At 43.9% G+C, this 539677-nt stretch overlaps 1 protein-coding gene and 2 pseudogenes across 15 annotated transcripts; 1 reads left to right on the top strand and 2 right to left on the bottom strand.

Annotated features, from left to right (window-relative positions):
* Window positions 1-113131: 113131 nt before the first annotated feature.
* FOXJ3 (forkhead box J3) lies at window positions 113132-538910 on the bottom strand. 15 transcript variants are annotated; one of them, XM_083162744.1, is made up of 14 exons: window positions 538783-538881; window positions 458573-458774; window positions 454658-454859; window positions 446669-446852; window positions 356516-356590; window positions 297567-297650; window positions 270927-271076; window positions 255370-255498; window positions 251284-251449; window positions 241759-242229; window positions 240238-240327; window positions 158877-159065; window positions 131505-131609; window positions 113132-113282 (listed from the first exon to the last, which is right to left on the bottom strand). In XM_083162744.1, the coding sequence occupies exons 4-14, from the start codon at window positions 446735-446737 to the stop codon at window positions 113167-113169; spliced, it is 1644 nt and encodes a 547-aa protein (XP_083018870.1). In that variant the 5' UTR covers window positions 446738-446852; window positions 454658-454859; window positions 458573-458774; window positions 538783-538881; the 3' UTR covers window positions 113132-113166. The 15 variants fall into 15 exon arrangements, 13 of the variants coding, with proteins under 13 accessions (XP_083018870.1, XP_083018871.1, XP_083018863.1 ...); XR_014463957.1 differs by lacking the exons at window positions 113132-113282; window positions 454658-454859; window positions 458573-458774 and adding exons at window positions 154635-154755; window positions 430163-430665; window positions 537082-537132 and having other exon boundaries at window positions 538783-538798; XM_083162738.1 differs by lacking the exons at window positions 113132-113282; window positions 454658-454859; window positions 458573-458774; window positions 538783-538881 and adding exons at window positions 129711-129961; window positions 430163-430665; window positions 537082-537132.
* LOC146044156 (5S ribosomal RNA) lies at window positions 188769-188888 on the bottom strand (annotated as a pseudogene).
* Window positions 198139-198258, top strand: LOC146044290 (5S ribosomal RNA; annotated as a pseudogene).
* Window positions 538911-539677: the final 767 nt, after the last annotated feature.

Below are 539677 nucleotides of genomic sequence, written 5' to 3'. Positions count from 1 at the left end.
TGGAATAAGCTGGGGCCGATTTTTCAACGTTATCTTGTTCACACAATGCCTACAAGTCTAAATCTGCATTTTCAGCCTTCTAGCTCTTTTCGTTAAGGAGATATTGCAAAGCATTTGGAAAAAATGTCAACGCGGTTTTCTCTAAGGCGGAATAAGCTGGGGCCGATTTTTCAACGTTATCTTGTTCACACAATGCCTACAAGTCTAAATCTGCATTTTCAGCCTTCCAGCTCTTGTCGTTAAGGAGATATTGCAAAGCATTTGGAAAAAATGTCAACGCGGTTTTCTCTAAGACGGAATAAGCTGGGGCCGATTTTTCAACGTTATCTTGTTCACACAATGCCTACAAGTCTAAATCTGCATTTTCAGCCTTCCAGCTCTTTTCGTTAAGGAGATATTGCAAAGCATTTGGAAAAAATGTCAACGCGGTTTTCTCTAAGGCGGAATAAGCTGGGGCCGATTTTTCAACGTTATCTTGTTCACACAATGCCTACAAGTCTAAATCTGCATTTTCAGCCTTCTAGCTCTTTTCGTTAAGGAGATATTGCAAAGCATTTGGAAAAAATGTCAACGCGGTTTTCTCTAAGGCGGAATAAGCTGGGGCCGATTTTTCAACGTTATCTTGTTCACACAATGCCTACAAGTCTAAATCTGCATTTTCAGCCTTCTAGCTCTTTTCGTTAAGGAGATATTGCAAAGCATTTGGAAAAAATGTCAACGCGGTTTTCTCTAAGGCGGAATAAGCTGGGGCCGATTTTTCAACGTTATCTTGTTCACACAATGCCTACAAGTCTAAATCTGCATTTTCAGCCTTCTAGCTCTTTTCGTTAAGGAGATATTGCAAAGCATTTGGAAAAAATGTCAACGCGGTTTTCTCTAAGGCGGAATAAGCTGGGGCCGATTTTTCAACGTTATCTTGTTCACACAATGCCTACAAGTCTAAATCTGCATTTTCAGCCTTCCAGCTCTTTTCGTTAAGGAGATATTGCAAAGCATTTGGAAAAAATGTCAACGCGGTTTTCTCTAAGGCGGAATAAGCTGGGGCCGATTTTTCAACGTTATCTTGTTCACACAATGCCTACAAGTCTAAATCTGCATTTTCAGCCTTCTAGCTCTTTTCGTTAAGGAGATATTGCAAAGCATTTGGAAAAAATGTCAACGCGGTTTTCTCTAAGGCGGAATAAGCTGGGGCCGATTTTTCAACGTTATCTTGTTCACACAATGCCTACAAGTCTAAATCTGCATTTTCAGCCTTCCAGCTCTTTTCGTTAAGGAGATATTGCAAAGCATTTGGAAAAAATGTCAACGCGGTTTTCTCTAAAGCGGAATAAGCTGGGGCCGATTTTTCAACGTTATCTTGTTCACACAATGCCTACAAGTCTAAATCTGCATTTTCAGCCTTCTAGCTCTTTTCGTTAAGGAGATATTGCAAAGCATTTGGAAAAAATGTCAACGCGGTTTTCTCTAAGGCGGAATAAGCTGGGGCCGATTTTTCAACGTTATCTTGTTCACACAATGCCTACAAGTCTAAATCTGCATTTTCAGCCTTCCAGCTCTTTTCGTTAAGGAGATATTGCAAAGCATTTGGAAAAAATGTCAACGCGGTTTTCTCTAAGACGGAATAAGCTGGGGCCGATTTTTCAACGTTATCTTGTTCACACAATGCCTACAAGTCTAAATCTGCATTTTCAGCCTTCCAGCTCTTTTCGTTAAGGAGATATTGCAAAGCATTTGGAAAAAATGTCAACGCGGTTTTCTCTAAGGCGGAATAAGCTGGGGCCGATTTTTCAACGTTATCTTGTTCACACAATGCCTACAAGTCTAAATCTGCATTTTCAGCCTTCCTAGCTCTTTTCGTTAAGGAGATATTGCAAAGCATTTGGAAAAAATGTCAACGCGGTTTTCTCTAAGGCGGAATAAGCTGGGGCCGATTTTTCAACGTTATCTTGTTCACACAATGCCTACAAGTCTAAATCTGCATTTTCAGCCTTCCAGCTCTTGTCGTTAAGGAGATATTGCAAAGCATTTGGAAAAAATGTCAACGCGGTTTTCTCTAAGGCGGAATAAGCTGGGGCCGATTTTTCAACGTTATCTTGTTCACACAATGCCTACAAGTCTAAATCTGCATTTTCAGCCTTCCAGCTCTTTTCGTTAAGGAGATATTGCAAAGCATTTGGAAAAAATGTCAACGCGGTTTTCTCTAAGACGGAATAAGCTGGGGCCGATTTTTCAACGTTATCTTGTTCACACAATGCCTACAAGTCTAAATCTGCATTTTCAGCCTTCCAGCTCTTTTCGTTAAGGAGATATTGCAAAGCATTTGGAAAAAATGTCAACGCGGTTTTCTCTAAGGCGGAATAAGCTGGGGCCGATTTTTCAACGTTATCTTGTTCACACAATGCCTACAAGTCTAAATCTGCATTTTCAGCCTTCTAGCTCTTTTCGTTAAGGAGATATTGCAAAGCATTTGGAAAAAATGTCAACGCGGTTTTCTCTAAGGCGGAATAAGCTGGGGCCGATTTTTCAACGTTATCTTGTTCACACAATGCCTACAAGTCTAAATCTGCATTTTCAGCCTTCTAGCTCTTTTCGTTAAGGAGATATTGCAAAGCATTTGGAAAAAATGTCAACGCGGTTTTCTCTAAGGCGGAATAAGCTGGGGCCGATTTTTCAACGTTATCTTGTTCACACAATGCCTACAAGTCTAAATCTGCATTTTCAGCCTTCCAGCTCTTTTCGTTAAGGAGATATTGCAAAGCATTTGGAAAAAATGTCAACGCGGTTTTCTCTAAGACGGAATAAGCTGGGGCCGATTTTTCAACGTTATCTTGTTCACACAATGCCTACAAGTCTAAATCTGCATTTTCAGCCTTCTAGCTCTTTTCGTTAAGGAGATATTGCAAAGCATTTGGAAAAAATGTCAACGCGGTTTTCTCTAAGGCGGAATAAGCTTGGCCGATTTTCTCAACGTTATCTTGTTCACACAATGCCTACAAGTCTAAATCTGCATTTTCAGCCTTCCAGCTCTTTTCGTTAAGGAGATATTGCAAAGCATTTGGAAAAAATGTCAACGCGGTTTTCTCTAAGGCGGAATAAGCTGGGGCCGATTTTTCAACGTTATCTTGTTCACACAATGCCTACAAGTCTAAATCTGCATTTTCAGCCTTCCAGCTCTTGTCGTTAAGGAGATATTGCAAAGCATTTGGAAAAAATGTCAACGCGGTTTTCTCTAAGACGGAATAAGCTGGGGCCGATTTTTCAACGTTATCTTGTTCACACAATGCCTACAAGTCTAAATCTGCATTTTCAGCCTTCCAGCTCTTTTCGTTAAGGAGATATTGCAAAGCATTTGGAAAAAATGTCAACGCGGTTTTCTCTAAGGCGGAATAAGCTGGGGCCGATTTTTCAACGTTATCTTGTTCACACAATGCCTACAAGTCTAAATCTGCATTTTCAGCCTTCTAGCTCTTTTCGTTAAGGAGATATTGCAAAGCATTTGGAAAAAATGTCAACGCGGTTTTCTCTAAGGCGGAATAAGCTGGGGCCGATTTTTCAACGTTATCTTGTTCACACAATGCCTACAAGTCTAAATCTGCATTTTCAGCCTTCTAGCTCTTTTCGTTAAGGAGATATTGCAAAGCATTTGGAAAAAATGTCAACGCGGTTTTCTCTAAGGCGGAATAAGCTGGGGCCGATTTTTCAACGTTATCTTGTTCACACAATGCCTACAAGTCTAAATCTGCATTTTCAGCCTTCTAGCTCTTTTCGTTAAGGAGATATTGCAAAGCATTTGGAAAAAATGTCAACGCGGTTTTCTCTAAGGCGGAATAAGCTGGGGCCGATTTTTCAACGTTATCTTGTTCACACAATGCCTACAAGTCTAAATCTGCATTTTCAGCCTTCCAGCTCTTTTCGTTAAGGAGATATTGCAAAGCATTTGGAAAAAATGTCAACGCGGTTTTCTCTAAGGCGGAATAAGCTGGGGCCGATTTTTCAACGTTATCTTGTTCACACAATGCCTACAAGTCTAAATCTGCATTTTCAGCCTTCCAGCTCTTTTCGTTAAGGAGATATTGCAAAGCATTTGGAAAAAATGTCAACGCGGTTTTCTCTAAGGCGGAATAAGCTGGGGCCGATTTTTCAACGTTATCTTGTTCACACAATGCCTACAAGTCTAAATCTGCATTTTCAGCCTTCCAGCTCTTTTCGTTAAGGAGATATTGCAAAGCATTTGGAAAAAATGTCAACGCGGTTTTCTCTAAGGCGGAATAAGCTGGGGCCGATTTTCCAACGTTATCTTGTTCACACAATGCCTACAAGTCTAAATCTGCATTTTCAGCCTTCTAGCTCTTTTCGTTAAGGAGATATTGCAAAGCATTTGGAAAAAATGTCAACGCGGTTTTCTCTAAGGCGGAATAAGCTGGGGCCGATTTTTCAACGTTATCTTGTTCACACAATGCCTACAAGTCTAAATCTGCATTTTCAGCCTTCTAGCTCTTTTCGTTAAGGAGATATTGCAAAGCATTTGGAAAAAATGTCAACGCGGTTTTCTCTAAGGCGGAATAAGCTGGGGCCGATTTTTCAACGTTATCTTGTTCACACAATGCCTACAAGTCTAAATCTGCATTTTCAGCCTTCTAGCTCTTTTCGTTAAGGAGATATTGCAAAGCATTTGGAAAAAATGTCAACGCGGTTTTCTCTAAGGCGGAATAAGCTGGGGCCGATTTTTCAACGTTATCTTGTTCACACAATGCCTACAAGTCTAAATCTGCATTTTCAGCCTTCCAGCTCTTGTCGTTAAGGAGATATTGCAAAGCATTTGGAAAAAATGTCAACGCGGTTTTCTCTAAGACGGAATAAGCTGGGGCCGATTTTTCAACGTTATCTTGTTCACACAATGCCTACAAGTCTAAATCTGCATTTTCAGCCTTCTAGCTCTTTTCGTTAAGGAGATATTGCAAAGCATTTGGAAAAAATGTCAACGCGGTTTTCTCTAAGGCGGAATAAGCTGGGGCCGATTTTTCAACGTTATCTTGTTCACACAATGCCTACAAGTCTAAATCTGCATTTTCAGCCTTCTAGCTCTTTTCGTTAAGGAGATATTGCAAAGCATTTGGAAAAAATGTCAACGCGGTTTTCTCTAAGGCGGAATAAGCTGGGGCCGATTTTTCAACGTTATCTTGTTCACACAATGCCTACAAGTCTAAATCTGCATTTTCAGCCTTCTAGCTCTTTTCGTTAAGGAGATATTGCAAAGCATTTGGAAAAAATGTCAACGCGGTTTTCTCTAAGGCGGAATAAGCTGGGGCCGATTTTTCAACGTTATCTTGTTCACACAATGCCTACAAGTCTAAATCTGCATTTTCAGCCTTCCAGCTCTTTTCGTTAAGGAGATATTGCAAAGCATTTGGAAAAAATGTCAACGCGGTTTTCTCTAAGACGGAATAAGCTGGGGCCGATTTTTCAACGTTATCTTGTTCACACAATGCCTACAAGTCTAAATCTGCATTTTCAGCCTTCTAGCTCTTTTCGTTAAGGAGATATTGCAAAGCATTTGGAAAAAATGTCAACGCGGTTTTCTCTAAGGCGGAATAAGCTGGGGCCGATTTTTCAACGTTATCTTGTTCACACAATGCCTACAAGTCTAAATCTGCATTTTCAGCCTTCCAGCTCTTTTCGTTAAGGAGATATTGCAAAGCATTTGGAAAAAATGTCAACGCGGTTTTCTCTAAAGCGGAATAAGCTGGGGCCGATTTTTCAACGTTATCTTGTTCACACAATGCCTACAAGTCTAAATCTGCATTTTCAGCCTTCTAGCTCTTTTCGTTAAGGAGATATTGCAAAGCATTTGGAAAAAATGTCAACGCGGTTTTCTCTAAGGCGGAATAAGCTGGGGCCGATTTTTCAACGTTATCTTGTTCACACAATGCCTACAAGTCTAAATCTGCATTTTCAGCCTTCCAGCTCTTGTCGTTAAGGAGATATTGCAAAGCATTTGGAAAAAATGTCAACGCGGTTTTCTCTAAGACGGAATAAGCTGGGGCCGATTTTTCAACGTTATCTTGTTCACACAATGCCTACAAGTCTAAATCTGCATTTTCAGCCTTCCAGCTCTTTTCGTTAAGGAGATATTGCAAAGCATTTGGAAAAAATGTCAACGCGGTTTTCTCTAAGGCGGAATAAGCTGGGGCCGATTTTTCAACGTTATCTTGTTCACACAATGCCTACAAGTCTAAATCTGCATTTTCAGCCTTCTAGCTCTTTTCGTTAAGGAGATATTGCAAAGCATTTGGAAAAAATGTCAACGCGGTTTTCTCTAAGGCGGAATAAGCTGGGGCCGATTTTTCAACGTTATCTTGTTCACACAATGCCTACAAGTCTAAATCTGCATTTTCAGCCTTCCAGCTCTTGTCGTTAAGGAGATATTGCAAAGCATTTGGAAAAAATGTCAACGCGGTTTTCTCTAAGGCGGAATAAGCTGGGGCCGATTTTTCAACGTTATCTTGTTCACACAATGCCTACAAGTCTAAATCTGCATTTTCAGCCTTCCAGCTCTTTTCGTTAAGGAGATATTGCAAAGCATTTGGAAAAAATGTCAACGCGGTTTTCTCTAAGACGGAATAAGCTGGGGCCGATTTTTCAACGTTATCTTGTTCACACAATGCCTACAAGTCTAAATCTGCATTTTCAGCCTTCCAGCTCTTTTCGTTAAGGAGATATTGCAAAGCATTTGGAAAAAATGTCAACGCGGTTTTCTCTAAGGCGGAATAAGCTGGGGCCGATTTTTCAACGTTATCTTGTTCACACAATGCCTACAAGTCTAAATCTGCATTTTCAGCCTTCTAGCTCTTTTCGTTAAGGAGATATTGCAAAGCATTTGGAAAAAATGTCAACGCGGTTTTCTCTAAGGCGGAATAAGCTGGGGCCGATTTTTCAACGTTATCTTGTTCACACAATGCCTACAAGTCTAAATCTGCATTTTCAGCCTTCTAGCTCTTTTCGTTAAGGAGATATTGCAAAGCATTTGGAAAAAATGTCAACGCGGTTTTCTCTAAGGCGGAATAAGCTGGGGCCGATTTTTCAACGTTATCTTGTTCACACAATGCCTACAAGTCTAAATCTGCATTTTCAGCCTTCCAGCTCTTTTCGTTAAGGAGATATTGCAAAGCATTTGGAAAAAATGTCAACGCGGTTTTCTCTAAGACGGAATAAGCTGGGGCCGATTTTTCAACGTTATCTTGTTCACACAATGCCTACAAGTCTAAATCTGCATTTTCAGCCTTCCAGCTCTTTTCGTTAAGGAGATATTGCAAAGCATTTGGAAAAAATGTCAACGCGGTTTTCTCTAAGGCGGAATAAGCTGGGGCCGATTTTTCAACGTTATCTTGTTCACACAATGCCTACAAGTCTAAATCTGCATTTTCAGCCTTCTAGCTCTTTTCGTTAAGGAGATATTGCAAAGCATTTGGAAAAAATGTCAACGCGGTTTTCTCTAAGGCGGAATAAGCTGGGGCCGATTTTTCAACGTTATCTTGTTCACACAATGCCTACAAGTCTAAATCTGCATTTTCAGCCTTCTAGCTCTTTTCGTTAAGGAGATATTGCAAAGCATTTGGAAAAAATGTCAACGCGGTTTTCTCTAAGGCGGAATAAGCTGGGGCCGATTTTTCAACGTTATCTTGTTCACACAATGCCTACAAGTCTAAATCTGCATTTTCAGCCTTCTAGCTCTTTTCGTTAAGGAGATATTGCAAAGCATTTGGAAAAAATGTCAACGCGGTTTTCTCTAAGGCGGAATAAGCTGGGGCCGATTTTTCAACGTTATCTTGTTCACACAATGCCTACAAGTCTAAATCTGCATTTTCAGCCTTCCAGCTCTTTTCGTTAAGGAGATATTGCAAAGCATTTGGAAAAAATGTCAACGCGGTTTTCTCTAAGACGGAATAAGCTGGGGCCGATTTTTCAACGTTATCTTGTTCACACAATGCCTACAAGTCTAAATCTGCATTTTCAGCCTTCTAGCTCTTTTCGTTAAGGAGATATTGCAAAGCATTTGGAAAAAATGTCAACGCGGTTTTCTCTAAGGCGGAATAAGCTGGGGCCGATTTTTCAACGTTATCTTGTTCACACAATGCCTACAAGTCTAAATCTGCATTTTCAGCCTTCCAGCTCTTTTCGTTAAGGAGATATTGCAAAGCATTTGGAAAAAATGTCAACGCGGTTTTCTCTAAAGCGGAATAAGCTGGGGCCGATTTTTCAACGTTATCTTGTTCACACAATGCCTACAAGTCTAAATCTGCATTTTCAGCCTTCTAGCTCTTTTCGTTAAGGAGATATTGCAAAGCATTTGGAAAAAATGTCAACGCGGTTTTCTCTAAGGCGGAATAAGCTGGGGCCGATTTTTCAACGTTATCTTGTTCACACAATGCCTACAAGTCTAAATCTGCATTTTCAGCCTTCCAGCTCTTGTCGTTAAGGAGATATTGCAAAGCATTTGGAAAAAATGTCAACGCGGTTTTCTCTAAGACGGAATAAGCTGGGGCCGATTTTTCAACGTTATCTTGTTCACACAATGCCTACAAGTCTAAATCTGCATTTTCAGCCTTCCAGCTCTTTTCGTTAAGGAGATATTGCAAAGCATTTGGAAAAAATGTCAACGCGGTTTTCTCTAAGGCGGAATAAGCTGGGGCCGATTTTTCAACGTTATCTTGTTCACACAATGCCTACAAGTCTAAATCTGCATTTTCAGCCTTCTAGCTCTTTTCGTTAAGGAGATATTGCAAAGCATTTGGAAAAAATGTCAACGCGGTTTTCTCTAAGGCGGAATAAGCTGGGGCCGATTTTTCAACGTTATCTTGTTCACACAATGCCTACAAGTCTAAATCTGCATTTTCAGCCTTCCAGCTCTTGTCGTTAAGGAGATATTGCAAAGCATTTGGAAAAAATGTCAACGCGGTTTTCTCTAAGGCGGAATAAGCTGGGGCCGATTTTTCAACGTTATCTTGTTCACACAATGCCTACAAGTCTAAATCTGCATTTTCAGCCTTCCAGCTCTTTTCGTTAAGGAGATATTGCAAAGCATTTGGAAAAAATGTCAACGCGGTTTTCTCTAAGACGGAATAAGCTGGGGCCGATTTTTCAACGTTATCTTGTTCACACAATGCCTACAAGTCTAAATCTGCATTTTCAGCCTTCCAGCTCTTTTCGTTAAGGAGATATTGCAAAGCATTTGGAAAAAATGTCAACGCGGTTTTCTCTAAGGCGGAATAAGCTGGGGCCGATTTTTCAACGTTATCTTGTTCACACAATGCCTACAAGTCTAAATCTGCATTTTCAGCCTTCTAGCTCTTTTCGTTAAGGAGATATTGCAAAGCATTTGGAAAAAATGTCAACGCGGTTTTCTCTAAGGCGGAATAAGCTGGGGCCGATTTTTCAACGTTATCTTGTTCACACAATGCCTACAAGTCTAAATCTGCATTTTCAGCCTTCTAGCTCTTTTCGTTAAGGAGATATTGCAAAGCATTTGGAAAAAATGTCAACGCGGTTTTCTCTAAGGCGGAATAAGCTGGGGCCGATTTTTCAACGTTATCTTGTTCACACAATGCCTACAAGTCTAAATCTGCATTTTCAGCCTTCCAGCTCTTTTCGTTAAGGAGATATTGCAAAGCATTTGGAAAAAATGTCAACGCGGTTTTCTCTAAGACGGAATAAGCTGGGGCCGATTTTTCAACGTTATCTTGTTCACACAATGCCTACAAGTCTAAATCTGCTTTTTCAGCCTTCTAGCTATTTTCGTTAAGGAGATATTGCAAAGCATTTGGAAAAAATGTCAACGCGGTTTTCTCTAAGGCGGAATAAGCTTGGCCGATTTCTCAACGTTATCTTGTTCACACAATGCCTACAAGTCTAAATCTGCATTTTCAGCCTTCTAGCTCTTTTCGTTAAGGAGATATTGCAAAGCATTTGGAAAAAATGTCAACGCGGTTTTCTCTAAGGCGGAATAAGCTGGGGCCGATTTTTCAACGTTATCTTGTTCACACAATGCCTACAAGTCTAAATCTGCATTTTCAGCCTTCTAGCTCTTTTCGTTAAGGAGATATTGCAAAGCATTTGGAAAAAATGTCAACGCGGTTTTCTCTAAGGCGGAATAAGCTGGGGCCGATTTTTCAACGTTATCTTGTTCACACAATGCCTACAAGTCTAAATCTGCATTTTCAGCCTTCTAGCTCTTTTCGTTAAGGAGATATTGCAAAGCATTTGGAAAAAATGTCAACGCGGTTTTCTCTAAGGCGGAATAAGCTGGGGCCGATTTTTCAACGTTATCTTGTTCACACAATGCCTACAAGTCTAAATCTGCATTTTCAGCCTTCCAGCTCTTTTCGTTAAGGAGATATTGCAAAGCATTTGGAAAAAATGTCAACGCGGTTTTCTCTAAGACGGAATAAGCTGGGGCCGATTTTTCAACGTTATCTTGTTCACACAATGCCTACGAGTCTAAATCTGCATTTTCAGCCTTCCAGCTCTTTTCGTTAAGGAGATATTGCAAAGCATTTGGAAAAAATGTCAACGCGGTTTTCTCTAAGGCGGAATAAGCTGGGGCCGATTTTTCAACGTTATCTTGTTCACACAATGCCTACAAGTCTAAATCTGCATTTTCAGCCTTCTAGCTCTTTTCGTTAAGGAGATATTGCAAGGCATTTGGAAAAAATGTCAACGCGGTTTTCTCTAAGGCGGAATAAGCTGGAGCAGATTTTTCAACGCTGTCTTGTTCACACAATGCCTACAAGTCTAAATCTGCATTTTCAGCCTTCTAGCTCTTTTCGTTAAGGAGATATTGCAAGGCATTTGGAAAAAATGTCAACGCGGTTTTCTCTAAGGCGGAATAAGCTGGGGCCGATTTTTCAAAGCTATCTTGTTCACACAATGCCTACAAGTCTAAATCTGCATTTTCAGCCTTCTAGCTCTTTTCGTTAAGGAGATATTGCAAAGCATTTGGAAAAAATGTCAACGCGGTTTTCTCTAAGGCGGAATAAGCTGGGGCCGATTTTTCAACGTTATCTTGTTCACACAATGCCTACAAGTCTAAATCTGCATTTTCAGCCTTCTAGCTCTTTTCGTTAAGGAGATATTGCAAGGCATTTGGAAAAAATGTCAACGCGGTTTTCTCTAAGGCGGAATAAGCTGGAGCAGATTTTTCAACGCTGTCTTGTTCACACAATGCCTACAAGTCTAAATCTGCATTTTCAGCCTTCTAGCTCTTTTCGTTAAGGAGATATTGCAAGGCATTTGGAAAAAATGTCAACGCGGTTTTCTCTAAGGCGGAATAAGCTGGGGCCGATTTTTCAAAGCTATCTTGTTCACACAATGCCTACAAGTCTAAATCTGCATTTTCAGCCTTCCAGCTCTTTTCGTTAAGGAGATATTGCAAAGCATTTGGAAAAAATGTCAACGCGGTTTTCTCTAAGGCGGAATAAGCTGGGGCCGATTTTTCAACGTTATCTTGTTCACACAATGCCTACAAGTCTAAATCTGCATTTTCAGCCTTCCAGCTCTTTTCGTTAAGGAGATATTGCAAAGCATTTGGAAAAAATGTCAACGCGGTTTTCTCTAAGGCGGAATAAGCTGGGGCCGATTTTTCAAAGCTATCTTGTTCACACAATGCCTACAAGTCTAAATCTGCATTTTCAGCCTTCCAGCTCTTTTCGTTAAGGAGATATTGCAAAGCATTTGGAAAAAATGTCAACGCGGTTTTCTCTAAGGCGGAATAAGCTGGGGCCGATTTTTCAACGTTATCTTGTTCACACAATGCCTACAAGTCTAAATCTGCATTTTCAGCCTTCTAGCTCTTTTCGTTAAGGAGATATTGCAAGGCATTTGGAAAAAATGTCAACGCGGTTTTCTCTAAGGCGGAATAAGCTGGGGCCGATTTTTCAAAGCTATCTTGTTCACACAATGCCTACAAGTCTAAATCTGCATTTTCAGCCTTCCAGCTCTTTTCGTTAAGGAGATATTGCAAAGCATTTGGAAAAAATGTCAACGCGGTTTTCTCTAAGGCGGAATAAGCTGGGGCCGATTTTTTAACGTTATCTTGTTCACACAATGCCTACAAGTCTAAATCTGCATTTTCAGCCTTCTAGCTCTTTTCGTTAAGGAGATATTGCAAAGCATTTGGAAAAAATGTCAACGCGGTTTTCTCTAAGGCGGAATAAGCTGGGGCCGATTTTTCAACGTTATCTTGTTCACACAATGCCTACAAGTCTAAATCTGCATTTTCAGCCTTCTAGCTCTTTTCGTTAAGGAGATATTGCAAAGCATTTGGAAAAAATGTCAACGCGGTTTTCTCTAAGGTGGAATAAGCTGGGGCCGATTTTTCAACGTTATCTTGTTCACACAATGCCTACAAGTCTAAATCTGCATTTTCAGCCTTCCAGCTCTTTTCGTTAAGGAGATATTGCAAAGCATTTGGAAAAAATGTCAACGCTGTTTTCTCTAAGGTGGAATAAGCTGGGGCCGATTTTTCAACGTTATCTTGTTCACACAATGCCTACAAGTCGAAATCTGCAATTTCAGCCTTCCAGCTCTTTTCGTTAAGGAGATATTGCAAAGCATTTGGAAAAAATGTCAACGCGGTTTTCTCTAAGGCGGAATAAGCTGGGGCCGATTTTTCAACGTTATCTTGTTCACACAATGCCTACAAGTCTAAATCTGCATTTTCAGCCTTCTAGCTCTTTTCGTTAAGGAGATATTGCAAGGCATTTGGAAAAAATGTCAACGCGGTTTTCTCTAAGGCGGAATAAGCTGGGGCCGATTTTTCAACGCTATCTTGTTCACACAATGCCTACAAGTCTAAATCTGCATTTTCAGCCTTCCATCTCTTTTCGTTAAGGAGATATTGCAAGGCATTTGGAAAAAAGGTCAATGCGGTTTTCTCTAAGGCGGAATGAGCTGGAGCAGATTTTTCAACGCTATCTTGTTCACACAATGCCTACAAGTCTAAATCTGCATGTTCAGCCTTCTAGCTCTTTTCGTTAATGAGATATTGCAAGGCATTTGGAAAAAATGTCAACGCGGTTTTCTCTAAGGCGGAATAAGCTGGAGCAGATTTTTCAAAGCTATCTTGTTCACACCATGCCTACAAGTCTAAATCTGCATTATTAGCCTTCTAGCTCTTTTCGTTAAGGAGATATTGCAAGGCATTAGGAAAAAATGTCAATGTGGTTTTCTCCAAGGCGGAATGAGCTGGAGCCGATTTTTCAACGCTATCTTGTTCACACAATGCCTACAAGTCTAAATCTGCATTTTCAGCCTTCTAGCTCTTTTCGTTAAGGAGATATTGCAAGGCATTTGGAAAAAATGTCAACGCGGTTTTCTCTAAGGCGGAATAAGCTGGAGCAGATTTTTCAACGCTATCTTGTTCACACAATGCCTACAAGTCTAAATCTGCATTTTCAGCCTTCTAGCTCTTTTCCTTAAGGAGATATTGCAAGGCATTTGGAAAAAAGGTCAATGCGGTTTTCTCTAAGGCGGAATAAGCTAGAGCCGATTTTTCAACGCTATCTTGTTCACACAATGCCTTCAAGTCTAAATCTGCATTTTCAGCCTTGTAGCTCTTTTCGTTAAGGAGATATTGCAAGGCATTTGGAAAAAATGTCAACGCGGTTTTCTCTAAGGCAGAATAAGGTGGAGCAGATTTTTCAACGCTATCTTGTTCACACAATGCCTACAAGTCTAAATCTGCATTTTCAGCCTTCTAGCTCTTTTCGTTAAGGAGATATTGCAAGGCATTTGGAAAAAATGTCAACGCGGTTTTCTCTAAGGCGGAATAAGCTGGAGCAGATTTTTCAACGCTGTCTTGTTCACACAATGCCTACAAGTCTAAATCTGCATTTTCAGCCTTCTAGCTCTTTTCGTTAAGGAGATATTGCAAGGCATTTGGAAAAAATGTCAACGCGGTTTTCTCTAAGGCGGAATAAGCTGGGGCCGATTTTTCAACGCTATCTTGTTCACACAATGCCTACAAGTCTAAATCTGCATTTTCAGCCTTCTAGCTCTTTTCGTTAAGGAGATATTGCAAGGCATTTGGAAAAAATGTCAACGCGGTTTTCTCTAAGGCGGAATAAGCTGGAGCAGATTTTTCAATGCTATCTTGTTCACGCAATGCCTACAAGTCTAAATCTGCATTTTCAGCCTTCTAGCTCTTTTCGTTAAGGATATATTGCAAGGCATTTGGAAAAAATGTCAACGCGGTTTTCTCTAAGGCGGAATAAGCTGGAGCAGATTTTTCAACGCTATCTTGTTCACACAATGCCTACAAGTCTAAATCTGCATTTTCAGCCTACTAGCTCTTTTCGTTAAGGAGATATTGCAAGGCATTTGGAAAAAATGTCAACGCGGTTTTCTCTAAGGCGGAATAAGCTGGAGCAGATTTTTCAACGCTATCTTGTTCACACAATGCCTATAAGTATAAATCTGCATTATTAGCCTTCTAGCTCTTTTCACTGAGGAGATACTGCAAGGCATTTGGAAAAAATGTAAACGCGGTTTTCTCCAAATCGGAATGAGCTGGAGCCGATTGTTCAACGCTATCTTGTTCACACAATGCCTACAAGTATAAATCTGGATTATTAGCCTTCTAGCTCTTTTTGCTGAGGAGATATTGCAAGGCATTTGGAAAAAATGTCAGCGCGGTTTTCTCCAAGGCGGAATGAGCTGGAGCAGATTTTTCAACGCTATCTTGTTCACGCAATGCCTACAAGTCTAAATCTGCATTTTCAGCCTTCTAGCTCTTTTCGTTAAGGAGATATTGCAAGGCATTTGGAAAAAATGTCAACGCGGTTTTCTCTAAGGCGGAATAAGATAGAGCCGATTTTTCAACGCTATCTTGTTCACACAATGCCTACAAGTCTAAATCTGCATTTTCAGCCTTCTAGCTCTTTTCTTTAAGGAGATATTGCAAGGCATTTGGAAAAAATGTCAATGCGGTTTTCTCTAAGGCGGAATAAGCTGGAGCAGATTTTTCAACGCTATCTTGTTCACACAATGCCTACAAGTCTAAATCTGCATTTTCAGCCTTCTAGCTCTTTTCGTTAAGGAGATATTGCAATGCATTTGGAAAAAATGTCAACGCGGTTTTCTCTAAGGCGGAATAAGCTGGAGCAGATTTTTCAACGCTATCTTGTTCACACAATGCCTACAAGTCTAAATCTGCATTTTCAGCCTTCTAGCTCTTTTCGTTAAGGAGATATTGCAAGGCATTTGGAAAAAAGGTCAATGCGGTTTTCTCTAAGGCGGAATAAGCTAGAGCCGATTTTTCAATGCTATCTTGTTCACACAATGCCTACAAGTCTAAATCTGCATTTTCAGCCTTCTAGCTCTTTTCGTTAAGGAGATATTGCAAGGCATTTGGAAAAAATGTCAACGCGGTTTTCTCTAAGGCGGAATAAGCTGGAGCCGATTTTTCAACGCTATCTTGTTCACACAATGCCTACAAGTCTAAATCTGCATTTTCAGCCTTCTAGCTCTTTTCGTTAAGGAGATATTGCAAGGCATTTGGAAAAAATGTCAACGCGGTTTTCTCTAAGGCGGAATAAGCTAGAGCCGATTTTTCAACGCTATCTTGTTCACACAATGCCTACAAGTCTAAATCTGCATTTTCAGCCTTCTAGCTCTTTTCGTTAAGGAGATATTGCAAGGCATTTGGAAAAAAATGTCAACGCGGTTTTCTCTAAGGCGGAATAAGCTGGAGCAGATTTTTCAACGCTATCTTGTTCACACAATGCCTACAAGTCTAAATCTGCATTTTCAGCCTTCTAGCTCTTTTCGTTAAGGAGATATTGCAAGGCATTTGGAAAAAATGTCAACGCGGTTTTCTCTAAGGCGGAATAAGCTGGAGCCGATTTTTCAATGCTATCTTGTTCACACAATGCCTACAACAAATAGGTCAACATGGCTGACATGAGTTTTTTGGTCCCTAATTTAGGCGTAAGTTGACATGAACACCATATAAATGTAGCACTGCCCTCATCATCCTTCCAGCACTATTACATTCTCCCTCCGAGCACAAGTGGATGGTGGGGTAGGAAATACTGCCTATCGGCACAAGTCGGCTCAATAGAACCTTTTGACTGTCGGGAACAATGGGAACATTGTCGACCTAATGCTTGTGTCGACCTGTATCTATTCATGCAGGGGATAAGAGAAACACACACACTTGGTATTATTTTAAGGGAGAGAATAATAAAATATTCTATAATGCAAAAGTGGTGGTGTAGTCCTTAGGCGCATACAATTATGTGCGTCATAGATGGCACCAGCCTGTACACCTCAATTCTGCATGAACAAGGGTTACATCACATGTGCTTATTTCTGAACAATTTGCCTAACACTTTTGGTTTTGACATCCAATTGTTCTTATTTTGTTGGACTTGGTTCGTAAGAGAAATTATTTCATTTTTGATGGGTCTATGTATCTGCAGGCATCTGGGGGTGTGATGGCGGCGGCGGTCGCCCCGGCATAAGCGAATGTATATATGTTCGAGTTGGAACAGCATATGTTTTTTAAACATCCACTAATCCAGCACATCCAGATGTTCTGCAGATACATAGATGACCTGTTTATGTTGTGGAATGAGGGCACTGAGTTGTTTGAAGAAATGATGTAGGACATTAAGAATATGGGTTCTCCCATCAAATTTACTTTCAAATCTAGTGGAAGTGAGATTGACTTTCTAGATGTCAAGATGTCGCTATCAGATTGTAAAATTTCCAATTCAGTGTTTTCCAAGCCCACAGATAGGAACACACTGCTCCAGGCAAGCAGTCACCACCCGCCATCTTTGAAGAAGGGTTTACCCTATTCTCAGATGGTGAGGGTGGCACGGATTAACAGCAATTCCAACACTCTGGCTGAGGAACTCGATAAGGTGGTGTCCAAATTTCACGAGAGAGGCTATACACTTATGTCTCTCTTACAATCTAAACAAAAGGCTTTGAGTTTGGATAGGAGCAATCTTTTGTGTCCTAACACAAAACAGAATAAAACCAAAATATTTCCTATGGTCTCTAATTTCAACACCTCAAGTGGGATACTACCGGTGGCTACTAGGGCCTTGTGGCCAGTGGTTGCCACTAACAGATATTTGAAATGCTTTTCAGATGTAAGACCTTTAAACTGCTATCGTAGAGGCCGTAATCTGAGGGACTTTTTAGTGCACTCAGATATTATGGGCTTTGATCAGGTACCACAAAGTGGAGTCATTCATAAGAAGCCCGGATGCTACAGTTGTGTGAAGTGTGTGACCTGTAGTTAACTTGTTCAGGGTAACAAATTTAAACATCCTCATTCAGCTATTGAATATAAGATCAGACACGTTCTTATGTGCGAGACCCACATTGTGGTATTTATTATCATCTGTTTATGCGGCTATTATTATATGGGTATGAGGGCTTTTCTGTACGAGTGTCTCTGTGACTGATTAATTTCATGCATATGTAAAGCAATGTCTGTAGCATCGTGTATGTATTTATGTTTTATGTATTTGTAACAGATCGGCTCACTCACACCCCCGGCTTGGCCGTAGGTCGACAGGGTACCTATGTCAATCACTTGATGTCGATAGCGGCTAGCCTCCGAGTATTCTAAAGTGAGCGCACTGCCGGTGCAGCTCTGTAGTGATTCGGGGAGCGTGCTGCTGTTGCCATAGTGATGTGGGTCGCTCACTGATGAGGTCACTCATCAGGTGTAGCGCATCCACCATGGACACCTGTGCGGCTGAACGCCGAGTGGAGGGAGGGGTGGAGCCATGACTGTTCTTTTATAAGGTGAGCACTGTCTATGGTATTTTGTTACACATGTCCTCCTGGAGACGGAGTGGTTTGCTCTGAAACGTAGAGGGAAATAAAGATTTTGAAAAATCGCTGCAGTGCCGAGCTGATTTTCTGCCTGCCGGGTGTTGGAAATCCTTAGAAATTATATATATATATATATATATATATATATATGTCCAAGTGCCCGGCACAACCTCCTTGACGTATACGTTCTGGGTGCCCGCACTATAGATGCATGTAGAATCCCAGTGTAGGTGCGGCACTCCAAATATGCACGATGACGGTAGGTAAAGGAATAGCTTTTATTTGCTGCAACGTTTCGATGCTACGCAAGCATCATTTTCAAGCAGAATGTCAAACACATAACATACAAACATACCTTATATAAGCACCTTGTGTTTCGGCGCCGGCCGGGCCCGGAGGCACCATGCGTGCGGCGCAGGTCTGTGATGTCAGCGGCGTCCGCTGTACTGACGATCAGGCCTCTGATAGGAGGTGCACCCGTCACCATGACAATAGAGACAAACAATACATACAAATTGACAGACAACATAAGCAGCAAGGATCATATAGGAATGCAAAATCTCAAGCAATAATGCAACACAGTAAACTTCAAAGAGAATAGCAGGAACGAACGATCATAACGGCATTAGCTTATAATAACGTAGAGATACCCGTATACTCATTAAGGCCGTAGGGGGCAACAGTACCAAGTCTGATGATCCACCTCGCCTCACACCTTAGTAGCGCCGCCCCCCTATCGCCTCCCCTCAAGGTTAGGGGTACGTGGTCAATCATTCTATATCTGATAGAGATGACACTGTGTTTGTGCAGGGCGAAATGGCGTGCGACAGGCTGGTCGCTGGAGCCTGATGTCAGGGCCTTTTTGATAGCGGAAGTGTGGGCTGCCATACGATCCTTAAAGGCGCGTTCGGTTTTACCGACATATGACAGCCCACAGGGGCAAATGATCTGATAGACAGTGTGGGTGGTATTACACGATAAGGTGTGTCGGATGTGCAATTTCTGTCCCGTCCTCGGATAGCAAAACATGGGACCTGGTATCAGGTATTGACAGGTTACGCATGGACATCGCACACAACCCATTTTGCGTGTGGTACGTGTTAGTTTGGCAGGAGCAGCATCAGACTTAACCAGGATGTCCTTGAGATTTCTAGAGCGTTTATAACTGGTCAAAAGTCTGGCATTCTGTACACCTACATCTGGGTCGGTTTGTACAAGAGGCCAGTGTGTTTTGGTAATTTGTTTAATATTAGGGCTCATCAAGTTATAGGTCGCAACCCAGGGTAGCAGTTCAGAAGATTCTGAAGCCTGTGGACGAGGTAACAGGAGCTCATTACGCTCTAGATGCATCACCCTATCTTTGGTGGCCAGGAGTTCATCGAGGGAATATCCTCTATTGATGAATCGCTGGATCATTTCATCCATCTGGATGCTCGCAACCGTGATATCAGACACAATACGTCTGACTCGCAGCATTTGGGAATATGGGAGGCTCCTTACGGATGCCCGAGGATGGCAGCTGGAGTACAGTAAAGCATTGTTTCTGCCGGTTGGTTTAGTGTAGACACACGTGTCTACTGCTCCGTTGGAGACAGTAATTTGCACATCAAGGAAGTGGATCTGGGTTTTATCATGAGTATACGTGAATTTAATGGGATGAGTGGTGGAATTATGAGCGTCAATGTATTCACACAATATCGAAGGTGGCCCCCTCCAAAAAATTAAGAGGTCATCGATATATCGATGGTACTGTACGATATGTGTGGCAATACATGGGTTGGCAAACAGAAAGTGCTCTTCAAATTCATACATAAAGACGTTGGCATATGAGGGAGCTACCGCCGCCCCCATAGCCACGCCCATCAGCTGCAAATAGAACACATTGTTGTATAAGAAGAAATTCTTAGTTAAGATTAAGTTCATGAGCTCAATAGTTAGCTCCACATCAGGACCAGAGTATGAGGGATTATCTGTAAGGAAATGTCGTAATGCTTGGAGACCCATTTGATGGGGTATCGACGTGTATAACGAACACACGTCTATGGTGAACATATAAGTGTCCTCATCAAGCACCGGTAAAGTTTGCAGAGTACGGAGTAGTGCAGTAGTGTCCATCAAGTAGCGAGGGTGATTCCTAATGCAGGGCTGCAATATGGAATCTAAGTAGATTGATAGGGGTTGCATCAGGGAGTCTCTGGCAGCAACTATTGGCCGCCCCGGCGGGTAGACAAGTGCTTTGTGCACCTTAGGTGTACAGTAGAACAACGGGACAAGCGGATGGGCAGGTAGTAGTGCCGACATCAATTTTTTGGAGATGACATTATTATCGACTGATGCTTGCAATATTGATTGTAATTCCCTCTGGAATATACATGACGGGTCACTAGAGAGCTTCCGATAAGTAGTCGTATCATTTAGATGGCACATCACCTGTTGGTGGTATTTTTCTATATCCATAATAACATGTGCCCCGCCTTTGTCAGCGGGGCGAAATACAAGAGTATTGTTGGCTGCCAGGTCTTTGAGGGCTAAGCGTTCTTGTTTATTGAGGTTATTATGTGGTGATACGAATTCTCTGGCTGATTTTTGCACTTCCTCATTCAGGACTCTGGAGAATGTTCTGATGGAGGCATTAAACGACTGAGGGTCATAAGATGATCTTGGAAGAATTTTAGTAAGTTGTTTTGGCAGGGTCTCTTCTGCAATGGTGGTAGAAGGTTTGGGGCGTAACTCACGAGGTTTGTTAAAATGTTCCTTTAGTCGCAATTGCCTGGACAATCTATGATGTTCGATGGTCCAGTTCAATTCATTGAAGGACACAGATGGCAGGAAGGACAGTCCCTTTGATAGGACAGAAGTCTCAGCGTTGGTGAGCTGGTATGTGGAGAGATTAATAACCAGATTTACTTCCCTCTGGGTGGTTTTCTCGAACCCCTTCCTCTTATTCTGACCACCTCTTCTGGTGTGTCCGCGTGGCCTCCTGTGCGTGCCCGTGTCGCCACACCTAAAGGGGTCAATTGTTTGGGGTTTCTGGATCTCCCACTATTGGATTCACCGCTGGATGCATTAAAGTCGGTTGATGACTCATTGTCTCGGTAGGGATTGCCTCTGTTACGCCAAAAAAACGGGCGTTTAGGGCCACCTTCCCGGCGTGGTACCGTCCATTGATATACACAATGTGTCTCGTAATCGATATCGACTTTGGTACGCTTGTCCTTTTTGAATTTGATCAATTCACGTTTATATGTCTGTAATTGTGAATTAAGTTTTTCGTACCACTTGGTACCTGTGTCGTTTTCAAGATTGGTCTTATGTAAGGTTTCAAATGCAGTTACCTTTTCTTTGCATAAATTGACCTCTTTGTTAGAGAATTCTATAATCAGAAGCATGAAGTCGAATGCGCATTTGTTGGCTATGGCCACCCATTTTTGGCAAAATGCCGCATCATGTTTGCCAATTGTGGGGCTATTCTTGACCCTAAGGCCCCTGGGTATTTTTCTGGCGCGGTAATAGTCACTCAGTGACATGGCATGATAAAAGTAGTCGACTTCTCGCTTCTTGATTTTTAGTAGGTCTCTATACAACTCCTCGAGAGGGGTAGCCTCTGCCAAATCATCTATCTGGCCACCACAGAGAATCTGTTGCGCTTCATCCTCAGTATAAGTGTGGACTTTCCCCAGCGTGTAGACCGGCCTGGAGAATCCACTGCCAGAAGGTTCATCCTGCAATAAAGGATCCATGCTGCTACTGGCGTCTGCCAAGTAGATTAAAAAGCCACAAATCAGCCGGGAACGGCTTCAAGCTGTGGGTCGACGGGATGTCGTCAGATGTCGATGAGATCCCGTGGTGGTGAAACACCAGATGCGTAGAGAAAGTGGGGTGCCCGTGGCTGGAGACCGCGGTCGCCCAAAACCGCAGTATCCAATATATAGGTCCAAGTGCCCGGCAGAACCTCCTTGACGTATACGTTCTGGGTGCCCGCACTATAGATGCATGTAGAATCCTCTGATAGGAGGTGCACCCATCACCATGACAATAGAGACAAACAATACATACAAATTGACAGACAACATAAGCAGCAAGGATCATATAGTAATGCATAATCTCAAGCAATAATGCAACACATGGTTATACACAGTAAACTTCAAAGAGAATAGCAGGAACGACCGATCATAACGGCATTATAGCATCAGTCGATAATAATGTCATCTCCAAAAAATTGATGTCGGCACTACTACCTGCCCATCCGCTTGTCCCGTTGTTCTACTGTACACCTAAGGTGCACAAAGCACTTGTCGACCCTCCGGGGCGGCCAATAGTTGCTGCCAGAGACTCCCTGATGCAACCCCTATCAATCTACTTAGATTCCATATTGCAGCCCTGCATTAGGAATCACCCTCGCTACTTGATGGACACTACTGCACTACTCCGTACTCTGCAAACTTTACCGGTGCTTGATGAGGACACTTATATGTTCACCATAGACGTGTGTTCGTTATACACGTCGATACCCCATCAAATGGGTCTCCAAGCATTACGACATTTCCTTACAGATAATCCCTCATACTCTGGTCCTGATGTGGAGCTAACTATTGAGCTCATGAACTTAATCTTAACTAAGAATTTCTTCTTATACAACAATGTGTTCTATTTGCAGCTGATGGGCGTGGCTATGGGGGCGGCGGTAGCTCCCTCATATGCCAACGTCTTTATGTATGAATTTGAAGAGCACTTTCTGTTTGCCAACCCATGTATTGCCACACATATCGTACAGTACCATCGATATATCGATGACCTCTTAATTTTTTGGAGGGGGCCACCTTCGATATTGTGTGAATACATTGACGCTCATAATTCCACCACTCATCCCATTAAATTCACGTATACTCATGATAAAACCCAGATCCACTTCCTTGATGTGCAAATTACTGTCTCCAACGGAGCAGTAGACACGTGTTTCTACACTAAACCAACCGACAGAAACAATGCTTTACTGTACTCCAGCTGCCATCCTCGGGCATCCGTAAGGAGCCTCCCATATTCCCAAATGCTGCGAGTCAGACGTATTGTGTCTGATATCACGGTTGCGAGCATCCAGATGGATGAAATGATCCAGCGATTCATCAATAGAGGATATTCCCTCGATGAACTCCTGGCCACCAAAGTTAGGGTGATGCATCTAGAGCGTAATGAGCTCCTGTTACCTCGTCCACAGGCTTCAGAATCTTCTGAACTGCTACCCTGGGTTACGACCTATAACTTGATGAGCCCTAATATTAAACAAATTACCAAAACACACTGGCCTCTTGTACAAACCGACCCAGATGTAGGTGTACAGAATGCCAGACTTTTGACCAGTTATAAACGCTCTAGAAATCTCAAGGACATCCTGGTTAAGTCTGATGCTGCTCCTGCCAAACTAACACGTACCACACGCAAAATGGGTTGTGTGCGATGTCCATGCGTAACCTGTCAATACCTGATACCAGGTCCCATGTTTTGCTATCCGAGGACGGGACAGAAATTGCACATCCGACACACCTTATCGTGTAATACCACCCACACTGTCTATCAGATCATTTGCCCCTGTGGGCTGTCATATGTCGGTAAAACCGAACGCGCCTTTAAGGATCGTATGGCAGCCCACACATCCGCTATCAAAAAGGCCCTGACATCAGGCTCCAGCGACCAGCCTGTCGCACGCCATTTCACCCTGCACAAACACAGTGTCATCTCTATCAGATATAGAATGATTGACCACGTACCCCTAACCTTGAGGGGAGGCGATAGGGGGGCGGCGCTACTAAGGTGTGAGGCGAGGTGGATCATCAGACTTGGTACTGTTGCCCCCTACGGCCTTAATGAGTATACGGGTATCTCTACGTTATTATAAGCTAATGCCGTTATGATCGTTGGTTCCTGCTATTCTCTTTGAAGTTTACTGTGTTGCATTATTGCTTGAGATTATGCATTCCTATATGATCCTTGCTGCTTATGTTGTCTGTCAATTTGTATGTATTGTTTGTCTCTATTGTCATGGTGACGGGTGCACCTCCTATCAGAGGCCTGATCGTCAGTACAGCGGACGCCGCTGACATCACAGACCTGCGCCGCACGCATGGTGCCTCCGGGCCCGGCCGGCGCCGAAACACAAGGTGCTTATATAAGGTATGTTTGTATGTTATGTGTTTGACATTCTGCTTGAAAACGATGCTTGCGTAGCATCGAAACGTTGCAGCAAATAAAAGCTATTCCGTCATCGTGCATATTTGGAGTGCCGCACCTACACTGGGATTCTACATGCATCTATAGTGCGGGCACCCAGAACGTATACGTCAAGGAGGTTCTGCCGGGCACTTGGACCTATATATTGAATACTGCGGTTTTGGGCGACCACGGTCTCCAGCCACGGGCACCCCACTTTCTCTACGCATCTGGTGTTTCACCACCACGGGATCTCATCGACATCTGACGACATCCCGTCGACCCACAGCTTGAAGCCGTTCCCGGCTGATTTGTGGCTTTTTAATCTACTTGGCAGACGCCAGTAGCAGCATGGATCCTCTATTGCAGGATGAACCTTCTGGCAGTGGATTCTCCAGGCCGGTCTACACGCTGGGGAAAGTCCACACTTATACTGAGGATGAAGCGCAACAGATTCTCTGTGGTGGCCAGATAGATGATTTGGCAGAGGCTACCCCTCTCGAGGAGTTGTATAGAGACCTACTAAAAATCAAGAAGCGAGAAGTCGACTACTTTTATCATGCCATGTCACTGAGTGACTATTACAGCGCCAGAAAAATACCCAGGGGCCTTAGGGTCAAGAATAGCCCCACAATTGGCAAACATGATGCGGCATTTTGCCAAAAATGGGTGGCCATAGCCAAAAAATGCGCATTCGACTTCATGCTTCTGATTATAGAATTCTCTAACAAAGAGGTCAATTTATGCAAAGAAAAGGTAACTGCATTTGAAACCTTACATAAGACCAATCTTGAAAACGACACAGGTACCAAGTGGTACGAAAAACTTAATTCACAATTACAGACATATAAACGTGAATTGATCAAATTCAAAAAGGACAAGCGTACCAAAGTCGATATCGATTACGAGACACATTGTGTATATCAATGGACGGTACCACGCCGGGAAGGTGGCCCTAAACGCCCATTTTTTCGGCGTAACAGAGGCAATCCCTACCGAGACAATGAGTCATCAACCGACTTTAATTCATCCAGCGGTGAATCCAATAGTGGGAGATCCAGAAACCCCAAACAATTGACCCCTTTAGGTGTGGTGACGCGGGCACGCACAGGAGGCCACGCGGACACACCAGAAGAGGTGGTCAGAATAAGAGGAAGGGGTTCGAGAAAACCACCCAGAGGGAAGTAAATCTGGTTATTAATCTCTCCACATACCAACTCACCAACGCTGAGACTGCTGTCCTATCAAAGGGACTGTCCTTCCTGCCATCTGTGTCCTTCAATGAATTGGACTGGACCATCGAACATCATAGATTGTCCAGGCAATTGCGACTAAAGGAACATTTTAACAAACCTCGTGAGTTACGCCCCAAACCTTCTACCACCATTGCAGAAGAGACCCTGCCAAAACAACTTACTAAAATTCTTCCAAGATCATCTTATGACCCTCAGTCGTTTAATGCCTCCATCAGAACATTCTCCAGAGTCCTGAATGAGGAAGTGCAAAAATCAGCCAGAGAATTCGTATTACCACATTATAACCTCAATAAACAAGAACGCTTAGCCCTCAAAGACCTGGCAGCCAACAATACTCTTGTATTTCGCCCCGCTGACAAAGGCGGGGCACATGTTATTATGGATATAGAAAAATACCACCAACAGGTGATGTGCCATCTAAATGATACGACTACTTATCGGAAGCTCTCTAGTGACCCGTCATGTATATTCCAGAGGGAATTACAATCAATATTGCAAGCATCAGTCGATAATAATGTCATCTCCAAAAAATTGATGTCGGCACTACTACCTGCCCATCCGCTTGTCCCGTTGTTCTACTGTACACCTAAGGTGCACAAAGCACTTGTCTACCCGCCGGGGCGGCCAATAGTTGCTGCCAGAGACTCCCTGATGCAAACCCTATCAATCTACTTAGATTCCATATTGCAGCCCTGCATTAGGAATCACCCTCGCTACTTGATGGACACTACTGCACTACTCCGTACTCTGCAAACTTTACCGGTGCTTGATGAGGACACTTATATGTTCACCATAGACGTGTGTTCGTTATACACGTCGATACCCCATCAAATGGGTCTCCAAGCATTACGACATTTCCTTACAGATAATCCCTCATACTCTGGTCCTGATGTGGAGCTAACTATTGAGCTCATGAACTTAATCTTAACTAAGAATTTCTTCTTATACAACAATGTGTTCTATTTGCAGCTAATGGGCGTGGCTATGGGGGCGGCGGTAGCTCCCTCATATGCCAATGTCTTTATGTATGAATTTGAAGAGCACTTTCTGTTTGCCAACCCATGTATTGCCACACATATCGTACAGTACCATCGATATATCGATGACCTCTTAATTTTTTGGAGAGGGCCACCTACGATATTGTGTGAATACATTGACACTCATAATTCCACCACTCATCCCATTAAATTCACGTATACTCATGATAAAACCCAGATCCACTTCCTTGATGTGCAAATTACTGTCTCCAACGGAGCAGTAGACACGTGTGTCTACACTAAACCAACCGACAGAAACAATGCTTTACTGTACTCCAGCTGCCATCCTCGGGCATCCGTAAGGAGCCTCCCATATTCCCAAATGCTGCGAGTCAGACGTATTGTGTCTGATATCACGGTTGCGAGCATCCAGATGGATGAAATGATCCAGCGATTCATCAATAGAGGATATCCCCTCGATGAACTCCTGGCCACCAAAGATAGGGTGATGCATCTAGAGCGTAATGAGCTCCTGTTACCTCATCCACAGGCTTCAGAATCTTCTGAACTGCTACCCTGATTACGACCTATAACTTGATGAGCCCTAATATTAAACAAATTACCAAAACACACTGGCCTCTTGTACAAACCGACCCAGATGTAGGTGTACAGAATGCCAGACTTTGGACCAGTTATAAACGCTCTAGAAATCTCAAGGACATCCTGGTTAAGTCTGATGCTGCTCCTGCCAAACTAACACGTACCACACGCAAAATGGGTTGTGTGCGATGTCCATGCGTAACCTGTCAATATCTGATACCAGGTCCCATGTTTTGCCATCCGAGGACGGGACAGAAATTGCACATCCGACACACCTTATCGTGTAATACCACCCACACTGTCTATCAGTTCATTTTCCCCTGTGGGCTGTCATATGTCGGTAAAACCGAACGCGCCTTTAAGGAGCGTATGGCAGCCCACAGATCCACTATCAAAAAGGCCCTGACATCAGGCTCCAGCAACCAGCCTGTCGCACGCCATTTCGCCCTGCACAAACACAGTGTCATCTCTATCAGATATAGAATGATTGACCACGTACCCCTAACCTTGAGGGGAGGCGATAGGGGGGCTGCGCTACTAAGGTGTGAGGCGAGGTGGATCATCAGACTTGGTACTGTTGCCCACTACGGCCTTAATGAGTATACGGGTATCTCTACGTTATTATAAGCTAATGCCGTTATGATCGTTCGTTCCTGCTATTCTCTTTGAAGTTTACTGTGTATAACCATGTGTTGCATTATTGCTTGAGATTATGCATTCCTATATGATCCTTGCTGCTTATGTTGTCTGTCAATTTGAATGTATTGTTTGTCTCTATTGTCATGGTGACGGGTGCACCTCCTATCAGAGGCCTGATCGTCAGTACGGCGGACGCCACTGACGTCACAGACCTGCGCCGCACGCATGGTGCCTCCGGGCCCGGCCGGTGCCGAAACACAAGGTGCTTATATAAGGTATGTTTGTATGTTATGTGTTTGACATTCTGCTTGAAAACGATGCTTGCGTAGCATCGAAACGTTGCAGCAAATAAAAGCTATTCCTTTACCTACCGTCATCGTGCATATTTGGAGTGCCGCACCTACACTGGGATTCTCTATATATATATATAATATATATGTATATAGACTTGTAATGCAGCGGAGCACAACCTTTGAAACGTAGTACTCGTCGGGTGCCTTCGTCTATGCATATTATGTAGACTTTCTTTCCAATGGACGCTGCACTACAGACCAATTTCAAAACATATATATTTATTGAGGCAAAACAGCAGCAACGTTTCAATACATGTGAGGACGTATAAAACAAATAACACAATCTCTGAACACACGCCTGTCAATCCTAAAATGACAGACAAAGAGCTACCAGGTAGCTAGATGGGCCCTGACAATGGATGTTTTGTAAAGCTGCTACCACTGGGACTGAGGAGGTCCCAAAAAAGTGGAGAAAAGACAAAGAAAAAGGTGGCGCTTGGACCAATGAGGATTTACAATAAAAAAATTGGCATTTATTGGTACACATACATGTTATATCACATTAAAAAATGAAAAGTAAAAACAAATTCAAAATCAAAGTTCACTGCCCACCAAGCCACTAATGTCAATGGGTTTTCCGGGGGGAAAGAAAACCAAAAATGGGGATCCGCTCCTATTAGTGCCGCCAGATGGTAAAGCAGGGGACCAGTTGGTATAACAGAGAGTATTGAACTTCCCTTATCCAGAATATAATTAGATGAGGTATAGTTACCAGTGCAGTCCTTTTGATACATAGCTTTGGGAGATCTTTAATCCTTTTATGGATAGCGTGTTTGCTGTTTCATCCCTTGATGCTGGAACATAAAGAAGGACCAAATGTAGCACTGTAGAAAGATCACACAGGGACAGCTTTTTCAAAGGTATAAAGCTGCTGGACACTTGGGGGTTTATATACCCAGATTTAATTAGAAAGGCAGTGTACCTGTAGGGTTAAGATGAACTCATTGGTTTATACAAATATAATAACAATTCTTGGAGAGCAACAGAAGGCAAGGGACTATACATAGACCTTAAAAGGTTTAATACATAATCAAAAAGACAAAAATAAACACTGTTTGTTTAGAGAGTTCAAAGGATGAGACCACCTGATTGGACAAAAAACGGACTTTCACATTGTTTGCTTCCTGTTTGGAAATAGTGGTGTCATGGTTACATGCAAATAGATGTCGAGTTAGCCAATAATAGGGCAGCCTGTGATGATTAACATGGAGGGGACGGTGTTACCCAATAGCCGTGCTGTATAATCGCGCGGCGTGCGTTTCAAGTCTCTTTCCTGAGAGGGGAAGAGAGAGGCACACAGAAATACAGCGTGCGTCTCGAGCCTCGTTATGAGGTGGAGAAACGGCACGTGATCGCAGGAGAAGACAGGCACACGGAAGTACAGCATGCGTCTCAAGCCTCGTTCTGAGGTGGAGAGGCGGCGTGTGATCACAGGGAATTTCAGCGCTACGTTATTAGTGAGGAACCAAGCCTCTCTTTGGATATGACAGATCATGTGGGCTGATCACATGATCGCTTATTTCTGAGTATGTAGTGGTTCCTAGGTATCACATGTCAGTTAGTGTCACTTCATTCACAGAATATCAATATTAGACGTGTTGGTCTGATACAGACAAAACTGATTTTATGCTGCCATCTAGGGGAAGTTTTGTGTAATTTTTCTACCATATTAAACTATAAGGAAAAACCTTTAGTAATAATAGCTTTTTGCATATGTAATTTGTAATTTTAAACAGGAAAAATAAAACAATTATAACTATATGCACAGGCAATATGATCCAAAAAAAATATAATAATATATAAAAAATAAAATAAAAAAATGAAACAATATATAAATAATATAAAAAATATCCAAAAATGCATAATTAGATAAATGACAATATATTATAGAGTGTATACTGACATTAATATAATGCAAAATGCGTACACCTGAGGTCCCTACATAATAATGTATATATACATATATGTCTTCCATGTATATAGCAATAAACTTTGTACGCATTGTGCACTAATAGAGATTGTACATAGTATACAGATATGATGTTAGAGTTGCAGGTTACTATTAATTAATTATCATTTGGCTACAGTTAAGAGTAAACCTGAGAAAAGGAAAAGAAAAGGAGAGAAGGAAAGAAAAGGGAAAAGGGGCAGAAAATTAATTAATTATAGTATTTTCATAAAAAATAGTGGTTTTTTGATATGTTTAGATTACACTATTTAATTCCACCGCTTCATTAAGGCCGTTTGGGTGGATTGAGTTCATTTGATACATCCAATATACCTCCCTTCTACAGAGGTTCTTGAAGCGGTCTCCACCCCTTTTTGTTTTAGGGATGTGTTCCACTCCAAATACTTTCAAATTTTTGGGATTGCTCATATGGTTTTCAAAGTAGTGTTTTGACACACTATGTGTAGAAATCTTATTTATTATATTCCTACGGTGCTCTAGGAATCTTTGTCTAAGGGGGCGAGTGGTTCGCCCAACATATTTTAGGCCACAGTCACAGATGAGAACGTATATGACATTGGCAGTTTTATAAACTGTAACACTTGCTATCACTTGCTATCACCACGCACCTTGACAAAGGGGGACAACCCCCGAAACGTTGGACGCTTGTTGCCATTTAATACAGCACTTTTTGAAGACCCCGGAGTGCCAGTCTTTTCTTTTTTGATATATATATATATATATATATATATATATATATATATATATATAGATATATATAGATATATATGTATATATCTATATATATATATATATATATATATATATATAGATAGATATATAGATATATATATCGAAAATGGGGGGTTTGTGACTTTCTTCCGCGCTAAGGGGGTGGCAGCACATTGCTATTAATAAAGGCACAAGGGATAGCAATGAAAAGAAGAGATATAGAAGTCCTATAATTTCACCAGAAATGGTACACAATGTTGAAAATGAATAGTATTTATTCAAAACATCAGTACAAAAAAGTATTTCTCTTAATTTGATGATTCTCGTAAAATTTCAATAATTGATCCAACATCTGACTTAAAACAGCATAAACGACCCTACGCGTTTCGTCCCAAAAGGACTTCTTCAGGGGTGAACTGGATCAAAAGATCAATAAGGAAAAAGGTCTAATTCTCCTCAATAATAAAGAGGCAAGGTATAGACCAACATCTGACATATAAAATAATGTGGTTCCATCTGTAACCAGAAATCGCGACAAGTTTGGATTAAAAACAATACAGTTGACCGACTGGGGTTCCTTCACAGCATTGGTACTTAACAGTACATTCAGCAATTTAGGAGCAAATAATATCCTCAGTCAGAAAGCAAAAGACTTCTGCTTTCTGACTGAAGAAAAAGGGGAGGGTAATAGCAGCACTGAATTCACTAAAATAAAAAAGGAAATTGGATGATCTTTTTTCTATTTCTGTATAAAACAGTTGAATCCCCGCAGCATTCACTATATTAACTATCCTATACACCAGGGGTTCCCAATCTTTTTTGAATCACGGCACCCTAGAGTATCAGATTTTTTTTCACGGCACCCCTATGCCAAAATAAAATTAATTACATTGGGTTTATATACGATTCCTAGGGTCAGTTATGTGGTAAAGGGCAGGATTTGCTTCTGTTTGTACACATTTTATGATTGGCAGCCACCAGCACTGGTTTTGCTCATAAATAATTAACCATTAATAATTTGAGTTGGTCCTGGACCACCAACCCAGGGCACCCCTGCATATGTCCCGAGGCACCCCAGGGAGCCACGGCACACAGTTTGGGAACCACTGCTATACACCTTTGGGTACGTTTTGCAATATTATGAATTATAAGTATGATTAACTTGTCAGATGATTCACATGACCCCATGGTACCCAATTATAAGCTGACTTTAACACAAGAAAAAGCCAGCAATACGTCAGAGGGCTTAAGCCACACCCTAGGTATGTTATACCTACATTAACAGATAGCCATTTCCCTAGCAAGTGTTCCGGGGGACGGGTGTCACGTGACGCGCGCCTCTGGCTACATGGGCAATGTAGTCTCCGATTAGAGGCGCGGTCACGTGACCTGGCAAGCACCAATCGGCACATACAGCCGGAGTCATCGAACCACTGCAACCAATGACCAGCAACTAGTGGCGAGAACCCGGAAGACAATACCCGGGAGTCACATAACACGCATCTCTGGCGATATGGGCAATGTAGTTCTCCGGCTAGAGATGCGGTCACGTGACCCGGCTAAACGCCAATCAGCACAGACAGCCGGGGTCACTAAACCACTGCCACCATTGACAAACACTTGCTGACGATAACTCGGAAGTCAATACAGTCCCAGCTTTTGTTCTAAATAAAACGTTTTTGTTTAGCTTAAACTATTTTGTTTATTTATTTCTAACACTGCAATACTTATGTATTTTCTGGTCTGCCTCCTACACTGCCTTACTATTATTAGTATTTTATTCACTAATTGGATGATCTAAACCTAATTGACTGGTCATGTGACCATATTGTATAGGGTATATATACTCAGCTATGCCCCAACTGCACCATACCTTTGATAAGCTGCTGTAGCGGCGAAATGCGTCAGTGGTGCTGTTGCCCCTTTGCCACCACTATCACTTTGGATCGCAGTCCGGACCAGCCCAGGAAAAATGGGTACTCTTTACCTAGAAGGGCGCCCATCGCGGGCATCACGAGTACTTTTATGTGCGGCCGCGACGCGACCGACGCGATGCCCGCGATTTCCCATTGAAACCCATGTTAAACTTGGAAATCACGTCGGTCGCGTCGCGGCCGGGCTTAAATGTACTCGCGATGCCCATGACGCGATGCCCGCGATTTCCCATAGGAAGCAATGTTACATGGCCCGACCGACGCGATTTTCAGGTTAAATGGCTCAATGCTCACGATTTTTGCATAGGAAACCATGTTAAATGGCCCACAGAGGCCAAATAGGCACCCTACATTAATAAATGGCCCCCCCAATTGTTAACGCCACCCCACCATGAACGTGAACCCGAAGCGTGGCGAGTGCAGCGAGCGGCGGCGGTACGCGTCCTCCGACCTTTTCATACCCCCACTATCCACGTCGGCGTGGAGTTGAGAATAGAAAGTGTGGCGAGCGCAGCGAGCCACCGAGCCCGAAGCGTGGCGAGCGCAGCGAGCCCCGCGAGGGGACGCGGATACCTGTGAAGGCCGCGAAGGGACGCGGATACCTGTGAAGGTATCCGCGTCCCCTCGCTGCGCTCGCCACACTTTCTATTCTCAACTCCACGCCGACGTGGATAGTGGGGGTATGAAAAGGTCGTAGGACGCGTACCGCCGCCTCTCGCGGGCTCGCTACGCTCGCCACGCTTCGGGTTGACGTTGATCGTGGGGTGGCGTTAACAATTGGGGGGGCCATTTCAGAGTACAGGGAGACTATTTGGCCTCTATGGCCCATTTAACATTGTTTCCTATGGCTAAATCGTGAGCATTGAGCCATTTAACATGAAAATCGGGTCCATCAGGCCATTTAACATTGAATCCTATGGGAAATCGCGGGCATCGCGCCCATCGCGGGTACATTTATGGCCGGCCGCGACGCGACCGACGCGATTTCTAGGTTTAACATGGTTTTCAATGGGAAATCGGGGGCATCGCGTCGGTCGCGTCGCATCGCGTCCTTATTTGGCCGCATGCGATGCGACCGACGCGATTTTTTACCTAACGATGCCCACGATCAAAATCGTGGGCGCCCTTCTAGGTAAAGAGTACCGAAAAATGTATTGTTCCTCCTAACCGTCTCGTGATTACAACATCTGGAACAACTCCGCTCATTATCACAGACCACAACACCCAGGTACCTGAGGTTACTGACCCCACTGTCCCAGACCCATTCCAGTGGACTTCGGTCATTTGTGCCAAATTGGGCTGACCACGTGGATATCAGGACATCTATACGTCATTGTGTGGAGCGGTAACTATAATTCCTTTCTTTCATCCGGGCAAAATAGGAACGGACTCTCCTACTGCTGCTATAGTGTGGAATTGGGCCCCCTTAAATTGTGTATATTTGCTTGTCAATTTTTTAATTCTTATACGTACATGTTCTTGTGATTGTTTTATTTCAAAGTAAATTAATATTTTTTGTAAAGCTCATCCAATTTCCTTGTTATTTTAGTCAATTCAGCGCTGCTATTACCGTCCCCTTTTTTTCTGTTTTACACATACAGGTCTAACTAACCTATTTTTTTAGCAGCTGCTGGGAAGCCACTCCTACCAAGCGCCCCCCCAGATCCCTTCCCCAACTTGGGGCGGGCTCACCTTGTCTTCTGCTTTCTGACTGAGGATATTATTTGGTCCTAAATTGCTGAATGAATAAATACTATTCATTTTCAACATTGTGTACCATTTCTGGTGAGAATATAAGAGTGTAGTTCTATATCTCTTCTTTATATATATATATATATATATATATATATATATATATATATATATATAACCATTAGGTTGACATGCATTATGGTCGACATGCATTAAAGTCGACATGCCGAAATGTTGACGGGGTCATTAGGTCGACATGGGTAAGGTAGACAGTGAAAAGGTCAACATTGGGTTTTTCAGTTTTTTGTCCCAAATATCGACACAGTCGACATGGACACTAAAACATAGCACCGCATCCCCTTGCATGGCTCACTACGCTCGCCATGTTTTGGCATGGTGCCTCGCTACGAGAGGCATACTATTTTATGTTTCCAACACGCCCTAGTGGATGGTAGGGCATGACATACCACCTGTGGGCACGTCGGCTCCAGAAAAACCCCATGTCAACCTTTTGACTGTTATCTTCCCCATGTCAACCGAATGCTTGTGTCAACCTACAGATGGGGCAGGCTACATCCTGGCTGGCATTTCGCCAGAACGTCCCCGCTAGCGATCCGCCAGCAGCCTCGCCATCCATCAGACTGAGATGCGCGTGCGTCTCAGTCTCCATCGACGGGGCGACGGAAACCCTGTCCGTTTCCGCCTCAGGGAGACGGACAGGGTTAGGGGGGGTGCGGGCAGGCGGCGGAAACCCCGGGTCACCGCCGACAAGCCGGCGGTGACCCGGGGGAAGCGACGGAAGCGCCGTCGGAAGGGGACACGCGCGCGCGTCCCCTTCTCGCCATCGATATGGCGCTGGCGGGGGATGGCGGCTGGCGTCACCAGCGCCATTGCCTGCCAAGATGGGACCAGCCCCATCTGTAATGTTTGTGTTGACCATAATCCTTAATGCATGTCGACCTTAATGCATATCGACCTACTTGCTGTCGACCCAAAGTCAGGATAATATATATATATTTTTAATTTCTTGTATAGATGCACTCACCTGGGACTTGTAGAATAAAAATCCATTTTGTTGATCCATATATTTAAAAAAATTGACATTTCTCAGGACATGACCACTCCACTAGGAAGACAAAGCGATATTTTATATAGCCCAGGCTCACTATATAACCCAGTCAATTGTAGGCTGACCACACTCACAAACTTAGGAACTGCACATCTCAGCATGTCCAGCTACAGTTTTGCTATTTGGCCATACTAAAATTGTTGCAGGGCATGCTGGGATGTGTAGTTCAACAACAGCTGGAGGGCCTAAGGTTCCCCATCCCTGCCCTATGCAGTATACAAGAAATTAAAAATGTATGTGATGCTTTTGCATGCATTTGGATGGACACCCCAGGCAGCTGTTGATATTATTTTAAGTGTGTGCCAACCTGTTTTTCGAGTATATATGTAATATAAATATATATATATTTATGGGCAGCTCCCATGACATCATGTCAAAGTATTTTCTGAAGTCGCATTGATTTGCAAAAGAGTTGCAACTTTTTTCTAATACATTGCAAATGGTGGTGTGCTGGTCTCTTTTCCTGGACGCATAAGTGGATAGGAGGATACATGTCTGAAACTTTTATGGGACAATTAATGATAAAATGTGCAGCTCTTCTCTTGAAGGATATATATATATCTATATCTCTATATATATATATATATATATATATAGAGATATAGATATATATATACATATACACACACACACATATATATATATATTCCAAAGACAAAAAACCTTACGGTTTCACATGTCCCATTAAGGCTTCTTACACATGATCTGGCATTTCTGAAACCTGTTGTAACTCTTCCACTCAAACGCCAAAAAGCAATGAAATTCCGATCATTAAGGCTGACGCCTTAATGGACGTGTTCCTTGCACAATACAGATATGGTACGCCATCACAGCCTGTGGGTAAGTGCAGATTCAGCACTCTCACAGAGTGAGATTGCTGTCACTCACACAATGGTGGAGCTGCTAATTCACAGATTTGTGTGCTCATTGGAATACACAATTGCAGTCTATGCAGTCTAGGCTATGGGTGTATGAATGGATAAGGTTAGGCTATGTGTGTGTATGGATAGGGTTAGGCTGCAGGTGTGTGTGTGTATGTATGGAGTGTGCGGATGGGCGTGTGTGCAGATAGGGTAGGCTACATGTGTGTGTGGATGGTGTTAGACTATGTGTATGGATACTGTTACGCTACGTGTGAGTGTGTATGGATAGGGTTAGGGTATGTGTATGGACAGGGTTAGGCTACATGTGTGTGTGCATATATGGATAGACTATGGGTGGGTGTGTTTGGCAACTGTGTTATAACCCTGCACACACACACACAGAATCAATAATGCCTATCCCTAGATATATATGACACGCTGACCCTACCAGGTCAGCTGCGGGTGTGTGAGAATGTATGTATGGATAGGGTTAGGCTACATATGTGTGTGTGTGTGTGTGCACAGGGTTAGGATACAGGTGCCAGAGTCAATGATACCTACCTACACATGACACGCTGACCCTACCAGGTCATGGAACTCCACCAGGTTGAGGGGATGGCAACCAATCTGCTCCTTCTGTCTTACTTGATGGTTTCCCCTCCAGCAGCGAGTTCCAGGCAGCCGCTCCCCTCTTCCCCGATGTCCGCAGATGCTGAGCAGGAACACAGAGCCAGGCCTCCTTCTTCTGGCATGGCAGTGGTGCGGTCTCCAGGGTGACCAGGGTGGCAGGCTCCCTGCAGAGGGCTACTGCACATGTGCCTCCTCCCATGGTCCTCCCTGCAAAGGACCATGGGAGGAGCTACACACGACTGTGCATGCTCAGCAGCCCTCCCGGGGCCATTTCGGTTTTGTGCAATGATCAAATTAGTTTTTAGGGTACGATCAAATTCTAAGAGAAATGTGACCTATTTTAGTCTAAAAAAAAGGGGTGGAGGTAGTGAGTCACACCATACCTCTGGTGCTATATTGAATAAAAATAATAATTGCCAAGGAAAGCCGCATATGACAACAAGCAAACCAGCTTGTAAGAAATAAAAGATAACAATTGGAAAGCTGTCACAGCATTAGCAATTATACCTTTGATTAAAGTTAAAATCTAAATGTAATATAGGTCCCCCTTTTCAATAATGGCACAAGTCTCAGTTCATTTGAAATATCCAAAATATTTTATAAACACATAATATATACAAAAATATACATAAATCACATGTAATTAATGGTAAAACAATGTAACTTAAGGTGCTGGAGTCTCAATTAATTAATAGAAATGAATGTAGCAGCAGCAGACCTCACTTGAAGCTCAGGCAGGATGGTGATGGAGCCGGCGGAAAACAGCTAGGTCATGATCAGAGCCCACAGCAGATGCCCGCCGGCAGAGGAATCAGCACTGGTGCATCGCCGAGGGGGGTTTAGATGAGGTCTGACAGAGCAGGCAGTAGTAAGGAGGAAGCCGTAGCGAGGGACCAAGTTTGTGTTTATGCAGGATGGGGAGGGGAGTTCGGCGGGTGAGAAGCCCCAGAGCAGATGAAAGCTACTTGAACAAAGAAGTAAGGTCAGCTATCAACAATAAAACCAGAGCCTTTAAATTCTATAAAAATAACTTGAATGAGGAGGCGTTCGCAAAATACAAAGAATCAAACAAAACTTGTAAAGGGGTAATCAAAGCAGCTAAAATATTATATGAAGAGTGCATAGCCACTGAAAGCAAAACCAACCCAAAGAAGTTTTTTAAATACATAAATAGTAAACGTTTAATTAAGGAAAACATAGGCCCACTAACTGATACTAGTGGAAAAGGTGTTACTGAGGACAAGGGAAAAGCAAAACTGTTAAATGAGTTCTTCTCATCAGTATTTACTAAGGGAGAGCAGACTGTGGAACGAGCATTTACCACAAATGGGACAAATAAGCCAGATCTCATTGTGGATTTCACGCCGAAGGAAATAATACTGAGGCTAAGCAAACTCAAAACAAATAAATCACCAGGGCCAGATGGGATTCATCCGAGGGTATTAATGGAATTAAGGGATAAATTAGCTACCCCCCTACATTATATCTTTAGCAAGTCACTATCGTCAGGTATAGTACCAAAAGATTGGAGAATAGCAGAGGTAGTGCCAATATTCAAAAAAGGAAAAAAGGAAGATCCGGCTAATTACAGACCCGTTAGTTTAACATCAATTGTGGGTAAACTATTTGAAGGATTTTTAAGGGATGGTATCCAGAAATATTTAGATCATCACAGTCTACTCAGTGCTAACCAACATGGGTTCATGAAAAATCGTTCATGCCAAACTAATCTACTAGGGTTCTATGAAGAGGTTAGTAAAAACCTTGATAATGGAAATGCTGTAGATGTGATTTTCCTAGATTTCGCTAAAGCATTTGATACTGTCCCACACAAGAGATTGATTAATAAAATGGAGAACCTAGGATTGGGTGAAAATATCTGCAGATGGGTAGGGAATTGCCTATGTAATAGAGAACAAAGAGTGGTTGTGAATGGTGCCGTATCAGATATGATACCGGTACTAAGTGGAGTGCCCCAGGGTTCGGTTTTGGGGCCCATTTTGTTTAACATTTTTATTAACGATATTGGGATAGGGTTACTCAGCAATGTATCCATCTTTGCGGACGATACAAAACTTAGCAAAGTCATCAAATCATCAGAAGATGTCACCATGCTTCAAAATGATCTTGCAATTCTAGATGAGTGGGGAAAAAAATGGAAGATGAGGTTCAATGTAGATAAATGTAAGGTTATGCACCTTGGGAGACACAACCAGTGTGCAAGTTACAACCTTAGCGGAGAGGAACTGGGTAATTCCATACTTGAAAAGGATCTAGGAGTCCAAATAGACAGCAAACTAGGATGTAGTGCCCATTGTAATGTAGCTACAAAAAAGGCCAACAAAATTCTGGCATGTATTAAGAGGGGAATGGAAACTAGGGACTCAAGGGTAATTATGCCACTATATAAAGCATTGGTGAGACCTCACCTAGAGTACGGAGTACAGTTCTGGGCCCCACACTATAAAAAGGACATCATAGAATTAGAAAAAGTCCAAAGGCGAGCAACAAAGCTTATTAGGGGAATGGAGAATTTAAGCTACGGGGAGAGATTAAGCAATTTGGGACTATTTACATTAGAAAAGAGACGTTTAAGGGGGGACATGCTCAACATGTACAAGTATATCAAGGGCCAATATAAGGAACTGTCACGTACCCTCTTTTCAACTAGAAAGGAATCTAGGACGCGAGGGCATGAGTATAGATTAGAAGAAAAAAGATTTCATTCAGCTAGTAGAAAGAATTTCTTTACGGTCAGAACAGTCAAACTCTGGAACTCTCTTCCCAGAGAGGTGGTAACGGCTGGCTCATTAAATGCGTTCAAGGCAAAGTTGGACAAACATTTACTGGAGAAAAACATCCATGGGTACAAATAAGAAATATAATTTGTCTGTAAAATACCAGAACCTACCAAATCAGCAATGGATATCTATACCAGGTTGAACTAGATGGACGCAAGTCTTTTTTCAGCCTTACCTACTATGTAACTATGTAACTATGTAACTGGTCGGCCGGGTGAGAGGTACGGGCAGGAGGTGTGGGGGGAGAAAGCCGCAAGGGCCAGTGAGACACAATGGACCAGTGAAAGGGGGACAGTGTACACATGAGGTCACTGAAGGGAGGGGGGGACAGTGTACAACCTGGGGTCATTGAAGGGAGGGGAGGGGAGACAGCGTACACATGGGGTCACTGAAGGGGTTATTGGCTGCGTATAGTTAGGATAATAGGCTGCGGGGGGGTGTATGGTTAGGGTCATATTCTGTGGGGTGTGTATGGTTAGGGTTATAGGCAGTGGGGTGTGTGTATGGATAGGGTTATAGGCAGTGGGGTGTGTGTATGGTTAGGGTTATAGGCTGCGGGTGTGTATGGTTAGGGTTATAGGCTGCGGGGTGTATGTGTATGGTTAGGATTATAGGCTGTGGGGTATGTGTGTATGGTTAGGGTTATAGGCTGTGGGGTGTGTGTATAGTTAGGGTTATAGGCTGCGGGGTGTGTATGGTTACAGTTATAGGCTGCAGGTGTGTATGGTTAGGGTTATAGGCTGCGGGGTATATGTGTATGGTTAGGATTATAGGCTGCGGGGGTGTGTGTGTGTATGGTTAGGATTATAGGCTGCAGGGTGTGTGTATGGTTAGGATTATAGGCTGCGGGGTGTGTGTGTATGGTTAGGATTATAGGCTGCGGGGTGTGTGTGTATAGTTAGGGTTATAGGCTGCGGGTGTGTGTGCGTATGGTTAGGATTATAGGCTGCGGGGTGTGTGTGTGTGTATGGTTAGGGTTGTAGGCTGCGGGGTGTGTGTATGGTTAGGGTTATAGGCTGCGGGGTGTGTGTATGGTTAGGGTTATAGGCTGCGGGGTGTGTGTATGGTTAGGGTTATAGGCTGCGGGGTGTGTGTATGGTTAGGGTTATAGGCTGCGGGGTGTGTGTATGGTTAGGGTTATAGTCTGCGGGGTGTAAGCATGTGTATGGTTAGGGTTATAGGCTGCGGGGTGTGTGTGTATGGTTAGGGTTATAGGCTGCGGGGTGTGTTTATGGTTAGGGTTATAGGCTGCGGGGTGTGTGTATGGTTAGGGTTATAGGCTGCGGGGTGTGTGTGTATGGTTAGGGTTATAGGCTGCGGGGTGTGTGTGTATGGTTAGGGTTATAGGCTGCGGGGTGTGTGTATGGTTAGGGTTATAGGCTGCGGGGTGTGTGTATGGTTAGGGTTATAGGCTGCGGGGTGTGTGTATGGTTAGGGTTATAGGCTGCGGGGTGTGTGTGTATAGTTAGGGTTATAGGCTGCGGGGTGTGTGTATGGTTAGGGTTATAGGCTGCGGGTGTATGCATGTGTATGGTTAGGGTTATAGGCTGCGGGGTGTAAGCATGTGTATGGTTAGGGTTATAGGCTGCGGGATGTTTGTATGGTTAGGGTTATAGGCTGCGGGGTGTGTGTATGGTTAGGGTTATAGGCTGCGGGGTGTGTGTATGGTTAGGGTTATAGGCTGCGGGGTGTGTGTATGGTTAGGGTTATAGGCTGCGGGGTGTGTGTATGGTTAGGGTTATAGGCTGCGGGGTGTGTGTATGGTTAGGGTTATAGTCTGCGGGGTGTAAGCATGTGTATGGTTAGGGTTATAGGCTGCGGGGTGTGTGTATGGTTAGGGTTATAGGCTGCGGGGTGTGTGTGTATAGTTAGGGTTATAGGCTGCGGGGTGTGTGTATGGTTAGGGTTATAGGCTGCGGGTGTATGCATGTGTATGGTTAGGGTTATAGGCTGCGGGGTGTAAGCATGTGTATGGTTAGGGTTATAGGCTGCGGGATGTTTGTATGGTTAGGGTTATAGGCTGCGGGGTGTGTGTATGGTTAGGGTTATAGGCTGCGGGGTGTGTGTATGGTTAGGGTTATAGGCTGCGGGGTGTGTGTATGGTTAGGGTTATAGGCTGCGGGGTGTGTGTATGGTTAGGGTTATAGGCTGCGGGGTGTGTGTATGGTTAGGGTTATAGTCTGCGGGGTGTAAGCATGTGTATGGTTAGGGTTATAGGCTGCGGGGTGTGTGTGTATGGTTAGGGTTATAGGCTGCGGGGTGTGTGTGTATGGTTAGGGTTATAGGCTGCGGGGTGTGTGTATGGTTAGGGTTATAGGCTGCGGGTGTGTGTGTATGGTTAGGGTTATAGGCTGCGGGGTGTGTGTGTGTATGGTTAGGGTTATAGGCTGCGGGGTGTGTGTATGGTTAGGGTTATAGGCTGCGGGGTGTGTTTATGGTTAGGGTTATAGGCTGCGGGGTGTGTGTGTATGGTTAGGGTTATAGGCTGCAGGGTGTGTATGGTTAGGGTTATAGGCTGCGGGGTGTGTGTATGATTAGGGTTATAGGCTGCGGGGTGTGTTTATGGTTAGAGTTATAGGCTGCGGGGTGGGTGTATGGTTAGGGTTATAGGCTGCGGGGTGTGTGTATGGTTAGGGTTATAGGCTGCGGGTGTGTGTGTATGGTTAGGGTTATAGGCTGCGGGTGTGTGTGTATGGTTAGGGTTATAGGCTGCGGGTGTGTGTGTATGGTTAGGGTTATAGGCTGCGGGGTGTGTGTATGGTTAGGGTTATAGGCTGCGGGGTGTGTTTATGGTTAGAGTTATAGGCTGCGGGGTGTGTGTATGGTTAGAGTTATAGGCTGCGGGGTGTGTGTATGGTTAGGGTTATAGGCTGCGGTGTGTATGTATGGTTAGGGTTATAGGCTGTGGGTGTTTGTGTATGTTTAGGGTTATAGGCTGCGGGTGTGTGTGTATGGTTAGGGTTATAGGCTGCGGGTGTGTGTGTATGGTTAGGGTTATAGGCTGCGGGGTGTGTGTATGGTTAGGGTTATAGGCTGCGGGGTGTGTTTATGGTTAGGGTTATAGGCTGCGGGGTGTGTGTATGGTTAGGGTTATAGGCTGTGGGGTGTGTGTATAGTTAGGGTTATATGCTGCGGGGTGTGTGTATGGTTAGGGTTATAGGCTGCGGGGTGTGTGTATGGTTAGGGTTAGGGTTATAGGCTGCGGGGTGTAAGCATGTGTATGGTTAGGGTTATAGGCTGCAGGATGTGTGTATGGTTAGGGTTATAGGCTGCTGGGTGTGTGTATGGTTAGGGTTATAGGCTGCGGGGTGTGTGTATGGTTAGGGTTATAGGCTGCGGTGTGTATGTATGGTTAGGGTTATAGGCTGTGGGTGTTTGTGTATGGTTAGGGTTATAGGCTGCGGGGTGTGTGTATGGTTAGGGTTATAGGCTGCTGGGTGTGTGTATGGTTAGGGTTATAGGCTGCGGTGTGTGTGTGTATGGTTAGGGTTATAGGCTGCGGTGTGTGTGTGTATGGTTAGGGTTATAGGCTGCTGGGTGTGTGTATGGTTAGGGTTATAGGCTGCGGGGTGTGTGTGTATGGTTAGGGTTATAGGCTGCGGGGTGTGTGTGTATGGTTAGGGTTATAGGCTGCGGGGTGTGTGTATGGTTAGGGTTATAGGCTGCGGGGTGTGTGTATGGTTAGGGTTATAGGCTGCGGGGTGTGTGTATGGTTAGGGTTATAGGCTGCGGGGTGTGTGTGTATAGTTAGGGTTATAGGCTGCGGGGTGTGTGTATGGTTAGGGTTATAGGCTGCGGGTGTATGCATGTGTATGGTTAGGGTTATAGGCTGCGGGGTGTAAGCATGTGTATGGTTAGGGTTATAGGCTGCGGGATGTGTGTATGGTTAGGGTTATAGGCTGCGGGGTGTGTGTATGGTTAGGGTTATAGGCTGCGGGGTGTGTGTATGGTTAGGGTTATAGGCTGCGGGGTGTGTGTATGGTTAGGGTTATAGGCTGCGGGGTGTGTGTATGGTTAGGGTTATAGGCTGCGGGGTGTGTGTATGGTTAGGGTTATAGTCTGCGGGGTGTAAGCATGTGTATGGTTAGGGTTATAGGCTGCGGGGTGTGTGTGTATGGTTAGGGTTATAGGCTGCGGGGTGTGTGTGTATGGTTAGGGTTATAGGCTGCGGGGTGTGTGTATGGTTAGGGTTATAGGCTGCGGGTGTGTGTGTATGGTTAGGGTTATAGGCTGCGGGGTGTGTGTGTGTATGGTTAGGGTTATAGGCTGCGGGGTGTGTGTATGGTTAGGGTTATAGGCTGCGGGGTGTGTTTATGGTTAGGGTTATAGGCTGCGGGGTGTGTGTGTATGGTTAGGGTTATAGGCTGCGGGGTGTGTTTATGGTTAGGGTTATAGGCTGCGGGGTGTGTGTATGGTTAGGGTTATAGGCTGCAGGGTGTGTATGGTTAGGGTTATAGGCTGCGGGGTGTGTTTATGGTTAGAGTTATAGGCTGCGGGGTGGGTGTATGGTTAGGGTTATAGGCTGCGGGGTGTGTGTATGGTTAGGGTTATAGGCTGCGGGTGTGTGTGTATGGTTAGGGTTATAGGCTGCGGGTGTGTGTGTATGGTTAGGGTTATAGGCTGCGGGGTGTGTGTATGGTTAGGGTTATAGGCTGCGGGGTGTGTGTATGGTTAGGGTTATAGGCTGCGGGGTGTGTTTATGGTTAGAGTTATAGGCTGCGGGGTGTGTGTATGGTTAGAGTTATAGGCTGCGGGGTGTGTGTATGGTTAGGGTTATAAGCTGCGGTGTGAATGTATGGTTAGGGTTATAGGCTGTGGGTGTTTGTGTATGTTTAGGGTTATAGGCTGCGGGTGTGTGTGTATGGTTAGGGTTATAGGCTGCGGGTGTGTGTGTGTATGGTTAGGGTTATAGGCTGCGGGGTGTGTGTATGGTTAGGGTTATAGGCTGCGGGGTGTGTTTATGGTTAGGGTTATAGGCTGCGGGGTGTGTGTATGGTTAGGGTTATAGGCTGTGGGGTGTGTGTATAGTTAGGGTTATATGCTGCGGGGTGTGTGTATGGTTAGGGTTATAGGCTGCGGGGTGTGTGTATGGTTAGGGTTAGGGTTATAGGCTGCGGGGTGTAAGCATGTGTATGGTTAGGGTTATAGGCTGCGGGATGTGTGTATGGTTAGGGTTATAGGCTGCTGGGTGTGTGTATGGTTAGGGTTATAGGCTGCGGGGTGTGTGTATGGTTAGGGTTATAGGCTGCGGTGTGTATGTATGGTTAGGGTTATAGGCTGTGGGTGTTTGTGTATGGTTAGGGTTATAGGCTGCGGGGTGTGTGTATGGTTAGGGTTATAGGCTGCGGGGTGTGTGTATGGTTAGGGTTATAGGCTGCGGGGTGTGTGTGTATAGTTAGGGTTATAGGCTGCGGGGTGTGTGTATGGTTAGGGTTATAGGCTGCGGGTGTATGCATGTGTATGGTTAGGGTTATAGGCTGCGGGGTGTAAGCATGTGTATGGTTAGGGTTATAGGCTGCGGGATGTGTGTATGGTTAGGGTTATAGGCTGCGGGGTGTGTGTATGGTTAGGGTTATAGGCTGCGGGGTGTGTGTATGGTTAGGGTTATAGGCTGCGGGGTGTGTGTATGGTTAGGGTTATAGGCTGCGGGGTGTGTGTATGGTTAGGGTTATAGGCTGCGGGGTGTGTGTATGGTTAGGGTTATAGTCTGCGGGGTGTAAGCATGTGTATGGTTAGGGTTATAGGCTGCGGGGTGTGTGTGTATGGTTAGGGTTATAGGCTGCGGGGTGTGTGTGTATGGTTAGGGTTATAGGCTGCGGGGTGTGTGTATGGTTAGGGTTATAGGCTGCGTGTGTGTGTGTATGGTTAGGGTTATAGGCTGCGGGGTGTGTGTGTGTATGGTTAGGGTTATAGGCTGCGGGGTGTGTGTATGGTTAGGGTTATAGGCTGCGGGGTGTGTTTATGGTTAGGGTTATAGGCTGCGGGGTGTGTGTGTATGGTTAGGGTTATAGGCTGCAGGGTGTGTATGGTTAGGGTTATAGGCTGCGGGGTGTGTGTATGATTAGGGTTATAGGCTGCGGGGTGTGTTTATGGTTAGAGTTATAGGCTGCGGGTGGGTGTATGGTTAGGGTTATAGGCTGCGGGGTGTGTGTATAGTTAGGGTTATAGGCTGCGGGTGTGTGTGTATGGTTAGGGTTATAGGCTGCGGGTGTGTGTGTATGGTTAGGGTTATAGGCTGCGGGGTGTGTGTATGGTTAGGGTTATAGGCTGCGGGGTGTGTGTATGGTTAGGGTTATAAGCTGCGGGGTGTGTTTATGGTTAGAGTTATAGGCTGCGGGGTGTGTGTATGGTTAGAGTTATAGGCTGCGGGGTGTGTGTATGGTTAGGGTTATAGGCTGCGGTGTGTATGTATGGTTAGGGTTATAGGCTGTGGGTGTTTGTGTATGTTTAGGGTTATAGGCTGTGGGTGTGTGTGTATGGTTAGGGTTATAGGCTGCGGGTGTGTGTGTATGGTTAGGGTTATAGGCTGCGGGGTGTGTGTATGGTTAGGGTTATAGGCTGTGGGGTGTGTGTATAGTTAGGGTTATATGCTGCGGGGTGTGTGTATGGTTAGGGTTATAGGCTGCGGGGTGTGTGTATGGTTAGGGTTAGGGTTATAGGCTGCGGGGTGTAAGCATGTGTATGGTTAGGGTTATAGGCTGCGGGATGTGTGTATGGTTAGGGTTATAGGCTGCTGGGTGTGTGTATGGTTAGGGTTATAGGCTGCGGGGTGTGTGTATGGTTAGGGTTATAGGCTGCGGTGTGTATGTATGGTTAGGGTTATAGGCTGTGGGTGTTTGTGTATGGTTAGGGTTATAGGCTGCGGTGTGTATGTATGGTTAGGGTTATAGGCTGCGGGTGTGTGTGTATGGTTAGGGTTATAGGCTGCGGGTGTGTGTGTATGGTTAGGGTTATAGGCTGCGGGTGTGTGTATGGTTAGGGTTATAGGCTGCGGGGTGTGTTTATGGTTAGGGTTATAGGCTGCGGGGTGTGTGTATGGTTAGGGTTATAGGCTGTGGGGTGTGTGTATGGTTAGGGTTATAGGCTGTGGGGTGTGTGTATGGTTAGGGTTATAGGCTGCGGGGTATGTGTATGGTTAGGGTTATAGGCTGCGTGGTGTGTGTATGGTTAGGGTTATAGGCTGCGGGGTGTGTGTATGGTTAGGGTTATAGGCTGCGGGGTGTGTGTATGGTTAGGGTTATAGGCTGCTGGGTGTGTGTATGGTTAGGGTTATAGGCTGCGGTGTGTGTGTGTATAGTTAGGGTTATATGCTGCGGGGTGTGTGTATGGTTAGGGTTATAGGCTGCGGGGTGTGTGTATGGTTAGGGTTAGGGTTATAGGCTGCGGGGTGTAAGCATGTGTATGGTTAGGGTTATAGGCTGCGGGATGTGTGTATGGTTAGGGTTATAGGCTGCTGGGTGTGTGTATGGTTAGGGTTATAGGCTGCGGGGTGTGTGTATGGTTAGGGTTATAGGCTGCGGTGTGTATGTATGGTTAGGGTTATAGGCTGTGGGTGTTTGTGTATGGTTAGGGTTATAGGCTGCGGTGTGTATGTATGGTTAGGGTTATAGGCTGCGGGTGTGTGTGTATGGTTAGGGTTATAGGCTGCGGGTGTGTGTGTATGGTTAGGGTTATAGGCTGCGGGTGTGTGTATGGTTAGGGTTATAGGCTGCGGGGTGTGTTTATGGTTAGGGTTATAGGCTGCGGGGTGTGTGTATGGTTAGGGTTATAGGCTGTGGGGTGTGTGTATGGTTAGGGTTATAGGCTGTGGGGTGTGTGTATGGTTAGGGTTATAGGCTGCGGGGTATGTGTATGGTTAGGGTTATAGGCTGCGTGGTGTGTGTATGGTTAGGGTTATAGGCTGCGGGGTGTGTGTATGGTTAGGGTTATAGGCTGCGGGGTGTGTGTATGGTTAGGGTTATAGGCTGCTGGGTGTGTGTATGGTTAGGGTTATAGGCTGCGGTGTGTGTGTGTATGGTTAGGGTTATAGGCTGCGGTGTGTGTGTGTATGGTTAGGGTTATAGGCTGCTGGGTGTGTGTGTATGGTTAGGGTTATAGGCTGCGGGGTGTGTATGGTTAGGGTTATAAGCTGCGGGGTGTGTGTATGGTTAGGGTTATAGGCTGCGGGGTGTGTGTATGGTTAGGGTTATAGGCTGCTGGGTGTGTGTATGGTTAGGGTTATAGGCTGCTGGGTGTGTGTATGGTTAGGGTTATAGGCTGCGGTGTGTGTGTGTATGGTTAGGGTTATAGGCTGCTGGGTGTGTGTATGGTTAGGGTTATAGGCTGCGGTGTGTGTGTATGGTTAGGGTTATAGGCTGCTGGGTGTGTGTATGGTTAGGGTTATAGGCTGCGGGGTGTGTGTGTATGGTTAGGGTTATAGGCTGCGGGGTGTATGTGTATGGTTAGGGTTATAGGCTGCGGGGTGTATGTGTATGGTTAGGGTTATAGGCTGCGGGTGTGTGTGTATGGTTAGGGTTATAGGCTGCGGGTGTGTGTGTATGGTTAGGGTTATAGGCTGCGGGTGTGTGTATGGTTAGGGTTATAGGCTGCGGGGTGTGTTTATGGTTAGGGTTATAGGCTGCGGGGTGTGTGTATGGTTAGGGTTATAGGCTGTGGGGTGTGTGTATGGTTAGGGTTATAGGCTGTGGGGTGTGTGTATGGTTAGGGTTATAGGCTGCGGGGTATGTGTATGGTTAGGGTTATAGGCTGCGTGGTGTGTGTATGGTTAGGGTTATAGGCTGCGGGGTGTGTGTATGGTTAGGGTTATAGGCTGCGGGGTGTGTGTATGGTTAGGGTTATAGGCTGCTGGGTGTGTGTATGGTTAGGGTTATAGGCTGCGGTGTGTGTGTGTATAGTTAGGGTTATATGCTGCGGGGTGTGTGTATGGTTAGGGTTATAGGCTGCGGGGTGTGTGTATGGTTAGGGTTAGGGTTATAGGCTGCGGGGTGTAAGCATGTGTATGGTTAGGGTTATAGGCTGCGGGATGTGTGTATGGTTAGGGTTATAGGCTGCTGGGTGTGTGTATGGTTAGGGTTATAGGCTGCGGGGTGTGTGTATGGTTAGGGTTATAGGCTGCGGTGTGTATGTATGGTTAGGGTTATAGGCTGTGGGTGTTTGTGTATGGTTAGGGTTATAGGCTGCGGTGTGTATGTATGGTTAGGGTTATAGGCTGCGGGTGTGTGTGTATGGTTAGGGTTATAGGCTGCGGGTGTGTGTGTATGGTTAGGGTTATAGGCTGCGGGTGTGTGTATGGTTAGGGTTATAGGCTGCGGGGTGTGTTTATGGTTAGGGTTATAGGCTGCGGGGTGTGTGTATGGTTAGGGTTATAGGCTGTGGGGTGTGTGTATGGTTAGGGTTATAGGCTGTGGGGTGTGTGTATGGTTAGGGTTATAGGCTGCGGGGTATGTGTATGGTTAGGGTTATAGGCTGCGTGGTGTGTGTATGGTTAGGGTTATAGGCTGCGGGGTGTGTGTATGGTTAGGGTTATAGGCTGCGGGGTGTGTGTATGGTTAGGGTTATAGGCTGCTGGGTGTGTGTATGGTTAGGGTTATAGGCTGCGGTGTGTGTGTGTATGGTTAGGGTTATAGGCTGCGGTGTGTGTGTGTATGGTTAGGGTTATAGGCTGCTGGGTGTGTGTGTATGGTTAGGGTTATAGGCTGCTGGGTGTCTGTGTGGTTAGGGTTATAGGCTGCGGGGTGTGTATGGTTAGGGTTATAAGCTGCGGGGTGTGTGTATGGTTAGGGTTATAGGCTGCGGGGTGTGTGTATGGTTAGGGTTATAGGCTGCTGGGTGTGTGTATGGTTAGGGTTATAGGCTGCTGGGTGTGTGTATGGTTAGGGTTATAGGCTGCGGTGTGTGTGTGTATGGTTAGGGTTATAGGCTGCTGGGTGTGTGTATGGTTAGGGTTATAGGCTGCGGTGTGTGTGTATGGTTAGGGTTATAGGCTGCTGGGTGTGTGTATGGTTAGGGTTATAGGCTGCGGGGTGTGTGTGTATGGTTAGGGTTATAGGCTGCGGGGTGTATGTGTATGGTTAGGGTTATAGGCTGCGGGGTGTATGTGTATGGTTAGGGTTATAGGCTGCGGGGTGTATGTGTATGGTTAGGGTTATAGGCTGCGGGGTGTCTGTGTGGTTAGGGATATAGGCTGCGGGGTGTGTATGGTTAGGGTTATAAGCTGCGGGGTGTGTATGGTTAGGGTTATAGGCTGCAAGGGAGGGTTTGTATGGTTAGGGTTATAGGCTGCGTCGTAGTGTTCCAAGTTGTGTAGCCTGGGGTGTCCCGCTACCCAGGGGGGAGCGGCCTGGGGTGTCCCACTATCCAGAGGGGAGCGGCCTGGGGTGTCCCGCTACCCAGGGGGGGTGGCCTGGGGTGTTCCACTATACAGGGGGAGCGGCCTGTCCTGTCCTGCTATACAGTGGGGGGAGGGGGGTGTATAGATAGGCTTGCGGGGGAGGGGTGTATAGATAGTTAGGCTTGCGGGGGAGCAGGGGTGCAGGGGAGGGAGGTGTATAGATAGTTAGGCTTGCAGGGGGAACGGGGGTGTATAGATAGTTAGGCTTGCGGGGGAACGGGGGTGTACAGATAGTTATGCTTGCAGGGGAGGGGGTGTATAGTTAGAGTAAGGCTGTGGGCGATTGTGTGTGTGTAGTAGTTTCTAACCTGGGCTTGAACGGAGGCTGCTTTTGGGGACACGCCGGATCAATTCACTAATTCATCCTATTTGGACCTCCATTTCCAGGTGCCATGCAGCCTTCTTCTCCACCCTCCAGAGCTCGGTTCTCCACCCTTCAGCCGCTGGAACCCGCACTTCTTCTGGTTCAGTAGCAGGCACCGTGCATCTCTCCGCTTCTGCTCCATTTCATCAGCCCACGCTGGCCTGACTCCTGTCCTACAGTCATGGCCCAGCACAGCAGAGAGCAGACATGTGCGCAGGGAGGGAGAGATGTTGCGGAAAACATAGAGAGCTGCTCAGGGAATCCCGTGGTCAGCCTGCACACACATGCTGCCGCTGTTACATTTAAAGTAATTTTTTTTTTTTTAATCACAAAAAAATTGGAAACTGATGGCAGTATATACATACATAATCGCTCTCATACATACATACATACATACATACACCATCACTCTCATACATACATACATACATACATACTCTGGCACTCTCATCCATACATTCATACTCCAGCACTCTAATACATACATACACCGTCACTTTCAAACATATATACACCCTGCCGCTCACACTACCACTTTTATACATACATACATTGCTGCTCTCATACATACATACATACATACATACATACATACACTGCTGCTCTCACATATACAAACATACACTGCTGCTCTCATATATACAGTACATACATAAATACACTACTGCTCTCATACATACAGTACATATATTGCTGCTCTCATACATACACTGCTGCTATCACATATACATACATACACTGCTGCTCTCATACATACTGTACATACATACACTGCTGCTCTTACATATACAAACATACACTGCTGCTCTCATTCATACATACATACATAAATACACTACTGCTCTCATACATACATACACTGCTGTTCTCATACATACATACATACATACACTGCTGCTCTCACATATACATACACTGCTGCTCTCATACATACATAAATACACTTCTGCTCTCATACATACATAAATACACTTCTGCTCTCATACATACAGTACATACACTGCTGCTCTCATACATACATACATACATACATACATACACTGCTGCTCTCAAATTTACATACATGCACCCACCGCAACATATACAAACACTGCCTCTCTTATATACATCCAATCATATATAAATCGACACACCTCCTGCAGCTCCATACAATATTCAATACCCCCTCCCAAACAATACAACAGATGGCTCCCCATACACATTTACAAACACCAGCTCCCCCCATTACAAACTTAGTGCGGCTCCATATTATACAACCGCCCCTGCAAGAAAGGTGCAAGAAAGGGTCGAGTCCTACACCTTACCGCTGCCAGCCAGCCTGCTTATGGCGCCACCGCAGCTGCTGCATCTGCTGATGGAGCACTAATATAACAGCCTAATAAGCGATCGAGCACAGCAGTGGCGGCCGTGGCATCCATCTTCCTAGAGTCATACTCCCCTCCCCTGCTGTCTGCGGCTGCGCCTGTAGCAGTCAGCACAGCCCAGCACCGCACCAGGACCCTTTAATACACTTGGGGGCAGTGACGGGGGGACAGCATACACTTGGGGGCAGTGACGGGGGGACAGCGTACACTTGGGGGCAGTGACCGGGGGACAGCGTACACTTGGGGGCAGTGACCGGGGGACAGCGTACACTTGGGGGCAGTGACCGGGGGACAGCGTACACTTGGGGGCAGTGACCGGGGGACAGCGTACACTTGGGGGCAGTGACCGGGGGACAGCGTACACTTGGGGGCAGTGACCGGGGGACAGCGTACACTTGGGGGCAGTGACCGGGGGACAGCGTACACTTGGGGGCAGTGACCAGGGGACAACGTACACTTGGGGGCAGTGACCGGGGGACAGCGTACACTTGGGGGCAGTGACCGGGGGACAGCGTACACTTGGGGGCAGTGACCGGGGGACAGCGTACACTTGGAGGCAGTGACGGGGGGACAGCGTACACTTGGGGGCAGTGACCGGGGGACAGCGTACACTTGGGGGCAGTGACCGGGGGACAGCGTACACTTGGGGGCAGTGACCGGGGGACAGCGTACACTTGGGGGCAGTGACCGGGGGACAGCGTACACTTGGGGGCAGTGACCGGGGGACAGCGTACACTTGGGGGCAGTGACCGGGGGACAGCGTACACTTGGGGGCAGTGACCGGGGGACAGCGTACACTTGGGGGCAGTGACCGGGGGACAGCGTACACTTGGGGGCAGTGACCGGGGGACAGCGTACACTTGGGGGCAGTGACCGGGGGACAGCGTACACTTGGGGGCAGTGACCGGGGGACAGCGTACACTTGGGGGCAGTGACCGGGGGACAGCGTACACTTGGGGGCAGTGACCGGGGGACAGCGTACACTTGGGGGCAGTGACCGGGGGACAGCGTACACTTGGGGGCAGTGACCGGGGGACAGCGTACACTTGGGGGCAGTGACCGGGGGACAGCGTACACTTGGGGGCAGTGAGGGGGGGACAGCATACACTTGGGGGCAGTGAGGGGGGGACAGCGTACACTTGGGGGCAGTGAGGGGGGGACAGCGTACACTTGGGGGCAGTGAGGGGGGGACAGCGTACACTTGGGGGCAGTGACGGGGGGACAGCGTACACTTGGGGGCAGTGACGGGGGGACAGCGTAGACTTGGGGGCAGTGACGGGGGGACAGCGTACACTTGGGGGCAGTGACGGGGGGACAGCGTAGACTTGGGGGCAGTGTCAGGGGACGCTGTCCCCCCGTCACTGCCCCCAAGTGTACGCTGTCCCCCCGTCACTGCCCCCAAGTGTACGCTGTCCCCCCGTCACTTGGGGGCAGTGTCAGGGGACATAGAGTACCTCTATGTTGTTCTCTGCAGCTTTCTCCATCCTGTGCGGTGCAAGGGGGAAGCAGGGACCGTAAACATTGAATAGAAGAAAATTTGGGGGTAGAGCTACTTTGGGATAAGGAAGGAAGTTGAAATGGTAGTGGGGGGGGGGGGGGGGGGGCGCGTGCAGGAGAGTCCCCATGCTGCTTGCAATGCTGGAGACAGCAGCGTGTGTGTGTGTGCAGCTGCAGCAGCCAGACACTGACAGTCGGGAGGAAGCAGAGAAACCTTCCCAGCCTGCCACTGAATCAGTGTCTCCTCCGTGCGCCGACGCCCAGTTCCCTGATGACCAGCACCTGCTTGAAGTGCTATTCCCTGCGCTCCGGGGCTGCTGCGGGTTCACCCGCCTCTATAATCTCCGACTCCCCGGCCATGGAGAAGCTCTGTGCGGCACACAGGGGAGACGGGTCCCCAAGCAGTTCTCAACATCCAGCTCACACGCTGGCTGCGCTGCCCCCCGCGCTGCTGGAGGAGGTCGGGGGGAGAAGCGTGAACTCCAGGCTCAGCTCTTCATCCATCCTGGATGAAGGATGACCTCCATGCGCCCGGGCTCCCACCCTCCCCCGTCTAGGCTGCAGTCCCCTCCGTGCGCCGGGCTCCCACCCTCCCCCGTCCAGGCTGCAGTCCCCTCCGTGCGCCGGGCTCCCACCCTACCCCGTCCAGGCTGCAGTCCCCTCCGTGCGCCGGGCTCCCCCGTCCAGGCTGCAGTCCCCTCCGTGCACCCGGGCTCCCACCCTCCCCCATCCAGGCTGCAGTACCCTCCGTGCGCCGGGCTCCCACCCTCCGCTGTCCAGGCTGCAGGGAGAGTTTACGGGGAAGAGCTGAGCCTGGAGTTCACTCTTCTCCCCCTGACCTCCTCCAGCAGCACGGGGGGGGGATATTGACGCGCAGCCAGTGTGTGAGCTGGATATTGAGGAGGATTGACCTCCGGCGGCAATTAAACAGCGGGATGAGTTCTGCGGAACCCCGTGGGCTTATCCCCCTGTGAAAGTAGTTATAAAGCATAGGGAATCTGGAGAGATGAGTGGCTGCTGATGCCCTGGGAAGGCATGCTGCAGCACCACGGGCATGATACTATAATACAGCAGCAGCTACAGGGACTCGACAGAACTGCAACTCCCAGAATCCACCATTCAGGCGCAAGGATTCTGGGAGTTGTAGTGCGAGCCTCCTGTATTAAGAATGATGGCGACTGCATTGCCTCGGCATCCTGGGCTGGTTGGTAGGGGATGGAGGACGCTGTGGAGTAGGAACTTCGGGAGAGGAGCTGCCTACCAATGTAACAGGTACCTTTCTGCGTTTCTTCATCAGCAGCCTCAGGACGCTTCTCCCGACATCTCTGTCGGCCATCTTTTTACACTCAAGTGAAGCCTATCTGACTGCTCCCCCTTCTGGCGGCTACGTACTGCGCATGCGCAACAAGTTGAGCTCTCCTATCTTTATAATGGGGGACGTTTCACTAAATTATAAAAAAACTGTACCTATCTGAAAATCCTCAACCCCAAAAGGCACTCCACTGGGACAATATCTACCTAATAAAACAAACCCCAAGTCTCAATTGTTCCTCTACCCCGAGTTATGCCTTCCCAAAAAAACCCTCATAGACTAACATGGGTGACAAAGTGTCATTTCTGAAGTGTCAGAAAAAAACTGGCAGTTGGAAGTTTAGATCGCTCCCAATTGGTCATTTTTTAATATTTCGCCCTGAAATTTTGCACGCAGCACCGGTTGACGATTCTACGCGTACATGCCAAATTTCAGCTCAGTACGCCCAGTTACTTTTGAGGTGCAGTCCCTCAAACACCATGCCCCCATCCGAAAAGTTCCCTATGGGAAAAATCTGTTCGTTCGATTCAGCCTTAATATAAGGGCACTACCGTGCCCTTATAATATTTCTTCTTTTTGCACAGCACTGTATGCACTTTGATTCCATCCTGACGAAAAGGCTGACGCCTTGAAACGTTGACGACAATGATGTATTGTATAGTACAGTAATTAACTGTACTACCCTAAAAATCTTTTTTGCAAAATCGGGAGAGTGCCGCTCATTCTTCTCAAAGCTTGCTCTGAGAGACCCCTGCTGCTATATATATATATATATATATATATATATAAATACACAGTCCAGCACTGACCCAGCACTCCAATCTAACAATGTTACATGCCATGGTGCCCCCTCTGCGTTGCCTTGCAGCAACAACATATATCTGTAGCCCAACTGGCGGGCACTCGCTGGTCTTAAGTAGCAGAAAAAATAGCCAATGGTAGGAAGCTTTAAACGATCAATGCCCGCCTCACTCTTCTGGGTCTCTGCTACGTCACCAGCCATCGACATGCATTCCAGGACGCTGCATGATGACATCACACCCACACAAACCAGTGGGGCATCACTTCCGGGTTCCGAAGGCGGGTTGCCAAGGCAACATCTATATACAAATCAACAAAATACCATAAGCATGCAAGTGAAAACATTATACACATATAAATAAAAAAAACAGACAAAAACTTAGAGCTCACGGAGACATGTAACACAATATCAGAGTATAACAGCGCATGACAGAACGCATCAAATCCCAGTGGCCTATGTGCCACTGTGCAGCAGGGATAATGATCATGTGGACATAAATGTACAATACAAGGGAACACACATGTTTCAATGGGGGATGCCAAACAATAATACTAACGGGCATAGGAAAAAAACCCAATGCCTCAGAAAAACAGTTTAATGGCATCTACCGCTCCAAAATGCACAATAGTAAAGATGCAATATATAGAAATAACACAATAAACGTAATGTACGCTAATGAAGGCATAGCCTGAGTAATACCAAATAAAAAGGCAGTGACATGACATAAATTGCATGTAGTTATAGTGAGCATAGCAAGGTTCCTAGAGGAAACAGGCAAGATGGAGATTCTCATTTAACCCTTCAGGAAAGACTGTTCTCAAAAAAGATCCATATTGCTTCATGCTGGAGCAAGATCTTAGCCCTTTCTCCTCCTCGCAACTTCTTGGGGATCTGTTCTATAATTTTGTACCGTAATGTGGAAAGCCCATGGCCACATTCCCGGAAATGCTGGGCTACTGGCTGTTCAGCCTCCACTTTTTTGTTACCCAATGACTGCCGTATTGAGGAACGGTGCTTGGCCATCCTCTCCTTGAACTGCCTTGTGGTCTTCCCCATATAGAAAAGACCACAAGGACAGCGCAAGAAGTAGACGACATGCGTGGAAGTACAAGTGACAACCTGTCTGATGGGGATTTTTCTCCCTGTATGGGGATGACAGAAAAATTCCCCCGTTTCCATGAAACTGCAACAAGTGCAACCGGTGCACCTGTAGGAGACTGTTTTTTTGGTGAGGAAATTGGATGGTTGGACCAGTTTAAATGATGAAATGTCATTATGGACTAACCAATCTTTGAGATTGTGTGTCCGGGAATAGCTGGGCATGATGGAATAGTCCATTAACCCCTTGATGTATTTGTCTGAAGTAACACTGGGCCATATCTCTTTGATCTTTTTATTAACCTATTGGCTGCCAGAATGAAATTTCTGTACAAAAGGGAGTTTTTTAATATTTTGTTGGCTCTGTTTGAGTTTGGGATGCAAGGCCTGTGATCTAGGTATAGAAAAGGCCTTGTTTTTTGCAATAAGTAAATCCTTTAAATGGTAACCCTGTATGAGAAATTGGTCAATCATCAGGTCAATTTCACTCTCCGTTCTACTGATGTCATCTGAAATCCTGTGAATGGGAAGAAATTGGGAGAAGGGTAATCCCTTCTTTGTGGAGACAGGGTGGGAACTTTGGAAATGCAAGATCAGTCTCCTTTTTGTAGAGACTGGTACGTATGCGATTGTCCTCTAAGGAAAGGCACACGTCTAATTAGTTCACATGATTTTGGCTTATATTGTAGGTAAACCTGATGGGTGTATCCTGCCTGTTAACCTCATTTATGAGATCATGGAAGTCTGCTTCCGTGCCCACCCACAACAATAACAAGTCATCTATAAAGCGTACAAAAAATGGGATCTTGGTGGCAATGTCCGGCCTGGCGAAAAACAATTCATGCTCAACACCGAACATGAATGTGTTCGCGAAGGCCGGTGCCACACAAGATCCCATTGCAGACCCCTGTAGCTGGATGTACCATTTGCTATCATAGACAAAGTAATTTATTTTCAATGTACAGGTAAGTTCCAGCAAATGAATGAAGAAATCCAGATTAGGGCCCGTATACAGTAAGGAGTCGCCGTGCAGCCTGCACACCAGCATCATGAGGAATGCTGGTGTACAGACTCACCACGTCCAGGGTACATAAAGGACAGTCAGCCGGTAGAATGGGCAATGCTTTTAATTTGGTGATCAAGGTCGTCGTGTCTTTAAGGTAGGTAGCCTGAGACTTTACAACTGGTTGGAAAAATGAATCAAGGTAACGTGAGATAGTGTAATAAATAGAGTCTCTGGCCGCTATGATGGGGCGGCCAGGTGGTGTCACTGGGTCTTTATGTAATTTAGTTAGGGTGTAAAGCACCAGGGCTACAGGGTTACTCTGAAACAGAGCTCTGAGGGTGGTGTCAGAAATGATTTTCGAGTCCACTGCACGTTTAAGTAACACATCCAACTCTGTGTTAAAGGTATGGGTGGGATCCTCTGGCATACAACGATAGACCGTAGTGTCTTCCAGCTGGCGATAGACTTCTGTGCCATATTGTTGAATGTCCTGCACCACGATCCCACCCCCCTTGTCCGCAGGCCTTATGATAATCGACTGATCCTCACTGAGGCTGCGGAGGGTCTGCATTTCTTGTTTATTGAAGTTACCACGAATGAAGTTGTTGTTAGTCGCCAATGCATTACCTTGTTGTTCCACTACTCACAGAAAATATTTGAGGGAGATATTATTGGGGGGATCAAAGGTGGAATGTGGTCGGAACCTAGTGGCAGGGGGTCTCGGTTTCAGGTGTTTGGGCTGCAAAATGTTCCTTCAAACGTAGGTTGCGGCCTAATTTGTAGGTGTCCACTCTCCATTGGAATTTGTCTACCGGACAGGAGGGGACAGAGGACAGTACTTTGCTTAAGATTGCCATTTCGGCAGCTATTCGTGTCCTGTGGGAAACACTATTTCGCTTTCATGGCTTCTTCCAGAGCCGCCTGCTTTGGCTGCCTCTGCGCGTCGGTCTTTGCCTGTGGGATCCCGCTGTGCTTGGGTTTGTACCCCTAAAGGGGGTTTACCACTGGAAGTTTGGCGAGTGGATTCGTGATCACTTGGGGAGGAATATCCTCCACTTGAGGTTTCAGTTTCACCCACGTATCGCTGGGCCCTGCGCCTCGTGTAGGCTTTCCTTCTATACTCTGTGTTATTCACCCAGGGGTACACTTGATTTTCCCTTTGGACAGTTTGTAATTTGTCCCATTTGAATTTAATTAAATCTTTTTTATAAGTGTCAATTTCAGTAGACAATATCTCAAGCCACTTGGTGTCACTGTCGACTCAGCGACTCCAGATGGGACAGTTCAAAAGCCGCCCATTTGTCCTTGATCACAGAAAGTTCCCTGGCTGACTCCTCTATGACGAGGAGAACCAGATCAAGACTACACTTGTTGAGTATCGCTACCCACTTTCGACAGAATTCTTGGTTGAATTTGCTGATCGTGGGAGCGTTGCGAACACGGAACCCTCTGGGGATCAGACCACTACGATGGGAATCTGACAGGGTTACCCCGTGCTTATAAAAGTCAAAGCGTTCACTTTTTGTGAAATGCAATAATTGCGTGTAGAGTTGTTCATTCGATTCTGTTCCACCACTTGTCAGATTATGCTTAAAGAGTATGTTTCCAGCGTCTGTGTCTGAAAAACTCCATGTTTCCCTAATAGGCAGAGAGACGTGACGATAACCTGATGGGTTATTCCATCATGCCCAGTTATTCCCGGGCACACAATCTCAAAGATTGGTTAATCCATAATGATATTTCGTCATTTAAACCGGTCCAACCATCCAATTTCCTCACCAAAAAAACGGGCTCCTACAGGTGCACCGGTTGCAGTTTCATGTAAACGGGGGAATTTTTCTGTCATCCCCATACAGGGAGAAAAATCCCCATCAGACAGGTTTGTCACTTGTACTTCAACGCATGTTGTCTACTTCTTGCACTGTCCTTGTGGTCTTTTCTATATAGGGAAGACCACAATTTCTTAATAAGGCAGTCATTAGGTAACAAAAAAGTGGAGGCTGAACAGCCAGTAGCCTGGCATTTCCGGGAATGTGGCCATGGGCTTTCCACATTACGGTACAAAATATAGAACAGATCCCCAAGAAGTTGTAAGGAGGAGAAAGGGCTAAGATCTTGCTTCAGCATGAAGCAAGATGGATCTTTAATTTGAGAACAGTCTTTCCTGAAGGGTAAAATGAGAATCTCCCTCTTGCCTGTTTCCTCTAGGAGATCACCTTGCTATGCTTACTATAACTACATGCAATTTATGTCATGTCATTACCTTTTTATTTGCTATTACTCAGACTATGCCTTCATTAGCGTACATTACGTTTATTGTGTTATTTCTATATAGTGCATCTTTACACTATTGTGCATGTTTCTACTTTGCACACATTTCATTTGATGGAGCGGTAGATGCCATTATCCTGTTTTTCTGAGGCATTGTTTTTTTTCCTATGCTCATTAATATTATTGTTTGGCATCCCCCCATTGAAACATGTGTGTTCCCTTGTTTTGTAAATTTGTGCCCACATGATCATTATCCCTGCTACGCAGCATCACATATGCCACTGGGATTTGATGTGTTCTGTCATGTGCTGTTACACTCTGATATTGTGTTACATGTCTCCGTGAGCTCTAAGTTTTTGTCTGTTTTTTTATTTATATGTGTATAATGTTTTCACTTGCATGCTTATGGTATTTTGTTGATTTGTATATAGATGTTGCCTTGGCAACCCGCCTCCGGAACCTGGAAGTGATGCCCCACTGGTTTGTGTGGGTGTGATGTCATCATGCAGCGTCCTGGAACGGTCTTGGTGAGCATATAAGGTACAATATGTTGTCTGTATTACACTTTTGATCTTGACAAAGGTTTATTAAAAACAAAACGTTGATCGTTTAAAGCTTCCTGCCATTGGTTATTTTTTCTGCTACTTAAGACCAGTGAGTGCCGCTCCCCCTTCCCCCTGCCAACCTCGGAGGCTCGGCACAACCTCCGATTCCAACTACTTGTCAGGTGCCTTTGTCAGAATGTAGTATAGACTTCTTATCGGATGAACGCGGCACTCCAGACTATATGTCTCAATAAACTTCATCAAATTGAAATTGGTCTGGAGTGCCACGTTCATCCGATAAGAAATATATATATATATATATGGAATGAAGAGAGTGTTGTTTGGAAGCGCTGATTATAAGGACAATACCAGCTGAGATCAGACCAAGTCCAAGATCTTAGTAAGCCCCAAGTCCAAATTAATGAACTGCTGCTCCTCTTCTCGTGAAACCACGAATACCCAGGGTCCAAAAGGACAAAGACAAATCTAAAACTGAGAGAGCGCTTCAAGGTGCATTAAAACGAGTACATTTTTATTGGATCCAACAAAGCACAAGATCCACAGTAAAAACAATTGCTCGTACAGAGTAAAATAACACTGTGGGCTGGTTACCACATGGCGTGAATAAACATACACACTGGCAAATCTGCTCACACGTCCAACCGCAGGCGTCTGGGAGGCTCCAAGTCAATGCATCTGACAAGCGCTGGATTACGCTGCTGGAAGCTCTCTTACACTGCATTTCTTTAAGAGACTCAGGGTGACATTTATTAGAGATCGCTGTTGGGTTTTTGGCGATTTTTATTGCAAAAACTGCAGTTTTTTCATTTTTTTCCCAAATCGACTACTTAATGGGTGGCGATTTGCGGCATAAATCACACTTTTATGTGGGACAGCGCGACAGAAGCTGTTAGCTGCATTGGAGGAAGCCGGTTCAGCCTGCTGTCAGTGCGGGCTGTCTGGCTCTGCTGCAGAGAGACCAGCGCTGGATCCTGGATCGGTATGTATAGCGGTGTAAAAGTGAGGTGTGTGTGTATGTATGTAATAAAGTTTTACTTTTCTGTGTGTGTGTTTTCTTTTAACATTCTGTTTACAGGTGGACTACAAGTCCCAGCGGGCCCATTAATGCCCCGCATGCTGGGACTTGTGGTTCTCCAAGTCCCAGCCTGTGGGGGAGGTCTGCTGGCACTTGTAGTTCTCCTGTATTAAGCAATGTTAGGAATGAGAATTTAACCATATCAGGCCGGCGTCCAAAGGCCAGGGACGCCGGTGACAGCCCCGGGCTTCAGCCCTGGACGGGTGAAGCCTGGGGGGGGGCCCTTTATTGGGGGGGTCCCCACTCCTCCAGGTACCCCGTCCAAGGCTGACCAGCCACGGTGCTCATGGTACAGCCGGGGGACCTTGTGTAAAAAGTGTCCCCCGGCTGTGGCATGACACTGTGGGCTGTTGGAGCCCGGTGCTGGTTTCAAAATACGGGGGACCCCTACGCTATTTGTCCCCCATATTTTTGGAACCAGGTCCGGCTCAATGAGCCCGGGGCTGGTTATGTACAGGAGGGGGGACCTCACGCCAATTTTTTTTTTTTGTTATCACAAAATCGCACATTTTAACAAAATCGCACCTTTTCATGACTAAAAAAATCGCACTTTTCATCCCTAAAATCGCCCTACATCGCACTTTCTATGCCGGAATACACACCTCATTAAATATGCGATTTCGCAGCAAAAATGTGATTTTAAAAAACGGCGATACAGGGCGATTTGAGCAAAAATCGCATTTTCGGAAAAACGGTCAACACAATAAATCTCGCCCCCTGGATCACTTAGTGCTGCACATTCTCATTCCCCTATGTATCGTATTGCTTCATCTGACTCGGGACTTTGTTTCTATTGTGTTTTGAGATCTGACTGTTTGCAACTTTGCATCCAGTCTTCTCATTATGTTGCCTCTGACATTTGTCTGCCCAGTCACTTTGTTCCTCTTTCTCCACATTCAATATACATTTTTTCCCTTCATATATTTTTTATATATTTTTTCAAATTTTTACATGTTGTAGCTTTACTCGCGGTTGCCCGTAGCAACTGGTAGTTTTCTTGCATCATCACACGCTTTCCAAATTTTTTACTGTGATATTGCCTAGGGTTACTATTAGTAACCTCCGACTTTCCCTGCCTGTATGTGCTGTTAATTTTATTTTACAGGCTCCGTGATATGCATTGTTCACATTGTCACATTTTTTGTATTGTTATTTTCACAGTGGCTCTCCGTTACCATTCTATGATTACAACTCCAATGGGGGCACCCGGCCGTCAGCATAGCAGGTCGGCATGCTTCAGCACCATGAACACCCCCAGCCGGAAAGTGGGGTGTCCCGGGTACACACCACTACATCCCCATGGTAACCAGCAGCCCTGGTGAAGCCGCGCCTCTTAGGAGGTGCCGGGCCGTAAATGCTGTTGCACACTGATGACGTCACCTGACGCTGAATGGAGGCAAGGCTTGGTGATGGGCGCACTAAACTGTAAGTTTTGTTTCTCTATATATATGTCTGCATGTAACATGTTCTTTAAGTCTTGATAAAAGGGCCAAAGCCCTGAAACGTTGGCTAAAGGAGACGATCGTTTTTCTGTCTTTTTTTTTCTTCTGATTGACATCTATTTGGGATACTGTACAACTACTGTTTGGATGAGCACCAGACTCAGCTGCCTATACACCAGAGTGCCGGTCAATTTGGGAGATATATATATATATATATATATATATATAGAGCAGGGTAGGATTGTTTAAATCCAATAAGGGCACTCACCAGCGTCTCATCATGTAAAATTTATTGGTACATTACCAGTCACAGAAAAGGATGTAGGTCTACGTTTCGGCCACCAGGTGGCCTTTCTCAAGACACACAACAATTGACGTCTTCACAGCATGAGGGTCAGGATACACTGACACTGTTTCCCCTTGTTCCTTATAAAGCACAGGTCTCTGATTACATCTAGCTCAGCTGTGTTCAGCTGGTACGGGTGCCTGAGTGTCTCACCACTAGGCGCACCATGTGACTGCAGCGTGCCTTCTGATAGGCTAATAGCGGCAGTTAATCTCAAAAACAAAATGGCCGTGCGTTCCAGACGCTGTCTGGTGCGTTCCAGACGCTTATTCGCAGTCTGGAGATACTCCATGCGGGTGCAGGTGCCAGTATGCACCTACCTACATAGCGCTGGACATCTATTCAAAGGAAGCAGCATGAAAAAAATGTGTACAGGCGTACTGAAGCCCATAAACGGAGCCAGACTGCTCACCATGCACAGTAAAAAAGATGGCTGTGCGTGTCAGCTGGCGATTTTGCGTTCCAGCAGTTTAGAGCAATTTCAGCAGTGTCTTATATACAAGAAAATCTGGGGGACAGTGTCAGTTAACAGTTCCCTGGAATATACAGTGATATTAGATAAATTTTTCATGACATTATTTATAAAAAACGTCTTTGTAAAAAAGACTAAAAATAAGGATACAGTTGATAAGGAACTTGTCTATTATATGTCAAAATAGGAGGGGAAAAAAATACATAAATTCTCTATTTACTATATAGTGCAATTCATTCATTTAGGTGCTTATCAAGAGGAGTTAATTCACTCAGTTGTTCTCGCCTGAGTGCAACATGACTCAAACTTGAATATGTGCGGAAAAACTATTTCATATAGACATGCACTCATATATCATTGAAAATTATATAGTAAGAAATCGGTACTTAAAGATAATTAGGCAAAGTAAGGGGGATGTACTCATGGTCCGTACCACCCTCTTCAGCTCCACACCATTGATCACCACAGGGTTAAATTTTCAAAAAATTATGTATATCAAAGAAAACAATTAAGTGGGTTGTTTTCGTTTAAGCCCCTTGGGGCTACTGTATCAAGATCAAAGATCCATCGAGCTTCCAGTTGTTTTAGGGTCTTGATCCTGTCACCACCTCTTGGGGGCGCAGGGACGTGGTCGATGAGCATAGATTTGATTGTTGCCACCTGGTGTCCAAAATCCATGCAATGTTTGGCAACCGGTTTGTCTGTTGCACCAGTTTCAAGGGCAAGCCGGATAGTATAGCGGTGGTTTGCCATCCGCTCTCGAAAGGGTCGTGTCGTCATTCCCACATAGTATGAACCGCATGGGCATACCAAAATATAGATTATGAATGCTGACATGCAGGTTAACCGATGTTTAATTTTGTAGCGTTTCCCACTATGCGGGTGTGCCACTGTGTCTCCTGCCAGCATTGCATTGCATGTAGTGCACCCCTTGCAACGCACACATCCCGGCTTGGCCGAACGTAGCCACTGTGTGCCCTTTGCTGTGGGTTTCATAGTTGGGCGCATGAGAATCTGTTGGATGTTTGCATTTTTGCGGTATGCCATCATCGGAGGGGGGTAATTGCGCAATTTGAGTGACGTGTCGCTTTCGAGTAACGGCCAATACTTATCGTAGACCGCCTTGGCCTCATGTGCTGTATGGTCGAAAGTGTTGACATGTACCAATCTGCCATCCTTACCCCGTATTTCTTTAGGGTTAAGGTGGCGAGCTCTAGCTTTAGTGAGACATCTCTCGATAACCTGTGGTGAGTACCCACGTTGTAGAAAGCGTTCTTTCATCTCTGCAAGTTGCACTGCGGCCAGTTCCCTTGAGGAATTGGTGCGCAATACCCTCAGGAACTGAGAAATGGGCAGGCTCTCCTTAAGTTGGACTGGGTGCTGGCTTCTTGCTTGCAGTAGGGTATTCCTATCAGTTGTCTTACGATATAGCGTAAAGCCCAGTTCGTTCCCATCTTTGAAGATCGCCACGTCTAGGAATGTAATGGTATGGTGGTCAATGGTGTGGGTGAAGCGGATAGGCTCTGGTACTAGGTTAAGACCCTGTATCATCCCCAAAAAAGTCTCTCTTGTTCCTGACCAAATCAAAAAAATATCGTCTATGAAACGAAAATAACATAATAATTTATCGCCGTACGGCGAAACAATATACTTTTTCTCATAGTTGGCCATATACAAGTTGGCGTATGCGGGCGCCAGGTTCGACCCCATGGCGGTGCCGTTTACTTGTAAAAAGTGTTTGGCACCGTACATGAAGTGGTTCTTTGTGAGAACTAGTTCTGTTAACAACATAATGAATTCAATGGGAGGCTGCGTGTGCTGGCTAGCCACCAAATGTTCCCTTATGGCCCGCATCCCATCACTGTGGGGTATCACTGTATACAGTGATTGTACATCAAGAGTGGCCAACCATGTTTCCGTATCTGGGAGCTGAACACTACGGATTTTATCCAAAAAATCCGGTGTGTCCCTGATATAGCTAGGTGTCCTATGGACAAGCGGCTGCAGAAACCGATCAACATAAATGGCTAACGGTTGTAACAGTGACCCCCGGGCCGATATAATCGGTCGACCGGGGGGACTGTCCAACCGTTTATGCACTTTAGGTAAAGTGTAAATAATGGGTGTCACAGGGTGATCAACCATTAAATATTTGGCCGTCTTGGCATCGATCCACCCTGCTGACACTCCCATGTTGATTGAACTGTCAATCTGTTGTTTAAGTGACACAGGTGGGTTTTCACCCAATTTGCAATATGTTTCTGTGTCACCTAACTGGCGTTTAATTTCGGTGTCGTAGTCGGACCAATCTTGTACAACTACCGCCCCGCCTTTATCCGCGGGGCGTATTACCACCTCAGTATTCGCTTTAAGAGAGGATAATGCTTGCCGTTGTTTGAATGTTAGATTTTGGTATTTTGGTTTTACGACTAAATTTTGTTTCATGTCATGTTCAGTCATTCTAACGAAGGTATTAATGCTGGGGTTAGTGGCCGGTGGATCAAATGTACTAGGTTTAAGATTTTTTGGCAGTACAGATCTAACCATTACGGGTTGTGAGTCTGGAAAAAATTTGCGTAATCTGAGTTTTCTGCCAAAACGGTAATTGTCCACTACCCAGTCAAAATGGTTATGAGGGGTTGTCGGTACAAAAGAAAGACCTAACGACAGTACTGAGGTCTCTTCCTCTGTTAATTTGTGTTTAGACAGATTAAACACTAGGTCTAGATCCGTGTCTTTTTGTCTTTTTTGTCTCCACCCACCATTTTTTCCAGACTCACAACCCGTAATGGTTAGATCTGTACTGCCAAAAAATCTTAAACCTAGTACATTTGATCCACCGGCCACTAACCCCAGCATTAATACCTTCGTTAGAATGACTGAACATGACATGAAACAAAATTTAGTCGTAAAACCAAAATACCAAAATCTAACATTCAAACAACGGCAAGCATTATCCTCTCTTAAAGCGAATACTGAGGTGGTAATACGCCCCGCGGATAAAGGCGGGGCGGTAGTTGTACAAGATTGGTCCGACTACGACACCGAAATTAAACGCCAGTTAGGTGACACAGAAACATATTGCAAATTGGGTGAAAACCCAACTGTGTCACTTAAACAACAGATTGACAGTTCAATCAACATGGGAGTGTCAGCAGGGTGGATCGATGCCAAGACGGCCAAATATTTAATGGTTGATCACCCTGTGACACCCATTATTTACACTTTACCTAAAGTGCATAAACGGTTGGACAGTCCCCCCGGTCGACAGATTATATCGGCCCGGGGGTCACTGTTACAACCGTTAGCCATTTATGTTGATCGGTTTCTGCAGCCGCTTGTCCATAGGACACCTAGCTATATCAGGGACACACCGGATTTTTTGGATAAAATCCGTAGTGTTCAGCTCCCAGATACGGAAACATGGTTGGCCACTCTTGATGTACAATCACTGTACACAGTGATACCCCACAGTGATGGGATGCGGGCCATAAGGGAACATTTGGTGGCTAGCCAGCACACGCAGCCTCCCATTGAATTCATTATGTTGTTAACAGAACTAGTTCTCACAAAGAACCACTTCATGTACGGTGCCGAACACTTTTTACAAGTAAACGGCACCGCCATGGGGTCGAACCTGGCGCCCGCATACGCCAACTTGTATATGGCCAACTATGAGAAAAAGTATATTGTTTCGCCGTACGGCGATAAATTATTATGTTATTTTCGTTTCATAGACGATATTTTTTTGATTTGGTCAGGAACAAGAGAGACTTTTTTGGGGATGATACAGGGTCTTAACCTAGTACCAGAGCCTATCCGCTTCACCCACACCATTGACCACCATACCATTACATTCCTAGACGTGGCGATCTTCAAAGATGGGAACGAACTGGGCTTTACGCTATATCGTAAGACAACTGATAGGAATACCCTACTGCAAGCAAGAAGCCAGCACCCAGTCCAACTTAAGGAGAGCCTGCCCATTTCTCAGTTCCTGAGGGTATTGCGCACCAATTCCTCAAGGGAACTGGCCGCAGTGCAACTTGCAGAGATGAAAGAACGCTTTCTACAACGTGGGTACTCACCACAGGTTATCGAGAGATGTCTCACTAAAGCTAGAGCTCGCCACCTTAACCCTAAAGAAATACGGGGTAAGGATGGCAGATTGGTACATGTCAACACTTTCGACCATACAGCACATGAGGCCAAGGCGGTCTACGATAAGTATTGGCCGTTACTCGAAAGCGACACGTCACTCAAATTGCGCAATTACCCCCCTCCGATGATGGCATACCGCAAAAATGCAAACATCCAACAGATTCTCATGCGCCCAACTATGAAACCCACAGCAAAGGGCACACAGTGGCTACGTTCGGCCAAGCCGGGATATGTGCGTTGCAAGGGGTGCACTACATGCAATGCAATGCTGGCAGGAGACACAGTGGCACACCCGCATAGTGGGAAACGCTACAAAATTAAACATCGGTTAACCTGCATGTCAGCATTCATAATCTATATTTTGGTATGCCCATGCGGTTCATACTATGTGGGAATGACGACACGACCCTTTCGAGAGCGGATGGCAAACCACCGCTATACTATCCGGCTTGCCCTTGAAACTGGTGCAACAGACAAACCGGTTGCCAAACATTGCATGGATTTTGGACACCAGGTGGCAACAATCAAATCTATGCTCATCGACCACGTCCCTGCGCCCCCAAGAGGTGGTGACAGGATCAAGACCCTAAAACAACTGGAAGCTCGATGGATCTTTGATCTTGATACAGTAGCCCCAAGGGGCTTAAACGAAAACAACCCACTTAATTGTTTTCTTTGATATACATAATTTTTTGAAAATTTAACCCTGTGGTGATCAATGGTGTGGAGCTGAAGAGGGTGGTACGGACCATGAGTACATCCCCCTTACTTTGCCTAATTATCTTTAAGTACCGATTTCTTACTATATAATTTTCAATGATATATGAGTGCATGTCTATATGAAATAGTTTTTCCGCACATATTCAAGTTTGAGTCATGTTGCACTCAGGCGAGAACAACTGAGTGAATTAACTCCTCTTGATAAGCACCTAAATGAATGAATTGCACTATATAGTAAATAGAGAATTTATGTATTTTTTTCCCCTCCTATTTTGACATATAATAGACAAGTTCCTTATCAACTGTATCCTTATTTTTAGTCTTTTTTACAAAGACGTTTTTTATAAATAATGTCATGAAAAATTTATCTAATATCACTGTATATTCCAGGGAACTGTTAACTGACACTGTCCCCCAGATTTTCTTGTATATAAGACACTGCTGAAATTGCTCTAAACTGCTGGAACGCAAAATCGCCAGCTGACAAGCACAGCCATCTTTTTTACTGTGCATGGTGAGCAGTCTGGCTCCGTTTATGGGCTTCAGTACGCCTGTACACATTTTTTTCATGCTGCTTCCTTTGAATAGATGTCCAGCGCTATGTAGGTAGGTGCATACTGGCACCTGCACCCGCATGGAGTATCTCCAGACTGCGAATAAGCGTCTGGAACGCACCAGACAGCGTCTGGAACGCACGGCCATTTTGTTTTTGAGATTAACTGCCGCTATTAGCCTATCAGAAGGCACGCTGCAGTCACATGGTGCGCCTAGTGGTGAGACACTCAGGCACCCGTACCAGCTGAACACAGCTGAGCTAGATGTAATCAGAGACCTGTGCTTTATAAGGAACAAGGGGAAACAGTGTCAGTGTATCCTGACCCTCATGCTGTGAAGACGTCAATTGTTGTGTGTCTTGAGAAAGGCCACCTGGTGGCCGAAACGTAGACCTACATCCTTTTCTGTGACTGGTAATGTACCAATAAATTTTTCAGCACCCCACATTTTTCAAAGCTGGCTGGGAGTGCGGAATCTCGAAATATATATATATATATATATATATATATATATATATATTTGCAAAAAAAGATAGAGAAAAACGCACCAATGAGCCAAATATAAACAACACTTTTTACTTGTTTTTATGCTCACATACATCACATACATAGGGGTTTAAAATCATATGCTTGCCAGCCACATGTAACATCCGATATCAGCACAAGATGGTATACGGGATACACAGGAAAGGAAGCCGCCGACCAAGGACCACGGACTCAGCGCTCACCGCTCTCTGGACACAACCGCAAGTGCAGGATACACCGGTGGACAGAAGGACGGCTGGGTATTTTTTTTCTGATTATATATATATATATATATATATATATATATATATATGTCAAAAAAGAGGACAGGAGGGGCGCTCCATAGTGCATAAATGACAGTTTTATTAAAATGATCATAAAACCACTTTAAAAAAAAGAGACAAACAATTGCTTGTACCATAAAAAAGAACGCTGTGGGCTGGGTACCACAAGGCTTTTGTAAATACAACACGACCCGGCAAACTCCTACCAGCCGTCCGGAGCACTATCACCAACCAGGATCACCCACTGGGAACACCGATGGTGAGAACAGCGTGTCGTTGGAAGCCGTAGGAACAGAGGCGTGCAGGGGAGCTGGGTACACACACAGCAGACGTCACAGGCCTCACCCTAACTAGTTTCGTAGTAAAACTTCGTCAGAGGGCGTGGCCTGTGACCGTCTGCTCAGAATATTTATCAGAATGATCATCCAATCAGGACACTGCAAAAAAGGTGCTCTATACTAGTGCTGAATGAAACGGTGCTAGTCATTAGTTTAAGCTGCCGCAGATGGTCTAAAGTCAAAAGACTGAATCTTTTATATAGGGAAAATAAAATAAAAGAAGCACTAATGGAAGGGGAATAATTTAACTTTACGTATAAACATAGTTTACACCTCAAATATGAGGTTTTTAAGAAAAATATCATCTAATTAAATTATACAGAAAAAAAACTTTTTATATACAATGGCGGCCGGCAATAGCAGATCGCAGTGTTAATGACACAAATGATCATTCTGAGTCAAAGTAATACAATCAATTGGATACATAGCAAACCATAATAAAAGAGGTACAAGAATACATACATAAAATGACCACATTATATATAAGTATACACAATACATAATATTGAGAAAAAAAATACATATATATATCATTCTATTGTATAGGTCGACACATGTCGACTATTATAAAAAAAGCATACAAATTAGTCATAAAATATCTCTAAAAATACAGCTATGCATGAAGAATAATGGCAAGGATTCCAAATCTTACTAGGCATCTGAAAAACACGCACAAATATGGATAATTGTAAGTTATCAGAGACTATGTTGATAATACCAAACTTACATAATATGACAGTTGATACATATACAGGCTGGCTCTAAACGAAGCAATAATATAAGGCAGATACAAGTATAATAGCAACAATATATATATATATTGTTGTAGTTGTAGACCGCACTCTCACTGGGGGAGGCAAAAGCCAACGGTGGGGTGTCCTGTGAAGGGGTGCAGAGTGTACTCCGAACTCCAATAAACAGAAAGTGGTTTCTCTAAGATAGAGACACAGGCACTCGCCACTTTATCCAAAAAACAGTCAAGTTTTTGATAAAAATCAAATATTTTTTATTTAAAAAATCGGTAAATAGGTCAAAGGGATAACATCACCATGCTCCGACGTTTCGGTCCGTACATAATGGACCTTTATCAAGGAGCCTAAGTAAGCACAAAAAACAATGTAAACAGCCCAAAAGTGCCAATACATATTAATGTGCTTCAACGTGGTGTAGAATAAAGTAAACTTACGGTACAGGTGAGTAGATAGAGGAACATCAAAGATATAGGTGTGCTGCATGCAAACCAGCATGGAGCAGTGGTGGACATACACTGAAGAAGCTGTACTGGCCTGGTTTAAATAGCACCTAGCCGGAAGTCTGTGTGTGCGCCGGGTCCCGCCGTGATGCCGGATGACGTCACATCCTGTGTGACGCAACCCGGAAGTAAGCGGCTGAGATGGACCGCAAGATGAGACGCGTGCCGGTGCCGGATATCCTGTAGTGTGCTTTGCTGCGTCGGGTGCCCGGGCAGAAGAATGTAATATAGGACGGGATGGGGCACGGCACTCCAATAATTCAGGCAAACACAGGTTCCATATACAACGTTTCAAATTTTTGAAACGTTGTATATGGAACCTGTGTTTGCCTGAATTATTGAAGCCGTCTGGAGTGCCGTGCCCCATCCCGTCATATATATATATATATATATATATATATATATATATATATATATATATATATATATATATATATATATATATATATATATATAGAAAGAAACAGGCTGGCACTCGTGGGTCTTTGCAAAAAAATCAGTGTATTCACAGCAGGTGAAGTCCAACGTTTCGGGGCTGTGCCCCTTTGTCAAGGTACTTTGTCAATACTCTTCAGGTTTCTTGCCTTCTTGTATACAATGTCCGGTTTGTCAGGTAAGTGAGGTCCTAAGACTGGATCCATTTTCAGTAGGTACCAGTGTTTATCCAAACAGTGTTTAATTTTCTTGTGTTCTTGACTGTATTGTGTGATGAATGGTCTTATTCTTTTATCAGGATGGTTTTTTTCTTTCTCCTCTTTATCTTTCAGGAGGTCCGTTCTGTTGGCCATAGATGCTTTATCCTGATCACGACGGATGTCTGTATTCTTATAGCCCCTGTCCAGGAATCTTTTGGCCAAGATTTCAGATTGTTGCCAATATGTTTCCATATTGCTACAATTTTTGCGAATCCTTAGGAACTGTGCGAGAGGTACATTATTCTTCCAAGTTCTTAGGTGGCAACTGTCGGCTGGAATGTAACTGTTGGCATCTGTTTTTTTGAAGAAGGTTTTCGTAGAGATGGTATTATCTTCAGGATTTACCATAATCACTAGATCAAGGAAGTCTATTTCAAATTGGTGTTCTTTAAATGTAAACTTCAAGTTGTGATTGTTGATCTGTAATGCTTGGACAAATTCTTCTACACTCTCTTTACTGCCGTCCCAGATTATAATCAAGTCGTCGATATATCTTCTATACAGTTTTATTTGTTTGTTCTTATAGCCATCACCTTCATACAGAACTTCCTTCTCCCAGTGGTCCATATATATGTTCGCATATGAGGGGGCAAACTTCGTGCCCATGGCCGTTCCTTGTTTCTGGACATAATGGCAATTATTGAATTCAAAATGGTTGTGGCTTAATATAAAGCTCACCCCATCTTGCAGAAATGTTCTTTCTTTATCTTCTACCTGTGGATCCTCTGTGAGTATTTCTTTGATCGCTTCAAGACCTTTCAGATGTGGTATGGATGTATACAAGGCTTGAACATCAATGGTGACCCATCTGTAGGAGGGTTCCCAATTGACATTCTCTATGGCTTTTAATACTTGAGTTGAATCCCTTAAGTACGACTTTTGTGTTTTCACGTAGGGTTGTAACTTAATGTCAAGGTAATGAGACAAGTTTGCTGTCAACGACTCCACTCCCGCTACTATGGGCCTCCCAGGGGGAAGGTCCCTGTTTTTGTGCACCTTCGGGATGTGGTAGAAAATGGGTATTTTTGGTTTAGCGACAAACATGTAGTCCATTTCCTTTTTACATATGACGCCTTCCCTATTGGCTCTATTAAGTAAGGTATACAGTTCATCTTTATATAGTTCCAAGGGATTGTCGTTCAGTTTCGCATAGGTATTTTCATCATCTATTAGTTTATATGCCTCTGTGAGGTATGTTGAGCGATCTTGTACGACAACAGCTCCTCCCTTGTCTGCTACCTTAATTACAAGGCTATCATCACCTTTTAGCTCCTTAAGAGCTTTTTTCTCCTGAGACGTGAGATTGCTATATTTTTTATTTTCAAGTTCACTGAATATTTCTAGATGGCTTCCCTTGGATTCTATCGGAAAAAACTTAGACGGTGGAGCTACCACAGGTTTATGTGTAGAATCGTTGTTACTAGGGTTTTTAAGGAAATGTCTCTCCAATGTTAATCGTCTCACATATTTGTTAAGATCAACATATAAATTAAATTTGTCAGAGTGTTGATCTGGTGCAAATTTTAAGCCCTTATCTAATATCTCAATTTGTGGGTTTGATAATGCCTTTTGGGAAAGATTAATGATCCCTGATTGGGTTGGGCCTGTAGGAAGTGGGTCATTTTTTTCCTTCTTGGGGAATTTTCCACCTCCTCTTTTTCCGCGTCTCCTCTGTACCTTTTCTTTCCTAAAGGGGATCTTGGCTTGGTGTGAGGTACATCCTTCTCTTGTATGCCTGGAGACGATGTTCCATCTCGTTCCCCTAAAAAATGCCCTCTTTTCGGGGATTTAAGGGTTTCAAATCTATCAATTAAACACTGTTTGGATAAACACTGGTACCTACTGAAAATGGATCCAGTCTTAGGACCTCACTTACCTGACAAACCGGACATTGTATACAAGAAGGCAAGAAACCTGAAGAGTATATTAGCACCCAGTAAACTTAAGAACATCAAACCTCAGGAAGACGACAGAAATTCCAACATGTTTTTACCCAAAAGGAGAGGATTATACCCGTGCAATAGATGCATTTGCTGTAAACATATAGGCAAACTGGAAAATATGATCCCTGATAACATAAAAAAGGAAATTAAATTCAATGATATAGTAACCTGCAATTCTACATATATAGTATATATTATCAAATGCGGGTGCAACCTCTGTTACGTTGGGAAAACAAAGAGAAGTCTGAAAACGCGGATCCAAGAACATCTACGTAACATTAAGAGAAAGGTCCAAACGCATAGTGTCCCAAGACACTTTGAGTCCAAACATAATTCGGACATCAGCACTTTCAGATTTTCCGCTATAGAACATGTCAAAGAAGACCCGAGGGGAGGGGATAGAGATCGTAGCCTGATCATGCGAGAGTCCTTCTGGATATACACACTGGACACCCTGACCCCAAAGGGTTTGAATGAAAACATTGAGATCACCGCTTTCCTGTAAATATAACAATAGTCTAAAAAACACATTTAAGATCTTATTAATTAACCATCAAACTATACTATAAACGTAATTTTGTAGGCCTTGGTTTACAATCTACTATGAAAAATTGCACTGTAAAATTGGGGTAATTTTGGTAATCCTTAAGATGGTACTATATATTCAGAAATAAAACACTATGTATACTATTTATCGACATCACCAGTCACCCCCAAATATTAAATATATTTATTAATTATGTCACATATATTATTCTATAGGATACTTTTTTTCACCAATTAATTAATTATTTATTTTTATTTTTATTATTTTTCTATTATTTTTTAATCTAATTTATATAATTATTAAATAATTAAATAATTAATTAATCAAATAATTATTTAGCTCACATAGGTGTAAATCATCACTTTAAATCATTATATAAATTATTATACAAAATAGTTCACATTAATGAACAATCACTCACTAGATGTGATTATATAAGAGTACCAATCCAGCATAGTGAGATATCGTCCCACTTCGGATGAAATGGAACGCTTAAACAATGAAAATGGTGTGCATATCCGGGAAAATGGCGGTGCGGCCCACCGCTTATAAAGTGGAACGCAAACAGCCTTCCTAAATACATATGTAGGACGCTTGTAGCGTCTAGCATCTTTACAAGATGGCGGTGCGTTCCACCGCTAAACAAGTGGAACGCATACCGCGTTACTTGTTTTTGTGCGACGCTGGGAAGCGTCCACACTTCTGGAAACATGGCGGTGCGTTCCACCGCTAAACAAGTGGAACGCATACCGCATTACTTGATGTTGTGTGACGCTGGTAGCGTCCACACTTCCGAAAACATGGCGGTGCGTTCCACCGCTAAACAAGTGGAGCGCAAACCGCGTATCTCACAGTTAAAAATCTTATATCCACAGGCTATAAATATCTCATCTCACTCCGGAGCTTTACCGGACTATATATCTCTTAGAGGAGCCTATCCTATGTATTGAAAAAGGGACTTGTCATTTAAACTATATAATGAGCGCGCATTGCATTATGGGACATCTCTGCCCATTAAATAAAGACTAGATTAATTATAAATCAAAATATATATATATATATAAGGATAATCCCATTTTATAGCTAATAGTTATAGTAAATTTGGGTATAATTAAATTAGATAGAAAAGCTCTATTATTGAATATGCACAACAGGAAGTGATGTCAGCACCCAGGCCCTATATATAGGGAGATCCAGCACAGCTTGATTTCACTTGCTGGCTGGACTCCAAGGAGCACACACAGATTGATACTGAGGTGGTGAGTACTGATTTTAAAGAGATATACAAAATGACCCTAATTAAGGCAATATTATTGATTACATATTGTAATCCCTTGATTTTCAACATGGAGAATGAAATATCTCCTAGGATTATAAAAATTAATTGAGACATATTGTTTTTTCCTCTATACTAGGGGTCTTTATCAAAAACACCCTTCACAAATATAGAGACTGTACTTTTCTCTCTATTCAAAATAAGGTATGTTAACTCATGAAAAAACCATACGGTAAATTGAATGTTATGAAACCACAAGGGGAATAAAAACAACCTTCCTTATGATGTAACTAGGTCAAAACTATACCACACTAATAAACGTACCAGAGGAATTTACCCCATAATTCTGAATACACCTGCAATAAAAACTTAAGAATAAGCAAAATCATTTAGAAGGTATGTGAAAAACATCTATAAAAACATCTAAAAAAAGATCAATGTTTTTTCTCTCACATAAGTGAAAATTTGTATTTTTATATATATATACATTTGTTATAACTGATATACTCATACTATCGTTATTAATATTATTTGCCATGTAATCATTCATCTCATAAGTTATTATATCCTCCTCAATCAATTATATAATCAGTAAACTCAAGCAAACTATTTATACATGTATTTTTATGAATTGAAAAAATGTATTCTTCATTATTTGTTCCCTCCAAGGAATTTCCCTATATGATTATTTAAATTTAAATTTTTAGTTTTTTATCTTGTTGAATTATTCACTATCATTGCATTTTTAATTAAGTTTATATATATATATATAAAACGTTTTTATGTGAATGTATGTAATGTCAATTATTTATATGAAATTATGTTATTTCATAGATCAAAAAAACCCCTGATGAAGTTCCTCACCGGAACGAAACGCGTTGGGTAATGATCAAATAAACAGGATTATTCCAGAAAAATTGAAGCTACAAGCATCTGTCATCATTTTCTACATAATAATTTTTTTATATAATTTTATTTGTTAAATGGACATTACTTATTGCACATAGGGCGCATAAGACACTATTGTGGTTAGTATATATATATATATATATATATATATATATATATATATATATATATATATATATATATATATATATATATATGAAGCTGGTGTCCGGCACTCGTAGATAATAGATGCTCAACTTGCTCTGGTGCCCACCTTCCTTTAGGAAAATATATATAGTTGTTGCTGGCTGGCATTCATAGAGAATTTCATCCAATAAGACACTATACAAGTGTAAGTTTGTAGTCAATGTTTCGGGCTGTTATCGATTTGTCTTGATAAAGGGCTTAACAGCCCGAAACGTTGACTACAAACTTACACTTGTATAGTGTCTTATTGGATGAAAGTCTCTTTGAGTGCCAGCCAGCAACTATATATATATATATATATATATATACACACAATGACAATGGACCGGCACTTCCCAAGAAGCTGGAGATAGAAGCTGCGTGCCTTTGTATGATACAATAAAAAGCAAGGTACCTAGATCCTCACAGGGTAACCAGGAACGACACGTCACTGCAGCATTATGAAGAAATATTGATGAAATTTATTGCATGGCCTCAACGGCTCGTTTCGGGGTTAATACCCCTTTCTCAAGAGGCAACCACAAGTACAGCATGTAATACAACATAAGGCCTTTAAATAGCAGTTATTTTGGCGCCACTCTGCACACACTGATTATTACTACCAAGCCCGTCCACCTGTGAGCGGGTCTCAGAACAATGACGTATGTGGCTCACACCCGCAGCGTCATTGTCATAGAAACCAGTCACGGCATTCGGCCATCAGTACCAGCGTCGTTGTCTAGATCTTCCCAGGCACCTCCCCGCAGCATCATCACATAGCATAGGACGCGGCTCCCACCCGCGTCTCTGTTGCCATGGTGATCTGTCATGGAAGCGCCGGGATAGATCGGCACAGCGATCAGCAGAGGGGCGGCACTGAAAAAAGGTATACATACATAACACAAGTGTCAATAGATATAAAGTGCATAACAGAGCCCGTGGGCGGCCCAACGCCATGTCACCACGCAGACCAACCACACCTCTCTCACTGGCGCAGTCGGTCGCCATGGTAACATGACGCAGCGCGGCACACAGTAGCTCAAAACACATACAGAGACAACCCAGATCGTGGTAGTGACCCCGGGATCGGCCAACACGTTCAGGTCAGCTCTCACCCGCCGGACGTGTGATCGAAAACCGGGGCCACAGACACGACCGAGAGTCAGCTCCAGTGTTTAAAAAGAAACAAATACATACATATATATAAAGTAATACACATACAAAACATGAAATGTCAATCACCATAGAAATACAAAATGCAGATCAGTGCAACATCATATAGGTAATAAATTCAAAAAATTCAAGAGTACAGAACAAACATGATTATCGACTTAAGCAACAGGTTCACATAAAGGTACTCCAAACTATCCGTTCGTTCAATCCATATGGGGCAACAGTGTTTAGCCTATGGATCCAGGTGGCCTCTAATTTCAACAGGCGTTTAACCCTATCAACACCACGATTTGATGGTAGTATGTGGTCAATGACCAAATACCTAACTGAATCCAAGGGATGGTTAAATTCTTTAAAATGGATGGCGACCGGTTGCTCAGCTTTCTTGCCAAGCAGGGCAGATTTGATCGCAGAGCGGTGCATGCCCATCCGCTCCTTAAACTTCCTTGACGTCATGCCTATATAATACAAGCCACAAGGGCAAATTAATGCATATACGACAAATTGGGTATCACAAGTCAAGACATGTCTAATGCGGTACTCCTTAGAGGAGTGCGGATCCTTAAATTTATCCAAAGCAATCATGAATTTGCAGGTTACACATTTAGGACACTTATAGCGTCCTGGTTTTTTAAAACTTGTATTAGGGGGCACATCAAAGCCCGTAATATCAGAATGCACTAGGAAGTCTTTAAGATTACGACCCCTGGTATAACACACCAGGGGATGTACATCTTTGAACACAGGAAGGGTTTTGTCTGTAGCGACAATCGGCCATAAGGCCTTGCTGGCAACGGGGACTACCATGCTTGAGGTGTCATATTTAGAGATAAAGGGAAAAACTTTATCATTGTGTTTTTTCTGAGGTTTGAGGAGATCTGCTCGCTTCAACTTTAAAGCTCTATCCTTCGCATTCAGCAGATCCTTTATCAAATATCCTCTAGTGCGGAATTTATCAATGATCACATCCAATTCCCCCTCGACTTTAGACGGATCACTACATATCCTACACGCACGTACCATCTGCGAGTAGGGCAGACCTCTTTTAAGGGCAGGAGGGTGATGGCTACCAGAGAGCAATAGGGTATTCCTATCAGTCGGTTTTCTAAATACTGCTGTCTGGATGATACCCCCAGTAAGCGAAATTTTTACATCAAGAAAGTCTATAGAATCACTACTTGATTTGTAGGTAAATTTAATGGGGGTATCTAATGAATTAATCTCCTCCATCATGAGATTAAAAAGCTCCTCCCCTCCATTCCAAAACATGAACAGGTCATCAATGTATCTGCAGAACGTCCGGATGTGCTGGCCAAAACGATGTTTAAAAATAACTTCATTTTCAAAATTAAACATAAAAACATTAGCATAGGCCGGGGCGACCGCCGCCCCCATCGCACACCCGGACGTCTGCAGATACATTTTACCGTCAAACAAAAAGTAATTTTTAGTGAGGACTAGCCTCAACAATTGCAGGTACAGGTTGATATTAAAGGGGAAATTAGTCAAACCATTAAGAAAATCACACATAGTAGAGAGTCCTTGTTCATGTGGAATGGATGTATTGTCACAACATTCAGTTATTGTTTGTTTCTTACCTGGTTTGTGGCTTCTCCTGTCTGTTCAGCCTGCTCCATGCTGCAAGGAAGTTATGTGTGGCCTGAGCTTTGCTAATTACAGCAACTGGAGGAGTCCTTGCTGCTGACAAGCTCTGTATAGTTGAACTGTGATGTGAGATCTGAGCTCAGCTAATTAGTAACACCTGGTAACTCTCTCCTGCAGGAGAGTTCAGTGTAAACTGAGCATGCTCAGCCCGTTGATTAGTTCACCTGTGAGTTCCCTGTGCTTCCTATAAAAGGCAGCCTCTGGCAGAAAGAAGCTGCCAGAGTATAGGTTCACACCAGCTCCAGCGTCCTTGTGCTTAGTATATTACCAGTTTCCTGATTACCATATTTGACCCCGGCTTGTTTCCTGACTATTCTCCTGCCTGATCCTTTGGTACCGTGTCCAGTGACTCTGTGTATGACCCAGCTTGCCGTTTGACTATTCTTCAGCCTTATCCCAGTGTACCGCGAACTGTGCTTCCAGTGTATGACCCGGCCTGTCCTTGGATACTCCTTTGCCTTTCCCTTGTGTTCCTACTTGCCTGCACTGATACCAACTCGGCTAGACGACCACGCTTCCATATTTCACAAGCTACCGCCACTCATACGGGGAACCTGACCAGGGGGCCGCGACCGACGTGTCGGGTGCCGCAGAAGCCCATATCCCGCTTGGAGGGGTCACTGGCAGAAAACCCCCGGCACGGTTAGACTCCGCGCCCCTGTGTCAGGTTTAGCCAATCCCGAGTGGTAGTGCACCCCAAGTTTGTGACAGAATACTCTGGCCCAACTGGAATATGGATGCTGTTAGTGGCATGTCTCATAAAGAACTCCTGGAACACCTGCTGTTCCGGGTTGACAAGCAAGGACAGTACCAAGCTCTGATTATGCAAAGCTTGCAAACTCTGCAGCAGCAATTGGACCTCGCTACACCCTCTCCAACACCAGTGATTTCTGATCCGGAGTCCATTAGGGTGCCTCGCCTGCTAATACAGCAGTTACAGGAGCTGCTGTCTAACGTCCTCACCCTTGTCACCAAACTGCTCGGCGAGTCTACTGTGGGCTTGGTGCCTGCAAGACCCTCAGATTCCACTCCGGGTACTCCATTGGCAAATACATCTGTGCCCTTTAAGGACAAGTACATGAGTCGGCCTCGTCCCCAGTTGTCAGATGAGGAACGCCAGCGACGCAGGTCCTTAAATTTATGTTTTTATTGTGGAGGCCAGGACCATTTGATTGGGGATTGCTCCCTCCGAGAGGCCAGGAATAAGGTTATTGCTTCTGTGCCCACTCAGGAAGAGTTTCATGGCTATCACTGGGGTCCAAGAACTAAAATCTTTTTACCTAAAAGCAGTAAATTTTCGGTCAAGCCGCAAGAAGCGAACCCGAGTGTCAAGTTCCGAGAGGGGAGTCCGGGTGTCCAACCCCAAGAGGGGGTCCCATCAGTTCAACCCCAGAAGGGAGTCCTGTCCATTCAGCCCCAGGAGGGAGTTCATGGTCACAAGCCCCAGGAGGGGAGTCCGAGTATTAAACCCAAAGATGGGGTTCTGTCCAGCCAGCCCCAGAAGGGGGTTCTGTTAGTCCAGCCCAAGGAGGGGCTTCCGAGTATTGTGCTCCAGGAGGAGCTTCCTAGTGTCCTGCCCAAGGAGGGGCTTCCGAGAATTGTGCTCCAGGAGGAGCTTCCTAGTGTCTTGCCCGAAGAGGGGCATCAAAGTGTTTCACCCCAAGTGGACTCTCTCAGTGTTGAGTTTCGAGAGGGGTCTCAGAATGGCGAGCCCCACGAAGGGGTACAGAGTCCTTTTCCTCAGAAGGGGTCTCGGAGGGTAACTTCCCAGGAGGGTTCTCAAATTCTCAAGCCGCAGAACGGGGTTCAGAGTGTCGTGCACCAGGAGGGGTCTCAGACTGTCAGACTCCAATCAGGGTCTCAGAGTACCACACCCCAAACAGGGTCTCTGAGCATTGCGCCCCAGGAGGGTTTCCCGAGCACTGCACCCCAAGAGGGGTCTCTGAAAGTGGTACCCCAAAAAGGGCCTCTGAGTACACTACTCCGAGAGGAATCTCCGAGAGTTACACCCCAAAAGGATCCTCTGGTCGCCACACCCCAGGAAGGGTCTCTGAGTGTGGCTTCCCAGGTTAGGCCACTGAGCACTTTGCCTCAAGAAGGGGCTCTATATGTCGCCCCAGAAGGGGGTTCCGAGTCCGACGCCCCAGAAGGGGATTCCGAGTCCGTCACCCCAGAAGGGGGTTCCGAGTCCGTCACCCCAGAAGGGGATTCCGAGTCCGTCACCCCAGGTGGGGGTCCCGAGCCAGTCACCCCAGGTGAGGGTCTCGAGCCAGTCACCCCAGGTGGGGGTCCCGAGCCAGTCAGCCCAGGTGGGGGTCCCGAGCCAGTCAGCCCAGGTGGGGGTCCCGAGCCAGTCACCCCAGGTGGGGGTCCCGAGCCAGTCACCCCAGGTGGGGGTTCCGAGCCAGTCACCCCAGGTGGGGGTTCCAGGTCTGTCACTCCTGGTAGAGATCTATCTGCCCTTGCCTCCAGGCATGAGGACCCATCTGCCCTTGCCTCCAGGCATGAGGACTTGTGTGCTGCGGCCTCCGGGCCAGTCTCTGCAGCCTCCGAGCCAGTCTCTGCAGCCTCCGGGCCAGTCTCTGCAGCCTCCGGGCCAGTCTCTGCAGCTTCCGGGCCAGTCTCTGCGGCTTCCGGGCCAGTCTCTGCGGCTTCCGGGCCAGTCTCGGCGGCTTCCGGGCCAGTCTCCGCGGCTTCCGGGCCAGTCTCCGCGGCTTCCGGGCCAGTCTCCGCGGCCTACGGGCCAGTCTCCGTGGCCTCCGGGCCAGTCTCCGTGGCCTCCGGGTCTGCCTCAGTGGTCTCAGGATCTGCTTCCTTGACCTCCGTGCCTGGTCCCATGGTCTCCAGGTTTGCTTCCATGGCCTCCGGGCCCTCCTCCGTGACCTCCGGGCCTGTCTCCATTGCCTCCGTGGTCTCCGGGCCTGAGTCTATTACTTCCATGACCCCTGGGCCTAAACATGTCAGCCACAAAGAAAATTCTAGTGTGCCAATCCCTACTGTACCAGACATCCGAGAGGGTTCGCCTGCCATGCCTGGTGTTAGAGAGGGGTCCATTCTATTGGAGGTGGCTGTCTTATCTAAGGCTTTAGCCGAGCCTCAAGTTCAAGAGACATCCGTTGTGTCTAAGTTTCCACCAGGGTTGGCTGTGATACAGATGCCAGCTGAGGAGTCATCTGAAGATATTTGTTTTGATGGGAACCTTGCCCATTACCAGGCTTTAGCGGATCACTACTTAGATGCCATGAATCATGATCCATCTTCCAGAGTCAATATGGCAAATATTGTAAAATTTATGATCTTATCCTTCCGGGGAGAAGCACTAAAATGGGTCAATCCACTTGTTGAAGCCAATGATCCTCGACTGCAAGATCTGATATCATTCTCCAGGGCTGTGATCGAGAAATTTGAATACAAGACTCCTTCATCCTCCTTGGCTAAAAGTCTGCCTATGCCTCTTCAAAACCATGGGTCATCTAGACAGCATACCGAGAGTACTAGAGCTTCTGCAAAAATTTTTTTGCCAAGATCTGAATCGAAGAACTCAATAGTTAGGGGCATCCGTGTCGGCTCTTTAGCACTTCATGGTCTCAAAGAATCATCCGCTAAAAAATCTTTGATTTGCACCCCAGAACTAGACTCCAACTCAGATTATGATTCTGAACACGATGCTGCTCCTTTTTTGGGTGGTCTAGTGTTGGCCAGAGCCCATTTTGAAGAGCCAGAGGTGTCACCAGCCTTGAAGGGATCTAAGTGTTCTTCTAAGAAAAAGAAGAAGCACCGCAGGCAACCTTGAAAGTATCCATGTGGGGTGTTCGGAGCCCACCCCTAGAGGGGAGGTTAATGTCACAACATTCAGTTAGTGTTTGTTTCTTTATACTTTTAGGGGAAAGGGAAAGGGATGGTGACTGGTACACAAGTGGTAGAGAATATATTTAGATATTAGAGATATGTAAGGATCCACGGTAACAAGTAAATTTAAGGAGATAGTTAGCCTCCCTGATTTTTAAACAATTTTTCTAGTGGAGGTGCACCCTGGAGAGTAAAAGGGTTACTGGAGGGCAAAGAGGAAAGACTCTCTCTTTGTTGGGGCACTCTTTGACTGTTGAGGTTTATATGGTAATATCACATAGGTAGATGGTAAGTGAACCACACAAATCACTTGCCCCTGTGCTGCCAAAAAGGCATATGACTGTAAGTACTAGGTAACGGTATGTTCAGGAAAACAGAGCTGGAGCACCCTGGAACGGGGCTCCCTCTAAGTCCTGTTTATGGAAAAGTTACTTTTATTAAAATATAGCTTTTATTAGTCACTTATAAAAATATGCTAGACAAACATGTAGACAAGACATGGACATGTATACATATAGACAAACATATATGCAACAGTGTATATATCTCCGTGTATATAGCCAAATAGAACCTGGGGATAGTAGGATCAGGGAGAGAGAGTGTGTAGCGAGTATGGGATCCCCTCAAAGAGGCGGCTCACACTCAACTACGTCCCAACAGCTACTCCGTTCCTCAGGTCTGGTGTGACTAGACCTGTATCAGAGGATAGTGCATGTAGAGGTTTTAATGCATTCAACAAATGTTGCTATAGTCTTGCAACAAAGTTTCTACACAGTTAGTCCTGAGTAGGAAGGGAATGTAACCATCGTGTATACACACGCCAAAATTCCTCCTTTACATTAATGGTCCTGTCGCTGCCACGGAGGGCATATATATCCACAGTTCAACTGATCTGGTACCAGTATTTAACACAATCAACAATTTTTTGCTAAAGTATTGCCACTGTGCGTATCTCCGTGTGTATAGCCAAATAGAATCTGGAGACGGTTGGAGCGGGGAAAGAAGGTGTATCGAGTATTGGATCCCCTTAACAAGGCTGCTCCCACTCACACTCTATCCCAGCAGCTACTCCGTCCCTTAGGGCACATTCTACAAATGTTGCTATAGTTTTGCAACAAAATTACTGACATAGTTTATCCTAGATAGGAGGGAATGTGCCCATCATATGTACACACAAAAGTTCCTCCTTTACATTAATGGTCCTATCGCTGCCACGGAGGGCATATACATACACACTTTAAATGTTCTGGTACCAGTATTTAACACATTCAACAGCTGTTGCTGAAGTATCGCAGCTAAAATTCTAGCATAATAAGGAAGAAAATGTGTTACTTAGTTCTCTATGCATGAAATCTTCCTTTGCATATCGTGGTCCTGTTGCTGCCACAGAGGGCATAACAATCTACTGATAATTATATATCCAATATTCAGTACAGCAGGACAGTCAGTATATGTAACAGAGGTATGCACACTTTAAGAGGGTATCAGTACATGGTATCCGCTACTGTCTATCTTGTTAACTGTGTACTTGTTAACCCCTTACTCCACCATAGGGACCCAGGGTCAGATGGGGAGGTAACGTAATGTGCCACTCTCTTTTGGTGTCACCTGTCAATGTTTCGGGATTAAGTAAGCCAAGGTAAAGAATAATATAGAGAAAGATCTGATGATCCCTTGGGGTTGTAGTGAGGTACTCCCAAACCGACTTTATATACCCGAACAAAAAAGGTTGTGGGGCCTGGTCTCAACGGAGAAGGTCTCCCTTTCCGTCAGGCAAGTCCCTCGTCCAATGGTCAAGCTGCCACCTAGGTGGGCTTTTGTGGGTATTGTGGGGGAATACCTCCCCCTGGGGTTCTCAGAGAAAATACAGATGGCTCAGCGGGCCCTTTGGTGCCAGGCGGCTGCTGCCCAGCTTTATATACCTCTCCGTCAGGGTGGAATTAATACATAATTTTCTGAAGAGGTCTCCCTTCTTCTAAAAGTGCTTTCTACACCGCTGACTGGCTGCCACCCGTTTTATCCGGGTGGGCCCTTAGGGTATGGCGGGTGAGTGGGCCTGTGTGCACGTGGAGGGGGTTCCTAGCTCAGGAGCCAATAAAGGGGGGTACTGTTGCCCAGTGATATCCCTATATCCCCCTGTATAGAGAAACTCCAGGGCAGGGTGATTTTTTAAGGATCGATTCTGGGTGAGTGGCCCCCGAAGCGAGGAGAAAACCCAGGACAGGGCTTAGGTGTAGTGTCGGGTCGTATGCTGCTGTCCTCCACATGTAACTGAGTACAGAGGTGGGGGGTGAGGGGTACTGGATAGAGGATCCCGAAAGAAAATGGTAAGTTCCGAAAAGAAAAATTAGAGAAATGGTGGTCCCGGTGTCGACAGGGGCTACAGGAGTCGACAGAGTGTGACTCCTAGAGTCAGGCAGATACTCCCATTAATACTGTTGCTATGGATCCCAGTTGTAAATAGCGGGTAGGGGGTACACTGAAAGTGACTGCGTGGCCTGATTATGAGCATGTACTGACGGTGTTTAGTGTGTCGGCATCTGCTGCAGGCGAGACCTAGCACCTGCCGATAGATGGAGGGTACCTCTTAGCGCGCTGCTGCGCTTGTGATCTCCTGTGCCGTCTATCGTGTACCTGCCGCTAGTTCCCTTTAACTGGGCGTCTCTGTTGTCGGAGCACCGCTGCTGCCCGCTGCGGGTGCCGGCCGTCTAATCCCGTCTGCTTAGTGTGTGGGTAAGTGCGTCTTACCCGGGAAGGCTGGGACGCTGCTGGCTGTTACTGCTGCTGTGTGGAGGCGCGCTGTGAGGGCATCACTCCGCTATCACCAACGATCGTTTCACCTGTGGTCAGGCTTCTTCAGGGTCAGTGTGTAGCTATGTGGGGCGTGGGTCCGCCTTTTAAATGGTCTGCATGCTGTCTATTAGCGTTGATTGATTCAAATTAAGTACTGATGTTTGGGTATTTGGGCGTTCATTCTCAGATAGCTTGGCTATAGCCCTCTTAAAGTTCAGAGGGTATGTATATAAGCGATATGTAAGATCTAATGGTTAACATTTCAAGAATTGGAAAAAGTAAATATGTACAAAGAGTATGTGTGTATTTACACATGGTAAGAAACATATGGTAAAAATCAAATAAGAGAGAAATTGTATATTGAAGGGGAGAGAGATAGCGTAGCGAGGGCTAGAGTATTGTGCCCTCTTTATCGTGTGCTCGCCAGGCAAATTACATGGAAGAGACTGTAGCACTGTTTGAGGATGAGTCAAAGTCTTTATTGGGTGTCCCTGCGGGACCTGGTCATGCCCCGAATCAGGTATGTCACCGGTGTCACCCGGAGGGTGGGGGCGCTGATACCAAGGTATTATAGAATTGCAGACAAGGAAAAATAAAAATAAATATAAAAATAATAAAAAAGATCATGGGGAGAGAGGGACTAATGAACTTGAGGGCAGTGCCCTGGAAAGAGACCATGGAAAAAAGGGGGGGGGGAGAAGAAACGGGGTTCAGTTGTGGGGAAGGAGCGGTTGTATGTTTGTAGAATAGGTCTGAGCTCATTAAGGTTAATGGTGTGACCGCATTGTGTCCTCCTTGACATGCTGTGGTGGACCTCTGTGGCATCCATTAACATGTCGACACTGCAAGGTATCAGGTCTAGGAACCTATTAGGCCAGTCTTTAGCAGTCATAATATTGGTGCTTGACTGGAAGATAAAAAGGAGGTGAAGTGCTGATTGTCCTGAAAGGAGCTGGTGATATCGTATTGGGAGTGTTAGAGGCTAACTGATTGATTCTGCCCCTAGCAAAATTGGTGGCTGAGGTGTGAAGAAATTGTCAGCAGTGCACTGAGTTAGTGCAAATATGAATAAAATTGTGAGGGTGCAAAAACAGAAACCAACCTTGAAAAGTGAGAACAGGTGAGGCTCAGTGACAGACTGCCGACAGTCTTAGGTTAAGTGAGTTTGTGATTTATACAAGGAGACCTGCTTTCAGAGGTCCCAGATCATCACTGGTGTGTATAGATTGAGTGAAGAGAGACAAGGTAGGGTGCTAATAGGAGTGTACTTACACTGTGTGAAACAATAAATGTTGCGTTTAAAAACGGGCATGTTGTTCCTGATAGTAAATGACCTGAGTGGGTCGTTGCTATTGAGGTTGACGAGTAGAAGTGTGGCCACTTGTGGGAAAGGTGGGAATGGGGGGGGGGGTTGTTTTGTTGGGGGGGGGGGGAAAGGGGGAGGGGGAAAGGGGGGAATAATGAGAAAAGGGATGGGGAGGGGGGGGTTAGGGTTTTTGGGAGGGGGGGGGGGAGGGGGGGATGGGAGGCCGAACGGTAGTAAGGGCCACAAGAGCCAGAGTGGGTTATTTACAGGAATGATCCGAAGCTATTGTTCTCATTGAGGCCGTGTGGGTTAACTGGGTTGAGATAAAAGATCCATTTGCTTTCTGCTTGTTGTAGTTCTTTACTTAGATCTCCACTTCTTATCCCCATTCGGATATTTTCTAATCCAAACACCTTGAGTTCCTGAGGGGACCCTTTGTGTTTGGACAAGAAATGTCTGGCCACTGATGTTAATTTCTTAAATTTCCGGGTGTCTGCTTCGGCGTTGCGGATGTTGCTGGCATGTTCTAATAGGCGGAGTTTGAATTTCCTGCTTGTCATACCCACGTATCGGAGTCCGCAGGGGCATTCAAGACAGTATATTACTCCTGATGTTTCGCATGTGATGAATTGGTTTATTTCCAATGTTTTACCGAACCCAGGTGACACGATCGTTGGTGATAGCGGAGTGACGCCCTCACAGCGCGCCTCCACACAGCAGCAGTAACAGCCAGCAGCGTCCCAGCCTTCCCGGGTAAGACGCACTTACCCACACACTAAGCAGACAGGATTAGACGGCCGGCACCCGCAGCGGGCAGCAGCGGTGCTCCGACCACAGAGACGCCCAGTTAAAGGGAACTAGCGGCGGGTACACGATAGACGGCACAGGAGATCACAAGCGCAGCAGCGCGCTAAGAGGTACCCTCCATCTATCGGCAGGTGCTAGGTCTCGCCTGCAGCAGATGCCGACACACTAAACACCGTCAGTACATGCTCATAAGCAGGCCACGCAGTCACTTTCAGTGTACCCCCTACCCGCTATTTACAACTGGGATCCATAGCAACAGTATTAATGGGAGTATCTGCCTGACTCTAGGAGTCACACTCTGTCGACTCCTGTAGCCCCTGTCGACACCGGGACCACCATTTCTCTAATTTTTCTTTTCGGAACTTACCTTTTTCTGTCGGGATCCTCTATCCAGTACCGCTCACCCCCCACCTCTGTACTCAGTTACATGTGGAGGACAGCAGCATACGACCCGACACTACACCTAAGCCCTGTCCTGGGTTTTCTCCTCGCTTCGGGGGCCACTCACCCAGAATCGATCCTTAAAAAATCACCCTGCCCTGGAGTTTCTCTATACAGGGGGATATAGGGATATCACTGGGCAGCAGTACCCCCCTTTATTGGCTCCTGAGCTAGGAACCCCCTCCACGTGCACACAGGCCCGCTCACCCACCATACCCTAAGGGCCCACCCGGATAAAACGGGTGGCAGCCAGTCAGCGGTGTAGAAAGCACTTTTTGAAGAAGGGAGACCTCTTCAGAAAATTATGTATTAATTCCACCCTGACGGAGAGGTATATAAAGCTGGGCAGCAGCCGCCTGGCACCCAAGGGCCCGCTGAGCCATCTGTATTTTCTCTGAGAACCCCAGGGGGAGGTATTCCCCCACAATACCCACAAAAGCCCACCTAAGTGGCAGCTTGACCATTGGACGAGGGACTTGCCTGACGGAAAGGGAGACCTTCTCCGTTGAGACCAGGCCCCACAACCTTTTTTGTTCGGGTATATAAAGTCGGTATGGGAGTACCTCACTACAACCCCAAGGTATCATCAGATCTTTCTCTATATTATTCTTTACCTTGGCTTACTTAATCCCGAAACATTGACAGGTGACACCAAAAGAGAGTGGCACATTACGTTACCTCCCCATCTGACCCTGGGTCCCTATGGTGGAGTAAGGGGTTAACAAGTACACAGTTAACAAGATAGACAGTAGCGGATACCATGTACTGATACCTTCTTAAAGTGTGCATACCTCTGTTACATATACTGACTGTCCTGCTGTACTGAATATTGGATATAGAATTATCAGTAGATTGTTCTGCCCTCTGTGGCAGCAACAGGACCACGATATGCAAAGGAAGATTTCATGCATAGAGAACTAAGTAACACATTTTCTTCCTTATTATGCTAGAATTTTAGCTGCGATACTTCAGCAACAGCTGTTGAATGTGTTAAATACTGGTACCAGAACATTTAAAGTGTGTATGTATATGCCCTCCGTGGCAGCGATAGGACCATTAATGTAAAGGAGGAACTTTTGTGTGTACATATGATGGGCACATTCCCTCCTATCTAGGATAAACTATGTCAGTAATTTTGTTGCAAAACTATAGCAACATTTGTAGAATGTGCCCTAAGGGACGGAGTAGCTGCTGGGATAGAGTGTGAGTGGGAGCAGCCTTGTTAAGGGGATCCAATACTCGATACACCTTCTTTCCCCGCTCCAACCGTCTCCAGATTCTATTTGGCTATACACACGGAGATACGCACAGTGGCAATACTTTAGCAAAAATTGTTGATTGTGTTAAATACTGGTACCAGATCAGTTGAACTGTGGATATATATGCCCTCCGTGGCAGCGACAGGACCATTAATGTAAAGGAGGAATTTCGGCGAGTGTATACACGATGGTTACATTCCCTTCCTACTTAGGACTAACTGTGTAGAAACTTTGTTGCAAGACTATAGCAACATTTGTTGAATGCATTAAAACCTCTACATGCACTATCCTCTGATACAGGTCTAGTCACACCAGACCTGAGGAACGGAGTAGCTGTTGGGACGTAGTTGAGTGTGAGCCGCCTCTTTGAGGGGATCCCATACTCGCTACACACTCTCTCTCCCTGATCCTACTATCCCCAGGTTCTATTTGGCTATATACACGGAGATATATACACTGTTGCATATATGTTTGTCTATATGTATACATGTCCATGTCTTGTCTACATGTTTGTCTAGCATATTTTTATAAGTGACTAATAAAAGCTATATTTTAATTAAAGTAACTTTTCCATAAACAGGACTTAGAGGGAGCCCCGTTCCAGGGTGCTCCAGCTCTGTTTTCCGGAACATACCGTTACCTAGTACTTACAGTCATATGCCTTTTTGGCAGCACAGGGGCAAGTGATTTGTGTGGTTCACTTACCATCTACCTATGTGATATTACCATATAAACCTCAACAGTCAAAGAGTGCCCCAACAAAGAGAGAGTCTTTCCTCTTTGCCCTCCTGTATTTGTTTCTTACCTGGTTTGTGGCTTCTCCTGTCTGTTCAGCCTGCTCCATGCTGCAAGGAAGTTCTGTGTGGCCTGAGCTTCGCTAATTACAGCACCTGGAGGAGTCCTTGCTGCTGACAAGCTCTGTATAGTTGAACTGTGCTGTGAGATCTGAGCTCAGCTAATTAGTAACACCTGGTAACTCTCTCCTGCAGGAGAGTTCAGTGTAAACTGAGCATGCTCAGCCCGTTGATTAGTTCACCTGTGAGTTCCCTGTGCTTCCTATAAAAGGCAGCCTCTGGCAGAAAGAAGCTGCCAGAGTATAGGTTCACACCAGCTCCAGCGTCCTTGTGCTTAGTATATTACCAGTTTCCTGATTACCATATTTGACCCCGGCTTGTTTCCTGACTATTCTCCTGCCTGATCCTTTGGTACCGTGTTCAGTGACTCTGTGTATGATCCAGCTTGCCATTTGACTATTCTTCAGCCTTATCCCAGTGTACCGCGAACTGTGCTTCCAGTGTATGACCCGGCCTGTCCTTGGATACTCCTTTGCCTTTCCCTTGTGTTCCTACTTGCCCGCACTGATACCAACTCGGCTAGACGACCACGCTTCCATATTTACATAGTTACATAGTAGGTAAGGCTAAAAAAAGACTTGCGTCCATCTAGTTCAACCTGGTATAGATATCCATTGCTGATTTGGTAGGTTCTGGTATTTTACAGACAAATTATATTTCTTATTTGTACCCATGGATGTTTTTCTCCAGTAAATGTTTGTCCAACTTTGCCTTGAACGCATTTAATGAGCCAGCCGTTACCACCTCTCTGGGAAGAGAGTTCCAGAGTTTGACTGTTCTGACCGTAAAGAAATTCTTTCTACTAGCTGAATGAAATCTTTTTTCTTCTAATCTATACTCATGCCCACGCGTCCTAGATTCCTTTCTAGTAGAAAAGAGGGTGCGTGACAGTTCCTTATATTGGCCCTTGATATACTTGTACATGTTGAGCATGTCCCCCCTTAAACGTCTCTTTTCTAATGTAAATAGTCCCAAATTGCTTAATCTCTCCCCGTAGCTTAAATTCTCCATACCCCTAATAAGCTTTGTTGCTCGCCTTTGGACTTTTTCTAATTCTATGATGTCCTTTTTATAGTGTGGGGCCCAGAACTGTACTCCGTACTCTAGGTGAGGTCTCACCAATGCTTTATATAGTGGCATAATTACCCTTGAGTCCCTAGTTTCCATTCCCCTCTTAATACATGCCAGAATTTTGTTGGCCTTTTTTGTAGCTACATTACAATGGGCACTACATCCTAGTTTGCTGTCTATTTGGACTCCTAGATCCTTTTCAAGTATGGAATTACCCAGTTCCTCTCCGCTAAGGTTGTAACTTGCACACTGGTTGTGTCTCCCAAGGTGCATAACCTTACATTTATCTACATTGAACCTCATCTTCCATTTTTTTGCCCACTCAAAGCTACCGCCACTCATACGGGGAACCTGTAGCTACTGCCACTCATACGGGGAACCTGACCAGGGGGCCGCGACCGACGTGTCGGGTGCCGCAGAAGCCCATATCCCGCTTGGAGGGGTCACTGGCAGAAAACCCCCGGCACGGTTAGACTCCGCGCCCCTGTGTCAGGTCTAGCCAATCCCCGAGTGGTAGTGCACCCCAAGTTTGTGACATGTATATAGACTCGTTACATCCATTACACACATCCTAGTGTGGTCCTGCAAGTCCACACTGCTTTCGATTGCATTAAGGAAACTGGTCGTATCTTTAAGGAAGCCGGGCTGGGCAGACAAATGGGGCTGTATGAGCATATCAAGGAGCTGTGATACCGGTTGGTAGAGGCTCCCCCTGGCAGAAATGATAGGTCTGCCAGGGTGGTTCACAAGGTTCTTATGTATTTTAGGAAGTGAATACAATACCGGTATCACAGGATCCTTCACTTTTAAAGCATTGGCACACTTGAAGTCTAAAAGTCCCTCTTTGACCGCATTATCTAGCAGAGAAAACAATTCAACCTGAAACATTTTGGTAGGGTCAGATGTTAGCATACAATACACAGAGCTATCAGCTAGCTGGCGATCTAATTCAGCCCTATAATCACACAGGTCCTGTATCACTATACCGCCCCCTTATCGGCAGGGGGATAGTGATACTACGATCTGTACTCAGTGCTTTAAGAGCATTTTGCTCAATACGAGATAAATTGTAATGGACTGGCTGTTGTGCTGCATTAAATCTGGTCATAGAATCATTAAGCAAACGGGTATACGTTTTGATCGATGTATTACTGCTAATTGGATCAAAGGTGGACAAGTGTTGTCGGCGTATAAAGTCACCTGTAATGCTGGGATCGAGAACAGCTGTTGAACCCTGAAAATGTTCCTTCAGTCTCATATTTCTGCCCAGGCGGTGGAGGCTGCACTGCCATTCAAAGTCATCATGTATTGTTGTTGGGATGAATGATAGTCCCTTATTGAGAACCTGTAAGTCAATATCAGAAAGCTGTCTGGAAGAGAGGTTGAAAATCAGTTGTTCTTTTTGCCGACTACTCTTGTAGAGCCTCTCGTTTTGCCCGCTGCGGCGAGTTCTTTTGTTGTTGTTCCCGACTTTTTTCGGGTAGATGTCCCTAAAGGGGGACGTGCCGCAGAGGGGTCATCCGACTCTGGCCACCCGAAATCGCTGTCACTTTGTGATGAACCACGTTGTCCGTCCCGATTATCCCTCCTGTTCCACCAGGAATTGGCGAATCTGGGTCTCTGGGTACCTTTGGGGTTGGTGGCACCGGACAGCCACTGATACACGGTGTTCTCCTCATAGTCTTGGCGTACAGTATGGAGTTTATTCCTTTTGAATTTGAGTTGCTCGGTTCTATATGTATCACATTGGCTTTGAAGCTTACACCATAGCTTCTCATGGTCTTTGTTAGACAACATAGCCTCGTGTGTAGATGTAAATGCTTCGATCTTTTCTCTTGTGGTGGTTAATTCACGACTTGCTTGGTTAATGGCCAAGAGCATAAGATCCAGTCCGCATTTATTTAGAACCGCTACCCAGCGAGATCGCCCAATAGTCGGAATATTCTGCACCCGGAATCCACGTGGTATAAGTTTTTCGCGGAAGTAGTCGGACAGGGACTGCCCGTGGAGAAGAAAGTCTATCTCCCGCTTACGCAATTTGAGGAGACGGTGGTAGATGTCCTCAGCATCCAGACTGTTGTCACCAAGTGACAGCGATTTCGGGTGGCCGGAGTCGGATGACCCCTCTGCGGCACGTTCCCCTTTAGGACATCTACCCGAAAAAAGACGGGAACAACAACAAAAGAACTCGCCGCAGCGGGCAAAACGAGAGGCTCTACAAGAGTAGTCGGCAAAAAGAACAACTGATTTTCAACCTCTCTTCAAGACAGCTTTCTGATATTGACTTACAGGTTCTCAATAAGGGACTATCATTTATCCCAACAACAATACATGACGACTTTGAATGGCAGTGCAGCCTCCACCGCCTGGGCAGAAATATGAGACTGAAGGAACATTTTCAGGGTTCAATAGCTGTTCCCGATCCCAGCATTACAGGTGACTTTATACGCCGACAACACTTGTCCACCTTTGATCCATTTAGCAGTAATACATCGATCAAAACGTATACCCGTTTGCTTAAAGATTCTATGACCAGATTTAATGCAGCACAACAGCCAGTCCATTACAATTTATCTCGTATTGAGCAAAATGCTCTTGAAGCTCTGAGTACAGATCGTAGTATCACTATCCGCCCTGCCGATAAGGGGGGCGGTATAGTGATACAAGACCTGTGTGATTATATTGCTGAATTAGATCGCCAGCTAGCTGATCGCTCTGTGTATTGTATGCTAACATCTGACCCTACCAAAATGTTTCAGGTTGAGTTGTTTTCTCTGCTAGATAATGCGGTCAAAGAGGGACTTTTAGACTTCAAGTGTGCCAATGCTTTAAAAGTGAAGGATCCTGTGATACCGATTCACATCCTAAAATACATAAGAACCTTGTGAACCCCCCTGGCAGACCTATCATTTCTGCCAGGGGGAGCCTCTACCAACCGGTATCACAGCTCCTTGATATGCTCATACAGCCCCATTTGTCTGCCCAGCCGGGCTTCCTTAAAGATACGACCAGTTTCCTTAATGCAATTGAAAGCAGTGTGGACTTGCAGGACCACACTAGGATGTATGTAATGGATGTAACGAGTCTATATACATCCATTCCACATGAACAAGGACTCTATGCTATGTGTGATTTTCTTAATGGTTTGACTAATTTCCCCTTTAATATCAACCTGTACCTGCAATTGTTGAGGCTAGTCCTCACTAAAAATTACTTTTTGTTTGACAGTAAAATGTATCTGCAGACGTCCGGGTGTGCGATGGGGGCGGCGGTCGCCCCGGCCTATGCTAATGTTTTTATGTTTAATTTTGAAAATGAAGTTATTTTTAAACATCGTTTTGGCCAGCACATCCGGACGTTCTGCAGATACTTCGATGACCTGTTCATGTTTTGGAATGGAGGGGAGGAGCTTTTTAATCTCATGATGGAGGAGATTAATTCATTAGATACCCCCATTAAATTTACCTACAAATCAAGTAGTGATTCTATAGACTTTCTTGATGTAAAAATTTCACTTACTGGGGGTATCATCCAGACAGCAGTATTTAGAAAACCGACTGATAGGAATTCCCTATTGCTCTCTGGTAGCCATCACCCTCCTGCCCTTAAAAGAGGTCTGCCCTACTCGCAGATGGTACGTGCGTGTAGGATATGTAGTGATCCGTCTAAAGTCGAGGGGGAATTGGATGTGATCATTGATAAATTCCGCACTAGAGGATATTTGTTAAAGGATCTGCTGAATGCGAAGGATAGAGCTTTAAAGTTGAAGCAAGCAGATCTCCTCAAACCTCAGAAAAAACACAATGATAAAGTTTTTCCCTTTATCTCTAAATATGACACCTCAAGCATGGTAGTCCACGTTGCCAGCAAGGCCTTATGGCCAATTGTCATTACAGACAAAACCCTTCCTGTGTTCAAAGATATACGTCCCCTGGTGTGTTATACCAGGGGTCGTAATCTTAAAGACATCCTAGTGCATTCTGATATTACGGGCTTTGATGTGCCCCCTAATACAAGTTTTAAAAAACAGGATGCTATAAGTGTCCTAAATGTGTAACCTGCAAATTCATGATTGCTTCAAATAAATTTAAGGATCCACACTCCTCTAAGGAGTACCGCATTAGACATGTCTTGACTTGTGATACCCAATTTGTCGTATATGCATTAATTGGCCCTTGTGGCTTGTATTATATAGGCATGATGTCAAGGAAGTTTAAGGAGTGGATGGGCATGCACCGCTCTGCGATCAAATCTGCCCTGCTTGGCAAGAAAGCTGAGCAACTGGTCGCTATCCATTTTAAAGAATTTAACCATCCCTTGGACTCAGTTAGGTATTTGGCCATTGACCACATACCACCATCAAATCGTGGTGGTGATTGGGTTAAACGCCTGTTGAAATTAGAGGCCACCTGGATCCATAGGCTAAACACTGTTGCCCCATATGGATTGAACGAACGGATAGTTTGGAGTACCTTTATGTGAACCTGTTGCTTGAGTCGATAATCATGTTTGTTCTGTACTCTTGAACTTATTACCTATATGATGTTGCACTGATCTGCATTTTGTATTTCTATGGTGATTGACTTTTCATGTTTTTGTATTTATATATATGTATGTATTTGTTTCTTTGTTAACACTGGAGCTGACTCTCGGTCGTGTCTGTGGCCCCGGTTTTCGATCACACGTCCGGCGGGTGAGAGCTGACCTGAACATGTTGGCCGATCTGGGTTATCTCTGTATGTGTTTTGAGCTACTGTGTGCCGCGCCGCGTCGTGTTGCCATGGCGACCGACTGCGCCAGTGAGAGAGGTGCAGTTGGGTCTGCGTGGTGACATGGCGTTGGGCCGCCCACGGGCTCTGTTATGCACTTTATATCTATTGACACTTGTGTTATGTATGTATACCTTTTTTCAGTGCCGCCCCTCTGCTGATCGCTGTGCCGATCTATCTCGGCGCTTCCATGACAGATCACCATGGCAACACAGACGCAGGTGGGAGCCGCATCCTATGCTATGTGATGATGCTGCGGGGAGGTGCCTGGGAAGATCTTGACAACGCCGCTGGTACTGACGGCCGAATGCCGTGACTGGTTTCTATGACAATGACGCTGCGGGTGTGAGCCGCATACGTCATTGTTCTGAGGTGGATGGGCTTGGTAGTAATAATCAGCGTGTGCAGAGTGGCGCCAAAATAACTGCTATTTAAAGGCCTTATGTTGTATTACATGCTGTACTTGTGGTTGCCTCTTGAGAAATTGAAAATAAATTTCATCAATATTTCTTCATAATGCTGCAGTGACGTGTCGTTCCTGGTTACCCTGTGAGGATCTAGGTACCTTGCTTTTTATATATATATATATATATATATATATATATATATATATATATATATATATATATATATATATATATATATATAGACTTCTTTGGAATTAGACGCGGCACTCCAGACTGATAAACTTCACGTTTTCTTTATTGAGGCATACAGCAACGTTTCAAAGTGTGTGCATTATCATCTGGCTACAGTGCAAAAGTGTGTCCAAGATAAAGTGTCCAAGTGCTGGTAAAGTGCAGATAGTTGAAAAGTGCAATGAAAATAAACAGGTATGTGTCCCAAATTGTACGCGTTTCGGAGACACGTAGGTCTCCTTTTTCAAGCTAGATGTGCACTTTTCGACTATCTGCACTTTACCAGCACTTGGACACTTTATCTTGGAGACACCTTTGCCCTTTATCCTGGGGATCTACACCTAACAAGCCTTATGCGGTGGTGCCACAGAACTTTGGTGGATGCCTAGCCCACCACGATGTCCTTCGTGCACAAAGTGTAAGTACATGGAACCAGGGACATACGTGAAAAATCTGCATTCAAGATTAAAAAAATTGCATCAAATTTACCACCCCGTTTATAATTTACATTATTATATGCCCTTGCGGGTTAATATATGTTGGACAAACAACATGCAATCTCAGAATGCAGATGGCTCAACATCAGGCAGCAATTCATGCTGCCATTCTCGGGAAGGACTCCAAATGTGTGGAACAGCCTGTTGACAAACATTTTAAAAATTCTGGACACTCGTTAACAAATCTAAGGTGTAAAATAATCGACCACGTTCCGCCTCTACAGCGGGGAGGTGATCGCCTTAAAAAACTATCACAGTGCGAGTCGAAATGGATACACACATACATTGGCACCCAAAAGTACAATGAAAAATTTACTTGGAATATCTTTTTTGTGATCGGTGACTTTTTGTTAAGACCCTTTGATAAACACCTGCATGAGACCGGCATATAACATGTATATATATATATATATATATATATATATATATATATATATATGTCAGATCAATATGCATTGCCTCTTTAACTAAGATTTATTGAGATCTAGCGCATATGGGTCTGTATCCAAGCTAGTGTTTTTGCAACCTACATTACCAGGTCTACTATGCGTGGTAACCTTATTTAATATATATTTGGCTACATCTGTCACTCAAAGTGTGTCTGGAGCTATAACGCTGGGTGGAGCCTCTGACTCACATGACTGACTCACATGACAGAGAACCAGCCCAGTGAGCCCACAGACAGTGCCAGACACCCTCTGCCTCTCCATGTTACACAGCAAAGACACAGCTACTCACCAGACACACCAGGTGAGCGCCCCACACCTCCTAACATGACCCTCTCCAGGAGGGACAGAATGCTCTGTTTGTGGACTTCCATCTTAATTTATGATTGTCATCACCTGTCATTTTAAACAGGGTAATTGGTAAGAAAGGTGTTTAAGCACAGGTGATGGTAATCCATAAATTTAGAAGAAAGTCCAGAAACAGAGCAATGTGTCCCTCCTGGAGAGGGTCATGTTAGGTATGCACCTCCCTCCCCCCCATCCCCACGATTAAATGGCACATGTAAAACACTGACATGGCTATGGTCGACAATGAAAAAGGTTGACAAGATTTATTTTTCACTTTTTCAATGTTTTCATATTCATTTTCATGTGTCGACATGGATACCAATGAAGTGCCACACTTATGTCAACATTTACATGTGTTGACCTTTCTGTGTTGATTTTTTCTTGTGGCGATTCGCGGCACCCCCCGCGACCCCCCTCCCGCGATTTGCAGCACCCCCCCGCAATTCGCGGCACCCCCGGTGACTCCTGCGATTCGTGGCCCCACCCCATGACACCCCCCTCCTGCAATTCGCGGCACCCCGCGACCCTCCCTCCCACGATTCACGTCAACCCCCTGGCCCCCCCTCCCGCTGTTCACGGTGCCCCCCACGACCCCCCCTACCGTGATTCCCCACCCCTGACCCCCCTCCTGTCATTGCGGCAACCCCCCGCCCCCGCGACCCACCCTCCCGCGATTCACTGCAACCCCCCGCCCCCCCCATCCCACGATTCGCGGCACCAACACCCCCCCGCGACCCCCCCTCCCGCAATTCACGGCATCCACCCACGACCCCTCCTCCCGTGATTTGCGGACACCCCTCACCTCTTCCCCCCCGCGTGTGATTCACGGCAACCCCAGGATTAAATGGCACATGCAAAACACTGGCACGTCTATGGTCGACAATGAAAAAGGTTGACATGAGTTTTTGAAGATTTATTTTTCTTTTTTTGAATGTTTTTATATTCATTCTCATGTGTCGACATGGACACCGATGAAGTGCCACACTTATGTCAACATTTACATGTGTTGAACTTTCTGTGTTGATTTTTTCTTGTAGCAATTTTTTTCCAGTGACAACTATGAACTATGTGCACGTCAACCTACACATCATCAACCAATTCTTTGTATAATATATAACACCTGTTCTGTTTTACTGTAGGTGTTTTAAGTCAGACCTTTTACTGCTACTATTACTGTTTAACTCCCACGCACCCCCCTCCCGCGATTCGCAACCCCCCCTCGCGCAATTCACACCCCCTCCCACGCTTTGCGGACCCCCGCCCTCTCCCGCGATTCGCCGACACCTGCGCCCCCTCCCTCCCTTGATTCACGTCACCCCCGCGCCCCTCCCACAATTCACGGCACCCCTAAGCCCCTCTTTAGTCCCCCGTATACTCACACACCCCTATCACTACCCAGCTTCCTGCTCTCCTGAACCGTAACTTCCACCACTGGGGAATCGCTGACGCTGTGTTGCCCACATGCCCCTATCATGCCTCATAGCCCAGCCTCCTGCTCTCATGCACCCGAACTCCCACCCAGTAGGAGGAGACACTGACTAAGGGCCACCATCCTGTACTCCTGTACTGCCACGCTGGACCCTCACCCACTGGCAGAAGCTGCACAGTATCTCCCACCCTCCTCTTTAGTCCCCCTTATGCCCACACACCCCTATCGCTACCCAGCCTCCTGTTTTCCTGTGTCGTGACCTCCGCCAGTGGGGAGCCGCTGACTCAGAAACACCCTACTATACTATTGCACACACACACCTAAACAACATGCACACACAGCTCCCCCCACACCCACAAATGTCACTGTACCATCCACACTATCAATGTACATCTTACTCTGTAACCGCTTTTTAATTAAACAAAACAATACACACCCCCTTCCACATCATATTCTCTCTATTTAACACATTTCACCTATAACTCAAGTTGCAATACAGGCCATCTTTCATACAATTCTAACCATCTTTCTCATATACAAATGTTCACAAATTAAGGGGGCGCAGCCCCATACGACAGTGTGAAGAGCGCCCGTAGGGCGCGATGAATCACCTAGTGTATAATATTTAGTCTTCAAATATAATGTGAGAGATAAATGTCATTTAGCTATATAAGCCCGCAGTTAAGCTGTTGGTACATTCTGGACAGCAATAGTGTGTGGGCTACTTGCCACACTGCAATACTGCAATTTATTTAATTATGCGGGCTAAACTTATGCTGTTATATTCTTTGGTTTTTCACCCTGTGTACAGTAAGGTAAACTCTTCCTCTTGATGATCTATATTATCATATCATCAACCACATTCATTATCTACGTAATTGCATCAGATAAATTGGTTGATGATACAGACCGTCCAACTTTTATGTCATTTGTACTAGACGATCTGAGTACTCTCAGATCCTACCCAAAAGAGCAGGACATTGTCAATGTACCTCGTATATAGGGCAATGTCCTTGGCACATGGGGCTTTGAGAAAAAACTCCTTTTCCACAGTGTACATATAAGCGTTAGCGAACGAGGGTGCGACGGGAGAACCCATCGCACACCCCATTCGCTGCAGATAGTATCTGCTGTCAAACAGGAAGAAACTCCTTGTTAGTGTCAATTGGAGTAGGCGGATGAACAGATCTGTAGGTGGGCCATCCTACAGTGGATCATCCTCCAACACTTTTTTAGTAGCCAGCAGTCCACCTTCATGTGGGATACTGGTATATAAACGGCTTATATCCAGCGAGCATAACCACATGTTGGGTATAACTGCCCCAAACTGAAGAAGTTTATTAAGCAGAGCCATCGTATCTTGTAAATAAGTAGGGAGCCTTTGGATACAAGGCTGCAAGAACTGGTCTAAGAAGCTTGAGATCGGACTGTATAAAGACTCACGGGCCGAAATGCTCTTTTGGGTAGGATCTGAGAGTGACTTCATCATGTTGATGTCAGAAATCAACGCCCGCCCCTGCCCGATTAAGTTTACTTATAACATGAGTCAGTCATCAATACATTACCTCGATGTACTCATTGGGATCCAGGAGGGCAAATTGACGACCTCTGTCTTTTCAAAAGCCACCGACAGAAACACGCTGCTGGACGCTAGAAGTCACCATCCACCAGTGCTAAAAAATGGGCTACCCGTGTCTCAGCTGATACGTGTCAAAAGAATCACAAGTGAACCAGACCAACTTGAATTAGATTTGGAGAATATGTCCACCAAGTTTAAAGAGAGAGGATACTCGAAAGCGGTATTACATTCTGCCAGAAGGAGAGTTGATTCACTCCCCCGGGAGTCATTATTGAAAAGAAAATCTCCTGATTGATACCTCGGCTCTGACTGACAGGATTGGATGGGTCCGGGACTTCAATAATGCGGATGAGTGCATCTCCAAATCGTCTAAAGCCTTGTGGCCTGTGATTCAAAGTGACAAAAATCTGGGCAAGCTCCGGAATTCAACACTCATGCCCTGCTACAAACGGGGTCCTAATATTCGTGATTGGGTGGTCCGGACTGAGATCTCAAATAGACATCCTCCGTATACCAAAGTGAAAAGTGGCGGCTGTTATCACTGCACTGGCTGCATTACTTGCAGTGGTATGCAGAATACCAAAGTATTCTATCATCCTTACTCTGGCACAAAATACTTCATCAAATTTCCGTTGACGTGTACAAGCACCTACATCGTATACCTAATTCGATGTCCGTGCGATAAGTGTTATGTCGGGAAGACGATTCGCACTCTGCGAGAGAGGATTGCGAATCACAGAACTGCCATTCGGGTAGCTACCAGCAAGAACAATAAAGAACATGAGCAGCCAGTAGCCCGACATTTTGTATCTGCTCAGCACCCTTTGACTAGCCTCCGATACACAATCATCGACCATGTGCCCCCTGACATCAGAGGTGGTGATTAGGCCAAACGTTTATTACAACTGGAGAGTCGATGGATTTTTAAGTTGGATACTATGTGGCTGCGAGGCTTAAATGAACAGTGGTCGTTAAATATGTTCACCTAACAGTGGACATTCCCTGTTGTTTATTATAGACATGCTTTAGCTGAATGTTTACATGTTTCTATGAGTATTTACACTGATTTCTTTTTGCACAGTATTTCAATGTTGTTGTTTCTTTGTTACCCAGGTAACATCGTCCCGGCTTAGGAAGGTCTCCTAGCAACCAGGACGCACTCCGGGCCGACGTGAACATAGTGACGCGGTGACGCCCACGCGCCAGTCCGGAAGTGCGGGAACTATCTGGAGACAGCCACGCCAGTGGACGCTGCTTAGCAGATGGGGCATCAGGTACTATTTAGTTATGCTTTCTGTACACTTGTTGGCTTTGCTTGATAAAGGATTAACCTCCGAAATGTCGCTCTCGACCTAAAATACCCTGTGTTTTCTTTGATGAGAAGTCTGTGTGAGTGCCGCTGTTTTTGGATTCTATATATAGATATATATATCTATATAGCTATAGATATATATATCTATATATATATAGATATATATATCTATATATAGTCAGAAGTAATCAGCGGCACTCGCAGGGCTTATTAGAGAAACAAACACTCAGACAGCGGGTCTGGGGGGCAATGTTTCGGTTTTAATTAACCACTTAAAAACGGTTAATTAAAACCAAAACGTTGCCCCCCAGACCCCACTGTCTGAGTGTTTGTTTCTCTAAAAAGCCCTGCGAGTGCCACTGATTACTTCTGGCTACATTATGTTGAAACACACTGTGAGGCACCCAGGCATAATACTACACTGTGATGTGGAGGAGTGCTGATCGCTACAAGGAGTGTGTGTGTGTGTGTATATATATACGTATATATATACATACACTTTTTTCCGGCGCTGTTACAATGTGGGCACAAGCTAAGTGAGGCAGCTATTTTGTGGTCTGGTCCAATATTTGACATATCAATCATAAGGGACTAGTTACAACCTTGAGGCCCTAGTAACACATTTCCTTATACCTCAGTTGTGGCACTAGTCCCTACAGAACTATGGGGCTGCTTTTCATTTACTGCCACCATGAAATAAGAGTTGTGTCATCATTTAAGCACTGCATATTTTACTCAAATGACTCATTTTAGGATTCTCTTACAGTGGCTTTGTTTTGCACCAATTTTTGTTTTTTTTTTACTGAGAAGGGGAAATTCAGTTTATCATGTTATTTCCATAGGAGTCTCACAAAATGCTTCATTTGGACAAGCAAGTGTTTGAGGAAACGATCCATGGAGCCAATCAAGGGATGAACCACCTATACAAGTTTTTCTTCGAGTGAAACACAACAGCTTGCACAATAAAACACACGCTAGTCTGAAAATGTAGCGTTCCCTGCAAATAACAGGCTGTATGGCCCCACCTACACTATGCAATTCATTTTTTTATTCCTGTCGCAGGAAAAGAGCCCGAATTGCAGGTGAATGACTGGAGGTCCGATGCGCTGTGCGGTCCCGTGTGCATCACATCAGAGCCTCCGAGTCGCACCAGCTGGAGAAGTAATCTGCAGGATTGCTTCCGAGCAGGGCAGGCTTAGCTGGGATTGCAGAAAAAAAGAGAAAAAGTTTGAGCGCTGATTGTTTGATTTCGCACTGCAGCAGCTGGGATTGCATGTGATATATCACAAGCGATCCTTTCTGGGCAGCTCAAGGGGACATTGTGTGCAACTTCTTTGAGGGGAGAAGTCGCTGTAATGTTTGGGGACCTAAAGCGGTACTTGTGCAGTTTCACGGCGCCAGTATGGCGTCGTGCGTCTGAGTCCCCTTGCGGGGCTCGCTTCGCTCGCCCACGCTGCAGGCTCGGTGACTCGCTATGCTCGCCATGCTCTTTAAAATCAACTCCATGCCAACATGGATAGTGGGGGTATGAACTATCCATGTTGGCATGGAGTTAAGTTACTTTTTTTGACATATTTCGTGGCGAGCGTAGAACCCGGAAGTAGAAACTACACAAGTACCCCTAAAGCATTGTGTTTCTGTCACTCAACAGTTTACAAGCTCTTAACAAACATTTCTTTGGTGAGAGTGCATTTTGCTCGATGCACAGTAAGTACCCTGCTACCAAAACACATCTTTTAACGATTGTTTCATTCCTTTTTTTTTACTATTTTACATTTGAGTGGGCATTGTTTAAAATGGTTAAGGAAAATTGTTCAATGCAGTATGTTTTTGCCCAGTGTACATGCCGAACAATGTTATGAACATCGCTGGCCAATAAATCGCTCAAGTGCATACACACTGAGTGATTTTCACCTGGCTCAACACATTTTACAGGGGAGTAAGCCACTTTCCATAGTAAGAGACTATGGAAAGTGATTCCAGGCGTTGGCAGGCAATAATGTGGGACCGCGCATCAGCACTCACACCACACCCATACCACTAAGTCTGTTGGTTCTCAAACTCGGTCCTCAGGACCCCACACAGTTTACGTTTTCCAGGTTACCCAACAGGTGCATCCATTACTGACTGACACATTTTAAAAGATCCACAGGTGAAACTAACTATTTCAGTTGATTCTGTGAGACCTGCAAAACATGCACTGTGACTTTGAGAACCTGTACACTAGTCTATTTTCAGCTCAAAGTAGCATAAAATGGTAAAAGTTAGCAACTTTGAGCTTATAATCGACTAATGCACAGGTTCTCAAACTTTGTCCGGTACTTGTTTCCTAGCACGGCGCCCATTGCATCGTATACCATAAACCAGTGGTCCCCCAAACTGTGTGCCGTGGCTCCCTGGGGTACCTCGGGACACATGCAGGGGTGCCGCGGCTTGGTGGTCTAGGACCAACTCAAATTATTAATGGTTAATTATTTATGAGCAAAACCAGTGCTGGTAGCTGGCAATCATAGAATGTGTACCAACAGAAGCAAATCCTGCCCTTTATCACATAACTGCCACTAAGAATCGCATACTGTATAAACCCAATCTAAATTAAAAAAAAATTGACCTAGGGGTGCCGTGAAAAAAGTCTGATTCTCTAGGGTGCCGTGAATCAAAAAAGATTGGGAACCCCTGCCATAAGCCATACAATGGTATGCGTTGCGATGTTACGCGATGGCAGCCGATGTTATACAATTTTAAATCGTATAACATTGCATTGTATGCTATATACAATGGTATATGATTTAAAATTGTATAAGCACCCTAATGGGTGTTTTCAATGTTAAATGGGCCCCCTATAAGATTATTAATTGTATAAGCACCGTAATGGCTGCTTAAAATGTTAAAAGCACCCCCACGCAACCCCCACTATCAACGCCAACCCGAAGCGTGGCGAGCGCAGTGAGCCCGCGAGGGGCGCCAGTACGTCGGTGTGGAGATGATTTTAGATAGCGTGGCGAGCGGCCGCAGAATACATGTAAAGTTATTCGTGTCCGCTCGCCACGCTTCGGGCTCGGTGGCTCGCTGCGCTCACCACCAGTGTTCCCTCTAAGCTGTGCGCGTGTGCGCGCGCACACAACTCTCCAAGCATGCGCACAGACATTTCAACAGAGCGCACAAAGCAACAGTGGTCAACTTTTTGCTGTTGTTTCACCCATTAACTACATCATGTGCTGTGTTTTGAATGTTTAAATGTTTTGAATGTTTAATATTATTTTGAAGTAAAGTTAACACAAATGCTGAACAAAATTTTCCAGTTATATATAGAAGTGATGCACAAAAATAAAAATTTCCGTCCAAAGTTGCACAGCCAAAATCTTTTGCCGCACACAGCCTTAGTAAAATTAGAGGGAACATTGCTCACCACACTATATAAAATGAACTCCACGCTGACGTGGATAGTGGGGGTATGAAAAGGTCGGGGGACGCGTACCGCTGCGCTCGCCATGCTTTTGGGTAGGCGTTGATAGTGGGGGTGGTGTGGGGGTGCATTTAACATTGTAAGCACACATTAGGGTTCTTATACAATTAAAAATCGTATAGGGGGGCCATTTAACATTGAAAAAACCTATTAGGGTGCTTATACAATTTAAAATCACATTGCATGAGGGTATATGGCACACGATGCGATACAATGCATAAGATGCCATACGACTGAATATCGTGGGCACCGTGCTAGGAAACAAGTACCCTTTGTCCTTAGCACTCCACACAGTGCATGTTTTGTAGGTCTCCCCACAGAATCACAAGTGAAATAATTAGCTCCATCTGAAGATCTTTTAAAATGTGTCAGTAAGTAATGAGTGTACCTGTGCACCTGCTGGGCGACCTGGAAAACGTTAACTGTGTGGGGACTGAGTTTGAGAACCCCTGGTGTAGAGTGTATGGGTAAAGCATGAGTATACTTTTACTTGATACTTGTTTAGCTGAGAAATTACAGAACAAAAAAATCACTTCACCTGTTCCTGTAGAAAACGAAACAATGTATTATTGATTACACACATCTTAATAATTATGCCATATGGGAAATGTTCATTTGAGTGCTTCTGTTCTTTCCTTGGCAGATCTTCAGAGATCAAATACAAGTACATGTTTATCTCATGTCTAGGTTCTGTAGCATTAAGCCTATTTATTGCAGAATTAAACAGTGGCTGTATTTAAAGCCGCAATTTTACAGGGTATAAGATGTGGAAAAAGTGGAAAGTTGGGATGGTCACACAATCCTTTAATCATAATTTTGCATTTTAAATACCTTGAGAAAAGTACAGCATGAGCTTTGATTTTCTACCTAAAGTAAAGATGCCCAAGTGATGTTATGTAAATCAGGCAAAATTATCTACAATGAATCTTCGGTGCATTGTCCTATAGCCAATAGTTGTCCCTGCATTATTTGTATACTTATTTTATAACTTATAATTTGAGGACCTAAACCTTCCAAAAGGTAAATATTAAACAGAATGTTATATAAAAATGCGTACGTACAGAGGTCATTGCCCAACATTTAATAAATGCCCCCAATTCATTTCAGATATGTATTTATTTATACAGTCCATGATCATATTAAACATATTTGGAAGATGACATTCTATTGGAAATTATTATTTATGTCTTTTAAGTGTCCTTATATTTTGTCAATGAATGACATAAGAGTACCGATTTACAACATACATACAGTATATACAGAGTGATGAGGTAAGTGCAATATGTTCTAAGCTGCTAGATAAATGAAAAGTAATGGGCAATAAAGATTAAATCTAGTCAACCCAATTAACGGAGGACTCCAATTACCCAGCAAAGGGTGTGAATTGCCATTGCAGCAGTGTGTAAAGGACAGCAATGGCAAAAGTCTCCTCAAGTGCCTGACTTGCACATTCTTGCTCGTAGCTCTATGGGGCTGCAAACAAAATTTTGTGAGTCAGTGCAGCATACAGTGGCACTAACTCGCATCCTCCAATTCTTCAGTGGTAAGATTCTCTCCTATGAATACAGCACACACTAAACTGTAATTAATCAATATAATAAATATCTATGTTTACATTCATGTATCTCCACTTTGAAAACCATTAACAAGCCACATGTAATGATTCACTTAAGGTCTGCAGCCATTTGGCATTTTCATGATGACTTAACATCTATATATTTTACATCAAACGTACATTTTAGCTTTGCATGGTATGGGTAAAACTAATTGACATACATAATTTATCGACCTCGTAATGCCACTTTAAATAAAATGATTGAAGAAAAGTTATCAAAACTGATTATCAGGCAACAAATAATTTTATACAAAATCTGACATTTAGTAAAATTAAGGCTTTGGCAAACATAGACTCTTATAGTTGTAGAACTACAAGGTTCGACAGGTAAGAGCTGGTAGGATAAACTGGGACTTACAGTTTTATTCAACACTTTTTGTCAAGTTAAAGACTCTCTACCAGATTGTAAATTCCACTTAAACCTGTTGTGCAAACGTGATGTTTTCATGGTTATTTTCAGCGGCTTTGTCTGTGTCATACAATTATATATATGTAAAAAAAATAAATAAATAACAACCCACAAACAACAGGCAGCGCTTATAGCACCATGAACATGCATCTATTCTGATAATCACAGTCAATGACCACCCACAAGACACGCAGTCAGGAGCTCCTACTGCTCTATATATTTACAGCTAAATAGTTAATATTAAGGAGAATTTATATAAAAATCAAGCCTAAAAGTACTAGGGATTTGGCTATATATAAATGTAAACATTTACAACTGCATTGCAATGGCAATATTGCACAAGAATGTTGAAAAAATAGTTAAGACAACTATGAAACAGAGGTTGGAGTGAAGTTTCTAGATGTAAGCAGTTTAGAAGTATCATAGAAAAGCTTGGCTGTCTGCGATTCAAGCCCAAGACAGACTACAGGTTCAAACATACCCTGCAAGTTGGTAAAGGATGCTGGGAATTTGCAGTTCAACCCTCAGCTGGTGAGTTGTGGCAATTCTCCTGAAGATGAACATAGAAACCAATTGCTCATAGACGGAGCACAAATACAATGGGAGAGGCAGTGGAGATCGATGAAAAAAAATAACAAACAGTTATGACATTTGGGTAAATCAATCAACTGTAAATAGCAAATAAAAAAAGTTTTAAATCTCAGTTTGGCATTAATCAATTATGAAAAAGAATTTTAAAATAAAGGGGAAAAAATTACAGAAACAAAAGGAACATGATTATGGAAAACCTACTCTGGGGATATTCAATGTTTCCCATTATTTCCATTTTTTTGGAAATAATGGGATTTAAGCATTCAATACCATCCATTTCGCCAGGGAAATGTATGGGATTTGTGCCTGCAGATCTGGGTCTTTGGAAAGTTAAATCTGCCTTAGCGGAAACAGACACTATGGTACTTGTGTACTAGCACGACGCTCATCGCATCGCAGACCATAAGGCATGTGATGCGATGTTACGCGATGGCAGGCGATGTTATACAATTTTAAATTGTATACCATCGCATTGTATGGCATTGTATGGTACAATGGTATTCAATTTAAAATTATATAAGCACCCTTATGGGTTTTTGTTAAAAGTGCCTCCTATAACATAATTAAACGTGATGGGTGCTTATTATGTTAAAAGCACCCCCACTATCAACGCCAAACCGAAGCGTGGCGAGCGCAGCGAGCCCGCGAGGGGCGGCGGTACGCGTCCTCCGACCTTTTCATACCCCCACTAACCACGTCGACGTGGAGTTGATTTTATATAGTGTGGCAAGCGCAGCGAGCCACCGAGCCCAAAGCGTGGCGAGCCCCGCGAGGGGATGCGGAATACATGTAAATTAATATGCGTCCGCTCGCCACGCTATATATAATCAACTCCACGCCGACGTGGATAGTGGGGGTATGAAAAGGTCGAAGGACGCGTACCTCTGCCCCTCTTGGGCTCGCTACGCTCGCCACGCTTCGGGTTGGCGTTCATAGTGGGGGTGGCGTGGGGGTGCATTTAACATTGTAAGCCCCCATTATCGTGCTTATACAATTAAACATTGTATAAGGGGCTTATACAATTTAAAATCGCATCGCTGTGCATCGGGTGTATGGCATGCGATGCGATTATATGTCGTACGACTTAATCATCGTGGGCGCCGTGATAATACACAAGAACCGACACTCTTTTCGAATTAGCGTCCGTTCCCGTAGAAAAATACGTTGTTTTGCTGATTTATGTCTTGAAATGAAAATTTATGTCTTGAAATATTGAATCGATGAAATGTGAATTGCATCTATTTTGTGCGGCAAAGATTGCTTACAATTGCAAATGGCAAGATTGAATACAATTACCGGGCTGTGTAATGTAAGCAAAGCTACATAAGAAAAAATTGTAAATTCATACTTTTTATCTTCTATTTTAGTAATTAAATGACATTGCAGAAATAAGCCACGTACTTTGGTGATTTCTCAATACATGATCTCTCTTCTGCTATTCCCTTAACATGCTTGCCATGCACCGAGACATCACTATCAAATAATATCAGTAATATGAATCTCCATTGTTTTGCAGCACAGTAAATAGTGACAAGGCTAATTTAGAAAAACTCTATAATGTTGTCATTTATTATATCAGTAAAATAGTAAATATTAAAGCTGGTGGCTTTGTCCGAAAGTCAGATTCATGGCGTCACTATTGGAAATAGGCATTCACGAATCCAGCAGTTCAGAGCTTTGACTGGCAGAGAAGTCAGACAAGCACAATGAAACATAGCATTTGATGGCAGAAAAGACCTGCTTGGCCCATATAGTTTGCCCATGTATGAGCACACTAAGGTTATTATTATTATTTTTTTTTTTGCAGGGAGCAAATTAAACTAACCGTATATTAATTCCACACAGTTAGGATCATGGTGACAGGAACATCCCTAAAATTAGGCAGCTGCTTAGGGCCCCAGGATCCGGGGGAGGGGTGACCCATGAAATCTGCCTAATAAAAAATAAAGGATCTTTGTTGTACTGTACTTAATGTAGGTGTCAGCTGTGGAACTTCTTAGGGGCCACACTTTCACTTAAGGGGCTGGAAAGTGGGTATTAGTAGCAGTATGTGTGTGGAGAAGAAGGGAGAAGGGCAATAGGTTGAAGTTTACCTAGAAGACTTCCACCAGCCCTGTGTGGTGGGAATTTAACCCATGACCTCTGTACTGTGAGACAGATATGCTATCCATTACAAATTCATATTCATCTTGCATATGAAAGATCAGATGTAGTCACTATTTGCTTCAAGAGTCACCTCTGATCACAAGCTGAAACCAATGAGAAGCAGAAATAACAGCATAAGCAGATACTATAAATATATCATATATAAGTATTAGAGCACCCCCGTTTTTTCCAATTTTTATTGAAATTTAAGCAACTTTTGTCCAGTGAATAAGCTTACATGGTATAAAAGTAGTAAACTGCTCGATATAAAAATAAAATCAAATTAAGATTGCATTTCAAATTCAATTTAAGTTTTTAGCCCATTACTTGTTCATAGAACAAGTATTGGTCTAAACACTTACAACTGTTTTGCAGCAAAGAAAAATAGGCTTGCCTAGGTAATGGAGAACTGCATGTGGACAGAAAGGGTGTGGACAAAATTTTAATTCTGTGGTTCAACATGAAGGGTTTTCTATCTATCTATCTATCTATCTATCTATCTATCTATCTATCTATCTATCTATCTTTGCACTCAGTGCAGTTTTGTTTAAATATAAAAATACATGGTTTTGATAATAATATCCCCTTAAAGGATTCAGTATTGAATCCCGGCGGTCGGGATCCCGGCGTTCAGAATCCAGACGCCGGAATCCCAACAGCCGAAATGCCGACAAGGGGGGGACGTGGATCGCCCCCCCTTGCGGGCTCGCTGCGCTCGCCACGCAGCGGGCCCGGTGCCTCGCTACGCTCGGCACACTAATTTATTCTCCCTCCAGGGGTGTCATGGACACCCACGGAGGGAGAATGTGTCGGCATTTCGGCGGTCGGGATTCCGGCGTCGGGATTCTGATTGCCGGGATCCCGACCGCCGGGATTGTAACTGCATCCCCCCTTAAACATGGCTGTCACTCAGAATGTGCACCCATTACGTTGGTGAACTACAGTAACAGTAAGATTTATTGGAGAGCAGTTGGTGCAGTGTGTGCCAGAAACCATCCTTTAATGAAGGCAGCAAATACAGTTCCTTTCCATAGAGTACTGTAGCTGCATTCATCCAAAAACCATTGCAAAACTCTGGCTGCAATAAAATCTCTGCGTTCACAAGCAAATGGCAACTATGTCACTTTGACTGACATTGCTCTGATATGGCATAAAGCAACATGCTTCACTATACATGGATTTAAGCCACTTGGCAAAATGGCAGTGTAGGAGCAACCAACAAAAAAAAAAGAAAAAAAAAATCCTTCAAAATAAAATAAGAGTACACGGAGTACACTATTCATAGCTCATATAAATAAATTAGAGATATAAAAAAAAACCAACAACCCAAGAGCATCCCCGAAATGCAATCTGTCTCGGGAGGTACTCTGAAATGCAAATTTATGAGTGAAGTGTTGTGCTGGAAGAAATTCTGTCCATGTTTCAGTGTTACACATTTGGCTGACATTATCAAATACAAAAAGCTGAACAAGCTGTTGGGAATCACAGGATTCAGTTGCAGCTTATCAGGGAGATAAACAAGACTTATGCAGTCAACTCAAGCATTCATTTCATGTATCCTGCTAAGAACAGTTTTGATTGTCATCAAAGTCAACACCGATAGCAGTATCACTTTTTCTGTATGCATTTGGATGCCTTTACCTTTTTCCATATCACATTCATGGTCACTGACACGAATAACACGGGGTATCATGACAATAACTGTACTGTATTTTAACAGTACTATACAATAGAGTCCCAGTCAAAGTCATCTTGGATGTCGTCTGCAGGAAGAGGGCGACGTATGTGGAAGTTTGAGGATGGCATCATGTGAGGCAGAGTTATTACTCCATGGTGTCCTGTTAATTATAAAATATATCAATTTATAAATATATGCATTTTATACATTTCAATATTTGACTCCCATTTAATTAAAAAACCTGATGAACTTTTCCACCATAATTTCTAAAGGGATTACAAGTATATTGTTTCTGTAGTACCCTGAGGCACTACAGACAAGTTCTCTATATGTTAAGAAATTATGACAATCATATAGACCGTGATGAAATGTCGACATGTAACAATTTTGTCATATTGTCTGTGGAGGCACAAAAGTGACTTACCTGTTCCTAATGTGAGCATGTCACTGACCAATGTTAGATCAGTGATCCTCTAGCATTACAGTGAATATTTTTTGCCCTGATTCTGCCCCTAGCACAGGCCTTGCCAACCTGTGGCTCTCCAGCTGTTGTGAAACTACACATCACTGTATGAATTTCCACAGTTTAGTTCTCTAATAGTAAAACTATTTCACAGCAGCTGCAGAGCCACAGGTTGGCCAGGCATGCCCTAGCGCCTAGCCCTAAAACCCGCCTCCCCCCAACTGCTTTTTAAAATGTCGACATCATAGCTACATAATGTCAACATGGTCATTTTTTGACATCTCAACAGAAGAGCGTACCTGTCCCCATGCTTAAGGCAATTTGCCTTACTCCACTACCACTGCGCTCAACACAGCATACTATTTCCTATTGTTTTGCATGTTTGGGTGGAAAATGATGAAAAAGTAAAAAAACAAAACACGCATCGACCATTGTCATGTCAACTTTTTGAGCATGTTAACCTTAAGCACTATATAACTTTTACATTAACTGTAAACCTTTTGACCCTATCAAGCATTTGGGGTAAACTACTGACTGCATCTGATTCCAATGGTGTGAGAGATTAGGAGATGTGCACCAAAAACTGCAGCCTATGGTTTCTAAACTGGGGTGTTCCCTGCACCCAAAAATATACAGGTATGGATGGAAGGAGCAAAGAAAGGCTGGCATAAACACTGTATTTTTTTTGTGAAGAAATATGGTGGCAATAAACAAACAATATATAAAAGCAATATTAAAAAGCACCTAAATAAACAATATAGTACTGTATATGAGGTAGATATATTGTCCAATAAATACAATCATACCATCAATTGGTGGTGAGTGTCAAAGGGGAGTTCCCAAATACTCACTGTTTGACACTGACAGGCTTGATTGTTTTTGGGTCCAAAGTAGGACGCTGCATATAGGAGATGTGCAGCCCAACGCGTTTTAAGCTTAAAGGGGGGGGGAGTGAAATAAATCACTCAGTAGCGCTGGCTAATTATACCGGAGGGATCTGTGACAATATCCTAGTAATATATTATATTTCAATTGTGACTGCTGCCACCTTATCAGAGAGATTGTGTTTCTCTGTATAGCCAAACAAACAAAAAATGTGTGAAGATACTGAATCCCCACTAGATGGCGCTGTCACACTTTCACAATAAGACTCTGTTTAGAGATATATGCTGTTTTTTTGAACAATTTTAGTTTAATAAAAAACCATGGTATAAAAAATCAATAAATGCGCATTTTACATATGATAGATTACACTCAAATATGACATACTAGACACACAACATAAAACATATATAATCGCTTAAACACGAGCTGGCTATGAGGCTTAGGCTGCATATATAATTCCTTATGAGACAATAAAACTATTGAGCAAATAATTACCAGTCCACATGGATGCCTTCACTAGGCATGGATACCAGTGTCCTATATCCGAGCAAGGACCAATTTGTACTCCCACAATGGATGTCCACTCCCTTGATGATAGGGATAAAGCTCCAGGTGCTGGTTCCGTTTAGCGTGAGTGTCCAAATCCCAATTGGGATATTTGTAATCCAAAGTAGCAGTGGTGGCTGGTAATGAACTGGCTAGAGCAGGCTCCAGAACGCGTTTCTCCGCCTGTGGTACGTTCAGCGGCTTCCTCAGCTGGATGCAGGATCCAGCTGAGGAAGCCGCTGAACGTACCACAGGCGGAGAAACGCGTTCTGGAGCCTGCTCTAGCCAGTTCATTACCAGCCACCACTGCTACTTTGGATTACAAATATCCCAATTGGGATTTGGACACTCACGCTAAACGGAACCAGCACCTGGAGCTTTATCCCTATCATCAAGGGAGTGGACATCCATTGTGGGAGTACAAATTGGTCCTTGCTCGGATATAGGACACTGGTATCCATGTGGACTGGTAATTATTTGCTCAATAGTTTTATTGTCTCATAAGGAATTATATATGCAGCCTAAGCCTCATAGCCAGCTCGTGTTTAAGCGTTTTAAGCTTGCCAGCTCTTTTTAAGGAAAAAGTTACTTTTTTTAAATGCGTTTATTTATTGTTTCCAAAAAAGTAAGTAAACAATATAGCAAATATATGTTTACAAGAGACATAAGTATATAATGTACATGGCAAACAAGATGATATTTGTGGCATGTCACTGGTACAATTAGCTGCTCAAATTCAACAGATTGTTTTAAACAAATGAACTGCTAAGGATTTGGAATATTGCAGAATAACCAATTACTCAGTCAGGAAAATTAAAACTCGAAAGGTCGTGACAGCGTCAGGAAAACAATCAAAGGATTTGGGTACTCTTGAACAAGGTGGGGGGGGGGGGGGGGTCAAGGAGGGGGGTAGAGGGGAAAGAGAAAGAGGGAGTGGAGAAAAAAGAAGAATAAACAGAAAGAAGGAGTATTGAGGAGATTAGTAGAAATAGAGAAAGGTGCACCTAATAGTAGGTACAGGGCAGATAAAGTGATAGAGATACGAGAAGAGACCTAGTCCGGGTCCTAGATACGGCTACACCAATCAGAATAGGCGAAAAACAGTGAGGTTTTCATAGCCTTGGTAGTTGTTAGATCAAAGTGTGTGTCAAAGCAAGAGGTCTGAGTTGACGTGGGGATCATGTAGGGTAGTGCCATTATAACTGAACCAGTTAGACCATGTCAGGAGGAATTTGTGGGAAGCGTTATGAAGGTAAGCCGTAATTTTTTCCATGGCAGCAATATACCAAATTTTATTAATGAGCTTCCAGTGACTGACGATGAGACAATGGGGGGCAAAAAGAATATGTGTTGAAAGCTTGTCTGCCTCCTTGCTCATATCATCAATGGGGAGGCTGAGAAGGAAGCAGAGCCGGCCTTAGGCATAGGCAAACTAGGCAATTGCCTAGGGCATTTGGAATGCCTAGGGGCATCAGCAGCTTCTGCTGATTAAAATGATATGCAGCATGCCTATATTCTGTGTGTGAGTGAGGCTGAATCTGCACATTAAATAGTGTATTCATAGAAATCACTGTAACATAGCATTCTGTATGCAGGTACAGCCACAGTCACACACAGAATATATTCATGCCACATATCATTGTAATCATTGGAAGCTCCTTGTGTGTCCTGGTCACATAACAATGCAAATAAGACAAATTATCAGCAAAAAAGGTACCCAACGTTAGCAGAACTGGCCAGGAGCTGCATGGCCTATTGAGGCAAGATGTAAACATCTGTATCCAAGCAGAGGCAGAGGTCACAGTGTTAGCGGCTGTGCGAGTGCTGTCTGTGGGTGGGTTGGTTGTGCAATAGTGTTCGGCATATGTGTAAGGGGCATTATGTGTGTCATGTATAAATGCATTAATAATGTGCGACATATGTGTAACAGGCATTATGTGTGTCATGTGTATAAGGGCATTAATAATGTGCAACATATGTGTAATGGGCATTATGTGTGTCATGTGTATAAGGGCATTAATAAAGGTTGGCATAATGTGTAAGGGGCATTATGGTTATAAGGACATTAATAATGTGTCATGTGTAAGGGGCATTACTGTGTGGTATTATCAGGGGTGCCGAGAGAAAGGGGTAGGGGGTACAAATTACCCAGGCCAAAGTCTGATGGAAGGGCCCAGTGGGGGCCCCTCCCCTTAAGTGACAGCAGCAGCTGCAGATCTTCACCTCTGCCTAGCACGCACTGCTTTGTGCTGGGTTGCAGTGTGGCCATGGAGGTGCTTAAAATATTTTCTCAAGATTTTTTTCTAAGGGTATAATGTGAATAATGTGAGGAATAATGTACATAATGTAAAGTGGTACTACTGTGTGACGTAACGTGAATAAGGGACACCATCGCATGATATAATGTGAATAAAGTGGCACTACTGTGTGGCATAATTTAAATTGGGGGTACTATTGGGTGGCCATGCCCCTAAACCAACACTGTGCACTGTTTCTATTTAAAATATTGCTGGTAGGAGCACCAAAATGATGACTGCTATGATGAGGGTTGGTGGTGCTGGGAAAGGGGAGCAGTGTCAGAGGCGGAACTAGTGGCGGTGCTAGGGGGCACCAGCCAAAATCTTGCCTAGGGCGTCATTTAGGCTAGGGCCGGCTCTGGAAGGAAGGACCATGGCGATTTAGCTATAGGGCGGGTAAAGACCGCACTGAGGAGGTGGGTCACCTCATTCCAGAAATTGTCTAATTTTGAGCATGACCACCAAATGTGTAGGAATGTAACCTCTTCCCCGCAGCCTCTCCAGCAACGATCAGAGTGTTACACACTGTCCTGTCTGGCCGTCTGCTAATAGCAAGCAGCTAGGAGTGTGCTTTATGTTGCTCTCAGCTGCATCCACTGATTACCTCAGCTATGGTATAAAAAGGAATCAGTAGGACTCCACCCTGCTGGTCATAGTTTCTGTTCCTGCTCCATGTGTGGATAGCCTGTACTCCAGCTCCCCCTGGAAATCAGCCTTGGACATTTGCCTTGTCTCTGTCATCAACCTGCTCTGGACATTTGCCTTGTCTCGGTCATCAACCTGCTCTGGATATTTGCCTTGTCTCTGTCATCAACCTGCTCTGGATATTTGCCTTGTCTCTGTCATCAACCTGCTCTGGATATTTGCCTTCTCTGTTTGCAAAAGGACTTGTCAGTTAAGTACTTTAGATCCTGCTATTACTTACCATATACCGAGTAGCTAGCCTGCATTCTCCCACTACTCTGCATCCTGCAATAATCCATATACTCTGCATTATCCATCTGCAATTATCCATATTACTTTGTATTATCCTCCTGCATTTCGTGTACCTTGGAAGTTACTTTATTTGCTGTGGAAGTTATACTTTATTCTTTGATGCCTGAATAAAAGTATTTCATTGTTACTTTCTGTGGACATTTATTTGAGCTGCATCCAGGTCCTGGTTTGGTTATGTCATTGCTAGCTGCTGCCCTCCCCTGTGTCTAAGCATTGTGTGTTTCTCAGACTTTCCGCACAGAAGGGGTTAATCTTACATTACTTATCAGTTACCTTTCCACACCTGGTCCAGAGTCCTGAACCTGTCTGAACTCCTCTGCAGCCACAGTCTAGTCTTGGGGTAGCCAACCCTAGTCCTCGAGAGCTACCAACAGTGCATGTTTTGCAGGTCTCCTCACAGAATCACAAGTGAGCTAATTAGCTCCATCTATGTATCTTTTAAAATGTGTCAGTGATTAATGAGTGCAGCTGTGCAGCAGCTAGGTTGTCTGGAAAATGTGCACTGTTGGTAAAATCTCGAGGGCTAGGGTTGGCTACCACTGGTCTAGTCTCTCTGTACCAGACCGTTGCTTACTCCAGATACAGACATATGGTTTCCAGTCTGCCAGATCCTAACATTATGACCAGCCAACAAAACATACTGTACTGGAGTATTGCAAGATGGTCCCTGCCTTACAGAATCCTGTACAGTCTCCCCTTTCAAGCCAGAATCCAGATGAGGATCCAGTTCTGGTTTTTCTCAGTAGACTGAAAATGTGTGAGGACATGCAAAATTTAACATCACAAGCCTTCCTAGAGCTGTCAATTAGTCTTGATGCTCTGCAGCAGATGTCTGCACATAAAAAAGATTTTGATCATTTACATTTTTGCCAATCATGTGGTCAAATAATTAAAGGCACCTCTCAAAATTACTGTTCTTTGCCTTCTCAGTTTGTCAGTAGTGGGAGTCCTGAGCAGCTGAGAATCTTACAGGCACAAGTGGAGCAGCTAATAACATCTTGTGATAAAGGTCAGCAGAGATATGGCATACAAGGAAAGTCTTTTCGATGCCACAAAGCTTGCTTCTCCTTCTGTAGAAGCAGAAAACACTGCAGATTTGGGTACCCCTAGTCCAGGGGTGATTTCTCCTGTGCTGTTTGTTCGGGTAATCCAGAGTTTTCGGCGCCCAAAACTTTCTGATGCTGAACGCCAACGACGAAGGAAGAATCTGCTTTGTATGTATTGTGGAGATAAAAGTCACTTCATCCAGGACTGCTCCCTTCGCAGAGCAAGTGACATTCCTCAACCAATCAAGGTTGAAACAGGGAAACTACCGCAAGAGGTAATGTCTGACTCTCTTACTTCCAATAATGGTGCCAAAGGATCCCAAGAAGGGAATCATGTCTATAACTGGGGTCATCGGACTCAAAACGTCAAGTTAAGATTTGAGAGCCTACCGAAGGTATGTGCCTCCCTCAGTACCAGGGCAATGCCTGGTCCTATAGCCCTAGGAAATACATCCAACCCTGCTACTCCAAGAGAGACATTCAGCCCTGCACCCCCTAGAAGTGCATTGGTGTTGCCAACCTCAGGAAGAGGGTCCGATGTTCCGGCCTCCGCCAGAGGGTCCGATGTCCCGGCCTCCGCCAGAGGGTCCGATGTCCCGGCCTCCGCCAGAGGGTCCGATGTCCCGGCCTCGGCCAGAGGGTCCGATGTCCCGGCCTCCGTCAGAGGGTCCGATGTCCCGGCCTCCGTCAGAGGGTCCGATGTCCCGGCCTCCGCCAGAGGGTCCGATGTCCCGGCTTCCGCCAGAGGGTCCGATGTCCCGGCTTCCGCCAGAGGGTCCGATGTCCCGGCCTCCGCCAGAGGGTCCGATGTCCCGGCCTCCGCCAGAGGGTCCGATGTCCCGGCCTCCGCCAGAGGGTCCGATGTCCCGGCCTCCGCCAGAGGGTCCGATGTCCCGGCCTCCGCCAGAGGGTCCGATGTCCCGGCCTCCGCCAGAGGGTCCGATGTCCCGGCCTCCGCCAGAGGGTCCGATGTCCCGGCCTCCGCCAGAGGGTCCGATGTCCCGGCCTCCGCCAGAGGGTCCGATGTCCCGGCCTCCGCCAGAGGGTCCGATGTCCCGGCCTCCGCCAGAGGGTCCGATGTCCCGGCCTCCGCCAGAGGGTCCGATGTCCCGGCCTCCGCCAGAGGGTCCGATGACCCGGCCTCCGCCAGAGGGTCCAATGACCCGGTCCCCGCCAGAGGGTCCTGCCTGTCTAGCCCCAGGAGGGGGGTCCTGCCTGTCTAGCCCCAGGAGGGGGGTCCTGCCTGTCTAGCCCCAGGAGGGGGGTCCTGCCTGTCTAGCCCCAGGAGGGGGGTCCTGCCTGTCTAGCCCCCGGAGGGGGGTCCTGCCTGTCTAGCCCCAGGAGGGGGGTCCTGCCTGTCTAGCCCCAGGAGGGGGGTCCTGCCTGTCTAGCCCCAGGAGGGGGGTCCTGCCTGTCTAGCCCCAGGAGGGGGGTCCTGCCTGTCTAGCCCCAGGAGGGGGGTCCTGCCTGTCTAGCCCCAGGAGGGGGGTCCTGCCTGTCTAGCCCCAGGAGGGGGATCCTGCCTGACCAGCCCCAGGAGGGGGTCCTGCCTGACCAGCCCCAGGAGGGGGTCCTGCCTGACCAGCCCCAGGAGGGGGTCCTGCCTGTCCAGCCCCAGGAGGGGGTCGCTATTGCCCTGGCCTCCGGGCCTGAGGACGCTATTGCCCTGACCTCCGGGTCTGTGGCCTCCGGGCCGGAGTCTGTTGCCTACGTGGCCTCCGGGCCTGAGCCTGTTGCCTACGTGGCCTTCGAGCCTGAGACTGTTGCCTACGTGGCCTCCGAGCCTGAGACTGTTGCCTACGTGGCCTCCGGGCCTGAGTCTGTTGCCTACGTGGTCTCCAAGCCTGTGGCCTCCGCAGTCCCTGGGCTTGAGTCCGTCTCTGCCCACGTCTTTGGGCACAAGTTGAGAGCCGCCGTGTCGGCTGTCAGTTGCAATGTTTTCTCTTGCAGTATAATAGCGCTGCCGTGCCAGAGGTCTGTGAGGATCTGCCAGACGTTCCACAGGTCCGTGAGGATCTACAGTACCAGACGTTCCAGAGGTCCATGAGGATCTGCCAGTCGTTTCAGAGGTCCGTGAGGATCTGCCAGTCGTTCCAGAGGTCCGAGAGGATCTGCCAGTTGTTCCAGAGGTCAGAGAGGATCTACCAGTCATTCCAGAGGTCCGAGAGGATCTGCCAGTCGTTCCAGAGGTCCGTGAGGGTCCACCTGTCCTTCCAGAGGGTTCGCTTGTCGCTCCAGAGGGTCCTCCTGTCATGCCAAAAGCCTGTTTGGGTCCTCCTGTCGTGCCAGAGGTCCGAGAGGATCCACTTGTGTCTGAGATCCAGTCTGCTGTCCTGGATAAGGATTCTCAAGCCAGTGTCCCGGATCAAGACTCCGCTCTGCCCATATTCGATGGTGAATTAGAACAATATAAAAATCTGTTGCTCCAACTTCAGGAAGTGGCTCCACTGCTTAACTCTTCAGCGGAGAAAGTTTTGTTTTTGCTTTTGGCTTTCAAGGGGGAAGTCTTGGAATGGGCTAAGCCAGTCATTCGTGCAAAAGACCCTATTCTGGAAGATCTACCTGCCTTCACTAATGCCGTTATTAGACTATTTTTTTCTTCTGAGATAATTCCTGAGGAGCCTCCTGCATCGTCCGTTCCAGACTCATTTATTGTGGAGCCCACTCAAGTGTCCTCAAACCACTTCAATATTGCTCAACCTCACAACACTGACTGCCTTTCTAACTCTTTGCATAACGATCTAACCAGATGTATAACTGCCGATGTTGCGTCATTGTCCTTTCCATACACTGTGTCTTCCGAAGAGTTTGGTCCTTGCAGGTCATTACCTGTCAAGCCTTCCAAGTGTTATACTCAAGATAGAAATGCTGTAATTCTGTCTGGGAATCTTGATTCCGACACAGATTATGAATCTGAAGCCAATGAGTTGCCTTTGCTGGAAGGTACCATCAGTACTGATAATGTATGGGGACTTACCTTGCTCAAACCGTTAAAATCCTGCAAAAAGAAGAAAAAGAATCATTGGCGCCGGAGATCTTGATGTGTTTCTTGTATTCTGTGTGTTTGTGTTTTTGTTTTTTCAAGTGGGTGTCCAAAGTCCACCCTCAAGAGGAAAAGATGTTCCTTTAGGCATCTGGAATGCGCCTACTTCAAGGGGGGCATAATGTTACACTCTGTCCTGTCTGTCTGGCCGTCTGCTAATAGCAAGCAGCTAGGAGTGTGCTTCATGTTGCGCTCAGCTGCATCCACTGATTACCATAGAGGTGGAGTTAAACATTTTGCGCAGACGTGTTGGGACTAGGTACCATCTATAGTACACTTTTAGTGAATTTTCTTTTATCAGAGTCGAAATAGAGGATTTGGCGATTCTTTCCCGAATCAATGACCAAGACTCATCATCTGGTGGATTGCCTAAATCTTTTTACCATTGGGATTCATGTTTAGGGTTCGGGGGATTTAGCGAGAAGTAGGTGGTTGTATAGTGATGAAATTATACCTTTACGGAGAGGTTGGTGTAGGCATGTATATTCGATGAGAGTTAGGGGTCTGGTGAAAGAATCAGCTGGGAGCGAATGAAAAAAGTGACGGATTTGAATATATGTGAAACAACTTAAAACTCAGATGTTAAATTTGTCTTTAAGAAAGTCTAGAGAGGCGCAAGCGTTGTTGTCTAGGAGATCATGAATTACTTTTATGCCACCCTCTAGCCAATGGGAAAATCGCTTAGTGTTGTGACCCGGCGTAAATGCAGGGTTATGCCAAAGTGGGGAAATGGGCAGGGATGGGTAGTGATATTGAAGTGGGACGTGCATAGGTCCCAAATAGAGCATGTGAAGGCGATAATTGGGTTCGTTTGGGTATGAGTGGGTCTGTTGGAGGGTGCAAGCCCGAGTAGGGAGGAAAATGGAGTAATATTGCATAGCTTAGATTCCACCAAGATCCATTTAGGTACTTGGGAAGAAGCAAACCATGCAATTGCTTGGCTAAAATGGGTGGCGTAGTAGTACAGTGTGATGTCAAGAAAGCCAGTGCCTCCATCGGAGGAGGAGCGTCACAGAGATAAGAAGCTGATGCGAGGGGGCCTGAGTTTCCAGACAAATTGGATGAACCATTTATGCAGTTGGAGAAGAGTAGATTTGGGTACTCTAACTGGGGGGTCTGGAACATGTATAGTATGCGTGGCAGTATGTTTATTTTAATTGTCATGATTCTACCTAACCAAAAGATGAAAAGTTCTCTCCAACATGTTAAGTCCGAATTGATAGCTTTGAGTAGAGGGGAGAAATTGGCCAAGTATAGCGAGTCGAAATGATCTGTAATGTAAACCCCTAGGTATTTAATTTTAGAGGTGCACCAAGCAAATTTGTAGTTGGTGTGTAAAATATTAAGCGCTTGTGGGGACATATTGAAGGCTAGTGCTTCTGTCTTTGAGAAGTTTATTTTATAGTCTGACAGGATGCCGTAGGACTCAAGGGTTTGAAAAATTTTAGGGAGTGAGATGTGGGGGGAGGTCAGGGTGAGAAGGACATCGTCCGTGAAGAGGGAGATTTTGAACTCTTCTCCACCTAAAGGAACCCCTCAGATGTCAGGGTCGAGTCGAATGCGGGCCGCGAGGGGTTTGATGCCCAAAGCAAAGATCAGGGGTGAGAGAGGGCACCCTTGTCTGGTGCCGTTGGTGAGAGGAAAATTAGAGGAAGAAATCCCATTCACTGCGACTCTGGCAGAGGGGGAAGAGTATAAAGCCTGAACGCCCCGGAGAAATGTGCCTTCAAAGCCAAAGGCCTGTAGGGTATGACTCAGAAAAGGCCAACTAATACAATCAAAGGCCTTTTCTGCATCCAGGGACAACACCACAGCTGGGGTCCTAGAGGTATTAATGTGATGGATTATTGTTTGCCTGGTGTTGTCCCTGGCCTGCCTTCCAGGGATAAACACTACTTGATCAGAGTGGACCAGGGTTGGCAGCACCCTATTAAGACGAGTGGCTAGGATTTTTGCATATATTTTGATATCAGTGTTCAACAGCGAGATGGGACTGTAATGGGCACATTTTGAGGGATCTTTACCCTCTTTAGGGATAACAATTATCCGTGCTTCAAGGGCTTCTTTAGAAAATGAGCTTCGGTCCATCACGCCGTTGAACAGGTTCGTCAAGTGTGGGGAGAGGATATAATAAGAGTTTGTGAAGCTGTCAGGGCCTGGAGCTTTATGTGATTTGAGGGATTTAATTACTGAGGCAACCGCTTCGGGATCGATCTTGGCGCATAGTGAATCAACATCTGAGGGGAGGAGTGTGGGGAGGTCACATTAAGGAAATCTTTAATGTTGGGTGGGTGGGTTAGAGCGCTTGGAGGAAGAAAGATTATAGAGATGGGAATAGAATTTTGTGAATGAATTGATGTACCTGAATTCGATTTTATAGATAGTACATTGTTCTGGGAAAGTTTAGTAAAAAGTTAATGATTTTAATACCCCTTTTAATGATTGTAATACCCCTTTTACACCGCCGCAAAACCCTGGGTCTTCGATGGGTCAGACCCGGGTCAGCGGCGGTGTAAATGGGATAAGCCGTGTCCCTTCACACGGGACTTCTACCTAGGACCTAGGTAGAGGGCGGTGTAAATGGGTACGCCAGGTCAACTGACCCGGCTCCCATTTACATCAATTGGGGATGTGCAACCTGTGGACCGCAGCTTCCGCAGTTTGGATGGGGGGGGGCACAGACAGCCTGCGCTGCTGTCTGCTATACTTTGCAGACAGCAGCGGCAGCAGAGTAGGAGGTGAATGGATGCCTGTGTGCGGCATCCATTCACCTCCCGGACGATGGCCGGGGGGGGGGGGGGTGCACGGGTGCTGGGGGCAGCCCAGCAGCTTACCTTGGTGCTGGGCTGCCCCCAGCACGGCGATCAGCAGTCCCAGCGGGGATGACCGCGGTCCCGGCGCTTGGAGATGATGTCATCTCTAAGCGCCGCCTCCATCTACACTGCTGTGCTGCTCTTCTAGGAGGCTTGATTCTTCTTTCCAGCGGTCATCTCCCCTGCTGCATGCCACTACCTGGTTGCCTGCTGCGGTCACTGGTCCCCGCTGCCTGGGGGAGCTGGAGGACCTTGTGGCAACATCCTAGGGCCTCTCCCTAAATGCTCGCTGCATGCTACTTCATCTCTTGTAGCCCCCCCATTTTTGGTGGATTACCTGCAACCACGTTTGTGCTGCTCCCCCTTATATAGGGCTGCACAGTCTGCATTGTTGGTTATCTATAATACAAATGGCTTGCTCCGTACAGCAAATAATTCAAGCTATTGCTGCCTCCACCGAGAGACTTCTCAGTAAGTTTGATGCCTCAATGCCTGCTCCTACAAGCAATCTGGACTCTTCAACTGTGCCACCATCAGACTTATCCAGAATACAGGATGGGTACTCTCCTGAGCCTGAAATCCTTTTATCGCCTACGTGGTCTGCTCCAGTTCTGATATCCACTAAGTGTGTGGTGGGAATTGCAGCTATTACCCTTCTCTGCTCTGCTATTGCAACTTTTATATCTCCTGAAACTCAACAACTGGATACATTTCCCCCCTTTTATGGCCCTGGGGTGTGTGCGGTGGGAGCTAAGTACGTTTTGCATCTTTATTATAATCCTGACTTTTCTACAGGTTCGGCTGCCATATACACTGTCATGGCTCTCAAAATGAGTCCCTCTATGTGGGTCTCAACTGTCTTGAGATTCTGACATTTGCTATATGTGGCTGCTGGTTGTCCTTATACACATCCTGAACTGCCATGGAGGGAGAGATTGGCCAGAATAATATCTTAAGGGTTTGATAAATGGCCAGACTACCTGTCATTGCATAATAGTTTCAATGTCTTAGTCACTTTTTTCCTGACTCCTCTACATATGTACATTTTTACTCTCCTGTTTAATTGTAATATTCTTTGCGGGGCGGGATGGGGGGGGAGGGGGAGATGTTTGGTTAAAAATTTGCTGTGATGCTCTGGGCCGTTGCAGCGGTTGTTGGACACTTTTTGGGAAGATGGGCGTAGGCAATACTTATCTGTCCGACTTCTTATCCTGAAACTATGCGTCCGATACACTTTGTTAAAATACGGCCATTGCCCCAGATGAAGTATTCTGTTGTTATCCTTCTGGTGGGTGGGCTGGGTGGATAGGGTGGGAAGAGTAAGGTAGATTTTTTGGTATAGATTAGCTACCATAGACATGTCCATATCCTAATGTTAGTGTAGATTCGATGCGGTTTAGCTAAAGGCCACTATCCTATAGTTCATAATAGTTAGTGAGATAGGGGTAGGTTGTTTTACGCGATCCAAGTACACCTAATTTGGGGGTGGGTTGTACAGGGTGGGGGGTAATGAGGTAGGTTTGCTTTAGGTATTATTATTAATATTTTATTTTTATACTTGGTAGCTGGATTCATGCAACATATTCTAAGTGATTCCTTCTATATGGGAGGGTATTGTACATGTTAGTCCATGGGTCCTCAAACTGCGGCCCTCCAGATGTTGTGAAACTACAAATCCCAGCATGCCTTGCCACAGTTTTAACACTCCCTTATAGCAAAACTGTGGCAAGGCATGCTGGGATTTGTAGTTTCACAACATCTGGAGGGCCGCAGTTTGAGGACCCATGTGTTAGTCTATGAGTGATAATCCATTTTATATTCTGTACTGCCTTTATAGGTCAGTGCCCAAATGGCGCCTTCGAGTATTGTTGTGATACTAACACTAAACGGTGATATTATGTGAATGATACGATAACCTTTCTTCTTACGGTATGAATATACGCTCCTGTTATGCATGCTCTTGCCTGCTATGCAGTTAATCACGTTGTTCCAGCTACCTAGCTGTATGTTTGAATGTTTGTTATGCTAATGCAAAAACTTTTCAATAAAACTTATTGAATTAAAAGTGACTGTGCAGTAATATTCTATTTTAGCGGTATTATGGGGGTTATTCTGTTTGGTACGGTGAAACGTACGTACGGTCCGTCACACCGTACGTTTTTCATACGCTCACGGTGAGCGTAAGTGCGCCCACAGAACAGCCGCACACGGACGGTCACAAACACTGACAATGGGGAGTGGTGTACACTTGAGCGTACGGACAGATCTCCCTCTTAGCCACCGATACCTGGCGTACGTCAGAGCATACGCCAAAGTGCACGGACGGATCTCGTCCGTTTTCCCACCGACACCTTCCGTATATCTGAGCATACGCCACATTGCAAGTAGAAATTGAGTCCAAAAACATCATTAAATGCTCTTAAATGTGGTTTATGTGTCTTTTTCATAATAAAAAACTGGTATGTTTGTGTTACAGTGAAAAAGTTGACACATGTCGACTTCTGTGAATTGAGCGTCCTGCTTTTTAAAGTATAAAAAAACACTTTCTGAATGGGTGTAGATGGTTATAAAATAACTACCTTGACACATACTGTATAAACAGGTCATAGAATGATTATTACCTAAAATTAAACCAACCTTTACATGTTAAGAAGTGTAGAAAGATAAGCTTCCAATGTGTTTGAGGGCTGTGTTTGGCTTGCAGGTAGTGAAATAATGGTTTTCACTTAATAGCCTGCAGCATTGCTTATTACATTCAGGTGTATGTGTGTGACTAGTAATCAGCGTTAATTAGCAGACCCAGGCGTCCGCTCTCATACGGTATCTTTAGGGGTGGCCTGGAGCTATCTTTGGTGTCCACCTGTTTTGGGGCCAAAATGCACAGAGCGTTCGCTGATCGAGGTGGTTGTGGCACCGTGCATTTTGTGTGCACAACCCCGTGTACACCCAGTTTTCCCTCACTATTCCGGCCGCTCCCACATGCCGCCCACAATGACCGTACTCTTTAAGACAGGTTTTTTCGCATGGAGAGACCCGTCCATGAGCGGTGTGAGGTAACCGCACATGCACATTGTGAAAGCTACGCATGCGCAGATGAAATAAAAACCCAATCCGCCCGTATACGGTCCCACCGTACCAAACAGAATAAACCCCCAAGTCTCTGGAAAATTGGGAAATTAGCCTGTACTCGAAAAAGGGCCACTACTGTATTTGGCCATTATTATACTTCTATAATGATCCAATGTTAAAGTAATTCAGAATCAGAATCATCTTTATTGGCCAGGTATACTTGCGTATGCTTGGAATTTTTTGTGGTAACAGTGCAGCATCAATCAGGGAACACAAAGGGGGTGGGAAGAGAGGCATAAACATACATCACATACATTTCACATGTATCTAGAAAAGTTCGAGTTAGTATTTAGTATTTGGTACGTTCAATACGGTTTAGTTGGTGGACAGCTATTGGGAAGAAGCCTTTTGTAGTTCTTGTCGTCTTTGCTGGGATGGACCTAAAACGTCTGCCTGACGGAAGGGGTTCAAACAGGTTGTGGCCAGGGTGTACCTTGTCCGCCAAGATCTTTCCTGCACGCTTATTGACCCTGGCTAGGTATAGTTCTTGGACAGTGGGGAGCTCCGCCCCAATGATCTTTTCTGCCATCCTCACCACTCTTTGCAACTTTCGTCTGTCATTCTCGTTGCTCCTCCGAACCAGATTGTGATCGAGGAGCAAAGGACAGACTCTACTATGGCAGTGTAGAAGATGAGCAGCAGCTCCTGCGGGATGTTGAATTTCTTGAGTTGCCTCAGGAAGAATAACCGCTGCTGAGCCTTCTTGACAGTTGTAATGATGTTGGGACCCCATTTGAGGTCGCAGGAAATCTTTGTTCCTAGGAATTTGAAGGAGTCGACCCTCGACACTACTCTGTCAGATATTATGAGTGGGTGCATGGCATTTGGTTTTCTTCTGAAGTCCACCACCATCTCCACCGTTTTGAGGGGGTTGAGGTCAAGGTTGTTTCCGCTACACCATTTAGTTAGCCGATCCACCTCCCGTCTGTATGCCGACTCGTTTCCATCCATGATTAGGCCGATAACCGTTGTGTCGTCTGCAAATTTTATAATTTTTACTGACTGTTCTGCTGAGGTGCAGTCGTTTGTGTAGAGGGAGAAGAGCAGGGGGGAGAGGACACATCCTTGAGGGGCACCGGTGCTAATTGTGCATGTGTTTGAAATGAATGCGCCTGCTTTCACCGCCTGTTTCCTTTCAGTCAGGAAGTCAGTGATCCAGGAGCATGTAGGTTCTGGGACTCCTAGTGAACGGAGTTTTGGCTCCAGGATGTGAGGGATGATAGTGTTGAATGCCGAGCTGAAATCAACAAATAGTATCCTTGCATAGGAGCCTGGACTGTCCAGGTGCTGTAGAATGTGGTGCAGCCCTAGGTTGACTGCATCCTCGACACTTCTGTTTGCTCGGTAGGCAAACTGCAGGGGGTCGAGGTGAGCATTTGTAACAACTCTCAGGTGGTTCAGCACCATACGTTCAAGCACTTTCATGACCACCGATGTTAGTGCAATCGGCCTGTAGTCATTGAGGTCTTTCGCAGTTGAGCTCTTGGGAACCGGGACGATAATTGAGGCTTTGAAGCAGGTGGGGACCTTGCACATTTCTAGTGAAGTGTTGAAAATCCTGGTAAAGATAGCGGCGAGCTGTGTTGCACAGGTCTTGAGGGCAGATTGGGGCTCTTTAAAGCTGTTAGAGTAGATTTTTTGTATTTTTAATAACATTTAAAAAATTATAGGAAGCAAAGTGTGTAAAAAATTTCTGTTCGGTAAATTGTTTGTCTTAAGACACTTTAAAAAAATGTGTATTAAAAAAAAAAAAACTGTAACTCCCCACCTGCAAGCCTATAAACACCTTTCCCTTCAATGCAGCATACTCATCAATTAACCCATTATTCTGCACATTGCACAATATCACCCTAAATATGACATTTAATTATTATCCAAATTAAGCTAATTAAAAATGTCTTTATACCAGTGCATTGCCAACCAAGTAGTGGGGAGGACCACACAGTACATATATACATACATGTTATCATGCATGTAATATATGTGCTGGATTGATTCCTGGGGATAGCCAGCACTCTCTGCATCGGGCACCGCAGGGGGGTGTGGTATGACACACTGACAGTCGGGATTCCGACAGTCATTTCTCTGACGTTGGACTCCCGACTGCACAGCGGGGGAGCGCAATGAAGCCCCTTGCGGGCTCGCTACACTGCGGGCACGGTGGCAAGATTTTATTTTCCCTCTACGGGGGTCGTGGACCCCCACGAGGGAGCAGTCAGGATTCCGACGTCGGAGTAATGACTGTAAGAATCCTGACTGTCGGGGAGCCATCCAGCACCCACCACAGGGCCGCTGTGTGAACCTATTTGGCGGCTATCACAGTCGCCGAGGCGCTCGCAGACATAGGGGCGGGCAGGGGATTGCCAAATGGGGACGCCCATCGTTTCCTGGATGTACCCAGAAAAGTGCTGGGAGTCCCCATGCAAAGGCAGGTGTGGCGAAGCCTGCAACTATTTTACTTAAAAATAGGGATTATATCAAACATTCACATGCTCAGTGGTTGCGTGCCCGCGCTATGCATCCTTGGGACTGGGGATGCCGATGAAGCGGATTCCGGTGGCCAAGGTGGACACGGGAGAAGAGGTAATTATGAAAAAAAGACGCGGAGAAACGATTTCAGAATATTTCGGTTTTTGGAATATACGAATAAGTGAGACTCAACCTGTATAAGGTAAACATTACAGATTATTATGATGAATACAAATGTTTGCTTGGCAATTTTTGACACCTATTTTGACAAATTCACAGGGATAAGCAGTTTTGTAAGAAAAAAGCAAATATGCCCCTTTAACTTTTACTGGGCCCCGGATGTAAAAAAAAATATAGAATCCAAAAATTCCATACACTAATACGGTGATGGCTAACCTTGACACTCCAGCTGTTGTTGAACTACACATCCCAGCATGCCCTGCATCAGTTTTAGCATGGCCACATAGCAAAACTGTAGCAGGGCATACTGGGATGTGGTTAGCCATCATTGCCCTAATACATAAAAAAAAAAAAAAAAAACATTTCTACATCTTGCATTTAGCACCAGAAGATAAATTCCTCTTGTGCTAGTGTGGTTGAAATGAATTATTCCAGCACAGCACTGTTACAAAGTAGTTCACATAATCCGTTTTCTTTGCATGCTTTATTACAAATGGAAACTGATCTGTACGTACCTGACAATCCAGATCCTGCAGTGCTCATAGGTTGTATATGAGAATAACTCGGAGGCCCCATCATTGAAGAAGGAACACTTTGCCTTGAATCAAGATATACATTTCCTATACAGGAAAAAAATCAATAAATATGGAGCAGTACAGAGTGCCGGGGTCCATTGGACAGATATATATATATATATATATATATATATATATATATATATCTTGTAGCTCATATCAGAGGCGTCACTCAGAGATTTTTCAAAATCAGATAAAGGCTTTATTCACCAACAGGCAATCTGACAATTGTTTCGAGCATTGCTGCTCGTTCTCAGGGATAACCACACAATGATACAGTGCATGTATTTATACCCACAAGTGTTAACTCCTCCTCCACCTTAAATTAAGAGAATCTGTCACACCACTCCAGACAGCTGCGCTCTGCACCAGCAAGCATTCGGCGAGCGGCGTGTGACGTCATCAGGCCCTCGCCGAGTATCAGCGTTGCCTAGTGACCATCACGCTACGCTCATCCCATCTGCTCTGCTGTGCTGAAGCCGTGCGCTGTGTCAGAGTGTGACGCTGGTGGACAATTCATTTTATACTCAAAAAAGTGACTGTATGTAAACATTAGAACATTACATTAAAAACATACATATAATACAAAACATATATATACAATACAAGAACTTAGTCAAACATGATTAACAATGAGTCATATTCCGCTTATAGTATCTTATCATCTATAACATCACAGTGACTGCTCTACTTGAATATAAAAAATATTATATCACTGTACTCTAGGGAAAGAGGAAAAGATTACCGGTTATATGCATGTTGCTTATACTAAGATATTACTCTAAAGTCAGCAGAATATAAAAAAATAATAATATCATGATAATAATTATGCAATTCAGCTCCTGCACATCTGTTATTTACCCACTACATGGTCAATGCCTTGCTATTCATGAATACATTAATGTGCCTAACTTCCATCAATCATTAGTATTGGACTACAGAAAACAATGTAATCCCCACATCGCGTTAAGTCCCCTAGGGGACATGGTACCCAGGAGGTGTATCCATCTGTAGGAGGCGTTTCCCCCGGTCTCCACCTCTGTTAGATACAGGGATGTGATCCACTATTTTGGATCGAATGCTGGAGATGCTGTGACCAAACTGGGCACAGTGTCTGGCCACTGGTTGGTCACTTGTGCCAGACTCGATGGCTGCTCGTATCGCTGAGCGATGATTCACCATCCTTTCTCTAAATTGGCTCTCTGTCTTGCCCACGTAGTATAAACCACATGGGCAAGACAGAACATACACAACAAAGCGAGTAGTGCAAGTGGCAGAGTGCATGATGGATAATTTTTTGCCTGTGTACGGATGTGAGATAGTATTGCCAGTAAGCATAGCACTGCAGGTAGTACAACCAATACACTTGTAACACCCTACCGGTTGGGACATAAATTGCTTGGGAACAACAGGTTTGGTTAACTCTGATACATCCAGTTTGACCAATAGATCCTTAAGGTTCCTATCACGGGAGTAAGCGGGCATGTACCTACTGTTCTTTAACCCACTTAGTTCTTTATCAGTATTGATAATGGGCCAATATCTCTTTACCTGTTTGGTAACATTATTGCTAGACAAGGAATATCTATTAACCCAAGGTATTTTTATGGGGGTTCTCATTTCTTCTCTTCTATTATTGGATATCAAAGCCACCTCCTTGAAGTGGCTTTGACCCTTTCCTTAGCTGTCTGCAATTCTCCAATGGGGTACCCTCTTTCCAGGAATTTAGATACTATAAGGTCAAGGTCCTGTTCCAATTGGAAAGGGTCACTCATGATTCTCTTAACCCTCAACATCTGGGAATAGGGCAACCCACGACGAAGAGGTACTGGATGGAAACTGTCATGTTTAAAGATCGTGTTATGATCAGTGTCTTTCACAAAAATAGAAGTTGCTATCACCCCCCCATCCAACTTGATCTTCACGTCCAAAAAGTTCACCTCCTCACTGCTGAGAACATATGTGAGCTTTATCAGATCCGTTGTGTGAGGTGAGTAATTCAACTAGATCGCTTGCCTGACCAGACCAAAAGATAAGTAAAATCGTCTATGTAGCGTACGTACAGCAGGACCTTTCCCGCCACTTACTCCTGCTGTAGTAGGCCACTCTCTACTTGGCACATGTAGGCATTGGCGTACGATGGGGCCACATTGGACCCCATTGCACAGCCAAGGCGCTGCAAGTACATACGACTATCAAATAGGAAATAGTTTCTGGTCAGAACAAGTGTCAATAATTGGATAAACAGGTCAACTGGAGGACCAGTATACCTGCTGCTAGAGGAGATCAACCTTTTTACTGCAGTTATACCATCAGTGTGCGGAATGCACGTATACAGACTTGTGACATCAGCACTGCACATAATCGTATGCGCAGGTAATGTCCCCAAATCTGTTAACCTTTTAATCAACATGGTAGTGTCTTTCAAATAAGATTGGGTTTGTTGTATGCACGGATTTAGGTAGGCATCTAAAAAAGTTGAAATAGGTTGGTAGAGAGACCCCCTGGCAGATATAATGGGTCTGCCCGGGGGTTCCACCAAAATTTTATGTATTTTAGGCAATGTGTATTATAAAGGTATCACAGGATATTTAACACATAAGGCTTTGCATAAATCATGAGAAATGATACCATCAGCTGCTGCAAGTGATAATACTTTATCTAATTCAGATTTATAATGCAGAGTAGGATCACCATCCAAAAATTCATAAACCATAGCATCATTCAATCGACCACGTAAGCAGATAGGTCTTGGACTACAACAGCCCCACCCTTATCTGCACTACGGATAATGATGTCTTTGCGAAGATAATTTAAAGTCTCTTTTTCCTCAAAGGACAGATTGTGATCTTGTGAGTCTCTTTTGCCACACTCTTCCTGTGTGTTCCATAATGCGCATAAAGGACTTAATTGATGCATTTTTGGTCTTGGGATCGAACGCCGATTTGGGTTGTAATTTCCTTAATTGGATGGGGATATCTGCATTAGTAGTACTCATAACCTGTTGTTGAGAAAAATGTTCTTTAAGCCGTAATGACCGTCCAAACTTGAAACAGTCAACTTGCCACTGAAAATCATCATGCTTGGTACTAGGTACGAAGGACAAACCTTTTGCCAATAATTGTGTCTCAGTTTGGGTCAATACTGTGCTTGATAAATTGAATACCAGTTCATCCGCTATGGTTTGGCTTTGCGACCTCTTTTCCATTTGATTTTGCTTGCTACGTCTGGTGCGTTTATAGGAGGTTTTTTGTGTGAAGCCCTTGTGTTTGCTCCTAAAGGGTGAACACCAGAGGTAGTGGTAACTGGTACATCAGATTCGATAGTGGAGGTATTGGTGCCTTCATAATCAGTAAATGGGCGTCTAAACTTGCGTTGACCATAGGTGGCTCTCATATATGTGTTTTCAGGGTGAGGTATACTTAACCAAGTATACACCCGGTTTTGCTCATAGTCCAACTGTACTTTTCTCCTCTTTTCCCTTTTAAATTTAACCAGATCTTTTCTATATTGGTCTAGGTCTTTCTCTAGTTTAGCACACCAATTCACTTGTGTATCTTGAGCTAGTACAGGTTTATGCGCCTTCTCAAATTCCAGCACTTTACTTTTAATATTGCCAAGTTCTTTAGTAGATTCATCTATTACAAGCAAAAGTAAGTCCATAGCACATTTATTCAAGACACTTACCCACCTTTTGCAGAAGGCGGGGTTATGACGGCCAATAGTTGGAGTATTCCTCACCCGAAAACCTCGGGGTATCTGCTTGTCTTTGAAGTATTCGGATAATGTGGAAGCATGGTAGGTGTAATCCAATTCTCTTTTTTTCATGAAGTACCAGTCTCTGTATAAATCACCATTCTCAATGATAGCCACATGAGTCTGTGCAGTAACAGCTTGCAGGATTAACTCTGCGTCGGCGTCAGAGAAGCTAAAACAGTCGCCAGTGTCAATCTGACTGAATATAACACCTGGCTCGCTGTGCTCCGTCATCTTTGCCAATCAATGTCCCAATTGTGCAGTGTGTACTCACTGAATCACGGACTTGCCTTGTATGGAGGAACATCCACTGTGGGTCAGCCAAGAACAGAAAAGTAGGTGGGGTGCCTGGTTAGAGATCGCTGCATACACCTAGCCAGGTGCTAGCTCGTCCCGTATATATATACGGAAACTTGGGGAATCCGCACTCAAAAGAAGTTTTGAAAGTTCAGGTGCGAGTCCAGAAGTACTATAAACAAACAGTATACCCGAAGATATAGACAAGACAACACTCCAATCTTATCACTGTGAATCCATCACAAAATACTTTTTTATATAAATGTTCAGGTATCAGCCAGATACATTAGTCAAACTTTCAGCTTATGACAGGATACAACTTGGGGATTTGAAAACATATTCACCCATCCATAAACGACTTCATTGGTCAAACAGTTGGCAGTCGACAGATCTGTTTCGGCAACACATGCCTTTTTCACAGACTGAAATATACACACACACACACACACAGAAATAACCCAAACTGCGCACACGGTATGAGTAGCAGCACCTGAAAGTCCCCTGTTAGAAAGGACCCAAAAGGGGTAATAGAGATAAAAAGAACAGATTCAGAGTGCGCTATGAATGATTACACACAATTAAAATGAAAAACATAATTTTATAAAACAATGCCCCATGGGCAATATAACAAACACAATAACAAAGTTTAAATCTGTGATCCTTCAGAATTTTGGTCTTTCCAATAAAGTAACCGGCCCAACGCATATAGTCAATGAATTGACTTCATCAGGGGCTCAGAGAGCATTGAATTCAATAAGACCACATCATAAAAGACAGAATTCAAATACGCAGCAATGGTGAGTAGAGCATTCATAAATGTTGATACAATTGAAATGGGTAAGCCAAAAGATTGTTCATTTAGGGTAGGGTATGGCACTGCCCACAGAATTCTTGACCTCTGAAATGGATTGAATGGGAGTATTAATCCCCAAAGTGAAAGCCTATATATGACTGGGTCACAGGAAGAGTGCTCACAGGGATCCAAAATCAGAATTTCTGATTGTATGTTTTTTTTAAAACGTACAATGATAAACATAAAAAATTAATTATACATACAATAACATCAAATATAAAAAATCCTTATATATTTTACACCCGATTTTCTTAGTGTACAAATGAATAAAAGAACGGTATATATATATACACATATAGGAAAAATATTTTCTTCCATAAAATATCATTCGATGTCTGAACAACATTGATGTTCATACTATATTAAAAAAATCTCTAATGGGAAGATTTGAGATATTTTAACATCGATGTTGTTCAGACTTCTCTCATTACTGTTCTAGAAATTGCCTGTGGAAATTTACCCCATTACAGTTCTTAGGTACAGATGATCTTAGTATAAGGGAAGGAGGGAAGGACAGAGGAAGAATTCCCAGAACTATAAAGAGGGCAGGCAGTGTGCATGGTTGGGAGGCCTGTAGAGAGTCTATTGAAGGGGAGAGGGGAAAGAAAAAGCTAGTAAAGAATTCAAATGGGTCCTGGGGTGAAACTAATCACAATATTAGAGCCATATCTAAAAAAAAAAAAATTAAAATGCTTACTGGCTAATGCAAGAAGCTTAGTGAGTAAAATCGTGGAGCTAGAAACGGTGATCAGTAGGGACGACTACGACATCATTGGTATTACAGAAACATGGTGTAATGAGTCGCATGACTGGGCATTAAACATGGAGGGATATACACTCTTCAGGAAAGACAGGGAAAATAGAAGGGGCGAGGGTGTGTGCCTATATGTAAATAATAACTTAACATCATGTGAGAAAAATATGAGCACAGACCTGGAAGACGACAACTCGGAGACAGTGTGGGCAGAGATAACCGACAATAATAAAAAAACAAAAAACTAATTTATAATAGGGGTATGCTATAGACCACCAAATATAAACGAAAGGGAAGAGTCTCTTCTTTTAAACCAAATCAAACAAGCATCAAATCAGGGTCAGGTATTAATTATGGGGGATTTTAATTTACCCGACATTGATTGGGAAAACGAAACAGGTAAATCAGCAAGAAGCAATGGGTTCTTAAGCTTACTTAAAGACCAGTTTATTACACAAACGGTGGAAACTCCAACTCGTGATGAGGCACTCTTGGACTTAGTTTTAACAAATAACACAGACTTAGTTTCAAACACAAAAGTAATTGAACAATTAGGGAACAGTGATCACAATATGGTTTCACTGGAAATCAACTTCAGTAAATTACATCAAAAAAGGATCTGCAAAAATACTAAACTTCAGAAAAGCGAACTTTGAATTATTCAGGGAAGCCCTAACAGGAATTGGGTGGGAAACGGTTATGGAGGGAAAAAATGCAGAGGAAATGTGGGATACTCTAAAAAAGGTGCTTGATTCACTAACTATTGAATACATTCCTAAAATAACTAAGGCCCTTATTCTAATCTGTGCGGTACGGCCCGCGTGCGGCCGTACCGCCGATGTTTTCACTCTGCACATGCGCAGAGGTCACTCTGCGCATGTGCAGGCGAAATCGCCGCACACAAAAATTATACGCCGCAAAGGGGGCGTATAGGGGCGTGAGGGGCTTGATAGCCTCATTTACCTATGTATACGCCCAGCGTTTCATGGGCGTTCCCATGCAAACGCGGGGCGTATGCATGGTAATGAGGCTATGACGCCAGTGATGGGGGCGGAAAGCTGACATCGCCGGATGTCAGCTCTCCGCCCAAATACAAGCTTTCACACGGACGATTGTCCGTGTGGTCTAAGCTTGCGTGAGCGGGGGGAGCGTGCGGCCCTGCCTTCGATGGTCGTCGACCATCGAATGCAGGGGGCAGCTCCCACCATGGTGGAGGCGTACGCCCCACCATTTTCATGCGGATCGCCAGCCGTCCGCGTACGGACGGCCGTGGCGATCCGTCTTGTAGGCGGGGTTTGGTTTGTGCGGCCGGAGCAACGTATGCGGCTCCGGCCGCACACATCAGAATAAGGGCCTAAAGGTAAATTCAACAAAAAAAAGCCACCATGGTTGGACAAAGAAGTAAGGTCAGCTATCAACAATAAAACCAGAGCCTTTAAATTCTATAAAAAATAACTTGAATGAGGAGGCGTTCGCAAAATACAAAGAATCAAACAAAACTTGTAAAGGGGTAATCAAAGCAGCTAAAAGATTATATGAAGAGTGCATAGCGACTGAAAGCAAAACCAACCCAAAGAAGTTTTTTAAACACATAAATAGTAAACGTTTAATTAAGGAAAACATAGGCCCACTAACTGATACTAGTGGAAAAAGTGTTACTGAGGACAAGGGAAAAGCAAAACTGTTAAATGAGTTCTTCTCATCAGTATTTACTAAGGGAGAGCAGACTGTGGAACGAACATTTACCACAAAAATAAGCCAGATCTCATTGTGGATTTCACGCCGAAGGAAATAATACTGAGGCTAAGCAAACTCAAAACAAATAAATCACCAGGGCCAGATGGGATTCATCCGAGGGTATTAATGGAATTAAGGGATGAACTAGCTACCCCCCTACATTATATCTTTAGCAAGTCACTATCGTCAGGTATAGTACCAAAAGATTGGAGAATAGCAGAGGTAGTGCCAATATTCAAAAAAGGAAAAAAAGAAGAACCCGCTAATTACAGACCCGTTAGTTTAACATCAATTGTGGGTAAACTATTTGAAGGATTTTTAAGGGATGGTATCCAGAAATATTTAGATCATCACCGTCTACTCAGTGCTAACCAACATGGGTTCGTGAAAAATCGTTCATGCCAAACTAATCTACTAGGGTTCTATGAAGAGTTTAGCAAAAACCTCGATAATGGAAATGCTGTAGATGTGATTTTCCTAGATTTCGCTAAAGCATTTGATACTGTCCCACACAAGAGATTGATTAATAAAATGGAGAACCTAGGATTGGGTGAAAATATCTGCAGATGGGTAGGGAATTGGCTATGTAATAGAGAACAAAGAGTGGTTGTGAATGGTGCCGTATCAGATATGATACCGGTACTAAGTGGAGTGCCCCAGGGTTCGGTTTTGGGGCCCATTTTGTTTAACATTTTTATTAACGATATTGGGATAGGGTTACTCAGCAATGTATCCATCTTTGCGGACGATACAAAACTTAGCAAAGTCATCAAATCATCAGAAGATGTCACCATGCTTCAAAATGATCTTGCAATTCTAGAAATGGAAGATGAGGTTCAATGTAGATAAATGTAAAGTTATGCACCTTGGGAGACACAACCAGTGTGCAAGTTACAACCTTAGCGGAGAGGAACTGGGTAATTCCATACTTGAAAAGGATCTAGGAGTCCAAATAGACAGCAAACTAGGATGTAGTGCCCATTGTAATGTAGCTACAAAAAGGCCAACAAAATTCTGGCATGTATTAAGAGGGGAATGGAAACTAGGGACTCGAGGGTTATTATGCCACTATATAAAGCATTGGTGAGACCTCACCTAGAGTACGGAGTACAGTTCTGGGCCCCACACTATAAAAAGGACATCATAGAATTAGAAAAAGTCCAAAGGCGAGCAACAAAGCTTATTAGGGGAATGGAGAATTTAAGCTACGGGGAGAGATTAAGCAATTTGGGACTATTTACATTAGAAAAGAGACGTTTAAGGGGGGACATGCTCAACATGTACAAGTATATCAAGGGCCAATATAAGGAACTGTCACGTACCCTCTTTTCTACTAGAAAGGAATCTAGGACGCGAGGGCATGAGTATAGATTAGAAGAAAAAAGATTTAATTCAGCTAGTAGAAAGAATTTCTTTACGGTCAGAACAGTCAAACTCTGGAACTCTCTTCCCAGAGAGGTGGTAACGGCTGGCTCATTAAATGCGTTCAAGGCAAAGTTGGACAAACATTTACTGGAGAAAAACATCCATGGGTACAAATAAGAAATATAATTTGTCTGTAAAATACCAGAACCTACCAAATCAGCAATGGATATCTATACCAGGTTGAACTAGATGGACGCAAGTCTTTTTTCAGCCTTACCTACTATGTAACTATGTAAATCAGGATTGCCTTTGGAAGGCAGAGAGTGGAGCAGTCGGGTTAATTGAAAAACCTGTGTGCATTCATACAAATATTGGAGTTTGAAACTTTCTCCCTACACACCAACAATCGGCACATTGGCATTTTCCACTTTGCGCAGTTGTTTGTAATATATATATATATATATATATATATATATATATATATATATATATATATATATATATATATATATATATATATATATATATATATATAGGAAAGAAAATACCCAGCGCAAAAAAGTCCACAGTCTCGTTATAGGGTAGGTCCAATGTCCCATATAATGTGTGCAGCTTCACTAGCAGGATCCAACCACGAATCCAAATAGGGGTATGCTTGCAAAGAAGAGAAGAAATGAAGCGCACAAATCAGCAATAAATTTATAAATATTTACTTCTATATATGCTGACATACATTGGGTTAAAATCTGCAAGCTTGCCGTATAAGCAGGGCCAAACAGCCGGACCAGGTGCCGATGTAACAGCCGCAGGCAGTGATCAATTGCAGGCGGAGCGCTTCAAAGTCGGGCAGTCAGCTGGGAGCTTCCAGGATACAACACGGACCAGACCAGGACGTCACCACGTCGGGAACAGGTAACCACGCCCAACGCGTTTCGTCACAGCTACGGACTTCGTCAGGGGGTGACGAAGTCCGTAGCTGTGACGAAATGCGTTGGTCGTGGTTACCTGTTCCCGACGTGGTGACGTCCTGGTCTGGTCCGTGTTGTATCCTGGAAGCTCCCAGCTGACTGCCCGACTTTGAAGCGCTCCGCCTGCAATTGATCACTGCCTGCGGCTGTTACATCGGCACCTGGTCCGGCTGTTTGGCCCTGCTTATACGGCAAGCTTGCAGATTTTAACCCAATGTATGTCAGCATATATAGAAGTAAATATTTATAAATTTATTGCTGATTTGTGCGCTTCATTTCTTCTCTTCTTTGCATATATATATATATATATATATATATATATATATATATATATATATATATTCTGTCCAATGGACCGGCACTCCGTAAACAAGTAATAATATAACCTGGTTGCCTTCCTCCAGTTCTGTGAAGAGCTGTATTAACAAGGGGAAGGTGAGGCGGCACTCCAAGGGTTTAAGAAGAGACTGACACGGCTGTGTTCTGCTTCCAACGTTTCAAATCTTTTACTAGATTTTTCGTCAGGGATAACAAGTACAGTAAACAGTTCCTACCTTATATAAGATCAGACACCAAGTGGAACACAGTCTCCCGGGTGCAGCGTGCAGCAGATCCCTTTCTGATGACGTCATCGACTCACGGAGAATCCTATCCGTGGACCGCATTGCGCTAATTGCTCCAGTCATTGAGGCGCACTGCTAGCGTGTCGGTAACCATGGTGACCCGCCGCAGCGCCGTGCATTCACCAGTCAGGATTCTGTTGTTGTGCCGACTGGGGAGAGGTAAAAAGAGTGAGATAAAGATTATTGCCACCAAGAGAGAAAAGAGAGAAAGTAACAGATATATACATTGCATCGGTTGTGATTCTAATAGGGAATCATAACTACTAAAGTGAATCTCAGAAAAATGCATCTGACAGTTTGTTAAAAATAAGTCACGCAAATATTGTCTAACAAGGTCACTAAAAAAGACTATTATTGAATCAACTGGAAAAAAGACAAGGGCTAATCATAACGTTCAACAAGACCTAAAATGCTGATGGAAAAATACATTACAAATGGCAAAAAAATATTATTATATACCATCAAGCAGAAAGTCCATAGCGGTTATAATCCTGGTGTAATAAATAGTCAAAAAATGACGGGAAAAAAAGACAGAAAAGGGGAGGGGTTGAATGATTGGCATCCAAAAAATTGTAGGTTGTAGTGATCGCGGGATCAGGTTGTCACAGATGGAGTAGCCCGTGTCTGTTGTTTAGGAGAAGTCTAGAAAAACGGGGCAAAGGATAATTGTTCATTAAGTCCTTTGGGGGCTACTGTGTTCAATCTGGAGATCCAGCGGGCTTCCCTTTGTAATAGTTTCTTCCCACGGTCGCCTCCTCTCACTGATGGTTCGACATGGTCGATCAGTTTGTATCTCAGTTGTGATAAGGAGTGTTTTGCCGTTTGGAAGTGCCGTGCTACCGGTTGATCCGTTTCTTTTCCTTCACAAGCTAGCCTAATGCTGGATCTATGTTGTCCAGCACGTTCCCTGAATGTACATGTCGTTTTACCTATATATGCGAGTCCGCAGGGACATTTAATAATGTAAATGACATATCGGCTTTGACATGAAAGAATGTGGTTAATTTGTATCTTCTGGCCGGAATGAGGATGTGTGAAAAAGGGGCCACTTTCCATGTGTCGACATGTTGCACAGCCGACACATTTGTAGCAGCCAGGACGTCTTGAAAGAAATTGCTCTTGATGAAGATTTGTTTTATTAGTGACGTCATATCGCACCAGCCAGTCTTTCAAATTCTTGCCTCGTTTTTGGCAGTTCAGTATGCGGGTGTTTTTAAGTTGTTTCAAAGCTGGATTGCTGGATATCATTGGCCAGAATTTCTTAGTGGTCTTTGAGATGAGATTGCTTGCTGTGGAGAAGGTAGTTACGAATGGAAGAATCGATTGTTCAAGACTGAATGCCTACAAACTCAACCAAAAATTGAACAATCGATTCTTCCATTCGTAACTACCTTCTCCACAGCAAGCAATCTCATCTCAAAGACCAGTAAGAAATGCTGGCCAATGACATCCAGCGATCCAGCTTTGAAACAACTTAAAAACACATACTGAACTGCCAAAAACGAGGCAAGAATTTGAAAGACTGGCTGGTGCGATATGACGTCACCAATAAAACAAATCTTCATCAAGAGCATTTTCTTTCAAGATGTCCTGGCTGCTACAAATGTGTCGGCTGTGCAACATGTCGACACATGGAAAGTGGCCCCTTTTTCACACATCCTCATTCCGGCCAGAAGATACAAATTAACCACATTCTTTCATGTCAAAGCTGATATGTCATTTACATTATTAAATGTCCCTGCTGACTCGTATATATAGGTAAAACGACATGTACATTCAGGGAACGTGCTGGACAACATAGATCCAGCATTAGGCTAGCTTGTGAAGGAAAAGAAACGGATCAACCGGTAGCCCGGCACTTCCAAACAGCAAAACACTCCTTATCACAACTGAGATACAAACTGATTGACCATGTCGAACCATCAGTGAGAAGAGGCGACCGTGGGAAGAAACTATTACAAAGGGAAGCCCGCTGGATCTCCAGATTGAACACAGTTGCCCCCAAAGGACTTAATGAACAATTATCCTTTGCCCCGTTTTTCTAGACTTCTCCTAAACAACAGACACGGGCTCCTCCATCTGTGACAACCTGATCCCGCGATCGCTACAACCTACAATTTTTTGGATGCCAATCATTTAACCCCTCCCCTTTTCTGTCTTTTTTCCCCATCATTTTTTGACTATTTATTACACCATGATTATAACCGCTATGGACTTTCTGCTTGATGGTATATAATAATAATTTTTTGTCATTTGTAATGTATTTTTCCATCAGCAGTTTAGCGTTATGATTAGCCCTTGTCTTTTTTCCAGTTGATTCAATAATAGTCTTTTTCAGTGACCTTGTTAGACAATATTTGCGTGACTTATTTTTAACAAACTGTCAGATGCATTTTTCTGAGATTCACTTTAGTAGTTATGATTGACTTTTCTGAGATTCACTTTAGTAGTTATGATTGACCATTTAGAATCACAACCGATGCAATGTATATATCTGTTACTTTCTCTCTTTTCTCTCTTGGTGGCAATAATCTTTATCTCACTCTTTTTACCTCTCCCCAGTCGGCACAACAACAGAACCTTGACTTGTGAACGCACGGCGCTGCGGCGGGTCACCATGGATAGCGACACGCTATCGGTGCGCCTCAATGACAGGAGCAACTAGCGCAATGCGGTCCACGGATAGGATTCTCCGTGAGTCGATGACGTCAACAGAAAGGGATCTGCTGCACGCTGCCCCCGGGAGACTGTGTTCCACTTGGTGTCTGATCTTATATAAGGTAGGAACTGTTTACTGTACTTGTTATCCCTGACGAAAAATCTAGTAAAAGATTTGAAACGTTGGAAGCAGAACACAGCCGTGTCAGTCTCTTCTTAAACCCTTGGAGTGCCGCCTCACCTTTCCCTTATATATATATATATATATATATGTCAAAGAAGAGGACAGGAGGGGTGCTCCATAGTGCATAAATGACAAATTTTTAATAAAATAGTAATAAAATCACATGCTTGTAGAGCAAACAAATGCTCGTACCATAAAAGTAACCGCTGTGGGCTGGGTACCACAAGTTTTGTATATACAATCAACTGGCAACCTCCTACCAGCCTTCCGGGGCACTAGCGCCGTCCCCGATCACCCGCTGGAGACACCACAGGTAAGAACAGCGTGCCGATGGACGCTGTAGGGACAGAGGCATGCAGGGGAGCTGGGTACAGAGAGAGCGGATGCCACAGGCCCCGTCCTAATGCGTTTCGTAGTAAAACTTTGTCAGAGGGTGTGGCCTGTGACCGGCAGCTCTGAATATTTAACAAAGTGATCATCCAATCACAAGAAAGGAAGAGAGTGCTATATACTAATGCTATGTGGGACGGCGCCGATAATTGTTTAAAGCTGCCGCAGGAGTTTAGATAATTAGACGAGAGTACGTCCATACTGGGGAAGACTAGAAATTAAGATAATTTTTAAATAGAATAATTCTACCAAGTTTATAACATAAAATTGATGGGATACAAAAAACCCAATGTATGTAACTATGTATTACAACGAGTGATAAAAACTATTTTGGTACTTATTTCCTAGCACGGCGCCCATCGCATAAGATTGTATGCCTTAATTAAGGCATACAATGGTACTTGTTTACTAGCACGGCCACAATCATACCCCCACTATCCACGTCGGCGTAGAGTTGAGAACAATATAGTGTGGCGAGCCACCGAGCCCGAAGCGTGGTGAGCGCAGCGAGCCCCGCGAGGGGACGCGGATACCTGTGAAGCCCGCGAAGGGACGCGTTTACCTGTGAAGGTATCTGCGTCCGCTCGCCACGCTTCGGGCTCGGTGGCTCGCCACACTATATTGTTCTCAACTCTACGCCGACGTGGATAGTGGGGGTATGAAAAGGTCGGAGGACGCGTACCGCCGCCGCTTGCCACGCTTCGGGTTCACGTTGATCGTGGGGTGGCGTTAACTAATTTGGGGGGCCATTTCACTGTTCTGGGGTGTTTTGGGGGGTTTCTGGCCCATTTAACATTGTTCCCTATGATGATTTGGGTAAATTGAGGCATTTAACATTGTTCCCTATGGGAAATCGCGGGCATCGCTTCGGTCGCATTGCATGCGATGCGACCGACGCAATTTTTTACCTGCGATGCCCAAGATCTTGATCGGTGTGGCCGTGCTAGGAAACAAGTACCCATACAATCTATACAATTGAAAAGATTTTTAATTGTATGTACAATATCGCATCTTATGTATCTCATCTTATGGATCTCATGGAGCTTATTCATCCATAAGATGCATAAGCTCCATGAGATCCATAAGATAAAAGATCCATCAACACCAGCCCGAAGCGTGGCGAGCGCAGCGAGCCCCCGAGGGGCGGCGGCACGCATCCTCGGCCTTTTCATACCCCCACTATCCACGTCAGCGTGGAGTTGATTTTATATAGTGTGGCGAGCCACCGAGCCCGAAGCGTGGCGAGCGCAGCGTGCCCCACGAGGGGACGCATAATACCGGTGAAGTAATGCGCGTGCGCTCGCCATGCTTCGGGCTCGGTGGCTCGCTGCGCTCACCACACTATATAAAATCAACTCCACGCCGTGGATAGTGGGGGTATGAAAAGGTCAGAGGACGCGTACCGCCGCCCCTCGCGGGCTCGCCACGCTTTGGGTTGGTGCTGATGGATCTTTTATCTTATGGCTTCTTATGGATCTTATGCATCTTATGGATGCATAAGATCCATAAGATGAGAACCATAAGATGCGATATTGTACATACAATTAAAAATCTTTTCAATTGTATAGATTATATATCTCGTCGATCTCGTCCATGCACAAACACATAAGATGCATGCAATGCTTGCGATATCGTCCCGACACATACAACCTAGATCATGGGCGCCGTGCTAGGAAATAAGCACCACAATTTTTTTCTCTATACGTGATACGGATGACAACTCTGCCAGACATTACTTAAATAACAATTTATAACATAATTAATGCAATAATAAAATACATCAAGGGCTAAGAACCATAAGACTACAGGCAAGTATAAATGAATACATATATATATATATATTATATATATATATATATATATATATATATATATATATATATATAAGGTTCTAGATGAGCAACCAACCTATGGACATATAAAGATATTATGACACATGTCGACCACCTATATTGTTTGTTTGTGTGTGAACTGTATTTACGAGTTCTTTTCAGGACTCTAATGTACCCGGCAGCTAACCGTGATTAGTCCCCCTGTAACCGCCGTAGGAGCAGCACGAGCTGTCAGCGGCACAGTGAGGGATGATCAACGTACGGTAGCCCGCATCGCGGCACTTGTCCCTATCACAGGGAGTGCCTATCCCTATACAGGGAGTGAATGTAGACAGAGGCAACTCTGCACGGTGATAATAGCAGTCTCCCTGTAACCGCAGTGTCACAAGTAGCAGCTGGCAGCGGTACAGAGAGAGAGACGGCCGGTGTATAATAGCCTGCATCGCAGCACTTGTCCCTAGTACAGGGAGTGACTGCAGATAGCGGTGTAATTGTAAGACCACACTAGCGCCTACCCACATAGACTGTATCTGGATGCTCTAATTATAAGCGATACATAAGATAAGGCAGATTGCCACATTGTATTAACATTGAACCAACAGACAATAATCATATGTAGCGAATACCAATGCAAAGAATTACAATCCCCTGTATATCTTTGTAGGCAACATCACTGCATGAATTGATATAGCCCATCTCACAAAAGCCTTGTCAGTGCTCCTGCACTGTGAACAACTGTGATATCAATCTAGGGCGTCAATAAGCGCTAATAAGTACTACCTCATAGTAGTGGCCATTATTATAACGGACTGCTGAATTCTTCATATAATCCACACAAACTCTAATCCAGGGGTCCTCAAACTATTTTGCTCTGGGACCCCATCAGACAATAAAATTAATGACAGGACCCCAGCAAGTTACTGCAGAAGGTCATCACATCACAGGTGTAGTCAGCAGACAGCACATACATGGCAGCATTGTGGAGGCACAAAACGATGGGAGGAGTCTAAAATAACAGACAATTCAACAGATTGTTCAGACTCCTTGAATCACTGAATTAGATTAGAAAATACATCAGCCTGATGGTCAGCAACATGGAATCGCGACCCCATGCTGAGAAGGTCGGGACCCACTTTGGGGTCAGGACCCACAGTTTGAGAACCGCTGCTCTAATCTAATAGACACCTTCCTCCTCATCAATTGTTTTATGGTACAAGAAGGAGTGATATAATAGTGTCATACTGTCACAAACTTGGGTGGACTACCACTCGGGGATTGGCTAGACCTGACACAGGGGCGCGGAGTCTAACCGTGCGGGAGGTTTTCTGCCAGTGACCCCTCCAAGCGGGATTTGGGCTTCTGCGGCTCCTGACACGTCGGTCGCAGCCCCCTGGTCAGGTTCCCCGTATGAGTGGTAGGAGCTTGTGGAATATGGAGCGTGGTCGTCAAGCTGGGTAGGTAACAGTCGGACAGAAGCGGTGTCAGGGACTGAAGCAAGCGGGTAGTCGAGATCAAGCTGGGTCGATAACAGGTGAGCAGATACAGTACCAAGGGATGCAGCAACGAATGGTCAGAGTCAGGCCGGGTCATACACAGGAAGGCACAGTACACTGGGATGAGGCAGGAGAATGGTCACAGAACAAGCCAAGGTCATACACTGGATGTCACGGATGTAGTACACAGGGAGCAGTCAGGAGAATAGCCGGAATCATACACTGGTAACACTGGATTTCAGACCAAGCACTGGGAACGCTGGAGCTGGTGTGAACCTATACTCTGGCAGCCCCTGTCTGCCAGAGACTGCCTTTTTATAGGAGAAACAGGGAGCGAATTACTCACAGGTGCCCTAATCAATGAAGGCTGAGCATGGTCAGTTCACACTGAACTCTCCTGCAGGAGAGAGAGTTACCAGGTGTTGCAACTAATCAGCAGAGCTCAGATCACACGGACTTTCCTGCAGCATGGAGTGGATCAGAAGCTGAAATCAGCATGCAGAGTTCAACCACACAGAGTTGTCAGCAGCAATAGACAGAGCCAGCAGGGTTTTACAAGCAGGTAACACTGAATACTTGCATATTGTGACATTACCCCCCCCCCCCCTCTAAGGGTGGGCTCCGAACACCCCACAAGGAAATTTTCAAGGTTGTCTGCAGTGCTTCTTCTTTTTGGAAGACTGTTTGGATTTCGTTGACTGATGTGCGACGTTTGGCTCTACAAAACGGGCTCTGGCCAACACTAGATCACCCAGAAAGGGAGCGGCATTGTGTTCAGAATCATAATCTGAGTTGGAGTCTAGTTCTGGGGTGCAGATCAAAGACTTTTTGGCTGATGATTCACTGGGACCATTAAGTGCTAAAGAGCCGACACGAATGCCCCTAACTGTTGAGTTCTTTGATTCAGATCTTGGTAAAAAAAAATTCAAAGACCCAGATTTAAAAACTTTTTCTAACCATAGTCTACAGATGCACTAAATGCACCGATTGTAGCTACAGTACCTGGAGACGGGGATAGTTTCCCGCATCCACACACAGGTGATAGAATCCGTATAAACCATGTGTTAACATGCACGTCGACGCATGTCGTCTATATCATCAGGTGCCCCTGTGGCTTAGTTTATGTGGGAAAGACCACGTGCCAATTTAAAACCAGAATGGCTGGACATAGATCTCACATAAGAGCAGCACTGGAGGGAAAAACTTAGTTCACTGGTCCAGACGCATTGGCGGGTGTGCGTCTCAATGTGATGATGTCAGATGATCCGGACGGAGGCAGGCGGCCCCTGCACGGGGGTTGGTGAGTGGATATCACTGTTGACTATTTATGTATCTACACGTGTACTGTTTGATTGAGCTTGCAAATGGTTGAATAAACTGAAACAATGGGAGTTTTTGTTACTTGGATAGAGTTTGAGGCTCCACCCAGAGAAACAAAGTCCTGGCGCTCAATCAATAGTAATGAGTTGAATTTACAAGGATTTAATGGTAGTTGGGCAGTTTCTAATCAGCTGCAGCAAGCATCAGATGAGGTCACCTGAGCTCATCAGAAAATAGACAAAAATTGCAACAGAGTGATACTCTGCGCTACTGGTTTAGATAAATTGTATCTGCTGAGTGAATAAGATTGGACACACTGCTTAAATTGTATCAATTTTTATAAAAGTAAAAAGATGAATTATACAGTCTCATACATAATAATAATCAATACAGTACAGTAATATGAAAAATAATCAAAAATAGTAAATGCTAATAATAAAAATATTCTTAAATAAAAATAAATAAATAAATACACAATGATAAAAAATATAGATAGAGTGGTATCCAGAGTATGAGGTCTCCAGTAAATTAAGTGGGGAAATGGTGCTATTGGTACTGACAGTTCAATGCCTTTTGATAGAGTTCGTACTGCACGGTTAATAGATAATAGGAAATATAGTGGACAGCATGAAAAGAGTCTGTTGGTGCTGTACGCATTAGTTGTACATAATTTTCCTTATAAAGTGAAGTTAGGGAGCAATAAAGGTGGTAGTTGGCTCACCTAGTAGATGTGATATCCAGTTGGGTTGATGCACCGGTAATTAAGCAGCTAGGACGGCTGTGAGGGAAGGAAGCCGATGGTTTGTTAGAGCTGCGCCGGTTCTGGAGTTACCCGTGATGTTGAGCAGGCAATGCACGGTGTCTTGCAAGGGCTTGGTGAGCCGACAGCACTTCCAATGCAGATAACCGTGTAGGCGGGCAGTGCACGGTGTCCGTGCTGGAGGGCTTGGTGAGCCGACAGCACTTTTGATGCAAGCCGCGGCAGATAGCGTGTAGCGTGGTCCAGCTAGGTCGGGCAAACAGGAGACCTCACGCTATGTTTTGCTGACGTCAACGCGTTTCGTAACCACTTGTATGCTGGAAACTTTTTCAAGACGGATGCAGCATCAGAGCCCGAAGGCTATTTATAGGCTGGAGTGTCACTCATTAATTATCAATTAGCTCATTATTATTTGTAATACAGCTAAAACCGCTTAATTGAACTAAACAACTGACAACTGTTTACTGTATATTACTACCACTCTATTCTATTTTAATTTTACCATACATACTCTCTACCTAGCTTCTGTATACTCCTGTTATACTGACTAATTGGTTATTTGTTTGCTCTCCACATTTATTATGAGAAATGAGTATATAAATATACTCTTCATTACATTTTCAGGACTATTGGTGGATTCACTGTGGTGGATTCAAGCTGTATGCACCTATTACCCTGAACACTCTATATTTGTGGGTTCCATTCTGCTAATCCTATTTGAAGAAAATCTGAGCTATTGCATGTTTTTGGATTTTACCGAATAACTTTGAGAATACTACTCTGGATTCCCTTTGTTTGGACACACATAGTTGTATCGGTAACTTTATTGCCCCTGATGAAGTCATAACCATGATGAAACGCATTGGGCCTTCTCTACTGACCGAACTGATCAACCCACCAGAGTTGTACATGCATTTGTGATCTATCAGAATCTGTATACCTGTAATACCCTAGTAAGGGTTTTTTATGTGATTGTACATTTTTTACTTGTTTTATACAAGTAAAAAATGTCATCCGTGTGGATATCCCACAACTGAATTGCTGCAGGCCAAAACTAAAGCATTGGCACAAAACCGTAGTGATCTCATAGCTAAAAGTAGTCCCAAAATCAAACCACCCAGCATTCCATGGGTTAATGACTACAGCTCAACCAGTCTAGTCACTTCCCGCAAAGCCAAACAGTGGTGGGAAATAGTCAAAACTGACCCTGACTTACCTATATTTAAAAATACCAAACTCATGCCCAGTTATAAGCATGGCCCCAACCTTAGGGACTCATTAAGACGGAAATCACCAATTTTGATGTACAGACACGTACCACCAGGCCGAGCAGAACAGGCTGCTACAGGTGCTTAGGATGCACCACATGTAGCTATCTCGTACCCTGCAGAGATAGCCCACCCGTTTACGGGAAAAAGATTTAAGATCAAATGGCCCCTAACGTGCACTACCAATTATGTTATATATGTCATCCAATGCCCATGTGGACTTAACTACGTTGGTAAAACTGACTGTGCTTTCAAAGTCCGGATGGCACAACACCGTAGTGCCATCAGGGCAGCGCTATTGTCCGATAAGAGTGAACAACTGGTCGCCCGGCACTTCGCCCGGGCAAAGCATAACATGGCCATGTTACGGTATAGGATTGTAGATCACATCCCTGCCTCAATACGTGGGGGAGACCGATCCAAAAAACTACTTCAATTGGAATCCCAGTGGATTTTTAAATTAGACACTATGGCACCCATATGCCTCAATGAGTCCTTGGGGTTACGTAACTTTCTTTGGTCATCATTTCCCAGTACTCAATTGATGCCACCCCTAGCAGTCTAATAGATAGATTGAACCCTGCCTGCTGCAACATCACCCATATATTTGGTGATGCCCCTTTGTTAATAGGTAGCTGGTATATATATATATATATATATATATATATATATATATAGACGTCCAGGAATCGGCACTCCCAGTGAAGGTAAATAACTGTAGCCGGTGCCCTCACAAGATAGGGTATGTAGGCGGGGATGGTGCGGCACTCACGGCGTAATAAAGTCACTCTTACAAGAGATGTGGTCAACGTTTCAATTTTTATGGAAAAATTGTCATCCTGATGACAATTTTTCCATAAAAATTGAAACGTTGACCACATCTCTTGTAAGAGTGACTTTATTACGCCGTGAGTGCCGCACCATCCCCGCCTATATATATATATATATATATTTTTTTTTCAGCACAGACATTTTCCAGTTTTTGCATGCATTTATACCTAGAATCCCAGCTGATGGGTTAATGCTCCATATACATGCACATTAACGATGCCCAGAGCTTTACCCAGCGAGTAAAGCCAAGTTTTTTAACCTTTTATTCTTTATCTTTTTCACCACTAGATGTCAGCACTACATCACTCGTTTATTGTTTGCCGTGTTTTCAATTATTTTTGCATCCTTATAGCTGACATGTCGTTCACCTAATGCATTTTATGTTTTGTACTATATTGTATATATGCACTAATCACAATGTACGCCCTCCACAGTACGCCCCACGTGACCGCAGGTCAGCCCCGCTCTGATGCGCCTGAGGGATGACACTGTCAGTCGTGGTGACGTCATCAAGGTGCGATCGATCCCAGAAGCCAGCCCAGCGGTCTCTGTGCGTGAGCGCAGTCTGCAGGAGGGGGTAAGTACCTGAGTCTTTATATTTTTATACCTGAGTCTTTATATTTCACTGTAAATGTACCACTTGTTGTTATACCACTAGACCTGTCCTGACGAAGGGGGAGACCCCGAACCGTTGGCGATTTTGACTAAATAAACCAGTCCACCTTCACCTACTGAGAGTCCCTGAGTGCCCATTTCTTTCATTGTATATATATATATATATATATATATACAAGAAAAAATTGCAGACACTCACCGGACGTGCTTGTAGCTTTTTAATAACACATCACCTTTACGTGCATAACAGTGGGTACAGGTCGACGTTTCGGTCCCATGCTGGACCTTTCTCAAGACACCCTTCCTGCTTTCTCCAGCGTGTAACTACCCCTGCCCCATGTGGACCTTAAATAGCAATAGGTGGTGGCCAACCACTCCCCTTAGTTAATTGCAGGAAGTGATGTGATTCTAAATAATCCTCATAAACTACATAATACACCAATGGTAACACATACTACATTAATATTGCACATAGCCCATAACATACCTCACCCATAATGTCACCTTGATCGCCCAAATACACATCCTGATTGTCTTAAACAGCTTAATTTCATTTCAGCGCGTGACACGCACTCGCATGCAGCGTGCGCTCCACCACCCGGATTTCCGGGCGGAAGTGCATCACTACATACTGGCCACCCAGTCTCTCGGCCAGGCGCATAGCGTGGCACGCATCCCTTAGCGGCGTGCGTTCCATCTCCCGGACTTCCGGGCAGAAGTACACCATCATACACTGCCCACCTGATCTTATCCAGACGCAGGGGACGTGGACCGCACCACCATCGCGTCATCATACGGCGATATCAACTGTCAACATTGTTAGAACCACGTGACCCGCATATTCACAGTGCAGTTCATAACAAAACTAGAGGCGGGCAAATCATTAGTCACTGGAACGCACGGCCATTGTACATTGCGTTCCATATGTCTCCTTATGTGTGTAGTGATCATGTGTCACTGGAACGCACGGCCATTGTACATTGCATTTCATATGTCTCCTTATGTGTATAGTGATCATGTGTGTATTATCAGATAAGTTAAAAAACCTCACACCCATAGGTCAAATATCTATTGGCCACCACTGTATGCACATCAGTGTCCACATATTAATATATATATATATATATATATATATATATATATATATATATATTGCATGTGTTTCGGCACTCCAGCATCCCCAGGACTTGCTTGCTCCGATGCCCAAAATGCATAGCGTAATCTGAACAAGTGGCACTCGGAGTCTTGATGAATGTGAACTTTGAATAAAGTGCTTTAATCAGACATCAACGTTTCGGGGCCCTCATCTCCTTCGTCACGATAACCTTACAGTGAGATATTAGTGCAATAAATAGACAAAATGTACCCCTCTCGTCCGCTCCGGTCACCGGGCACAGCAGCACTGACTCCAAAGCAGCGTGTACTTCCGCCGGAAGTCTGTCACCTTGCGCCTGCCGGTTTCCATAGCGACATGCAGGGTTTACACTCTAAAACAAAATTGTGCATTATTTTAATTATTACTGGAAAAGACATGTTAAAACCGTGCTATATAGTTGCTATATATCATAAATATATATTAGACAGGATATTCTTTAAATAGTGATCGTTTGTTAATCCTGCAATTCCCTGCAAGCTTTTTTAAGACGGCTATCAGCCGATAGTGTTTACTACAGAAAAAAAACATAAAATTTAACAAGTGACACACTGGTCAGAACTGACACCTAAATGACCAAACCTCAATAATGAACAACTTTAATAAAAATGTTTATGATGACACTCTGACTTTTTTTTCTATGGTTTGGGTATAGTCGACACATCATGTCAACAGTTAAGCAAATCTAATGTTTTAACAGAGAAGCCACTAATTTTTATTATTATTACGGGCTTTCTAAAACACACTATTATAAGCAAAGGCATACCCTACTCTAGCCCCTATATACTATGGGAAAGTTTTTCATAAAACAATTTTTTCATAAAAGGACATTTTTCATAAGAATTTTATCAGGCCCAGATGTTCATTTAACCCCTTTGAATATCCACCGCATTTCCAAATGAAGCAATGACTTGCCTCTATCTCCACGTCTAAGATTAGGGGAAACGTGATCTATGATCTTGTATTTTAACATGGCCATAATGTGTTTCAAGGTGACAAAGTACTGGGCCATGGGTTGTTCAGCTGTGCCTGTGTTAAGTGCGGCTCGTACGGCTTGTCTGTGTTGTGCCATTCGAGTTTTGAACTGGCTCTCAGTTTTTCCAATGTAATATAGTCCACACGGACATGTTATGACATATATTACAAATCGTGAAGTACAAGTAAGGGGCCAATTAATTTTATACCATTTTCCTGTGTAAGGGTGTCGTATTGTGTATCTCGTCTCCATGTAGTTGCACATAATGCAATTGACACGCTTGAAACAGCCATTCCCTCTTCTTAAGAAATGGGTAGGGACTGCTTTTTTGGATGTGGATAGATCAGTCTTAACCACTAAATGCTTAATGTTTTTACCCCATGTATAAATTGGCATCAGTCATTTATACTGCAGGGCTTTCAACTCTGTATCTGACGTAATGATTGACCATAACTCCTTGGCTTTTTTAGATGTTTGCCTGCTGTTAGTGTACTGTGTAACCCACGTATACAGGATTCTTCGTGAATATACGTCTGGAAATATGTGTCCAAATGTTTGCAAATATGTCAGAAATGCCAGGCAACGTGACCATGGTAACGATGGATGTCACATACCTGTACACCTGCATTCCCCAAAGTGAAGGAGTACAAGCCGTGAGATGCCTGATCACAGGAAATGTGCATTATAAGGGACCAAAGGTGGAGTTTGCTTTGAAATTGCTGGAATACATGTTGTCCCATAATTACTTCTTGTTTGATGGCAGGTTCTGGAAGCAAAGGACAGGTTTTGCGATGGGATCTTTGGTGGCACCCACATTTGCCAACACCTACATGTGAGAAACCGAGCGCGACCTGTTCTTTGCCCGCCAGGAGATGGCACAGCATGTGGGTCTGTATTATTGTTTCATTGACGATGTTTTGATTTTCTGGAAAGGGCCAATTGCAATACTGGAGACAGAAATAGAGACACACAATAGAACAGCAAGTCCCATAAAGTTAACAACGTCTCATGACAAACGGGAGATGTGTTTTTTAGACATCAAAATTACAATAGATAACACCAAATTGTCAATATGTCTCTATACCAAACCTACTGACTGCAATACGATGCTAAGGCATGAAAGTGTTCACCCCAGTGCCACAGTGAAGGGACTTCCTATGTCCCAATTAATTTGGGTATGCTGCACAACTAGCAAAACATTACTTTAATTTGTTTATTTTAATAAAAAGTAGAGGGGACGAAATTTGGTTAGAGTTTAAAATTTAGGACATACATTCACACATACATACATACATACATACATACATATAAAGTGAAGTGCCTTTGCACTTTAAAGTCAAGAAAGTGTGTTATAGATTTTAAAAGGTGTTCACTAGACTTTGTTACTAGGTTTTATGTGGTGGTCTGTGGGTGAGAAATGTTTAACTAAGAGAAATTGGAAGAAAAAAATAAGAATATGTAGTGTGTGAATTAAAATTGCAAATAAGTAATTTTTCATTCATGACCGTGAGGTTAGTAATACTATAATATCCACTAGGGTCAAAATAGGAGTTGTATAACTGCGGAGATAATGGTTAATTAACCAAGAGAGTTATAAGAACCTGAATGAACTGCGATATACAGTATCCCGAACAATTCAATTTTGCAACTTCAGATGGAACTAAATGTGTATCCTGAAGTAGAACTATATCTGCTCTTTGTTTGCAGATATAGGTGAATATACGTTTCCTTTTAATGGGGGAATTAACCCCACCCATGATTGACGAACAGTACTTTATGGCAGACATAGCACTACACAAAGGTCATGAACAATATTGAAATACACATTAAATAGAAGTATAGTGGGGCCACTGTGTAAGTGAAAAACAATTGCAGTTATCATAAGAAACGTCACAATAAAAACATAAAACACTGCACTTGCCCTGCCTAAAATAAAAAAAGGGAGGTATGGACAAACGCGGGTGTTTTGAGTAAACAAAATAAAAGCAGCAAAGAAAAATAAAAATAAAAAAGGAAGGGAAACACCAAAGCAAGGTATGTACACCCTTACAGATCATAAGGCCAGAAAAAAAACGTCACAGCAAAATGGAACAATAAAATATAATAATAGAGAGATCATCTAACAGAAGAATAGGCTGAAAGAAGCCACAGCAAATCTGAGCGTAACAATATCTGGAAGCATTTAGAATCTGGATGAATATAACAAGGAGGTGAAATATTGACACTGTCAGCAATAACATTAAACATAAACACACTTGCATACAGTACATATATCACAATAGGAATCAACAAAAGCATGCATATATAGTGTCGCAGAGCAGGTTTACAATAAGGATAGTATACGGTACCTGACGATGGGTTGAGAGGTACAGTAGAGTATAAAAGGTTTTCAATTAAATTACATAAACAGTATAACAATCGATAAAGGCATGAATACCATACAATGGCTCTCTCATCAAATTTTAACAGGACGTTTGACTGAAAAGAAAATACAGTTGTTCTCACCCTGGTGATGTACAGTACTGCGGTGGACTTATGCTCTCAGAGCAAAGCGGACCAAACCTGAATTGCCCGGCACCACCACAGTGAGCTTGAATCTTTATCCAGGGGATTACTGCTTGATTCACAGTCCAGTGCAGATGGTAAAGTGCTGGGGCAGAAGAATCATTGGAATAAATAAGATAGAATCCTCCAATTTACGCCTTTCGGGAATATATCACCTTCTTCAGGTTTGGGTGGGCTCCTACTCCCTCTGTGGTGTTTAAATACCCTCCATAATTAAAGAAATCTGCGCAAATGGCGTGATTATCGCCATCAACTTCCGCCGAAACTGTCTTTTCTGGAAGTATTTGTAATATTATGATGATGCTGCAATGCATTGGCGCGACACACTTATACATGTTGTTTTCTATACAGTAATTGCATAGTCAAGGTTACCCGGAAACCCCCTCCTCTTGGCAACTGCCTTAAATTATGACAATAGCACTAGTATATAATATGATCAATAGAGCTGTCACCACATCATGCAGTGTAAGGGACAGAGCCGAGCCGCTGCACATGCCCATTGGTAGCAGCTTCTTATACCACATTTACTGTATGTGTGGATATGAGCCTCAAACATGCAATGGACCAGAGAGTAGCTGCCAGGAGGAAGCAACAGGTGCCTTACCATGAAGTGGTAAATAAATATTAATATTGTGTTCCATAAAGTATCCAGTGTATACAAAGACCAATTTTCAAGGTTTTTAATGCTCCCCCAGACTCCCGTACTTACTCCAATGCACTGCAGAGTTTTTGGATTACATTTGGAAACTCCCCTCTTAAACTCTGAGTATTTTATATTTTACTGAATTGCTCAATGAAACCATTTTATAAATAATATCTGATTTGAAAAAAAAGTCTCAGTTAAAAAAAAAAAATATATATACAATGATTTTTTCCCCCTAACCCAACAGAAACCCCCCACAAATTTATAATACCTGTTTCAAGATGCTGTGTGGGTTTGGTGTTATGCATGTTCTGACATACAGGTGACTGTACATTGCTCTGTGGATGGATAAACCCAGTATGATTGAAGAACTCACTGAGCGAGGAGCAGAGGTCTGCAAGCTGAATTTGATCGAGTGACCAATTCTTAAGGTCCGCTTGTCTCATACTTTCCATCAAACCTAGGTAAGAATTAAAATAAGTGTTGAAAACAAAATTTCAGGTACTGAACAAATGAACAAAATAAGTGAAAAGCTAGAATATACCCTTGGTTTACATGAGTCGTACTGTACTTCATTATTGTTTGGTTGGGGAACTATCCACTTTTTTACTTTTAGCCTATGGCTTTACAGACTGCTTCCACCCTGCTACTCACGCACAAAATCACACTTTGATGTGCCAAGCAAAAGATTGCACAGAACCAAGATGGCAAAACTGCTGAGGATTTACACACACACACACGGTGTATATATATATATATATATATATATATATATATATATATAATGCAGCACTCAAGCTCAAAAAAATCAATCTTTAGTGAATAAGCAAATCAGCAACGTTTCAACATCAAGGTGTCGTCATTAGGCTAAAATAAACAAGTGAAATAAACCTCTATAAATACCTCCTGGCGTTACCTCGTGCGCATGAAATTCTCTGCGCTATGGGTCCCATCAGTCACAGTGACATAATCCAAATGCGTCCCGATCTCAGCGGGCGCTGTGAGCGCTGGTTGTCAGGGGAACCATGCTGGTGTGCGGCAGGATGCTGTACAGACGCTGTGAAGTATCACCATGGCAACCCGCTTTGTAGTGCATACTACAAAAGCATTTAAACAAAGTGCAAGATAAAGTGCATACTAATAACATACACACTGGCAGTAAACAATGGAATTATTCTAATACATTATCAATTATGTAAATCACTCCTTATTGAAGAGAATCTAAACGATCATTATGTATTATCAATACCTCACTGCATATGGATCGTAGACCAACATGGCAAACATTACCGGCAGTAATAACTACACAAAAAATAATATGTAACTGCAGCAGCTAAAAACTATCTAATGTAGGCATCATCATCTAAACTTATCACTGTAGTCAGGTTAGCACATTTAAACAATTTGCCTCATTTAATCACTTGGGACTCATTGTATCTATACTCATTATCCAATGAGCTTCTCTTTGTAGTAATCATAGGCTCCTATTCACACCCCTCAGTGAGGCGTGCACATGGTCCAGCATACGATAACGATAATTGATATAGCTGTAGTTGTGCCGGACCGACTTGTTGGATATATTGAAGGTTCCATTGGATTCTTCTGGCCAGGGCAGCCCTATCTAAAATTCTACGGACAGTCTCAGGTGATATCCATCCTTTTATCTGCACTATTTGTAGTAGTAGTTATTTAACTTGGACATCATTGTATTGAGCTGGTCTCTCTATTCACTGTTTGGTGCATTTTATTATTTGGACCTTCTCTTTTAAACATGGCTGAAGGCACTACGAACTCTGTTGCTGGGTTCCAGCAGTTCAATTACCCAATAGGAGATGTTTTCAGCTACTTCAAGTCGGAGGCTGAGAACATCCGATTCAAAGAAGATTTGACACAAATGGGTATGTCTGCTCCTTCAGAAGAGTTATACAGAGACTTTTTAAAATTTCATAAACGTCACACTGACTATTACATGCATGGTGTTACCCTCAGTGATTACCATAGAGCAATGATGATACCACAGGGGCTACGCTTCCGCAACAGCCCCACAATTGGCAAAAATGATCCCACTTTTTGTAGAAAGTGGGTATCAATTACTAACAAATGCTCCCTAGATCTCATCTTGCTCATAATTGAGCAGTGTACTAAAGAATTGGTAAATATCACTGATAAGTTAGCCACATTTGAATTGCAGCACAAGGCAGAATTACAGAGTGACGATACTACAGACTGGTACAGCAAACTTGCAGCACAAATCCTGACCTACAAGTGCGACTTAGTCAAGTTTAAAAAAGAAAAGAGAAGAAAGATTGACCTTGACTATGAAAATAATACAGTCTACAGGTGGACTGATACCACCCGCGAGCCAGGTAATAGAAAAATTTTTTTTGCAAACAATGTCCAAGGGCAGTATTCAATGAGAAAAATTCGCCCTGTTTTATGGCGAATTTGTGCTTTTTTCGCCTTGGACGGAGCATTTTGCTCTCCAAAAGCGAGCAAGCCTATTCAATGTGAAATATTCGCCGTCTTTTTAAGTGATTTTCGCCGTCTCTCGCTGTGTAGCAATTCTCCATCTTTTCATGGAGAGCTGGAATGTGAACTTTTTTTTTTTTTTTTATTGAAGCAAATGTACATTAATCAAAAAAGATTCAGTTCAGTTTCATATATACATTATTAAAAGAAGCTTTCATGCAGTTGCATCAGGTAGTCAATACGTCAGAGATGATTACAAATATATGTTAATAACAAGAACATTGGTACAAGTACTAGAATCAATTTTCTGGTGGAGGGCCATATACATTCTCATGTGAACAGGGCCCAAAAGGGGTTATGTATCTGTTATGGATACGCTATATAACCCACTTCAGGATTCCTCAATTTAGTCACTAAGAGGATCCCCGATAAGGACCACGCTAAAGGTTTATAAATTCTATCCCTTAGATGGTTACCAAATGGTGCTAGGGGTATTTTTTTTTTTTTTAACCTTGAATTAGTGAAGTACTCCATAGAGGAGGAAATTATAGATTTAATCCAAACTCATAAAAAAATAGGTAAATAATCATACGACAAATAATATAAAATATACAAAGCAATTAAACAGCAAACAATATAAAAGGACATATAAGACCACTATTATGCTGTCTATAAGGAGATGAGGTTCTCCCATAGGGTTATCCCCATATAAATGGTTTAATACTTTGTTATCCCTGATGCCTAAGGCCCCTGATCCCCTGTGTAATAGGTGGTAACCATTGATTCAAGGATTTCCTTTCTTCCGATAGGAGCAGGTGCAGATGGTGGCCTGTTATACAGACACCATAAGATACATTCCTACCAATCGCGTATTTTATCCTCTTTAGTTCCCCTCTTCTTTGTACCAGACTATCTATGCCTCTAAATCTTGGCCCCTTCCTTTAACTCTCGCATTTCTCCTTGTCTCCCTTTATTCTAGTGGGTTTAAATAGTGCTTATCGGATCTTCATTTTGTGCTATTCTCGTTTCGTACCAACTCGTTGTTTGGAAACATTTGCTTAGATGTATCTTTATTATGTTTGGCTGTTTTTCTATGATATTTCCCCAAGTTTCAAATAACTCTTTCACCCTTTTTTCTTTTTGGAGTGTCGCCTCCACCCATTCCATACGGAATATATAAAATAGTTTTTCCTCAAAAAGTTTCATTGTGGGGGCAGATCTGTCTGTCCACCTGTGGAGGATGCTTTTCCTAGCTGCAGCTGATATTGCCATTAACAATTTTTTTTCCCCTTTGCAATCTTTGTCTCCTTCCCAATTATCCCGAAGATCGCCCACTCTGGGGTCAGTGGAAAAGTGTATGCCAATAATTTGATGGAAAATTGCCATACTTCCTCCCAAAATGTTTTAATCTGTCCGCATTTCCACAGGCAGTGATACAGATCTGCCCCCACTCTATCACACTTTAGACATTTACAGTTTGGTGCTATACCCATGTTAAACCTTCTTTTTGGTGTAAAGTATGTCTGGTGGGAGATGTTATAGAACATTTCTGTGTACATTATTGCTGGTATGGTTTTTACTGATTCTTCAAGTGATTTTAACAGTTTTTCTAATGTGAGGTTTGGGAAATCTTCTTTCCATTTTATTATACCTGTTTTTATTTTATCATAGTCCAGTGGTTGGTATAAAAATTTGTAATGAGCTGTTATAATTTTCTTGTGTGGCACCTGCTTTTTTAAAAGTATATCCAGGGGTTTATTCAAATCTCTTATTGTTAAGTGTTGAAGTACCTGATTTGTGTAGTGTTGGGCCTGTAGGAATGTGATATTGTGCGTAGTAAAGGTGCCATATTTCTCTACCACCTGAGCATATGTCAGGGTTTTACCCCCTTCTGCATCCACCAGATGTTCTATTCGACTTATCCCTTGCTGTTTCCAGTTTCTAAAGGTGTTTCCTGCTTTTCCCTCTTGGAATTCAGGATTTTGTAAGTATGTTACAAATTGTGATTTATGTGGGTTTATTTGCATTCTTTCTCTTAACATAAACCATAATCTTCTGGTTGACATTAATAGTGGGTTGTTCCTTATCTCCGGTTCTATTTTTGTTTTTTCTTGATGTAAGAAATTAATAAGGTTTATGTCCCCTGTAAACTCTTGTTCCAAAGATGTATTTGTGTATATTTCTGACTGCTGTATCCAATCCCTCAGGTGCCTCAGCACGGCTGCTTGGTTATACCACGCCACATTAGGGAAGTTAAAGCCCCAGTTGTTACGTTTCTGTTGCATCTTGATTAAACTGATTCTTGCCTTCTTATCTTTCCAGATAAAGTATCACGAAACAGTTTGTTTACTTCAGATATATTTTTCTGTGTTAACAGAAGAGGAAGGTTTTGGAGAGGGTACAGTAGTCTTGGTAGTGATATCATTCTTAGTAAGTTAAGTCTACCTGTGTAGGACAATTTCAGGTGTTTCCATCCCCTAATTTCTTTTTTTAGTTGAGTTATGGCGTTATTTATGTTTAGTTCATGTAGAAGTGTTATGTCTTTGGGGAGATAAACCCCTAAATATCTAATCCCTTCCTTCGCCCATTTTAGGTTTATATCTTGTGCCCATTTAGGTTTGGTACTTTTGGCGTCCAGGGTCATTGCAATTGATTTTTTCGAAATTCACCTCAAAGCCTGATTGAGTACCAATTTTTTTAAACTTTTCCATAAGGGGTTTCAGATATTCCTCTGGGTTTGCCACATAAAGCAGCAGATCATCTGCAAAGGCTGATATTTTGATGGTTTGGGCTCCTACTTAAATGCCTTTTAGTAGTGGCCAGTTCTGTATTATTCGTAGCATTGGATCTAATGTTAGGTTAAAAAGGAGTGGGGAGAGGGGACAACCCTGCCGAGTTCCTCTGTACATTTCTATATTTCTACTTTTTTGGCCGTTTATCATAAGTGATGTGACTGGGGTAGTATAGAATAATTTAACAACCTCTCTGAAGTTTACCCCAAAGCCCCTATATTGCAGGATTTTTTCCAGATACTGCCATGAGACAGTGTCAAACGCTTTTTGTGCGTCTGAACTTAATAGTATATTTGTCCCATGTTGGAATGTGAACTTTTAAACTAAAAGGTTTTTTTTTTTATTTTGGTGTAAAAAAATCAGGATTTTTTTTCTGTGAAGGGGCATGTTATTTTCATTCATGTGCTTATAGCACATGAATATATATTTAATTTAAAAAATATATATATTTTTTTTACACCGAGCAGCCAGCAGGGGGCCGGAGCGCTCGAGCCGCTCATTAGATATTCATATATTCACTGCATCCGATCATTACATATGAACGATTGGGTGCAGTGAATACCGGGTCCCCCTCTGGCTATAGGGGGGGGGGCAGCTTGTGCTGCCTGGGTCCCGGGGAGCCCCCTCCCCTCCACATATGTTCTGGGGCATCCAGGGAGACTTTAATCTCCCTGGCTGCCACCGTCCCACGGCTCCCTGCTAGCTCCCTGCCGCGGACGCTCGTCCGCTGCAGGGGTTAAGACTCGCTGCGAGTGGCGGCGAGTCTTAACCACATTGAATAGAGCGAGCAGGAGAGGCAGCGAGCCCTCCGGAACACGGCGAGTGCATGGCGAGAGAAAAAATCTCTCGCCATGCACCGCAAATTTTTCACATTGAATACTGCCCCAAGAGGAAATAAAAACCAAGAGTCGTCGACGGATCTCTATTCGTCTAATAGTGAAAGTGATCTGGCTAGATCCCAGTCATCTACCAGTACGGCAGGTCTCCCTTTAGGCTCGGTGACCAGAGCCCGCACAAAAGGCACCAAAGACTATTCACCAGGCGTGGGGGCCAAAACAATAGGAAGGGGACGTGGCGCAAAGCCCCCCAAACAGCAAAAAGCTTAATGGTGAATTTGTCCTCCTATCATCTATCCCCTGCAGAAGAGCACATGCTGAACAAAGGCTGATCATTCATTACAACAGTGACGTTTTATAAAAATAAATGGATTCCTGAGCAGCATAGATTTCATCGCCAATTAAAAATCAAAGAACCCCCCAATAAATACAGAATGTGAGGTGCTCTCGCCTCAACTTCTGAAAGTGCAGCCGAGGTCCACCCATCGATCAAAACCTTTACGCGATTTTTTTTTCAAATTATGTTTATTAAGGATTAAAGACGTGCATATAAATAAGACATCAACCAACGGTGAAACAGGCATAAGAACAAAGGTGACATATACGGTTACACACAACTCAGTAACACCAATGGCCTAAGTCGTTAGGGTGAATCATGTAACGGCATTTGAATTGACACAAATAGGTACTGTATCTCTGATGGGTGTTGAGAGGCCTAAGAAATAATTAGCGTCTCTAAGCCTAAACTTTTCTAACTTTTAAATGGTAGAACTAGGAATGGATAATCTGGGGTAGGAACTGAGGAGATGGGGGTGGGGTGGGGGGGAGGGAGGTTGAGGAGGGGCATGGAGAAAAAATAAGGGGGGGGGGTTTGCAGCTATAGATGTCGTCTGAATAGTTATATTAAGTCTACTGGTAGCTCCAATAGCTTACAGATTTCAGCTTTGAGGGTGGGGGTACGACTATTGATGAATGGGCCCCAGGTGGAATAAAACTGTGATAGGGAGGATAGGTTGGTGTGTCTGAGTATATAATACTTGTCACAGTATAGGTATTTCAACACTAGCATTTCCACCTCCGTCACCATGAGTAAGTGGGGTTTTATCCAAGAGTTGAGGATAACTTTTTTTTTGCCACAGTAACAGTAAGGGGGGAGGAACGGGCCATGAATCAAAGTTGGCAAATAGGAGGGGAAGGGGGTCAAGTTTAGCGTCAATTCTAAAGGTATATCTAATATAGCTAACTAATTTATTCCAAAAACGTGCTATGTGCCTGCAGGTCCAGAAGTTGTGGAAAAGGGATGCCTTCTGTGACCGGCATTTGGGGCAGGAGCCATCCTCATCCTGTACGAAGAAACTTCGTTGGTATTGGGAGATATCTGCACTGTAAATTAATTTTAAGTGAACTTCCTGAAGAACAGATGATTTCACGATCTTAAGGGTCTTGAGATGGTATTTAAATATCATGTTTGAATCTGTTAATAAAGAAACATCTGACAACCACGATTAAGTTACTTGATGTTGGGTGTTTATCTGCTGGTAAAGCTACTAGAGGGTCATAGAGCATTTTTGATTTAAACGTACCCCTTTGAAACTTGGTCATTACTCCGGATAGCATCAACGTAGCAGGTTCAGTGGGATTAATAGGAGGAAGGGAGCGGGTATAGTGGCTAAGTTGAAGGAGAGGGAAGGAAGATGAGTGAGGGTGGTTGATTATACTCTGTAGCTCGGGGATTGTGTATAAACGGCCTCCAGGTTCAAATTCTTGTGAAATGCGTATTAGGCCTTTATGGAAAAGTCTCCTGAAGCCTGAGCAATCTAGACTAGGGGGAAGCATCAGATTGCCCCAAAGCGATAGCCAAGGGGAGACAAGAGGACTGTGACCCAAAGCAACCGAGATAGACCACCACGCCGAGTGTTAAGCAAGGCACTTGGGGAGAAAGGAAAGAGCATAGCACAATGGAGATTGTAGTCAGAGTAATTCCCCATCTCTGTCAGCCAACCCAGTGCGAATCTGCACAATAAGGACTTGGGAGTATACTCTGAGATTTGGGATATTAAGGCCACCTAGGGCTTTTGGGAGGTGTAACTTGTGTAAGGCAATTTTGGCTTTCTTCCCATTCCACAAGAACTTAGATATCCTTGAATTAAACTGTTTGACGTCTGAATTGGATATTTGTATGGGGATCATCTGCATAACGTAAAGTAGTCTGGGGATTATAATAGATTTAACTACTATACCTCCGCTCTTCCCAACAAGGACAAGGGTAGACCTGTCCATGAGTCCATATATCCAGCCATGGATACCATCAGGGGTTCAAAGTTGCATGAGTATAATTTATCTAAATGATTTGGGATATTTACTCCTAAGTATTTTATCTGAGAAGATTTTGATTTGATTAAATGTAGGTATGACCCTGGCGGGAAGAGCGGAGGGGGACCACGCAGCATCATAAGTTCCGACTTGGATATGTTAATTTTATAGCCTGAGAATGAGCTGAAGTTATGAATAATTTGTAGTGCCTCGGGCAGGAAGTGCTCCGGTGAGGTAAGGAACATTAGCATGTCGTTGGCCAATAACGAGACATGTAAGTCCACACTTCCCACCTGAATGCCCCTAAAGGTAGGAGTCTGGCGTAGGGTGGTGGCTAGGGGTTCAAGGGCCAGGGCAAAGAGCAGGGGAGATAGTGGGCATCCCTGTCATGTTCCCCGGGCAATTGGAAAGGGGTCTGAGAGAGAGCCATTACACATGTTTCAGGATGAGGAATTTTTATAAAGGGACTGTAACAGATTGATAAAGGGATCAGGGAGGGAGAATCTGTGCAGTGTGTCAAATAGATGGTCCCAGAGGACCATGTCAAACGCTTTCTCTGCATCTAGTGAGAGAATTGACAATGGGGCATCCAACATGGTCGTAAGTACTTTTCTGATGTTTGTAACAGGGTTTCTGCCTGTAGTGAACCCTGCCTGCGCCGGGTGTACTATAGAGGGTAGCAGGATTTTCAGTCCTTCAGCCAGGATTATGGTAAGGATCTTATTATCCTTATCCAATAGGGATACGGGTCTGTATGATCCCGGATCAGCCAGGTCACGGGCTTTTTTCGGGAGAACTTTAATGGTAGCCAAGTTGAATTGTGAGGGGACTGCATTGGAATGCATAATGTGATTGTACATTTTTACAAGGGTGGGGGACATTTTTGGAGATAAAAGTTTGTAGTAATCTGGGGAAAAACAGTCAGGTCCAGGGGCCTTCCCAGATTGAAGGCCAGTTATGGCCTTCTGGACCTCTTCGAGAGTAAAGGGATGTGAGAGGGTGGCAGCATCTGTGGGAGATAGCTGCAGAATATTCAAACCTTCCCAGAATTGTCTGGTTTGATCTCTATCTGAGGGAGGGGCAGCATAGAGGGAAGAATAAAAGTTACAAAGAGTTTGCACAATTTGCATGTTTGAGGTGGTTAGAGAGCTATCTTGGAGTCCTTGGGTGTCCTTTAAGTAAATTAGAGTCTGCTGGATTTATTTCCAAATTTGTGGAAACGGGCATTAGAGGCAAAAGTGTGGAGTGATTCTGATTTTATAAATAGGCCTTCAAAAGTGGATTTGGCTTGCTGGTATTCTATTTTGGAGGTTGTAGACAGGGAGTTTTTATATGTGACATATTTAGCGGACAAGTCTGCTTGCGCTTGGGCAAAATCTTGGGCTATTGATTGCTTTTGAAATTAGATGTGGGAGATTATGGCCCCTCTAACTGTGGCCTTGGAGGCCTGCCAGAAGAGAGAGGGGTTTGTTGACTCTATAGAGTGGTTGTGTATTGCATAGTCATCCCACGCCTCATGTATAATTTTCTTCAGGGGGGGGGGGAAGAGACTGGGAGGTAGGAGGAGCATCTCCAAGTGATGATATATATATTTTTTTCCGGGGAGAGGCGGATTTTGAGCCAGGTGACAGCGTGGTCTGACAGAGAAATGGGTTCAATAAATGAAGTGAGTACTGCTGAGAAGAGGTGAGATGAGAATATAATCTATGCGCGAGGGGGTTCCGGCTGAGGCGGAAAGTCATGTGAAGTCACGCTCTGTAGGGTGGAACACCCTCTCGATATCCATCAGTTGAAGCCTCGCCGCCAAAGCCGGGACCCCCAATCTAAAAAAATCTGTTTGACTGTATTTGTTTATCCAAGTTTGGGTCAGAGATAAAGTTAAGATCACCGCAGAGGATGATCGGTAAGTGGAGGAATGGGGTAAGGATGTGTATTATATCCAGAAATAATTGCCTGGAGTAGGTATTAGGTGCATAAACATTAAAGAGTATATATTGGGTTTGTGCTAATGTGATGCGGCAGAGAGTGAATCTACCTTTCGGATCGGAGTGAAGTGATTCAGCTGTTAGTGGGATCTGTCTCTTCGCGAGGATCACAACCCCCCTGGATCGTGAGTTGAAGGAGGTGGATGATCGAACCTGCCAGTTGAGCATCTGGAGCTTGGCCGTTTCGGGGTGGGTGAGGTGGGTTTCATGCAGGCACATAATGTCAACATGTAATTTATTGAGATACCTTAGTATGCGTTTCCTCTTTTGAGGAGAATTTATCCCGCCCCATTCCATTGTTGTCATATGTGGTGTCTATACTGATAGAAATGTCAATGTAGACATGGGGGGATGGCGGAATTGGGTGAGAGTTAGCTGCACACATTAAATACATTTCTATCAGTGTAGACACCACATATGACAACAATATAGTTGCAAAACAAAAGGATTAGGGGGAAGGGTGGGAGGGGGGATAGGAGGGGAAGAAACAGTAAGACGTAGACTTCCAGAGGTAGAGGCCGAACATCCATGTCAGAAGCCAGGGAGCTCAGGCCGATAGTAGGAGAACGGGAGTGACTCCTCCACCTAGGGGGCAACTCCACACACGCAACAATATTATAACAGTATAAATGGTTATGTATTTAAGCTACACTCCCGCCACAGGCGTAAAGGTGTCTAGAATAGGGGTGAGGAGAAGAGGGGGTTGGAGAGAGGGGGGGGGGGGGGTGGAGAGGAGAGGTAGCAGTCTAAACTAACACTGCAAAAAGACAAATATACCACATTTCGGCTGTACAGTATTAATAAGAATAAAAGAGGTAATCTTGGCCGGGAAATGGGTATTGATCAGTCCTAACTCTCTTAGAGGTGATAGGAGACCTGGCGATGTGGATAAATGTGGGGGAGGAAGAGGGAGGGGGGCGCTTGATGTCCCTCTGCTTTCTGGATGCTGACCACAATAACTCCTTGTGGAGGAAGTTTAAAGGCTTGAATATTACTGCACGTGGTTTAACCCTATCTTGTGGCCGGATGGAACCTAGCCTGTGTGCCCTTTCTATGATGAGGTCTTTGCATCGGTCTGCTACTTGGAGTAATTCAGGGAGGGTCAACCGAATAAAATCAAACAGAGCTTGGCCCTGTACTGACTCAGGCAGGCCTATGATGTGTAGGTTACCGCTGCGTGAGCGATTCTCCAAGTCCTGAACCTTGTTACGTAGATAGGAGATCTCTTTCTGGGCAATCTGTACTGTGCCTTTTAATTCTGCAATGTCAGCGAAATGCTCCCCCACAGTCTGCTCTGTTGTGTGTACCCTCTGTTGTAGCTGGGCAATTTGTCTATTAATGTCTGCCGTCTGTTCTTTTGAAAGGGGGCCTATGGCTGCCCTTATGGCTGATACCATGTCCCCATATGTGACCGGGGCCGACAGCGATGGCAGGGGTATGTCCGGGGGTCGGTACTCACTGTGGAGAGCATCAGGATCTTCCATGGGGGAGTCTGGAGCACTGTGAGGCAAACTGCTTTTTGGCGCAGAGGAGGGAGATGAAGGGAGGGCTCTCCGAGATTCGGCGTCTGGCGCCATCTTGGATCCTGGAGCCGGCCGCTTCTTGTCTTTCTTCTGTCGGCTGGAGGTGCTGGGCATCGCGATAAGGTAGCGTTTCATGCAGTGGGGGACTAACAGATAGGAGGTGGCGGACAGGCTCTCAGGAGACTAATAGCCTATTTTTGTGTGGCGTGGGGTACCCGGGCAGCGGAGCTCCTGTAGCCTGCTACTGCTGCATTCGGGGGCGGAGCCGGAAGTGCTTTATGCGATTATTAAATGAAGAGGTCGACGACTTACCCAATCCCAAAGTAGGGATATGGAGTATTTTTTTCAAACAGGATCGAGACTGTCTTAATAAATTGGCTAAGAATAAAGCCTTGGTTTTTCATCCTGCAGACAAAGGGGGTGCCCTGGTTCTCTCCAAGATGCACAGAAATACCATCTCCAGGTGATGAAACATATGAGCGACATGACGAAATAAAGTCCCTTGCTACGTGACCCGACGCCGGAATTAAAGAGTTTACTACAAGAGACTCTACAGCAGGCCGGTGATGACAAATTGATCTCTCAGAAACTAATGGAGGCATTAATTCCAAAATTCCCGATAGTACCAATTATGTACTGCATTCCAAAGATCCATAAATCTTTGGAGGATCACCCTAGCAGACCAATAGTATCTGCCAGGGGTTCCTTGTTTCAACCGATATCCATCTATATTGACAGTTTGATACAACCCTGCCTGCGTTCCAATGTACATTTCCTATTGGATACAACTTCTCTCTTGTTGAAGTTAGAGGAACTGTTCATAGAAGATGATGACATTTACAAGTTTATCATTGACATCGCAAGCCTTTATACCATAATACCACAGGAGCTTGGCCTTGCATTTACAGCCAAGTCTCTTTATTAAAGTGTTGAGTACGCAGGGCCCGATGTGGACATTATAAATTTACTAAGGTTGATTCTTACTAAAAAAAAAATCCTCTACCAGGAACAATTCTACCTTCAGAATGTCGGTTGTGCTATGGGGGTGGCAGTTGCCCCCTCATACGCCAACGCATTCATGTTTACGGTAGAAGAGGAGGTTTTCTTTTCTGATCCCTATGTAGCAGGTTGTATCAAGTTCTACTCCGGCTACATATGCTGATCTTTTGGAAAGGTGACCCCACTGTACTGACTGATGTATTGGAAGTACATAATGCAGGCCATAGCACGGTAAAGTTTACACATACTGTCAGTAGTTCTGAAATACACTTCCTAGATGTCAACATTAAATTGGTTGACAGAAAGATCTCCACTTCATTGTTCACCAAGGAGACCGATCGCAATAACTTGCTTCACCATACTAGTTGTCCCCCTAGAGTTAGCATTTTTGGGTTACCATATTCCCAGTTGCTTTGCTGTAAACGGATTAATTCCAACCCTGAAACATCATATAGTCAAATGAACAGCATGATTGAAAAATTTGTAGCAAGAGGTTATGATCATGAGCAGCTAAAGGCCACTAAAAAGCGAGTAGATCAAATTCAGAAAGGAACCTAAAATCTGGGCCCAGTACAAGGTCTACAGGCCCTATGATACCATTCATACAACAGTACAACACTTCAAGTGAATTAATTTCCCGTAAATCTAAACGGTTATGGCATATTGTTCAGTCTAATCAAAATCTTAAATGAACAGAGACAAAATTAATGCCTTGCTTCAAACAGGGTAGGAATTTCCGTGACACCTTGGTAAAAACTTAAAAAGAGTCAACAGTACCCGAAAATGCGGGCAAAAAATTAGGCTGTGTAAGGTGTACATGTGTTACATGCCAATATATAATACCCAGAGCTACCTTTTATCACCCACAGACGGGGAAACCACTCACTATTCGCTTCACGCTTACAAGTAACACCGATTTCACGATATATCAGATTGTATGTCCGTGCGGTCTGACATATATCGGTAAGACCGAGCAAGCCTTTAAAGAGCGGATGGCGGCACACCGTTACGCAATCAAAACCACCATTATTACAGGGAAAAGCGACCAGCCGGTAGCCCGGCATTTTCTTATAGCCCGGCATAGTATAACCTCAATCCGTTATCATATGCTGGACCATGTGCCCGCCTCACTGAGGGGTGGGAATAGGAGCCTGCGATTACTACAAAGAGAAGCTCATTGGATAATGAGACTAGATACAATGAGTCCCAACGGATTAAATGAGGCAAATTGTTTAAATGTGCTAACCTGACTACAGTGATAAGTTTAGGTGATGATGCCTACATTAGATAGTTTTTAGCTGCTGCAGTTACGTAATGTTTTTTTGTATAGTTATTAATGCCGGTAATATTTGCCATGTTGGTCTACAATCCATGAGGTATTGATAATACATAATGATCGTTTAGATTCTCTTCAATAAGGAGTGATTTTCATAATTAATAATGTCTTAGAATAATGCCATTGTTTACTGCCAGTGTTTTAGATTGGTCCATTGATGTTTTGTATGTTATTAGTATGCACTTTATCTTGCACTTTGTTTAAATGCTTTTGTAGTATGCAGTACACAGCGGGTTGCCATGGTGATACTACACGGTGTCTGTACGGCATCCTGCCACACGCCGGCATGGTTCCCCTGACAACCAGCGCTCACAGCGCCCGCCGAGATCGGGACGCATTTGGATGATGTCACTGTGACTGACGGGAACCATAGCGTGGAGGATTTCGCATGCACGAGGTAACGCAGGGAGGTATTTATAGAGGTTTACTTCACCTGTTTATTTGAGCCTGATGACGACACCTTGATGTTGAAATGTTGCTGACTTGCTTATTCACTAAAGATTGATTTTTGAGCTGGAGTGCTGCATTTTGTGTTTTCCTGTATAACGCCGGGGCGTATTGCGGGCTCCCGCCGGAATATATATATATATATATATATATATATTGGTAATTAGAGGCAGGCACACCATTTGCAAAAAGAAAAAATAGTCTTTATAATCCGAAAAGGCAGTGAGGCATCAGACAAGGCAATAATCCATACTTAACATCTCAGCGGTAAAGTGGTTACATCACTGTGAAGGCAGTCATACTCGACAGCTGTTTCGGCACATGGGTTGCCGTCGTCAGGAGTATGGTAGACTGAACCCCTGTGCGCATTTTTATAGCATCACCAATAGTGTTTCATTAGTACTAGCCAAGCTCACCTGTTAAAAGAAAGATTAACGCTACTCACCTGTACCCCGTCAGTCCGGAGTGTCAGACCGCTGCTTCCGGTACAAACCAGAGAGTAGCGTCTGTCTCCATGACAGCAGAGGAACTCGTCACCGGAAGTGACGTATCGCAGCGTTCAGGAAAACCCGCTCGCCACGTCCGTCACCACGGAGACGCAATGCCGCATCTCGCAAGGTGTGAGGGAAACTCTAACCAGACAATCTGTCTGACAGGGCCTCCACACACCAGGCGAGGCAGCAATCAGGTGATCAGTCAATTGTCAGGGAACACTGTGTAAGCGAACCACTGACAATGCCGATCTCCCAAAGGTGAGAGACATTTGAGAAAAACGTGAGCGGTATACAAGGCAAACACTTGGTGCGCAAGATAGAATACGCGCATAAGGGGTGTACAAAGGATCTTGTTTGTAATAGATAAAACATGGAGCAAACAAAATTGTATCAACAATTAATATACATGAAAGAAACCATAAATTCATAAGAAACAATGCAGAGACAATTCTTCATTCAGTCCAACCGGTGACACACAACCAAGTTTATGTATCCAAAAGCTCTCTTTTTGGAGCAATAATTTCCCGCGGTCACCTCCCCTCCTCAAAGGGGGAACCTGCTCCAGAGGTAAAAAACGAAAGTCTTTGAAAGTATGTCCGTGGAGTGCAAAATGTTTTGCAACAGGGGGCATGCTGGAGTCGATAGCAACCATAGCTTTTTTAATGGATGAACGATGCATAGCTATACGTTCTTTCAATGTCCGAATAGTCTTTCCGATATTTACCATTGGACATGGACACACAATTGCATATACCACATAACGACTTTCACAGTCCAAATGATGATTAATCTTGTAGCTGTTGTGGGTTAGAGGATCAACAAATTGAGCACCAGTTAGAACATATTGACAATTGACGCACTTTGAACATTTAAAGCTGCCTTTTCTCGCCGACAACCAAGAATCCTTCTTTATAGGCTGAATATCTGATTTTGCAATTATATCCTTGATGTTCTGGCTTTTTTTGTAACAAAAGAGAGGGTTGTTCTGACAGAAGTGTCCAATGGTCTCATCGGATTGTAATGTATGCCTATGCCTCAAAAAAATTTGCTTTATCCTTTTGGATGCAATAGAGAAGGTAGAGACAAAAGTTAAACGCTCTAAACTAGGCCTCCCTGTGTGCACTGCCAATAAATCATTCTGGGTCAAATTCATACATTTTTCAATAGCATCATCAATTTCTTGTTTAGGATATCCCCGTGCAAGGAACCTATTGCCCATATCACATAGAGCTGTATGCAATTGATCAACATCGGAAGTAACACGCACAACTCGCATCAATTGAGAGAGTGGTAATCCACGCTTTAGAGGGCGAGGATGAAAACTCTCATTGTTTAACAATGTGTTTTTATCTGTGGTTTTTCTAAACAATTGTGTGTTTAGAACGCCCCCGGTATTAATGACTGTAACATCTAGGAAACTTATAGTGTTCTCACTAAATGACATCGTAAATCTAATGGTGGTCTCCAATCTGTTTAAATAATCCACAAACTCAGTCAGAAGCTTAGCACCACCAGTCCAAATCAAAAACAAATCATCGATATATCGAACATAAAAAAATATGTGACTGGAAAATAAATCGTTAGCCATGATGTATTGATTTTCGTACATATGCATAAAAAGATTAGCATATGTAGGGGCCATGTTTGACCCCATAGCAGTGCCCTGCTGCTGTAAATAAAAAGAATTTTCAAAAAGAAAATAATTTTTTGTCAGTACAATTTCCATGAGTAATAATAAAAAATTAACATTAGGGCCTGCATAATGGGGACTGGTGGTGACCAAGCTTCTGACTGCGTCCAGACCATCTGTATGTCTAATGTTTGTGCACAGACTGGACACGTCTAAGGTGACCAGTAGGGCGGAATCAGGTAACCTATTCAAATTCTTTAATTTTACAATAAAGTCTGTCGTGTCTCTCAGGTAATAGTTAGTATTCTGTACAATGGGCTGCAACCAAAAATCGTCAAATTGGGAGAGTGGTTGGCAAAGCGACCCACAGGAAGAAACTATGGGTCGCCCTGGTGGTTTAACAAGAGTTTTATGCACCTTAGGTAAGATGTATATAATAGGAATCCTAGGGTGATTCTGCGTTAAAAAATAAGCTGTCTGTTCATCAATCCAACCATTCCCCAAACCGAGGTTGATAACCGCATCAATTTCTTTCTTATAAGTGTATGTTGGATCATAGGTTAACTTTTTGTAACACGTAGTATCACTAAGTTGCCTATTAGGCAGCACTTGCTTTTATTGAACAAGGACTGGGAAGAATCTTTAACTCTGCCTACTGCCCCCCCCCCCCCGTTACCTGATACTCTCCTGGAAGCTTCCCTTTCATTGCCACCCTCCGGATCTCAGTTATATTCCTATCTCCAACTGGGAGTTATCAACCTGCATTCTGTGGATATCCAATATCGCACCATCGTGAGGACCCTTCTTTCTGAAGGTATTCAGATCTTCCTCCAGCGAGAAAATTGACCACAGCCTTCATTCACTACTGGGATCAGCGCAACCTAGTGAGGACCCCAATTCTTGGGAACCAGACCATCCTCCAGCGTCTCCTATTACCATCCAGGACGGCAACTTGCCAACCACCACTTCGGTAGTGCACTATCCGGAGAGAAAAAAGCCCCCCCTTATTCCAAGGGACACAAAGGCAGCTACGCAGAGACATAAGTATTGTCTTCCTTGTCCTATTTATTATATATGTAATTTTTTATTATTGTTTATTGTCACCGACATAATATTATTGTCTTGTTACAATTTGCTTGTTTTTTAATTAATATTTTATACATATTAAAATTGATCCATTTAGCGCTCCACCTTTCTTTCCCGCCTATTGATTTCACCTATATAATCATCTCTGTCTAGCAGAACCACCCCACCCCCTTTATCAGCTGGGCGGATTATTAAAGATACATTGTTTTTTAGGGATTCTACTGCTGGATTTTGAGGTTTAGACAGATTGGAATAGGAGATTTTCTGGGAATCAATAAACAATAGGGCATCACGTCTGACCACTCGAGCAAAAGTGTCGATGGCGGCATTTGTACAGGGTGGGTCAAAAGTACTAGTGGGTTTAAATTTAGATTGAACTTGCTGAGGACTAGGGTGTTTACTGAAATGGTCCTTCAATTTTAATAAACGAATAAATCGGTATAATTCTACTTCAAAGTCAAAAGTCCTTTGTTTATGAGTTCTCACAAACGAAGACCCTTTGTCAATACATAAATTTCATGTACATTAGGGGTATATTGGGATAAATTGAAAATTACATTTTACCTCTCCCCTTTCTCCCTGTTTGCCGATAATCTAGACCAGGCATGCTGGGATGTGTAGTTTCAAAACATCTGGAGGGCCAACGTTGGACATGCCTGATCTAGACCTTCCCCTTCTACAGGGTTTCTTATGGGGTCGTCCTTGTGTTTGGAGTGGGTCACTGTGCCCCTTGAAAAAAACCTGTTTGTGCGAGTGGTCAGAATCAGATGCTGAGGTGTGCGTGTCTACTTCAGAATTTTTTTTTTATCATTTCTGTTTGGGCGTCTCTTTCTAGATCTTATATTGTCACGCCATGAATATTTGGGTTCATTGCCATGAATCCAACCATACACTCTAAGCTCTTTATAATCCTCTTGTACAATTTTATATTTGCTCTTTTTAAAAGAAAGAAGATCAGCATGGAAGGCGTTAACAGACTCTTCTAGTTTAATGGTTAGATCCCGAGTTGGATCAGTTTTCAGTAATTCAATGCCTGCATCTGTACAAGTGGTAATTTCTGTTTCTAGCAGTGACAAATCTGTATTCACTTGGTCAATAACTAACAGCATAAGTTGAAATGAACAGTCATTTAAGGATTTGACACCATTGTTTGCAAAAACCGACATTGGTCCTGCCGACTGTAGGCTGGTTACGTATTCGAAAACCCCTGGGAATGATTTTCTCTTTGTAATACTGGGAAAGGGTTAGTCGTGTAGGGACAATTCTACCTTTCTTTTTCTTAATTTTAATAAATCTGCATAAATTTCACCTGGGGTTTCTACGTCGAATGCCAATGTGTCGGTGTTTGCAAACAAAATTCTGGCTGCATCTCTATGATCAAATCGTTTAGTGCCAGATAAGTCATCTGTGCTAGATAAATTCTCCATGTTAATCTAGTACAACAATAATTCCTTAAAAACAAAATCATACAAAAACATAACATACAAAAACATATAAGGGGGCATAGAATATAAGGTGCTAAATGCATATAAATGTAGAACTTGTAGAGGCAGTTTGCACACTTTAGGAGCTAGGAGCGGGTGCTTGGACCATAGAAAAAGGTATATGTTGGTAATTAGAGGCAGGCACACCATTTGCAAAAAGAAAAATTATGAATTTATGGTTTCTTTCATGTATATTAATTGTTGATACAATTTTGTTTGCTCCATGTTTTATCTATTACAAACAAGATCCTTTGTACACCCCTTATGCACGTATTCTATCTTGCGCACCAAGTGTTTGCCTTGTATACCGCTCACGTTTTTCTCAAATGTCTCTCACCTTTGGGAGATCGGCATTGCCAGTGGTTCGCTTACACAGTGTTCCCTGACAATTGACTGATCACCTGATTGCTGCCTCGCCTGGTGTGTGGAGGCCCTGTCAGACAGATTGTCTGGTTAGAGTTTCCCTCACACCTTGCGAGATGCGGCATTGCGTCTCCGTGGTGACGGACGTGGCGAGCGGGTTTTCCTGAACGCTGCGATACGTCACTTCCGGTGACGCGTTCCTCTGCTGTCATGGAGACAGACGCTACTCTCTGGTTTGTACCGGAAGCAGCGGTCTGACACTCCGGACTGACGGGGAACAGGTGAGTAGCGTTAATCTTTCTTTTAACAGGTGAGCTTGGCTAGTACTAATGAAACACTATTGGTGACGCTATAAAAATGCGCACAGGGGTTCAGTCTACCATACTCCTGACAACGGCAACCCATGTGCCGAAACAGCTGTCGAGTATGACTGCCTTCACAGTGATGTATCCACTTTACCGCTGAGATGTTAAGTATGGATTATTGCCTTGTCTGATGCCTCACTGCCTTTTCGGATTATAAAGACTATTTTTTCTTTTTGCAAATGGTGTGCCTGCCTCTAATTACCAACATATACCTTTTTCTATGGTCCAAGCACCCGCTCCTAGCTCTCTAAAGTGTGCAAACTGCCTCTACAAGTTCTACATTTATATGCATTTAGCACCTTATATTCTATGCCCCCTTATATGTTTTTGTATGTTATGTTTTTGTATGATTTTGTTTTTAAGGAATTATTGTTGTACTAGATTAACATGGAGAATTTATCTAGCACAGATGACTTATCTGGCACTAAACAATTTGATCATAGAGATGCAGCCAGAATTTTGTTTGCAAACACCGACACATTGGCATTCGACGTAAAAACCCCAGGTGAAATTTATGCAGATTTATTAAAATTAAGAAAAAGAAAGGTAGAATTGTCCCTACACGGACTAACCCTTTCCCAGTATTACAAAGAGAAAATCATTCCCAGGGGTTTTCGAATACGTAACCAGCCTACAGTCGGCAGGACCAATGTCGGTTTTTGCAAACAATGGTGTCAAATCCTTAATGACTGTTCATTTCACTTATGCTGTTAGTTATTGACCAAGTGAATACAGATTTGTCACTGCTAGAAACAGAAATTACCACTTGTACAGATGCAGGCATTGAATTACTGAAAACTGATCCAACTCGGGATCTAACCATTAAACTAGAAGAGTCTGTTAACGCCTTCCATGCTGATCTTCTTTCTTTTAAAAAGAGCAAATATAAAATTGTAAAAGAGGATTATAAAGAGCTTAGAGTGTATGGTTGGATTCATGGCAATGAACCCAAATATTCATGGCGTGACAATATAAGATCTAGAAAGAGACGCCCAAACAGAAATGATAAATTTTTTTCTGAAGTAGACACGCACACCTCAGCATCTGATTCTGACCACTCGCACAAACAGGTTTTTTCAAGGGGCACAGTGACCCGCTCCAAACACAAGAACGACCCCATAAGAAACCCTGTAGAAGGGGAAGGTCTAGATTATCGGCAAACAGGGAAAAAGGGGAGAGGGAAAATGTAATTTTCAATTTATCCCAATATACCCCTAATGTACATGAAATTGATGTATTGACAAAGGGTCTTTCGTTTGTGAGAACTCATAAACAAAGGTCTTTTGACTTTGAAGTAGAATTATACCGATTTATTTGTTTATTAAAATTGAAGGACCATTTCAGTAAACACCCTAGTCCTCAGCAAGTTCAATCTAAATTTAAACCCACTAGTACTTTTGACCCACCCTGTACAAATGCCGCCATCGACACTTTTGCTCGAGTGGTCAGACGTGATTCCCTATTGTTTATTGATTCCCAGAAAATCTCCTACTCCAATCTGTCTAAACCTCAAAATGCAGCAGTAGAATCCCTAAAAAACAATGTATCTTTAATAATCCGCCCATCTGATAAAGGGGGTGGGGTGGTTCTGCTAGACAGAGATGATTATATAGGTGAAATCAATAGGCAACTTAGTGATACTACGTGTTACAAAAAGTTAACCTATGATCCAACATACACTTATAAGAAAGAAATTGATGCGGTTATCAACCTCGGTTTGGGGAATGGTTGGATTGATGAACAGACAGCTTATTTTTTAACGCAGAATCACCCTAGGATTCCTATTATATACATCTTACCTAAGGTGCATAAAACTCTTGTTAAACCACCAGGGCAACCCATAGTTTCTTCCTGTGGGTCGCTTTGCCAACCACTCTCCCAATTTGATGATTTTTGGTTGCAGCCCATTGTACAGAATACTAACTATTACCTGAGAGACACGACAGACTTTATTGTAAAATTAAAGAATTTGAATATGTTACCTGATTCCGCCCTACTGGTCACCTTAGACGTGTCCAGTCTGTACACAAACATTAGACATACAGATGGTCTGGACGCAGTCAGAAGCTTGGTCACCACCAGCCCCCCATTATGCAGGCCCTAATGTTAATTTTTTATTATTACTCATGGATATTGTACTGAGAAAAAATTATTTTCTTTTTGAAAATTCTTTTTATTTACAGCAGCAGGGCACTGCTATGGGGTCAAACATGGCCCCTACATATGCTAATCTTTTTATGCATATGTACGAAAATCAATACATCATGGCTAACGATTTATTTTCCAGTCACATATTTTTTTATGTTCGATATATCGATGATTTGTTTTTGATTTGGACTGGTGGTGCTAAGCTTCTGACTGAGTTTGTGGATTATTTAAACAGATTGGAGACCACCATTAGATTTACGATGTCATTTAGTGAGAACACTATAAGTTTCCTAGATGTTACAGTCATTAATACCGGGGGCGTTCTAAACACACAATTGTTTAGAAAAACCACAGATAAAAACACATTGTTAAACAATGAGAGTTTTCATCCTCGCCCTCTAAAGCGTGGATTACCACTCTCTCAATTGATGCGAGTTGTGCGTGTTACTTCCGATGTTGATCAATTGCATACAGCTCTATGTGATATGGGCAATAGGTTCCTTGCACGGGGATATCCTAAACAAGAAATTGATGATGCTATTGAAAAATGTATGAATTTGACCCAGAATGATTTATTGGCAGTGCACACAGGGAGGCCTAGCTTAGAGCGTTTAACTTTTGTCTCTACCTTCTCTATTGCATCCAAAAGGATAAAGCAAATTTTTTTGAGGCATTGGCATATATTACAATCCGATGAGACCATTGGACACTTCTGTCAGAACAACCCTCTCTTTTGTTACAAAAAAAGCCAGAACATCAAGGATATAATTGCAAAATCAGATATTCAGCCTACAGTATAAAGAAGGATTCTTGGTTGTCGGCGAGAAAAGGCAGCTTTAAATGTTCAAAGTGCGTCAATTGTCAATAACTGACAATTCTAACTGGTGCTCAATTTGTTGATCCTGTAACCCACAACAGCTACAAGATTAATCATCATTTGGACTGTGAAAGTCGTTATGTGGTATATGCAATTGTGTGTCCATGTCCAATGGTATATAGCGGAAAGACTATTCGGACATTGAAAGAACGTATAGCTATGCATCGTTCATCCATTAAAAAAAGCTATGGTTGCTATCGACTCCAGCACGCCCCCGTTGCAAAAATTTTGCACTCCACGGACATACTTTCAAAGACTTTCGTTTTTTACCTCTGGAGCAGGTTCCCCCTTTGAGGAGGGGAGGTGACCGCGGGAAATTATTGCTCCAAAAAGAGAGCTTTTGGATACATAAACTTGGTTGTGTGTCACCGGTTGGACTGAATGAAGAATTATCTCTGCATTGTTTCTTATGAATTTATGGTTTCTTTCATGTATATTAATTGTTGATACAATTTTGTTTGCTCCATGTTTTATCTATTACAAACAAGATCCTTTGTACACCCCTTATGCGCGTATTCTATCTTGCGCACCAAGTGTTTGCCTTGTATACCGCTCACGTTTTTCTCAAATGTCTCTCACCTTTGGGAGATCGGCATTGTCAGTGGTTCGCTTACACAGTGTTCCCTGACAATTGACTGATCACCTGATTGCTGCCTCGCCTGGTGTGTGGAGGCCCTGTCAGACAGATTGTCTGGTTAGAGTTTCCCTCACACCTTGCGAGATGCGGCATTGCGTCTCCGTGGTGACGGACGTGGCGAGCGGGTTTTCCTGAACGCTGCGATACGTCACTTCCGGTGACGCGTTCCTCTGCTGTCATGGAGACAGACGCTACTCTCTGGTATGTATATAAAAATGCGCACAGGGGTTCAGTCTACCATACTCCTGACGACGGCAACCCATGTGCCGAAACAGCTGTCGAGTATGACTGCCTTCACAGTGATGTATTCACTTTACCGTTGAGATGTTAAGTATGGATTATTGCCTTGTCTGATGCCTCACTGCCTTTTCGGATTATAAAGACTATTTTTTCTTTTTGCAAATGGTGTGCCTGCCTCTAATTACCAACATATACCTTTTTCTATGGTCCAAGCACCCGCTCCTAGCTCCCTAAAGTGTGCAAACTGCCTCCACAAGTTATTTATTTATATATATATATATATATATATATATATATATATATATATATATATATATAATACACAGTCCTGGAATGGATGTCACTCGAAGCATAAATTCAAAAATAAATACGCGACAACTGTGGTGTGGTCAACGTTTCAGGGGAGTAAGCCCTTTTATCAAGACTTGTCAAGTACTCCCCTGAAACATTGACCACACCACAGTTGTCGCGTATTTATTTTTGAATTTATGCTTCGAGTGACATCCATTCCAGGACTGTGTATTATATTTATACGGGATGAGCACCGGAGCGAGTTGTTGCTTATATTGGAGTGCCGGTCACTTTTGGTCCATATATATATATATATATATATATATATATATATATATATATATATATATATATATATATATACAATCAATCCGACTGCACGCTTGGGCTCACATAGATCAAGAAACGGCTGACATTCAGATAAGATGCAACGTTTCAATGTTTAATGAATTTTTTTCAAGCACAAAGAAAACCAAACATACACATACCTTTATAGATCAGCCCTCACTCACATGTGTGCAGCGCTTCTGGAAACGGGACCACGCACCCGGCCGTGACGCAGTCAAATGACGTCATTGTGACGTTCCTGTTGCCCAGGATACTTAGACGCTTTAATTTCATACTCCGGCACCTCCTGCCATTGTGATCAAACAAAATACATATAAACGCATTGAACTGGGAATAATGACACAATAACATAACCACATATTAACATATCAACAACACACAGATACATCATTGACCACTTATGATATAATACAGCAGTTTTGGGGCATATATATTGAATAGTTAAAAACAATTTAACCCCAGCTGATCATTTAGCCCACAGGTCTTCAACCTGTGGACCTCCAGATGTTGTGGAACTACATGTCCCAGCATGCCCTGAGGTTTTTTGGCATGCTCTTATAGGAAAAAATGTGGCAATGCATGTTGGAACATGCAGTTTCACAACATCTGGAGGGCCACCGGTTGAAGACCTATGATTTAGCCCGAACGGAGTCAATGTGTTTAACCTTATTATCCATTGGCTTTCTCTACGCAATAACAGAGTGCCTCTATTGCCACCCCGTTTAGGGTAGGGGGGGGGGGTGTATTCAATCATCCTATACCTAATAGTGGTTAGAGAGTGTCTACATTCTACAAAATGAAGGGCGACAGGTTGATCACTGCCGCCCTCTTCTAATGCTAGTTTAATTGCAGATTTGTGGGCTGCCATACGTTCACAGAACATCCATTCCATTTTGCCTATGTATGACAGCCCACATGGGCACACAATCTGATAGACAAGAAACCTAATTTTGCAAGTGAGATGGTACCTGATGTCAAACATCTTGCCAGATTGCGAGTGAGGGAAAGACTTGCCTTTTAATAAAAAAACACAAGTGGTACACCCACATCCAAAACACCCATTGTTGGCTCGCAGTAAATGTTTACTTTTAGTGAGATTCATGTCAGACATGTCAGTCTTGACCAAATAGTCTCTTAAATTCCTTCCCATCTTGTAACAAGAAAGAAGTCTGGTATCCCAAGGATTCATCAGACGTGACCAATGGCCAATTCGGCTTAGTTACACTGTGGATCTGTTTGCTAAGGGGATTAAACACTGTTGGCCATGGTAACATCTTTATTGAGGATTGATTGGTCGTTTTTTCACCAACAAATCCTCTCTCTCAAATGTCAGTACACTGGTTTTTGCCTCATCCAACAAAGTTTTAGGATAGCCTTGTTCTAAGAATTTGTTCGACATGATATTGATCTGATCAATTGCTGTTTGTAAATTGGAATTGATCCTCCGTACGCTCAAAAACTGAGAATATGGTAAACCAGCCCGTAGTGGTGCTGGATGAAAACTGCTATATAAAAGCAAGTTGTTACGATCCGTATCTTTAGTAAATAATGTTGTGACAATGATTTCATTTTCCTTGATGATTTTTACATCAAGAAAATAAATTTATTTTAAACTCATGCTAAACGTGAACTTAATTGAGCAGTTGCTAGAATTATGCTGCTGAATAATCTCAGTGAAGCTTTCGGGAGATCACCCCCAGAACAACAACAAGTCGTCAATAAATCTCGTATAAAACAAGATCTTTGACGAAATCGCCTCATTGCTGAAAAAAACCATCTGCTCAATGAAGAACATGAAAATATTAGCATACGATGGGGCCACCGGGGACCCCATCACACACCCACTAACCTGTAAATAAAAATCATTAGCATGAGTAAAAGATAATTCTTATTCAACAGCATCTCCAACAATTCCAAAATCAAGGACACATTGGGGCCTGCATATAATGAGTGGTCCACTAAAAATTGTCAAACAGCCTGCACCCCCTCCCTGTGCGCGATTGAGGTACATCTATAGTGACCAGCCATACATTTGCTGCCAATTTAGGTATTACCAATAACTTATTCAATAAACATGTAGTATCCAACAAAAATTTAGGATGACTCTGTACACAGGGTTGGAACAAGGTGTCAAGATAAGTCGAAACTAATTGGAATAATGACCCTCTAGCCGCTATTACCGGGAGGCCAGGGGGATTCACAGGGTCCTTGTGAATCTTAGGGATCAGGTAGATCAAAGGTGTCTTGGGATCCTCAGGAATGAGGGCATCCTTAAATCTCTTGTCAATCAAGTTGTTAGCTACTGCAGATTCCAAGCAAATGGTTAAATCCTTTTTAAAGGTAGATGTAGGGTTCCCCGTTAATTTACAATATACTGTGGTATCGTCCAATTGTTTGGATATTTCTCTCATGTAGTCCGAGGTATTTAAAATAACCAACGCTCCCCCTTTGTCCGCTGACCTAAATATCAGGTCCTTGTTGGATGATAAGTGGTGCAGAGAGGACCATTCATCTTTAGTCAAATTGCTTCTATTGACTATTCTATTTGACTAAAGATGAATGGTCCTCTCTGCACCGCTTATCATCCAACAAGGACCTTATATTTAGGTCAGTGGACAAAGGGGGAGCATTGGTTATTTTAAATATCTCGACTACCTGAGAGAAATGTCCAAACAATTGGACGATACCACAGTATATTGTAAATTAACGGGGGGCCCTACATCTACCTTTAAAAAGGATTTAACCATTTGCTTGGAATCTGCAGTAGCTAACAACTTGATTGACAAGTGATTGAAGGATGCCCTTTCATTTCCTGTCGCCCATCATTTTGTAGAATGTAGACACTCTCTGACCTCTATTAGGTATAGGATGATTGATTACATCCCCCCCCCCCTAAATGGGGTGGCAATAGAGGCATTCTATTATTGCGTAGAGAAAGCCAATGGATAATAAAGTTTAAACATTGGCTCCATTCGGGCTAAATGATCAGCTGGGGTTAAATAATTTTTAACTATTCAATATATATGCCCCAAAACTGCTGTATTAGATCATAAGCTGTCAATGCTGTATCTGTATGTTTTTGATATGTTAATATGTGGTTATGTTATTGTGTCATTATTCCCAGTTCAATGCGCTTATATGTATTTTGTTTGATCACGGTGGCAGGAGGTGCCGGAGTATGGAATTAAAGCGTCTAAGTGTCCTGGGCAACAGGAACGTCACAATGAGGTCATTTGACTGCATCCCGGCCGGGTGTGTGGTCCCGTTTCCGGAAGCGCTGCACACATGTGGGTGAGTGCTGATCTATAAAGGTATGTGTATATTTGGTTTTATTTGTGCTTGAAAAAAATGTATTAAACATTGAAATGTTGCATCTTATCTGAATGTCAGCCGTTTCTTGATCTATGGGAGCCCAAGCGTGCAGTCGGATTGATTGTTATGGAGGATATGCACCGGGCGTCAGTACAGTTCATCTGCGTGGAGTGCCGGTTAGTACTTGGATATATATATATATCTAGAAGAGGGCAGAGAGAAGGCGCTTCATGGTGCAATATAGCTTTAAAAGATTTATTGGACAAGTAACAAATCCAGGCAAAGGCAAATGAAGACTCGTACCACAAATGAAAGCACTGTGGACTGGGTACCACACGGTTTAAAACAATAGCCACAGGCTAAGCTGCTCACACGTCTGCGCAGGACCAGGGATCCACCGTAAACACCGCTATGCTGGCTTGCAGGGAGGCATGCAGGGGGTATCCACGGACCAAACAGCTGGTGTGAGGAGGAAAGGAGCGTCGTAGGCCACGCCCTGACGCGTTTCGTCACATAGACTTCGTCAGAGGGAGTGGCTACTACGAGCGCTCAACTGATTTAAATAGGACTGAAGTTGTCAATCAATAAGACCATCCCTTAGCGGCATTGGATGCCGTGCTGTAATGGTCGTGCACACGCTGTGCGTAGTGTACGTCACTCCAATGACGGAGAGCCTAGTTAAAACAGTGGGAGTGGAATAAGCGAGCCGCGTCATAGTCCACACTGTTTTAACTAGGCTCTCCGTAGCAGGGGCCTGCTGTTGTATTGGAATACTATACACCATGTGTGATTTTTATGAGCGGCGCCACCTGTGCTAGGATAAGGTCTTAGTGGTAACAGTAATATTCCCTTATTAGTATAGGGTGTCAGCCAGTCTTTAAGAGAATGGTGATGGTATATCACTTTTAGGAATGTGAGCAAGTGGATAAAGATAGCGGCGACTAATTACTGTGCTGATATTGCTGTTTTATAAATAAAAATGTATTTAATTAGATGACAAAAGATGGGGTACATAAGGACATGGGTAAAAATATAAATATACAAAAATGCAAAAATACAAGGAGGATACAAGAAATATACATAAGAAAAAACTAATGTAAACGAAGGCTTTCTAAATATAAAACATATACATCAATAAATATTTAGTAAAAAGTGCTTAACCCAAGATGGTAGGAGGTTAGGTTGCTCAACGCGTTTTGTCGATGTGACTTCATCAAGGGGTAAGGAGCAACTGAAGCCAGGCTGGTATTTATACCTGTATGCCTGCCCAGGGACTCAGTGACATCACTTCCTGTGACTAATTGATCATATGGAGTTATATATGTCCCATTCTACTAAATGGGTATATAATGCACTCAGTTAGATACTGTTACTACATAGTTAGACAATCGCCATATTTAAGATGTTAAGAAATGTTTATAAAGTGTCCAGCGCAAGCACAATTGATAAATCGCGGCACTTCCGCCACGTTTCCGGCGTCCATCTGATATTATTGCGCATGCCCGGCTGTTTGCACTGTTCACAGTGACCTTCTCTGTCTTTGCGCATGCGCCGGGCGGAGACACTCCCAGCAAGCATCATACAGGGCTCTCTTGGAAAGGAGTATGTAGTACTGGGTGCCGGCAGCCATTTTTTCAGGGATTTCAAGGCCTGAATCTGATGTCATTTTAGCGCCGGCCATCTTAGTGTAGTTGTTTCACCGTATAGGTTAACATATAAAAGAACAAAGGAACAAAAACACAGTAACTACATAATTCGGGATTGTACTTGCGTTATACACAGAGACTATATGTTAATTAAATGGTGAACAATCTTATTTAGTGAATTCTACCTCGATAATAAGGGGAATTAAGCTGTTGGATTTAAAGAGGAAAGTGCTATGTGCTATAGTTTAACAGTGTGAGAGTGTTGGATTCAATATTCCTATAAATGTTATTTTATTCAGAAGAGTGACATATTGTTAAAAGTTTAATACATATACATAGAAATTGATATATTAGGAGGATGACACTACCGATAGATGAAAGATTAAAAAGAGGTGCTAAGTGGTTTTAAAAGTGTTATATAGGGATTTCATAAGGATTAGAAAGAGGTGCTACGTGGTTGAAAGGTAATACAGTGTTAAGGTGCCATGTGCATTCCATAGGGAGGGGAATTATACCTCTCCACCAAAGGTCCATCAATCTTTTTACTACAGCACCGGGTTTTCCCAAGGGGTCTCCCTTCTTGGTACTAACCCGGCCCAGCACTGCTTAGCTTCCAAGATCGGATGAGATTGGGTGTAACAAAGTGTGGTTTGACTGTAGATAAATATGAAGACACTTTTTGGAGGTTTTAATGATCTTTTATTATATCGCACCCAGGGGTAAAAACAGGGGGGGGGGGTTGTGTGATAAAAGAAGGAGGGGTAACTCAGAGAGGACCTTATAGGAATTGTGTTATTTCATAACTGTCGTTGAAACCAAGGGGATGCAGTGTGTTCAATTCGAAGATTCAGTACATTTCTCTCTGGAAAGATTCGCAGTTTCGCGAATCTTTTTATGGGGAGTTGGGAGAAACGTTTTATCTACACGGACCATGCTTTTAAAGATCATGTCAGATTTTACAAAAGATATATTCAAATTTAATTGTGTGGGATGGAGATGAAGACCAGTTTTCAGAGTTTTTAACCCCTTCCTGACAGAGCCAGTTTTTGCGTTCCTGACAGAGCCCTTTTTTTCAAATCTGACATGTATCACTTAAGTGGGGATAACTTTTTTTTGCTTTTACTTATCCCAGTGATTTTGAGATTGTTTTTTCGTGACACATTGTACTTCAAATTAGTGGTAAATTTGGGTCGATACAGTCTGTGTTTTTTTGTGAAAAATACCAAAATGTCGTGAAAAAATGGAAAATTTTGCAATTTGCAAAATGTTAAATTTTCTGCTTGTGAGACAAATAATCATACCACTCAAAATAGTTAATAACTAACATAGACCATATGTCTACTTTATGTTTCCATCATTATTTCAACTTCCTTTTAATTTTTTTGGACACTAGGAGGCTTACAATATGAATAGCAAATTCTCAAATTTTCAAAAAAATTTCAAACACTGATTTTTTTAGGGACCAGTTCAGTTCTGATGTGACTTTGAGGGACTTGTATGTGAGACACCCCCATAAATGATACCATTTCAAAAACTGCACCCCTCACAGTATTCAAAACAGCATTTTGGAAGTTTGTTAACCCTTTAGGTGTTTCACAGGAATTAAAACAAAGTGTAGGTGAAATTTTAAAATTTCATTTTTTTTGCAGATTTGCAATTTTAATACATTTTTCTAAGGAACACAGTACATTTTACTAGAGAAATGTGACTAAAAATTGATTCCCCCAATTCTTTTGTTTTCATAAATATCCTATATGTGGCCCTAGTGTGCACGTTGACCAAACCACAGGCTTCATAATAGAAGGAGCACCTACTTGATTTTGGAGCCTCCTTTTTATGAGATTATTTTTTAGGCACCATGTAGGTTTCTAGGCACCATAAGATGCTAAAATTTAGGAACCCCCCCACAAGTGACCCCATTTTGCAAACTACACCCCTCAGGGAATTCATCTAGGGGTATAGTGTACATTTCAAACCCCCAGGGGTTTCACCAATTTTGATACAACTGGGCAGTGAAAATGAAAAATTACATTTTTTTACACAAAAATGCAGTTCTGGCTCAAAATTTTTCATTTTCAGAAGGTATGAAGGAGAAAAAGCACCCCAAAATCTGTGCCCCAATTTCTCCCGAGTACGGCAATGCCTCACATGTGACCAAAAAATACCATTTGGGTGCATGGCAGGACTCAGAAAGGAAGGAGTGATTTTTGGATTTTGCAGCTCAGATTCTGGTGGAATGTTGGTGGGTGCTATGTTGCATTAGCAAGACCCCCCAAGCACCAATACAGTGGAACCCCCCCACAAGTGACCCCATTTTGCAAACTACACCCCTCAGGGAATTCATCTAGGGGTATAGTGTACATTTCAAACCCCCAGGGGTTTCACCAATTTTGATACAACTGGGCAGTGAAAATGAAAAATTACATTTTTTTACACAAAAATGCAGTTCTGGCTCAAAATTTTTCATTTTCATAAGGTATGAAGGAGAAAAAGCACCCCAAAATCTGTGCCCCAATTTCTCCCGAGTATGGCAATGCCTCATATGTGACCAAAAAATACCAGTTGGGTGCATGGCAGGACTCAGAAGGGAAGGAGTGATTTTTGGTGGTGGAATGTTGGTGGGTGCTATGTCGCATTAGCAAGACCCCCAAAGCACCAATACAGAGGAACCCCCCCCACAAGTGACCCCATTTTGCAAACTACACCCCTCAGGGAATTTATCTAGGGGTATAGTGTACATTTCAAACCCCCAGGGGTTTCACCAATTTTGATACAACTGGGCAGTGAAAATGCAAAATTACATTTTTTACACAAAAATGCAGTTCTGGCTCAAAATTTTTCATTTTCACAAGGAATGAAGGAGACAAAGCACCCCAAAATCTGTGCCCCAATTTCTCCCAAGTACGGCAATGCCTCACATGTGACCAAAAAATACCATTTGGGTGCATGGCAGGACTCAGAAAGGAAGGAGTGATTTTTGGATTTTGCAGCTCAGATTCTGGTGGAATTTTGGTGGGTGCTATGTCGCATTAGCAAGACCCCCCAAGCACCAATACAGTGGAACCCCCCCACAAGTGACCCCATTTTGCAAACTACACCCCTCAGGGAATTCATCTAGGGGTATAGTGTACATTTCAAACCCCCAGGGGTTTCACCAATTTTGATACAACTGGGCTGTGCAAATGCAAAATTACATTTTTTACACAAAAATGCAGTTCTGGCTCAAAATTTTTCATTTTCACAAGGAATGAAGGAGACAAAGCACCCCAAAATCTGTGCCCCAATTTCTCCCGAGTACGGCAATGCCTCACATGTGACCAAAAAATACCATTTGGGTGCATGGCAGGACTCAGAAAGGAAGGAGTGATTTTTGGATTTTGCAGCTCAGATTCTGGTGGAATGTTGGTGGGTGCTATGTTGCATTAGCAAGACCCCCCAAGCACCAATACAGTGGAACCCCCCCACAAGTGACCCCATTTTGCAAACTACACCCCTCAGGGAATTCATCTAGGGGTATAGTGTACATTTCAAACCCCCAGGGGTTTCACCAATTTTGATACAACTGGGCAGTGAAAATGAAAAATTACATTTTTTTACACAAAAATGCAGTTCTGGCTCAAAATTTTTCTTTTTCATAAGGTATGAAGGAGAAAAAGCACCCCAAAATCTGTGCCCCAATTTCTCCCGAGTATGGCAATGCCTCATATGTGACCAAAAAATACCAGTTGGGTGCATGGCAGGACTCAGAAGGGAAGGAGTGATTTTTGGTGGTGGAATGTTGGTGGGTGCTATGTCGCATTAGCAAGACCCCCAAAGCACCAATACAGTGGAACCCCCCCACAAGTGACCCCATTTTGCAAACTAAACCCCTCAGGGAATTCATCTAGGGGTATAGTGTACATTTCAAACCCCCAGGGGTTTCACCAATTTTGATACAACTGGGCAGTGAAAATGAAAAATTACATTTTTTTACATAAAAATGCAGTTCTGGCTCAAAATTTTTCATTTTCAGAAGGTATGAAGGAGAAAAAGCACCCCAAAATCTGTGCCCCAATTTCTCCCGAGTACGGCAATGCCTCATGTGTGACCAAAAAGTGTCAGGACTCAGAAGGGAAGGAGTGATATTTGGATTTTGCAGCACAAATTCTGGTGGAATGTTGGTGGGTGCTATGTCGCATTAGCAAGACCCCCAAAGCACCAATACAGTGGAACCCCCCCACAAGTGACCCCATTTTGCAAACTACACCCCTCAGGGAATTCATCTAGGGGTATAGTGTACATTTCAAACCCCCAGGGGTTTCACCAATTTTGATACAACTGGGCAGTGAAAATGAAAAATTACATTTTTTTTACACAAAAATGCAGTTCTGGCTCAAAATTTTTCATTTTCAGAAGGTATGAAGGAGAAAAAGCACCCCAAAATCTGTGCCCCAATTTCTCCCGAGTACGGCAATGCCTCATGTGTGACCAAAAAGTGGCAGGACTCAGAAGGGAAGGAGTGATATTTGGATTTTGCAGCACAAATTCTGGTGGGTGCTATGTCGCATTAGCAAGACCCCCAAAGCACCAATACAGTGGAACCCCCCCACAAGTGACCCCATTTTGCAAACTACACCCCTCAGGGAATTCATCTAGGGGTATAGTGTACATTTCAAACCCCCAGGGGTTTCACCAATTTTGATACAACTGGGCAGTGAAAATGAAAAATTACATTTTTTTACACAAAAATGCAGTTCTGGCTCAAAATTTTTCATTTTCAGAAGGTATGAAGGAGAAAAAGCACCCCAAAATCTGTGCCCCAATTTCTCCCGAGTACGGCAATGCCTTCACATGTGACCAAAAAATACCAGTTGGGTGCATGGCAGGACTCAGAAGGGAAGGAGTGATTTTTGGATTTTGCGGCTCAGATTCTGGTGGAATGAATGGTGGGTGCTATGTGGCATTAGCAAGACCCCCGAAGCACGGTGAAATGATGAACCTAAAAATCCATAGATGTGTGGTATATTTTAAAACACTCCTTTATACATAGGCCGGGTTTGTCGGGGCAAGTGTCACACTGGAAAATAGTTTGCTTTCTTATTCCCTTTTTATAGCAAACTTTGCACCTTTTTTGTGTCCTGCCCTTTTTTCCAGTGGAGGGGATTTCATCAGGAAAATGCTGCCCTGGTACAATACGGGGGCCAGTACTAGAAGTACTGGGGCCCTCTGCCTGCTGGTTCCCAAATACTAGGCCCTTTATGACTTCCTCTTGAAAGTGCATAAATGTCCCCCCCTGGCCGGTAGAACGGAATAGCACGTAAGCGTTATACAGTGCCATCTGGATGATATACACGGCCAGCTTCTTGTACCAGATTTTTGTTTTCCGCAGGGCACTGTACGGCTTCAGTACCTGATCTGAAAGATCCACTCCGCCCATGTACCTATTGTAATCCAGGATACAATTAGGTTTTGAGGTGTGGGTACTGGTACCTCGTACAGGGACGGAGGTGGTACTGTCTCCGTGAATTGTTGTCAGTATAAGGACATCCCTCTTGTCCTTATATTTGACCAACAACATATTTTCGGTGCATATTCCCCTGCTTTCACCCCTTCTCATTACTTGGGCAATGTGCGTTTTTGGGAGGCCTCTTTGGTTCTTGCGCACAGTACCGCAAGCTGCTGTACCTCTTGAACCAAGGGCCTTAAACAGGGGGATGCTGGTGTAAAAGTTATCCACATAGAGGTGATAACCTTTATCCAGGAAGGGGTGCACTAAATCCCAGACAATTTTTCCACTAACACCTACGAGGGAGGGGGGGCATTCTGGCGGTTCAATTCTTGAATCCTTCCCTTCATATACCCTAAACCTGTGGGTGTACCCTGAGGTGCTTTCACACAGCTTATACATTTTTATGCCATACCTTGCCCTCTTACTGGGAAGGTACTGGCGGAATTTAACCCTTCCTTTAAAATGTATAAGGGACTCGTCTATGCAAATGAATTTATCTGGGATGTACATCTCTTCAAATTTGGCACTGAAATGATCAATGACCGGCCTGACTTTGAATAGCCGGTCAAAGGTGGGATCATCTCTGGGTGGGCACTGTGCATTATCGTTGTAATGCAAAAATTTAAGGATCGTCTCAAATCGAGCCCGGGGCATGGCCATATGGTAAAATGGGGTGCTGTACAGAACATCTGTACTCCAATATTGCCTAATTTCTGGCTTTTTTACTATGCCCATATGAAACACCAGACCCCAAAATGTCATCATCTCTACTGCATCTACAGGGGTCCACCTAGCAAATGATGACGTGGGGTTTTGAGCAATAAACTGCTGGGCATATAAATTAGTTTGGTCCACCATTAAATTTATAAAATCATCAGAGAAAAATAATTTGAAAAAGTCAATTTCTCTGAGACCTGTGGAATCAAATTGGATTCCTGGCATGGCCAAAAACTCAGGAACCTGGGGCTCAAAATTGTCTGGTGGTGGGGTCCATACGAGATCAATTATTGGGGGGGGGGGGTCTCAGCTGCTCTACGGGGGCGTCTTTGAGGGGGTCCCTCATCACTAGAGGAGGAAGAGGAGCTTAAGACGAAGCCTTCAAATTCCCCGCTTGCATCACTGGCTGTGTCAGAGTCAGAGGCAAGCATGGCATATGCCTCCTCCGCTGAATACATTCTTCTGGATGACTGGGATGACATTTGGGATGACATTTGGGATGACATTTGGGATGCCATTTTTATTTTTGTGTTACTGGTAGTGAAATGTTTCAACACGTGTATAGTGTAGGGGGGGGGTACAAACTTTATTTCAACCCGGGGGGTATGTAGTGTGTAGTGTGTATGTAGTGCAGAAAAAAAAAAATACTTTATACAAATAAAAAAAATATAAGGGGTTAAAAAAAAAAAAAATTGAAGGGGTTAAAAAAAAAAAAAAAAAAGGTCCTGCGCCAAAAATTGAGCACAGATGTTGGTCAGTAACGTCCGTCACTGAACAGCGCTCAAAGGCAACAGGAATTTGATCAAAAAAAAAAAAAAAAAAAGATCAACCCTGTGCCGAAAAAGCTGATCAGTGATGTACGTCACTGATCAGCGCACAGTGGCCACAGGACACCCACAAAATCACAGTGTGTGTAAAAAAAAATTTAAAAAAAGACCCCACAGCAGCCTCAAAAAAAAAAAAGGTGATCAGTGATGCGACACTGATTACCAGTGAGGGGCAGCAGGTGCACAACCTTTGGTGCAACTGACAGTGCAACTGGCAGCAACTGGCAGGTATATATAAAAAAAAAAAAACCTCTGCACCCCCAAAAAGTTGCTGATCACCTCAGATATAGTGATCAGCACAAAAGGCGGGGGCAGCAGACACAAAATTTAGCACTCTCTATCACTCTCTGTCACTATCTCTCTCTATCTCTCACTATCTATCACTCTATGACACTGCAGCAGCAGCACTGACAGTTATATATATGAAAAATAACCCCTGCACCCCCAAAAAGTTGCTGGGGGTGCACAAAATGGGGGCAGCAGACACAAAATATAGCAGTCTCTATCACTCTCTGTCACTATCTCTCTCTATCTCTCTATCTCTCACTATCTATCACTCTATAACACTGCAGCAGCAGCACTGACAGGTATATATATATATAAAAAAAACCCTGCGCCCCCAAAAAGTTGCTGATCAGTTAATTTATACTGATCAGCACAAAAGGGGGGCAGCAGTCAGTTATATAAAAAATATATAGCACAATCTGTCACTATCTCTCTATCTCTCTCTATCTATAACTATATCACACTGCAGCAGCACAAAATATAGCACTCTCTGACACTATCTCTCTCTATCTCTCTCTATCTATCTCTCTCTATCTAACGCTATTACACTGCAGCAGCACAAGTTTACAACACAGGAAGTAGTAACAGGATCCAGGAAGCATCCAGCACACTACAAGCAGTAATGAAGCAGTGATCAGGTAAGTATTTTGCTCGGTTCAGGTCAGTATACTGCGGCAGCTAGGCACGGTGACCGCACTGCACGCAATTCCAGACCGGAATGGCGTCTGCAGTGCAGTCACCGTTAGTTTAAATCTCCCTCCTTGGCTGTGATTGGTCCGTCGGTCCGACGAACCAATCACGGCCTTTGGGGGCGGGCGGGGTGAGGTGGGGTGACACCAGTGTCACCCTTACACCCCGCGGTGATTGGTGCTGTACTTTACAGCACCAATCACCTCCGATCGCGTGTCACCGGCGAACGTTATTCGCCGGGGACACAGAAAACGCTGTAATTGGCTGTTCACACTGAACAGCCAATCACAGTGATCGCCGACGGGGGGGCGGCATCGCAGCCCCCCCTGGGCATGCAGGGACATGTCTGCTGTCAGGAACAGCAGACATGTTGAAACTGTCACCGCGTCTATAGACGCGGTGACAGTTACAAGCCATGACGTACATTTACGCCATGTGTCGGGAAGTACTTCCCGACCATGACGTAAATGTACGTCAAATGTCGGGAAGGGGTTAAATTACATTGGAAACAACCAGATGAATCCAAAATTCACATTCAGCATCAACAAAACAAAAATTTAGTTCCTGGACTTAGTTTTAATAAGTGAAGGTACCGAAGTACATATAAAAAACTTCATCAAAAAAGTGGACACTAATAGTTACCTACACTACAGGAGTAAAAACCTACGAAAATGGAAAGAGAACATCCCGTACTCCCATTTCAATCGTATAAAAAGAAACTGCGATAAAGATGAAGAATGCGACACTCAACTTGAAATATACAGAAAAAGATTTGCTGAAAACAAATACCCCACCCAAGTACTCCAGAACGCACTAACAAGAGTAAAAAGTATCAAAAGGGATGACATGCTAGAATACAATACAAAGAAAGAGAAAAAGACTCAGTGGCCTTCATCACCACGTATAACCAACACGAAATGAAAATAAAACAGAGCCTCAAGAAACACTGGAAAAAGGAATGGGCAGACACCTGAGTGTCTGTTTGGGGCGCCTGTATGTGCGGTTAGGCCTGCAGCAATCAAATAAAGGGATTGTCAGTCCCTACAAATAGCGAGGAAACAAGGGGGGGGGGGGGGGGAGATTGCGCAGAATTGATGACAGAACAAGAATTGATAAAAAAGTAACAATACTAGTTTAATAAAACATACATTAATAGTAAATAGTTGTGCATGGGGAAGGGGTTAAGAAACACTGGAACATATTGCTTATGGATCCAACCCTGAAACAAATTCTACCACCCAACCCTGAAGTAATTTTTAAGAAATCCAAAAACCTGAAAGATATCCTGGCACCAAGCCTACTAACGTCCAAAAACGTACAAACGAACTCCGGACTGAAATGCACAGGTTCCTACAAATGTGGAAGGTGCAACATATGCAGGTTTGTCCATCCCAACAGAAAGCGATTCAACAACTTTGACGATTACAAAGAATACATAATCAAAGACTTCATGAACTGTAATACAACATCGGTAATCTACCTTCTGGAATGCCCATGCCATCTGAAATACGTGGGGAAAACAAAGAGACCTTTGAAACTGAGAATCCAAGAACACAGCAGAAATATCAAGAACAAGATAGACAGCCATGCCATCTACAAGCATTTCGAGAGTCATCATAACGCCAACCCTGAGGGACTGACCTTCAAGGCCATCGAATGGGTCAAAATGGGACCAAGAGGTGGCGATTTGGCAAACAAATTATCCCAGAGAGAAATGTACTGGATCTTCGAATTGAACACACTGCATCCCCTTGGTTTCAACGACAGTTATGAAATAGCACCATTCCTATAAGGTCCTCTCTGAGTTACCCCTCCTTCTTTTATTACACAAACCCCCCCCCTTTTTACCCCTGGGTGCGATATAATAAAAGATCATTAAAACCTCCTAAAAGTGTCTTCATATTTATCTACAGTCAAACCACATTTTGTTACACCCAATCTCGTCCGATCTTGAAAGCTAAGCAGTGCTGGGCCGGATTAGTACCAAGAAGGGAGACCCCTTGGGAAAACCCGGTGCTGTAGTAAAAAGATTATTGATGGACCTTTGGTGGAGAGGTATAATTCCCCTCCCTATGGAATGCACGTAGCACCTTAACACTGTATTACCTTTCAACCACGTAGCACCTCTTTCTAATCCTTATGAAATCCCCATATAACACTTTTAAAACCACTTAGCACCTCTTTTTAATCTTTCATCTATAGGTAGTGTCACCCTCCTAATATATCAATTACTATGTATATGTATTAAACTTTTAACAATATGTCATTTTTCTGAATAAAATAACATTTATAGGAATATTGAATCCAACACTCTCACACTGTTAAACTATAGCACATAGCACTTTCCTCTTTAAATCCAACAGCTTAATTCCCCTTATTATCGAGGTAGAATTCAATAAATAAGATTGTTCACCATTTAATTAACATATAGTCTCTGTGTATAACTACACGCAAGTACAATACCGAATAATGTAGTTACTGTGTTTTTGTTCCTTTGTTCTTTTATATGTTAACCTATACGGTGAAACAACTACACTAAGATGGCCGGCGCTAAAATGACATCAGATTCAGGCCTTGAAATCCCTGAAAAAATGGCCGCCGGCACCCAGTACTACATACTCCTTTCCAAGAGAGCCCTGTATGATGCTTGCTGGGAGTGTCTCTGCCCGGCGCATGCGCAAAGACAGAGAAGGTCACTGTGAACATTGCAAACAGCCGGGCATGCGCAATAATATCAGATGGACGCCGGAAACGTGGCGGAAGTGCCGCGATTTATCAATTGTGCTTGCGCTGGACACTTTATAAACATTTCTTAACATCTTAAATATGGCGATTGTCTAAATATGTAGTAACAGTATCTGAGTGCATTCTATACCCATTTAGTAGAATGGGACATATATAGCTCCATATGATCAATTAGTCACAGGAAGTGATGTCACTGAGTCCCTGGGCAGGCATACAGGTATAAATACCGGCCTGGCTTCAGTTGCTCCTTACCCCTTGATGAAGTCACATCGACGAAACGCGTTGAGCAATCTAACCTCCTACCATCTTGTGTTAAGCACTTTTTACTAAATATTTATTGATGTATGTGAGGATACGGGGTTCCTCAATCACTCAGACACCGAGCAGATGAAACCAAAATATGGTTTATTTTTATCACAGCACACAAAAGTAGATGAAGACAGGAAAAAGATTCAAATGGCAGCATAAAAACATCCGGGTAGCAAAGTCCTTGTAGCATCACAGTCCAAATAACGAAACTATCACTTATTCCACACAGCAGTGATAGCAGAAACCTGTGCGAATCCACACAGCACCGGACGCTCCACACCAGAGCTTACGTAGGATGCCCCCCCCAGGCAAACGATGCGCTCACAAGGTCCAGTGGCAGAGTATGACCTCTTAGCCCGGATTGCGACTAACATTCTGAGCTGGCAGGTGTACAAGTCATTTTAAAAACTTCCAATTTCCCACAGGGCTTAAACTGCCAGGGGGCCTGTACTTGGTTCGGATTGGTGGACCCAAGAGTCAGACACATCCCCCCAGGTAATATCCAGCTGGCGATCTGCTGCTGCCCCCCTGCTGGGTCTGGTTCCAGAAAGTCTGGAAGTGGCCAGAGATATGCAGAGAAGTGTCAACACAAGATACAATACCCAGCTGATTACGTTGTGTGGTGGTCACCCCCTGTGGACAACCTTCCTGTTGATAGCAGGGGAATTGGATCACCCCCTGTGGACATAACATATGGGTGAATCCATGCAATGTTCTTTCCTGGCTATTTCCTGTCAGACCATATTTGGGCAAGAGCGATCTGATCTGGAAATACACGCAGCTATGGGGAATATAGACATATATGGAGAACAAGAGGGTACCGACGGACTAAAAAGTACATTAATCACTACACCTACTAAAATATAATAATTAACCCCTTCCCGACAATTGACGTACATTTACGTCATGGTCGGGAAGTACTTCCCGACACATGGCGTAAATGTACGTCATGGCTTGTAACTGTCACCGCGTCTATAGACGCGGTGACAGTTTCAACATGTCTGCTGTCCCTGACAGCAGATATGTCCGTGCATGCCCAGGGGGGGCTGCGATGCCGCCCCCCCGTCGGCGATCGCTGTGATTGGCTGTTCAGTGTGAACAGCCAATTACAGCGTTTTCTGCGTCACCGGCGAATAACGTTCGCCGGTGACACGCGATCGGAGGTGATTGGTGCTGTAAAGTACAGCACCAATCACCGCGGGGTGTAAGGGTGACACTGGTGTCACCCCACCTCACCCCGCCCGCCCCCAAAGGCCGTGATTGGTTCGTCGGACCGACGGACCAATCACAGCCAAGGAGGGGGATTTAAACTAACGGTGACTGCACTGCAGACGCCATTCCGGTCTGGAATTGCGTGCAGTGCGGTCACTGTGCCTAGCTGCCGCAGTATACTGACCTGAACCTTGCCAAATACTTACCTGATCCTTGCAAATACCTTGCCTGATCACTGCTTCATCACTGCTTGTAGTGTGCTGGATGCTTCCTGGATCCTGTTACTTGTGACTTCCTGTGTTGTGAACTTGTGCTGCTGCAGTGTAATAGCGTTAGATAGAGAGAGATAGAGAGAGATAGTGTCAGAGAGTGCTATATTTTGTGCTGCTGCAGTGTGATATAGTTATAGATAGAGACATAGAGAGAGAGAGATAGAGAGAGATAGAGAGAGATAGAGAGATATAGAGAGAGATAGAGAGAGAGAGATAGAGAGAGATAGAGAGGCCTAGTGACAGAGAGTGCTATATTTTGTGCTGCTGCAGTGTGATAGTTATAGATAGAGAGATAGAGATAGAGAGAGAGAGATAGAGATAGTGACAGATTGTGCTATATATTTTTTATATAACTGACTGCTGCCCCCCCTTTTGTGCTGATCAGTATAAATTAACTGATCAGCAACTTTTTGGGGGCGCAGGTTTTTTTTATATATATATATATACCTGTCACTGCTGCTGCTGCAGTGTCATAGAGTGTTAGATAGTGAGAGATAGAGAGAGATAGTGACAGAGAGTGATAGAGAGTGCTACATTTTGTGTCTGCTGCCCCCGCCTTTTGTGCTGATCACTATATCTGAGGTGATCAGCAACTTTTTGGGGGTGCAGAGGTTTTTTTTTTTTATATATACCTGCCAGTTGCACTGTCAGTTGCACCAAAGGTTGTGCACCTGCTGCCCCTCACTGGTAATCAGTGTCGCATCACTGATCACCTTTTTTTTTTTGTGTGTGCTGTGGGGTCTTTTTTTACACACACTGTGATTTTGTGGGTGTCCTGTGGCCGCTGTGCGCTGATCAGTGACGTACATCACTGATCATCTTTTTCGGCACAGGGTTGATCTATTTTTTATTTTTTTTATCAAATTCCTGTTGCCTTTGAGCGCTGTTCAGTGACGGACGTTACTGACCAACATCTGTGCTCAATTTTTGGCGCAGGACCTTTTTTTTTTTTTTTTAACCCCTTCAATTTTTTTTTTTTAACCCCTTCAATTTTTTTTTTTAACCCCTTCAATTTTTTTTTTTTAACCCCTTCAATTTTTTTTTTTTGTATAAAGTATTTTTTTTTTCTGCACTACATACACACTACACACTACATACCCCCCGGGTTGAAATAAAGTTTGTACCCCCCCCTACACTATACACGTGTTGAAACATTTCACTACCAGTAACACAAAAATAAAAATGGCATCCCAAATGTCATCCCAAATGTCATCCCAGTCATCCAGAAGAATGTATTCAGCGGAGGAGGCATATGCCATGCTTGCTTCTGACTCTGACACAGCCAGTGATGCAAGCAGGGAATTTGAAGGATTCGCCTTAAGCTCCACTTCCTCCTCTGGTGATGAGGGACCCCCTCAAAGACGCCCCCGTAGAGCAGCTGAGACCCCCCCCCCAATAATTTATCTCGTATGGACCCCACCACCAGACAATTTTGAGCCCCAGGTTCCTGAGTTTTTGGCTTTTTGGCCATGCCAGGAATCCAATTTGATTCCACAGGTCTCAGAGAAATTGACTTTTTCAAATTATTTTTCTCTGATGATTTTATAAATTTAATGGTGGACCAAACTAATTTATATGCCCAGCAGTTTATTGCTCAAAACCCCACGTCATCATTTGCTAGGTGGACCCCTGTAGATGCAGTAGAGATGATGACGTTTTGGGGTCTGGTGTTTCATATGGGCATAGTAAAAAAGCCAGAAATTAGGCAATATTGGAGTACAGATGTTCTGTACAGCACCCCATTTTACCGTATGGCCATGCCCCGGGCTCGATTTGAGACGATCCTTAAATTTTTGCATTACAACGATAATGCACAGTGCCCACCCAGAGATGATCCCACCTTTGACCGGCTATTCAAAGTCAGGCCGGTCATTGATCATTTCAGTGCCAAATTTGAAGACATGTACATCCCAGATAAATTCATTTGCATAGACGAGTCCCTTATACATTTTAAAGGAAGGGTTAAATTCCGCCAGTACCTTCCCAGTAAGAGGGCAAGGTATGGCATAAAAATGTATAAGCTGTGTGAAAGCACCTCAGGGTACACTCACAGGTTTAGGGTATATGAAGGGAAGGATTCAAGAATTGAACCGCCAGAATGCCCCCCCTCCCTCGTAGGTGTTAGTGGAAAAATTGTCTGGGATTTAGTGCACCCCTTCCTGGATAAAGGTTATCACCTCTATGTGGATAACTTTTACACCAGCATCCCCCTGTTTAAGGCCCTTGGTTCAAGAGGTACAGCAGCTTGCGGTACTGTGCGCAAGAACCAAAGAGGCCTCCCAAAAATGCACATTGCCCAAGTAATGAGAAGGGGTGAAAGCAGGGGAATATGCACCGAAAATATGTTGTTGGTCAAATATAAGGACAAGAGGGATGTCCTTATACTGACAACAATTCACGGAGACAGTACCACCTCCGTCCCTGTACGAGGTACCAGTACCCACACCTCAAAACCTAATTGTATCCTGGATTACAATAGGTACATGGGCGGAGTGGATCTTTCAGATCAGGTACTGAAGCCGTACAGTGCCCTGCGGAAAACAAAAATCTGGTACAAGAAGCTGGCCGTGTATATCATCCAGATGGCACTGTATAACGCTTACGTGCTATTCCGTTCTACCGGCCAGAGGGGGACATTTATGCACTTTCAAGAGGAAGTCATAAAGGGCCTAATATTTGGGAACCAGCAGGCAGAGGGCCCCAGTACTTCTAGTACTGGCCCCCGTATTGTACCAGGGCAGCATTTTCCTGATGAAATCCCCTCCACTGGAAAAAAGGGCAGGACACAAAAAAGGTGCAAAGTTTGCTATAAAAAGGGAATAAGAAAGCAAACTATTTTCCAGTGTGACACTTGCCCCGACAAACCCGGCCTATGTATAAAGGAGTGTTTTAAAATAAACCACACATCTATGGATTATTAGGTTCATAATTTCACCGTGCTTCGGGGGTCTTGCTAATGCCACATAGCACCCACCATTCATTCCACCAGAATCTGAGCCGCAAAATCCAAAAATCACTCCTTCCCTTCTGAGTCCTGACATGCACCCAACTGGTATTTTTTGGTCACATGTGAGGCATTGCCGTACTCGGGAGAAATTGGGGCACAGATTTTGGGGTGCTTTTTCTCCTTCATACCTTCTGAAAATGAAAAATTTTGAGCCAGAACTGCATTTTTGTGTAAAAAAATGTAATTTTTCATTTTCACTGCCCAGTTGTATCAAAATTGGTGAAACCCCTGGGGGTTTGAAATGTACACTATACCCCTAGATCAATTCCCTGAGGGGTGTAGTTTGCAAAATGGGGTCACTTGTGGGGGGTTCCACTGTATTGGTGCTTGGGGGGTCTTGCTAATGCGACATAGCACCCACCAAAATTCCACCAGAATCTGAGCTGCAAAATCCAAAAATCACTCCTTCCCTTCTGAGTCCTGCCATGCACCCAACTGGTATTTTTTGGTCACATGTGAGGCATTGCCGTACTCGGGAGAAATTGGGGCACAGATTTTGGGGTGCTTTTTCTCCTTCATACCTTCTGAAAATGAAAAATTTTGAGCCAGAACTGCATTTTTGTGTAAAAAAATGTAATTTTTCATTTTCACTGCCCACTTGTATCAAAATTGGTGAAACCCCTGGGGGTTTGAAATGTACACTATACCCCTAGATGAATTCCCTGAGGGGTGTACTTTGCAAAATGGGGTGACTTGTGGGGGGGTTCCACTGTATTGGTGCAACATAGCACCCACCATTCATTCCACCAAAATCTGTGCTGCAAAATCCAAAAATCACTCCTTCCCTTCTGAGTCCTGCCATGCACCCAACTGGTATTTTTTGGTCACATGTAAGGCATTGCCGTACTCGGGAGAAATTGGGGCACAGATTTTGGGGTGCTTTTTCTCCTTCATACCTTCTGAAAATGAAAAATTTTGAGCCAGAACTGCATTTTTGTGTAAAAAAATGTAATTTTTCATTTTCACTGCCCACTTGTATCAAAATTGGTGAAACCCCTGGGGGTTTGAAATGTACACTATACCCCTAGATGAATTCCCTGAGGGGTGTACTTTGCAAAATGGGGTGACTTGTGGGGGGGTTCCACTGTATTGGTGCTTTGGGGGTCTTGCTAATGCGACATAGCACCCACCAAAATTCCACCAGAATCTGAGCTGCAAAATCCAAAAATCACTCCTTCCCTTCTGAGTCCTGCCATGCACCCAACTGGTATTTTTTGGTCACATGTGAGGCATTGCCGTACTCGGGAGAAATTGGGGCACAGATTTTGGGGTGCTTTTTCTCCTTCATACCTTCTGAAAATGAAAAATTTTGAGCCAGAACTGCATTTTTGTGTAAAAAAATGTAATTTTTCATTTTCACTGCCCACTTGTATCAAAATTGGTGAAACCCCTGGTGGTTTGAAATGTACACTATACCCCTAGATGAATTCCCTGAGGGGTGTAGTTTGCAAAATGGGGTCACTTGTGGGGGGGTTCCACTGTATTGGTGCTTGGGGGGTCTTGCTAATGCGACATAGCACCCACCAAAATTCCACCAGAATCTGAGCTGCAAAATCCAAAAATCACTCCTTCCCTTCTGAGTCCTGCCATGCACCCAACTGGTATTTTTTGGTCACATGTGAGGCATTGCCGTACTCGGGAGAAATTGGGGCACATATTTTGGGGTGCTTTTTCTCCTTCATACCTTCTGAAAATGAAAAATTTTGAGCCAGAACTGCATTTTTGTGTAAAAAAATGTAATTTTTCATTTTCACTGCCCACTTGTATCAAAATTGGTGAAACCCCTGGGGGTTTGAAATGTACACTATACCCCTAGATGAATTCCCTGAGGGGTGTAGTTTGCAAAATGGGGTCACTTGTGGGGGGGTTCCTAAATTTTAGCATCTTATGGTGCCTAGAAACCTACATGGTGCCTAAAAAATAATCTCATAAAAAGGAGGCTCCAAAATCAAGTAGGTGCTCCTTCTATTATGAAGCCTGTGGTTTGGTCAACGTGCACACTAGGGCCACATATAGGATATTTATGAAAACAAAAGAATTGGGGGAATCAATTTTTAGTCACATTTCTCTAGTAAAATGTACTGTGTTCCTTAGGAAAATGTATTAAAATTGCAAATCTGCAAAAAAAATGAAATTTTGAAATTTCACCTACACTTTGTTTTAATTCCTGTGAAACACCTAAAGGGTTAACAAACTTCCAAAATGCTGTTTTGAATACTGTGAGGGGTGCAGTTTTTGAAATGGTATCATTTATGGGGGTGTCTCACATACAAGTCCCTCAAAGTCACATCAGAACTGAACTGGTCCCTAAAAAAATCAGTGTTTGAAATTTTCTTGAAAATTTGAGAATTTGCTATTCATATTGTAAGCCTCCTAGTGTCCAAAAAAATTAAAAGGAAGTTGAAATAATGATGGAAACATAAAGTAGACATATGGTCTATGTTAGTTATTAACTATTTTGAGTGGTATGATTATTTGTCTCACAAGCAGAAAATTTAACATTTTGCAAATTGCTAAATTTTCCATTTTTTTACGACATTTTGGTATTTTTCACAAAAAAACACAGACTGTATCGACCCAAATTTACCACTAATTTGAAGTACAATGTGTCACGAAAAAACAATCTCAAAATCACTGGGATAAGTAAAAGCAAAAAAAAGTTATCCCCACTTAAGTGAGACATGTCAGATTTGAAAAAAAAGGGCTCTGTCAGGAACGCAAAAACTGGCTCTGTCAGGAAGGGGTTACAGTCTTACAGTGAGTCTGATAACCTCACATTGTATATGTTTTATATGTAGAAAGCCTTTGTTTACATTAGTTTTATATATATTTTTTATATATATATTTTCTTATATAGATTTCTTGTATCCTCCTTGTATTTTTGCATTTTTGTATATTTATATTTTTACCCATGTCCTTATATACCCCATCTTTTGTCATCTCATTAAATACATTTTTATTTATAAAACAGCCATATCAGCACAGTAATTAGTCGCCACTATCTTTATCCACTACATCACCACAAGTGTAAAAGGACCGTAGTCCAAGTCGACGTTTCAGCCGGTACCCGGCCTTTGTCAAGACGTCAGCCACACAACCAGACAGCAGCAAGGATAACTAAATAAGCCTGAAGCGCCCCCTTAAATAGTACTACTGATATTTAGAGTGACCCCCCGTGTGTGGTAACTTACCACAATTCCCGGTGTTTGTCCCACATGTTCAGCCTCCCACTTCCATGTCCAGACGCCGGAACCAGTATGGCCGTGCGTCCCAAACCTCCGGAAGTGACGTGTATCTGCGTTCCATTTGACAGAACTCTATCAGTGAATAACGCTATGAAATATTCTGTAAGTCACCAAGGATACTGCATCACAGGCACCGAAAGTGACACATCTATGCGTTCCACTAGCCGGAAGTAAATCACAATAGTACTTGGGACTGTTTTGTTATATAGGTCACCAAGAGAACCGTTAAATAAATTAACATGGGTCACTCAAATCTATCAAAGTGCATAGTACCTATCATGTAAAATTAGAGAGCTACAATGCTCACATATTGGGAAAATACCGATTTAAAGGAGTGCAGGCTGGTGTCGGCATTTAACAAGTATATAATGTTCAATTATTAAGTGCTGTAGCATCCTCTCAGCAGTATAGTGAAACATTTATATAAAAAAAAAAATACATACATTACAGTACATCAAACTAACAAAAAAATTGACTAATAATCAATAAAAAAAAATATATAATAGGTAATAAACTAAAAGATGTAGGACAGGAACCTACGGATACCATTCTTCATGCACCATCACACATGTTGTCAATTTATAAAAAGCAAGCATACGAATTTTTTTCATTTAGCCCGCGAGGGGCAATGGTGTCCAGTTTATATATCCATCTTGCTTCGCATCTTCTAAGTGCCAGGACACCGTCGCCTCCTCGTGTAGGTTTAACAATGTGGTCTACCAATATGCTTTTAATTGATGCAACTTGGTGCCCACATTGGACACAATGTCGTGCCACAGGTTTGTCAGTCTCACCAGAAGAGAATGCTTGTCTTATATCAGTTCTGTGGTTTGCCATTCTCTCACGAAACGGTCTGGATGTAAGACCCACATAGTACTACCCACAGGGACAGATAAGTACATAGATGACGAAAGCACTTGGGCACATAAGTTTATGATTGATTTTGGACCCACTGTGTGGGTGTGCAATAGAGTCCCATGTCATCATTGAGTTGCATGTAGTACAGCCTTTTGGATATATATATATATATATATATATATATATATTTGCCACAAATAAGACAGCACACTCCTCCTTAACTTCACCTGCCGGGGTGTCTCAGTCCAGAAGGCAAACCCAAACGGGAATTCCCACAGATCCAATGTATTTAGAAAATAGACGCACTCACCGGACTTCTTTTTTCATGCTTTGTGGATTTTAATATACATACCACAGCAACAATTCACATAACAGTGGGTAGGATGGTCAACGTTTCGGCCTTATGCAAGGCCTTTTTCAAGACCCCCTCTCCTGTCTCCACCAGTGTGCAACTAAACCTAAGACAGTGTGAGCCTTATATGCCCCTAAGGGTACCTCTCCTTTGTGTAATTAACAAGGGACTCATTACTAATAGAATCAAATAATGTGCACCTGCACCAATAGTCACACCTAATGATAATATGTCCACTCACCATATGAACGCTGCCACATCCAAACGTATGCATCGACAGGGAGTGCATTAGTGGACATTGCAGATCCGGCGTGCGTGTCACCAGCCGGTCTGCGTTCCACTCGGCGGAAGTGTCTGACGGCTTCACTTCCGCCCGCCGCTATGTCCGTTGGGAACACTATGCTGTACACCGCAGCTCCGGCATGCATTCCACCAGCCGGTCTGCGTTTCACCGGGCGGACATGACTTATGACGTCATCTCCGCCTGTTCCTTATGTTTCACAGCACTTTAGCGTTCCACCAGGAGGATGTGACCACCGAAGTCACATCCGTCCATCGCCACGCCCGTTGACGCCCCTTCGAGTGTCAGAAACCGAGTCCTGCGTGTCAAACAGCGATCTGCGTTCCACGCTCCAGGAAGTGTCTCATAACCCGTCCATACAGACGGGGAGACCTCAATCAGACATATGATCAAATGCGACAAATCACAGGGGCTACATATACAACTAATATCTATCTAGTATTGCTATAGGCGCCCCTTTTGAGCACACATGGCCCACACTATCAATTATACAACACCCATATTAAAAACAGTTACATTTTTTTATTATTTTTTAATTTTTTATAAAAATATAGATTTCAACCAGGCGCTTGTGTACACTGCCTATATTACCCATGTGTAGCACAACAAGCCTGATGGGTATATCACTATGGGCAAAAAGCTTTTTTTATTCTCCAAAAAACTTTTTTCTTTCTTCAAAAACAGGCATATTGCCAAAACAACATGTTAAAAGAAACATGCTTCACTAGATACTTTACAGAAAAACACTCAGTGAATTGTATTCATTAAGCCCTCTCGGGGATATCGTGTCCAGCTTTTGTATCCATCTTGCTTCCTTCCTCAATAGTAACAGACCTCGGTCACCCCCTCTTCCCATTGGGGGGACCCAATCGATGATCATATAGGTCATGCAGGATACCTGGTGCTTCATTTTTAGGAAGTGTGCTGCCACTGGTTTATCAGTCGTAGAGGTGGCATATGCAAGCCTTATAGAGGACCGATGTTGATTCATCCTCTCACGAAAAGTTTGTATTGTTTTGCCCACGTAGGCAAGCCCGCATGGGCATTTCAGGATGTACACAACGTGGTCCATGGTGCACACCAGATGGTGCTGTATCTGGATCTTTTGTCCCGAGTGCTGGTGGCAGAAGAAACCCCCTGTCAACATCGCTCTACAGGTGGTGCACTGAGGACATTTGTAACAGCCCATCTTCTTTTGTAGCCACCCTCCTTTCTTAGGCGAGGGTCTCATATCAGGACGGAATAGTACATCTTTCAAGTTCTTTCCTCTCTTTACCCCTATCAAAGGGGGAGATGATGCAACCTTTCTGAAAGCAGAATCCGTCTTCAATATCGGCCAGTGTTTTTTTTATGACCTTGTTGACCTCCTTAAACCCACTGTCACATTGCATTACTAATGTCATCCGGTTGCTGTCTTTATTTCTCTCATTCACAGTCGTCCGTTCGGCAAATAATCTCCTTGCTTTTTGCAGGCAACGATTAATATCATACAGTTATGCCCAAGTACATCGTGGTTTACAATGCGCTTTTGAGGTCTCTGAGTCGCGAGTTGTAGATTGCGTTATGTCCTGCGTTATGTCCCACACCATGTAATACATAGTTTGACCACTAAGTGACAAATGTTCCACGTTAAGACTACGGTGCTGAATACAATGATGTTGCAATTGACATTGATCTGTGAGAAGCTGGCCAATCAACATTCTTCACTTTATAAAAGAAAAAAAAATCTGTCTTCTACAAAACGAAATGTCAGGCTGCCACGCAACTTCCCACTACAGATTTTGTCCAACTTCCCACTTCAGATTTTGTCCTTACTTTAGGGAAAAAGTACTTACAGTACTTTAGAGAAAGAGTACTTGGATTTAATTAAAGCAGATCTGTTTGGTTATACATTTTGTTGGTATATGGAATACATGCTAACCTTTACTAATGCTGGAAACTTTCACATGGTATATTATTTACGGAGGTGTCTATCATTATGCTGTACTGCGACATAATGAAAACAGCGCAATCTACTGGGCATGTCTCATACTTGACTGTACAGTATATTGTACACCAATGTAGCAAATGAAATCACAGGTTTCTGTGGCCTAGCGGTTAAAGACACAGTTACTGTATACTGTTAGCAGCAATACTGGTTCGATCCACAGTGTGGTACTGTTTTTTTTTTAAACGTACAATTTTTTTTTTTTCTTCATTTTTTAATCAATAAAGTAATTTGGTGCTTTGCAAATTCCTTTTGCACAAAAAAATTAACAATGGCAGGCTGCAATTTACATGATACAGTTATTGTCGTTACATACTGTAAGTTACAAAGAACGTTTTTATTTTCACAAGAGTAAATTTTCCACTTCAGGTAAAAATCCTTAATTTAGGGAAAGAGTACTTACTTTACAGAAAGAGTTATTGGATTTAATTCGCAGGAGGAGATATGATCAGATATACATGTCATTTGTACAGATTGCTACTGTATAAATATTAAATCCATGCTAACCTTTACTTTTTTTTTAAATGCACTATTTTTTTTTTTTTATCAATAAAGTAATTTGGTGCTTTGCAAATTCCTTTTGCACAAAAAAAATAACAATGGCAGGCTGCAATGTACATGATACAGTTATTGTCGTTACATACTGTAAGATACAGAGAACGTTTTTTTTCTCGCAAGAGTAGATTTTCCACTTCAGGTAAAAGTCCTTAATTTAGGGAAAGAGTACTTACTTTAAGGAAAGAATTCTTGGATTAAATTTGCAGGAGGAGATATCAGTTATACATGTTGTTGGTACAGATTGCTACTGCATAAATATGGAATCCATGCTAACCTTTACTAATGCTGGAAACTTTCACATGGTATATTATTTACGGAGGTGTCTATCATTATGCTGTACTGCGCCATGAAAACAGTGCAATCTACTGGGCATGTCTCATACTTGACTATACAGTATATTGTACACCAATGGAGCAGCTGAAATCACAGGTTTCTGTGGCCTAGCGGTTAAAGACACAGTTACTGTATACTTGTAGCAGCAATACTGGTTCGAGCCAAAGTGGGGCACAATTTTATTTTATTTTTTTAATGTACTACTTTTTTTTTTCATTTTTTAATCAATAAATTTATTTGGTGCTTTGCAAATTCCTTTTGCCTTTTGCACAAAAAAATTAACAATGGCAGGTGGCCATGTACATGATACAGTTATTGGCGTTACATACTGTGTTGCAAAGAATGTTTTTTTTTTCACACAAGTAAATTTCACACTTCAGTTAAAAGTCCTAACTTTAGGGAAAGAGTACGTACTTTAGGGAAAGAGTACATTCTTTAGGGAAAGAGTACTTGGATTAAATTCCACACAAGCAGATCTGTTCGATTATGCATGTCGTTGGTACAGATTGAGTTTGAAAGTCAATGCATGCTTCTGCACCTTCCCCCATGATCACTCATTAGCATTAATTCCCATTGAGCCCACTGTTTACTGTATACAGTATGTCTGTAGCAAAACACCTCCCCCAGCCACTCTGTGCATGGTCACATTAGTGCCATGCAATCCATGCAATGCGATCTCAGTAGTTTATGGATAGAGTACTGATAGACATTTTTCAGTTACCGTAGCTATGGAATAAGCTTAAGCTATGGAAATAGCGCAGTCAGTCAGAACTTGCGTAAGTTCTCCCGGGCACCAGGGCCGGTGCTAGGGTGTCCTTCGCCCTCATGCAAACCATAAATTTTGCGCCCTTTCACATTGCCAATGCAACAAGCTGCAGCCCGATTGGGGGAGCGTATGCAACATGCAATCCTATGGAGGATCTCGGGTGCATGTACATGTATGCATACACCATCTCAGTGCTGTGTCCGCAAAATGTTGCAGGCACTAATGGTGCCCATACACAATGCGAGAATCGCATACGTTATGGGCTAGATCACATCGCACGGCATGCATGCAATGTGTGTGCGATGCGATCCGAAAGCAGTACAAAAAGTGTGTGCAGCACATACTTTTTGTACTGTGCGATGCGATGCCCGCGGGAGCGCAAACCGCATCGCACGCTGCAATTGCAGCGTGTATGACTACCTTTAGGCACATAACCCAGCCCATTATTTAAAAAGTGTCTGGCACAATAATATACTGTAAGTTATGGAATGATAAAAATCAATAATACAATACTTTATTGAAGAGGATGGAGATGCTTGGTAATTGAAAGAAGTATTGGAGGATTGATTGAAGAATTGGATGATTGATCTTAGGGTTGGATGATTGGATGAAGAATTGGATGATTGAATAAAGAGTTGAATGATTGAATGAGGATTGGATAATTGGATGAATATTGGATGGTTGGAAGAACAATTGTATGATTGGAAGAACAATAGGATGATTGAATGAAGATTGGATGGTTGGAATAACAATTGGATGATTGGAAGAACAATTGGAGGATTGAATGAAGATTGGATGGTTGGAAGAACAATTGGATGATTGGAAGAATAATGGGATGGTTGGATGAAGATTAAATGATGAAGTTTGAATGTCCTTGCTGAATTGGATCGTGGCTGCAGAACCAGGAGTAACCATGGAGAATAACCGTCAGGATTGAGGAGAAAGATAATACCCCTTTGAGGGGCTAACCTTGTCCAGTCCGTATTGGCGGCAGCAGGTTCCTTGGTACACAGGTGTAGCAGTGAGACGATCAGCAGGAATAGAAGAGAACTTCACCAGAGGCGCAGGAACTGTAGTAACTACTACAGACAGCCAGGAGTGAGCAATGATGCTTAGGCATGGACATCATTGTACTGGCTGCCGGTCTTGCAGGGCAAGTCAGTACTTAAGGAGTGAGCTGTGCGGCGATTGGATAGCCATTTGACAGGAAGGTGGAGCCGCACAGTACAGGTTGCAGGATCCCAAAAGATGGCGGCCGCCAGCGGAGGCGACAGAAACCAGCCGACGGTGAGTGCGCGCAGCTGCGCAGTTGCCGGCGTTTCCAAACAGAGGCCTAACCAGGCACAGACACACATGGCGGCTCATGTCTCACGCCACCTATGCCCTGTATGGCACCGGAGCACACAGCACCACTGTCAGCACGTGGTGACAGTGCGGGAACATGCACCCCACCAGTACAAGGAACAGGAGTAGAGGTGAGCGCCAGGGTAGGCGACACGCTGATGCAGGACCCAGGGCTAGGCACAGCACAGGGGAACTGGGTAGCAGCCATGGTGGTCGTGACATCATCATTGTTATCTGGACATTCATCCTTATTATTTAATATTATTTTGCCTGTCTTTTCCTCAAAGAAGTATTTGAGTCCCTGTATGACATCTTTTATTAAACCCGCTCGTTTTAACCCTAGTGCTGCTGCCTCGTCTCCAGTCCCTGAACACCACACAACCCCATAAGAACCTTTAACCGTGACAGTTTGCACTGACCCGATGGAGTCGGGTGAAAATCTTTGGCAGGGATCTTTGGCAGATGTATTGCAAGGCATCATGGTCCGCCTGGAAAAGTTGGAGTCCTCACAGTGGCAAGTGGCGCAATTCCTACAAACGCTGACTTCTCCACCAGCTGCTCCTCCAGTTGCTGCAGCAACATCATAAGCTCCTTCAGGAGGTTCCTCTGCCACGCTGCCAGCCGGGTCTATTATTCCTCCTCATCTGCATCTGCCAACCCCCAGCAAATATGATGGGTCTCCTAAAGGATGTCGCGGGTTCTTGAATCAGTGCGATGTGCACTTCACTCTCCAATCATCCAACTTCAAAACTGCCAAGGCACGAGTGGCCTACATCCTCTCGCTCCTCTCTGGTCCAGCCCTGGATTGGGTTTCGCCTCTGTGGGAACGAGCAGATGCTCTGCTTAATAATTATGACGATTTTATCACTTCCTTCCAGCGAATCTTTGACGAACCAGGTCGAGTATCATCTGCAGCTACAGAGATTCTGAGAATTCGTCAAGATAGCAGACCAGTGGGTCAATATGTTGTGCAATTCCAGACGCTATCATCTGAGTTAGGATGGAATGAAGAGGCCCTCGTCTCTGCTTTCTGGAATGGCCTAGCCGGTCGCCTCAAGGATGAATTGGCCACCCGTGATACACCTTCCACCCTGACATATCTAATCTCCTTGTGCAATAAAGTTGATCTGCGGATTCAAGAGCGACAACTGGAGAGAGCTCGTTCTGATCGCTTTGTCCTCGTCCCTCCCCTGCTGTTACTCCTCCTGTAAAAAGTGGATTGTCTACTGCTTCTGCCACATAAGAACCAATGCACATAAACTGGTCTCACATTTCCCTCGAAGAAAAGAACCGACAACGTCGAGCCTTTGAGGAGTGGCGGTACCTGTTGGAGGGGGCTCGTCACCAGATTACAGTCTTTTCAGTGAGTCCAGTGTCTCACTTCTCGACAAGCCCGCTGGGCTATGTTCTTTGAACGATTTAACTTCCAAATCAAGTATCGTCCAGGGGTTTTAAACAACAAGGCTGACACTTTATCTCGTTCCTTCGATGCCAGTTCAGACTCCGAACCTCTAAAGCAGCCCATCCTGAACCGAGTAGTCTTCGCTCATGTCACTCCTCATCCTACACCTCCTTCAGGCAAGTTCTTTGTGCCACCCAACTTACGCAAGAAGCCTCCCGTTTTGCTGGACATTCCTGTATTCAAAAGACTTTGCAATTTCTTCTGCGTTCATATTGGTAGCCGACCATTCGGCAGGATGTAACAAACTTTGTGTCGTCATGCGTCAAGTGTGCTCAGCACAAGACCTCTCGAAATCCTCCGTCTGGAGCTCTGCTACCACTATCCATCCCAACGGAACCGTGGACGCATCTCTCGATGGACTTTATATCCGAACTACAGCCATCTGGCGGGTATACTGTCATCTGGGTGATAGTCGATAGATTTTCAAAGATGGCCCCTAAAGTCCCTGCCTTCTGCTCCTGTGCTTGCTCAACTCTTCATATCGTCCATCTTCAAGCTTCATGGTCTGCCAAAAGAAATTATATCCGACCGGGGTGTTCAGTTTGTCGCCAAATTCTGGAGAGCTCTATGTGCTGCTCTTCAAGTAAAACTGAAATTCTCCACCGCCTTCCATCCTTAGACTAACGGGCAAACCGAACGTGTCAACCAAGATCTAGAGACATTCATTCGACTGTTCGTGTCCTCCTCTCAGGATGAATGGAAGGATCTTTTACCTTGGGCAGAATATGCACACAATAACTCCTACCATTCCTCTTCAGGTACCACACCTTTCTTTACAGTTTATGGCAAGCATACACGGTCCCCTGACTTCACAAGTCTGCCGTCCACAGAGGTTCACGCAGCTGCTTCTTCTCTTCGTGGTTTTGCAAAAATATGGGCTGAGGTCCATAAAGCTCTTCTTCAAGCTTCTTCCAGATATAAAAGGGCAGCTGACAAGAAAAGAAAGGCGGTTCCACCATTACAGGTAGGGGATCGAGTATGGCTGTCCACCCGCAATCTTCGTCTTCGTGTACCCTCCATGAAATTTGCCCCACACTTTATTGGGCCATTTCCCATCACTCAAGTAATCAATCCGGTGGCTTACAGATTGCAACTTCCATCTTCCATGAAGATATCCAATTCCTTCCACGTATCTCTTCTTAAACCTTTAAAATTGAGCATCATCCAAAGGAAAGTACCCAGACCCTCAAAAGTCAATACAGAGAAAGATGCAGAGTTTGAAGTCAAAGGAATCATAGACTCTCGTTATCGCAACTCCCGGCATCAATTTCTGGTGGAGTGAGCTATTTTCGGACCAGAGGAGAATTCCTGGGTAGATCAAGCTGATTTACACGCTCCAAATCGCGTTAAAGGCTTTTTTCTGAAGAATTCCCATAAGAAGCACAAGCGTCCTGAGGTTACCCGAAAAGAGGGGTGTACTGTCACACGCCGACACGGTGGTACACGGCGGGTACTGTACTCACCCGCCCGTGTCCGCTGCCGGCTGGCGTGTGTAGGCCTCCATGTCAGGTGAGGCGGCAGGCAGAGGTCCGGCAGTGTTTGAAGGCAACATGGGAATCTGCAGCATGGTCCCGCTCTAAGGCTATAGATGCCGGGAGGCCAGCGCCGCCATCTTGCTTGAGGGCAAACAGGGGATTGGGCCAGGTCAGGTATTCTCACCTGTTTCACTGTGACAGCCAATGGCAGCCGCCCTCTTTGCATAAAGGGGATCTGCCTAGGTAGCTCAGTGCCAGTGCAAACAGTCTTCTGTGCCGTGCACTTCCTGGAAGGCTCCTGACTCCTCCTGGAACTTCCAAGAATCCGTCTCCAGCATCCTCAGGTCAGCCATTCCTCATAATTCTTTCAGTCACCGGATCCACTATTGTTGCCATCTTCCCACTTCTTTATCAGGACATTTCTCATCATTATCTGGACATTCCTCCTCATTGTTATCTGGATATTCCTCATCATTTTTATCTGGACATTCATCCTTGTTATTTATTATTATTTTGCCTGTCTTTTCCTCAAAGAAGTATTTGAGTCCCTGTATGAAATCTTTTATTAAACCCGCTCGTTTTAACCCTACTGCTGCTGCCTCGTCTCCAGTCCCTGATCACCACACGACCCCATCAGAACCTTTAACCGTGACAGCTGGAGATGAGGGTCCATATATTGATGCAAGAAAAGCTTTGGCTGCTGCAGTCTGCTGTAACAGCCATGAAGAAAAAAACTCCTGTGAACAGCACTAGAGACATCTGCAGATGCTGAGGGCCTTTTTTGGAGGTTTATTTGCAACTACAGTAATTGTATGCTAATTTTTAAATAAATAAGTTAAAAATTACTTTTTTTATTATTGAATGTAGCTTATTTTAACACTTTTCATGCATATTTTAAGTATTTTTCATGCATATTTGCATGCATATGTCAAGCTTTTTATGTTGCATATAATCCTGTCTCTACTAATGAGTGATCATGGGGGAAGGTGCAGAAGCATGGTGCAGAAGCATGCATTGACTTTCAAACTGTACCACAGGGCAGCAGGTGCCTACTGTAGCATGGGAACAATACAGTACCATGTGAATAGCGCATACTAAATACAGTATCTTTATTAAGTTAAAACACTGCTTTGTCTGCAATTGCAATCCCAGATTAAGTACACAATGTAGGGACAAACACACAATAGGGTGAACAGTCATTTTGCAACATTTATAGTAGTTCTTCACTTACTCATGTGACTATGCACAAAGGAGCTGGGGGAGGTGTTTTGCTACAGACATACTGTTTACAGTAAACAGTGGGCTCAATGGGAATGATTGTGGGGGAAGGTGCAGAAGCATGCATTGACTTTCAAACTCAATCTGTACCAACGACATGCTTGTGTGGAATTTAATCCAAGTAGATAAAGTGCATACTCTTTCCCTAAAGTACGTACTCTTTCCCTAAAGTACGTACTCTTTCCCTAAAGTTAGGACTTTTACCTGAAGTGGGACATTTACTTGTGCGAAAAAAAAACCATTCTTTGCAATACAGTATGTACCGACAATAACTGTATCATGTACATGGCCACCTGCCATTGTTAATTTTTTTGTGCAAAAGGCAAAAGGAATTTGCAAAGCACCAAATAAATTTATTGATTAAAAAAGGAAAAAAAAAAAAAAATAGTGCATTTAAAAAAAGAGTAAAGGTTAGCATGGATTCCATATTTATACAGTAGCAATCTGTACCAATGACATGTATATCTGATCATATCTCCTCCTGCGAAATTAATCCAAGAACTCTTTCTGTAAAGTAAGTACTCTTTCCCTAAATTAAGGATTTTTACCTGAAGTGGAAAATTTACTCTTGCGAAAATAAAAACGTTCTTTGTAACTTATAGTATGTAACGACAATAACTGTATCATGTAAATTGCAGCCTGCCATTGTTAATTTTTTTGTGCAAAAGGAATTTGCAAAGCACCAAAATACTTTATTGATTAAAAAATGAAAAAAAAAATAGTACATTAAAAAAAAACGTTGTACCCCACTTTGGCTCGAACCAGTATTGCTGCTATTAGTATACAGTAACTGTGTCTTTAACCGCTAGGCCACAGAAACCTGTGATTTCAGCTGCTCCATTGGTGTACAATATACTGTATAGTCAAGTATGAGACATGCCCAGTAGATTGCGCTGTTTTCATGGCACAGTACAGCATAATGATAGACACCTCTGTAAATAATATACCATGTGAAAGTTTCCAGCATTAGTAAAGGTTAGCATGGATTCCATATTTATGCAGTAGCAATCTGTACCAACAAATTGTATAACTGATATGTCCTACTGCAAATTTAATCCAAGAACTCTTTCCTTAAAGTAAGTACTCTTTCCCTAAATTAAGGACTTTTACCTGAAGTGGAAAATTTACTCTTGCAAGAAAAAAAAAATGTTCTCTGTATCTTACAGTATATAACAACAATAACTGTATCATGTACATTGCAGCCTTGTCATTGTTATTTTTTTGTGCAAAAGGAATTTGCAAAGCACCAAATTACTTTATTGATTAAAAAAAAAAAAAATAGTGCATTTAAAAAAAAAAGTAAAGGTTAGCATGGATTTAATATTTATACAGTAGCAATCTGTACCAATGACATGTATATCTGATCATATCTCCTCCTGCGAATTTAATCCAAGAACTCTTTCTGTAAAGTAAGTACTTTAAGTAAGTACTCTTTCCCTAAATTAAGGATTTTTACCTGAAGTGGAAAATTTACTCTTGCGAGAAAAAAAACGTTCTCTGTATCTTACAGTATGTAACGACAATAACTGTATCATGTACATTGCAGCCTGCCATTGTTTTTTTTTTGTGCAAAAAGAATTTGCAAAGCACCAAATTACTTTATTGATTAAAATATGAAAAAAAAAAATATTGTAATTAAAAAAATAAGTAAAGGTTAGCATGGATTCCATATTTATACAGTAGCAATCTGTACCAATGACATGTATATCTGATCATATCTCCTCCTGCGAATTTAATCCATGAACTCTTTCTGTAAAGTAAGTACTCTAAGTAAGTACTCTTTCCCTAAATTAAGGATTTTTACCTGAAGTGGAAAATTTACTCTTGCGAGAAAAAAAAACATTCTCTGTATCTTACAGTATGTAACGACAATAACTGTATCATGTACATTGCAGCCTGCCATTGTTTTTTTTGTGCAAAAAGAATTTGCAAAGCACCAAATTACTTTATTGATTAAAAAATGAAAAAAAAAAAAAAAGTGCATTTAAAAAAAAAGTAAAGGTTAGCATGGATTCCATATTTATACAGTAGCAATCTGTACCAATGACATGTATATCTGATCATATCTCCTCCTGCGAATTTAATCCAAGAACTCTTTCTGTAAAGTAAGTACTCTTTCCCTAAATTAAGGATTTTTACCTGAAGTGGAAAATTTACTCTTGCGAAAATAAAAACGTTCTTTGTAACTTATAGTATGTAACGACAATAACTGTATCATGTAAATTGCAGCCTGCCATTGTTTATTTTTTTGTGCAAAAGGAATTTGCAAAGCACCAAATTACTTTATTGATTAAAAAATGAAAAAAAAAAAAAAAAATAGTACATTAAAAAAAAAAAGTTGTACCCCACTTTGGCTCGAACCAGTATTGCTGCTAGCAGTATACAGTAACTGTGTCTTTAACCGCTAGGCCACAGAAACCTGTGATTTCAGCTGCTCCATTGGTGTACAATATACTGTATAGTCAAGTATGAGACATGCCCAGTAGATTGCGCTGTTTTCATGGCGCAGTACAGCATAATGATTGACACCTCCGTAAATAATATACCATGTGAAAGTTTCCAGCATTAGTAAAGGTTAGCATGGATTCCATATTTATGCAGTAGCAATCTGTACCAACAACATGTATAACTGATATCTCCTCCTGCAAATTTAATCCAAGAACTCTTTCCTTAAAGTAAGTACTCTTTCCCTAAATTAAGGACTTTTACCTGAAGTGGAAAATTTACTCTTGCGAGAAAAAAAACGTTCTCTGTATCTTACAGTATGTAACGACAATAACTGTATCATGTACATTGCAGCCTGCCATTGTTATTTTTTTGTGCAAAAAGAATTTGCAAAGCACCAAATTACTTTATTGATTAAAAAATGAAAAAAAAAAAAAAAAAATAGTGCATTTAAAAAAAAGTAAAGGTTAGCATGGATTCCATATTTATACAGTAGCAATCTGTACCAATGACATGTATATCTGATCATATCTCCTCCTGCGAATTTAATCCAAGAACTCTTTCTGTAAAGTAAGTACTCTTTCCCTAAATTAAGGATTTTTACCTGAAGTGGAAAATTTACTCTTGCGAAAATAAAAACGTTCTTTGTAACTTACAGTATGTAACGACAATAACTGTATCATGTAAATTGCAGCCTGCCATTGTTAATTTTTTTGTGCAAAAGGAATTTGCAAAGCACCAAATTACTTTGATTAAAAAATGAAAAAAAAAAAAAAAAATAGTGCATTAAAAAAAAAGTAAAGGTTAGCATGGATTCCATATTTATGCAGTAGCAATCTGTACCCACAACATGTATAACTGATCATATCTCCTCCTGCGAATTTAATCCAAGACTCTTTCCCTAAAGTAAGTACTCTTTCCCTAAAGTAAGGACAAAATCTGTAATTGGAAGTTGGACAAAATCTATAGTGTGAAGTTCTCTTATAAAGAAAGTTGATTGGCCAGCTTTCTTTTTCCCCCGTATACCTTATAAACGAGCGTTACAGAGTACTGTACAGTATGTGTGAATTACTGTATACAGTATTACAGAAGACACCAATGACATGTACAGGCATGCGCTGTAGTGTTTAGGAAAAGTGACATCTGGTGGTCAATGAGTGTAATTGCAGGTTACATTTACAACATTACGTTACATTTATAACGCGATCTATAACGGGACTATAGCGCAAGGAGCAGGCGCGATTCATGCGCGATTTGCATAGCGCACGTTATGCGCAACGCAGCCACGATGTATGAGGCCATATCTGTAGTTCTTATAGCCACGGACTTTAAACCTCTCGGCGCACTCTACCAACTGTACTTCAGCCTGGCATGTATCCGAGTTGTTCCGGAGTACCCGTAGGAACTGTGAAACCGGCAGGTTGGATTTAAGTTTATCAGGGTGGTGGCTTGTGGCCCACAGAAGTGTGTTTCTGTCTGTAGGCTTCCTGTATAGGGTGTATTCCAGCTGGAAATGCCCCATGGACACGGATACGTCCAGAAAGTCTATGGTGGTACTGCTCACTTTTGCTGTGAATCTAATTGGATTATCCAAAAGATTTAACTCGTCCACCATCGCGAGGAAAGAGGCCTCTGTTCCTCTCCACACAACGAACAGGTCATCTATAAAACGTTTAAAGTGTACAATGTTGGCGGCGTACCTCTGCAAAATGTGAACCTCCTCGTATTCGGCCATGAATAAATTAGCGAACCCCGGCGCCAGGTTAGAACCCATGGCCGTCACGGAGATTTGCATATAGTGCTCCCCCTGGTATTGAAAATGATTTAAGGTTAATACCTTATTGATCAACTCACAAATGAATTCAATGGGTGGTCCATCATACGGTCCCTTGACAAGTGCCCTCCGAACTGCCCGGATGCCACTGTCATGCGGGATCACCGTATAAAGTGACGACACATCGAGTGTCGCCAAAACACATTCTTCTGACAGGCCCTCCACATTCTGTAGACCCCCCAGGAAGTCCCCCGTATCTCTAATATAACTCGACACTACTTGCACACATGGCTGCAGATAGAAATCCACATATTGCGCTAAAGGCTGCAATATGGAGCCACATGCCGAGATAATGGGCCTTCCTGGGGGGTCCACCAAGGTCTTGTGGACCTTTGGCAAAGTGTACAACAGGGGGCATCTAGGATGCTCTACAGTTAGAAAACCAAAGATCTGTTCATCAATCCACCCATTGTTCAGAGCTGTTCTCAGTAACTGATCTACCTCTTTTTTAATCCGAGGCATAGGGCTGAAGTCAATCTTTTGGTAAGTTAGAGCATCACTTAATTGCCTCCTCACTTCCCTGTCGTAATCCACAAAATCCTGCAGGACTATTGCTCCCCCCTTGTCCGCGCTCCGTATTACAACTGATGTATCGTTTTTCAAATCCTGTAATGCCTGCCTCTCTGCCAGGGGCTGGCTGGCAACTTCGGAAGGAAAGCTTTTGCGCGCCGCAGGCGCGCCGAAAAATTAGGGGCGTGGCCTATCATAAGGGGCGTTGCCTGTACCATGATTGTATTGTGTACCTGCAGATTGCACATTTTAGCGAACCTTGTAATACCCATTACACATAAAGCCACATGCCGTAATGCCAATTACACATTATGCTGAACACCAGTTACACATTACGTCCAACACTGCGATGCTAATTACTCAATACACCGCACACTGTGATGCTAATTACACATTATGCTGCACACCTTGATGCCCATTACACCCCATACTGTGATGGCAATTACCCAATGCTCCCCACACCGTAATGTCCATTACGCCCCATACCATGATGCCCATTACACCGCACAATGTGATGTCCACAGTGCCAGATATGCCCCCACAGTGCAAGATATTCCGCCACAGTACCAAATACACATATGCCCCCACAGTGCCAGACACAAATGCCGCCACAGTGCCAGATATTCTGCCACAGTGCCAAATACGCATATTCCTCCACAGTGCCAGATATGCCCCCAGAGTGCCAGAGACACATATGCCCCCACAGTGCCAGAGACACATATGCCCCCACAGTGCCAGAGACACATATTCCCCCACAGTGCCAAAGACACATATGCCCCCACAGTGCCAGATATGCCCCCACAGTGCCAGAGACACATATGCCCCCACAGTGCCAGAGACACATATGCCCCCTCAGTGCCAGAGACACATATTCCCCCACAGTGCCAAAGACACATATGCCCCCACAGTGCCAGATATGCCCCCACAGTGCCAGAGACACATATGCCCCCACAGTGCCAGAGACACATATGCCCCCACAGTGCCAAATACACATATGCCCCCACAGTGCCAGACACATATGCCCCCACAGTGCCAGATACACATATGTCCCCACAGTGCCAGATACACATATGCCCCCACAGTGCCAGATACACATATGCCCCCACAGTGCCAGATATGCCCCCACAGTGCCAAATACACATATGCCCCACAGTGCCAGATACACATATGCCCCCACAGTGCCAAATACACATATGCCCCCACAGTGCCAGATACACATATGCCCCCACAGTGCCAAATACACATATGCCCCACTGTGCCAGATACACATATGCCCCCACAGTGCCAAATACATATATGCCCCCACAGTGCCAGATATGCCCCCCACAGTGCCAGATACACATATGCCCCCACACAGTGCCAGATATGCCCCCACACAGTGCCAGATATGCCCCCACACAGTGCCAGATATGCCCCCACACAGTGCCAGATATGCCCCCACACAGTGCCAGATATGCCCCCACAGTGACAGAAACACATATGCTGGGGTGAGGGAGGGGGGGGGGGGGGAGAGCGCTTACCCACTCGCTAGCTGCGGGCCGTGCTGCGGCTGGATCAGGTTCTCCAGCCCTCCTGCGCTGGCCGCGGCTTCCAGAAGACGGCCGCGGCTACAGGAAAATGGCCGCCGGCCTCCTGCACTGAGAACATGTCCTCAGTGCAGGGGGCCGGCGGCCATTTTCCTGTAGCCGCGGCCGTGTTCTGTAAGCCGCGGCCAGTGCAGGAGGGCTGGAGAAGCTGATCCAGCCGCAGCACGGCCCGCAGCCAGTGGGTGGGTAAGCGGCCCGGGGGGCATATGGCACTCTGCCCCCCGGCCCAGCCCGCCCCTGCTCTCTGCCTTTGTCAGGTTGTTGAATGCCTGATGGTCTCTCACCCCATCTTTGACATCCAAATCCACCATTTTCAGAAAGGTTTTCAGGCTAGCGCTGGACGAGGGGGGGTCAAAAGTACTAGGTTTCCTAAAATCAATCTTTTTACCAGGTTCATATGCAGTATCTCTTTCTGAGAAAAATTCTTTAAGTCGTAATTTTCTCCCCATTTTATATTGATTAATACTCCATTCCATTTTGTCAAATTTACAGGTGGGTATGAATTTGAGGCCTTTACTCAACAAGGCCTCTTCCGCCTCTGTCAAGGTATGTTTGGACAAATTAAAGATAAGTTGTTCTATCCTATTCCCCTTCCTCTGCCTCCCGCGCCTCCCCCTCCTCGGGTGCGGTCTCTTCCGCCTGTTCTCACCCCTACCCTGGGCCTGACGTCTGGGCCTAAAAAAGACCCGGTGTTAGAATCTTGACCGGAGGGAGGTAGGCTACCGGAAGTGTCAGATTCCGGGGAGGAATCAGAATATTGGGTCCTAGACCCTTGTCCCCTCTGAAAATTCCGCCTTCTAGGACGATATTTGTTGGTTTGTCCTTCCCCACTCAGCCAACGGTACACAGTATGGTATTTATAATCCCCCTCGACTGTTTCCCACTTTTTGCGTTTAAACGCTATGAGGTCGGACCGGTACTTCTCAACTAGTGCCTGTGTTTTAGCCAACCAGTCTTCAGACTTATCTTTAGACAAAATGGTCTTACACTTTTTCTCAAATTCCTTTAGTTCAGCTTTTACTTTTTTCAATTCAACTCCCACTTCTTCAATGACTAAAATCAGCAAATCTGCCGAACACTTGTTCAGTATTCCGCACCATCTGATGCAGAATTTTTGCGGCCAATTGTTGGAGTATTAGAAACTCTGAAACCTCTTGGTATACGTTTTTTTCTGTAATATTCTGACAGAAACTGACCGTGTAGGACCAAGTCCACCTCACGCTTCCGTAACCGAGTCAATTTATGATGTATATCCAAAGAGGTTTCAGCAGGCAGTTTATCAAATTCAACTTGATCGAACAGCACCCTGTCCGCCTCGTCATCCGTCAAGCTCACAAACACACTCTCAGCTTCATTAAGAGCATTCTCATAAAAAAAAACCTCCAATTGGGCCATATCCCTGAGTGTTCACAAATTGCCTTATAGGTAGCCACTCAACATCAGCGCCTGGTTAAATCACTATACAAAACATAAAATCACTTTCCATGCAGTTGCATACACTTGTTTGGAGAAACAGAGATAAGTGAAAAAATAGAACTACTAATACTTCAGATGTTATTTCAGTTCTTTAAATCTCAATCCAAAATTATCCAGGGGTGCCAGTCCAGAGAAATCTTCACAGGCTTCCCATTACTATTTGCCACAAATAAGACAGCACACTCCTCCTTAACTTCACCTGCCGGGGTGTCTCAGTCCAGAAGGCAAACCCAAACGGGAATTCCCACAGATCCAATGTATTTAGAAAATAGACGCACTCACCGGACTTCTTTTTTCATGCTTTGTGGATTTTAATATACATACCACAGCAACAATTCACATAACAGTGGGTAGGATGGTCAACGTTTCGGCCTTATGCAAGGCCTTTTTCAAGACCCCCTCTCCTGTCTCCACCAGTGTGCAACTAAACCTAAGACAGTGTGAGCCTTATATGCCCCTAAGGGTACCTCCCCTTTGTGTAATTAACAAGGGACTCATTACTAATAGAATCAAATAATGTGCACCTGCACCAATAGTTTTTTGGAGAATAAAAAAAGCTTTTTGCCCATAGTGATATACCCATCAGGCTTGTTGGGCTACACATGGGTAATATAGGCAGTGTACACAAGCGCCTGGTTGAAATCTATATTTTTATAAAAAATAAAAAAATAATAAAAAAATGTAACTGTTTTTAATATGGGTGTTGTATAATTGATAGTGTGGGCCATGTGTGCTTAAAAGGGGCGCCTATAGCAATACTAGATAGATATTAGTTGTATATGTAGCCCCTGTGATTTGTCGCATTTGATCATATGTCTGATTGAGGTCTCCCCGTCTGTATGGACGGGTTATGAGACACTTCCTGGAGCGTGGAACGCAGATCGCTGTGTGACACGCAGGACTCGGTTTCTGACACTCGAAGGGGCGTCAACGGGCGTGGCGATGGACGGATGTGACTTCGGTGGTCACATCCTCCTGGTGCAACGCTAAAGTGCTGTGAAACATAAGGAACAGGCGGAGATGACGTCATAAGTCATGTCCGCCCGGTGAAACGCAGACCGGCTGGTGGAATGCATGCCGGAGCTGCGGTGTACAGCATAGTGTTCCCAACGGACATAGCGGCGGGCGGAAGTGAAGCCGTCAGACACTTCCGCCGAGTGGAACGCAGACCGGCTGGTGACACGCAAGCCGGATCTGCAATGTCCACTAATGCACTCCCTGTCGATGCATACGTTTGGATGTGGCAGCGTTCATATGGTGAGTGGACATATTATCATTAGGTGTGACTATTGGTGCAGGTGCACATTATTTGATTCTATTAGTAATGAGTCCCTTGTTAATTACACAAAGGGGAGGTACCCTTAGGGGCATATAAGGCTCACACTGTCTTAGGTTTAGTTGCACACTGGTGGAGACAGGAGAGGGGGTCTTGAAAAAGGCCTTGCATAAGGCCGAAACGTTGACCATCCTACCCACTGTTATGTGAATTGTTGCTGTGGTATGTATATTAAAATCCACAAAGCATGAAAAAAGAAGTCCGGTAAGTGCGTCTATTTTCTAAATACATTGGATCTGTGGGAATTCCCGTTTGGGTTTGCCTTCTGGACTGAGACACCCCGGCAGGTGAAGTTAAGGAGGAGTGTGCTGTCTTATTTGTGGCAAATAGTAATGGGAAGCCTGTGAAGATTTCTCTGGACTGGCACCCCTGGATAATTTTGGATTGAGATTTAAAGAACTGAAATAACATCTGAAGTATTAGTAGTTCTATTTTTTCACTTATCTCTGTTTCTCCAAACAAGTGTATGCAACTGCATGGAAAGTGATTTTATGTTTTGTATAGTGATTTAACCAGGCGCTGATGTTGAGTGGCTACCTATAAGGCAATTTGTGAACACTCAGGGATATGGCCCAATTGGAGGTTTTTTTTGATGAGAATGCTCTTAATGAAGCTGAGAGTGTGTTTGTGAGCTTGACAGATGACAAGGCGGACAGGGTGCTGTTCGATCAAGTTGAATTTGATAAACTGCCTGCTGAAACCTCTTTGGATATACATCATAAATTGACTCGGTTACGGAAGCGTGAGGTGGACTTGGTCCTACACGGTCAGTTTCTGTCAGAATATTACAGAAAAAAACGTATACCAAGAGGTTTCAGAGTTTCTAATACTCCAACAATTGGCCGCAAAAATTCAGCATTCTGCATCAGATGGTGCGGAATACTGAACAAGTGTTCGGCAGATTTGCTGATTTTAGTCATTGAAGAAGTGGGAGTTGAATTGAAAAAAGTAAAAGCTGAACTAAAGGAATTTGAGAAAAAGTGTAAGACCATTTTGTCTAAAGATAAGTCTGAAGACTGGTTGGCTAAAACACAGGCACTAGTTGAGAAGTACCGGTCCGACCTCATAGCGTTTAAACGCAAAAAGTGGGAAACAGTCGAGGGGGATTATAAATACCATACTGTGTACCGTTGGCTGAGTGGGGAAGGACAAACCAACAAATATCGTCCTAGAAGGCGGAATTTTCAGAGGGGACAAGGGTCTAGGACCCAATATTCTGATTCCTCCCCGGAATCTGACACTTCCGGTAGCCTACCTCCCTCCGGTCAAGATTCTAACACCGGGTCTTTTTTAGGCCCAGACGTCAGGCCCAGGGTAGGGGTGAGAACAGGCGGAAGAGACCGCACCCGAGGAGGGGGAGGCGCGGGAGGCAGAGGAAGGGGAATAGGATAGAACAACTTATCTTTAATTTGTCCAAACATACCTTGACAGAGGCGGAAGAGGCCTTGTTGAGTAAAGGCCTCAAATTCATACCCACCTGTAAATTTGACAAAATGGAATGGAGTATTAATCAATATAAAATGGGGAGAAAATTACGACTTAAAGAATTTTTCTCAGAAAGAGATACTGCATATGAACCTGGTAAAAAGATTGATTTTAGGAAACCTAGTACTTTTGACCCCCCCTCGTCCAGCGCTAGCCTGAAAACCTTTCTGAAAATGGTGGATTTGGATGTCAAAGATGGGGTGAGAGACCATCAGGCATTCAACAACCTGACAAAGGCAGAGAGGCAGGCATTACAGGATTTGAAAAACGATACATCAGTTGTAATACGGAGCGCGGACAAGGGGGGAGCAATAGTCCTGCAGGATTTTGTGGATTACGACAGGGAAGTGAGGAGGCAATTAAGTGATGCTCTAACTTACCAAAAGATTGACTTCAGCCCTATGCCTCGGATTAAAAAAGAGGTAGATCAGTTACTGAGAACAGCTCTGAACAATGGGTGGATTGATGAACAGATCTTTGGTTTTCTAACTGTAGAGCATCCTAGATGCCCCCTGTTGTACACTTTGCCAAAGGTCAACAAGACCTTGGTGGACCCCCCAGGAAGGCCCATTATCTCGGCATGTGGCTCCATATTGCAGCCTTTAGCGCAATATGTGGATTTCTATCTGCAGCCATGTGTGCAAGTAGTGTCGAGTTATATTAGAGATACGGGGGACTTCCTGGGGGGTCTACAGAATGTGGAGGGCCTGTCAGAAGAATGTGTTTTGGCGACACTCGATGTGTCGTCACTTTATACGGTGATCCCGCATGACAGTGGCATCCGGGCAGTTCGGAGGGCACTTGTCAAGGGACCGTATGATGGGCCACCCATTGAATTCATTTGTGAGTTGATCAATAAGGTATTAACCTTAAATCATTTTCAATACCAGGGGGAGCACTATATGCAAATCTCCGTGACGGCCATGGGTTCTAACCTGGCGCCGGGGTTCGCTAATTTATTCATGGCCGAATACGAGGAGGTTCACATTTTGCAGAGGTACGCCGCCAACATTGTACACTTTAAACGTTTTATAGATGACCTGTTCGTTGTGTGGAGAGGAACAGAGGCCTCTTTCCTCGCGATGGTGGACGAGTTAAATCTTTTGGATAATCCAATTAGATTCACAGCAAAAGTGAGCAGTACCACCATAGACTTTCTGGACGTATCCGTGTCCATGGGGCATTTCCAGCTGGAATACACCCTATACAGGAAGCCTACAGACAGAAACGCACTTCTGTGGGCCACAAGCCACCACCCTGATAAACTTAAATCCAACCTGCCGGTTTCACAGTTCCTACGGGTACTCCGGAACAACTCGGATACATGCCAGGCTGAAGTACAGTTGGTAGAGTGCGCCGAGAGGTTAAAAGTCCGTGGCTATAAGAACTATGATATTAATCGTTGCCTGCAAAAAGCAAGGAGATTATTTGCCGAACGGACGACTGTGAATGAGAGAAATAAAGACAGCAACCATATGACATTAGTAATGCAATGTGACAGTGGGTTTAAGGAGGTCAACAAGGCCATAAAAAAACACTGGCCGATATTGAAGACGGATTCTGCTTTCAGAAAGGTTGCATCATCTCCCCCTTTGATAGGGGTAAAGAGAGGAAAGAACTTGAAAGATGTACTATTCCGTCCTGATATGAGACCCTCGCCTAAGAAAGGAGGGTGGCTACAAAAGAAGATGGGCTGTTACAAATGTCCTCAGTGCACCACCTGTAGAGCGATGTTGACAGGGGGTTTCTTCTGCCACCCGCACTCGGGACAAAAGATCCAGATACAGCACCATCTGGTGTGCACCATGGACCACGTTGTGTACATCCTGAAATGCCCATGCGGGCTTGCCTACGTGGGCAAAACAATACGAACTTTTCGTGAGAGGATGAATCAACATCGGTCCTCTATAAGGCTTGCATATGCCACCTCTACGACTGATAAACCAGTGGCAGCACACTTCCTAAAAATGAAGCACCAGGTATCCTGCATGACCTATATGATCATCGATTGGGTCCCCCCAATGGGAAGAGGGGGTGACCGAGGTCTGTTACTATTGAGGAAGGAAGCAAGATGGATACAAAAGCTGGACACGATATCCCCGAGAGGGCTTAATGAATACAATTCACTGAGTGTTTTTCTGTAAAGTATCTAGTGAAGCATGTTTCTTTTAACATGTTGTTTTGGCAATATGCCTGTTTTTGAAGAAAGAAAAAAGTTTTTTGGAGAATAAAAAAAGCTTTTTGCCCATAGTGATATACCCATCAGGCTTGTTGGGCTACACATGGGTAATATAGGCAGTGTACACAAGCGCCTGGTTGAAATCTATATTTTTATAAAAAATTAAAAAATAATAAAAAAAAGTAACTGTTTTTAATATGGGTGTTGTATAATTGATAGTGTGGGCCATGTGTGCTCAAAAGGGGCGCCTATAGCAATACTAGATAGATATTAGTTGTATATGTAGCCCCTGTGATTTGTCGCATTTGATCATATGTCTGATTGAGGTCTCCCCGTCTGTATGGACGGGTTATGAGACACTTCCTGGAGCGTGGAACGCAGATCGCTGTGTGACACGCAGGACTCGGTTTCTGACACTCGAAGGGGCGTCAACGGGCGTGGCGATGGACGGATGTGACTTCGGTGGTCACATCCTCCTGGTGGAACGCTAAAGTGCTGTGAAACATAAGGAACAGGCGGAGATGACGTCATAAGTCATGTCCGCCCGGTGAAACGCAGACCGGCTGGTGGAATGCATGCCGGAGCTGCGGTGTACAGCATAGTGTTCCCAACGGACATAGCGGCGGGTGGAAGTGAAGCCGTCAGACACTTCCGCCGAGAGGAACGCAGACCGGCTGGTGACACGCACGCCGGATCTGCAATGTCCACTAATGCACTCCCTGTCGATGCATACGTTTGGATGTGGCAGCGTTCATATGGTGAGTGGACATATTATCATTAGGTGTGACTATTGGTGCAGGTGCACATTATTTGATTCTATTAGTAATGAGTCCCTTGTTAATTACACAAAGGGGAGGTACCCTTAGGGGCATATAAGGCTCACACTGTCTTAGGTTTAGTTGCACACTGGTGGAGACAGGAGAGGGGGTCTTGAAAAAGGCCTTGCATAAGGCCGAAACGTTGACCATCCTACCCACTGTTATGTGAATTGTTGCTGTGGTATGTATATTAAAATCCACAAAGCATGAAAAAAGAAGTCCGGTGAGTGCGTCTATTTTCTAAATACATTATATATATATATATATATATACACACTGGTCTTTTCCAAGAAATCACACCAGATTGTGGGTCTTGTTCAAGTCTTAAGAAAAGAAAGAACGTGGGGCGCTCAAAGATGAATTAATAATTTATTAAAAAACAAACACACAGGGGGCGTGGCTTGGACACCGCCGAGAGCAGACGTGTCCTGCAGGAGCTCCACCGTCCGACACAGGCCGGACCGTTTAGCGGCCACATCACTCGCCAGAGGCATCCCCCACCTACCTACCAGCCTCCCGCAAGAACTCCGTGCACCTCCGGTCGTGGTCGCAGAGCCGGGAAGTGCTTCTAAGCGCTTCCGCGGGTTGCGGCCTAGCCGGAAGGCCGGAGCCGGGGACTAAATTTCTGCGGCGCCGACCCGCGGCATCCCCGCAAACCACCCGGAGTCCCCTGGAAGCAGCTCCGCTCAACGCCGCTGACCCCCCCAGACCTCCAGCGGATAGAGGGGCCTATCAACAAGCCCTGCACAAGCGCCTACAGGCCGGACCCGCCAAACGGCGCCCCGGCGGAGGATATACCCCAACACTTGCTGGGCAGGCACCTGGGCCTCCCTGCTGTCAGTAAGTGATAGTTAGAGCTCCCCTGCCCACCCACACTATATATAAGGGACCTCTGGCAGAGTCCCTCTTCTCACCATCGCCATCTTGAGTGGGGCACTCCCTGAACTAGGTGCCTGTGCCTCACAGCTAGGCAGAGCTTCTACAGAGCCAAACCCCACTCCCTAACCCACCTCTGCCCCTATATTCCTATACACATCATAACTCAAGCCCAGGGGGCAGAGGCAGCCCACTACCGTAATTCGCTACCCGCAGCAGACCATAATTCCCCTGACGCCAGCTGACCCGCACACCTGAGAGCAGAGCCCTCTGAGACCTACTAACTGAAAAAAACGGGCAGAGACCTGGGAGCCCTCCTGCTAGGGCTGCTCATGTAAACTACAAGCCAGCTGGCTGCCACTCACTAATGCTGTGACCCTAGAGGACAACAGGTTAATGTAATCCCTGCATAAAAGTCCCCCCGGTGCTGATATATCTCAGACTTTGTTTCTTTGTGCTACTACGTCCCCATCATGCCTCCCAAGAGACCAAAAGAGGCACCCCCAAGCAAGATATCCCTCCCCTCCAGGAAATCACCCCAACCCTCAGCATCCCAAGTCAGCCTACTACCCCAAACGCCCCCCACTCAGGGCACACAGCCCGACGCGACGCCCTTTAGAGGACTGGCAGGAGTTGACACTGAGTCGGATGCCCCAGTTACAGTGAAATCTCTGTGCCAAGTCTTCTCCGCTTTCCAAACAGAGATGTCCAAAGACCTGAAGTCGGCAATCCGAGAGGTTAAAACGGAACTGGTCGCTATAGGCGACAGAACTGACCAATTGGAACGCAAACTAGAGGAGGTAGTTACATCTCACAATGACCTGGTCAATTCTTATGATCGTCAACAGCGCGACATTGAGCAATTTAAGGCTAAGCTAGCAGATTTGGAGGACAGATCCAGACGAAACAATATAAAGATCAGAGGTATCCCAGACTCAGTGACAAACGCAGAGCTGGAAGAATACGCAACTACCCTGTTTCGCAGACTCCTCCCCTCCGCTGATCCCAAAGATCTCCTACTGTAATTGATCGCATACACCGCCTCCCAAGACCCAGAACAGTCTCCTCTGACCTACCTAAAGACACACTACTCCGGGTGCATTTCTTCACTACAAAGGAACGTATCCTGAGAGTCGCCCGGGATGCAAAGAACAACGATACACTCGGAGGCCTACAAATCTTCCAAGACTTCTCCCCTGCAACGATTGCCAGCAGAAGAGCATTCGCCCCAATCACTGTAGCACTACGAGCCAATGATATCCGGTACCGGTGGGGATTCCCGGTCAAACTGATTATCTACCACGAAGACACATCCTACACCATCTCATCCCTGGACGCGGGGGTTAAGCTCCTGCTGGACTGGGGTATATCTGCCGCGGATCACCAGGAGCCGAAGCGCCCAAATACCCTGCAGCATGACTGGTCCTCCACCTGAGGTCCCCTCGGACCTTGAAGAAGAACCACCCAAGTAATGTTACTGCTGCTGCCCATGCTCTTGACGTGCCCTCCACTGGGACGGGACACGCACACTAAGTATCTGTTTCATTGCCTAGTTAATCATGCAAGACATGTGTTATTCAGTTAAACTCGCTAGAATTTAACCCACTTAATGGGCCGTCAGTTAGTTTAAATTTTCTATCTCTGTTGCATCTAGTATGCCATAGGTGTTAAGTTACATGTTCTTTATTCTGTATTAGTTTATCTGTTGTCTCTCAGTACCTACTTAAAATGTATAATATGTGAGTGGCGGCCTCTCCCCCCCAGGGGTCCATGCCGCCCCCCAACCCTTCTTGTACTACTGCAAGATCCTTTCTTTCCCCTGCAGTAGTCATGCGGGTCCAATATACAGGACCCTTTTGTTTTACCTTTTCCTTCATCCTAGTTCCTTCCCTTACCTCTGTCTCCCTCCCCATCCCACCTACTCTTCCCCCTCCCCCAGGGCCCGCAATGGTCACTTCAACTCTGCAAACCTCCCCCTCCACGTACCTCTTGTCAGGACCTAGCTACACACTAGCACAACCCTTAGATCCCCAATGCCTACCCTAATGTCTTTAAACGTGAAGGGGCTGAACTCCCCAAACAAGAGGCGACTTGCCCTCTCCTATTTCCACAAACAAAGGGCAGACATAGTAGCCATCCAAGAAACTCACTTTAGCTCGCTAAACCCCCCCCAATTCAAAGATCTGCATTATCCTACAGCCTTTTATGCTAATGACCCAGCCAAACGCAACGGAGTAGCTATCTTGTTTAATAAAAACACCCCCTTTGTACCCCTCTCCCAGCTGAAAGACAAGAATGGTAGATATCTAATATTGGTGGGATTACTGGAGGATAGGCTGACTACAATTGTTTCTCTGTATGCCCCTAACACAAATCAAATCTCCTTTCTTCGCAAGCTGTTTCTACTAATTAAAAAATCTGCAAAAGGCTCCTTGATAATCCTTGGAGATTTCAATCTAGCCCTCGATCCTAAGTTAGACAAATCCCATATCCCTGCATCCCACCCCACACAAACCTCGGGCACCTCAGCATCCTTCCGCAACCTCCTGTCAGAATTTGATCTCTACGATGTTTGGAGGACTACCTACCCTTTAGGACGGGAATACACATTTTACTCCCCCGTTCACAATTCATACTCTAGAATAGACTACATCCTTTGTGACAAATGGTCCCTCCAACACACTAAAGATATCGACATCCTCCCCATTACTTGGTCGGACCATGCCCCTGTTACGTGGAAATGGCACATTAAAAGATTAAATATTCCCTCAAAACCATGGAGACTCTTCCCCCACTTGTTAACAGACCCCACAGCCAAATCCATCATACTGGATTCCATTACCTCATACCTCTCCACTAACTCCCCGCAAGACACATCAGTCATCACACATTGGTGTGCCCTTAAAGCAGTCACTAGAGGAGCAGCTATACAAGCAGGTGCCAATCTTAAACGGAGGAACTTGCAGATCCAACAATCTCTAGAGTCTAGACTGATAGAACTAGATGCTCAAAATAAAAAATCCCCATCTAACACCCTCAAAAACGAGATCTCAAGTATCCGCAGCCAGCTTCAGAAATTTCTCCTAGCCCGCACCCAAGCAGCCTTAAATAAAATACGCCATAAATTCTACCTCTCTAGTAACAGGTCAGGCAGAATGCTCGCCCGAAAGCTCCGTGCCCAACAAGCTAGGAATAAAATTAAATATATCCGCTCCCCTACCAATGAGAAAATAATTAACCCAAAGGACATCGCAAACCAGTTTGCATCATACTACTCGAAGCTGTACAACCTCTCCTCAGACACCTCCACCCCCCAGCCATCGAAAGAAACCATAGACTCCTTCCTTGATGGGACCCAACTCCCATCCTTAACTATAGAACAGCTAAACGCCCTCAACGCCCCGTGGTCTCAGGGGGAAATACGTACAGCTATCGAATCCCTCCCCCGAAACAAAGCCCCAGGCCCAGACGGCTTTATAGCCGACTTCTACACCACCTTTAAAGATCTTCTTACCCCCCGAATGACAGATTTATTTAACGAACTGTCTTCCCTGGGCTCAGCCCCCCCTGAACTTTTAGAAGCGCGGATAGTAACAATCCCCAAACCAGGAAAGGACCCCGCCCTGTGCCAAAACTATCGCCCTATAGCCCTGCTGAACTGCGATATTAAGCTATTTGCCAAAGCACTGGCCCTTCGCATTAACCAATTCCTCCCCTTGCTGATACACCCGGACCAGACGGGGTTCGTCCCGGGAAGACAGGCCTCAGACAACACTAGAAGGGTGTTTAACCTGGTCGACTCCCTAGCTGACGACCAGGGCCTTCTTCTTCTATCCCTCGACGCTGAAAAAGCGTTTGATAGGTTAAACTGGCAATATATGAGGGAAGTCCTTCAGCGTTTTGGCTTCAGGGACAGAATCCTCACTTCTATCTTTACACTCTACAGCTCCCCCTCGGCCCGGGTGTTCAGCAACGGTTTCCTATCCGAAAAGTTCCTCATCTCCAACGGAACCAGGCAAGGCTGCCCCCTATCCCCTCTTATCTTTGTCCTCTCAATAGAACCCTTGGCCACCACCATACGCAATGATGATAACTTTCCCGGTCTGCAAATAGGATCTCTTAAGCATAAGCTAAGCCTCTTTGCCGATGATGTGCTATTGTTTGTGACTGACCCCACCAACACCCTGCCCTCCCTGCACAACATCTTGGATGCCTATAGCAAAGCATCTTTCTACAAGCTAAATACAACCAAGACCGATGCCCTCCCGATTAATCTCTCCAGATCCTTGCCCCACCTGCAACTACTATATAAATACAACTGGCAAAAGGAAGCGATAAGATACCTCGGTATTCTCATCCCCTCAAAGACATCCAATGTCTTTAACCTCAATCTGACCCCAATGCTTGCAACCCTCTCGGCTCTAACAAAATCCTGGGTGGCATATGATGTTTCCTGGATGGGCCGTATGGCTGCTTTTAAAATGTCCCTTTTACCCAAGCTCATGTACTTATTCCGAACCATCCCCTATATTTTCCCGCGAAAATCCCTTCAGGCTTGTACATCTCTGATGACTAAATATGTATGGGCATCCAAACCTCCAAAAATCGCCCGCTCAAGGATGTCATTACCAAAAGCCTTTGGCGGACTGGACCTTCCAGACCTTTTCCACTACCACACAGCGTGCCTTTTGGCCCCTATTAAACATTACACTGAACCCGACCTCCCCACGAATTGGGTTACAATTGAACAGACAAGGACCCACCACATGCCTCTAGTCGACCTGATCAGAATTCCCAAACATTTGAGACCAGCCCACCTACCCCTGCTTCCTTCTACCAAAGCTACTTTACAAGCCTGGGACCAACTATTATCCTCACTACCTGCCCCGACATACCCTGTCCACAACATCTCCATCTCCTCTGTAGCAAAACTAATTCCCAACCTCAACTTGGGCACATGGAAGGCCCACGGGGTATCCACACTAGGAGACTTACTAGAGGCCCAGACCCTACGCTCATTTACCTCCCTACAGTCCCTCTATCAGATTCCATCGTCCGAAAAATTTCACTACTTACAAATCTCACACTGGTGGAGGTCCCACCCCCCTATGTCTCCCCCCCCCAGCGCCGTATCTCAGACGGTCCTCTCTAGACCATTCCTGTTACACACTAGAGGAGACATAACCTTCTGGTATAGAACTCTTACAACCCCTATGGAATTTTCTAAATCTACAGCGCACTTAAAGTGGGAAACAGACTTAGGCAAAAACTTCACTCCTGCCCAATGGCGCCAGATCTCCACCACATCATATAAGATGTCAAGGTGCCTAAACCATACGGAGATGCATGTTAAACTTATCAACAGGCTATATATGACCCCAGACCGCCTACATACCTTCTGGCCGACATGCTCGAACAGATGCTGGAGACTATGTGGTGGCATAGGAACGATATTCCACATCTTCTGGTCCTGCCCTACAATTTGCCAGTACTGGATAGATGTATTCACTCTAATATCCTCTGTACTTAAAATGAAAGTAGATCCTGACCCCTCCCTAGCATTATTTCACATTTACCCCCAAGATGTTCCCACGGAGAAGAAACTGGTTCTAGGCCACATACTTATAGCAGCTCGAGCCAACTTGGCTCAGCAGTGGAAACAGCCCTCCCCCCCCTCTCTGCTACCAGTAATCTTGAAGACCAACTTTCACTTTAATATGGAAACTAAATTCTCCCCACACTCGTCCTCAACTTCCTCCCCCCACACCTGCTGGCTCCCATGGCATGCTTATGTAACGGAGGGAGAGGGTGCCAAGTTTTTCCCTCCTCCCCCTACACCAGGCCACAGCCAGTTTACTCTGGCTGAACCCCCAGAGGATGGATGAGCGCGGGGGCACCCACCCCTAACCCCCACTATGGGAACCCCCCGGTCCTGAAAGTCTTCTCAAGTTACTTGTTAGAGAGACTGCACTCCCCTCTGTCTGTGTACCTCTACCTACTGGTTTATCTATCTATAGACTATTACCATTGTTTGAATGTTATATATTGCAGAGTTCGCTCTGCGCAGCGAAAAAAAAAATATATTTAAAGTGAACCTTTGTCCCCCCCTGAACCCCCCCCCCCCAAATGTCCCCCTTTCTCTTTTCTGTACCCCACTTAAGAAAAACTGTTACAATAAAAATTTATTGAAGTTAAAAAAAAAAAAAACAAACACACATAAAAATACCATTACATCAATTAAAATTAATTCATACACAATGGATATACACATAAACAGTAGCTCTTTGTTGTTTGGTAGCCTCTTAGTATATATTGACCTTATGTCTTTTAGGGTTGCAATGAATTTTCAATTAGGAGGCCGATTAGAGCTCAATTAACATTATTTGTTATAAATCGGGTATCATTTTAAACCATGAATCATCCAATCTCTCAATTAGTGTACACACTGTCGGCACACGTTGAAATGAGTGGGAATTGCCTCCTTTTTGCAAAATGATGTTTGCTCAACAGCAGTGTCCGCCTTACATGTGTCAGTAACTCCTGTCACCCTGCAGGGCTCACGCGACTCAAAGGCAGTTTAAAAGTGTGAGATGAGCCGCGGCACCCGCTCCGTCCCGTACCTCTCGGCTGAAGCTGAACTGCTGTTGAGCAAATCATCAAAAGGAGGTAATTCCCACTCATTTCAACGTGTGCCTACGTTTATGCATTTGCACAGAGACACTGTGGTACTGTCTGAGTTTGACAGTATGTACACTGATTGAGAGATACGATGATTCATGGTTTAAATTTTTTTAATTGAGCTCTAATCGAATTGAAAATTAATTGCAACCCTAAAGGACATAAGGTCAATATATACTCTTGTTCAAGTCTTGTGTGACTTCTTGGAAAAGACCTATGAGTGCCGCCACCCTAGAGAATCTATTTACATCAGGTATTTTTGTACACCTTGGAGGGCACCACATTGTGCGAAGTGCCGGCCTGGCTTGGTTGATATATATATACTTGGCGAACAGCCGGCACTTGCTTTCAGGGTCTGTATGGAGAGGTGCACGAAGGAAGCAGGATACATACAGTAGAATGTCGGCACTCACTCACGCTGAATAAGACTCAGAGGCTTAGAAGGTGCGTTTGCTTTTACTTTTTATTAGACCCGTCGTCAGGCAGTACAATATTGTACTGCCTGATGACGGGTCTAATAAAAAGACCCGAAACGTTGCAAACGCACCTTCTAAGCCTCTGAGTCTTATTCAGCGTGAGCGAGTGCCGACATTCTACTGTATATATATATATATATATATATATATATATATATATATATATATATATAGATATATATATATATATTTATTTATTGCATAGAGTACGGGAGAATGTAAATTTAATATACATGCTTCATATACATAGTATGTTCAAATTCTTCTTATATGTTTTATGCCACCTGTCAGGTCCTTAACTTAAAGGTCTGCCAAATCGCAATAAAAGTAAAGTAAACACACCACTGCTAATTTGTGCAAATATTCCCCAACTGCATAAATAAATGGCAGCCTAGTTTTGAATACAAACAAGCAAGAGTATCATACTTGTAGTAACATGTACAGGAGGCAATTATGTGAATAGAATCATGACAGTGATATTACGGAAGATCAAATTGGAGGCAGCTTTTTGTGTGTATTAGAGCCAGTATTCATGGCACAGTAACGAATGCACCAAAAAATTCACTAAGAAGAAGGCACAACACTAAGGATCAAAATTACCCATTTTATTTGTTGTGCTCCATCATTAATTGGTCGTGCATTTTAAAACTTGACTACGGACATCTTTAAAATCCATTTTCCGTGCTCAACAAAAATTTACGAGACTGGGGTTCATAAAAAAACTTGTGTGACAGATACAACACAAAAAAAAAATTATGTGAAGATGCAATCAACATAAAAAGTTAGTATCAATAAATGTACCCTGGAACTGGGAGAGATCCACATCAGACCAGTTGGCACTGCTGGCAATACGGCAACTTTCTTTAAGCATGTCTAGAGTGGAGTACCAGTCTAGAAGAAAGACCAGATTTTAATAACCAGAGTCATACATCAGGCATTCAGTTTTACTATTAAGCAACTTTATAAAGCATCTGTATATACATAGCAGTTAAAAGGAAGAGAAAAAAAAATGTTAGAAAGAGAGAGAGAAAAAAGCAAAGCATTCTGTTGTGATCTTACGTCTAATTGTGGCCATACACTACTGCGATTTCTCTCAATGTCTCTCCCAATGTTCTGCTGTCATTGCTTGGCAATACCATGAACATATCTATCTGTCTTATGGTGTACACCTGTGCACAATACCTTTGTATTGTGCTGAATGGGCTAGATTCAGACAGCTGAACTGTCGAGATTTATCGACTGTAGGAAGAAGTTGACATCTTCAGCATGCACTTATACCAGCCAATCATTATTGCGTGACCTGACTAAAATAAGTTGGATCGCTGAGTGTGCACAACTCAGTCCGTATATCCATCTACAAAACCAAGGAAAACTTACTCTAGACGCGAAGGGTTTGTTGCTGCAGTACCACCCACTCAATTGCAAATTCAGATACAACGGAGATCCGTATGACTATGAATTGCCTTAAAATGCATATGTGGGAACCTAGGCAGGCGTCATTCTCTAAAACTCGTACACGTACGCTGATGGAATTGTGTGCAGTTTTGATTGAGACCCTATTTGGTAACAGAAAATAAAGTCTACTTATAACAAGTGTACAGTTTATCTTTAACTAGCAACCTACACAGCTTTGCACAGTACCAATAATCGGCATAAAGTTAATATAATATTAAATTTTTTATTAAAGAAGTCCTCACAAAGGCCTTTACTCAGATCCGATCGCAGTACAAATTTGTTTGAAAAATGGTCAAAACCATGTGCACTGCAGGTGGGACAGATGTAACATGTGCAAAGAGAGTTATATTTGTGTGAGTTATTTTGTTTCTGTGCAGGGTCTGGCTGCATTATTTTTACACTGCAATTTAGATTTCAGTTTCAACACACACCACCCAAATTTAACTACTCTGCACATGTTAAATCTGCCCCACCTGCAGTGCACATTGTTTTGCCCTTTTTCCAAACAAATTTGTACTGCAATCAGATCTGAATAAGGGCCAAAGAGAAATGTTGACACAACAGACACATGTATTATGGGGTGAGCAGCGTGTATACTCTTAAACAGGCTTGCCACGCATGTGCCTTCAATAGTTCACGTGCTCAGATGGCCAATTTATTTTTGCTTCAATAAAATCATCACTGCTCTCTACTTCTGATCAGCAGCCATCAGCCTTAGGGAGGGGGCAAAGACACAGCAGGGATGGTGGATGAGGCAGAGTAATAGATAAGAGGAGATAATAGGATAAGTTGGGGAAAGGCGATCAGTGGAGGTACATATGGGAAGGTAAGACACTGCACATAGGAAGTATGAGGTGGGGCACTTACCTGTACTGCATGGCAAAGACTGCTGTGATAGAGAGGTCTGATGTTCAAGAGACTGATGTTGATGGTTAGGGTGGTGCTGTATGTGCTGGTGTTGTGCAAGATGAGGTGCTGGTTGCTGTGCTTGATTCTGTGAATGCTGTGCAGGATGTGAGTTGCGTTGCTGCTGATGCTGTGGTTGATGTGGAGCTTGTTGGTGACAATGAGATGTGTGCTGTTGTGGGTGCTGGTGATGTATTACAGTGTGATGTATGTGGGACGATTGCTCTGATTGCTGTGTGCGTAGTGCAGTGTGACACATGTGAACCTGCCCCATAGTGTCACCTATAGCTGTGCCAAGATTATTTGCAGTACTATTTGTTAGGTTATTTTGGCTACCGTGTTGCTGAGAACTAATTGTGCTACTAGTGGAGTGTTGATATGAACAAGGTGAATGTGTTTGCTGGGAGGGTACCGACTGAAGATTCATCAATACTGAAACACAAAGAGCATAGAAACATTCATCACCATGGGTTCATAATAACCATGCTCCAGAGAAACAGTTCTGTTGTGAGAACTGTATTCGAAAAACAACGGTGATGGGTCTTGACTCGAAATGTGAAGATTAATCAATCGATGTAGTATTCATGTGTCATAAAATTAACCGTACTCACTAGAAAAATAAACTTTATACGTATATAACGGTTTCTTTGGGTTCCGTCACATCAGGTTTTCCATATGTGCTCATGAATATGAATCGTATGGAATGCAAAAAAAAAAAAAAAAAAGGAAGAATTGTGATGTAATATATATAGTGTCCACTTCTATGTTGAGGGTACAGTGGGGACCTCTAGGGGTGTACCGAAACTCACAGGAGAGATAATATCACCGTGCTCATCAAGGTTTCTTTTAGGGGGTAACACCATTTGTGTGAATTCTCTTTCTGACAGTCATGCGTACCGTACTTACAGCCCATATAGATGTTAAAAGCGTATCAGGGTATCTTTTGGGGGTGATCACCAATTTTGATCCGATACACCTCTCATGGAATATTGCGTGATGTTTTTACAGCAAATGAAGTAAAAAACGTTTTAGGGTCACACAAAATATTTAATATAAAACAATGAATTTTTAAAAACAACAAGTACAAGATTAAATACCTGGGTGGTGGCTGGGAGTGGGAAATGCCACAACCCAGGTTGAAATAAGAACAGTCACTCCTCTGCCAACGCGTTTCTACAGCAAGCTGCTGTCTTTATCAAGGCTACAGAGTGACTGGTCCTGTAGCTGGCTTTATACCTGCATAGGTAAGTATTTCCGGGTCAAAGGGGTCAATATACTGGTTTCTAGTGTATTACGAATTTATGTACCTTCCGGTGTTGTTTTCTATAAATTATAGGAACCGGGTACATGTTCGCTAGGTCCATATAATGATATTAAGCTCTGATAGTGTGTCTTTGTCTCCAAAATACATTTAAAGGTGTTCTCGCGCGTCCACTTCATGTATGTGGAACGCACGGAAGTGACGTCCTATGACGCACTCCCGGAAGCTGGGTTCCATTCTCACTATGTGTGGAACTCACGGAAATGAGTTGTATGGAATGCATCTAAAAGTAATAGCGCTAATTGTCATCCATCTGTTGTTGAATGACATTATCAAAGAGATCTGTTTGGCGCACATATCTTTTATATGTATATAGAAAAATGTTGGTAATTTTCGATAATTTGCGTTACTTTATAATTCATATTAGAATGGATGTTAGAATAAACAGGAGTTTGACCCTTATGTGCCCGCATTTCTTATATTGGACTGTCTTGCGTATATATAATAAAATTAGTTTTAAAATGATTAAAAAACTATTATTAATACCATATACATAGAATTACATGAAATAAATAAAAAAAAATTCTCCCTAATGCACATCATAAAACATGAAAAGAACTTTAGAATAGATCTGTTTGAATGAATCAATTTAAAAACCATTTTAATTCAAAATCATGGTTGAGACCATTTGGAGTCAGGGAATTGAGATTATACTGTATATCCAACTCATTTCTGTTTTTGCTAATTGTGTATCCCTATTTCTGTGTCTCCAATTGGTCTTTATCCACTCTAACCCCCAAAATCCCGTGAGGGCATCACAAGAACTATTGTGTGCCACTTTGAAATGTAGGGATAATGGGTGGTCTGCAAATCTTTTTTTAATATTTCTAGTATGTTCTCCAAGTCTAACTTTCAGGTTCCTCGTGGTCTTACCCACATAAAGTTTGTTACAGGAACAACGGAGAACATAGATTACATAGCTGGAGTTGCATGTTATAAATTGTTTGAATTTGATTTTATTTCCATTCAGTGTGATATCTATGAATTTATTACAGGTTGAGGGGCATGCTCTGCACATCAAGCAGTCTCTGCATCTATAGAATCCTTTATTGCGGATAGTGCCCTCTAACGGTTTTTCTATATACGCACTAGAGACCAATTGGTCCTTAATGTTGGGCGCAATCCTGTAAATAAATTTAGGTCTTTCTGGAATTAGGTCAACTAAAACGGGGTCTTTTAACAGAAGATTAAATATTCCCTCAATTGACTTATGATAGCTAGAATATCGAGTATTGAATGTTACTTGATGTGGTTTAGTCTATGTGTTATGTCGTTCCTTCTTTTCTAGCAATCTCTTTCTGGGAATTTCTCTGGTGTCGTTTAGGGCTTTGTCTAGGATTTTTTGTTGATATCCTTTATTAATGAATTCAATGTCATTGTCGCTGTACTGTTATTGAAGTTGGTCTCATTTGAGCAGTTTCTTTTTAGTCGGATAAATTGGCCCTTAGGGACATTTTTTAACCAACTGCTCAAATGGTTGCTTTTTGGGTCAATGTAGGTATTGGAGTCAGAGGGTTTGTTATATATAGTGGTCTCTATTTTACCATTTTCGATATATATTTTTAAATCCAAAAAATTGACTTCTACTTTGCTGATGTTAAATGTTAGATGGATATTCAGATCATTATTATTGAGGTGATTGCAAAACTCCTGTAGCACATCGACTTCCCCTCGCCATACGAACAGTATATAGTCGATATACAGATAGAGCACTGTACATCCTGGCTGGCGGATCGCCAGAACGTCCCCGCTGGCGATCCGCCAGCAGCCTCGCCATCCATTATACTGAGGCTCGCACGCGCGTCTCAGTCGCCAGGGCGAAGGAAACCCTGTCCGTCTCCGCCTTAGGGAGACGGACAGGGTTAGGTGGGGTTAGGGGGGGGGGTGCGGGCAGGCGGCAGGGACCCCGGGTTACCGCCGACAAGCCGGCGGGGACCCGGGGGAGTGGATGGAAGCGTCGTCGGAAGGGGACGTGCGTGTCCCCTTCTCGCCATCGATATGGCCCTGGCGGAGGATGGCGGCTGCCATCGCCAGCGCCATCCCCTGCAAGGATGGGACATACTCCATCTGTACCTCCACCGGTTCCTATAATTTATAGAAAACACCGGAAGGTACATAAATTCGTAATACACTAGAAACCAGGAAATTGACTGGTATAAAGCCAGCTACAGGACCAGTCACTTTGTAGCCTTGATAAAGACAGCAGCTTGCTGTAGAAACGCGTTGGCAGAGGAGTGACTGTTCTTATTTCAACCTGGGCTGTGGCATTTCCCACTCCCAGCCACCAGGTATTTAATCTTGTACTTGTTGTTTTTTAAAATTCATTGTTTTATATGAAATATTTTGTGTGACCCTAAAACGGTTTTTACTTCATTTGCTGTAAAAACATCACGCAATATTCCATGAGAGGTGTCTCGGATCAAAATTGGTGATCACCCCCAAAAGATACCCTGATACGCTTTTAACATCTGTATGGGCTGTAAGTACGGTACGCATTACTGTCAGAAAGGGAATTCACACAAATGGTGTTACCCCCTAAAAGAAACCTTGATGAGCACGGTGATATTATCTCTCCTGTGAGTTTCGGTACACCCCTAGAGGTCCCCACTGTACCCTCAACATAGAAGTGGACACTATAATATATATATATATATTACAACACAATTTTTCCTTTTTTTGTTTTTTTTCATATTCACAAGCACATATGGAAAACCTGATGTGACGGAACCCAAAGAAACTGTTATACACGTATAAAGTTTATTTTTCTAGTGAGTACGGTACGCAGTTCCCACTCTTCAATCCCTATATCCTACAAATTGGGAGATTTTCTAAAGAAACCTTTATGCACGGGTTCTCGGAAAATTCTTTGTGAGTTCGGTACGCCTTTAGCTACCACTTTCTTTACTTCAAATCATTTATTCACTATAAAGTTTCTGACACTGTCTTTGATTTAATTTTATGACACATGAATACTACATCGATTGGTTGATCTTCACATTTGGAGCCAAGCGCCATCACCGTTGTTTTTTCCGAATACAGCACCTACAAAGGAGGCATTTCCAGTGATCCTCTATCAACTGTGAGGCTGCACGGACTCTTATTGTGCCTTGGGAAATTCTTTTTTTTCTTTTTGTCTACTGTTGTGAGAACTGCTCGGACGCTAGTGTCAATGACACAAACTGAACTGTGTATACTCAGCAATTACATTTTTTGGCAGATTAGGTGGCCCATGCAAAAACATTGCACGCAGATGAAATACAAATTATTTAATGGTGAGGTGTTTTGTAGTAGGATGAAAGAAGAACCGCTTCATTTGTAGCCATTTCGAGTAGTCAAGTAAAACGGATCCGTATTGATGCAACCAGGGAAAGAACTCTGGGACCAAAAGTACATTCTTAACCTTGATTTTTAAACAAACAATACAATTTGCAACTGTAAATTAACAATTCAAGCGGACAACAAAATCTTTAAAATGGTACTTCATTTATCGATTTTGGTTAAGTATGAAGGGAGACATAGGGATTGTAATATTTGCACCGGCCACCTAGTTGGTTTTATTTCTTTTTCCTTACATTTTAAAACATACCTCAGGAGGAGCTTTCCTCTCTTATTATAGAAAAAGGGTCCGGGTCTCTGGGTGAACTGTCTACAGAGAAGGACTTACAGTATTAGGGCCTGAGGTCCAGAAGGTAAGCAGCCTTTCTTTGCACTGCCTTTGTATGCCCCAACTCTTAGTCCCCAGCCGCAGCTTTGCAGACAGGGATGTGGTGCAGGCGGGTGGTTTTCTGGCTTGTACGGAGGTCCACGTACGCTCGTCCTGCTGCAGCTGCATGGAACTCCGGAACTCTGCTGACATGGTGTCAACGGCCAGCATCCAATGGGGCCTAATGCGTGCGTACTGCAGCGAGGCTCAGCTACAGGAGCTCTAAGCAGCTAAGGCGGGTGGTGGAGGGACAGAGACTGCACAAGCGGGTCTGGTAGCAGCACTGGCGGTAATGTAGCAGTGTTCCTAGTCTTTTTAGCGTGTGAAATTCTTCCATGTTTTTCATAGACTGAGCAGATCCGGGGCAGCGGGAAGGGGGAGGGGTGGAGCTTACAGCACCAAATTGAATAAAAAAAAAACAATACAATGTGTAATTGTAAATTAACAATTTGTCAGAAGCAGGGAACTTAATTCTTAAAATAGTACCTCATTTATCTATTATGAATAAGTATGAAGGGAGAAAGGGGAAAGGCTCCTCCTGAGCCTATTATTATAAAAGTGGGGTCTGGGTCTCTGGACAACCTGTCTGCAGAGACAGGTAAGGACATATCTAGGCCGTGTATATAGGCCTGTGCTGCAATTCCCACTGCCGGCTGCACCTGAGGTTCGGAAGGTAGCAGCCTTTCTTCCCGCTGCCTTTGTATGCCCTGAACTTTTTGTCTCCAGCCACTTTGTAAGCAGGAATGTGGCACGAGTGGCCGATTCTCCATATTGTAGTAAAGTCCAGGTGTGCTTATCCTGTTGCAGCTGCACGGAGCTCTGCTGCCAGGAAGGCCTATGGGGTCAGCGGCTGGACTCCGACTGTGGCCATGTGTCGCATGAGCGCCTTCTGTAGCGAGGCTGAGCTGCAGGAGCTCCTAGTAGCTGAGCTGGCTCTGTTTTAGGTATCAGGTGGGGGCAAAGACTGCAGAGTGGTCTTGTAGCAGCAATGGCGGTAATATACCAGTGCTGCTAATGTTATCAGCGTGTGGAATCTATGTTTAGCATATCCGGGAGAGCGGGAAAGTGAAGGGCAGAGCTTACTGCGGAGAAGTCAAATTTTAACTTTGATATTTAATCCAACAATACAATGTGTAATTTTAAATAAACAATTTTTTTATTGATTTTGGTATGAAGAAAGGGAGCGTTCGAAAAAAAAATCAGTTTTTAGAAATAATATACAGCTTGAGTGTCCTTTATCCAAAATGCTCGGGACCAGAAGAATTTTTGGCACTGGTTTCCTAGCAGGGCGCCCAGTTTTCTTATGTACGCTACCGTAGCAAAATCGTATTGCATTGCATCTCATGGGCCATTATAGTGCCATGCGATGCGATTTTTTAATGTTATTTATTCACTGCTCTGTTGGCTCTAGGGAATTGCATTGCATCTCCCGAAAAATTGCATGAGATTTTATAGGGTGCGATGCTATGCCATTAGCTCTACACTTGTATGACATACAATGAAGTTTCACTGACCCCCCACTATCCATGCCACCCCGAAGCGTGGCGAGCATAGCGAGCCCCGCAAGGGGCGGTGAAACGCGTCCTCCAGACCTTTTCATACTCCCACTATCCACGTCAGCATGGAGTTTATATAGTGTGGCGAGCGCAGCGAGCCCGAAGTGTGGTGGGCGCAGCGAGCCCCGCAAGGGGATGCGGAATACATGTAAAGTAATGCGTGTCCGCTCGCCACGCTTCGGGCTCGGTGGCTCGCCACACTATATAAAATCAACTCCACGCCGACGAGGATAGTGGGGGTATGAAATGGTCGGGAGGACGCGTTCCGCCGCTGCTCACCACGCTTCGGGGTGGCGTGGAAAGTGTGGGGGGGCAGTGAAACCTCATTGTATGTCATACAAGTGTAAAGCTAATGGAATGGCATCGCACCCTATAAAATCTCATGCAATTTTTCAGGAGGTGCAATGCAATGCAATCCCCTAGGGCCAACAGAGCAGTGAATATATTACATTAAAAAATCGCTTCGCATGGCATGGCACTATAATGGCCCATGAGATGCAATGAAATGCGATTTTGCTACGGAGAATAGCCCTGTACGCTTACAGCGTACTGGGCACCCTGCTAGGAAACAAGTACCGAATTTTTATAAAGGATGAGGTATCTTATATTTATGTTGTATAGACACATCAAACACATAATACACACAAATATATTTTATTTGTGATGAAACAAAGTTTGTATACTATCTCAGACAGTGCATAAATGAGGTGCCACTTACATATCATTTCACCAGTAGTACCAGTTACAGATGTACTAAGTAGGTGTATAGCAAAAAAAAAAAAAAAAAGAAGATACATTTTGGAGACTACGGTTTCTGGAATATTTGGATAATGGATATTTGGATAGGGGGTACTCAACCTGTATATGATACTCCTTAACGCTCGTTTAGGCACCTCTCTCCCTCTTTTTCTTTTGGTAAAACAAGTGTAGTTCATAGGATTGTTGAGTATGATTTCTGTGAACACCACATAACTGGTTCATATCCTGCCAACACAAGCTAAAGCGTATTTAAAAATAACCTGGGGGAGTATTTCCAGGTCCGGCATTTCCCCCTTTCTCTCCCCCAGGCTGACGCGCTTCGGACTCCCACCCCATTTGAGTCTTTATGTCTGAATTGCCCCCTACGCAGGGGCTTGATCTCTTCTGTCTACTCAATGTTACTCACAGCCACTGCTGTTTCTCTTAGCCGCCATGAAAGAGTGGGAGCTGGACCTGGGGCCGCCACCTGACGGCTCTTGCTGGTATGAAGTACGAGAGGGCATAGCTAAAAGCTCTATCTCCACCGACTCAAAGAAACATCTTACAAACTATACTATAGATGGTACTATACCCTTGTGAGGCTCTCCAAAATGTTTTCCTCTTCTACCCCTGTGTGCTGGTGAAATTGTGGCCACAGGGGGACGCTATTCCATATTTGGTGGACGTGTCCTTCTATCTCCCCTTTTTGGACTAGGATAGCTCTGCTCCTGAAGTCTATCTCAGGTATCCCACACACCTATTACCTACACGATTGTCCTTATAAATTCGATATTGTCTGGGGTCCTTGGCTCCTACATATGGCCCCTGGACCTCTTCCACCTGTAACCTCTGTCCGCTCCTAGTGCGTTTCTATGGCTGGAGTAAAGGTCTCTGCTGTATCGAGCCGCCCCTGCGGGCCTATACCTCTTTTTATACAGTAAGTTTTTCCCTTTGCTTTTGTATCCTCAAACAACTGCAATTTGTATTTACCTGAATCTCGTCATATATACAAGGAACTGTGGTACAGTATATTTGTACCTGTCCCTGACCCTCTTCTCCCCCTTTTTCTCTCACCCCTGTCTTTCCCTACTCCCCCCTTTCCTCCTCTTACTCCTCCCATTCCCTGTCTGTGCCCTCCCTCATGGCTTCCTACTTATTTGTTCTTGTTTTAATGTGAAAAAAAAAAAAAGAGAATGGTATTTTCCTTATATCTAATGTGATTATACGTTGTATTGATAGTAGAGCAAGTAGAATCATTTTTATTTATATGAAAATCTCTACTTCTAGGTACCCATCATGCCCATGCATAACAAGACTATGGTAGAGATGTACTAAGCCTTGAAAAGTGATAAAATTGAGAGTGATAAACCCCCAATCCGCTCATAACTGTTATTTTTCAAACACATCCTGTAACAACAGTTAGGAGCAGATTGGCTGGTAATTTATCACTCTCCAATTAATCACTTTTCAAGTTTAGTACTGGCCAGCCCAGTAACTTCTGGGATAAGTGCCTGCTTAGTAGCATAATAACATACTAACATATTAGTTTAGGCTGAAAGAAGATTTATGTCCATCAAGTTCAACCTAGATGTTAGATTTCTTACTGCAACGGTATGACATCTTCTTTCCTTCAGCCTGAGAGCATGCTCACATGTCCTAGTCTTTTACCTCAAAGTAAACAGGGTGTCCCCTGAAATATTTGTACATTTTAAGCATGTCTCCCTCTAAACATTCCTGATTCGACTAATCTGTCCTCATAGCTTAATGACCCCAACCCTTTTATAAGCTTGGTTGCCCTTCTCTGGAGTTTTCCAGTTCTATAATGTCCTTTTTGTAGTTATTGCCGATTATCGGTAAAAATCAGCTGATATATCGGCCGATCGGTCAGAAATAGGACAATCGGCCAAAAAATCGTTCTAGTGTGTAGGGGGGCCGTCTGTGTGTTTTCTAGGACTCCATTCATAAATACAAATTGGACCAGTTTGTCATTAAAAAACCTTGTTGATTTTAGACAGGGTTTTTAGCACACACCAGGCTGTAGACAATATGAAAATGATACTTCTGCTAGGAAGAGGAGAAAGGATAAAAATCAGAATTGGGGAAAGCATGCCCTTTTATTACAACACATTGCTACTGTAATTAGAGAATGAAGATTGTAAAATCCATACCACTACTTTGGCTTATAGATTGAGCAAATACATTCTTGTACAGGCTTCTAAATGAATCGCTGAGATCTTCAAAGTTATATTCTGGAAAAAGTTTTTCTCGTTCCGGTGTGTTGTACTGCGACTGCTGCGTTACTGTGGGAGCAGCTGGTTCCGGGTGGCTTGTTACCTAGAATGACAGAAAATGAAGACCAAAATAAACACATTTTGAATATGTGCAGTCACAATTTTTTTTACTGTATTACACTTTCTTGTTTTTGTATATTCCTGGGAAATATATTTATTATGATGGAACACAGCATAGCAGAGATTACAAGTTAAAAGTTAATGATCTAAAACAGCAAACATACAAAAAAATAGTTCTCTTAATTCTGCCCAGTGCTTGACTGTTTCAATTGCTGGGACCATATATTTGTTAGCTATTCTACTGTAGTTAAACACCAGGCATTACCCTGGCACCGTTCTGCAATCCATTGTTTATGCTACTTGCATTACTGAATTACAGTAACAAATGTTCACGGCCAGTGTGACGTGCAAAGAGAAGTTGCTCATAACCAGAGGAGTAGGGAGGGTGGCTCTGGCGGAGCTCAAGCTCCGGGAGCTGGGAAGGAGAGAAAGCATGTTGGTGGCCCCCTCTCCTTCATCCTCCTCTGCACCGGAGAAAAGGTAGAAGACGCTGCCTGTCCGTGGCGGCCCATCCACCTTGTAGACAGACACTAGAGGTTCTGCCGGCCCTGTAGTGTCTGTCAGGGGTACGCAGAATGCTCAGGGCTACCCGGAAGTGCAGATTCAATGAGTGCTGGTGCACTGTTAGCATGGAACCACCTGGCCAAAGAGCATGTAAATCCCCTTAGCAACGAGCATATAACCCCTCTTGCAACAATGTTATTCCCTCTTGCAATGACCTTGTAACTTCCCCCTTGCAACGAGCATGTAACACCCCCCCATGGCAATGAGCATGTAACCCCCAAAGGCAATGAGCATGAAATCACTTGCAATGAGCAAGTATCCCCTGGCAACGAGCAAGAAGTCCCCGGAAAGGAGCATGAAACCCCTGGCAACGAGCATGTAGGAGAAAAACAATCTGTAATTAATTTATGGGGTAGAAACTACTGAGAGTCATCATTTGTAAGAGCCATTTTTGTGTGTGGGCCAAAAATGGTGTCCGCTGCATAACTGTATGTGACATAATATATAATGGGAATTACGTTGTGTGGCATAATGGGCATTACAGTTTGTGTGACACAATGTGTAATGGGCATTGTGGTTTGTGTGGCATATTGTGTAAGGGGCATTACGGTGCATGGAATAATGTGGTGCATTACAGAACTTGGGACATTACTAGATGAAAAATGGATAGGAAGGGTGGCAAATGCCAAACATACCCTTGCTCCAGGCACCATGTCACCTAGCTACATCTCTGCTCTTAACTATGTATACTGAGGAGCTGTGTTTGAAATAAGTGTAGCGATAGAAAAAAACATTTACTAGGCTGCAAAGTGCAGCCAGCATTGTTTACTCCTGTGCCCCCCCCCCCCACTTAAGGCCCCCCCACAAACTAGATTTTTTTTGTCTGATTTCCGACCGATCGTCCAATATATCGGCCGATTTTTTTTTACTGATAATTGTCAGTAATTGGCCGATTATTAATAAAAAAATCGCCGATATATCGGACGATCGGTCAGATATCGGCTAAATAATCGTTCTAGTGTGGCCTTTAAACGGTTTTATTATCCTATTAATGGTGTATTTTTTAAGGAAACCTAGTCTTTTCAGGTATTGGAAGAGAAAGTAGGCATATAGCGTATGTTACTGACACATTAACTGATGTGTTAATGATTGTACAGACTTTAGGCATCAAACGCATTAGGTGAGATTTGGGTCCTGCGATAACTTGCATAGGGAATTTCACCTGAAATCCCAATTCAAACTCATCTTGCATATGCTGAGGAAATGTGCTTTTTGTGTACACCTTCCATGAGCAGGTGAAAAAGTAGGGAAAACTCTTTATTTTAAGAAAAATATATCAGTTCACAGAGTGGAGGGGTTTAAATGATTGAATTTGACGTCCTGGCTTTTGAGGCCTCTATCCTAAAGAAGAAGGGGTTTTCAGATGCTATCATTTCAACCATGATCAATGCTAGAAAACCAATCTCTTCGAAGAACCTATTATCGAGTTTGGAGGATATACATAAGATGGTGGGTGTGAATGTCAGAGGGTTCATACTTCTCGTTTTAAGGTCTCAAGATTACTGGAATTTTCACAAGATGGTTTCTCCTCGGGACTGAGTCTTCAGTCCTTGAAGGTCCAGATTTAGGCTTTGTCTATTTTCAAAAGAAATTGGCCTGGATACCAGAGGTACAGACTTTTCTGCAAAGGGTCACTAGGCTGAAACCTCCTTATAAGCAACCGGTGGCACCATGGGATTTATTCTTGGTATTGTCAGTTTTACAAAAGCCTCCGTTTGAAGCCTTAAGGTCGGCTGACCTAAGATTTCTGACATGGAAGTTGACTTTTTTGTTGGCAATCGCCTCAGCTAGGCGTGTTTCTGAGTTAGGAGCATTATCTTATAAGTCTCCGTTTTTGTTTTTTCATGATTTTATGAAAGAATAATCTCAAATTTCCGGGTAAAAGGGGTCTTTCAGCTGCTTCACCAGGATAGTTGATAGAGAAATATAACTTTCATGAATGTTTCAATTTAAAAAAAAAAAATTACACTGTAATCGAACTTGGATTTCCAGCGCAAAAAGCAGCGCTGCTATCTACTACCTTTGCCACCTGGTGATAGCAGCCACTGCTCATGAATCTATGTAAAGAGTGATCCAATACAGACGGAGCTGTACTGCAGTTCGACGAGAATGAGACAGTCCAGGGTTTTGTGTTCATAATATGCAGCATTGGCTACGTGAACAGGCCGCAGGTATTATTTGCCTTAGACCAGGGGTGGCCAAACCGGTCCTCGAGATCTACCAATGGTCCATGTTTTCCAGGTTACCTAGCTGTCATTACTAACTGTCACATTTTAAAACCTGCTGCATTCATTCCTACTATAGATCCACAGGTTGCCTGGAAAACATGCACCATTGGTAGATCTTGAGGAAAGGTTTAGCCACCCCTGCCTTAGATCATTTGCCCAAGCTTGTATTATACAGTACAGTTAAAGTCACAGAGATGTTCACGGAAATGGGGCACATGAGCAACTCATACGCAAGCACGTTCTTGGCGAATGGCATGGTTCTATCTGTATATCAATCTGCCGCTAGATTGGTGGCGCATTAGCCAAAGAGCGGTGGCGATAAGTATTGCATGGCGTGCATCCATGCACCTTGGCGTGCCTGAGCGCACTATGAGAGTGGTGCTCCAAAACCGCCACTATGGCGCACTGACGGAAATGTTGAGAGCGGCTCCATCTGTACTGTATGTAAACTTGTATGACATCTCCTAACAGGGTGGTATCAGTTCCTTGTTATTTTGTGCATAGCTTCATATTGTTTACCTAATTTAAACTGTTTTTTTTTTTTTAAATGAAGAAAAACAACAATAGAATAAACACTCACTTTAGTGATAAATAAAAGTTAAATTGCTATAAAATCTCTTCAGTTACTTAGGCATTTTCCCATGGCTGGTGTTAATATTATACCTCTTTTTAACAAAATCAATAATATTTGAAATTCTACTTTTATTATTATTTCTACATAACTTTAACAGTGCAATGTACAGTATTGTTGCCTGACTATTTCATTTAGGAAATAGGTCTACTCTAAATAAAGCATTTTTTATAGGTACAATCTTTATCAGTGTTTCAACCTTGTTAGGTAACAATACTTACCTTATTCTTTCAATCATACCAGGCATTATGTCTAGTGATTAATGTGCCTTGTACTACACTACAGCATTAGCCTTGTGCAATCCTAAACAAAGCATAAAACCCAGACTTTACTTAGATGAAGTGTCAGTGATTTATGTAAAATCTTATATGTGCCTAGTAAAACACACTACAGCTTGTGAAAATAACATATTGAAAGCTATCATTATTCTTGTTGGATGTAATTGTGTGCAACAAGAATGTATGGCGGTTGCCTGCTCACCGGCGTATAGCTGTGTACACTGCCAACACTGTTCAAGTTTAGGGATGACACACTCTGATCAGAAAGGCTGTTGTTAAGGCTACTTCGAGGACTGTCATTGCCATCCTGACTTGTGTTGAATAAAGTTACCTAGAAGGAAAAATGGGAAAACAATTGTTAAGAAGTTTGTTGATTGGGTACAACCAAATGTTTAAAAGTGCTTTTTGGGAGTATCCTATTAGCCAAAAAAAACATGATTTGAAAGTGCAGGTAAAGTTACAACGCTTATTGTGGGTATGCACACTCCGTTTTTCTTTTTACCTATGCTATTAGAAAATTTAGTAAAAAAAAAAGTTGACCTGCATGTACTCTCCAAACATTGAAAAGTACCATAGGATAACAGTATAGAAGTATATTAGAGGGTATAATAAAAATATTATGTGGACCAACAATGTTTAAAATGGCTGCAATGTGCATTTTTTTTTTAATGTTCAAAATAAATGTGCTCATAGAATGTGTGTAAATGAAAATGGGTATAAATATATATTTGGGTCAATTAAATGCACTTTTAAAAGCCTTGCAAAAATAACCGATCCCACCTGCAAGCCTTAAAACACTTGCGCCCCAGTACCCCATTTTCATCACTTTTTTCACCCCAAAACGAACATCTCAGTATTGGCAAATAAAAAATTTAAACGATCCTAATTAGTCATTAAGGGGGGAGGCCAGGGGGTTCTGAACCAAGAATCACATTTTTTTTTTACCCAACAATAGGGATTTTCCATAACTTTTCCCTTGATCAGAGTAGGTGAATAGAAACCCAATATGGAGAAGTGTGAGCAATTGGATAGCTGCCATAAAGCATGTAAGGACAAAAAGACGCTTTTTCACTGTTTTTTTTTTATTAACATGAAAACAGGTTATCGTAGCTAATTGGATAACCTCATTTGAAATAATAGAGCTGCTTCAAGAAAGGTTACGCCTGAAATCAATTTATAAGCTCTGCTCCCTCATTGACTAATATACAGTATAACTAGGTCAAGGATTACCAACTAAACACTTCTGTTAGGAAGCCTAGAGGATAACTATTACAACAAGAAACTTTTTTTTAGCATAGTTGTACACTAACTACAGAATGAAGAGCCAAGCAGTGATAAGGGAAAAGTGATAAAGTGGCTGGTACATTACCACCGGCCAATCAGCTCCTTACTGCTAAGTTACAGGCTGGGTTTAAAAAGGAGCTGATTTGCCGGTGATAAAGTACCAGGCACTTTATCACTTTTCCTCCTTTATCACTGCTTCATACATCTACCCCTCAGTGACCACCTTCCTAGACGAAAATTTGAATTTTATACCTGTTCCTTTTCCAATACTAAAATGTCAATCCCCTGGCATAATACCACAAAAACCTTAGCAAGGGTTAAAAGAAACATAAAACACACTAAAATGAAACATGCAACACCAAGTACAGGTATACTGTAGAGCCTGGGTAATACCGACAGGTTTATAACCCTTCTCCCAAGCAAAATCAAATTACTGGGTAAAATATTTCCATTCCATTTCCGGTATTTAGCAGTTTAACACATGTCCTTTTTTGTGTTAGAGGGTTAACCCGGGTCACAATTCTCAGGTCTTGACCCAGGAAAAAAGCAGGGTTGGAGACTCGGGAATCTCTACCCGGGTTTACCCTTACACAGAGAAGAAATACCAGTGTCATGCAGCAAACTACCAGGTAGAATTTTTAAACTCTGTAATTTGCATGTCTGTGTGAAGAGACGTCAAGCTGGGAATGGCAATATCCTCTGCTATGCCTATCACCATCACCTCCTTTAAACAAATACCCAATAAGAAAGCAAGACATTATAATTGCAGTTAAGAATAGGAGTGGATAATGGTCCCTATGTGTCCATAGCTCCAGACTCCTTTTTACAACACACAATGCCAACAGGTTGTAAAGAGTATTGACCTGGGAAGTGATTCCCTATATGCACATAAGGGTTTCTTTTGAAGATTATCAACCAATCTGGAATCGGGCTCAATATATTTTCTCCAAAGATATATTTATTTCAAACAATGGATGATTGGTAAAAACAAACAATAAAAATGTAATTAAAATTTAGGAAAGTTCACCAGGGGGTCCATAAACTGACCAATAAGATCCTTCTCACCCGGACTGAGCAGGACACAATCGTGCTGACCGATGGCATGGATGGCCTACTGATGGACAGATCCTTCTCACACCCACAAGGCAGCTAAGTCTGTCCTTCCTGGAGAAATAATTGCCTATGCGGCCAAATATAAGAAAGACCATGACGCTCTGTATTCAAAAGCACAGGCGGACCTTACAGCATCTTTCCAGGCATAAAAAAAGTGAAACTCTTCTCCCTCCAATGGCAGACAATATATAGCTGATAAAACAAATTTTTTCGTAAAAATTTCCATTATCATAAACATGATAATAAAGCAGGGAGACTGCTTTCTAATTTATTACATTCTCATTCAAAACCTTCTATTACAGTATTCCCACTCTTCATAATAGCAATGGTATATTAAATAAAGGACATGATATTGCCCTGATATCCTGGTACTTGTGAAGTTTCACGGCGGCACCATACGCTACGCTGTTAGCGTAGCCCAATGGCAGCCAAGCGCAGTCAGCGTAGTGTCCCCATGGTAGCCCTGCATAGTCAGAGGAGTAGTGTCCCAGTCAGGCAAGGTAGTCACCGTACTGTACCTGCGAGCGGCAGCTCTGTTCCCAGAGTCCCTGGCAAGCCTAGTGAGCGCCTCTCACACAGCGCTGGTAACCGCCAGATCCCCTGCGCTGGCGGAAAGACAATCGTGCGGGCGCCGGCGGAGAGGCGCTCCATCTGCCTGAAATGCACAAGCATCTCATCCCCTTGTGCGTCTCAGTAAATCTTGTGGCAGGGTACGGCAACCCTGCCCGTGTCTTCTTCAGGGAGACGGACAGGGTTAGAGGTTCAGTCGCGCGTGCGTCTCGTGCACAAATGGGGAGGTGCGGTGTGCAAGTGCGTCTGATGCACAATAAAGGACGCATTTGCCAGTGCTCCATGTTACACACTGTTAAAAATGCCTCCATTTCAAACCCCCACTATCCACACCAACCCGAAGCATAGCGAGCGCAGCCTGCCCCGTGAGGGGATGCGGTACGCGTCCTCCTAACCTGTCCATACCCCCACTAACCACGGTGGCGTGGAGTTGATTTTATAAAGTGTGGCAAGCGCAGCGCACCCAGCGAGGGGACGCTCAATAACGAGCCCTGCGTATTACTTGACATGCATTCTGCATGCACTCGCCACGCTTCGGGCTCATTTTACGCATGCACTCGCCACGCTTCGGGCTCGGTGGCTCGCCACACTTTATAAAATCAACTCCACACCGACGTGGATAGTAGGGGTATGAACAGGTCGGGAGGACGGGTACCGCATGCGCTCGCCATGCTTCGGGCTGGAATGGAGTGGGGGTGTTTCAGGAACACATTCACACCTGTCATGTCATCCATCTGAAACAATAATGATGACACGTGTTAACTGTCAACTGGATTTTATAAAGAATAAATAAGAAAAACAATGAGCAATGTTAAATAATACTGTAGAACAACAAGTCCCAGAAAGGTGTAAAACACTTATTCCTCCGACACAGCAGCCCCCCTCCAGGTACTGGCGTGCAGTGTGCCTCTGCCTCTTATTTCTCCACTTGCAGGAGCGCAAGAGCCTCTTGATATTCTGGGTATGGACCCCAGTGTCTGGGTCCACGAAGTTGTGGTTGTCGTGCATGTGGTGGTACGCAGTCTACAGCAGTTTTGTACACACGCCAACAGTCTGAGTAGATGGTGGTACCTGGCATGATGTGTGTCTGGATGGCAGACATTAGGGTCCTGGCGTCTCGGCTGGCCACTGGTGTGATGAAGCATTCACCGGTCTCAGAATACCGTCGACAGAATATACTGTACATATAAAAAAAAATCCTGTCGACAGAATATACATATAGCTAATGAATTGTGCTGAGCGAGCCGCCGTTTTTTAACACACCACATTTATGTTGTTTTTGTTTTGTGTGTTTTTATATTTCGCTCTATTTAAACAATGTTAATAAAAGTTTACTTTTATTAGTGAAAGTCCATAAAGGTGCAACACGCCGAGACATACTTCTTTCTTCTTCTGGTCTCATATATCTTGTTTATGCCCAGTGGTAGCACACCTCCCGTACAGAAGAATTTAAAGGAATTTTCCTAGTTTCCAATACTACTTAGGGGGGTCCACCCCAATTTCCTCCACTATAATGAGGGTCCTGTGCGAATAACAAACCCCTTTCTGTGTCTACATTCACTGGTCTCACACGATATCCCACAGAAGAGCCACTGCTGTGGTAGGACGTGTCCAACTTGGCTCTTACGCTGGATAAACAGACTTTTGTCCACCTCAACGATTTTGCCAGGTCTGCTAATCCGGCGTTGGGGCTGGGACATCACATCGAGGGTACATGCCTCCCGTAGGGTAACGTTGCTCCAGTCCCTTTTAATCAGATGCGCAGCCTAGGTGAGTGCACCGACATCGCCATCTCCTCACACGGTGCACAGCAGAGGCAGGTGCAGGGTGGTCACTCTGTGCCCCACTCATGGCGCAGCTCATCCCCATCTGTAGCGGTCAGGGGAAGGTTTCTCTCAGTACTCATCCTCTTGGTGGGTGGTGGGAGATGGTCAGTGGGTATCAGCAGAGTGCCAATATAGTGCTGCGACACCTCCTCCGAGGTGGCAGATTGTTGACCACAAAGAATAGTCAGGCAGGTAAATAACGGGCGTCCGCCTCCTCACCTTTGCCGATCCTGTAGTCAACCGTGAGAGACCCAGCATAGGTGAGACCACCAAGAATCAATGCTAGTAGGCTCCTTCACCATGTCGGGGGGGGGGGGGCTTTCCAGCAACAGAGCCAGACTCTGGGGAACAGGGGGTTTTGCTCCATTTCCTCAATTCAGCGGACAGATGCTATTGTATAGCAAAGCCATTCACACAGTGAGTTCAGTCCAACACATCATTGCCCCCTCCCCCTCATTGCATCTTCTGCTGTAGCCTATGCAGCATCCCTTGGCCCTGGTGCATCAATTCGCTCCAGCATCTCTGGGGTGACCAAACGCTACAGTCCTGGCCCAGCTGACGATGGATTTCCCGACCAGCCCTGATGAAGGCACGCTTTTTCTGCCTGTTGGTCCCCAGAGTTTTGTTGCTGTGTTTCACCAGAATGAGTTCAGCTACTCTGTAATGCCTCAGTACGGTACCCATTTTGAAAGTGATTAGCCTTGCAAGACGCAACTCTAGTGCACATCTGATGCTGTTTATGGGCAGTTTCTTTACCATTTTACTGTAGCTTTAGAAAGTGGTTTAATGTCCCATGTGGGCCTAGTACCAAAGCATATAGTTTAAAGTCTGGGGACAGTAGTATAGCTACAGTATGGAGAGTGAGTACATATAATGTACAGTAGAACACTGTCAAAAACTAACTGCCCATTTTTTTCGCACAGTATGTCCAGAAGTAAAGAATACATATAAATACATTTCAATAAAAAAAAAATGTACATTGGAATAAAACCAAAAAAAATGATAGCATTGTATAAAAATAAACTGTATTCAATGTATTGTAAATGCTGCTGTAACCTTGGTAGTAGCCACCAATTTGTTACGTGGTCGCTCAAACAGCCCCAGGAACTCAGTGAGAAAAAGCATGAGGCACTCAGCCCATCCTTACAAATATAAGCTATATAAGCGATACAGGATGTGTGACTATGTAGCATACATTATGTACAAAATGGTGGTGGACAGAGAAAATAATCAAACAGTGAAATTCCAAAACATGAGTTAACCCTGAGTGGGACCCAAACTCCAGACACAGTACACAGAAAGCTATGGCATTTACCGCTAGGCCAATACAGCTATTGTAGCTCTGGCTCATTCACACCTGATGGCAGGAACCCTGGAGTAGTAATTTCTACTCTACAGTAAATGCCTGTAAATGCCATTGACTCTTAAGGCTAAACTTGGGGGTTTGACACAATGTATGCAATATACTGTAACTGTATAAAAATAAACTATTTTATGTAAATGCTGCTGTACATCTGTTAGTACTGTCTTGTCACCATTTAAAAAAATATTTTGCTACATAAATTGCCCATTCAGCTTTGAGACACAGTGGAGAAAGGCAGTCTGCGCTGAGATCTGTAAGAATGGGCTCCTTCATAGCAGATAGTGTAGGCAACTGCAATTGTGTTAATATGCTACTGTATGCTACTGTATGCAGTCGCAAATTCAGACCCAGGGATGTACTGTGTTGTGCATTTTACGGCACTCTAAAATTGTCTTAGGCTATGCAGCTGTTATCCCATGAATGGTGGAGGTTACCCTGGCCCCACTAGGTGGGTCTGGGTGCAGGTGCGCCTGGCTAGAGCTGTGACGCCCTAGCAGCTGCTCTGTGACAGGATAGTTAGTCCTGTACTGAATATACAAAAAGAGGGATGTGGGGTGGTGAGCTGCGCTTGGTCAAAAAATTATATATTGTTCTATAAATAGAAGTGAAAAAATGATGGATTGGTTGATCTAGTACAAAGGAATTTATTATCTAAAAATAGTACATAGCCAAAATACAATTGAAAATCTTAAAATACATAACATATAAAATTCATATCTCACCAGACCAAACTGGGGTGTTTGTGTAGCCCGGAGAGTCCCAAAGAAGTCCTGTATAGGGCTGTGACAGTAAGCGTCCTATATGGTGCTGAGATGATAAACCCGAATTGGGGCAGTAGGGAGGGAGGACCAAATCGGGAAGTGAGGAGTGGCTTAGGTTGACACGGTTAGCCGACTCCCTCCGCTTGGTGTTTTTGAAGCGGGATATGATCCTCAACCTCTACCTTCCTGCTGAATTTGTAATCCAAATCGAGCCTGTTGGAGATGGTGATGCCAACCAGGCCGTGGTATGCAGATGGTTCAATGGGACCCACAGGTGATGGGGTTTGGTGGGTGTCCTTGGTGCAGCAGATGGTGGGGAGGATACGATGTTTGTTAGGCAGGAGCGGCCCAGAATGGCACAAATAACCGTCTCCCTCCGCTGGATGTGATAAAGCGGGATGTGATCCTCAACCTCGACCTTGCTGCTGCAACTTGGTGGTCCAAACGGAGACATGGAGAAATGGAGACATGGCAGGCTATTTATAAATAGCCTGCCATGTCTCTAACCTGTTATCCTCTGACAAAGCTGCCTGGAGCAGCGAAACCGGTCAGGACACAGGTTTTCTTCACTTCTATCTAGAAACGCCATACTGGTATCCCGAAAGAGCCCGGAAGTGCTGTTTGGTGTGCTCACCCACCATCGTCTGTCCGTTTGGACCACCAAGTTGCAGCAGCAAGGTCGAGGTTGAGGATCACATCCCGCTTTATCACATCCAGCGGAGGGAGACGGTTATTTGTGCCATTCTGGGCCGCTCCTGCCTAACAAACATCGTATCCTCCCCACCATCTGCTGCACCAAGGACACCCACCAAACCCCATCACCTGTGGGTCCCATTGAACCATCTGCATACCACGGCCTGGTTGGCATCACCATCTCCAACAGGCTCGATTTGGATTACAAATTCAGCAGGAAGGTAGAGGTTGAGGATCATATCCCGCTTCAAAAACACCAAGCGGAGGGATTCGGCTAACCGTGTCAACCTGAGCCACTCCTCACTTCCCTATTTGGTCCTCCCTCCCTACTGCCCCAATTCGGGTTTATCATCTCAGCACCATATAGGACGCTTACTGTCACAGCCCTAGATCAACCAATCCATCATTTTTTCACTTCTATTTATAGAACAATATATAATTTTTTGACCAAGCACAGCTCACCACCCCACATCCCTCTTTTTGTATATTCAGTACAGGACTAACTATCCTGTCACAGAGCAGCTGCTAGGGCGTCACAGCTCTAGCCAGGCGCACCTGCACCCAGACCCACCTAGTGGGGCCAGGGTATCCTCCACCCTCCTTTGCTTTCCAATAAGTTTTACAGGAGCGGCCGGCATGAGCTGTTTCACCCATTTTGACTCACGCTTAAGTAGGAGGCAAAATATTCTGTCGCAATGGGACAGAAATGATGATAATGTACCTGAGCCTAGTAAGGACCTCAGAGATCAATTCAACCAACTAGAAGATCTCATGACAGCCGAATTAAGACACTGGCTGGACAGCTCGAATTTACAGAAATATATGGATCAAAAAATGATACCTAGGGGCCTTAGGCTCATAAAACCATCAGTGTTTCAGAACGAAACAACGTTCCAGAAGGAATGGGACCAAACCCTGGACCAATGTTCTCTAGCACTGATGGGGATAGTAGTCAGATATAGACAACAAAAAGCAGATGACCTGACCAAACAAATAGAACTGTTGAAAAAAACACTAGAACCCCAGAATAAACTGAAAGAATTTGAGGAAAGGGATAAGAACTTAATGAACAAATTAGTAACATTTGAACAGTCCCTCCTGGATTCTAAATGTAAAAAATTTAGAAGGGACATTGAGGACTATAAAGGAGGGGACATCAGGGCATACAGATCCCAAGCCAAAAACAGGAGGAGTATGAGGGACAATAACCATCCCCAGAATAGGTATCCCTATAGACAGAGGGACTCATCATATAAAAGCCAATACGAAAGAATCAAAGACCTTCCAGTATATACTGTACACCCCCACATCTAAAGAATAGAACTAACTATAAAGAAAACTACTCATCACGCCAGTATACCCATGTTACTAAAGAAAATAGCTATAAAGACGTACTTGTAGGCAACACACAACAAGGGGCCAGACCCAAAGAGAGACTAGCAAGAGAACAAGAAACCTCAGTCAATAACCAGAGTGTTTTTTTAGAGGGGCGTTACACCAAACCAAGAGTCCAGAATCCACCAGACCAGAGAGTGGGGACCCCAAAAAGAAGAAGAAGAAGCTCAGAGGGAAGAGAGGAGGAAAGAGGGAGATATATAAGAAATTAAAGAAGGAAAATAGAAAAGAACTCCTTAAAAGTGTAATAAATCTGTCCAATAAAAAGTTAAATGAAGGGGAGATTTCACTCCTAAGTAAAGGTCTTAAGTTCGCCCCTACTGCTACCCCCAACATTTTCACCTTATTCATAGAACTCAATAGGTTTGTCCGAACTCTATGTCGGCAACGATATTTTGAAAAAAATCCCCGACTTCAGATAGAACAATCACCAGAATACATCACCCTAGAGCCTGAGGACCTCCCATATGTTGATATACTGAAAGAATTACAAGAGGAGAACCGTAGTGAGGAGTCCATACAGACTACAGAGTGTCCCCCTACTGATTTCAACATCAATCGTAAGGATTTTAAATTAAAATCAGATTTCTTCCCCATAAGATCAAAAGGCCCAACTATAGAAAGCTTTTACAAGACCACCCTGTCTGACTTCAAAATCATGTGCAATAAATCTAACAAAACAAAAGTCTATAGCTCCAATCTGTCTAAACAAGAAAAGAAAGCCCTAAAAAATCTGGTAGAAGATAAGGGAATAATCATAAAGGAAGCAGACAAGGGGGGGAGTCTTGTTATACAGGACAAAAGAGATTACATCTCCGAAGCCCTCAGGCAACTGGAGGATACCCGGTTTTATACCAAAATCAAAGGGGATCCCACAAACCTGTTTAAAACCAAATTGTTTGAACTGTTGGACCATGCAGTAATGGAGGGGACCATATCCAGGGACGAGTTCAAATTCCTTTTTCCTGAACACCCTGTGGTGCCCATCTACTATCACCTCCCCAAAGTACACAAATCACTTTTAGCACCCCCAGGGAGACCTATTATTTCGGGCATTAATTCTCTAACTTCAAATCTTTCTTTTTTTGTGGATTCTTTCCTTCAGCCCAGGGTCTCCACCCTCAGGTCACACATTAAGGATACTACATCTTTCCTTAAACTCATCAAAGAGATCACTTGGAGAGATTCTTACAATTTCCTCACGCTCGACGTCACAGGCCTGTATTCCAACATCCCACATGGCCTGGGACGTCGAGCTGTAGAGAAACGTCTAGAAAGAGACGGTGACCTGAGGGTGGAGCTCAGACTGTTCCTTCTCAACTGCATCACTTTCATTTTAGAGCACAATTATTTTTTATTTCAAGACACTTACTACCTACAGGTGATGGGTACCGCCATGGGGACCAGGTTCGCGCCCAGCTATGCCAACCTATACATGGGGGAGGTCGAGGACCACCATGTGTGGGGCGGCAGCTGTGGCGCGAACCTGGTCCTCTATGGTCGGTACATAGATGATCTTTTTATGATTTGGGATGGGGATGCACAAACCGCACTGGACTTTGTTGGAACACTCAATAGTAATTTATATAATTTACAGTTCACCCACACTTTTCACCCCATGGAGATCTCCTTCCTGGATGTGGCCCTCTCCATAAAAGACAAAAAAATTGTAACTAAAAATTATACTAAGGAGGTGGGGAGCCAAGCTTACCTCCACTTTCGCAGTGGACACCATTTAACTTGGAAAAAAAGTATCCCTAAGGGACAGCTAATTCGCATTCGGAGGAATTGCTCCTCATTATCAGACTTTGAAATACAAGCGGGAAAAATGATGTCCTCCTTTAGAAGCAGGGGATACCCTGCCCCTCTAGTCCAAAAGGCGTTCGAAGAGGTACTAAATATGGACCGAGAGCAATTGCTCAGTCCAAAAAAGAAGGAAAAAGACCCACATATAGATGCCAACACGAACAACATGAAAATGGCCTTTATCAGCACTTTTACCAGCCACCATACCGAAGTTAAAAATATTGTTTGTAAAAACTATAATATTCTACATCAAGATCCATTTTTAACAGGGACACTTCCTAAAAAACCTCAATTCGTTTTCAAGAAAAATCGTTCCCTTAAAAGTATTCTGGCACCCAGCTTCATACCCTCAACTACCACCCCTTCACCTCTGACGACCTGGCTTCCCTCACAATTAGCAGGATTCTATAGGTGTGGGAGTTCCAGATGCATTACGTGTTCACACATAAAAAACCCTAAAACCACACAAATTACGGTGGACAATAAAATACACCCCATTAGAAACTTTATAAATTGTAACACCACATATACTATCTATGTTCTGTCCTGTGAGTGCGGTCTCAAGTATGTGGGCCGCACCACTAGGAAACTCCGCATTAGGTTTTTAGAGCACCGTCGCAATATAAAGAAGAGTCTGGTCTCACACAGTGTCTCCAGACATTTTTTTGAAAGACATAATGCTGACCCTCAAGGTCTCGAATTAATAGGGGTGGAGCATATTAAAAATACTAACAGAGGGGGGGATAGGTTCAGCAGATTGTGCAAACAGGAAGTTTTTTGGATGCACCTGCTGAACTCTATCCACCCAGAAGGCCTCAACGAGATGGTGGAACTCAACTCTGTCATCTAGAATATTTGATTTTACTCCATCAAGTATCCGACACCATCCCACTTGTCCATCTGTGTGTAAACCTCCATACTTACCCATTCTAGGTACATTATGCAACTTTGTATTAAAATAATAAATGAGAGAAATTAATGTACATCCATCTCTTTCCTTTTTCTGTCTATCTATTTGAAATTAGACCTCCGACACTTTTGCTATCCATTTATTTATTTATTTTAATATATGTACAGATAATTTCACCTACTGTATTATATCTCTCTGTATGTCCCCTCTTTTCCCCTATATATACTGTACAGCAATTAGGTGGCCGAATATAAACAAAGTATTTAAGATATGCTCCAGTGTATATCCACTAGAGGGCAGCCCTCTCCTCCTTTTCTTGTTCAAATACAATAACACAGGTTTCTGCTGAAAAAATCAACATTTTTGTTTTGCAATAGAACTTAGGATGGTACACTGGACCACCCATGTTAGAACGAGTATGGTTCCATCTTTTTAGGTATATTCATGACACACGTGTATGATATATATGGAACGTCTATTGGGCCAGCGCACAAATTAGGGAAAAAGTCACGCCCATCTGAATGACGCGGACCCCAGATCATCCGCCCCCTAACACGTATTCACAGGGGAGTGAAAGACAAACGCCAGCTCACGCCCCCCCCGGAAGCCCGGGTGACGTGACAGGCGATTCTAGCCCCAGGTCCCCGCCCCCGATACCTCCGTCCTCCATCAGCCGCGTCACCGGAAGTTGGAGTGACGCGTCGAGCGGAGGATATCGGCGGTGCTACTGACAAAATGCTCCCCTCCTGACCGCGTCACCGGAAGTCCGGATGACGCAGCCAAGGGAACTTTAATAATAAAACTTCCATCACATGGGACACATTTGTATGTCGCGCCACCGGAAGTCCGGATGACACGACAGGGAGGAACAATCTTTGCCCACACAGCCTGTTTATAAGTATGGCTGTATGCCCTGGAAATTATCCAGCCACCCCTCCAATCAGAGCGCTTGTCCACAAAAGGTCATGTGAGTTGCCATGACCACCATGTAAACACCATTAAAGCTATAGGCTAATAAATACTATTTATGTACATTACCAAACATTATTACATGTTATTTGAATGTCTATTAAGCTAGTTTTTCTTTCTGTGTATGCACATATATCCCTTTGCCTCCCACTTTAGCGTTTTATTTATTTATAAAACGGATTGGTTGATCTAATTGATTTGGTCACATGACCCATGTAACAGGAAATAAATAGCCTGCCATGTCTCTAACCTGTTATCCTCTGACAAAGCTGCCTGGAGCAGCGAAACCGGTCAGGACACAGGTTTTCTTCACTTCTATCCAGAAACGCCATACTGGTATCCCGAAAGAGCCAGGAAGTGCTGTTTGGTGTGCTCACCCACCATCGTCTGTCCGTTTGGACCACCAAGTTGCAGCAGCAAGGTCGAGGTTGAGGATCACATCCCGCTTTATCACATCCAGCGGAGGGAGACGGTTATTTGTGCCATTCTGGGCCGCTCCTGCCTAACAAACATCGTATCCTCCCCACCATCTGCTGCACCAAGGACACCCACCAAACCCCATCACCTGTGGGTCCCATTGAACCATCTGCATACCACGGCCTGGTTGGCATCACCATCTCCAACAGGCTCGATTTGGATTACAAATTCAGCAGGAAGGTAGAGGTTGAGGATCATATCCCGCTTCAAAAACACCAAGCGGAGGGAGTCGGCTAACCGTGTCAACCTGAGCCACTCCTCACTTCCCTATTTGGTCCTCCCTCCCTACTGCCCCAATTCGGGTTTATCATCTCAGCACCATATAGGACGCTTACTGTCACAGCCCTATACAGGACTTCTTTGGGACTCTCCGGGCTACACAAACACCCCAGTTTGGTCTGGTGAGATATGAATTTTATATGTTATGTATTTTAAGATTTTCAATTGTATTTTGGCTATGTACAATTTTTAGATAATAAATTCCTTTGTACTAGATCAACCAATCCATCATTTTTTCACTTCTATTTATAGAACAATATATAATTTTTTGACCAAGCGCAGCTCACCACCCCACATCCCTCCTTTTGGTTATCCCATGAATGACCCAAATCTGTCTTTTTTCAATAAAAATAGATTGCATTGGGAAAAAAAGAGAGTACATTTTATGGAGTATTCCATCACAAGGAAATGTACTGTATCCTTATACTGCCCTTACAGAACTAAGCTTGGCATACTCTTCATGATCTGTATTCAGCGATACCAGTGCCGTCTTTCCCATTGGGCACGATGGACAGTTGCCCGGGGACCCTAGGACCTAGGGGCCCCCGGCCCAGCCCAATGGGAAAGATGGTGGCCGGGGTCCGGGAATCCGCTCACCCTCGCTGGGGGATCCAGGCAGGGGGATCAGGGCGGTGGCGGTAGCTAGAAGCCTGATTCGGCGAAGCTCTATTTGCCGGCGGGGCGGAAAGCGCTGTTGCATTTGAATAGACTGGCCGGACGCTGATTGGCTGAATTCAGAAAATCAGCATCCGGCCAGTCTTTGAAAAGGCAACAGCGCTTCCCACCCCGCCGGCAAATAGCGCTTCACCTCCTAGCTAGCAGTGAATTTAATTTCGGGGGTCCGTGTGCCGGGGTTCTGATCACCCTCACTGGGTGATCCGGCAGGGGGATCAGGGCATCGGTGGCGGTAGCTAGGAGCCCGAAGCGGCGAAGCGCTATTTGCCGGCAGGGGGGGCGAGAAGCGCTGCTGCATTTAAAATGACTGGCTGAATGCTGATTGGCTGAATTCAGCCAATCAGCATCCGGCCAGTCTTTTCAAATTCAACAGCGCTTCCCGCCCCCGCCGACAAATAGTGCTTCGCCGCTTCGGGCTCCTAGCTACCGCCACCGCCGCCCTGATCCCCTTCCCCAGTGAGGATGGTCGGATCCCCGCCACCCGGCCACCATCTTTCCCATTAGCGCTATTTGCCGGTGGGGCGGGAAGCGCTGCTGCATTTGAAAAGACTGGCCGAACGCTGATTGGCTGAATTCAGCCAATCAGCGTCGTCTGGCCAGTCTTTTCAAATGCAACAGCGCTTCCCGCCCCGCCAGTTAATAGCGCTTTGCCACTTCAGGGCAGGCTCCTAGCTACCGCCGCTGCCCTGATCCCGCTGCCCGGATCCCCCAGCGAAGATGATCGGATCCCCGGCCGCCGGAAGCTGACTGGCTGCCGCACGGAGCCAGAGAGGTGAGGGTTGGGGAGGTGACTGTGGGCTCCTGGGCAAACTAATTTGGGGGGGGGGGGTCCAGTGAACTAGGTTGCCCAGGGGCCCTTCCTAATATTAAGACGGCCCTGAGCGATACCAAAGCCCAGTGATTTGCTTTAAAGCATACTCTACATTACTGCACTTCACATAAAGTAGTTCTTGAACTACTGTATATTGCTGCCTTGCATTTGATTGAAGACCTCATTCATGCACAATGGTGATTTTCAAAAGTGACATCTGGTTAATAAATGTAAGCATTACACTCATCAGCAAAGCCAAATGCCACACTAGCCATGTTGCAGTGCGACTCGATTGAGACTGCCAGAGTTAAGGTGCATACACACGGATAGATTTGGGCAACGATTCAATGTCTCTAACAATTTCCTCTGAATTCCTGCACAAATGATTTGGTGTCAAATGATGAACGATTGAGCAAACGATTACACATGAACAATTGATCTTTAACGATGGTGGAGGGAGAGGGAGCCAGTCAATCAGCCTTATCAAATCGTTCATCGTGCATACACATGAAACAATTGGTACACATCGCTAACGTTTGGTCACTGATCTTTCTGCATGCAGGAAAGATCAGCGACCTCTACCAACGACCGACGGGTATGCGCATCGTCCGATATATCGTTCATACACACGGAACGATTTGAGTGATTGGTCGTTTCAATCCGTCGGGAACGCCCAGATCTTTTGCTAAATCTTTCCGTGTGTACACACCTTTAGGCTAGATGAGCATGGCTATATCTGTATAGTCAGATTACAAACTAAGGATGACAACAAGGTAGCATGTGGACATCTGTAATGTGTACATGTATAAAAAGGAGGTGGGACTCACTCCATTGACTAAGCTATGTTGTACTGAATAGCTGAATAGAGTAGTTACTTTGTTAGTTACAGTGTTGATAGCCAGGTTTGGAGAGGCACTTCCAGAAATTATACAATCCATTCCCAAGGAATCAGAATCTATGCTGTATGGTGTTGATGCCTGAAATAGTGAAACAAAAATTATTAAAATGATTAGCATCTTACATTCATGTAAACAGTAATAAAAAAATGTTCAGAAAAACAAAAAAAAAATTGTCAAAAGGATGTGTTAGAATTGTTAGTCTTAAACCCGATACATACTATATGATCCCTGCTGCTACAGGGACCTGGCAGGGTGACAGCATACACAATTGCCAATGCTGGTGGGGGTGAGCAATTGCAGAGGTGTGTGTGTGTGTGTGGGGGGGGGGGGTAGCAGGGCCAACAGTAATGGTCCACTCCCACATCCATACATGTACAGACAACAGAAAGGATCAATATCAGCTTTGCAGGACTGTCCAGCGATACAGGATAGGACATGGACATCTCACAGGATTGTGCGTACATTGCCGCATATGGGGCATGTGAGCATCTAGACGTTCGTGCACAGCATTTTAACGCCTGGTGGCAGACAGCACGATGGGAGAGCAGCTCCATCTGTATATAATGAAATATATCACTCAGAAGTGCCAATTAGATTGCCTAGTGTGCATGGGGCGTTATACACATTTGCATCGGCCAGAAAATTTAATGGTACATTGGAAAGGTGCAATGCAGCTATGGGACCCACATCATGTACACATTTTCTATATTTCTGCTGAAATTTAACCTAACCTGTTTAGAACATCTCCTTGGAGGAAATTTACCCCATTCCCCTATACAAAACACCTTCAACTCTGTTATGTTCAGGGCAGAGGGTCAGGGTTCCCAATGCCAGTTGTTAGCTGGGCAATAGGCTTGGGGACAACACCATGGACCTTTGGATTGTTATACCCACTTGTGAAGCCTTTGTATTGCCTGCTGTAAATACTGCTAATCGGAGAACTGACATGCCAAGCTGCAATTACCTCTATACTGTCTACTGGCCAACCTGTTAAAACCTTCCAAATGTTTGTCTGTAGTGGAACAGGGCAACATGGAAGAGTTTATAAAGTTTATGTTTGATTTAGCTGTCAGACAAAATGCACAAGTGCGAGGATAGCAGACCTTAATTCGAGGCCAGCAAACACATATACAATTGCCGCATGCTGAGTTGTTTAAGATAAGGAAAGCTGGGAAGGGGAGCAATGAGTTGAAGAAACTCACCCTAGATGACAACATTGAGCCATTAATATGGCTTGTCATCGTAATGCTAAATCCAGATTTCCGCTTCAGGCTAAGGTAGCAGGGTTCGCAAAAACGCACTATATCACGTATTTTACCCCAAAACAGTCCCCGGGGACTCAGTTTTCAAAACTAAAGGGGTCCACGAGGACGCGCTGTGCAGATGATTCTGTACCGGTGAGCCGCTGCGAGCCAATTACTGCAGCGGCCGCCAGGACCCAATCATTGTACAGTGGCCGCCTGGCAGCCGATCACTGTAAATTTTACAGGTTGCTGCCGCTGCGCACCCTACAGCCGCGCGCCTTGCAATTTGAGAGCAGGTTCGTTACCGTGTGAGTCATTGTGCGTCCCCCGCCATGTAAGTCCAATACGCTGCTGAAAGCGCGGGGGGACGACGACGACGACAGGATGGGATGAGGCTGTAACAGCCGCTCTCAGCAGAGTAGATGCCTAGAGCGGGCTGTCAGGATGACGGGGGACTGGATGTGGCTAAAACAACTCAGAGCAGCATGTCCAGCCACATCCAGTCCCCCACCGCGCTGATAGCCCGCTCATCTACTCTGCTGAGCAGCATGTCGCTTTTCCAGCCCTTGGGCAACGACCCCCCCTCCCCCCTCCCTGGCAAAAGGCAAAAAAAGCCCCCCCCCCCCCCTCCACTGTGGCATCAAACCTAAAATGCCAACCCCCTTCCCACCTCATGGCAACCAGCATAAAACGCCCTCTACCCTGTGGCAACCAGCATAAAATGCCCCCCAGCATGTTACCCCTGCAAGGAGCATATAACCCCTAGCAACAAGCATGTAGGTAAGCAGCACTTATGTGCTATAATATATACTTGTCATAACAGTGTGTGCTATAATGTGTACTGGGCATAACAGTGTGTGCTATAATGTGTACTGGGCATAACGGTGTGTGCTATAATGTGTACTGGGCATAACGGTGTGTGCTATAATGTGTACTGGGCATAACGGTGTGTACTGTAATGTTTACTGGGCATAACGGTGTGTACTGTAATGTGTACGGGGCATAACGGTGTGTGCTGTAATGTGTACTGGGCATACCGGTGTGTGCTGTAATGTGTACTGGGCATACCGGTGTGTGCTGTAATGTGTACTGAGCATAAGGGTGTGTGCTGTAATGTGTACTGGGCATAATGGTGTGTGCTATAATGTGTACTGGGCATAATGGTGTGTGCTGTAATGTGTACTGGGCATACCGGTGTGTACTGTAATGTGTACTGGGAATAACGGTGTGTGCTGTAATGTGTACTGGGCATAACAGTGTGTGCTGTAATGTGTACTGGGCATAACGGTGTGTGCTGTAATGTGTACTGGGCATAACGGTGTGTGCTGTAATGTGTACTGGGCATAACGGTGTGTGCTGTAATGTGTACTGGGCATACCGGTGTGTGCTGTAATGTGTACTGGGCATAACGGTGTGTGCTGTAATGTGTACTGGGCATAACGGTGTGTGCTGTAATGTGTACTGGGCATAACGGTGTGTGCTGTAATGTGTACTGGGCATAATGGTGTGTGCTTTAATGTGATTTGGTACTACTATGTGACCACACCACTTCCCCCCCAAAAAAACATGCCCTAAATTTTTAGTGCGTGCCTTCGGCGCGCAGTGTCCCTTTTTTCAGGTTTATATAGTTTCTCAAAAAGAAACAGCCACTATAAAATAGTGTTAATTTAGGCGCTATCTGATGTATACAAGAAATATAGTTTTTTTATAAATAAAAAATTATAAAAATAAAAAAAATATATATATTTTTTTTATATAGGTTAAAGCTGCAGTTCTCTTTTATGCACAAGTGTGTGTGCATAGAATTATCTTACATCCCTGCACAGAGAGATTTAGTCTCATGCACTGATGTATTGATAAAACAAATGGTACTCTTTACCTAGAAGGGCGCCAGCGATTGAAATCGCGGGCATCGGGGGTAAAAAATCGCGGCCATCGCGGGTAAATCGCGGGTACATTAAAATCGGGTACCCGCGATGACCGCGATTTTCCCATAGGGATCAATGTTAAAAAACGGTGATTGACCGCGATTTTAATGTTAAATGCCTCAATGCCCGCGATTTGGCCATAGGAATCAATGTTAAATGGGCCACAGAGCCCTAATAGTCACCGTGAACTCTGAAATGGCCCCCACAATTGTTAACGCCACCCCACGATCAACGTCAACCCGAAGCGTGGCGAGCGCAGCGGTACGCGTCCTCCGACCTTTTCATGCCCTACTATCCACATCGGCGTGGAGTTGAGAATAGAATAGTGTGGCGAGCGCAGCGAGCCACCGAGGCCCGAAGCGTGGCGAACCCCGCGAGGGGACGCGGATACCTTCACAGGTAAACGCGTCCCCTCGCGGGCTTCACAGGTGTCCGCTTTTTGCCACGGACACCTGTGAAGCCCGCGAGGGGACGCGTATAACTGTGAAGGTATCCGCGTCCCCTCGCGGGGCTCGCTGCGCTCGCCACGCTTCGGGCCTCGGTGGCTCGCTGCGCTCGCCACACTATTCTATTCTCAACTCCACGCCGACGTGGATAGTAGGGCATGAAAAGGTTGGAGGACGCGTACCGCCGCCCCTCGCGGGCTCGCTGCGCTCGCCACGCTTCGGGTTGACGTTGATCGTGGGGTGGCGTTAACAATTGTGGGGGCCATTTCAGAGTTCACGGTGACTATTAGGGCTCTGTGGCCCATTTAACATTGTTTCCTATGTAAAAATCGCGGGCATTGAGGCATTGAACACTAAAATTGGGTCCAATCTGATTTTTAACATTGGTCCCTATGGGAAATCGCGGCCATCGCGTCGCACCCGATTTTTAGTGCATTCGATGGTCGCGATGGGTGCCCTTCTAGGTAAAGAGTACCAAACAAATATAGAGCCAAAAAAGATTAGAGTTACTGCGCTATTATCCAATTAATTATTGCACCATGGATGAATACACTCACACAAATATATTATAATTAATGAATGGTATATCACATTATAAAGATATAAAATATACAATATATTACAGGTGGCCACCTAGGAAAAAAACATACATAAAACAAATATTGACATCACTTTGAATACATATATAATAACAAAAAATGGAATAATAAAATATTGGGATTAAATGCGTGTATATTTCTTTAAGACTTAAAGTGCTCCCAGTCCAGCATCCACTACCTGCTAACTTATATGGTCAAATGCAAATATAACCTCAGGTATTGTAGCTGTGGGTATTACAGTTAGTGTCTCTGGATAATATTTTTCAATTAGTTGAATATATAGCAGCAGGATATATAGCAGCAATCCAAAAACAAGGTATCCCTGTTTAGGGTATTAGATGGAGTAATAGATTCTGTATGCGCAAATTTAGCGCTTCTCTCACCTGCGCTTTTGTGCGCTCGATGGAATTGGAGTGAGTCACAGCTGGAGTGTCCCTCCGGTTGGTGTGGGTGAGTGGGGAGCTGGACCCTGGATGTTACGGCTGGTCACTGCTCGACCTACCTTGCCCGAGCCTGTTGTTTGAATAAGCAGTGGCTGGCGTCTCTCTCACTGGCCCAGCCGACTGCCGGCTCTCACCCTGGAGTTCTCCGCTGGCGCTTGCTGTTACTCCCTTCAGTTGGTAGGCGTCTGCTCAGTTTGGGATGCTCTCTCCTGTGTACCTTTGGTGAGCGCTGAGAGGTTCAGGTCAGGTGTGCTGGAAGCAGGGGTGCAACTATGGCGGTACGGGGTGGTACGGCGTACCATTAAAACAAATGGTGCCGGTACCCCGTACCGCCATAACAAATAGGCCGAAATATTTACTGCGCATGTGCGCATATGTAAGTGGCGGGGGGCGTGGCCACTTACATATGCGCGCTAGCGCCGCCCCCCCCCGCCGGGTCTTCCCTGCTCTCGTCTCCCCCGCTGTGTACGCGGGGGAGACGTGCTGCTGCTGCTGCTGCTGCTCTCATGATTTCGTTACAGCTCCTGCTGCTGGACCGCGCGCGGCTATTGGTTAGCGCGCGGTCCAGCAGCAGGAGCTGTAACTATCAGGAGCAGCAGCAGCAGCAGCAGCAGCAGCAGCAGCAGCACGTCTCCCCCGCGTACACAGCGGGGGAGACGAGAGCGTGCGGGCGGGCAGGCACAGGGGGCTGTGTATGTGCCTGCCTGCCGGGGGGGGGGGGGGTTCTATCCCCCTGGGCAACGAGCAAAGTGGCACAGATATATCCCCCTGGGCAACGAGCAAAGTGGCACAGATCTATCCCCCTGGGCAACGAGCAAAGTGGCACAGATCTATCCCCCTGGGCAACGAGCAAAGTGGCACAGATCTATCCCCCTGGGCAACGAGCAAAGTGGCACAGATCTATCCCCTGGGCAACGAGCAAAGTGGCACAGATCTATCACCTGGGCAACGAGCAAAGTGGCACAGATCTATCCCCCTGGGCAACGAGCAAAGTGGCACAGATATATCCCCCTTGGCAACGAGCAAAGTGGCACAGATATATCCCCCTGGGCAACGAGCAAAGTGGCACAGATCTATCCCCCTGGGCAATGAGCACAGTGGCACAGATCTATCCCCCTGAGCAACGAGCAAATTCAGTCCACCTTGGCATCGGCATGAAGCCCCTGGCATTGAGCATGTAGGTAAGTGGCACTTATGTGTCAAATGTGTATGGTGTGTTATACAGTATGTGTTGGGCATTGCGTAGTGTTATATAGTATGACATGGGCATTGCGTAGTGTTATATAGCATGTGATGGGCATTACACTGTGTTATATAGTATGACATGGGCATTGCGTAGTGTTATATAGTATGACATGGGTATTACAGTGTGTTATATAGTATGTAATGTGCATTATGGTGTGTTATATAGTATGTAATGGGTATTACGCTGTGTTATATAGTATGTAATGGGCATTACGGTGTGTTATATAGTATGTGATGGGCATTACAGTGTGTTATATAGTATGACATGGACATCGCGGAGTGTTATATAGTATGTAATGGGCATTACGGTGTTATATAGTATGTAATGGGCATTACAGTGTTATATAGTATGTAATGGGCATTATAGTGTGTTATATAGTATGTAACGGGCATTATAGTGTGTTATATAGTATGTAATGGGCATTACAGTGTTATATAGTATGTCATGGGTATTGCGGTGTTATATAGTATGACATGGGCATTGCAGTGTTATATAGTATGTCATGGGCATTGCGGTGTTATATAGTATGTCATGGGTATTGCGGTGTTATATAGTATGACATGGGCATTGCAGTGTTATATAGTATGTCATGGGCATTGCGGTGTTATATAGTATGTCATGGGCATTGCGGTGTTATATAGTATGTAATGGACATTATGGTGTGTTATACAGTATGTCATGGACATAGCAGAGTGTTATATAGTATGTCATGGGCATCGCGGAGTGTTATATAGTATGTCATGGGCATTGTGGTGTTATATAGTATGTCAGCGGGCGTACAGACTCTGTGGGGGGGGGCGGTGGCATGTAACCACCCCCCCTTGTGTCATATGACCACGCCTATGGCCACTCCCCTGACCACGCCCATTTTTCGCTGCGCGCCGAAGGCGCACAGTACCACTAAGTCGTTTTTTCTACTCGCACCACTGGCTGGAAGTCAGGGAGACACTTGCTGGGCTTCCTCTAATGTGTTTCGCCCTAACAGAGGGCTTTTTCTTTGAAGGAGTAACAGCAAGCGCCAGCGGAGAACTCCAGGGTGAGAGCCGGCAGTCGGCTGCGCCGGTGAGAGAGACGCCAGCCACTGCTTATTCAAACAACAGACTCGGGCAAGGTGGGTCAAGGGAGGGGGGAGCGCACCACATTTCTACCTTGACCTGGGCGCCAGAAATCCTGGTCTCAACCCTGCCTCTCCATCCCAAGCACTTGTACTTCTACCTCTGCGGAGGATTAGAAGACCATTAAATATGCTGTGGGACCAATGTTTAAAGAACAGGCAGCGATTTCTGGACAAAATGAATGAATTGAAGGGACAGTTACAGCAAATGTCCCAAAGAGTTGAAGCTATTGAACATACTGTAGGAACTGTTTTCACTGACAGAACTACTTTAAAGGACAATTATACTAGTCTTCAAAAGTCTCACTTACAATTGCTAAATTGACAATTTGGAGAACAGATTGATACAAACAATCTGTGTATAGTCAGCTTGTCCTTAAAGGGACCTGATTTATTTACTTGGTACTTGTGTAATATCTAGGCGCCCGATTTTTTTATCGCATGCCTGTACTTAAGGCATGCGATGCGATTGGACCCGATTTTGTGGGTTTTTGGACGTTCCTGGTACAATGTAAAAATCGGTCGCATCGCATGCCATTATAATGGCATGCGATGCGACCGACCCGATTTTATGCGTGATGTTATATAGTTGATGTTATATAGTGTGGCGAGCGCAGCGAGCCACCGAGCCCGAAGCGTGGCGAGTAATACGTGTGAAGTAATGCGTGTCCGCTCGCTACGCTTCGGGCTCGGTGGCTCGCTACACTATATAAATTCAACTCCACGCCGACATGGATAGTGGGGGTATGAAAAGGTCGGAGGACGCGTACCGCCGCCCCTCGCGGGCTCGCCACGCTTTAGGTTGGCGTTGATCGTGGGGTGGCATTAACAATGGGGGGCATTTTACCTAGTAATTACCCATCAGGGTGGGTATACAATTAAAATTCAGGGTCTGGGGGGGCATTTAACATTGTAATCAGCCATCAGGGTGGCTGTACAATGAAAAATTAGGTTGAAACGGTCGCGTCGCATGCGATGCAACAGATTTTTCCGACCCGATGTCCAAATTGGGCACCCAGATATTACACAAGTACCATTTACTTTATCAGTGATGCACTTCCCAAGCATTTAGAGGTACAGTCAGACTGCCATGGTATTATTATTGAACGTGCTCACCACTTGGGTTCACCCGGAAAAGTATCCGATTAAAGGCCTCGGGTAGTTATCTGTCGCTGCCTCAACTACATCCACATAGAAATCCCAAGCCTCTCATAAGATACAGAATATCATTTGGGATACTCAGAAGCAGTTCCTATATCAGGATTATTCCTCAGAAGTCACAAAAGCACGTAAGGAATTTTCTACTGTATGCCAGTTGCTTTTTCAACATGGCTGCAAAATTGCACTTCTATTTCCTGCACTTCTCCAATTATGAGACAATAACTCCCATGTAGATTTCAATACCCCTGGTGACGTGGAGGCCTATATATATATATATATATATATATATATATATATATATATATATATAGTAGAGAACCAGGGGCTTGTGGTGGGGCTCCCAGAAATAAGGCTGCCCCTATTCACCATCTTCGTGATGTCACCTAATGTTTCTTCAACTTACCACTCTTCTTTTACATGGGTTGCGGACTAGGGGGGTTCATTCTGATCTACTCCGATGTTGAAGATCTGCGCATGCACATAAGCGAATATGCAAATATGTGCAGGTCTTCTCTGCAGGCGCCCACGGAGACTTGCATAGTCTCAGAGGCACTCACAGTGGGGAGGGGGCAGCAGGAGGCAGCCAGGGGGCGTTCTCTGCGTGTCCTGGGTGTACCCATGAAAACGCTGGGTGCATCCAGGAAAACGCTGGGTGAACGGGGGCAGCTTCCTGCCTTCAAGGGGCAAACAGCTGACGTCTTCGGATGTCAGCTGCCGCCCTGTTTTTGGAGCAGGGTGCCGCTAATTTAAGACACCAACGAATAATTTAGATTAGCGAGTGTATCAGATGTTGCAATGTTTGATGTCGCATATGTCTTGTGTAATGTATACGGGCCTAATAAATATGACCCATTATTCCACGGATCTCTTAAACTATACGCTTATGTTAATTCTAAATTAATTTTTAGTCAATTACATATGGTATCATCACCAGCAACCGACAGGTGCACCTGTGCTCAGTCCAAACTTCTTCAGAAGCTGCGAGGTTGATCACATCATATCTTTACTGCACTAATTACATTATGAAGGACATTTATGGATACCATGGATATCCGGAGGCACATCTGAGGTGGGGACAGACATCCAGATTTACCTATACCGTATATGTGAAATGGCCACCTGGTTATAATTTGCTGCACCAGTTGGAGATGTCCTAGTCCAGACAACTTATTCCTCATGGTATTGTGCTTGCTATGATTTTAACTTACAATTGTTCTTCAAGTGCACTTGTACTCGTTTATTTTACAATGGAATTCCATATATTGTTTATCATTTAAATAAATTTGTTTATTGTAAAAGATACCATTCCTACTACATTTAATTTATATATAGTCTAACAGCCAGTGCTGGTACACCTTTGGGTACTCTTTACTTAGAAGGGCGCCCATCTCGGCCATCTCGGGCATTGAATGCACTAAAAAATCAGGTGCGATGCGACAGACGAGATGCCCGAGATTTCCCATAGGGAACAATGTTAAATGTCTCAATTGACCCGATTTTCCTGTTCAATGCCTCAATTGACCCAATTTTTCCATAGGAAACAATGTTAAATGGGCCACAGAGGCCAAATAGGCACCCTGAAGTGAATAATGGCCACCCCACGATCAACGTCAACCCGAAGCGTGGCGAGCGCAGCGAGCCCGCGAGGGGCGGCGGTACGCGTCCTACGACCTTTTCATACCCCCACTATCCACGTCGGCGTGGAGTTGAGAATAGAAAGTGTGGCGAGCGCAGCGAGCCACCGAGCCCGAAGCGTGGCGAGCGCAGCGAGCCCCGCGAGGGGACGCGGATACCTTCACAGGTATCCGCGTCCCCTCGCGGGCTTCACAGCTGTCCGCGTGTGCTCGCCACGCTTCGGGCTCGCCACACTTTCTATTCTCAACTCCACGCCGACGTGGATAGTGGGGGTATGAAAAGGTCGTAGGATGCGTACCGCCGCCTCTCGCGGGCTCGCTGCACTCGCCACGCATCGGGTTGATGTTGATCGTGGGGTGGCGTTAACAATTCATGTGGCCATTATACACTTCAGGGTGCCTATTTGGCCTCTGTGGCCCATTTAACATTGTTTCCTATGGAAAAATCGGGTCAATTGAGGCATTGAACAGGAAAATTGGGTCAATTGAGACATTTAACATTGTTCCCTATGGGAAATCTCGGGCATCTCGTCGGTTGATCGCACCCGATTTTTTAGTGCATTCAATGCCCGAGATTTTTTACTAACGATGCCCTTGATCAAAATCGTGGGCGCCCTTCTAAGTAAAGAGTACCCACCTTTGTTCTCTTGTGATGTTTTTTGGGGTGTGACAACCCTATTACCAGCTGCAGTTAGTAGCGCACCGATCAATTTCTTCTTTAAGCATCGAAATCTGTAATACGTGGAGATATGATCTCATATGTCTCAAATAACAAGTGCTTATTTTCCACTTAAAGAAGACCAAGCTGCGCTTACATAGGCTTACCAGTATTGTAAGTCTGCACCTAACCCTACCAATAAGCGACTACATGAACATCAAAAAATACATTTTGATGGTGTCTTCACTGAAATGGGCACTAGACATACCTTCCATAAGGAGTTCCATTTTTATAAATTCAGCAACAGAACTGGATGGCTTTTATTTATTTATTAACAGTTTCTTATATAGCGTGCACACACATATTCCGCAGCGTTTTACAGAGAATATTTGAACATTCACAGTGGAGCTCACAATCTATATTCCCTACCACACGTACATGCAAACACAGATTTTCTAGGGTTCATTTGTTGGGAGCCAATTAGCCAACCAGGTACTTATTTCCTAGCACGGCGCCCGTCTCATTGATTGTATGCCTTAAGTTTAAGGTACTTAAGGCATGCAATCAACGCGATGGACCCGATTTTCTGTCAATCACCAGTTAATTTGCCGGTGAAACAGAAAATCGCGGCCTATTATAATAGGCCGCGATGCGACCGACGTGATTTTTCGATAGAGAATAATGTTAAATTATTTTTTTACATAGGGGACAATGGGAAATGGGGCAATATGGCCAATTTCTCATTGAATATGGTTATAAAGTATGGTTAATGCCCCCCCATTGTAAACGCCACCCCACTATGGACGTCAACCCTAAGCGTGGCGAGCGCAGTGAGCCCGCGAGGGGCAGCGGTACGCGTCCTCCGACCTTTTCATACCCCCACTATCCACGTCCGTGTGGAGTTGATTCTATAAAGTGTGGCGAGCTCAGCGAGCCAGAAGCGTAGCGAGCCTCGCGAGGGGATGCGTATACCTGTGAAGTTATGCGCGTCCCCTCGAGGGGCACGCTGCGCTTGCCACACTTCGGGCTCGGTGCGCTCGCCACACTTTATAAAACCAACTCCACGCCGACGTGGATAGTGGGGGTATGAAAAGTTCGGAGGATGCGTACCGCCACCCCTCGTGTGCTCGCCACGCTTCGGGTTGGCGTCAATAGTGGGGTGGCGTTAACATTGGGGGGGGGGGGCATTTAAAACATGAGGGGGGTTTTCTATTAAAATGGGGGGTTTTGGGGCTTTTTACATTGAAATCAATGTAAAATCGGGTCTCAGGGACCATTTTACATTGATTCCAATGTAAAAATCGGGTCGATCGCATCGCATGCGATTTGGTTGGCATGCGATGCAATCGACGAGATTTTTCCGACCCATACAATACAATAAAAATCGCGGGCGCCGTGCTAGGAAATAAGTACCAAAAAATGAATAGGTGACTGCTGTTTGGCTGAGAGAGCTCTCGCAGTCAATCAGTGGCTGCCCATTCGTTTTTATGGAATTTTTTTGGTATTCTCCTGCAGCCCGGCTCCCTCCACCTACAGCTCCCCAGGAGTTACATGAGATACTGTAAATCACATGCAATTTATCATATGTAAAAAATGGCACATTAAAGGCCGAATCTTATGTGAGCCCTACTGAGGAAATCAGGTTGGCCTAGTTTATGGGGGCCTTTACAACTTCCATCTATTAAAATGCATCAGTTTTCCAAAATATCTATTCTTCTCTTAATTGTTATGAGTGAGTAGATGGGTGTAGTAATGTTGTTAGCATTTTTACTAGATGTAACTGAAGTAGTCTAATTCTGTAGCACTTTATAATGTTTGCAACAGTGTCAGTATGGATACATTGATTGCATAATGTTGCAATTAATGCACCTCCCCGCATTGCTGTAACACTGAGGGACAGTGCACCCAGTGTCAGCGCGCCTTCTCTGAGGTGATCACACGCTGTGCACCCTGCCAGAGTGAGACTGACACCGCTCAGCTTGCTGAGAGAGGACGGCACAATTAGTAACAGCGTGTCCTGGGCCCTGACAGCTATCCCCACCAGAGGGTACTGTCAATCACTGCTGCAAGCATTCCTGTATAGCGCAGCAGCACTAGCCCCAGTGTCACCCTCATAGACTCTAGCTCTAAGTCTGCACGGCTTTGCAGACTAAAGCTGGGTACACATATATACAATTGTCGGGCTGTTCTTCCGTTCTGGGTCGGACAGCCGTTTAATTGTATATGTGTGTACGCTGTCCCTACCGACCGATAAACGGCAAAAAACTGTCTTGACCGTCCATACTCGGTCGGTCGACGGTTCTTTGCTGTTTAATTTTCATCCGACAGGACGGCCCCATATCGGTACAAAAGTGCAGTGTGTACGCACGTCCGACCGATATGCTGCCGTCCTTGCGACTATACTGACAAAGCTGGAACGCCAATGTGGGCGTTCTAGCTTTGACTTAAAAAAAAAAAAACGGCGTGGGGTCCCCCCCACTGCCGTAACCAGCACCAGGCTGAAAGAGCCGGGGCTGGTATTAAAAAATCAGGAAACCCGACAAATAGGGCTTCGCTGATTTTTTAAAACCAGCCCCAGGCTCCAGGTCCGAAATACGGACGGCAAAATGACTAATGAGTAAATGGGTGACTAAAATGTAGATGCAGTAACCCGTCTATATAGAATTTTAGTCACCCTGCCGGCTGACTAAAATTCTATGTAGACGGGTTTGCGCCTAAATTTTGGGCACCCTACCGGCTGACTAAAATGTTGACGCTAACCCGTCTATATAGAACTTTAGTCAGCCGGCAGGGTGACTAAAGTTCTATATAGACCGGTTACTGCGTCTACATTTTAGTCACCCTTTTACTAGTTAAAAAAAAAAACGGCGTGGGGTCCCCCCCACTGCCGTAACCAGCACCTGGCTGAAGAGCCGGGGCTGGTATTAAAAAATCAGGAAACCAACCAGATAGGGCTTCGCTGATTTTTTAAAACCAGCCCCAGGCTCCAGGTCCGGGGCTGGTTCCCAAAATACGGGGGACAAAATGACTAGGGGTCCCCCATATTTTAAGAAACAGCCCCAGGCCAAACCAGCCAGCAGGGTAATGCCACAGCCGGGGGGAGACTTTTTATACAAGTCCCCCCGGCCAAAGCATTCATCCCTGTGACCGGTCAGCCTGGCCAGGGGTCCTGGGGGAGTGGGGACCCCCCCAATAAAGGGGTCCCCCCCCTCCAGGACTTACCTGACCAGGCTGAAGCCTGGTGCTGTCCCCGATGCCCCTGGGCGGTGGGCATCGGGCTGATGGAATGGTGTAAAAAGTTGAATAAAAACTATTGTCTTTTACTGTGGAACTATGAGTCCCAGCAAGCCTCCCCCACAGGCTGGGACTTGGAGAACCACAAGTAAAAGAAAGAGTTAAATAAACACACACTGACAACACAGAAAAATAAAACTTTAATACATACATTACACACACATACTGATACTTACCTATCTTGAGCCCGTAGGTAGGTCCTAGGGTCCGGGGCTCCAGGGATGAAGAGTCCGGGGTCCTGGATCCGTAGTAATCCAAATGGGTACCTGGGGAAGCAAATCCTACTCACCTGTCCTCTGGCGTCCACCCCGGCATCTTCAATTCAATACGCTCTGCTCCCAGCTGCTGGTACCCGCTCTGCTCCGCTGTATACTAGAGATGCAGAGGTCCTTCTCCCTCGGCGTCTCTCCTCAGAATGATTTCTGGCCAATCAGGAGCCGACTTTCTCGGCTCCTGATTGGCCAGAAATCATTCTGAGCAGAGACGCCGAGGGAGAAGGACCTCTGCATCTCTAGTATACAGCGGAGGCAGAGCAGGTACCACAGAAGCCGGGAGCAGCGCGTCTTGAACAGCAGATGCCGGGGTGGTCGCCAGAAGACAGGTGAGTTGGATTTCCTTCCCCAGGTACCCATTTGGATTACTACGGATCCAGGACCACGGACTCTTCAGCCCTGGAGCCCCGGACCCGGACCAGCCCCGGAACCAAGCCACCGGACCGGACCCAGGGACCTACTGACGGGATCAAGATAGGTAAGTATCAGTGTGTTTGTGTAATGTATGTATGTATTAAACTTTTATTTTTCATATGTGTCAGTGTGTATTTATTTAACTATTTTTTTTCTGTGGAACTACAAGTGCCAGCGGGCCCTTTAATGCCCCGCATGCTGGGACTTGTGGTTCTCCAAGTCCCAGCTTGTAGGGGAGGCTTGCTGGGACTCATAGTTCCACAGGAAAAAACAATAGTTTTTATTCTATTTTTTACACCATTCCATCAGCCCGATGCCCACCGCCCAGGGGCATCGGGGACAGCACCAGGCTTCAGCCTGGTCAGGTAAGTCCTGGAGGGGGGGACCCCTTCATTGGGGGGGGTCCCCACTCCCCCAGGGCCCCTGGCCAGGCTGACTGGTCAGTAGGGATGAATGCTTTGGCCGCGGGAACTTATATCATAAGTGTCCCCCGGCTGTGGCATTATCCTGCTGGCTGGTTTGGCCTGGGGCTGGTTCTTAAAATACGGGGGACCCCTAGTCATTTTGTCCCCCGTATTTTGGGAACCAGCCCCGGACCTGGAGCCTGGGGCTGGTTTTTAAAAATCAGCGAAGCCCTATTTGTCGGGTTTCTTGATTTTTTTAATACCAGCCCCGGCTCTTCAGCCTGGTGCTGGTTACAGCAGTGGGGGGGACCCCGCGCCGTTTTTTTTTTTAATAGCTAAAAGGGTGACTGCTGCCCTAACCCAGCCCATTATTATAATTTTGGTCACATGTGAAGTGTGAATAGCCCAAATCGGGAGAGTGTGTACGGTGGTACAATCGTTTTCTTGCGACTGTTTGGACGGGAGTACATCAGACGTCGCAAGTAAATTGTACAGGTGTGTACGCGCGTGTCGGCTGTTGTATGTGGACGGTCTGACGGGAGTACGGTCGGCCGAACACTTGCAAAAAAAAAGGATTGTATAGATGTGTACCCAGCTTTATTTCCTCCCTGCACAAAGATCTCCATCATTCCATCATTATCTGGAATGATAAGTACCTGTACCATAAACTGTGTACACTTGCCTGTTATAGCCAGTATTGCATACCTGCAGTTAACCCTTGACTACCTATTAGCTGTGTGATTTTTACAATAAACCTACATTCCTGGTTAAGCTCCAAAAATGGTGACGTCAAACATATCCAGCCGGCAAGTCTGCGGCTATTTCAAAATGCGTGCTGGCTCAGTCACAAGTCAAATGGAGCTTGCAGTCCTGCAGCTAATCAGGAGCGGCAGTGGTGGTTCCTGATTGGCTGTCATACTGTAAGCTCCAATTGGCTCGTGAGCCTGCACAAGTTTTGAAATAGCTGCTGACCTGCCGGGTGGGTTGGCCACTGCACTGCCTGGCTCACATCTCACCTGGCTGGGGCTCCCTCTCTCTTTCTGGCTTTACGGTATGTAATGGGTGTATGGCGTGTAGTAAGCATTACAGTGTAAATTTTTGATGCGTGCCTTCGGCATGCACTGTCCTTATTTTTAGTGTGTGTTTGGTGGTGTGGGCTAAGAGGTTTTTTTTTTATTATTATTTTACTGCAAGCACCCCACCCCAGCCCCCAAATTTATTTTTTTTGTAAAGACCCCCACCTGGCTGGAAAATAATTCTGGGGAGAACATTGCATGGAGGTAATAAGTTATTTCCTCCATCATTGCCACATGTCACATCTGGGACTTAAGTGATGCTGGTTCCAAAAATACTCCGTACCTACTACTACTACTACATTTGTGATTTTCAGTAAAATACAAAAACACATGCAAAAATCACACATATTTGGCCCTAGATGATATTACAAACGATATCATTCAGAAGGCCCAAAATAAGCGATATGGTTTGTAATCTTACAGTGTGTACATACCTTATTTCTGTTTAGATGAAAGTAGATGATATTTAATGGGATTCATGGCTGCGTAATTATTTTTACTTTGTATTAAATACAATCCCCATAAACCCCCCAAAAATAGGATTTTGGGTATCTACCGGTAAATCCTTTTCTCGTAGTCCATATGGGATACTGGGTTGAATACTATGGGGATAGAGATCCTTTGCAGGAGAGACAGGCACATTAAAACTTTCAGTGTGGGTGCACTGGCTCCTCCCCTCTATCTCCCTCCATCAGTCAGTTAATTCTCACAGCACACCCAAACCAACACAAAATAAGAAATCAAAACTTCTGAGTTCACCAATAATTGTTGAAAAAAGGTCCTATAGGACAACAAGGCAACAAGCCCTAACATTGTAAGGAACAGTGTCTTACAGCAGGAATGCCGCACAGTGGCGGGCTCTCAGTATCCCGTATGGACTATGAGAAAAGGATTTACCTGTAGGTACCCAAAATCCTATTTTCTCTACCGTCCAATGGGATACTGGGTTCAATACTATGGGGAGGTCCTAAAGCTACCAGAACGGGCGGGAATGTGCAGAGTCTGCTGTAAAATCGCTTGTCTGAACTGGGAATCCTCCCTGGCCAGAGTGTAAAATCTGTAAAATCTCACAAATGTGTGATGACCTGACCAAGTTTCAGCTCTGCAAAGCTGCAGGGCCGAGACTCCCCGGGCAGCCACCCAAGAAGTCCCTACGGATCTGGTTGAATGGGCTTTCAACGATGGTGGAAGAGATAAACCAGCCTTTGCATATGCCTGTTGAATCGTACATCGAATCCAACATGCAATGGTCCGTGTAGAAACAGTAGAGCCCTTCTTATGCGCATCGTAAAGCACAAAGAGACTATCCGTCTTACGGATTCTGGCTGTGTGCTTAACATACACCCTTAGAGTGTGAACCACATCCAAGGAAGGTATATCCGGATGTGCCGCGCTGGAAGGAAAAACAATTGGTTGGTTGAGGTGGAATGCCGACACAACCTTTGGCAGGAAGTGTGGCCTAGTCCTGAGCTCCGCCCGATGAAACACCAAGTAAGGGCTCCTACACAACAATGTGCCAAGTTCAGAGACCAGCCTGGCTGAAGCCAAGGCCAGCAGAACAACAGTCTTCCAAGTAAGATGTTTCAACTCAGATTCTTCCAAAGGAACAAACCAAGAGGACTTCAGAAAGGTTAGAACCACGTCCAAGTCCCAAGGAGCAGTAGGCAGTACAAAAGGGGGCTGAATCCGCAGGACCCCTTGTAAAAAGGTTTGAACCTCCGGCAAGGCCGCCAGTTTCTTTTGAGAAAACACAGACAGACCTGAGATTTGGACCTAACCTAAGGAATCCAATCGAAGTCCCAGCTCCAACCAGCCTGAAGAAATCTTAACAGATTGTTCAGATGGAATACTGCTGGTGGTAAGGCATTCTTTTCACACCAGGCCACGTATTTCCGCCATATTACATGGTAGTGTGAAGAAGTAACTGGCTTCCTGGCTTTAGTCATGGTGGCAACGACTAAGGGATGTAGGTCCTTATGCCCTAAGATCTGCTGCTCAACCTCCCGGCCTTTAAACGTAGCCCCTGTAAGTCCTGATAGACGAATGGCCCCTGGAGGAGTAGGTCTTTTCTTAGAGGTAGACGCCACGGGTCTTCCACTTGCATGGCCTGAATGTCCCCGTACCAGGCCCGTCGAGGCCAGTCTGGTGCCACCAGGATGGCTTCTGCCCTTTGATGCCGAATCCGTTTCAGCACCCGCGCCAGTAATGGGAGCGGTGGGAACAGGTACACTAGCCGGAAATCCCACGACCAAGTCAGGGCATCTACCGCTACTGCCCCTGGATATCTGGTCCGTGCACAGTACCTGTTCACCTTGTGATTCAGCCGCGAGGCATAGTAAACTGCCCTTAACTCCAGTTTGTTGATGTGCAACCTGGATTGCAATGGAGACCATCGACCTTGGAGACTGACTGCCTGCATCACAGCTCCCCAACCTCTCAGACTGGCGTCCGTGGTTAACAGAATCCAGTCCTGGATCTGGAAACACCAACCCGCCAATAGATTGGGCAAAACTAGCCACCACTGTAGAGAGAGTTTGGTCCATGCTGCCAGGCAAATCTTCCTGTGCATCTGCAGGGGAGACCCCGACCACTTCGTCAGAATATCCAGCTGGAATATTCTGGAAAGGAATCGGCCAAACTGGATAGCTTCGTACGAACCCACCATTTTGCCCAACAACCTGAGGCAGAGATGAACTTGAACCAGAGGGTTCGTTAGGACCTCTCTCACCAGCTGCTGTAGAGAGCCATGGCTTTTTCCAAAAGGCAGGAAAACCTTTAGTTCCGTTGTGTACAGAATCATGCCCAGGAACACCCTTCTTTGGGTCGGGACAAGGACTTTGGAATATTCAAAATCCATTTGTGGTCTCTTAGAAGCTGCATGGTCAGATTGAGGGCACTCCTCAAGGCCTCTTCTGAACCTGCCTTAAGCAGCAGGTTGTCCAGGAAAGGTATCACATTTACCCTTTGAAGCCTGATGAGTGACATCATTTCCGCCATTACCTTCGTAAAGACACACAGGGCCGTAGACAGCCCGAAGGGTAGCGCCCGAAACTGGTAATGTTCGTTTCTCAACGCAAATCTTAGGAAGATTTGATGTGGGGGCAAAATTGGGATGTGCAAATAAGCGTCCTTCACATCGATGGAGGCTAGGATCTCCCCTTGTTCCAGACTGGCAATCACCGAAGACTCCATTCTGAATTTGAACACCTGAAGAAAGGGGTTCAGTGATTTCAGATTCAGAATGGGCCTTACTGAACCATCCGGCTTTGGTACCAGGAACAGGTTGGAATAGTATCCCTGACCTTATTCCTAGCATGGAACCGGTATAATTACCCGGGACTGAAGGACCTTGTGAATAGCACCCTGAAGGAGAATCCGATCCTCCATGGCGGCTGGAAGGGCCGACCTGAAATATCTTCGGGAGGGGGCTTGGCGAACACCAGCCTGTGGCCTATCGAAATAAGACTCCTGGCCCAGGAATCTAGGCACGAGGCATCCCACATGTGGCTGAAGTGCGACAGTCGTGCTCCCACCTCGAGAATTTTTCGTGGTGGGTGGGCGGACCCCTTCATGCAGCAGGCTTGGAGGAAGTTGCAGCATTTGTACGGTCCTGGTGACCTGAGGGGTTAGGCTTCCTAAACTTGCCTCTTGTGCCTCTGTTGGCACAGGAGACACCCCTGGCCTTGGGGCGAAACTTAGACCCACGAAAGGACTGCTGGGAAGGGCTTGTGAAAGTGCATTTTACAACAGTGGGTGCTGACGGGAGAAAAGTGGATTTACCGGTCATCCAGCTCACTTCCAAAGAACTGCTCACCTGTGAAAGGAATACTTTCCACACTCTTCTTAGAATCCACATTAGCAACCCACTGACGAAACCACAGTGCCCGCCGGGCTGACACAGCCATGGGCGAATTGCTCACGTTTACTGCACCCAATTCTTTCTGTGCCTCACAAAGAACCCTGGACGTGTCCTGAATGTGACGCAGATTGTCCCCTATCTGAGCCACGGACATGTCCCCCAACAAACCCTCCTGGATTTGTGTGGACCAAGTATAAATGGCATTAGCCATCCAACTACTGGCCAGTACAGGAAGCCCCGCTAGCCGTGTACATGGACTTGAGCGTACAGTAGCTTCGTCGCCTATCTGCACCGTCCTTGAGAGTGGATACACCCGGGACAGGCAGCAGTACCTTCTTTGAAAGGCGGAAACTGAGGAGTCCACCACAGGTGGCTCCTCCCACTTCTTTCTGCCTGCCGGATCAAAAGGGTATGCATTAGCAAACCGCTTAGAGAGCTGAAATCTCTTTTCAGGGTTCTGTCAGGCACTTTTAAATGCATTCTCCAACTCCACTTGCTCAGGGAAACACACTGGCTGTCTTTTCTGGGTCATTAAGAAAGGATCCCCTTCAGTGGGTTCCTCCAAAGGAAGTTCTAAAACTTCCCTAATGGCTCTGAATAAGGGCTCAGACACATGTGCAGGAGCCTGTTCCTGATCCCCCTTCATCAAAGATTTCGTCATCATCCTCAGTATCAGGGGCCATTGCCGCAGCAGGCCTCTTTTGAGGCTGTGCAGGAGGAGGGGTGAGGCTATCAACCCTTGCAGACAAAATGGCCAGTTCCCTCTGCACCCTCTGTGTCTGCTGAGTGTTTGTGGACAGCTGGGAAACAACAGAGTCCAGCAGTGTCTTAATGCTGCTGGCCCAAGCAGGCCCTTGACTATCTGCCTGCGACCCCCCAACAAGTTGTGGGGGTACAAACAGGAAAAATAAATAAGTCCCAAGGCGCAAACGCCTTTCTTCAGCCGGATCCACAAATGCAGGGTTACCACTCAACCCTTCGGAAAACTTTCGAACAAAGAAAAAAAATAATGACAGCGCCTGGACTGCTGCAGCCTATAAAACACCTAAAGATTCCTGAATCTTAACCATACAACCAATACAAAAACGGTGTTCTAAATGGCGCTGCGGTCCCCTCTTATTTGGATGATGGGGTCTTATCACCAATGGGTGAGTCTTGGGAGACCGTGGTCAGGTTCTGACCCCACAGCTCCTATCAGATGCGCCCTCTGTGAGTGGATACTGTAACTCACCTGGTTGGTCCTGATGAAGCTGGTGGCGACACGCCCGTTGACCAGACACACTTAGTGTGTGAAATATCCCCATGTACCCTTCCCCCATGAAATGTATTTTGATTGATGTATAGGGCGTTACAGTATCCACTCACAGAGGGCGCATCTGATAGGAGCTGTGGGGTCAGAACCTGACCACGGTCTCCCAAGACTCAGATGTGATTACAGCACGCCAGTGCAGATACAGCACCCGGCCGGTGCGTCCCTCTGTTAGGCGCAGTGTCAAGTGACGGAGCGCGACGCGGGTCTGCGAGTTGGAGAATCACAGCCTCACCACTGACTGTGATCTCCCCACAGACACCGACGCACTACCAGCACAGCCGGGAACAGCGGCATACGTACAAGCCACTTTCCCTGCGGAGAGGAACCAAACAAACGGCGGAGAACACTAACAGCCGATTTGTGTTCACAATATCAGATCTAACGGGTACACTTTAGATGTGAAATACGGCACGTATACTACTAGCCGATCCCGTAGTCTGTTATTATTTAAGACTGTGCTACACACTGCGCAATATCTGTGCAGATACTAGGCGGCAACCCTTTTTTTGATGTTTAAAAGGACCAAACAGACATATTTACTTTGCTGTCCTAATTTATCTGCACAGTCCTTGGGAGCAATCTGTGTTATAAACTAATATTAAACAAAAGTAACTTAATGAAGTGAAAATTGTAACAGATTTGTTCATTTCATGAGTGGGTACACACTGTAAGATATACAGCAACACGCATCTAATCTAGCAATTACACTGGGAACAGGACATTGGGGTTCAATTTGAGAGGATCTATATCCCCTTTTTTAAAAACACTTTGTTTCTTCCTCTTTGCCTCCTTGGCAATTGTTTTTATATGTCGCAAATCTTAAAATAAACAATTAAAGGTTACATTTTGAATATTGATTGAAACAAGGGGTTACCTTATAAACACTGCCAGTGCGATTGTTCACCCGCCCTCTTTTTGTTCCAGTCTTACATTCCTTTAAGAACGACTGGACGGAAGAATTGTGGATTGAAATATATCCCATTGGTGATAAGACCCCATCATCCAAATAAGAGGGGACCGCAGCGCCATTTAGAACACCATTTTTGTATTGGTTGTATGGTTAAGATTCAGGAATCTTTAGGTGTTTTATAGGCTGCAGCAGTCCAGGCGCTGTCATTATTTTCTTTCTTTGTTCGAAAGTTTTCCGAAGGGTTGAGTGGTGACCATGCATTTGTGGATCCGGCTGAAGAAAGGCGTTTGCACCTAGGGACTTATTTCTTTTTCCTGTTTGTACCCCCACAACTTGTTGTGGGGTCGCAGGCAGATAGTCAAGGGCCTGCTTGGGCCAGCAGCATTAAGACACTGCTGGACTCTGTTGTTTCCCAGCTGTCCACAAACACTCAGCAGACACAGAGGGTGCAGAGGGAACTGGCCATTTTGTCTGCAAGGGTTGATAGCCTCACCCCTCCTCCTGCACAGCCTCAAAAGAGGCCTGCTGCGGCAATGGCCCCTGATACTGAGGATGATGACGAAATCTTTGATGAAGGGGGATCAGGAACAGGCTCCTGCACATGGGTCTGAGCCCTTATTCAGAGCCATTAGGGAAGTTTTAGAACTTCCTTTGGAGGAACCCACTGAAGGGGATCCTTTCTTAATGACCCAGAAAAGACAGCCAGTGTGTTTCCCTGAGCAAGTGGAGTTGGAGAATGCATTTAAAAGTGCCTGACAGAACCCTGAAAAGAGATTTCAGCTCTCTAAGCGGTTTGCTAATGCATACCCTTTTGATCCGGCAGGCAGAAAGAAGTGGGAGGAGCCACCTGTGGTGGACTCCTCAGTTTCCGCCTTTCAAAGAAGGTACTGCTGCCTGTCCCGGGTGTATCCACTCTCAAGGACGGTGCAGATAGGCGACGAAGCTACTGTACGCTCAAGTCCATGTACACGGCTAGCGGGGCTTCCCAACGCCCTGTACTGGCCAGTAGTTGGATGGCTAATGCCATTTATACTTGGTCCACACAAATCCAGGAGGGTTTGTTGGGGGACATGTCCGTGGCTCAGATAGGGGACAATCTGCGTCACATTCAGGACACATCCAGGGTTCTTTGTGAGGCACAGAAAGAATTGGGTGCAGTAAACGTGAGCAATTCGGCCATGGCTGTGTCAGCCCGGCGGGCACTGTGGTTTCGTCAGTGGGTTGCTGATGTGGATTCTAAGAAGAGTGTGGAAAGTATTCCTTTCACAGGTGAGCAGTTCTTTGGAAGTGAGCTGGATGACCGGTAAATCCACTTTCCTCCCGTCAGCATCCACTGTTGTAAAATGCACTTTCACAAGCCCTTCCCAGCAGTCCTTTCATGGGTCTAAGTTTCGCCCCAAGGCCAGGGGTGTCTCCTGTGCCAACAGAGGCACAAGAGGCAAGTTTAGGAAGCCTAACCCCTCAGGTCACCAGGACCGTACAAATGCTGCAACTTCCTCCAAGCCTGCTGCATGAAGGGGTCCGCCCACCCACCACGAGAAATTCTCGAGGTGGGAGCAAGACTGTCGCACTTCAGCCACATGTGGGATGCCTCGTGCCTAGATTCCTGGGCCAGGAGTCTTATTTCGATAGGCCACAGGCTGGAGTTCGCCAAGCCCCCTCCCGAAGATATTTCAGGTCGGCCCTTCCAGCCGCCATGGAGGATCGGATTCTCCTTCAGGGTGCTATTCACAAGGTCCTTCAGTCCCGGGTAATTATACCGGTTCCATGCCAGGAATAAGGTCAGGGATACTATTCCAACCTGTTCCTGGTACCAAAGCCGGATGGTTCAGTAAGGCCCATTCTGAATCTGAAATCACTGAACCCCTTTCTTCAGGTGTTCAAATTCAGAATGGAGTCTTCGGTGATTGCCAGTCTGGAACAAGGGGAGATCCTAGCCTCCATCGATGTGAAGGACGCTTATTTGCACATCCCAAATTTGCCCCCACATCAAATCTTCCTAAGATTTGCGTTGAGAAACGAACATTACCAGTTTCGGGCGCTACCCTTCGGGCTGTCTACGGCCCTGTGTGTCTTTACGAAGGTAATGGCGGAAATTATGTCACTCCTCAGGCTTCAAAGGGTAAATGTGATACCTTTCCTGGACAACCTGCTGCTTAAGGCAGGTTCAGAAGAGGCCTTGAGGAGTGCCCTCAATCTGACCATGCAGCTTCTAAGAGACCACAAATGGATTTTGAATATTCCAAAGTCCTTGTCCCGACCCAAAGAAGGGTGTTCCTGGGCATGATTCTGTACACAATGGAACTAAAGGTTTTCCTGCCTTTTGGAAAAAGCCATGGCTCTCTACAGCAGCTGGTGAGAGAGGTCCTAATGAACCCTCTGGTTCAAGTTCATCTCTGCCTCAGGTTGTTGGGCAAAATGGTGGGTTCGTTCGAAGCTATCCAGTTTGGCCGATTCCATTCCAGAATATTCCAGCTGGATATTCTGACGAAGTGGTCGGGGTCTCCCCTGCAGATGCACAGGAAGATTTGCCTGGCAGCATGGACCAAACTCTCTCTACAGTGGTGGCTAGTTTTGCCCAATCTATTGGCGGGTTGGTGTTTCCAGATCCAGGACTGGATTCTGTTAACCACGGACGCCAGTCTGAGAGGTTGGGGAGCTGTGATGCAGGCAGTCAGTCTCCAAGGTCGATGGTCTCCATTGCAATCCAGGTTGCACATCAACAAACTGGAGTTAAGGGCAGTTTACTATGCCTCGCGGCTGAATCACAAGGTGAACAGGTACTGTGCACGGACCAGATATCCAGGGGCAGTAGCGGTGGATGCCCTGACTTGGTCGTGGGATTTCCGGCTAGTGTACCTGTTCCCACCGCTCCCATTACTGGCGCGGGTGCTGAAACGGATTCGGCATCCAGACTGGCCTCGACGGGCCTGGTACGGGGACATTCAGGCCATGCAAGTGGAAGACCCGTGGCGTCTACCTCTAAGAAAAGACCTACATCTCCAGGGGCCATTCGTCTATCAGGACTTACAGGGGCTACGTTTAAAGGCCGGGAGGTTGAGCAGCAGATCTTAGGGCATAAGGACCTACATCCCTTAGTTGTTGCCACCATGACTAAAGCCAGGAAGCCAGTTACTTCTTCACACTACCATGTAATATGGCGAAAATACGTGGCCTGGTGTGAAAAGAATGCCTTACCACCAGCAGTATTCCATCTGAACAATCTGTTAAGATTTCTTCAGGCTGGTTGGAGCTGGGACTTCGATTGGATTCCTTAGGTTAGGTCCAAATCTCGGGTCTGTCTGTGTTTTCTCAAAAGAAACTGGCGGCCTTGCCGGAGGTTCAAACCTTTTTACAAGGGGTCCTGCGGATTCAGCCCCCTTTTGTACTGCCTACTGCTCCTTGGGACTTGGACGTGGTTCTAACCTTTCTGAAGTCCTCTTGGTTTGTTCCTTTGGAAGAATCTGAGTTGAAACATCTTACTTGGAAGACTGTTGTTCTGCTGGCCTTGGCTTCAGCCAGGCTGGTGTCTGAACTTGGCGCATTGTTGTGTAGGAGCCCTTACTTGGTGTTTCATCGGGCGGAGCACAGGACTAGGCCACACTTCCTGCCAAAGGTTGTGTCAGCATTCTACCTCAATCAACCAATTGTTGTTCCTTCCAGCGCGGCACATCCGGATATATCTTCCTTGGATGTGGTTCACACTCTAAGGGTGTAAGTTAAGCACACAGCCAGAATCCGTAAGACGGATAGTCTCTTTGTGCTTTACGATGCACATAAGAAGGGCTCTACTGTTTCTACACGGACCATTGCACGTTGGATTCGATGTACGATTCAACAGGCATATGCAAAGGCTGGTTTATCTCTTCCACCATCGTTGAAAGCCCATTCAACCAGATCCGTAGGGACTTCTTGGGTGGCTGCCCGGGGAGTCTCGGCCCTGCAGCTTTGCAGAGCTGAAACTTGGTCAGGTCATCACACATTTGTGAGATTTTACAGATTTTACACTCTGGCCAGGGAGGATTCCCAGTTCAGACAAGCGATTTTACAGCAGACTCTGCACATTCCCGCCCGTTCTGGTAGCTTTAGGACCTCCCCATAGTATTGAACCCAGTATCCCATTGGACGGTAGAGAAAATAGGATTTTGGGTACCTACAGGTAAATCCTTTTCTCATAGTCCATACGGGATACTGAGAGCCCGCCACTGTGTGGCATTCCTGCTGTAAGACACTGTTCCTTACAATGTTAGGGCTGGTTGCCTTGTTGTCCTATAGGACCTTTTTTCAACAATTATTGGTCAACTCAGAAGTTTTGAGTTCTTATTTTGTGTTGGTTTGGGTGTGCTGTGAGAATTAACTGACTAATGGAGGGAGATAGAGGGGAGGAGCCAGTGCACCCACACTGAAAGTTTTGTGCCTGTCTCTCCTGCGGAGGATCTCTATCCCCATAGAATTCAACCCAGTATCCCATTGGACAGTAGAGAGACAAACAACAACAAAAAATAAAAGTCTTTTAGCTATAATTTCTTACAACATGGACAGGAAACTACATACCCGCTCTCCTGATCGAGGCCTCTTCTTTGGCCGAGCTGGTAACGCATCCTCTTTTGGATTTGTGTCTATTGCCCAATAGGAACCCTTGACAAATACAAAATTATTAAAATAATTAATCATGGAGAATGAAAGAAAAGGATAAAACATTTATTTTTCATTTAAAACAGTACTGTACTTCATTACTCAAAATACATTGTAGTACTATAGTTTATTACAGATGCAGCTCTAATGTTATTTTAAGTTATTTATAAGGTGCTTGCATATTGCTTAACTAGAACACAGGTTCTCAAACTCAGTCCTCAGTATCCCACACAGTGCATGTTTTGCAAGTCTCCTCACAGAATCAAAAAGTGAAATAATTAGCTTCACCTGTTAATCTTTTCAAATGTGTCTGAATATTTAATACACCTGTGAACCTGCCAAGTGACCTGGAAAAAATGAACTCTGTGGGGTACTGAGGATTGTTTGATCCCATCAGTACATGTCACAGTTGAGATCACAATTATTACCTACCACCACAGACACACAACACACACTCTTTCGTACTCTTCAACCCCACAACAGCATTGAACCGTTAAATATTTTTATCTCCTGCAAACCCTCCATTCCGTCAGGCTCCATTTCTCGGTATCTGTAGTTCCAAACGCTACATATCCATATGCTCCTTTTCGGAATTCTGCACTCATGTGAAGCTCTCCTCCACTTCTCCTTTCCCTACCTCTACAGGCTTTCTCCATCACACTCTATTCTCATCCCTGTACACCACTTCCCAGAGTGAACTTATCAGTTCCTTTTATCTCCCATACAGTATTACAATACCAACAGTAACCTCTGTTTTTGTTCTCTCCACACTGGACGTTTTCCTTGATCACCTCTTGTAATTTGTCTTTCTCCTCCTTGATGTCACAACACTAACAAGCATCTTCCAAAACAGTTTATTTTGGCCAGCAACCAACCAGTAGTGTCGTAAGTAAACAGAGAACACCAGAGCCCCAACCAGCCAAGAAGTAGTTTTATGGTTTGGGGAAAAGCAGACATAAGAGGATAAATGGTCTCACACTCTAAGCACCCAAAATCTAAGTGCTGGAGACCAGCTTGTTTGTTTAATCCATGGAGGAGCACCCAAACAAAAGAGACTGTACTCACTCCAGCAGTCTGATGAAGCATGGCAAGCAAAAGGCAGACTCTGCAGAGATAGCCATCCACATGGCCAGATGGCACCTACAAAATATCTGGTGAGACCTGCAGCCATTCCAAGTGGTGTAAAGCAGGAAGAAGTCCCAAGACTCTGGTGTTTCATTCACCATAGTGAGCTCCCACCATATTGACACTGTTACAGGACTGCAGGATCACACTGCCAAAGTGACCATAGCAGAGGAGTAGAGTGAGAGTTGTCCATGGGAGGTGTGCCCATTGGAGGGGTCTATCTAGACTCGAGCTAGCAAAGAGTTGTGAGTTGTTTGCCTTCATGGGTGGCCTCCCAACTAATGAAATGCTGGGAAATGATATAGGTGGGGGAATTGTTAACACTTTTGCTGATGTCATCCCCTTGGTCAAGTTCCCCAACTGCAGTGTAAGTAAGTTTAATTTATTTCGCGCACTTTCTCCAAAAGGACTGGAGATGATGTGCATCATCTGCAACAGCTCAGCCCAGAGGAAAAGGCCACCATGGATAGCTAGATACAGTCACATTCAATCACAGCATTATTATTATCCTTTATTTATATGGTGCCGCAAGGGTTCCGCAGCACCCAATTACAGGAAAACAGTGACTTACAGTTAAAGATAACACAGGACAAGTACAGGGTAAATGATTATAGGAAGATCAGCCGATTACTGCAACATAAAAACATATCTAGGTGGAAGACATTAAATTAAGAAAGGATAAGCACATGAGGTAAGAGGTCCCTGCTCGTGAGAGCTTACATTCTAGAGGAGGGGGCCAGAGTAAGGGAGCATCACGTGAAAAATCTTAGAGGTAGGAGTCGGAGGAGGTAATAAGTTGGCAGGAGAGCCAACAGGCATTAGCAGAGTGAAGAGGACAATTGGGGGTAAAGGGATATAAGGTCAGAGATGTTAGTGGGAGAGGAGTGGATGAGGGCTTTGTAAGTGAGTGTGAGAAGTTTGAATTGAATTCTGAAAGTAAAGGGAAGCCAGTGTAGGGCTTGTAGAAGGGGGAGGTGGAAGTAGTGCGTTTGGTGAGGAAGATGAGCCGGGCTACAGCATTGAGGATAGACTGGAGTGGAGACAGGCATTTGTCAGGGAAACCAGTTAAGAGGAGATTGCGGATATTCCAGCCTGGATATGATCAGTGAGTGGATAATGGTCTTAGTGGCATCCTGAGCGAGAAAAGGTCTAATTCTGGAAATATGTTTGAGATGAAAATGGCAGGGTTGTGAGAGGCACTGAATATGTGGTTTGAAGGAGAGGGAGGAGTCAAGGATTACTCCAAGACAGAGTACTTGGGGGCTAGAGGTGATAGTCGTGCCATCTATAGATTATGAGATTGTGGGATGTTGAGGGAGGGTGGGAAAATGATCATCTCAGTCTTGGACATGTTAAGTTTGAAAAAGTGCTTGAAGGCAGAGGGGACAGTGCCAGATGAGAGTAATTGAAAAGGTGGGCAAGATGGAAACAGGCAAAAGGAGAGAGGTAGCGGAGGTGGTGGGAGGGGATAGGGTCAAGTGGGGAGAAGGTGATGGGGGGGAGTTGGTGAGAGGGAAGGGGAGGGGTAGTAGGGGATAGGAGGTGGCTAATTGCTGGCATTCTGGTGGGATACAATGTCTTGATGTATGGAGTCAATCTTAGATGTGAAATAAGTCAAGAGCAGACATTGAGGAGGGGAGAGGAGGTGGTGGTGGTGGGCAAAGGAGAAAGTTGACAGTGGCAAAGAGGCTGAATAAGTTTTTTATTGGTCCCGCACTTAGTTGTTAAAGCAGCTCCAGTAGTTTTAGTTCATGGAAGGTTGGGGGAGGAGCGCTATAGATTTAACTAATGTGGTTTAAAAGGAAAATATATATATGTATATATCAGAGCTCTAAGATTGGCTGTAATGAAATGGATAAAAACACTATGTTTACCTAAGGGGTATAAAATAATATGTAGTGGTACCTGTGGAAATAAGAAATGGTTAATACCAATTTATTTTAATTTTTTCATATGCAAAAAGACAAAACAAGACAATCATGTACGAACAGATTACATACATGCAAAACATAAATTAATAAAAATACATATATGGATAAGAGTAAATAAAGTAAATCAAATAACATGAAACACTTGTCAATCACCCAAGAGCTACAGAGACAGTGGGGGACCTCTTACTGCTATATCACATTTGATGTCCTATAGGGGGCAGACATCGGTAGTTGTCCATGACGGTTGTGTGGTGCTCCATATACGGGGAGGCCCGATTTGATACTACATTACCATCAATGTCCCGAGTCGCGGGTTTATGGGGGGCTTGAGTATGTTATCAAAGATAATTTCCCTATACTTATAATTGTATTTGGTTGGATATTTGTAGGTCGTCTATTCACTAGTCCTATTCCTTACAGTATGGCATTTTCAAATGGGATGGTGTATAATAAGTGCGTAATTGGTTAATACCAATGTTTACACTCTTTTAGTGAAAGAGTTGTTTTTTATAAATGGCGATCAGTCCGGTGTTGCTGTCCCTATCTTACCCTGAAGTCTGTGCTGTGGTATGAGCAGCTTGGGGCCGACTTCGGACCTTCTTGTTTATTCAAATCTACATGCAAAAGAGTTGTGATCTCAAATAGCGCCAGAATATGTCATCATTCACCAAAATAAATGTGCACGTTTATTTTGGTAAATGATAACATCTGGTGGCGCTATTTGAGATCACAACTCTTTTGAATGTCGATTTGAATTTGTTTGGAGTTTTATAGTGAAGGCTCCAGGTGTCTTCTCACAGCAGCCTACAGACATTGATTGTTGGGCACAGGAAAACGGTCTTTTGTTTACATTTGTTTATTAGCTGTGAGGGCTTCCAAGCGCAGACTGGCTGAACCATGCTTGCACGTGCCAGCCGCATCGCCGATGCTCCGTCTTCGCCGAGAGGACCGGAAATGGCCTGAAGTTGTGCTGCGACCACCTGTCGGGTGATCTTGGTTTCTCAACGCGTTTCGTGCGTCATTCGCACTTTTTCAAGGATGTTTGAATGTTCCACTAGTGCGGATATTTATAGGGAAAACTTTATTAGTAAAAACGGAAGTCCTGTTCCGGAAATTGACTATAAGGGTGGGAAGCACATGTTCTGTCAATAGCATGTTCATGGCTTCCAATATAAAAGTTTAAAAGAAAGAAAATTTGATAAAAATAAACAGGTACCACTTCTAAAAAGGCGTTAAGTTGAATTTCTATGTTCAGAGCTAATGGCTCTAAGGTTTTCATGTTGTAAATACTGTACATTTTGTTTTGGCTTTTATTAGCTCTTTTACAAAATCGCCTCCTCGCCAGTTTTCACGTATCTTCTGTATTACTATACATTTTAAACCAGCTGGAATTTTGTTGTGTTTCTCAAAAAAATTATTGGAGACACTGGGTTGTCAATCCTTTTATAATGTTGTAAATATGTTCCACGAACCTGATTTTGACTTTTCATTTTGTTTGGCCAATATATTGGAGTCCACAATGGCATTCTAGTAAATAAATTACTCCTTCTGTGTTACATGAGAGGTGTTCTTGAATTTTTAAAGTTTTTGCCAGTTTGATTTGATTTAAACTCTGTTATTGGTTTCGTGGATTCTTTGTTATTTTTACATGCCTTGAAGTTTAGACAGCTGAAAAAACCTTTACTTAAGACAGTGTTCGGATCTGTATAGATTTTTATAAAGCTAGTGACAAGTTTGATATTTTTTGCTTTGCGATAAATGATTTTTGTTTTGGTTGGTAGTATTGATAACAGTTTCATCTAGTTTGAGCACTTGCCAATGTTTTTGCATGATGTTTTCTCTAATTTTGAAATTGCTGGTGTATTGTGTGAAGAAATCATTTTTTTGCTTTGGGCTTGAAATACGTGGTCATCTGTGCAGTTTCTCTTCACTCTTCGAAATTGTCCTACCGGGATGTTTGAGATCCATTTGTTATGGTGGTTACTTGTTGAGGGCAGGATGTTATTGCCACTCACCTCTTTAATATGGGTTCATGTCTTCAGAAGGTAGTCTTAAATGAAGATTTCTAGATCTAGGTAGATAACTTGTTTTTTGCTGTGGGTCGTGGTGAATTCTAGGTTTAGTTGGTTAGCATTGATATAAGTGATGAATTCTTGGAGTTGTTCTTCTGTTCCCTGCGATAGAAAGAACACATCCTCTATGTAACAATACCATTTTACAAGATGATTGCTGTGTGTGTTCGGGGACCAGATGTAATAGTCTTCCCATTTTGCTAAGAAAAGGTTTGCATAGCTTGGGGCTAGTGGCCCCATGGCTGTTCCTCGCTTTTGCAGGTAGAATGTTCCGTCATGCCAAAAATAATTTCGTGTAAGAAGGAAGTTTATATTTTCCATAATGAAATTGATCTGGGCATTCTTACAGTAAGTGTTGAATTTGTGGAGAGGTAGTGTTGTGTGTGTTCACATCCTCTCTCATGATCAATACAGGTGTAGAGAGAGATTTGACATCGGCTGTACACATAATATATTCTTCTTTCCATTCAATTTGGTCAAGAACTTGTAGAATACTGGTTGTTTAGGTAGCTTTTTATTGTTGAGTTACCAATTCTTGTAAAAATAAATCTGTATATGAGGAAAGGTTTAAACTGATAGAATTTATGCCCGAGATTATTGGCCTTCCTGGGGGATTTGTGGTGCTTTTGTGCACTTTTGGCAAAAAATAAAATGTTGGTATTTTTGGAAAATATACTCGAATTCTATTTGGGTTAAGATGTCCATCTCTAGACCTTCTTCTAGGTGTTCCAGGAGTTCTTTCATAAAAGATTTTGTTGGATCTTGGTTTAATACCTTGTAGGTCTCTGTATCTGAAATAAGGTTACTGGCTTCTGTTTTGTACATTTCTAGCGTCATAAGGACGACACCTCCACATTTATCGGTGGGTTTGATTACTAGATTTTTATCTTTTCTTAATTCTTTCAGAGCTGATTTTTCTTCTCTTGAAAGATTGTGGTTATGTTTCTATGGTATAATGTCTATTTCTTTTTCTATTAATTTTTGAAAGGTGTTGATATGAGGTCCTTTTACATAGGCTGGGTTGAAGGTGGAGGTTGGTTTGTAGTTAGTATGTGTGTATTCTGAATTTTCTGTAATGGATGTGCTTTGGTTATTTGTAAAAAACTTTTTTATGCATAATTTTCTTATGTATTTCTGCACGTCCATATATAAATCAAATTTTTTAACTCGACTTTCAGGTGCAAATCAATTAATCCTTTTTGTAGAAGTTTGAGTCTCTGTAAGTATTCTATTACTGAGATTGAATATTGTAATTTTTTGATCTATGATGGGAGCATTGCTTGTGGGTTTTTTCTTGGATTTGTTTCCTCCTCTTTTTCCTCGTCTTCTATATTTGTGGTATTGGGTGGCTTTCGTATCTGGTTGTTTTCTTTCTCCGTGTACCTATTCTAAAAAATCAACACTTAGATCCAGGTCCGAGTCATCTTCTTCTGACTGTTCACACTGGTGTCTTTTTAACCCCTTCCTGACAGAGCCTGTTTTTGCCTTCCTGACAGAGCCCTTTTTTTCAATTCTGACATGTCTCACTTAAGTGGGGATAACTTTTTTTTGCTTTTACTTATCCCAGTGATTTTGAGATTGTTTTTTCGTGACACATTGTACTTCAAGTTAGTGGTAAATTTTCGTCGATACAGTCTGTGTTTTTTTGTGAAAAATACCAAAATATCGTGAAAAAATGGAAAATTTAGCGATTTGCAAAATGTTAAATTTTCTGCTTGTGAGACAAATAATCTTACCACTCAAAATAGTGAATAACTAACATAGACCATATGTCTACTTTATGTTGACATCATTATTTCAACTTCCTTTTAATTTTTTGGGACACTAGGAGGCTTACAATATGAATAGCAAATTCTCAAATTTTCAAGAAAATTTCAAACACTGATTTTTTTAGGGACCAGTTCAGTTCTGATGTGACTTTGAGGGACTTGTATGTGAGACACCCCCATAAATGATGCCATTTCAAAAACTGCACCCCTCACAGTATTCAAAACAGCATTTTGGAAGTTTGTTAACCCTTTAGGTGTTTCACAGGAATTAAAACAAAGTGTAGGTGAAATTTCAAAATTTCTTTTTTTTTGCAGATTTGCAATTTTAATACATTTTTCTAAGGAACACAGTACATTTTACTAGAGAAATGTGACTAAAAATTGATTCCCCCAATTCTTTTGTTTTCATAAATATCCTATATGTGGCCCTAGTGTGCACGGTGACCAAACCACAGGCTTCATAATAGAAGGAGCACCTACTTGATTTTGGAGCCTCCTTTTTATGAGATTATTTTTTAGGCACCATGTAGGTTTCTAGGCACCATAACATGCTAAAAGTTAGGAACCCCCCCACAAGTGACCCCATTTTGCAAACTACACCCCTCAGGGAATTCAGCTAGGGGTATAGTGTACATTTCAAACCCGCAGGGGTTTCACCAATTGTGGTACAACTGGGCAGTGAAAATGAAAAATTATTTTTTTTACACAAAAATGCAGTTCTGGCTCCAAATTTGTCATTTTCAGAAGGTATGAAGGAGAAAAAGCACCCCAAAATCTGTGCCCCAATTTCTCCCGAGTACAGCAATGCCTCACATGTGACCAAAAAATACCAGTTGGGTGCATGGCAGGACTCAAAAGGGAAGGAGTGATTTTTGGATTTTGCAGCTCAGATTCTGGTGGAATTTTGGTGGGTGCTATGTCGCATTAGCAAGACCCCCCAAGCACCAATACAGTGGAACCCCCCCACAAGTCACCCCATTTTGAAAACTACACCCCTCAGGGAATTCATCTAGGGGTATAGTGTACATTTCAAACCCCCAGGGGTTTCACCAATTTTGATACAAGTGGGCAGTGAAAATGAAAAATTACATTTTTTTACACAAAAATGCAGTTCTGGCTCAAAATTTTTCATTTTCAGAAGGTATGAAGGAGAAAAATCACCCCAAAATCTGTGCCCCAATTTCTCCCGAGTACGGCAATGCCTCACATGTGACCAAAAAATACCAGTTGGGTGCATGGCAGGACTCAGAAGGGAAGGAGTGATTTTTGGATTTTGCAGCACAGATTCTGGTGGAATGAATGGTGGGTGCTATGTTGCACCAATACAGTGGAACCCCCCCACAAGTCACCCCATTTTGCAAAGTACACCCCTCAGGGAATTCATCTAGGGGTATAGTGTACATTTCAAACCCCCAGGGGTTTCACCAATTTTGATACAAGTGGGCAGTGAAAATGAAAAATTACATTTTTTTACACAAAAATGCAGTTCTGGCTCACAATTTTTCATTTTCAGAAGGTATGAAGGAGAAAAAGCACCCCAAAATATGTGCCCCAATTTCTTCCGAGTACGGCAATGCCTCACATGTGACCAAAAAATACCAGTTGGGTGCATGGCAGGACTCAGAACGGAAGGAGTGATTTTTGGATTTTGCGGCTCAGATTCTGGTGGAATTTTGGTGGGTGCTATGTCGCATTAGCAAGACCCCCCAAGCACCAATACAGTGGAACCCCCCCACAAGTCACCCCATTTTGAAAACTACACCCCTCAGGGAATTCATCTAGGGGTATAGTGTACATTTAAAACCCCCAGGGGTTTCACCAATTTTGATACAAGTGGGCAGTGAAAAAGAAAAATTACATTTTTTACACAAAAATGCAGTTCTGGCTCAAAATTTTTCATTTTCAGAAGGTATGAAGGAGAAAAAGCACCCCAAAATCTGTGCCCCAATTTCTCCCGAGTACGGCAATGCCTCACATGTGACCAAAAAATACCAGTTGGGTGCATGGCAGGACTCAGAAGGGAAGGAGTGATTTTTGGATTTTGCAGCTCAGATTCTGGTGGAATTTTGGTGGGTGCTATGTCGCATTAGCAAGACCCCCCAAGCACCAATACAGTGGAACCCCCCCACAAGTCACCCCATTTTGAAAACTACACCCCTCAGGGAATTCATCTAGGGGTATAGTGTACATTTCAAACCCCCAGGGGTTTCACCAATTTTGATACAAGTGGGCAGTGAAAATGAAAAATTACATTTTTTTACACAAAAATGCAGTTCTGGCTCACAATTTTTCATTTTCAGAAGGTATGAAGGAGAAAAAGCACCCCAAAATATGTGCCCCAATTTCTTCCGAGTACGGCAATGCCTCACATGTGACCAAAAAATACCAGTTGGGTGCATGGCAGGACTCAGAACGGAAGGAGTGATTTTTGGATTTTGCGGCTCAGATTCTGGTGGAATTTTGGTGGGTGCTATGTCGCATTAGCAAGACCCCCCAAGCACCAATACAGTGGAACCCCCCCACAAGTCACCCCATTTTGAAAACTACACCCCTCAGGGAATTCATCTAGGGGTATAGTGTACATTTAAAACCCCCAGGGGTTTCACCAATTTTGATACAAGTGGGCAGTGAAAAAGAAAAATTACATTTTTTACACAAAAATGCAGTTCTGGCTCAAAATTTTTCATTTTCAGAAGGTATGAAGGAGAAAAAGCACCCCAAAATCTGTGCCCCAATTTCTCCCGAGTACGGCAATGCCTCACATGTGACCAAAAAATACCAGTTGGGTGCATGGCAGGACTCAGAAGGGAAGGAGTGATTTTTGGATTTTGCAGCTCAGATTCTGGTGGAATTTTGGTGGGTGCTATGTCGCATTAGCAAGACCCCCCAAGCACCAATACAGTGGAACCCCCCCACAAGTCACCCCATTTTGAAAACTACACCCCTCAGGGAATTCATCTAGGGGTATAGTGTACATTTCAAACCCCCAGGGGTTTCACCAATTTTGATACAAGTGGGCAGTGAAAATGAAAAATTACATTTTTTTACACAAAAATGCAGTTCTGGCTCAAAATTTTTCATTTTCAGAAGGTATGAAGGAGAAAAAGCACCCCAAAATCTGTGCCCCAATATCTCCCGAGTACGGCAATGCCTCACATGTGACCAAAAAATACCAGTTGGGTGCATGGCAGGACTCAGAACGGAAGGAGTGATTTTTGGATTTTGCAGCACACATTCTGGTGGAATGAATGGTGGGTGCTATGTTGCACCAATACAGTGGAACCCCCCCACAAGTCACCCCATTTTGCAAAGTACACCCCTCAGGGAATTCATCTAGGGGTATAGTGTACATTTCAAACCCCCAGGGGTTTCACCAATTTTGATACAAGTGGGCAGTGAAAATGAAAAATTACATTTTTTTACACAAAAATGCAGTTCTGGCTCACAATTTTTCATTTTCAGAAGGTATGAAGGAGAAAAAGCACCCCAAAATATGTGCCCCAATTTCTTCCGAGTACGGCAATGCCTCACATGTGACCAAAAAATACCAGTTGGGTGCATGGCAGGACTCAGAACGGAAGGAGTGATTTTTGGATTTTGTGGCTCAGATTCTGGTGGAATTTTGGTGGGTGCTATGTCGCATTAGCAAGACCCCCCAAGCACCAATACAGTGGAACCCCCCCACAAGTCACCCCATTTTGCAAACTACACCCCTCAGGGAATTCATCTAGGGGTATAGTGTACATTTCAAACCCCCAGGGGTTTCACCAATTTTGATACAAGTGGGCAGTGAACATGAAAAATTACATTTTTTACACAAAAATGCAGTTCTGGCTCAAAATTTTTCATTTTCAGAAGGTATGAAGGAGAAAAAGCACCCCAAAATCTGTGCCCCAATTTCTCCCGAGTACGGCAATGCCTCACATGTGACCAAAAAATACCAGTTGGGTGCATGGCAGGACTCAAAAGGGAAGGAGTGATTTTTGGATTTTGCAGCTCAGATTCTGGTGGAATTTTGGTGGGTGCTATGTCGCATTAGCAAGACCCCCCAAGCACCAATACAGTAGAACCCCCCCACAAGTGACCCCATTTTGCAAACTACACCCCTCAGGGAATTCATCTAGGGGTATAGTGTACATTTAAAACCCCCAGGGGTTTCACCAATTTTGATACAAGTGGGCAGTGAAAAAGAAAAATTACATTTTTTACACAAAAATGCAGTTCTGGCTCAAAATTTTTCATTTTCAGAAGGTATGAAGGAGAAAAAGCACCCCAAAATCTGTGCCCCAATTTCTCCCGAGTACGGCAATGCCTCACATGTGACCAAAAAATACCAGTTGGGTGCATGGCAGGACTCAGAAGGGAAGGAGTGATTTTTGGATTTTGCAGCACAGATTCTGGTGGAATGAATGGTGGGTGCTATGTTGCACCAATACAGTGGAACCCCCCCACAAGTCACCCCATTTTGCAAACTACACCCCTCAGGGAATTCATCTAGGGGTATAGTGTACATTTCAAACCCCCAGGGGTTTCACCAATTTTGATACAAGTGGGCAGTGAAAATGAAAAATTACATTTTTTTACACAAAAATGCAGTTCTGGCTCAAAATATTTCATTTTCACAAGGAATGAAGGAGACAAAGCACCCCAAAATCTGTGCCCCAATTTCTCCCGAGTACGGCAATGCCTCATGTGTGACCAAAAAGTGGCAGGACTCAGAAGGGAAGGAGTGATATTTGGAGTTTGCAGCACAAATTCTGGTGGAATTTTGGTGGGTGCTATGTCGCATTAGCAAGACCCCCCAAGCACCAATACAGTGGAACCCCCCCACAAGTCACCCCATTTTGAAAACTACACCCCTCAGGGAATTCATCTAGGGGTATAGTGTACATTTAAAACCCCCAGGGGTTTCACCAATTTTGATACAAGTGGGCAGTGAAAAAGAAAAATTACATTTTTTACACAAAAATGCAGTTCTGGCTCAAAATTTTTCATTTTCAGAAGGTATGAAGGAGAAAAAGCACCCCAAAATCTGTGCCCCAATATCTCCCGAGTACGGCAATGCCTCACATGTGACCAAAAAATACCAGTTGGGTGCATGGCAGGACTCAGAAGGGAAGGAGTGATTTTTGGATTTTGCGGCTCAGATTCTGGTGGAATGAATGGTGGGTGCTATGTGGCATTAGCAAGACCCCCGAAGCACGGTGAAATTATGAACCTAATATTCCATAGATGTGTGGTATAATTTAAAACACTCCTTTATACATAGGCCGGGTTTGTCGGGGCAAGTGTCACACTGGAAAATAGTTTGCTTTCTTATTCCCTTTTTATAGCAAACTTTGCACCTTTTTTGTGTCCTGCCCTTTTTTCCAGTGGAGGGGATTTCATCAGGAAAATGCTGCCCTGGTACAATACGGGGGCCAGTACTAGAAGTACTGGGGCCCTCTGCCTGCTGGTTCCCAAATATTAGGCCCTTTATGACTTCCTCTTGAAAGTGCATAAATGTCCCCCTCTGGCCGGTAGAACGGAATAGCACGTAAGCGTTATACAGTGCCATCTGGATGATATACACGGCCACCTTCTTGTACCAGATTTTTGTTTTCCGCAGGGCACTGTACGGCTTCAGTACCTGATCTGAAAGATCCACTCCGCCCATGTACCTATTGTAATCCAGGATACAATTAGGTTTTGAGGTGTGGGTACTGGTACCTCGTACAGGGACGGAGGTGGTACTGTCTCCGTGAATTGTTGTCAGTATAAGGACATCCCTCTTGTCCTTATATTTGACCAACAACATATTTTCGGTGCATATTCCCCTGCTTTCACCCCTTCTCATTACTTGGGCAATGTGCGTTTTTGGGAGGCCTCTTTGGTTCTTGCGCACAGTACCGCAAGCTGCTGTACCTCTTGAACCAAGGGCCTTAAACAGGGGGATGCTAGTGTAAAAGTTATCCACATAGAGGTGATAACCTTTATCCAGGAAGGGGTGCACTAAATCCCAGACAATTTTCCCACTAACACCTACGAGGGAGGGGGGGCATTCTGGTGGTTGAATTCTTGAATCCTTCCCTTCATAAACCCTAAACCTGTGGGTGTACCCTGAGGTGCTTTCACACAGCTTATACATTTTTATGCCATACCTTGCCCTCTTACTGGGAAGGTACTGGCGGAATTTAACCCTTCCTTTAAAATGTATAAGGGACTCGTCGATACAAATAAATTTTTCAGGGATGTACACCTCTTCAAATTTGGCACTGAAATGATCAATGACCGGCCTGACTTTGAATAGCCGGTCAAAGGTGGGATCATCTCTGGGTGGGCACTGTGCATTATCGGTGTAATGTATGAATTTAAGAATGGTCTCAAATCGAGTCCGGGGCATGGCCATACGGTAAAATGGAGTACTGTACAGAACATCTGTACTCCAATATTGCCTAATTTCTGGCTTTTTTACTATGCCCATATGAAACACCAGACCCCAAAACGTCATCATCTCTACTGCATCTACAGGGGTCCACCTAGCAAATGATGACGTGGGGTTTTGAGCAATAAACTGCTGGGCATATAAATTAGTTTGGTCCACCATTAAATTTATAAAATCATCAGAGAAAAATAATTTGAAAAAGTCAATTTCTCTGAGACCTGTGGAATCAAATTGGATTCCTGGCATGCCCAAAAACTCAGGAACCTGGGGCTCAAAATTGTCTGGTGGTGGGGTCCATACTAGATCAATTATTGGGGGGGGAATCTCAGCTGATCTACGGGGGCGTCTTTGAGGGGGTCCCTCATCAGCAGAGGAGGAAGAGGAGCTTAAGGCAAATCCTTCAAATTCCCCGCTTGCATCACTGCCTGTGTCAGAGTCAGAAGCAAGCATGGCATATGCCTCCTCCACTGAATACATTCTCCTGGATGATTGGGAGGACATTTGGGAGGACATTTGGGAGGACATTTGGGATGCCATTTTTATTTTTGTGTTACCGGTAGTGAAATGTTTCAACACGTGTATAGTGTAGGGGGGGGCACAAACTTTATTTCAATCCGGGGGGTATGTAGTGTGTAGTGTGTATGTGGTGCAGAAAAAAAAAAAAATGCTTTATACCAATAAAAAAAAAAAAAATGAAGGGGTTAAAAAAAAAAAAAAATGAAGGGGTTAAAAAAAAAAAAAAGGAAGGGGTTAAAAAAAAAAAAGGTCCTGCGCCAAAAATTGAGCACAGATGTTGGTCAGTAACGTCTGTCACTGAACAGCGCTCAAAGGCAACAGGAATTTGATCAAAAAAAAAAAAAAAATAGATCAACCCTATGCCGAAAAAGATGATCAGTGATGTACGTCACTGATCAGCGCACAGCGGCCACAGGACACCCACAAAATCACAGTGTGTGTAAAAAAAAAAATTAAAAAAATACCCCACAGCACACACACAAAAAAAAAAGGTGATCAGTGATGCGACACTGATTACCAGTGAGGTGCAGCAGGTGCACAACCTTTGGTGCAACTGACAGGTATATATAAAAAAAAAAAAACCTCTGTACCCCCAAAAAAGTTGCTGATCACCTCAGATATAGTGATCAGCACAAAAGGCGGGGACAGCAGACACAAAATTTAGCACTCTCTATCACTATCTCTCTCTATCTCTCTATCTCTCACTATCTAACACTATCTAACACTCTATGACACTGCAGCAGCAGCACTCACAGGTATATCTATATATAAAAAAAAACCTGCGCCCCCAAAAAGTTACTGATCAGTTAATTTATACTGATCAGCACAAAAGGAGGGGGCAGCAGTCAGTTATATAAAAAATATATAGCACAATCTGTCACTATCTCTCTCTATCTCTCTCTATCTCTCTCTCTCTATCTCTCTCTATCTCTCTATAACTATCACACTGCAGCAGCACAAAATATAGCACTCTGTCAGTAGGCCTCTCTCTCTATCTCTCTCTCTCTATCTCTCTCTCTCTATCTATAACTATATCACACTGCAGCAGCACAAAATATAGCACTCTCTGACACTATCTCTCTCTCTATCTCTCTCTATCTCTCTCTATCTCTCTCTATCTCTCTCTCTCTATCTCTCTCTATCTCTCTCTATCTCTCTCTATCTATCTCTATCTATCTCTCTCTATCTATCTCTATCTATCTCTCTATCTATCTAGCTAATACTAATACAGTGCAGCAGCACAATATCACAGTATGGCACAATTATTGCACAGGATCCAGGAAGCAATCAGCAGCGATCAGGTAAGTATTGCAGCAAGTATTTCTGGTCAGTATGGCGGCAGGGGGGTACGGTGACCGCACTGCACGCTTTCCAGACCGGAATGGCGTCTGCAGTGCAGTCACCGTTAGTTTAAATCTCCCTCCTTGGCTGTGATTGGTCCGTCGGTCCGACGGACCAATCACGGCCTTTGGGGGCGGGCGGGGTGAGGTGGGGTGACACCAGTGTCACCCTTACACCCCGCGGTGATTGGTGCTGTACTTTACAGCACCAATCACCTCTGATCCCGTGTCACCGGCGAACGTTATTCGCCGGTGACACAGGAAAACGCTGTGAATGGCTGTTCACACTGAACAGCCAATCACAGCGATCGCCGACGGGGGGGCGGCATCGCAGCCCCCCCGGGGCATGCACGGACATGTCTGCTGTCAGGGACAGCAGACATGTTGAAACTGTCACCGCGTCTATAGACGCGGTGACAGTTTAAATCCATGACGTACATTTACGCCATGTGTCGGGAAGTGCTTCCCGACCATGACGTAAATGTACGTCAAATGTCGGGAAGGGGTTAAAGGTCTCTTTTGAGATTTGCAAAACAGAGGGGTTTGTATGTCTCAAGCGCACCAGTGATTTCAGCCTAGGTTGACACAAGAATGAACCCTCACCAAGTGGATTCGTAGAATACAGATAATAAAACAATAGAATAGTGCAACCCTGGCGAAAAACACAATAAACTTACACAATAAAGGTTTTGTAAACAATTCACACTGTCAAGTCGTCCTAGAATCTTAGAAACAGAGAACAGACCATAGTGCAAATATTGCCATTCACAAGAATCAATTTGTTGGTATTAAGTTACACTCACATGGAGCTGTATTTTTGATAGCATGTAATAGGGGTCTTTTTGTTGGAATCCAAGCCAATTTAAGAAGACTCCTGAAAGGACTTTAAAATAAACAAAATCTAGTGCAACATTGTATAGAACAAGTAAATATACAATTTATTGGTAAAACTCACAAAGGATGTAGTTAAAATCGCATGTAGCCCATGCAAGGGCAAACAGGACTTCTCAAGGGACCATCAAGTATAGCAGAAGGAGCATGAATTCCCCCCGTTCTAGTTCCCAGGAGTGGCAATATTTGCACTATGGTCTGTTCTCTGTTTCTAAGATTCTAGGACAACTTGACAGTGTGAATTGTTTACAAAACCTTTATTGTGTAAGTTTATTGTGTTTTTCGCCAGGGTTGCACTATTCTATGGTTTTATTATCTCTTTTGAGATTTGTTTTGTTCTAGATTCTTCCTTTGTATAGTTTCTAATAAAATTTTTCTGCTGTTTTGTTCTTCTTGTAAGGCTGTATGTTGTCCTTGTTGGTATGAATTTTTTACTTGGTTGTCATAGGTGAAGTTTCTATTATTGTATGGTTGGTATTTTCTTTGTTCTTTCTGATGTGGAATAGTCTTTATGAGAGGTGGTTTTCTTGTATAGTTTGTTTTGATGTATGGTTTCTGTTTTTGTTCATGTTTGTTTGATTAAGTGGTTCTTTTTTCATTCTTAGTTAGATTGTAATTTTCTTTCTTTTCTATGGTCAGAATTCAATGCCTCAGATTCGCCGTATTTTACAGCGAATCTGGCAATTCACCAGGGTAATTTTCCCTCAAAAAACAATTCGCCCTGTTCAATAGAGACAATTCGCTGAAAATGAACAGCGAATATCTGTCGATTCGCCGTGTGCGATTCGCGGGGTTTTCAATGGGGTTTTTAGTCAAATTTGCAGAGAGTCTATTCAGTTCTCAAATAGAGAACTGCTTTCTCCATTGATTTTCGCCATGTTTCTCCGTTTTACATTCGTCATCTTTTTTAGGTGAACTGGAATGTGATCTTTTAAAATAAAGGTAAAAACATTTGTCAGCAGGGGGCGGCCGGGAGTCGCTCATTAATATTCATATATTCACTGCACTCTGGTCCCGATCATTACATATGCAGGATCGGGACCAGTGAGTGCAGCGGCTACTATCCCAGTCCCCTGCCAACTCTCAGGGGGCTTTCCCTGTGTCCCGGCCAGCCCTCCTTCACCAGTACATACAGTGTCCGGCGCAGTCAGGGAGGCTTAAATCTCCCTGCCTGCTTCCGTCCCCCGGCTCACTGCGGCATTTGCCGCAGGAGTTAAAATTCACTAGCAAGGGCATTGAATAGGGTGACATTGAGGGCTGGCAGCGAATGCTGCAGCCCTCCTGAACCCTGCGAATGTGCAGCGAATCCTAAACAGGATTCGCTGCACATGGAGAATAAAACCATTGAATACTCCCCTATGTCGCTTTTGAATTTTCGTTGTTTTTGTGTTATGATGTCCTCTTCTAATTTCGCCACTTTGTAGTTTGTCATTTTGATGAGATTTTGGAAATCTTGCATGTTATGAAGACTTTCAAATCTTTTTTCATATGTTTTTATGTGTTCATTATTTGTGCTTAATGAGGTTTCTCTGTCTTCTACAATCAGTTTCATCAGATTTTCGGAGCAAGTATCATGAATATTATTACATTTGGCATTGGCATTGTTGGCATTGTCGGTATAAACATTGCAGTTTTCTGAATTCTCAGTCCTTCACTGTGAAGTGAATATGTGAAATTAAGGCGTTTAGAGGCAGGTGATTTTGAGGGGTCATCAATAGGGATGTTGAAATCACCTAGGATAATGCGGGATTGTCAGAGAAGAGGAAGTGAGGAAGCAAAGTTGTCAAGGAATTTGGGGGGCATGCCAGGGGGACAGCAAATGACAGCAACTCAAAGATTAATAGGTTGGTAGAGGCATCTAGCACCTCAAATGTAGAGAATCTAAGGGATGGTTCTGGAGGAATGAGTTGATAGGAGTAGATAAAAGGGTAGGGTAAAGTAGGGTAAAAGGACCCCAAAACCACCACCATGGCGACCCCCAGCTCGGGGTGTGTGTGAGAATGTGAGGCCCCAGCAGAGAGCAGCAGGAGTAGTGTCAGAGTAGGTAATCCAGGTTTCAGTAATGGCTAGGAGATGCAGGTAGTTGGAAATTAAAAGGTCAGGAGTGGGAAACAGTTTGTTGCAAACAGATCTGGCATTCCAGAGGACACAGGATAGGGTGTATGAGTTAGTGGTTAGGATGTGAATGAGATTATCAGGATTGCTATAGCGTTGATGTGATATTCATTTGGAAGGCAGAGATGTAGAGGGTGTGGTGATTGTGCCGACTCCGGGGCTAGGAATGGAAACTGTAGGAGGAATGAAGAAGCAGGGTTGAGTGGTGGGGTAGAGGGCCTGTGATGGGGTAGAAGTGAATGACAGTGGGGTAACAGGAGAGGAGGGGAAGGGTAACAAAGGGGAAGATGGGAGACAGAGGAGAGGAGAGAGGAGATGTAGGAGACTAGGGGCCTTATTCTAGTTCACTCTGACAAAATCTTTCTTCAATGGACAAAACCATGTGCACTGCAGGTGGGGCAGATGTTACTTGTGCAGAGAGAATTAGATTTAGATGGGCTTTTACTTGAAAGTGAGATCTATATTGCAGTGTAAAAATAAAGCAGCCAGTATTTAGCCTGCACAGAAACAAAATAACTCACCCAAATCTAATTCTCTCTGCACATTTTACTTCTGCCCCCCCCCCCCCCCTTCATGTAGTGCACATGGTTTTGTCAATCTACAGTAAGAAGGATTTTGTCAGAAAGAGTGGACTAGACTAAGAACCTAGGAGAAAAGAATAGAGGTGGTATCAGGGGGCAAAGTAAAGGATTAGGTAGACAAGGAGTGTTGGGGGGTGTTGTCAGGCAGGACATACTGTAGTGTGGATAAGGTAAATAGGGTTTCAGAATGGAAAACAGGAGTGGTGGCAGAAGGAGAGTTAAAGCAGCATAATTGCAGCATTGCAGTTAATAGAAATACCAATGTAATTCACAGATCAATAGTAAAGCAAATATTTAGCTGATGAAAGTTCAAAAGTGACACAGTGTTTGTTGATGCAAACACCAACATTTCTAACCTAGTTGATTACAATGTCAAACAAATTATAGCATTTATAAACAACATTAAAAACATGAGCTGGTTGTATAGTGATCACAGACAGAGTGAGGACTGCAGGATTAAAAAGAAAAAAAATGGAAGTTCAATAAGAGCATTTGCTGTTCCATTAGTTTATGACCCCCCACCACCTGCCCATCTAAGCACCCACATAGTGTTCTGTCCATCCTCCCATCTGTCTGCCCATCTACTGTATACACCCATATGGTGCTCCGTCTGTCTGACTACAGCAGTGATTTTCAACCTTTTTACCTCACGGCACACTAAATAGGACTTTAAAATTGCCAAGGCACACCCTAAGATCCCCACAGGGCAAAACACATTGGCCACCACAGGAAAAAAACAAACCTATTGGCCCCCACATTAAAAACAATCACACTGATCCCCACAAATATCAAAAATAAAATACATTGACCCTTTACATGAAAAGAAGAGACCAGTAAATAACATTTGAACTGGTGGTGGCTGTAAATGGGTTTGGGCATCTCTAGATCTGGGGGCACACTTGCAAACAGCTCAAGGCACACTAGTGTGCCACGGCACACTGGTTGAAAAACACTGGACTACAGTATGCCACCCCATCCTGTGCTGTAGTCAGGTAGTGTCTGTCCTGCTAATTACATCCTCCCCCTCTCTCTGACACTGACACTGTCTCCATCTCTTTCAATCTCTCTCCCCCTTTAGCACAATAATAGCACCTTACAGACGGTAAGATATGGCTTCCAATGTTGCTGATATAGTGAACATCAGAAGTCATATCGCATGCTGATCGCATGCTTTTTTAGGGCTAGCAAGTCCGATGCACTGCCGATGCGCGCTACTGTGTGAGCGCAAATCGGCAGTGAAATAGAGAGGGCAGCCAAGACTACATAGTGCAGATCTGCACTATATAGTCTAAATTGTGCCCCTCCATGCATGCCGTGCGATAAGAGTCCCGATACGATCTGATCGAATCGGGACTCGCATAGCATGGCATATCGCCCCCGTGTGTACACACCATAAGTCTCCACCTCTTTCTCTCCGACACTCTTGCTTTCCTCTTTCTCTCTCCCTCCCTCTCTAACCCTCTCTCACTCCCTCTCATACCCCTCTCCTTTCATTCTAGTGACAATGGTTGGGGGGGGGGGGCCTTTCTAGATTTTGCTAAGGGCCCACAAAGTTATAGTTTGGCCTGCCAGCAGGGGCATATCAGGGAGTGGAGCTACATTTGAAATGGCCTCAGGCCGGTGCAGCCAATCGTCATTGTGGACTGACAGCCAGGGACGGAATAGGCTCCCTGCTGTCCGGAATTGAAATTGACACTCATTTATACTACAGCCGCACTGTCCCTAACAGTCAGGATTACAATGGCACAAGAATAGAAGAGAGCGCACTGTGTTGATGTTTGTTAATATTTTACTCAGTAATTATTTAATTCAGTAAATGCACAATAAAATTAAAATGATAAAATACATACATTTATACAATAAAATATTAAACATCCGACTGTAACCACTTTGAGCCTGTATTGGTATTTTAGTAGTCAACAATAAATCATGAAAAGTTCCCGATTGATTGGTAACAATGCAACAGTTCCCTTTTGATTTATAGCAGCTGTAATAACGGTTTATGGCTTAGAATCAATGTTCCTATTGGAGAAATAGAAGCATATTGGGAGCAGCATTTTGAGCTGTGGATTTGAGATATTCTTTCTTTTTTAATTACAGATATTTAGTAAGTTGCAAAAGAAAGTGGTGGATTGCGCTCAGATATTGAATAGTAGTGAATACAGGTAGTAAACAATATATTAAAAATGGAATGGTCAGGTGTGGAAATATAACAAGAAATATTTAATAAGCAATATTTCAGCTTAACATTACAAAGACATAAAGCTCTAAAATTGTATAATAAATGAAATGAATAAAAAGTAACTGTCAGATCAGATAGTCACCCAGATGGATCCTAGTAGCCAGCTTGTAGGTATACCATGGTATATATCACACTTGTGAGGGAAATAATTGTAATCCGATTGGTTGTAGGAATATGATGCTCGAATATTGCTGAGAACCTTGGGCTTCTGACGTGATAGCCGGGCTTGTTAGGAGGTGGCGTACCCCCAAAGATTTTGTTGCCATGGAGCCAGATGGGGTTAGTCAGCTGAGGTAGTTTTGCAAGTTGTAATAGTTTCCAGATAGTAACGGATGTCCCTTAGTGGATATGTGGAAAATTGCCACTTTGATATAAGTGTTGGGTAGAGCTGGCACAGGGTGTGAAGAAGATCTGCAGTCACTGGATAAGCACCTACGCGTTTCGCTGCGTTCAGCAGCTTTTTCAAGGTAACTTGTGCTTGTGAGCTATAAGGTTTAAATACCCTTCCTAATCAACAATATTATACACACCTGACCATAATTATTCAACTAATCAACAGAAATAAAGGTGTGTATAATATTATGGTCAGGTGTGTATAATATTGTTTATTAGGCAGGGTATTTAAACCCTATAGCTCACAAGCACAAGTTACCTTGAAAAAGCTGCTGAACGCAGCGAAACGCGTAGGTGCTTATCCAGTGACTGCAGATCTTCTTCACACCCTGTGCCAGCTCTACCCAACACTTATATCAAAGTGGCAATTTTCTACATATCCACTGAGGGACATCCGTTACCATCTGGAAACTATTACAACTCGCAAAACTACCTCAGCTGATTAACCCCATATGGCTCCGTGGCAACAAAATCTTTGGGGGTACGCCACCTTCTAACAAGCCCGGCTATCACGTCAGAAGCCCAAGGTTCTCAGCAATATTCGAGCATCATATTCCTACAACCAATCGGATTACAATTATTTCCCTCACAAGTGTGATATATACCATGGTATACCTACAAGCTGGCTACTAAGATCTTGGTGACTATCTGATCTGACTGTTACTTTTTATTAATTTAATTTATTATACAATTTTAGAGCTTTATGTCTTTGTAATGTTAAGCTGAAATATTGCTTATTAAATATTTCTTGTTATATTTCCACACCTGACCATTCCATTTTTAATATATTGTTTACTACCTGTATTCACTACTATTCAATATCTGAGCGCAATCCACCACTTTCTTTTGCTATTTCTAATATATTGGGGCTGACTCCCCCTTTCTAGGATTGCTGCTAAATAGCCAAGCATACACTTACCTAGCGCCTTAAGTGGATATATATTTCAATATATATCCCTTCTCCAATTTAGTAAGTTGCACCTGATTTACCCATCTGGGTATTTGTTTTATTCCAGGATTACAATGGGCCTACTGCCGGACGATCTAAGTGGGACTGACAGCCTCAACAATAGCTTGGCGGCAGTGAGTAATGTCCGCAGAGAGAGCTACTAGCCATACCCCCTACAGTGGCAAAAATGGGGCGTGACCTCGTTGAAATAGGCCACGCCCCATGTCACTAGACCATGCCCCCTAAAAATTTGTGCGCGCCTACAGCCCGCAAAAGGTACCCCCCCCCCCCGCCCTAGGGCTGCTTCAAATTATTTCCCGGGCTGCTTTTAATTCCAAATCCACCCCTGCCCTTCACCCAGACAAGAGTAGTTGATGCAGTTAATCTGGCAAATCTAGTCTAATAATTTGTCAGATCAACCGCATCAACCAGTCTGATAATTAGTGCCGATTGATGCAAGATAGAAATGAAAGAATTGCAGTACCCCGGATTGTAGTGTGGGAGGAGACAGGGAGAAGAGGCAACTAGGTATCCACAGATCACAACCCACAGATCAGTATTAACAATGGGACTTGTAAGGCCCTATAGACATTCGTCCGACATTAGTCCTGTAGTGACATCCCATAGGACTAGTTCAGACCTTCTCAAATCAGTGGACTTTGCACCTGCTTGTGAGTTTGCATTCCAGGCAATGAAAATGGCATTAGTACTGTACAAGCCCCAGTACTGATGCCACCTGACTACAGTAACTTGGTTGTACAGACTGATGCATCACAATACAGACTTGTAGCAGTGCTGAGCCAGGAGGGCACAGGCAGGAGCATCCTGTGGCCTATTTGAGCACAAGACTGCTACCATGGGTTGAGGATTGTTAGCCAATTGTTTAGCCTGTGAAGAAGTTCCATCTCGATTTGTATGACCAGCATTTCACTATGGTGATGGAACAAAACCCGTTATGGTGATTACAACATACCACGGGGGAAATTATAGACTGTTATGGTGGAGTATTGCATTTCACATTTATAATTTTCACATTATCCACAAGCAAGTCAAGGCTGACAGAAATGCAGATGGACGGTCCTCATCAGAAAGAGCCTAAAACTCCAGGAAACTCCTAATGAGCTCAAGGAGACTGTGGGACCACTAGCCAAATCGTTTAGTCATGGCCCACTAGTGACCTGCATAAACGCGGCCGAGGAGTATGGTCGGAGATCCATCACACATGATAAACTCACTGGAAGTTTGCCATTTTCTAAATGTGCTAGATGGCATATACTAGGGTACATTTTTGTTTTAACATGTTATATGTAGTATAAACAACTTAAATGTGCACTATTGAATGCACGTCTGTTTGCAATTAACACCCATCCATGACCTCTTCATCTCTCACAACTTCAACCTGATGGCCATTACAGAAACCTGGCTCACACAATCAGACACTGTCTCACCTGCAGCACTGTCACATGGTGGTCTCCACTTCACTCACACCTCCAGGCCTGGTAACTGTAAAGGAGGTGGGGTTGGTATATTACTGTCACAAGCCTTCACATACTCAGTTCTACCACAAGTTCCTTCACTCACATTTACATCATTTGAAGTTCACTCTATTAGGGTTTTTTCGCCTTTCTCTTTGCGTGTTGCTGCTATCTATCGCCCACCTGGGCTTCCCAAAACTCAATTTCTAGAAGATTTCTCTGCCTGGCTCCCCCATTTCTTATCCTCTGACATCTCCACTGTCATCCTGGGTGACTTCAATATTGGTATTGACAGTCCACCATCTTTGCATGCTTCCAAACTCATCTCTCTAACCTCCTCTCTCGGACTCTCCCAGTGGTCTGATGCCTCTACTCATGAGGAAGGCCACTGCCTTGACCTTGTTTTCACCAGGCTATGCTCAGTCTCTGATTTTACTAACACTCCCTTCCCTCTCTCTGACCATAATCTCATTACCCTCTCGCTCTCCTCCATTACCCCAAGCTCACTGACACGGAAATCATGCAAGCCTACTCTAACCCGCAGAAATATTAATGCTATTAATTTTCCACAACTTACCACCTCCCTGAAACAACAGCTCTCACTAATTTCTATATTTACCTCTCCTGACTCTGCTGTTTCCCACCTCTACCAGACTCTTGAAACAGCCCTTGATGACGTGGCTTCAGCTACCCATTACACCCCACGTAGGCTTAGATGCCAACCGTGGCACACCAAAACAACAAGACAACTACGAAATCAGTCACGTAAAGTGGAACGCCAATGGTGTAAATCTTGTAGTATGACTGATTTCCTCGCATATGAAACTAGCTACCACTCCTACTGCAATGCTTTGGACGCTGCCAAACAAACAAACATACTACCAATCTCTCATCTCTTCTCATGCCACCAACCCTAAGCGACTTTTTAACACATTTAAGTCTCTTCTGTACAATCCCCCTCAACCCCCGCCAGCTACCTTCAGTGCACAAGAACTTGCCTCCTACTTTAAGGACAAGATTGATAACATCCGAGATGAAATGGTATGCTCTTCCACAACCTTCATCACTCTTTCTTCCCCACCTGAACCCTCTGGCACTTTCTCTTCATTTGAGCCCACAAATGAAAAGGAAGTATCTGCACTCTTCTTATCCTCTTACTCTACTACCTCTCCTCTTGATCCTATAACTGCACAAGTCATTAAAAATCTATCTCCTGTGCTTATTCCAACCTTAACTAAAATCTGCAATCTCTCTCTTACTACTGGTACTTTTCCTTCTCTGCTCACACATGCAGTGATAACTCCTATTCTAAAAAAACAGAATTCTGACCCTAACTCTCTCTCTCTAACTATCGTCCTATATCTCAGCTCCCATGCCTCTCCAAGCTACTGGAGAGACTTGTCTACTCTCGCCTCACAAACTTTCTTAACTCTAACACCCTATTAGACCCGCTTCAGTCAGGCTTTCGCTCTCAACACTCCACTGAGACAGCACTGACTAAAGTGGTGAATGAACTGGTAAAGTCTAAAGGCCATTACTCACTACTTATTCTTCTTGATCTTTCTGCTGCATTTGACACCGTCGATCACTCTTCTCCTACAAACACTACACACCCTAGGTCTTAATGATACAGCCCTTTCCTGGTTCACATCTTACCTATCTGATCGCTCTTTCAGTGTTCGCTTCTCTGACTCTACTTCCTCTTCATTACCTCTGTCAGTCGGAGTTCCGCAAGGTTCAGTCTTAGGTCCTCTGCTTTTCTCAATCTATACCTCCTCTCTTGGCAAACTAATCAGCTCTTTCGGATTTCAGTATCACTTGTATGCTGATGATACTCAAATCTATCTATCAACTCCAGAGTTGTCACCAGTGGTTTTGGGTCGAGTCTCTGAATGTCTCTCTGCCATCTCATCTTGGATGTCTTGTCGCCAACTCAAACTCAATATTTCCAAAACGGAATTACTTATATTCCCGCCAACTAAGAACAGTTACCATCCTGATATCTCCATCGCTGTTGACAACTCGACAATCTACCCTACCCCACAAGCTTGTTGCTTAGGGGTTGTCCTCGACTCTGAACTGTCCTTTCTTCCCCACATTCAATCTGTCTCCAAATCATGTTACATGCATCTAAAAAACATATCCAAAATACGGCCCTCTCTTACACAAGATACTACTAAGGGCAGTATTCAATGAGAAAAATTTGCCCTGTTTTATGGCGAATTTGTGCTTTTTTCGCCTTGGACGGAGCATTTTGCTCTCCAAAAGCGAGCAACCCTATTCAATGTGAAATATTCGCCGTCTTTCTAAGCGATTTTCGCCGTCTCTCGCCGTGTAGCAATTCTCCATCTTTTCATGGAGAGCTGGAATGTGAACTTTTAAACTAAAAGGTTTTTTTTTTTTTATTTTGGTGTAAAAAAAAATCAGGATTTTTTTTCTGTGAAGGGGCATGTTATTTTTATTCATGTGCTTATAGCACATGAATATATATTTAATTTTTTAAAAAATATTTTTTTAATTTTTTTTTTTTTTTACACAGAGCAGCCAGCAGGGGGCCGGAGCGCTCGAGCCGCTCATTAGATATTGATATATTCACTGCATCCGATCATTACATATGCACGATCGGGTGCAGTGAATACTGGGTCCCCCACTGGCTATAGGGGGGGGCAGCTTGTGCTGCCTGGGTCCCGGGGAGCCCCCTCCCCTCCACATATGTTCTGGGGCATCCAGGGAGACTTTAATCTCCCTGGCTGCCACCGTCCCACGGCTCCCTGCCAGCTCCCTGCCGCGGACGCTCGTCCGCTGCAGGGGTTAAGACTCGCCGCGAGTGGCGGCGAGTCTTAACCACATTGAATAGAGCGAGCAGGAGTGGCAGCGAGCCCTCCGGAACACGGCGAGTGCATGGCGAGAGAAAAAATCTCTCGCCATGCACGGCAAATTTTTCACATTGAATACTGCCCTAAATCTCTTATCCATGCACTCATTATATCCCGCTTTAATTATTGCAATGGTCTCCTAACTGGTCTTCCCAAGAACAGACTCTCTCCACTGCAATCAATTTTAATTGCTGCTGCCAGGCTGATCTTCCTTGCAAGATGCTCATCGTCTGCTGATCCGCTCTGCCAGTCCCTCCATTGGTTGCCTGTATATTACCGTATTCAATATAAAATACTTCTACTTGCATATAAAGCTATTAACCATACTGCACCAGCATATATCTCTGTACTTCTCACAAAATATCTCCCATCTCGACCACTACGCTCTACACAAGATCTGCGTCTCTCTTCTGCACGGATCACTTGCTCCCATTCACTATTACAGGACTTTCATCGGGCTGCTCCCATCCTATGGAATGCCCTTCCACGCACAATAAGACTCTCCACCAGTCTCCAAACTTTCAAGCGTTCCCTGAAAACCCACCTCTTCAGGCAAGCCTATCATATTTAAGTTCTACACGCATAACCCTCCGAGGCACTTATGTATTATATAGCTTCCCTTCTGGACTTGTAACTTGGTGGGACTGCTATGCTATCACTGGTGCCTGTCCTTGCGTTTCCCCCCTATATCCCTATAGGTTGTAAGCTTGCAGCAGGGCCCTCTAACCTCCAAGTCACAGTTTACTATTGTAAAGCGCAACAGAATCTGCTGCGCTATATAAGAAACTGTAAATAAATAAATAGTGCTCTATGCATGGTTGTAGGATTACAAAATTTAAAGTAATGTATTTTAAGGGAAAATGCACTTACTCTGTATATGACTGGATACAGACACACTATCCTCTGTGAATATACACATTTGTATAGCCAATTACCATTTTATAGCAGGGGGACTGGTGAATAACAAAGCTTTTGATATTGGTCAGTGTAATCATCCCAGGTGATTTGGCTATATGTATCTGAGTGAATGATGTAGTATCTGATAAGATATTACATGGGCCAAGTGGCCAAGGGGCAGACTAGATGGGCCAAGTGATTATTATCTGCTGTCAAATTCTATGTTTTATTCACTCAGATACAGTGGATGGTAGGGCATGAAATACCACCTGTCAGCACATGCTGTGTCGACATGGACACCAAAACGTACCACCGCGTCCGCTCCCCATGCTTCGGGCACTATTTTATTCTCCCATCAAGATTATCGGTGAAATTTAATAGAATGAGAGATTCAGAAAGTGAGAGATTTGGTAAGAAATCTCCAGTTTTTTTAAAGCGGCAATCATTTACACTGCAAAATAAAACTGATTTTGCAGTGTAAATGATTGATGCTTTAAAAAACTGGAGATTTCTTACCAAATCTCTCACTTTCTGAATCTCTCATTCTATTAAATTTCACCTTCTACCTGCATAAAAGGGATATTATACAAACATAAAGTGGACGGTATATAACATCCAGCTTAGTTACAAACACAATACAACAGGATTGCTTATTGTGGTAACATTGTCGGCAATATCGGACAGACATTTTTCAGATGGACATCTGTGTAAATTTTAACACACTAATTTCTTTCTTTGAGCACATTATATGTGTACATGTTTGTTGTTTGTGATTTTACCTATTTTTCACTGTTTATACCGATTCCCATACAGAAATATAGGGATTATTAAAAAAAAACTAATAAAAATAATATTCCCTTTTTTCTTGAAATTCTGTTTAAATGTAACTGTTGGGAATGGCACCCCCACTGGCAATTTATGAAAAAGGGATTTTTGTAAGAACTTACCGTTCAAATCCCTTTCTCTGATATGGTCCTGGTGACACAGCTCAACATTGGGATGTAGGAGGGTCCGTAGGAGCCAGGCACCTATCCTAAAGCTTTAGAGGGTAGGCTCCTCCCCTACTGCATCCCAGACTCTTCAGTTCAATCTTTCAAAGCCACTGGAATACATTAACTCAGTACAAACGCCTGCACACATTATATGCACAATTTTTCAAAAACAACTTTTAACCATATAACATGAAACATCATGAACCTGGCATACTTACTGAGCGTAAGGGAGGGATCGCTGTGTCACCAGGACCATATTCGAACGGTAAGTTCTTACAAAAATTCCTTTTTCTCTTTCAATGGTCCTGGTGACACAGCTCAACATTGGGACGTTCCAGAGCCGGTCCTTTGGGGGGGGTACGCTCAGGTCTGCAGCTCTCATCACTGCTCGCCCGAATGATGCGTCCTCCGACGCGAACTCATGGAACCTATATAATTTGGCAAAGGTATGAACAGATGACCAAGTGGCAGCCCTGCAAACCTGCTCAGCTTTTGCCCCATGTCGAACCGCCCAAGAGGTGGCAACCGACCTGGTGGTATGCGCATTAATCGTGGCCGGTACAGGCCTACCCACTTTAGTATATGCAAATGCAATAACAGAGCGCAACCACCTAGCAATGGTCTGCTTAGAAGCAGGCCAACCAATTTTGTGTATGTCATACAAAACTAGCAAAGCATCAGTTTTTCGGACACTCTTAACTCTTAACTTAACAACATCCAAATTCCTAAATTTGTCCTTTTTCCTTGAACCCTCTGGGGGTTGAAACACAGGCAGAACTATCTCCTGATTTAGATGAAAAGCAGAGACTACTTTTGGTAAAAATTGGGGTACTGTCCGAAGGACAGCCCTATCCTCATGAAATATAAGATAGGGAGACTTGCATGACAATGCTCCCAACTCCGATACTCTTTTTGCTGACGCCACTGCCAACAAAAATACCAGTTTCCAAGTAAGGAATTTAAGATCAGCCGACCTTAATGGTTCAAAAGGTGCCTTTTGAAGACACTCAAAAACCAGAGATAAATCCCATGGTGCTACTGGTTGCTTGTAGGGAGGTTTCAATCGGGATACCCCCTGCAGGAAGGTCTGTACTTCCGGTAATAATGCAATCCTTCTTTGGAAGTAAATTGACAAGGCCGAGATCTGTACTTTGAGTGACTGAAGGCTTAACCCGGAGGAAAAGCCATCCTGCAAAAACTCCAACAGTTTTGCCAATTTAAAGCGTGATGTGTGTGACTTCTGTCTTTCACACCATCGAATATAGGTCTTCCAGACCCTATAATAATTTGCAGAAGACACTGACTTTCTGGCTTTAATCATTTTGTTAACCACCTCCTCTGAGAATCCTTTATTTCTCAAAATGGCGGTTTCAACAGCCAGGCCGTCAAAATTAATCGAGCTGAATCCAGATGGTTGAACGGTCCTTGTTTTAGAAGGTCTGACCTCAGAGGTAGACGCCACGAGTCCACAGACAATCTCTGAAGCCTCGACTACCAGGACCTCCTTGGCCAATCTGGGGCCACTAAAATTACTGGAATTGTCTGGGCCTGTATCTTTTTCAACACTCTTGCCAGCATTGGAAATGGTGGAAAAACATAAAGAAGATTCCCCTCCCAGGGGATAGTCATGGCATCCACTGCTTCTGCCAGTGGATCCCTCGTCCTGGCATAAAACCTGGGTACCTGATGGTTGAACCTGGATGCCATCAGGTCCACATCCGGGGTTCCCCACCTCAGTGTAATCTGGTGAAATACTTGTGGGTTCAGGCTCCATTCCCCTTCCATCAGCTCCTCCCTGCTCAGGAAGTCGGCCTCTATATTCTCCACTCCTGGTATGAATATTGCGGATAATGCTGGAACATTCTGTTCCACCCACAAGAAGATTCGGGACACCTCCCACATAGCCAGCTTGCTGCGTGTGCCTCCCTGGTGATTCAGATATGCCACAGCTGTGGCGTTGTCGGTCTGAATCCTTAAAGGGAGCCTCTGTAACCTTTCTCCTGCCAGAGAAATCACCTTCCACACAGCTCTCAGTTCCAAGATGTTGATCGGTAAGGCAGACTCCTCTGGGGTCCACAAGCCTTGCAGACGCAGGTCCAAGACTACTGCCCCCCAGCCCCTGAGACTGGCGTCGGTAGTGACTACCAGCCAGCTCCAGGACTGTAGGGACCGACCCCACTGAAGGGAATCCACCTCTGTCCACCATTTCAGGGAGGATCGAGTTTCTGAAGACAACACTATCTGTTCTGACTTCATGGAACACTCGAGAGTGGAACCTGGCGAACTGCAACGTCTCGAAAGACGCCACCATCTTCCCCAGCAGCTTGAGGCACCTCCATACTGATGTGCTCCGAGAGCCGAGAATCTCCTGGACCAAGGCAGCCAGATCCCTGGCCTTTGCCTTTGGTAAAAATACCCGATGTAAGTGGGTATCCAGAACAACTCCCAGGAATTGGAGTCTCTGTGACGGCACCAACTGAGACTTTTGTAAGTTTAAAAGCCAGCCGTGAGCCTGCAAAAAATTGATGGCTTCTGCCAAGTGACTCTGCAACATGTCTGCTGACTCCGCTTTGAACAGCAGGTCGTCCAAATATGGGATCACCGTGATTCCCCTCAGTCGAAGCACAGCCGCCATTACAGACATTATCTTGGTGAATACCCTTGGCGCTGTGGCCAGTCCGAAGGGCAACGCCTGGAATTGCAAGTGCAGGTCTCCTATCGCAAACCTCAACAGAGCCTGGTGTTCTGGGTGTATAGGGACATGAAGGTACGCGTCCTGGACATCCATGGACGCCAAAAATTCTCCCTGGTCCAGGCTTAGCAGCACTGACCGTAGAGACTCCATTTTGAAATGGACAAATGGACATTTAGTGACTTTAAATTCAGAATCGGTCTGAAAGACCCGTCTGGTTTGGGCACCAGAAACAGAGTGGAATAAAAGCCTCTTTTCCACTCCGCTCTGGGGACCGGGATCACCACACCCTTCTCTAAAAGAGAGTGAACCGCTCCCAAGAGAGCCGCACGGAGCCGAGCCTCCTTTGGTAGTGGTGTGGGAATGAATCTTCTCTGAGGAAGACCTTTGAAGGGAATTCTGTAACCCCGGGATATAATATCTAATACTCAGGAATCCTGGTCTAACAATGCCCATGCGTCCCTGAACTGTGACAGACGCCCCCCCACCTTGACCACCGCCGGGCAAATCCCCTGGCAGTCATGCGGAGGGTTTGTCCTCTCCTTTGGTGTTTGGTTTCTTATGAAAGGAACCAAATTTTGACTTTGGGGCCTTACCCCTGGAGGACTGAAACTTTCCCCTAAAAGACTGTCCTCGAAAGGACGCACCTCCTCTAGGGGAGGGCCGAAAGGACGGCCTGAAAGCAGAAAATCTTGATGTCTGCAGGGGCAGGCAGGAAAGTACTTTTGCCACCTGTGGCCTGCTTAATAATCTCTTCCAGTTCAGAGCCAAATAACTTTCCTTTAAAAGCTAATGCTTCTAAGGCCTTCTTAGACTCGTTATCTGCCTCCCAAGCCTTAAGCCAGAGCACTCTCCTGGCATTGACAGACACTGTGGAAACTCTAGCAGCCATTTTGAGAGCTTCCTCCTCAGCCTCTAGCACATACTCTGCTGCTGCTTTCAGCTTCTCCGCAAGCAATAACACACAAGGGTCAGCATGTAAAATAGTGCACAAATCATTGGCCCATACAATCATGGCCTTAGAAACCCAGGCTGAAGCAATCAGAGGACGTAGGGTGTATCCCACCCCTTCAAATATTGCTTTGAGGTTACCCTCCAGCTTTTTGTCTACGGGGTCCTTAAAAGCTGCTCCCCCTTGCACTGGTAAAACAGTAGCTTTTGACAAACGTGCCACAGAAGCATCAACCACTGGAACTTTCTCCCAGAGATCCGCATGAGACTCAGGCATGGGGGTACAGACTTAAGAATCTCTTAGGTATCTGCAGCCTTTTATCGGGCGTTTTCCAAGCCCCTTCCAATAAATCCTGTAAACCTTCATCTGAAGGGAAGGTAACAGCTTCCTTACGCTGCCGTTTAAATACACCTTTTGCAGGAGTTTTATCTTCCACAGACAAATTTAAAGCCTGTTTAACAGCAGTAATCAAATCCTCCACCCCTGCGGCTGAGGAATCCTCAGAATCATCACCCTGCTCCCAGGGAATGTCTGCATATGCTCCCTCTTCCTCATCAACCATTAAAGGCACTGAGTAAGACCTTTTAGGGGTCCCCACAGCATCAACATCAATCTTGTCTAGCAATTCACTAAACCTGTTAATCCCCTTTGCAGTGTCCTGCATCACCTGTAGGAAAGCAGGATCTGCCTGGGTAAGAGGCAAGGAGCCAGAGGACTGCTGAGATGATGACATAGGTCTCTGAGAATCTACCAAGACATCACTCTGTCTGTCCAGCAATTGCACTAAAGCATTAACCGACCTGCCCAGGGCACTGGCCCACGCAGGTTCCAATTGCTCTACCCTCTGGGGTTCAGTCCCCATAGGTTTCACAGCAGCGCAAGCAATACACAAGCCCCCCCTTGGCCATCTGCTCAGGGACAAATTTCAGTGTACAAACACTGCAAGCGCTCAATGTATCTGGGGATCCCTCCCCCAAAACCACAGACTGATGCACAGACATGATGTTCACAAATAACACAGTCACAGCGCAAAATGTACAGGTGTTTACACAAAGCCAATGTACTCAGTCACTTAGCTGTCTGTAGTCTTCAGAATAGGGAAAGCGATGCCCAGGAAATCCAATCACTCTGTCAGGATCTGTCAGCCAGCTCAGCTCCGCTGCAAGCGTTCTGAATGGCGCCAAAACAAAGTGAGGGAAGAGACCAAGTCCCTGCTGCTGCGGGGTCCGTGACTTTTGGCGCCAACCACCCCCAGACAGCCGCTCCCTTAGTAGGATCTCCTAGTTCCAGTATCTCCCCCTCAGCTGGGGACCACTTGGAACATGCCTGTAACACACTGCTGTCCTCTCATATAGGAGCTCAGTGTGTAAGCTCCGCAGAAAATGGCCGCCGCCATCACGGAGAGCCTGTCCCCCATGATACCCACCTAGCGTGAAGCCGGTTTCAGAGCGCTCCGGAGCCCAGGCAGCTTCTTAAAAGAAGCTGTAAGCGCTGAACAGGGAGGCCAGACAGCGTCTCCCCTGTGCACAGCGAGCTGACAGGACGCGCTTCTGTCAGCTCCTGCTGCGCTAGCAGTGTGAGGATTCACTAATGAGAATCCTCACACTGGCCCTTATTCTGGTTGGTGCGGTAATATCCACGTGTGTTCGTGCCGCTGATGTTTTGTGTCTGCGCATGTGTAGAGGCGTCTCTGCGCATGTGCGAGCGGGGCGTAAGGCCAAATCCCGCATGAAATGTGAACACTCCAAACAGGGGGTGGAGAGGGGCGTGAAGGGCTATTTGGGCTCATTACCATATGCATACGCCCCGCGTTTCATGGGCGTTCCCATGCAAAAGCTGGGCGTGCGTATGGTAATGCAGTCGTGACGCACGTATAGGGGGCGGACATATGACATCGCCGGATGTCAGCTGCCCGCCCAGATCCCTGCTTTTGCATGGAAAAATGTCCGTGTGGTCTGAGGTTGCGGGAGCTGGTGGACCACTCGGTCCTGCATTCGATGGTCTGCGACCATCGAATGATGGGGGAGGTTCCCTGAGATGGAGGAGGCGTCTTCCATGAAAAATACACGTGCGGTCCGTTCGGCCAGCTTTTTACTGCGTACAGACGGAGTTGCCGATCCGTATGGAAGGCGGGGTTTTGCACGCACGGTCCTGGCCGCATATTCGGATCCGGCCGCACCTATCAGAATAAGGGCCACTGTGCCTACCTAGCTAGAGTGAAAAGTTTATAAAATAATAAAAAACCATAACTACTCTAATCCTTCGGCTGCTACCGCAGCCCTTTAGAATAGCACCCACTCCAGTGGGCACCTAACACGAACTGAAGAGTCTGGGATGCAGTAGAGGAGGAGCCTACCCTCTAAAGCTTGAGGATAGGTGCCTGGCTCCTACGGACCCTCCTACATCCCAATGTTGAGCTGTGTCACCAGGACCATTGAAAGAGAAATTTGGGGTTCTTTTTTTCTGTAACGACTAATCAATGCTGGTGTGCAGATATGTAGGGGGAAATTTAATAGGATGAGAGATTCACAAAGTGAGAGATTTGGTAAGAAATCTCCAGTTTTTTTTAAAGTGGCAATCATTTACACTGCAAAACCAGTTTGATTTTGAAGTGCATTTTACAAAAAGAAGAAGAATGGAACTGTTTGGGGGGGACGCACTAATCATTTTAAAATGTAACTTTTATTAGTATTTGTTTTAATATTCCCTATATCAGAGATGGGGAATTCATGTAAACAGCAAAAAAAATTATAAAGGTTAAAATCACGTACAACATATGCACAAATACATATAGTGTGTTTAAAGAGAAGAAATTTGTGTGTTTAAAATTTACACAGGTGTCCAAAATAAATGTCCATTCAATATAGCCCTGAAGGAGAATTTATTGGCCACTGATCATAGTCTGTGGTTATGGCTCTGATATTGCAGCAAGAAAGTGGTATATCATGTCCTTATTAAGGCACAGTATGCTTGTTGTCGCAATGTTTCAATTTATAGTATACTACTGATAAACATTTGACACTAAGCTCAGTAATAGCAAGATGTTACAATGTATTACAATTAGTTTAGGACGTATTGTGATTTTACTAGCACATATAATGGTCTATTGGCACCCTCCTCTGGTCATTACATGTCCATGAAAAATGATCATAGCTACTGTACATGTAATAATATCTTGGTGCCCTCCTTTGATCACTGCACATGTATTATTTCAGTGTGCTTTTTTTTTTATATAATACACTACTTTCTATCAGAGTTTCTACTGGGTGTAGTTAAATACTACCACTTATTTTAAGATATTAGATATTATTTATCGAATCATTATTCAGACTTCATATAATTCAGGCTCACAGACATCTTTCAGACAGAAAATGTGCCAACGCAGCATTTCGCTGTTCACCATCTTTTTCAAGGCCAACCAGATAGCCTTACTTGGACCCTATTTATCAGTATCCAGCAACCAATGGAAACCTAGTGCGAGTATCACATATCTTCTCCAGCCTATCATATACATTCCTGCATTAATTAAGTATATTAAACCCTGGCTTATGTGTAAGGGTGATGCGGTGCAGTCCGGCGTCCCGCGTCAACACGGCATCCCGCATCACGTGACCGGTGCCTCACAACATCCAGTTGTGAGTATTTTCTGAATCCTTCCCTTTACTTCATTTATTTTCATCCATGTGACCTGTACTAACAGTCCCATGGGTGGTGACGTCTAGCGTCACCTGACCTATCTGTCCAATCCCCGGGCATTGGTGTTTCAAACCCGGAAGTACGTCTTTTGATTAATCTATAACCCTCGCCCCGGAACCTGAGAGAAAAATAACTTCAGTCACGGTTTAGACGGAGAGGATACAGCAACAGACTAATAAACCAAGCGACCGAACAAGTGGAAACCATCTCTCGTGACAATCTCCTCAAACCAAAAATCAAGAGCAGCAAATCAGACCCCATACATTGGGAAGTTCTCAGAACCGATCAAGATCTTAATCAAGTACTACCACCAAATGTACAAACAAGCTGGAGAAGATCCAAAAACATCAAGGACCATCTGGTCCAAAGACATTTGTCCAATATCTGCGAACAGACATAACAAAAAGGTCTCTAAAAGCTGTGGCCACTGTAAAGCGTGCAGATATACTGTATGACCCCCAAACAAGATTTCCTCGACAAACACAGCAATGGAATATAGAAAGCTTAATCACTTGCACAACAGTCGGCACAGTTTACCACATGGAATGCCCCTGTGGTAACATATACACAGGAAAGACTTTCTTGAGCATGTGGGATAAGAGGCGGAGACTTGGACAAATCGCTTTTGCGATTTGAAACCAAAATTATCTTCTTGATGGACAGTATGTTCCCAAAGGTCTTAAATGAAGCCAACAGTTATGTTTCTTATTTTTAGAAAAGATAACAGTTATGTCTCGTATCTGTAGGATAGGAATACTACCAATATTTGAATACAGACTGGATATCAGGGATTCTGTGATGATAATATACAGTATCATCTGTATCATGCTAAAAACATTTGGGAACCTACTCCACAAAGTTAAGAAATCATGATACATATTGGATAACTGGAAACTTACTCATACATAATCACATGGAATACTCCCATGTATATAAGAAATTTACTAAGGCCAAAACCTAAATACTATCATGAGTTTCAGAAGATACAGTACCAAGATCCGAAGGACATGTCGTACTAATAAACAGCATTAATGCCATCACAATAAAAGCATTCTCATATGATCATCACTTATGGATCCAATCCTAAATCACCCACAAGGTTCTTAATCATGTTAATAGAATAACATGATACCAAAGAATATGGATTACTTGAGAAATTAATAAACCATACTATAAGAACCATTACTTCATACATAATTGCATCCTATTTCTACTTTTAAGGGTAAAAACCATTTCAGCATGGACCTACATAGATCCCAGGAGATCGGAGATGCACACCCTTATCGCCTAGCCCGTTATAAAAACAACACTTACCTTTTATATACTGCAAGATACTACAGAATGAACTGCTCAAACCCACATTGGGAGACATGGGGGGACTTTTATTTACACATATCCAAAGCCTTAATTTAATACTATACCCATTTACCTATTTACATAAACACTTACCTTTACTTACGTAGTGTTCATTCTAGCACCCGCTAACTTTGTAAACCAATGCAGTTCCTCTTCCCTGCCTGGGGTGTCGCTGTCTGCTGTAGTGCTTCTAGCACAGTGTGGTCTGTATATCAGCACTGATATGCAAATCAAACCTATATTAGAAACACCACAGCAGACAGCGACACTCCAGGCAGGGAACAGGAACTACATGGGTTTTCACAGATAGCGTGTGCTAGAATGAGCACTAACTTACAGATACCTATCCCAAGTAATACCGGATTGGGTTTATACACCCCATACACCTATACCTCATATCACTACATAGGAATAACCCATTATGCTTACCTCTAATCCTAGATATCCATTTTAGCAATACTTGGTTTATATACCCACACCTATACTACTGTACAGTAACAATTCAACTAGGAATCCTTCTGTCACAACACAGAAGTAAACAAGATATCAAATATAATGGTGTGTACACACTGTCGACATGCTGCCGTGCGATGCGATTCCCGATGCGATCTGATGGCATCGGGACTCGCATCGCACGGCAGCATGTCGACCGTGTAAGAACATGAAGGAGAGCAGAGGACAGTACCTGGGTGCCGGGATGTCAGCGTGCTGCGACACCCGGGGCCGCGGCACATGAAACAGCTTCCCCCCCGCCGTGCAGACATCAGGCCACACCCCCCGCCCTCCTCTATATGCGGACTTCTTCCGGGTCATCAGCCCTGCAGCGCAGCCCCAGGAGAAGCCCCTCTCCCTCTGGCCGCTGGAGCTATAGTGAGTATTCAGGCACAAAGACTATATAGTGCAGATCTGCACTATATAGTCTTGGCTGCCCTCACTATGTCGCTGCCGATTTGCGCTCACTCGGGAGCGCGCATCGGCAGCGCATCGGGCTCGTAAGCCCTGAAAAGTACACAACCGGTATACGATATGGCTTCCGATGTGCACTATATCGTCAACATCGGAAGCCATATCGCACCCGTGTGTACACACCTTAACTTATTTATATTTTTATTTATTTTTCTTTTAAGAATCACTTATAAATAAACAAAACAAACAAATGCCCCTTGGGTATCAATATGCACACACAACTTAACTATAGCACCAATTATGCACCTTAAATGCCTCATTTCAAACACATGGTAATATAAATAAACACACTCGCACAATATGTTCTGTTTTATACCATTTATTAGTATTTGAGTTTTCACCCACGTCACAGGTTTTCACATGATTATTATATTTGTATTACCACTACAACTCACATTTATGTCACATTTCTCACACACAATTCCACTGTAACATAATACTAATACAGTATATGTATAGATTGATCTAGGAGATCAGTATATGAGACCAATGTATGGATATAACTTTGACTTTGCCATACACTCAATAATAACATAAGCAGCGGCGTAGCTACATTTTGGGCGCCCCCCCCCCCCCCCCCGCCGCTGCCCTGCCAAGCACCCCCGCCGCCGCCCTGCCAAGCACCCGTCCAGCCTCCCATGAAAAACCCCTCCCAATCCCCCGCAGCATTACCTATCTCACTGGTCCCGGCGGCTCCGTTCTTCTGCGGAGGACCACCACAAAATGGCCGCCCCCATTCAGCAGACAGTTTCAGAGAACTGTGTGCTATATGGGGGCAGCCATTTTGTGGTGGTCCTCAGCAGAAGAACGGAGCCGTCGGGACCAGTGAGATAGGTAAGTCTGCGGGGGATTGGGGGGGTGTGTGTGTAACTATAGCACAGCAGCCCCGACGCCCCCACATGCACAGCGCCCCCCCTGCGGTGCTATAGTTACGCCGCTAAACATAAGGTAATACTCAATCATCAGAACATTTACCCTGAATAGTGGTAAATTAATAAATAATTAAATGTAAGATCTCAAATTTGCATCTATATTTTGATAAAAATAGAATTGTCCATATAAGATATGCATATGCTGGGGTGAGGGCTAGAGACTGAATAATAAATACGAGATTTGAAGTACTAGTGCCCGGCAACAACATGAGGCAATATCTAATCCTCATAGAACATACTCCCTAGAAAGCGGTAATTTAACCAATAATAAAGGTTAACTGTAACATCCAACATTAGCACCTTTATTGTTATGATATTTCTACTGCCCATATGAATTATACAGATGCTGGGGCGAGGGTTATAGATTAATCAAAATACAGTACATACTTCTGGGTTTGAAACACCAATGCCCGGGGATTGGACAGATAGGTCAGGTGATGCTAGACATCATCACCCATGTGACTGTTCGAACAGGTCACAAGGATGAAAATACAGGAAGTAAAGGGGAGTATTCAGAATATACTCACAACTGCATGTTGACGCGGGACACCGGATGGCACAGCATCACCCTTACACATAAGGGTTTGATATACTTAATTAATGCAGGAATGTATATGACAGGCTGGATAAGACATGTGATACTCACACTATGTTTCCATTGGTTGCTGGATACTGATAAATAGGGTCCAAATAAGGCTATCTGATTGGCCTTGAAAAAGCTGGTGAACCGAGAAATGCTGCGTTGGCATATGTGTCTGTCTAAAAGAAGTCTGTTAGCCTGAATTATATGAAGTCTGAATAATGATTTGATAAACAATATCTAATATCTTAAAAGAAGGGGTAGTATTTAACTACACACAGTAGAAACTCTGATAGAAAGTAGTGCATTATATATGAAAAAAAAAGCACACTGAAATAATACATGTGCAGTGATCAAAGGAGGGCACCAAGATTTACATGTAGCTCTGATCATTTTCCATGGACATGGAATGACCAGAGGAGGGCGCCAATAGACCATTATATGTGCTAATAAAATCTCAATACGTCCTAAACTAATTGTAATACATTGTAACATCTTGCTATTACTGAGCTTAGTGTCAAATGTTTATCAGTAGTATACTATAAATTGAAACATTGCGACAACAAGCATACTGTGGTACTTGTGTACTAGCACGGCGCCCCGATAATTAGTCGCCCGATTTTTTTCATCGCATCGCATGCCATACACCCGATGGCATGCGATGCGATTTTAACGCATATACGATATTAAATTGTATAAGCACCCTAATGGGTGCTTTTAAGCACCCTAATGGGTGCTTACAATGCTTAACTGCAACCCCACGCCACCCCTCAAGTATAAACGTGAACCGGAAGCGTGGCGAACGCAGCGAGCCCGCGAGGGGCGGTGGTACGCGTCCTACAAACTTTTCATACCCCCACTATCCACGTCGGCGTGGAGTTGATTTTATAAAGTGTGGCGAGCGCAGCGAGCCCGAAGCGTGGTGAGCCCCGCAAGGGGATGCGGATACCTGTGAAGCCTGCGAGGGGACGCGTATACCTGTGAAGGCATCCGCGTCCCCTCACGGGGCTCGCTGCGCTCGCCACGCTTTGGGCTCGGTGGCTCCATGCGCTCGCCACACTTTATAATATCAACTCCACGCCGACGTGGATAGTGGGGGTATGAAAAGGTCGTAGGACGCGTACCGCCGCCGCTCGCCACGCTTCGGGTTCACGTTTATACTTGGGGGGTGGCGTGGGGGTGCATTTAAGCATTGGAAGCACCCATTAGGGTGCTTATACAATTAATAATCGCATTCCATCGCATTGTATGGCATTGTATGCCATATACAATGGCATTCAATTTTAAAATTGTATGCCATTGTAGAACATCGGCCGATATCGCGTTGCATCGCATGCGATATGGTCTGCGATGCGATGGGCGCCGTGATAGTACACAAGTACCCATACTGTACCTTAATAAGGACATGATATACCACTTTCTTGCTGCCATATCAGAGCCATGACCACAGACTATGATCAGTGGCCAATAAATTCTCCTTCAGGGCTATATTGAATGGACATTTCTTTTGGACAGACACATGTGTAAATTTTAAACACACATTTCTTCTCTTTAAACACACTATATGTATTTGTGCATATGTTGTACGTGATTTTAACCCTTAGGGGATTTTAAAACAAATACTAATAAAAGTTACATTTTAAAATGATTAGTGCGGTCCCCAAACAGTTCCTTTATTCTTCTTTTTGTAAAATGTACATATCCATGCTGTAGAGAACAGCACCCCCAACACAAATGAAAAAAATTCTTCTGGGGTCTCTCTTTCCTGTAAAAATCAGTGATTAATCAACTTATAAGGTTGTGCGGATACACATCATACTCCTTACAGAGTAAAAACCTATGTGATTTTGAAGTGCAAATGATTGCTGCTTTAAAAAACTGGAGATTTCTTATCAAATCTCTCACTTTGTGAATCTCTCATCCTATTAAATTTCACCCTTAAAGTACACACAAACCAATGTGTAACCAAAGAAACATAAAAGAGAAATCAAAATTTAAATCAGTATTTGGGTGACATGGAACAGATTGATATTATTTATTCATTCAAGCGTACGTGATTTTATCAAACCAGCGCAACCAAGTTTACACAGCAAATTTAAATATAATCCTCCTATATGTTGATAAGGTATTTTATATATTCAATGGTAAATATTGAAATTGATTTGATATCAGGAAAATATCAGGTGAAGGTACATTCGCTTAAGCCTTTGAGTGCCAACATCTCTGAGATGTTCAAAATATCCACTAAAAATTAGAGTGTCACTCACATTTGTCATATAACTTCAAAGAAAAAAATGTTGTGTAAAAAAAGATATTTCCTATACAAAAGGTAAATATTGCAGGTCATTATGATGAATACAAAGGTTTGCTTGGCAATAATTTTACACCTATTTTAACAAATTCACTTGGCACTCAAAGGGTTAAGAATAACATTCTGTTCCCGTCACCCCAGTCCGGGCAAAACTATAATTGACCTGAACTGATTTGTTAGGAGCCAAATAACCTACCAGTGTATTTTTGGATTGTGGGAGGAAACCGGAGTACCCGGAGGAAACCATGCAAGTTGGGGCAGAATATACAAACTCTGCACAGTTAGGGACATGGTGGGAATGGAACCCATGACCTCAGCGCTGTGAGGCAGTAATGCTAACATTACACCATCCGTACTGTCCCGTACAATAGCCGGGAACACTGCGTTTAAAGCAGCGGTTCTGAAACTGTGGATCCTGACCCCAAAGTGGGTTCCGACATTCTCATCATGGGGTCGTGACTCCACGTTGCTGACCATCAGGCTGATGACTTTTTCTAATCTCAGTTAGTGATTTAAGGAGTCTGATATATCTGTTTAGTTGCCTAGACTCCTCCCATCGTTTTGTGCTTCCACAATGCTGCCATGTATGTGCGGTCTGCTGACTACACATGTGATGTGATGGTCTTCGGCAGTAACTTGCTGGGGTCCTGTAATTATTTTTATTGTCTGATGGGGTCCCAGAGCAAAATAGTTTGAGGACCGCTGGTCTAAACCATATTGTGAACATCAATTTATAATAATAAATATCAGTGGATTATTAACCTTTTATATAGAGGGTACATGATTTCTTTAGTATAAAACTAATCATAAATTGGATTACTTCCCGGTCTATGATCCATTGTGTCAGTGTGTTTGTCCTGTCTTTGTGTATCTCTATACTAAAACAAGGCTCAACAAACCCTGGGCACCAGGTTGCCACGGCAACCAGAATTTCCTCCGTGGCGACCAGATCCTGTGAGGGGTGTGGCCTGCCGCCTGGCGAGGAGATCGGATGTATCGGCAGTGTGTCTCAGCTCCTGCCAATGCTAAGGAGACCAACAGCTGCTGATAGTAATGTGACCACCTTCCCCCGGCAGCAGAATTTCATAGATCCAGACCCCCATGCAGCATATCAGAGATCCAGACCCCCCTGCAGCATTTCAGAAATCTTGACCTCCCCTCCCCCGCCCCCACTGCATCGCGGAGATCCTTCAGAAGCGGGAAGTGCGGTGGCCAGCTATTTTAAATCCGTTACTCTGCCCTATAGCTCTGCCACGTCTTCAGTAGCAGGAAGCCGCAGATGTCAGCATGGCTCCAACCACCCTCCTGCAGCCCTACTTTGTTCCTGCCCATTGTCCCACACAGTGCGGCAGTTGGTGAGACGGCACCTGCTAAATGTAAGTGCGGCAGCCGGCTATTTTAAATCTGCTCCCCTACCGTATAGCTCTGTACACCTGGCATTACCCCAGGCAGACCATGTTAACCCTGAGGCAACAAGCATTTACCCCTGGCATAGCATGTAACTCCTTGGCAATGAGCATGTTAACATCCTGGCAGAGCAGGTTAACCCCTGGCAGAGCATGTTAACCCCATTGACAACCAGCATGTAGGTTAGCAGAACTTAAGGGCATAATATGTGTGCGCTATATAAGAAACTGTTAATAAACAAATAAATAAATAATACGTAATTACGCCATGTGGTATTAAATGTAATAGGCATTACAGTGTGTGTCATATTGTGTAATGCGCATTACGATGTTTGTATAAATGTGTACTGGACATTACGGCGTGTGGTATATGTAATGGGCAATATGGTGTGCAAATTTTGTCACATTGTCCCTATTATTGGTATATCTAGCTCCTACATTTTCATCCGATCTCCTAGATTTTAAAGACATTTGTCCAGCCCTAGGCTAAATTCTTTTAACTACGATTTAATAAGTGATATTTTAATCAATTCATACCATCAGAGCACCATACTCATACGTGAAAACACGTATCCTAGGATCAATTGAAAAGTGCCCCCCAAAAAAAGTCTTATGTTTTACTTGTACAATATATCTATTTTCTGACTGGAAGTACCACCAACCACTATAATATATGGGACATTAGATTCCTCACACCTGTTATTTTCTTCTGTGAATTTAGTCTTACACTGAAATTTGACTCCAAAAATGCATAATATACTGCAGGTAATCCTGTGCAGAACATAAAGTGTTTGTTCTAAGAAATCAGTGGGACCAAGGTACCCCCAAATCTACTGTTCGGAGAAGTATATAGGAACTCCGGTACAGAAAAATTATAGCTGGTGCTCTGGACCGTTGAGACAATTTTTTTTATATTTGGCTTATGTAACAGAAGGAAGCTTGTTCACTGAAGGGTTGGCAAGTGGTACAATAAACAGCGGCCAAATGCAACAGTGAAGCATGGTGGAGGTTCCTTGTAAGGTAGGGCTGCATTTCAGCAAATGGGAGTTGAGGATTTGGTCAGGTACTTAGCAAACATGCTACACCATATAAAGGAAAAAAATATAGACTTGCTGCGCTATATGTGATGAGAAAATCAGTACATAATTTACTAATACAGGGGTGGTGCGAAGAACAGCGAAACAAGCATAATATCATATGCAAAATCATTGCAAAGAGGTTGGGACATACTGTAGGGTGCCATTCTATTCCATTCAGACAGGGACAGGATGGGATTCTCCAATCGAAAAACCCAGTGTTCCCATGCAAATAGCGGTGTGAAGCTGGTGCTGGGTGAGGGTGGCTGATGTCACAGGACGTCAGCTGCCTGCCCTGTCTTCGGCCGAAATGCCACAAATATGTCAGTCTCCACTGATTTATATTTGCGTGGCCTAAAGATATCATTCAATGGCCGGCTTTTATTAGCTTCTATTCGAACAAAATTAGGTTCTACTTTATGATGTCCTTTATGATCTGCCCTTTTACGTCTAGCCATGTAGTGTCCAATGTGGGATTACAGTGGCAAAGCATAGAGTTTAAAGTCTGGGGGCAGGCAAACCGCTACTATATGGAAATGAAGGCGCACAGTCTACATGTTACGATCCGCCTCCAGCGGATCGGTGTAAATGTGCAGTTTTTCATATTCTGTTTGCAGTTTGTATGTTTTTCCTGGATCTGTACTCCGGGTTTTGTGGATCCAGCTTCCTCAGGTTCTTGCATTCCCTGCTGCTTGGGTGTGGCTGCATGCAAGGTGATTTAGTGAGGTTCTCAGCATGCAGTCACTGCCGGTTATAGCTTACTGATAGCTTTGTGTATCCTGCCGTGTATTCCCTCTATGTTGTGCTCCAGAGTCTTCCCGGTCCCAGCACCTTGTGTACAGCGTCCTGTGTGCCAGCTTCGTTTGTGCCTCAGTCCTCAGTACCTGCAGTGTCCTTTCCAGAACCTGCTGCCAGCCCTCGTTTCCAGAGTGTTCCTGGTCCCAGCACCTTGTATCCAGCGTCCTGTGTGCCAGCTTTGTTTGTGCCTCAGCCTGTGTGTACCTGGTCCTTGGTCACCTCAGGCCGCAGTACCTGCTTCATCCAGCCTGCAGTGTCCTAGCCTGAACCTGCTGTCAGCATTCGTTGCAGATAAGTGTGAGGTGCACCCTGCCAGTTACCCTTGTGCTTTGCAGTATTGTATTCATTATATTCCATCGTTGAGCATTGTTGCCATTTATATTTATTATATTACACCATTTGGGCATTGTTGCCATCCCTGTAGGGGTCTCAGTCCTGCATGTCAGGTTTAGTTAGAGGTCCTTTTGCTGCTGGTCTGCCTCCACAGATACGTTGTCCTGAACATAAAACCTGCCTGTAGCGGAGTGGGGCGGACATAATTTGTCCTTCAGCCGAGATGGGTACAGGAGAAGACTAGCTCCACACGTATCTCATAGACGTCAGGCTGGGGCAACAGAGTCAGGGAGCAGGTCTTCTGACCACCTACAGAACCGTAACACTACATGCATATAGTATAAAACAAAAAAGTGGAATAAAAAAATTAATAATTAGTTGTTGCTGACCGGGATCCGTACCCCAGGCCCTGCACATAGCATACTGTGGGCTTTACCGCTAGGCCATTAGGGATACTGGACCATACAGAGCCCTGATCTCAATCATCATTGAGTTTGTCTCAAATTACATGAAAAGAAAGAAGGATATAAGCAAGTCTACATCCATTGAAGATCTGTAGTTGGTCCTCTAAAATGTTTGGAATAACATCCAGGTCGAGTTCCTTTAAAAACTGTGTGCAAGTCATCTTCCAGTTTCCGGGTGTATGGAGTGAGTCGCATCTCCCTCAGCTCCACTCCGTGCTCAGGCGCCTCACCTATTTACACGGCGATTTTTGCCTCCACACCGATTGTGCCTGCTACCCTCCTACTCCCTCTCCTCCCCGCAGCCGAACATGGACAGATACATGAGCGCTCACAACAGCAGAGCGGGTGGCAATTCAAGAGAGGCCTGGCTACTGATATGGCGATAAGGCCTCAAAGAAAGCCTCCCCGGAATCTCAAGGGGACGATGATGACTCCCTCCAGCAACCCCAAACTCTGCCGCTGACGTATGATGACATGGTCAAAGCCATCATTACCACCATGGCCCCGCTACTGGCGAAAGCGGTGAGTGACATAACCACACAATTGCAGCAGCTGACCCAGAGTAGATACAGCTGAAAATAACATTGGCTCTTTAGCACATAATTTAGCACATAATCTAGCTAATGCTCAATGTGAGATCAAACGTCTTAAGAAAGAGAATTACACCATCATAAATAGGATGGAAGAGATCGAGAACAGATCAATGAGAAATAATTTGAGACTAATTGGGTTACCTGAATCTGTTAAAGGCCAGGCCTTGGAGAAATTTGTGGGACAGACACTACCGCATCTACTAGGTGTCCCGTGAGGAATGTGCTACAATGGTTATTGAGCAAGTGCATCGTCTGGGACCCTCTCCACGCCCTAATGACACACGCCCCAGGGTTACTAATTTTCAAATGCCTAAGCTACATCCATAAACTAACCCTGTGGAGAGCATCACGGAAATTTCCCTCTCTTAAGTGGGAAGGCCATACAATGAGGCTATGCCAAGACTTTTCTGCAGAAGTAACTAAGGCGCGAAAAGAGTTTTCCCCGGTGTGTAGCCAACTGATTGCAGACAAGTTAAGATTTGCATAAATCTATCCGGCCAAACTAAGAATCTTTTACAAAGATTCCCAGCACGATTTCACCTCCCCCACGGACTCCACTGAATTCCTAAAAGAAAATCGAGACCACAAAGAAGATGACATTTCAGATGAAACGGAAACTACCTTTGGAAAGAATCTGAAGCGTATTTGCTCAAGTAGTTATTATTGGAGTTTACCTAGTTATACACCACAATATTAAGTGGCTGAGGGCCAACTTTTTCAACTTTCAATGTTCAACTGCCCCTCCCCATCCCTTCACTCCACTCCCCCTACCCACCCCGCTCCCCCTCCCCCCGGCTTAGATTGGCATATTATCACCTCCAACCAGGTCGAACCGGAGGGAGCTTTGCTCTGGGTTTCAGAGGTTATCTTATGTTGTTAATGTAGAAATACTTAACTATTTTCCTAAATGAAAGTAGCTGCTATTGTCATCATTACTTAATATTGCTGTAGGGTTAGTGCTTAATATTGTTATTTGTTGTATTCTAATTACAATGTACTCTAGGCTTAAATTATCAGACTACAACACTCTCACTCACTTTAAAGGATTATGACTGAATTAAAGATAGGCTCTCTTAATGTAGGAGGGTTCAATTCACCAGCGAAGCGTAGGAAATTTTTAGTTTACTGTAACAAGATGAAACTAGATTTGAGTTTTTTTTACAGGAAACTCATTTAACGCCCCCTGAAGTGTTGAAACTTCAAATGCTAGGTTGGAAACTTCTGGCCAGTGCAACTTTTAACTCAAAAGCAAGAGGAGTAGTCATTCTAATTAGACGTAATATCCCTCACGAACTGGTAAAAAATACTGTGGACCCAGAGGGCAGATTTGTCATATCCCCGACCACAATCTACTCTTTACAATACACCTTATGTAATGTTTACGCACCTACAGTGTATAAAAAACAATTTTTTAATCAGTGACTAGGTGAATTGACCCCTCTTATGCACACAAAAATTAATAGGATGTGGTGACTTCAATTTGGTCTCTGATATATTTTTAGATAAATCTTCAAAAACCAACCCCCCCCCCCTCTCTCCCTGCCCTGGGTGTCCCCCAGATGTCGTCCCGCTTACAATTGGTAGACATTTGGAGAACACTAAACCCAACAACGAGGGAATACTCCTGCCAATCTGCGGCACACCACACATATTCGCGCATTGACTACATGCTTCTCTCTAATACACTCCTCTGAAGAATCACAGGTTCAGATATGGAACCAATTTTTATTTCGGACCACTCCCTGTTGTGGTTCCAAATACTCGTAAATGACGAACCAACCTGTAAGACCATCTGGAGATTCCCCAACCATATTTTGGTGTCGGCGGAGTTCAGGAACAAATTAAGAAACGAGTGGGCAGAATATAGCATCAGCAACCAGTCGCATGCAGAAACCCACACTCTTTTGGCAAGCAGCCAAGGCTGTTTTAAGAGGTTGCATTCTATCCTACGTAGCTAAATTAAATAAGCACTACTCAGCCACCTTCCTCTCGCTCCAACAAACTCTGTCATTAGCATACTCCCAGTACCAACAAAATCCCTCACCTACCAACAAGCAGTCCTATATGCTAGCAAAAACTCATTCCAATGAATATCTTCATAATAGAGGGAATAAGCAATTATATAGCATTAACTATCGTTATCACTGTTTTGGCAAAAAAACAGGGAAACTTCTTACAAATAACTTAAATGGCTCTAGATCAGCCACTACAATACATCCTTTAAAACTTTCAGATGGTTCATATACAACCTCCAACAAACACATTGCCCAGGTGATGAAGGACTTCTATTCAACATTATATTCAAACCCCCCTATCCCTCCCGTTTCACCATATATTCCTAGAACTAGCCCATCCCAGCTATTTTTGAGAATAGACTTCCCTAAAATTCCAACAAAGAAAAAGGTAGCAGCGCTGTGGACAATTGAAAGTGAGAAATTGGATGATCTTTACATATAATTATTTACTTCCAAATGTGACACAAAAGCAAAACATACAATTAAAACAGCACATCAAGGTGTGCAGCAAAGTTAAAAACAAACATGCAAAGCAATATGGCCCACTTCCACACTATAGGGAGTGCTGTGGAGAGTCCGTTCCTAGTAAGCCCAGGATAGGAAATGTGGTTTTATAATTACCACTCCACGTTGGAGTTAGGGTGAATCAATTGATGGTGAGGAATGTCCAGAAATGTCCTTGTATCCGAGTGGTCGGCCCAAGTTGGCACAAATAACCGATGCCACTGGAGATGGTTGGAGGACAACGATAAGTCACCTTTTAAAGAATGGAGCAGCAATCCTGGAGCGGGTAAATGTCCTGATGATTTGATGAGTTGGGAACTGAATCTCCCACTGGGCTGGTTCGAACTCTAATCCACAAGTCAGGGGTGGCAAATGGGGTGGTGGCACTTCCTTTCCTTAAAATTCCAAGTGATAAACTTTCGTCTCTAACTTCACCAATTACAGAAGAGGTAGTGGAAAAAGTAATCAAAACCATCAGGCCCTAGGGTCTGATGGTTTTGGTAACAGCTTCTATAAATTGATGCTCCCTGAAGTTCTATCCCCTGTGGTTAGGGCCTTTAACTATATGCTCCACAACAATACTCTTCCTCATCATTTTACTGTAGCATATATTAAGACTTTGCCTAAGGAGGGAAGGGATCCAACAGCTCGGGGATCTTATAGGCCGATCTCATTGCTGAACTTGGACTATAAGATCTTGGTAAAGGTCTTGACAGACAGGCTCAAAATTCTCATGCCAATGATTATCCACCCTGACCAAACAGGCTTTATTGCAGGTAGACACTCTGTGGTCAATGTGAGAAAATGGATTACAGCTATTCAACACACCCAGAACAAGTCGGATCTTCTCCCTCCGGGCATAATCATGTCCATAGATGCAGAAAAGGCCTTTAACCTTGTCCTTTGGCCCCATCTATATTCTACTATGGAACATTTTGGGTTCCCTAGAGAATATATATCTTATATTAAACTTCTATATTCCAACCCTACTTCACAGATCATCAGTAACGGCCAAGTATCAGATTACTTTCAGCTATATAAGGGTACTAGGCAAGGCTGCCCCCTCTCCTTTTAGCTATTGCGATAGAACCCCTGGCACTCCTCCTGAGGCAATCCACCTCCTTTAAGGGCATACATATCCACAAATATGAACTTAAAGTAACGCTCTTTGCAGAACACATGATACTGTTTATTACCAACCCCCTAGTTTCCATTCCAGCTATTGTCAAAATAATCCATGAATTCAGAACAATATCGGGCTGCAAAGTAAACATAGAAAAATCTGAACTACTCATAGCAGGTAACCATTCAGTGGATATAACCACCATCCCAATCTTCACAAAATTCAAAAAAGCAAAGTCGCAAATAAAATACTTGGGAATCAAGATCACCAGCAGAGCTGAAAACTTATATAAAGCGAGCTTCACCCCCTCCATTGCTAAAATAAATTCCCTCATGACATCATGGAATTCTTTACCCCTTTCGCTGCTTAGCAGAACTGCAGCTATTAAGTCGATCATCTTCCCGAAATTGTTCTATAATGTGCAACTACTTCCCCTCGCCATGAGAAATTCTGATCTGATATCAATAAACTCACAAATCTCGAAATTTCTCTGGAAGGGAGGGAGACCTAGGATTGCTTTTTCAAACTAACTCTGCCTAAACAAAGCAGCGGATTGCGTGTGCCAGATTTTAAGGCATACACAACCTCAGTATTCTTCAGATATGCAGGCAACTGGTTGCTGGAGAAATCTGTTTATACTGACTTTGATCTTGATTGTGCTAATTTTCATCCCTACTCCCCCTCGGCTCTTCTACACCTGAACTTGGCTGACATCCCGAAAGAAGTACAGGCAAATATTATGTTCAGAGATACTTGCATGAATTGGATAGGTCTCCATAAAAAACAGAAGCGTGACTTTAGATCTTCACCCTATATCCCCTTATGGTGCAACCTCAAACTCCAGCCCTCCATCACAAACAGCATACTCCGGATTCTGAAACAAAAAGGCCTTTCTCTTGCTTCCACAATCTTTTGACCCAGGAGGACTCATCCTCCCTTTCAATACCCTCTCTCAGACTTACTCCATACCTCACACACATTTTTATATATACCTGCAAGTCAGACACTATGCACTCTCCATCAAATCTTCCCTAAGAACTACTTCAATATCTCCCTCTTCCTGACTGTCCTCTGGAAGAAGCACCTCCTATAAAGGAGGGCCGAAAGGACTGGCGAAAAGCCGCAAACCTGGAAGAACGCTTTTTACCTGCCGGCGTGGGAAGAAAAGTATGCTTTCCCCCTGTTGCCTGTTTAATTAGGGATTCCAATTCAGAACCAAAAAGCAACTCCCCTTTAAAGGCCAGCGCCTCCAGAGATTTCTTGGAATCGTTATCTGCCTCCCAGGCTTTAAGCCAATGCTTCGGAATCAGACTGGAGCAGTGAGTATAAGGAGTTTGCCCAGGTAATCATGGCCTTAGAGACCCAGGCTAAAGCAATAATTGGTCGAAGTGTAAAGCCAACACCCTCAAACACAGCCTTTAAGCAAACCTCTAACTTCTTATATACAGGGTCCTTAAATGCAGCACCTCCTTGCACAGGCAAAGCCGTAGTTTTTGACAATCTAGCCACTGGGGCATCCACCAGTGGAACAGTCTCCCACAATTTTACGTGTTCTTCCGGTAATGGGTATAAAGTCAGAAACTTTCTAGGCATAAGAGGCTTTTTATCTGGTGTATTAACGCTCCTCCCAGCAATTCCTGCATGCCTTCATCCGAAGGGAACATGACTGCGTCCCTGTGCTGTCTCTTAAACACACCCTGCTGTGGGGCTTTATCCCCTTCAGATAAATTCAAGGCTTGTCTAACTGCGATGATCAAATCATCCACACCAGGGACAGAGACATTCTCTTCTCTCTGATCCCATGCTATATCTTCTACAGATTCCCCTTCTTCCACAGTAGGGACAGGTGGGGATGACAAGGAAAACTTGGGAGAGCCCTCAGACTCCTTAGTAAACTGCTCCATAAGGGCATTACATTTGTACTTGCAGAAAAGCAGGGTCCCCTTGTGAGGGGGGGGGGGAATGGAGCCCACATAAATCTGAGAGGATGACAATGGCCTTGGAGATCTCACCAATTCATCTTTCTGCCAGTTTAACACTTGTACTAAGGCAGACACAGACTTCCCCAGAGCAACAGCCCACGCAGGTTCTGGCTGCTCAGTCCTCTGGGCTTGCGCTCCACTAGGCACAGCCTCGCATATAGGGCAAATGTCCCCATGGTCCATCTGTTCAGGGGTTAATTTAAGACTGCAAAATGTGCAGTTAATTACCCTGGCCGACACTCCCTCCCCTAACACAGCAGTATTACACCTTTCAGTCGTGCTTAATAACAGTGTACTTAGATTTCTGCTGTATGACCCTCCGTGGTCACGGGAATGGCGTCGCCTCTGGAGAAACAAATCACTCTGTCAGCAGGAAAAGTCCTCTCCTTCCAGCTCCATAGAGTGATGGTGAAAGGGTGCCAAACACAGAGGGAAAAGACCAAAGTCCCTGCTACAGCGGGGAGACAGGTCTTAAATGCCTTTTTTTCCCCCTGTGAGCCACTCCCACTGTTAGTTTCTCCCTTCCTTGTGACTCCCCTTCACTGAGGATCAAATGGATTCGCCCAGCTCTGCTGAGCTCCTGTAACAGTCTGCAACCTCCACAGAGTTCAGCCATTAACCCTTCAAAAATGGCGGGCGCCATCGCGGGGTGCCAGTCATCCAAAATCCCCCCTCCGGGGTCCGCCAGGGTCCAGGAAAACCCCTCTAGTGAGGAGGATTTTTAGCGCTGTACAGAGGGACCAGACAGCATCTCTCAGGATGTGCTTCTGTCAGCCCCTGCTGCTCTTTCAGTGTGAGGAACTTCCCCTGGAAGCCTCACACTGTGGCTGCACTAACTAAAGTGAAATATTAATAAAAAAAACAACCTAGCTACTCTTTCAATGGCTGCCGCAGCAGCCCTTCAGCATATCACCCACTCCGGTGGGCACCTAAAACAAACTGAGGAATGCTGGGATGCAGAAGGGAGGAGCTAAACTATACTGGCACCCTGCGAACAACGTCTGCCCGCAATCACCCGTACCAGTCCTGCACCCAATCAGACCCTTGCACTAGATCATTAGCTGTAAACCCATGTCGGCACCCCCGCACCCGATCATTCGTGGGACCCCCGCCGAAATCCCAGCAGTAATCAAAGTCACACACCTCTCTCCCTCCAGCCGGCACCCCAGCAGTCTGCACAGTATTTCGATGTGGGATTGGGCTGTTAGAGCATATTGGAAGCCCCATAGAAAATGTAGCACAGTAGGGAACTTGTTAGTTACTGGCTGTGTTTGTCTACCTTTCTGTGGGATTTACAGATGACAGTAATCCACCTCTGTGACTCCTGCCCGGGTGACCAGTACACAACACTCTTCCTCTCCACAAACTACTTGTCAGAGGAGCAGTGTCTCCGTCCTTGGCACGGCAAGGGTTAATCTACTTGAGAAGTACTGTACATCCAACTGTATATACGCAGACTAGCTGAGCTGGCACTGTATGTGCACAATGTAGACTGTCTGCAAGTCATTGGAAAGGCTGGCATCCACCATTAATTTAGTGTAATTTGACACAGTTAAATAAACGGAGAGTAAACCTTTTTCTGCAGACATAGTACTGGCCCTGATAATTAAACTGAACCCTGTACATTAATGTTAAAATGTTGTTATATACAAAATTCCAGCGCAATTATTGTGTAAAGAAAGCCAGTTACGGCATTTTATTTGTGCCCTATTCACTTACCAAGTCCCAGCGTCTCTTCCAAACGTTTACAATAATGTAGAACAAGGAAGGTTACATATTTGATACAATGTATTGTCAATGGGAATGTGGTATGACTTCTGCGCCTTCAGTGTATTAATAATCCAATTTAGTTATTTATATGTGCGTACCATCAGATTACTAGAGAATTTGCATATAGTGATATCTTTCTTTCAAACGACCCCTTCCCTCGCTTTCTCTCCTGTAGGTACGTCTCAAAGGAACATTCCAGACATAGGGAAAAGTCGCAGGAGGAGTGTATTATTACCAGTGGTTATTTTTGTGATTTATTAGATTAATATTTATAGGTGCTTGTGCATAAGGAATATTGGTTGGTGAACAACGCCACCTTGTGGTATATTTAAATTAATGCACGTGCTAGTCACCTCGTGAAAAAGGTTTAAAAAGTTATAATCAGGCGACTCATTTGACATAATTTGTTAACACAAGTTATGGATTCAAGTTATGTTAAAGTTTTTACATTTCTTTTTTGTGTTAATTATATATGCGGTACGAAATTAATTGAATATTTTTTTCTCCACTATAAAACAGTAGATTTTTTATCGGTACTTGTTTCCTAGCACGGCGCCACCGATTTTAATTGTATGCAATCGGTTTGAAAAAAATCGGGTCAATAGCATCGCATGCAACCAAATTGCATGCGATGCGATTGACCCGACCGACCCGATTTTTTACATTGGAACCAATGTTAAATGGTCCCTGAGACCCGATATATACATTATATAGTATGGCGAGGGCAGCGAGCCACCGAGCCCGAAGCATGGCGAGCGCAGCGAGCCCCGCGAGGGGACACGCATTACTTCAGACGTATTACGCATCCCCTCGCCACACTATATAAAATCAACTTCACGCCGACGTGGATAGTGGGGGTATGAAAAGGTCGGAGGACGCGCACCGCTTCGGGTTGGCATTCATCATGGGGTGGCGTTAACAATGTGGGGGCATTTCACATAGAAATGACCCATCAGGGTCAGGGTATACAATCAAAAATTGGGTATGGGGGGCCATTTAACAAAATTGTTCCTATGTAAAATCGGGTCCATCGCATTGGTTGCATTGTATGCCTTTATAATGGCATACAATGGACCCGATTGTACATAGGAATTTAACATTACATACAATGCTTAAAATGTCAAATCGGGTCGGTCACATCGCATGCCATTATAATGGCATGCGATGGACCCGATTTTACATTTGTCGGGAAACCTCAAAAAAAGCCAGAAATCAGGTCCATTGGGTCCCATCGCATACCTTAAGTTATGGTATGTGATGGGACCCGATGGGCGCCGTGCTAGGGAACAAGTTACATAGTTACATAGTAGGTAAGGCTGAAAAAAGACTTGCGTCCATCTAGTTCAACCTGGTATAGATATCCATTGCTGATTTGGTAGGTTCTGGTATTTTACAGACAAATTATATTTCTTATTTGTACCCATGGATGTTTTTCTCCAGTAAATGTTTGTCCAACTTTGCCTTGAACGCATTTAATGAGCCAGCCGTTACCACCTCTCTGGGAAGAGAGTTCCAGAGTTTGACTGTTCTGACCGTAAAGAAATTCTTTCTACTAGCTAAATGAAATCTTTTTTCTTCTAATCTATACTCATGCCCTCGCGTCCTAGATTCCTTTCTAGTAGAAAAGAGGGTGCGTGACAGTTCCTTATATTGGCCCTTGATATACTTGTACATGTTGAGCATGTCCCCCCTTAAACGTCTCTTTTCTAATGTAAATAGTCCCAGCTTGCTTAATCTCTCCTCGTAGCTTAAATTCTCCATTCCCCTAATAAGCTTTGTTGCTCGCCTTTGGACTTTTTCTAATTCTATGATGTCCTTTTTATAGTGTGGGGCCCAGAACTGTACTCCGTACTCTAGGTGAGGTCTCACCAATGCTTTATATAGTGGCATAATTACCCTTGAGTTCTAGTTTCCATTCCCCTCTTAATACATGCCAGAATTTTGTTGGCCTTTTTTGTAGCTACATTACAATGGGCACTACATCCCAGTTTGCTGTCTATTTGGACTCCTAGATCCTTTTCAAGTATGGAATTACCCAGTTCCTCTCGGCTAAGGTTGTAACTTGCACACTGGTTGTGTCTCCCAAGGTGCATAACCTTACATTTATCTACATTGAACCTCATCTTCCATTTTTTTGCCCACTCATCTAGAATTGCAAGATCATTTTGAAGCATGGTGACATCTTCTGATGATTTGATGACTTTGCTAAGTTTTGTATCGTAAAGATGAATACATTGCTGAGTAACCCTATCCCAATATCGTTAATAAAAATGTTAAACAAAATGGGCCCCAAAACCGAACCCTGGGGCACTCCACTTAGTACCGGTATCATATCTGATACGGCACCATTCACAACCACTCTTTGTTCTCTATTACATAGCCAATTCCCTACCCATCTGCAGATATTTTCACCCAATCCTAGGTTCTCCATTTTATTAATCAATCTCTTGTGTGGGACAGTATCAAATGCTTTAGCGAAATCTAGGAAAATCACATCTACAGCATTTCCATTATCGAGGTTTTTGCTAACCTCTTCATAGAACCCTACTAGATTAGTTTGGCATGAACGATTTTTCACGAACCAATGTTGGTTAGCACTGAGTAGACAGTGATGATCTAAATATTTCTGGATACCATCCCTTAAAAATCCTTCAAATAGTTTACCCACAATTGATGTTAAACTAACGGGTCTGTAATTAGCGGGATCTTCCTTTTTTGAATATTGGCACTACCTCTGCTATTCTCCAATCTTTTGGTACTATACCTGACGATAGTGACTTGCCAAAGATATAATGTAGGGGGGTAGCTAGTTCATCCCTTAATTCCATTAATACCCTCAGATGAATCCCATCTGGCCCTGGTGATTTATTTGTTTTGAGTTTGCTTAGCCTCAGTATTATTTCCTTTGGTGTGAAATCCACAATGAGATCTGGCTTATTTGTCCCGTTTGTGGTAAATGTTCGTTCCACAGTCTGCTCTCCCTTAGTAAATACTGATGAGAAGAACTCATTTAACAGTTTTGCTTTTCCCTTGTCCTCAGTAACACTTTTTCCACTAGTATCAGTTAGTGGGCCTATGTTTTCATTAATTAAATGTTTACTATTTATGTATTTAAAAAACTTCTTTGGGTTGGTTTTGCTTTCAGTGGCTATGCACTCTTCATATAATATTTTAGCTGCTTTGATTACCCCTTTACAAGTTTTGTTTGATTCTTTGTATTTTGCTAACGCCTCCTCATTCAAGTTATTTTTTATAGAATTTAAAGGCTCTGGTTTTATTGTTGATAGCTGACCTTACTTCTTTGTCCAACCATGGTGGCTTTTTTTTGTTGAATTTACCTTTAGTTACTTTAGGAATGTATTCAATAGTTAGTGAATCAAGCACCTTTTTTAGAGTATCCCACATTTCCTCTGCATTTTTTCCCTCCATAACCGTTTCCCACCCAATTCCTGTTAGGGCTTCCCTGAATAATTCAAAGTTCGCTTTTCTGAAGTTTAGTATTTTTGCAGATCCTTTTTGATGTAATTTACTGAAGTTGATTTCCAGTGAAACCATATTGTGATCACTGTTCCCTAATTGTTCAATTACTTTTGTGTTTGAAACTAAGTCTGTGTTATTTGTTAAAACTAAGTCCAAGAGTGCCTCATCACGAGTTGGAGTTTCCACCGTTTGTGTAACCGTTTGTGTAATAAACTGGTCTTTAAGTAAGCTTAAGAACCCATTGCTTCTTGCTGATTTACCTGTTTCGTTTTCCCAATCAATGTCGGGTAAATTAAAATCCCCCATAATTAATACCTGACCCTGATTTGATGCTTGTTTGATTTGGTTTAAAAGAAGAGACTCTTCCCTTTCGTTTATATTTGGTGGTCTATAGCATACCCCTATTATAAATTTGTTTTTTGTTTTTTTATTATTGTCGGTTATCTCTGCCCACACTGTCTCCGAGTTGTCGTCTTCCAGGTCTGTGCTCATATTTTTCTCACATGATGTTAAGTTATTATTTACATATAGGCACACACCCCCGCCCCTTCTATTTTCCCTGTCTTTCCTGTAGAGTGTATATCCCTCCATGTTTAATGCCCAGTCATGCGACTCATTACACCATGTTTCTGTAATACCAATGATGTCGTAGTCGTCCCTACTGATCACCGTTTCTAGCTCCCCGATTTTACTCACTAAGCTTCTTGCATTAGCCAGTAAGCAATTTTAATTTATGTTTATTTTTAGATATGGCTCTAATATTGTGATTAGTTTCACCCCAGTACCCTTTTATCTGATAGTTATGTATACCTTTGTTAAGGATCTAAAAAAGGTCTCATTTCAATTTATCCTTGCAGTGTTAGGTTTGTTAGAAAAAGTGTGTTTTTGACGTAATGCAAAACATAAGGCAGACAAAGTAATTTAGTTAGCATTTTTGGATTCATGAGGAAAATTTACCTTAAGGGGCTGTGGTGATTCCTTAATAAACACCCGTGATACATCAAATAAAATAGATCAAGAAGCCAAGATAGTAAATAATTAAATAATTAGAAAAATCAATATTTAATTAAGTAGTTGTCAAATAGTTGAGAGATATATTGCATAAATATTTCTTTTGACATCCTCTTTTACATAAAAAAAAAAAAAATCAGAAATGGGAAAGTGATGGGTGGTGAACACCCCCTAGTTAAAACATGACATTGCATGACCCAAATTACATTTTAAACCTGTGAATTGAACCGCCATAATTACCTTTCCAGGGTCATCCTTGGATCGAGGCACTTTCAGAAAGCACTTATTCAATGACAGGTTGTGTCGTATAGAATTCTGGAGACAAAAAATAGAACACCGACATTAGCATCCTACTGTAGTAAAATGTTGTTCAAGAGCTATTATGCAGTATTCAATGCCGCATTTCACGTCGTGCAGCGAATCCTGGTTTGGATTCGCTGGCATTCTCCGGGCTTGACGATTTGCAGCCAGCCCTCCCTCTCCTCTATTTAATGCGTCAGGGACTCGAGCGTTTGTAAACACCCCCCACGAATGCCATACAGAGCGGGAGGGCGGCAGAAGGCAGGGAGATGGCAACCTCCCTGCCTGCGCCGCATGCAGCAGGGGGAAGGAGAGTTGGCGGGGAGTCAGGCAGCAGCCACTGCGGCCAGAGGAGACAGGGCAGGCGGGGACTTGCAGGGAGCGCTGCACTGGTCCCGCTCGTGCATACGTAATGAGCGGGACCCAGCGCAGTGAATATTAATGAGCGGGTCCCCGCCCCCCCCCCCCCATGCATACATCATCTGTACAAAAAAAAACGTTTTTAAATATATTGATGTGCTGCAAGTCTATAAATCCAAATAGCAAGCCCCTTCAAATAATAAAATTACATATTTTTTTTACACACACACAAAAAAAAGGAAACCTTTATTTTAAAAGAACACAAAAAAGATGTTACAAAATGATGAAACTCGGCAAAAATCAAAATGAAAGCAATTGTCCATTCAAGCACTGAATACACTCTCAGGAGCCGAGAAATTTGGCTCCTGATTGGCCGCTAGGTGGCCAATATAATCATTCGGAGGAGAGACGCTGAAGATGGAACATCAGCGTCTCTCCTCAGTCTGTGAGCGGGTACCGGCCGAGTGGTACACAACTTTCCGGAATACGGCGGAAAGAAGAGGACGGGATCTTCGCCGGAGGACCTTGGTGAGTAGGATTTTCTTCCACAGGAACCCCTGTGGATTTCTTCGGATCCTGAAGTCCCGGATCCAGGGACCTACCTACGGGCTCAAGAAAGGTAAGTATCAGTATGTATGTATTAAACTTTTATTGTTCTTGGTTGTCAGTGTGTGCTTATTTAACTATTTCTTGTACTGTGGAACTACAAGTGCCAGCGGGCCCTTTAATGCCCCGCATGCTGGGACTTGTGGTTCTCCAAGTCCCAGCATGCGGGGGAGGTTTGCTGGGTCTTATAGTTCCACAGTATAAGACAATGGTTTATTCTTTTTTTTGTTATACCATTTAAATCAGCCCGGTGACCATTGCTCCAGGGTCACCGGGGACAGCACCAGGCTTCAGTCTGACCAGGTAAGTCCTGGAGGAGGGGGGGGGGGGGCTTTATTGGGGGGTCCCACTTCCCCAGGACCCCTGGCCAGGCGGACCGGTCACAGGGCTGAATGCTTTGGCCGGGATGACTTGTATAACAAGTCACCCCCCGGCAGTGGCATTACCCTGCTGGCTGGTTGGGCCTGGAGGTGGTTCTCAAAATACGGGGACCCCTAGTCATTTTGTCCCCCGTATTTTGGGAACCAGCCCCGGCCCTGCTGGTTACGGCAGTGGGGGGGGGCCCATGCCGTTTGGTTTTTTTAACGGGTAGCATGAATACCCCTTTCCCACTGCCAAAAAAAAGGCTTTCAAATGGGTAAAACACTGCTTTTTACCCGTTTAACAAATACCGATATTTGTTAAATTGGTAAAGCAACCTAGAGCATTCCCATTTAAAACGGATAAAAAAACGGTACTTTACCATTTAAGAGCTGCAGTGGGAAAGGGGTATTAAGGTTTTGTGCATGGGAGTGAGTTAGTGCTGCAGCTTCACCTACCTTCCAATGTGACAATGATCAACGGTGCTGAGATTTAATACAAATGCGTGAAAATAAAATGTATTACACCAAATACAAGTGCACACATTTCTAGTTTACATTGCACTAAAAGCTCACATTGGTATCAGTGGGACATCACTGGAAATCGAACAGATGAATAAGCATTAATGTCTTGTTTTAGCTAGAACAAGAAAAATCTACAGTAATTTGTTTTCAAAATACATACATGTATAAGCAAAAAAAAATTCCCACTCACTTTTTAGCATGCATGAAGAAAACTTCTGCTTGCATATGGCAGTGTTTACGGTTCTGATATAAATGGTAGACAATGGGCGGCATTCAATGAGGCTGATTCGCCATGTTTTTATGGCGATTTTGTGCTGTAAGGCGAATTTTTGACTAAAACGGTGAATCACCCTATTCAATGACCAGATGGCGAATACATTTCAAGTTTTTTTTCGCCATGATTCACCGAGTAGCAATCGCTATCTTTTTATGGTGAAGTGGAATGTGAACTTTTAAAATAAAGTGTTTTGTTTTTTACATTTGGTGTAAAAAAATCAGGAATTTTATTCTGAGGAGGGGCATGCTATTTTTATTAATGTGCTGTAAGCACATGAATACATATTTAATTAAAAAATATATATATTTATATATATTTTTTTTTTTTACACAGACCAGCCAGCAGGGGGCCGGAGCCGAGCCGCTCATTAGATATTCATATATTCACTGCACCCGATCATTACATATGCATGGTCGGGTGTAGTGAATATACCCGGTCCCCTGCTGGCACCCCCGGGGGGCAGACTGTGGTGCCTGGCACCCGGGGAGCCCACCTCCCCCCCATAAACGTTCTGGGGCAGGCAGGGAGACTTCCATCTCCCTGCCTGCCGCCGTCCTCGGGCGCCCTGCGGCATCGCCGTAGGAGTTAAAATTCGCCGGTCAGGGGCAGCGAGCCCCTGACTCGTTGAATACTGGAGCCGGCGAGGCTCCGGAACACAGCGAGCAGTGTAGAATGTGCAGCGAATCCTAAACAGGAATCGCTGCACATAGCCAAAATGCTCATTGAATACTGCCCAATGTCTAGGTCGACAATCACTAAGGGCTATTTCTCACGCTCCAGCTCCTGCTGGGCGGCGAAACCCTGCACGGCCAAGAAGCCGTGCCTCACACAATAGTTTAGAATGGTGGGGATGGCCACAGCCTGGCAGCCGTCCCTTCCAGTGGTGGTATCCGGCTGCAACCGGGCCGCTGGGCCATGGCCGTCCCGTGTGAATGGACACAATCGTGTCCATTATTAACTATTGTGTGCAACAAGGCTTTTGGCCGTGCAGGGCTTAGCCACCCGGCAGGAGCCGGAGCGTGTGAAATAGCCCTAAGTCGACAGTAAGTTGAAACCTCAAATGGTTGACATACTCAAGGGTGACAATGACAGAATGTCGCCACAAGCAAAGAGCCGACATGAATATGGTAAATTCATGAAAAGGTCAACACAAGTGTCTATGTTTTTGGTGTATACGTCGGCAGACACTGTATAAGTGTACCGCGTCCGCTCGCATGGTTCGGGCTTGGTTAAAAGACAAATAATTTCAAACTAGTGTAGACCTTTTCATGTGTAGACCTTTTCATGTGCAGACAATTTTCATGTTGACGTTTTGCTTGTGTCTGTGAATGTTGACAGAGTATGTCACTGTCTGACTCCTAAAATAAGAGAGAGTCTCAGGATTCTTGAGAGTCAGCATGCCATGGTATTGTTGTTTGATATGTATATATTATTACAAAGTTTAAGGATTCATTTTGTCATTCCGAACATCTAAAGGGGCATACACACAGGGTGATTTGAGCCCCATTTCTAAGAGATATGCCCCCAAGCAATGGCGAACCCACGCATCGCCCGCAGGGAAAAACAGTGCTTGTACTGTCTTTTCTGCTAAGATCGGCAGCAATTTCCCTAAAAGCATAGTCAAAAGCCCAGTAAGCACGTGTGCTGCACGATCTTACTTAAGCACCTCCGTTTCCTGTCACGCAAGCTGCGCTTCTTACACCATTTATTTGAGAAGTCTAAATAAGACTGTTTCCATATGTATCTATATAATTTTAAAGAAGAAGCTGATGCAAGATTGCAATGATGATGATGAAAACCGAAGCATAAGTAATGGCACACTGTTCATAAAGATGCATAAAATGCAGCATTTCGTTCTGTGGCACAGAATACGAGAGAACATGTCGCTACACTGAACAAGGACACAATGCTTAATCTGCGCCTGATTCCGAGTTAGATGCAGCATGCAGTCTGTGTATTTATTACACTGCACTTGTCCTGAGTGTTAGAATGCTGAAATGCAAGCAAAAAGAAATGCAGTTTGTGGAATTCAGTGTGCGTCCTGGGTGGTAATAGTGTGGTGTCTAAGCATATGTCCACAAACAAAGAAGGCAACATTCTGAGAATCTGCACCTTTCATTGGGCTGGATTTGAGGGTGTAACAACAGTGCATCTAAAGACACAAGGAGAAAGATTTTCACCACATGTAAGAGGGAATCTAAAGGTGCCAACACACTAGAAAGTTCTGCGTTCTTAAGATGTGTGCATAAATTAGCCTTGAAATCTTTTGTCCGTCATGGACAAAAGATTTCAGGTAAGCGCACATCTTTACCAAAGATTTTTCTTAAGATCCCATGTGCGTTCCTATGGATCTTTTGCTAAATCTTCTGATCTTTCATGCAGCACGTAAGATCAGAAGATTTAGCAAAAGATCCATGGGAGCACGCATCGGACCAAAATCGGCTGATTTTCGACCATTATCAGTAAACATCGGATGATATATCGGCCGATTTATTGGAAATCAGCCCAAAAATCGTTCTAGTGTGTGGGCACCTTTAGTGTTCACAAAATAAGCCAAAATAAGCCAAATTAGCACAAAGATGCAGATGTGGCAAAAGACAAAGGTGTGTTCTATTGAAGATGGGATGTTGCCCATAGCAATCAATCAGATTCTACTTATTTAACATCTTCTAAATGAAATTAGAATCCGTTTGGTTGTAATTGAAGAATGGATGTTGCCCATATCAACCAACCAGATGATGATGACTATATAGATGACAATGTGCGTACCTGCCGGTCTTTGGTAGAGGCCGATGATCTTTCCTGCAATCGTTTCCTGTGTATGCACAATGAACGATTTGGTAAAGCTAATTGACTCCCACTCCCCTCCACCATCGTTAAAGATCAATTGTTCATGTGTATTCACACATAATGAGATTAGATCATTTGCTAAATCTTTCTGTGTGTATGCACCTTAAGGCATAACTTTTGTACATACAGGTATCTACTTATACTCAAACGCGTTTCGTCATCAACAGACTTCGTCAGAGGGCTGCAGCCACTCCATCCTGCTGTTAGATTAACAGACCTAAGACAGTAAAAAAACTGTGGTTGTGTTAACCGTCAGTTAGGGTACGTGACCCAATGCTTTTACTTTATCTTAAAAAGACAGACCAGAGTGCTGGTTAACTATTTGGGGACAGAAATGGGACATATATATATATATATATATATATATATACATATACATACACATAAAGGTAGGTAAATGTCCGGCACTCCTCGCTTATCGATGATTTCGCTTGCCCGGGTGCCTTCCTATGTGGCGTTGCAGCCACCAGTACACTTTCCAAAATAGAGGCGTCACTCCGGGACTTGTGAAAGCAAAAGTGATTTATTAGCTTCTAGGTGGCCACCTAGAAGCTAATAAATCACTTTTGCTTTCACAAGTCCCGGAGTGACGCCTCTATTTTGGAAAGTATATATATATATATATATATATATATATAGTCTCAACTCAGTCCGATAATAAGGGTGTGTGTGTGTGTGTGTGTGTGTATTTTTTCAAGACCCAGGAGTGCCAGTCTCTTTTCTTCTGTCTATACAGTATATATATATATATATATATATATATATATATATGTATACACACACACACACACACACACCCACATACCTGTATATATCATATTATATAACATTATGTTTTAATAAGCATGCTCAGCAAAATATGTGCAAAGTGGACTGTAGTACGCCACTCAAAAGCACATGCAAATTGCGTATACACACAATTGCTGAAAAATGCCATGTTATTTAATTTTGTTAAATATTATTTTGAATTTGACAGTGCCTAACCCCCATACTGCACCATCTAACTTGCCTCCCCTTCTAAGTGCGTAACCGTACCTCCTCATAGACTAAAACCTACCCCCCCCCCCCCCCCCCCGTCCACCAGCAGAGTAACCATACATGCCTAAAAAGCACCACGCATACTCATGGTCAGGAAAACAGCAATCGAGATTTTAATGTCGTATCCTTATCAAGTCGGCATTCCGGTGCTGGTCTGGTTAGTAGTCAAGATGCCAGCAATCCCAATACCAATGGTGATTGCATTACATAAACATAACAGAATAAAACTTGTTTGAGGCAGCAGTACCTAATATATAAGTAATTTCACCCCAAAATAACGAGATAGCAATCATGAGTTATTTCACATCAAAATCAACACAGGTTTCAGATTGTGCTAAAATTTGGTAAATTAGTTGTTGCACTGGTGTTAAGACACTTCAAAATCTTGAAATGTACTCTGGTTTTGAAGCTACAGTATGTGCCTTTAAAGCTGCAATTTTTAACACAAAATTAGGTATTAGCGGTTTCAGAATTGCATTTCAAACCTCTTTTTATGGGCTTTCATATTAATTTCTTTATTATCAGTTTCTTATACAGTACACACATATTCCGCAGCGTTTTACTGAGAATGTTTGAACATTTACATCACATCTCTGCCACACTGGATCTTCCACTCTATACTCCCTATCACATATACAAGCACACACATTTATTGTAGGGTTATTTTTGTTGTGAGCCAATTAATCTATCAGTGGGAGGAAGCCAGGGTACCCGGAGGAAACCCACGCAAGCCCAGGGAGAATATACAAACTCTGCACAGTTAGGAATCAAACCAATGGCCTCAGCACTTTGAGGTAATAATGCTAACCATTACACCGTTCTATAATAAATTTTAAGCACTACAATTAAACCTTATCACTGTAAAGACCTTCTTTTTTTTTTAATATTCTTTATTAATTCATTTTCCACATAGATATAAAAAAATACAGACACTAACAAAAGTAACCCTCCCCTCATTTCTACATTTCATACTTCATTAACATACAATATACATATGTAGTTACTTTAAACACACACACAAAAAAAAAAAAAACAACATTCCTTATTGCATCCAAGTGTTAAAGTATTCAGGTCTCCATTTTCTATAAATCCGTAGGTTCTTTTTCATCTTTAAAATAGATCCATAGGAAAAAGTAGTATATAACCAGCTATAGTTTATTCTAATATTACTCAGAGTTTCCCAGACTGTTCAGCAGGTGCAATCCTACACCGAGCATCAGTGTCCCTTCACAGACTTACAGCGCAGAATTAAGCATTTAGGGTATCCGCTGCGGGTGTGAACTCTAGCTTAATATTTAATTAATTATAACAAAAAAAGTAGATAAATAGATAACTAACAGTGAAAGCTCCACCTCATGTGATTATGTAACTAAATTTTATATTATGATGCCACAAAAAAAAAAAAAAAAAAGTTCATAAAAAAAATGTTGCTTATTAAGTGTGTATTTTTTTTTTTTTTTTATTTCTTTTCTTCCTTTCCCCCCTCTTATACATCTAATAAAACTCTATTACTAGTCCTGTGATTGTGGTTTACAGTGCCAAACTTACTGATTAGTGTAATATCGAGATGTGAACCACACATCCCAGATTTTATAGAAAAATTTTATCTGTTTTTTCTGCGTGTGTACATATTTTTCGTGCTCTAGTGTACAGTTTATAAAGTTAATCCATTCTCGTATATCCGGACCCTTTTGTGCCATCCATGAGCGCGCTATTATGACTTTGGCCATTGCCCCGAGATTTACAACTAGTTGTCTATGCACTTTGGGCAAGGTGGCAGTAGTCCATGTACCCAGCATGAGGCTACATGCTGTCAATGCCTGTCGTGGGATTCCTAGATCCATCATAACATAGACCACGTCTTCCCAAAATTTCTTAAGATGACTGCATTCCCAGATTAGATGCCAGAAGTCGCATCTATCAACTGTTCCTCCCCTACTACATTTGGGACATCCAACACTTCCCTCTTTCGAGTATTTTCCAATTCTTACCGGAGAGAGATATATCCTGTGTACTATGTTGAACTGCACCTGCTGAATTCTACCCGAGCTGGTTACTTTACTTTGCACATTTAAAACATCTGTCCACATATCAATAGTTAATTCGGGGATATCTTTCTGCCATCTCAGATAGGCTGCCTTTGTGTCTGTATCACACGTGTTATCAACAATAAATCTATAGCATTTAGAGATTGCTTTCTCAGTGCCCATTTTCTTTAAGAAGTTTTTAACCGGCGATTCCCGAATTTCGATTTCGTTAGCCTTCCAATGATGGCACAAGGCTCTCCTCAGCTGCAGGTATTGAAAAAAGAAACTCTGTGGTAACTGAAATTCGCTCTGCAGCTGGGAAAAAGACCCGATGCCATCACTATTATACACCTGCCCTATACTATTAACTCCATAGTACCTCCACATTCTTGACCCTTGGTACTAATCAATCTTTTTTAGGGACTCTATTGAGAATAAAAATGTGTCGGGGTCCACTTCTTTGTAACCAATTTTTTTAGATATCCACCACCAGATCTTTTTTGCTTGCTTAATTATGGGAGGGGTGTTCCTACCACATTGCTGTTCTAATAGGACCTGGAGCGGGGTATACCCTGGTGCCGAACTTCTGATAAGTTTTGCCAATTCCAACCCGACCACTTCTCCCCCCATCCACTGATTTAAATGTACTAACTGGGCGGCATAATAGTAGGTCTTAAAATTTGGAAGGCCCAGGCCTCCTCTTTCCCTTTCCAGCATCAAAATATCATACCTAATTCGGGGGTTTTTATTTCTCCAAATAAATGACGACACAATTTCTCTAATCTTATTAAAGACCCGGTTCGGGATATAACAGGGTGCGTGCAAGAAGACATATAGAAACTTTGGTAACATAGCCATTTTTATCAAATTAGTACGCCCCAGCATGGTTAAGGGAAGCTTTGCCCAATTTTTACAGCTTATTTTCAACTGACATATCAGGGGATCAATATTTTCTAATACATATTTACAAGGTTCAGCTGATACAATAATACCTAGATATTTAAAATTATCTACTATGGGAATGCCAAAGTCGGGTATTTCCTCCTTCCTCTTTCGGGTAACCAACAAATGTGACTTATTCCTATTAATTGTCAACCCCGAGTACCTTCCGAACTCCTCTATACAGGCAATTGCCTGGGGTATGGTTCTTACATATTCAGAGGCCCCAAACAAAATATCGTCGGCGTATAGTGACACCATGCCCGTCTGCCCCCCCCCCTCCCTCCACCCCGCGACCACTCTCAGCCTACATGCCACCGGCTCAATAGCCATGGCAAACAGGAGGGGGGAGAGGGGGCACCCCTGCCTGGTGCCACGAGTTAATCGAAAAGAATCGGTGATGTAGTCATTTACCATTATTCTTGCCCTTGTGTCCTGATACATTATTGAGACCCATCCCATAAATCTAGGACCAAACCCAAATTTTTGCATAATGACTCTCAAATACATCCACTCTACCGAATCAAATGCTTTTTGTGCATCGAATGATGCGATGGCAACACTTTCTCTGGTTTGCTCGGCAGACTGGATGTATGAAAAAGCCCTACGAATATTAATAGCAGTAGAGTTTCCCTTAATAAACCCGGTTTGGTCATGGTGCACTAATTCCCTTATTACCCTCCCCAACCTTACCGCCAGTACCTTCGCAAATATTTTTGCGTCCGAATTTATTAATGATATTGGGCGATATGAATCAACTATAGTGGGGTCCTTGTTCCCTTTAGGTATTACTACAATAATAGATTCGGTCATTGAGTCTGCTAGCTTCCCCTCTAGTTCCATACCCTGGAGGGATTGCAAGAGCCTCGGAGCAATAATATCTCCGAACTGTTTATATATTTCGATCGGGAGGCCATCAACTCCTGTAGCCTTCCCGGCCGTAAGAGTCTTTATGGCTGCGCGCAGTTCCTCCAACGTAATCGGGGAGTCTAATAAGTCTCTGCTCTCTTCTGTTAGCTTTGGTAATGTTATATTATCAAGGTATTCCTCTATTTCCTCCCAAGTAGTTATAGTACTGGATTTATATACATCTTCAAAGTGTTCCTTAAAGATGCCCGCTATTTCTTCCACCCCATAGACCAACTCTCCTGTCCGCGAGCGAATACAGGTGACTGTCTTTGAGGGAGTTTCTATTCGTGAAATATAGGCCAAGTATCTTCCTGATTTATCATTATTATGATAGAACTGATGTGACTGTTTTAATATACGAAGTTCTGCCATTACTTGTAGGTGGCCTATCCATTCCCGCTGGGCAGCCAGCCAAGCTGCTTTTGTTGGTGAATTGTTATCAAGGAGATATTTCTGTTCTAATTCTACCATTCTAGTTTCTAACATCCTATCTTTCTCTTTGCATTTACCCTTTAAGAAGGATGTTTTCCTTATCAATAGGCCTCTAAGATAGGCTTTAAATGCATCCCAGGTATACGTGGGTTTGGAAGTGTCTGTATTTATATCAAAGAACCCCTCTATCTGTGTATCTAATTCTTCCTTCATTTCCTCCCCATTTATTTGGTTAAGCCATGAAGGATGTATTTTCCAATATCTGAAGCCTTTACAGCTATCAAAGTCTAGCTGGGCCAGCATAGGGGAGTGGTCGGATATTCCTAGTGCACAGTGTTCAATAAGGGTGAAATATTTTAACAAATTCTCAGAGGAAAACACCATATCGATCCGGGAGAAGGTATTATGTGATATGGAATAACATGAATATTCCCGTTCAGTGGGGTATCTGGTTCTCCACACATCCCACCATCCTATGCTCTTCATAAAATCAGCAATTCCTCCGGTCTCCTTGCAGATCACATCATCCCTTCTCCACCTATCCTGACATGGATATAACATATGGACATGGACCCAAACATAGCATATAATTGTCTGGTCGTGATGAAGCAAATTCCAGTGCCCTTTTCAACACCTCATATGAAAAGGGTGGGGGAATATAGACCGCCATGATTGAAATTCTAACAGTTCCCACATATGCATCAAGAAATACATATCGTCCCCTAGAATCAACTTCGGATGCAATACACTGAAACTGGAGGCTCTTTCTAACAAATACAGAAACCCCTCTTGAGGATGAGGTAAATTGGGAATGATATGCATGCCCAATCCAGGGGCGACGGAGAGCTAACAATCTATCGCCGCACAAATGAGTCTCTTGAAGACATATTATCTCAGCCTTCATCTTTTTGCATTGATCTAAAACTAATGCCCGCTTGACCCGATCATTCAAACCCCGCACATTCCATGTACAGATTCTCACCATTTTGTCAGTGCACAAGCTGGCAACTGTCCGGATTTGGTATTATTTTTATTCCGAGGACTACTTCTTACTAACCTACTTTCTGGATGCAAAAACATACATGGACAAACAACACAAAACATTGACCCGCCCTCCCTCCCCCACCCTGTATTACCTACCCACTTAGGCATACCTGTTGCAAAACGTCCACCCTACCCTACCCAACTCCTCGGACTAGTTACTTTCAAGCCACCCCAACCAAGCGTGTCCGCCCCTCCGGTTTCATCCTTTGACACATTTTTACTGCTCTCTTCCCCCCCCCCCCCACCCCTAACTCCCAACCAGTACAATTACTCTTACTGTTTCTAAATACCATATACACACATTAAGGCAGATTAAACCAGGCTGGAGAATTACAATAATATACTATCTATAAACCAACAACTTCCATTGTTCCTTGTGATTGAATATTTTAGAATAGCCTTAGCAGCACTTTAAGTCAGGCAGAACTCAAAAAAAAAAAAAAAAAAGAAAACCTGAACAGTAGAGATACAGCACTAAGAGTCCCATATATCAATAATCATCACTGTTTCTGTAACGCTCATTTCCTTTCTTGGGTATTCAGATAACTATCGATTGTTAATGAGCTGTTTTCGGCCTGGGAAATTCACATCAATCCATGCTGCCGCCTCTTCTGGTGAATGGAAGAATTTGGATTTGTCGTTTTGAATCACCCGGAGTTTCACGGGATACAGCATGGCATATTTAATGTTTAACTCCCTCAACCTTGCCTTAACGTCCCGGTATTCGGCCCTTCCCTTCTGTATTTCATAGGGTAGATCAGGAAATGCTGCGATTTTTTTTCCATTAAACATAAGGTCACCCTTACTTCGGGCAAGTCTTAATATAGTATCTCTGTCCTTAGATTGAAGTACCCGTACAATGAAAGTCCGAGGGGGGCCCCCAGGTACTGGTTGTCTGGCTGGAATGCGATGTGCCCTTTCTATAGAGAACTGGGGGGAGAGCTCCTCACTTCCCAGAGAACTGCGGAGCCAATCCTCGATAAATTTCTCAGGAGAGTGCCCCTCCACCCTCTCTTCAAAGCCTGTAAAGACCTTCTGCTTTTCATTTGGCTCCATAAGAGACCAGCAGCTGTGGACAAAAAAAATAAAATAAAAAGAACTGTACTAGCTGGAGGTCTAATTAAGGTAAAGGTGCAAAGGATATTTCCACCCATTGTGCTACAGAATAGCAGAATAGGAACATCCATCAGTAGTGGGGAGATACTTATTTGGATTTACGACAAAATCGTGACTATGGTTGCTACTGTATGTATATTTAATATACATACAGTATATTTAATATTGTAGGATGTGTTATATGCCTCATATTATGGGACAATATATGCCTCATAGAATTCATTCTAATTTTGTAGTATACCTGTACATGTATTAGTTATTTATAAAATAAATTTAATTATATATAATGGATTCTGCTTTTTAAATTATTTGATTGAGCACCACTTCTTTCAGTGACTATGTCTATGTTCTATTTACGATCTAGGCCTGTTCATTTCTTCTAATTTCTCTTATTAATACATTTTATTTATAAGACACCACAATTTGTTCACAGCGCCATTTATATGTTACTATTATGTACCAAGACACCATTAATACTACAATATTTAAAACATTTTGTGAATAATATTAGGTCTTTCACATATTTTAAGAAAGCTTAGGCAGCCCAACTTGCATAAGGGCAGGGGTAACCAACTCCAGTCCTCGAGAGCTACCAACAAGTTCACATTTTCAAGCTCACCTCGCATGTACACAAGTGCAATCATTACTGACTGACACATTTTAAAAGATCCACAGGTGGAGCGAAATACTTCACATGTGATTTTATGAGGAGACATGGAAAACATTAACTGTTGGTAGCTCTCGAGGACTGGAGTTGGGGTGGGGGAGGAGGGATCTGCAAACCACTGGAGTCGCATTGCTACGCCCCAATGGTAGAATCACAATTCTCCCAGCCCACATGAAGTACAAATGGGAGCAGAAATACAAATGTTTACTGTTTTTAATGAATATGTTGTAAAAAGAAGACTTATTCTATTATTCTATGCCTGCAAAATCTAGAGCTTCATTAAGTCCCTGGGGTTTAAGGGTTTCTAATTTAAAGATCCAGGATGTTTCGGCCCGACAGAGTTTTCTGAATCTGTCACACCCTATTTTTGTATTGACGATATGTTCAATTGCAGTGATCGAAAGGTTGGTGGGGTCACTAGCATGCTTGTCAGAGAAATGACGGGGAATAGTCAGGCAAAATATACAAAAATGACGGGGAATACTATGGTTTGTACTTTTTTCAGTATATTGTTCCTATGTTCCCTAAACCTCATCTTAATGCTTCGACCTACATATTGTAGTTTGCAAGAGCATTCTAGAACGTAGACACAGTAAACTGTGTCATAGTTCATGAACTGTTTTATTGGAAAAAAAAATTGATTGTAAGAAGTTATCGAATTCTGTTTATTAGTAATGTGTTTACAAGTTAGACAGAGGTTTTTATTGCATTTAAAGCATCCATTTGGTTTGGATGGTAACCATGTGGATTGCATTTCTTTTTTTGCTGAAGGGAGTAAACTTGGTGCAATGAGATCTTTAATGCTGTTCCTTCTAAATGTTATTCTAGGTTTGGTGAGGTGTCCCTGAAGTATTTTGTCATGGCTCAGAATTTCGAAATTCTTCAATATAATCTTTTTTTTTTTTTTTTTTTACTGCAATTGAACATATCGTCAATACAAAAAGAGGGGGTGACAGATTCAGAAAACTTGTCGGGCCAAAACATCCTGGATCTTTAAATTAGAAACCCTTAAACCCCAGGGACTTAATGAAGTTCTAGATTTTGCAGGCATAGAATAATAGGATAAGTCTTCTTTTTACAACATATTCATTATAAACAGTAAACATTTGTATTTCTGCTCCCATTTGTACTTCATGTGGGCTGGGAGAATTGTGATCTACCATTGGGGCATAGCAATGCGACTCCAGTGGTTTGCAGATCCCTCCTCCCCCACCCCATATGAACCTTTAACGGATGGTTGATTAGAAATATTAATAATATATGTACCTCATTTTCTCTATTGTCCAATCTTTATGTAAAATATGCCTTCTGTGTATTTATTTTATATGTGTATATAATTATATACATATGTTTATATATTTTTTATTGTTTGGTCTTACATATATTTATGCTCCTACTTATTTAAATGGAGCGGGTTCAATATGTAGATACAGCTAAAACCGTGTAATTGTATTAAATAATTGACAACTACTTACTATACATTACTATCACTCCATTCTATTCTAATTTTACCATATAAACTCTCCATTTTGTTATACTGATTAATTGGTTATTTGTTTGCTCTCCATATTCATTATGAGATACGAATATTTAAATATACCCTCTACCCTTTGATTATTGCACCCTTAGCGGGGTCCCTTTGACAGCTCCTCTTTCTATTCCCCAATATTTATATATGGATTATAATTAAAACCATATAATATGACAATAAATATAAGACTTTATATATGACGATTCTAACAATTACCTAATTTGATTTTCTGTATATTCATCATCTATTTCTTATTTTTTGACTGTCTTATAAATTTAGAAACAATGTCTAATTGATACTATCAAACCATATAATTCTCTCTGGTTCTACCTTATACAAATTAAATCCATCACCTTTTGTATTTCAATTAATTGTTTGATCAGATTGAGTTCACAAACTTAATTCTCCATCTGTTAAATCTATGACTCAACTAAGGAGTTGCTTACAATGGTGTTTTTATTCCTTATTATTGGACACACTGCTTTTTATATTTATTTTATTGTTACTTTATTCATAGTCTAAAAGCTATAAACATGTTAAAATGTGTATATTACAAATGATAATGAGCTACTTGGTAATTAATGAGTGACACTCCAGCCCATAAATAGCCTTCAGGCTTTGATGCTGTATCCATCTTGAAAAAGTTTCCAGCATAAGAGTGGTTACGAAACGCGTTGACGTCAGCAAAACCTAGTGTGAGGTCTCCTGTCTGCCCGACCCAGCTGGTCCACGCTAGACCATTTATGATTATTATTTTTTATACTATTGTACTGTATTAATTATTATTATGTATGTGACTGTTTAATTTATGCCCTTTTTTACCTTTTAAAGAAATTGTTACAAATCCAAGCAGTGTGTCCAAATCTTATTCACTCAGCAGATACAATTTATCTAAGTCAGCAGCGCTTAGTATCACTCTGTTGTAATTTTTGTCTATTTCTTGATGAGCTCGGGTGACCTCATCTGATGCTTGCTGCAGCTGATTGGAAATTACCCAACCACTACTAATTCTTTAAAAATTCAACTTATTATTATAGATTGAGCGCCAGGATTGTGTTTCTCTGGGTGGAGCCATAAACTCCATCCAATTAACAAAATATCATTATAAACGGTTCTTTCCATTTCAATTGATTGTTACTAAGGATAGAGAATATATATATATATATATATATATATATATATACATACATAAATACATACATACATGCATGCATACAGGAAGGTTCAGAGTGCGCTAAGAATCAAACAACAATTAAAAAATTGACATTTAATATAATATTGTCTTAAAAAGACTTCAATGATAAAACATGACAGGTCATTTGATGGTTCCAATGAAGTTGCAGGGACACTGCAAAAACCATCAATTTCAGTAGTACATTTACAGTAGCCTCAGGCCACATCCACGATACTGTTAATAAATATTGGCATCTCCTTGCCAGCGACCCGGTCCTAGCACCCGCACTCCAATACCCCCCAAGATTCGCATATAGGAGGGGACCGAATTTGAGAGACATGTTGGTGAAGACGGGACCGTGCCCAATAACTGCAAGTAAACAACATTGGCTCACCACCAAGAAAGGTACTTTCAAATGTTCAGGATGCTCCAATTGTCCGTTTCTACAAACTGGTCCACAATTCATCAATCCCGCTGATGGGGCTAAATACTCCATAAAATACAGATTAGACCGTAATAGCAAATATATAATTTATGTCCTCCGGTGCCCGTGTAATCTACTCTATGTCGGGAAGACAACAAGGATGCTAAAGGAAAGATTGAGCCAGCATCGGTCTTCAATCAAAAAGAGCTTTATTACCAAAGATGCCAGCAATGACCTGAAGAACCTGCCGGTGGCAAGGCATTTCCTGACCAAAGCCCATTGTGTCACACAACTGAAATGTACTATAGGTCGAGTATCCCGTATCCGAATATCCGTTATCCGAATTATTCCGAAATACGGACATTCCAGAAAGTGAAAAAAATTTTTTTTTTTTGCTAAAAACTCACTGGGGACATTTCTAACAGCACTACTGGTGACATGATATGTAACTGGCAGTATATATGTGCAAGACAATGATTGCTTGGCATTCAAATTCAGTGCTGAGATAGTACACAAATTTTGTTTCACGTTTTGAAACCTTGTTTTTTGAACAATTAAAATATGTTTGTGTGTATTTTATGTGGTAATAAAATATATTTGTGTGTATATTATGTGTTTATACAGCATAAATGCAAGATACTTCAAAATACATCATTGAAATATTAAAATATTCCGAAATACGGAATAATCCGTTATCCAAAATTCTCCTGGTCCCGAGCATTTTGGATACGGGATACTCAACCTGTATCATAGACCACATCCCACCACTTAAACGTGGGGGAGACAGAGAGAAGATACTCCTCCAACGTGAACTGCAATGGATTTTTAGACTGAATTGTTTGGCACACCATGGTCTTAATGGAGACTTTAAGATGGGTTGCTTCTTATAAACACTGACTTATTTTACCTTGAACACTCACTGACTACTCCGTTGTTTATGCTGCCGGCTGAAAATCACACTTGAGCAAATTTGACACAATGTGTCGATACATACGCATGTCGACAATTATGGGTTCTGACAACTAGGTGGCTCCGCCGTGAGTCACCTGATGGATGACTAACCTCTGATTGATCAAGTGAGCTCATTATAATAACACCGCCGTGTGTTTATCTTATTTGTCAGCATGCATTGACAATGCACCGCTGAGTGCGCTGTATTGTAATTGCACAATGTGTATGAAACTTACTAATCACTGCCGTGTGTCTCATGTAAGAAGTTGACATATTGCGCACCGCCGTGTGCATTAGTTACCTGTCTTAGTGAGATCTCAGTTCTGACTTCAGGTTGTTACTTTACGCCACTAGGATGTCGAAAGGTTGCGCACTGGACTGCCCATATGCTTTAGTTGCCAGGGCATAACCCGGTGTTATTTATTTGTGGACAATAGATATAGACTGTCCGAGGTGATGTCGACACCGCCGTGTGTTGACTGTTGTTGTAAATATGTATAACCTTATCCAGTGCATTTAACATCCTCCAGTACTGTTGACCTGTCGACACTGATATGCAATGTCGACCAATTGTTGATTCTGACACATGCATGATTCCAGTAATTTTGTACAACATACGGTGACGACAGCATACCTAACATTCCTATCACACTACTATTCCCCCGTGGGTAGAGACAGTATCCCTGCCCCAGCCACCCAACCCTGATAGACACACTGTTATAACAGTAAAAGCCGCACATCAGTCGATGGCTCTCCCTATTAGTATCAGCCTCTGTGCTGATGTAGGGGGAATCCTGCTGACTGACAGCTCAGCTCTGCACACACCCCCCGCCCAGCCAATGACAGTAAAGGTCAAACGGACCTCATTTGCATACAGGTTTTGGCGCAATATTTGTCTATTTAAACTGAGCCTGCAGTGCTGCTCTGTGCCCCGATGAAGACCCAGTTGAAACAGCTGTCGGGACCGCTGTTATAACTCTTGTACTTATGGAATAAACCACATCTTTTTTCTTCACTACTCGTGTGCCAGTTTGGACTCCTTCCGCAGTGGGGGGGGGTAAGTGTAATATATATATATATATATATATTAGGTTGGTGCGCTCGGCACTCCGGACGATGAGGTAATTTACCTTGGTGCCTTCCCAATAATTATAAATAAGTCCTGCAGATTCCTTTGGCTCATAGAATTGAGCTTAGAGGAAATAAGGCGGCACTCCAAGGGTTTAGGTAAATAGTAAAAAAGTTTATAAATGCATGGTGATAATAAAGGACATCTACGACGTTTCAAGGCCCACTGGCCTTTTCATCAGGTTGCTGTCCAAAGTGCAATGTGTGCTGTGCAAAAACGAGTAACTGAGCTGCAGCTCTCTTACCTGCCTATATGGCTTCAGCGTGTCCGTGCCTGTCTGATTCCCCGGCGTCTGACGGAGCCGTGCTTCCGGGTGCATCAGCTACTCCCCCTGCTTGCGGTTGTTGCTTAGCAACCCAGGACGCTGCTGGGTCCGTCTGCGCTTAAGGAGAGAGACAGCGTACGTTAGTGTGTATGTGAAGTACTAAATCTGACCAACCTGTACTTGGTTGGAAGAGTGAAAACGCAACACAAAACAAATAAAAACGTGCAAGAAATCGTGTGTTTGGTTGAGCCATATGTGGGATAAAGATTGTGTAGGTGGAACGACAACTACCTGTGTTATTGTTAAATGGGATAATTTGGGATAAATAGTAACTTGTTTTTGCAACAGCGTCTGTCACACTTTTTCCTGCAGTACATATGTATCTCATATTTAACATGACATGTATTTGGCTAGAAGATTAATTGTTACACAATATCTTAGCTGCAGAGTGAAGAAGAAGTTAATGAGTTTAAAGGAAGAAGACAAAATCAATGAGGTTTATGGAAACATTGGGAGATTGTATGTGACCATATACAACGGAACTTCAGATGAATGTGTTCCAGGTTATCATTTCATTTAGTCCTGCTGGTGCCATCGTTTTAAGCCTGTATATCCACTGAGCTTCTTTTCTTGTGAGGATTTTCTGTCTATTTCCCCCTCTGCTAAGTGCGGGGACATGGTCAATCATCTTACATTTTAAATCTGCCAGTGTGTGTCCCATTTCTTTGAAATGTCTTGCGACAGGTTGATTGCTGGTTTTGCCATTCAGACTTGCTGATATGGCTGATCTGTGCAGGGCCATTCTGGATCTTAAATGGACTATGGTTTGTCCAACGTAGTATTTGTTACACGGGCAGATTATAATGTAGATAATGAACGGAGTTTTACAAGTTAAGATATGTCGGATCTTATAGATCTTCTCCTCATGTGGGTGCTTGAATGTGGTACCCGTTTCAAGGTAGCTACATGCCGTACAGGAAGGGCATCTGTAACAGCCTGGCTTTTTTTCTTGGATGTTGAACAAAGTAGGTTTGGGTTTGCACTCTATATTGGTTTTGACGAGCATATCTCGCAGATTTTTTCCCCGGCGGTAGCTGGGCATGATGTTTTTCTGGCTAAACGCTGGCAATTGTTTGTCACATTTTACAATTGGCCATAAGCCTTTGAGAGCTCTAGGTAATACTCTAGTGGCAGGGTTATACGTGGTCACGAACGGGATTTTGTTGAATTCTTTCTTTTCTTTAGGGCTGTTTATCAATTGTTGTCTCGGGGTATTCACTATTTGTTCCTTTTGTTTATTTATTTCAGTCGGATTGTATCCCCTCTCCACAAATTTGTTGGTCATAATGTCCAAATCTCTTTTACACTGTGTAGCATCGCTGTCAATTCTGGCTACTCGCAGCAATTGCGATTTGGGCAGGCTGCGTTTGAGTGCTTTAGGATGGTTGCTACTATATTGGAGGAGTGTGTTCTGATCTGTGTCCTTGTAGAATACTGCTGTTGATATGTTCTTGTTGGAGATGCTGATGGTAACATCCAAGTAGTTAACCTTATTATTGTCCATGTTAAATGTGAATTTAATGGGGTTGTCGAAACTGTTGATGTTATTGATCAGGTTGATGAATTCTGCTTCTTGTCCTGCCCAGATTAGGAACAGGTCATCTATGTAGCGCGTATACATGACGATATTTTGACTGATGTTAGTGTCTGAGAAGAAGAACTCATTCTCTTGTTCGAACATGTATACGTTGGCCAAAGATGGTGATACGTTCGACCCCATTGAACAGCCTGTGAGCTGTAGGAAATACTTTCCGTTGTGGATAAAATAATTTTTGGTAAGGGTTAACTCTAGCAGTGTCAAGAACAAAGAAATGTCCAGGGCAGTGAAACTCACACGGTGTAGGAACCTCTGCATAGCCGATAATGCTCCGGAATGTGGTATAACCGTGTACAGGTTTTTTACATCGAGTGTGCACAAAGTGCAATTTTCAGGGAGATTCTGTATTTGTTGTAATTTCAGGAGTAGTTGGGAAGTGTCCTTAAGGAAGGATCTTTGGGTAACCAGATAAGGCTGAATCAGTGAATCCAAAAACTGAGAGACAGGTTGAAACAATGATCCCCGGGCTGAGATGATTGGTCTGCCCGGGGGGTTGACAGGGTCCTTGTGTATTTTTGGTATACTGTACATTACCGGGCTGATAGGGAAATCTTGGGTTAGTGTTTTATACACCTTTTTGCTGATGTGTCCTGCTTGGTGCGCTTCTGCGAGGACCAAGTCCAGTTCTTTCTTGAACATCCTTGTGGGGTCTCCCGGTAATTTTCTATACGTTGCCGTATCTGCTAGTATACCATCGAGATCTTGAATATATTTAGTTGTATCCTGCACCACTATACCCCCACCTTTGTCAGCGGGGCGTATAGTGATGTTGGTGTTTTGTGACAAGTTTCTCAGTGCTATGACTTCTTGTTGATCCATATTTGTCCATTTCTTAGGGGTATTGCTGTTGAATTTTTGGACTGATTCATCTATTATTTTGAGAAAAGTTTTTATTGACGAATTTTGTGAAGGAGGATCAAACGAGGAATGTGCATGCTTCATGAGAAACTTGTTGTGCCTGTCTTCTTGTGGTTTTGGAGCGTGTTGGAAAAATTCTTTTATCCTTAAGGATCTCCCGAAACGGTGTAAGTCCACCTGCCAATCAAATTCTTGGTGCGTATTTGAGGGAACAAACGTGAGCCCCCGGTTAAGTACTTTTTCTTCTGCGGTGGATAAAACATGTGATGATAAATTAAACACTACGGTTTCTTTTTGTTTGAAGGTGGTCTTCCGGATGCGGTTCGTCTGCCCACCTCGTCTGGTGTGTCGGGTAGTTTGCCTCCGGTTTTGGCCCGGGTTAGCCTGCCTAAAGGGAGCCCAGAGTGAGGAGTGTGTTCGTCAGAATCCTCTAGTGCAAAATCACTATCACTGGTATATCTGGGATTGTCTTTGTATTTACGATCCCTCCAAGATGTTCTGTTATTGGGGCGTCCTTTTTGTCTGGCTGGTTCTGAGCCATTGAGCCACCTGTAGACCCTGCCATCTTCATAGTCGACTTGGACCACATCCCATTTTCTTTTTTTGAATTTTTCAAGATCTTTTTTATATTGGGTTAGTTGCACTTCCAATTTTTCCCAAAGGGGGTTGTTTTTCTTGTCCAGGATTGTTGTTTTATTGTCCTCTCTTACTTGGGCTAGTTTGGCTTTGGTGTTCTGTAGGGTACTGCTGGACTCCTCAATTACCAGGATCATAAGATCCTGGCTGCATTTATTGAGGATCGAGATCCAACGTAGGCAGAATTGGGGGTTGTTCCTGCCTATTGTAGGTGTGTTGTTAATACGGAAACCCCGCGGTATCCTTTGTGCTCGGTAATAATCCGAGAGTGTGGATCCATGCAACTGGAAGTCAATTTCTTTCTTTTGCAATTTGTAAAGTGCATTGTATACATCTTCTGGCGATTGGGATGCTTGTAAAGGGTTGTGGTCTTCTTTGAAGAGGACAGATTGTACATACTCCTGTGTGTAGGAGAAAGTGTCAGACAGATGCTGCTGTATTTCAACAAACGTAAGTCCATCTTTAAGTTGGTTTTCCATAATGTTACTTTAAAAGAGTTGCGTTCGTGCTGGTGGTGCAAGTGCTGGTGCTGTGCGAGTGCAGATCCGATACTTGTCTTGCACTGAAGTAAACCTTATGAGAGAAGGTTAATTTGTATCCAAAGGGTATAGAAATGGCAATGGTTCCGGTGCCTTAACACGTAGGGAAACTGGCAAGTGTCCCAAATTGTAGTAGGTTGGTGCGCTCGGCACTCCGGACGATGAGGTAATTTACCTTGGTGCCTTCCCAATAATTATAAATAAGTCCTGCAGATTCCTTTGGCTCATAGAATTGAGCTTAGAGGAAATAAGGCGGCACTCCAAGGGTTTAGGTAAATAGTAAAAAAGTTTATAAATGCATGGTGATAATAAAGGACATCTACGACGTTTCAAGGCCCACTGGCCTTTTCATCAGGTTGCTGTCCAAAGTGCAATGTGTGCTGTGCAAAAACGAGTAACTGAGCTGCAGCTCTCTTACCTGCCTATATGGCTTCAGCGTGTCCGTGCCTGTCTGATTCCCCGGCGTCTGACGGAGCCGTGCTTCCGGGTGCATCAGCTACTCCCCCTGCTTGCGGTTGTTGCTTAGCAACCCAGGACGCTGCTGGGTCCGTCTGCGCTTAAGGAGAGAGACAGCGTACGTTAGTGTGTATGTGAAGTACTAAATCTGACCAACCTGTACTTGGTTGGAAGAGTGAAAACGCAACACAAAACAAATAAAAACGTGCAAGAAATCGTGTGTTTGGTTGAGCCATATGTGGGATAAAGATTGTGTAGGTGGAACGACAACTACTTGTGTTATTGTTAAATGGGATAATTTGGGATAAATAGTAACTTGTTTTTGCAAGTAGCTGATGCACCCGGAAGCACGGCTCCGTCAGACGCCGGGGAATCAGACAGGCACGGACACGCTGAAGCCATATAGGCAGGTAAGAGAGCTGCAGCTCAGTTACTCGTTTTTGCACAGCACACATTGCACTTTGGACAGCAACCTGATGAAAAGGCCAGTGGGCCTTGAAACGTCGTAGATGTCCTTTATTATCACCATGCATTTATAAACTTTTTTACTATTTACCTAAACCCTTGGAGTGCCGCCTTATTTCCTCTAAGCTCAATTCTATGAGCCAAAGGAATCTGCAGGACTTATATATATATATATATATATATATAGAGATGAAGAAAAAGACTGGCACTCGTGGGTCTTTTTAGAAACTGTATTAAACTGTGGAACAACCAACGTTTCGGGGCTGCGCCCCTTTGTCAAGGTGTGTGTGTGTTCACACACACCTTGACAAAGGGGCGCAGCCCCGAAACGTTGGTTGTTCCACAGTTTAATACAGTTTCTAAAAAGACCCACGAGTGCCAGTCTTTTTCTTCATCTCTGCTATCCACCGAGACGGGCACCGGGGCAGTTGCCCATGAGGACGGAGTGCCGGACCGTACCACAAGTATATATATATATATATATATATATATATATATATATATATATATATATATATCTAGGCTTGGAAAGAAACCACGGCACTCCAGGGAAGTTTTTCAAAGCATATAATGAAGAAAAAACCACACCAACGTTTCGGAGCTAGTAGCTCCTTTTTCAAGGTGAAAACAGTGCAACAGTGAAAAATGGGGGGTACATACCTTAAATACAGTGCTGGGAGACTTTCTCCCCTCCCTTGTGCTTAGGACGCCGGCTGGGACGCTGCGTTCCGATTACCGGAAGTTACTCACCCCTGGAAGTGACGTTTGTCCGGGTTTAGTGTGAAGCGCTGTTGGAGCGCAAGCTGTGCCGTGGTCATGGTAACAGGCCACTGCTGGTAATGGCGCTTGTCCCTGCCTCAGTCCGCCGCAGTCTGGGGTGGAAAAAATATACAGAAAACACAGAAAACATTATGAGTGTAAATGCAAACATTTTGAAACATTTTGAAATGTGTATAGTTGGCCCAAAACAAGTGTCAAATCTATGTGTGCGTGGACGTCTGTCCAGATGCTGTGGTCAGCTATTTATCTGCTGACTGGATTACCATAAGTGAAATACAGACTGAATATCTCAGTCTTACATAGAAACATAGAATTTGACGGCAGATAAGAACCACTTGGCCCATCTAGTCTGCCTCTTTTTTAAACATGTTACCTCAAACCATATTTGATCCTTATTTTTTTGTAAGGATATCAATATGCCTATCCCAAGCATGTTTAAATTGTACTACTGTATTTGCCTCTACCACCTCTGATGGGAGGCTATTCCACTTATCTACTACTCTTTCTGTGAAGTAATTCTTCCTCAAATTTCCCCTGAATCTTCCTCCCTCTAGTTTCAGTGCATGTCCTCGTGTTCTGCTGCTCCTCTTCCTGTGAAGAATGTCTCCCACCTGTACCTTGTTAAAACCCTTGATATACATATAAGAGCGGCAACTGCTGCTTATAATGTGTTGTGGTAGGATGTGACACGGCGAATTGGCCTGGTGAAATGATGAAAGTGTTGAATATTAAAAGTTAAAGGTTAAAAAGTGTGCACACTGATGGCAGCCTTTCAATATATTAACACTGATTCCAGATGTTGCAATGTGTCGTCGTGCAGGTGTAGACACATCTGGTGTGTCATCACTCACACCGCGAGTCGTGAGAGGACTCTCTGGGACCCCATCCTCTAATACAGGGCAGTCTCTCATTCAGTCCGGCTGGGCTGGAGGAGTTCAGTTTGTGAATCCATCTTGTTTCTAGCTTGAGGAGGTTGCCATTCCTGTCACCTCCACGGATGGAAAAGGGGATATGGTCGACCGCCATATGCTTGAGGTCCGAAAGCTTGTGTTTGGCCTCTGAGAAGTACTTGGCCACTGGTTGTTCTGGGGCATTTTTCTTCTTCTTGCCTGTGAGTGCTTGCTGGATGGCCGATCTGTGGAGGGCCATGCGTTCCCTCATAGAGCGGATGGTCTTTCCTACATAAAGTAGGTCACAGGGGCACTTGATAACATATATATTATATGTGTGGAAAGGCAACTGAGGATGTGCTTGATGGGAAATGCCCGTCCATCGGCTGGGTGGATGAAACTGGACCCGGTTATCATATCCTGACAGGTGGTGCATTTTACACACTTGTAACAGCCCGTTTGTTTTGTTAAAAAGTTGGATGGTCTCTGTACGCTCTCGCCAAAGCCCGTGATGTCATTGTGGACTATGGTGTCCCTAATGCTCCTGCCCTTGGTGTAGCAGAGCATTGGTCTTTTGTCCCTCAGGCCTGGTAGATCTTTATCTGTTTTTATTATTGGCCATAAAGCCTTGGTTGCCCTGGGGAGAATTGGGCTGGCTGTGCTGAGTCTTGTTACAAACGGTAGTCTGTCTTGCTCCCTCTTTCTGCGGTTCTGGGAGTTGGGGTTCAGTAAGATCTTCCGGTCCAGTTTCAGTACTTCCTCTTTAGTTCGTGACAGTCTCTTAGGTTCATATCCCCTCTCCTTAAATTTTGCTGCCATATTGTCGAGTGCTTGGGGTAATTTGTTTGGGTCACTGATGATCCGAGCAGCTCTAATCATCTGGGAATGGGGTAAGGCTTCTTTGAGAGGACGTGGGTGGAAGCTGTTGTATTTCAAAATTTTATTTTTGTCCGTCTGTTTGGAATAGAGTGTATAGTGTTGTTGACTATGCTGACCGTCACGTCACGTCCAGATAGTCGATTTTCTCCAGGGAGCTGTGATAGGTAAGCTTGATGGGGGATTATCTGTTGTTTATTCCGTTCATCAGTTCGGACAGTTCTATCTGTGTGCCGCCCCATAGCATGAGCAGGTCGTCTATGTATCTTATTAACAGGACGACCTTGTCCCTTGTCACGGGGTCACTGTTGAACATTTCTTCCTCTTGCTTAAACATATATATGTTTGCAAAGGACGGCGATATCGAGCTCCCCATTGCGCATCCCATCTTCTGCCTATAAAATTGGCCGTTGAAGAGGAAATAGTTCTTGGTTAATGTTAACCTCATCAGCTCCATGAAGAGGCCCAGATTGAGGGCGGACATGTGCTCCTTCCTCAGAAATTCCTCCATCACATCGAGGCCTTCTTGTTGTGGGATGCTGGTAAACAGGCTACTGACATCCATTGTAACCAGACTGGTACCTCTGGGGACTTCCCCTACTTGGTTGATGGTATTCAAAAAGTCTGTGGTGTCCTTGATGTGTGTCTTCTGCCACATAATAATGGGTTGGATTATACTATCTAGCAGCTGTGACACCGGCTGGTATATGGAATTCCAGGCACTAATTATAGGCCGGCCTGGAGGGCTATTGAGGGCCTTGTGGATCTTTGGTACCGTAAACAGTACTGGGACCGTTGGATGATCCCGCGTTAGTGCTTTGCGCACTTTTTCTTCAATCCAGCCGTTGCTGTAGGCTGCTGATAAAATTTGATCCAATTCGGCCTTATAGCCCTCAGTCGGATCCTTTGTTAGTTTTTCATACACATCCGTGTCAGACAGCTTCCCAGTTGTCTCAGTGCTGCTTGTTGATCACGGTTAAGATTTTGGTGCTTTGGATGAGGAGATTGAGTGTATCTCGGTACTGAGTCGTCCATCAGTCTCAAGTAGGACTGGATCGATGCATTGTGAGACTGTGGGTCAAACTTAGAGATTTTGCGTTGACAAAGGAATTTGTTGATGGATGGGTCGTTAGTGGAGGGGGGGGGGGGATCTGGTGCTGGAAATGCTCCTTGAGATGGAGAGAGCGTCCGAATCGGTGTAGGTCGACCTTCCATGTTAGGTCGTCATGAGGGGTTGTGGGAATAAACGTGAGGCCTAGATTCAGAACTTGTAACTCTAGGTCACTAAATGTCCTCTTAGATAGATTGTAGACAGTTGATTCTGGTGTTATTTGCTTTTTGCGGATCCTCGCGTGTTGCCCCCCCCCCTGCGGGTGGTCGGGCTGCTGCCTTGCCTCTTATGTACTGTCGCTGGACCTAAAGGGACACTGTCTGGTGTAAAGAAAGAGATAGTAAACCAACCGGCGCCTCACTTCAAAGCTGCTGCAAAGATCTATATAAATAGCAACTACAAATGCTATAAAAACAGAATAATACAAAAAGAAAGATATAAATCACTGCGCTGCTTCTCCTCTCAGGAGTGAAAAGACAGTTTCAGTCTGGGTTTTCACTGTGATTCTTTGTCTGTTGTCACTTCTTTGTTAAGTATTTCTCTCCATAATTATGTAAAAGAAAAACAAATAAAGAGTACAGACTGTCAGGTGATGTTTTATGGACAGAAAGTAAATTCTTCAAATTAGGACGGGAAGGAATGGATCCCAAATTCCCACGACTTAAATGCTTACACTGCTTACAATAGAAAATGTGTGTGGAATCATATCTGGGTATCTTTAATGGGACCACCAGGGACGTGCTTTAGGATCGTGAAGACTCTTACATGTGCTTACATATATACTGCTAGGTGAACACACATAACGGTATCTTTGATGATCCAAAAAACAAGGCTCACACTATCTTACGTGGTATGAAGTATGGCAACACTTGATAAAGGTATCTTTTCCTCAAACGGTATAGCATATATAAAAAACAACAAAAGAACTCCTCATGGTGCAATTAAGTTTAAAATAACATGAGGCTTTATTGATAAAAAACGAAAGGCCAAGCCTCGTACCGTATGGAACAGGGATAACAGTCAGAAGATAGATGGAACCCGGGTGACTCCTGCTGCAGACTTCCAACCTGGACCTAGGTAGTGTGGATGGCTTCTCTTAGGTACACTCCTCCAACATGTTTCGACGCTCCAGGCGTCTTTCTCAAGGTGGAGTGTGTATAGGGTGCACCCTGTATTTATGTCCCCATTATCCCGGAAGTTAAACATTAACCCGGAAATAATTAAAGGGGGGTGTTTATGATAAAACATCTAAAAATATTAATCCAAGCTTAAAAGTTAATACAAGATAGTTCCCAGATGACCTGAATGCAAAACGCCGTGTTAAACACTTCCCGTGGGTCCGGGATAGTGTCATATGCGGCGTCTGGATATTACAGGCTGGGAACCTCCGCTCACGTGATAAAATCCTCTTCCGGCACAGCGCGTCTGTAACCGCGCTAGCCGGAGTGAGACGCTGCCTGTCACATGATGTAAACAATAGACGCCAGCAGCGCTGATGTCACTACGTCTACGCTGGCGTGGGGGAACCTGCGATCACATGGTATGTGATCACTGCTCCTGATACGTTGCTCACGTTTGTTTTGAGCCTGTATGACCCTCCCAGATCACATGGTGTAAATAAATTAACGTAGACAGCGCTCAGAACGCTGTATTGGCATTAATATGGAAATCAAGACCATGTGATGTAAACAAACATCACATGGATATATAGTAAGTGCTCTTCCATTAGGAATATCTGAAGTCAGAGACACCCGGTTTCCATTCACAAAAGTATCATATATATGACAGATAAGCATAATATAATCTAATCTATACAAAAAGATACTGCATTAACATTTCTATCATTAAAAAACATAAAAAAGCTAAAATGTGAAAAAATGTGAAAAAAATATGAAAAACTAATTACAAAACAGTACTAGGCAGATAATTAAATGAACTCTAAAGAAACCATTTGACTTCAAACTCTGAATTTAGTCCAAATGGTTTTAAGGTGTTCAAATCGTATATACAACGCATCTCCCTGCGTGCTAGTCTAGCGTCCCTATTATTGTTTCTCCAATCTTCTTTTACTAATGAGATGCCACAAAAACTTTTTATCCCCTTCGTGGATTGAGAATGTTTTTCTTTAAAATGGGCTGAAAATGGATGTGTCATCACCCCATTGGTGATGTTTCTCACATGTTCAGCCCATCTTATTTTTAATTGCCTTTTAGTTTTTCCCACATATAAGAGATTGCAGGTGCATTCTATTACATAGATGGCATATCGGGTATTGCATGTGATAAAGTCACGAATTTTAAACATCCCATTCGTATGTGAGAATTCGGGTAGTTTAGACTTCGGACTATAACAAGCTTTACATATTTTGCAATCTCCGCATCTATAGAACCCTTTGTTCCTTGGAAGGAATCTATTACCATCCATAGGAAGCGCACTTGTAACAAGTTTATCCTTAAGGGTATCTGCTCGTCTATATATAAATTTTGGTTTAGTGGGTAAAACCTTTTTAAGAGCTTCGTCACGCAGTAAAATACTCCAATTTTTATGAAAAATGGACTCAATGTTCTTATATTGTGTATTATACTGTGTGCAAAAGGCCATACAAAAATTTGTCTCTTTAGGTTTGTTAGTTCTTGTTACATCCAGGAGTTCCGTTCTATTCAGAAGACCCACTTCAGTTGCTGCTTTTTGTATTGTAACTTTATTGTAACCTTTACTGACAAACTTCTTAACCATATTTTCCGCTTGGATATCGTACGTATCCTTCTGGGTACAATTTCTTCTCAACCGTAGTAGTTGGCCTTTGGGGACGTTATCCAACCATTTATTTAGGTGGTTACTATCTCGTTCAATATAGGTATTAGAATCGGTGGGTTTAGAATAGTTATACGTAATAAGGACATTATTTTGAACCTCAATCGTTAAATCCAAAAAATTGACATGTTTAGTGTCAATATTAAATGTGAATTTAATATATAACATGTTCTCATTGAGGTATTTACAAAAATCATCTAGAGACGTCCTGTCGCCTCTCCAGACGAACAGGACGTCATCTATATAACGCCACCACTGCACCAGGTTCGCGCTCCAGGCATGCTCACAGAAAACCTGTGACTCCTCCCATCTCGCCATAAACAGGTTAGCATACCCGGGCGCGAACCTGGTGCCCATAGCCGTTCCTACACGCTGTATATAGTATTGGCCGTCAAAATTAAAATAATTATTATTTAAAGTAAACTCAATACCGTCCAGAAGAAAAGAACACAGTTTTGTATCAAGATCAGTTTTCTCTAAAGTTTCTTTTATAGCCTTCACTCCATCCCCATGTGAAATGATTGTATACAGGGATGTAACATCTCCTGTAACTAAGAACATCCCTTCTTCCCATTTTATAGAGTCAATTTTTACCAACACGTCTCTAGTATCTTTTAAGTAGGCCTTCTCTTTACATACAATAGGTTGCAGGTGATGATCGATGAAGGCCGACATATTGGCAGTGATGGCATTGGTGCCAGCCACTATAGGGCGTCCTTATTACGTATGTCCTTATTACGTATAACTATTCTAAACCCACCGATTCTAATACCTATATTGAACGAGATAGTAACCACCTAAATAAATGGTTGGATAACGTCCCCAAAGGCCAACTACTACGGTTGAGAAGAAATTGTACCCAGAAGGATACGTACGATATCCAAGCGGAAAATATGGTTAAGAAGTTTGTCAGTAAAGGTTACAATAAAGTTACAATACAAAAAGCAGCAACTGAAGTGGGTCTTCTGAATAGAACGGAACTCCTGGATGTAACAAGAACTAACAAACCTAAAGAGACAAATTTTTGTATGGCCTTTTGCACACAGTATAATACACAATATAAGAACATTGAGTCCATTTTTCATAAAAATTGGAGTATTTTACTGCGTGACGAAGCTCTTAAAAAGGTTTTACCCACTAAACCAAAATTTATATATAGACGAGCAGATACCCTTAAGGATAAACTTGTTACAAGTGCGCTTCCTATGGATGGTAATAGATTCCTTCCAAGGAACAAAGGGTTCTATAGATGCGGAGATTGCAAAATATGTAAAGCTTGTTATAGTCCGAAGTCTAAACTACCCGAATTCTCACATACGAATGGGATGTTTAAAATTCGTGACTTTATCACATGCAATACCCGATATGCCATCTATGTAATAGAATGCACCTGCAATCTCTTATATGTGGGAAAAACTAAAAGGCAATTAAAAATAAGATGGGCTGAACATGTGAGAAACATCACCAATGGGGTGATGACACATCCATTTTCAGCCCATTTTAAAGAAAAACATTCTCAATCCACGAAGGGGATAAAAAGTTTTTGTGGCATCTCATTAGTAAAAGAAGATTGGAGAAACAATAATAGGGACGCTAGACTAGCACGCAGGGAGATGCGTTGTATATACGATTTGAACACCTTAAAACCATTTGGACTAAATTCAGAGTTTGAAGTCAAATGGTTTCTTTAGAGTTCATTTAATTATCTGCCTAGTACTGTTTTGTAATTAGTTTTTCATATTTTTTTCACATTTTTTCACATTTTAGCTTTTTTATGTTTTTTAATGATAGAAATGTTAATGCAGTATCTTTTTGTATAGATTAGATTATATTATGCTTATCTGTCATATATATGATACTTTTGTGAATGGAAACCGGGTGTCTCTGACTTCAGATATTCCTAATGGAAGAGCACTTACTATATATCCATGTGATGTTTGTTTACATCACATGGTCTTGATTTCCATATTAATGCCAATACAGCGTTCTGAGCGCTGTCTACGTTAATTTATTTACACCATGTGATCTGGGAGGGTCATACAGGCTCAAAACAAACGTGAGCAACGTATCAGGAGCAGTGATCACATACCATGTGATCGCAGGTTCCCCCACGCCAGCGTAGACGTAGTGACATCAGCGCTGCTGGCGTCTATTGTTTACATCATGTGACAGGCAGCGTCTCACTCCGGCTAGCGCGGTTACAGACGCGCTGTGCCGGAAGAGGATTTTATCACGTGAGCGGAGGTTCCCAGCCTGTAATATCCAGACGCCGCATATGACACTATCCCGGACCCACGGGAAGTGTTTAACACGGCGTTTTGCATTCAGGTCATCTGGGAACTATCTTGTATTAACTTTTAAGCTTGGATTAATATTTTTAGATGTTTTATCATAAACACCCCCCTTTAATTATTTCCGGGTTAATGTTTAACTTCCGGGATAATGGGGACATAAATACAGGGTGCACCCTATACACACTCCACCTTGAGAAAGACGCCTGGAGCGTCGAAACATGTTGGAGGAGTGTACCTAAGAGAAGCCATCCACACTACCTAGGTCCAGGTTGGAAGTCTGCAGCAGGAGTCACCCGGGTTCCATCTATCTTCTGACTGTTATCCCTGTTCCATACGGTACGAGGCTTGGCCTTTCGTTTTTTATCAATAAAGCCTCATGTTATTTTAAACTTAATTGCACCATGAGGAGTTCTTTTGTTGTTTTTTATATATGCTATACCGTTTGAGGAAAAGATACCTTTATCAAGTGTTGCCATACTTCATACCACGTAAGATAGTGTGAGCCTTGTTTTTTGGATCATCAAAGATACCGTTATGTGTGTTCACCTAGCAGTATATATGTAAGCACATGTAAGAGTCTTCACGATCCTAAAGCACGTCCCTGGTGGTCCCATTAAAGATACCCAGATATGATTCCACACACATTTTCTATTGTAAGCAGTGTAAGCATTTAAGTCGTGGGAATTTGGGATCCATTCCTTCCCGTCCTAATTTGAAGAATTTACTTTCTGTCCATAAAACATCACCTGACAGTCTGTACTCTTTATTTGTTTTTCTTTTACATAATTATGGAGAGAAATACTTAACAAAGAAGTGACAACAGACAAAGAATCACAGTGAAAACCCAGACTGAAACTGTCTTTTCACTCCTGAGAGGAGAAGCAGCGCAGTGATTTATATCTTTCTTTTTGTATGACACTGTCTGGTGTGTCCGGTTCCACTTGAAAATCACTGTCACTATTAGAGGATTGAGGCTGATTCCTCGGAGTGGCACTCCTCGCTCTCCTGGCGGGTCTAGCTCTCTGGGGTTGGTATCTGCCCTGTCTCGTGTCGCCTCCGCCTCCACTTAGCCACCTGTAAACTTGATTTTGCTCGTAGTCATTTATTTATTTTAAACTTCAACAGGTCCTTTTGATATTTTTCAGTTTGACTCATGAACTTGGTGGCCCAGTCCTGGCTGAGATCCTGTATCAATGTTTCTTTATGCTCCGCTTCAAACCTTTCAATGCGAGTTTTGGTCTCATGGAGCTCCCTTGCTGATTCCTTCACCACTAACACCATGAGGTCGTGGCTACACTTGTTTAGAATGCCGATCCAGTTCCGGCAGAACTCGGTGTTATGCCTGCCGATGGTCGGTGTATTCCGCACCCTGAACCCCCTGGGTATCATTTTGTCCCTTAGATAGTCTGAAAGGGATACCCCGTGGAGGAGGAAACCCACCTCTCTCCTTTTCAATTTGTGCCACTGGCGGTAGAGGATCTCTAAACTTGATTGCTCTTCAATGCTGCTGAGGCTCTGGGCAAACAAAACTCGCATTGAAAGGTTTGAAGCGGAGCATAAAGAAACATTGATACAGGATCTCAGCCAGGACTGGGCCACCAAGCTCCAGAGTCAAACTGAAAAATATCAAAAGGACCTGTTGAAGTTTAAAATAAATAAATACTTCACGGTCAAGGATGACTACGAGCAAAATCAAGTTTACAGGTGGCTAAGTGGAGGCGGAGGCGATACGAGACGTCCACGCACACATAGATTTGACACTTGTTTTGGGCCAACTATACACATTTCAAAATGTTTCAAAATGTTTGCATTTACACTCATAATGTTTTCTGTGTTTTCTGTATATTTTTTCCACCCCATACTGCGGCGGACCGAGGCAGGGACAAGCGCCATTACCAGCAGTGGCCTGTTACCATGACCACGGCACAGCTTGCGCTCCAACTTACCGGAGTAACTTCCGGTAATCGGAACGCAGCGTCCCAGCCGGCGTCCTAAGCACAAGGGAGGGGAGAAAGTCTCCCAGCACTGTATTTAAGGTATGTACCCCCCATTTTTCACTGTTGCACCGTTTTCACCTTGAAAAAGGAGCTACTAGCTCCGAAACGTTGGCGTGTTTTTTTCTTCATTATATGCTTTGAAAAACTTCCCTGGAGTGCCGTGGTTTCTTTCCAAGCCTACAAATCTGTTCCTCAAAGGCACCGGGGTTCCAAGAACGTTACTGGGAGAGTGCCAGGCCGCCATCCTCCATATATATATCTCTCTCTATATATATATATATATATATATATATATATATATATATATATATATATATATATATATATATATATAGATAGATAGATAGATAGATAGATAGATAGATAGATAGATAGATAGAGAGAGAGAGAGAGAGATATTATACGAACTGCATCCAGCGGCACTCAAATAAAACAATTGCTCACCAGATTCATGCAACGTTTCAATGTCTTTATTTTCACATCATCAGGCAATAATGGCAAAGTGAGCAAAGGCACCTTAAATCCCCTCCCCAATTACACGAAACCAGGGAAAGGGCTGTTTGATTGCGCATGTTACTGACATCATCAAATCAAGCCCAGGTACCATGGAAACCAAATATACAAAAATATTTAAACAAGCATTAAAAAGGCATTACAAATGTACCAAGAGTGAATAACAAAAATAAAATGTGAAAGAGAAATTTTTATATACTATGGGTAAAAGCAAAGGGCTCATACAAAATGACACAGTATGTCTGATAACATGTTGACTCAAAACAAAACAAGCAATAAATGGTAAACATCCTAAGGGGACCTCATTGATATATAGCACATTACAGAAAATATACCATATTACAAAACAGAGTGTAAACCTAAATATTCATTGAAGCCTCGTGGAGCCAAGGTGTTGAGACGATAAATCCACCTTGACTAATAACTGAGCAATTTCAATGAACGATCCCCTCCACGTATGTCAGCAGGTATGTGATCAATTAACATGTATCTCAGAGTGGCCAAGTTAGGGCCAGCCTGTAGAACATGTCTGGACACAGGTTGATCACACTGCCCAGTGGATAGAGCCTGTCTGATAGAGTATTGGTGCACCGCTATCCTCTCACGCAACGTACGGTTCATTTTTCCGACATAGCTCAACCCACATGGGTAGTAGTACAAGTGAGTCAGTGATTTATAATGTACAGATGGAGCCGGGCTTGTCTTTGCAGGGGATGGCGATAGCGACGCCAGCCGCCATCTGTATCTTCGAATGGGGACAAGTGAGTCAGTGATTTATAATGTACAGATGGAGCCGGGCTTGTCTTTGCAGGGGATGGCGATAGCGACGCCAGCCGCCGCCACCCGCCATCTGTATCTTCGAATGGGGACACGCACGAGTTGCGCGCGCGTCCCCTTTTGCACGGTTCCCCCGGGTCCCCGCCGGTTTGTCGGCATTCACCCGGGGTCCCCACCGCCTCCCCGCACCCCCCCCCCTAACCCTGTCTGTCTCCCTGAAGCAGAGACGGATAGGGTCCCGTTGCCCTGCCGCACGGAAACGGAGACGCGCACGCGCGTCTCAGTTAGAAAGAGAGCCGGGCTGCTTGCGGTGACAGTCTGGCGATTCGCCAGCAAGAGGGAGCCCGGCTCTATCTGTACTTCTTCCTGCTATGTGGGTATCCAAAACTGTCACCCGTCACCAAAGAACGGCAGGTCAGACAATTAAGACACCTGAAACACCCATTTTTAGAAAAAAGAAAATTTCTAACACCACTTGCTGATTTAGTGGTGAGGTCTGTTTTTAAGACCTAATCCCTAATATTTTTGCCCCTAGTGTAACAGGGCATGATGTTCTTCTGGGATAACATAAGGTCGGGATCAGATTTAACAATAACATAGGTTTTGCGAATACCATTACTAGCTGTACTAAAGTGATTGATCCACAGCAACTTAGTTTCAGGAGCAGGCTTAGTAGTGTTGGATAACAGAAAAGCACGGGGAACTGCTAAAGCTTTGTTTGGAAGAATGGACATGGGGCGATGAAAGGTTGTAGACACAATTATACGGTGTTTCTCAGAAGTGTACAATATACGAAACAAATAAAAGCATGTATAAGTGACAATTCCGTTAGGGCAACAGAATGTTAATAAAATTTAGGGCATGGGTAACTGCAAGCGTACCCTCACTCACGATTGAAAAAAGCAGATGGTGAGCATAAAGGTATCTTTTATGGGTTCACCACAGGTGCAACTTCAAAAGGTAGAGGATGCGTACCATACTCACAAATAAATGTGCAATTACAGACGCATCTCGGTATCTTTATTTTGTTGAGGGGGGGCTCCTCTCATAGAAGGTGTCAGGTCCCATATCTTGTGGCAGGGGTATTGGCCTTATACCCCAGTCCGTCACCTGCTGCAGCTAATAAATTAGCACTGTATCCTCTCTGTGCAAATTTATCGTTTGTTTGATAGCCTCCTCCTTCGTGCTGCAGATTCTGCATGCATGCAAAAACTACGAGTAAGGCAAACCTTCTTTAATGGGCTTAGGATGAAAGCTTGCAGAGTGTAGCAAAGTGTTTCTGTCTGATGGTTTTTGAAAAAAAAGTCTGAATAACACCATCAGACAGCTGCACATCCAAATAATTAACCAGATGTTGATCAATAGTGTAAGTTAATTTAATAGGGCTCGCAGTATTGTTTTGTCGATCAATGAGGGCCACAAATTCCTCTTGTGTACCCGTCCAAATGACGAACAGGTCTTCTATGTATCGGACAAAAATATTTATTCTGTCAGTTACATGACGGTCAGAGAAAAAAATGTCCTGCTCAGCCTGCATTATGTACGAGTTAGCTTACGATGGGGCCACAGGGGACCCCATCGCACTCCTGGACATTTGCAGGAAGAACTGCCCATCAAAAAAGAAAAAGTTGCAAGTCAAAATGAGATGCAACAAATCACATATGAAAGGAACACTGGGGCCAGTATACAGAGGATTGTGCAGAATCAGATCATAAACAGCCCGCAATCCCTCACAATTGGGAATAACGGTATACAGGCTGCCCACATCCACACTGCACAACCAACTGCCTGTGGGAATGTCCTTAACCATGCTTAATTTATTCAAAAATGACATTGTATCAACCAAGTGGTGGGTGTAGTTGACAATGCATGGCTGAAGCAAAGTATCAATATAGATGGCACACGGTTGAAATAACGAACCGCGGGCGGCTATAATTGGCCGACCCGACGGCTGTATGAGGTTCTTATGTACTTTTGGAATGGAGTATAGTAAAGGTACCAAAGGGTACCTAGGAATCAATGAATCTGCCACTTTCTTTTCAATCACACACTCTTGTACAGCATGGGACATTTTTTCCTGCAACAAAGATTTAAAGCGTTCAGTGGGGTCAAAATCAAGATGGGAATATACATTAGTGTCCGCTAATTGTCGAACAATTTTAGCTCTATAGGTAGATACATCTTGTAGAACAATAGCCCCGCCCTTGTCAGCGGGGCGTATTGTTACAACACTTTGCCATTATTGCCTGATGATAATGTGAAAATAAAGACATCGAAATGTTGCATGAAGCTGGTGTGCAATTGTTTTATTTAAGAGTGGATGCGGTTCTAGAACAGAAGCACTTCGTTTGCTGTGACAACTGGATGTGCTGTCCATCAAGTTTGGATATATTTTATATATAGGATATATATATCTAGAGAGAGAGAGAGAGAGAGAGAGAGAGAGAGAGAGAGACTCGTACCATGTGTAAAAACCTCTGTGGACTGGGTACCATAAGACAAAAACCAAAGGCATATGCTGCTCACACACTGTACCCGGACACCGGTTCCACTGAAACGCCGCAGGGCTGTTTTGCAGGGAAGCATACGGGGATACACCACGTCCTGGATATCAGTGATGGGAGCGAAGGAGCGTCGTACGCGTTTCGTCATACAACTTTGTCAGAGGGCGTGGCTACTACGTACACTCTCCAGATCTAAATAGGACAGATCCCGTCACTCAAAGAGCGGGTCGGACCTCGGCATTGGCTGCCGTTGTGAGAGGGCGGAGGGCATTTACCAATACCGTGCCCATCAGTGAATGACAGAAAGCGGCAATTGAAAGACAGTGATCTAACACGCTGATAACCATTTAACTGGTCGGAGTACCTTGGGTGAGCAACAAGCCCTATTACAACTTCAAAGGCATCACAAATACATTTATATACATACATAATAAAAAATACACAATGAACAGCTTGTTTTCTTTCACAATTTAAAGTGGATACATGGACCCTATATTACATTCATCAGCTATGGTCCAATTTGGTCCCTATAGAGAAATATATCTCATAAAAAATGTGTTTAGACTTAATACAAAAAGTTCAGATTTTTACAGAAAATCTCCTAAATATTAGTCACACAAGACAGGGAGAGGGGGAAGAGAATAACAAACATGGTCATCAGGTTTGTGATATCTAGGCCGATTGTTACATTACTCACACCAAGCATAATATCCGTAAGAACATTTTTAGCATATATATATATATATATATATATATATATATATATATATATATATATATATATATATATATATATATATATATATATATATGTTGTTACCACCCGATTCAAGTCACAGATGAACCAATATTTCCTCTAGGTACCAAGGTCTGCGCATATTTGTTAAGCCACCAGCCTTTAACAATTAAACAAATGCATTATGATGTTATATTATGTTATATTATTAAACCATCGGGAGACAAAGCAAAGAATTATTATATAAACCCCTAGTTGATAAATGGGGTTATCTGGTACTCCTCATTCAGACCCTTAGGTACCAGTGTATCAAGTCTTAATATCCAGGTAGTCATGGTCACCACCTCTCTTATTCTGTTGTACCAACTCAATCCCTTTAGAAGTTAGGGTCTTGGGGTCACAATTATGGCACTCTTTCAAGTGTCTTGAAACGCTATGGTTTGTGACACCATGCTTGATGTTCCGGAGGTGCTCAAGGATTCTCACCTTGAAGCACCTCTTCGTCTTCCCGACATACTTCAGGCCACACCCGATATTTTAGATACATCGATGATGTGTTTATTTTATGGTCTGGCACTGAGCTTGAATTTAATAATATGATTGTACAGTTGAATAATCTTGATGAACCAGTTAAATTTACATCTAGCATTAAGGCAGATACAATTGAATTTCTTGACGTGAGACTGTACAAGGAGGGCAGCAAATTGGGGTCAACCCTTTTAAAAAAAGAAACAGACAGAAACACATTCTTACCCTCCACCAGTCAGCACCCAACGTCACTTAAAGAGAGTCTCCCTATATCGCAGTTCCTGAGGGTACACAGGAATAATTCCTCTATGGAAAATGCAGACACTCAGCTTAAAGAAATGCGCAGGTGCTTCTTTGAAAGAGGGTACTCAACAACTACTGTTGATTGCTGTCTCATTAAAGCAAAGAAAAAACATAGGGCACTCACTAAAGCCAAGTCAGTGAAGACAGAAACAAAAACGATGGTGCATGTAAGCACATATGATCACACGTCTAGGAAGGCCAAATCCATCTATAAAAAATACTGGCCGATTGTGGGTTCTGACCCTGCCCTGGCACTGGACGTGGCAACACCACCAATGAACACCTACAGACGTGGCCCGAACATCAGACAGATGCTTATGCGGCCCATGATGTACCCAGTGACTAAAACAACTACGTGGCTCACTGATGGCAAGTTGGGTTGCTTCAAATGTGCCTCCTGCACGACGTGCAGATCGATGATGACTGGTTCCACTTTTCCGCATCCGCACAGTGGTCAAAAGATAAAGATCACAAAGAAACTACTGTGTACAATGGACTATGTCATATATATCCTAATCTGCCCGTGCGGACTTTACTACACTGGTCTCACAACCAGATGCTTTAAAGAACGAATGGCCAATCACAGGACTTCGATCAGGGCCACCTACTGGATGCTCTGACAAACCTATTGCCAGGCACTTTTTACAACAAGGCCATCAGATCTCTGCCCTTAGGTGCATGTTAATAGATCACGTCCCCAAGAACCCAAGGGGTGGAAATCGTGAATTACAACTAAAAAACTTGAATCAAGATGGATTGCCCGACTGAATACAATTGACCCGAAGGGACTTAATGAATATAATCATTTGAGTATTTTTTTGCAGTAAAAGATTTTTTCTGAAATATTTTTCTAGTTGGTACACATTGGATAATCGGTGTTCACTGATGACCAATCCTGAGCCACTAGTATATAGCCACTGGTCTCGCTACTTAACCCCTTCCCGACATTTGACGTACATTTACGTCATGGCCGGGATGTACTTCCCGACACATGGCATAAATGTACGTCATGACTTTAAACTGTCACTGCGTCTCGAGACGCAGTGACAGAGGGACGATGTCTGCTGTCCCTGACAGCAGACATGTCCCTGCATGCCCAGGGGGGGCTGCGATGTCGCCCCCCCGTCGGCGATCGCTGTGATTGGCTGTTCAGTGTGAACAGCCAATTACAGCGTTTTCCTGTGTTACCAGCGAATCAGACGCTCGGTAACACAGGTGTCAATCACCGCCAGGCGTCAGGGGGCATGAGGGGGTCATCGGTGACGATGACACCTCACCCCACCCTCACCCCACCTGCCCCCAAGGCTGTGATTGGTCCGTGGGACCCACGGACCAATCACAGCCAAGGCGCGACATTTAAACTAACGGTGACTGCGCTGCAGACGCCATTCCGGTCTGGAGTAGCGTGCAGAGCGGTCACCGTGCCTATCTGCCGTGATACTGACCTGATCCTTGCTAATACTTACCTGATCCTTGCAAATACCTTACCTGATCACTTGATCACTGCTTGTAGCGTGCTGGACGCTTCCTGGATCTGACTTCCTGAGACTTCCTGCTGCTGCTGCAGTGTGATAGAGAGATAGAGAGATAGAGAGAGAGAGATAGAGAGAGATAGAGAGAGATAGAGAGATAGTGACAGAGAGAGCTATATTTTGTGTCTGCTACCCCCCCTTTTTGGGGGTGCAGGGGTTTTTTATATATAAATAACTGTCGCTGCTGCAGTGTCATAGTGATAGATAGTGATAGATAGTGAGAGATAGTGATAGATAGTGAGAGATAGAGAGATTTGTGTCTGCTACCCCCCCTTTTTGGGGGTGCAGGTTTTTTTTTTATATATATAACTGTCAGTGCTGCTGCTGCAGTGTCATAGTGATAGATAGTGATAGATAGTGAGAGATAGAGAGATAGAGAGAGATAGTGACAGAGAGTGATAGAGAGTGTATATTTTGTGTCTGCTACCCCCCCTTTTTGGGGGTGCAGGTTTTTTTTTATACATATAACTGTCAGTGCTGCTGCTGCAGTGTGATAGATAGTGATAGATAGTGATAGATAGTGAGAGATAGAGAGATAGTGACAGAGAGTGATAGAGAGTGTATATTTTGTGTCTGCTACCCCCGCCTTTTGTGCTGATCACCATATCTGAGGTGATCAGCAACTTTTTGGGGGCGCAGAGGTTTTTTTTTTTATATATACCTGTCAGTTGCTGCCAGTTGCACCAAAGGTTGTGCACCTGCTGCCCCTCACTGGTAATCAGTGTCGCATCACCTTTTTTTTTTTTTTGTGGGTGCTGTGTGGTCTTTTTTTAATTTTTTTTTTACACACACTGTGATTTTGTGGGTGTCCTGTGGCCACTGTGCGCTGATCAGTGACGTACATCACTGATCAGCTTTTTCGGCACAGGGTTGATCTCTTTTTTTTTTTTTTTTTGATCAAATTCCTGTTGCCTTTGAGCGCTGTTCAGTGACAGACGTTACTGACCAACATCTGTGCTCAATTTTTGGCGCAGGACCTTTTTTTTTTTTAACCCCTTCAATTTTTTTTTTTAACCCCTTCAATTTTTTTTTTTTTAACCCCTTCAATTTTTTTTTTTGGTATAAAGTATTTTTTTTTCTGCACTACATACACATTACACACTACATTCCCCCCAGGTTGAAATAAAGTTTGTACCCCCCCCTACACTATACACGTGTTGAAACATTTCACTACCAGTAACACAAAAATAAAAATGGCATCCCAAATGTCCTCCCAAATGTCCTCCCAGTCATCCAGGAGAATGTATTCAGTGGAGGAGGCATATGCCATGCTTGCCTCTGACTCTGACACAGCCAGTGATGCAAGCGGGGAATTTGAAGGATTCGTCTTAAGCTCCTCTTCCTCCTCTGGTGATGAGGGACCCCCTCAAAGACGCCCCCGTAGAGCAGCTGAGACCCCCCCCAACAATTGATCTCGTATGGACCCCACCACCAGACAATTTTGAGCCCCAGGTTCCTGAGTTTTTGGCCATGCCAGGAATCCAATTTGATTCCACAGGTCTCAGAGAAATTGACTTTTTCAAATTATTTTTCTCTGATGATTTTATAAATTTAATGGTGGACCAAACTAATTTATATGCCCAGCAGTTTATTGCTCAAAACCCCACGTCATCATTTGCTAGGTGGACCCCTGTAGATGCAGTAGAGATGATGACGTTTTGGGGTCTGGTGTTTCATATGGGCATAGTAAAAAAGCCAGAAATTAGGCAATATTGGAGTACAGATGTTCTGTACAGTACTCCATTTTACCGTATGGCCATGACCCGGACTCGATTTGAGACAATTCTTAAATTTATACATTACACCGATAATGCACAGTGCCCACCCAGAGATGATCCCACCTTTGACCGGCTATTCAAAGTCAGGCCGGTCATTGATCATTTCAGTGCCAAATTTGAAGAGGTGTACATCCCTGAAAAATGTATTTGTATCGACGAGTCCCTTATACATTTTAAAGGAAGGGTTAAATTCCGCCAGTACCTTCCCAGTAAGAGGGCAAGGTATGGCATAAAAATGTATAAACTGTGTGAAAGCACCTCAGGGTACACCCACAGGTTTAGGGTTTATGAAGGGAAGGATTCAAGAATTGAACCGCCAGAATGCCCCCCCTCCCTCGTAGGTGTTAGTGGGAAAATTGTCTGGGATTTAGTGCACCCCTTCCTGGATAAAGGTCATCACCTCTATGTGGATAACTTTTACACTAGCATCCCCCTGTTTAAGGCCCTTGGTTCAAGAGGTACAGCAGCTTGCGGTACTGTGCGCAAGAACCAAAGAGGCCTCCCAAAAACGCACAATGCCCAAGTAATGAGAAGGGGTGAAAGCAGGGGAATATGCAACGAAAATATGTTGTTGGTCAAATATAAGGACAAGAGGGATGTCCTTATACTGACAACAATTCACGGAGACAGTACCACCTCCGTCCCTGTACGAGGTACCAGTACCCACACCTCAAAACCTAATTGTATCCTGGATTACAATAGGTACATGGGCGGAGTGGATCTTTCAGATCAGGTACTGAAGCCGTACAGTGCCCTGCGGAAAACAAAAATCTGGTACAAGAAGGTGGCCGTGTATATCATCCAGATGGCACTGTATAACGCTTACGTGCTATTCCGTTCTACCGGCCAGAGGGGGACATTTATGCACTTTCAAGAGGAAGTCATAAAGGGCCTAATATTTGGGAACCAGCAGGCAGAGGGCCCCAGTACTTCTAGTACTGGCCCCCGTATTGTACCAGGGCAGCATTTTCCTGATGAAATCCCCTCCACTGGAAAAAAGGGCAGGACACAAAAAAGGTGCAAAGTTTGCTATAAAAAGGGAATAAGAAAGCAAACTATTTTCCAGTGTGACACTTGCCCCGACAAACCCGGCCTATGTATAAAGGAGTGTTTTAAAATATACCACACATCTATGGAATATTAGGTTCATAATTTCACCGTGCTTCGGGGGTCTTGCTAATGCCACATAGCACCCACCATTCATTCCACCAGAATCTGAGCCGCAAAATCCAAAAATCACTCCTTCCCTTCTGAGTCCTGCCATGCACCCAACTGGTATTTTTTGGTCACATGTGAGGCATTGCCGTACTTGGGAGATATTGGGGCACAGATTTTGGGGTGCTTTTTCTCCTTCATTCCTTGTGAAAATGAAAAATTTTGAGCCAGAACTGCATTTTTGTGTAAAAAAATGTAATTTTTCATGTTCACTGCCCAGTTTTATCAAAATTGGTGAAACCCCTGGGGGTTTGAAATGTACACTATACCCCTAGATGAATTCCCTGAGGGGTGTAGTTTGCAAAATGGGGTCACTTGTGGGGGGGTTCCACTGTATTGGTGCTTTGGGGGTCTTGCTAATGCGACATAGCACCCACCATCATTCCACCAGAATTTGTGCTGCAAACTCCAAATATCACTCCTTCCCTTCTGAGTCCTGCCACTTTTTGGTCACACATGAGGCATTGCCGTACTCGGGAGAAATTGGGGCACAGATTTTGGGGTGCTTTGTCTCCTTCATTCCTTCTGAAAATGAAAAATTTTGAGCCAGAACTGCATTTTTGTGTAAAAAAATGTAATTTTTCATTTTCACTGCCCACTTGTATCAAAATTGGTGAAACCCCTGGGGGTTTGAAATGTACACTATACCCCTAGATGAATTCCCTGAGGGGTGTACTTCGCAAAATGGGGTGACTTGTGGGGGGGTTCCACTGTATTGGTGCAACATAGCACCCACCATTCATTCCACCAAAATCTGTGCTGCAAAATCCAAAAATCACTCCTTCCCTTCTGAGTCCTGCCATGCACCCAACTGGTATTTTTTGTTCACATGTGAGGCATTGCCGTACTCGGGAGAAATTGGGGCACAGATTTTGGGGTGCTTTTTCTCCTTCATACCTTCTGAAAATGAAAAATTTTGAGCCAGAACTGCATTTTTGTGTAAAAAAATGTAATTTTTCATGTTCACTGCCCACTTGTATCAAAATTGGTGAAACCCCTGGGGGTTTGAAATGTACACTATACCCCTAGATGAATTCCCTGAGGGGTGTAGTTTGCAAAATGGGGTCACTTGTGGGGGGGTTCCACTGTATTGGTGCTTTGGGGGTCTTGCTAATGCGACATAGCACCCACCAAAATTCCACCAGAATCTGAGCTGCAAAATCCAAAAATCACTCCTTCCCTTCTGAGTCCTGCCATGCACCCAACTGGTATTTTTTGGTCACATGTGAGGCATTGCCGTACTCGGGAGAAATTGGGGCACAGATTTTGGGGTGCTTTGTCTCCTTCATTCCTTCTGAAAATGAAAAATTTTGAGCCAGAACTGCATTTTTGTGTAAAAAAATGTAATTTTTCATGTTCACTGCCCACTTGTATCAAAATTGGTGAAACCCCTGGGGGTTTGAAATGTACACTATACCCCTAGATGAATTCCCTGAGGGGTGTAGTTTGCAAAATGGGGTCACTTGTGGGGGGGTTCCACTGTATTGGTGCTTTGGGGGTCTTGCTAATGCGACATAGCACCCACCAAAATTCCACCAGAATCTGAGCTGCAAAATCCAAAAATCACTCCTTCCCTTCTGAGTCCTGCCATGCACCCAACTGGTATTTTTTGGTCACATGTGAGGCATTGCCGTACTCGGGAGAAATTGGGGCACAGATTTTGGGGTGCTTTTTCTCCTTCATACCTTCTGAAAATGAAAAATTTTGAGCCAGAACTGCATTTTTGTGTAAAAAAATGTAATTTTTCATGTTCACTGCCCACTTGTATCAAAATTGGTGAAACCCCTGGGGGTTTGAAATGTACACTATACCCCTAGATGAATTCCCTGAGGGGTGTAGTTTGCAAAATGGGGTCACTTGTGGGGGGGTTCCACTGTATTGGTGCTTTGGGGGTCTTGCTAATGCGACATAGCACCCACCAAAATTCCACCAGAATCTGAGCTGCAAAATCCAAAAATCACTCCTTCCCTTCTGAGTCCTGCCATGCACCCAACTGGTATTTTTTGTTCACATGTGAGGCATTGCCGTACTCGGGAGAAATTGGGGCACAGATTTTGGGGTGCTTTTTCTCCTTCATACCTTCTGAAAATGAAAAATTTTGAGCCAGAACTGCATTTTTGTGTAAAAAAATGTAATTTTTCATTTTCACTGCCCACTTGTATCAAAATTGGTGAAACCCCTGGGGGTTTGAAATGTACACTATACCCCTAGATGAATTCCCTGAGGGGTGTACTTTGCAAAATGGGGTGACTTGTGGGGGGGTTCCACTGTATTGGTGCAACATAGCACCCACCATTCATTCCACCAAAATCTGTGCTGCAAAATCCAAAAATCACTCCTTCCCTTCTGAGTCCTGCCATGCACCCAACTGGTATTTTTTGTTCACATGTGAGGCATTGCCGTACTCGGGAGAAATTGGGGCACAGATTTTGGGGTGCTTTTTCTCCTTCATACCTTCTGAAAATGAAAAATTTTGAGCCAGAACTGCATTTTTGTGTAAAAAAATGTAATTTTTCATGTTCACTGCCCACTTGTATCAAAATTGGTGAAACCCCTGGGGGTTTGAAATGTACACTATACCCCTAGATGAATTCCCTGAGGGGTGTAGTTTGCAAAATGGGGTCACTTGTGGGGGGGTTCCACTGTATTGGTGCTTTGGGGGTCTTGCTAATGCGACATAGCACCCACCAAAATTCCACCAGAATCTGAGCTGCAAAATCCAAAAATCACTCCTTCCCTTCTGAGTCCTGCCATGCACCCAACTGGTATTTTTTGGTCACATGTGAGGCATTGCTGTACTCGGGAGAAATTGGGGCACAGATTTTGGGGTGCATTTTCTCCTTCATACCTTCTGAAAATGAAAAATTTTGAGCCAGAACTGCATTTTTGTGTAAAAAAATGTAATTTTTCATTTTCACTGCCCACTTGTATCAAAATTGGTGAAACCCCTGGGGGTTTGAAATGTACACTATACCCCTAGATGAATTCCCTGAGGGGTGTACTTTGCAAAATGGGGTGACTTGTGGGGGGGTTCCACTGTATTGGTGCAACATAGCACCCACCATTCATTCCACCAAAATCTGTGCTGCAAAATCCAAAAATCACTCCTTCCCTTCTGAGTCCTGCCATGCACCCAACTGGTATTGTTTGTTCACATGTGAGGCATTGCCGTACTCGGGCGAAATTGGGGCACAGATTTTGGGGTGCTTTTTCTCCTTCATACCTTCTGAAAATGAAAAATTTTGAGCCAGAACTGCATTTTTGTGTAAAAAAATGTAATTTTTCATTTTCACTGCCCACTTGTATAAAAATTGGTGAAACCCCTGGGGGTTTGAAATGTACACTATACCCCTAGATGAATTCCCTGAGGGGTGTAGTTTGCAAAATGGGGTCACTTGTGGGGGGGTTCCACTGTATTGGTGCTTGGGGGGTCTTGCTAATGCGACATAGCACCCACCAAAATTCCACCAGAATCTGAGCTGCAAAATCCAAAAATCACTCCTTCCCTTCTGAGTCCTGCCATGCACCCAACTGGTATTTTTTGGTCACATGTGAGGCATTGCGGTACTCGGGAGAAATTGGGGCACAGATTTTGGGGTGCTTTGTCTCCTTCATTCCTTGTGAAAATGAAAAATTTTGAGCCAGAACTGCATTTTTGTGTAAAAAATGTAATTTTTCATTTTCACTGCCCAGTTGTACCACAATTGGTGAAACCCCTGGGGGTTTGAAATGTACACTATACCCCTAGATGAATTCCCTGAGGGGTGTAGTTTGCAAAATGGGGTAACTTGTGGGGGGGTTCCTAAATTTTAGCATCTTATGGTGCCTAGAAACCTACATGGTGCCTAAAAAATAATCTCATAAAAAGGAGGCTCCAAAATCAAGTAGGTGCTCCTTCTATTATGAAGCCTGTGGTTTGGTCAACGTGCACACTAGGGCCACATATAGGATATTTTTGAAAACAAAAGAATTGGGGGAATCAATTTTTAGTCACATTTCTCTAGTAAAATGTACTGTGTTCCTTAGAAAAATGTATTAAAATTGCAAATCTGCAAAAAAAATGAAATTTTGAAATTTCACCTACACTTTGTTTTAATTCCTGTGAAACACCTAAAGGGTTAACAAACTTCCAAAATGCTGTTTTGAATACTGTGAGGGGTGCAGTTTTTGAAATGGCATCATTTATGGGGGTGTCTCACATACAAGTCCCTCAAAGTCATATCAGAACTGAACTGGTCCCTAAAAAAATCAGTGTTTGAAATTTTCTTGAAAATTTGAGAATTTGCTATTCATATTGTAAGCCTCCTAGTGTCCAAAAAAATGAAAAGGAAGTTGAAATAATGATGGCAACATAAAGTAGACATATGGTCTATGTTAGTTATTAACTATTTTGAGTGGTATGATTATTTGTCTCACAAGCAGAAAATTTAACATTTTGCAAATCGCTAAATTTTCCATTTTTTCACGACATTTTGGTATTTTTCACAAAAAAACACAGACTGTATCGACCCAAATTTACCACTAATTTGAAGTACAATGTGTCACGAAAAAACAATCTCAAAATCACTGGGATAAGTAAAAGCAAAAAAAAGTTATCCCCACTTAAGTGAGACATGTCAGATTTGAAAAAAATGGCTCTGTCAGGAACGCAAAAACTAGCTCTGTCAGGAAGGGGTTAATATATTAGTTACATTTTTTTATATAAGTTTCCTTTTGTTATTTTGATAAGTTACCTTTTTATTTCTATCGTGTCTATATATGTTTTTTATGATACAATCTGTACCACATTGATTGATAATGCATAGACTCTATAACTGATGGCACATCTGTATGATTAAATTAAGTGCTACTGTACCTTTAAGGTGCTTAAAAGAGTGCGTTGGATGTCCACTACAAAAACTTGATTATGCCGTGACAAAGCGCAATAATATTGTTAAGAATGTGCGTGTAATAATGTACTGTTGTTTAACCTGGCACGTTGGTGGATATAGTGAGCTGCCTGAACAACAATGATTTGCGTTCCAGCAGCTCAAAGCATCTGGAACGCATGACGCACTTCCGGGTAAATGTGCGTTCCATATACCGGATTTCCGGTTACGGAGCCAGCATCTCTACACGCTACTTGACACAGCGTTTTTATTGTAAGTTCTTTTATGTCTTTTTTCTAAAAATGAGTCTTTTGATACTATATACATGATGTTCCATCGGATGATAGAACTGTGCATACATATTAACCTGTTTTATGGATGTACATGCGTTCCACACTGTCCACCAATGTGAATGGTGGCTACTCATGTGTGATTGATCTAGTTAATTAGTGTGGTATATATTGGTTGAAGTTAGCATGTGTCAGTACCACTTCTCTTGCCTGTTGTACCTGTGAAGCATGTTTTGATACTGTCTTGACAAAGGCCCCTAAAGGGTCGAAACGTCAACTGTATATGGATATACAATCAATTGAATCTGACTTGAGCATCAATTCGTGAGTGCCCTCGCTTTTTTGTTAAAGAAACTGTATATATATATATATATATATATATATATATATATATATATATATATATATATATATATATATATATATATAATTGTGGGTACAGAAGGAGGACACTCGCCAGACTGGAGTTAAAAATGATTCCTTTTATTTAATTTCATTTTATTTACGCTGCCATCACATATGGTCAACGTTTCGACCCGAATTAGGGCCTTTTTCAAGACGTGTAAGACAGCCATGTCAGATAATACATCCAGTAATAAAAGACACCATGGAGTGTCCAGAACGCTGCACCACGAGCTGTTAGCGCATATCAGCATCGTGTGCAGCGTTCTGGACACTCCATGGTGTCTTTTATTACTGGATGTATTATCTGACATGGCTGTCTTACACGTCTTGAAAAAGGCCCTAATTCGGGTCGAAACGTTGACCATATGTGATGGCAGCGTAAATAAAATGAAATGAAATAAAAGGAATCATTTTTAACTCCAGTCTGGCGAGTGTCCTCCTTCTGTACCCACAATTATATCAAATACTTCCTCCATGGAAGCTTATTTTTGAGTGTGCACCCCAGCATTTATGTACTTTAATAGTGAGTGTCGTCCCATCTCCTGGATATATATATATATATATATATATATATATATATATATTTAAACACGAGCACGCCACTAAAAATAAACACAACACATAGTCACTAATAAACAATTAAATTATTAATTACTGAATAATATATATTAAAATAGTCAATGTAACCATAATTTTATATAGATTGGTAATACTGGGATGGATATATGACCCACAAAAGAAATATCATAGTCTAATTGTTTTCCATATTGTTAAACAACGCAACATCTATATGAAATCTGGACTTATGTAATATTGGGGAGCGTTCCACCAGACACAAGGGTGGACCACAAATAGCCATCCACTGACGAGTAATTAATCAAGTCTTCAATACGGAAATTGCTAGAGAGCTGCAATAGCGATATGCGCCAAAATGGCAGTGCGTTCCACCAGACATCTGGGTGGAACGCATACCGCTTTTCGGTCTGCAGGGACTTCCGGAATATGGATGTGCGTTCCACCCATGGACAGGTGGAACGCAAACCAGACAATTAAGCACTAAATAAGGTTTTAGAAACCTTATTTGTGTGCTGCACCCCATAATGGGCATTTATACCACTAGCTTTAGGGATGACTTATTTAAAAACCCTCTTGAGAAATATAGGGGCTATTATTCCCAGCAATTTATCGGAGCCACATGCATCAAATACACTGTGGACATGTATTTACATATTTATGTATTCAAGCTATAACTAATACACCAATAAGAGCCCACAATAGTAAATGTAAAGATTTTTAATAAAGTTTAATGAAAAAAAACATTGCCACAGAGTAACAGGAAATGAGGTCATCATCCTCCACCTGTAAATACTGGCACAGGGATGATATCCCTTCACTTGCATCTTGGACTCTGATGAGCACACATGCACTGACCAGGTAAAGAGGATATTTATTCAAAAAAAACTTTTCATTATGCTAGTTGACTAAGGAAAGGTTCTTGCTAAATCATGTGGTATGTAATTATATAAATGTGTGTCACCTCATAGGAGCGGTCAATCTCTTATCTTGGATTAATTGTCTAAAGGACAATAAATATATTACAGCATTGAGGTATGTTTTAATTGACCAGCTTATTAGAAATAAGATACTGCCATTAAATATATAATAAGGAAAAATAGGATTTTAATACCTACCGGTAAATCCTTTTCTCTGAGTTCTTATGGGATAAAGGGAATTTGTTCATAATGATTGGGGGTAAAGAGGTTTTCTGTAGGAGACAGGCACCTATAAACTTTTACACTGGGTGTACTGGCTCCTCACCTCTGCTCCCCTCCCTCTAGTCAGTTACTAGACAACTGTGCCGAAGGAGAAGAACAATATGAGAGGAATATGTGTAATATTTAATGTGGTGAGATTCATCCAGCACACCCATACATAACTTTCAACATACAGAGACCACTGTAGCGACCACAGAGCACGTGGAAGCCTCAGAGCCTTATGAATATGTCAACTATTGACAACATTTTGTAAACTTTTGTGTCCCAATTGGGACAACTTGATAAGAAATGTCACCTAAGTGACAACATACACTCTTGAACAATTGAGATACACGAGGTGAATGATAAAGGTTACCTTGGTAACCTCCACCCTTGTGACCCCTAAGGAACACAGGGTAATAGAAGGACCCAATAGTGGTCCACGGCTCACTTGAGTGAGTCAGGCAGAAACTCCGCACAGAGGCGGGTGCCCTGTATCCCATAAGAACTCAGAGAAAAGGATTTACCGGTAGGTATTAAAATCCGATTTTCTCTTACATTCTTATGGGTTACAGGGAATTCGTTCAAAACGATTGGGGATATACCAAAGACATCAGAACGGGCGGGATTGTGCGGAGATTGCCGCAGCACCGCTTTCCCAAACTGAGTATCTTCAGTGGCCAAAGCGTCAATTTTTGTAAAACTTCATATAGGTGTGTTGACCTGACCATGTAACGGTCCTACACAATTGTAAGGCCGACACTCCTCGGGCAGCCGCCCAGGAGGTCACCACTGAACGAGTAGAGTGGGCTTTCATCCCAGCAGGCATAGGAAGCTTCGCCACCACATAAGCCTGTTTAATGGTTGCACAGATCCAGCGTGCAATAGACTGCTTAGAAGCAGGACGCCCGACTTTTTGGGCATCATATAAGACAAAAAGTCCTACAGTCTTACTAATTTTGCCGTTCTCCAGACATATACTCAGAGAACCCAAACCACATCCAAAGATGTCGGCACCTCAAACTGAGGGCCACTAGTAGGAACCACAATTGGCTAGTTCAAGTGGAATGCTGGCACCACCTTAGGAAGAAAACGCAGATTAGTGCGTAAATTCCACCCTCTCTTCATAGAAGACCAAATAAGGGCTCTTGCAGGTTAACGCCCCTAGCTAAGAGACCCACCTAGCCGAGGCTAAGGCTACTAAGACCCCCGTCTTCCATGTAAGATGTTTCAAATCTATTTCCTCCAGTGGTTCAAACCAGGAGGATCGCAGGAACGTCAGAACGACATCCCAGTCCCATGGTGGAGCAGGGGCTACAAAAGGATGCTGTATGTGCAAGCCGCCTTGAAAAAAGTCTGCACTTCAGGGATATTAGCCAGCTTCTTTTGTAAAAAGACAGACAGTGCAGCTACATGCACCTTCAAAGAGCCTAAACGTAGGCCCAGATCCAAGCCAGATTGAAGAAATCTGAGGAATCTTTCAAGCTTGAACTCCGCTGCAGCAAACTTTCCTTGTTCACACCATCCTACATATTTCCTCCAGATATGGTCGTAATGTGCTGCCGTCACCGGCTTCCTAGCACTTGTCATGGTCTTGATGACAGATGTGTGAAATCCTTTCTCTGTTAGGATCTGCCGCTCAACCTCCAGGCCATCAAACGAAGCTGCTCTAAGGCCTGGAAGACGCACGGACCTTGCATGAGCAGGTCTCTTTGCAGAGGAAGACGTTTCGGAGACCTAGAAGATCTGGATACCACGTTCTTCTTGCCCAGTCTGGAGCCACTAGAATGACCTTGGCTCCGTCTCTCCTTAGTACCCGAACCACAAGGGGGATCGGTGGGAAGATGTAAATAAGGCTGAACGTCCACAGTATCGAGAGGGCGTCCACCCCCTCCGCCTGTGGGTCTTCTCGCCCTGGAGAAGTATCTGGACACCTTCCAATTGTGTCTCGATGCCATCATGTCTACTAGTGGGGTCCCCCACCGAGCCACCAGAGCACTGAATACCTGGTGGTGTAGACTCCATTCCCCGGGGTGAAGCTCGTGGCGACTGAGAAAGTCGGTTTCCCAGTGGTCTAACCCCGGGTATGAAAATGGCAGACAGAGCCTGACAGTAACTCTCTGCCCATCACAGAATCTTTGTTGCTTCCCGCATGCAGGACCTGTTTTTGGTCCCGCCCTGCCAGTAGTGGCATGGTCTGATTGGATGCGGACCGCATGCCCGCTGAGGAGAGGGGCCGCCTCCAGAAGTGCATAATACACAGCACATAACTCCAAGTTGTTTATATGGAGACGTGTTTCCCAGAGGGTCCATTTGCCCTGAAAGGACTGACCCATGGTCACCGCACCCCATCCCAGGAGGCTCGCATCCGTGGTGACTAAGACCCAATTTTGGATGCCAATCCTTCAACCTGCCAGTCTCGTCCGAGACGACAACACAATCTTCCGATGCGTCTGAAGATGTGAACCGGACCACTTGCTCAGGAGATCGAGCTGGAAAATCCTGCTGTGGAACCTCCCGAATTGGAGGGCCTCGAAGGAGGCCACCATCTTTCCTAAAAGAACAATGCACTGGTGCGTTGACACCTGGGGGGTTTTCAACAAGTCTGTGACCAGCTGTTGAATGGCCACAATCTTTTCGGTACTCTTTACCTAGCACGGCGCCCATCGCGGCCATCAAATGCACTAAAAAATGGGTGCGACGCGATGGCCGCGATTTCCCATAGGGATCAATGTTAAAAGTGTGATTGGACGCGATTTTACTGTTCAATGCCCGCGATTTTTCCATAGAAAACAATGTTAAATGGGCCACAGAGCCCAAATAGTCCCCCTGAAGTCTGAAATGGCCCCACAATTGTTAACGCCACCCCACGATCAACGTGAACCCGAAGCGTGGCGAGCGCAGCGAGCCCGCGAGGGGCGGCGGTACGCGTCCTCCGATCTTTTCATACCCCCACTATCCACGTCGGTGTGGAGTTGAGAATAGAATAGTGTGGCGAGCGCAGCGAGCGGACGCGGATACCTTCACAGGTAAACTCGCCACGCTTCGGGTTCACGTTGATCGTGGGGTGGCATTAACAATTGTGGGGGCCATTTCAGACTTCAGGGGGACTATTAGGGCTCTGTGGCCCATTTAACATTGTTTCCTATGGAAAAATCGCGGGCATTGAGGCATTGAACAGTAAAATCGCGTCCAATCACACTTTTAACATTGATCCCTATGGGAAATTGCGGGCATCGGGTCGCATCCGTTTTTTTAGTGCCTGCGATTTTTTACCCCCGATGACCGCGATGGACATCGTGGGCGCCGTGCTAGGTAAAGAGTACCATCTTTTCTTGTGGCAGGAACACTCTCATGGAGAGCCGTGTCTAACACCATCCCCAGGAACTGGAGTCTCTGCGAAGGGATCAGAGAGGACTTTGCTAAATTCAGGAGCCAACCGTGACCCGATAGGGTCTGCATGGTAATCTGTAAGGCTGCCTGCAGCTCCTCCGACGACCGCAGTGCGCGAAACTGATAGTGATCGTTCAGCAGCGCAAACCTCAGATATTTTTGATGAGGTGGCCAAATTGGGATGTGAAGGTAGGCATCCTTCACATCCAAAGATGCCAAGAACTCCCCTTCCTCCAGTGCCGCTATCACGGCCCGCAAGGACTCCATCTTGAACTTGGTTACAGTCAAGAATGGGTTCAGGGATTTTAGGTTCAGTATTGGGCGAACCGACCCGTCCGGTTTTGGGACCACAAATAAATTTGAATAACCCTGCCCCCTTTCCAGGGGAGGGACCGGGGTTATTACTCTGGCCTGCACCAGTTTTTGGATTGCGTGCTGCAAAACCATTTGGTCCACTGGGGACACTGGAAGACCTGATTTGAAAAACCTGTGAGGTGGATGTATTGCAAACTCCAGCTTGTAGCCGTGCAAAATAAGAGCCCGTACCCAAGAATTGAGGCACGAGGCTTCCCAAACATGGCCGAAGAACGCCAGTCTGGCTCCCACCTCGACCAGAACTATTGGTGGAGCCCCACCGTCATGCTGCGGGTTTACTTGCAGCTGCCCCGGATGGCTGCTCTGTGGTGGCCGAAGCAGAAGGCTTCCTGAATTAACCTTAGGAGCCTCTGGTTGCATTTTAACCACCCCTGGATTTTAGGCGGAATTTGACGGTCCGAAAGGACTGCTGGGTGTGAGAAGGAAAAGGACGCTTGGGCGCCTGTGGGGTTGAGGGAAGAAAGGTGGGATCCCCGCAGTGGCTTTTGAGATGAACTCATCTGAATCGCTGCCAAACAACTGTTCACCCGTGAAGGGAAGGTTTTCAACACTTCGTTTGGAGTCAGCGTCAGCCATCCATAGCCGAAGCCAGAGGGATCTGCGACCCAATAACGCCATGGCTGAGTTACGGCTGTTAATGGCACCTAACTCCTTCTGCGCCTCACACAGAACCTTAGCTGTGTCCTGAATGTGGTGTAATTTTTTAGAAACCTGCACCACTGTCATATCACCCTTATCAGAGTTGCGTGCATTAATAGCAACTGCACCGTTAGTGCTTTACTAATCACCCTTGTTAAGCGCAACTTGCTGTTGGTCAGGGATGCGCTGAGGATTATAATAATCACATTGCTTCTCCAAAGGAGGAAAGCAAGCCTCAACTACACCATTGAGGTGAGGACACCTTCTCCAGCCTTGTCTTATATGACTGGATCAAGCAGACTCCTGGGAGTCTACTTAATGCCCACCAATAGGTTAATGGGACACCTCATGACAAGTCACTTGTGATAAGGAAGCAGGAGTGAAATCATTTTTGCACCGTCTGCAGGTTAACTTTCTCAACATGTTGGAGAGAGAACCTTTCCACCCAGACACATTGACATAGACTATATGACAGTGTGTAGTGGGCATTATGTGAAGCATTTACCATTTCAGTGTCAGCACCATAGCTATCAAGCCAGTGGGATAAGGACACAGAGACACTGACACTCTTACCACAGCTCCCTTGAAGAGCTGGTAATGCAGTGCATAAAGCACCACCGTAATATATATTTATATATATATATATATATATATATATTTATTTATGTCAATTGAAATGTACCCAAGGTCACACTTAATAGCACTAGTAGTTATCTGCAGATTCCCTGCCCTGGCATTTTCAGCACCCAGAGAAGGAGCAGTTTTTGGTGCTTTCTGTCTCAATGGCGCTTCAGTTATAGTGCAGAGGCAGTCCCTGTATGCAGGTGACCATGTGGTTCGAGGTGGACACCGCAGTCGCCATATTCATGCTGCACGCAAAACCGGGGACTCACATGAGGGGACCCCGGTTTTAATGTTGCTGGCACTAACACAGCACTTAGTGACACAATCTGTGCTGCTCACATGTTTGAGCTTGTTTCTCTGCACAGCAGGAACCCTTCCCCCAGGGGCGGATTGGCCCACCGGGAAACCGGGGTATTTCCCGGTGGGCCGGCCCATTTCATCAATATAAGGGGCCGCTCGCCCCCCCCTGGCTGGGCCGCGGACCGCCGACTGCCATCTCCGCACATAGCGGCCGCGGCCACAGCCACTTCACCCATAACAAAGATGGCCGCGGCCAGCTTCGTCCCCTGCAGCATTCATAATTGCCGCGGGAGGGCTGGTGCGCATGCGCGGTCGCACGCAGCACCTCCCGCGGCCTTACTGACTGTGATTGTGCGGCTGGTTAGGTGATCCCCAGCAGGCAGCGCAAGTTCTTTTGCGTGCTGGGGATCAAAAACACGGTGGGCGGCGCTGGCAAAGCGGCAGCAGAATTAAGGACTGAGCAGTCTGTCTGCAGCGCCGCCCACCCTTCTGCTATCCTCGAGTCCTCCCTATAGCAGCAGCAGCCTGGCAGCCACAGCCCACAGCTGATGCACTGGAAGAGCCAGCAAGGCATGGGCAGAGCCTGGAGCAGCTCCACAGCCAGCCAGGTATGTAATGTGTCATGTGAATGGGCATGATATGTTAATGTGTGCTGTAATGGGTATCATGGTGTGTGGGGTATATGTATAATGAGCATTACAGTGTGCAGCATATGTATAATGGCATCACGGTATGTGGCATATGTATAATGGCATCACGGTGTGTGGCATATGTATAATGGGCATCATGGTGTGAGGCATATGTATAATGGGCATCACGTGTGTGTGGCATATGTATAATGAGCATTATATTGTGCGGCATATGTATAATGGGCATGACGGTGTGCGGCATATGTATAATGAGCATCACGGTGTGCGGCATATGTATAATGGCATTACGGTGTGCAGCATATGTATAATGAGCATCACGGTGTGCGGCATATGTATAATGGCATCACGGTGTGCGGCATATGTATAATGGCATCACGGTGTGCGGCATATGTATAATAGGCATCACGGTGTGTGGCATATATATAATGGGCATCATGGTGTGCAGCATATGTATAATGGGCATCAGGGTGTGCGGCATATGTATAATGGGCATCACGGTGTGCGGCATATGTATAATGGCATCAGGGTGTGTGGCATATGTATAATGAGCATCACGGTGTGCGGCATATGTATAATAAGCATCACAGTGTGCGGCATATGTATAATGGCATCAGGGTGTGCGGCATATGTATAATGGGCATCACGGTGTGCGGCATAAGTATAATGGCATCAGGGTTTGTGGCATATGTATAATGAGCATCACGGTGTGCGGCATATGTATAATGTTGCTAGGGGTTACATGCTCCTTGCAGGGGTCACATGCTGGGGGGGATGGGGGCATTTTATGCTGGTTGCCACAGGGGAGGGGGCGTTTTATGCTGGTTGCCATTGGGGGGGAGGGGGGGGGCGCATATTAGTTTCGTTGCCACAGTGGGGGGGGGTGCTGGAAAACATGCCGACATGCTGCTCAGCAGAGTAGGTGAGCGGGCTATCAGCGCGGCGGGGGACTGGATGTGGCTGGAATAGCTGACACACTGCTCTGAGTTGCTTTAGCCACATCCAGTCCCCCGCCACCCTGACAGCGCGCTCATCTTCTCTGCTGAGAGCGGCTGTTACAGCATCCCATCCTGTCCTCCCCCCCGCTCTCAGCAGCGGAGTGGACTTAGGACGCAGAGTTACTTTGAAACGGTAACCTGCTCTCATGCAGGGTGCGTGGCTTTAAGGTGCGCAGCGGCAGCAAACTGTATAAAACCTACAGTGATTGGCTGCCGGCGGCCACTGTTCAGTGATTGGGTCCCGGCGGCCGCTGCAGTCACAGTGATTGGCTCGCAGCGGCGGCTGACAGGTTTAGTACAGCGCATCCTCGGGGACCCCTTTAGTTTTAAAAACTGAGTCCCCGGGGACCGTTTTAGGGTAAAATACGCGCTATAGCGCGTTTTTGCGAACCCTGGTTTGGGGTGGAAAAACAACTGTTTTTTACAGATCCGTCCATTACATGTTCATTGAAATTTTACAACAGATACATAGATGACCTCCTGATCTGTTGGTCAGGAGGGTCACAAGCGCTTGTAAACCTGCTGGAAGAACACAACCGATCAGAGTCCCCAGTAAAATTTACATTTACTATTCATGCTACACAGGTCCAGTACCTTGATGTTAATATCCAGCTTGTTAGAGGGTCAGTTTGTAACATCACTATATTCTAAAACCACTGACCGTAACAATATATTGTTGGCTTCAAGTAACCATCCTGCCCCCCTTATCAAAGGTCTCTCGTTTTCACAAATGTTGAGGGTCTATAGAATCACCAGCGAACCTAAGGAATTAAAGCCAGCCTTAGACAACATGATTGTCAAATTCAAGGAACGAGGCTACCCAGAAAGTGATTTAGAAATGACCAAAAACAGAATTTTAGCCTTACCTAAACTTGACCACACAGCTGATCCTTTGCCCAAAACCAACAAAAATGCAAACAAGCTCATTTGGGTGAATGCATTTCATCAAAAAAGCTTAGCCATTAGCAACAGTGTGAAAACACGTTGGCCAATCGTACAATCCGACCCCACGTTGCCATCACTAGGCAACAAATCCATTACGTGTGCCTACACTAGAGGACGCAACTTACGGGATCTTCTTGTTTCCATCACCCACTGTTCTCTTTTTTAGGGATGCCCAAATTGGGCTGTTACAAATGCTGTGGTTGCACCAACTGTAACTATATGGTAGCAGGCAACAGCTTCTACCATCCATATTCAGGCAAAAAATTCCAGATTAGACACCGGGTGTCATGTCATACTAGGTATGTCATTTATTTGATTACCTGTCAGTGTGGCCGTAACTATGTGGGCAAAATGGATTGTACTTTTAAAGAAAGGGCAGCAGCACATAGGTCAGCCATCAAGTCCGCCATCACCACGGGTCACAGTGAGCAGCCGGTAGCGCGACATTTCGCGCAAGCCCGGCATTCATTTGCATCGCTGCGGTATCGCATCATTGACCATGTACCCCCCCTAAAATGGGGTGGTGACAGGTCACTGATGCTTTACGTGCAGAGTGCAGGTGGATACATCGATACATCGATATATATATATATATATATATATATATATATATATATATCTCCTGATGATGGGGCCCTGAACCCCGAAACGTTGATGATGATGCACGTTTGATTACTAAAGCACTTTAAAATACTTTTCGCGTGCCGCCTCATTTGTACACTATTACAGTGATGGACATTGGTTCCCCCACAGGAGGGCACCGGAGCAGTATTATTGATCTAGGACTGGAGTGGAGACTATGGATATATATATATAAAAGGCTAAGCACATCCACAATAAGTAGTGTAAAGGACCCGGTGCCAGTTGTAGACAGATATCAGTCAAATATACATACTCAAGCAGCCACAGCAGTACACTGGAGAAGAAGTCACTCAAGTCAGGGGATGAACAGCAACGTTTCGATTTATTTCAAATCGTCATCAGACTTAAAAACATACATTCAATCTGCCGCATCATCGTCATCAGCACCTAAATGGTCATTAAGGCCAAATGGATGCATGGTCTTGTGACGGTGAATCCAATGTGATTCACATTGAATCAATGCTAACAGGCGATTGCCACCACGCAGACGTGGGGGTATGTGGTCAATAATAATATACTGCAGATTGGCCATACTGTGGCCAGCCTGCGCGAAGTGTCTCACCACAGGCTGGTCACTAGTACCAGATGACAGGGCAGACCGAATGGCCATTCTGTGATTGGCCATTCTCTCTCTCAGCATGCGCTCAGTTTTGCCCACGTAATGCAGGCCGCAAAGACAGGAAATTAAGTATACAATAAACCTAGAGGTGCAGGTGACCTTATGCCTGATCTTATATCTTTTACCACTGAATGGGTGAAAAAAGCTGTCACCCACCCTCATGATTCTGCACGTGGTACAATTGAGGCATCTGAAACATTCATTGCTAATCTTAGTATCAGGTTTAGGGCAACTGGAGATGTCAGTCCTGACTACCCAGTCCCTGATATTTTTTTCCCCTTGTATAACAGGGCATTAGATGCATGTTCGACATGCCCAGGTCCCGATCTGTACTAAGGATGGGCCAATGTCATTTGGCAATCTTCCGAATATCAGAACTAAGGGGATTAAAGTGGTTAACCCAAGGCATCAACTGAGTATTATCTTACTTCTTTTTCTTGGGGGTTAACAAAGATGCTCTTGGGATAGCCAATGCTTTAATCTTAGCCTTGTTCAATAGGTCCAGATCACACCCACGCAGCAAAAAGTTGTTAATCATTAGATCAATTTGGGCACCAGCCTCAACTGAATTGCTGCATATCCTCCACTTAGACTCGTGCTGACGCCACAGAAATTTTGGGGGGTGTGTTTGCTTCATTTGAAACATACCGTATATACTCGAGTATAAGTCTACCCGAATATAAGCCGAGGCACCTAATTTTACAACAAAAAACTGGGAAAACGTATTGACCCAAGTGGGACCCTCACTCGAGTATAAGCCGAGGGGGGCTTTTTCAGCATAAAAAATGTTCTGAAAAAGTAGGCTTATACTCGAGTATATATGGTATATTAATTCTCTATCGGCTCTGTTTTTCCTATCTTGGCACTGAATCATGTTTGTTTCTTATGTACATGAAATAAACCTCTGATTTCTTCACTTCTCAACCGAGTGCTGGTCTGAACTCCTTCGCCCTGGGGGGGTAAGTGTACTGCATTTCTATTTATGGACCCTGCACCGGAGTAACCCCACTATTGGAGTGCCGCCCTGCTTCCCCATTCATATATATATATACTGTATATATGCATATATGTGCAAATTCAATATATGATTTATGATAATAAAAATTATCTTGGTCTAAATTCACCCCCTACAGATGTTAAAAAAAAAATAATAATAATAATAATACAGTAGGCTTAAAACCTAAGGACTATCTCAAAGAATATCATTAAAATAAAAAATACATATCTAATACCATATGCAATTATGTCAAATTAAAAGTGTATCGGACCTAAATAGGATCATTAATGTAAACATACTTATTCATTGGGATAGGGAAGGATGTATTAATCATCTTTAAAAATCCGGGACTTAAGGCCCCCACATACAGCACGATATTCAGGCATTTTCTGAGCGATTCTAACAAATCGCTCAGAAAATGCCTGAAGATGCATGTAAATCGCTGTGTATATAGCCCACACAGCGATTTACATGCGCGCACTCGCCGTTCTGAATCTGTCCAAGATTCAGAACGGACGGGCTGTACAATTCAGAGCAGTCGCTCAGAAAGCTCCTGCTCATCTCCCGCATGTGTGGCTGCGGGCAGATGAGCAGGGCCGAGCGACTGCGGACGCCGCAGACCCGCCGCACCCCGCGCCGCAGAACCCGCCGCCGCCACCACCCCTGACCCCCACCAGCAGTAGCACCCATCGCCACCCCCACCTCACCTCTCGGCGGCAGCGCGGCGGCAGCGCGGCGGAAATGTAAAAAAAAAAAATATTTAAATTTCAAAATGGCCGCGGCCAGCCAATCACGGCTCGCCGCGTCATTGCCCCGCCCCCTAGAGCTGGCTATATTAGCCAGCTCGAGACGGGGTAGGGGCAGTCAGTCCGACGGCGGAGAAGGAGAGAAGACCTCCTGAAGTCCTGGGAGGCGCGGCCAATGCAAAAGAGCTTAAAAGGCCGCCGCCCCCAGGTGAAGAACACAGATGAAGAGGCAGAAGCCCTGGGAGGCGGCAGCCATGCAAAAGAGCTTAGGCGGCTGCCGCCCCCAGGTGAAGATGCCGCAGAAGCCCTGGGGGGCTGAGCTCCCCTGGGTGAAAAAAGAAGAATCAGATTAATAAAATATTTTAAAACCAGTGTTTGTGTGTTTTATTTTAATATTTCCTTTACAGGGGGGCTATAGGTACCGGCGGGCCTTTAATGCCCCACATGCTGGTACCTGTGGTTCTCCCAAGTACCAGCATGTGGGGCAGGCTTGCTGGGACCTGTAGTCCTACTGTAAAAGACAATATTACTGTTAAACAAGCTATCAACCCTGCACCCACCGCCCAGGGGTGCAGGGGATAGCCCCGGGCTGCAGCCCAGGCCTGGGGTGCCCTGGAGAGGGGGGACCCCCTTATTTGGGGGGTCCCCACCTCCCCAAAAACTCCCGGCCTGGGCTGACTAGTTAGGGTGGGTAATGCTTTGGCCACGGGACACCATCAAGCGTGTCCCCTGGCTATGGCATTACACCCCCTGCTAGTGGAGCCTGGTGCTGGTCCCCAAAATCCGGGGAACCCCACACACTTTGTCCTCTGGATTTTGGGAACCAGGACCACTCAAAAAGCCCGAATCTCCCGTTATGTATCTCTAGCACACATCTCTGCGTATGTAGGGCCCTTTAGTCTAATAAATCAATAAGAACCAGGGAATCTCCATCATCAGGAATATACATAAAAATAGAAATCACAACAGCACATATTATAACATATATACTCCCATGAGTCTCAAAAGTAGGCAGAGAATTCCATCATGGCTGTGCGCTCCACTGCGGGTTAGGTGGAACGCAAGCCAATAAGTTACCTGGAGAACACACAGAGTAATTCCAGCAATATGGCTGTGCGTTCCACCTCGAACCAGGTGGAATGCAGACAGACACCACGAATCCAAGATGGCGGTGCGTTCCACCTCAATCTAGGTGGAACGCATACCACCCGTGCACCCTCAGGTGTGTACGGACGACAACTTAGTATAACTACCACAGGAGTAAAAAATAGGGTTCGACGCCGGACTCTGCATCGAATGCAGAACATAATAAATAAGTAAAAATAAATCCATACAGCTGATTATTTATAAAAAAATAATAATACCTCACATCCAGGCAATGGCTGTGCGTTCCACCACGGGACAGGTGGAACGCAAGCCATATAATTAACCCCTTCCTGACGCAGCCAGTTTTTGCCTTCCTGACAGAGCCATTTTTTTCAAATCTGACATGTATCACTTAAGTGGGTATAACTTTTTTTTACTTTTACTTATCCCAGTGATTTTGAGATTGTTTTCCCGTGACACATTGTACTTTAAATTAGTGGTGAAATTTGGTCGATACAGTTTTTTTTTGGGGGGAAAAATACCAAAGTGTCGTGAAAAAATGGAACATTTTGCTATTTGCAAAATGTTCCATTTTCTGCTTGTGAGACAAATAATCATATCACTCAAAATAGTTAATAACTAACAAAGACCATATCTATTCTTTATTTTTAAATCATTATTTAAACCGCCTTTATTTTTTTTGGACGCTAGGGGGCAGCAGAGTCTAAATTTTACACTACATGCATTTCAACGCTACTTTTGGCTATTCACTTTTTAACAGCCAATAGCAGCGATCGCCCAAGACGGGAGGCATCGCTGCCCCCCCTGGGCAATGAGGGAGGATGTCTGCTGTCAGGGACAGCAGACATTGTCCCTCTGCCACCTCGTCTCGAGATGGGGTGGCAATTTAAAGTCATGACGTACATTTATGCCATGTGTCGGGAAGTACATCCCGACCATGACGTAAATGTACGTCAAATGTCGGGAAGGGGTTAAGCTAAATATAACATTTTTTTAATTTAAGCACTAATATTAGCACCTAAAAAGGAAGCCTACCAAAACGATTTTTCAAAGAGGAACCTACTTAAATCAACTATATATGAGGTTCCAATAGATAAAAATCACTATAATAAATAATTGCACGTTGTAACACGTAGTAGTATAAAAACTATTTAATTCAAAACCACAACATCACTAATAGATAAAAAGTAAAATAAAAAAAATAATAATAATTAAAAAAACACATAAAATAAGGTTCACTTTTTAATTTTATTAACACAGGAAATGAGGTCATCCACTCCTAGCTATAAATAGGCACACAGGAACATACCCTCACCACTTTCCTTTTGGACTCTGAGGAGAACACAAGTATCACCAGACCAGGTAAATAGGAACTTATTATATTAAATGATAGATGTCTAACCATTGCTAATATAAGGCTCACTATGCAAATTATCACATTACTCTATAGGAACTGCAAGCTCTTCCCGCACAGATCCATAGGCATATTAAATGGTATTATTGTCCTTTTAAGGTAGGTTAACAACTATATACCTTACTAAAAAGAAACATATACAATTACAGCCATAAAAATGGTTCTCTCTGATTATAGGACACATAGAAACCACAAGCTATTCCGGCACAGATCCACAGATATACTAAATGGTAACTCTGTCCTTTTAAGGTTGGTCAGTAGCTATATACCTTGCTAAGAGAGACATATATAATTACAGCCATAGAACCTATTACCATCTATATTTCTGTTTATAAACACAGTAGACGGCGCTAAGAGACACTATAGACACGGTGGGCGAGATTTATTGTGTTGACCGTTTTTCCGAAAATGCGATTTATGCTCAAATCGCCCTGTATCGCCGTTTTTTAAAATCGCATTTTTTCCAAAAATCGCATTTTTAATGAGGTGTGTATTCCGGCATGAAAAGTGCGAGAAAGTGCGATGTAGGGCGATTTTCGGGATGAAAAGTGCGATTTTTGTAGTTATGAAAAGGTGCGATTTTGTTAAAATGTGTGATTTTGTGTTTAAAAAAAAAATGGCGTGAGGTCCCCCCTCCTCACGCCATTTTTTTTTTTTACTTTTACACATATTTTAACAAAGAACCATACACAGATCACAATGATCTGTGCATGGTTCTGACAAAATCGCCATGTTTCTGACCAAATCGCCAGTCAGGATCAGGTCTATTTTTTTTTGGAACTTTAGACCATTTTTTATGGCGATTTTCAAATTCGCATCTCATTAAAAATGCGAATTGTATCTTTTTCAATGGGGAAAACATCTGGATGCGAATTCCGGAGTTAAAAAAAATCGCACTTTTAGAAAGTGCAATTTCGCGGCAAAAAGTGCGATTTCGCGGCAAAAAGTGCAATTTATGCCGCAAATCGCCACCCATTAAGTAGTCGATTTGGAAAAAAAATGAAAAAACGGCCGTTTTTGCGATATAAATCGCCAAAAACCCAACATCGATCTCTAATAAATGTCACCCATATTGTTTTATAAAAATCAAAATGCAAATTTATTAATACAATTAACACAATTAACACAATAATTGATCAATTTTAAAAATAGAAACACCGGCCGGTGCAATTTATATGGTATAAAACCTAATGGTGCTCATAAAGCTGTTTGTGCAAACTTAAAGCATCTTCTATCCTTGGTGTTACTATATATTGTTTTGCACAGAGAAATATGCAATAATCAATGATTAATTTGAGCTGTATCCGGTAAAAAACATATATACTTAGAAACATAGAATTTGACGGCAGATAAGAACCACTTGGCCCATCTAGTCTGCCCCTTTTTTTAAACATGTTACCTCAAACCATATTTGATCCTTATTTTTATGTAAGGATATCAATATGCTTATCAAAAGCATGTTTAAATTGTACTACTGTATTTGCGTCTACCACCTCTGTTGGGAGGCTATTCCACTTATCTACTACTCTTTCTGTGAAAAAATTCTTCCTCACATTTCCCCTGAATCTTCCTCCCTCTAGTTTCAGTGCATATCCTCGTGTTCTGTTGCTCCTCTTCCTGTGAAGAATGTCTCCCACCTGTACCTTGTTAAAGCCCTTGATATATTTGAAAGTTTCTATCATGTCCCCCCTTTCCCTTCTCTGCTCTTAAGTATACATATTAAGATCTTTTAGTCTTTCCTGGTACGTTTTGTGATGTAGGCCATGCACCATTTTAGTTGCTCTTCTTTGTACAGTCTCTAATGTATTTATATCCTTCTGGAGATATGGCCTCCAGAACTGAACACAATACTGTAGGTGAGGTCGTACCAATGACCTATACAGTGGCATTATTACTTATTTCTTTCTACTGCTGATACCTCTCCCTATGCAACCAAGCATCTGACTTGCCTTCTTCATTGCTTTGTAACATTGCCTACCTGTTTTTAAGTCCCCTGAAATAGTGACACCTAGATCCCTCTCTTCCTCTGTAGTTTCCATTATAGTGCCATTTATACTATATTGATTCTTTGGATTTCTGAGACCCAAGTGCATGATTTTGCATATTTTGGCATTAAACTGTAGTTGCCATTCTCTTGACCATTTCTCTAATCTGCCTAGATCCTCAATCATTTGTTTTACCCCTCCTGGTGTGTCTACCCTGTTGCATACTTTTGTGTCATCTGCAAAAAGGCACATTTTACCCTCAATTCCATTTGCAATATCACCAATAAAGATATTAAAAAGCACCGGTCCAAGTACAGATCCCTGGGGCACTCCACTTGTAACCTTTCCCTCCTTTGACTGTACTCCGTTTACTACAACTCTCTGTTTTCTGTCCTGCAACCACGCTCTTATCCATTCAACTATCTTAGAATCCAATCCCAAGCTTTCAAGTTTATTTAACAGTCTGCGATGTGGGACAGTGTCAAAAGCTTTACTAAAGTCTAGATAAGCTACATCTACAGCCCCACCATGATCTATTACTTTAGTCACCCAGTCAAAAAAGTCAATAAGATTTGTTTGACATGATCTTCCCCCAGTAAACCCATGCTGTTTTGGATCCTGTAAATTGCTGGTTTTGAGATATTCTACAACTCTTTGTTTTAAGAGTGTTTCCATCAATTTCCCTTCTACTGATGTAAGGCTCACTGGTCGATAGTTGCTTAGCAAGGCTTTTTAGAAAGAGTTAGGCATGCACGGGGTTAATTAACAGCAGGATTGTGGTTAGTCAATGTCTTGTGCTGTGCCCAACAGTAGAATGCAGCACAAATATTTTGCAAAGCTTTGAAGTGAGTTAAGCATGCATAGGGTTAATTTTCAACAGAGTGATTGTTAGTAGCAGTCTCTGGTACAAGACAGGATTAGTCTGTAGATGTAAGTTCAGAGTCACTCGCAGCATGCACACTCAAATATACAGTAATGTGCTAGTTTCAAGCCAAATTTTCCATATTGGTACTCAGTTACTGAGCCGTATGAAAGCTTACAGAGACAGCCTTTTTAGGAATAGATGCAAAAAGAGTATACTTATGTTCCGTTTTGGCAGTCCACTATGGGGAGTTGATTCAATAGCCCACGCCTGGAGCGGGTTCCCGGCTGTTGGTGCTTGTCAGCCTTATCACGAACACACTTCTCCGGCTTCCGGGTCTCCCAGCGGTGTCTCAAAGTGTATCAATTGAGGATGTCCTTGATGACGCGTTTCCCCGCCTCTAAGAGTGTCAGCGGCTTCATCAGATTTTTTTTAAGGTACTTAAGGCATGCGATCGACGCTGACAATCACGTTGATCGCGGGCCACCCGCGATGCGATCAATGCAATTCTCCCATAGAGAACCATGTTAATTGAGTTTTTGAGTTAAAATCGCGTCGGTCGCGGGCCACCTGCGATGCGATCGGCGCGATCAACCCGATTTTACTTAGGAAACAATGGGAAATGGGCCAATTTCTCATTGTATATGCCCCCGTCATGGGTATTAACTATGATTAATGCCGCCCCATTGTTAACGCCACCCCACTATTGACGAGGCGGTACGCGTCCTCCGACCTTTTCATACCCCCACTATCCACGTCGGTGTGGAGTTGATATTACAAAGTGTGGCGAGCGCAGCGAGCCACCGAGCCCGAAGTGTGGCGAGCCCCGCGAGGGGACGCGCATAACTTTACAGGTATACGCTCGCCTCGCTGCGCTCGCCACACTTTATAAAGTCAACTCCACGCCGACCCGATTTTTCCATAGGATTCAATGTTAAAATGGACTGAGTCCATTTTAACATGGAATTCAATGGGAAAAGGGGTCCTTTTCATACCCCTCCTATCCAAGTGGGCATGGAGCTGGATATAAACCTGTGGCGAGCGTAACGAGCCACCGAGCCCGAAGCGTGGCGAGCGTAGCGAGCCCCGCGAGGGGACACAGAATACCGTCCGCTCGCCACGCTTTGGGCTCGGTGGCTCGATACGCTCGCCACAGGTTTATATCCAACTCCATGCCCACTTGGATAGTAGGGGTATGAAAAGGACCCCTTTTTTCCCATTGAATTCCATGTTAAAATGGACTCAGTCCATTTTAACATTGAATCCTATGGAAAAATCGGGTCATCGCATCGCACTGATTGTATGCCTTAAGTTAAGGCATACAATCAAAAAATCGGCAGCCCAGATACTACATAAGTACCAAAATTGGGGTTTGGGGGCTTTTTACATAGAAATCAATGTAAAATTGGGACTCAGGAACCAATTTACATTGATTCCAATGTAAAAATCGCGTTGATCGCATCGCATGCGATTTGGCTGGCATGCGATGAGATCGACGCGATTTTTGCAGCCGCGATTGATACAATCAAAATCACGGGCGCCGTGCTAGGAAACAAGTACAAAAATTCCATCATTGCTGGCATGCTGGTAAAACCAGCCGACTAGGGACCTCGCTAGCGATGATGTGGTAGCGCGCATCATCACTAGTCGGCAATCTGTGGGGCATACACACTAGGCGATTTCAGTCCTGAATGGTGTATAAATTGTAGAAATTCTTTAAGCGGCGTCCCGCTATTTATAATCCTTCTGGTGGTGCGAGCTTCGGGACTCCAAGCAGATGGGGAGCAGTGTTCGGCAACGCTGTAGCACGGTTAGCCGTGTGCCACACACGGCTATCGTCTCTCCATCAGCTTGACCGGCACAGCACCCCACTCCGGGACCCAGGTAACCCCAGCTACCCAACCCAGAAAACCACCCCGCAGACCACCAATCAAGTTGCGCACAACAGGTACCCACCGCTAAATATTTTTAAACAGAACTGTATGTCCATATTTTTTCACAAACCACCAGAAGGATTATAAATTGATTGGACAGACAATTGAACGGATAATTGTGCAGGACAATATTACCAACTGATTTATTTTGTGTAATTGACACCGTATAGTTGTAATTAAATTTTTAAAGCGGAGTTTACCTTGGAGTAACTGTCTCAGCCAGCCAGCTGTACAGCAAACTGAAAAGGTTTCATTCATACATGCACCGCTGTAGTAAGTTTATTCATGAAATTTAATGAATAAATTAACACCTGCATGTTCACAAATAAAATAAAAACTTTTCATTTTACAAGCATTTGTAGAATTCATGTGACAGAGCGCAGTACTAACACCAAAATATAAATTATTTGATTATGAATTTTAAGTATAGTTCCAAAGAGAACCCAAAACAATTCTAGTTGAAACCCTGGAAGCCACCAAAGCACCATGCTGTTCTGCCAATGTTGGTCCCTGCGCAAATTACTGTACCGTGTGCGATGGTATGCAAGTTCAGCCTCAATGGTTTACAGCAAATGGGAAATAGGGTACATAACCCCATAGAATTTGCACTGTGTCAGATAGTTGAAAACTCGGTACTTATGTAGTATCTGGGCATCAGATTTAGAAATCGGATCGGATCGCATCGCATGCGACCAAATCGTATGCGATGGTCAAGATTTTTCCATAGGATTCAATGTTAAAATGGTCTGAGTCCATTTTAACATAGAATTCAATGGGAAAAAGGAGTCCTTTTCCTTTCCCCACTATCCAAGTGGGCATGGAGTTGGATATAAACCTGTGGCGAGCGTAGCGAGCCACCTAGCCCGAAGCGTGGCGAGTGGGGAAATGAAAAGGACCTTCTTAACATTGAATCCTATGCAAAATCACATCGAATCGCATCGCATCTGATTGTATGCCTTAAGGTAAGGCATACAATCACAAAATCGGACGCCCAGATACTACATAAGTACCGAAAACTCCTACATCGTACACTGCCTCGCACTGAGTCAGGGTGGGATATGCCGGAGCCTGGGACAATTCTAGAAATTGTAATGCTCCTAAACCAGGCATGACCAAACTGCGGCCCTCCAGCTGTTGTGAAACTACACATCCCAGCATGCCTTGCAATCATTTTAGCATTCCTTAATAGCAAAACTGTGGCAAAGCATGATGGGACTTGTAGTTTTACAACATCTGGAGGGCCATAGTTTGGACATGCCTAACATAAACCATTTTTAAAAGGTTGACACCAATAATCATATTCAGCTTTTCATCCGCCCATCCACATGACATTGTGCCCAATATATGTCCTAAAAATAAACAGGATAGAACAATACCCCATCCTTTTAATTAGAAATATCCACAGTACTTTCAAGTGGAGTGGAAGGCGGCGGTATTCCTATCCTTATGCATTTCTTTATATTAAAGGAGTAGCGGAGCAGAAGTGTCAGGAATCTGGTCCCTCTGTATCTGGCTGCAGTTTCAAGCTGTGCCCTGCTACCTTTTTAAACTGTCTTTAAACGCCCAGTTTGTTGTATCGCTGTTTCCAATTGTTAAGTGCAATGGAATCTACTGCGCTATATAAGATCCTGTTAATAAATTAAATAATGTAGTCTCTGGGATTCTGGCTAACGAACGGAACGTCCTCCACCCATGTCAGCATGGGGCAGATGACTGCTGATGTCAGGGCAAAGCGGGTCGCTCACAGAGGATTGGTGGTCTGGCAAAATCACGAGGTGATGCTGATGATGCTGCAGATGTAACCAGAAATGGGAGTCTTCTTCCGTCATTACGAATATTATTTTCAAGTACCCCCAAACGGTCTGCAGAGTACCCTCAGCTGTACTAGAACCCCAGGTTGGGAACCAATGGGATAGAGCATTGAAGAAAAAAAAAAAAAGACATCCATATCAAATTGCTGAATATCAGCAACAACGATTGATTCCTATCTTCCTGTGTGAGGCTTCCCCCTATGCCAGAGCTCCTGCCTCACAAGCTCACAGCAGCTCTAAGAATGGTTCACTATTCATTGAAAAAGCACAATAACTAATTTAAGGAATATGAATTCAACAGATGTTTACAATGTGTAAACATAATTGACTGCAGTGTCTACCACATTCATGTAGGGGTTTGTTATAAGACACAAAATATATCCAGGTTTCTGGCAGACAGTAATAGTATAGTGAGTCTCAATGACAAGGATGACAATGGACCACAGGTTTTCTTTTGTCCAATTAGGACTTGTATTCTCATGAATCACAACACATGATCTATTTCTTCAGTCATTTTGTAAGATTATATAGCTATGCTTAGTCTGGGAGTGGATTTTGCTACATGCAGAGACTGCGGTATTTATGACAATTGCTGAGAAGAGAAAACAGCAGTTGTAAATCATTATACTTGCAATTGAATCACATCTACGTCTGAGCTGGGCATAAATGTAACTAAAAATATTACAATTCAATGAAATGCAAAGTAATATGAATTCCAGTCTCCATAGACTGGCTAGTGTCCATTTATTGAGAATGCATTTTAAACCTAGAATGCCAATGGCAGCAGAGGGCAAATGCACTACACAAAGTTAGGATTATTATTTTTTTTTTGTTTATCTTTTATTATTGTAAAATAAATGTTATTCATTGTTAAAGCAGTGGAATTTTGGCAAGGAGGAAACTAAAGTTGTTTAAAAAAAAAAAACAACAATATAAAACCAGAATAAAATGAATTGTTAAAACTTTCCCAAAATAGCAATTCCGCATGCACCGCATTTAGTCACGGATCAGTACCGAACATCACAATCTGGGTTTTATCAGTTGCGTTATAGAAGTGAGGTGTTATAGACACTGACACATGATCATTGTATCACTCTCTAGAAACCATTTGTTGTTATTTCATTGCAACAATGCTTTAAAACACACACAAAAAGCTGTTTAATTAGAGACCTTGACAGTAATGTCTAAATCTCCCAATAATGTTAGTATGGAGCAATAAATTCATGAAACTGCTCCTGTTTTCGCATTTGTAAAGTAGGTGGGAGAATAAGTGAGTTTTAAGATATTGTAAAATGTTACCCATAGCAATCAATCAGATTATAGCTATTCTCTTCTAGTAAGTGCTAGATAAATGATAAGACTGTGATTGGTTGTTAGGGCCAACATCTTTACACATCTAAAAACTCTCACCTTCTAAGTGACCAAACTAAAGACTAAAAAAAGTTGATGGTAAAACCAAAAACTTGGCTAGTGATAAAGTATCAGGCATTTTATCACAGCTTCATACATCTATCCCTCAGTTATATTTTAATTTTTCAACCTTATATAATGTTTGCAATGAGAAAAGAGACTAGAGGAATGGAGGACAGGTGGCTTAATGAGGACATGGTGGGCAGACAAGCAGGAAGGAGAGGGTGCACAATGAAGGACAGCCATCAAGAAAAGAGGTAATGGATGGAGGGAAAAGAGGTAGGAATGGGCAATGCAATCAGAGGGGGCAGTATTCACATTTTACTCTTCAAAACAAAGAGAAAAAAAACGTTTAAAATTCGATAATAATCCCTCCAAACATAAGCTAAAAATAGTCAATATATTTATACCTTATTTATAAAGTTAAAAACAAACCACATGTGCAATTGGTCTAGGGCAGGCATTCCCAACCACGGTCCTCAAGGCACACCAACAGTGCCGGTTTTAGTGATATCCAGGCTTCAGCACAGATGGTTTAATCAGAATCCCTCAGGTACTAATTAAGTCACCTGTCCTCAAGCCTGGATATCTACAAAACCTGCACTGTTGGTGTGCCTGGAGGACCGTGGTTGGGAATGCCTAGTCTAGGGCATAGCACACTGCTGCTTAGTATTAAAAATAATCTAAAATAAGCTGAATGAACCTTTACATATAATCGAATACAACGGTTCTTTTTGTGAGCAGCATTCAGTTAAAATCTTAAGAGCATGATTAATCTACAATCGAGTTCTATGGAAACGTTATTTACTGCTTCACTTGCACCTTAACACACATAAATTTGGCATGGAAGCTTGGAGGTTACTTTTTATTTAGAAGTACATTGCTATGGAGCAATCTGTGATTTACGAAACATGCAGAGTACAATGAGACAAGTCCTTACCTTCCAGCCACTTCCAGCCTCCTTATAATAGGGGAAATTATCACAGATCCACTGGTAAATCTCACTAAGAGTCATTTTCTTTTTTGGTGAGCTGTTGATTGCAAATGTAATTAGGCTGGCATAACTATATGGAGGTTTCCCGTCTTTGTGCTGTTGTACTTCTTCCTGGTCCAGTGTGGTGTTGGGATCAATGAGTGCACTCTTCTTGGAGATCCCAGATCCATGTGTACTCTGGGCAGAGTCAGTATTTTGAATGGCAGCTCTAACTGTGAGCTGGGGAAGCCAGTCCATAGAGGTTAGGCTGCTCTCCAGTTCTGAAGTCATTTTTTATGTTTCTGTTATATATATATATATATATATATATATATATATATATATATATATATATATATACACACACACACACACGTACATATACTGTTCTTCCAAGTGGAAAAACAAAAAAATGTAGATAAATCCAGGTACTTTACGATTTACAAATGAAGAGATGATCTATGTTTAATCTGAAAAAAAAAAGAAAAGTTCAGAAATGTTGAAGACCATCATAAATTACTACTGGAGCCAGTACAAAGTGATGTGTTAAGATATAGCAACAATATATTGTTAACTGGGTTTAAGTATTTAAAATAAAAACCAATACACAAGAACCACAGTAGGCAAAACAAACAATATTTAGCAATAATTTCCACTGATTATCAATGCCTAATAGGCATTTGTATCTGCTGATATGCATATATGCATTCAGGGACAGCTCCCCAATATCCAAGTGACTCATGTATCACTTACAGGTGGACTCAGCCACTTTGTGATATAGTAGCTATAAGTTACAATATAATACACTTTAAAGATGGCTTAAGCTATTATGGTCAAGCCGCAGACTTTTAGGAACGCTATGTCAACAGTAACTTAAATCCACTGTATGCCTGTGTGATGTCACTGTTTTCAAGAACACAATGCTGCATCAGTGATATTAATTATTAAGTTATTTATAAAGTGCACAAATATTCCACCGTGCTATAGAGAATATTTAAGCAGTCACAATAGTCCTTGATCCAGTATAAATACTGGGGCAAGGACTATATGTTCCCTCCCAGATGTGTACACACACACACATTAAGATTATTTTTTATCAGGAGCCAATTAATCTACCAGCATCATTTTAGATTGCGGGAAGAAACCAGTATGTACAAGCACAAGCAGAAAATGCTAGTTAAAAAAAAATAACAGTTGTTCGTATAAGCAGATTCCCAATTTTCCTTGTCAAGGTGAAGGGGTATGATAACATTCCCACAGTAGTTTCTCAGACATCAGAATTCCAACTGTCAGGAGGCCAACAGGGGGGAGGGCAATGAAGCCCATTGCAGGCTTAGTGCACTCGCCAACATTTCTCTTGTCCTTCTATGGGGGTCGTAAACTTCCAAAATGCAAAATAGTCCGTGTAAGACGGTATTCCGACTGCCGGTGAATTATCCGGCACCCAGGTGAAGAGGGTACCTGATAGTTCCTCATATAGCCCCTTAATATATGAGGGTGGATCAATAAGTACCTGTATTTGAAGATATTGAAGGTGGCATTGCTGAGGAAAGTTGGTATTACCATTGTGTACTACCATCTTTCAAACAATGCCATACCAAAATTCAGATTGATTCAGGTTAGTTTTTTTTTTCCCCACCACGAAAATGCACCAGCTTCCTCATCCGGAATTGTTGCGGCCAAATTGCATGAACGGTTGCCGCATCCACCGTATTCATCCGACTTGGCTCACTGCGACTTATTTCCTGTTCCCTAACTTGAAAACGTGGCTCGTGGGAAAAAAATTCAGCTCAATCGAGGAGGTCATCATCGAGACAGAAGCTTACGTGAGTTTGACAAATCATATTTTTTAGAGGGTTTAAAGAAATGGCAGGGACAATGGGAAAACTGTATTGCCTTGAAAAGAGATTATGTTGAAAAATAATTGAAAGATTTTAGTCTTCATTCTTAACACAGGTACTTATTGATCCACCCTCATATTTGTACATGCTAAGCATGTCTCCTCTTTTACTGTACGTCTTTTCTCCAGCATAAAAATTTCCAGTTTGGATAATCTGCCCTCATAGCTCAAGGACTCCATTACTTTAATTAGTTTGGTAGCCCAAACAAAACGGGAGTTTTTGCCAGTCGCACAGGAAAGTGTAAAAGTCAGTAAATTTAGATGGACCCTTTTATGTGGATTATTTGTGGATTTCACAGTAGAAACAAAATGGTGTACTACCATTAGACACTAGGTATTTAGGACAATTGAAGGAAAGAAAAAGAAAAGAATGTATTTGGTTGGTGCACCTAAGAATTGAATACAGTAAAATTTAACTTTTATTAAGTCTTTAAAAGATTGCGAAATAACACACAAACATACATGTAAACACGAGACTGGTGAATTTAAAAAGGATGTTTATCATCACTCAATGTACCCCCAATACACAATTTCCCAGGTAAATTGAAAGATTAGATGTAACATGTCAATTGTAAGGTGTGTATGCAGAATCTCTAAGAACCCAATTGGCGGTTCTTATTTCACACACTGTAAAATAGGATTCGTGATCAATTAAGATATCACTAAGTAGTCACCCTTCTTAATAATAATAATCCGCTGTGAGATAGGGTTCTAGACTACAATATATCCTATTTAATATTTCTAAGAATCGGGGAGGCTGAGTTGTAAGTCCGAGTATGCAGGTTTCAACCGCTGCTCTTACTCCAGACTTCAGCCGTTCGTTCCCCTGCTGCCTGATAACGTCTGAGGTGTATGCCCGTGCACGGCCTCAGAGATGCGGAGAGCTGGAGTGGGGTGACACACGTCAGGTACCGCACTTCTCAGCAAAGGGTTCCGTGCACAGTGGAGACCCGAGGACGCAACGTTACATCAATCAAAATATATAGATATCTGGGGAGAGGTTATCGGGAGACTCACTGGTGTGTGGTCGGCGCATGCTTCTCAAGAGCTTCGTCAGGACCATCCCTGGTCCTATACTACTTATACCTATAATACTTAGAATATCAGATATTGTCACAAGTAAACAACTATGGTTCCTCTCCTGTCGCAAGCTGTGGGCTTAATTCAGGTCTGAGAACATGGCTGCAAATTTGCAGGCTCAGCAAATATCAATAGACTGTACATGCATACAGCCCATAGCACACATGCGCAAGCCCGTCCTGCGATATCCTTCAGGGCCATACGCAAGTTGATTGACCCAAAGACGGCATTTGAGGGTAGCAACAGTAATTTTTTGGGAGTGTGTCAGGAAACATAGTGTGCGTCCACATCCGCGGCCTCATCCTTACCTGCATGCTGGTGTGCCTGAGGGTGGCGCTGTACTCGGGTGTAATCGATGATGGGATGTCTCCTGTGGTCCCCATGGGCCTAGCAAAGGCACAACACCATCGGCTCCCGGCCCAATACCCACCTCGGTTCCCAGACCGACACCAGTACACTGATATTCATCACCAGTTATATGTCGCCATCATCATAGATCTTCTTTCTCAAATCATCCAGTATACCTCTTTCTGAGTATCCTGTATCCTTGCTCATTGGCAGCTGTACAGAGTATTGAGCAGGGGGCAGCGACCTGCTCATCAGGTGCAGCGAAGACCAAAGCCCTTGTGGGCTTCCCTGGGGAAGACCACCGGTGGGTTAGACTCTGCACCCGTCCCTGGTTTACAGTCAACACTATGTCCCAGCTGCTCCCTTGTGCTACTGTCATCTCAAGTTGCAGCATGTCATTCCGCTTCCTAAAGCCGCATAGTTTGAAGTATCCAGCACCCTCCACTGGCCCACCAATGTCACAGCTGGGAACACAGAACTCAGCAGTGTTGACAGAGTCTCAGGGAAAACGCAGGCATGTCCAGGCTTTTGAAGGGAAGGCCGCTGGAGCAGGACAATCTTCGTCTATTGAACAAACTGAAGGTTTCAGAGAACCGATCTCTTAGGAACCTTATTCGGCTTGAAGGCCTTCCAGAATCAGTTAAGATTAGTACAGAAGTTTGTGGATATGTGGTCCGGCACTATTGTTATTCTATCTGAATAAAGTCATTTTTATTGGATCAAAGTTTTGTGACATTCAAGTTAAAAATACCTTTATGGGAGTCTACATAGCTTTATATATGTAAGCAGCTTTTTAACATCTGCACATTTGAGGTGATCCTCTAAATAACCCTATAAGGTTTTGGAATTGCTGGGAGCACCATCTTTCCATATTCTCCAATGCACGAACAGTGGTAGACATAGATCACAACCCTATAGGAGTATAATGTTTTATATTTCTCCTCTCTCCGTATATACAATATCTGAATTGAAGAGGACAAGGTGGAGACGACGAGGAGAATTACCGGTATCAATTATTGGGACAATCTTTTCAGTGCAAGTGAAACTATTTTTGTTGTATCTAAGTTTAGTCTATTTTGCACGTGATATAGTGCCAAGCAAAGCAGGTAGGGTAAATGAATGTGCCATTTTGGCTATCCACAGAGGACCATCCTGGGATTTTCATTGGAGATCCAGACTCAAATAATTTTTGGTCCAGCTTAGTGATGTTAAGCTTTTTTTTATGTTTTTTGGGATTTTTTTTTTTTTTTTTTAAGTGTGCTATATTTTTCTTACATGGAATTCATAATTTTTTACCAAATGAAATGGAGCATCATTCCATAGTAGGGTACACCGAACCCTAGCTTCTATAAAGATTCCTTTACATGCATACACCTTGGAGGTTATTCTGGTCCACATGCAAAGCTGCTTAATGAACAGCCTTGAGTGTGGTTTAATGCTGCCCCACCAAGTTCCCCGCACCGCATGCGAACGGATGTTTAGCATATACATCCATTTGCAGCATGTTTGCGGGGAGGAAATCATTCGATGGTCGCCGACCATCGAATGATTTCTAAGTTGCATGCAAATAAAAGACACCCTCTGGTGTCTTAGGTTTGCATGCTCACTATACAGGAAGAGGGTGGGCAGCTAACACCCGGTGACATCAGCTGTTCACCCCCCACCCCATTTGCAAATATGCATGGAAACACCCAGCGTTTTCATGGGAACACCCATAAATTTCTGTGTTTTTCCATGGGCCCAGTCTGTTGCCACCACCCCTCACTCACACTGCTAGGGGAGAACGGGATACAACAAAAAACAAAGATGGTGTCACCCAGAGCGATCCCACATATACAATAGAAGATATTATCTTACACAAACAAACGGGTTTTTCTATATGGAAAGATTTCCTGTATAGGTCCAGATAATCTGAAAAGCTCAAAAAGAAACACAAAATAGTGCAGACTGTATGGCCACCATAGAGGTTTAGATTGTCATCTCACTCACATTTATGTGGAGTTTATATGGGCACAAAAGGGACATTGAAGTCCTGCATAGATCCCTCTGATTCTGGTGATGGCCTGGAACTCAAAGAGTAGATATAGTGCAAAACCGTATATATAAAGATATAAACTTTTATTCCAGGTTTACACTCACATTTAAAAATTTTTAAAAAAAGGCATATAACACCACAGCGGGTGTATCACAGATATTAAGTGGATATCAGCCAAGGATGATACTTGCTGCTGGCTTGGCCTGGGGGTGCCGGCTCCTCCAAAGACAGCTGATGATAACGGGCAGACAAGCAGGATCCAAAAAGCTTCTTCCACAGGGTCCAGTTAGGTGGTGTTGGGTTAGCTTAAACGCGTTTTCGGACCTATCCGGGTCCTTCCTCAGAAGCTCACAACACCATCTCCCTGGAGCCTTTTTATGCTAGGGAGATAATGTTCGTTTCCGGTCTCATACGATTAACAGGAAGTGCAGGGTGTCCCCTAGAAAACTTTCCCCGATCGAGAACAGGCAAAAATGAAATACATACATAAACATCGCCATTAGTAGAAGGTGGATTTTCCAATAAAACATAGACTTAATGCAGGACATGATATATTATCCGAAACAGTAGTATATAGAGTGTGCTCCGTATCGTCGCTGGCCGGAAGCGGAAGTGATGTCCATGCGTTCCACTCGGCTTGGAACGCGGAAGTAGAATACTCTAATTGCGGTCCACTCTCTTCTATTCGGCCGGGGCTACTGTCAGCGTTTTCCTATTAGGTTGCACGTACTGAGAGTCCCTGTCAGTAATGTCCAAAAGAGGGATTTGTCCATAGAAAGGATCATAGTCCAATATGCCTCATAGGAAGAGATACATAATGAATGGGTATTAATTTCTCTAATAATTCATACATGGATAATATCATTAAAACTGCAAATAAATATAGCAGCAACAGAGAGAATAATAGACAAGTGGAGGAACAAGCAAAAAATGATTTATGCGCAAATTTAAAAATATATATAAAAATACAAAAATGTATAAAAAGGGGGTTTTATATATAAAAAAATTCTTTCTAGAAAAAATATTATAAAAAATATTTTATTTAATTAAAAATCACATCTATAAAAACCACTTCAGCTCGAATTCGCCATTTAGACCATTTGGGACAAGCGTTTTTAGTTTATATATCCACTGCATTTCTGCTTTCGCTAGTCTTTGGTCTAGATCCTTACATCTCCAAGTGGTTTGAAGAGATTGTAGTCCCCAAAAGGCCTTGATCTTAGTGGGGTCACAATTATGTTTTAATTTGAAATGGGCCGAAAGAGTATGTGTGCCGAGCCCCTTTTGTATATTATAAACATGCTCGGCCATTCTTACTTTCATACATCTAGTAGTTTTGCCGATGTATAATAGGCCACATACACATTCTACTCCATATATAATATTTTTGGAGTTACACGTAATAAAATTTTTTATGGGGTATTTGATACCATTCACATTAAAATCATTAATTTTGCTTGTTCCCTTTGTGCATTTACATATTTTACAGGAGCCACATCTATAGAAGCCTTTACTTCGTATACTGCTTCTGATTTGTGGTTCAATTGCACTCCTCACTACGTTGTCCTTGATAGAGGGTGCCCTCCTATAAATAAAGGAGGGTTTACCAGGTAAAACTTTCCCTATAGTAGGGTCCTGTTTTAAAATATTCCAATGTTTTTTAAAAATATATTCCACTGTTTTATGCTGGGTGTGGAATTGACTGATAAAAGCCCATTTTGTGTGGTCATTTGATGGGGGTAGAGTCTCTTTGTTTTTTAATAAATCGGTGCGGGGTATATTAGATACTTTAATACAAGCTTTATCTATCATTTCTTTATTGTACCCCTTATCGAGGAATCTTTGACTCAGATCTTCTATCTGGTTTTTATATTCGTCTTCTTCGGTGCAATTCCTTTTCGCTCTTATGAATTGACTGTATGGTATGCCATCAAGCCAATTGTCATGATATTGACTAGATCTTTCGATATAGCCATTACAATCAGTTGTTTTCCTATAGATTTTAGTTTCAAGCTTATTATTTTTGATATATAGACTGAGATCAAGAAAATTAATCAAATCTTTACTGGTTGAGAAAACTAGATTTATATTGAAATCATTATTGTTAAGATTTTGACAGAATGATTCCAAACTGTCGGGAGTGCCCCTCCAAAAAAACAAAATATCATCTATATACCTCTGCCAAAGCACCAGATCCGCCCCCAGAACCCCTCCATGCCAAACTACAAGATCTTCCCAGTATGCCATGAAGAGGTTCGCATAGCTAGGGGCGAATCTGGTGCCCATAGCAGTACCAACACGCTGGATGTAGTAGGTACCTTCAAAGTAAAAATAATTATTCCTCAGAATGAATTTAATTCCATCTAGAATAAAAGTTTTCAAATCCTCTGAATATTCTGATATATTCAGAAAATAAGTTACTGCTTCCAGTCCTTTTTCTTCCCTTATTATTGTATAAAGTGTGGAAACATCCGCACTGGCTAGAGTAAAGTTTTCTTCCCATTTTACATCTTCTAGTATTCTAAGAAGTTCGCCTGTGTCTTTAAGGTAAGCTTTTGTACTTTTTACTAGTGGTTGTAGGTGGAAATCTATAATGGCTGACAGATTGGATGTTATACTATTTGTACCGGAGACTATTGGTCTGCCGGGGGGGTGGAGGGGGTCCTTGTGGATTTTGGGTAATGTGTATAAAGTGGGGGTTGATGGATTTTTAATATTGATATAATCGTATTCAGTTTTAGTTATCACATTACTGTTTAGGGCCTTGGTGGTCAGATCAATTAAATCGGTTGAGATTTTTTGAATGGGGTCAGATTTTAACTTTTCATAGGTATTACCTTCTGTCAGTTGCATATTGATCTCTCTAATATAATCTACTTTATCCACAAGGACTACCCCTCCACCCTTGTCAGCCGGCTTGATGATAAGGTCACTGTCACTTTTTAATGCCTTAAGTGCTATCCATTCCTTTTGTGTAAGATTACAATTCTTTCTTTTCCCCTTAAGAGTTTGTTCCACTTCCTCAAGTACCATTTTACTGAAGCAATCAATGAAGCAGCCCTTTTGACCACTTGGATAGAATGTGGATTTGTTCCTGAATTCCGATCTGGGTGGAACCCCAGTATCTTCATTTTCAGGTTCTTTATTTAAAAAGAATTTTTTGAGGGTCAGCTTACGTATGTATTTCTGTAGGTCTACATAAAAAGCAAAAGGATCTAATTTATGTGTGGGAGCATACTTAAGACCTCTTTTCAGCACTTTCTCTTCATGTACAGTTAATTTCCTTTTGCTTAAATTGAATATTTTGATTTCCTCTACCGGTTTAAGGGGTGTATTTGTAATAGGTTTCTCTTTTTGGTTTGATTTTTTATTATTTTTTCTTTTAATACCCCCTCTTTTGCCCCGTTTTAATTTCTTTTTTCTAGGGTTTATCTGATTTTTAATTAAATAAAATATTTTTTATAATATTTTTTATAGAAAGAAATTTTTTATATATAAAACCCCCTTTTTATACATTTTTGTATTTTTATATATATTTTTAAATTTGCGCATAAATCATTTTTTGCTTGTTCCTCCACTTGTCTATTATTCTCTCTGTTGCTGCTATATTTATTTGCAGTTTTAATGATATTATCCATGTATGAATTATTAGAGAAATTAATACCCATTCATTATGTATCTCTTCCTATGAGGCATATTGGACTATGATCCTTTCTATGGACAAATCCCTCTTTTGGACATTACTGACAGGGACTCTCAGTACGTGCAACCTAATAGGAAAACGCTGACAGTAGCCCCGGCCGAATAGAAGAGAGTGGACCGCAATTAGAGTATTCTACGTCCGCGTTCCAAGCCGAGTGGAACGCATGGACATCACTTCCGCTTCCGGCCAGCGACGATACGGAGCACACTCTATATACTACTGTTTCGGATAATATATCATGTCCTGCATTAAGTCTATGTTTTATTGGAAAATCCACCTTCTACTAATGGCGATGTTTATGTATGTATTTCATTTTTGCCTGTTCTCGATCGGGGAAAGTTTTCTAGGGGACACCCTGCACTTCCTGTTAATCGTATGAGACCGGAAACGAACATTATCTCCCTAGCATAAAAAGGCTCCAGGGAGATGGTGTTGTGAGCTTCTGAGGAAGGACCCGGATAGGTCCGAAAACGCGTTTAAGCTAACCCAACACCACTTAACTGGACCCTGTGGAAGAAGCTTTTTGGATCCTGCTTGTCTGCCCGTTATCATCAGCTGTCTTTGGAGGAGCCGGCACCCCCAGGCCAAGCCAGCAGCAAGTATCATCCTTGGCTGATATCCACTTAATATCTGTGATACACCCGCTGTGGTGTTATATGCCTTTTTTTAAAAATTTTGAAATGTGAGTGTAAACCTGGAATAAAAGTTTATATCTTTATATATACGGTTTTGCACTATATCTACTCTTTGAGTTCCAGGCCATCACCAGAATCAGAGGGATCTATGCAGGACTTCAATGTCCCTTTTGTGCCCATATAAACTCCACATAAATGTGAGTGAGATGACAATCTAAACCTCTATGGTGGCCATACAGTCTGCACTATTTTGTGTTTCTTTTTGAGCTTTTCAGATTATCTGGACCTATACAGGAAATCTTTCCATATAGAAAAACCCGTTTTTTTGTGTAAGATAATATCTTCTATTGTATATGTGGGATCGCTCTGGGTGACACCATCTTTGTTTTTTGTTGTATTCTCAAACTTTGGTGAAAGTTTTCTCTTGGTGTCATTGGAGCTGCACCCCACTAGGTGGCGCATTAAGGAGATTTATATCTTTTTCTTGTTAGTACTTTTTATCACCATTTAAATTTCCTATTTGCTGCAACCATGTTAAAATTTAGAGACCAGAGAAGGGCGGGTTTAAAAGACCTATTTTCATCAGATCCTGATATACCCACAAATGGCAATGTAGATCTTTCATTAAAAATTAACAAATTGGAATACACGGTAATTAAAGAAAACCGGATCTGGTGGGAAATCAGTAGTTTGGAAAAATATCAATCCGAAGATCTGGTACCTAAGGGTTTAAAAATTAACAAACCGCCCTCATTTGATTCCAGTGGACCCAATTTAAAAAAAGAATGGGATTCCATTTTACATCATTGTTCAAACAGATTAATGGAATTAATTATTAAAGAACGTAAGGAAACCCTGGAAAGGCTAAATGTTGAAATCAACGATCTATATAAGGAATTAGAACCAATTAGAGAGTCTAATGAATTCAAGCTAGCAGAAAATAAAACCCTAGAACGTCTTAATAAAGATAGTAGAGAATTAAAAGAAAAGAAAAAGAAAAAATATCAAAGGGACATAAATTTAGCGAAACAGGATAAGAATCATGAGAATCAACAGACCACTATAACTGGAGATGATATAAATAGCAATCCCAGATATAGACCACACCCACGTGAAAGGAGAGAGTTCTTACAGGCCCGTGACAACAAAAATTATGGGGACAGAACACATAATGGAGGGAAAAGAAACTTCCATAGATTTGATCAAAGATCACCTCCAAGACAAATAAGGTATTGGAACCCTCCCCGTAATAATCACCAACATACCGAAAGATATGAAAGGGATTATAGACAGAATGAATCCTACAGGGATAATGAATACCAACACCCTAGAAAATACAGACGAAATAGCACCGAGAGGGATAGAACACAAAATTGGTCCTATAACAATAATAGGTATAGAGTACTTGACGATCTTGATAAAGGGGAAAACTCATCTTTTTTATGGTACAAGACACACAGAGGAAGAAACAGATAAACCCTAGAAAAAAGAAATTAAAACGGGGCAAAAGAGGGGGTATTAAAAGAAAAAATAATAAAAAATCAAACCAAAAAGAGAAACCTATTACAAATACACCCCTTAAACCGGTACAGGAAATCAAAATATTCAATTTAAGCAAAAGGAAATTAACTGTACATGAAGAGAAAGTGCTGAAAAGAGGTCTTAAGTATGCTCCCACACATAAATTAGATCCTTTTGCTTTTTATGTAGACCTACAGAAATACATACGTAAGCTGACCCTCAAAAAATTCTTTTTAAATAAAGAACCTGAAAATGAAGATACTGGGGTTCCACCCAGATCGGAATTCAGGAACAAATCCACATTCTATCCAAGTGGTCAAAAGGGCTGCTTCATTGATTGCTTCAGTAAAATGGTACTTGAGGAAGTGGAACAAACTCTTAAGGGGAAAAGAAAGAATTGTAATCTTACACAAAAGGAATGGATAGCACTTAAGGCATTAAAAAGTGACAGTGACCTTATCATCAAGCCGGCTGACAAGGGTGGAGGGGTAGTCCTTGTGGATAAAGTAGATTATATTAGAGAGATCAATACGCAACTGACAGAAGGTAATACCTATGAAAAGTTAAAATCTGACCCCATTCAAAAAATCTCAACCGATTGAATTGATCTGACCACCAAGGCCCTAAACAGTAATGTGATAACTAAAACTGAATACGATTATATCAATATTAAAAATCCATCAACCCCCACTTTATACACATTACCCAAAATCCACAAGGACCCCCTCCACCCCCCCCGGCAGACCAATAGTCTCCGGTACAAATAGTATAACATCCAATCTGTCAGCCATTATAGATTTCCACCTACAACCACTAGTAAAAAGTACAAAAGCTTACCTTAAAGACACAGGCGAACTTCTTAGAATACTAGAAGATGTAAAATGGGAAGAAAACTTTACTCTAGCCAGTGCGGATGTTTCCACACTTTATACAATAATAAGGGAAGAAAAAGGACTGGAAGCAGTAACTTATTTTCTGAATATATCAGAATATTCAGAGGATTTGAAAACTTTTATTCTAGATGGAATTAAATTCATTCTGAGGAATAATTATTTTTACTTTGAAGGTACCTACTACATCCAGCGTGTTGGTACTGCTATGGGCACCAGATTCGCCCCTAGCTATGCGAACCTCTTCATGGCATACTGGGAAGATCTTGTAGTTTGGCATGGAGGGGTTCTGGGGGCGGATCTGGTGCTTTGGCAGAGGTATATAGATGATATTTTGTTTTTTTGGAGGGGCACTCCCGACAGTTTGGAATCATTCTGTCAAAATCTTAACAATAATGATTTCAATATAAATCTAGTTTTCTCAACCAGTAAAGATTTGATTAATTTTCTTGATCTCAGTCTATATATCAAAAATAATAAGCTTGAAACTAAAATCTATAGGAAAACAACTGATTGTAATGGCTATATCGAAAGATCTAGTCAACATCATGACAATTGGCTTGATGGCATACCATACAGTCAATTCATAAGAGCGAAAAGGAATTGCACCGAAGAAGACGAATATAAAAACCAGATAGAAGATCTGAGTCAAAGATTCCTCGATAAGGGGTACAATAAAGAAATGATAGATAAAGCTTGTATTAAAGTATCTAATATACCCCGCACCGATTTATTAAAAAACAAAGAGACTCTACCCCCATCAAATGACCACACAAAATGGGCTTTTATCAGTCAATTCCACACCCAGCATAAAACAGTGGAATATATTTTTAAAAAACATTGGAATATTTTAAAACAGGACCCTACTATAGGGAAAGTTTTACCTGGTAAACCCTCCTTTATTTATAGGAGGGCACCCTCTATCAAGGACAACGTAGTGAGGAGTGCAATTGAACCACAAATCAGAAGCAGTATACGAAGTAAAGGCTTCTATAGATGTGGCTCCTGTAAAATATGTAAATGCACAAAAGGAACAAGCAAAATTAATGATTTTAATGTGAATGGTATCAAATACCCCATAAAAAATTTTATTACGTGTAACTCCAAAAATATTATATATGGAGTAGAATGTGTATGTGGCCTATTATACATCGGCAAAACTACTAGATGTATGAAAGTAAGAATGGCCGAGCATGTTTATAATATACAAAAGGGGCTCGGCACACATACTCTTTCGGCCCATTTCAAATTAAAACATAATTGTGACCCCACTAAGATCAAGGCCTTTTGGGGACTACAATCTCTTCAAACCACTTGGAGATGTAAGGATCTAGACCAAAGACTAGCGAAAGCAGAAATGCAGTGGATATATAAACTAAAAACGCTTGTCCCAAATGGTCTAAATGGCGAATTCGAGCTGAAGTGGTTTTTATAGATGTGATTTTTAATTAAATAAAATATTTTTTATAATATTTTTTATAGAAAGAAATTTTTTATATATAAAACCCCCTTTTTATACATTTTTGTATTTTTATATATATTTTTAAATTTGCGCATAAATCATTTTTTGCTTGTTCCTCCACTTGTCTATTATTCTCTCTGTTGCTGCTATATTTATTTGCAGTTTTAATGATATTATCCATGTATGAATTATTAGAGAAATTAATACCCATTCATTATGTATCTCTTCCTATGAGGCATATTGGACTATGATCCTTTCTATGGACAAATCCCTCTTTTGGACATTACTGACAGGGACTCTCAGTACGTGCAACCTAATAGGAAAACGCTGACAGTAGCCCCGGCCGAATAGAAGAGAGTGGACCGCAATTAGAGTATTCTACTTCCGCGTTCCAAGCCGAGTGGAACGCATGGACATCACTTCCGCTTCCGGCCAGCGACGATACGGAGCACACTCTATATACTACTGTTTCGGATAATATATCATGTCCTGCATTAAGTCTATGTTTTATTGGAAAATCCACCTTCTACTCAGTGGCGTAACTAGAAATTTTGCTCCCCCCTGCCAAAAATAATTCTGGCGCCCCCCCCCCCCCCCCCCCCCCCCAAAAAAAAATAGTATTAATCAGGCACCTCTCCATACCTCCTTCCCTCTATCACCCTTGTACCTCTAATACACCCCTTGTCTCTATTAACCCTGCACCTCTCCCTCCCTCCTTCCCTTTAATACTCTTACGCAGATGTGGACAGAACAAAGGTTCTGCTCCTTCAGAGGCCTGTGGCATCACAGCTGGAGTGCCACTTAATTATTTAAAAATAAATTATTATGAGAGCCTTCTATTAAGGGTGAGGCACCCATTTATACAACCACTTTTAAAATTAATGGGCAAAGGGGGCACAACACAAAATCTGTGAGGGGCCAGTCCTATATGAAACGACCCTTAGCAGCTGTGTGGCTGTGTCACCAGAGGCATTACTATAAACTGTATGGGCCCCATAGCACAATTTTGAACACTTAATTAGTGTGGGTGCAGGAGTCAAGAGGGTGGGTTATGGTAAAAAATAAATAGTAAATAAAATTATAATTAAGAAAAATTAAAACACACTGGGACTTACATCTTAGTGCTGCTGCACATCGTAGCAGATTTGTGAAGGTGCTTGCTATCAGGCAATAGTGCAGAGATGACCCGGGTCACAGCAGAGATCTTTTTCTGGTGCCGGGAAGAAGGTGTCTGCATCTTGCTCTTCCTAAGTGCACCAGAGCGCATCCCCCTCCTACCCTGACGGCCATGTCATTAAATATACAGGGCAAGTGCAACACATGGCTTGTTGTGCAGGCTGTGTGCTCAGCTGTCATGCTCTGAGCACACATAGCCACACATAAGCCGTCCTGCAGTTCACTTCCCGTTCATGGCCGGGAAAGGTGAAAGTGTGTGAGGTCACAAACTTCGAGCACTGCCTGTCAGCACTCACACAGCCTCTGAAGCCCCAGCGCTGCAGACTACAGGGAGCCCAGAAGAGATAACGGAGCGTGCAAGGTAAAAGGGGGAGCTCTGTGGCTGTCTGTGTGAGGACGCTCAATTAACCCTGTCATTGCGTCCTCACACAGACAGCCAGAGGCGGAGAGAAGGCTGCTGCACCTCACTCAGGAATCTTGCCTCCGGCGTCACCCGTGACCCTGCGCCCCCTTGGCGTCTGCGCCCCCCCGCCATGGCGGGGGCTGCTGAGCGCTAGTTACGCCAGTGCTTCTACTAATGGCGATGTTTATGTATGTATTTCATTTTTGCCTGTTCTCGATCGGGGAAAGTTTTCTAGGGGACACCCTGCACTTCCTGTTAATCGTATGAGACCGGAAACGAACATTATCTCCCTAGCATAAAAAGGCTCCAGGGAGATGGTGTTGTGAGCTTCTGAGGAAGGACCCGGATAGGTCCGAAAACGCGTTTAAGCTAACCCAACACCACCTAACTGGACCCTGTGGAAGAAGCTTTTTGGATCCTGCTTGTCTGCCCGTTATCATCAGCTGTCTTTGGAGGAGCCGGCACCCCCAGGCCAAGCCAGCAGCAAGTATCATCCTTGGCTGATATCCACTTAATATCTGTGATACACCCGCTGTGGTGTTATATGCCTTTTTTTAAAAAATTTTAAATGTGAGTGTAAACCTGGAATAAAAGTTTATATCTTTATATATACGGTTTTGCACTATATCTACTCTTTGAGTTCCAGGCCATCACCAGAATCAGAGGGATCTATGCAGGACTTCAATGTCCCTTTTGTGCCCATATAAACTCCACATAAATGTGAGTGAGATGACAATCTAAACCTCTATGGTGGCCATACAGTCTGCACTATTTTGTGTTTCTTTTTGAGCTTTTCAGATTATCTGGACCTATACAGGAAATCTTTCCATATAGAAAAACCCGTTTTTTTGTGTTAGATAATATCTTCTATTGTATATGTGGGATCGCTCTGGGTGACACCATCTTTGTTTTTTGTTGTATTCTCAAACTTTGGTGAAAGTTTTCTCTTGGTGTCATTGGAGCTGCACCCCACTAGGTGGCGCATTAAGGAGATTTATATCTTTTTCAGGGGAGAACGGGATGGCGAATAAGCAATTCGCCGTGCCTGCTCGCACCAAGTGGCTGCACATGCGCATATCGCTAAAGCGGAGTCGCTAAACATCGCTCCCCGTGCTAAAGCGCGGGGAGGCGTTGGGACCTGAATAATATCCCTTATCCTGTGTAAGTCTAGCTGTATTCTATTTAAGCTTAGGTCCTGTCTGGTGTGTTAAAGATACCTTCATATGAGTTTTTTCAATGAAGAAGGGTACATTTACTAAAACTTTTAAACTAGGGATGAGCACATTCGGATCCTAGAGATCTTAACACACCCGAACTTACATGATTGCATTTGAGCTGTTCAATTCCATCCTGCCATTTTTCCAAGCCGAACACTAAGCTGAACGTCATCTTCCTGATGTCAGATTCTCACGAGACCTGAATTTGAAATACTGTAAGTCCAGACTTCCGACGCCATCTTCAATTCGCATGTGAAATGTAGAGAGCAGGGATGTGTCCGTGCTATCTGCAGAGGGGAAATATATGGGGACTTAAGGGGGGGGGGACAACGAAAAAAAGGTACATCTACTAAGGGGAAACTAATGAGCAGGAAACTGTACTAAGGGGGAACTACTGAAGATAAAACTACTAAGGGGGAATTACTAAGGGTACGATTATGGGGAGCACTACTAAGGGGGACTGGTATATGTAACTGCTGTGGGGGACAACAAAGGGGCTCACTGTCAAAAATATTTTTATTTTTACTGCAAGGCTGCCCAGTGTTCCAGATCAATCCAGCTGTGTTGCCCAGTGTCGTCATACGTTTTTACTGCAAGGGCTGTTAAGTGTGCCGTATCAGTCTAGGGGTGTAGTATCATTCCAGGGGTATCATTTCAGGGGTGAGCCAAGTGTGCCTTATAATTAATAGGGTGCTGCTAAGTCAGCCTTATAAATCAAGGGGTGCTGCCATTTTTTTATTAAAATTATTTAAAGGTTTTTTTCTTTTTAATACAAGAGTGTCACCCTGTGGCCCATATTCAGATCTGATTGCAGTACAAATCTGTTTGGAAAATGGGCAAAACCATGTGCACTGCAGGTGGGGCAGATGTAACGTGCAGAGGAGTTAAATTTGGGTGGGGTGTGTTGAAACAAATCTAAATTGCAGTGTACAAATAATGCAGCCAGTATTTACCCTGCACAGAAACAAAATAACTCACACACATCTAACTCTCTGCACATGTTACATCTGTCCCACCTGCAGTGCACATGGTTTTGACCATTTTCCAAACAAATTTGTACTGCGATCAGATCTGAATAAAGGCCTGTGTGCCATTTAATTCCATGTGTGCCAACATGTGCGCTATAGCAGGTCAGGGATGCCACCATTTGTGCAGTATAATTCCAGGGGTGAGCAAAATTACACACACACACATATATACTTATCAAGGTTAAACATAATTTATCATCAATTAAGTATTGGATGATTGATCATGTCCCCCTATCGATCAGGGGAGGGAATCATAGACTATCATTGTTACATTGCGAAACCCGCTGGATTGCCAGACTGGGTACAGTATCACCTAACTGTTATAATTAGAGTGGCTAAAATCTGTTTCTATGTGAGAGATAGAGAGATAGATAGAAAACCCTCGCTCTCAATATTCATGTGTAGATATGCTGGGGCATCCATCAAACTCAGATCGCTTGTTCATAAATATCCAATAGGTATACTCAGCTCACTCAGATTTTTTTTCTATAAAGTTCAAAACATCAAAGCTTTATTGTAATCCATTTAAAAGCTGAAGGCATAGTCGACGTTTCGGGACCCTTTTTCAAGACACTGCACCAACGTCTGTATTCCAGAGGCAACCTAAAAGCAGACTACCACAAACCAAGCTAAATACCAAAGGGCACTGCCTCACACATTAGCATCCGCCAATCATAAGCATCAGTTACCGCCCCAAAGGCGCTCCATCAGTAACAGAAGAGACCAGCTGCCACCTTCCGCCTGGTGTCATAACATTTCATTGGAAGAGAGCACAGAGCTACTTCCGCCTTCGACCTTGTGTTCCACCAGTTGCTGGGTGGCCTACAACTTTCGCCCTGCGGTCCAACATACATACATACATATATATATATATATATATATATACATACATACATACATATACATACATACATACATATAGAGTCCTCATGGTGGGACCGGCACTCCAATCCTATAGCCGCAGCTGCCGAGGTGCTTGTCCAAATAGTACAATGTACGGAAGTGACGTAGAGCTTACAGGCGCCGGCTTCCGAGTCAGGACAGCACGGCGGCTCGGGCTGCGGGCGGCCAATGCATGGCGTACACCCGGGAAGGGAGGACCCCCTATTTCACTATATAGGTAAGCTTGTATACCTTTTGTCTTTATGCACGTTTTTTGCTTTGATAAAGGGGGTCAAACCCCGAAACGTTAGCACCTTCCATTCAGTGTGTCTGGCTGGTTATTTATTCAAGTGGAAGACCGAGGGAGTGCTTTTTCTATCTTGCTTATACATTGTACTATTTGGACAAGCACCTCGGCAGCTGCGGCTATAGGATTGGAGTGCCGGTCCCACCACGAGGACTCTATATTGGAAAGTCCCTCTACACACTTGAGGGTCCAACCTGGACAAGGCACCCACACCACCATCTTTTTTGCTGTTTACCATATAGGTGAAACTGCCTTTGAAGCTACTTCATACGTGCTCATAAGTGGACACCCCCACTGTTTCCCCAGCAAGGGGGCAGAAGGCACAGTGGGTGAACTTTTAAACACTTCCCTTCACCTTCTCCACCCAGCTCACCGATCCTACGACAAATACTACAAAGTGGACAAAGATCCCGTGAATACCAGTGTAACCTTTTCTGTCTCAGAGTGGACACAAGGTGCAAGCCGGCATCAATATGGTGGATCGTGAGGAGAGACGACAGGACACAGCGGCAGCCTATTCAAGGCCTAATATCCCTTTGGGAGAAAGACTGCGGTTTTCCGACAGTGAGACCGAATCTGTCCTCTTTAAAGAAAGATTAGCTGAGATCACAGAGGATGTAACTGCACAAGAACTTTTCAATGGCCTCTTGAAACTAAAAAAGAGGGAGACCGATTTTTTGATGCATGGAGTCACCTTGTCTGAGTATATGCGGGAAAAGAAAATTCCCAGAGGGTTCTGCGTCAAAAAAATTCTGACCATAGGTCGATATAACAATGATTTCTGTCGCCGCTGGGTTGCGGTTTTGAATAATTGTTCTTTCAACCTCATGACGCTTGGCATAGAGGAATCAGTGAGAGAACTATCCCTGGTAAGAGAAAAATAAAGACCTTTGAATTGAACCATGATGAAACCCTGGCAAAAGATACTACAGAGAACTGGCTAGAAAAATTGACGACACAAATGTCGACATACAAAAAAGAACTACCGTATATACTCGAGTATAAGCCGAGTTTTTCAGCCTTCTTTTTAGCTGAAAAAGCCCCCACTCGGCTTATACTCGAGTCAGTGGCTTCTTTCCTGCGTCCAGCCATCTACTTCGCTGCCCGGCTGCACTTTAAACATAGGCGCGGCTACGGCAACATGGCCGCCGGCCTCCTGCACTATACATGTCCTCAGTGCAGGAGGCCGGCGGCCATGTTGCCGTAGCCGCGCCTTTTTTCAAAGTGGAGCCGGGCAGCGAAGTGGACGGCAGGGCAGTGGCGGCGGCCGCGTACCCCCCCCCCCCGTGGAGCCTGTCAGCGGCGCACCCTAAACACCCTGGAGTCGGATGATGGAGGAGGTAAGCGGTGGCTGCTCCCTCCCCCCTCCGTGTGTGGTGTCCCTTGCATGGGGATCAACCTGTGGTGTCCCAGCTGTCAGCACAGGAATCAGCCTGTGGTGTCCCCCAGCCTGAGCAGCCTGTAATGCATTATGCAGGAGTAGCAGCCTGTGGTGTCCTGCTATTAGGCAGGGGGAGCCCCCTGTGGTGTCCTGTTATTAGGCAGGGGGAGCCCCCTGTGGTGTCCTGTTATTAGGCAGGGGGAGCCCCCTGTGGTGTCCTGCTATGAGGCAGGGGGAGTCCCCTGTGGTGTCCTGCTATTAGGCAGGGGGAGCAGCCTGTGGTGTCCTGCTATTAGGCAGGGGGAGCAGCCTGTGGTGTCCTGCTATTAGGCAGGGGGAGCAGCCTGTGGTGTCCTGCTATTAGGCAGGGGGAGCAGCCTGTGGTGTCCTGCTATTATGCAAGGGGAGCAGTCTGTTGTGTCCTGGTATTTTTATACAGGGAAATATACCAGTAGCTGCTGCATTTCCCACCCTAGGCTTATACTCGGGTCAATAAGTTTTCCCAGTTTTTTGTGGTAAAATTAGGTGCCTCGGCTTATATTCGGGTCGGCTTATACTCGAGTATATACGGTAACTAATTTCAAGAAAAAGAAATTTGAAGTTGTAAATCGTGATTACGATGAATCTAATGTGTATGGGTGGTTAACGGGCACCAACCAATACAGACAACAAACAGCTCGGACCAAGAGACACTTCAATCGCAAACAGCGTGAATATGATTCCACCAGCGACTCTCAATCCTCAGCTGGAGAGATGCCAGAGGTAAACATCAAAAAACAAAGGAAAAAAGAAAAAAAAAATCCACAGGGAAGCCCCCTTTAGGGGTAAAGACCCGCGCAGCTCGTGGGGCAAAACCAGACCCACAAGAAAAGGCGGCCAGCACAAGCGGCGCAATCCCCAAGAATCGCAAGAGATGAATGCCATATTCAATCTGACAGATCTAACCTTATCCCCTGCAGAGATTAAGGTATTGAATCGAGGACTCTCCTTCATACCCACTTGCAGATACGACGACTTCCAATGGAAATTAGAGACGTCCCGACTACATCGTCAGCTAAAACTTCGTGATCATTTTAAAGAGCACACTGACACAACTACGGTTGTCAATAAATATTCTAAGTTTAAAAACAAATCCAAGTTTGACCCTTTCTCGGCCAATACAGCCATACAGAGCTTCATCAAAACCCTCAAATTTCAAGTCAATGAAGAACAGAAAAAATCTAAATTCTCCAACTTAACAGGAGATGAATGGAATGCCATCAAAGAGCTCCGGAAAAAAAGAGGAGATTATGATTCTCCCAGCAGACAAAGGCGGGGGAATAGTCCTGCTTCCGTTATCGGATTACAAAAAGGAGGTATACTCCCAACTCAACAACGCTGAGACATATGACCGCCTCACTGCAGATCCCACTGCCAAATACAAAAGTGAACTGGATATTCTATTAGATCAAGCTGTCATAGACAACATCATCCCCACAGAACTGGGCAACTACTTGAAAACAGACTACCCACGGGTACCCATTATATACGGTTTGCCCAAGGTTCATAAAAACCTAAATCATCCACCGGCCCGGGAGTCGATTTATAGCAAAGCTGCTACCGTGTTAGATCACTTCATTCAACCATGTGTCCAAGCACAACCAACATATCTCCGCGATACGACAGATCTCTTGCTCAAATTAAAAGCCTTACAAGACATCCCTGACAACATATGGCTATGCTCGCTCAATATATCGAGTTTGTACACCAGCATACCCCATAACGATGGCATGGCAGCTATGAGATCGGTGATGGAGAACAATGTGCTATATCAGAGTCCTCACCCAGACTTTATGATGGAACTATTAAAACTCACACTGTATCGCAATTTTTTCATGTTTAATGGGGAATTCTTCCAGCAGCGCACGGGGTATGCGATGGGTTCGCCCGTCGCACCCTCGTACGCAAACATATATATGCATTTTCTGGAACAGAAATGATTCCTGGATTCCAAGATGAAAAAATACATCTATTTATATTGTCGATACATCGATGATGTCCTATTAATGTGGCAAGGGACAGAGACCTCATCTCACTAACACATGGCTAACATCAACGAATTGGACTGTCCAATTAAATTCACATATCAGATGAATCAACAGCTCATCAGCTATCTAGACGTGAATATATACATCAAAAGTGGTAAAATTTAAACCCGTATCTTTTACAAACCAACTGATCGGAACACATTGTTAGCAGCCGATAGTCACCATCCAATTGCCACCAAAAGAAGTCTTCCATATTCTTAACTGCTTCGGGTCAAGAGGATAACAAGCGAACCGGATAGACTATCCAACAATCTGGATATGATGAGTAAGAAATTCCTGGACAGAGGACATACCCAGGAAACCATCAACCAATCCATGGCTAAATTGGAGACTATCACCAGTGAAGAGACTCTACAGATTAAAGCTTCTGACAAAGCAGACCAAAAAGATAGAGTTCACTGGGTACGTGGATTCAATGCAGAAGATTCCACCATCAGATCGACCACAAAAAATCTATGGCCGATGGTCCTACAGGACAAAGACCTTAAAACATAAAAAAATTCTAGCATCATGCCCTGTTATACAAGAGGGCGGAACATTCGGGACATGCTGGTGAGAACAGATATCTCCAAACGCTCATCGGTGGAACAGATGAGACCAGGAGGGTGCTACCGATGCTTGGGATGCACCACTTGTCGATATATGTCTCCTGGCCGATTCTTTACACACCCACATTCCGGGGCCAAAATCAATTTCCAGTAACTTGTTCAAGTTCCTACGTGATCTATATTATCAAATGTCCCTGCGGACTATGCTATGTAGGCAAAACAATCAGGACTTTTAAAGAGAGAATGGCAGCCCACCAATACGCCATACGCACTGCAATTGCCCAAAACAATCATGGACAACCCGTTGCCAAACATTTTGCAGTGGCAAAACATAGCCTAGCGTCCCTGAAATATATGATCATAGATCACATCCCAGCAGACATACGAGGAGGCGACCGAGGGAGAAAACTTCTCCAAGTGGAGACTAAGTGGATATACAGATTGGACACTGTCAGTCCCCGCGGATTGAATGAACAACTAACGTTCAACATGTTTATATAATGTGTAACCTATGTCTCCCCCCAAGCAGCTGCGTGACATTATGCACCTTTCTTTATAATCATTTACACTGTTTATCATTTTTATTTTGCATCTATTCACACTGCATTATGTGCAGTCTTCATACAGTATATAATTGGTACTGTTCAGGTCACACTTATATTGTCATCTCACGTTATTGTTTTACAGGGTTCCCTAGCAATGGGACGCGCTGCATGCGGTGGACCAATCCCAGCAAGAGCCGGCCGGACAGCACGAGAGGACGGAAGTGACGTAGAGCTGACAGGCGCCGGCTTCCGGGTCAGGACAGCACGGTGGCTCCGGCTGCGGGCGGCCAATGCATGGTGTACACCCGGGATGGGAGGACCCCCTATTTCACTATATAGGTTAGCTTGTATACCTTTTGTCTTTATGCACGTTTTTTGCTTTGATAAAGGTCCAAAGAAGCAGAATAATAAGTGTACAGACAATAATCAATTATAATTGATTATTGTCTGTACACTTATTATTCTGCTTCTTTGGACCTGATGAAAAGACCCCAAGCGGTCTTGAAACGTTGTCCGTTTATTTGATGTACCACTAAAAACTTATTGTCACAAGCCCGTGGAGTGCCGCCTCTTAATCTCACCACCCTGCGGGGAGACATGGTGGGTGTTCTGTGTTATATTGCCTTTTTGAACGCACCGGCATTACACATCTTATCTGGAGTGCCGATCATTCAATTATATATATATATATATATATATATATATCCCCCTGACGAAGTCCTTCAGTGTGACGAAACTAGTTGGGTTTTACTTCTATGGTCCGACGTCCTTCTTCCACCTGTGTTCCAGCTGGCGTTCCCCTCTGGTCCTGTGCGAGTGGTGCGGTGCCTTGGTCTGAGGTCTCTGCGGCTGAAGCTGAGCAGCGGTGATCCCCCACAGGAGTATCCGGGCTGTGATGGTGTTATGATCTGGCTGGCAAGCATTATAATTTTAACCCCTGTGTACGTGAGCTTTATTGGATCAGTAAAATTCTGTTACTTTGTGCTCATTGGTGCGTCTTTTCTACTCTTTTTGCATATATATATATATATATAGATATATATATATATATATATATATATATATCTATATATCTATATATATATATATATATCTATATATCTATATATATATATATAGGCAGCAGGGAGAGGGCACTCCAATAAAGGTATGAGGTACCGGGGTGCAGCACTTGGGGAAAAGGTAACAGTGGGTCGATAGTGGCACACACTCGGATTTTAGAAAAAGGTTGACAGACACAAGGTGCTGTGGACAACGTTTCGGGGTTTATTCCGTTTTCAAGTCAAGAACAAAGACAAATGAAGACATACTCACATATATACCGGAGAGCAGGTGCTGAGGACAGCCAGACTCCTCCTGGCGCTCGTGTAGTTCAGCATTGCACTTCCTGGTGGGCGTCTCCGCTAGAGTGATGACAGGTAGTGACCACATCCGGGATTCCCTCAGCCTAGTGCGTTGCTGAGCAACCACAGCGGCGGGGGTCGCTGTAGTCAGTTGCTCAAGGCGGTAATACAACCTAGAAAGAAAAAGAACACCCAACAGTGAAACAATAATAAAATGTTACTAAAACGTGATGTGGGCACGGAAACAACACGGAGAAGGCACAGCATGAATAGCGGGGCAATAGTACGCACAGCTAGTGAACATAAGATGCGTGCGCAATGACGGACACAACTAGGGGATGGGAAAAAGGCATCAGCATCGCTAAAGGAGTGGAGAGAGGGAGAGACATCAGAGGAACATGTTAAAAGATAAATGTTCATTGAGTCCCTTCGGGTTAACAGTATCCAATTTGAATATCCATTGAGACTCCAGGCGTAGCAGTTTCAGACCGCGATCACCCCCACGCTGGTCGAAGGGAATGTGATCAATGAGTACATATTTTAAGTTGGCCAGGCTGTGCTTGGCTGATGCGAAATGCTTCGCAACAGGCTGGTCATTGGGTTTGCCGTTGATAGCAGCTCTGATAGCTGTGCGGTGGTTGGCGATGCGTTCTTTAAAAGGTCTTATGGTCTTGCCAACGTACCCCAAGCCGCACGGACAGGTTATGAGGTAGACCACGAAGGAGCTGTTACATGAAAGGGCATGCTTAATGGGGAACTGCTTGCCCGAATGGGGATGTGGAAAGGTTCTGGTCGCCGTCATGGCACTACAGGTGGTGCAGCCAGTGCAACGATAACAACCGCCTGCCTTGGTTTGGGTACCAGGGGTAGGGCGTCGGGATATATCAGTCCTCACTACCCAGTCTCTAATATTGCGACCACGCGTGTAGCATGTCATAAGGTGAGTATTTTTCAGAGAGCGGAGGTCTCTATCATTCTGTATCACTGGCCAGAGTGATTTAGACATCGAGGTGATTGCGGGATCGGCAGAGTTGTAGGAACGTACCCAGCCCATGACATCTTTATTCTGATCGCGAAGGTGTTTACGCAGGGTGTCAGAGCGGTCAATTTTGTCAACACGGTCTCTGGCTGCATTAAGTAAGGCTTGGGGGTACCCACGTTGTCTGAATTTGTTCTGCATCTTGTCCAGATCGTTTGATAGAGTCTCTTCAGTGCTGGTGATTCTCTTAACGCGTAGCAATTGTGAGTAGGGCAAGCCTCGGATAAGAGCCGGGGGATGGTGGCTCTGGGCTAGTAGGAGGGTGTTACGATCTGTCGCTTTAGAAAAGATTGATGTCTTGAGGGTCCCTTCATGAATTGAAATGCAGACATCCAGATAATTGACTGACAGCAGACTCATAAAAAAGGTAAATTTGATGGGGGAGTCCCGTGAGTTGATCTCTTCTATGGCTTGGGTAAAGTCAGCTTGGGTGCCGGTCCAGAGTAGTAAGACATCATCGATGTAACGGGTATAGAAAGGGATTCTAGAGCTTAAAGCAGAGTTATAGAACAAGTCCTGTTCCAAAGATGCCATGTAGGCGTTCGCAAACGATGGAGCGACCGGAGAGCCCATGGCACACCCGGCGCCTTGTAGATAGAATTGTTGGTTGAACAGAAAGAAGTTGCGTTGTAATGTCAAAGTTAGCAAGGTTATGAACAGCTCAATAGGTGGGCCTTGGTACGAGTCGTCTGATAGCAGAAGATCACGGGTGGCTTGGATACCCGCAAGGTGGGGTATGCTTGTGTATAAGCTGCATATGTCAAGTGTAACGAGCCAGGTACCAGCTGGGATCTGTCCCAATGTTTGAAGTTTATTGAGGAGTGCCGTGGTATCTTGGAGGTACGATGTGGTCTTCTGTACTGCAGGCTGAAGGAAGTGATCAAGGAAGGTGGAGACGTTGCTGTAAAGGGAATTGGTGGCAGAAATAATGGGCCTGCCTGGTGGTTGTTGCAGACGCTTGTGGATTTTGGGTAGGCAGTATAAGAGCGGCACTCTGGGCATCTCAATGGTGAGATAGTCTCTCACAGAAGCAGGGATGGCTTTGTTCGACACGGCTTCAGCCAAGATGGTATCCGGTTCTTTTTTGTAAGTCATCGTGGGGTCATTAGGTAAGAGAGAGTAGGTATTGGAGTCAGCTAGCTGGGAATAGACCTCAGCCTTGTAGTCCTCTATATCCCAACTCACAATACCTCCCCCTTTATCAGCGGGGAGGATCATGACGTCATCATTAGTGCTGAGATCCTTAATCGCTTTCCATTCTTCTCTGGTGAGATTGGACGATTTGTTGGATGATTGGATCTCGGATTGGGATATGGACACTTTAGATTCCAGTACTTTGGAGAAGCTTTGAATAGCTATATTATGTGATGGTGGGTCGAATCTGGATTTCTTTTTGAAGCAAGCATAGATAGGAGAAATAGGGGGAGCAGGGTTGAGGCTGGTAGTATTTTCTCTGCTGAAAAAGTCTTTCAGGCGTAAATTTCTATTAAGACGTGCCATTTCCACCTTCCAATTAAATGGATTGAATTTATTGGTGGGCACGTAGGACAGGCCTTTGTTGAGGACTTGTAACTCAGCAGAAGAAAGGGTGCGTTTAGATATATTGAAAGTCAGGTCCTCGGTTTGCGGTTTCTGGCTTGCGCCTCGACGACCTTGCCCACCTCTTCTGGGGGGTCGTTGTCTCTTTCTCTTACCGCCCGTGTCCTGACCCCTGCAGGAGGGCGTTTGGAGTTTTTTGAGACCGAGGTATTTCTCCCTGTGTCACTGGAGTTAGAATTAGTATCGGTCGTGGTACCTGCTTCAGTGTCGTTACGCGGGCCTCTACGTCGACCTCTCCTTTCTTTATGTTGGGGTCTGTAGGGTCCTGCGAGCCAGCGATACACACTCTGCTCCGTGTAGTCCCTGTTAACACGGTTAAATTTATTTCTTTTGAAGGCAATGAGTTCTTTTTTAAAAGAATCTACTTGTGTCGAAAGTTTAGCCATCCAGTTGTTGCTGGTGTCGTCTGTCAAGGTCTGCAAGTGCAGAGATTGATACTCATCAATTTGTTTCTGTACAATGCTCATTTCTCTTGCTGACTCGTGGATCACCAGGGTCATAAGATCAAAAGAGCAATTATTGAGAATTGCACACCATTTGCGGCAAAAGTCATTGTTATAGCGTCCTATGGTGGGCGTATTGCGGACACGGAAGCCCCGGGGTATTTTCTTTTCACGAAAATACTCAGACAGGGTAACTCCGTGTAAGAGGAATTCAACCTCCTTTTTCTTGAGTTTATAGAGGTTATTGTAAATGTCCTCTGGGGTCAAGTCACCTTCCAGTTCAAGAAGACGTTCTGAGAATAGGGCTGCAGTCGATTCGTCCTCAGAGAAGTGCAGGCGTTCCCCAAGTGGAAGGGTAGGTCTGGAAAAAGCATCGCTGATGTCTGCCATTGTCCTGGGTTGTGTCATCTCTTGTGGGATGTCGACAATCCGTGCAGGGTATAGTGGAACCAGAGTAAAAATCAGCCGCAGGGACGTCCTTGTCCTATGTCTGCGGCGGCACTGATGTAGAGGTGTCCTGAGACTTGAAGGTGGAAGTGGGTAGAAGTATCACAATGAGGGGTAGGGTGCACACTCAGGGAAAGACGCAAAAGCGGCAGTCCATAGTCAGGCAGCAGGGAGAGGGCACTCCAATAAAGGTATGAGGTACCGGGGTGCAGCACTTGGGGAAAAGGTAACAGTGGGTCGATAGTGGCACACACTCGGATTTTAGAAAAAGGTTGACAGACACAAGGTGCTGTGGACAACGTTTCGGGGTTTATTCCGTTTTCAAGTCAAGAACAAAGACAAATGAAGACATACTCACATATATACCGGAGAGCAGGTGCTGAGGACAGCCAGACTCCTCCTGGCGCTCGTGTAGTTCAGCATTGCACTTCCTGGTGGGCGTCTCCGCTAGAGTGATGACAGGTAGTGACCACATCCAGGATTCCCTCAGCCTAGTGCGTTGCTGAGCAACCACAGCGGCGGGGGTCGCTGTAGTCAGTTGCTCAAGGCGGTAATACAACCTAGAAAGAAAAAGAACACCCAACAGTGAAACAATAATAAAATGTTACTAAAACGTGATGTGGGCACGGAAACAACACGGAGAAGGCACAGCATGAATAGCGGGGCAATAGTACGCACAGCTAGTGAACATAAGATGCGTGCGCAATGACGGACACAACTAGGGGATGGGAAAAAGGCATCAGCATCGCTAAAGGAGTGGAGAGAGGGAGAGACATCAGAGGAACATGTTAAAAGATAAATGTTCATTGAGTCCCTTCGGGTTAACAGTATCCAATTTGAATATCCATTGAGACTCCAGGCGTAGCAGTTTCAGACCGCGATCACCCCCACGCTGGTCGAAGGGAATGTGATCAATGAGTACATATTTTAAGTTTTCTTCTTCCTACTTCATGGCAGCCTTTACAATGGGATGTACCAAAGCAGTAATGGGAGGGAATACTATACCTTAAGCCATAGCCTGACTTAGGACCATTCCACCGAATTGGTCCCTTGCAACGTCCAGTGCATAGTGCTTGGAAAACATATGAATAGATGACCAGGTTGCTGCTTGACATATGTCTCTTACCGACACGTTCGCCTCTCTTGCCCATGATACTGACATTGCTCTAGCCGAGTGTGCCTTAATAATGTTCGGAACTTGACAACCAACCTTTTTATAAGCAAATGCAATGGTTTCCTTCAACCACCTAGAAATGGTCTGTTTAGATGTGTGAGTCCTTTTCTTGCACCCAGAGGAACCACGAATAATGAATCAGTTGACCTGAAATTTTTAGTCCTATCCAAATATATTTTCATGGATCTGACGACATCTAACATATGAAGATTATTTTCCTTCTCATTTGCTGGAGTTGGAAAGAAACATGGCAGGAAAATTTCCTGATTAAGGTTAAAAAATTATACTATGTAAGGCAGAAATGCTGGATTTGTTCTGAGCACCAAACTGTCATGAAAATTTTTCAAATAAGGCTCCTTTGCCCACAAGGCTTGAAGTTCTCCTACTCTCCTAGCTGAAGTGACAGCCACCAAGAAGACCATATTCTATAGAAATTTTAATTTACATCTATCCATAGGCTCGAAGGGGGGCAACATGAGAGCATTCAATACCAAATTAAGATCCCATTGAGAGACAATTGACTTAATCCTTGGACGTAGTCTCTTGATAGCTTGACAGAACTGTTTTATTAATCCCTGTTCCGCAAGTCTCATGTCCAATAGAACACTTAGTGCAGAGATACGAACCTTTAAAGTAGCCACTGCTAAACTTCTGTGAAAACCATCACAAAGGAATCTCAACACCTGAGGAATCCCAGCTTTTTAGAAATCACACTTGTCTTTTGCCCATTCCGCAAAAACTTTCCAAATTCTATAATAAATATTTGACAACACCTTCTTCCTTGCTTGCAGGAGGATGTCGATTACTGCTGATGACAAATTCTTATTCTTCAGAATCTGCCTCTCAATCTCCAAGCCATCAAATGTAACTCCTCCGGTTCTTGGTAATACACTGGCCCCTACTTCAGGAGATTGGGTATCAGGGGCAAAACGAATAGGGATGTCACCGACATGCTCTCCACTACTGGAAACCAGGCCCGTCTCGGCCAGTATGGAAGGACAAACATGACTTCTGCTTGTTCTTCTCTGACTTTCTTCAATATTCTGTGGATCAGTGCAAACAGGGGGGGGGGGGGGGGGGGGGGAGACACGTATCCCAGACTGAACTGCCAACTCTGCGACAGGGCATCCACTACTGACGAGTCCCATGACGGGTACCTTGAAAAGAAATGGGGAAGTTTCTTGTTCATGGAAGTTGCCATTAGATCTGTTTCGGGTTGTCCGAATCCATCCACTGTACTTTGAAACACCACATTGTCCAATTCCTATTCTCCTGGAATGATTCTGTTTCAACTCAGGAAGTCTGCTACCCGATTCTTCTTCCCTGGAACATGAAGAGCTGATATTGAGAGCAAGTTTTCTTCGGCACAATCCACGATATTTTTTACTTCCAACATTAGTGATGCACTTCTTGTACCCCCTTGATGGTTGATATACGTTACCGTAGTAACGTCTGAAAAGATACGAATATGTGAACCACTGATTTCCTCCTGAAAACTTTCGATCGCACGGCACACTGCCCTTAACTCTCTTAGATTGGCAATTTTCGTTCAAGAAATGTGCTCCCCATCCTCTTGTGCTCGCATCCGTAGTGATGACTTTGAACTGGGGATTTAGTAACGAAGAAGTCCTTTGACCTAGGCAATCGCTTTCCCACCATAGAAGTGATTCTTTTACTGAACAAGAAATTTCTATTAGTTTGTTCATGGAGAATTGACCTCTTGAATATTTTAGAAGAAACCACTGGTACGGCCTCATTCTCCACCTTGCCCAAGGTACGATGTCGATGGCAGAAACCATCATTCCTAATAGGCTTAGCACCACTCCTAATGGGACGTAACTCCTTGATTGGACCACTTCAAGCAATTCCTGAATTTTCGCACCTTCTTTTGGATAGCGATATTTTAAATTTTATTGTGTCTATTTTTATTCCCAGAAACTGTATACTTTGTGAAGGCACTAAATGACTTTTGTCCCAATTTATGAGCCAACCGTGATCTTGTAGAAATTGTATCACTTGTTCTGATGCTTTTACTGCTGCTTCTTTTGACCGACCTGATATTAGTAAATCGTCCAGATAGGCCCAAATCATGATGCCTCTCCTTTTGAGACATGCTATAAGGGTTACCAGAACTTTCGTGAACACTCTTGGTGATTATGTCAGGCCGAACGGCAAACATGTGAATTGGAAGTGATCTTTCCCGATACAAAATCTCAGATATCTTCGGTCTGCTTCTCGGATAGGAACATGGAAATAGGCGTCCTTTAAATCTATGGACACTAGATAATCGTTTTGCCTTAGACACATAAGAATTGTTTTTGAGGTTTCCATATGGAATTTTTTCTTCCACATGTTTCTGTTTAGTCTTCTCAAATCTAGAATAGTTCGGGATCCTCCGGACACCCTTTTTATGACGAACAACCGGGAATAAAACCCTGACCCTTCTTCTGACAGAGGGACTCGACTGCTCTTGAGTCTACGAATCCCTTTAAACTTTCTTAAAGCTTCTTTCTCCTCTCTGGATACTTGAAGTCTTGAAACCAAAAACTGGCCCAATCTTGGCCTTGTAAGGAACTCTAACTGATATCCTACTTTTATTATGTTTATAACCCATTTGTCTTGAACCGACTGGGTCCACATATTTACATACTTTTGTAATCTCCCCGCCACTGGTAAGGATTCCATGGGGGCTGGACAGTCATTGCTTCTGAAAACCTCTTCTAGTTGACTGATGAAAAAATGCTCTGGAGGTTGCCTGAGCATATCTGTCCCTAGAACGGCGACCTGGTCTATATGACCTTGCTTGCCTGAAGTTCTGCCTTGGGTACACATTCCAAAATTTTGTCCGGTGGGAGCCTGACTGACTTTCCCCCGGACATTCTCTGTATCATGGCATCCAACCAAATAAAAACGAGCCTTCATAGGGTAACATCGCCAATCTATTTTTGGAATGGGAATCCGCTGCCCAGGCCCTAAGCCACAAAGCTCTTCTGGCCACAACTCCTGATGTAACAGCTTTTGCTGCATAATCAATAACATCCAATGAGGCCTCACACATGTATTCGACTGCCATTTGTATGTGCGATAACTTTTAACTGATTTGATCCCTAGGAGTTTTCTCATGAAGATCATCCTGCAATGCTCCACACCACAACCTAAGGGCTCTGGATATTGATGCCACTGCAACTCCAGACTTCATGGATATAGAACTTGCTATATGCAATCTTTTGAATGCATTCTCCATTCTTTTATCCATTGGATCTTTAAGTGACGCTCCATCTTCCAATGGAATAGTAGTTCTATTAGACAGTTCAGCTACCGCTGCGTCTACCTTTGGGATGGCACACCATTTCAGGAATTCCTCATCCTGTAACGGACACATACGGTCTAATCTTTTAAACGTACCCACTCTCTTATCTGTATTGAGCCATTCTTTCATTATAATATCTTTCACAACCTTGGTGCACTGGAAAACACCTTTTCTTCTTTCCTCGATCTTCAAACAACGCATCACTTTCTGACTTGACAGGCTCTTTATAATTTGATGCTTTATATAAGTTCTTTAGGACTAATTCTACCATTTCCAAATAAAAATGACGGTCCTCCTTGACCAACTCTCCAGATTCCACACTTGAAGCACCGGAACAGTCATCATCAGAGAAATTTTGTGCTATGGGGGAGGGGCCCTAAACTGCACACCCTGGACATAGGAGGTGCTACCTGCTGAGACTTGTAGTGCAGCAAGCAGGAGGAGGAGTTTGCAGGTGCACACTAAATATATATATGCTAGACCTTTAAATATCTTGCTATATTGCATTTGAGGTTATTAGCATAGTAATGGCCATTAGTATGGGCTTGTCCACCGCATCCAGGTTACCTCAATAGGACAAGTCCCTAACACTACTCTGGGACAGGTCCAGGGCACAGGGCCCCCCAGGCCAGGCCAGCCCAGCAGATTTTGTGCTATGTCTTGATCATAGCTAAGGCTAGCCTGTGACCTAGACCTTTTGTTATTAAACTCTTCTTTGGACACAAAATTTATTTTCATTCAATCAATCCTGTTATTTAACTGATCTGACACTGATGGTTCTGCATCTCCCTGCTTTGAACAATCCACACATAATGCCTTTTCTGTATCTCCAGATAACGCCTTATCACATGATAAACATGACTTAGCCACAATTCTCTTCTTGCACAGCTTCTTCCTAGGTGCAGGAGGCACACTAAAATAAAGAGAATAGAAAGCTTTACTAACTATCATAGAAAAAACTTTTTTGCTAAATAACCAGTCCTCTGTGAGGACCTACCTGGGCAGCAATGTTGGTAGCTTCTGAGAGGATTCTTCCATAGCATCCAGTATAGCAATTCCCCTTAATACCGCACTCCTATCCACAGGAAAAACCGCCATGCTGGTTTGAATCCAGCGCTATTCATAGTTGCTGCTAGCGCAGCGTGCACCCGTCTTCCGGCTTTTATACAGGAAAACAGTCAAAGTCGTCACATGACGCTGAACGCTGTGGAACGCAGCGCCCATCCGATGTGCGAGTCATAGCGCTGCGCCTGGAACGCAGCGTGACCTTAATGCGTAGCGCCACATCAGCCGGGCAGGACGCCGCTCCCAGTGTTTAACATGCGGGGACACCAACACACTCCCAGCCTGAAGACATGAATAAGCCTGTAGCACTTACATTTAAGGTTCTGGCGCATTGCTTTTTAGGTATCGCCGCCGGCCCATACCAGAGGAGGGGAATACAAGGCTCCGGCCATTCCCATGCTGCCCAGGAACGACTGCAAACCAGCCAGCCGTAAGTACAATAAAATAACAAACCTCACATTACACTACCTGCCTAAACAGAGGAGACAGGAAAAAGACTAAGGGAGGAGAGGGAGGAGCTGGCTTATGTAGGAAGGAGGAAGAGGAGGATCCTAGGAAAAATCTACCTGTCTATAAGAAGGGGTTAAACCCATTGTAAAGGCTACCATGAAGTAGGAAGAAGAAAAGTATGTGCAGCACATACTTTTTGTACTGTGCAATGAGATGCCCGTGGGAGCGCACATCGCACGGTAAAAACGCACCATGTATGGGCACCTTCAAAGATGGTTAGGTAAAGATGGATAAATAGAAAGGGTAAATTTAACCAAACAGAAACCTGCCCAGTCTCAAATTCAGTGTATTGAGGTGCCAATGAGGACTTCTACAAATAACATATTTTTACTATTCTAATTATATGTAATGTGACCAACTGTCTACAATAGTCTGAATGCAGCTCAGCAATACATAACCTAATCCTCCTTGAAATGCACTGATGGTCATTTGTGACATACTGTACTGTATCTGTATCTTAACTCTACCTCATGAAAGCAGAAAACATAGCGGGTAGCATGGTAGAAACCAGGGGCAGGCTGGGCCGGGGGACAGGGTGCCAAATGCCCTCGGACCGGTATCTACTGGCTGGGGCTGGGCCAATTGTGTGTAATGCATCTTGCCACCGCCTGCTGGTCCGTCCAGCCGCAGAAAGCCGACGGCCCCTCCAAAAATGGCCGCCGACATGGAGGAGACAGACGCTAGAGGTACTGCCATACCTCTAGTGTCTGTCAAAAGCAGCCAGCGCTACCCGGAAGTGCGGATTCGGGTAGCGCTGGTGCGCTGTTTAAGGAACCCCTAGCCACAGGTTTGGAACTAGTGGTGGTGCAGCCAACGTTTGGGGTTGGGGTTGCTGCACGCCGATCGGATCTCTGTTGTGGATCCGCGGCACTGGTACTGCTCCCCCAGCCCAGTCAAAGCCGCCGTCGCAGTGCAGGCTGTGACGGCTGACTTCTGAGCTGTCTGTTATTGTTCAGCCTGCACCACAGCTAACCTCCACCTGCCTGGCTCCCACAATGTGGCTACCAGTAGGGACCACGACCAGCAAAGATAAAAGGAGGTAATGTGTTATATGAAGAAAGGGGGACAGGAGGGTGTTATGGGATGTGTACAGGAATGTCAGGGACTGTCAGTGGCTATCAGATGGTCATATGGGGGGGGGGATACATGTGTATATTGGGGACAGTCAGTGGAATGTGTCTGTGGCCAGGATAGAGGGTTATTATGGGGTATATATTGGGGGACAGGAACTGAAGTGCAGGATGTGTTGAGGGTAGTGGTATGTAGAGTGTTTGTAGGAGACAGGGGGAGTAGGGTATGTTGGGGGTAGAGGGGTATGGGATACATGTGGGAAAACATGGGCAGTAGTAGTTTGGGTGGACAGGAGGAGTAGCTTAAGGGTATAGGAGTATGGTGATAGGGGGTGAAGTGCAGGGGTAACGGGCGTAGAGGTGCCATGATGGAGAGGTTCAAAGGTGACAGAGGTGATGGGGACAGAGAGGTGGAGGGCAAGAGATGTGGGGGTGACGGGGATGGAGATATGGGCAATCACTGGCCACCGCCAAAGGGTCTATGTGGTGTGAGCTCAGCTCCTTGGCTGCTTAGTGGCGAAACCCAAAGCTGAGGGACATTTGAAATATGGCTCCTGCCCACCAGCCATCAGAGCTCACGGACTGGCAGACAGACCACAAGCTATTATTGGCTCACTAGCCTGCGCCATATTTAAAGCTGAGCTGAGCACACACCACACAGGGCTGCAGTAAGCTATCTCTTCCCCTTTAATATGGCACTAATATGGGAATTCTGTAAGGGGCACTAATGTGGAAATTGTTTAAGGGGCACTACTGGGAGCATAATCTGTAATGGGCACTACAGTGTGTGGCATTATATGTAATGGGCACTACGGTATGTGGCATTGTGTAATGGGCACTACGGTGTGTGGCATTATGTGTGACGGGCACTACGGTATGTGGCCTTATGTGTTATGGGCACTATGGTATGTGGCCTTATGTGTTATGGGCACTATGGTATGTGGCATTATGTGTTATGGGCACTATGGTATGTGGCATTATGTGTTATGGTCACTATGGTATGTGGCATTATGTGTTATGGTCACTATGGTATGTGGCATTGTGTGTAATGGGCACTATGGTATGTGGCATTGTGTAATAGCCATTACGGTGTTGGCATTGTGTAATGGGCATTATGGTGTTGGCATGGTGTAATGGGCATTACGGTGTTGGCATGGTGTAATGGGCATTACGGTGTTGGCATGTGTAATGGGCATTACGGTATGGCATGTGTAATGGGCATTACGGTATGGCATGTGTAATGGGCATTACGGTATGGCATGTGTAATGGGCATTACGGTATGGCATGTGTAATGGGCATTACGGTATGGCATGTGTAATGGGCATTACGGTATGGCATGTGTAATGGGCATTACGGTATGGCATTACGGTATGGCATGTGTAATGGACATTACGGTGTGAAATTATGTTTGGGCATTACAGTGTGGCATTAAATTTGATGGGCATTACGGTGTGTGGCATTAAATTTGATGGGCATTACGGTGTGTGGCATTATGTGTAATGGGTATTACAGTGTTGGCACGCACTGTCCCCGTTTCTGGTGTGGGGGAATGATTGTTTAATCCTTGCTGCATACTAGAGGAGAGAAGGGATAGGGTAGGGTAATGAAACAATGGCGATGGTGGTGGGCCACTTGCTTGTGTTGCCCCCCAGGCTGAAAGTTGCCAGCCAGCCCCTGGTAGAAACTTTAGCATAAAGCAGATTAAGGCTATAAGATTTAGGGCTGTATTCAGGGTCCATCGTTAGGACATCCAGTTCTGCCTGTTCTAGCTTTTACATCAGCTAGACAGGCGGATTGGATTTCCCCTTTTCACCAATTACTGTATTCAGTGTGAATACAGAGCGGAACGCCTCCTGGCGTTAAAACACCTAGGAGGCGAAAGGGGGCATGTCCAATTCGCCTGTAGTCCAGTAACTCCCCTGCTTCTATCCACTGCAGGGGAGTTAGCTGGACACCCCCGCTCTCACTTCATACTGGCTGGCCAGCCCGGCGCCTGTGTCCCCCGTCCTTCCCTCTCTCCTAGCAAGGCTGTCCCCTGTGTGCCTCTAGCTCCCACTCCGCCTCCTGCACCATCCGCCCGCTGCCCGGCCGTCGGGGGATTGTTACAGCCAGCCTTGAAGGAGTCTCCTGGGAGCCGTGCTGCCCTGGAATGTCACTGCGCTGTCCCCATGCCTGCCAGCCGCCCGCTCTCTGCCAGCCCCCCCCCCCCCCCCCCCACCCTGCATGCCTGCGTGTACTCGCCGGTCCCCGCTCCAGAGCTGCCGGGATAGCAGCACTGACAGCTGCATAAGTAATGAGCGCTCATTGTGCGCACACTGACAGCCCGCTGCCGGGCCGCCAGAGGATTGTTACAGCTAGCTTTGAAGGAGTCCATCGGGAGCCGTCCCCCTGCAGCTCTGGAGCGGGGACCGGCGAGCACACGCAGGTATGCAGGGCGGGGGGCTGCTGGAGAGCGGGTGGCTGGCAGGACAGCACTGTGACATTCCAGGGCAGTACGCAGGGGGACGGCTACCAGTGGACTCCTTCAAAGCTGGCAGTAACAATCCTCCGGCGGCCGGGCAGCGGGACTCCTTCAAAGCTGGCTGTAACAATCCTCCGGCGGCCGGGCAGCGGGCTGTCAGTGTGCGCACAATGAGCGCTCATTACTTATGCAGCTGTCAGTGCCGCTATCCTGGCAGCTCTGGAGCGGGGACCGGCGAGCACACGCAGGTATGCAGGGCGGGGGGCTGGCGGAGAGCGGGCGGCTGGCAGGACAGCGCTGTGACATTCTGCAGTACGCAGGGGGACGGCTACCGGTGGACTCCTTCAAAGCTGGCTGTGACAATCCTCCGGCGGCCGGGCAGCGGGCTGTCAGTGTGCGCACAATGAGCGCTCATTACTTATGCAGCTGTCAGTGCCGCTATCCCGGCAGCTCTGGAGTGGGGACCGGCGAGCACACGCAGGTATGCAGGGGGGGGCTGGCAGAGAGCGGGCGGCTGGCAGGCATGGGGACAGCGCTGTGACATTCCAGGGCAGTACGCAGGGGGACCGCTCCCGGTGGACTCCTTCAAAGCTGGCTGTAACAATCCTCCGGCGGCCGGGCAGCGGGCTGTCAGTGTGGCAGCCTGGAAGGGGGAAAGAGGGTGCAGCAAGCTGTGCCTCTTCTCTCCCTTGTGAACATACACACCCTCTAATGACCCCCATCGGCTGCCGATGTCCAGCTGGCCTGCATGCCCGGCACCTGCTGCCTGCCTTCATGGACTAACTCACTGGGTTGACTTTAAGCTGCCCCACCTGATGCCCACCTGCATCCCCCTGCTGCCCCCCAGCATCATCCCCCCCACTGCTGCCCACCTGTACCCCCCCCCCCCCGGTTGCCCACCTACACCCCCCTGCTGCCCACCTGCACCCCCTGTTGCTACCTGTGCTCACCTGCACCCCCTGCTAGCCACCTACACCCCCTGCTGACCACCTTATGCACTCCTGCCCCCTCCTTCACCCCCACCTGCTGTCTTGCTGCACCCCCCTGCTGTCCACCTGCAACCCCCCCTGCTGCCCACCTGCACCCTCTGCTGCCACCTGCAGCCACCTGTGCCCACCTGCACCCCCTGCTACCCACCTACACCCCTGCTGCCTCCTGTGCTTACCTGCACCCCCTGATGCCCACCACCTGCCCTCCTGCACCCTCCTTCAAATCAACATGCTGCCGTGCTGCACCCCCCTGCTGTCCACCTGCACATACCCCTGCTGGCCACCTGCACCCACATTTGGTCGACATGGGGGAAGGTCGACATGGGGGAAGGTAGACATTGGGGAAGGTCGACAGGGTAATTAGGACGACAAGGGGATCGCCAACATGACTGAAGGTCGACAGGGTTATTAGGTCGACATGGGGATGGTCAACGTGGTCATTAGGTCGACATGTTCATTAGGTCGACATGGGGAAGGCCAACTGGGTTATTAGATTGACATGGTCATTAGGTCGACATGGGGAATGTCGACATGACTGAAGGTCCACAGGGTTATTAGGTCGACAAGGGGAAGGTCGACAGTCTCAAAATGGGAGTTAGGGATAACAGAACCATGGGTAAAAACTGTATCATATGGGTACAACACTGCATGCTGGGAAAGACTGCATGCTGGGAAAGACAATGCAACATGGGTAGAGTAAAAAATAATGATAAAAATCAAAATATATTCATATGGGCAATAATAAACATACAAAATATATTTAAAAACCAAATGAAAATAAATTACATTGATTCATGTCAAAAACTACATTAATAAAATAATATTTAAGGTTTTGCACAGCAGTCCCGACAGAAGAAATTGTCTAGTTCACTTTGTCTAAAGCCTGCCTGAAAACTGTAGAATCCATTTAGACAATCACACACTGAATAGGCTAAATCAGATTAACATGACAGAGTTTAGACAAAGTGAAAAAAAAAGTCTAAATGACTCATTTAGAAATGCTTTACTGTCTAGAAAAAATGATAGTGAATACTACAATTCATCTAGACTTTTTTTCCCAGGCGTAAAATATGCTGTTTTAGACAGAATGACCTAACGACCAACAGTGAATACACCCCAAAAGGCTGTAACAGGTAACATGACAAGGGCAAAGTAAAAATGAAATCTGAAATGCTAGTTTAGCCGATTATTGGGTGAACTAGAGACCTTAGATTTGGATTTTGAACTTATAGGTATTACCGAAACTTGGTGAACAATCACATGGGTGGAAGGCCAACAGAGAAAGTTATAGTCGGTTCAGAAAATAGATTAGGTAGAAGGGGAGGGGGGAATGTTTATATGTTAAACCATCTTTAAAACCATACATAAATAAGACATATATGAGAGCACAATGCAGTCAGTAGAATCGGTATGGGTAGAAATCACAGGTAATATTAAAGAGGCTAAAAAAACTTAGTAGGAACATGTTATAAGCCACCCAACATAAATACGGAGGGGGGAAAAAGACCTCTTGCCACAGGTGGGAAAAGCGCCAGCTTAGGGGGACATTATTATTATGGGTGACTAACTACCCAGAAATAAATTGGAAAGATAGGTCAAGTAGTAACGCTAAAGGGAAATGTTTTATTGGATGCCCTAAGGACCACTATTTGTATCAAGTTATTGAAATCCAACCAGAAATAACAATATCCTGGATCTCTTTATAAGCATGGGGACATTCTTACTAACATAACCATAAGGGAGACATTGGGGAACAGTGACAATATAATGACATTTTATTTAAATTTTAACAAAGATTGGAGCAACTAGGTCCTTAAATGTCATAAAAAGCAAACTTTAGTAAGTTTGAGGAGTCCATACAGGACATAAACTGGATGGAATTATTTAGGAGGTATGGGTAGTACTAAAAAGGTGGCAAACTTTAAAAAAAATACTGCAGGGCGGCACTGACATTTATTCCTAGGGTAAATCAAAAGAATAAATGTCAAAAGGCATTTGTGGCTTAACAGCAGTCAAAATGTTAAATATCTTAAAAAAAAAAAAGAGGGCAAATCATTTGCCACATATAAAGAATGGCTAAATTAGAGACTGAACGTAAAATAGCTGCAAATATAATCCCCAAAAATTCTACAGTTCTATAAAACGGGAAACTGTTAAGGAAGGAAAATCTTGTCCCACTAAAAAGAAAAAAAAAAATAGGATTTTAATACCTATCGGTAAATCCTTTTCACAAAGTCCTTATGGGATACTGGGATGGTCTCAAGACATTGGGTATTAGACAGTATCCACAGGAGACAGGCACATATAAAACTTTGAACTGGGTGTACTGACTCCTCCCCTCTGATTCCACACCCACGAACCAGTAAAGGTAATCCGGTGCCTGAAGGAGGATAACCATGAGAGGAAGGTTATATATCAATATGTAAATACATGTGTGTGAAACATGTGGTGAGATTTATACCAACACACCCACATACAACCAAAACAACAAACTGTACTCAACAATGAGACCCTAAGGAACGAGGTGGACTTTTCAACAACCAGACTAACTTATCTGCAGCGAGACACCACACTGGGCGGGTGCTCAGTATCCCATAAGGACTACGTGAAAAGGATTTACCGGTAGGTATTAAAATCCTATTTTCACCATCGTCCTATGGGATACTGGGATGGTCTCAAGACATTGGGGAAGTCCCAAAGCTTCCAGAAGGGGCAGGAACGTGCAAAGACTGTTGCAGTACCGCCCATCCAAACTGAGTATCCTCTTTTGCCAGGGTGTCAAAAGGTATGCTGACCAGACCAAGTTGCAGCTCTGCAGAGCTGTAAGGCCGAAACACTCCGAGCAGCCACCCAGGATGCGCCCACCAACCTCGTGGAATGCGCCTTCAATCCTGAAGGTGTGGGCAACCCTGCCACTATGTGCATGAATCCAACATGCAATTTATTTATTTACATTTATTTCTTATATATAGCGCAGCAGATTCTGTTGCGCTTTATGGACTGTTTCGAGGCCGGACGTCCCTTCTTCTTATATAGCGCAGCAGATTCCGTTGCGCTTTATGGGCTGTTTCGAGGCCGGACATCCCTTCTTCTGTGAGTCATAGAGCACAAAGAGGCAGTCTATCTTATGAACTCTCGCAGTTCTCTGGACGTATACAAGCAGAGCCCGAACCACGACCAGAGACTCCGGAATATCTCAAGAATTGGAACCGAAAGGGACCACAAGAGGTTGGTTTAGATGAAACAAAGAAAATCACCTTAGGAAGAAAATGCAAGTTTGTTCTCAACTCCGCTCTGTCCTCATGTAAAATCAAGTAGGGGCTCTTACAGGACAAAGCCCCTAGCTCAGAGACTCTATGAACAGAGGCCAATGCCAAAAGAACCACAGTCTTCCAGGTGACTAATAGTTTAAACCACTAGGCGGCACAAAGGGAGGCTGAATATGAAGGACTCCTTGAGGAAAAGTGTGTACCTCCGGTAAGACAGCATATTTCTTCATGAAGACGATTGACAGGGCCGAAATCTGGACCTTTAATTAACCCAAACGTAGGCCAAAATCCAAACCGGCCTGCAGGAATCTGAGAAACCTATCCAGGTTAAGATCCGCCGGTGGAAATCCTTTTCCTTCACACCACCCTACGTAATTTCTCCAAATATGATGGTAGTGAGTCGCGGTTACCGGCTTCCGGGCTTGAGTTATCGTGGATATGACTGAGGCGTGAAGGCCCTTTTGAGCTAGAATCTGCCACTCAACCTTCAGGCCATTAAACAAAGCCACCCTAAGTCCTGGTAGACACTGGGGCCTTGAGTGAGTAGGTCGATTCTGAGAAGTAGACGCCAAAGAACCTCAGCCAACAGTGCCTGAAGATCTGCGTACCACGCCACTCTTGGCCAATCTGGCGCCACTAGAATGACTTCCACCCTTTGACTTCATACTCACTTGAGCACACCTACATCAGCAATGGAAGTGGTGTGAACAGATACACTAGGTCGAACGACCACGCTGTCATCAGGGAATCAACAGCCTCCGCCCGTGGATCTCTGGTTCTTGAGCAGTACCTGGCGACCTTGTTGTTGAACTTTGATGCCATGATGTCGATTTGTGGTCGACCCCATCGATCCACAATACTCGCTAACACCTGGGGGTTAAGACTCCACTCCTCTGGGTGGTGGTCGTGGCGACTGAGAAAGTCTGCCTCCCAGTTGTCCACCCCCCCGGGATGAAAATGGCTGAGATTGCAGTCACATGCAGTTCTACCCAGGACAGAATCTTGGCACGACTTGCTCTTCGTTCCTCCTTGGCGGTTCATGTACGCCACAGTTGTGGTGTTGTCGGATTGTACCTGGACCACTATTTTGGAGGAGTGACTGAGCCTGTAGGATCGCATAATAAACTCCCCTCAATTCCAGGATATTGATATGTAGTTTTGACTCCCACAAGGTCCATCGGCCCTGAAAGGACCTGCCATGTGTCACCGCTCCCCATCCCAACAGACTGGCGTCCGTTGTTAGGAGGACCCAATCCTGGATCCCGAACCTCCTTCCTGCCAACATGTTTGGTGCATGGGTCCACCATAGGAGCGATTGGCGGCAGGAATATCCTCTTGTGCAGCAGAAGGTGTGACCCTGACCATTTGCTCAGCAAGTCCAGTTGGAATGGTCTGGAGTGGAACCTCCCAAACTGGATTGCCTCAAAAAGGTAGCCACCGTTTTTCCCAGAAGCTGGATACATTGGTGAACCGACACCTGAGTCTTGGCCAGAAACTCAGAGACCAGAGTCCGAATGGCAATCATTTTCTCTTGGGGAAGAAACACCCTTTGATGTTCGGTGTCCAAGATCATTCCCAAAAATAGAAGGCGTGTCGGTGTCAAGGAGGATTTTGGAAGATTGAGAATCCATCTATGGTTGGACAGAACCGTTATGACTATTAAAGTTAAAGTTATGACTATGTCCTGTAATGAGACCTGTTCCGATCTTTCTTTGATTAGCAGATCGTCCAGGTAAGGGCTGACGTCGATCCCTCCTCTTCCGAGTAGCAGCATCCTTTTCGCCATCACTTTGGTAAAAATGTGCGGAGCAGTCGATAGACCGAAATGCAAGGCTCTGAATGTAAAATGCTCGTTTTTCAGAGCAAATCTCAGGAATGCCTGATGTGGGCCCCAGATAGGGATGTGGAGGTAGGCGTCCTTTACATTTAATGACGCTAGGAATTTAGGAATTCTCCCTCCTCCAAACTTGCTATTACTGCCCTTAAAAAGACTCCATTCTGAACTTCCACACCTTTAAATAAGGGTTCAGAGTCTTTAGGTTCAGGATGGGTCGTACCGAACCGTCCAGTTTCGGTACTACGAACAGGTTGGAGTAATAACCCCTGCCCTGTTCCGCCACTGGGACAGGCAGAATGACCATTGACTTTACCAGTCTGTGTACTGCTTGACGCAGGATCACCTGGTCCTCTGCAGCTGCTGGTAATCCTGATCGGAAGAACCTGTGAGGGGGCGGATCGGCGAACTCCAGCCTGTAGCTGTTGGAAATAAGATCCCTCAGCCAGGAGTCCAGGTGTGAGGCATCCCATACTTGGACGAAATGCGCTAACCGACCCCCCACCTCAAGAAGCTCTCGTGGGGGGGGACCCAGAGTCACACGGAGGGCTTTGAAGCAGCTGTACCAGGGGTACGGTCTTGTGACGCTGGGGCTGCAGCCTTTCTGAACTTTCCCCGGCCGCCTCTGGCAGCAGAGGAAGCCCCTCTTATCCTATGCTTTGGCCTTGAATGGCGAAAGGACTGATATGACGGTCCAGAGAAGGGGGCGTCTGGTTTGCGTGGATGAGGTCGGAAGAAACGTCGATTTCCACATGTTTCACACACATGTATTTACATATTGATATATAGGCTTCCTCTCATATGTTCATCCTCCTTCAGGCACAGTTTTACCTTAACTGGTTCGTGGGTGTGGAATCAGAGGGGAGGAGCCAGTACACCCAGTTCAAAAGTTATATATGTAACTGTCTCCTGCGGATACCCTCTAATACCCAATGTCTTGAGACCATCCCAGTATCTCATAGGACAATAGTGAAATAAGCAGGGTACCCTGGTAATAGAAGGAAAAGAGAAAACGTAAATACCGAAGCAAAAAATTCATTGAATAATTCCAAGGGAAGAATTTTCAGAAGATCTCCCACAGTTTAAAGGCTCGGCTCTTGATTGCTCCCAAACTGTATGTTTGAGTGAGGAAATAGTCAAATATAGATTACAGAACCTAAATTGTAATAAATCTCCTGGCCCGGATGAAATACACCAAAGGAGACTAATAGAATTGAGTTCTGTCATAGCACTACCATTATTTCTGATATTCGAGGAATCAAATTTAGGGACGGTACCAAGTGACTTGCGCATAGCTAGCGTAGTACCAAAATGTAAGAAACGAAGCAAAACGAATCCTGAAAATTATAGACTGGTCAGCCTTACATCCATTGTGGGGAAAAATAGGATGTTGGGTACCTTCCGGTAAATACTTTTCTCGTAGTCCATATGGGATACTGGGTTCAATACTATGGGGATAGAGATCCTCCGCAGGAGAGACAGGCACATTAAAACTTTCAGTGTGGGTGTACGGGCTCCTCCCCTCTATCTCCCTCCACTAGTCAGTTAATGAAAAACTGTGCTGAAGGAGAGTAATGTGAGGAAGTATGTGAATAAGTAAACGTGGTGAGTTTCATATCAGCACACCCAAACAAAACTGAAAAATAATAAAAGAGGTGAATCATAACTTCTGATGTCACCTATAACTTTTGAATAAGGTCATAATTGACAAGGCAACAAGCCCTGACATCGTAATAGTAACGGGGAAATTTACTAAAGGAAATTTGTAAAAAAAAATAGGTGTATTTGTATCCAGAAATACACTTATTTTTTACATTTACTATCCCGAAAATACGGCAATTCGTATTTGTATTGATAGCACATCAATTCGAATACGAATTGCCGTATTTACGGGATAGTAAATGTCAAAAATAAGTGTATTTCTGGATACAAATACACCTATTTTTTTACAAATTTCCTGTAGTAAATTCCCCCACAGTGTCTTACAGCAGGAATGCCGCACAGAGGCGGGCTCCCAGTATCCCATATGGAATACGAGAAAAGGATTTACCGGTAGGTACCCAAAATCCTATTTTCTCTACCATCCAATGGGATACTGGGTTCAATACTATGGGGAGGTCCCAAAGCTACCAGGTATGTGCGGAGTCTGCTGTAGAACCGCTTGTCCGAACTGGGAATCCTCTCTGGCCAGAGCGTCAAACTTGTAAAATTTTACAATGTGTGTTGACCTGACCAAGTTGCAGCTCTGCAGAGCTGTAAGACCGAGACACCTCGGGGAGCCGCCCAGGAAGTCCCCACTGATCTGGTTGAATGAGCCTTCAATGAAGGCGGTAGTGTAAGACCAGCCATTCTGTAAGCCTGTTGTATAGTGTATCAAACAGGCAATGGTCTGCTTGGGTGCTGGAGAGCCCTTCCTTTGTGCATCATACAGCACGAAGAGGCAATCTGACTTTCGAGTCCGAGCAGTACGTTTTACATACACCTTAAGTGTATGGACCACATCCAAATAAGGAGGGATGTCAGGATAAGCTGAACTGGAAGGAACCACAATAGGTTGATTGAGGTGAAGTGCCGACACAACCTTTGTAAGGAAATGCGGCCTAGTTCTATGTTCCGCTCGATCCTCATGGAACACCAGGTAAGAGCTTTTACATGACAGAGCTCCAAGTTCAGAAACCCGTCTAGCTGAAGCCACTGCCAGCAGGACCACCATCTTCCATGTAAGGTGTTTAAGATCAGATTGTTCCAACGGATCAAACCAGGAAGACTTCAAGCAGGACAAAACCACATCCAGGTCCCATGGCGCTTTAGGTGGTACGAAAGGGGGCTGAATTCTGACAACCCCTTGCAGAAAAGTTTGAACCTCCAGAAAGGACGCCAGCTTCTTTTGAAAGAAGATTGACGATGCCGAGATATGGACCTTCAAGGAACTCAATCGAAGTTCTAAGTCCAAAACCAGCTTGGAGAAACCCAATAGGTTGTTCAGCTTAAAATCCGCTGGTGGTAGGTTCTTCTTTTCACACCAGGTCGCATATTATCTCCAAATGAGTTGATAGTGGGATGCCGTAACCGGCTTTCTGGCTTGGGTCATAGTAGAAATGACTGAGGGGTGTAGGCCTTTCTGGCCGAAAATCTGCCGCGCGACCTCCAAGCCGTTAAACGCAGCCGCTGTAAGTCCTGGTAGATGAACTGCCCTTGGAGCAGTAGATCCTCTCTGAGAGGTAGACGCCATGTATCTTCCACTTGCATTGCCTGAAGATCCCCGTACCAGGCCCTTTGAGGCCAATCTAGTGCCACTAGGATGGCTTCTGCTCTTTGAAGCCGAATTTTCTTTAGTACTCCCGCCAAGAGAGGTAGCGTTGGGAACTGGTATACCAGCCGGTAACTCCAGGGCTAAGTCAGGGCATCCACTGCTTCTCCTTACGGATCCCTGGTCCGTGAACAGTACTTGTCCACCTTATGATTTAGCCGATGACAACGCCATCACATGTTGTTCTGCCCAGGAGATGATCTTGTCGTCTCTTTCATGCAAGTCAGGCTCTTTGTGCCTGCTATAATAAACCGCCGTCAACTCCAACTTGATGATGTGTAACCTACTTTCCAATAGAGACCATCTGCCTTGAAGACGGATAGCCTGAATCACTGCTCCCCAGCCTCTTAGGTTAGCATCCTTGGTTAACCAGGAGATTGGGTGAGTTCAACCACCATTGGAGTGAGAGCTTGGTCTGAGCCGACAGCTGAATCCTTCTGTGCATCTGAAGGAGGGACCCCGACCACTTTGCCAGAATATCCAGTTGAAATGTTCTGGAATGGAATCGGCCAAACTGGATTGCTTCAAAAGGAAACCACCATCTTGCCAAAAAGTTTGTTTCAAAGATGAACAGTCAATTGAGTGGTCGTTAGCACCTCCTCCACCAACAGCTGAAGAGCTGTTACCTTCTCCATCGGTAGAAAAACCTTCCGTTCTACCGTATCTAGGATCCTGCCCAGAAACAGCATTTTCTGTTTTGGGACCAGCAATGACTTTGGCAGATTCAAAATCCACCCGTGATGAGTCAATGTCTCAATATCAGCTAGATTGCACTCCTCAAGGCCTCATCCGATCCTGCCTTGATTAGCAGGTCGTCCAGGTATGGTATTACATTTACCCTTTGGTGAGGAGATACATCATTTCCGCCATTATCTTTGTGAACATGCATGGTGCCGTGGACAGACCGAACGGCAACGCCTGAAATTGATAATGGTCGTGGCCCAGCGCAAATCTTAGGAACATTTGGTGCGGGGTCCATATAGGTATGTGTATGTAGGCGTCCTTCACATCTATGGAGGCTAGGAACTCCCCTTGTTCCAGACATTTACCGAGCGGAGCGACTCCATTCTGAACTTGAACACCGGAAGAAAAGGGTTCAATGATCTCAGATTGAGAATGGGTCTTACAGACCCGTCCGGTTGTGGTACAAGGAAGAGGTTTGAGTAACAACCCTGACCTTGTTCCTGCCTCGGAACAGGAATAACTACCTTTGACTGAAGTAGTCTCTGTATGGCTCCCTGAAGGAGTTTACAATCCTGTTCCGATGCTGTAAAGGCCGATCGGAAGAATCTTCTGGGGGGAGGCCTGGCAAACTCCAGCCTGTAGCCCTGCGAAATAAGATTTCCTCTACCTCCCCATAGCAGCCAACACATGGGTTTCCTCCTCATAGGTAGATATCTGGAAAGGATAAGAAAAGACACTGCCCCAATATAAGGCCCGCCCACCATGGCTTTCTTTTTTTTTCTTTCCAGGTAGATGGAGGCTTACCCTGCGAAGTGCTGCAGTCCTCCCCTCTGCCTCGTTCAGTAGGGGTTTAGACAAATTCATTATACTAGAGGTCTCTTGCTGCCTAGTGCAGTGGGGATCCCTACTGCTGGAACCTCCCGCTGTCTAGTGCAGTTAGGGATGGATAAGTATGGGGCATGATACCTGTCGGTTATTTAACCTGCTGTGCCCCAAGGCCGGTCGGAGATGTCCCCTGTTCAGTTGGTGAAGCCTTTCCTCTGTCCCAGGAAGCGCGATCGCTGGAGCTCCCGGCAGGGCAGACGCGCTCATGATACAGGCGTCCTCCTGGCGTCTGATGTCATCGGAGCGCGACGCGGGCACCGGAGCTCCACGCAGGGCAGGCGCACGCGTGATGCAGACATCCTGACTGGCGTCTGACGTCGTGGGGGGGGGGGGCGCGAAGGACGCAGGAGCTCTGTGCGCAGAGGGGAGTCAGTGAAAGGACACCGGCCGGGGTCTGACATCATCAAGGGGCGCTGCAGGAGATGCAGTATAGCATAAAAAAAGTCTCATCGCTATTTTGGAGGGTGCTGCAGGAGTCCCTACATACCAGCAGACCGGGTAAGGCCCTGGAAGCAGCAGCACTGCTAGGGCTATGGTTTTTACTCTCTCTCTCTCTCCTATACTGATATTATGCTATTAATGATTGCAGTATTGTGGTGCATAGTTGGACGCTATATAGAATGGAGGAGGAGAGGAAGCAGCTGTCCAAGTCAGGGTAAACCTAGGATGAAGTGTAAAATTATATATATATATATATATATATATATATATATATATATATATATATATATATATATATATATATATATATATATATAGATAGATAGATAGATAGATATAGATAGATAGATAGTGAAAAAAGCGACTCCAAGTGCAGTATTTAGGTAGGTGTACACACTACACCTCCACCAATGGTATATTAAACCCCAAATTCAAAAAGTTGTACCATAATGAGTGGTTTCCAACCACTTCGTATTTAGCTTATGTGATCACTCTCATGAGTCTGTCAGGAAAATGTCTCCCCCTCTCTCCAGTTATCCGGTACATACCAGGAGAAAAGAGTAAACACAGAAAAAATAGAGAGATCCTAGCGTGATATTGTTATATGCAATTTTTAATTGATAAAAAACAAAAGGCAAATGCCCGTACAATATTAAAAACAAATGAGGCTTATCTGTGATGCTTTCGGCCAAAGCATATATCCCCGGGGTGTCTACTGCATCCCCCCTCTCTGCTCAACGCGTTTCGTCCTTCAGTTTTCACCTGGACTTCCTCAGGAGCACAAACTATGACTATTCTGCTGCCCATATTTATAGCACTCTTAATTGTGCTCAGAAGTGCCCCTCGCGCCGAAATCCCGGTTCCGGAGGCCTCACTTCCGGGTTCGGCGCTTAGTAATCACTTCCGCTTAAACTTCCTGGTCCGTGACACGCACGGCCATCTTTGATACCGGTCTTATTGCACAAATGACGGCTGTGGAACGCACAGCCATATTCGGTGAAACGCACAGCCATTGTTGCTGTAGCGCTTCAGCGTGAACATACATGAAGTACTTTTTACTAATCGATCCCATACAAGAACGTTATCTGCAGCAAAGGAGGAAGGATGTAATTGTCCAGACACAGTGCTGACCCTCCCCTCCCCCAGAACCATAGGCAGCACATCAAGATGGAAACGTAGCAGAACCTCCATCTTTGTTACTGGAGGATCTGCCCCACTCGTATATTATGAAGTATTTCACACAGATATAAAGTGCATAGATTATAAAATAATTTCTATTAAGTAGAACATCATTGAAAAAAACGATCATAGCCAACAGACTCACAATAGTAGAATGAAAACATAAATATCTAAAAAAATTAAAATAGTTATAAAAAAGGTCTCTAAAGGAATGGAGCGACTTCATAATTATCATTTAGGCCTTTCGGGCTTAAAGTGTTCAGTGCATATACCCAATACATTTCTCTTTTGGATAGAAGGTTTGCTCTGTCTCCTCCTCTGGGGCCCAGAGTTACTTGTTCTAAAACCTTGAATTTAAGGTCTTCCACTCTATGATTATGAAATTTTCCAAAATGACGTGGAATCGTGTGCGTCTCTAATTTATTCTTAATACTTCTTACATGTTCTTGTATTCTTATTTTTAGTTGACGCTTATGCCCCTTTCAGACCGCACTTTAAAAACGGTATATTGCCGTTTTTTTTACCGTTTTAAAACGGTAATGTGTGCGGTCTGAAAGGTGCAGGACCACTTAACCGGTTAGAAAAAAACGTTTTTTCTAACTGGTTAAAATGCAGGGTCCTACCCGTTTCAGAACCGGTATTTTAGGTTTAAAATCGGTTCTGAAACGGTATTTAGGACCCAGCCAATGAGCTGGGTCCTAAATTCAGCACAGTGAATACTTAATGAGCGCTCATTAAGTATTCACAGCACTGGCGCCCCCCCCGCGCGCGCGTCGACCCCTCCCCCCCGTGTCGACTTACCCCGTGCCGGTATCTCCGTTGTGGTTCCCGGCACTGCAGCTCAGTATGCTCGGAAAGCACTTATGAAAAAAGTGTCTTTCAGAAAATGGCTGCCCCCATACGAAAGAGTTTTTTTAAACAGGGTTTCCTATGGGGCAGCCATTTTCTGGAAGACACTTTTTTCATAAGTGCTTTCCGAGCATACTGAGCTGCAGTGCCGGGATCCACAACGGAGGTACCGGCACGGGGTAAGTCGACACGGGGGGGGGCGCCGACACACGCGGGGGGCATCGACATGCTCTCGGTCGACACGCGCGAGGGGGGGGAGGAGGGGGGAGCTGCACGGAGGGGAGGGCTGAAGGCTGCACTGGCTTTGACCCTGTATTTGGAAAGTTTCCAAAAACGGGTCTGCCAGTGTAAAAAAATCGGCACTTAAACGGTAATATACCGTTTAAGTGCTGCGGTGTGAAAGGGGTTTTATCTGGCAGACCCGTTTTTGGAAACGTTTCCAAATACAGGGTCAAAGCCAGAGATGCGGTCTGAAAGCAGCATTAGTCTTCCCTATATATTTTTTATTGCACGGACATTCCAACATATAAATGATCCAACTTGAGTTACAATTTGGAAGGTGTTTCAACTGATATGTTCTAGACCCACTGGAATTTTTAAAACTTTTGCAATCTGTATGAGCCAATTTGCAGATATTACATTTATTACATTTAAAAAAGCCCTTTAGTTGCGTCCACATGCCATTCTGTTTGATTTCTTTTTTCACTGGTAGCATGCTGGGAGCTAACAGATCTTTAAGGTTTTTTGCCTTTTTATATATAATATTTGGTTTCACTGGTAAAATACGGTTTAAAACTGGATCCATCTTTAAAATATTCCAATGTTTTTCAAGTGCTTTACGTATCTCTCTATCTTGAGTGTTAAAAGTCGTGATAAAATTAATATCGCTCCTGTTGGATGATTATTTCTTCTTATATTTCAAGAGCTCCTTTCTTTCTACAGCTGCTGTTTTTTCCATAGCCTTATCCATTACCCCTTCTGGATAACCCCGGTCTGCGAACCTTTTACGGTAGACTCCAATTCGCGCAGCAGGAGGTCGATGCTTGGAGAAAGCTGGATACCCCATTTTGGAGAGATCAGTGCCGCCGGGTAGATGCGGAGTGGCATCGCCTAGAACAGCTGCTGTAAGTGTAGTCATTCGGTTCTGTGCAATTTCTTTTAATTCTTGCAAATTGGGAGATGGGTATATTGGTTTTCCATTTCTTCATATGGTTGCTCTTGAAATGAACATAGGAGTTTGTGTCGACTGGTTTGATGAAAGTTTTTGTTATGACCTTCTCTTCCTTAGACGTTAAAACCAGATCTAAAAATTCTATCTCTCTCGTTTGGATGTTAAAGGTAAAAGACAGATTAAAATCATTCAGAAGTAAATGTTCCATAAACTGTGTAAATTCTTCTGAAGTGCCATTCCAGACGATCAATATATCGTCTATATCTTTTATAGTGGATTATTTTATCGGCAAAAGGATTATTTTCATACATGTATTTACATTCCCAGCTACCCATGTGCAAATTTGCAAAACTGGGTGCAAAAACTGTCCCCATAGCTGTCCCACACAACTGGATGTAAAAATCTTCTAAAAAACATAAAATAATTATGCTTTAAAATGAACCTAATTAAAGTGCAGATGAAGATTTTGTGCGTCTCTTCCTATGTGGAGTCCGCATCTAGAAACTCTTTACATGAAGAAATTCCCTTTTCATGGTCTATTGATGTATATAGCGACTGTACGTCGACTGTTGCCCAGATGAAACTCTCTTCCCATACAACCTCTTCTAGTACTTGTAATATGGCGGTGGTATCTTTTATATATGATTTTAAAAGAGGTACATATTTTTGTAGAAATATTTCTACATATTCAGACAGGGTAGAGGTTAAAGAGTCTATACCCGCCACAATAGCTCGTCCTGGCTGGTTATCCAAAGTCTTATGGAACTTGGGCATGTAGTAAAAAAATTAGGAATTATCGGGTGGTTCTTAATTAAAAATTGATATTCATCCTTTAAAATACATCTGTTGTGTAGGGCTGTTACCAAGATAGGTCTTAATAAACCTAAGAAATCAGCTGTTGTGTCTTTCAATAGCTTTCTATAGGATTTCTCATCACTAAGTAATCTCATTGCCTCTTTTTGGTAATCTAATCTATTTAGGAGGACCAAACCACCTCCTTTATCCGCACTTTTCACCACAATATCTTTATTATTTTTAAGATTTTTTAAAGCATTTTTCTCAAAATTGGTGAGATTCTTAAAACTTGTGGTTTCCTTCTTTTGAATTTTCTCATTTCTACACAGTTCTTCTTTTACAAACTCATAGAACATGTCAATTTGACTACTTTTTGGCTAATGGAAAAAATTTAGATAATGGTTTAAGGCCTGATTTAGATGTAGTTGTATGGGTTATAATAGGGGTATGCTATAGACCACCAAATATAAACGAAAGGGAAGAGTCTCTTCTTTTAAACCAAATCAAACAATCATCAAATCAGGGTCAGGTATTAATTATGGGGGATTTTAATTTACCTGACATTGATTGGGAAAACGAAACAGGTAAATCAGCAAGAAGCAATGGGTTCTTAAGCTTACTTAAAGACCAGTTTATTACACAAATGGTAGAAACTCCAACTCGTGATGAGGCACTCTTGGACTCAGTATTAAAAAATAACACAGACTTTGTTTCAAACACAAAAGTAATTGAACAATTAGGGAACAGTGATCACAATATGGTTTCACTGGAAATCAACTTCAGTAAATTACATCAAAAAGGATCTGCAAAAATACTAAACTTCAGAAAAGCGAACTTTGAATTATTCAGGGAAGCCCTAACAGGAATTGGGTGGGAAACTGTTATGGAGTGAAAAAATGCAGAGGAAATGTGGGATACTCTAAAAAAAGGTGCTTGATTCACTAACTATTGAATACATTCCTAAAGTAAATAAAGGTAAAGTAAAAAGAAGACACCATGGTTGGACAGAAAAGTAAGGTCAGCTATCAACAATAAAACATGAGCATTTAAATTCTATAAAAATAACTTGAACGAGGAGGCGTTCAAAGAATCAAACAAAACTTGTAAAGGGGTAATCAAAGCAGCTAAAAGATTATATGAAGAGCGCATAGCCACTGAAAGCAAAACCAACCCAAAGAGGTTTTTTAAATACATAAATAGTAAACGTTTAATTAAGGAAAACGTAGGCCCACTAACTGATACTAGTGGAAAAAGTTTTACTGAGGACAAGGGAAAAGCAAAACTGTTACATGAGTTCTTCTCATCAGTATTTACTAAGGGAGAGCAGACTGTGGAACGAACATTTACCACAAACGGGACAAATAAGCCAGATCTCATTGTGGATTTCTCGCCAAAGGAAATAATACTGAGGCTAAGCAAACTCAAAACAAATAAATCATCAGGGCCAGATGGGATTCATCCGAGGGTATTAATGGAATTTAGGGATGAACTAGCTACCCCCCTACATTATATCTTTAGCAAGTCACTATCGTCAGGTATAGTACCAAAAGATTGGAGAATAGCAGAGGTAGTGCCAATATTCAAAAAAGGAAAAAAGGAAGATCCCGCTAATTACAGACCCGTTAGTTTAACATCAATTGTGGGTAAAGTATTTGAAGGATTTTTAAGGGATGGTATCCAGGAATATTTAGACCATCTAGTGTTCACTCTAGAAAAAATTTTTTTTTCTTTCAACGTTTTTATAAATTTTTTCAATGTAAAACATTTCAAGGTAAAACATTTCCTGTACATTGCAATGTTTGTTTCACAGAACAATTCAGAACATTGGAGAATAAAGCATAACAATCACATTTATAAAGCCTTGGGTTACAATCATTTCACTAACCATACTTTGTTACAGCGGGTTTCCAGTCCCCTATTCAAGTCATTTGTGGGGCGAAGTACCCTGGATTGTCTAGGTTTCTTCAATAGTCCCGACGGTTTCAACTACCGCCACATGTGTACCTTTTCTTCAAACAATAGTTATTAATATATATAGAAGAAACATATGTCTTACCTCTATCCTAACCAACCTAACCCCGTAAACTCCCACCCCCCCCCTGCCATTCCTTCCCCCCTCTAGGACTCAGTGCATCTTAAGTGTTTGACAATGATCTAAGTAGGTACCAGGATGTGCCCTCGAATATTTTCATGACATGTTTCTGTGTGTCCTCTCCCAATGATCTTATGTACGTTCCCCATTTTGCATAAAATTTCTTAACGCCCTCCTCCACCATTGGCAGTGTAGCTCTCCTATCAAAGTATAGCAATTGTGTCAGTGCCACTTTCACATCCTGCAAGAATGGAGGAGATGAACTGGTCCAACTGCGCAAAATTACTTTCTTCGCAACTGTCACAATTATGGTCAAAAGCGGGAACAATTCAGTTTTTCGACCAGGTATACTCCAATTGGAGAAGTTCGCACAGAGCATTGCCAAAGGGTCTTTTGTAAGTTTTATTCCACATGTAGTGTTAATGTACACCATCACTTTGTCCCAAAATTTCCTAATTTTCCCGCAGTCCCACATATGATGAAAGAATGTAGCATTAGAGCCCTTGCATTTAAGACACACTCTTAGTTCCCCGGGTACAAAGTACTTTCTCTGGGCTTGTGAGATGTACGCTCTGTGCAGAGTTTTTATGTGGACTTCCTGCAACATAGAGGAGTGCAAGACTTTAGGTGTTTTTTCTATGTGTTTATGGAGCATTTCACCCGAAGTAACCCCTGGTATATCTGTCTGCCACTTTGGCACCATGGCGGCCCAGACTGCCTCAGATGAAGTCGGCAGGATTTCCCCATAAATATATTTCAGCCTATAGGGACCCGTGGAGCTCAGGGCAAACACTTGTTGAATCACATCTGGAGTTCCAGTCTCCAACATAGGACCCTTTTTAGATTGGATAAAGTGCCTGACCTGGGTCTAGGGACATGGAGCAGGCCTGCTAATGAAAATGGTGAGACAATGTCTCCCTCTAGGGTCCTGTGTGTGTAGGCATCAGATCCCTTAAGCCAATCTAGTATATACCTCATGTGGACCGCCTGACTGAAGGCCTGGACATTTGGTATACCTAACCCACCATCCGCTTTTTTAAGATATATTTTGTGCCTGGAAATGCGAGGTTTTTTTCCCTGCCACAAAAAGGAGAAAAATATTTTATCAAGTTTTTGTAGGTCAGTTCTGGATAACCTAATCGGTAGCATCTGAACGCAATATGAGAGTTTTGGAAATGCAATGACCTGTAGGACCACCGCCCTCCCCAGTAATGAGATCGGTAACGATCTCCATATCCCCAGCAGTCTCTCTAATTCCCCAATGATGGGTGAATAGTTTAATTTATATAAGTCACTAATATTGCCCGGGATGTTTATGCCTAAATATTTAATGGCCTTAGTATTTATCTTAAAGGGGGCTTTGATATGTCGTGGGATTTCTGCCACCTGGGGTCCCAATACTTGCAGTATTTCTGATTTGTGGTAGTTTATCCTGTAACCCGCGAAAGACCCAAATCCGTTAATGCATGTCCTAATGGCCGGTAAGGATTCAGATAGATGGGATACGAACAGCAGCATATCATCTGCGAAGAGACTGACTTTTAATTCTGTGGTTCCCACTGTGATTCCCTTGAAACACTGGTTTGCCCGAAGTGCTGTCGCCAATGGTTCCAGGGCCAGTGCGAATAGAAGTGGGGACAGCGGGCAACCCTGCCTCGTCCCCTTTTGAATGAGAAAAGGGAGCGAGATGTATCCATTACATGCCACCTGAGTGTAGGGCGAGGTGTATAGGGAGCGTATTATTTGAACAAAGGTCTGTGGGAATCCAAATCTGGCTAATGTTTCGTATAGATGGTCCCAGGTGACCAGGTCAAATGCCTTTTTCGGCATCCATGGATATTATGACCCGGTCCCCTGAGCCCCCCTCTTCCCTCAGCCGCTGAATCACCGCCAGTAGTTTGCGTACATTTACTACCGAATGGCGGCCGTGTATAAACCCGGTTTGATCTTCGGAAATAATTGTAGGCAGGATGTACTTAATTCTCTCAGAGATAATTTTAGTCAGCAACTTATAGTCGGTGTTCAACAACGAAATAGGCCTGTAGGACCCCGGGTCTTCCAGGTCTCTTCCCGGCTTCGAGAGCACCTTAATTACTGCCGAGTTGAAGTATAGCAGCAGTTGCTGCCCTGTGAGTATGGCATTAAAGACTGCAGTCAGGTTTTCGCATATCCTAGGCTTTAAAATTTTATAAAATTCCCCTGAATAACCGTCTGGCCCAGGGGCTTTAAGGGGTTTTAACTTGGTTATTGCCTGTGCTACTTCTTCTGCTGTTATGGGTGCCATGATTCGTTCTGCCGCAGCTGTAGAGATCTGGGGCATGTAGACCGAGCTCCAAAATTTATTTTTTTCCTCCTGATTTATTTCTCCCTGGGAGTAGAGTTTGGCATAGAATCCCCTCAAGACTTCCAATATATCTGGTCCCCTGTGTACCCTGTCGCCCCCCGATGTATGTAAAGTTTTAATGTGTGTAGATGTCCTTGTGCCTCGTATCAAGTTGGACAACAGGCGTCCGTTTTTGTTTCCGTGTCGGTAGAATTGGAAGTTGGTGTTGTTTATACATGACAGGGTCTGGGATTCCAGTAACGCATCAAACTGTGTCTTTGCCTGCATGTAATCATTTTTATGTGTCATGGTGGGGGATGCACTATAAGTGGCGTATGCAGAAGTCAATAGCTCCTGAGCCTTAAATAAATCTGCCGTCCTTTCCTTGCGGTGTTTATTTACATATGAAATAATTTCTCCTCTGAGTACTGCCTTGGCCGCTTGCCATTTCAACAGTGGATCTGCAGTTTGCTCCCCATTGTTATGTTGGTACTCCATCCACTTAGCCTCCAGGGCATCCCTGAACGTCTTTGACGACGCTAGGTACGAGGGGAACCGCCATTGGCGGTGCTTCCCGATGTCCAGCTCCGTCTCTAGCAGTATCCATATCATGGAATGGTCCGATAAACATATAGGTTCCATCCCAGCTTCTAGTAGACGCCCACAGAGGCCAGCAGATAAAAGCACATAGTCAATGCGTGATAGCGAACCATGAGCTGCAGAGATACAGGAGTAATCTCTGTCAGTAGGATGGAGTAACCTCCAGCTATCTACTACCTGCAATTGTGCTGAGATGTCTCCTATGCCTATTGCAGGATTTGTGGGTTTTCGTTTGGGTTTAGAGGATCTATCTAGTGATGGTTTGGCTACAATATTAAAATCCCCCCCCAAGATTAAGCGTGAGTCTGCATAAGGGTATAGTTTTGTCAGTAGGTTGGCGAAGAATTTTTTAGAATAAATATTGGGTGCGTATATATTGCAAATTATAAACTGCTCCCCCTGAATTGTCATTTCCACTAAGACATAGCGCCCCTCCGGGTCCTTAATGGTTTTGGTAACCACCGCCCCCAATGTCCTCCGCGATAATATCGCCACCCCCCTAGCCTTTGAATTGAAGGAAGCATATGCTTCCACCTTGAATCCCATTGCCCCCAGCTTTTCATGCTCATTGTCAGTGAGGTATGTTTCTTATAATAGAGCAATGTCTGCTTTTTGCTTTTTAAGATATAGCAGTAGTTTCTTCCTTTTTATCGGGGAATTGATCCCTCCTACATTCCAAGAACACAGTTTCACATTAGACATTATAACTTACTGTGAGAATATTCCTTGCTAAAGATGCACCCGGCCCTGAGTCCCACCCCCCCCCCACCCCTCCCCGAACAAACCACAGAAAAACATACCTGTAACTTTCCCATCTCTCCACCCCCCTCCCTCCTGAACCCAAAAACTGTCCCCTGAGAGTAGAATCGCTCTCATACTATGCAAGCTGTTTCTTACGACTCTAGCAGCGAGGGGCGAGCCCAAACATTGTGGCTCCTCCCTCCCCAACATCCTTCCAATGGCTATTGCCCTACCTCCGTCTATCGCTACGCACCTGGGTTGACTAGATCAGACCAATCTCCCGGGTTGCGTAGTCGGGTCGGCACCCCTAATATTAATACAGAACTTATAACATATAACTCACGTTCCCCATACTATCTTATGTAAGACTTACATAAATCATACTTAACAGTTGCTATATCTTAAAGTACTTAAGTGCATACTAAGGCCTCAGGCTATGATGGTTCCACTTGGGTTAACTTCATGTAAATTACTATTAATTTCAACCCCAAAGACCATGTGGCTATTACATCATGACCCCCATGGGCCGCTTGTCTCGCTTGTATTTCTCACGGCTGAGCAGAGTCTGCATTCTCCATCCGGAGGTATGCCCTGGCATCAGCTGCTGTAGAAAAGTCCTTGAAAGAGTCCCCCTCAAACACCCTAAGGCGGGCAGGGTATAACAGGGCAAACTTCCTTTTATCTGCAATAAGCCTTGAGCAAATGCTGGTGAATTCTTTTCTCGCCCTGGTCACTTCAGCCGAATAGTCTTGAAATAAATGCAGCTTGTGACCCTCCCACTGCAGTGATTTTAGCTTACGCGAAGCTGTCCATAAAGTTTCCTTGTGCAAATAATTAAGGCACTTGAATATAGTGACTCTTGGTCTCAAATTCACCCCCTCCTTTTCAGGCCCTAGCCTATGGGCTCTTTCTATAACCATGTTCATACACTCTTGTTCTACTCCCAGCAGGGATGGCAGCGTGTTGCGGACAAACTGATGTAGTGCTTGGCCCCTGACCGACTCTGGGAGTCCCACTAATCTGAGATTCGATCTCCTCGATCTATTTTCAAGGTCATCGACCTTATTGGTTAAAGCATATACAGATTTCTGCAATTCAGCATTGTGGATTTTCAGATCTTGCACGTCGTGGAATGTTGCCCCAATCTGTGCCTCATTCTGTGATACTCTCTGTGCGAGCTGTGATATATGTCCTTTTAGGTCAGCAAAGCTTAGATTAAATGCCTCTGCTTGTTCCTTAAACATAGGTGCTATCGTTGCCTTGATAGCCTTCATCATCCCCTTGTATGCCCCAGCATCCATTTCTTCCTCCTCCCCACTGCCTGTGCCTTGCGCCAGGCACTCAGGGGTGCTCTGATAGTTATTAATAGGGGAGTGTGGGGTGCCCGGTACCTGCGTCAGTTGTGGCTGGTACTGGTATTGCTGTAGCTGAACGGGTGCCCGCTTCCCTTCTGCCAGGGTCTCATTCGGCCTGTGCTGCTGCTGGGCTGGCTGTCCGGGTGCTTTCTGCCTCTCAGCCGGGTTCTCGTCTGCCAGGGAGGGAGGTGCGGCCGCCATCTTGGAGGCCGGTGTCTGCGGCTTTGCTGGAGCTCGGCGGGACTGGCGTTTAGGAATGGGAGGGAGAAACCTCTCCATGTACTGCACGGTGGCTCCCTAGGTATTCCGCCGTTCGTGTGAGGCGTTGGGGACCGTGATCCGGCAAGTTAGGGGTGCCGCCCACGGAGCTCTTTCCTCACGCGGCCGTCCTGCCTGAAGCCGGTCACTCTAGAAATTTTTTAGGGCAGGGTGCTGACCACGGGGAGGGCACATTTTTCAATCGCGAGGGCACATATATATATATATATCTCGGATGTCTGGCACTCCGGAAAAGTGGGCAACTGCCGCGGTGCCTCCTTAGTATCGGATGTAGTACTCAATTTTCAAACCCCAAAGGGAAGAAGACAAGTGGCACTCATCGGGCTTCCTTTAAAGGTGAATTCTTTTTATTCCATCAAAGTGGACAGGTACAAGGGCGTCATGTCGACGTTTCAAGGCCAATTTGCCTTTTCATCAGGACGTGTAGTATCCCAAGTGCATAAAGTGCTGTGGTGATGCTGTGCATAAAAAGTGTGTGTAAAATTGTCTTACCTTTTATAGCAGACTGTGCGTGTGATTCTGCAGAATCACTGCGGCGTGCGAAGACTAACATCATCCCCAATCCAAGCCCCACTTTATTTAATGTCCAAACAAAAAAGCCTGGCTGTTATAGATGCCCGTCCTGCATAACCTGCAAAACCATGGAGACTGGACATCAATTCAAGCACCCACAGACGGGTAAACCGTTCCAAATCAGGCATGTTGTAAACTGCAGATCACAATACATCATTTACACCATCAGATGTCCCTGCAGTAAAATTTATGTGGGACAAACGATCAGGACTTTTAGGGAGAGAATGGCATTACACTGTTCAGCCATATTGTCCAACTCAAAAGGCAAACCGGTAGACCAACCCGTAGCGAGACACTGTCGGGAAAATGGACACACTCTGGCAGATCTAAGGAGCCAAATTATTGACCACATACCGCCACTATCAAGAGGCGGCGATCGACAAAAATTACTGTCGCAGAGAGAATCAGAGTGGATCTATAGATTGAATGCATTGGCTCCCACAGGTTTAAACGAGATGATAGCTTGGAATGTCTTTTTATAATTGAGCATACTGTGTTAACATTTGTAAAAAAACGTTGGTATATAACATGGAATTCTGGCCGTGCCCCAATGGTTGTAAGGGGAGGTGCTTACAGTGCTGTGAGGATATATATAAAAATTACAGCAGCTGCCCTAATTATGACAGCAAAATTTATTATGAATTATTAGCTGTTGAAGATCCATGCAGTTTTTCACTAATCCACTTTTGCACAAGCAACCTTAGTTTTAATAAGAAATAGCGGACTGCTTTTTAGAGTTTTTTCATATATTTATTTGCATATGTCACTTTACATCCAGCCGTTTTTCCAATGCTGGTCCTAATTATATTTTTGATTCTTGCACAGATCTGTATGAGCAATGCGAGGAATGACAAGCGACCCGGAGGCAGCGTGGAAACATAACTTACACGGCGTTGCTAGGGAACCGGCTACACGCACGCCAAGGAAGTGGTCACTCTGGCGTCTGTGTGTTGCTAGGGAACAGAACGCCGGGTGGGATGTACGTCATCAGCACTTCCGGGCCAGCGGCTCCCGCACGCCGCAGTGATGCTGCAGAATCACACGCACAGAGTCTGCTATAAAAGGTAAGACAATTTTACAAACACTTTATGCACAGCATCACCACAGCACTTTATGCACTTGGGATACTACACGTCCTGATGAAAAGGCAAATCGGCCTTGAAACGTCGACATGACGCCCTTGTACCTGTCCACTTTGATGGAATAAAAATAATTCACCTTTAAAGGAAGCCTGCTGAGTGCCACTTGTCTTCTTCCCTTTGGGGTTTGAAAATTGAGTACTACATCCGATACTAAGGAGGCACCGCGGCAGTTGCCCACTTTTCCGGAGTGCCAGATATCCGAGCTCTACATTTGGAGGAATAACTGTTTGTTATCCCAAGTGCCGAGGCACCCGTACTATTCTAATCTATAATCTCAAATTAATACAACTACTTCAGCTGTACTATCTGCTGCAAAAAGGAGTGTAAATCTTACACACATCATTACATTGATCAACACAGCACCGTCACACGATGGAGTTACCGCATAAGGAAGGATTAACTTTTCAAGATATCCAACAGCATATTGATGAGACCTTCTCATGCACTCAGGAGTATGTACAGTCTGTCCTGTTTAAAGAAGACCAACCTTCCATACAAGCCAACAAAACGGCAGATGATATATATAATATCTTGCTGAAATTACAAAAGAAGGAAATTGACTTCCTACTGCACGGCTCCACTCTTTCCGATTATTATCGGGCACATCGGATCCCACGAGGATTCCGGGTATCCAACACACCCACAATAGTGAGGAACAACCCCCAATTTTGCCTTAAATGGATCTCGATCCTTAATAAATGCAGCCAGGATCTAATGGTTCTGGTAATAGAGGAGGCTGGTCATACACTTCAGACCACCAGATCCAAAATTACAGAGGTTAAACAGGAACATAAACACCTGTTCCAAGATAAAAAATTACAAGCCCAGTGGGATAAATTGATGCGACCATAGCCCAACACAAAAAAGATCTGTAAAAATTCAAAAAGAAAAAATGGCAAACCGTGGAAGCCGATTATGAGGATGGAAGAGTGTACAGATGGCTTTCCGGCAATACCCCCCAAAGGCCCAGAGGCAGACGTCCTCAAAAACAGAGCTGGAGAGACAGACAAGGAAGAGACCCATCCCGCTACACTAGTGATAGTGACTTCTATGTCGAAGACTCTGATGAGAATCCATCTACACCAGCTCTCCCTTTAGGCCGGGCAACCCGGGCAAGGACCGGAGGGGCCCGCGGAACAGGACCAGACGAGGGGGGCAAACGGACCGTATCCACAAAGCCGCCAACAAATACCGGCAGAAAGAAACCATAACTTTCAACCTGTCAACCCGTCCACTAGCAGTAGCCAAAGAAAAGGTTCTCAAAGGAGGCTTGTCCTATATTCCAACTAATCGACATAGTCACTTCAAATGGAACACAGAGCTACACAAATTCGGGAGATCTCTACGAGTTAAAGAATTCATTCAGAAGGCTCCTAAGCCTAACCCTGACGTACATGCAGCATTTCTGACTAAACATTACCATTCTACCTTCGATCCACAATCACACATTACCATTAAAACCTTCATCAAATTGGTCGACGACTCAATACAGAGATTTGATCAGACTACAAAGAAAAGTTGGTCCAACATCAGTCATGAAGAAACCGAGGCCCTGCGGACACTAGCCGCGTGCAAGGAAATCACTATACGCCCCGCCGATAAAGGCGGGGGCATAGTGATACAAGATACTGAGAAATACATTAAACAACTCGACTTGCTGTTGGCAGACGACAAGACCTACATCAAATTGATGGGCGATCCAACCCCTATCTTCAAAAGAGAGTTGGACTTAGTTCTTTCCACAGCCTATCAACAAGGCCAATTCAGTAAAAAAGTATTTCAATCACTCACACAACCCCATCCAATAACCCCAGTGATTTATACCATCCCCAAAATCCACAAAGACCCAATAAATCCCCCCGGCAGACCCATCATTTCTGCCCGTGGTTCATTATTCCAACCCATTTCACAGTTTTTGGATTCATTAATTCAGCCGTACGTCACATCTCAAAAAACCTATCTGAAAGATACAACTCAATTACTACTTAAACTGGAACAACTCGGCAATATATCTCAGGACTCCACATTGTGCACAATGGACGTTAAAAATTTATACACCGTCATTCCGCATTCTCAAGCCATTGCAGCAATGAGGACTTTTTTGCACAAAGTGAATTTTTCTGCTTTAGACATCCCTTTATTTTTGGAGTTATTACACCTTACCCTCACTAAAAATTATTTCTTGCATAATGGACATTATTATTTACAGCTCACAGGGTGCTCAATGGGATCAAACGTTTCCCCTTCGCTAGCAAACGTGTTTATGTTCGAACAGGAAAACGACTTTTTCTTTACAGACATCAACATTTCCCAACAGGTCAGACTATATACACGCTACATAGATGACCTGTTGTTGATATGGGCAGGACCTCCAACATCCCTTGAAAAGGTCATCATGGACATCAATTCACGAGAGGGCCCCATAAAATTTACATATTGTCTGGACAAGGAACAAGTCAACTACCTTGATGTGTCCATCAGATTGAAAGAAGGAAGAATTTCCACATCTATTTTTCATAAACCAACCGACAGGAACACCTTGCTAGAGTACAGTAGCCACCACCCACCGGCTCTTAAAAAGGGCCTCCCGAAGTCTCAAATGATTAGGGTCGCCCGAATCACCAGCGAGTCATCTGAGCTAGAAAACAATTTAACAACAATGCAAGAAAAATTTATGCAATGGGGCTACGATTACAGTATATTGGAACAACAGAAAAAAGATGTTCTGAAGTTGCCGAGGGAGTCCCTGTTAAAAACAAGAGATAAAAAAACAACAAGCAATAAAATCCCATTTGTGTCGACGTTTACACCAGCTACACAATTATTAACCAGGGCGACAAAAGCGCTCTGGCCCATCGTCTCAAGTGATAAGACCTTGCCAATCTTCAAAGGAAAGTCCATTATGCCAAGTTTCAAACGAGGAAAAAACCTAAAGGACATATTAGTCAAGACCAACATCATCCCCAATCCAAGCCCCACTTTATTTAATGTCCAAACAAAAAAGCCTGGCTGTTATAGATGCCCGTCCTGCATAACCTGCAAAACCATGGAGACTGGACATCAATTCAAGCACCCACAGACGGGTAAACAGTTCCAAATCAGGCATGTTGTAAACTGCAGATCACAATACATCATTTACACCATCAGATGTCCCTGCAGTAAAATTTACGTGGGACAAACGATCAGGACTTTTAGGGAGAGAATGGCATTACACCGTTCAGCCATATTGTCCAACTCAAAAGGCAAACCGGTAGACCAACCCGTAGCGAGACACTGTCGGGAAAATGGACACACTCTGGCAGATCTAAGGAGCCAAATTATTGACCACATACTGCCACTATCAAGAGGCGGCGATCGACAAAAATTACTGTCGCAGAGAGAATCAGAGTGGATCTATAGATTGAATGCATTGGCTCCCACAGGTTTAAACGAGATGATAGCTTGGAATGTCTTTTTATAATTGAGCATACTGTGTTAACATTTGTAAAAAACGTTGCTATATAACATGGAATTCTGGCCATGCCCCAATGGTTGTAAGGGGAGGTGCTTACAGTGCTGTGAGGATATATATAAAAATTACAGCAGCTGCCCTAATTATGACAGCAAAATTTATTATGAATTATTAGCTGTTGGAGATCCATGCAGTTTTTCACTAATCCACTTTTGCACAAGCAACCTTAGTTTTAATAAGAAATAGCGGACTGCTTTTTAGAGTTTTTTCATGTATTTATTTGCATATGTCACTTTACATCCAGCCGTTTTTCCAATGCTGGTCCTAATTATATTTTTGATTCTTGCACAGATCTGTATGAGCAATGCGAGGAATGACAAGCGACCCGGAGGCAGCGTGGAAACATAACTTACACGGCGTTGCTAGGGAACCGGCTACATGCATGCCAAGGAAGTGGTCACTCTGGTGTCTGTGTGTTGCTAGGGAACAGAACGCCGGGTGGGATGTACGTCATCAGCACTTCCGGGCCAGCGGCTCCCGCACGACGCAGTGATGCTGCAGAATCACACGCACAGTCTGCTATAAAAGGTAAGACAATTTTACACACACTTTATGCACAGCATCACCACAGCACTTTATGCACTTGGGATACTACATGTCCTGATGAAAAGGCAAATCGGCCTTGAAACGTCGACATGACGCCCTTGTACCAGTCCACTTTGATGGAATAAAAAGAATTCACCTTTAAAGGAAGCCTGCTGAGTGCCACTTGTCTTCTTCCCTTTGGGGTTTGAAAATTGAGTTATATATATATATATATATATATATATATATATATATATATATATATATATATATATATATATATACATATATATACACATATATATATAAAAAATTTAGAGAGAGACAGTGGACAAAGTGAAATTTGAAAGTGGGGGAATGTAAAAGTGATGGCGGGGGTTATGTGCGCGCCAAAGGCGCGCTCACTCCAGAAAAAGGGGGCGTGGTCACCTAAAATGGGACGTGTCCTTGAGTGTAGTGTGCCACACCATATACCTCTTATGTACATTATGTAACACAATAGTAGATCCCCTTTTACTTGCCCCACAAACATTATGCCACTCGGAATCAGACAAAATTCATGTTAAGGTGCCCATACATGGAGCGATGTGCTCCATGCATTTCGAACTAGATCACATCGCATCTAGTTAAAAATGTATGCAATGTGCTAAAGCAGCATGCATTTTGAACTAGATGCAATCTAGTTAAAAAGTATGAGCAGCACATACTTTTTGTGCTTTGCGATGTGCGATGCGAGGGACCGCCCCCTGTAGCTTCACACCATCAGCACATTTATGCTATATAACCCATCTTGTGACACCGGAGAGTCACACCATCAGCACATTTATGCTATATAACCATCTTGTGACACCTGAGCGTCAGACCATCAGCACATTTATGCTATATAATCCATCCTGTGACACCTGAGCGTCACGCCATCAGCACATTTATGCTATATAACCCATCTTGTGACACCTGAGCGTCACACCATCAGCACATTTATACTATATAACCATCTTGTGACACCTGAGCGCCACACCATCAGCACATTTATACTATATAACCATCTTGTGACACCTGAGCATCACACCATCAGCACATTTATACTATATAACCATCTTGTGACACCTGAGAGCGTCACACCATCAGCACATTTATACTATATAACCATCGTGTGACACCTGAGAGCGTCACACCATCGGCACATTTATGCTATATAACCCATCTTGTGACACCTGAGCGTCACACCATCGGCACATTTATGCTATATAATCATCCTGTGACAACTGAGCGTCACACCATCAGCACATTTATGCTATATAATCATCTTGTGACACCTGAGCGTCACACCATCAGCAAATTTATGCTATATAACCCATCTTGTGACTCCGGAGCGTCACACCATCAGCACATTTATGCTATATAACCCATCTTGTGACACCGGAGCGTCACACCACAGCACATTTATGCTATATAACCCATCTTGTGACACCGGAGCGTCACACCATCAGCACATTTATGCTATCTAACCCATCTTGTGACACCGGAGCGTCACACCATCAGCACATTTATGCTATATAATCATCTTGTGACACCTAAGCGTCACACCATCAGCACATTTATGCTATATAACCATCTTGTGACACCTGAGCGTCACACCATCAGCACATTTATACTATATAACCATCTTGTGACACCTGAGAGCGTCACACCATCAGCACATTTATGCTATATAACCCATCTTGTGACACCTGAGCGTCACACCATCAGCACATTTATGCTATATAACCCATCTTGTGACACCTGAGCGTCACACCATCAGCACTTTTATGCTATATAACCCATCGGGATGCAGTTAAGATCCCGGCGGTCGGGATCCCGGCGTTCACAATCCCGACCGCTGAAATCCCGACACATTCTCCCTCCGTGGGTGTACAAGACACCCCTGGAGGGAGAATAAATTAGTGTCGAGCGCAGCGAGCCCGCAAGGGGGGGCGATCCCCGTCCCCCCCTTGTCGGGATTTCGGCGTTGGGATTCTGAACGCTGGGATCCAGTACTGAATCCAACCCATCTTGTGACACCTGAGAGTGTCACACCATCAGCACATTTATGCTATATAACCATCTTGTGACACCTGAGCGTCACACCAGCAGCACATTTATGCTATATAACCATCTTGTGACACCTGAGCGTCACACCATCAGCACATTTATGCTATATAACCATCTGGTGACACCGGAGCGTCACACCATCAGCACATTTATCCCACATCCCCTACATCACACCTTATGCCTCCAGCCCCTACATCACACATATTGGGGTGTATTCAATGCTGTGGGCGAGCGTTGACAGCGAGCAGGGCTTTCTGCTCGCTGTCACCACTCACCCTGTCAGTATTCAACTGACCCCCCTCATACGCCAATTCCCCCTCGCTTCCTTTTTTGAGTGAGGGGGAATTGGCGTATGCGGCTGCAGAAGCTGCGAGACTTGCGGCTAATTACAGCTAGTTTGCTGCATTAGCCGCAGGTCTCGTTGTTTAGAGGAATCCTCGCTGTCCTGTGATGGCGAGGATTTCCCCAGAACGTTGAATAGTGCAAGCGGCCGGCGCGGGGGTTAAACAGCGAGGATCGCTGGTTTTCTGTGATCCTCGCAGTTTAACCCCCTCGCCGGCCGCTCGCAGCGGCATTGAATACCTGCCTATTCCTCCATCACCTATATCACATATCATGCCTCGCTCCCCTACATCACACATTATGCCTCCAGCCCCTACATCACACATTATGCCTCCATCCCCCCAACACACATTTGCATGTCACCCCACCTCCCCAGCACACATTTACATGAGACCGCCCCCTCCTCAGCACACATTTACATGACACCGCCCCCTCCTCAGCACACATTTACAAGCCACCGCCCCCTCCCCAGTACATTTACATGACACCTCCCCCAGCGCACATTTACATGACACCCCCCCAGAACTTATCACATACCGTAACCCAGGGCTTGACAATTTAAAAATAAATCTAGGAGCCAGGATGAAAGTGTAGGAGCCAGAAAACTAACAATAGGTAAAGTGCGTGCCAAAACGTCACACCATAATGCCTATTACACATGTCGAACACCCATTAGATATTATACCACATGCCGCAATGCCCATTACACATTATACCACATGCTGTAATACCTATTGCATATTATACTTCATGCCATAATGCCCATTACACTGTATACCAAACACCGTAATGCCTATTGCACCTTATGCCACACACTGTGATACCCATTATATATAAAACCACATGTCATAATGTCCATTACATATTATGCCACATTGATACCAGGCAGGGGCAGATCCATAAAAAAAACTACAGGGGGTGGGGGGGGGGCACCATTACAGGATAGTGGATGAGAAGGTAGAGGTGGACAGGGAGAGGCAGGGGGTGTTGCAGAGAAAAACAATGACAAACAGGGGGTGACTGACAGGAAGAATCCGTGGGTAACAGGGAGAGGAAAAGGGTGACCAAGAGTGGGTGAAAGGGATAGATAGAGTGTGACAGAGAGAATAAGCAGTGAGTGACAGGGGGACTGATGGAAATGGGTGAAAGGGAGAGGTAGTGAGTGTCAGTGTGAGAGAAGCAGAGGGTGACACAGGCATCACTGTTTATATCCCCCTGTGCCCCCCTCTCCATTTCCCCATCCCCTCATTCCCAATAGAAGCAGTGCTGTTTACTGTACCTAGAGCAGTGAGTCCTGGCAGAGTTTATTTTATCAGGGGTGCTGGCAACAGCCTCTGGTGTCTTTGCTATCAGACACGTAAGCATCGGGTTCCCGGTGGAGGACTCCATCCAGGAGCAGTTGCAGCAGCCTCTGGTGCCCCTCTCATCAGACCACGTGAGCAGCAGCCCCGCTGTGGGTTATACGGTTAGCGGTTAGCTATAACATCCAGCGGCAGCGCCGCAGCAGCCAGCAGAGCCGCGCACAACTCACCCGGCTGCTGCTGTGTAAGAGCACACAGCAGGTCCGCAGCGCGACAGCCCCCCGATGGGTTATACTATAAACGGTTATCTATAACATCCAGCGCCGCAGCAGCTAGCAGTGCCGCGCACAACTCACCCGGCTGCTGCTGTATCAGAGCACACAGCAGGTCCGCAGCGCGACTATTTGAAAAGTCAAGACGGCTCCCGAGCCAAATCAGGAGCTACCACTGTAGCTCCACCGTGCTCAACTTTTAAATAGCCGCGCCGCAGACCTGCTCTGATACAGCAGCAGCCGGGCGAGTTGTGCACCGCTCTGCCGGCTGCTGCGGCTTGGCTGGATGTTATAATTAACAGTATAATCCTCCATGGGGCCCGCTACTGTTAGTAATTAAAGTCACTCTGCCTGGGGAGTACTGTTTCCTGGCAAAACTGGTCGCCAGGAAGCAAAATCTGGTCGCCATGGCGACCAGGTTTTGTCGAGCCCTGCCGTAACCTGACACGGTGCTGGCAGGTTTTAGAGCTGCTGCAGGCTCTGCCTTGGCCCACTGGCTCCTCCATCATGTGTGGCTGCCGCTGCTATGAGAGAGGGCAGGTGTGATGTGATGGCAGAAGGGAGGGGGTGAGGTGATGGGAGAAAAGAGGGGTTGATGTGATGGGAGAAAAGAGAGGGTGAGGTGACAGGGGGTGATGTGATAGAAGGAGAGAGGAGGGTGAGGTGACGGGAGGAGAGCCAAATAAGGTGAGAGGGGGTGAGGTGATATAATCACCTTACATACACTATCGCTGGCAGCTGCTGGGCCTCCTCCTGCTCCCCAAGTGTTGTGACTGCTCTCTGCCTTCAAACAGCATGCAGCCAGGGACCTCCCTCTCAGGTCAGCACGCGGCAGCTGAATGTCTCTGCATCATGCCCTGCCTCTTCCAGTTCCCGGCACTCCAACTCCATCCCCTGCACAGAAACTCGTCCAGCACCCCCCGGCAAGGGGAGGAGAGATGCTCCCTCAAAGAGCTGACAGCCGCTCACATAAGAGGATGTGAGCGGCATGTCAGCGTGGCAGGGGGGAGGAGGGATGCTTGATGGAATAGCTGACAGCCGCTCACAATAGGAGGTGAGCGGCATGTCAGCGTGGCAAGGGGGAGGAGGGATGTTGGTGGAATAGCTGACAGCCGCTCACAATAGGAGGTGAGCGGCATGTCAGACTGCAGGGCTGAGGGGGGAGTGACCACTTCACACGCTGCCGCGCTAGAAGCTTAACACTGTCAGCGGGAGGAGACTTCTAGCGCGGCAGCAGCAATTAACTTGTGCAGGGCGGCCACAAACGGGCAGGGCGGAAATCGGCGGGTTTGAAAGGGGCAGGGCGGAAATCGGCGGGTTTGAAAGGGGCAGGGCGCAGCGCCCTGTAAAACAAGCCTAACGGGAACACTAACCATCACTGTCTACTCAGTACTAACCAACATGGGTTCGTGAAAAATCGTTCATGCCAAACTAATCTACTAGGGTTCTATGAAGAGGTTAGCAAAAACCTCGATAATGGAAATGCTGTAGATGTGATTTTCCTAGATTTCGCTAAAGCATTTGATACTGTCCCACACAAGAGATTGATTAATAAAATGGAGAACCTAGGATTGGGTGAAAATATCTGCAGATGGGTAGGGAATTGGCTATGTAATAGAGAACAAAGAGTGGTTGTGAATGGTGCCGTATCAGATACGATACCGGTACTAAGTGGAGTGCCCCAGGGTTCGGTTTTGGGGCCCATTCTGTTTAACATTTTTATTAACGATATTGGGATAGGGTTACTCAGCAATGTATCCATCTTTGCGGACGATACAAAACTTAGCAAAGTCATCAAATCATCAGAAGATGTCACCATGCTTCAACATGATCTTGCAATTCTAGATGAGTGGGCAAAAAAATGGAAGATGAGGTTCAGTGTAGATAAATGTAAGGTTATGCACCTTGGGAGACACAACCAGTGTGCAAGTTACAACCTTAGCGGAGAGGAACTGGGTAATTCTATACTTGAAAAGGATCTAGGAGTCCAAATAGACAGCAAACTGGGATGTAGTGCCCATTGTAATGTAGCTACAAAAAAGGCCAACAAAGTTCTGGCATGTATTAAGAGGGGAATGGAAACTAGGGACTCAAGGGTAATTATGCCACTGTATAAAGCATTGGTGAGACCTCATCTCGAGTACGGAGTGCAGTTCTGGGCCCCACACTATAAAAAGGGTTATCATAGAATTAGAAAAAGTCCAAAGGCGAGCAACAAAGCTTATTAGGGGAATGGAGAATTTAAGCTACGGGGAGAGATTAAGCAATTTGGGACTATTTACATTGGAAAAGAGACGTTTAAGGGGGGACATTATTATTATTATAATTTTATTTATAAGGCGCCACAAGTGTTTCGCAGCGCCGTACAAAGGAACAATACAGGGAAACAAAACTTGGCATAACATTGAATAAATAACAAAAATACAGTACAAATAAAGAGCGCCACAGATCAATACACATTACAGCTTGGATATAAGTAGTGAGGACTCAATCAACATACAACTAGAGGCTTGAGGCCAATGATGGAGAGGAGTATGCAGACGAAGATGGTCACTGAGTGTTGGAGTAAAGGAGAGCTGTGAGTGAAATGTGAAGAGAAGTGGGCTTTGACAACAGGAGGGAAGAGGGCCCTACTCGGAGGAGCTTACAATCTAGTAAGAAGGGGAGAAAGACAGATTACAAGAGGTGCAAGCGAGGGGGTGGTGTTTAGATAGCAGGATGTAAACAGGAAACAGGCAAGGGGTCGGAGAACCAGCTGGTTTATGCAGTGGAAGGGTACGCTTTGATGAATAGGTGAGTTTTCAGTGCCCGTTTGAAGCTTTGCAAGGTCGGGGAGAGTCTAATGGAGCGAGGGAGTGCGTTCCACTGAAGGGGTGCAGCACGGGCAAAGTCCTGTACTCTAGCATGGGAAGCAGTGATCAGGGTGGAGGAGAGACGACAGTCGTCAGCTGACCGTAGAGGGCGGGAGGGTGTATGAATGGAGATGAGGTTAGAGATATATGGAGCAATGGAATTAGAGATGGCCCTGTATGTGAGTGTGAGGTGTTTGAAGAGGATTCTGTAGGGGAATGGAAGCCAGTGCAGATTTTGTTGAAGGGGAGTAGCAGAATTAGAGCGGCGGGAGAGGAAGATAAGCCTGGCTGCAGCATTGAGGACAGATTGGAGAGGAGCTAGTTGGGATTGAGCAAGGCCGGTGAGAAGAGCATTACAGTAGTCAAGCTGTGAGATGACCAATGAGTGGATGATCAGCTTAGTTGCACTCTGTGAGAGAAAGGGCCTGATGCGAGCAATGTTGCGTAACTGGAACCGGCAAGAATGGGCCAGCGTTTGGATGTGGGGTGCAAAGGAGAGGGAGGAGTCAAGAGTGACAACCAGTCAGCGGAGTTGGGGAACAGGGGAGATGATGGTGTTGTTAACAGTGATAGAGATATTAGTAGGGGGCATAGCTCTGGGTGGGGGAAAGATAATAAGTTCGGTTTTGTCCATATTCAGCTTCAGAAATCGCTCAGACATCCAGGTAGAGATGGCAGCGAGGCAGTTGGAAACTTGAGAGAAAACAGTGGGGGACAGATCAGGAGAGGAGAGGTAGATTTGGGTGTCATCTGCATAGAGGTGATATTGGAAGCCAAAGGAGTTAATGAGTGCACCCAGAGAGGAGGTGTACAGAGAGAACAGAATGGGGCCAAGGACGGAACCCTGAGGGACCCTGACAGGAAGGATAGAAGGTGGTGAGGTAGAGCCAGAGGCAGAGACTGAGAAGGAACGGTTGAAGAGGTAAGAGGAAAACCAGTTGAAGACTGTGCCAGAGAGGCCAATGTTTTGGAGTGTGTGGAGGAGGAGAGGGTGATCCACAGTGTCAAAGGCAGCAGATAGGTCCAAAAGGATAAGCAGGGAGAAGTGACCCTTGGATTTGGCTGACAGCAGGTCATTGGTGACTTTCACTAGGGCAGTCTCAGTGGAATGAAGTGGGCGAAAGCCAGATTGAAGGGGATCTAGGATGGAGTGGTCAGACAGGTAGCTGGTGAGACGCCTGTAAACCAGCCGTTCTAGTATTTTAGAGGCAAATGGGAGAAGAGAGATAGGGCGGTAGCTTGTGGGAGATAAAGGGTCCAGGTTAGGTTTTTTAAGAATAGGCGAGACCAGAGCGTGTTTGAAGGGTGAGGGAAAGATGCCAGTAGAAAGAGATCGGTTAAAGAGGTGAGCAAGGTGGGAGCAGCCAGTGGGGGAGAGGGAACTGAGGAGATGGGAGGGGAGAGGGTCCAAGGGACAGGTAGAGGGGGGAGAGGATGAGATGAGGGAGTGGACTTCCTCAGCTGTAGTAGGGCAGAAGGATGACAGAGTGGGGTAGTTGGTAGGGGAGGATGATTGGGGTGGGTGGGCAGCAGAGGGGGTATGGAAGGAGATATCATGTCGGATTACCTCAATTTTAGAGAGGAAGAAGGAGGCAAAGTCAGTGGCAGTGAGGGATTAAGGGAGGAGGGGTGGTGCAGGGCGAAGTAGAGTGTTGAAAGTTTCAAAGAGACGTCGGGGATTGGAGGAATGGGAAGAGATGAGAGATTTGAAGAAAGATTGTTTGGTATAGGAGAGAGCAGCGCTGTAGGAGGAGAGAATAAACTTGAAATGGAGGAAGTCTTCCAGAGAGTGAGATTTCCTCCAGAGGCGTTCAGCAGAGCGTGCACATTTTTGAGAGAATCGAGTTATTTTGTTGTGCCAGGGTTGTGGTTTAGAGCGTCGAAGGGGAACAGTGTTCAACATGTACAAGTATATCAATGGCCAATATAAGGAACTGTCACAAACCCTCTTTTCTACTAGAAAGGAATCTAGGACACGAGGGCATGAGTATAGATTAGAAGAAAAAAGATTTCATTCAGCTAGTAGAAAGAATTTCTTTACGGTCAGAACAGTCAAACTCTGAAACTCTCTTCCCAGAGAGGTGGTAATGGCTGGCTCATTAAATGCGTTCAAGGCACAGTTGGACAAGCATTTACTGGATAAAAACATTGATGGGTACAAATAAGAAATATAATCTGTCTGTAAAATTTTAGAACCTACCAAATCAGCAATGGATATCTATACCAGGTTGAACTAGATGGACGCAAGTCTTTTTTCAGCCTTACCTACTATGTAACATCTCTTATTTGTTCATCTTTTTTCAAAAAATGTCTTTTTAAAGTAAGTTTCCTTACAAATTTATTGAGATCAGTAAAGACTTGAAATTGGTCAAGGTCAGAACTAGGTGCAAAGGAAGACCCTTGCTTAGCAGGGACATCTCTATTTTAGATAGCTTAATATTGGATAAATTAAAGATACACTGTTCACCCATTTGGTAGTTTTCTTCTAGTGCTGAATGTTTCTTTTCCTTCGGTATTCTTTTAATGCCCCCTCGTTTTCCCCTTCGTCTGCTAATCTTTTTAGGGGTGAGGCCCTGGAAACCACTTCTTGGGCTAGCGGTATTAATTGCTGTAGTTTGTTTGAGGCTACTGGTGATAAAAAAAACATCTGGCTCATTTCTATTCAGCACTGAATACATATTTTGAGTTTCAAAATTGGTTCTTCTAGGTATATTCTCTTGTCTTGGTCTATTTGATTTAATAGGAACCGTTTTCCATTCCTTATACTGCCTTTGATTTGATTTATTCCTCTTCATAAAATTGATATTCCCATTCCACTTTTTGATTTTGTCATTGGCATAATCGTTTTTATCCCTGATGAGTTTTTCTTTTTGCCGAATCACATCTTCCTCTATTCTTTCCAGTTTTTTAACCAGAACTGTCTCGTTAATTTTAAAATCCTCACTTGTTTTGTGGGCCTCTATTTCGGTTTCTTTCAAATTAATTTCCTTTTCAATTTTTATAGGATCTCTACCCTTTTCTTCAATGATCAATTTCATTAACTTTAACAAACAATCATGAAGAATCAGATCCCACTGTTTAGTGAAATCTATATTCGAACTAGCAAACACTGGTTCCTTCTGGATTCTTAATCCTCTTGGGATTCAATTACTTTATATGTATTGCCTGCTATGTCCCACCATGTTTTTATTTCTCTGTATTATTATACTTGAATGTGGATAAAGATTTATGAGTATGCAGGTCTACGTTTAGGTCTGAAATAGGAAAGGAGAAAACAGAAGCCAAGTCTAAGCATAAGAAATTGCACTCTGCAAAATGTGCGCTATGCGATAAGATTTTACCAGAGAAATGATCGGGATCAATATGCGAGAAGTGCAAGGGGTCACAGCAGCTTGGCTCAGCCCAAATGGTGGATCTGGTATCCATGCTTAAAACAGCCCTGGCGGATACCTTCGTCACGAAGGAAGATTTGACTAAAATGTCTCTTAAAAGGCCTAGAGAGGTATTATCGGAGGATTCGGATGGCTCTGTAAAGGGTCCGGCCTTTGGGACCGAGGAGGAGATGGAGGAGGGGTAAGTCCATCAAGAAAAAGCAGAACTGGATTTTAATCCTGACTTGCTTGACCACCTATTGATACTTAAACATGCAAGTAGCCGTAGAGTTTGTCTGTGATGCGTCATTAGACGCAGTTAGGCAAGCAGCAAGATCTAATGCAAGTACAGCTATAACAAGAAGAGCGTTGTGGCTGAAACGCCCAGTCTTTAGACGCCCAGTCTAAAAATAAATTGGTATCACTACCTTTTCAAGGAGAGTATCTATTTGGTAGCAAATTAAATGACATAATTTCAAAAATTTCAGGTGGTAAGTCTGCGTGGCTCCCACAGGATAAGACATCCAGGAAACAGTTTAACCGGCCGCAACGTTTTTAACCTTCAGACTTTAAGGAAGCAAGAACATACCAGGCAGAGGTTACAGGAGGCCATGGTTTGGGAACAGGAGTTCCTTTCGGAGCCAGAGAGGCAAAGAAGGTAGATTCGCCTTTCGGAAACATGTCCCAATGATGCCAGGGACAAGGTCAGAGGCAGATTATTGAAATTTCGGCAGATCTGGCTCCGATCTACACAAGACATGTGGGTCCAAGAAATCGTTTCCACCGGGGACAAGATAGAATTCGTCAAGTCACCGGGAGGATTCACCTATGCCAAGATGCAGACAAGAAAGAAAGGCTCTAATAGACAGCCTAAAAACTATGATAACTCAAGGCGTAGTGGTAGTGGTTCCAATAGACCAGGAATGGCAGTCCCGGTTCTTCGTGGTGAGAAAAGCCACAGGAGGCTTCAGAACTATATTGGACCTAAGAAGACTAAACTCTTACGTGCATGTACAAAGGTTCAAGATGGAATCAATGCGGTCAATACTAAGGGACATCAGAATGAATTCGTTCCTTACTACTATCGATCTAAAGGACGCATAACTGCACATTCCGATTTGTACAGATCATCAAAAGTATTTAAGGTTTCGCCTAAGGGGTGTCACCTACCAATTCACGGCACTTCCATTTGGCCTGTCCACGTTCCCAAGGACCTTTACTAAATCCTTAATCGTGCTCATTGCCAACCTCCGGCAAGAAGGGATCTCCATATGGGCGTACCTGGACGATCTGTTAATCATGGCACAGTCAGAAGATTTGGCACGAAGACATACAGGAGAGTCATAGAGTATCTAAGACAGCACGGATGGCTCATAATTTTAAAGAAAAGTCAGTTAACACCTACGACACTGGTAAAATACCTGGGGGTTATGGTGGACACAAGGGCAACGAAGATAACATTGACACTAGAGAGAAGAGAAAAATTGAGAAGGGAAGTTCTGGGTCTACTGTCAAAAACGGTGGTCAAGTCGGCAGACTGCCTAAGAATCCTGGGCCTTCTGGCAGCGGCACTGGACGCGGTCAGTAGGTCAAGATTTCATACAAGGACACTCCAGAACTGCTTCCTGTCCCAGTGGGATGGGGATGGAAAAAAATATCTCAAAGAATTTACCTCTCAAGGGGAGCGCAAGCTGACCTCAGGTGGTGGCTGACCGCAGGAAGGCTTCAGCGCGGAAAGTCTTTTGCAGCAGAGAATCAGGTGGTCCTGACAACCGATGCCAGCCAGATAGGATGGGGCGCTGTCTGCGCAGGCCTGGCAGCTCAGGGCGAATGAAGAAGGAGCCTAGGGCAGGTGCATTCCAATGTAAGGGTATTGCGAGCTGTGATTTTAGGATGTCGGTACTTTCAGTCCCAGCTGCACCAAAAGGACATACTAGTCAGATCAGACACCAAGTGGTTGTAGCTTATATCAACAAGCAAGGAGGTACAAAATGCAGAAGTATGATGACGGAGGCAACAGAGCTGCTGCACTGGGCCGAGAAGTGGACAAGAAGTATGAGAGCGGTGTTTATTGCAGGCAAAAGGAATCAGCTGGCAGATGCCCTGAGCAGGGTACAATTGAGGCCAGGAGAGTGGGAGCTATCTCAAGAGACATTCAACTTGCTAGTAGACAGGTGGGGTCTACCGCAGGTGGACTTGATGGCCACAAGGGTCAACGTAAAAGTTCCCGTTTTCATATCAAGGCATTGGGAACCTCAGGCATGGCAACCTCGGTCTGAGGAACAGGGCTGATGTACGCATTTCCACCGTTCCCAGTAATTCCCGAATTGCTCAGCAAGATACAGAAAGAGGAAGCCACGGTCATAGTGATCCTGCCTCTGTTTCCCAGAGTAACGAGAATGACGCTGGATGCACCATGGAGGCTACCACAGCAAAGAGATCTGCTGCGTCAAGGAAGATTTGTGCAGCCTCAGCCAGTCAAGTTAACGGCGTGGCTACTGAGACCAGAACCTTAGAGGAAAAGGGGTTTTCGGTTAAAGTAGTGGATACACTATTAAAAGCTAGGAAAATGTCAACGTCAAAAGCATACTATAAGATATGGAAAACCTATGTGCAGTTCTGCTGAGCAAGTGGTCTAGATCCTAGGTCTATACCTACTATCCTAGAGCTCCTGCAGGCAGGTCTAGAAAAGGGGCTTTCGGCAAGCTCGCTGAAGGTGCAAGTGATAACGTTATAGTACTTAACATTATATTTCTTATATCATATTATGCTTGCTAGCCAGTACTAAGTATTGCTGAACTTTATTGTGCCTTTCTCTCCAGACTGCTGAAGCAGTTAAATTCAAATGTATATCTCTCTAAGTCCAGTTTCCATTAGAAAAACTAAACACTACAGGAAATGGGCCCCTTCAATGTAAACCAAGGGAGTACAGGAATGTATGGGTCCTCATATGTTATTGCAAAAAAAACATGTGTTTCTAATTAGACTTACGGGAAATAAACTGCAAGATTCAGCATAATATCGAAGCAACTCCCAGTCTATAGAGGTTCACTCCTTTAATGATGTAAGAGATACCATTTATCCTATGTATTCCTACGTTTCTCACGTTGAACCAAAGTTTTAATTGCTAACCCCACCTTAGGGGTGTGTTGTATATGAATAAGTATGTTTTTTTTGTACTAAGCACTCCTTTATGGGAGTAAAGGAATGGTGTCTTTATGGTATAAAAAGGCAACGAGCTGATAATAAAACACATCTTCTTGAACTTCTGTCTGACGGTCAGCGTAACGGTGTCGTGTGATGTCCAAGTACTGAAACTCTCCAGGGGCTCAAATTACCTGCCATCAATTTGGGATCTCGTCCGGGATGGGAATTTGAAGGAATAGAACTGTGTATTGTTCTCTGCTGAAGCTACGTTACATATCTGAGTGAGTACAATCTGTTTTTAATTATAAGACTGCTTTGCTCGCTCAGATCTGTTAGTTACCTATGTAGTAAGCAGAGTATAAATGTACATTTCAGTTCTTCCTTGTAGACTTCATTATTATAGAACCAGAGGTACTTCGATATCACACAGCATTAAGTATAGCTGTAATATTTTTGTACTGTGTTTGTACTGTGTTTGTAACTGTGTGTCAGTATCTGTATGTTTTATGTTGGATGACTGGACGCCATCTTCACGAGGCGTGACAGAGGATCGATATATTGAGTATTACTTCTGGTTAACGCTCAATTGAAAAGATCTAAAGCGTATTTGTTTGTTTGTATGTGTGGTAAACACAATATAAGTTATAAGGTGTATAAGGGTTCGGAAGAAATCAAAGACATTCCTTGATATATGCTGTTATAGGCCTGGTCCTTGCCTTATGCCAACGTTTGCCCCTGGGTAATTTTGAATTAGGATACAGCCCTTATGAAACTAAGTGTGTTTTACGTACATGTTAAGTGTTGCCTGATTGTCTGTCTATGTGTCATTTAAACATCAATAAGCGTAAGGTGTATATAAATCAAGACAGACCTGGGACCACCAAAGATATTTCTCCTTTGTAGCCTCTTATAAGGCTAGGAACTGTCTTTTTGGTGATTACCAGGTCAATTTCATCTCGAAAAAGCCCTTATGATATAGTGTCTTGTGTTTATGTATTCATGTCTCATAATGTATCACATGGAACATGTTCAGAGTGTAAATGCAGCATAGTTCTAGAATTTATTTTACCTGGCCTACAATATAGAGAACCAGAAGTACTTGCAGTGATACCACTAGCCCATTTTAAAGTAACACATGAAGAAATTGATCTTGACGGTAGAGTTTACTTTAACAGTAGGCTGTCATATTACACAAGAGGTTCTGCAACAGCTAATTGGAGAACATTACCCAAGCTGCCTTGAATTAGTACCAATAGAGAAGTGGATATTTCCAATAATTTGCCCAAACAGTTACTCTGGGTTGACAAACACAGAAGATAACATTTTGCAGACTTTGTTAAGTGACCAAACAAACCCACACGTCAGCAATTGTTGGAAGCAGTGGAGAAAGTGCTTAGATAGGAAAAACAGACATGAGTACTTCGCATTAAGGACACAACACGCACCAGTTCATATTTAAAAATACTCAGAACAGGGTGTCTGCCCAGGTTATGAAAGTGGTGTTATATTTTTGTCCTGATAGGTGGTTATGATTTTTTTGTTGTATTAGATTGAAAACAGGGAACTGTAAGCCACATTCACATTAGACCCCAAACCAATAGTGCACAGTTGTTTCTCTCTGCACAACGTTATACACTGCTTTCCGCAAGTGGACAAGGCCACACCCAGAGGGAGTAATTACCCCAAATGGGAGGAAAAAGTGGAAGGTTCATGGAGCGCTCCCCTCTACAGGTTGTTGCTATGAGAGAAGGTAAGAAGGCGAACAAATCGATCGGTTCAATCTTACGTAGGGCTAATTTCCCGAAGGATGGGACATTAGATCCTGACGCTTGGAGACTATTCCAAGTGACAAACGTACATTGGCTGCAGAAAAAGGGTTATAATGATACAGTTAATATATGGCTTACAGTATCACAGGAATTAGAAGATGAAAAAAAGCAGAAACAGGAGTTATCATTTGAAAGTCAACCACCTGGTGCTGGGAGCTGGGGAACAGGGCATAACAGAAGTAGACTTGCTCACAGCAGGGGGAACCACATCCACAATTACAACATCAGGTAGCAGTACTACTGGTATAGCCAGGTCAGGCATGGGGACTGGGGAATTGTACCCAACCTCAGATTTGCAATCCCTTAAAATTGGAAATTATTATCCACAAAGGAAGTGTCCAATATGTATGTTTTGTATACCAGAGGGAGACACAAAATGTCCAAATTGTGGGAATTGGGTAGGGTCAGAAGCTTTACCATGTGACCCAGAAGTAAGATCTGTAACAAGGTTAAAAGATTACAATCAGAGTCCACCCAGAGAAGGGTTATCTGAGGCTAGGACACGCAAACAAACAGAATTCTATGGCAATCCAGTTCCTAGTGATAGGCCTGGACAGCACCCAGTCAAAATATATAGTCTTCCACGAAGTAGAGTGTCAGCATCACAATCAGATCCGTCTATGTACCCAGTTAGAGTAACTTACCACCCTCAAATGATTACAGATGCACAGGGACATCAGGTACAGCAATTGGTTGAGAGACAGAACTATGTCCCATGGTTCGCATCTGACCAAATGAAAGTTGTAAATGATTTACCTGATATAAGGAAGAATTCATTAGAGTATGATAAAAAAATCAGACAGGCTATTATCATACACAGACCATGTTGGGTAGATTTAGAACAGTAGATACTTGGGGGTAACCTGCGCACTGTGCTTTGTTCGGTGCTAGCGGCGGCACCAGCCGTTTGACCTGGCACGGCTAGTTTTGATAAATACAGAAGAGGGTAGTGGTGCCGCGCTCTGCCCTTATAGTCCTTTTTGCCGGTGTGATGTATATGAACAAATGATGACTGGAATCTCTGGTCTATTTTGAAAAATATTGTAACTTTACTCATGAATAAATGTAAACATTGTATGCATTCCAAATGCTTTCACAGATAGGTTTATACATTGTTAGTATCCACGTATATTGTTACAAATAAATAAAACAATGAAATGGGGATTAGGATACACGTACAGATTCACAAATGCAAACACATAAATGCAGATTCATAAATGCAATTGCATTTATGAATCTGCATTTATGTGTTTGCATTTGTGAATCTGTACGTGTATCCTAATCCCCATTTCACAGATTCACAAATGCAAACACATAAATGCAGATTCATAAATGCAATTGCATTTATGAATCTGCATTTATGTGTTTGCATTTGTGAATCTGTACGTGTATCCTAATCCTTATTTCATTGTTTTATTTATTTGTAACAATATACGTGGATACTAACACTGTATAAACCTATCTGTGAAAGCATTTGGAATGCATACAATGTTTACATTTATTCATGAGTAAAGTTACAATATTTTTCAAAATAGACCAGAGATTCCAGTCATCATTTGTTCATATACATCACACCGGCAAAAAGGACTATAAGGGCAGAGCGCGGCACCACTACCCTCTTATAGATTTAGAACAGGTTGTAAGAGCAACTGCAGGTACAGGGGAATGGAATGTAATACAGACTTTGCCAAATGTTGCTGTTGATCCCCTCCACCCCGGGTTACCAGCCATAGTGGATGTACCACAGAACAAGTACACAACAGAAAGTGGGGTACAGCTGGGGGACAGGGTAACTCACAGATGTCATAGATTGGCTGCTCAGGCACCAGCACAGCCAGATATACAACAGAAGCAAATGACAGTAAAGGAGTACCATGACAAGGTTGTTACTAAGCAAGAGAATGAAGGTTACCCACTTGACAATCCAGCCAATGAAAGACTGTTTAAAACTAAGTTTCTGTATGGGCTTCGTCCTGAAATGAGAGCTCAATTGCTTGTTATACGACCCAAAGTTAACTTTATGGATATAAGTGCAATCTTACAGATTCTGGAAGGCCTGGAAGATGCAGAGAGAGAGAAAAAAAGAGAAGAACAACAAGACGCCAATTATTCAGGTTAATGTCGTTCAACCCTGGAACCAAAAAGACCCTACTAGCGGTCCAAAGATGGCAGGTACCAAACCATCAATGGTAAGACCGGTACAACGTGATTCTGAGGGGAACGATGTTACAGGCAGATGTTATTTTTGTAAAAATTTGGGGCACATTAAAAAAAATTGTCACAAATATCAACGATGGCTACAAGGCAAGAACTTGACAGATGGCTTGCCTTACAAAAAACAGGCATGACAATTTCAGTCTCCAAAAGGCGTAGCAGCATTCCATTTTGAAGAAAAGATGAACTCTCCAAAAGGTACTAGTGTTCCCGTTAGGCTTCTTTCACAGGGCGCTGCGCCCTGCCCCTTTAAAACCTGCTGAATTCCGCCCTGCCCTTTTTGTCCCGCCCTGCGCCCTGCATAATAATAATACGCGCCGCAGATACCTGTCTGTCCCCGGCACTCACACACCGCTTGGCACGTCCTGCATAATAAAACAAGCTCTTCTGGACAGCATGCCCCCTCCCCCTGTCGCGCTGACACATCGCTCACCTCTTGCTATGTGAGCGGCAGTCAGCTATTACAAGCAGCATGCCCCCTCCCCCCGTCACGCTGACACGCCGCTCACCTCTTGCTATGTGAGCGGCAGTCAGCTATTACAAGCAGCCTGCCCCCTCCCCCTGCTTAGCTGACATGCCGCTCAGCACGTTATGTGAGCGGCTGTCAGCGCTATTACAAGCAGCCTGCCTCCTTCCCCTGCCGAGCTGACATGCCGCTCACCTCTTACTATGTGAGCGGCAGTCAGCTATTACAAGCAGGAGACCCAGTGCCGGGAAAACAAAGCCTTGAACTGGCAAAGAGGAGAGTCTGCGCCGGGTGTGGAGACAGGGAGAGACCCTGTGCCATGAAGAGGAACCCTGTACTGCTGGTGGTGGGAGAGGGAGATTCAGCACTGTGGAGTGGACATATGTAGGTAAATCCTTACAGGCTGTGAGTTTGGGGATAAGCCAAAAGCACAGTCAGCAGGAACCCCAGCGCTCTTCAATAAAATTCTAGTGAAATCAATCAGTGGTAGCTGCTGCAGTTCACACCTGTGGGGATTGCCTATACCCACAGAGTTTAGTACTAGAAAAAAAAAAAAAGGGAAAAGTGGTGTGCTCTGCGCTGCTAACCATATATTAATCAATGGAAATACAGATAATCAATAACCAACGTGCAAAGATGAAGCGGACACACTGCTTTAAAAAAGTATAAATTTTATAATCAAATGCATTGGATAAAAAACAGACAATTCATGAAAATAAGCATAAAAATAAAAATAAAAAATAAATACAGTACACTATATAACTAATAAACAGAATAATAAATAACAATCCTTAATAGGATCAAGAATGGACGTTATTGGCTAAGGGGTGCACCGCTGTAGGTAGATATTCAACGTAGTTAGGAGTTGAATGATAAATGCTGTTTATAATATTGTTAGAATGGTGGTTAGTAATGCTCAGTCCAATGCAGGTTATTGTAATGAAGATGAAGTTAGCAGTAATCAACAGTCATTTAAGCCAATGGAATGAATGAAGTGAAAGTCAAATGCGACTAGTCTCCACACCAGTGTGAGTGTATATACCAGCGACAGTATAGTAAGCAGCACTACGGCACAGGGGATTTTATGTTGGTTATCTCACCCTGTGTCGATAGCGGCTTGATCGGTCTGTTGGTTGCTCCGTTTGCGGGGGCGGGTGGCCGCCGGTAGTTATCCTCTGTGGGTCACCTTCAGATAGGTGCCGGCGGGTACAGGTTTCTCCTCCCGATATATGGAGCGTCCGAAATAAGCAGACTGCGGTGGTGTAAAAGACAGGCGCTGGTTGGTAGTGGAGGCGCTGTGAAGCTGTAGTCAGCGCAGTTACTCCTGGATCAGCGGTCAGCCTCTAACGTCAGTATGCAATGACGTCAACGCGTTTCGTCTCCTACGTTGTATGGAGACTTTTTCAAGACGAGAAAAAGTCTCCATACAACGTAGGAGACGAAACGCGTTGACGTCATTGCATACTGACGTTAGAGGCTGACCGCTGATCCAGGAGTAACTGCGCTGACTACAGCTTCACAGCGCCTCCACTACCAACCAGCGCCTGTCTTTTACACCACCGCAGTCTGCTTATTTCGGACGCTCCATATATCGGGAGGAGGAACCTGTACCCGCCGGCACCTATCTGAAGGTGACCCACAGAGGATAACTACCGGCGGCCACCCGCCCCTGCAAACGGAGCAACCAACAGACCGATCAAGCCGCTATCGACACAGGGTGAGATAACCAACATAAAATCCCCTGTGCCGTAGTGCTGCTTACTATACTGTCGCTGGTATATACACTCACACTGGTGTGGAGACTAGTCGCATTTGACTTTCACTTCATTCATTCCATTGGCTTAAATGACTGTTGATTACTGCTAACTTCATCTTCATTACAATAACCTGCATTGGACTGAGCATTACTAACCACCATTCTAACAATATTATAAACAGCATTTATCATTCAACTCCTAACTACGTTGAATATCTACCTACAGCGGTGCACCCCTTAGCCAATAACGTCCATTCTTGATCCTATTAAGGATTGTTATTTATTATTCTGTTTATTAGTTATATAGTGTACTGTATTTTGTATTTATTTTTATTTTTATGCTTATTTTCATGAATTGTCTGTTTTTTATCCAATGCATTTGATTATAAAATTTATACTTTTTTAAAGCAGTGTGTCCGCTTCATCTTTGCACGTTGGTTATTGATTATCTGTATTTCCATTGATTAATATATGGTTAGCAGCGCAGAGCACACCACTTTTCCCTTTTTTTACTGTGGAGTGGACGCCTGCGCTGCTGCCAACGAGAAGAGGAAGCCCTGTGCTGAGATGGGCAGAATAAGGTACACTACACATTCAAAGTGTCACTATGCTTCAAACCCCTGCTCAACCTTCTGCCCCCCACCCCCCCACACTCCTCTCGCCATGTGTGCCCCTACCCACGTGTTCCTCTGTCCCTGCCCATGTGTTCCTCTGTCCCTGCCCATAATTTCCTCTGTCCCTGCCCATCTGAACCCATATCCATGTGTGCCTCTGTCCCTGCTGTGTGTGCCCCTGCCCATATGTGCCTGTCTTTCCCCATGTGTGCCTCTCTCCCTGCCCATCTGTGGCCCTGTGCGCCTATGCATGCCTCTCTCATTGTGCCCCCGAATTTTGGCTCAATCTTTGTGAGTGTATGTAAACTTTAGCTCAACCGTGTGGCAAAATGTGAATTTTTTTCTTAATCTGGGTGGCATGACATGGGAGGGTGGTGTGTAGTTCAGGGGAGGTTATGAGCCTCTACTGGACCGCACAATCCTGGCGCTTAATACAAGATTTAGGCGTAAAACAAAATTGTGTTAAGCCGCCCATACACGTTGCGTTTCCTGGTGGTGCGATGTGTGCTTTGAGGTGCGCGCTCCTGCGGCACCTCATCGCACAGTACAAAAAGTATGTGCTGCACATACTTTTTGTACTTGCTTTTCATCACATTGCATCGCATTGCATGCACAAGGCATGCAATGCGATGTGATGGATGCTATTTAAGCCCACAACGCATGCCGGGATCGCAGCGTGTATGGGCAGCATGAGATTAAATTCAGACCAGCTGCTGCAGGCATCTAGTGAGTTCACCTGAGCTCACAAAAAGGGCAAAAAGACTATAACAAGAATTGTGATGCTCTGCGCTGCTGTCGATTGGTAGTAGTTATAGTCTGCTGGTCAAGAATGATGAATCCGGACACACTGTATATATTATACCATTTTTATAAAAAGTAACAATAATAAAATAACATTTCATACAGAAAAATACATGAGATAAAATATAACATATATGGCTCTAAGTAGGGCTTCAATGTTAGGATAGCACTCAAAAGAATATGGAGTCTCCAGTAATAAATGGGTTAATGGTACCAAGGTAATTTTTCTTTATAGTAGCAGTATAGCAAGCTGTGGTAGCCTCTGTGTTAGCAGGGTTAATAAGCCGGTATATCAATATGTAACCAGTTCCTTAGCATGTATGCGAACACGCAAAAAAAGTTGTATGGCAGGAAAGTCAATCACCGGTTAAAGCAGATAAGGTAACACAAAATGGTTAATTGTATACTCACAGAGCGTAACACGCCGTATAACAAATGGCTAATGCACGTTCCGCACACCCGCCGGTGCCGGCAGAGATCTCACTCGCTCAGTTGTTTAGAGCGGAAAGCCGGAGGATAGATGCCGGTCAGATGTGCTCACCGCAGATGGAGGGGGATCGTCCATACTGCTGTTTGGTATCAAACACGCTGAACACCGTGCTAATCCAGACCTCGCCAAAAACCAAACAGCAGTATGGACGATCCCCCTCCATCTGCGGTGAGCACATCTGACCGGCATCTATCCTCCGGCTTTCCGCTCTCAACAACTGAGCGAGTGAGATCTCTGCCGGCACCGGCGGGTGTGCGGAAAGTGCATTAGCCATTTGTTATATGGCGTGTTACGCTCTGTGAGTATACAATGATCCACTTGTGTTCGGTTAAAGCAGATAAGGTAACACAAGTGGATCATTGTATACTCACAGAGCGTAACACGCCATATAACAAATGGCTAATGCACTTTCCGCACACCCGCCGGTGCCGGCAGAGATCTCCCTCGCTCAGTTGTTGAGAGCGGAAAGCCGGAGGATAGATGCCGGTCAGATGTGCTCACCGCAGATGGAGGGGGATCGTCCATACTGCTGTTTGGTATCAAACACGCTGAACACCGTGCTAATCCAGAGCTCGCCAAAAACCAAACAGCAGTATGGACGATCCCCCTCCATCTGCGGTGAGCACATCTGACCGGCATCTATCCTCCGGCTTTCCGCTCTCAACAACTGAGCGAGTGAGATCTCTGCCGGCACCGGCGGGTGTGCGGAAAGTGCATTAGCCATTTGTTATATGGCATGTTACGCTCTGTGAGTATACAATGATCCACTTGTGTTCGGTTAAAGCAGATAAGGTAACACAAGTGGATCATTGTATACTCACAGAGCGTAACACGCCATATAACAAATGGCTAATGCACTTTCCGCACACCCGCCGGTGCCGGCAGAGATCTCACTCGCTCAGTTGTTGAGAGCGGAAAGCCGGAGGATAGATGCCGGTCAGATGTGCTCACCGCAGATGGAGGGGGATCGTCCATACTGCTGTTTGGTATCAAACACGCTGAACACCGTGCTAATCCAGACCTCGCCAAAAACCAAACAGCAGTATGGACGATCCCCCTCCATCTGCTGTGAGCACATCTGACCGGCATCTATCCTCCGGCTTTCCGCTCTCAACAACTGAGCGAGTGAGATCTCTGCCGGCACCGGCGGGTGTGCGGAAAGTGCATTAGCCATTTGTTATATGGCGTGTTACGCTCTGTGAGTATACAATGATCCACTTGTGTTCGGTTAAAGCAGATAAGGTAACACAAGTGGATCATTGTATACTCACAGAGCGTAACACGCCATATAACAAATGGCTAATGCACTTTCCGCACACCCGCCGGTGCCGGCAGAGATCTCACTCGCTCAGTTGTTGAGAGCGGAAAGCCGGAGGATAGATGCCGGTCAGATGTGCTCACCGCAGATGGAGGGGGATCGTCCATACTGCTGTTTGGTTTTTGGCGAGGTCTGGATTAGCACGGTGTTCAGCGTGTTTGATACCAAACAGCAGTATGGACGATCCCCCTCCATCTGCGGTGGAAAAACTACAGCTCTGGAAGCAAAAAGTTGTCTTCCTTGGACATTGTATCTCTCAAGGCATCAAACACCTGACAGAAGACCGAAAGAAGCTAATACTGCAAGCCAAGATACCAAAGACTGTTAAACAAGTTAGGTCATTCCTAGGCCTGGTGGGCTACTGCAGGGACTGGATACCTCTTGCATCAGTTTACATGCAAACACTATACAATGCAATCAAAACAGATGGTCCGCATCCAACAGATGAAGAAATGGCTCAAGCGGTTCAGCAATTAAAGTTGGCCATTGCCTCTTCACCTGCCCTAGGCCTACCAGACTATTCTAAACCTTTTACCTTGTATTGCCATGAGGAAAAAGGACATGCTTTGGGAGTGTTAACACAAAGCCACGGAACAAGACAAAGACCTCTTGCTTACTATTCCAGCAGGCTTGACAATATCATTCAAGGATCACCTACATGTATTAAAGCTGTAGCAGCGGCTGCTGTATTGAAGGATAAGTGCATAGACATTGTTCTTAATCATGAACTAACCATACAAGTACCGCATGCTGTAACAGAAATCCTACAACAAGCAAGAACCAAACATCAGTCAGCAGCTAGACTCACCAAGTACGAAGTGTCCCTATTGAGTGCAACCAATGTGACAATCAAGAGGTGTCTCACTCTAAATCCCGCAACGCTTCTCCCCGCCCTGTTGCCAGAACAGAAGGAGTATGAACATCAATGTTCAAAAGGAGGGAGAATGAGGGAACAAGCACCTTCTGTCAGCACAGTAACATCTACAGCAGCTCAGAGAATGGAAGTAGATCCAGAAGGTGAAGACAAAGATGAAAATACTTGTACTCAAAATTTTTCTCATGACTGTTTTGCTTTGATGGAACAAGAAACCCAGACATTGCCACACGTCCAAGATATGCCCATACCCAATGCTCATTACGAACTATATGTTGATGGGTCCAGGTACTATGAAAATGGCACGCCCTACACTGGATATGAAGTCACTACCGACACTGAAGTAGTAATTTCTGGAGCCCTACCAGCACACTTATCAGCACAAGCAGCTGAACTTGTGGCCCTTACTAAAGCATTGGAGCATGCAGAGCATACAACAGCGAACATTTATACAGATTCCAGATATAGCTGGGGAGTGACAATGGACTATGGGTTGATCTGGAAAAGCAGAGACTTCAAAACAGTTACAGGTAAACAGATACAGCATGCTGACCTCATTAAAAAACTTTTTCAAGCATTAATGAAGCCACTCAAAGTTGCCATCATCAAGATTCAAGCACACACAAAGAATCAAACAAAAGAAACTAGAGGAAACAATCTTGCAGATGCAGAAGAGAGTAGCAAAAGCCCAGCCAGTAGAAAAAATACACTACTTGGTTGTGACAGAAACGGGAGAACCACAACACATGGCAGATATGCAACAATTAAAGAAATTCCAAGACCGAGCAGGTCCAGTGGCAAAGGAAAGGAGCAGCAAAAGATGAAGAAACAGAGCTCTGGAAAAAAGATGAACTGTTATGTCTGCCCAGAGTACTCTACCCAGCTATGTGCCAAGTTACTCATGGACAGACCCACCTTGGAAAGGATCAAATGACTGCTATTACTAATGAGAGATGGATAGCTCCAGGATTCTAATCGGCAGCAGCACTTCACACACAAGCATGCTGGATCTGTGGAACAAGCAATCCAGGGATAAGAGTAAAAACTCCACAAGGGGCAATACCAAAAGCAACAGCTCCTTTTCAGAGACTGCAGATTGACTATATTCAGATGCCTAAGTGTGGAGTGTATGAGTATGCACTTGTAATAGTCGACATCCTGACTAAATGGGTTGAGGCTTTCCCCGTGGCAAAGGCCACAGCAAGGAACACAGCTAAGAAAATCCTCTCAGAAATTGTCTGTAGATATGGTGTCCCAGATGTCATTGAGTCAGATAGGGGTACACACTTTACAGGTGAAGTAATGAGACACATAATGCAGGATTTAGGTATACAACAGGCTTTCGACTCGGCACACAGGCCCGAGGCCTCTGGCTTGGTGGAGAGATCTAATTATACTTTAAAGTCCAAGATTATGAAGGACACAGGTAGAACATGGGTAGAATGTTTACCTCTAGCACTTTTTAGCATGAGGACCATTCCTCACAAAAAGTCAGGATACTCTCCATATGAGGTCCTATTTGGTAGCATACCTAGGATAGGATGTTACTACCCACAAGAACTTGTGCATAAACATGCAGATCTAACCTGTTATGTAAAATAACTAACTAAAAGACTAACCCAACTTCATGTTGCAGCTTATGCTTCACTTCCAGACTCTACAGCAGAGAACAATCCTCATCATCTCCAGCCAGGAGATTGGGTATATCTCAAGAGACACGTTCGGAAATCACTTGAGCCCAGATATGATGGTCCATTTCAGGTTCTACTGACTACACCAACATCCGTGAAGCTACAGGGGAGGGACACATGGGTTCATGCCTCCCATTGTAAACAATTATGAGTTAAGTTTGAAGATGAAATGTTATTGGGGCCTAAATCAGATAAAAGTCTATGGGGATGTATTCTGTGTTTGGCAGCCGCAATAGTAGCAATAATATGGTTATGTACAGTACTAGAGACACCAGATTATGTTAATAACAATAGCACAGTACACAGCACCTCCATAGTCTATCCCAAACCACATTATGTGAGAAAAAGGGAGAAATTTGAATGTAGAAATTTGACACACATCTCAAGGTGTATTTGTGAGTATTGTGGACAACCACCTGAGGAGACATGTATAGAATGGTGTAAAGCCCCTACTGGAGAAAACCGAAATATGTTGTTGCAATTACATAATTTGGTAGGGAATGCCCTTAACACTACAAACTGTTGGATCTGCTCTCAAGGTCCTACCTCAGGAGGAGGAGAGTGGACATTTATCCCCATCACATTTGAAGAATGGGCACTATTTGAAGATAACCGTGCAGATAGTGAACCATTCAAAGCATCAGTAAGTCAATACTTACGCAAGGAATCGCCTAAACTGCTAGCACACCTAATTACCCCAAATGTATCTTTTTGCATTGAATTAAAAAAAAAAAAAAAAAAGTGAAACCATACTTGGCTTTAATAAACAAAAGGTTTCCCCCTCAAACACGTACTTAGGAACATTTCATCCTTGCTCAAAGGCCCCTTTTAGAGTTGGTAGTGCCCCTGACACCTTCGAATCAGGAGTACCTCCATACCAAATGTTTTTAACACCATATGATGATAAACCTGCACTAAAGGGAAATGTTAAATATTGGAGTGTGGCCAGGGCCAGGATTCCCTAGTTGGATGAATGAGACAGGAAGCAATCCTGACCAGTTCGTAGTTAATGGTACAGTAGCAGGAAAAGGATTGGTTAACCTAAAACAAATGTGGGATAGCATACCTCCAATTCTCCCAAATAATTTGTATTTCTTATGTGGGAAATACGCCTACAAGTGGCTTGTTTATGGCGACTATGGAAATTGTACACTATGACGCATAGTACCTGCAGCGCAAGTGATAGAGCATGAAGATCTAAAAAACATAATCAAAGGCCAAGAAGGCCAGGTAGGGAAGTATAATCCCATACACAGGGACAGAAGGGAAATAAAATAATCAGGGAAAAAGGCAAGAAAGCTAATCTACACACCCTGGCATGAGAGAATGGGATTTTTGGACCTATTTGGGTCAAAATCATATTATAGAGTTGAATCACTTGCAATGTTATTAGATAACATTACTGAAATATATGATAACACCTTTAGATATGTAGGTAGAGAAATCCAAGAAGTAAAAAAAGAACAGTTACAACACAGATTAGTTCTGGACCACTTACCGGCACAGACAGGAGGCTATTGTATGACCTTATATACTCAGACAGGAATATTGTGTTGTACATTTATTACCAATGAGACTGACCATGCTCAAGAGACAATAGAAAAACATATACAAGAGATAGAAGAGGAAAAACAGATTTATGCCACTGAGCATAATACACCTGACACTCTAGGAGGAAATTGGGTCTGGCTATCATTCTTGAATCCATCCACACGGTTTTCAGGAATCAGTGGATGGTTTATGGGAATTCTCATGTTCAGCCTAAAATTTATAGGATTATGCATACTGGTTTATATTGCTGTCAAGATAGTGATGTGTGTTTTCTCTGTCTGTTTGAAACAGTGCCAGTCTGCAATAACTACAACCAAGTTCAAGAAACTCATATCTGGAAGGACACAGAAAGCAGAGGATCAGTCTATTCCGATGGATGTGAGCCAACGACCAGTTGCCCTCTGACGACAGGGAGAAGCTACCCTGTCTCAGGGATATAACCCACTAGACCCATCTGATGTGACTAATCCTTAGCATGTTTAGGCAGTTTGTATTGTAAGATGTCCAACCACTATGAGTTTTTTCTTACATTTATAATAATTTTTTTTTGTGTTTTGTTTACTACTGTATGTAAACAATGTAATCTCAATTGTAATGTTTAATTATTATAAAAAGGAGAGAGAATGATAACGTTATAGTACTTAACATTATATTTCTTATATCATATTATGCTTGCTAGCCAGTACTAAGTATTGCTGAACTTTATTGTGCCTTTCTCTCCAGACTGCTGAAGCAGTTAAATTCAAATGTATATCTCTCTAAGTCCAGTTTCCATTAGAAAAACTAAACACTACAGGAAATGGGCCCCTTCAATGTAAACCAAGGGAGTACAGGAATGTATGGGTCCTCATATGTTATTGCAAAAAAAACATGTGTTTCTAATTAGACTTACGGGAAATAAACTGCAAGATTCAGCATAATATCGAAGCAACTCCCAGTCTATAGAGATTCACTCCTTTAATGATGTAAGAGATACCATTTATCCTATGTATTCCTACGTTTCTCACGTTGAACCAAAGTTTTAATTGCTAACCCCACCTTAGGGGTGTGTTGTATATGAATAAGTATGTTTTTTTGTACTAAGCACTCCTTTATGGGAGTAAAGGAATGGTGTCTTTATGGTATAAAAAGGCAACGAGCTGATAATAAAACACATCTTCTTGAACTTCTGTCTGACGGTCAGCGTAACTGTCGTGTGATGTCCAAGTACTGAAACTCTCCAGGGGCTCAAATTACCTGCCATCACAAGTATCAGCATTGAGTGCTATGTAGGATATGAAGATAGCCGAAAATCGATACGTACAAAGATTTGTACAAGCGATAAAAAAAAAAAAATAAGACCTGTTATTCATAATCCAATGGCGCCTTGGGACCTTAACCTGGTGTCAAATACCTTGACCGAAGATCCGTTTGAACCAATAGAGGAGGTACCTGTTAAATTCCTTATGGCGAAAGTGGCGTTCTTAGTAGCCATTACATCGACCAGGAGGGTTGTCAGAGCTGCAGGCACTTTGGGCAGAGGAACAATTCCTGAATTTCTTTGAGGAAATGGTAGTTTTAAGGACTAACCCTCATTTTCTTCCGAAAGTGGTGTCCCAGTTTCATATAAACCAGGAGATCATTCTGCCCTCCTTTTGTAATAATCCGGTAAATGTTAAGGAAGCCAGGCTTCACAAGCTTGATGTCAGGAGAGCTCTGAAGATTTAACTTCAAAGAGTCGAGTCTTGGAGGAAGACTAAAAGGTTATTTTTGGTGACAGAGGGTACGAACAAAAGCTACAAAGGCTACTATAGCTAGATGGATCAGGAACTGCATACAGTCTGCCCAGCTGTCAGCTACCTACGGGCGGGCGGGTGTTCGGACGTCCGGGCAGAGCCACTGGTTGAGGGGGAGATGCCAGCCACGTCCGCTGCTTATGCAAGTGGCATTGCTGCCAAGAGCACGTCCGTGTGGGCCCCCCCCCCCCCCCCCCCGACTACAGCAGTACAGCCGGGCAGCGCACATACAGTCTGCCCGGCTGTCAATTACGTAGCAGAACACAGGTACTGTGGGGGGGGGGGGGTTGATTCTGAAAATGCTCCATCTGTGTGGAGTTTGCATGTCCTCCTCCTCTCTGTATACGAAGGTCTGTGCATGTGCATATTTTTTAAGTATATATTGTAAGCAGGACTACAGGGAGGGCTGAGGGGAATGATTACATAGCCTCTGTTAATGAATTATAAATACATTTTAAATGCAGGAGAAACTTGGAAAGCAAACAAATCACAAAAATCTATGACAGATTGTACATCTTTCAAAGTAGTGTAATGGTGTATACACACGGAGGAGATATGCCATGCTCTGCGAGTCCCGATACGATCAGATCGTATCAGGACTCGCATCGCACGGCATGCTAGAGGGACAATTTAGACTATATAGTGCAGATCTGCACCTGGTATAGATATCCATTGCTGATTTGGTAGGTTCTGGTATTTTACAGACAAATTATATTTCTTATTTGTACCCATGGATGTTTTTCTCCAGTAAATGTTTGTCCAACTTTGCCTTGAACGCATTTAATGAGCCAGCCGTTACCACCTCTCTGGGAAGAGAGTTCCAGAGTTTGACTGTTCTGACCGTAAAGAAATTCTTTCTACTAGCTGAATGAAATCTTTTTTCTTCTAATCTATACTCATGCCCTCGCGTCCTAGATTCCTTTCTAGTAGAAAATAGGGTGTGTGACAGTTCCTTATATTGGCCCTTGATATACTTGTACATGTTGAGCATGTCCCCCCTTAAACGTCTCTTTTCTAATGTAAATAGTCCCAAATTGCTTAATCTCTCTCCGTAGCTTAAATTCTCCATTCCCCTAATAAGCTTTGTTGCTCGCCTTTGGACTTTTTCTAATTCTATGATGTCCTTTTTATAGTGTGGGGCCCAGAACTGTACTCCGTACTCTAGGTGAGGTCTCACCAATGCTTTATATAGTGGCATAATTACCCTTGAGTCCCTAGTTTCCATTCCCCTCTTAATACATGCCAGAATTTTGTTGGCCTTTTTTGTAGCTACATTACAATGGGCACTACATCCTAGATTGCTGTCTATTTGGACTCCTAGATCCTTTTCAAGTATGGAATTACCCAGTTCCTCTCGGCTAAGGTTGTAACTTGCACACTGGTTGTGTCTCCCAAGGTGCATAACCTTACATTTATCTACAATGAACCTCATCTTCCATTTTTTTGCCCACTCATCTAGAATTGCAAGATCATTTTGAAGCATGGTGACATCTTCTGGTGATTTGATGACTTTGCTAAGTTTTGTATCGTCCGCAAAGATGGATACATTGCTGAGTAACCCTATCCCAATATCGTTAATAAAAATGTTAACACACTTTTTCCACTAGTATCAGTTAGTGGGCCTATGTTTTCCTTAATTAAACGTTTACTATTTATGTATTTAAAAAACTTCTTTGGGTTGGTTTTGCTTTCAGTGGCTATGCACTCTTCATATAATATTTTAGCTGCTTTGATTACCCCTTTACAAGTTTTGTTTGATTCTTTGTATTTTGCGAACGCCTCCTCATTCAAGTTATTTTTATAGAATTTAAAGGCTCTGGTTTTATTGTTGATAGCTGACCTTACTTCTTTGTCCAACCATGGTGGCTTTTTTTTGTTGAATTTACCTTTAGTTACTTTAGGAATGTATTCAATAGTTAGTGAATCAAGCACCTTTTTTAGAGTATCCCACATTTCCTCTGCATTTTTTCCCTCCATAACCGTTTCCCACCCAATTCCTGTAAGGGCTTCCCTGAATAATTCAAAGTTCGCTTTTCTGAAGTTTAGTATTTTTGCAGATCCTTTTTGATGTAATTTACTGAAGTTGATTTCCAGTGAAACCATATTGTGATCACTATTCCCTAATTGTTCAATTACTTTTGTGTTTGAAACTAAGTCTGTGTTATTTGTTAATACTAAGACCAAGAGCGCCTCATCACGAGTTGCAGTTTCTACCGTTTGTGTAATAAACTGGTCTTTAAGTAAGCTTAAGAACCCATTGCTTCTTGCTGATTTACCTGTTTCGTTTTCCCAATCAATGTCGGGTAAATTAAAATCCCCCATAATTAATACCTGACCCTGATTTGATGCTTGTTTGATTTGGTTTAAAAGAAGAGACTCTTCCCTTTCATTTATATTTGGTGGTCTATAGCATACCCCTATTATAAATTTGTTTTTTGTTTTTTTATTATTGTCGGTTATCTCTGCCCACACTGTCTCCGAGTTGTCGTCTTCCAGGTCTGTGCTCATATTTTTCTCACATGATGTTAAGTTATTATTTACATATAGGCACACACCCCCGCCCCTTCTATTTTCCCTGTCTTTCCTGTAGAGTGTATATCCCTCCATGTTTAATGCCCAGTCATGCGACTCATTACACCATGTTTCTGTAATACCAATGATGTCGTAGTCATCCCTACTGATCACAGTTTCAAGCTCCCCGATTTTACTCACTAAGCTTTTTGCATTAGCCAGTAAGCATTTTAATTTATGTTTATTTTTAGATATGGCTCTAATATTGTGATTAGTTTCACCCCAGGACCCATTTGAATTCTTTACTAGCTTCCTCTTTCCCCTCTCCCCTTCAATAGACTCTCTACAGGCCTCCCCACCATGCACACTGCCTGCCCTCTCCATAGTTCCGGGAATTCTTCCTCTGTCATTCCCTCCTTCCCGTATACTAAGATCATCTGTACCTAAGAACTGGTGTGACGCTCAGGTGTCACAAGGTGGTTATATAGCATAAATGTGCTGATGGTGTGACGCACAGGTGTCACAAGATGGTTATATAGCATAAATGTGCTGATGGTGTGACGCTCAGGTGTCACAAGGTGGTTATATAGCATAAATGTGCTGCTGGTGTGACGCTCAGGTGTCACAAGATGGTTATAAAGCATAAATGTGCCGATGGTGTGACGCTCAGGTGTCACAAGATGGTTATATAACATAAATATGCCGATGGTGTGATGCTCAGGTGTCACATGGCTATATAGCATAAATGTGCTGCTGGTGTGACGCTCAGGTGTCACATGGCTATATAGCATAAATGTGCCGCTGGTGTGACGCTCAGGTGTCACATGGCTATATAGCATAAATGTGCCGATGGTGTGACGCTCAGGTGTCACAAGATGGTTATATAGCATAAATGTGCCGCTGGTGTGACGCTCAGGTGTCACATGGCTATATAGCATAAATGTGCCGATGATGTGACGCTCAGGTGTCACAAGATGGTTATAAAGCATAAATGTGCCGATGGTGTGACGCTCAGGTGTCACAAGATGGTTATATAGCATAAATGTGCCGATGGTGTGACGCTCAGGTGTCACAAGATGGTTATATAGCATAAATGTGCCGATGGTGTGACGCTCTGGTGTCACAAGATGGTTATATAGCATAAATGTGCCGATGGTGTGACGCTCAGGTGTCACAAGATGGATTATATAGCATAAATGTGCTGATGGTGTGACGCTCTCAGGTGTCACAAGATGGTTATATAGCATATATGTGCTGATGGTGTGACGCTCAGGTGTCACAAGATGGTTATATAGTATAAACGTGCCGATGGTGTGACGCTCTCAGGTGTCACAAGATGGTTATATAGCATAAATGTGCCGATGGTGTGACGCTCAGGTGTCACAAGATGGATTATATAGCATAAATGTGCTGATGGTGTGACGCTCTCAGGTGTCACAAGATGGTTATATAGCATATATGTGCTGATGGTGTGACGCTCTCAGGTGTCACAAGATGGTTATATAGTATAAATGTGCTGATGGTGTGATGCTCTCAGGTGTCACAGGATGGTTATATAGTATAAATGTGCTGATGGTGTGACGCTCTCAGGTGTCACAGGATGGATTATATAGCATAAATGTGCCGATGGTGTGACACTCAGGTGTCACAAGATGGATTATATAGCATAAATATGCCGATGGTGTGACGCTCCGGTGTCACAAGATGGGTTATATAGCATAAATGTGCTGATGGTGTGACACTCAGGTGTCACAGGATGGTTATATAGCATAAATGTGCTGATGGTGTGACGCTCTCAGGTGTCACAAGGTGGTTATATAGCATAAATGTGCTGATGGTGTGACGCTCAGGTGTCACAGGATGGTTATATAGCATAAATGTGCTGATGGTGTGACGCTCTCAAGTGTCACAGGATGGATTATATAGCATAAATGTGCCGATGGTGTGACGCTCAGGTGTCACAAGGTGGATTATATAGCATAAATATGCCGATGGTGTGACGCTCCGGTGTCACAAGATGGGTTATATAGCATAAATGTGCCGATGGTGTGACGCTCAGGTGTCACAAGATGGTTGTATAGCATAAATGTGCTGATGGTGTGACGCTCAGGTGTCACAAGATGGTTATATAGCATAAATGTGCTGATGGTGTGACGGTCAGGTGTCACAAAATGATTATATAACATAAACATGCTGATGGTTTGAAGCTCAGGTGTCACCACCTTTTAAATTAAAATGTGCCCTCACGATTGAAAAATGTGCCCTCGCGATTGAAAAATGTGCCCTTCCTGTGGTCAGCACCCTGCCCTAAAAAATTTCTAGAGTGAACACTATTATGTATATTATTTATTATTAAGCTGTATAATTAAAGTATTTCCCTCCATGTGGTTATATTCTTATGTATATTTTATTTATTTATATTACAGGTCGAGTATCCCGTATCCGAATATCCGTTATCCAAATTATTCCAAAAACCAGACATTCCAGAAAGTGAAAAAAAAAATTTTTTTTGCTAAAAACTCACTGGGGACATTTGTAACAGCATCACTGGGGACATGATATGTAACTGGCACTATATATGTGCAAGACAATGATTGCTTGGCATTCAAATTCACTGCTGAGATAGTACACACATAGTACACACATTTTGTTTCACATTTTGAAACCTTGGTTTTTGAACAAATAAAATATATTTGTGTGTATTTTATGTGGTAATAAAATATATTTGTGTGTATATTATGTGTTTATACAGCATAAATGCAAGATACTTCAAAATACATCATTGAAATATTAAAATATTCCGAAATACGGAATAATCCGTTATCCAAAATTCTCCTGGTCCCGAGCATTTTGGATAAGGGATACTCAACCTGTATTAAGCTTTATAATTAAATGACACAGAGCCATGGTGGGCGGGCCTTATATGGGGGCAGTGTCTTTTCTTTTCCTTTCCAGATATCTACCTATGAGGAGGAAACCTATATGTTGGCTGTCATGGTGAAGTAGAGGAAAGCGTATTAACCGGTAAGAATCCGTACTTTCTGACCCAGGGATCTAGCACTAGGCTTCCCATATGTGGCTGAAGTGTGACAGTCGAGCTCCTACCTTGAGAATGTCTTGTGGTGGGCAGACGGTCCTTTTGTCCTGAGGTATTAGTCTCTTTGAACTTACCTCTGGATCCTCTGTTGGCATTTAAGGCACCCCTGGCCTTGAAGTGGGTTCTGGTGCTGGACGGGAGTCGTGATGGACGTTTCACTGCAGCTTGTGCTGATGGGAGGAATGTGGACTTACCAGCCGTGGCCTTGGAAATCCACTCAACTAGCTCACTCCCAAACAGTCTATCTCCCGCAAAGGGAATGTAACGCTGCGTTTTTTGTCCACGTCTGCTTCCCACCGACATAGCCACAGGGCTCTTCTGGCTGACACAGCCATGGCTGAAATTGCGTGCATTTATAGCGCCCAGCTCCTTTTGGGCTTTGCAAAGCACCTTTGCTGTGTCCTGAATGTGACAAAGCTTTTCACCTAGCTGTGCGACAGACGTGTCCCCCAAAAAACCCTCTTGGATTTGTGTGGACCCAGTATAAATGGCCTTGGCCATCCAACAGCTGGCTAGAACAGGACGCTGCAAAGCCCCACTTGCTGTATACATGGACTTGAGCTGTAGCTTCAAGTCTCCTGTCAGCTCCATCCCTAAGAGTGGATACTCCCAGGACTGGAAGCAATACCTTCCTTAAAAGGTGCGAAACTGAAGAGTCCACAACAGGTGGCTCCTCCCACATTTTCCTACCTGCAGGGGTCGAAGGATATGTATTAGCAAACCGCTTAGTTAATTGGAACCTTTTTTCCGGGTTCTTTCATGCAGTTTTAAAAGCACCTTCTAGTTCCGATTATTCCAGAAAATAGACAGGCTGCTTTTTCTGGGTCATAAAGGAGGAATCCTCTTAAGTGGGTTCCTCTAGAGCTGGGGTAGCCAACCCTAGTCCTCGAGAGCTACCATCTGTGCATCTTTTAAAATGTGTCAGTGATTAATGAGTGCAGCTGTGCAGCAGCTAGGTTGTCTGCAAAATGTGCTCTCAACCCTAGCTCTCGAGGGCTAGGGTTGGCTACCACTGCTCTAGAGGAAGGTCTAAAACCTCTCTTATAGCTATAATCAAGGGCTAGGACCCCTGCCAGAGCTTGCCCCTGAACAGATTTCTGTTCTTCCTCCCCTTCTTCAATTAAATCCTTCACTGTCTCAGAGGTAATCACTGCTGAAGGCCTTTTCTGAAGCTGTGCAGGAAGGGGGTTGAGAGTATCAACCCTTGCAGATAATATGGATACTTTCCTCTGCACTCTCTGGGTCTGCTGTTATTAGAAGCCAACTGAAAATAAACAAAGTCCAGCAGTGTGAATACTTTTGGCCCACACAGGCTCTCTTTTAAACCTGTGACCCTCCAAGCAACTGTGGGGGCATCCCACTGACCTGTGTGATAGCCCCACTGGGTTGTGGTGACATACATGGTTCACAGGTAACCTGTGATTGAGGTGCAAATATCATGCTGCAAACCATGTAGGCCATTTCACCATTTTGCTGTACAGTCACCACAATAACACACACTCTCTCAGCCAATCAGAAAACAGCCAGTCATTTGACAGTTATTTTAAAAATTTAATACCCACCACTGCACGTCCCGTCCCGCAGCGCTGCTGTTATCTGTGATCATCACACCGCCTGGCCAGGTCAGCACTCTCCGGTACCACCAGCTAAGCTCTCAGGGACCCGCTGCCCGCCCCACTTCTCCCCCTGTCAGTCTGCATGCATATGCCTGTCAGGTGAGCAGGCATATGCATACAATGAGGTCGGACGTGATCTTATGTGCTGACCGTCCGACCTCCCTGATCCGATGCACACGGGACCACCCATCGGATCAGATATCACACACCTGCGATTTTACCCAGTTATCGGTTAAGCGCCGAAATCGGATGAGATATCCCAAAATCGCATAGTGTAAGAGTCTAATTGCAGTGTGTTAAAAGCGCTTATTAACTAGTCAGTGGGGTAAGAATCAGAGCTACTTGGGGACCAGTGTACCTTGTCTAATCTAAGCTCACTTGATCTGAAAGCAGGTTCTGTTATAATACACACAGTGTTACAACTACAAAGTGATATCAGCTAGGCAACACTATACAAGTGCTAAATAGCGTTTATAGAAACATAGAATTTGACGGCAGATAAGAACCACTTGGCCCATCTAGTCTGCCCCTTTTTTTAAACGTTACCTCAAACCATATTTGATACTTATTTTTTTGTAAGGATATCAATATGCTTATCCCAAGCATGTTTAAATTGTACTACTGTATTTGCGTCTACCACCTCTGATGGTAGGCTATTCCACTTATCTACTACTCTTTCTGTGAAGTAATTCTTCCTCACATTTCCCCTGAATCTTCCTCCCTCTAGTTTCAGTGCATGTCCTCTTTCTGTGAAGAATGTCTCCCACCTGTACCTTGTTAAAACCCTTGATATATTTGAAAGTTTCTATCATGTCCCCCCTTTCCCTTCTCTGCTCTAAAGTATACATATTAAGATCTTTTAGTCTTTCCTGGTACGTTTTGTGATGTAGGCCATGCACCATTTTAGTTGCTCTTCTTTGTACAGTCTGGAGATATGGCCTCCAGAACTGAACACAATACTCTAGATGACGTCATACCAATGACCTATACAGTGGCATTATTACTTCTTTCTTTCTACTGCTGATACCTCTCCCTATGCAACCAAGCATCTGACTTGCCTACTTCATTGCTTTGTTACATTGCCTACCTGCTTTTAAGTCCCCTGAAATAGTGACACCTAGATCCCTCTCTTCCTCAGTAGTTTCCATTATAGTGGCATTTATACTATATTTAGTCTTTGGATTTCTGAGACCCAAGTGTATGATTTAGCATTTTTTGGCATTAAACTGTAGTTGCCATTCTCTTGACCATTTCTCTAATCTACCTAGATCCTCAATCATTTGTTTTACCCCTCCTGGTGTGTCTACCCTGTTGCATACCTTTGTGTCATCTGCAAAAAGGCACATTTTACCCTCAATTCCATTTGCAATATCACCAATAAAGATATTAAAAAGCACCGGTCCAAGTACAGATCCCTGGGGTACTCCACTTGTAACCTTTCCCTCCTTTGTCTGTTCTCCGTTTACTACAACTCTCTGTTTTCTGTCCTGCAACCACGCTCTTATCCATTCAACTATCTTAGAATCCAATCCCAAGCTTTCAAGTTTATTTAACAGTCTGCGATGTGGGACAGTGTCAAAAGCTTTACTAAAGTCTAGATAAGCTACATCTACAGCCCCACCTTGATCTATTACTTTAGTCACCCAGTCAAAAAAGTCAATAAGATTTGTTTAACATGATCTTCCCCCAGTAAACCCATGCTGTTTTGGATCCTGTAAATTGCTGGTTTTGAGATATTCTACAACTCTTTGTTTTAAGAGCGTTTCCATCAATTTCCCTACTACTGATGTAAGGCTCACTGGTCAATAGTTGCTTAGCTTGCTGTCTCTGCCTGTTCAGGATCTCAGCACTGTTGATAAGCTCCTGTAATGGCACTTCAGACACAGCGAGAAGCAGTAAACAGTGTAAAAACGCGCCCAGCCGAGCCTGGTCCCACTCTGAGTGAAGCCCCGCCCCCTTGCACAGAGCTGGCGCCTTCAGTGTATTATACTGACAATTTTGCGTGTATCGGTCTAAAAACAGATTTAAGTTATAGACCTGATGGTCCAGCGGCTATCTGTGTGTCAGTCTTAAGGATGGGGGTTTCGTGCGGTCCCTGCGTGAGGGCCGCCACTACTGCCGCCACTATCTTACCGCACATAAAAAGTCGGTGTGCCCCCTGTGGGGAACCCTGACTGGTACTCACCACTCAACGTCTTCTGACCTTGCCAGGGATGTGCGGCAGCTGGGAGGTCTGCTCGCCCCAGCGCAATGCTGTGTGGTGACAGAAACCCCTCTCAGGACCATAGTCCTGCAGCAGGGCAGCTCAACACCTCAAGAGGCCGGCCAGAAGTGCACCCACAGTGAAAGATCTTATGTGCCTGTCTCTCCTGCAGAGGAACTCTATCCCCATAGTATTGAACCCAGTATCCCATTGGACGGTAGAGAAATGCACAGATTGTTTTTTCTGTGTCATAAAGAAGGGGTCCCCCTCAGTGGTTTCCTCCAAAGGAAAGTCCAAAACCTCCCTAATGGCTCTGATCAAAGATTCAGGGCCATGGGCTGGTGCCTGTTCCTGGACAGGCTCCTGATCCTGTTCCTCCTCCCCCTCATCCAGGATATCATCCTTAGTTCACTATAACCTTAGCTCACTGATTTGAGAGCTGGTTTGCATAACAAGACACAGTGATCTATATTACATATAAACACAGTGCTATACAATATATGCTGGCCAGTGGTTCCCAAACTTTTTTGAATCACGGCACTCTAGAGCATCAAAATATTTTCAAGGCACCCCTAGGCCAAATGCTTCTTATTGAGAAATTCAGAAACAAAATATTAAATTAAATGCATTGTGTTTATATGTCAAAGTTATGTGGTGAGGGACAGGATTTGCGTCTGTTTATCCACATATATTATGATTGGCAGCCACAAGGACTAGTTTTGCCTGGTACATTGATCATAAATAATATGAATTGATCCTGGTCCACCAACCCAAGGCACCCCCTGCAAGTGTCCTGAGGCACCCCAGGGTGCCTAGGCACACAGTTTGGGAGCCACTGTGCTAGGCAATGCAAGCGTTAAATAGCACTATAGCTTGCTGTCTCTGCCGGCAAAAGGATCCAGGATCCACCACACCGTCGGGGAGCTGTGTAATGGCGACCTCAGATGCAGGAGAAGCAGGAAGCAGTGTCAAAAGCACACCCAGCAGAGCCTGGTCCCACTCTCAGCTAAGCCCCGCCCCTTACACAGAGCTGGCGCCTTCAGTGTATTATACTGACAATTTGTGCATTTATCTGTGTAAAAAAAACAGATTTCATGAATAGCCCTGGTGCCCAGCAGCTATCTGTATATGTCAGTTATAGATGGGGGTTTGCACGGTCCCTGCATGGGGCCCGCCGCTACTATCTTACCACTCAACGTCTTCGGACCTTGGCCAGGGGTGTGCGGCAGCTGGGGGGGTCTGCTCGCCCCAGCGCAATGCTGTGCGATGACAGAAAACCCCACTCAGGACCAAAAGCAGCGCCCCAAAATAATAAACTAAATAAAAGTTTGACCAAAAATCCTCTGGAGCCTTCCAGAAGTTCAGCCTCTCCTGAGGCACATTTTTCTAAACTGAATAGTGGAGGGGAAAATAGAGGGAGGAGCCAGTACACCCACACTGAAAGATCTTATGTGCCTGTCTCTCCTGCGGAGGATCACTATCTCCATAGTATTGAACCCCGGTATCCCATAGGACGTTAGAGAACGGCTACAAATGACAGGATAAGTGATAAATGGATATAGAATGCATGGAATAAAGTTATATTGTACCCAAGAAAGAAAGAAGCCAGTCAATCTTGGGCAGACAACACTTTTACAACTGGAGGGATAAACAATACCAAGAAATGACACACATTGGCAAATTAGTAAAAAAAATAAAAGAGATACAATACAAAAAAAAAATTCATACAAGATCCTCAAATTTGTTCATCACACTCACAAGTGTATTGCTGCCCATACACTTATGCTATGGGATTCGTTGCGACATCCATCGAATCCGATCACATTTTTGGGTGCAAAAGTCAGCACCCGATGTCGAATGCCATCTTCCGATGGCACATCGGGTGCTGGAAGAGGGCAGGCAGGGGGCGGCGGCGGCGTAGTGTATACTAGCAGTAACACTTGCGGGCGGCGGGAGTCAGCGGTGGCAGAAGATTTGTTTAAAACACTGGGCTGCCCTGTGATTGGTTGAGAGAGCTCAGCCAATCACAGGGCAGCCCAGTATTTTAAACAATACTCCAGCCACCACTGACTCCCGCCGCCTGCAAGCGCTACACTACTTCGCTGCCCCCTGATACGAGACGCAGGTACTCCGCCAGCGGTCCCTAGAACCCCTGCTCACCAAACCCCACAACGCTGAATGCGTCCCCTCTGCCCCCCACCCCCGGATTGTATTTGAGCAATCGCATGTGGTTAAAAACCACATGTGACTGCTCCTACAATTCGATAGATATTATGTGCAGCACATAATATCTGTCGATGTGACATTCGACGGCATGCCCAGAATTGGTCGAACTCGAATGATTGTATACAATATCTCACAAGTGTATGGGCAGCATATGAGGCAAAGCAACCATCTTGGGCACACATTTGTTAAAATGGGCAGGATTCCTTTTCAGGAGTGATCATTGGGGCTAAAAAACATCTACATGCTTACGAGATGCCTACAACTGCTTTGTATACTGTGATCAGTGAAGATGAGCAGACATTTATAAAATTTCTAGCTGACCTTAGTTGAGCAGCATCTTTGATCTCAACTTTGCTTTCTACCAAAGTAGTTCTAAAAACAATAAGTATAAAGAGGAATTAGCCAGTCACCAAAAAGTAGATGCAGCCAAAGCGATTTTGGAGTAACGGCGGAAGCTATACCTATTATGATGTAATAGGCTGTTTGAGTAATAAGGAACTCCTCTAACCCAATGTGTAGGGCCTGGATTTCAGAGTAACCCCCCCCCCCCCCCCCATATGGTTCTAATGAGACTATCAATCATTTACAAGTGATGCTTAATTTATTTTACAATTTTATAAAGGGAAATTATCAGCACTTGGTACAATATAATAGTAGAACTAATTACTTTGTACTCTATGCTATAGGGGAGCTTTGAAAATACATCTTCATCATGATTAAAAAGAAAGTAGACTGTTTTGTCTCTTTTGAAAATTTTACAATATCCATGAAAAAGCACCAGTGCAGATTAAGTGAAGAGGATACTTTTATTCTGCAATAATTAAATTGTTGGAGTGATTACAGTGACATGACCTACAGTGGTTTTGCTTGTCTACTGGCTCACTATAGGTTGTCTGCAACATGTAGTTTTCCAGTAGAAATATGATTAAAATGTATACATATTAGTGTGCCCCTATATACAAGCCTGCAAGCAGGGCCCTCTTACCTCTATGTGTCTTTTATTAACCAAATTTGCTTAACCATGCTAAAACTGATGCAGGGCATACTGGTATGTGTAGTTCAACATCAGCTGGAGCGCAAGCATGGAGCAACTGTTTTACCCATCTAGCCTGAGACTGATGACTGAATGTCTGTTAGGATGCAGTACTGAAAGATGCCCAGTATATTGCAGCAGGCAAGTACCGGAGAAACATTTTGAACTAAAGAAATCTGTATCATTAGTGCCATATACAGTAGAAGTGCTGTTACCGGTCCAGCCTCATCACAACACATTTTAATATCTACAGGACTGGAAGATAATTGAAAAATGGATTCATATTTAGGTGTGAGTTTATGGCATTAAAACTGTGACACGTTATGTCAATGCTGATTGGTTGCCATGGACAATTCCTCCACTCTTCTCACTGCTCCTAGAACAGACCCCTTAATCTATAGACTATAATGCATGTAACTACCAAAGTCCTGAGTCCAGTGCCACCTTTGTCATAATAACCGTTTGCAGGTAAAGGCTATAATCACCTTGGGGGCCAGAAGCAATAAGAATGGACTAGTGGGCATTCCAAAGACCAATACAAATAAAAAATGCCAATGGGGAAAACCTGATGATACAATACCACACTTTTCAGGCCCCCCACAGAGTCGCAGACCCATGTATGCTAAACAGGTGACTGGTCTTAACTGTAGGCTGTCATTCTTTAAGAAGAACCCCTGTTGCTATGTGTGCTCGGCTGCACGGGTCTATATACCCTGGAGACCGACTACCGTGAACCGGCATAAATACAGAGGCCTACCCTACAATCTAACAAGGGCCCCACAGTGGGAGCGAATTCTGGGCCCCAGCAAAGCGCTATTTGCCCCTGATCAAGTGATTACTACCGCCCCCTGAGTATCTGCTGGCCACTAGGCTTCCTGCTGACACCCGAACCGTAATCCCTTCCAAAAACAGGCGCCACGAAGTCGGTCTCCAAAGTCCCAGCTTTTGGCCCCCTTGCCTAGATCTGTAAAACAGAGGCGGCTTCTAACCTGATCGGCTGCTCCGTGCGGTCCCGACGTGTCGGCCAGGAGAGGAAGAAATGCAGGGAGCGGGAAACAACTACAACTCCCGGCATCCTGTGCGACAAGGTCTCGAAAAAAATATTCAAAACGGGAAATCTTTACTGATCATAACAATTGCACAGACTTATTGCTGCAGTATGAAGAACCGACTAGTCTATCTGTGCCTGGGGAGGGGTTTTGGAGGAAGTGCCTCTTTTTTAAATATAGATAGATAGATAGATTATATATATATATATATATATATATATATATATATATATATATATATATATATATATATATAATAGCCATTTCCAGATATAGCCAGAGGTGAACTTAAGCCAATTCTCAATTTAAGAAGAGTCTGAAAGTGGGTATGGGTATAAGCTGGAACCGGACAGCACCACGGGATCAATATATGTCAATCTGGAGCTTGTAGTGTCCAGTCCAGGGTTGGTGTATTACCGGGGGTATCCCGACCGGTGGGGCTGCTGTGACACCTGTCACCAGGGAGGGGAGAATAAAGCCTCCCTGCATGGCCCAGGGGTGTAAATAAAAAATGGAACAATCTGGACCAGGACCAGTCCTCAAGAGCTACCAACAGTTTTAACGTTTTCGAGGCCTCCTCAGAATCACAAGTGTAGTAATTAACTCCAGTTGTGGATCATTTATAATGTGTCAGTCAGTAATGAGTGCACCTGTGCCCCAGCTAGGGGATCTAGAAAATGTGAACTGTTGGTAGCTCTCAAGGACTGGAATTGGCTACCACTGATCTGGACCATACGTGGAGGCTGTAATCTGACCCTTCCCCCAGTGGTGCAAGTAGAAAAAATATGACACTAGGGGGAGTGGCTGGAATATTGCACGCCTAAGGCACGCAGCC

Source organism: Crinia signifera, chromosome 19 (genome assembly GCF_055691185.1).
Source record: "Crinia signifera chromosome 19, ASM5569118v1, whole genome shotgun sequence".
NCBI lineage: Eukaryota > Metazoa > Chordata > Amphibia > Anura > Myobatrachidae > Crinia > Crinia signifera.
This window is presented reverse-complemented; position numbering and strand designations above follow the sequence as displayed.

Bases quoted from the DNA above. Each gene is read 5' to 3' on its own strand.
- FOXJ3 (XM_083162733.1), bottom strand. From the start codon at position 367,458: ATGTTATATCCATGTCAGGATAGGTGGAGAAGGGATGATGTGATCTGC.